This window comes from Typopeltis vanoorti, chromosome 14, assembly GCF_054136105.1.
Source record: "Typopeltis vanoorti isolate ZY-2024b chromosome 14, IOZ_Tvanoo_1.0, whole genome shotgun sequence".
NCBI classification, from domain to species: domain Eukaryota; kingdom Metazoa; phylum Arthropoda; class Arachnida; order Uropygi; family Thelyphonidae; genus Typopeltis; species Typopeltis vanoorti.
The window spans coordinates 35,780,001-36,203,444 of NC_143562.1; the positions used below are offsets into that span (position 1 = coordinate 35,780,001).

At 35.0% G+C, this 423,444-nt stretch overlaps 2 protein-coding genes across 5 annotated transcripts in view; one reads left to right on the forward strand and one right to left on the reverse strand.

The window, feature by feature from the left end:
- The window catches only part of LOC150099366 (uncharacterized), a 249,318-nt gene extending 138,795 nt beyond the window's left edge, over positions 1-110,523 (forward strand). Inside the window, exons 3-11 of the mRNA XM_090404327.1 lie at positions 49,698-49,801; positions 64,942-65,031; positions 73,522-73,657; positions 75,268-75,341; positions 87,023-87,210; positions 97,680-97,786; positions 106,412-106,553; positions 109,390-110,428; positions 110,518-110,523. Of these exons, the coding sequence (XP_090260453.1) occupies positions 49,698-49,801; positions 64,942-65,031; positions 73,522-73,657; positions 75,268-75,341; positions 87,023-87,210; positions 97,680-97,786; positions 106,412-106,553; positions 109,390-110,428; positions 110,518-110,523 (1,886 nt within the window). The remainder of the gene's footprint in view (positions 1-49,697; positions 49,802-64,941; positions 65,032-73,521; positions 73,658-75,267; positions 75,342-87,022; positions 87,211-97,679; positions 97,787-106,411; positions 106,554-109,389; positions 110,429-110,517) is intronic.
- Positions 110,524-175,247: 64,724 nt separating this feature from the next.
- On the reverse strand, positions 175,248-423,141 carry LOC150099367 (U3 small nucleolar RNA-associated protein 14 homolog A). 4 transcript variants are annotated; one of them, XM_090403927.1, is made up of 16 exons: positions 423,085-423,141; positions 418,605-418,678; positions 398,990-399,050; positions 369,394-369,458; positions 356,599-356,660; positions 328,432-328,577; positions 312,226-312,303; positions 311,935-312,009; positions 282,271-282,393; positions 278,663-278,757; positions 258,222-258,345; positions 242,932-243,009; positions 218,463-219,310; positions 206,785-206,904; positions 194,819-194,915; positions 175,248-175,538 (listed from the first exon to the last, which is right to left on the reverse strand). In XM_090403927.1, the coding sequence occupies exons 2-16, from the start codon at positions 418,631-418,633 to the stop codon at positions 175,302-175,304; spliced, it is 2,238 nt and encodes a 745-aa protein (XP_090260053.1). In that variant the 5' UTR covers positions 418,634-418,678; positions 423,085-423,141; the 3' UTR covers positions 175,248-175,301. The 4 variants fall into 4 exon arrangements, with proteins under 4 accessions (XP_090260053.1, XP_090260055.1, XP_090260052.1 ...); XM_090403929.1 differs by lacking the exon at positions 423,085-423,141 and adding an exon at positions 422,843-422,926; XM_090403926.1 differs by lacking the exon at positions 423,085-423,141 and adding an exon at positions 422,654-422,825.
- Between the last annotated feature and the right edge of the window lie 303 nt (positions 423,142-423,444).

Genomic DNA, 423,444 nt, shown 5'->3' on the forward strand with positions numbered 1-423,444 from the left:
TAGAATTTATAGACTGAACAAGCCAATAGAAGAATATTTTTATAGAACTCTATGCATTTTATTGCCAGTATATTGCCATATTAAGGAACGGAGAAACCGTTCCTTAATTCTGGACATGGGCGAAACGGCTTCTGGTTACTTTTCACTTGAAGTCGGGTTTCTAAGTTTGAAAAGTTTGGATACCACCGTTACAAGTCACCTGTGTTTATGGAACTAAAAAGAAAAGGTAAATGATTGTCTATAAATGAATATCAAAAAGGAAAGGACATAGCACACATCTTTTACTATACTGACTTAGACGCATCCTAACACTGCTATAGTCTATCTGGTAGATGAGAGAGAGAGTAAGAGACGGAAAGTCAGACAGAAGGAAATGCTAAACACCATGTGTGGACAAAAATGGGTGGTCTGTAAATTGTAGGCTTCCGTATTCCGTGGGTGGTTGAAAGGAAGGTTGGCCTCACAGCACTTTTTTTTTTTTTTTTTTGAGGTGGGGGGGGGGGTTATCTTTGTAGCCAGCGACTAAATTGGAGCTATCAGAAACAGGATCTAAATCGGGTCATGTGGGTCGGCTCTTTCGAGTGAATAAGAACCTGTTTGACTAAAGGGAAGGCGGGAAAGTTTAGTCACTTTCAACTCGTGGCTCGTGACAGCTCAACAATATTAAAGAAACAATTGCAGTCGTTACTCATCCTAGTAAATAATGAAAACAAAATAATATTTGTAAAAATACTGAACAGTTTGTATCGTACATAAGTCACACATAAATAATAAATAGCATTTTTTAAGTTAATTAGTAATTTTTCAAAATTTACTAGCTAATATCACGTACCAATTCTGTGTGTGTGTGTGTGTGTGTGTGTGTGTGTGTGTGTGTGTGTGTGTGTGTGTAAAAGCAACAATAAGATAAAGTCAAAATACCTTCTATTCAAAAACCCAAGGACGAAAAGTCAATTTATGTAAATGCATCAATGAATTCGAAACCTTAAATTTCAGAATATTTAAGCTTAATTCAAATAAATCGTTTAATAAATGCTATGAATTTCTACATTTTTCACTTTAAATTTTTAAGTGAATATCTTACTAGAGCAAAGTTTCCCAAACTTTTTTTTTCCGTGGCCAGGTTATTTTGATACTTCATCTTCGTGACCCACTAAAAATTTTATGGCCAATAGGTAAAATAAAACAGATTTGAATGTTCACAGAGTTTTCATTTATTATTATTATAATAAAGAAGCATTTACTCTCACAAAAATAAGAAGAAATTAAAGCTACTTTACCGCGAACAAAGAGACTGTGAAATGGCGACGCGGACGGAGCGCGTTTTTCGTCTCTATTAATTAAATTATTTATTCATTAGTCCCAATTAAACGCTATTTACTTGTATTTTAGAGTTTCGTGAAAAAAAAAAGAAAACTCAAAAACGAAACACCTAGGTTTTCGAGAGTTTTTTTAGGCGACCCGGCATTTAGCTTTCGTGACCCGGTGCCGTCGTGACCCACCATTTGGGAAACGCTGTACTAGAGTGTACATCTCATAATCAATAGTATTTGAATGAATATAACCAAATGCCTTTTTCACTCTTAATCAACTTGCATTTCCTTTAGAAAAAGAAAGCAAAAAATAAACCTTTTTACCATTACAAGATCTGTCAATTTATATCATGATAATGATAAATAGACAACATAATGTCTTATAATCTCCGACCATCAAAAATAATATCCAAAAATTTCTTGTAACAATTTTGTACCTCATCGAGCCATAAATTGCTATCATCAGAAAAGACACCTCAGCCAGTGATTGCATATTTTATTATTTTTCTTGCTCCGTTTCAGCCTTATTAATGAAAAATTAATGCGACTGAAAAATAGATCAGGTTGAAAATTGAGCATTATTTTAATCTTTTAATCTTTACAACCTCTTTCATTAACGGTAATGCTTGTATTTTGTTAGACACTGCGTATTAAAACTACGCGATATGAAGATAATATTCAGACTTCTCAAGAGTTTCATTTTCAATTTTCATTTCAGATGTAGACACATGTAAGTCTCGAAAACGACGTCTGGATTATTTTCTAGGATGGGGCAGTATATGGACATTAATTTTGGACAAAATTAATGTCCATATACTTATTTTTATTTTTTTAAAAATGAAGTGAATAGACTTTATTTTTTAAAAATAAAGTCTATTCACTAGAGCATTATCGTAATGCAATAACATATCATATGTATCTTCAGTTCGTTTTTTTTTTTCTCGTTTGCTATTTTTCTTTAAGAATGTCTGAAGTTGCAAAAGCAGCATACTCATACTGCTGATGTAGTATAGCCATAAATTAAATAAAGCAACGTTGTATTGCTACAGTCCTTAAAATGAATTAGCATTGTTGTTATGCTAGGAATTTCATTTTTCATAAGCACATGAAAATGCTAATTCAGCTATCATTTTTCATATAATCTTTTTCATTTTATCAGGTAGTTAACAAACATCATTTTTCATATACTATATCATATAACAAATGATAGTTTACTAGTGTAGGAGGATACATCTAGTCAGCAAGCAGTTAACAAACTATAATTTTTCATATGCTACAGCATATGAAACGTGGATTTTTCATCTTGCAATTAGGCAAACCGACTAGTAGAACATACGCAATTACACACAAATATATATATATTTAGGCATAATCCTAATACATAATCCTAATACATAATCCTAATACATAACTACATAATCGTAATATTATGGTTATAAAAGCCCAGGATACTTGGCCCGCTTCTGAGCTTAAATGTCTTGTAGGTACTATGGATTATTATTATTATTATACTGCCACTTTCACTCCGTTTCATGCGCAGAGGAGTTTCCTGAAAAGGATGAACTGTAAAGTGACTATTGAAACGGCAATTTAAACTGTACATGTAAAATACACAACGTGAAGTAACTATGAGGACAGTACTATATTTCAGAGAAGTATGACATAATGCATTGTAATGCTGAAAGAGACAATGTCTGTTTCGTAAAACTCTCAGAATTTAGTAATTGTTGTAGTATTAGTAGAGCTGCACATCCTTAGGGTATAGATTCGGATCCAGATCCGAATCTATACCCTAAAAAAGTAGCTCCAGACCATTACTACATTGCAGACTGCATCATTCCAACTTCCCAGTCGGGGTGCTACAATCAGACACAAGAGTTTCTCAGGTACTCGCCCATCCCTAGCCATCTAATTTGAATAAGATGCAATACAATTTGTCTCTCCACCGCTCTAAGCACCAATCACGCTGTTCTTTATATGGTTTGCACTGTTGGTTGATGTTTGACTTATGTATACATGTCATTCCTTAGAATGTGCAGCTCTTTACGTAGTGATCTGATATTCCCTTTCAGTCGTTTCCGACCGTAGGTGACTTTGCAGGCACCACAAAGTATTCCTGGTGATTTTTACATGGTAGTTCACCATTGCTTTCCCCAACCCCAATTTTATCCTGGCTCGGGACCGGCATATGGCAGGGACGTATTCATGACTGTAATCCATGTGTGTTCACGGGGCCGGTTTGCCTATTCTGGGGGACGAAAAACCCGAGTTTCCGGGTGGAAAATCCCCTACTTCCGTATGACACCAACTAACTCACCTTTTGTCGAAAGAGACCAGATCAAGGATCCTCACGCCACTGACGGGAATCGAACCCAGGTCTTTTCGACTAAAGGGCTTCGTCTATACTGACTGAGCTACGGAGGCTCTTTTACGTAGTGTCCCTCCTATTATTAACATAAATTCCTGAAGATCCTTTGAACCCCTGGCTGATCACTTCTACACTACCGACGTTTCCAGACAATTTTTCCAAACATCATTTGGTGTTAGCTTTCTGCCTCTTCTAGTGCGTTTCTCGGTTGAGATGGCATCCTCTCATTTCCATCGGTTGATACTGTTGCATGCATTAGATTTTGGGTTAATTCTTTAACCAATGTCACGAAAGGATGGCACACTTGTATGGTATCACATTAGTAGGAAGATCAATCCTACATATTAGTAGGAAGATCGATATTCGAGCTTTCTGGAATATCTTACTATATCTCTAAGAAATTGGAGCAGGATTTCTTTGAATCTTATCACGTCACCTGTAGTAACATTCAGTTCAAAGTAGAGAAGATATCATAGTAGTGAGTGTTTCAAGTGATCCAGAATTCTATTAATGGGCATTCTATTATTCTGAAAGTTACCAGTGTAGTAAGAAATGATCGATCCAAAAATAATCAAAGAGATAATGTCGGGTCAGTGCTGATGACAGTATTCATGCAGCTCTCAAGATATTTATTCTTCTCTCTCTCTCTCTCTTTCTCTGTCTAGAAAAAATGATAGAACTATTGAGTGAAATTTTAAAACTGTCTGATTAGGTTAGGAAAAGCATCAGTGTGCAGGATTTATAAACAAAGCTTACGTAAAGAAATCAATAAACGCTTCTGCCATTTGTATGTTAAGCCAATTTTTTAAACTTTGGTCTTTTCAACTGAATTCCTTACACATATTCCGTACAGTTCAATTTGTTGGACATTCAGTTATAAGGAATACATTTTTTAGCCTAACTAGAGAGACAGAAAAAAGGAGATAAATTTTTATTTCGAATGTGGTATGATTTATTCCTTGAATACTCACACCACTAGAATAATATCCAGAGGAACTGTTGAATCCCAATACTAAACGCGACAGTACACTGAGATAAAGGAAGAGTGGCAGTAAGAGATTATTCAATTTGACAATTTTCTAGTTGTTACATGTTCGAAGAATTACTGGCAAGGAAATGATCAACGGCATTCAGAGACTGCGCAGAATTCTATGACATTCTAGTGTATGTGTGTGTGTGTGTGTGTGTGTAATAGGCTATTTGAAGAAAATTACTGGTAAGAGCAATGATGAAAAGCCACTACCAGATAAGGGGTTGTGAAAGTTTACAAAGGAAACGTAAACTTTCTAAAGGAAGCCAGCTAGAGTAATACATATTAAAGTCACTAAAAGAATGACCTTGATCAAGGCTGTTCTTAACTATTCGGTTACCCGAGTGACTTTTTGGTTATTATTATTATTGTTATTGTTATTTAATTACATTTATTTATTTATTTATTTATGGATGAAAAGGTAGTAAGATTAAGGACCAAGCTCTCAACGTTTTCTGAAACTCAACGTGCCTCAATGTGTTTTTAAAGTATGCGATAACTTTCTTATAAAATTATCATATCATGTTAAGTTACACAATTTATATAAAATTAATTAATTTATATTATATAATTATATAATTTGGAGAGAGAAATAAAAGCATAACATTTGCTAACGTTTGTCGCTAGTTCAGAAGAACCATTAGCTGTCACACTTTCAGACATTAGCAAATATGATACATGGGTTCAAGGATGATTCAGAATACGAAACAGATGGCAGTTCCAATAGCATATTCTAACTCTGAATGACACAAATCTATTCTTAGTGTTTTATGAATCTTTGTTTGAATAATGTTAAAAAACGAATCTGTGTTAGTGAACTTGATGTTTTAAATAAAATGAGAGAGAGAGAGTAGAAAAAAGTGTTTAAATCCCAAGCTATAGAGTTTGCGGCTATTGTAAATCACTGATACTGGTGATTATGATGATGATGACAAGAAGCAAGATGTGATCCTCTATACGGAAGTGCTATCACAACTTCAACATTTTCCTTAGTGGCAAAGATTCGGATGTGAATGAGATCTATATGGCGAGAAACATTTATATGATCTTTTTCATGATCGTTTTTATATGATCGTTTGGTCTTTTTCTGCTGGAGAAGAACATATACAATCAACAGACACTAAATTGGACACTAAACTTGCGCTCGTCACTACAAATGACGTTGACATTTTAGTAAACTTGTCATTTGTAGTGGCGAGCGCAAGTTTTATGTGAATGAATGAGTAATAAACAACCTCTTCACATCTTGGGAAGCAAAGGCTCCCATATATTCGTATGATACTAAAATGACAGTACGAAAGTAAACATGTTTTTTTTTATGTATCACAAATGTTTACGACCAATTCTTTTGATTAATAAAACAGTATCACTAGTGCTCTGTATAGGACATAACGGTTAGAAAAGCAAATGTACCTTGCATAAAAAGCAGAGCCTTCTTTTTGTAGAATTTTTACTGAACATTTCACATGGCAACAGAGCAAATAAGGAGATTTAATTGCTTGTGTGACTCTGTAAATATATCGCAGAATGATCACATAAACCACAATAAAATCCATGCTACACTGGGACTTTAATCTATAGCCTGCTGGTTGTAAATACTATCCACTTTGTCAAGGCTTGCAAACTAACCTTATTTAATTATTGAATCGAGAACCTAAGTTTCAAGACATTTGTAAGTTTTACAATAACATACATTAAAAGTATATGTTATTGAATGAAGAACATCTATTAAACGACCCATGTTAACTACTTAAATATAGTGGAGAAGAACAAATTTCTGATTTTTTTAAAGCAAGACATAATGGTGGGGAAACACTGGACAATATAATTAAAACTAATGTGTTTTCAGCAAAAAAATGTTTTAGAATCACTGGTGTAAACTGAATCTGTATCATGAAGCCTCAACTCCTCTAGGAAAAGTTTAAATCAGATATCGAAAACTGGTTTCGAAGTTTAACGGAATATAAAAGCTCGCGGACAAAAATAAATAAATAAATATTATACTCGAATATAATATTGCACCTTCCGTTTATGTCTAATGTGCAAGTAATGCAGTACTTTCACTTCAGAGTCTTCACGAAAGGTTTTATAACTGTTATTGTTTACACAAAATCCACATTTATTAATTATTAAGATCGAATAACTTGACTCAAGTAGCAATCTCGCTTCTGATTTTGTAATTAAAATAAATCTGCCTGATACTTTCTCTTACGTAATAGTTTTTTAACATTCTTTTAAAAATAAATGCCACGTTTGAATATCCTGCGGACGTTTCTCTTATACTATCAGCTGGGGAAGCAATCGCCTCCATGTCAGTAGAGATGCACTTTAATAATCAACTTCACATCTACTTTCCCCACCACAAGTGAAAAAATACAGCTGCGCATTCTGACAAAATAATTTCGTTCACATCATTTTGATGCATATCTTTTTTATCTTCATTTAATTAATGCCAGCCTCATCATCCCACTTCCCCTCCCTCCTCTCTGCAGAGAAAGAGAGAAAGAGGTGCTGTTTCTTCATTATAGCCTTACTTCATAAAGCAGAAACAAAAAATGATTTCCTTCCACTTTTAAAAATAATGTCTGCATAAAAACTCCCTCTGGCATAATTAACTTCTATCTCTCGTAGTCTGGCTTTAGTTTTCCATGACTTTAATATTATCCAGGGAATACCCGTTTGATAAAATATGGATACGTCAAGAGTTCTAATATTTACCAAAGAGAACGCGGTATTAGAATGGAAAGCAATTTACCCCTTCTATAGAAAGTTCTCGAATGAATTTTATTTACAGCAAGTCATTCTAAACTAAAATTCCCTGTAGTCTTCATTAACTTTCGGCCGTCCGAGACACTTTATTACACATTAAACCTTCCGATTTGTTCTAGCTGAACAAGTTACAAAGTCATTATTTCTCTCAAGCCAGACATCAAACGCCGCAGATCGGATTGTTTTAAGAACTCCTATTTTTTATTCTTTCCATTAGTCCGCGTTCCGCCCGTAAGTGCAGGCGCCGCCGCTCCATTAAAACGGCTTCTGCATCTTCTTCTCCATCCCCCTTCCCCCAGTCCGCACAATTTAAACAGGAGCGTCCCATTTGGGACGTTTAATTATTTTTGCAGATGAAGCAAAATTGCCAGGCCCTCTTGGAAAATTCTGATCAAATCAAAAAGAAACATTAGGCGTTGCTGAAGCTAAGGAGGGTGTTTAAGGAGCTAAGTCGTCAGTGGAGCAAAAGTTAACAACTCACCGGTAAAATAGGAATAATAAGAAATCACATGAAACTACTACAAAGTTAAAGTCCTCAGTTCTTCGGATCCATTTGAAGTCATTAGAATCTCGAAATTCCACGAGCTAAATAGTTTTGCAACAGTGTACAGAAATAGCATTGCTTGTTCATTTTTTTAATTCAAAATTAAAAAAAAAAAATAGGAAAATTAAAGTGATTTCAATTTATGTGTTTAGCCATGAAGGTCTTCTTTTGTTTGTTGCAATTATTATGTTATATTAGGATATTATTATGTTAGAATTCACAATTCTAATCAGAGTTTATCTGGTGGCATTATCGGACTGTGCATAAAAAATTATAAGCATAAAACAGATTTTTTTCGTGATTAGAATTTTTAAATCAGTTCGTTTGAATGAGGAACTTAACACAGAAGTTTCGAATTACGGTGTATCTATAAAATATTAATTCAGTACATTCGACAAGGAACTGTTCATTGCAGTTTATAACTTTTTTTGTTTTACTGTTTTTAAGACTAGAATAATCGTCTGTTTTGGTGATCATGTTTTGTCCTCAAATATTTGGAGTAATTAATGCCATATTTTTAGAGAAAAGCCCACGCGCGCGCGCGCACGCACGCACGCACGCACACACCCTGCGCAACACGAAACAGATTCCTGTTTGAGACAACCGAGTGGTATTTGCATTCATGATTTTAAGTCATCTACGGTAAGGGAAACCGAAGATAACTGGCACAAGTTTTGATTTAAAAGATCTATTAATGATTATTTTTAATGAAAAACATACTTCTCAAGTTTAATGTGATATTGCGCGGGTAATAATGAAAAAATGATATACTTTGCATCAGATCTTTTCTTCAGACTTCACATACACTAACCAACTCCAATATTAATATGGTAATTTGCACATAGTGAAAAAGGAACATCAGAATTGAAATGTTATAATCTGTCCCTTTTCTTTCCTGTACATATGACGTTTTCTTATGTTTTTCAGTATTTCAGCAGAAAGTGGAGATGTTTTGAAGCTCTTTCATCTTTTGTAAAAGAAAATAAAGATAGGATAAAAAATAATCAGAAAGAAACACGTTTATATTCTAAACATCAAAAATGAAAAATAAACTAAAAAAATCCAAACGTATCACGACGACTAGTGTTCTTTCAAGGTTTGAGTTTGTCCTTAAATGTTACGGTCATTCATTTTGTAATCAAATCTCAAACAACATTAATTTCAAATTTCCAAAGTATGAAATTCATGCATATTCGTCTAAAATTCATGTATTGCGTAACGCCAAATACAACACTAAAGAATAGAGTTCATTTTAACAGAATGAAAAAGAAATTAAAATTGGCAGCAGCATGTTTTCCGGTAATAATATGAATAAGTACACATCAAAGTTATGAATTAATAACTTTATGACAAACGTACTTTGTTATGTTACACAGGAAAGGAAAAAATAGACAAGGCATACCATAGCAACAGGACATGTTTTGAACCATTGTACTGCCAGATTTTTTAAAAAAGAAAAGTGAGGGATTAAAAGATTCGATAAAGTTATACCATACAATCACGATCACATCATAAAGAGGAAGATTCCTGTTTCATGAAAAGCAGTGAACGAAGTTTTTCGCATATTGACTTTTCTGGACAAGGTAAAAAGTACTTCATAAAATATGTTAGGCAATTGATCAGATATCATGCAAGAAAGTCACTTGCGAACAGGCCATAGAAATTGGGTTTTGTGTCTGAACTAATAGAAAGTTTCACGAAGGACTTTTCAACATTTCATGCGTATTTACAGTTACATATGTAGAGTAGTAGGTTTATTCTGATTTACTGATAACACCAAATGTGCAGTTACGAAGCGTTCTAAAACGGAATGTATTTCCACATGTACTACTGGTAGCCTGATTATGATAATTTATGACAAATTTTCGATTTCATAAACCTGCTTTTCACATATATGTATAAATCTCTTCACAGGAGCATCGATGATCTCACATTTTGTAGTCATCTTTCGGGTATTTTCAAGAAAATATTTTTTTACAAAGATCATTTGTTTATCGGTATTAATTCGTTCAAATCAGCATTGATTCGCAGCTGATTATTTAGAAGAGGAAAAGCCCATTCCGTAAATAGAGCATAGAGCATACCCTTTACTGAATTCACATTTTATTTATGTATTGAGTTTTATTAACTTATTAAAACTCAAAATTTAAACGATATGACGCAAAGTTATTCATCATTTATAAAAGTATAGAAAGAGGAGAAAAAATGAGACTTCGTAGCGCAGTTGTGATGACCATAGACATTTGTAATTGGGTTCGAAAGATCTGAGTTCAAATCCCGTCTAGGATAAGAAGAATTTTTATAAGACTTTCAACCTGAGAGGATAAGCTAGTTGAGCCATATGAAAATAACTGGATTTTTCAACCAGCACAGCAGACAAATTGGCCAAAATACACCTACAAATGGTAGTCTCATAGCCTTAAGTTACTTCAGCAGTAATTCCAAGCACGCAACTAACAGTCTTTTCTCGAGTAACATTTGATTCAATGATCGTTTTATTGAACTTATTCATAAACTTTTGGCACAAGCTCTACTATGACATTATTATTATTATATGGTTCTTAAATGGCCATTAAGTGCACATAACCGTCTAAGGTATCCTTGGATTTCGTAACCATGATTCCAGGATAAGGTGGTTAGCCCTATGCCTATAAGTGTACTTTGTGTGTCAATTGCGTTTTCTCCTGACCGGTTGCTCTAAGATTCATTCATTCATTCATCTTCAAGGCCCACCTTTCCTAACTGGGTTGTGGGGGAAGCAGATGCAAAGGAGCTTCCAAGGGTCACGATCCTCTGCCACCAAACTCAGGTGTTCTGGTGGGACTCCCAAACGTGTCCACCGAGTACATCAATGTCAGACAACCTGAACCCACTACTTTGTCCAACAGTTTTCGAAATATACAGAAAATTGAGATTTTTAAACCCATTTTATAAGTTTATAAATATTTATAATCTTAAAAGTTCAAAAAAGACTGTTTTGTGTTGTGTGTTATGATAATACACCTCTGTGCTATATATTTTGGCAATCTTTCACTTATTTCTAATTGATAGATTAGAAAAGTAAAGTTTATCATAACAGGTCAATTATAAGCTGCCAGTTTTTGTTAGTGACAATCGTCGTAAATAATTTCTTATACCAATAGGTATACAATATCTATCGGATTTATAAACGTTATAGTTTACTCCAAAGATAAGTTTCTCTTCAGTCAATTTTTTGCATTACAAATCATTCATCTCGCTATTAATAAATGTTCAATTAAAATTAAGGAATGTGATATATAAATTAAGTTCTTTCCATTAATTGCAGACGTCAGCAAAATTTTCAATTAATGATTATTCCAATTTTAATTATTAAAATTTTACGGTGTGGGAGTTTCTAAGGTATAGAACTAGCCTCTTTGCAAATTATATCATATCATACCTATTTTCTCATGGGCCGGACTACTTTATTACCTTATTCGAGCTAATAATGCCAGCTTTAAATTTATTTCAGATGTTCTAATCACAATACAAATATTTCTGTTGTGAATCATAGGGAGATAGGGAGGATGAAAATAAATAGAACCAAACACAGACTTCTTCTTCACTTCCAAAATGGAATAAGAAAACAAAAAAGTTAAATATGTTTCACGAAGTTGGAATAACATCGATAATACATAAGTATGCTTCTCAGTTCGTCTTTCTTCTTTCAGAACAGTTTTCGATGATCCTTTTTCCATTTTATAAGATTCTTCATCGTTATCCGAAAATATCAGTTCATTAAGACTAACAAATTTATAAGATTCTTAATGATTTTTCAAATATAAATAAATTTTTATCTGCCGAAGTAGACCTGAATAATGTAAATCTGTCATTTACATTATTATGTAAATGACAGATATAAAAGTAAACATTCTACTTTTTAAGCCACTTTTGAACCCGCAACCAGTCTGGAGAGCGACGATGCTCTCCATTCGGCAAACGCACTTGTGTATATACTTCTGAGATAGAAAAATAATTCAGCCATTAGAACATTTCGGGAAGCATTTGAAAATGCATTATACTTACAGTTGAAACATTTTTTTCTTGAAACGATGTGAATATTATATTTCACATTATCTCCATAAAATTTGTGACAGCCCTCTTTTTTTTTGACTCCCACTGAAATATAGTTCAATTTTCTGCTGCCCCAATTTTCGCATATCGTGAGTTATAACGCATTCCAAAATTAAACCATTAACTGTATGTATTAAAAAATTACATTCTAAAACTGATTGTTCAGCAATACTAATTGCACTTCTGCACTCCGGTAGCGTTCGGTCTACTATATTTTCGAGCTTTTCTTCTAGTATTCTGCTTTGTAAAGAAAAACCAGTTTTTGATAACCTGTCTGTATTTGTTGTAGGAATTTAGTTGAAAAATTTATTTCCTTGTGCATCCTGGTTTTACCCCATAACTTCTAGCTCCCCGTCGTAGACACAACAATGAACATGTCTCTACATTCTGTAGCCAACAGACGTAATAACGTCAGAGAGTGGCATAAACAGTAACCCTCCTACTCCTCCTGTTCTGTTTTGTTTCCCAAGTACTGGTCATCTCACCGAACTATGGGTTCTGACAGGAGGCGGATCCTCAACTATTTTGATTATGGTCATTCTTCCTAGTTGACCACTTTGGGGGGCAAAGGTCGTACGATAGCTCGAATAGAAGACCTCCACTTTTCCTTCTACCTCTCGCCTTCCTTCCTTCCTTCCTATCTGAAAAATTTTCGTTAATCTTTATAAGCAATGTTTGTAATTTATGTTTATACGGATGTCTTCATTTTCTCTAACCAAGAGACAGTTGGATAGATAGAGAGATAAATAAAGAAATAAATAAAGAAAAAGAGTGAGAATAATATTCATTCCTACTACAATCGTAGAGGAATTATAATTTCCCAAGTTTGCATGTTCGTATTTTTTCGACAACGATGTCATTTTAAACGATTTCGACTAAAGTCTCAAAACAAAGGAATCATGATGGGGAAAAACCTTTTGCTTTCACTTAAAAATTTCATGCTCTTTTATATAAAATGAAAACCGCATTCGAGTTAATATTTGCCGTTCATACACAACGCTTACAGAGTTAGAAACAATTATCATATCGACAAAAGCAACATCTATTTCACATGCACTCACACATGTTTAAGGATAAGGAAATCTTACAACTGATTTCAGGAGATAAGACTTAAAAGAAACATCTTTAAAGAGTAGTATAATAAAACAGAAAGTCGGTATCTTACAACATATTCCCTTTCTCTTCCTTCCCAACATAGAATTGTTTATGGTAATTCCACACATGAGAGGCTATTAAATCTATACGCCATTGGTAATGCGGAGAGGAGAAAGAAGAAATTCGTTAAAGTTGTAAGTCACATGGAAACAAACAAAGAAACAAAAAAACTAATGGTGATTAACCCTCCCAAGTTTCGCATTCCATTTGGGATGATCAAGACCCGAGGAAATCGGGTTTCGAATTCCTCGTGGGAATTCGAAACCCGATAGAGTCAACATAGTTTTTTATTGTTTCTATATGGCTAATTCCGGCTTTAATGTGAATTCATATACAGAGATTTGAAAGTCACATTGGATTCTTTGAAAACCTCAGAGTGTATTCTATAGGAAACAGACAGAAAGAGAGGCTGAGGAGACTGCTCCAAAAGACAGAAGTAGAAGGAATAACAAGGAGGAAAAAACTTTGTTCTGTGACTTTAGAAATGAACTGCGAATTACTGTTCATTAGCTGCTGAGCGTGTTTTAAAGGATTTAGAAGAGAGTGGTAGCTTTGCCGTTGCACGCAAATTCTGCCGACTAGTGATCATGTAAATATTTGTGCAAAATGCAAGCAGAAGAAACTGAACTTCTATGTGAAAGAAAAATATTAGTGAACTGGTGAGAGACAAGCCATTGATAACTTAATTTGTCAAATATTTCTGAGGAAACAACTCTAAATGTAAGAATGGTATGCAATGTTTGCAGAGATTTTAGACTTGTACAATAAGTAGCTATTCAGAGGTAAAGTGACGCCAAGAGAGAAAGCGTAATTTATTAGATTCTGATGAGCGATGCTTGCAATATGTTTAAGAGCTATTTGAGGTTAGAATTATTCCAAAGAAGAGAAATATAATCAGAGATTTGAGTGTCAATAAAAAGAATGAGTTTTATTTTTTGCACGAAACGCAACGGGATTTATGTTTTACTAACACTGAAATTACCAAGATTATCCGAAACTCATTAAAGAATGGTTAGGAGATCCTCATTTAGGGTTGCTGAAATTGATATTAAAGAAATTAGTCAAAACACTAAGCTGACAGGCAGTATACAATGTTCAAACCAATTTTAAGTTATATATTTGAGAGTTGGGCTACAAATAAAATAATATCTAAACTATATGATAATTCGTCCAGTCTAACATACGGATTCAGACTGATATTTACAGCAAGGGTGGAGAATATAATTTCAGCGTTTGAAAGAAAAATCCTTAGAAAAATATATGGCCCAGCGAATGATAATAATGGTTTCTGAAGGATCAAATACAACCATGAGTTATGCCAACTTTATAAATACCCACAAAATTTATAATTAAGTTCAAAGAGTTGCAGTGGGCAGGACATGCTTTTCGTATGGAAAATGATAGTATTCTTAAGATGGCAATAAAATATAAAATTCTTGGTAAAAGACGGATAGATACCATTAGTCAAGTCAGCAACATCATATTACAATGTCCAAACTAGAGAAGTAAAATTTTGGACAGACAGCACTGAAGGCAACAAATCCAAGAAGCCGAAGCTTGAGTTGGACTGTGGAGCCATACGAAGAAGAAGACGTTACAAATAAAGTTGATTTAAAGATTAGAGACCACAGATATGAAACTTCCGTGAAATATTAGGAAGATTAACAGATGGCAGAATCATATTAAAAATGAAGATAGAAAAACATTTGACATTATTTGCATTCAGAAATGTGTGAATTGAGTTAATATAAAGTGGTGCGGTCACTTAGGATGGTAGGAATAGACTCAGAGTACAGCCGAGGTATAGACAGATTGATGTTAGTAATGACTTAAAAAAACGTATCTTTGTGAAGAGAATCTGGAGGACTTGAGGAGGTTTCCCTTTTTCCATATGTAATCTATTTTTCGATTGACTTTTCATAGTTGTTGTTTAAGAGTTGAAATTGAAAAGTAAGGAATACACAATAAGGAATTCTTTATTAAGGCACACAGATGAGACTTTCACTCAACTCCTCTGTAAATCAAAAGTCCAGTTTTCCCGACATTCCACTATGGAATATTTCCAGGAACAGCTGGAGAATAATGGCAGCAGAATTATTCGCTAAGTTAGCGGAAGGTCTCCCAAAAAGTTATTACTATTAAGTTCGGCCCACTTTATTACCTAACGGCCAGTATGTGGAAAAATCACTTCAAAGCTGTATCCTCGAAAAGAAAAAATGCTGAGTCTCTCCGTGACGTCTAACGTAGCTCTGAAAGCATCACTCAAATTGCATGATGGAAGAAATGGGGGAAAATATAAGCTCTGGAGTCCAAACATGTTTTTTTTTTTTTCGCCATTTCATGCTCCCAGTAAGCCAAGTGGTGGTGGTATCACATCGAGTTATGAAACTCATCTACTACCTAATGATGCCTAATACCACAGAGACTTGGTCTTTCCTCTGAGTATGCGGACGCTGTTCCTTATTCTCTGTTAATTCACTGCCAGATAATGTACAACAGTCTGACGATTTAACGAATGTTGGCTAGGAGAGGGTCCATCAACGTGAAGAGGATTTGATTGGTGGTGAGGGGTTAATGGAATCGAAGCAACTCATATATGTTTGTTAACTTCCAAAGTCCCTGATCACGTCGAAATTTAAGCTTCAAAGAGCAAACATTGTGGACACAGTTTCTAGTAGTCCTAGAAAATTTTAATTATGGAAGATATTTCCAGTAAAACGAGGTGTTAGTTCGTGTGATATTGAGATAAGTTTTTTTTTTACTTACTTTTAACAGAATATTTGGTTAATTTTTACCTCAGATAATTTCCATATTTGTTATTTACTATTTGGCCCTTTCTTCTAAAACAGCACAAAGCGATGTTGTCTGGCCTGTTAAAGTTACAAAGACATTCATAATGCATTCGTTTAGTAGGTTTGTAGCCTCTCTATTCACTATGAAACATGGAAACATTCAACTACATATATTACCTGCTTAGCATATGTTAAGATTTCACCAAATTATTAATAATCAATTTTTCCATATTGATTATTATTAATTTGGCAAAGTATTTCAATGTAGAACAATAACGGATCGTTACTTTTCCAATACCATATTATTTGTAAAGCTAACATTGCTTGAAAAAAAAAGAAATCTATATTCTCAAAATAGTTTTCTTATTGGAACATTTAATGGGTTAATTCTAGTCATAGTTAACAAAACCATAGCTGAGTGTCATGGTTGTTTACGATTTAAATTTAAGATGTGGCCTCAGTGAATCACATAACAATATATAAGAACGTAATTTTTTAAATCATTAAAAGTATTATCAAAACAGGTCTTAATTTCAGAAATAATTTCAATGCGGTTGTTTACTCTTGAAATGGAGATCTTTGCACTTCGTTGTGAAATACTCTTCATGTGTATATTAATGTTCTTAAGAAGGATACATGAGTATCCGTAGCTCAGTCAGTATAGACGAAGCCCTTTTGTCAGAAAGACCTGGGTTCGATTCCCGTCAGTGACGTCAGGAACCTTTAGTTGGTCTCTTTCGACTAAAGGTGAATTAGCCAGTCTCAACTGGGGTTTTTCGTCCCCCAGAACAGGCGAACCGGTCCCGTGAACACACATGGATTCCGATATGACAGCATAAAACATTTGGCAATACAGAATGGCCTAAGTTAGGCTCCCTGTTAATTTGTGCCACTACGTATTTACTTTACCAATTTTTGTCTTCATAAGTCAAAAAAAAAAAGCTTTCTTCTATGTAATGCTTATTCTCGTCAGTCAATCACTTAAAAACATTTCCGTGAACCTCAGTTACCACGTGAGTGTTCCGCCTAACAAAATGCTGGAACTGCACTGAAAACTCTGAATCGAGACCATCTCGTGCATAGTTATCTGAACGCATGCTCACGGAAAAAGGAAACGATCCAAACAGTTTAGAGTAGTGCATCTGAATAGGGCGGGCGTGACACTATTGTCTTGCTGTCACGCGAAGATTCAAAATGTCATTCATAACGGGGGGGGGTGTCATGGTGTACAGGTGACCAAATACAGAAGAGATCCGTATCCACCCTTTAATGATGTTCACCGATGAACTCGGCAGTGTCTGACCGTAGTGGTGATAGAATACGGAATACATCAAGGACACAACATGGTATTATTGTTGGAATGGGAAAGAGGATCCCTTTTAGGAATGAAAACTTTTTCAGAGGAGAAAAAATAATGACGTATGATGATGATGAACTAACATATAATTGAAACCAATATGTATAATTGATTTCTTAAACAAAACGGTACTTATTGGCTGCTGCAAGAGCCTTCATTGCTCAGCTGGGTATCGACGGTGCCCTTTGATTGGAAAGAACTGAGTTTTCGAATACTTTTTATTATGCGAAAACATTTATCATGGCATTTCACTTGAAGATGAGTTAGCAGATCTTATACAGAAGTAGAAGAGTTCCCTCCGGGAAACTTTTTTTTTTTTTCATCCCGCAAAACAGATAAACCAGACAGAAAAACGCATGCAATTAACAGAACATAATACACTGGCTTCACAGACTTGCTGCTTAGGCCATAACTCCACATAGTCAATAGCCAACTGCTGCATTCCTTCCGGGTTCAAACTAATGATAACGAATGATCTTAACTAACATACACTTAATACTTCTATGTATAACTGATTTTTTAAACAAAATTCTAGTAATTGCTGGCCTTCTTCTGGACAGTAGAAGAAAAATAAACATATGAATCATAAATAATATAAATCATAAACATATAAATAGTGGTTAAAGATTACTAAAATCTATCACCATCAACTCTTTCTTATGAAGCTTAATGAATTTGTATAACGCAACGGCGGGAAAGACCTTTGGCTACGGAATTTTCAGCGAGGACCACGTCGCTTATAAAAGTGATAATCAGGCATTCGATTTCTGTATTGTCTCAGCAGATCTTTTGTCCGCAGAGAAATTCGCTATACACAATTATTCGCTATAGTATTAAATATTCGAACTCATAATCAACTAATTAAAATTGAAGAAAAAAAAGAACATTCATGGTTTGTACTTACACAAAAAATATCTCAGTGAAATGTTGAAATGTATTAGATTAGCTTTGATTTAACCGTGTAGTTATCAATTTCATAGAGAAACCTCTAAAACTTGAGTTTTTTAATTTAAAAAAAAAAAGAAAAGAAATCATCGTCTTTGAGAGGATCGAACTCATCACACACACGATCTCTTTTGTGCTTGCCTGTTCGGGCAAGCACACAAGAGATCAACAATGTGCAGAAATTATTTGAAGCCATAGTTTACCAGAAATTTAGTGACGATCAGCAAAAACTATTACCCTAGTCATTTATTCATCGAGAGAAGCCAAATCTAATATATGTTCTGTTTTCATACTTCACATGAATCTTATAATAACAATAATTTCATCGCCAGATGTGAGACCACCACCACCACTCTGCTTATTGGGGATCTAAAAGATGCTTGAAAACGTCTCTGTTTGGTCTCTAGCGCAGAGGTTTTTTTTTTTTTTTTTTTTTTTTTGTCTACCATATGTTACGAATGTACAAATATTTATTGTTAAGCCTTGCTGTTACTTCATAGTTTGAAATCACCAAAACTATAAAGTAACAGCAATACCTGAACTTATATGCATATATAATATGGTATAAAAATCTATTTGCTTTTTTCCCCCACAGGATCGCATGAGAATAGTAATGAATTTTAAAAATAATAATAATAATACTTATTATTACGTGACACCTCCTAAGAATTCAAGGGCTCATTGTGGGAAGGCACTCTACTTCACTCTCCGCTACATCTAACCGTCTAACACATCTAATCAAAAACGAAATATGAAATCCACATAACCTTAAGATAAAAATTAAAACTAAAACAGAAGTAAATAAAGAATAAATGCAAGTGTTATATTTTGAAAATGTAGTGCCAGTTTATTTTAATTTATTGTTAATATGATTTTTAATATAAAATAAATAGGAGGCGAGGGGGGGTCTGGAAAGTTCTGATAAACACCTAGAACAAAAATTAATTAATTTTATATATCATTATATGACACCTCCAGGAAGTCCAAAGACTCATCGAGGAAGGGAATCTACTAGACATCTCTCCGTTTCCAACAACTACTTTCATCATCTACACCAACGCCATCTACCTCTGACCATCACCACTAGTATTTTCGCATACAATGACAAATATCCATGCCCACGGAGGGATTCGAACCGCAGCCTTCTGGCTGAAGAGTAGATACGCTAACCACTCGGCCAACCAGGCAGAGTGGTTACAAAAAAAAAAAAAAAAAAAAAAAAAAAAAAAAAAAAAAAATCGTTTACAACCTAAAATGAGGAGTTAATATCCTAGTTAGCATATGCATGGGCAGTGGACTTAAAAATAACTGTTTATGAAAACTAAGTGATGATAATTATCATTACAATTACAAGGCTTATCTTGTATGTATAGTTATATCTTGTATGTATAATTATAATTAATAAAACAAATGTATTATACATACAAGGTAACCCTAAGAGGAATCTGTCAAATTCTGGAGATCGATTCCTTAATTGATCGATTTTAAGTGAAAAAAAGTTTAATAATAACAGGGGTGTCTACTCAGTATGGAAAAATGGAAACTGTAAGGGAGGAGGGAATTTAGTAAATCATTTGTTAAACGTTTATTTTAGAATTAATATCACATTTAGGAACGAAAAATTGTCTACTATATAAAATGTTTGCTTTTATTTGGATACACATTTCAGTTAGTCGTAATAATGAATGAGTTGTGTTTGTCTGTCTTTCGATGGTGGGAATTACGACCGAAGCTACTAAGGCTACGAGGCCAGTGTATTGTATCCGTTAATACACTGGAAAGTTAGCCTATTTTGCGGAGTGAAAAATTCGAGTTTAAGGGAGGGAAACCGTATCAACCAGAGAGAGGTGTTGCTACCGACTGCACTAAGAAGTTATCGCACTCCAGATTCAGGAGTAATAACTGTAGATTTAATACACAGTTAATATCTACAATTAAATAATTAAATACAAAATAAAACAGACAGTTTATTTCTTTATTACTATGATCTTTTTGCTTGAGTTATTGTTACTATTTGTTTTTCGAAGTACATGTGATCGCCTGCTATTTCTAACCCAGACAGATATGTATTGGTTATCTGCAGACTGCTAGCTTGTCTTCTCCGGTTGATTTCTCTCGTGTTCCCTATAAATTTAATCAGTTGGCTTCTCACCATACCAGCTTTACTTATTCCATTATCTACTTCCACATTTAACATTCTATCTCCACTAAAAATAGGTATAAATAGAAAATATGATGTGTAACCTTTTTTTATAAGTTCAAATACGGAGAACATTAGACAGGGATGTAGCTCTCCAACTAACTCTATTCAATATATACTCGTATATAGATCAAAATATTAAAATACGGAAACCAACAATAAAACAAGATATCCGGTTAACTAGAACTGTATTGATAACAGTTCTAGTTCCGGTTAACCAGAACTAGAAATTAAAAAATTCACAAAAAAATAAAATAAAATAAAAATAAGGAAAATATCCTCTATTTTCCTTAATTTTTTGTTTTATTTTCATTTGCTGATTTAGAAAATGTACATCTAGAAAATATCTCTTCGTAAAAAACAAATTTAATTTTTTTCTCATCATTAGTTTCTTTTTAGTTTCATAATTTGGTTCATAGTAGTTTATTATAGTATTTTATGTGCAAACCGTAACAAAATTTTGGGTATGTCTACAAGTATGACCATTTAATCAAAATTGAAACTTGCAAATTTAAATATGGATCTCCGTGCATTTTGAAGAAAACAAATCCTGAATTTAGTTTTATTGGGATAGATGGATCTCAAGATTATATACTGCTCAAAACAATTAGAGGATATTTTGGTTTTCTTGTAAATTATAAAGTTATAAAAATAATTTACAACATTTGTTTTAAAATATTCTTAATATACAGCAGTGTAGAACAAGCGTACAAAATCGTGTTAAGACTTGTCGAAACGTGTTTTAGTCTTATTAGCATTGGGGGGGAGGATAAAAAGCGTGGCTGGTTGCGCTCACTTCCACAATGCATAATTATCACTTCAATTGTAAACTTGCGTCACCTACCACCAATTATTTTGTTAAAAATGGCAGAGTAACATGATATCTCGGAATCCATAGCTTGGAGAGCCATTGGTTGATTAGAAGCTGGACAAACGCAACAAGTTGTCGCTCAAGCGTGTCGTGTATCTCAAAGCGTAATTTCACGACATCGATTTCTGGAGACGAGAAATATTCGAAATCATCTTCATGCCATAGGTTTATATGCTCGAAGACCAATGGTTTGCATTCCACTTACTACGAAAAAGAGCCCGAAGTATTTGGGCACAGGAACACCGTAATTGGACAAATGAGGATTGGGCTCGTGTACTTTTCAGTGACGCCTCTAGGTTCAGTCTACAACCAGATAACCGACGTATCTTGATATGATATGAAAGTGGAATGAAACAAGAAATAATCCACAGTTTGTTCGTGAAAGACCCCAACATCAAGGTGGGAGTTTGATGGTATGGGCTGGAATAAGTATAGGTGGACATACTGATCTCTATTTTATCAGAAACGGCTCCTTAACAGCCCAAAGGTATCGCGATGAGATTTTGGAACCTATAGTTCGTCCATATGCTGCTGAAATTGGCCAAGAATTCATTTTTATGGATGACAATGCTCGTCCACGCCGTGCAAATTTGGTACAAGAAAATGGTTTAAGGAAGAAGGTATTGAACGAATGGACTGGTCTGCCTGTTCACTGGATTGTAATCCAATCGAACATGCATGGGATGCTTGAGATCGACTGGTGCCACCACGATCGCTTCAAGAGCTCGAAATTGCTCTCTCACAGAAGAGTGGTGCAATATCACACAAGACCTGTTTGATCATCTTATCCGGTCCATGCAATCAAAATGTACCGCTGTTTTGGCTGTTAATGGAGACCATACGCTCTATTAAAAATTTAATTTAATAATTAAAAATTCCTTTCAAAAAGCGTTTTTGGCTATTCTTATTAAAATTACTTCACGCTAAAATGTATAATTGTTAAATTTGTAATAAATATCGATTATTTAAACAATATCTCATCAATTACATCCTATCCATAACTAAGAAATGTTTATTCATGTATAAGGTACCCAATAGTTATAATTATTTGCAGAAATTTATAATTATCCGACAGAAACTAAAATATCCCCTAATTGTTTTGAGAAGTGCATTATAAGCCTATATTTGTCTTTTAATTAAAAAGCAATGCAGAATAACAGCTTTTCCTGACAGGTAACAGAATGAAAATATTCTCTGATTTCTTTCTTTCTTTCTTTTTTTTTTTTTTTTCATTTCCTGGATTTAGAAAGTGCACAGTCTACAAAAAGAAGATTTATTTGTAACTATCGCGGTGTTAAATATAGTGGTTGGCAATGAAGAAGACGGTTGACATAAAAGCAATGGGGAGAGGAGTTTGGGAGTGAGATCACATAAATGAATTCAGTTTATCTGCCATTAACACGACGGGACTGTCGATCGTCTCATGAATTAATCATTCACTCTATCCTTCAGAGGAGCTAAACTTGTTCGTCTCACGCAGATATGTACACGAGTGAAAATGAGACTCGAATGACCTCTGACACAAGGCTGTCTGACGGATGCATGATCAGATGACTCCGGTCATCACCTGCCAAACGTTAGTGCTATAGTATCTCAGATTAGCAAGATTGCGAAAGTGAGATCATGTGGATATCTGGAATGTGACAGCGACACGATCTTTTCCGGGTTAAAAAAAACAACCTGATATCTACAGCTGCCACTTTAATTTAACATGAGACTTCTTTTCCAATTTAGAGGCTGATTTCAAACTATCCATAGTTAATGTGTTAATTGTATAAAATCAAGAAGTCAGCATAATTCCTTCACCATTTCATCTCGAAACTCAACATTTAATTACACAGAAAATGGATGCAACTGTTCCTAGTGATATGTAAGAACATCAACTTGTTTTATTGCAATGTAAATATCGTTACTGAAAGGAACTCAAAATTGTTAGGATAGAAAAGTTTAAAAAATTACTTGGACTATTTTTCTTAATACCAATTTTCTTATCGTATCTTTACATATATCATAAGCTATCAAGAATTTTGAAAAACACACGACCCTCATTCTCATTATTGTAATTGTTAATCAGTAACACATTGATTTTCAAAAAAAAAAAAAAGAATTTGGAAAATATTTCATATATTATCATAAGCAGTATGCAATATGCATAGAATGCATAAATCAGATCATGTAGTTATCACACACACACACACACACACACACACACACACACACACACACACACACACACACACACACACACACACACACGGCTTCAGAAATAAGTGACTAGGCTACTCATACTTTTTCCTTTGGGTATGTTTCAAGAAGTGTGAGAAAGACTCACTCATGAATAACTTGAAGAGGAATTTACTATAAACATAGTAAAGTCCTCTCAAAAATTAAGGAAAAATAAGCAACTATCCTTCCAAGAGGGGTAGTTGCTTAGTAAACTATTCTGGACGGCGGTTCGTTCCTTCCAGAAGAGTTCCATTCTATATCATTTTATTAAAATCTGTAATCATAAAAATAACATACCATAATAATATACACTAACAAAATATTAGTCAATTTAATAATTCTTTCTCTCGTATATTTAGTTTACTAAAATTTATTGATATACCATTTAATTAGAAAAGTCACAATTTTGCACTGGTAATACTAATTCTGTATCTTCATTTTCTCCATGCAACAATCACGATAATTTCCTACTGTTCTTTCCACACGTGTATTAAACTCTACAGTTTGGGAGTTGTTATGGGAATAATAGGACAACGTTTATGGTTTTTAAAACGGTACAAATGAGGTTTGCGAAAGTCCTACGTGTGTCTCCCTTTTTTATTGAATATTAAAGAGGGGCTTAATGTAAATATTTAGTTTTCTTTCTTTATTTTACATTTATTTCCGTAATGAATTTGTACTTCATAAAATTTTACAGTACTTAAAAACATTTTAAAAATCTTTGAAATGCTAATCGGACAAGCGTTTGAAAAGAATGACTGATCCTTGCCATGTCCTACTTTTCAAGCAGTCTTGGATACTGTTAAACCAAAAGAGAAATGTGAAAAGAAGTCAAATCAAAAAAGATCAATTACTCTGTGTTAGATTAAATTTTAACGAAAATTTATAATTGCATTCAGGAATCGCTGTTTCTACCCCAATTGTCATATCTGCTATAGGTCATAAATGTTATTTATTGTGCATGCTCAAGAGAATGAGCAATGGCTTGCTGTCTGGCTGACGTAATGACCGACAGATGGGGGGATAATAGCGGCTGAATTATTGGTTCATATAAGTGATGGACGTCCGTTGTTTTCACTGACAGTATAATCAGTAGTACGAAGGATACGCGCTATTAAGACATCAGATGTCACACCCAGAGGGAACAGATAGTCGCTTTCCATCAGACATTTTCTGTTGCGTAGTATATTTACCCCGTTGTATGGCAGATGCTTCTTCCTTAAAGTGGCGCATTCTTGCTTTAGACGTGATGCTAAAAATACAGAAACAGCAAAAAAAAAAAAAAAAATTATATATATTTTTTCTCTCTTTTCTCCAAGATATTATGAACAAATGAAGCCATTATGTCTAGAAGTGCACTATGAATACGCACATATATCGCCAAAATAAGGTCTGAAATGAGAAAACAGTATCATATTATTACAGCGTGAGTGCTTGAAAAGGGTTGTACACCTAATTTTCTACACATGTTCCGTGCAGCCAATACAGACCCAAATTGATTTTATTGATATTCTATTTTCACTAATATTGCAGATGTTAAAGGCTTTGACACACGTATCCAGGTAGGTTAGTGGTAGATCCAGAGGAGGGAGATACTGGAAAAGCTATCCTACTCATTAAGAAAGTGAAAGAAAAAATTCTTTGAATTTTGTATTAAACAACAACAAAAAAAAGACTACTTATCGATAAACCTGTTGATTGCTTATTGATAACCTAAATTTATCTTGCAAGACTGAGAGAAGTAACTGAAAACAAAACCTAATACATATTTCACTTTCTTTCTGACATCAGAAACTAAGGTTAGAATTTATTACTGACTACTGAAAGAAGTAAAGAATTTATGATAATTATTGCTCATTTGTAAAATGATGTAAAAGACAGCGCCAGAATCAGGATCCACTGTAAGTATGTTGATGAAGGAAGCATAATTAACCGTACCCTACTAACTCTTTCCTGAGTCCATGGTGTCACTTTCCTGGCGATTCCTAAGTCGCTCTTACCTAGCTTACTGCCTACAGTCAGTTCTGATGAAGACTCATTAGAAAACCACGCCAATTTTATTGATCAAGTGATAGTACGCTCCATTGTCCTACAAACAGATTATGGGTTCATATCCCACTATAGACATAAATCAACCCAATGGATGCTTGTTAATGTGTTTAGAAGAGAAACGAATTTCATCGTCCAGTATGAAACCATCACAACCCTACTTATTAAATGTCTGAAATAGCTTGAAAAATTCCACGTTTGGTTTCTAGACCAGCATTTTCGGAATTATCTAACCTAGCATTTTAAGAATTATCTAATTCTACTCACAAAATGTTGCAAACCTATCAGGTTTGCAACATTTTGTGAGTAGAATTCACATTTAAAAAAAAAAAAATTAAATGTACCACGTGACACCTAGACGCAAGTGAACTTACTGAATTTACTTCATGTTGCCATAAAAAGAATAGTTACATCCATCTTAGTCGCAAAACAGACGACACGATTATATTATATAGCGAGACTAAACATCTGAAATAAACGCTGTCAGTGCAAAATTTAAGGATATTATTATAATACAGCTATATCGCCTGCTTCAGTTTAGGAGTACCCCTGTTTAAATGTCATTGGCTATTTACTCATGGGTTCTTAGGGCATTATGAGTGTAGATGTACTAAAAAGTATATGTAGCTTAAGGAATAGAAATTGCACATACCTTTTTCTGGGTGTTGTGGCTTTTCCTCTGTCTGCGATGTCGAGAACTGCAGAGTGTGTGTGTGTGGGGGGGGGTAGGCAGTATGGTAGAATAAGTTAGAAAAACCCGGTTTTTTTTTCGTAATATGTAGAAACATATACTTTTATATAGGGTGGGGAAAAAGTGAAAGGGTTAATTTTTTAAAATAGGGAGGGGGAAGGGGAAAGGGGAAGAGGAAATTCCCCTTCCCCCTCCCTATTTTAAAAAATTAACCCTTTCACTTTTTCCCCACCCTATAAAAAAGTATATGTTTCTACATATTACGAAAAAAAAACCCGGGTTTTTCTAACTTATTCTACCATACTGCCTACCCCCCCCCCCACACACACACTCTGCAGTTCTCGACATCGCAGACAGAGGAAAAGCCACAACACCCAGAAAAAGGTATGTGCAATTTCTATTCCTTAAGCTACATATACTTTTTAGTACATCTACACTCATAATGCCCTAAGAACCCATGAGTAAATAGCCAATGACATTTAAACAGGGGTACTCCTAAACTGAAGCAGGCGATATAGCTGTATTATAATAGTTTATAATGAGGAGTAACATGGGAGTTTTCCCAGAAATAATATACATATTTAAGGATATTATATTAATAAAACGAGGAGTCTTAAAAATAGAGGTATTTCTCAATCTTTATCCCTTCCTAAAACCCGGCTGCCAGTAAACTGCTGCTGCCTCCATATGTTATGGTGATCTCTTCTTTGCCTCTCCAAGGCGTATTCGCATGATTAGTAACCATATAGTCTAAATAACAGTCCCTTCTCTCCTAAGAACATTGAAAGTTGGTGAAAAGAGTAATTTTACTAAAATATTGAAAAGAAGTGTGTTTCGGAATTGGGAAAGCTTGTCCAGCATTTCTGTCGATAAGAGGAAACTCATCAAGGACTTGAAGGGCGCTCATTATTTCCTTAAATATGGCAGACTTGTTTTAGAAGTAATATTTAAAATTAATATAGCAAGAGAAAATATTTTCTAATCGATACTTTGGAGTTATTAACTTTTTAAACTTTGAAGGTGATAATATATTTGTCAAGAGGGACATCCTATACTGCTTTTTAAAAAAACTTGCTTCAGTCATGATTGGATGACTGTGTGAACAGCAGGATAAAGTGCTTTCTCGGGTAGTGAAATTATATGTTGTGGATAATTTTACTGTGATAAAAACAATGTGGATTTGGAAGAAGGAAAAAAAAAACGAATGGAAACTAGGTACTTTACTTATAAAGTATGGTGTTTAACATACTTATACCTATAATGAGTCTAATTATGACTTTTATAATTGTAATATGACAATTAAGTTTCCTTCTATGTGATCATGATAATATGTATGGTGTTTCATAAATACCTAATCGATTAAAAGTTCTCATATCTTTAATAATACTACTTTAGAAACACTAATAAATCAACCTCATACATCAGAGGTACGTGTAAAGCTTCCTAAACCAGCAATCCTCATTCCAGTCACAGAGACTGACTTAATCTGCGATTTAAGCAAAATGGCTAATCCTCAAGAAACGTGCAGTCCTCTCCCAGGTAGCTAGACCTTCCTTTGCTAGACTCCTTTATTGTTGTATCTATCAAAGAACATGCTTACATTCTATTACTATCAAAACACTGGATAAAATGAAAGAATGCCTTTGCGAGTGCATGTAGAGATGTTATTTGGATACATAGTTTCACTCATATATGAATCAAAAGTACATTAATCAAAATAACCAAATGTAGATTGAAAATTGATTACGAGGTTTTAAGGCAATACCTCGCAGTGTCACTACTTCCTTAAATATGATGTGATGCATGGAATAACTGTCGGCCTGTTAACCTAGTAGACAATGGGTCGGATTAGAATTCGAACTGTGAACATGGAAATCTACGAATACCATAAGAAGATGGTAGATGAATTTCATCGCCATTACGAGACCCTTCCAGCTTAATCGTTTAAAAGTGGCATGAAAAATCTCAAGAAAAAGGTTCATTCTAATAAAGAAATAAAGCAGAAACATCTAAAATTAGTAGACCTTAACTCCAAAATATGACGAAATCGGTAGTACAATCGATACCAATGCGTCCTCTTTAGTTGGAAAGACCTGAATATCATCTAAGACGAGAGGGATTTATAAAGGCTTTTCAAATGAAAGAGCATTAAATGATTTTGGAGGCAGGGGTCGCGTACCAGAAACTCGGATTTTTATTCTTTCCTTCCTAAGATAAACTAGTCAAAGAACGTACGCACTTACAGACTATTCTGATAAACTTTTTTAAAAAACATTATAAACATGATGGCATTTCATATAGAACTGATCATAGCCATTCCAATTACGTTAGGAACTACTTTGCTTAATGAAATCAGAGTGATTTAGTACAGTCACAGTCGAAGCACCTTCACTACATATGACCCTCTGTTGATTTAAATGTGCAAAATGCATTCTGGGCGTTATCTGCCCAAAGAAGTAATCATTGATATATTTATACTTCTATAAATATATATATATTTATAGAAGTATAAATATATATAACTTTATACTTTATAGATTTATATTATACTTCTATAACTATAAATATGAAAACTAATTGTAAATAAAAACTAATCGTACTACAAATGAAATTAATGCTTCTTATTAACTTCATTAAACCATTTTTAAAAATAACTAAAAACGCAATTATAATCAATGATTATTGACTTTAATAATAGCCCAACGTACTAAATTTGAGCGATGATTAAAAATTAAAAAAAAATATAAAAAAATAAATCTTTAGTTCGATGATCGATCTTCTTTGCTATCGTTTCAATGCGTTCTGCTCATCGCAACACTGTCTTGGTAAACCTATCCATTAAAAATCCATTTCTGAGGTCGAACAGTTTTAAGAAAAGCACTTCATGTTCCGTTGTTATAATAGCTTTTATTATATCATTTTCATCAAAAGACACTAAACATGTTTTAAAAAACAAGTGGCCTGAAGTAATTCAGTAACCTTAAAATGAATGAACTAATGCTACGATAATTCATTATTAAACGATCACACTTCCTCTAAATTAGTGTCTCCATACTCTGTTTGAAATTGTCTTATGATGTTAATGAAGGGAAATTATCCCATGAAGTTAATGGAGGGAAATTATCGTATGAGTTTAATTTTCTATTAAGTTAGGAATGGACTAACTTTACTTTACTAATTGCGATTGGCTTTGGCGGAGAAAACAGTGACCTCTAGGACAAATCAAAAACTTTGCTTTTGATTTGTCCTATGACACGAAGTAGTTTTTTATGATTTGTCCTATGACACGAAGTAGTTTTTTATGATTGGTTCTATGACAACTCATAAAGCACTTCATGTTCCGTTGTTATAATAGCTTTTATTATATCATTTTCATCAAAAGACACTAAACATGTTTTAAAAAACAAGTGGCCTGAAGTAATTCAGTAACCTTAAAATGAATGAACTAATGCTACGATAATTCATTATTAAACGATCACACTTCCTCTAAATCTTTAAATAATACTTAAACAAATTATCATTAATGAAAGGCAAACCTAATAATAAGCAAATAGCCAAAAATGAGAATAATTTCACCAAACCGGTATCGATGTACTTGAGGTTGTTATTAATGAGATAAAAATTAGCAGTAGAAAATAAGAACTCCTGTTGTTTAAAAATTAAATTTCTTTCCATAACAGTTTGAAAGTTACACTTTGGAAAGAATTACCCAAAGACAGCAGTAAAACTGGTTTTACCACATATGATAGACGAAGTACTGTAAATTGCTCTTCAAAGGTTATAGTTCACTCGACTCTCTTCCTCTATCTGTAACCAGATAGACTAGTGGACTCTCTTTATTACAACTTTTTTTTACGTAAAAGGGAAGGAGCGAGAAAGATAATATTACATCACTGTTATCAGTTACAATGCGATTAAATATTTTCTACTAGTCTATCTAAAGTGCACTGGCATGTTAAGGAGTTGATAATTTTTCTCTTTCTAAAATTCATGCAATGGCGCGAGTTCTATTGCAGCTAAAAAAAAAAAATATTTGTGCCGAGTCCACTAAATTCTCCGTCTGGAATCAAATGCAAGCTACGTACTAATCCAAAACGTATCCACATTGCATGCGAACTAGAAAGACAGGGACTATCTTTGCAGTATTTATATATTATCACTCTTAAAAACAAAACAAAACACAAAAATCTATTGAGCAATATACATTTTGGCTCGTGCACAAATTACGTAACGCTCTTGGATAGAGGAGCATGGTTTTGTAATCTATGGTCTGTTGTGGTTATGTGTAGATAACAGAAAAATGTTTCACTTTTGTTTTTACATTTTGCAATGCAAATATTTTTTACATTTCTTTTTTTTTTTCTACTACATTTCGTGAACACAGATCTGCATTGGAGATCTACCAATGGATCTTCGATTAGTTCATCGATTAGAGATTAAATTTACCACTACAATGATTACAGTTTAATGTATTGTAAATTTTTAAGCGTAAGTTTCCAGATGCACACACACACACACACACACACACACACACACACACACACACACACACACACACACACACACACACACACACACACACACACACACACACACACACACACACACACACACACACACACACACACACACACACACACACACACAGCACCAACCGCGCGAAAGATTAATACGTTAAGTACGAGTATATTGTGGTCTTAAAAATTAGAGGACTAAAAATTTTTTGAGAATTGAGAAACACAAATTGAGTTCGTCGATTTAATAGGTAAGATTAAGTCCGAGTTGTCCTTCACAGTATCTCTTATTACACCATGAAACACGACTCCAACCTACGATTTTTAGTAAATTAACCTTATTAGTCAGTGAATTTTGAAATAACGATTACTTATCCATGGAAGAAGTTACGTTGCGCTTAAGAATATTTAGTAAATAACTATTGGTTTAACTCATATAAAAAGCTTTTGGCCCTCGGCGTCTTTCAGAATACACCTTATAAAAACGCCTCGGTCTATGATCCTCAGCAAACTAACGCGACGTGAACTTTTTTTATTTAAAATTAATAAAAAAATAATATTTTTTAAATATTTTTATAACCTAACTCAATATAACCTACCGTCAACTATTAAGAAAATAATATGATATTTGTCACTGGCCATGAATTAAATGGCTATACATCACTACTTAGTTTATTGCCCCTACTTTTGAATCTATTTGTGGAAAACAGAGGTTTTAATATAATACATTAAAAATATTAAAATGCAATTTTTTTGTTGTCTTTCGCCGCATCCGAAAAATCTCCACCTTTCTCGCTTCTCCTAAGGATAAACTTCCACCTCTCAGTTATCCAGGCGTCTACTAGAGTCCTTGCTCTTGTGGGTTATCTTATTTTGGACAAACAGGAAGTTCTGCTTTTATTCTTCTAGAAGAACACAAGCCTTATATTAAATACTATGAACCTGAATAGTCTGGACTTGCAGAACATGCTATCGACAATAAACATAGAGTTTATTGGAATAAGACAAGAATCCTTCACAAGAGTCATTTCCTTATAGATATCTTTATAAAGAAAGTGGGAAACTTTATTTCATTATCCTAGTTTAAACGGATTCGATGATCTAAGTATCTAAGTGTATCCCCTTTGTGGGAGATTGGGAGATAGTTCTTTTTATATCTGGTAATATTTCCTAACTTTTTTTGTTTTTATATAAATATATATATATATATATGTATGTGTGTGTGTGTGTGTGTGTGTGTGTGTGTGTGTGTGTGCGTGCGTGCGTGTGTGTGTGTGTGAGAGAGAGAGCGAGAGAGAGAGAGCGAGAGAGCCTCCGTAGCTCAATCAGTATAGACGAAGCCCTTTCGTCCGAAAGACCTGGGTTCGATTTCCGTCAGTGACGTGAGGAACCTAACCTTTATCTGGTCTCTTTCGACTAAAGGTGAGTTAGCCGGTTTCATATGGAGGTAGGAGATTTTTCACCCGGGATCTCGGGTTTTTCGTCCCCAGAACAAGCAAATCTGCCCAGTGAACACACGCTTCTGCAGACATAGGACACCGCCAGGAATAAGGAGTAACCAACCTATTTCGTAGGATTTTGGTTTCGAATACCTACACGGTAAAATGTGTAAATCTACTCGTGAGCGTAAATTAGGATAGTATATATGTAAATACAGTAAATGCAGATTGTGCAAAGAGAAGGAAGAAACGGTGGACCATATTATAAGTGGGTGCAGCAAAATCGCACAAATTGAGTATCGTAAAAGGCACGATAACGTAGCTAAGGTAATTCACTGCCATAAAGTTGACCAAAAGTTGATTGAGAATGAAAAAGCTAAAATACCCTGGAAATTCAAAATCCAGAATGACAAAAGCTTGGAATATAATACACCAATAAAACAGTGGTTGAAAAGAGTAAAAAACAAGGGTGTTTAGTTTATCGAAATATCAATACCAGGAGATAGCCGAATTGACAAAAAAGAAACCGAAAAAATTACAAAGTATCGCGAGTTGCAAGTCGAAGTTGAATGAATTTGGCAAAACAAAACGAAAGTTGTTCCATAATAATAGGTGCTTTAGGAGTCATCCCCAAAACATTAAAAAAAATCTAGAAGCACTCGAGTTAGATGGATTCAAAACCGGGCAGTTGCAAAAGGCCACTTTGTTGGGCACATCATTCATATTCAGAAGGGATTTTCACAGATCAGAGGCCCTTGTATAGGGCTCGAATTGGTGGATTATAACCTTTTACTTAAGGCTGAGGAAGCAAATGAAGCTTGGATGAATATTATATATACGAGGAGGGGGGGTCTGAAACGTTCTCGGCCTAACAATGAAAACACGAATTTATAATTTAAAAATTATTTTTATTTTTTAACATAATCTCCCTTAAGACTAATACGTTTATTCCAGCTATGGTCCAGCGCCGTTATCTCTCCCTGTAGTGGTTCTCAGTAAGATCTCCAAAATACCCCTCTACAGCTGCAATGACCTCTTGATTCGAAGAAAAACGTTGACCAGAGAGGAAGAGTTTTAGTTTTGGGAAGAGCTAGAAGTCAGAGGGAACCAAATCTGGGCAACACGGTGGATATTCCGACAATTCATAGGGCAGATCATCTTAATTTTCCCATTGCCAAAACACCTTTATGGGCAGGTGCATTGTCCTGATGAAAGATGCTTTTTTTTCTTCCTCAAACCGGGTGTTTTCTCACGACTTTTTTCGTCTAGTCTGGTTAAAAGATCGGAATAATATTCCCCGGTTACTATTTTACCCTTTTCAAGATAATCACACAAACATGCCTTTAGCATCCCAAAACACCGATGCCATGACCTTTCCTGCTGATGAAACCGACTTTGTCTTCTTTGGCGCTGAACAACTGGCTTCTGTCCACTGTTTTGACTGCTGTTTGGATTCTGGTGTGTAATGGTGAATCCAAGTCTCATCCATAGTAATAAATCGATGCGAAAAATCAGTTTTATTCTTGTTAAAATTCTCTAAGCACTGTTCAGAGATTTTCATGCGAGTGCATTTTTGATCTGCTGTGAGCAAGCGCGGCGCCCATCTTGTGTAAAGCTTTTTCATTTGCAATTCTTCATGCAAAATAATCCTACACGTTCTTTTGAAATGCCAATTATGAGATTCAGCAATTTCACGCACTTTGACTTGCCGGTCATTCAATACTATATCGTGCCCTTGATCAATGATTTCTGGTGTTGTTACACTTTTTGGCGTCCTTCACGTGGACATCTTCAAGGCTGGTATGGCTACGTTTAAACTCGACAGCCCATTTCTTAATTATCGAAAACAAAGGAGAAAATTGCCCATAAACTTTTATGAACTTCGAATTTTGGCATTAAACCTTCTTTTACAAAAAAATTTATAACCTCACGATACTCAATTATATCCATTTCAAGGGATACAGACAACACGTTTGCTTCGGTTTGAGAATACATGAACTACTTGATAGAATGACTTGCAATTTCAATGGATACTTATGACAGATGTACCAACTTAAAAAAAAAATCTTGCCGATAGTGTTGCCATCTATAGTCGAGGCCGAGAACTTTTCAGACCACCCTCGTACATAAATACGTTACATACGAGGATGTGCTGAAAAGTTATAATAATAATCATCATGAAGGAATTGAGGTAGAACCATGTAACTTACACATTATTTTACATATTCCCCACGAAATGTTCATACACTTGGTACAATGCTGCTGCATCATTTGCAATCCTCTGACAAAAAAGTCTTTCCTTTGTTGCACAAACGAGCCCTCAGCTGCAGATATGATTTCATCTGTGGTAAATTTTGTTCCTTTCAAGTGTTTTTTAAATTTGAGAATAGGAAATAGTCTGTGGGGACAGGTCTAGCGAATGGGATGGGTGAGACAGACACTGAAAGCTTAATTTGTGTATTGACTGTCGGATTTCATAAGCAGTGTGAACAGCTTATGAAATCCAACATATTCCAAAAGACAATGGCAAGAACGGTCCCTGCTGACTTTTGGGTTCGGAACTTCTTTGGTCGTGGAGAACCTTTGTGTCTCCCCTCCACTGACTGTTCTTTGGTCTCTGGGCCATAGGGCTGAAGCCATGTCTCATCAACAGTCAAAATATGACCCAGAATCCCCTTGAGATGACAGCATACGTTTTCTCGTTTGGTCGGCATTCAAACATTTGAGGATCCACTTCTGCATGTCCAGATGTTGATGGGAAATGACCCTAACTCGTTCCCTGGATATCCCCAGAGTCGTTGCAATGTGTTTGGCTGGTATTCGCCTATCATCAAGGATCATGACACTGCATCGATATTTTCAGATGTGATTGCTGTAGAAGGTCTTCCTGACCTGGTGGCATATGTTGTCTCAGAATGGCCAGTTTTAAACTTTGTCACCCATGTGGAAACTATTAGATATGCTGGGACACAGTCCCCTAAAGTTTCACACAAAGTTTGGTGAATCTCAGTTGCGGACTTTTCTTGCAGCACGAAAAACAGGCCCGCACCTGTGTGTCTTAGAATTTCTTCAAAACCTCTGACAAATTATTACATTTTGATGAAACATGGGAGTTTAACTGGTTTTAAGATTTGTTCTTTCTTGTGGCTATATCAGTTGCTTAAATATCAATGTTTTTCTAGGTGTTTATCAGGTATATATAAGAGGTGGGACTTTTCAGTCCCCCCTTGTGTATATACATAAACAAAATAAATAAACGTGCGCGCACGTACGCACACAATAAAGTTAGGAAAATTAGCAGATTTAAAAAGTGCTATCTCTCATAAAGGAGATAGACGCAGACCATGGAATCTGTTTAAGTTAGGAAAATGAAATGAAGTTTCACACGTTTTTTTATAAAGACATGTTCTATGAGGAAACGATTTTTATGAAGGATTCTTGTCTTATTTCAATAAAGTGTTTGTTTATTGTCGATAGCGTGCTCTGCAAGTCCAGGCTGTTCAAGATGATGGTATTTAATATGACATGTGTTCTCCTAGACGAATAAAAGCAGATCTTCTGTTTTGTCCAAAATAAGATCACCCACAAGAGTAAGGAATCTGGTAGACGCCTGGATAACTGAGAGATGGAAGCTTATCCTTAGGAGAAGTGAGTAAGGTAGAGATTTTCGGATGCGGCGAAAGGCAACAAAAATATTCAGGGGTTTAATATATATATATATATAATATCTGTTGTTTAATTTCTGTTCTGTAATCGTCTACTGACGATACGTATGATACCTAGGCGAAACCTACAGTAATAAAGTTTTTTACGTGAATTTTTCTCCGTTTTTAAATTTTCTTTTGAACATTAAAAACATACAAACCAAATCAATAAAATAGACTCCAAGAAAGTGGTTTCTGAGTAAGCTGTATTGTTAACCTTAAGAGAAGCTTTGTGAACAGGTACGTCATAACTAGGGTTCTAGCTAAGAATTTCGAAGTTACTCCATGGATGTGGTACTTTGTAATTTCTACCATACAACACTAAGTTTTCTAAAATTGATAGAAGTTTATGTAAGTCAGGCTTATTCTGGCAGCAATGACCTTAGTTACCTCTATGTAATTCCAACCAATCCCAATTCCTCTACAAAGGATAAATCGGTTTGAGAATACATGAGTTAGGATTAATCACCTTGTCATTACCAAAATTACATTTATAAACATCAAGTTACCTTACCGTAATAAGTTACTAGGCTTAAAATATAAACGGCGATCGGAGATAGGAGATGGTGATGTAACTTAAAACTTTTACAATAACGATTTCAATCTCCAATCAAACATGCGAGCTGCATAACTTTTGATGTAAGCTGCTAAAATTCAGGGATTCTGTCAAGCATTGAGAGAGAGAGAGAGAGAGAGAGAGAGAGAAACACCAGGTAGAACAAAAGAATATTGAAAGCGTTGCGGTGAGATCCGTGACATTCCTAAAAAACAAAAGTCATGAAAACGCAATCATAAAATACTTTAGGCTCGTGATTTTTAAATAGCACAACATCTAGACACTCTTGGCCTGGAGAGGTGAACCAGTCTCTATCATAATACTCTTACTTTCTGAAACCTGGCTAGGAATGAATATTTTATCTGTAATCTTGGAACAGTCTTCAAATAGTATTACTGTGTTTGCTTAACTTAACTTATGCCAAAGGTTGAAATGAAGAAATCAATGAAGAAATATAATCGTTAGCATAATTCCGCGCCTCACACTTATGGAATTTAAATTTCGTTTATTTTTTAACTTTATGCTTTTATTCAAGTAAAATGAAAACCTTTATCCGAACTCAAGAGTTTGCAAAGTTTATGTGCCGCAGTTACATGCCTTATCTCAGCAGCATTTCCATTGCGCTTCTCATTCAGAAATATTTTCATTACTGGTGTCCCTTTCTTTTACTTAAATCATTTTTATAAATAATTATCGTCAATTATTTTATTTCTCTAAAATGCATGAATAAATTAGGTATGTCACGTTTTTCGAATAATATAAACCTGCAATAATAAACATATTTTTCATAAATATCAATTAATAAAATATTAAAATTATTTAACTTGTTTTAAAAGTATAACATTTTTCAAATAGTACTCCTTACTTAAAGTATCACATAGTTTTTGGTTTTATGTGCATAATTAGAATGGTAACTGTTAATCAGATTATGCTTAAAACAGCAAATACGGCACGACTATTTTATTATAATGTCCAAAACTTTTAATATTTTTAAATTACTTACAATTTGATGATGACATTGTTCTATTAAGAAAGTCTGCAAAAGAGCTTCAATAAATGATCAATGAAATCAATGCATAAAGTCAAAAGAAAGGATTAAATATAAACAAAGACAAAACAAAAACAATGCATGATAAATACATCGAAAAGCCAGTACAAATGGAACACCAGGAAATTGATGTAGTAAGTACAAAAGATCACAGAAGAGGGAGGTTTGCGAAGAAAAAATCATACATAGAATTCAACTTGATTGGGAAACATCGTGAAGCACTTAAAAGAAAAATTCCAATATGCCTTAAAAGAAAAAATATTCGGCAGTTGTATACTTCCGGTCATAACATATGGATGTGAAATGTGGAGTTTGACTAAAAGTTGACCAAGAAGTTGAGGGAATTATTACCCACGGGAAAATGGAAAGATCATTACTAGATATTACTGTTAGATAGAAAGCGTACTTGGGACAGAGCTCAGACTAGGGTTAGAGACATTATAACAGCCATTAAAAGATCCAAATGGCAATTGGCAGGTCATATTGCAAGAAGTTATACTCAAAAATGGACAAAGTTGATATCAGAATGGTATCCCAGAAATGGGAAAAGACCTACAGGAAGACCGAAGAGACGATGGGAGGATGAGATTAAAAAGATGGCTGGAGCTTAGTGGCGTAGAAAAGCTCAAGATAGAACTGAGTAGAGGACTTGGCGGTGGACAGAAAATGGCTGATGATGATATGAGTATAACTAGTTCAGCGTATAAAATTGATATTTGGAAGAATTTTTTGTATTAAACTGTTTCCAAAGCAGTACTTACACATGTTTATGAAACAAAATAACATATTAACATATTTATAAACATCATTAAATTAAAGTGCCTTAATTCACAATATTTGACACACACACACACACACACACACACACACACACACACACACACACACACACACACACACACACACACACACACACACACACACACACACACACACACACACAGTATTGGAATTAGGGTTTCCGATTCCTCTTTGTATACTTTCTGGAAATTTTAACTTTATTTGTTTATAATTTAAACACCATTCTTTCATTGTGCTGCTGCAAATTACCCAGATAGTGAGCTGAAAATTCTATACCTGAAGTTTTATTTAGATATTCGCACTACCAGGGAAGGCTGTCTCATAGTTTAGCAAATACTACAACAGAGATAAGATGTTTTTTATTTCTCAGTTTTCCTGTAACTGAGTTGCTTCCAAGAGAATGCAGCAATTAATTCTAGAATCATGAAAAGTCTATTACGTCAATTGTTACGGATTATTAGTATTCAAATCAATATTAATACCATAGCGGTCAGCTAAATTTTTATAACTATATTTCGTCAATATTATTATTTTTTATTCCAGCAGCATTTTGAGTATGAATGCCTTCGTACATGCGCTGGAGTGATTGTCTTTTTAGACATTTAATGTGACGAATTAACCCCTATCTTTGTCTGCCCTCCTCTCTCTCCAGACTAGATTTATTTATCTTATCGTTTATCAGTTTGGTGATCACTGCTCTTTTCTAACGACCGGAAATAGTATCTCCACGCGGAACGGCGTTTCCATTGTTTGCGCCATCCAAAAGTCCGCTACTAATTGGCATCTAGTGATCTAACCATATGTTCCTGGAGGCATTGCGGAGAACACTCTTTGCATCGCTGATTTCTGATATCAGTTTCCTGTGCGAGTTCTCGTTCCCCCTTTCACTCATGAGCAGGCATGATTTATTCATCGCTACTAATGGATTCCGTTTACGCTTCGACCTAGGCAGTTTAACAAATAGTTAGCCAGCTCTAATGCCCATCAGAACCTAGCAGACGACACCTTGTTACGGTCCACTAGACGGACACGTGGCTTACGGGCCTGGCCTCTCACATTTGCGACTTCTCTTTGCATCTATACCGGTTTATAGTAGATATGGCAGCTGTTTGTCACACACACACACACACACACACACACACACACACACACACACACACACACACACACACACACACACACACACACACACACACACACACACACACACACACACGGATTAAAATGATTCCTAAATTATTTCTTTATTTTAAGCGATAAGAAGACTAACTAGTCTTATATTTGCATTTCTTTATATATATCTTATATCCCCCCCCCCCTTTATTTCAGTTATTTGCATCATACTGTTTCCAAGAAACACTTTTATTAGTATATAATAAATGAAATAAAAATGTACATCAAATTAGCAGTGCATATATTCTTCGGACAGTCTATTCCCGATTTTCCAGGAGAAAAATAGTATATCTCCATAGTGCAGTTTGAAAAATAAAATAGTGCCAGATGCACCCACTAGTTGGTAAAGATATGGCGTCGATTTTTATCAATTAGTCTCACAAGGAAGGATTTTCTCCTCCAGTAAAATTGGTTTTAATTTTAGAAATAGGCAAACCATCTTTAATACATACAGTGTGCGTGCTATGCGTATGTGTGTATGAGCGCGCTCCTGCGCCATAAATGTCAAATAATATTAGAGAAGCATCAGTGAATTTCTGACAAAAGTAATACTTTTGTCAGAAAAGTGACCTGAGTTTTGGTGAACGATTATGTGTGATCTTGAGGGAATGCCACTTGGATTAAAGTAGAAGAGCTCAAGGGGATTACACGTCATTAACACCACATCCATGCACTACCATCAATCGGAAGAAAAACTCTCACCTCCGTATGACACCGACTAGCTGACGGATCAAAGTCAAACTCAGGTGTAAAATACCTAAAGGCAAACAGTATTATCAGTTACTTACTACTTAGTATATATACTGTATATGTAAGTAGTAAGAATAAGAAGTTCATATGACGTCACATATTTCATGTTAAGCGACAAATAAATTATTTTAGTTAGATAGTGATTTCAAATAATGCTTTAAAAATATGCTATTAGAAGTAAGGTTTACGATCGTACTTTTAAGTGGTGACTGAAAAATACAAGTATGAATTATACAAGTATGCGTGTTGTATTTTGCTAATATATTTGCATATGTTTTGCATTTAATTTACCTGTTTTGGTTATATCGTATGTAATTATTGAGGACTTGTATATTGAATGAACACGCAAGGAATATATACACATTATTATTTTTTCTGACTGCAAAGCAATTAGCAACACAATTCAGCAAGGCGCTTTAAACTAAGTGAAAATACACCATACTCACTGATTTTATCAAAAGTATCTCGGACCGGAAGCAAAAAAAAAAAAAAAAAACCAACCCACTACCTAACATTTGCAAGTTAATTCATATTCAACTAGTTCCCCTGGCACTAAGGTGTAGTAATGCCTCAGATAAGAGAGCCTGATTACGGGACAAATACAAATTATTAGTTGGAATATGATTTTTGATGTTAACTAAAACTAACAGTTAACTGATTATCCTGATAACAATGATGATGTTATTATTACAAAGAATGCTGAAAAGAAATATTTAAAGAAGCATCCTGGTCAAAATCAGGCATGGAAGAAGATGGAGAACATCATCACTGTAGAAAAAACTGATCTTTTTTTCTACAGTGATTTTCTACAGTTTTTTTTCGTTTTCTACTCACTTTTCGAAAACGGAAAACAGAGCAATCATAGTTTCTTATGATTTTCTTGTGGTAAAGGAAAGGGGGAAAAGCAAGTTCACCCTAATCCACTCGGAAACGGTGCTCGGAGAATAAAAATTCAAGTCAAGTTTAGTAGCGCTGACAGGCCTTGAGTGGATTAAATTAAGTAATCTGGCAATCGTGATCTGAACGTGAAACTTATTAAAATCATATCAGGTCTCAAATAACCTAAGTGACCTCAGAGCAGATGATGGAAACCACAATGAAACATAAAAAGCATGTTTTCCATTCACTTATTGGGAGAAATATTTACTTACTGCTATTACTTTAACTAGACAAAGCAGGATAAATTTACAAACATTCAACCAAGCACTTCACAAGTTAACAAATCACAGAAGAATCAAAGACAGAAACGACATTAAGCAGTGAATCAGATTGTAATCCCTTCGAAGGAACAGATTTCTCACCTACCTTGGAATGAAATTCTTTAAGCACTTTATCTTGTCTTGGATGTTAAGTGTTTACAGATGATTTCACGTTCTGTACAGAACACGAACAGCCATTGGAAAATTTATTACCATTGGAAATTTTTTAAAGTTCAAAAAGATATGCACATTTTAAAAGAAAAAATTTTTAATACAATGGTACTTCATCAAGATATAGAAGCAATTTATACAGCGGTTATGAAATAACACACACACATACATACACACACACACACACAGACAGAGAGAGAGAGAAAGAGAGAGAGAGAGAGAGAGAGAGAGAGAGAGAGAGAGAGAGGGAGGGAGAGAGAGAGGGAGAGGGAGAGAGAGAGAGAGAGAGAGAGAGAGAGAGAGAGAGAGAGAGAGAGAGAATATTGAATTAAAGAAAAAGTGATAACAGGTTTTATTTATAACAGCAATTTAAACAAAAGGATAAATAAATTATTTACTCTGCAGCACAGGATAGATATGTTATTCTGATTATTACAAGAATTCCTAATAAAGTCCAAAGACTCATCGCGTCATTCCACCAGTGCTTTAATTAATTCTATGATAGCAGTAAAAGCCTATACGAACACACTTTAAAATATTAGTTGCTATTAAGTTTCAAAACTAGTTTGAAGTGTATCTCCAGACCGTAAAAATCAACATATTTTAAATAGATACAAAACAATCAAAACAAAACAAACAATTAATTTTTAACCTAAAAAGATAAACACAAGAATAAAATGAACGGGATTTAACCATTTGAGACATGAGTTATGATGGTGCAAGCTAGCTAAAGAAAGCGACTAGCCGAGAAACGTCACTGCTTACGTTTAGGATCTATGCATAGTGGTGAGGCCAAGATTCAGTTTTAACAAATAAGTTTACTAAAATGTACCTAACTTCTTTATTTCTTTCGAAACTAGAAGTAGGAACAATAATTATAAGCAACTAAAATGTATACTAAACTGAACAAAACATTATCCTGGTATATGTTGTTTAAAAATATTGAATATATCACATATTGATCATAAAATACACCACACATTGCTTATCATGTATTTTATGCTCTACTTTAGATTTCTGGGAAAAAAGCATGGTATTAAAGAATCTTGATTAGAAATATTATGAAGTGTAAGCTCCGGTCATAAGTCATAACAATTAACGAGCATAAGCATAATAATTATATATAATTATGCTTTTTTGTAGAGAGTAATTGTTCCTGGATGACAACATAATTATAGAGTGATAGGAATGGTCAAATATCATGTACTTATAACCGCCATTTTGCATGCATTTATTTAAAGAAATCTTACATAAAATGTAATTATCGTCTCTTTATCGATATATAAAGAATGGCAAGGCCTTACCTATTATGAGTGGGGGCACGTTGAGTATACATATTATAAACGCTTTGTAAAAATGCTATGAAAAAATTATACAGAAATTTGAGTGTTTTGCAAAACATTTATTTATTTTCACGATCCTCAATATATATATATATATATATATATACCACTGGCCGATCTCGGCAACGATTACTGATGCCACTTTCTCTCCTTCAAAACTGCAGTCAACTCCCCCCCCCCCCCTCCTTAACACACGATAGACATTCAAACTCTTCCCATATTCGTTCTATAGTGTTTCTAAGTGGGATACGTCTAACTTTTGCACTCTTATTTCTTCAAGCATGCTTTACCACCCTCGCATATGTCATGAGTATTATTATAATAATTCACAACTGAGTACTTGTCAAAGAAGCAAATACCAGGTTGTTTTTGTTATGTGACTCCCACCCACAAAAGGTTTGCGTTAGACACTATATGGACCTAACATGATAATAATGCAAAGAGACCAACCAGGGAATCCTGTTGGCACTCACAGACTTCCGGTCGGAACGGAGTCCGAGTACAGTGATATGCAGGAGAAAGTCGAGGCCACGCATGAGCAGACCAGGTATGAGAGATATGCTCGTGAGTCTCTCATCGTCCTGCTTAGTAATTAATTTATTGAAATGGAATGAAATTAAATATATTAACATTTAACTTTAGTAAATTATCTAATATAAGTTGTACATTTCCTCGACAGCATAGCGGAAAGTTTTCCATCATTCCAACACCATTAACATTTACTTCTAGTGTTCATGTCAAAAATAAATTTGACAAGGCTGAGTTATCAAGAGCAGAGCTGGCATCTACAAACTCAGCCTTGTCAAATTTCCTTTTCCATGTTATGATCACTGTTCTCACTCTCCTGATCCAAACACCTGTTCTTAAGGAATAACTGAAATAATCCTTGCTGAAATAAGAACCTTAACACCTCCTCCACCACATACTCGCTCCATCACAAAACTGTTCAAGCTAAAAATTCGGCGTATCTGAAGTCATCAAAAATTCCACCATTGCACTTAGCTTATACGGATGGTAACATCTGAAAAAAATAAAACCAACAATTCGCTTTCGATTTTGAGGGGCAAATTAAGAAAAAATTTACTGCCTTCTCAAACAAAAGGTAGTAGAATTTCAAGGCTACTAGATACACTTCTAAACTTCCACCTACCTCACATTCAGATAGTACAATATTGCAATATTCTCCAAAGGCAAGGCTGAACTTTGGATTATTCTTCTCCCCCAACTCTTGAAGGGCAAGACAAATTATCTTCTACTAATATATCTTATGATCTTAACAACTTGGTATCCAAGCAATTGAGAATCCTCAGCAGCTTCGATACCAAAATGTATTTCGACCTAGATGGTATCCCTTTAATTGTGCTCAACATTTGTACTCCAGGATTAACACTTATCTTATATGGTCTGTAAAAACAGCCATGCTCCAGTAACCGACAAAATGGAAGCAAGCCTATATTCAGTCCATTACAAAATGGCGAGATAAAAGAAGTCAGACATCAGACAATTGTTCCATTGCAGTCACTTCAATCCCATTCGAAAAGAAAGATCATCAACAGCCAATTTATTCATTACCTGGAGGCGTAACAATTGGCAATCACCAACGTGGATTCTGCTATTACTGCAGAAAAGCAGATCTAGCCGACCTTACCCACCTTTGAACATAAACCATGGAAAAGTCGGAAAAAATACGTAGTTGTTCTTAACATTTCCAGATTGTTTGAATTTGATCGGTAAGACGTAGAGGCCTATTTATGGTTTGCCTTATTTTTTTATTTATTTTTTGTTTTAGGTTTACCCTAAGAGCATTGTCCATATCGACTGAGCTACGGGTGGGCATGAAAAAAAAAAAAAACCCTATGGACAGACAGTGGTCAGTAGCTAGATTCAATGTTCAAATCACGTCTAGAAAGCGAAGAACCTTTATATGGAGTTTTCAACTAAAAATGCATTATCTAGTCTCATGCGGAATGAAGAGTTTTTTTTTCTTCATCCTATAAAATAAAAAAGAAGAGGCAAAGAAGCCATCAATAGCACACGCAAATTATAGACCTAATGCAATGACCTCATGGGCTTGGTTGTTTCGGCCGGAGTTAGAAACAATCTGAATTCGTAAGACTGCTTTCGAATTCCTCATTTTTTAATCCCCCCCCCCCCCCAATTTACTTCCAACAAATATAGTTTCCTTAAGTTTGCCTTCTGAAATTTTTGGAAATACTGCAGTTACAGAAAAACGTAGTAGTTTGGTTACTGTCCAATGCTTTAATAAAGTGTTTTGATGAGATCTGTTATATTCAACGACGGTGACAGAAATATTTTCTGTCAAGATCAACAGAGAGAGGCTTAGGAAATATAGACACGTTAACACAAGAATATTTTAATATTTGCCAAATATTTCAGTCTGAAACTAACAGACTATCTTCAGTGGCTACACAGGAATCGTTTTTTAACAAGTTGGAATACCAACAATTGATCATTCAAAAGTAGAAAGAGCCGCGTGATGTTACATTGCTAAGCATTAAAGAGAGGAAAAAATTTCATCAGAGTGATGAGTACATTATATGTATTAATTCACAATTTAAATCTTAATTTAAAAATAACATTAGACTAATGTAGGAATTAAAAGTCTCAATTAAAAAAATTAATTAATGTTATCCTGATTAAACTTTTCCATATTTTTGATAAGAATGTACAGTCATTTCGATTCAAGTTAGGACGTTGAAGTAAGGCCTCAGCACTCTCTTTGAATAGGCGTTCGAATTTATAGCGACATCTGTGTAGAAGGCGAGTCTTGGACCAGAGGAAGTTGTGGTTTGTCTCTGTCCCGCGCTGATTTGTTGTGCTGAATGTATGATTGATGTTCTTGAATTCTTTTTTCTATAGAGCGTCCTGTTTGTCCAAAGTAGGACAGATTGCAGTTATAAGGAACTTGATACACACTAGGCAGAGACATAGTTGAGCGTTTATCTTTAGAAGAGGGGGAAATAGGCGGATATTTTGTTAATAGGTATATAAGTGCTATTAAATTATATTTCTTCAGAATTCTTGAATTTGGTTCTGAAATCCCGGAAATATATGGAATTGAAACTCGTCGTATTGACTCTTTGTTGTTCTGGATTGGATTGTAGGAATCGAACAGATGCTGTGTACTTTTTTTCGGAGAAGCCATTTAATTTCATGTGATGTTTGATAGTTGAAAGTGCTTTCTGTAATCAGGATAACACATTAATTATTATTTTTTAATTGAGACTTTTAATTCCTACATTAGTCTAATGTTATTTATAAATTAAGTTTGAAATTGTGAATTAATACATATAATGTATTCATCACTCTGATGAAATTTTTCCTCTCTTTAATGCTTAGCAATGTAACATCACGCGGCTCGTTCTACTTTTGAATGATTAATTGTCGGTATTCCACCTTGTTAAAAAACGGTTCCTATGTAGCCATTGAAGATAGTCTGTTAGTTTCAGACTGAAATATTAAAATATTCTTGTGTTAACGTGTCTATATTCCTAATTATAATGTCACAAGTGTCTTTCAAGAGTAAAAGAGAGAGGTTTGTTTCATATTCTATCTTGCTTCTAAAAACAGAAAGTTTTTTGTGACTCTCTGTGACTTTCGGATGGCAAATCATTGGCATCCGAAAGTCACAGACCGGCCTTTAACATAAATTGTTGAGTCACATTAACTTAGAGCAGTAATAAGGACTGCATCAATAATGAGAAACCCACTTTTTTTTTTATCTTGATCCCCTTTCATATCCAAAGTAATGAATGTATTAATCGAATCAAGCAAGTGACGTTGTGTCAGTTCACGCTTTTTTTATAACTTTTACAGTGATATAATAATAAATTAAAGATACAAGAAATTCAAATATGTCTAAATCCTTCTAAAAGCGCAAGTAAGAACTAAGAGTAATACTCGATATTCAAATATATTGAAACCACGCTCCATTAATTTCCAAATGGCTACATAACAAGAGAACCATCATGCGACAAGGATATCAAATTCTGTATTACTACTGACTAATTCATGGTGATGTCTTACAGAAACTTAGGAATATGTTTTAGGAAATTTAGAAAATAGAAAAATCTTAGGTGATTTTTCTTAAAAAAAATTTCAGTTTGGAGTTAGCAGCTCGAAATACATTTGGACATTACAGTAAATTATTGCAACAATTTTTAATTTGTTGACTAATATTATGTTATTATTAAAACAATATGCTTACTTTTTATATTATAAAACAAAGACATTAAAATATTTTATTATTCGCTAGGGGAAGATGTCTGCCTGCCTGCTATAAATCTCTTCAGATTTACGCAATTTATGAAAAAAACTATTTTCCATAAATTACATAACTATGTTAGAGAGACAAAAATTACTCTGAACTTTTTAAGAATAATTTTTGGTAAATATTTATCACATGTAACATTGTAATTTAAAATTTTTTATACTGATATTGAAGTACCAGTTCAACAATAACAGAAAATTTCACCAATAAAAACGTGATGTACTGTGTTCTAATAATCTTTTGCTTTTATATTATGTTAATTAGAATACTAATATACTGATATATTAGTAGAAGACAATATATTTTGTATATTAATTTAATTATTGATATTGATTTAATATATAATATATTAATATATTTTGTATGTAAATATATGTTTAATATGATAAATGTATTCATTAGGGTACGCATGAGTTTTTTGTATTTAAATGTCCTAATAAAACCTTACCGGTCATCGCATAAATTACAATATAAGAAACTGAAGGTTGGTGAAAACATAAACAATTTTACTGATTGTCACATACTCGAAGTAGTCGTTCATAAATTACAGTAAAGAAATACCTGCTGTGATTTCTATGTCTACATTATACACTGATGTCCAAAAGCTAAGGAAGAACTACTTTTACCAGATGGAAAAAATTTTATGACTACAGCCAAATATGAACATAAATTTATTCCCAGCATACTAATAAATTATATTACACAAATACATAAATTATATTACACAAAACAATACATTTTTGACAAAAATTACAAATTTCCTAAGGAAAATACTATGTGGAGAGACATTTCAGTATGGAATATATCCACCCCGAACTGCGATGCAACTTTCACATCGTACCATGCTTAGCACCAAGTGATTCAGGAGTTCTTGAGGCAAACTGGCCCACTCCTTCTACAGACCAAGGCCTTGTTTGTTTATTGGAGGATACTTTCGAGCAGCAATGCGCCTCCCTATTCCATCTCAAAGGTATTCTACGGGGTTCAGATCTGGGGAGAGAGCTGGCCACTTCATTCGATTCGATTAATATCCTCAGTCTACAGAAGTATCTCCACCACTCGTGTACGATGTGGTGTGGCATTGTCTTCCATAAAAATGCATTTTTCGCCTACAGCACCACGGAACAATTGGAACACGACTTTGAAGAGCTTCGTTGCAATGCCGTTCACCAGTTATACTTCCTTTTCCAGCTCGTGTAGCTCTATATGTCCATTAAGCACTCCCCACGCCACCGTCCCTCCCCATACCCCCAGCATAGTCCCTTTCACGAATATTCTCGCAATGGTAAGCAGTACCACTTTCACGCCAGATCAAGTGCCGTCTAGAATCGGAGGTAAGACTAAAAGAACTCTCATCTGTAAAGAGTACATTAACCTATTGGTGTTTTGTCCAAATTGTATGGATATACAACATCGCTAAAAACGTGCTCTAGGATAAGTTGTGAATAAAGGAACGCAGACCACAGGCCTTCGGGCGTATAGGCGTACTTGTCGAGATATACGCGTAAGTACCTGTGCTTGAATAGAGCCGACTTGCAAGCTAACCTGCCGTGGTGCGGCGATTACGTTTTGCTGTTATAACCAAAAATCTGTCTTCATGCTCCGTGGTAGAGCGAGGACGACTTCTTAGCAAACGTCTGGAACACATTCCATTGTTTGAAACGCTTCCCAGAGCCTGGATAGAACGCTATGTGAGATTCCAAACTCTCTGGCAATATCACTAATTCCGATGCCTTCTTCAAACTTTCCAATAATTCTTCTCCGCGTGAAATCATCTAGATGATGTCTTTGAGACATTATTTCAAAAAAGCTTCTTTCAAACATACATAATTCGCTTAGCGCAGTCAGGGATAAGTGTAAAATTTGTAATTTTACACTTACCCCTGATAGATAGTCTTATAAACAGCGAGTATAGTACAAAATAAACATTTTGAAAAGAAATTTTAGGGATCGTCTTATACGCCCAGTTGCCTTGTACCACGGAATATACGGTAATTAAAACTATTGATGTTAAAATACAAATACTGCCTTTTTCCTAAGTAGATTTATTTCTGAGAAATCCCTCACGTTTAATTTACGGTTCATACCACTCGATCTATTATCCAGTCCCCTTCTCTCCACAAAAATTATTTCTTTTCTCCAACTTGTTTGTTTAGCTGTTGTAATATATAAATTTTGAATCAGGAACTGTGGAATGATAAAATTAGAACTCTGATAAGAATACTATAAAATCATTTTTTAGATTAAAATGAGATAACTTTGTATGAAATTCAGGTTATAACTGATTTTTGTTGTTCTTACAGCTGCTCTAAGGAGGGAAAAAGATCACCAAGGTCAAGATCATAGCCATAAACCTCGTGATCTCTTGTATCCCGAGGTGCTGATGGAAGGTGATCTCATCCTACAGGTAATCTCGTGATGAATAACATTTCGTTCTAAATTTTCATTATGAATGTCAATTTTGTAGAAAAATAATACAAATTTATCTTCTCACCCGTATCTTCCTCTTATACTGTTAGGAGTTAAAAGTGAAAGAGGAAAAGATACTTTTGATCAAATAAAACAAAGCACTGGACTAAAAACATACTACGAAATAAAGAGGAAAGCGAACAGAAGAGAAGAATGGAAGGAAATGCTGCTGAGCTACCAGTCATAAGGCTGATGCAATAGAAGAAGTATAAATACTTAAACTGAAATATATATTGATCTTTAATTGACCATTGATTTATAAACATCAATGCCAACAAGTTTCGCCAACGGGACTGTTCGGCTTCTTCAGGGCTTATAACGGTAAGAGAAAACTCAAAGTGGCTAGTACAGAGAAAATGGAGTAACACTATCTTATAAATTAAACATTCAAACAGAACGCGTAACATTACACGCATGGAGCGTGTTGTGTTAGTCACTGTTGTGAGAGCACGCTCTGTAGTTTTGAGCGAAATTAAATTCTGGCAGACTGAGCAATCTTATTAAGGTTTTCCATATGTCAGCTATTATCATTCCCTGGTTTCTGTTAAGATTTTCTCCAGAACGGAGTACTACGGCTTCCTTGAAATTTGTAGAAATAAGATAAGGAAGATAGATAAGGCATGGAGCTGCTGTCCCAATCAATGGTATGGTTTGTAATGGAGAAATGATGGGCTAGACCCAAATTGTCTGTTCTGTTGTTATTAACATCTCCTATATGTTCTTTTTTTCGGATTTTGAGGCTTCTCGACGTCTGTCCTATATAGTTTAGACCACAAGCACATGAGGTGTTGTTCACTCCAGCGTGTTTGGAAAAAAGCATTAATGTATTTTGGCGATCTTAAAACGTGACGGACAGTTTTGACTAGTTTGAACGCAACTCTGATGTTGAAAGGCTTAAAACGTTTTGTGATCTTTTTCGACACTGTACCTGCATAAGGAATAACTATGGATGATCTGTATTGAGTGATAGTGGATTTGTTGTTGTTGTTGTGGGGAATTGCTATGAAGAATCCTGTTGATTAAATTCCTTGGATAGTCATTTTTTAATTAATGTCTCTGATATGAGTAAGTTCATTATAGAATTCTTTTTCTTCTGAGATGATGTTCGTGCCTCTATTTTTGAGCATATGTATTATGCTGAGCTTTTGGGAAATATGGTGAGTTGATTTGAAATGAAGGTAGCTCCAGTGTGTGTGTTGGTTTGGGGGAGACTGTTAGTTTGATATGTCCATCTGTCTGCTAGTTTCTTGATTAGGGTATCCAAAAATGGTAGTTGATTATCTTTTTCCAGTTCCAAAGTGAATTGTATTTTTTGATGGAAAGAATTAATTTTGGTTAAAAAGTCCAAAAGAGCTGTTTTTGTGTCCCTCCAAATTATAAAGACATCGTTCACATACCTCCACCACACTAAAGGCTTTGGGCCTAATTTTGAGAGGATGTCTGTTTCTAGCTTTTCCATGAACACATCTGTACAGGGCGGTGAAGGGAGACTGCCCATGGTTAAGCCATTTATTGCTCAAATGTCGTTTCATTCCATTTAAAATAGTTAGATTTAAGGCAATGACGAAAAAGATGAGCCGTATCTTCAGGGAAGAGATTGTATAGGATACTGATAACGTCTTCTACTGGGATGTTGGTAAATAAAGATACCACGTCCAAGCTAGCGAGAATTCCTGTCTTTAAGATCGAGATGTTTTTCAATTTTTCAATAAAGTGCTTTGAATTCTTAATGTAAGTGTCCGATTTTCTGATATGTCCTTTTAGGAAGCTGGAGAGGTGTTTGGACAATAAATATGTGGGAGCATTTCTTCCGTCAACGATCGGGCGTAGCGGAACTCCACTTTTGTGGACTTTCGGGGCGCCATACAATCGTGGCATCAATGGGTTAAGTGACTTCAGATTCCGTTGTAAGTCTGTGGACCAACTATTCATGTTCAGTAATAAGTTCTATGAGTGTAATGTTACGCATTCTGTTTTTAATTTATACGATAGTGATACTCCATTTTCTCTGTACTAACCACTTTGAATTTTCTCTTACCGTTATAAGCCCCGAAGAAGCCGAACAGTCCCGTTGGCGAAACCTGTTGGGATTAGATGTTTATGAATCAATGGTCAATCAAAGATCAATATATATTTCAGTTTAATTATATGTTTGAATGATCAAATATAATCTCAACAAGTATAAATACTGTGAGGAGTTAATTCCCATTCGCCTATTAGGTATTGAAGAATGTCTGATTTATTCCCTCCATAAAGATTCAATAAAATCTGGCAGGATCCAGGAAGTATTTGGAAACAAGATTTCATTCTCTAAAAATCACACATGATGGAACTACTCAGTTAAGGGGGAACCACGCCTTTGTAAACCCGTGAATGAGTATGAAAGAATGAGAACAAACGTTGCAACTTGTAACTGTAATAGTTCTCGTTCTTTAAGTTTTATCATGCTTCTCGAAAAGAATAAGTATATTCTCTTTCATGAATAAGCAATCCATCTAAGAAATATTATTCTATACTTATATTTTTCATTTATTTATTTTAAATTTAATTTAAGGTTATGTTCAATCGAATAGTAGAAGAACAAGCAAACCATAAAGTTTGGACATCGTATGATGAAAAATGAATGAAAGATGAAACAAAAAATAACAGCAACATATGAAAGGCTGTTATAGGCTCAATTCTGGTTACCGATAGAGAAAAAGGCCTTTTTTTGTCTCTCATCAAAACTTGGAATTTTAATACTGCAGTCCAGAAAACAGATCGTAGAACTCAAACTATTTCGGATTATGGTTAAGGAATATGAAATGGCAGCAATGCATAGTTTACTTCAGTATCCGAAGTCTAGGAATCATCAGTGGTTATGTTCAACTGCCGGCGATGTTAGGATAGTGGAAATGTTGAACCTGTAATAGTCTTTCTTACAGTCGAACTTTATGGAAACGTTACTAAAGTTACACTGACGCCTACTTAAATTGTATATAATGAAAACTGTTTAATCCTAAACCAATAATTTCAGAGTGGTTCTTATGGCAGTAATGCACTTGGCTGTTTCCTCTTAATAGATAACATGTATAAAGAAATTTTTTTAATTAGGAGTGCAGTCCTAGATTTCATAGTCTAAAATAATATTTTATTTTCAATATGGTTTATATTATGTTGGCAACAGTAAATAAACAAACAAACAAAACATTAAAATCATGTCAAGTGAAAGATAAAAGAGTGATCGAAAGGGTAAACTGTTTGTATTCAGTAAGATGTGTAGGACAAATAAGTAGTGCCATGCTGAACTGGAAGAACTGATAATTGCCTTATGTAGTATTAGAATTAATTCAACGCACCCGTCATCCGAATTATTATCACAACAGTAGTTCAATTGCGATTTTTCGGGACTCCCCGCAATAATATTTCAGTGGTACCTCTCGATAGCTTAAAAAACCCTAGAAATAACACAATTTTAGGACGTTTTAGTTTTTCCTAGATCTCATTAAGGCTGTTATCAGGACACACTGGGTTGCTGATCCTAGTCGCACTATCAGTTTTTTTTTTTAAACAAAGTTGATTTAAAAAAAAGCATCTATGAGTTTGTCCATCTCTAGATTCTTTCACCATATGATTTCGCACTCGTTTCATTTCAAACACGGCTAAGGACTGCTGAATAAGAATCTTTACAAAAATGTAAGTCTAATTTTCCGTTTTGGCACAAAATGGAGGTATGTGATTAAATAATTGCAAATTATAATGTCTGAATATTTCTGATGGGAGAGATCATTTCACATATGTAGTAGGCAAGATGAACGAGGACAAGTAGACACGAGAGAACACAAAAATAGCATAACTAACCTTTGCAGACGAATTATTAGCAATGGAGATGGTTTTTCTCTATATAGATTCCAATCGTCATTAATTCATATTGTGTAGGTTTTTCGACAAAATGCATGCTTGGTTCGGAGTGTGTGTGTGTGTGTGTGTGTGTGTGTGTGTGTGTGTGTGTGTGTGTGTGTGTGTGTGTGTGTGTGTGTGTGTGCTCGACACATTTCAGATGAATTTTATTGCGCCAGCTCGGTGTAAGATCACATTCTTTATTAAAAACTTGGAATGGTTTGAAAAAGCTCCATGTTTGGTCGTGGAGTGGTTCTTGGATTATCTATCCCTGTTACTAACCCATGGTACTAATGTGTAATATGTTTACTGCGTTTCAGGAGTTGAATTGCCACAAATAAATAAATAAAAACAATAAAATAAAATAAAATAAAAACTTGTAAAATAATATTATTTTGACGAAATATCAGTCCCACTTCCTCAAATTAGCGGCTTTATCGTTGAATTTTCTCTTCATTCGACGAAATACAAATGAATAATAGTTCTGACTTACACCTCTTTTTTTTTTTTTTTTCATGTTTGTCTTTATATTTCTCTGTTTTCCACCATAATGGTCTAACGGGATGATGCGTCTTTCGATATATACAATTTACCTTTCGTCAGATTTCTTTGGCCAAAGACAAGGGACTGAAAGGGTATAAACTGTTTGAATGTAATATTAATCACTTCGATGATGCTTGGTGGCATATTTTTCCTACATCCTAACCTAACTGAAGTTAGTTACACAAACATTGCAGTGAATACAACTGAGTCAATAAAATAAGTTGTTACCGTATATTACCTTGGCTTTTATAGATTTATAGATCTCGTTGTGTTTTGAATGCTCCTCGGTACTGTTGAAACTACAATCAGTATGTAGCATGGATCTGATTCTCCCTTAATCTTTTCCCAGTTGAGTGTCTTTAAACTCATTCACTTTCAACTCTAATAATGTAGTTAACTGTATTCTCCCCCCTCCCTCCATTCTCTCCCCCCTCCCTCCCTTCTCTCCCCCCTCCCTCCCTTCGTTACACACACAACCTACTGATGTAAAAAAAGAAAGGTGAAGGTCGTTGGTCGTCTTGGTTAAAAATTCTGAAGATTGTTCCTTGTCTTCTATCAGTTGCTAACGTGTTCTTCTTACGGTCTAAAGCAAACGGCAGTTTAGAACAACTTAAAGACCTGATTTACTGTCATCCTACACCACCCAATAATGAGACAAACATAACAGCACGTCCAGCAGCTTAAGTCTAAGTCCCTTCGGAGAATCTCTAATGAGTCTACCTTTGCTTTATTGACCGCAACTCGGCACACAGCGAAAGCTCTCAGAAGGAGAGATTAGCCAAGAAGTGCCGACTTTAACGACTCTCTCGTTATCAGCCATTAAAAGCTTCACTGGCTACTGCCGTATTAGGTTTGTGAAGGTTGCTGTGATGAGAATGTTGATGATATAGGTCTCGCCAGGTGACATGGAAATGCGCGCTTCAGGTAGACGGAAAACTAGAAGACGATGAACGGGACGGTAATAGTAAAGTCGATAGTCGTTGTACATAGGATGGGTTAAGGTGCTCGTGTAGCGAGGGTTTATTACCCCATATTTTTCACACAGATATGTGACTGTAATTACTTACCCAGTAAAAAAAAAAAAAAGGAGAAAAGAATAACTTCCAATCTTGGTTTCCTTCCGAAGATATCTTTCATGAGTTCCTCCCTTTTTCAAATTTTAAACCGAGATAGTTTGGTTGCATTCCTTTTCCTTGCGGGGTATATAAATTATACTTAGACTTTTTATCTTACAGGAATATGCGGTATATTTATCTCATATTTAGCTGTTTTTTTATTCATCCTGTATGAATAATTAATCATATTTTCTTTTTAATAATTAAATATAAGGCGGTACGAGCTGCATGCATATTCAACTGATTTAATGCATATGTTTAAAGAAAAAACAGCATTTATATGTTTTCATTATTCTAACAACTGTCTCTCTCAGGTATATTAAAAAAAAAACAAAAGACATAGAGTGAAACATAAAACATATATATATATATATATATATATTTATACACAGGGTCATTTCAACCACTTTCTCACCGGAGGAAGTGGTTGAAACCTTTTTTTCTTTTTTTTTTCTTCTATGGGCAGTTTTCTAGAGATTCTTTTTTATTCATCATTATTTTATTTTATTATTTTCATATAATAATCATATTATTTCAAATAAATTTTATTTGAAATAATATGAGGAATGGTGAGAATATGATCGTAAGAGCGACAATGTTATATAATTGTGCTAATGACGGGAATGGGCATTATCATGGAAATGATTACGAGGAAGGAATCCTCGTCCGGTTTGGACTTATCAATCGTGTGCAAAGATGTCTACATGTACAGGGTGTTCGGGATAAATTTGACATATTTATAATTAATTATATTTTTCCGTAAGTTACATGTATTAACACACACTTCTCTTCATTTAAAAGTTTTTACCCTTCTTCATTCATATACAAGATGTCAGAAAGGATGGATAGCTGGAACCCACCTGAATCATGGAAGAGAATAACTTGTATCATGATGATTCGTGCCCGCCATCAAAATAAGGATATTACGACTGCTGCCCAATGCTCCCTGAATACAGTAAAAACAATCAGGCATGAACTAGAGACTTGCAATGGTGACTACGAGGATGTAGCAAGAAGAAAGATCCCTAGCAGACGATCTGATTGCGTTCGTACAGCAGAATTCCTCGCAAATCTGCAGGAACAGGTGTTGAAGAACCCTGGCATTGGAATTCGGGCTTTGTTCGTGGAGTTGCTAACTGTAGTCAAGCCCTGGATAACAAGGGTAGCCAATGGTAGGCTGTATGTATGGCAGCAGGATTCGGCCCCTTGCCACACCTCTGGGAAAAGTCAAAAATGGTTGTCTGAAAATTTCTACGACTTCACCAGTCCAAATGTTTGGCCTCCAAACTCCCCAGACCTTAACCCCATGGATTATTTTGTATGGGGCGCAGTTGAAAAAGACACCAATCGCACTTCCAGTAATACAAAAGCCCAGTTAATGGATAAAATTAAAACAGTTTTTGCGGCCCTTCCCAGGGAGACTGTAGCATCAGCTTGTTCGAGGTTCCGAAGCAGAATTGAAGCTGTGATCGATGCTAATGGTGGTTATTTTGAGTAAATCTTGTTGATAGTATTGTAATTAACTCTGCCTATAATGTTTTTTTGTCAATTCATTAAATTTAATAGATACAAAGAAGATTTTCTTTTTCCTTACGAAACTGTCAAATTTATCCCGAACACCCTGTATAAGGCATTAGAGAAGAATAGAGAAATCCGATCTGAGAATATACTCAATTTTCAACTGAGACACAAAAGCCTGATCATGGTCTTTGCATTAATCTAAACAACACAATCAATCTTGTGATTTTCAATATTTGATATCCGGGGTTAACAGAATTTATGATACATATCTTCAAGTGAATATACAACACTTTCCGAGTATTGTTTTTTAGTTTCTCAGAATACTTTATTTGCTTCACAGGTAGCAACAAAAAGCTGTGTCGATTTGTGCCTGTTTGTTAATTGTGCCTTTCCTTAAAGCATAAGGCACATTTTGATGAAAATCAATCTTTACTGAAGTATAACTTTCCAACTTTGAAACAGATTGTAAAATTCTGCCTACCATTTTCCAAAGACTTAAGTTTTACTAACACTTCCATACCGTTTGCATTTACAGTATGGAAGTGTTGGTAAACTCATTAACCCATCAACTAACTAGTTGATGGGTTAATGAGTTTATATGTTTTCACAGGAATAGCCGATATTACTATCATTCTATTTTGCTGACCTTGTTGTTCTTGGTTACCGTTTATTTGTTCTACTACATATAACTGTAACAAGACTTTTAAGCTGATTAAATTAAACTAAAAAGAGGTGTTTCGCATTTCAAAAGTAAAGTTTTCAAGAAATGTGACACACACACACACACACACACACACACACACACACACACACACACACACACACACACACACACACACACACACACACACACACACACACACACACACACGCACGCACGCACGATTTATTTAAATAGACGTTTACACCGAAATTGCAGCGTAAAAAAATCTTTTCCATCTATCGGTATTGGACCAAAGATTGTTCAAAGAACCAAAATGAATGATCTGCAAAAAACCATGACTAATTACGAGGGTGGTCTGAAAAGTTCTCGGCCTAACAATGAAAAAGCGAATTTATAATTTCAAATTTATTTTTATTTTTTAGCATAATCTCCCTTAAAACTAATACATTTATTCCAGCGATGATCCAACGCCATTATCTCTCCCTGTAGTGGTTCTCAGTATGATCTGCAAAATACCCCTCTACAGCTGCAATCATCTTTCGATTTGAAGAAAAACGCTGACCAGCAAGGAAGAGTTTCAGTTTTGGGAGATAGAAGTCAGAGGGAGCGAAATCTGGGGAATAGGGTGGGGAATTACGGTAAAAATCTGGGGAATTAAGGTATCTGCACTATGTATTGTTTCAACAATTCATAGTGCAGATACCTTAATTTTACCATTGCCAAAACACCTTTGTGGGTAGGTGCATTGTCCTGATGAAAGACGATTTTTTTCTTCTGCAAACCGGGTCTTTTCTCACGATTGTTTTCGTCTAGTCTGGTTAAAAGATCGGAATACTATTCCCCGGCTATTGTTTTATCCTTTTCAAGATAATTAATAAACAAAATGCCTTTAGCATCCCAAAACACCGATGCCATGATCTTTCCTGCTGATGGAACCGACTCATTACCGATTCAGTAAAGATTGATTTTCTTTGGCGCTGAACAACCGGCTTCTATCCACTGTTTTGACTACTGTTTGGATTCTGGTGTGTAATGGTGAATCCAAGTCTCATCCATAGTAATAAATCGACGCACAAAATCAATTTTATTCTTGGTAAAACGCTCCAAGCACTGTTCAGAGATTTTCATGGAGTGCGTTTTTGATCTGCTGTGAACAAGCGCGGCACCCATCTTGCGCAAAGCTTTTTCATTTGCAATTCTTCATACAAAATATATCCTACACGTTCTTTTGAAATGCCTATTACGAGACTCAGCAATTTCATGCACTTTGACTTGCCGGTCATCCAATACCATATCGTGCACTTGATCAATGATTTCTGGTGTGTTACACTTTTTGGACGTCCTTCACGTGGAGCATCTTCAAGGCTGGTACGGCTACGTTTAAACTCGGCAGCCCATTTTTCGATTGTCTAAAACGAAGGAGAAGAGTGCCCATAAACTTTTATGAACTTCGAATGAATTTCTTTTGGCGTTAAACCTTCTTTTACAAAGAATTTTATAACCGCACGATAATCAATTTCATCCATTTCAAGGGATACAGACAACACTTTTGCTTCAGACAGTATAAAACAAACCACTTGATAGAATGACTTGCAATTTCACATGGATGCTTATGACAGATGTACAAACTTAAAAAAAAAATAGTGCCGATAGGGTTGTCATTTATGATCGAAGCCGAGAAGCTTTCAGACCACCCTGGTGAACATCGATTTTGGAAGTTCTTACAATTATTTAGATATAATACATTTATGTTGTTCAGAATAGAATTTTTGAGTGTCGATATTTTAATTATTTTCATGAAAATTATCTATAACAAATGTATGGTATTCAAAGAGAGAAATCGAATAGTAGCACTTCTGTAAAAGTTTCTAGAAGTATGTCAAAAGTTAGAGCGCATTTATGATTCATTAGACACATTCTCTTACGCATTCTCGACATATAATTTTGCTTTGAGTACCTCTGTCACTATAAATGGTGGAAGTGAAAGCCAAAATTGAAAGGATTCGCAACGTTCTACAGAAATCCTAAATACCTTTTTTTTTTAAAAAAAAAAAATTACATTCAGGAAGTGCAGAATTACGAGTGCGTTCGTAAGACTCATGTTAATACCAGTTCGAAACACTGCCAATAAAAATTATCCCATTGAAACCAAATTGAATGATACATACATCTTCTTTTATTCATCCAACACTTATATAGAAATAGTAGATATTAAAGATTAAACATTATTTCAAAGCCAAATTATTCTTCTTCTTTGGCTACTCCCATTTCTATATGGGATCGCTGTTTCTGATGCATCTTCTCCACTGGTGAAGAACTTCATCCATCACATTTTTCATTTCGCCTCATTACATGTCCATACCATCTTAATCGCGCTTCTTGTATTTTGTTTGTAATTGCAGTCACCTTTACAGTACCTCTGATGTGTTCATTCCTCATCTAATCTTTCCTGTTACTCCACACAGCCATCGAAGTATCCTTTTCTGTAGCAGTCATCTTGCTTTCATTGAACTTCTTCATAGCCAGTGTGTCCAATACATATAACACTGTAGGTCTCACTACCGTTCTGTATATTTTTCCTTTCAGTTTCACTGGAACGTTTCTATCAAACAAAATTCCTGACATTTCTTTCCAATTCTTTCATCCTGCCTGAATTTTGTTATTGACCTCCCTTTCCACTTCGCCTTTACTGTCCACTACTGAACCTAGACATTTGAATTTATCTACTTTCTTGATTACCTCTCAATTCAGCACTAAATCTTTCTACATCTACACCAGATATTCAATTTTCTTCTACTAACTCTCAGTCCTCTTTCTTCTAATACTCTGTTCCGTCTTATCATCTTTTGTTCCACTTCCTCTCCTGTTTCCGTGACATTATCGTTTGAACATAACATACTCCAAGGTGCTCTCTCTCTCTCTCTCTCTCTCTCTGACTTGCTCTGTCAAAGTATCTATCATTACATTAAAGTATATATGTAGAAAATCGAAAGTTTCAATATTTTGACCGGAGAGAGCTCAGGAGAATACAATCTTCGACATCGAAATTGCCTTAGCTTGCACTACTTAAAAGACACAAGTGCTACCCTGGTGATTATTAGGTTTCTCTCAATCTTAATTAGTTTCTCTCTACTATATAGTAGAGAGAAACTAATTAAGATTTAGACGCAAATTAGAGGGGTATAGAGTAGGCAAGGTAGTAAAAATCATGATCCGTAGAACAAATTACATACTCCAATTTTAATCCATACAAAATATATGGGAACACACAATCTTATCCAGATAACTATTTTATTAGACGTCATATTTTAAGAGATATAAGATCAACGAGTCAATAAAATTACAAAATTAAAACCAAAGATGCGAGAATATAAAGCTGCATTTAATCTAATTTCGAATATACAGTATCGGAAAAGTCAACATTTTTGGGTAAAGAAAGTAATTACTGTAGTACGTTAAAATAAAATCTAAATCAAATTAGAAAGCGAATCTGAATACACAGAAACATCAAGTTCGAAAAAAATTTAAAACCTTGATTAGGAGGAAAAGACAAAACCAATGCTACACTTTCAAGTGTGTTTGTCATCAGATAGTAATATGAGGAGCGAGTGATTCCACTAGCTAATGCTAGATATTATCTTACTACGGAGCTGTTACGTGCATTATTAGTATGAATATAATTATACCTCTTGAATTGTGTAATTCAAGAGGTATAATGCAATCTCTTGAATTGTGTAATTCAAGAGAATTACTTGTACAATGTACATTTTTTTTAAAAGTTCATCCCATCCACGAATGGTATTTTACATTATAAAAGCTCAGGTAATGTAGAAACCCTACCTCTACACCAAACGCGGAACACACACACACACACACACACACTATATATATAGACAATAGTTGTATATTGGGCATTTTATTCTATATCAAAGCTTCTGTACTAAAATCATCATTCCTTATTTTTCAGAAGAAGAATTTGCATGATTTTCTCTCACTCGTTTTCAAATTTCCGTTAATTTTAAACAAGCTAAACATCAGCGATCAAGCACGTGACACCAGGCGTGATGAAGGAAGATTCTGCAGGGAAGTCGCCAGGTTACCTTTTATTTCCCCGAAATCATCCGTGTTTCAGCAAAAACACCTAATTACTTTTGCATTTAAAAAGAATTATGAATAATTAATCACGGTATCTCAAATAAGACACACATCGAGTTAAAACACAGCCCCTAGCTCGTAAAGAGAGCAGTGATAGAGTTAATTTCCTTCACTCTATTTTGCATTAATTAGATATATATCACGCTCTCTAATTAAATACGTAATAGCTGGCAAAAGTTTTCGTGCATGAGTATGATAGTTTTATTAGAATCTTTACTTGCATGGTCATGATCTAAGTAAATTGATTGACTCAAATTGTCTTCCTAGAAGCGGTAAAATACACTTTTATAACAAAACTTGTTATCGTTTCTGAACTTGAAAGGAAGAAGAAAAAGTTCTTTAATAGCTAAATTAGAAAAATGCAGGTTTGGTAAACAAACAAAAATATTCAGTGTGGTGTATTTGATTAGAAAAGTGGATTTCATTACATTTTATGTGCTTTGTAATTCTCCCTTATGTGAGAACTCCGACGATTAAAAGTGAAACAATTTTTATGAAATTTCATGGAAACTCGAAGAAGATTCATATAGATTTCAAGTCTTCTAATCCTTATTTTTGGGAAAAAAACTTGAGTTTAAAATAAATATGCAATAGCAAATTTATTTTAAACAAATAAATTTGCTATTGCATAAGTATAAAGAGCTAATAAGCTTTAGGTCTAGCTACTCACTGATGAAGCCTCAAAAAAGGCTGAAACCGGTCTGGGTAGTGACCTCCCTCCATAATGTAATAACAGCATACATTTCCTAGGAAATGTGTTTTTACATTATGGAAAATACCTAAGAATTGCGATCTGAACTTGCCCCACCTTTGCAACGAGTTGCCCTGGTATTGTACTACGTACTAGGATCACTTGCATTGGCTAACGCTAGTGTCGCCGATACTTTATAGTTTACTATATTCGGCAAGAAACTCTCTGATTCCAATCTTTGAGTTTCTTATTCGGTTTTAAAACTATGTGGGATTTAATATCCCCTTAATTTAAGTAATTGCTATTGCATATTTCTCATTTATAATTTATATTTGAAAGTCTCTCAATGCATTTATGCGTCTTCAGTGGAGGTTAGAGAACCTCGTCGATGGATGAAATATATAGTATCGTGGTTAGGAAAACTTTGATTATTTAAGGAAATTTTATAGAATACTAATCTTAGGAAATTAAAATTATTTCTTGTATGTGGTTAAATTTTCACTAGATATCAATGTAATGATCAGGATTTTAAGTAGAACCTTACTCGTTTCGAGAAAGTAAGGGAATATCTGCAACTTGTTTGTTGAATCAATGCTATTCTAATTTTTTAAACGTACTGTCCTAATATTTCTAAATATTTCTATTCGTGTATTAATAACAACTGAAATTTTTAAGCATAAAACGAAAAAGAATTTAACTTGAATCAGAAGAGACATAATATGGATTAGTTGTTACTTCTAATTGAAATGATACTGGTAATTAAATCAATAAACAGTTTTTTTTTTAATATTTTAATAAATTAAATTGTTATTTGAAATAATTAAATTTAAGAAGAGGAAAGGAGAGGCAGTGAAAATTCAGCTCTAGGGTCAAATCTACAAGAAGCGCTTTGCGGAAAAGAAGGATGTTATCAGTCTATCAAAGGACTTTAGAATTATTTAAAATGCGTTTTAATGTTATTTAATACAAAAAAAAAGCTGTTGGTTCACATAATTATCAGAGTTGGTGGTATATGTATACTCACTGTATAATTTTATCTGCATTGATGTAAAAAAAAAAGTTTCTACTCCAGAGCTACCTTCCAAATCATACAAAATAAAATGCCAAACACCCACTTTATCTCATCTAAATTCTAAGATCAAAATGAAACTTCTCATGTACAGTGGGAATTCCTTCAAATTTCTTCTTCAAGCGAATATAACTAGTACGTTTCTTTCAATTTTAGGCTTTCCCGTTCCATCACCATTTCATTTAGAATATAAGCGTTTCTATTTCATTATCATACCACTTAATTTCCACAAATTTTGCATTCTTCGTTAGTAAAGAGCCTTCACATCTAGTGATAAATTCAGACTATATCACCGTTAGAGATAAACCAAGGAATCCGACAGATGTCCCCTTTCAACAGCTCTTTTTAATATTTATCTAAATGAAATAATAATAAAATTGAATACAAATTTCCAACAACGTATTAAACTTTCTCCTACTGTGAACTTTAACACTCTCCTTTTTTGCTGATGATCAAATAATAATTACAAATTCTGAATATAACTTGCAGAAAGATATTTTAAATTTAAATGAAATAGCCAAAGATTATGGAATGATAATATCGGCAGAAAAATCAAAAACGATGGCCTTTAAAGGACAAGATCCAGTAAGAATTAAAATACTAATAGATAGATTTTAGAACAGGTGAATTCATTTACCTACCTAGGATGTATGATTACATATGAAAATGAAAAAGATATAAACCTAAAAGCGAAATATTTAAAAATAACAGGTGTAATTAACTCTATGTTTAAACCTAACCTAGTTCTAAAACAAACCAGACTACAAGTATACAATACATTAGCCCTACCAGTATTAATGTATGGAAGAGAAATCTAGACAATAAAACAAAAAGACAAACAAAGATTAATAACAGCTGAAATGAAGTTTATTAGAAAAACTGCAAATTATACTATATTTAATCATAAAATAAATGAAGAAATTATGAAAGAATTAAACCAGGAATAAACATAAATGGATAGAACACGTTGAAAGAATGAAAACAGAAAGATTACCAAAACAAGCTTTAAATTACGAACCTTTAGGAAAAAGAAAACGAGGACGTTCTCTAAAGAGATTCAACAATGACTTCTAAGGCCAGAACAGACCACTCTAGGCTTAAATCCTTGAAAAGAATGAATATGATGATGATCACTGTTAGACTGTGGGTTTGAATATATTGTAAAACTTTTTAATCTGTTTTGACACCCACTCACGATATTAATATGCTATACGTTCCACCTTTTCGTAAATGGATTGCCATAAAAATCTCCAGAGTTGCTGCAGTTCAAACAAGATACTATTTTATAATATAATTAATATTATATGCTAAGGTTAATTCATTCTAAATTAAAATAAAATTAAAATAATATTTTTAAATAAGTTGACATTGTGTTACACTGGGGATTATGTCAAACTGATTTAATATCACTAACGCCAAAATATTTCAAATTTATTTGCAGGCTTTAAACGGGTTTCTTTTAATTCTTACTTGTGATGGGGAAGTTTTCTACACATCGCACACTGTCGAGACGTATCTTGGGTTTCATCAGGTGAGTAGAATGCAATAATGAATTTTGTAATTCATCGTAGATATATCAAATGAATGTAAAGTAAATAAAATTAAAAAATAGAATGATTTTTATATTAAATCAATTATTTAAATTAAAATGCTGTTGACGGTGATCATTTCAAAATGATGCACACCGTACTGCTGTTGTTAAGCCAAACATCTATTTAGCAAACGATATTTATAGATCCTCAATATAATTTCCATTCTGTCTTATCACTGCTACCCAACGTTGGGGTAAGTCTTATATTCCTATCAAGGAATTTTTTTTTTTGTTTATGTGTTTAATTAGTCTGATCATTTCAGCAGAAACCTTGTCAATGGTAGTGAACCGTTCTACAAGCAGCACTGGTCATCATAGCTTTTCGATATGATCAGATACTTTAAGTGAAACAAGTTTCATATTCGATCATGAATCAGATTCTTCCTCCATTTTGAAGTCTTATTTCGTGGAACAAGAATACCAGGAAAAGAAAACAAGCATACGAATGCTTTTACACAGAGACTAAGCGTACAACTGACGAGAAAATGGAAACCATTATATCATTCCACTAACGTAACAGTTTCCATGGTTTTGCGGTGTATAAAACTTTAAAATGACTCACGTATATCGAGCTTGACACCACGAAAAACAAATGTACTTGTCCATTCCCCCCCCCACACACACACCCATGTTTTAAATAATATGTCCCAGTAAGTCAACAGGAGTTCCACAAAGTGATTAGTGGTGCTGTGTTGTAGAACATTGCAGAAGTGTATCTTTGGAGAACATTTCCTTTATGTGAGAACCATTCCAAGAAGGAGAAGTTAATAAATAAAAATAATAGGCAGAATAATAAGTACAGCATTCATTTTTTTGGAAACTATAATTTTGTACATTAATTTTTGCTACTAGAATGGCCCTTTATATTAAGTATATACTTCTTTATTTTCTTAATTAAAAAAAAAGATTTTATTTTATGAAGTTTTATTTAGATAGTGATTTTTTATTAAATAAAAATATTCTCTTTTATCCAGTCTTCAGCGACTCGCCAGATGGCAAAATCTGCTCGCCATGGGTGGCGTATTTGTTTTACATGTAAAGTATATGAAAAATGAATTATAAAAAATAAACTTTCAAGTACAAATCGAATCAACTTATATTCAGAGAAATGGCAAATCTCCTTAGAAAATAAGAAGTTAACTGGGCATAAAAATCAATCATTTCCCCCTGTCTAGTTTTGCACAGTACGCTCCTACTGATATCCAGCAAGAACGAAATTATTGCATGTCTAATTTCAACATATTTCTCCCCCTTTGTGTCTCTACAAACGGTGAGATATGAAACAAAATTAAGGTGACTCGACACGTTTTTGTAAAGTTTCCAAATACTGAATTTAATAAAATTCGCCCAAAGTGCTCGTAAAAGCGCAGCCATTTTCAAAGCCTCCTAGAAATGAAATATTTACTCAAATGTGAAAACTTAGTAGGTTTCTCCATTGAACTATTACAGCTACTAGAGACGCATAAAAAATTAAGAAGTAGGATGAAAAGATCTTTCTAGTAACAGAATATGTCTTACTTTTTTACGAGGTAGCTTTTTGGATCAGACTATCTTTTGGAATGCATTACCTTGAAAAAAAAATCAGTCAACAACACTGCTTATATCATACAGATGGTGCTCTCAGCAAGGACGTAAACAGATGATTTGATGTTGTATTAGTCATGGTTCAGTCAGCCGCTTAACGGATTTCTTTCCCCCCCCCTCTCCTACAGTTCTGAAGACTGCCATATTTTCCTGTGTGACGACCTTTCCCAAACCCCCCTCCTGTCTCGGTGAGATACATCGGTGTGATCGGTGTGCCCCCGTCGTCCGCAGGGGCGGACAGAACGGTTGAAATGTATCGGAGTCGGGAAGCCATATCGGCACCTCTGGAGATGCCTGCTTGCGCGTGGCATCACCTGTCCGCCATCGGGGTTCCGGCCTTTTCTGCAGACCTTTTACAACTCTGTAAAAACTCATTTATTTATTCGTGACGTACCATATAATTATAGCAGTTCATGGGGATAGGCCGACACCGTGGATGTTGCCGTAATGAGACCTATCAATAATAGAACGCGCGCAGTGATCGTCCCTTAATGGAATTTGCTTACGAAATTTCACTTGAACTGGCGAAAGTAATTAAAAATTTCGGAGGTGAGCGGGAACTTTGTTGTTGACCTGGCAAATCAACTAAGGGCGATAACATTTCACCCCTCTACTATCGCTCTCCCTTCTGCCCTCTGCAACGCCATGATTCCAACTGGTGGCTAAACTGCGGTTATGGAGGCGGCTGGGACGAATCATGCGGTAAACGCACCTATTGATAACAGAAGATTGAATTTTTCGCAATATATTTCAAGAGATCCCATGCGAAGCATCATGTATTCAAATAAACGATAACAAAATGTGAAGAAAACAAACAAATCTTTATATTTTAATTCCAACATGTTGATACACTTCCAATAATTCAAACATGACAATCTAGCATTCGTAAGAATGCTATTTGCAGAAACAGCGAACTGCAGTTTGCTAATTAATAATAAATCATGATCAAAAGGAACTAAAATTTTTTGAAAACATTTTATTCACAAACGAATGGGATAAAAAAATGGATTCTGTTCGGGGGGGGGGGGGAAGGAAACAAAGAAAGAATTGAAGTCTACATCTAGTGAAGTAGACACATTTGCTATTTCAATTCTCACCTTGTTTCCTCTTTACAGTGGGAGGAGGAAACAAGGTAAGAATTGAAAGCCACAACCAGGTCATGCTTTATTTTTCTAAAAAAAACATCCATGTCTTATATAATTAACGATATCAAACCAGTTTCCAAACTTATCGTAACCTGTTGTCGGATGAAGTATCTCCATGCTGGTAAGAAGAATTAGCAATTTTTTTTTTTTTTTCATTTGTAAAGATGAAAATTGTGATAAAACCTGGGTGCGATGCAAAAACGAGTATCACTGCCTAAATCAGTCGCTGCCATGAGGCTATTAACATTTAAAATACACACACACACACACACACACACACACACACACACACACACACACACACACGCTCCTTATTAACGATAAAAGTTGAAGTTAACCCACTGCAATTTTCAATGAAAAATTGTTTGCAGAAGTGTTTCTTCTTATATGAATGGGTCAAAAAAAACAACAAAAAACCTTCGCTTCTGTTCGGGAAGAGGAAACAAGGTGAGAACTGAAGAACAATTTATTTAACAATTTATCAGAGTTTTTATGCATGTAACTTCATCAGATTGCCATCTACAAAACTATCACCAGATTTATATTTTAATTAAAACATTTACGAGTACAGTATATTGAATCTGAAGGCATATTATCCGGAACGTTTTAAAATTTAATTCCACAAGTTTAGTAGAGTTTAATTATTATACAGAAGCTATTTTCTAGTATTACAAATCGTGCAATATAATTGTAAATATCAAAGTATTTTCCAAAGAAAAGCAAACTTTTAAGAAAAAGTTGTGAAAAAAATCTGAACTTTTTATTGTATCTTTAGTATTCGTAACACATCAAAAATTAACAGCTTTCACTAATGATTTTAACTGCTCATTAACACCGTGTTTTGCTTCTTATCAAATATGGTGCTATGAAAAGACCTTTAATATCTTTAAGCATAATCTTCTTCTACGCGTTATTCCCGCTTCCTATGCAGGGTCCGCGTGTTACTTTTTAGATGCGACTTCTTGTTAGTACTACTCCCAACCGACCCGTCGCCTGGTCTGCCGCTGGGGAGGATATATTTTGACTGTAGAGGCGTATGTTCACGGGGCCGGTTTGCGGGATGAAAAACGCCAGATAAACTGGCGGAAAAAACCCTACTGACCGCGCCCAAGGCCGGCTAACTTGGCTATGTCTGAGGAAGATCCTCAAATTCCTCACGTCTACAACGGGAATCGAACCTGGGACACTCCTTCCCCAGGCACATGGTTGCGAAGCGCAAAAGCCACTAAGCTAACCGCGCGGGGTAATATCTTTAAGCATAATAATAATAATAATTCCGTCACTTTTTGTTCCATATAAATGTAAAATAAATTAACATGAATTAAATTTAAAATAAATTTAAATTTAAAAATTATTAGCAGGATAAAATCGTGTTAATAATCGGGTTCATCCATTTGCTACACAATCGCTTTATCGTGACAACAAATTGAACACATATCTACTTTTCTATTAAATGTTTTCAGTGCTGCTTTCACCAAAAAAAACATAAACAGCTCAAGAACAGGTTTAACAGTGGCCAGTCTTTGTTCAAGGAATCTGAACGCATCGCCAAGTTTCTGTGCGCATGTGATATATCTTTGACCATTTCGGAAGATCTAAAGCTGTTCATCAGAAGGAAATAAAATTCAAGTCAAGATGGTTTCCCGTTGCCTTCCTTGCCGTACTATATCCTATGACTACGACTGTAATATCCTGTGTGTGTTTAAGGGGCCATTTTGCCTGATTGCCCAAGGCATCTATGCCTAAGGTGGGAATCGAACCATAGCTTGTTACTTGGAAAGCGGAGGGGACAACCAAGTATATATATATATAGTACATATATATGTGTGTCATATATTTTCATTAATAATAATAATAATAATAATAATAATAATAATAATAATAATAATAATAATAATAAAGAATATGAGTAGCCAATGGTTGACAGTCCTTCGTCAGTTTTTTATTCTTCTAGAAGTTTATGGTATTTTGCTTTACAACTCAGAGATCACGAGACACGCCTTCAGCACGACAACGTGAAGATTCACGTAACCTAGGCCAGAAACGTGTTCAAATTTGTCCAAGACCGTTAATTAGCAAACTTCCCTATTATATTAACTATTTCTTTTTTCCTCCCATCCCTTTAACGGAATATTACCCGCATTTAATGGTCGAAAACAAAAGTTAACAAATGTTCTGATACTGGTGGTCGACAAACAGGAAAGTGACACAACAATAACAACAACAAAAAAAAAAAAAAAAAGAAAAAGAAAGAAAGAAAAGTTTGAAAACTGTTTACGGTATTCGAAACAGCAAAATTAAAATGATCAAATAAATATCAGATTTAGATATGCCTTTTGTCTTATAGTTCTGAGCATAGGCGAAACAAGTTTATATATATATATATATATATATATATATATATACGAGTTGCCTTGACTGGCACTACCATGAGTTTCCTTGGACTTGTACTACTTGCAGGCGCATACTTGACTTTCTTGTCTGTTTGCTTACGCTTACTTGGGAAATAGGATTAAAATCAAGTTTATATAAAATTACTTGAATAAAATTTCTTATATATATATATATATATAAGATATCTTATATATATATAAAATATATATATATATATATATATATATATATATATATATATAAGATATCTTATATATATATAAAATATATATATATATATATATATATATATATATATATATATAAGATATCTTATATATATATAAAATATATATATATATATATATATATATATTCAAGATACCAAGTAATTTTATATAAACTTGATTTTAATCCTATTTCCCAAGTAAGCAAACAGACAAGAAAGTCAAGTTTGCGCCTGCAAGTAGTACAAGTCCAAGGAAACTCATGGTAGTGCTAGTCAAGGCAACTCGTAGTAAAGGTGGATAAAGGTCTGATCACTTTTCTTAGTATTTTCCCCTTAATGTAAAGCACATCCCCTTGCGAAGATGTATGATGCTAAACATTAAAGGCAACTAATACAACATTAATGGTCAATGGGTAGTGACAATTGCCTTTAATGTTTAGCATCATACATCTCCGCAAGGGGATGTGCTTTAATTAAGGGGAAAATACTAAGAAACGTGATCAGATCTATATCCACCTTTATCACGAGTTGCCTTGACTGGCACTACCATGAGTTGCCTTGAACTTGCAGGAGCAAACTTGACTTTCTTGTCTGTTTGCTTACTTGGGAAATAGGATTAAAACCAAGTTTATATAAAATTACTTGGTATCTTGAAAACATAATGTACCCAAGTTAAAAAAAAAACTTTTTACGTGTAATTAACGAGGAGGTGTTCACAACCCTGCAGCAAAAAATGTATTGAACGAAATTCAACTGGTGTGAGTACTCTCCAGAAAATGGGGTTTGATTTACAAAAAAAAAAAAAAAAGTATAAAATTCTGCCACAGGGGACAATTGGTGCTAGAATCGCGTGATATTTGAATAATCTCACTGTTTCTACTGACAAGTTGGTGGATATAAGGATGATCGAAATGGATTCGCGTCATTCTGATAAGGTATGCTATGCTATGAAGTGCTATGGATCTCATCTTTATCGGAACGTGCGTTGATAGTCAAGCTTTACTATCAACAACGTGGTAACGCTAATACCTCGCTTCGAGAATACTGGCGTTTGAAAGGGTCCCATCCCATGAGAAAAGGTCCCATCACAATAATAAATCTTAGAAAAATGATTTTACGATTTGAAAATAACGGATCTTTAGCAGTGAGGCCGGGACGAGGACGCAAACGGATTATTCCTCAACAAGTTGATGAATTGCAACCGCCGTCGTGGAATACGGAATGAATAACGCACAACGATCCAGCAGTGCTCGGGAAATGTCAAGGCAACTGGACATGCCATACTTAACTGTGTAGAAAATCTTTCATCAAATGCTAATGTTATTCCCTTACAAGATCTACCATGCTCAAGCTTTGCTTCATGGTGATGTGGAAACCTGACTGCAGTTTGCCCTGACGTTCTTAGCTCGAATGAAAGTGGATGATGCATGACGGTGGAAGATCTTGAGGAGTGAGAAGGCATGGTTTTATCTAAACGGTAGTGTTAACTCACACTCACACATTGGGGCTGCGAATAACCCTCATGTGTTCCATCAGATCCTTTTACACTCACCGAAAGTCAGAGTGTGGTGCAGTTTCACTGAATGGTTTATTATTTTTCCGTACTTTTTCAAAGAGTTTCGCCAGACAGGACCGGTGACTTGTACCGTTTCTGCTCTTTAGGTATCGAGAGATGCTGCGCAACTTTGTTGTTCCACAACTACATCAGCAAAGATGCCTTGACTATACGTATGGACTGTTCAGCCAGGTCTTCTGCCTTTAATCTTATCGAACGCTGTTGTCCCTGATTTTTGCTTTCCTTCATTCATTTTTAACGTCACTGAAACGTTCTGATTGGAGTGTCTTTCCAGATCTGCCTGTTTGTTCTATGTAGTGTAGCTCACAATTGTAGTTGATCTTGTAGAACCTGGTTTTTTTAAGTCGTGAATGTGGAGGTTTAGGAGTTTTCAGGTGAATAAATATTTTGTAGATTTGATTAGAAGGCGTCCTTCAAGTTTTGTTGGCGAAGAAATCTTGCTATTTTATTTGCGATGGTAAAATCATATATAGTCTTTGTTTGTTCTTCTGATTGTTTGGAAACTGAAATGGAATTTTTTTGACTGATGTTCGGTTGTAGTCATTTTTTGGAAGGAATGAAATAAGATACTGTAGCTTTGTGTTTCTTCTATCTTTTTTGTGATGATTCTGTAAGTTCTATCGCTTAAGGAACGGATGATCCCTATTTTATGCGCTGGGCGGTGATGGGAAGTTGCGTGTAGGCAACGTCCTATATTACTTGAAATATAAACTCACGGTTTTCACTCTGCCCAGCGTATTCGGATAAAAAAGAGATCTTTTGGTTTTTTTATGTGTATACTAAGTTAGATTTCATTTCTAAATAGGTCTTTAAAACAGCAGAAAACAAGAATATGTATATAAATCCAATTGTTATTTTATTAGAAACATCCAATTAATATTACCATCACTTTCTCTAGCTTTCGTAATTATAATGTGAAGACTTCCATAATTATTATATTTAAGGCAAATAAGACATGGTTTTTTAAAAACGTAAACATGGAATTTGAAATAGCAAAAATTTGGTGTCAATGAGTCGATTGTTCAATGAGCAGTGAAAGAATGAAGTCAGCCGGTGCCACTTTTCAAATCTCGAAGATTAAGTAAAATTTTATGGTTATATCATTATTCTATATAAATTTAGAAAATGAGTTTTGTTTAAGGTATACAGGATAAAAACAGCAAACGGCGCAATGCCTACTACTCCTGCATTCATTTTTACCCAACTGCTTTTCTAAGTTGTGATAACTGTGTGACATGTAGTACCAGCAGATTGAACCTACTGCCTGCTCCAAAGGTTCTCAGTTTAGCAATTTCTTCTTGTTCTCCATGTGCATTAAGTGTGCACTGTCAACGGTATCCCCAGATCAGAAAATTCCTCACGTTGCTTAGGCAATTTCTTTGCAACCTAGTGATCGATTTGTGGCGAAACCAATACATCAAAGAGGCGTCATGTTCATTTGATGCATTTAATTATTTTATTTATGCATATTTATTTCTTTTGGAATTATTATTTATTATGTGATTTTTTTCCTGTATCTGTAGTCCGATATCTGCCATCAAAGTGTTTACGAATTAGTTCATTCGGAAGACAGAGAAGAGCTGCAACGCCATCTGATGTGGAATTCTCACCTTCCAGCCGACCGGAGCGGCCTCACTCTTCAAGAAGCGTTATTATCAGGTAAGAAACTTGAAGCAGTGAAATAGAAAAGCCATTAAAACACTTTATCTAAAGAAAAAGTAAATTTACTACTATCTCCTTCAATCCTCTCCGACCATACTAAACACACCGTATTCAAAGAGCTTCTTGAGCTTTAGTCTCAGCTAAAAAATGGATCAAAAGAACATTGAACAACATAACAGTAAAAAAAAGTGTTCTCAATAAAGGTTTCAAAACCACTATTCCACTATTCAAAGTCGCATGTTTATTTTTGAAATAACCCATATACCTGCTCCAACAGCATAAAAAGATTAACTATCAATTATGCACTAAATGTTAATACCCCACAATTATGTATTCTTACGACAGTAATCCTGTTACGTCACTGTCACCTATCTCTGGACAAATAAACAAATAATATTTAAAACCTTCAGAGAAATTTGACTAGTTGCTCGATATTTCTAAACATTTAATGGGATTTGTTATCAAATCAAATGCTCTGAAAGAATTTAGAAATATCATCAAATAACCTGTAACTATCTTGTTACGCTGGCTTGCGTTTGCAATGAGCACGAATATCACTCTAATTTTATATTTGTCTTGTCAATCATTAGATACTGCTCAGTACAAGCAAGAGCGTATGTATGTTGAGACATTACCGATTTATATGTGCAAGATACCTAAAATGTTTTTAGTGCTTTCAAGTACATATATATATATTATTCTTAAAAAGAGAAATAGTAACACATCAAAGTAACGATACATGCACTTGTAATGGAATTTTGCCTATTGAAATATTTTTACAAACCACGAGCCAGCATATTATGTCTGTGAATTTTATCCATTTAGCATGTTCTGAGAAAGAAAAAAAATTCGAAAGATAAAAACACTGCTGTATCAGTATACTGGCCAACTTGCTTCATGGTGCAAAGCTTTCAAATATTCCTCGTGCCTCAGAGGGTGTTCAGAACCAGGCTTTTTCAACCAAAAGAGAGACATTCCGTTTTTTTTAAATTTTTTTAAATTTTTTTTTACCGATTGCACTACGGAAGTTCTTTGGTGGATGATAGGGCTGTTTTAAAAACGGAATACAGGTGTGCAAATGTCTATTGTACTTGATGATGCTCAAGTATTTTTTTCTCTGTTGTGTTTTCGAGTTCGATAAGAATAAATAATATATCAGAAAAACGTGTATAGTCTGTAACGTTTACGCAGTACAGAAGTAATTCTTGTGATTTATGTGGGTTCTTCAAATTTCAGCAATTCTTTTTTTTCCAAAGAAGAATGAAGTATGATTCATCTAAACAAACATTCTCCTAATGATCAATTTGCATTAGTTCGTCTTTTGCAGTGCAACTTGCATAGTGGTTTGCAACTGTCATGAATCATTTTTTGCAAGGTATATCCCAAGAACTGGTGATCTTTACTCAACAACTGGTGTACGTTTTATAAAATTGCTCTTTTGTAGAATGTTAATTATCTAGTCAATTATGAATTTCAAAGAGTGTGTCCCTTTAATTTCATTTGAATCACATGACTATTTTTATTTTCATTAGAAACATCCACTTCCAAAACACTTATACTTCACATATAAATATAACATTACAATTTAATTTATTTGTCTTTAACAGAAAATTATCAGTTTCTAGAGAGGAACTTCACAGTCAGATTCCGGTGCCTTTTAGACAACACTTCTGGTTTTCTGGTAAGTAAAAATTAGTAAACTGTTTATTTTTTAGAAAGTATTATTTAGCAATTATCGTCTTAAAAGCACACAGTAGCTATTTTCAATAGAAAAAAAAAACATGAGCTGCAGTAACCATTCGTACAAATCAGAGAAGGGGAGAAGGAGAGAAATGTTTTCCAATATTGTTCTATCATATTCTTTAGTATTAAAGTAACATAATATTCTACTTTTTTTAAATTAAAAGGCATATATATATATATATATATATATATATATATATATCCAGGAAACTCGGGTTTCGTCCCTCAAAACAGACAAGCCGGCCAGTAGAACACATGCAATTTACAGACAAGAATACTTAGAGGCCTAGGGGATAACTGCCTTATTCTCGTATTACGGTTGGGGAGTCCAAAGCCATGAGTGCTAAGTGCCTGTTAAAAGCTACTGATTGATGGATATATATATATATATATCCATCAAACCTAATAATTAATTAGGCAATTATATATATATGCGAAAAATCCTTACAATGTTTCCTAGTATCCTAAAGAAATCGAACTCAGAGTTTTCTAACCGAAGGAAGAAACGGCAGTTCTTCACATTGTCTTTCGGGAGAAGCCTTTTGTTTTTCTTATTCCCCCTCCCCCTTTTTTTTTCTTCTTAAGAATGAATTACACATCAAAGACAAATTCAGACTTTGAGGTTTGGACCCTTCGCTGACACACATCTGTTGTTGAAATAGCCGGAATGATCACACAGACGTTTATGCTGCCCCAGATGAAAAACAGTACTCGAAGATAACAAGGAAATTTTGGAAAATTTGAATTTGTCTTTGATGTGTAATTCATCCTTAAGAAGGAAAAGGGGGGGGGGGGGAATAAGAAAAACAAAAGGCTTCTCCCGAAAGACAATATGAAGAACTGCGTTTTCTTCCTTCGGTTAGAAAAATCCGAGTTCGATTTCTTTCTAGGATACTAGGAAACATTGTAAGGATTTTTCGCATATATATATATAATTGCCTAATTAATTATTGATGGATATGTTAGCAGCACCATGTGATAACTGGTTCTCTTCTTGCTTGTCATCAAATATGAATTATTTATTCCTATCTCAGATATCATTCTTCTTTCAGATAAGAACTCTAATAAGTTTTACTGGATGAAATAAACCATTCTACAATCTGGAGAATGTTTTAGCAATATAACTGCTCTGCTCTCAGCAGTATATAATTAATTAGGCAATTAATTAAAATGTAGAGACGTTTGCTGTTTTTAATTAAGCATATTAATACCAAGAGAAAGTATGTTAATACCGAACATCATAAAGAATAAATTTAGTCATGAAGATGTGATAATCAACTTAATTAATCATGTGTATGTGTGTGGCATGTAGTTTATTATACATGAAGCCGCGTGTTTACATAGTGCAAGTTGCAAAATATGCAGTTATGAGTAGTTTATATCTTAACTGATTTTTCCAAGTCACTCAACGTATTCGGTAACAACCTTCTCAATACTCAATCGACAGTTCGAAATGATAAATATCACTTATGCTGCTCTCTCTCTGTTGGATGTCTGCTCAGGACATGGACTGGTTATTACTAACACCATGTTCCAACATAAAAATGTGCACAAATTCACATGGAGAGAAGAGGCAAGGAATAAGAAAAGTCTCATTGACTATGTTATTGTTGATAGTGATGTTTTCTCCCTGGTGCAGGACACCAGAGTGTACAGAGGATTTGAAATTGGAAGTGATCACTATTTAGTCTTGAGCAGGATAAAATTGAATTTCATATTGAAAAGAATAACATGTAAGAAAGTTTTAAAGCGAATAAAAGTTGAGCAGCTCTCAGATGTGAGCTATAGACTAAAATACACAAAGATTATTGACGAAAAAATGAAAGAGTTCGAGAACAGGAATCAAACCTTGGAGATTCAGTGGCAAACTCTGAAGAAAACATTGATTGATTCTGCCAGAGAGGCATGTGGTGAGGTTGTGTGCAAAGATAAAAAAATCAAAACTCCCTGGTGGACACAGGAAGTTAAAGAGGCAGTGAAGGAAAAGAAGAAAGCATATCAAAAGTTCCTGTCAAATAAGTCAGCTTGTGCTCTTACAGAATACAGAGACAAATGTAAGAAAGCTAAACAGTGTGTAAAACTAGCTAAACAAAAGTCATGGGAGGACTTTGGCAAGAATATAGAAAATAAATATCAAGAAGGTGGCAAAATATTCTGGAGGTTGTTGAAGAAGCTCAAGAATGGAGGAAAGAGTGCTATAAAAGGAATTAGAGATGATAAAGGTGACATGAAAACGGGAGAAAAAGATATCCTTGAAGTATGGAGTAATTACTTTGAAAAACTGCTAAATGAAACAAGCAGTGATTACAGCACAATGGTAAAAAACACTGACCAGGCATGTAGTCAGGAATACATATCCATACTTGAAGTAGAAAAAGCCATCAAAGGCTTGAAATGTGGAAAGGCAGCAGGAGTAGATGATATTCGACCAGAAATGCTGAAGTATGGTGGTATAAGAGTCTTACAGTGGCTGCACTGCATAGTTCAGAAAGCCTGGACGGAGGGACGAATTCCCGATGATTGGAGTAGAGCTCTCATAGTACCCATATATAAAAAGGGAAATAAAACTGCATGTGAGAATTTCAGAGGTATTTCCCTACTGAGTGTTCCTGGCAAGATCTATGCAAGTATACTTGAGAAACGGTTGAGAAGAATTGTGGAAGAAAAGCTTGGTGAAGAACAAGCTGGATTCAGGCCAAATAGAGGCTGTCAGGATCAGATCTTCACTTTACGACAAATAGTCGAGAAAGCATGGGAATATAACAAAGATCTGTATTTAAGTTTTGTCGATCTGGAAAAGGCATATGACAAGGTGCCAAGAGAGAAGCTATTCAATACGCTGCAGTTATATGGTGTAAATGGGGCATTATATCAAGCAATACTTAGTCTTTATTTGTGTTGTAAGTCAGCAGTTAGAATGAAGGAAGTACAGGAATTTGGTTTAATGTTAAATCTGGTGTGAGACAAGGATGTACATTATCCCCTCTGTTATTCATTATCTATATGAATCACATTATGAAGGAAAGTGGTATTAAACATGATATCAAAATTGGAGATGTTAATGTCAGCTCTTTGCTTTATGCGGATGATGTTATACTTCTAAATAAATCCGCTACAAGTCTGCAAAATTCTCTGACTAAATTGAATAGCTGTTGTAATAGATATGGTATGAAGGTCAGCCATAAAAAGACAAAGACAATGAAAATAAGCAGAATCATCGAAAATGTCAACTGTGTTGTGAATGGAGAACCTGTGGAACAAGTAAAACATTTCAGCTATTTAGGCACGATTTTTACTGAAGATGGTAAATTAAATATGGAAATAGACAACAGAATCAATAAAGCTGGTATGGTAGGAAGTCAACTGAATAAATTCATATGGAATAAGAGAGAAATTAGTCGGAACACTAAATTAGCTGTATACAAGACAGTGTTCAAACCAGTTTTAACTTATGGATCTGAGAGCTGGGTCAGAAGTAAAACACTTGACCAAAGACTAGAGACCACAGATATGAGAGTCCTGAGAAAGATTATAGGCGTGAACAGATGGCATCAATGGCAGTATCATATTAAAAATGAGGATATTAGGAAAGAACTTGACATTGTCAGCATTCAGGAATGCGTTAGCAGAGCTAATCTCAGGTTGTATGGTCACTTAAACAGAATGGGCGAAGAAAGATTAGCAAAACAAGTGTTCTCTGCCAGGTTGGCAGCAAAACGACCCAGAGGAAGACCAAGATATAGGTGGATTGATAAGGTACAAAGTGCTTTAGACGATAGAAATATAAGATCTGATAATGTTGGAGTGTTGACAAGTAACAGACTGATTTGGAGGAAAATTGTAGATAGGAAATTAATAGTGATGTAATTTTTTTCATGTAGTACTGTCATATCCTGTACACCCCTTGAGGGTACATGGCAGGAATTTGATGATGATGATGCTCTCTCTCTCTCTCTCTCTCTCTCTCTCTCACAGATTCGAATCGATGCGCAGTTGCGATCAAGTCACGACATTTATCCTTCGGTTGGAGCGACATGGGCTCGAGTCACACTTTTTAGAAGCTAATGTTAAGCTAATGTTATTTAAGGGACATAAAAGTCAAAAGTATTTCAAACTGCATGAATAACAAATAAATAGTGGCCACAGTTTTTTGCGAAAATGTAATTACTCCAACCAAAAAATCAAGACCAATCACAATGCGAATAAAGATGAAGATTGAATATTGAATGAAAAAGGAAAAAGAAAACTAAACAAAACTAAAATTAGAACCTTCAGAAAAAGATGTCGGGTTATTAGTATATCTTTATTCAAAATCAATTCTTTCGATTTTCCAAAAAAAAAAAAAAAAACAGACGGAGACACACGATACTATAAGCAGAATATACGAAACTTTCTTCATTTCTCTAAGGCTTCTATAGTTAGCTACATATCAAAATGATTTCTAGTATAAAGACAACGGATACCAATAGCCGTAAAAACTGATATATTATCTTAAAGGTTGACTAGTTTCGTATATCTTGTGATAAGCGTCTTCGGGAAAAATGCAAATATTTAAATAAGATATCAAAAAAAGGTGTTTATAACATCCTATTTATCAAAAAATCTGGTATGCTATGATACTTCAAAGATGTTGAAAAGAAAAGAAAAGAAAACACAAATCTGGTATAGTCTTCCATTCAATAAATGGAGAACATCAAGTCCTCTGGCAACGAACATAAATACCCCGTAAAGATTATAACAGTTTGGTTACGAAATTCAAGAAGCTCCGAAATGTTATGTAGTCCCACCAAACATAACAAAAACCAAGAAATTGGCTTATGTGAATTTCGGCTGCTATTTATCAAAAATCTCAGAACACGTATACCTTTTAGGCATAGCAATACATCAATGATTTTACCACGCACTTAACTATCGAACAATTAAATCTTGATTATTCCTTTATCACTGTCCTGTACGTTGTAAACGCTTCTTTATTACATACTGATTAATGTTTTGCATTTCTGGTGATGTAGTGTATCACAGGGTACACAGAACTGATCAAGTTTTAAGCTTATAAATCAGTTTTTCAATTACTAATCTCCACATGGCCTTGTTCGCGCGGTTAGCCTAGTGGCTATGCCTGGGGAAGGAGTGTCCTAAGTTCGATTCCCGTCTACGACGTGAGGAGCTTAAGGATCTTCCTCAGCCATAGCCAAGTTAGCCGGTCTTGGGCGTGGACAGCAGGGTTTTCCCCTGGTTTATCTGGGATTTTTTCATCCTGCAAGTAGGCAAACAGGCCCCGTGAACAGACAGGGATACAGTCAGGAATACTTAAGACAATCCCTTCAGTCATAGGTCTGAATTGTCAGCTATGCCGGTCCCGAGCCCAGATAAAAATAGGGGGGATTGAGGTGGTGCCACACCTCCCCGTAAAAGGGGCTCGTGGCCGTTGAATCACCATACGAAATGAATGAATGAACATGGCCTTTATACCGGAAATCATATATTCTCCTCATGTTGTAATTGTCACTGCTCTTCAAGATGACATCAAATCAACCCTAAATAGCAACGACAACTACAACATTCAAACTCCACGATATAATGACGCATACGTAACGGGTAACAATAACAGCAAAACTGTTATAAAAAGTAGTTATTTTGACTTTTGCTGTGAAAGATACATCATTTCATTGCATATGAAACCTACTGTCCACAGTTTATTTCAGGGACAAGGAACAAGAACAGAAGGCACGAAAAGAAAATCACCGAGTAAGAAATGAAGATCTGTAATTTTTACTAACCGCAATAAACAAGCAATAATAGATTCATTAAACTCAAACTGGAGTATTTGAATTTTTTGAAGTGAATTTCTTCTTCTTTCAGTGGTCTAAATTGCATTTTTTGTATGCCATTTATTTTTATTTTATTTATTGTACATAAATTTTTCAATGTGCTTAAATTATTTGCATTTATCCTGTATTAAAGAAGTGGTTATAGGCTCTCCCTTCCTAACTATACTTTTAATTTTTTGTATACTTGAATTAACTGTTTACTTTTAGAGTTAACTTATTTGAATATATAGAAATCTGCGAAAAAGTCATGTATGTAGCTAATGCACAAATGATTACAATCTAAAGTATGTAATCAGTGTTTCTATTTAGCGACTGCTTAGTAATAATTGGCAATAATTATCAATTAATTGTTATTTTGGAATATAATAGCTTCCTCGAACAAATAAAAATAGTTCCTGAACCTGAATCTTTTGAATTATTCACAAATTTAAATTTTTAGGTTACCGCCATGTATCTAAAATCAGAACGCGATAGATGAGACGAGAAGGCAACTTCTAAATTATGCTGATTTTCCTAAAGATCCGCTTTTACCTAGATATTTTGTTGCCTCAAACAATACGCACTCAGGTGTCAAAATTGTCTTCCTCCCATATACCCAAATTGAAAAAATAAGAGTAAAATAGAGATTAGTATACAAATATGATGCTTGGAATGAGAAGAGATGATAGTTAAAATAAAATAAAAACAATTAAATAGTCCCCTGATTGTTAAAACGAACCTACAGTGACACTCATTATTCCAGATATACTGAAGGACGAGGTTGTTATCTGAAGTGACGAGATGACAGAACTATATTGGTTGTGTAGTTCGTTTATCATCACCATGTAGTTTGTAACATCAGTTGAAGGGAAAGCACCGAAAAGAATGGACAAGATCAATTCTAATAATCATTCACAAAAAAGAATCAAAATGGAAAGCAAAAATTACAGAACAATTGATCTAACGAGTCATGTGGAAAAAGTACTCATGGTGATATTAACAGAAAGAATAAGGAAACTAATGGAAGAAAATGGGGTGCTTAAGGGTCAAAGCTGTATAACTGAGAGGAGACCTCCACATAGCCTTTAAAGGAATGCGGAGAACCGACCAGGGATTCTGACCTAATGTCCAATCCTCACCTTCTCGTGGTGCACCCTGTTGGGTATCTACTTTGATACTGAACGAACGAGGATGGGCTGACAATTTGGGATTTAGCCGACCAAATTGTATTCTTATTGGTTAAACCAAAATAAAAAATGATGGTACAACATGACAAAATTTCATTCCGGCTGGGGCGTCGCCCGGTTAAACAAGGCCCCCGTTGTTTTTGCCAGGGAACCAGGGCAAACAGCGAAAAGTCAGCTACTGGAACAAATCTGAAAACAAACCCCAACTCAACATCACCAGAGTGAAAGATTGGTACTATCAACGTAAGAAGCCTGAATGGCAAAGAAATGGAGCTAGCCGAGGAATTAGATAAGTACCAGATCGACATAATAGGGGTGACTGAAACAAAAAAGACCAAAACTGGTGAGATCTTTCTGAGCAATAAATACAAAATGATATATTCAGGCAATGACAATCAAGGAAAAGAAGGAGTATCCATAGTATTCAACACAAAATACGAGGCTAATCTTCTTGAATGGCAGTCAGTCTCAAGTAGAGTAATGTGGGCAAATATTAGAATGGGGAACTGGACAATGAGACTTATTTGTGCCTATGGTCCCACAGAAGGTTCTACTAAGGTAGAAGTGGAGGAATTTTTTGAGGCTTTAGAAAAAGCAACTGACACAATGAAAAAGGAAAAGTTGGTCCTTGTTGGGGATCTAAACAGCAGAGAAGGAAATGATTGCGAGACATACAAAAATATTTTGGGAAAATTTGGAGAAAAGAACAAAGCTAATAATAATGGCAAATATCTGTTGGATTTCTGCTCAGGACATGGAATGGTTATTACTAACACCATGTTCCAACATAAAAATGTGCACAAATTCACATGGAGAGAAGAGGCTAGGAATAAGAAAAGTCTCATTGACTATGTTATTGTCGATAGTGATGTCTTCTCCCTGGTGCAGGACACCAGAGTGTACAGAGGATTTGAAATTGGAAGTGATCACTATTTAGTCTTGAGCAGGATAAAATTGAATTTCATATTGAAAAGAATAACATGTAAGAAAGTTTTAAAGCGAATAAAAGTTGAGCAGCTCTCAGATGTGAACTGTAGACTAAAATACACAAAGATTATTGAAGAAAAAATGAAAGAGTTTGAGAACAGGAATCAAACCTTGGAGATTCAGTGGCAAACTCTGAAGAAAACATTGATTGATTCTGCTAGAGAGGCATGTGGTGAGGTTGTGTGCAAGGATAAAAAAATCAGAACTCCCTGGTGGACACAGGAAGTTAAAGAGGCAGTGAAGGAAAAGAAGAAAGCATATCAAAAGTTCCTGTCAAATAAGTCAGCTTTTACTCTTACAGAATACAGAGACAAATGTAAGAAAGCTAAACAGTGTGTAAAACTAGCTAAACAAAAGTCATGGGAGGACTTTGGCAAGAATATGGAAAATAAATATCAAGAAGGTGGCAAAATATTCTGGAGGTTGCTGAAGAAGCTTAGGAATGGAGGAAAGAGTGCTGTGAAAGGAGTTAGAGATGATAAAGGTGATATGAAAACAGGAGAAAAAGATATCCTTGAAGTATGGAGTAATTACTTTGAAAAACTGCTAAATGAAACAAGCAGTGATGACAGCACAGTGATAAAAAAAAACACTGACCAGGCATGCAGTCAGGAATACATATCCATACTTGAAGTAGAAAAAGCCATCAAAGGCTTGAAATGTGGAAAGGCAGCAGGAGTAGATGATATTCGACCAGAAATGCTGAAGTATGGTGGTATGAAAGTCTTACAGTGGCTGCACTGCATAGTTCAGAAAGCTTGGACAGAGGGACGAATTCCTGATGATTGGAGTAGAGCTCTCATAGTACCCATATATAAAAAGGGAAATAAAACTGAATGTGAGAATTACAGAGGTATTTCCCTACTGAGTGTTCCTGGCAAGATCTATGCCAGTATATTTGAGAAACGGTTGAGAAGAATTGTGGAAAAAAAGCTTGGTGAAGAACAAGCTGGATTCAGGCCAAATAGAGGCTGTCAGGATCAGATCTTCACTTGACGACAAATAGTCGAGAAAGCATGGGAATATAACAAAGATCTGTATTTAAGTTTTGTCGATTTGGAAAAGGCATATGACAAGGTGCCAAGAGAGAAGCTATTCAATATGCTGCAGTTATATGGTGTCAATGGGGCATTATATCAAGCAATACTTAGTCTTTATTTGAGTTGTAAGTCAGCAGTTAGAATTGAAGGAAGTACAGGAAGATGGTTTAATGTTAAATCTGGTGTGAGACAAGGATGTACATTATCTCCTCTGTTATTCATTATCTATATGGATCACATTATGAAGGAAAGTGGTATTAAACATGATATCAAAATTGGAGATGTTAATGTCAGCTCTTTGCTTTATGCGGATGATGTTATACTTCTAAATAAATCCGCTACAAGTCTGCAAGATTCTCTGACTAAATTGAATAGCTGTTGTAATAGATATGGTATGAAGGTCAGCAATAAAAATACAAAGACAATGAAAATAAGCAGAATCATCGAAAATGTCAACTGTGTTGTGAATGGAGAACCTGTGGAACAAGTAAAACATTTCAGCTACTTAGGCACAATTTTTACTGAAGATGGTAAATTAAATATAGAAATAGACAATAGAATCAGCAAAGCTGGTATGGTGGGAAGTCAATTGAATAAATTCATATGGAATAAGAGAGAAATTAGTCGGAACACTAAATTAGCTGTATACAAGACAGTGTTCAAACCAGTTTTAACTTATGGATCTGAGAGCTAGGTCAGAAGTAAAACACTTGACCAAAGACTAGAGACCGCAGAAATGAGAGTCCTGAAAAAGATTAGAGTCGTGAACAGATGGCATCAATGGCAATATCATATTAAAAATGAGGATATTAGGAAAGAACTTGACATTGTCAGCATCCAGGAATGCATTAGCAGAGCTAATCTCAGGTGGTATGGTCACTTAAATAGAATGGGAGAGGAAAGATTTGCAAAACAAGTGTTCTCTGCCAGGTTGGCAGGAAAACGACCCAGAGGAAGACCAAGATATAGGTGGATTGATACGGTACAAAGTGCCTTGGATGATAGAAATATAAGATCTGATAATGTTGGAGTCTTGACAAGTAACAGACTGATTTGGAGGAAAATTGTAGATAGGAAGTTAGTAATGATGTAATTTTTTCATGTAGTATTGTCTTATCCTGTACACCCCTTGAGGGTACATAGCAGGAATTTGATGATGATGATGATGATGATGGAAGAAAATCTAGATGTGTGCTTGCAAGATTCAGAAGAGACAGAGTGTGCACCAAACATCGATGTTAAGATTAACTGTGGAGAAAGTTCTATGTAAAAACGTAAATATTCATGCTTGCTTTGATCACTTTCAGAAACCATTCGAAAGCGCATATATCAAAAAGCATTCGAGTACACGGATGGTACTCGAATTTTACTGAGTATACCGATATATCTATTGCGGAATATCAACGACAATGCCATGGCCGCTGTGAGAAATTGTTGAAAAACAGGAAGATGGTTTCTGACAATGAGAGACACAAGACAAGGAAACCCAACATCTTTGAGCATCTTTACCATGCTTTTGGAAAGAACAATGCATGTTATAAATGAGAATTTATATTCTCATTTATAACATGTTTCATTCAAGGTACGAGAATCAATAATTTGAGATTTGCAGAAGACATAGTTATTATTGAAGTATATGAAGAAGAACTACACGGTACAGTGCTGAAGTTAAGTGAAGAAGGAAAGAGATATGGTTGATAATTAACCCTGAAAAAAAACTAAAATCATGATATTCTGAGAGAAGAGGATGAAGAAGCGAATAAAGTTAAATAAACATGAGATAGAAGAAGTTTGGAGCTTCGCATACTTAGGTAGAACGTGACTCAATTCAGCTGACTAAAATAGATGACAGATCTATAACAAAAGCAAAAGTCTATAACGCTATGGATAAGATAAGAACATCTATAGAAAGATGAAAAACGTAAAAAACGAAGAACTCTATAAAAAAGTAAATTGTAAAGATAATCTAATGGAAAATAAGTGGAAGTAAACAACCTTTTGAACATGTCTGCAGGACGGATGAGAACAGAAAAATTAAAACCTTATTGTTTGATAGAATAGAAGACATAAACAGATAATGTAAAGAGGTGGTGTAGAAGGAGAAACTGCATCAAACACCAACGAACAGGTTTAATGCTCTAACAGGTTGTTTGATAATGATGATGATGACGAACTACCGCAAGATAAACGCCTTGGATCAAAACTACTCAAATATTTACTGTTGAAATTCATTAAACATAACAGAACCTTTACTTACAGTTTATAATCAAAAATTATTTTTATGTGAATCGTGCCAATGAAAAGTTACAAAACTGTGTTTATTAATGCCTGTGTGGGCTAAGAGTTACATAATCGGAAAACCCTGCTCTAGAGATCAAACATAAAACATTTTCAAACTACTTCGTGCATCTAATAAACATGGTAGTGATCAAGGTAAGACTCAGTACGTCGAAATTTAACTAATACATTTGATGCAATACAATTATCTATATTAGTTGGCATCTATAATACTTAAATTTTTATTTCTGTGTTAAAGGAAAAGCAAGCAATAAATACTTGATTTTGCACTTATACTGAATTTTATATTCTTTTTAGAGGTTGGACATACGAGGAAGGATTAAAATTCTCCACGGTCAGAATCATAAGACAGAAGATCCCCCTTTAGCATTATTTGCTGTGTGTACTCCATTTGGCCCGCCGTCTCTACTCGAAATGCCCCAAAAAGATTCCATGTTTAAAAGTAAACACAAACTCGACCTCTCTCTAGTCTCAATGGATCAAAGGTAAATATAATAGGGTTGTATTTTTTTTATCTTATTTTGTTTTAACATGAATCAGAAAATAAAAGTTGTCCATGTAAACTCTTCCAATATGCGATACTGATAAAAAAAATCAATATTTTGCTAACTTTTAAGTAATAGTGATGATGACAATTCAAATGAAAGCATGGAAAAATTATTTGATTTCTGAAATTAAATTGAAGTTTTTGTCAATATTTTTATTTGACATATGCAGTATTATGAGAATTTCAGAATATGTATATAAATTTACAAATGAAATACTGTATACAAAATATACAAATGAAAAATGAATCATTAATATATTTTTATATATTTTTCGGGCAGGCAGAAACATTACATTGGCTATTACGGCATTTCAAACACGGACACCTTAACGACAGGAGAACAACGAAGTGTTATGCAATTTCTGTTAAAATGTCACACAAGTGACATTTATCAGCAGATTGTCCCTATACATGAAAAAAAAAAGCTGTCAAGCTGAACGATCAATTGATCAATTTAAAACAGGCTGATATTTAACAGCTTAGTTCAAATGAAGAGCTGTTCATTAAGTGATATTGATGAGATTTGAAATAGCAAAAGCTTTTTTTGGCATATTTTCTACTGCTGGAATCACCCACATTTGTCTTTGATACGATTCTGCTTCGTGACAACTTCCGATCATATACAGTCAGTCTGGCTCTAGACGTCAATCAGCGGAATCATCTAATTATAATTCGGATAGTTCCTTGTGACTTCTATTGAAAATTGCCCTAGTATCAACATTTCACAAGAAAGGGATGAAAAATCAATGGCATGATTATGATATGTTCATAACACACTGTATGTCAAATAAAAAAGGCAAGTGAAGATTTTTTGATTTAGCTTCATATCTCCACATGTCAGATAACAAAAATACAGCATGTGCATAAAATAAAGACTCCTACAATAACATTAACATTCCAGTCTACTACCAAAGAATGTTATAGAAATGGACTGAAAATTCCTAATTTATAATTTATTTCTGTTTAATCATATAGCATTTTAAATATTGAATTATTTCACAATTTCAGTTAATCAAAATTTACTGGCTTTTTTCATTCCGATTCAGAACCATTGTATGAAAGCACAAGTTTCGAGTTTCAACATAAACAGGTTTGTTCAGTAAAACAGGATGAGTTCTATCGAAACTTCTTACTGACCTGTCCAGATCGAAAGAAAAAAATTATCATTTGGTTGCACATAAACTTAATTAATGATAATGCAACGGAAATACTCCTACATGGTCTGCAAGGTTTGTCAATTTTTATCTTCTCTTGTAGGTTTTTCTATTTTTGGAAGAGAAACTCTACTGCTTTTGTATAAGACTGGCTAACTCACTTTCGAATGAAACCGCCTTCATAAATGTTCCTTGCTTCTTATACGGGATTCTAACTCAGGTATTTCCTCAGGTAAATAACAGTAGTTGGCGTCTCCTTTCAAAATCGTACATTTTAATTGGCATCTGTTTCACGCCATTCCATGCATGTTCAAATCATGCAGATCGGTAGGCTAGTGAAGTAGTCACTCCCATGTTCGTGGATCTCTCCTACATGATACAATCCTATAAGACATGAAGCGTTATCGAGATAACGTTTCCAAAATGAATAAATAGAATGGAGGGATGCACATGCTCTGATCATTCTTCATATAGGGGTGTCATAGTGATATGGTGCGGCTATATTGTCATGGTGACTAACGTGCTCTAGAAGGCATAGTTCATTTGCCTTCTAGAACATATTAGAAGCAAATGCACTACCTCTTGGAATGTTTCATCTTGTACACAGTTGGGCCACAGATACTGTTTTGCCCATATCTTGGTTCTTCCATCAGCGCAGTAGAACACGAATCTGCATTAATCGGACCTAGTGATCTTTTTTTCAAATATAATCTTCAAGTAATCATCCATGTTCCTTTGCCTGATGTAGACAGTTCTCATTTTTGTAATAACAGAAATGGTGCATGTGAAGATTATCTGGTGTACAACCCACATGAACAAGTGCGATATGCATAATACAACCTTATGAGCATTGTGACATGCCTGTTCCACTGTTCATTTTTTTTCACCTTCTTTTGGCGTCATAATCACGCGCTTCGCTAGCTGATTGACTGAGTTGTTGTCTATGAGCCCTTCTTAGTAAATCTGCGACACCGTTGTTCGTGGAAACCCATCACATTTTATAATATACTACTGTTCAGAACATATGCTGATGTTTGATTTTCTGTCGCCAGCTACAATCGTAACACAAATTCTGTGGCATCTACTTTTCCTAATTTGTACCTAATTTGCCCAACAGAAACTAAAATGTCAGCGTCTTTAAGCGCTGATCACTCCAATTTTCAAAATTACATTTTAATTCATCATTTGTACTAAATATAAAATCTCCCCCCCTTTTTTTTTTCGTTAAAAATCACTTCGTCGCATCAAATTCATTTGCTATCTCTATAGCTCTCATAATGTCCTCGACTGCACGGTTTCCATAAATTAAAGAACAAAGAGAAAATCGCAAGAACTTTGGAGAAAAAGAAAAAAAAACATATGAAAATGACTGTCTGGTTATCGTATACAAATGAAAGGCGCTGTCAGCGGTTATATGCAAATGAGAAATGCCATAAAATTCAGCATTCTGGAGGAATTTTCCGTTTTGTGTCTGAAGTGAAAACAAGACTGGCAGCAAAATTCTTGAATATGGTTGCAAGACAAGACATCATATAACCGATGAATTAATGTGTCGAGCCGTTCTAAGATTAAAGGCCGGCCAAAGTCAGGCGGAGGTAACCAGGTTGTTGCACATGAGTCGTTCTGTCGCTCACAGACTGTGGAATCAATTCCAAGTTACAAACAGCAACCCAGAGATGCAGTGAAGGAAGGACATGGACTTTACCAACACTGGGTGTCGGATATCTCCGATTATCTGCTCGCCAAAACAGAAGCGCTACCCCGAATCAGCTACAATCTGACCTCGCGTCGGCCATAGGAACATTGGCATCTACTTCCAGTGTGCACAGGATTCACGAAGGCCGTCTGTGTACTAGACGATCGGTAGTCTGCATGCCCCTATCCCCATACTATAGGAGAGAGAGAGAGAGAGAGAACGTTTGAAATTCTTGGATATGGCTGAAAGACATAATTTAACTGGTGAATTCATGTGGCGAGCAATCCTAAGACTAGAGGTCGGCCAAAGTCAGGCTGAGGTAGCCAGATGGTTACCTCCACGTCGACTGGCTCTAAGACCAATGCGAGTAGGTACTGTTTACAGACGAGCCTTGATTTGCTCTATAAAGAGATATCAGGCATGCTCTGATCTTGAGAGAACGGGGGGGGGAGCACGTTGACTCTAATATCAATGAAAGGGACAGCTAGTGGAGGTAGTGTAATGGTTTGGTGAGGCGGCTCGTTGGGTGGACGCAATGACTTTTATATGCTTCGCGGAGGAATGGTTATAGAGACGAGGTCTCGGATCCCTATGTTCGTCCGTATGAGGGGAACGATTGGGGAGGTGAGACATTTATCCTCCATAACGATAATACTCGTCCACATAGAGCGAAGCTCGTGGACCAATCTTTTCAAATAGAGACTCGTACGTATGGAGACTGGCTAGCCAGTTCCCCTTGACTTTAATCCTATTGATCATGTTTAGGATGCTCTAGGATGCTCAAGTCCCTCAGAAATAATGGTTGTTAGTACCAACCGAGCTCCTGGACACTAATATAAACAGTGTGAAACGCTATTATGAGGACTGTATTGTTGTGAGGGATGACCACATTACTTTTTGATGCACTTTGACAATCTCATTTTTACCTCTTGTGTTTTGACCACTGTCTTCCTGTACCCATTTGTTACTGAATTAAACTTTTTTTTACAAATTTTTGTGGGTGTTTTTTTCATGTCTCATATTATACTACTTTTCACCGAAATACATAAATATTTATCATATAGTTTTTGAGTTATCGTAATTTTTCTTTTGTTCCTTAATTTATAGAACCAGTGTATTCTGAACCTTTTGATTTTCCTTCTTTAAATGCTGATTTTCTCCATTCTGACTTTCCTAATAGCGAAATCATCTTCCTTAGAGATTTCAATGTTCACAACTCCAACTGGCTATTTGTTTTGCAGCCGCATAGATCAAGCAAGTAGAGATGCTGAGATATTTGATACTGCCAATGATCCTACACAAATGAATCACATTCTTACCAGAATATCGTAATGAAACTCCAAACACTCGAGATCTCTTCCTCACTAGTGACTCTTTCGTTAGTGAGGAATAAATCTAGAGGATTAGAGCATACACATCCGGAGATGTTTGTCTAATGAGTTCAGGTCACAATCAAGTGTTGATTTTTTTTCTTTGACGAAGCAATAATCACATAGCTACTTTCGTCATCCACGTGTTGTCTGACATTATAGGAATGCCAAGTGGAATGCTGAGATATAATACCTTCGAGACTACTTTACCTAATTTCTTTGATTGAATTATCGTTTCAAGTCTTATATCCAAGCTGAGCATATGCAAAACTGATTTTGAAAGGAGACTAAAAAGACTAGAAGCAGAACACTTGCATCGTGTTCAAATGGCAATCATACTTTCTGGTCTTTTGACTATTGGTGTCCAATTCTGCCTTTCACCTCGCCTGCGCTTGGATTTTTAATTGCAGGGTTACCTACAGAAAAGCCAATTTATTCCTACATTTTCTCTAATTCTTGCATGGACGAGCTTGATAAAAGTCATCTTATCCATTCCAAACACATAACATTCAATTACCCTTTGAGTTTTCGCCAGAAAGAGATCAACAGAATCTTTCCCAAACTGGATTATAAAAGTGTCGTTGGTGCAAATGCTCTGCAGGTTTGTGTTGATATTTCACTAGTATCTATCCAGAGGAACTCATTCCTAAGGCTGACATATCTCTGCGACCTGATTACCGTCATTTCCTCGTCAGCATATTCTAAAATAATGGAGAAACTATTAATACTCAATTCCTACGCTACCGCGAGGTTTTCAACTAATAAACGATTTGCAGTATGAATTCTTTCACTATGAATCAAGAGGAGATCTTATTGCTTATATTACTCCACCTTTGGATAAAAGCCATGGAAAAGTTTAGGGAATCTGAAGTGGTTACTTTTGATATCTGTAAAGCATATGATAGGATTTGGTACAAAAGCTTATTAAGTAAGCTCCCATCATACAGTCTGTCTTCTAAGTTTTGCAACTGAGTTGCTGTCTTGACGCACTTACAAATTATGTGTGATGGTGAATGATGATTATCCTCAAACTTGGCAAATGATGCTTGTATTTCACAGGGATCCATTCCCTCACATACTCTTAGTTCTATATAGTAATGACCTTCTCCAGTTGACCTCAAATCCATTACCGTATAACTTTTCCCCCAAAATTAAAGTTAAAAAAAAAATCGTGGTGCCAGATATATGCGAGGATTTTCGGAAACTAAAGTATTTCAGTAAAAAACTAAACTGACGTTTATAATTAAATCCTCAGCATTCATTATAATTTATAATTGCTCACGTTATTTATAAAATGAATTTATTTGAATTTTATTTATCAAAGTTATTTACGCGATCGGCCGTTCACCTTCATTACGCGATATATTTGAATCTTTAGCAATAATTACATTGCTTCTGTAATTAAATTAAAACACTTTCATTATTGCTTGTCCTTTTATCACTTCGGAATCATTTCTGTTTACGTCAATATCGCATATTAAACTCATTCACTGCAAACTCACGCCCCGCTGCTCGACTGCCATGTTTTACTGCAAAAGCAATAATTTTGAGTTTAAAACCAGCACTGTAAGTTGTACGTTTCTCCAGATTTCAAGCAAAAATTACAGTAATTTACAGAGAAGAAAGCGGAGCGCGAAACCGACAGCAATGGTAGGTCAGTAGAAATAGAGCAGCTGTGAAGACGTGCATATGATTAGTGCGGTATTAACAAAAGTTCGCGCGACTCAACGATAAAGGCAAGTCCACGATTGTTGAGTTGAAATGCTTTATTTATTTATTTATTCATATGGAATTTTCTTCCTTTTCTCCCCCCCCTCCCTATTGGGGCGAGTTGAGTCCCCTCATGGGGGTTAAGTATTTATGGTTGTAGATCCGTGTGTGTTCACGGAGCCGGTTTGTCTGCTTGCAGGATGAAAACCTCCAGATAAACTGGGGGGGGGGGAACCTGCTGTTCACGCCCAAGACCGGCTAACTCGGCTATGGCTGAGGAGGATCCTTAAGCTCTTCACGTCGGCGACGGGAATCGAACCCAGGACACTCCTTCCCCAGGCATGTGGTTGAGAAGCGCAAAGCCACGAGGCTAACCGCGCGGACAGTTGAAATGTTGATTCTCTTCAACCGAATTCCAACATATCTGAAACTGCCATAATAACATTCACTATCTATTTCTTAAAGTTTTAAACTTTTTTCGTGTGCGAGGTATACGCGAAACTTTTAAATTTCTTTTTTCGTAAAGTAAAATCAGGGGTCCGAGATACACGCGAGGGCGAGTTATATTCGAGTAAATATGGTACACAGTTTCATGTTATCAATGCTAGTAAAACTTAATCCTGTATTTCTCGCAAAGCCTCCAATTTTTTTTCGGTCTTACTTTTGACAATATCTTAGTCTCTAAGGAAGATGAAATTTCTCTTCATGGAATTACCTCAACCTTATATCTCTAAGTATACACATTTTACAAATATCGCCTCTTCAGCATACAAAAAAAAAAAAAATTAAGATTCGCCTTTTGCTCAATGCTTTGCTTTACTTCTGAACAATGACTAACTCTACAAAAAACCACATGTTCATCCACCTATTGATTATTCTTCTTATATTTGGGGTGGTTCCCCTAAGAGCTCTCTAAAATGCTTGAATCAGCATTCAGAATTGAAGCGGTATTCGTTCTTGCATTTAGTACCAATATTTTTATTGGCCCTGTTCATTAGAAATGGCATCAATAATTTCCCCGTTCTCTTATCAGTATGTCGAATCACGTGAAGCAGCTAATCAAAACCTCCTTCAGAGTTTAGCTCCATGTTCACTGAACAAATATTTCTTTCTCTTCAGTTATTCTTTTTACTGCTGCCTCTTATTCCTTTCCTGATGAATATAATCTACCGGCCTTCCAATCCAATGCAAATAAGTTTCCTCTTTCTTCTCACATTTCTGTTCATCCAGTGTACCAATATACTACAGGTTAAACAAACTCTCCTGCATCCGAGTACCATAGAATCGGTATCCGGAGAGTTCATCGAAAAGGCAATTCATCGAAAAGGCAATTCATCGAATGAACAATTCATCGAATGACAATTCGTCGCAAATGCAATTCATCGAAAAAACAGTTCACCGAAAATTTAAAATTTTCGAAAATATTATGAGAAAATTGATCCATTCAGAACAAAACCTGAACCTGAATAAGGAGATTACAATGCTACTTTCATAGGGAAAAATTATAGAACAATACGGTTCTTATAGTCTTTCTTGTCCGATAACTGTTTCATGTCTGTTCATGGGACTGATTTGCCTGTTTCCGGAAGAAAAGCCCAGCCGTATCTATATTATGCCTGCTAACTTGCCTTTAGTAGAACAGGACTGATAAAAATTATGCGTAAATGGGATCCAACTACCCAGGTCTTTCTAACTAAACGGCTTCGTTTTTACCAACTGAACTATGTGGGCTTCATTATTATTACTGTTGCTAATAGTAATATGTGACTTTAATACAGCAATTATTATGGGATGAATTTTACTCAGATTCGCTATGTGAAACTTTTACAAGAAAATGTCGAACCGTTCCAGTTTTCAGTTCAGCTATATTCGGGGAGACAAAGAAATAATGTGTCCAAACTATGTACTGAGTTACAAAAACTCTCTGACTTGGCAGAATTAGTATAAGTTGCAGTACAAGAAGCAGTCTGCATGATTAAGTTTTTTGTTCTAAATGGATTATTTTACCATAACATTATCGAAAATTTAAAATTTTCAGTGAATTGTTTTTCGATGAATTGCATTTTCGACGAATTGTCTTTCGATGAATTGCCTTTTCGATGAATTTTCCTGTAACCCATAAAATCATCACGGCTACTTATCATTCATTTGAAGAGAAGTAAATCCATCCAAGTTTCTTTCATAATTTCAGTCAAATAAGTTGCTGATCTTGATGCTCTCTCTCTCTCATCATCTTCACGATGTTTTTTGGAAATTTAGGTTCTTATATGTTAGTATAATTTTATATAGAATATAAAATTTGAATGCATTATCAAATCATCAATTCTTGTTTTACTTTCTTCTCTGTCTCTTCTTAGTGGGGCACAAAACGCAAATGATCAAATATTCAAATCCTAACGATTAATTCTAAATGTCAGGAGTCCAAATAAAGTCCCCCCCCGCTTTTTTTTTTTACCAATTTTTGAGTTGGTCGATTTACTCACTAAGTAGGGATTCCCTTTCAGAAATTCGAATTTTTTAATCTTTCCAAGCAGAACTGTGTACCATACTTTTATTACTCTAAAAATCACTGACGGAAATGAAAACTCAACTACCGCTATGATGAAGAAGGGGGCTGGATGCTAACCAATTTGGGAATGAAAAGGCATTACATCAAAATAAATAAAAAGAAACGAAACACAGAAATGAAAGTTATACACTATTGACCGGAGAACTTCCTATCAGTGATGTAAGTTTAGCAGACGATAAATGTAACATTAACTCAAATTTAGCAGAGTAGAAAAGCGGCGTAAACTCTACCAATGGCTACTAGGAGTGCAATTATTGCAATGTAATGATGTACTCAACCAGATAAAGTAATTTTGTGTCCTCGAATACCATACTACAAAATCTGTGAAGGAGATTGTGTTCTGAACAACGGTCGAATCAACTACGGCTATGAAACTAGCGTACTGTCTTGATTGCGTGTATTCTTGCATCTGGTTTGCTTGTCTTGTGGATTGAAAAATCCTACTATCACCACCACCATTATGAGATCAACTAACCTTCCGATGAAAAATATCCCTATAAAGATTCTTCGCATCCTAGACAGATTCGAATCGGATTTAGAACATTAAGTGCTACTTTGGGGATTTTGGTTTATTGTGATGATCCATCTTGCTGCAGGTGAAATCTGCAGCAAGATGAATCATCACAATAAACATTTAGACAAAAATTTAGACAGTTTTCTTGCTGATGATCCATCTTGCTGCAGGTGAAATGGATCATCAGCAAGAAAACTGTCTAAATTTTATGTTCAAAATCATTAATGTAGCGCACTTTGAACTGTACCAAAACGCTTTGACGTTCTCTGTCTAATGGCGTAAGTTTTGTAGGATGTTCAAAAGTCCTTGACGATTTCTATCTTTAATATAAAATAAAGAGTTACTCTAATAAATTTAGTTTAATCCTTTATCCAAGTGTAAGCAAACAAAGTTTGCGCACGAAGCATCTTCAGGATAAAAAACTTCCAAAGAGTTACCCTGCCCGGGAGAAAAACGTGACATGCAGGTATATACTGTAGATCCATCAAGTTTTGTCATATTCTTGCCGTGGCATACCAGCATGCTCCATCGATAATTGTATCGTCCCTAATAGCTTTTTTTCCTAGATCTTTTCAATATCAGTCACTTTTTCAGGGTATATATCCATCTTTTACATGCCCTCCCTCTCATTTACAAAAAGAAGTCCAGGAGAGAAGATGACAAACGCTTAGGGATCATTCTATTTGGGAATTCCGCATCAAAGTAGACTCTTCCATCAGTGTTGGAAGAGAACACCATTATGCTAGAATATAATCGTATTTTTGACATTGTCAGCTTACTGTAATTCAACCTTCTGAAAGCATATCCAGATACGTTTATCTGCTATTATTGGTTCAGTAAAGCAAAAGAAAAAAAATCCGATAATATGACTGAACAGTAAGCAACAAATTCACCTTGAGGCTATCCAGACACGTTCAATGACATGATGTAAATCTAGAAATTCCATTGCATTGATTCACTTTCGCTGATTTGTTTTTCTTTTTCCCAAACCTCAGAACCAGTCTCAAGGGTGCATTATCTTAGTATTAGAAAATAAACTAAATTTAATTTAGTATGAAGATACCAAAAATTATACACTTGGTTTAATCCAAGTGTAAACAAACAAAGTTCGCGCCTGAAGTATTTTCAGGACTGGGACAACTCGTATATAAGAAGCTAATGACTTCAAATCACTTGCCTTAGTAAATTTAATTCAGTATGTTTGCTGAGTTAATGAAAATACATAACAACTTCATTTCTTTCTTTCAAAAACCCTTGCCCCCCCCCCCTTTCTCTTTCAAATGGAAAACACTCTCATTATACCTCATGATCTTTTTGGAATAAATAAACTTGAAAGTTGAAAAAATATTCTTAAATGATATCCACAAATTTTCTCCGCTGTTTTTGCTCTTTAGGGGAAAGCAGCTACTTGGGTATTCTGATGGAGAACTCTCTGACAAGGGAGGATACGATCTAGTCCATTTCGATGATCTCGCCTATGTGGCCAGCGCTCACCAAGAACGTAAGTTTGATCGATTTCTATCATAAATATATATATATATATATTTATATATATATATATATATATATATATATATATACTGTATACAATAAAACCTATGAAAAAGACCGGCGGAAGTTGCTATTTTTAGGAAACTCCGCACGCTTAGTTTCATATACGGTCAATCTTCGGTAATTTGATTAACTGTGTAACATGATGGTCACCATTCTAACGCTTTAGGTTTCAACAGCTTTGGAATAAAAGCTTCTTGTAAATAACCAGTCAGTTCCGCAGTAATGCTAAAAGCAAACAAAGGACATTAAGAGCGATCATGCATTAAATTATCAGCATACTGACTGCATTAAACTAAGCTCTAATTATATAATGACAATAGGCATCTGAATTTTAAACAAAGAAGCTTAAATCGCTATGAAATCTAAGGTGGAACGGCCAGCAACCTTTGCTGATTTTCATTGATGATTATATTAGATAGATGATTTTGTGAGGCCTTTTGGTGTCAAAAAGTCGAACAGTAACTATAAGGAACTTGTGTTTCTAAAATGTTGATAGATTTATGGCCATTACGAGAATTTTGCAGTTCTTCTTTTGATTTATTCCAAATGCTTGAATTATCCCTTTCTTGACCACCATTTAGCTTATAGTTCCAAAGAGGGATGACTTGGTATTCGCTACATACACTATCTACCAATAATTGTCCGGACACCTCTGTTATTTGAAGTTATGGGATATTTCCGGTTTGTTAATGACAAAAACCGGTGTACAGATAGCAGGAAGCAGTATTTCATCGTAGTAGTTGAATACAGGTGGTATGGTAACACGACGTGAACTCGGTGCCTTCGAGATGGATGTCATCCTGGTGTGTCACATTGGTGGCATGTTCATACATGCCATTGCCGCTCAATTGGAGCATCCAAAATCACCTTTGGCGATGTGATCAACAAATGGAGATGTTCTGGCAGCAAACCTAGTGAGCAAAACACCCAGAGCGGCTGCCAAAAAATGACTGGCAGGGATAGGACGGTGCTAAAATGGGTGGAACGCAAAAATCGGCTACAATCGGCACGGACCATCCGTGATAAGTTCCAGAGCGTAGGAACACCATGGTGAGCACTAATAGTGTATGAAAAGAACTCTACTTACTGGGTTTCCACGGAAGGGCAGAAGAACGCAAGCCGAACATCACAACGAACAAGGCGGCTCGTCTGGCCTGATGCAAACTGGACAATTGACCAGTAGAAAACGGTACTCTGGAGCGATTAACCAAGGTTCACCTGTTTTCTGTCTGATGCAGGGTGTGGGTGTATAGACAGCCTAGTGAACGCTTGTAACCACAGTGTGTTGTATCCACAGTAAAGTTTGGTTGTGAAGGAGTAATGGTGTGGGATGCATTCAGCTGGTTCAGAGTGGGACCACTGGTCCTTATCCGTGGTTCCATGAAGGCAGCTCAGTACCTTGATATTCTGGATAATCAAGTGTTCTCTACACTGTGGAGTTTTTATAGAACGGACCCGTGTTACTATCAAGACGACAATGCTCCATGCCACAAAGCTGCAGCTGCTATGGAACTGTATGAAGATTTGGGTGTTAAAACTGTCCTCACCTGTGCAGAGTCCTGACCTGAAGCCCCACTGAACACTTGTGGGAATAAATGGAGCGGACTGAGGTAAAGAGCAGCACGTCCTCGATCTGTCGATGAACTCAGTGCTGCTTTGATGGAGGAATGAAGACAAATTCCACCTGATGTCTGCCGCACATTGGTGGAAAGCCTCCCTCACAGGGTGCAGGAGGTGATGGACATACAAAGCCAGAGATGGACATACCCGATATTATGGTTCGCCTGCTATTATCAATTGTAAATTGGGGATATCTACATGGGGCAATGTAGATAGTGTATATGGATCATGATATAATTAGAACACGGAGAAACAGAAATTATAATCAGAAAAAAGCAAAAATCAATTTAATATACGAGGCACAGTATGATCCCAAGTATGATCACTATGGATCATCGTGACAAAAGCAGTTCTGCAAGCTCACTTTCTAAACAAGACGTCGGGGTGTAGATTGAAGAACTTTGCGCTATTCCATTCACATCAGTGTCGCAACTAGGACAGGGGATTTGCCCTGCCTAGCAAAAATAAATTACGCAACAATTTATACAAACATAATAAAACTATGTTGTTCTTTTATGTATTAATGCTTATGAATGTACCATTTCTGTTCAAATGCTCTCTAAATACGAATTAAAGTACCTGAGAGTGAATTCTGCAACTGGAGAGGACTGGACTCATAATTAGTATTTTGATCATATCGCAAACATTTGGAGAATGCTCATGATTTGCATTTCTAGCAGGAATTGACATAATATGGTTTCTTAAACGTTGATTTACCGCTCCAAAACATTGCGAATGTGTCCGATGAGATTGAGAGAGAGAGCGAGAGAGAGAGAGCCTTGGACATACTAAGGCTGATTTTTCCATACTATTCTTCTGATATACACATAATCTCTTTGCAACGGTACTGGGCCTCAGAGTTTAATGTTTCATGACCTACAAATAATGAGTCTCAAGCCAAATCAAGAGAAAAAGACTCAGTGCATACCATCTACCTTCATCAAAGAAATGTGAACTTAATAATGCAGTCTTTCTTGAAATTTAAAATGCTATGTGATTATATGCCATAATCACTTAAATCGTTAGATAATTGTGGCACTGTGTAATAAAGAGTAATGAAGCAAATTGCTGTTATTCTTTGTTAGAGAGTAACAGAAGCACTTTTACTCTCTGATAGTGCTGCTGTTTTGACTCTGTATCATAACAGTCGTTTAACGAAGCTGCCAGAAAACAACCTGACTGTGGACAACTGAATGGCCACAATATCTATCATAGGAAGCATATTTCTGATAACTGTTTTTCACCAAATATCCACGTTCCCTCAACAGTCTCACGCGTGGCTTTTAAGGTGACTATGCGATTCTATTTCACAAAATCGACAACATTTTCTGAGTATCATTAAACAGTGTTCTACTTAGGATATGAATGCTTTATAACATTAGGCTTCTGCATAGTCATAATGGAATCCTATTCCAGTATGACTACACAGAAGACTTTATAATCGTATGGTGATCGCAAAACTCGATTTTTGTTTAACAAATTTAAATTAAATTAAATTACACTTTCATCTACCATTTCAAACTCACTTACAGAAGATCTCCTCAGCGTCTGTTAACTTATTAGTTCTAATAATTATTAAGCATTAATATTACTGGAAACTCGTGAGGGCACATATCGGGAATTTGATTATGATGATGAAGCATTGTCTCATGAGTTATTTGCAATAGTGGACATGCGACTCTTTGTCAAGATACTGACAACATTCTCTGATTATCATTAAACAGTGCTCTATTTTGGATATGAATGCTTCATAGCAGACTGCTAAGGCACATATAATGTGTATAACTAAACTACTTGTTTTGATCACTAAATGAAGTTTAGTGGTCAAAATAGAAAGTAATTACTAAATTCCATGCTATCGCAAGTTCGTATTTCATTATTAATTTGTGTCTTCCATCACTATGCAGTTTTTTACGGTTAATTCCTAAAGATTTGTCGGAAATGTCACGTATAAATTCTTTAAATATAAAAAAATCCCTAACAACTCTGGAAAACTGATATTGGCTCAAGTTATATAGTAGTAGTAGCTCACTATCCGTCATCGCAGAAATGAGCTTTGTTACAACAGACAGATGATTCTATTGAGACAAAGAAGGTACATAAAGGAAATTTATAAGAAAAGATTTCTTTTTGTGATTTTATTATTGAATGTGAACTATCAGAAAATAATATTACAGCCCCAGACCCAATAAGTGTACCGTAAATTTCAAGAATGGATAGCTTTTCTCTAGAAATCTTCTCAAAATCCTTTCTTGAAAAATTAAAGCATTTCAGTTAGAGTTGTATGGCTTTATCACACTATTTTTTTTTCACATTTCCTACTTATAAATAAAAATCAAGCAATATGATGTAATGCAACGTCAAAATGAAATTATAAGACAAACAAAACCGTACTTGCTATATACAGACTTTTTTAAAAAACAAATAATGCAAATCGTATCCATGAAAGTCCCGTAAACTTATAGTATATTAGTACTGCAAGTGGTTTAAGTGTCAGATAATCTGGAAACTTGCTTTAGAGACCAAACATGAAACATTTCAAGTAACTCAAATAAGCGCGATGTAATTCATCTCCTATCTAAAGACATTCATAAATATTCATGTCATATTAGGATTGGAACCAGCCCCGTTGGTTGAAAGCGACATGCTATTTGCAAATAAAGACGGAGCAAAACGTTATTATACACATTCACAGTCCAGGTCGTCATTTTTCCAAACGCTCTTAAGAAGAATTGGTAGTTTTAAAAGTCTCTATGAAAAAGATCTCGATAATTAAGTTTCTTTCCAAATTAGTACTAAAGAAACATTTTCAAACATTTTAAACTCATTTCTTTGTTTCACTCGTTTAATTCAAATTCAAATTCAAATTTAATTCAAACCCTAGGCCACCAAAAAAGGTTCAATCTAATAAGTGTTCTCCACTGCCAAGTTGTGTCAGCTGTAACAAGAAAAGCGGTAAAAAGAAAGCTATAGCAAAACCGCGCGCGCGCGCGCGTGTGTGTGTGACTTCGATCTGAATTTTAAGGGCGGTGGAAAACCGAATTCTATACGTTTTACTCGGTGATGGAATCAACTATAAATGTGTTTTCTTTTTTAATGATAATCGCACTGATGAAAGGTAGGAATGGAAACCTACAGCACACTGAACCTTGCTCTAGAAAAAACTAAACATGGCGTTTTTCAAGCCACACATCAGATCTTCAGTGAAATGAATGATGGATGTCTTACCCAATAAAAGTCATCCACTACTTAAAGTAGTTTTAAGGCTTACGTGTATAAGACATGAATTTTTATTAGCAGAAGAAGACACGAGTTTGATATTAAAAAAATAGCCTTTATTACTTTGATTATATTTCGCATAATTTTACCTAGTATTATCATCAGAACAGCGTCAACATAGACCAGTGGTTCTTGACCTTTTCTTGACTGGCGTCCCCTGCTCAATTTTACACTAGGTTAATGACCCAATAAGATAATTATAATATATTATTAGGACAAACCTAAATTACCATCAACGTATTTGAATTGATAGTTAAATAAAAATTAATGATTTTGATACAAATTAATTTTTACTCAAAAAAGCTGTAAACTTACTGTATTTAATTAGCCAATCATTAATGGCTACCCTGAGCCTGATGATCCTGATAATTTTTCAATATCATGTTCAATGTTCGACAAACGAAGTCTCAAGTTTCCTCTTTCACTTATTTGCAGTCTGTTTCGCTGCTTAGTTAATAATTGCAACATGACGCTGAATCCTTTCATACCCAAGTATGAAGAAGGAAAAGCAATGAGCAGTAATTTTATTTCTTCAGAAATTTTGTATCCTCAGAGTTGAGGATACTCGCATTGCATGTTTATCCAGAATCTTTCATATCCACACTGTTGAAATTGTAATTGAGCTTCAAAATCATTTTTTAAGTGAATAAATTCTTCACACAAATTTGGATGAACAGAAGTTGCATCAGAAAGAACTAGATTTATGACCCAATCTTGTATTTTAAGCTCATCAAAGTCTTTGAATCTGATCATCAAGTCTTCTTTCTGTGTCAGAAGATGGGAACAATAACAATTCAAATCTGTATATAATATTAAATCATCAGATATTATTTGTTGACTTAGGAATTGAAGAAAATCTCGTCTTGCAATGCTCGACAAGCAGAGCACTGCAACATGAATCTTATCAGATTCATGTTGTTTCCCAGCAATTTGATATTAACCTCATTTAATTTGGTGAAAATATCGGAAAGATATGCGATGTCAACCTTTTCCTTTTTTAGAACATTACACATGTTTACATCATGCGAATTAAAGAAATTCCAAAACAGTATCGCAGAGATAAGTAAAGCATCGCAGACAGTTTCCATTTTAGAACCATCAACTTCAGTATGAAGCAAAAGGCGCTCAAATTCTTCTTCATTTTCATGGCACAGTTCCCGAAAAATACGGGTATTCAATGACTGAGCTTTTATTTTATTCGCTGCTTTAGTAACATCATCCAAAGTCTTATGTAGTCTACCGCTAAGAGTTTTTGCAGCTAAGTACTTTCTATGAAGAATACAGTGAATTGTAAAGAATGCTTCTTTTAAATATGCTATAAATTCACGGTGACGACCAATCATAGCTGGTGCTCCATCAGTTGCACACGCAATAATGTTTGTGAGAGGAATGTTTTTAGCATTAAAAAAGTATTTAACGACCTTAAAAATTGTAGAACCTTTTATGCCAATTTTCAGTTGTTCAGCAAATAGAAACTTCAATAATTTCTTTATGAGTATTTATATTACGCACATAGGCCATTAACAAAGCGTCGATGTCACGTAAAGTTCTCTCATCGAGTTGCAAAGAAAATTCTATAGTTTTTAAATCATCGCAAAGTTTTTTTTTTTTTTTTTCAATGTCCTTTGCCATTTCGTCAATTCTTGTTGGTACTGAACTATTGCGGAGAGGAATTGACGACATCATATTACTTTACCTGGGCCAATAATCGTATCTAAAACTTCATTCATAGCCGGTAAGATGAGAGTTTTGCCAATAGTATATGGCTTTTCACATTTAGCAATTAATTTTGAAAGTTTGTAAGACATAACGAGTCTCTTCTCTTGTTGGTTATTTTATTTTGCAACCAACCCGTTAAGTCCGGGACGATTTTTAAATTCAGTCTTTAATTCGCGAAAGTACTCCACATCCTTTTTTCCTTTTTTTTTGGATGCTTTGTTCTTAAATGCTCAATCATTCTTGAAGGCTTTATTCGTTTGAGAAAGTTTTTTCACATATTAAGCACATTGGTAACTGATCATTATTTATAGACGAAATAACTCCATATTTTAAATATTCACTTGAATATTGACGACATTTTATTTTTTCACTCATTTTAATGGGCTACAATGCTACACAATATCAACGGAGTGCGCCGCACACGGGCTAGATGTAAACTGAAAACCAGGGTTGTCGGATAGGCGTTAGGAAATGTAACAGATAAAGCTTATAAAAGTAGTGGATTCTGCTAAAAATAGCTCAAATTAATTATTTTCAATGTAGAAAATTCAGACCAAAAAGTAGCCCAATTACTTAACTTTCAATGTAAAAATTATAAAAAAGTAAACAGCGAATAAATTTGAACAGTATTGCCAGACATACAATATAAATAGGGATGCTAGATTAAATACGGAATTTTTTGCTTTTATTATATAGTAGTATTATAACGCTTACCACCCCATCAGTGTTCACAGCTCCCCCCCCCCCCAGGTTAAGAACTACTGACAGAGACCAATAGAAACTGTTCGGAAGTAATGCAAAATTAATTCAGATCTTACCTCTTAAAACAATGAAATTAAATGCCGCATTTCTTATTAAACGTATGTCTTCTTAAAGTAACAAATCATTAACCCCTTAAAAACTTTCATAAACATCAATGTCACAATGACATTCGAACCCATAGCCTGCTAGCTATAAATTGGCGACTATCGAGGCCAGTACGAATACTAGTGAGTAATGATAAATTTTAGAAACAAAAATCACATCAAAAACATATGAAGACGTACAATATAGCGACAATTACATTGTTGTACAGTAACTGCAACCAATTCTGCATTGCTTCTTAACAGAGTTTTGAAACAAATTTTGCCTAGAAAACTGAAAATAAATGAATAAATAAAATAAACATCATCATCATGAAAATTAAAATTTTATATAACAAAATGGCACGTTGAAACACCAAGTTAAAAAAAAAACCTAAAAAAGTATTTATATGAATGTAGCAGCATTATCAGAAACAAATTGATAGTCGCACATTTGTGAGATATACTTCGCTGGTCTGTAATTATAGTCGAAGCAACTAAAATTTTAAGGCCACCCATGTTCTGTTAATTGAATTCGTTGTGCAGATGGTTTGCATTAAAAAAAGTACTGTCATTATATGTGTTAAGTCGTATAATTCAACAATCTGCGCACTTCTGAAATTGTCATAAACTCCAATATGATTTCATCAGCCCCTATTTAAGAAATTATCGCTAATAGCAAACTTAATGATCATCAGAGTTTGATTTGGCATGCTGTTTTTTTTTTTAATGGGATGAGTAGTTAAATTACTATCCTGAAACTCAAAGTGCATTATGATTTTATAGATACGTTTTACAAAGTAAAACATGAAACTTTCACCTAACTGTAATATTAAATAATATTAAATCCATTAAGTAACTGAATAGAGTCATAGGGATACATTAAATTATGGTTATTTTTCAGCGTATAGATAGAAATACATCCCAGGATATAAAATGATTTTTATTACAAAAGCCTACCCAGAATGTCTTAAAATTCAATCTAATTTACACTGCTTTGAGCCGTTTAAGTTGAAGAGCATGTTTAAGTGCATTAGAAATTATGAGTTATGAGTGAATATTGGTTTATTTTTAAACCTATATTTAAATCTAACAGCAATGTATTTCTATAGTTCTCAAGACAGGAGCATCAGGGTTAATAGCCTATCGTCTAGTAATGAAAGACAGCAAATGGCAGTGGCTTCAGACCAGTGCACGTCTAGTATATAAAAACAGTAAACCAGACTTCATCCTCTGTACTCACAGGCCTTTGATGTAAGTATCGTTGCCATATAATATGCTAGTTAAACGGAACATGTTAAGCAATATAAATTTAATATTACTTTTCATTTATTTCTCGACTACATGGTTACAAGTTTTGCTATGTACAATTATATACAAAATTTATTTTGTATATAATTTTTCCCTCAGCCTTATTAAATATTAAATATATTTAATAAGGTTTATTAAATATATAGATTTTTTTTATTTGGCCTTGAACCAATCATTTATTGGATTCCAGAAAGAATTAAATTGAAAATCATTGCTCTAATGTATTGTGTGATTTTTCCTTACCACTCAGTATAAACACAAAGGATGTAGCAGAGTATATAAAAGTCCATAAGACTCTATAAAAGTCTTGTTTTGTTCGAAAAAAAAAAATCAAAACCTGAAGTAATGAGGTTTACTTCAACACCCCCCCCCCAAAAAAAAAACATACAAAACACAGCCGAACTTCCTTAATTTCAACACAGAAGTAGCATTTAAAAGGTCAAGAAGTATTCCTCGTTATTGAATTTTTTTAACTCTCTGTAATTAAAAAAAAATGCTTTGTACAGGTATTTGGTTTCATCCATTTCGGTCATCTATACTTATTCAACTCTGAAAATATTAAAACGTTTTAATCAGTCTCACAACAATTTAAAATCCAAGGATATGCTGGTGCACATATATGCAATGCATGACAATTTACTAAACCAGTCTGAGTAAGCTCTTCTACTATTTTATTACAAACGTAAATTCCGTAATCCTTGCTTTCTTCCAATCAAACGAGTTTTAATATAGAAGTAATTTTGGTTTCTTTAGGATATTTCCGTAAATGAATTTAAACACAGAGATATATCTTTAATCATCCTTGAATCTTATTTTCATCAAACCTGCTTCGTTCTAAATTTATGGAATATTTCTATTATGACTAATAAAATACAATTAAAACAGGCAATTTATTACATAACATTGTTCGTGTTTTCAGTTATTACTGACATATTCTTCACAGTTATCTGTTTAAAAAGGAGCCTTCACTGTTTTCTATAAGTCAAACGAACCAAACCTAACCCAACGTGTTTTCTTTTGCGGGATTAATATTCACTAAAATGTACCACATATTTAAATATTTAGTAAATGCCGTAAAACAATGCGAATTCTAACTCATAATATCAGTTTCATAAAGTCAGTTTCAACAATGCCCTTTAGTTGAAAAGACCTGGGTTCTAATCCCGTCTAGAGCGGGAAGAACCTTTATCAGGGCTTTTCATCTGAAAGTGAGTGGATCCAAATATTTCTACATTTATTAATTTAAAATACAGAATACAAAATTATATACAAAATAAACTTTGTTTATTTTGTATATAATTTTTTCCTTTAGCCTTATTAAATATTTTAATAAGGCTTATTAAATATATAGATTTTTTTTTTATTTGGCCTTGAATCAATCATTTATTGATTCCAAAAAGAATTAAGTTGAAAAATATTGCTCTAATGTATTGTGTGATTTTTCCTTACCACTCAGTATAAACACAAAGGAGGTAGCAGAGTATATAAAAGTCTATAAGACTTTATAAAAGTCCTATATGAAATACCATGAACCTGAACAGTCCGGACTTGCTGAACATGTCGTCTCCACCAAGCATAGCGTTAATTGGAATAAGATTAGAATCCTTCGTAAAAGCTGATTTTTTATGTCATGTTTTTATAAAAAAAAAACTTATAAAACGTTGCTCCATTGTCCGAAATGATCCCATGATCTACGTTTATCTCCTTTATGGGAGATATCAATTTTCAATTTGCTAATATTTCCCAACTTTTAATTATGTATAATTGCATTTTTTGTTAGGAAAATATTGACCGTTTTTCGTTACCTTACATTAGCTACTAAGGTGATGCTTTTTAGATTTTTCTGTTATTGTTTAATTGCCGTTCCATTTTTGTAATGAAGATGCCTGTGAAATAGGAGAAAATTATAGAAATAAAGATCAAGATTTTCCACGTGAGGTTTCCGTTCTTGTATTTTATTCTTAGTATACCTAATCACTGTATTCCAATTCTGAAAAGAAAGTGGCAGCACGATTAGACAAGTGTTGCGTTGTGTCCAATAGCTTTGGCAACTGAAAGTACTGTATTGCGTTTGGACATGATGCAAATGTGCTGCTTTTGCCCGTTCAAAAATAAGTTGGGTTAATAATTTTGTTGATAATTTGCCTGCAACTAATTTTAATACTAATTCAGAAAGGATAATAATGTAAAAATAAAATTTGGTGACTAAATACACGAGGCTATTATAAAAGAACGGACAGGATATTTCTTTCTTACACCACTCATTCATATCAGCGGTCAAACTCCTACTACCCCCCCCCCCCCCCACACACACACACGACACCGGATTATCTCCGGACAGAACTGCATGTATACAGTAGACGTCTACCCGTGATGTAGCAGTAGTAATGAAGGAGAAAGAAAATGTAAATTGAACTCTGTGGTTGGTGATTATAAGAATTCCCAAAATGTTGTCAGGCTGATTATGATTTCTGCTCTCTAATATAAACATCACATTTACACAGATCAAGAAAGTTTCAGTTGGTCTAATCATATATAATGAATTAAACTGAGCAGTTTAACTAAGCGTACACGGTATGATAAATTTAACGAATACCAATCACGAGAAGGTAATATATTCCTCTCACGATAATAAAATGTATCTGTAATGTGGTAAGATAAAAAATAAAAATGAAGTGCAGTTCGTAAGGAAACATCGCTGAAGCACACCTTTTTTTCCCCTTTTATTACGTCAATTTCGATATTAATAACTCATAAATTTCTACTATTTTGACAATAGGGAAGAAGAAGGTCGTGATCTACTAGGAAAAAGAACGATGGACTTTAAAGTGACCTATCTAGATGGAGGACTCGGCGCTATGACTGACCGCAGTGGACTGCTAAGTGACAGTGATTTCGTTTTACGGTGCCAGCGGAACCGCCGCTACAAGTCACAGATTCGTGATCTTCTTTCTACCTGTCGAAAGCGAAAAATTCCCGGTGACCCCTACCTTGAAGAAGCCAACTATAATAATATGTATCCTTACACTACCGAAAATGTGAACGGCTTGACGACCTACGCCACGGCCGCGGCCATACCACAAAACCTATTTACAACAATTGACAATACTCGCTTCTTAGCTCCGGACAACTTTATACACTACCGTCACCTTGGGACTTACTATCCAGACTACACGCACCATCCCGCGGCTCAGTATGGTGGTAATGGATTTCTTGATATGACTTCAGCAGCAGCACGGACGTGTTTCCCAGCAGCATATCCAGACAGCAGTCAGCTAACCAAAGATGACAAACTATATCCCTGTCAGCTGGAAGCAGCCAAATTTAATGGAGATGCACCACGTTTGGTATCACAGGTTGGAATGGGAACAAAATCGTCTTGTTGTGAAGCTTACATGACTACAAGCGATCCCAGCGCCTCCTTAAGAGGCTGCCTGATGAGTGCCACTAGTGCCGGTATTCAGCCTCTACTGCCCTCCTTGGAACGAGATCCCAAACTTGGAGATCTTAGTTGCCACAATCTAAATTTCAGCCTACCAACAGTCGCGGGTACGGACTGCATTAATGTGATTAAGCCGAAAAGCACGTCTCATTTACGTGACTCTCCGCATTTATCCAAAGACTCCAAAGTCGATTTAATGTCAACACAGTCGTCCCTAGTGTCGGCATTCAGTAACGACACCCGACAAAGTGTGCTCATGTGGGGTAACTCCCTTCCTAGGCCTAGTAGTGGACAAATGACTATTTCTCATCCGCATTCCATATTTGATGGAAAACTGTCCAAATATAATCACTTTGACGGGATAACAAAAGACTTCGTTAGTAGTGTAACCTCAGCATGTAAATGGAGTGGGAATGCCACAACTCCCAAGTCTGCCTCACCCCATAACAGCACAAGCCCCGCTAGTGGTAAAGTTGCTCCCGCAGTCAGCTACAGTACCTCCACATATCATCCGGATCTGGGCCAAGAGGTAAGGTAAATTATCAGATGTTTTTTTTTTATATTTGTCTAAAAATTGCATGTATTTGGTGTCAGAAGTATACACAAAAAATAGTTGTAAACAGATATCAGATTAAAACATAAGAATTTGGAAGAATGTGATAATAAAAATTTTGAAAATCAAATCTTAAAAGTCGAAAACAAGTTTTAAACATTCTATCGGGCAACTTTGTTAATTCATTATTTGCCTTCATTTTGAGATTATCGACAGTCACTTCCTACAAAATCAGAAAGGAGTTAGAAAGTCATAAATTAAATGTGATCATAAAATGGCTTGCTAAATTGTTTTGAATCCACGAATATAATTTCAGATCAGAAAATTGTAAAAAATTAATAATAAACTGCAGTACTTTTTCAGAAACCATGCATTAAAGTTTGAAGGATGTGTTATAAATAAAAAGCAATGCGAAAATCATATGCGGAAACTAGTTATTTTTTGTTGTGCATATGAATTTTAGATCAGAGACAGTTTAGATTTATTCCGAACTCTTCTGGCGTGATATAATGTAATGTTATGTTATGTCAGAAGTATACATAAAAAATGGCGGTAAATCGATATTAGATTAAAACATAAGAATTTAGAAGAATGTCATTAATTTTTGTATGCGAGTAATGAAAAACTAACCTTCGAATAGACTACCAAACAATTCACACAACCCAAATCATCCATATATCAGAATATATCTTTGTAGCGTAGTAAATTAATATTATGTGTAACGGAAAAATTGTTAAATAAACATATTTCTAGAAGACTAAAAATGAGAACCAGAAAAAATTTCAATAAATGCGACAGCATATGTATAACGAAGATTATATTTGTCCCTATCACGTTTATTTTTATAAAGAAATGATTAAATTAATTTAAAAATACACTTAAAACAGTTATGAAAAAATCAGAAATCGAATTCTTAATCTAAATGTAAGTTACATTCTAGATCTCGAACACTACATGTTTAAGTCAATATATCTCTAGGCCACTTTTTCATTTCAAGAAACTACTGTAATCATATGAATACAACAGTCAAATCAACCAAACAATGTCAAACGAGGTCTTCCTCTCTACCACTCATTTTAACCGACACTACATTTCTACCACTTTAAAGGTTCGAAGTGTGTGCAGTTTCTATATGCAAACCTTCATTTGTCTTTCGCTTAGTTTGAAAAGGTATTTATTCTTTCGGATTCCAATACGTAAACATCCACTTGAAAAATTTTGATGTATTGATATATCGCACTTTCGATGAAGCAAAATGCTGCACCGATTGTATTATGTGATCCATGAAGTAAACCATAAAGAAAAGAATAGATTGGCAAAAGCTGGTAGCGGGGTAAAGCGAACATCGTGTAAATATCTATATTATACTGTATATCATTGTCATTGCACATTTTTATTTACTAAAGATACTGACTCTAAATGACGTACTGCTTCTTTTGTTAAATACAGTGTTTGACCACAGTGAAAAAAGACGGCTACGCTAATCACTTGAAACCAGGCCACCTTAGTTCTTTACTGTAAGTCCATGATGTTATCTCTTCTCTACGTTAAATCAGCCTTCAATCAAATTAAATCATTTGGATAAAGATTGGACAAATTTGGTATTGAGGAGAGGTCCTCTAGTAGGATGGAGGAGATTGAGACTTTTGTCTCGTCGATGGAGCGGCCTACGACAGGAGCACGCACACGGCCAAGGTGGCGATGAGCCTATAGCATAAGGCGAGCCGCCCAAGAGTGGTAGAGAGAGACGAAAGAACAATGAAATAAATAATATGATATATATATCCAGATGATTCCTTTTTATTGTAAAATTTCAAATCTGGTTTAAATTTTTAAAATCCAACAACGAATAATAAAAATATTAAAGAATACAATGTTTTAAGAAAATTTACAGCGTAGAGGATTTTTACTTTTAGATCTTTATTATATGAGAGTTGAGGGAAAAGTAATGGAAACCGTCATAAATCGCCAACCGCATTGTAAGACTGTGCATCACTCACAGTGCACAATGCCATTTGTGACAGTAATAGGTGCAGAGTTTATGTGACATTTACATATACAAGAATGGCTATTCAGTTATATAAATCTAGAAAATTGGTTATCGACGGAGTAGGAGATATACATAAGTATCTACGGAATGGGAGAATTGCAGTAATGAACGAAGTGGGGGTCGTGATCTACCTACTAGTGAGAAATGAAAAAGTGCAACTTCTTGCCTCCTTCTATGAAAGATTGTGGAAGAGTCATCCATTCTGTCTAGCGGTTGAAATAGATCATTTGAACCATTCAGAAATAATTCTCTTTCAGAGGATTTCGGTTACCTTGTGTGTGTGTGTGTGTGCGTGTGTGTGTGTGTGTGTGTGTGTGTGTGTGTGTGTGTGTGTGTGTGTGTGTGTGTGTGTGTGTGTGTGTGTGTGTGTGTGTGTGTGTGTGTGTGTGTGTGGTAAAAGGTTATCCAAATGTAATTCTTCCTTCTTATCTCCTATTAAGTATCTTGAAGAAAAAGAGGATGAAAATATTCGAAAACAAACACAAAAAATCTTGCTGCCACTACTTTTTCCTCAATCACCATAGAATAACATTTAATGATATTCTTTTTAAAAAAATATGTAGATACCTAGTGTATTTTCTAGTAAATTTGCTAATACTTTTTTTATCCAAATTATTTTTGATAGACTTACCAGAACTTTGGATATTGCTTCATTTGATTCTGAATTAATCATTTCCATAGTATTTTTTCTTTTACTAAAATTCAATTAAATCAGCCTTAAATTTAAAATATTTAAAATACGTCAAAGAGAGAGAGAGAGAGAGAGAGAGAGAGAGAGAGAAATATACCGTAGTTTATACTCTTGCTAGAGTATAAATTAGCAATCTAGATTTGCTAGAGTTGCCCACAGTTATCTTTAACTCTTCAGATTTGCTAAATGTGCAAAAATTAACCATTAATATCAGTACCCTCTGCTTATGTGATTAAAATATGTTAATTCTATACGTTAATTCTATAACAAATATCACTGGACGTGATAAGATTAGGAGGTGAGCAAATTTTGTGATTTTAGTGTTAATAAACTAATGGAATCCACAGGCAACTCCAGTCTAATAAGAAGAGTTCAAGTTCTGAAGACTATTTACTAGGAGCCAAAACATATTTTCTTTAATTTCTGCGATGCTTGTAAAATATAGCCTTCTTAAATATTATGTTGATTGAAGAAATCAACATCTATTCTGTTTATTGTGGATGGCTTCATTCTATCTGTACCTTCTCTCAGAAAAATACTAATCCGTAACACTTTTTTACTTACTGTGTTCAGTAAACAGTTAGCTGCTTCCTTCCACAGAACAAAAATAAATCTACAACATTATCTAATACATGCAGAACACGTATGTAGCGCAGTTGTGAGAACGATATGATAACCCTTCGGTTGGAAAGTGGGTTCGAATCCCGTTTAAACTAACCATTTTCAGGGATTCTCGAATGGAGGTCAGCTATCTGGTCTCATGGGGGATTTCCCCCATGCAGAGTAGACAAACTAGCCAGAAGAAGCGCAATTTATATATATAATACACTGACATCACGGACATAGCTGCTTCGGCCATAATGTTTTTTAGCACTCGTAATGGTACTCTTCCACAGAATAAAAACTAGTTATAAAGAATCTTCAGAGTTGAAATCCTTCGTCAAGTCTCGGATCTTTTGTCATCAGTAAATTGAACAGACATATAAATGGCGCAGCGGATCAAATTCTTAGCGTTTCAGTGTTTTTAAACTGCCCAGAAGGCGAGGCAGGGTGAGCTCTGAAACAATAATACATAGAAATCAGTAGCTGTAAATAGTTCTTGTGTCAACCAATCCAATTGAACGTTGTCATTTGTCATGAGTTGCTGCTATTTTCTCCGTTTCATCTGTTTTGTGTGCGTGAAGTGTGAATTGACATGGTAGGCAAGTTTTTAGATATAATACAGACAAGTTTTTAATATATAGAGTAATTTTCCCAAAATGTATAACTTTTTTTCCCATATTTACAATGGGAAACAATGTCGACGATCTAGTGAATGTCCCGTTATGTGCCAGAACTTTTGCGGATAGAGAAGGAGGTAAGCCTCGTCCTCCTCTTCCAAATTTACTGAGCAAGATGCAAAAACTGAGTACATGAGACACTTCCCTATTTCACAATACAATCCAGTAGAATGGTTAACTGCATGTGAAGTGCAGTCAAGACTTTTTTGTTGACCTTGTTCATATTCTCCAGAGAGAGAAAGGCGTTTGGAATAAGCATTCATCCATCAGTGAAACGCTGATAATCTTCCAAGTATCCTTGGACTTCCCAACCGCAATACCAGGATAAGGCGGTTACCCCCTATGCCTCTAAGTATTCTTGTCTGTAAATTGCGCGTGTTCTACTGTCCGGTTTGTCTTTCTTGAGGGACGAAAAACCCTAGTTTCCGGGAGGGAAAAAAAACCCTCTACATCCGTATGAGACTGTCTAATTCACCTTTAGTTGAAAGAGATCGAATAAAGGTTCCTCATGTTACTGACGGGAATTAAACCCAGGTCTTTCCGACCAAAGGGCTTCGTCTATACTGACTGAGCTACGGAGGCTCTTGGAATAAGCATGGCTACAATAAATGTGTTCTGTTTGCATGCATGAAGCACAGATTGCGGGAGCGGAGTGTTTTTTCCACTAAATGTGTCGTTCCAGTTACCTCTAATTATAATATAGTACACAGATGCTAAATGTCTGTTAACTATTTATTTAGTGATAAACAAAGCTACTTGTTTTTTCTTGCTTGTGCAGTACAGCATCTGTTAAGGCTGCAATGTTTTTTAACTGTATAGGGATATTTTTATTCTAGTTCGGAAACAACAGACAGTAAAAATTTATCTATCCCTGAATAAAAATGAATACTTCTCTGTATTATAAGAAGTTGTTGATTTACAGCAAAATACTAGCATATATGAAATATCTATTATTGATAAGACAAGAAGAGCCGCTGACACTAAAAATAAAAAAAAAAAATGAATGTAGGATTCCCGAAAGTGTGATAATTTCGATAATGATCAGCTATTATGTATCCTATTATTAAAGAAAAATTCTTAGAAATCAAAGCGAAATATACATAAACCAGAGAAATACACATATGCACAACAAATTTTACGAGATGATTTGCTGCTCCATCAATCCACATATATTCTTGCCACGCCTAAATGAATCACCTGATCAACATTACTAGTTCATTGGATTAGCCTCTCACTATAGCTTTTAACTGAACTACTAAATGTGTATAGTGGCTGTTTATTATTGGTTAGTTATTTATACTTTGCAAACAAATATTTTCCTCTCCTCGTAAGTTCTTTTTTTTTTTTTTTAATTATGCCATCATAAATTCACTTATTCATGTCTAGACTTTAGAGGATCACATACTATTCGCTCTACCCAGCAACTTATAGGACACATATATCACAAATGTTAATTATTAATAATTCATTTGCCATTAATGAAAGAATTTCTACTCATATTTATCCTTTCTTTACATTTCCCATTCTCGCATGGCTTATAAATGATGGTTCACATGTTTATATATGTGAGATATCTATTATTGATACAGAATGGTTATTTTGAGTAATTCAAATATATCAACCAAATATGTCATTCTACTTCATTCTTGTTTTCTAATATATCTTAAAACAAATACATTGCCCCCCCCCACTCTACGCAGATTTGGTTATGACAATTAATTGATAAATTAAAACATTCAACGTTATCCTAGAATTAATTGCATTGGACTGATTAAGATGGGCGCTGATGCGCTACGCATTCATAAAACTTTCATACATCAATAAAAATGCAATCATGCTGTTAAATTGACGTGAATTTTGTAGCTCGGGTTGCAAAGGCCACCCGACAGCACATCCAATCGAAATGGGCAAGCCACGCCACAGATGTATATACAAATATTATATACTATGAAACCTGAGACAGCAACGGTCGCCGAGTTAATTCTGTACCGACGAAAGAGATTATATGAAAATAGTCTTTGATATCTTTGAAATGTAAACGAAAACAGTAAGGTTTTTGTTGAATGATTTCTAATTCAATGATAATAACATCTAATTACTGTGCGTAGAAATTTTCCACTTTCAGCAGAAAATAAAAAGACGGTTTGCTGACAGTGGTACGTGGAGAACTCGAGAACTTTGAAAGACTGTCATATCAGGAACAAATTCATTCCTGGATCCAAAATCAACTGCAGAAATTATAACTGATGGAAATGTGCGGATGCCGAAAAAAAAAACTTTCCAAGTTGGAATTTTTTGCATTTTCGTTATTATGTACTTAGCATCTTCTGAAGCTTTTTCTTTTTCTTTATATAATACGAAATAGTCAGGCAAATATGGAAATTTTGCGAGAAGATAAACTTTTCGTTTACTTTTTAAGCCAGTCTGGTTGGGCGGGTTCGAATCCCACCAAGGGCATGGATGTTGATGAAGGTGGAAAATAAATTTCACCGGCCTGTTTGAGACTACTGCCCCGTTTTTGGGGACCTGAAGTGGCTTGAAAAATTTTATGTTGGTCTCTAGAACAGGGTTTCCGGATTACTGTATGTAAAATAAAAACATGAATAATAATAATCATTTAGCCTCTACGGTACCAATCCAAAGTACTATAAAACCTATCGTATAACCTTTCGCATACTGACGGGATTATCGCAAGATTTCATATTCATCTGCTGTCGTCCGGATGAAAGACAACACAATTTTAATGCAACAGAACTATTTACTGATATAATAAGAGATAAACTAATCATTGTTTTAAAGCTCTATAAAAATATAAAAAAATAAAATAAATATATGATAAAGGAGCGTGCAGTCTTCAGGTTAAGTGCAGTCTTCTTTAGGTTAAGCTGCCACTAAGAATGAACTGATTAGCTTTCTACACTGTAAACTGACAAGACATAAGGGAAGAAACACTCATATAGCTTGTATTAAGATGCTGATCATCCAGCACTTACGATGCCCACGTAAAATTTCAGCTTGCTCTCTACGGAGCTTCTATAACTCAGTTGGTAGAACTATGTCGTTTGGTTGAGTTCGAATCCCGTCTGGAATGTTAAGAACCTTTATAAGTTCCCTTCAACCCGTCAAGCAGGTAACAGACGTAATACCTAACCTCACTGCCATAGTTGCTTGGGCTGTAATTCAAAACGACCCAACCCAACTCGTCCCTACTTTTATTAGCAAACAAGCAAAAGTTACATCTCATTTATGGTCAGGAAATAAAATTGCCAGTATTTTTATTTGTATAAAAAACCTGCGTTTTCAAAGAACTTCTATTCAAAAGAAAAAAAAAAAAAACACATATTTGCAAAAAAAAAAAAAAAAAAGTAATCGCGGACAGTGTTGTTAAAAATAATATGGCAGGAATTACTGTAAATGTTGGACATGCAGGTGTACCCCAGTTGTATATGTTAGGTTCCGGATCTTCATATAGTGTATTACTAGCGGTTCCCCCACCTCTTGTAGATGCATGTGATGGCTTAATAACATTTTAAGCAGTAATATATATGCGCAACTGACGCAAATGAAGCATTTCTTTAATCAGTTACGTAAAATAAAAATTTCGTTTTTATTTTTAGCTTGCAGCCTAGCTCAATGTTCCATACACCATCGTTACTAAATTTAATAATTTTAATCTTAGCATCGAATCAAAGTAAGGGTGCAGTAGCACCCTTACTTCGATTTTTATCTGTCATTATTAACAACAATAAAATAATTTTTAAAAATAGTTTATAATTCACAACGAAACACCAGAACACAGAGAGATGTAGCGAACAACGACGTCGTAAATAAACAAAAGTCCACAAAAACTGCCAATAGGTTGATTCACAGCACCGTCATGTCGCGAAAACCATCGTATGAGAAAAATTCGGCATCGTACACATGGGTTGACCATAATTGGAAATCATCGTATGAGCTGATAGCCGTAAAGCCCAGGGTCACTTAAGCGTCAAGAAAGATAACTAGAATGAAACCTCCCCATAGTCTGTAAGGAATGTGGAGAAGCAACAGGAGCTTCTAACCCAATGCCCTCTCAAGGGACGGCTTCTTATAATGTGGCTCATTACTAGGTGTCCACTTGGATACTGAACAAATGAGAATGGACTGACAATGACTTGAGACATAGCCGATCAAATATTGTACAGGCATATCTCAGTCACACAACAAGTTTGGTTCCGGATCACTGCTCCCCCCCCCCCCCCCCCGCTGAAGATGCGTGATAGTTTAATAACATTTGTAAGCAGGCATGCACTAATGCAAACAAAGCATTTATTTACGTCAGTTACGCAAAAAGAAAAATCTAGGATTACTATTACGTGACACGTCCAAAGACTCATCGATGGAGGGCACCTACTCTACAACCCTCCGTCTCCACCATCTACCAATTACACATCTACATTACGCAATTACACATCTACTGCCCACCACCACTACTAGTATTTCCACAGCTAATCACAAACATCCATGCCCATGGCGGGATTCGAACCCGCAGCCTTTTGGCTGGAGTACAGATACGCTAACTACTGGGCCAACCAGGTAGAATAATTTTCGCAAATGTATTGAAGGAGGGGAAGACGCTGAGTAGTTTGCTCAACTGTTCCCACAATTAAGTCTTCCTATTCAAATCCAATTTAAATTGAGTTAGAAACACAGTTGGGTTCGAAATTAAAAAAAAAAAAAGCTCATTTAAGACAACAGAGCAGATGAGCAATTCTGAGAAAAATTGCGGGAATGAACAGATGGTATCAATAGCAGAATCATATTAAAAATGAAGATATCAGAAAGCAGTATGGCATTATTAGCAGTCAAGAATATGAGAGCAGAGCTAATGTAGGGACAGTATGATTTCAATTAAAGAGAATGAGAGGAAAGGTTTGGCAAAACAGTGTTTGATGCCAGTATAACAAGAAAAAGACCAAGATATAAGTAAAACGATACAGTTCGTAGTGTAGTAATTAATGGAAATATAATTGCGCAGAGATACACGTAGTGTTCTGTGAATTGCTTTTTAGAATAGTTATCAGGAAATGATGATGAAAATATATCTAAATGTAAATATATAAATGAAAATGGAAGTTCAGTGTTAGTGTTGTTGTACACATATCACGATGGAAAGACATATTAGGAGGTTAGGTTACAAATCTCTTTGGATACTCATAACAACAATAATAAGTACTTTTGGAGTCAGGCCCGACTCTAGGCTATGGCACAAGAGGAACCGGCCTAGGGGCGCAATGGCTTTGGGGTGCCAACATCGTAAAAAAAAAAAGTAATAGTATTAGTCGAAGTAATAAGGTACCTGAGGTAAATAAGGCCCAGGGTCTAATAAGGTCCATTTAAAAAAAATCATATTTACTGTAAGTTGCGCCGGTTTGGTTTCTTACACACACAGAGGACGCAATACCATGGCAAATCAGTGGCGGCATATTATCTAGCGACTGTATTGTGTCAGTTTGACCTAGACCTTTGTGGGAAGTGGTTGTGTCTTCCCGTTTAATAATATTACGCCGCAATAATTCATAAGTTTTAATTTAAAATATTGTTCTTCTTTTCGCATTGTTTTTATATTTAAATTGTTCTTTCAACATTCAGTTTTCTGATAAAAAATGTTTTAATTGATTTGAATTCATATTTTATGTGAAAATAGATGTTATCTAATCTAGTTCCCGGCGGTTAATAAGGCCAGTAAATTTGTTGTAATTTATGATTTATGCAATAATTTATGATTTTATTTTTTTGGTGATTGCTCATAATAGTTACTTATTTTATTGCTAAAGACCTCTGAAAATGTCAGAAGTTAAGAAGAAACGGGGTCTTTGGACTGATGAAAAACTAGAAGCAGCTATGAAAGCTGTGCAAAGAGGACAATTATCACAAAATGCTGCATCATAACGCTATGGATTACCTAGAAGAACACTGAGGAACCATTTAAAGACAGAGAAGATGACGAAAAGATTAGGAAGAAATACTGTGCTAACAAAAAAACAAGAGAACTCGGTAGAAAGAATAGTAAAGTTTGCTTCAATTGGCGTCCCTTTAACTCCAAAAGCTATACGCAGGCAAAGTTTTATATTTTGCGAACAAAATGAAATTAGGAATAACTTCAATAAAGAAAGCGGCCTCTCAGGAAAAGATTGGTCGAAGTTATTTTTAAAGAGAAACCCGACAATTTCTAAACGTAAAGCTCAATTTTTGAATCCTGCTTGAGCTGTAAGAACATCTTGTGATTCAGATAACTCCGAACGAGATTCCATTGACAAATCACAAAACAAAAAACTCTTTGAAGTCATCGTTTCAGGAGTTAATGCCAACGCCAAATTATGCAGTTGTAAAGGCAACACCACGAAGAAAAGCGTTAAATTATAAGGGCCAGAGAGTGACCAAATATCTTTTCAGAGAAAAGGATAGTAAGAGAAGGCTGCCACTAAAAAAACAGGAAGAACCAAAAATAAATAAATAAAGGAACGAAGAGTGTCAAAAGAGGGGAGGTATTGCCATGGATGCAGAGAAGAAAAGGTTGCTGATATGAGGCAATGCACAAGGTGTCTTAAATGGTACCATGAAGAGTGTGTTGGGCTCACCAAAGAAGAATGTGGCATATTTGTATGCCCTTATGACTGTTCTTAAGCTAATAATTATGATTAAAATTAATAATAATTAAAAATAATTGTTATATTCTTTTTTAAATATTTAATTTTGTTCAAGGGCTTTATTAAACTACTATGGTTTAATAAGGCCCACTCAAGGTGTTTTTTAAAGACTTGGTTAAAATATAAATTACTGCAAGAATTGTTCTTGTTTGTGTTTTTTTTAATTAGTGATAATACAAACTTTAATATGAACACTGTTGTTTCAATTAATCTAAACAATTGTCAAACTTATTCAAATTTTAAATAAGGTGGGCCTTATTTGCCTGAGGTACTATAGTAATAGTAACAGTCGAAACGTTGTTGGTACGAACAGTGCCCCCCAAAATGCTCTATACGCATTTCTTGAATAACTATAAACTGCTTTTAACAATAAATAATTTTATGATGCCTATCTTGTCTTACAATGCATTGATAAAACCGGCCTAGGATCGCCACATACCCTCGAGCCGGCACTGCTTGGAGTGCTTATTATTTTTATTATTGTTGTTGTTCATTGTAATTCGTCATCATTAAATATTCATTGTATAAATTCTTCGTTATATTCCAGATTCAAACCTTACTGGAATAATGAGGTTTAAAGTGACTTAAATGCATTCTTAAATACAAAAATAAAGTAAAATGTTCTGAAGGAATGTTAACAATAAATGAATTAACTAAAGTTTTTACGAATAATATTTAAATAATCAGGACAGTTCCCTCTTCCTCCCATTCTGAACATACATATTGTTCTCATGAAAAAAAAAAAAACTATCCTAAATGATTTTTTAATACTCCAGAACACATACTTGTTGTCACTTATAATCCAACCAACTGCAAATTCACTGCAGTTGGATGGCTTCAACTTAGAACTTTACTATTTGAATAATGAAATCTATACTGCTATTTAAAAATAATAAAAAGATAACTTTTGAATTTACATGATTTTCGAAAAATAACAAATTCGAGTCAGTTGGGTCTGTATATAAATGATCAGGAAAAAGTCTTAATTTACGATTACATTAAAAATTTGATCTTAAATTGAAAAGAAAGGCTTTTCAATTGAAGGTGAGTTAGTCGTTCTCTAAGATTTTTCATCCCGCAAAGCTGGCGAACATACACAAAATAATAACCACCTACGAAATTCAAAAAAAAAAAAAAAAGCCTGAAAAATCTCATCAAAGCAGCAAACAAGAAAGCGAAGCCAACAATGTAAATTCTCAATAACTACAATCCGCCATGTGTATAGCAGAGCACTGGATTTCATTATATATATACTGTATACAGTTCTCAAGTCACAAGGGGCACCACTCCAAAGTTGACATAACAAAAGTTAAATTTAATTATTAATTAATACTTAACACTTGCATTATAACAACAATAAAACACACTCTCACTTAATAAACTTACATTGTATTAAAATAAAATCTTCAGAAAGAAAACGAAACATTGCTAGAATTTAATGACGAAGTGCTGCCATCTAGGGAGCATTCATGATATTAATTCCAACATTGCTAAAAACTAAACTAAAAAAAAAAAAAACGTTTCTCAATTAAAAATAAATAACAACAAAAATTTTGTTTTTGGATAAAATTTTTGTTATGGAATTCTTATACTATTAAATATCACTATTATAGAATTTGCTATAATAGTGATATTTAAGATAACAGAAATAGACGAAATAAAGTCAGTGAAAAGTCATGTTATGGTTGGAGTGATGGTTTGGAACTGCAGCTAAAGCTATGAGGCAGTGTGTTATGTTTGTAAATTGTATTTGTTCTTCTTTCCGGTTTGTCAGTTTTACGAGATGAATGACGCTTGGAGTACAAAATGTAAACTTAAATTTAACGATATAAATTTAAGATTTACCAATGTAAGTTTAACAGTGAGTGTACAGGGGGTATCACAGAAATAATATTTCAGTAATTAACTCACATGGCCTGAACACGTTAATATTCAATAAAACAATAATAATAATAATAATAATAATAATAATAATAATAATAATAATAATAATAATGGCACTTCGTAGTTCGAGGGGAAAATAGCAGGCAACAAAGGAATCACATTTGTAAATGAAAGGAGAATTAAAAATGTGTCACAGCACGAATCCTATAAATACCTAGGAATTCTTGAGGCGGATGACATTTTGAATTCAGAATTCAGCAGTTCAGAAAGAAAAGTGTCAGAATATCTGAAAAGAGTTAGAAAACTTCTAAAGTCCAAACTGAACGGAGGCAAAACTGTAACAGCAATCAATGCATGGGCCATCTCTGTAATCATATACACAGCAGGGATAATTCACTGGACACAAGCGGATTTGGATGAACTGAATCGTAAAACACGCAAATTAATGACAATGAATTATGTCATGTCCCCATGCAGTGATGTGGATCGGTTATACGTACCCAGGAAAAGTGGAGGACGTGGTCTTTTACAAGACAAGCAAATAGTAGAAGAAGAAAAGTGAGCGTTGGATGATTACATGAAGGAAAGCACAGAAAATATGCTAATTGAAGCTCATAAAGAAAAAGTAGTAAATGTAATAGTTTCAAAAAAGCAGTACAAGGAGAAAGAAATGGCAAAAAGATCAGAAGGTTGGGAAAAAAACACTCTATGGACAACATTTGAAAGATATTGTGAAGGGAAGGTTGACAATTGTTTAACTTGACAATGGCTTCAGCAGAGCAACATTAAGAAAGAGACAGAAGGTCTGATGGTCTTGCTGCTCAAGAAGCACTACAAATGAATGCAATAAAGGCAAAGATTGAAGAGATCCGTAACGATATCAAATGTCTACTGTGTAGAGATAAAGAACAAACAGTGTACCATCTAATTAGTTCAAGCAGAAAGATTGCCCACACAGGCTATAAACAAAGGTATGGTTGGGTAGCAAAAGCTGTACATGGAGCTTGTGCAGGAAATATGGTTTCTCAACTTGCAAGATCCCTTGGGAACACACACACACAGTTGAAAAAGTTATTGAAAATGACAATGCGAAGATTTAAAATTCAGACAGATAGCCATCTCAAACATAATAAGCCAGACATCACTGCGGTCGAACAACAACAACGTGTAATTTAGTGATGTGGCAATGCCAGAGGATAGTAGACTAGATAAAAAATTCATGAAAAACTGACCAAGTATAGTTCTGGACACTGAAATTCAACAGCTTTGAAGCAAGAAAGCAACAGCCGTTCCAACTGTCATAAGAGCTCTACAAGAAATACCAAGAACATTTAAGAAACATGAAAAAGTTGAGCTCTAAGATGTAATGCCATCTCAACTGCAGAAAACGGCACTTTTAGGGACATCTCATATTTCAGAATGATATTTAGTCGATTCCTAGGCCTTTGGATATGATCCGAATTGAACTCATTTGCCAGTCAAAGAATTCATTATTCTGTTTCATGTTTCTTGTTAATCTTTGACTGCGAACTTTGTTAACTGAATATAATAATAATAATAATAAATTATTACCAACAATACAATTATGACAGCGTAGAAGTGTTTGGATTTGGAAGTAATGGAAGCGCAGCAAAACCTTAAGCTCGAGAATGAAGAAGTGTGACAGGAAGTAAACATTCTTAAGTCTCAAAATGGAACATGTACTGCAGAAAGAACGGAAAAACGACCTGCGAACTGACGACATACCTAAAGAAAAGAAGGAAGATTTAAATTTCGTAATACAATCGATTGATTTGCCATTAATCGAGAACCACAAAGATCCCAATGAAACAAATCGCATAACAGACAGGCTCGTACTAATAGGAGACATTAACAATAAACAACCTTGACTATAAACTCTTCAACAAGAGGAGAAACTTTTAGCGATTCACTAACACTGTCATGCATAGATTACATGAACATATAGCCTCCCATCAACAATACATATAATCGTACTCACTACCAAAATCGCAACTTCGTTTCCCAACATTACCTCTAACCCCCCTCCCCCCCCGACAAACGCACCGGCTGAAAATGTCCACCAAATACCACCTCTACTATCATATTAAAAAGCATAATTGATAACCTTATAATAACACAGATTAAAACAGACTACTTAAAATAATGATCCAACACCTATAAGAAAGCTTCAAATTCCAGTTTATTTACAGAAACATACAAAAAAAAAAAAAACGCCCAAGGAACAAGAGGAAAGCACTAAATAGCCCATGGATAAACGAGTAAATGAGGATATACTTAATATTTCGCTAAAAGACAATCTATGGAAGAGATTTAAAAAACAGAAAATCACACAACATTCACTTACAAAGATTATACAAAAACACAAGAAACCAACTAAATAAACAAATTCCGTGTGATGATACTGCGTTCCCCCTTTTTTCGGGAGTTCACGGTACCATCTAGTCCCCCCAAATTTTATCCGTGCTCCGGAACCGGCATAGACTGACAAATCAGACCTGTGGCTGGGTCAGTATTCCTGACTGTAATCCGTGTGTTCTCAGACCGGTTTGCCTGCTTGCGGGATGAAAAACACCAGATAAACTGGCGGAAAAAAAAACCCTGTTGTCCACGCCCAAGACCAGCTAACTTGGCTGTGGCAGATCCTTAAGCTCCTCACGTCGTTGACGGGAATGGAACCTAGGACACTCCTTCCCCAGGCATATGGTTGCGAAGCGCAAAGCCACTTGGCTAACAGCGCGGACGAAACCAACTAATAACCTGAATTGTACACCTAATGAACTCCTAAATCGAAAAAAGGAAACTCCCCATAAAATTTTTGGTCAAGAGATGGAGCAGAAAGAACTCGCATAATCATTCAACTATGTCTTCAAAAAACAACAATATACAAATAAAAAATTTTTAATTTTTATTAAAATTAAAATTTTGATAAATTTTTTTTTTTATTTCCAACGGAATGCAACCCCATATCAAACCAATGTCAACAACAAATAATGTATTTCCTCCTACCCGTATCCAATTGGAGATATTCTCTCACAACTAAAGATAAAGTCGGGCGAGGAACTGAGAAAATCAGAATCACACATTTTAAACTCAATCTTGTACTTTTGAAACTTGTGAACACGATATTCGACACTGTACTATTCCCAAACTACTAAAAACTGCAATAATTACACACATCTACAAACAAGAAAATATTTTGAATTACATTCAGAACTACAGACTTATAATTAAATTACCAGTCATATCTAAACTTCTTAAAAAAGTAATAGATTTTTTTTTTATGTTGAACCCATACACGAGAGGTGTTGATCAACCTGTAATACATTAGTACCGTTTGCATTTGATTTAAAAGCCTATATATTGTATTCCTTTGGAAACAGATCAAGGGGGGAAAAGTGTTCCACAATACGGCAGTAGCAGGATGAAGGAGGAGGAAAAGAAATTTGTTCTGTAGGTTTCAAGGTGTATTGTGAAGGGATGTTGAGCAGTAGCTGCACGTGTTCCAACGGACTTGGTGGCGTGTGGGGGAATTATTGATGCTATTTCAGATGAACATTTGCCATGGAAATATTTATGGAATACACAAATTGCAGAAACCAAACGTCTGTGCGAAAGTGGGAGGAGTGAGTTGGTAAGAGATGGGTCATTTATCAATCTAATTGCTCTTCTCCTCTGCATTGAGTCAAGCATTTTGAGGGAGTTCTTAGGGCCTCACCCCAAATGTGAGAGTAATATTCAATAGCTGGGCGGATTGTGATTTGTATAGGGTTGACAGTTGTTTAGAGGAAGTAATATCTTGAGTGAAAGAGAAATCCTAGTTTTTTTGAAGCTGACAATGCAATGGTGTGATGTGTTTATGTCAGGAGAGGCTTGATGTCAAGTTAATTCCAAGAAGAGAAATCTCATCTTGTCTGGAAATTTGAGTGTTATCAAAAATAATACTGAGGAGAATGGTTATTTTTTGTGAGAAATAAGACGGAACTGGGTTTTACTAGAATTGAAGTCGACGAGGTTATCGAGCACCATTGGAGGATGGCTTGGAGGTCAGAATTGAGGGCAGTGGTGGTTGATGTTCTGTAGGTTGAAGTGAGTTGTGTAGAGTAAGGTGTGTCAAATGAAAAAGAGGAGTGAAATGTGCTGTCATCTGCAAAATTGTGTATTGGGTCGGAGGTCAACTGAAGCAGGTCACTGATATATAGAAGGAAGAGGGTTGGTGAGAGGACAGAACCTTGTGGAACCTCAGAATTGAATGGTGAGAGGATGGGGAGCCATCCACTATCACACACAGTGTGCATCCAGACAGAAAGCTGGCAATTCAACTGAAGTGCTGAGACATCAAATGGTGGGAGCTTGCTTAGTAAGCCTTTGTGCCAGACTCAGTCAAAAGCTTTGGAGATATCAAGTGCAACTACTTGAGATTTTCCAAACTTCTCCATGGCATTTGTCCGGAGATGGGGTATGTGAGTAGATCTGCTGTTGATTTGATCAGCAGCGATGGAATCCATACTGGTGGTCGTTTATTAGGGTGCCTTCAAGGTAGTGTAGGAGTTGGGAATTGATGGTTTTCTCCATTATTCTAGATAGGACTGAGGTGAGTGAGGGCGTAGTTGGATGGCAGTGATGTGTCGCCCTTCTTGGGAATGGGTTGAATATACGCCAGTTTCCATGCTGTGGGACAGAACCAGTGGACTAAGAGTATATACAGGCGGCATAGGATAGGAGTCAGATCTGGTGCACAAACTTTTTGGACAATTGGAGGAATGCCATCAGAGCCAAAAGATCTCTTTCTGACAAAAAGGATATAGGGGTATTATATATATATATATATTGGGCAGCTGGAATGGTTGGGCGTCATTTACCATTGTCAGTTATGTGTGCATCGCATACAAAGTGTGAAAGGGATGGGAATAGTGCCATTAAGAAATGGCATGCAAAGAAGTTGCATATAACAGTATTTCATTAGTCTAGTTCATACAAGATACTCACCGAATTGTATGCCTCTTTCAAATACGCTTTCTACCTTCTACATAATTTTTAACCATTCTCTAGGTTCTGAACAGCATCTCCTCATCATTAAAAAATATAACTGTTCTTTTATATAATAGTATTAATGCAGCTTGAATAACAATTTTCTTATTTCTGTACTGTCCTCGTGACCGTCTAACTACAGTCTCCTATCAATCATTATACGTCGATTTTACTTTGTGTTTATGCCGAACTTATCTGATATATATATACACAAACAGCGACACATCTCCGCATACTTCCTATTGGTATTTTTGACTGTGTATGTGCTGTATTTTATAATAAGGTAATACAGCTTGAAAGTGCGGTTAATTCAAGGACCTTAAACGCGAGTGTTTCCTGTGCCTGTTGGTCTCCTGACTACTCTTAATATTGATCACGTGTTGATAAGTATTATTATTACATATGGGCATCTCCGTGGAGTAGATTCATCGTGGGAGGTCTAGTCCACCTTCCTCAAGGAATACGAATCATCCTTATGTTCTGTTCTACTATTTTTATCAGTGGTCTAGAGCAGCGTTTCTCAAAGTGTGGTATGGTCTACCGCCCAGTACATGTCCTCAGAAAAATATAAAAAAAATCAAATATGGCACATGAGTTGTTGAGAAAAATCAAGCTTATCAAGGATCCTCTGAGGTGAGTGACCAAGATGGTGGCAGGACTATGGAATGCTCCTTATGAGATCAGATTGAAGATTTATGGATTACAAAAATTGGTTGATAGGTGGAAAAGTAGGGATATAGTAGAGACACAAATGATTTAAAGGGATTTTTTATAGGAAAATTTCCAGTACTTGAATAGTGTGGTGAGATTTAGGAGTCATCTGTAAATTCAGTAAGCGCGTAGTTAGCAAGGACTTCCATTTCTTTCCAAGAAAGATCATCAATGCCTTTTCTCAGGGAGTGCCTTTATAATAATAATAATAATAATAATAATAATGAGAAGGATAGATATAATAAAAATATATTGATGGAAAGTTTCTTATTCACTAAATGTGGATAAGAAACTCCATCAAATGAAAATACGAAAAGTTGGCACTTTATTGCCGACTCTTCACATTTTCAGTTTCTTCAATTACTACGTCTCGTGATTTCGAAAGATACAAATATCGCAATTAAAATGTGCTATGTTCCAATTAATTAATTTTGTATTACCCACTGTCCACACATGCCACTAATGTGCTATTGATTCTTAAAAAACCTCTTCTGTGTCAAAGTATAATACCTAATAGTATACTCTGTTATAGTGTAATTTATTCAATAAAACATCCCAGAAGACATATGTCATATATTGCCATATCGTCTAAAAACCCCATATGCATTCAAAATAATTTAACTTACTATTGCTTGAAATAGAAGCAACCCAGTTATATTTCATCATGTGCTGCGATATATCATCAAATGTATGCATGCATGCAAATAATTTAACTTACTTGTTCCTGAGACAAACCAGATCAGCTGTGATCAATGGAAAATAAAGCACGTTTATCAACTAATTATAAAGTTATGAATATAAAAGGAGAAAATATTTTTGCTTTATATACGACTGAAGAATGTATAAAACAACTTCTTAAAATTAACTACAACTTAAAGGAACAATACTAAGAGACAAATTTAGCAGAAGACAGATTCACAACACTTTTGCTAACATTCGGTAATACAGCGCACTCTCAAGGTTGTAGAACTTACAGAAATAAATAAATAAATAAATATACATATATATTCACGTTTGCATAAAAAATATTGCTTTTAGTTAGATTCAAAATTTTTCTGAGAGCTTATATATATATTCACGTTTGTATAAAAAATATTGTTTTTAGTTAGATTCAAAATTTTTCTGAGAGCTTATAAGAATATATCCTTCGACATAGGGGATTGCCTTGGTTAGCACTACTTAAAAAAATAAACTCAGCCCACAGCACTATATATATTTGCTTTGCCTTTTATTAGTGCATGCACTGGCCTGACAGTTTGAACTGTTGGTTCGTATTAGAAAACCTAAGAGGGCAAAAACCTTCTTAAGGTATTCACTAATGAGCAATATAAATTTCTGACATAAGATGACTGCTATGTTTTTCTGAAGAAAAAAAAAAAAAAAAAACCCTTAAGACCATTGTTTCAGTCTGGCTAATTCATTTCAACTGGTAAATCCATTATAAAGATTTTTAACGTCACGATGAAAATGGAATCTAGGTTTTTCCACAAAGTGCACACGTTTTTGTTATTGGAAAATTATAAATCGTTTTCGGGGTATATAAAAAAATAACATGTTTCGTGTTACTTTTCTGCTGCAAAATGTTTTTTTTTTTTTTTTTTTTTTTTTTTTTGCATTTATAAACTTGACTATTTATAAACATCGATTTTGTAGCAGAAGTTGGAATCAGCGAGTAATAATTCAATAATTCTGCAAGCACTGCTTAACTTCATGGCCCTTTTCATGAAGTTAGAGATCAGCAGAATCAGTGGCGCATCTAGGGGGGCACAAGGGGATCTTCTCCCTCAAAAAAAGAAAAGAAAATAAAACACTAGAAAAATTTCCAAAAATCTTTTCCTAATTAAAATTCATTTTTTTATTTATGTTGTGTCGTGTCTTCTATTTCTATACTACTTATGAAGTAGCGGTCACATAAGGTGGGAATACCCTATAGCTCTCGGGAATCACGGCCACTGTGAACGCAAAGCGAACGAAGTAGTGTTTGAGCGGACCGAGCGCTACTCCGTTTACCGGAGACGGGGAAGAAATTTTTGTTTAAATGTAAAAATTATTTTTTTTTTTTTCGAAATGAAAAGAAAAATGAAAATATAAAAAATATGTATTTCGTGAAAGGCCATTTGGTCATAATTTTGAATTTTTATTTTAATATAAGCACAAATATAAAAATATAGTATTGAAGGATTTTTAAAAAAATGCTGTTTTTTGTATATTGCTAGAAGACTGCCCTTATAAATTATTATTCTTGATCTTCAAGACCCATCACAAGAAGGCCCATCTTAGACAACAAAAAGTACATCGTATTATTATTTAAACCTTTTCATTGCTGGTATACATTCATCAAATCTATCAAGCAATGCATTCCATGATTCAACCACCCTCCAAACGAAAAAAAAAAAAAATATTTGATAACAATTTGAATGTTTCAATCATGCCATCCCATCATCTTCTGTTTGCAAAATTCTGCAGTTTGCATGCCTCCAGTCTATCCTCAACCAACACAGTATAACCCTAATATTTTGTCATCATCGTTTTGTATACTTTTTTCAAGATTACTTCGTCTCCTCCAAATCCTGATGAGATTTGAGCACAACAATAGATGTGATGTAATCAGAGCTTTGTACAATGGAATTACAGAATCATTACTCTTTTATATCTTTGGTCAAAGTAGTGATGGTAACTTGGAGGATTGCTGCAATACTAAGGAGGAGGTTGCAGAAATCCTCCGAGTTGCCATCACCAGCTTTGCAATATGTCTCCTAAACTTTAAATTTCTATTGCCTACCACTCCAAGATTCCTTACATTCTCCACTTCCTCTAGCATAACTCCACCAATAGAGTATGCAAACTCCCATCAATGGATCCCAAATTTCAAGACCTTACATTAACTTGCATTAAACTGACATCCTATTCATTTGCCCATGTGTCCAGCTTACTGAAATCATCCTAAAGAGCCAACATTGGCACTATTATAATATTTTCTAGCTTCATATAGTCTGCAAACAGTTGATTATCTCCCTGCAATCCAGTGAATATCACTGACAAAAAAGATTAAATAGCAAAGGCCCCAGTACTGAGCTGTATGGGACCCCACTTGTGACCTTTCTTTTTCCTTTCTGACACAACTCTGATATCATCAGACAGCCAGTTTTCCAATTTTTCTAACTTGATATATGCTGTAATTTAAATATAGACTTATCATGTAGCACCTTGTGAAATGCATTTGCAAAGTACAAAAAATGGCCGTATATGCCTTTCCCCTCATCAACCACCCTCGTAATTTATTATAAAAGACAAGCAAATAACTGAAACAAGAGAGGCTCCTTAACGAATCCATGCTGGTCCTCATAGATATTATCTAACTTTACTGAACAGCCAGGTCAACAGGACTGTCAGTTCCTCAGCACATTCTCTTAAAACATGGCAAAACTCCATCTTGTACCACTGCATATTGACTTCTAGATTAAACTTTCGATCCTTCCATTATGAAACCTAATTTTACACAATGTACTCCAGTAAACTCATAAATAAACAGTTCCACTTATCTACACCAATCTCTCAAACCCTATTTCCAACTAACAGGTATAACTCATCTACAATTTCTCCTTCTACTGACCACATGATGAAAGTATTTCCAATGAATAAATCATTTTCCTTGGTTTGTTGTCTCTTCTTGTATTTCATTTTTGTCTTCCTTACTATACTAGTCATTACTTTCTTGGCTTGAGTCATATTCTTTGTGCAACTGCTCTCTATACTTTTTATCCTATAACCTTTTCATCTAAGTTCCTGTTTGATTTCATTAGTCAACTTCTTTATACCTGACTGAGTATTTTTTTTTTCAGTTGAAGAATGTAATTTGTCATTATTGACGATATTTCTTAAAGGGTTCCCATACATTGCTAATATCTCTTCCTTCCAATTCTTTCAGCCATAGAACTTCTCCAAGTTGATTTCTAAGCTTATTATTGTCACCCCCCCCACTTATAATTCCTTTCTCCTCGAAACTTCTGAATGTCTATTCAGCCTTCAAGTCAAAACTGCATGGTTCACTCTCACTGAATAGCAGTGACCATGCAGTCTTGATTTGACTTGAACCATACTAGGACTAAATTCAAAACTGATTCTCAAGTTTGGTATTTGTCAAGAATTCCATTCCTTTACTATTGTATGGTGCTTCCACTGTCCAATTTATATAGCTACATTTAAAATCTCCTATAATAATTATTTACTTTGTGACCAAATCTGCCTAAACAGTTCCTGTCCATCATCCTCTGTATTCCTTGGCCTATAGCAACATCCCACTAAATATCTTGTCCTGCCTACCTCCACCTTCAAAACTATTATTGTCATTTCCTTCTAAATTCTATACTCTGAGAAACACACACATTAGATATCATAAGTAACAATTCACCACCCCATTTATCCTTCCTATCCTGCTGAAATATGGTATACTTTTTATTCCTGTTAGACCATCACCTGTCAACCACATTTCACTGATTTCAATAATCTTTTCTTAGGTTGACATTTCAATGTCACTGATTCATCTATTTATTCCTGATACTCCTGGCTTTTGTGGAAAGAAACATTAGTGCATTATGAGTATTTCTATACCTATTATCATTCCCTCCAGTCTCTGTGGGAGAATGTATGGTATACATTTCCAGATGTCTACATCCTTTCATTCAAATACAGTCCATCTCTTTCATACAGCTCTTGTATCAAATGGACTACAAGCATCCACATATTCCAGACCTTTCCTATCAAAACATTCTTGCTATAATGTCATTTATTATTGTTGCTCTCTGATTCAATCCTGTCTTAAGTGGGAAATATGCTCACTATCATCCTTCTTGCATTTTTCTGTTGCACTAACACAAAACTCATATCTCTCACACTACCTGATTCAAGCTACCGCTCAGATCATTCATACCAACCATTACTATCATCTCATCCATTACTCATCTCACTTTATTGCTATAGTCACACTCTACTGTTCTTCCTGGCAAGCACTCCTCCACTTCTGTTCTGCAAACCATGAATCTCCATGTATCACTTCCATTCATACAGCCATTCATTCCTGGATCACCAAAATTCCTCACTCTCTCTCTCACTGTTCATTTTCATTTATTTGCCCTCCTCTAATCTCTGTATCCATTACTCCTCCAATATCTTGATTTTCTCTCATTCCTACTCTTGTCCATCTCATATCAGTTAGCCATTCAAGTTTCCTGGTCTCTTCCTTTATATGAATCAAATCAAGCACGTGTTTCCATTACTGACGTCTAGCATTGGCCCAGATAGGTTGAAACATCCTCTTACATATGGGATAATCGTTAAAACAGAACAAAATTGGTGTATAGAATATTTTGTTCTTAGACTGCACTAATTCATTTATTTGTTAATGACATTGAATATGGTTTGTAATGGGATATTCAGTTGTTTGAGGATGTAAAGTTGATAAAAGTTATAAAAAAGTGGTGCATATATCATGTCCCTTCAGGAATACTTACATATTTAAACAGACTAGCCAACTTTGACAATACGGATAAGCAGGATTAATGTTTAAATATCATTAAGTACAAAGAAGCTTTGTATTTTACAGTGCAGAAATTAAATGTACTGTATTTGTAGTAGTGTTTCAGTAGGTTGAGGGCTGGTCAAGCTTATTGGGCACAATCAGACCCCATGCTAAACAAAAAAAAGTAGAAAAAATTTGTTTATAATTAGTTTCTTTTTTTTTCTTTTGTAAAAGTATAATCAATAAATATTATTATTGATTATACTTGTTAATAGCATATATTCCTGAAACCTAATTATCTTAAAATTAGGATCCGCATCAAAATGATTTCAATTGTAATTGAGCTCTACATTTGCTATACCCAGTTGGGTATAGGAAATGTCTATGATTCTTAATGTCCTCTTCACAGAATCATATTACGAATCATAGGCAAGGAAGTTGTTGTTCCACAGTATAAGACTGTGCTAATATTATGGTACATAATTTTGGTCATCTGATTTAAATGAAGATGAGGAAATTCAAGAAGTCTGGAGATATGCAAGCCTAGTTGACGAAGTGGATATCAGTGAGCATAGGGTGCAAGGGAATGTCCTTAGGTGTAGTATGACGTTCACTACCTGGTATGGTGCCACCAACTTGCTTAATGGAAGCCTAAAGTGATATAGAAATGAAGATACAAAAAATAGTTTAACTATATTTTTAAAAAATAATTATTTTCAAAATATTATTAAAAAGCAATCAGCCTTTCTTAAAAGTTGCTTTGTCCGAAATATATCTTTCATACAAAGATAATTTAATTACCACTCACAGTTCAGTTACCTTCTCCAAGTTATGTGCATTAAACAACAATCAGCAATTGTGAAATGGTTTCCTAACATGCTCAAATGCAGATCTAAGACAAAAGCTAGTGCTTTTTTTCTTAATATCTAGTAATTTAAGCATAAAATAAAAATATTAAAGTGTTGAACAGTAATAAACTTATATAATACTTAATATCCATACATGTGCATAATAAATTTACAAATTTACTCCATCTCTCTTTCTCTCTCTCTCTTTTTTTTTCTAATGCCTGATACTTAGTTATTTGCGTTAGTTATAAAACAGTAATTATTTCCAAATTCAGAGATTTAAATATACTTATGTAATACTTAATATCCATGCATGTACATAAATAAATTTATGATTTTTTTTAGCGAGGATGTGTCAAAAGAGGGGTCTGGAATATGTGGATGCTAGGAGTGTATTTGAGGATAGAAGAGAGCTGTATGAAAGAGATGTGCTGCATTTGAACACTGAAGGGCTGAGGCATAGGTGGGAGATGAATTTCATTGCCTAATGTGAGGCTACTGTCCTGCTTATTAGAAGCCTGAAGTGGCTTGAAAAAGTTCCATGTTTGGTCACTGAACAATGTAAAAAAAATTAAAATTATATAAAATTAATAAAAACAGAAAACAAAAATTCTTAGCCCACCATGGTGCAAAATATACTATAAATTTGCAAATAACCTTACATGGGTGGGAGCAACATTAAAAAAAAAAAAAGAAAAGCATCTGAAAAGACGGTTGTCCTTGAGGAAAGTAAGAATGTTAGGGCTGGAGAACCAGAGTTGCCAGGGTGAATGGTAGTAGGTATGGCCTCTTGTGTGGATAGTCACTTTGGAGATGGGAGAATGCATTATCCAGAGACAAGTGGAGTCTAGAGGAAATAATAATAGGTACAGAGGTGACAATACACTGATGCTTCTTCATGCAAATGCCAGGAGTATCAGGAATGAATAAGTTGCATTAAAAGATTCAGCATGTCCTATGATTATTGGAATCAGTGAAAAATGGTTGAGTTGACTGAAGATGACGTCCTGACAGGAATAAAAGTAGAAGGGTACAGCATATTTTGATAGGATAAGAAGGGCAAATGAGGTGGTGAAGTGTTACTTTTGATAAGTTCTCTCAGAGTAAAGAATTTGGAAGGAAATTGCACTAATAGTTTTGAAAGTGTATAGTATGAGGTGGAGATGGACAATACAAGATAATTTAGTGGGATGTTGCTATAGATCAAGGAATATAGAGGGTGATGAGAGCAGGAAATGTTTAGGCAGATCAGTTTGGTGAGTGCAAAATGGATGATCATTATGGGATATTTTAGCTATAGCAGTATAAATTGAGCAGAGGAACCAACATAAAGTAGTAAGGGGAATGGAATTTCTAGAATTCTTGAAGGACAGATGTTTCAGGCAATATGTGGTAGAGGGAACATGAAGATCAAGAGTTTTAGATTTGGTCCTTGCATCGGAGTAGCTGATTGTAACTGAGATATCAGTCTTTCCCTATTGGTGAGCCTGATCATGTTCTTGATTTGGAGGCTGAATAAACATGCAGAAGTTTTGAGGAGAAAGGAATTTATGTGGAATTATAAGTCAGGCAACTATAACAGTTTTAAAAATTAGCTTACGGTGGTTTCATGGATGGAGAAATTGCAAGGGAGAGATGTTAACAGTGCATTTGGGCTAGTGAAGAAATATTTATCAACAGTAATGGCAAACAACATTGCTTAAGTGAAAAAGGTAAAATGATTTGGTATAAGGTGTATAATCAATGAAATCAAACAGGAAACTACAGATGAAAAAGAGGTTGTGGAAAAGTATAAAGAGAGAGGTGGAGAGCAGATGCATAAGGAATATGAGACTCAGACCAGGAGGGTGACTAGTATAGTAAGAAAGACAAACATGAAATTCAAGGAGAGATTAGCTCTACAGTCTAAGAAAAATTCCAAAAAATTCATTCATTATATGGCCAGTAAGAGAAATGATTGTAGACAAATGACTATTAAATGAAAAAGGAGGTAAAGTGACTAATGTTGATGATATAAAGCAGAACTGTTTAATGATCAGTTTATTGGAGCATTTCATCCTGAAAAGCAGGTTTTATTCCTGGAGAAATGGGCAGGATTGAAGACCCAGAAGTGCATGAGGAGAATGTTTTTCAAATACTCTGGAGACTAGGCAGTGGAACTGGATGGGATTTCACTGTATGCTTTGAGAACTGATACCTCCATTGATATGGCTGTTCAATGAAAGCCTAGCTGCTGGAGAGTGCCCAATGAGTGGAAGGAGGGTAAGATAGTACCACTGCAGACATTAGGAGTGCAAGCACTATCTTATAGAATGCAGGTGGGCAAATGAGGTTGATATTATCTTTGAAAGTCAGCATGTTAAAGGGCAGTCTTGCTTCAGTAATTTGCTTACCCTTTATAATAAAGTGATAAGAGCAACTGACAAAATTAAAAATGGCATATACTGTACTGCCATTTTTAATTTTGATGTATCATATAGCACCCTATCAAAGGCATTTGATAGAGTGCTACATAATAAGTTGATATTTAAGTTGCAATAGATGGGGTTAGATATTAGATTAGTGAAATGTATTGGAAATTAGCTGTCTGATAGATATGAGTTCAGCTTGATACAGCTCCCCCGTTTGAGAGATATCAGGAGAGCTGTATCAAGGAAGAGGAAGATCACAAGTGGGGTTCCACAGGGATCAGTACTGGGACCTTTGCTTTTTAACCTTTATGCCAATGATATTGTCACTGGGTTTCAGAGAAATATTCCATTATTTGCAGATGATGTGAAACTAGGAAGGATTATTAGTAATAGTGCTGATGTTTTCAACTGCTTTCAACCTTTATAGCTTATTCAATAATCTGGAAAGGTGGTCAAATGAATGTAGGATATCAGTTTAATACAGCTAAATGTTAGGTCTTGAAATTTGGGATCCACAGAAGGGAGGCTGTATACTCTATTGATGAATCTATGCTAGAGGAAGCAGGTGAGGTAAGGAATCATGGGGTGATTGTTGTTAAAAATTTGGAGTTTAGGGCTCATATTGCAAAGGTGGTGAAGGCAATCCAGAAGACTGTTGCAACACTAAGATGGACTTTGACCAGTAAGTATAAAAGTCGTGATGCCACTGTATAAAGTCCTGATCAGGCATCGTTTCGACTATTGTGCCTAGATTTGGTCATCAGAATTTGAAGAGGATAAATTAACCCTGGATAGGATATACAGGCATATAACTATAATGATATCAGTTTGGTGAATTTATCCAAAAGAAGGGATGACATGATTGAGACATTTGAACTATTTAGAGGTATTTACAGGATTGACACAGGAAGGATTTTTTTTATATAGCAGAACAAAGGAGAGGAACAAGGACAAGAGGCCATTCTTGGAAGTTGTGAAAGAAGGTGGTGAGGAGGAAGGAGGGTGAGAGGTGGCTTTTTTTGAGTGGAGGGTGGATGGACCATGGAATTCATTGCTGATACCACTCCTTAAACCTGAATGGGTTTAAGGAGTGGTATAATAAATTTTACATTGTTTAAGATGGACCTCCTGCAATAAATCTCATGACTCCACGGTGGTCTGGAATAATAATAATTATTATTACTACTACTACACAGGCAAATCCATGGAATCTGTAGACTCATCAGTAAAGGTGCTAAACATTTCATTAGCATTTGCACAATAGCTGTCATACTTTTGCTTTTAACTCATTTACTGACAAGGGATCCAGACTCTGGTTACCAAGTCCAACTCATTTACTGACAAGGGATCCAGACTCTGGTTACCAAGTCCATTCATTCATTACTCTTCGACCCAAAATACTAGTCTTCTCATCCTTGCTAACCATATTCTTGCTCAATTTCTAGAGATGAATCTGACGTTCTCTCCCCCACTAGCCCTGTACTAAAAAAAATTCCTGTGTATCAATTCTATAAACACCTTTAAGTAAATTGTATGTCTCCATCATAACTCTGCTTTTTTGCTTATTAACCATTTTCTATAACCCCACAAATCTTAACCTCATAAGGAATATTTCATAGACCTGCCAACATTTAGTCGATCACTTCTGGATCTCTCCACCATCACTCAAGAAACCTAGGTGATCAGATCTGTGCAGATGAGGCCTTATAAAAAAGGAATAATAATCTCCTTATCTCTGCTTGTAGTCTTCTTCAATAACCAGGTAATCCTGAGTGGCTGTTATAGCCACTTTTCCAATATATCCTCTGAAGCTGAACTCTGCATTGGCAAATCCCTGGCTACAATGATGGGGTAATATTCTATCAATGTGGTACACAGCTGGTAATCTTTTCATCCCAAAATGGATATGACCTTATGCTTTGTCCCAATAAATTGCAGCCTTTCTTCTCTACTCATACCACCAGTTTACTTAAATCTTCCTGAAAATTTCTACATAATCTTTTTTTTTTTAACTATTGCTCTACTCAAATTTGCATCATCAGTAAACAACTGAGCATTTCCCCTCAAATCATTTCCTATATCATTAATACACAAATTGAATAGAAGTAGCCCAAGTACAAACCCCTGGAAAACACTGCTGATCACATGCCTGAACTCTACTACTGAATAAATTATTGCCCAATATCTCTCCATCAGCCATCCACCTTCTTATCCACTTCAACTTCACATCTATCCCCCATTTTCTGCAATTTATGTAAAAGAATTCCATGTGGAATCCTCTCAAATATCTTTCCAAAGGCTATTAACTTTATACAACTCAGCTGTCACTGTATTATACAAAAAAGTAAGTACCGAGGTATGACCCTTCAACAAAACCATGCTGTTTCCCATATACTATCTATCTTCCTATCTTCCCTGGATTTTTTCCATTAATCAACTTCTCCAGTACTTACCAGTACTCCTGAAATGCTGATCAGTCAATAATTTGCTGTCTCAGTTGAAGCCTCCTTTATGCAATGGAGTTATTTTCCTCTACTTTCTACTCCCTTAGGACCCACTCAGAACTGAGTCTAAAATTTAATAATCTGGTTACAGCTACTGCTGCCCTAGCACATTCTCGTAATATGCAAGCTGATATACCATATAATTCAGCACCTGACATCAAGGTTTCTGTAATATTCAATGCACCTCCAGTCTCATCTACTCCAGTTTTCACACCAGTCCCTGCCATTCTTGTTCTGCAATATCTCTCCATCTGGATGGCAAAGTGATCACACAATAATTCAACTATTTTGTCTATTTCAGTTACCTCCCTACCATTGGAATTCATCAAAATTATTCTACCATAATCATTTTTCCTTTTACTTGCCATACCAAAAAGAAATTTCTGGGATTAACTTTGGCTGGCATAGAATTTCCTCTCGTACTCTCCTCCTCACCATAACAGCACCCTTCTGGCCTGTACTTTGCTTGCTGATCATCACCTTTCTCTTTAAATTCCCTCCACGTTTTTTTTTTTTGCAGCTCCTGCTTAATGATGCTACTCATCCATTTAATTCCTATTTGATTTATCCTCCTGATTCTAATTATTCACTGGGAATGATAAATGGGTGTTTGAAGGAGATAGCAGCAGGCTACTTTGTTCAAACATCCATTTATCATTCCCAGTGCCATATGAACATCTCCTTGCAGTTTCTTATGCCATGTCATTGCTCCAAGTAGTCTCCTGAGTTTGTCATAATTATCAGCTCTGTAATTCCATATATAACTGAAAATTCTTCAAGTTTTGCCACCTCCCAGGTTAAAACTACATGACCACTCTCACCAGTTGGTGGCAATGTAGTCATCTTGGTTATAGACAAATCCTCTGATGCAGTTACTAGATCTAGCATCATCAAATCCCCAGTCCCTTCCATCACATGCTGTCTAGGGTAACTATTCCTTAGAAAATGCGTAATTTCCATTTCGTTCTGTCCACATGTCCTTTCATCCTTCCAAACTATGTCTACAAGTTAAACCCATAATCATTACTCACTCTCCTCTCAATGAACTTATTTGTCAATACATATCATCTACACCACTCTATGTATCCCCCTGGCCTAGCAGAAACAAACTATATATTCTGCCCTGTTGATCTCCATCCTCCATCTCACACTGAACTGCCTCAAATGCACTACTTTTCACTGACCTCCTGCCAAATTCCTTCTTTTTTTTTGGCTGCAGTTCTTCAGCAATATCCCTTCCACCATCCTTTTCTCTATATCCTCCCTGATTCTACCTCACTATATCATATTGTCTTCTACTGCACTTCACATTCTACAGACTATATCATCTTCTGTCAGCTATGTCTCACTAATGCCAATAACTTTTGGCCAGGAAGAACTAAACAATTCCAAATACTTCTCCCTCTTGTCTCAAATTATTCTGGCATTAGCATACATAAAGTGGTAGGCATACTCACTCTCTCACTCATAGGTACCAAATTACCTTTATGCTTTTTATTAACTCTTCCATTCTTATTTGTTACCTGCATTGCTACCTTAAGCATTTTCTGTTCATTCTCGCACTCATCTCACTGGCACCTGTCTCAACTGCCCCTCCCCTTCCTCCAGGGCTCTAGTTTCCCTGATTTTTGTACCTTCAATCTCACTCAATTCAACAGCACTTTTTTTTTCTGACTTTGAACAGAAAATCCATTCAAGTCCTTTCAACCATCAAACTCACTTCACATATTCACAAACTCATCATCATGATCCTCCTCTTCTCAGACAGTGTGCTTTGCATTATGGGATACCAAGGAAACGGATGTGAAATCACTTGCTTTTTCTATATAAAAGTAGCCCAGTCATGAAGATGTTTCACATGCAAACTTTGTTTTCTTACTTGGATAAAGAGGTTAAACAAATCACTCTTGCTTTCAAACCAAGGATTCACTCACTCTTGGTAAAGAATGAATTTCACAGATGCTATACCACATGAAGTTGCTATCAAGTTGAACTCTTTGAACAAGGAGGTCATGAATGCCATTGTTCTAGTTCACATGCCACACTATGAAATGTACTGTACAGTAATTTGGATTGGGGATGCATTAAGTGGTTAACCTACCCACTCTCCAACCAACACATATCGGTTTCAAATCCCACTGTGGAAGTTTGAGATTGTCTTTAGGTGGGAGATGAATTTCATCACCTGTTGCAAAACCACCATTCTGCTTATTCACCTCAAGTAGCTTGAAAAAGTTCCATGTTTGGTCTCTAGAGTAGGATAACTAGACTATGTAAAATATAAATAAAAATACAAAAAAAAAAACAATAAATAGCAAAAATTATAAAAAGAATTCCTTAACCCGTCCACAGTATTGATGTATTATAGTTTACATCTTTTCATGGGTGGGAGAGGGATTTAAAAAAAAAAAAACCACAAGTAAACTACATCTAATACAATATTATAAGAAATATCACTTAAAAAACTTTTCCAGACCAGAGAGTCCAATCACAGGAGTTTCTACCAGGCACCCACCCATCAATCTACGAGTTATTTTCAGGATGAGGATGTTTGATGCAGCTAATTTTTAACAACAAATGATTGTAAAGGATAACTCTTCAATAACATAAGCCAGTTTGTACGATATTGGTTAATTCAACTTAAGTTGGAAAACTTGTGTCCTAGACATCAATTTTTCTTGTATTCTACAAAGGTATTCAAATTCATTTTTTTCTGAGGAAAGGCATATGCAATTCTCCTAAATGCAGTATCAAGGCACTGGTCTTGAATAATTCCAGAAGAAAACAAATCATATGGATCAGAGCTGGGCTAAGGTGACCAGACCAACTGCATCCTGCACTATGTGATGAAGCAGGAAGTTTAAATTTTTATAAAATTTTGGAATATTTTGATGAGCATAAAGCAAGAAAAATTTCTTTATAATTAATTTTGTTAGGGAAAAAAATCCACTGATGCCCCCCCCCCAAAGTAGGGAAAGGCTATTTAGCCTTAATCAACTTTGAGAACCAGAGTGCAACTAATTTTCACACTTAGCCAATCCTAGATAGTTAGTTCAAGCTAATCCATGTACTTAGCAGCTGGGAAAGAGTATGGTAGGCAAATGCCATCTCATGGTCCCTAACACCATATTTTGTGTGAAATAGTGCGAGTTTTAATGTTGATTTTCTTGAGTTGCAGGCTTAAAAACCTGAGTTTCTAGGAGGAAAATTGCACTTGTCTGTGTCAGAGATCAGCTCACTTGGGAATTTGGTTGAAGAAAGCTTAAAGAAAAGTTCCTCTAGCCAGTGTTAGAATCAAACTTAGAATGGTCTTCTTCAGGCAATGGATGCAAATGCCATTTACACTGGGCTACTACACAGGCATTAGTTTCTTTTCTTTTTTTTTTTTTTTTGTAAAAGTATAATCAATAAATATATAATTGAATTTTTAATATTGTTTAACAGCATATATATTCGTGATATGCAATTATCTTAAATTAGCAGTCCACCCCCACATCAAAATGATCCTTGGGCCATTTTGATGTGGGGGTGGACATTTGCTACAGTTGGAAATAACATAGATTTTATATTTGGTACCATCACATTGGAATAAGAACAAACTATTACTCTCTATATGCATATAAATTTTATAGAGCAGTGACCATATATTGTTCAAGAAACATTGAACCAAAATTAGTGACTTGCTGTGGAAAAGGCCATGGATTGTTCACAGTTTAGAATGTCATCATTAATTTGAAAATTAGCATCAGCAAACATTAGTTTTTTGTAGCAATTTTGATGTATAAAAAAAAACTTAGTCACAAACAGATTGCATGTAGCCTGCAGCTTAATATTTTTCTGATGCTAATTAAATATGGAGGATCACTAAACTAAGGTATGTTCGTTGTACATGATCTCATATGTTCATACCACCACTCAATTTATAACTTTATTTTGGTCTAAATCAGGGTACAGCATTGTTAAATCAGTGCATTACAATACCATCATTTTGGCATTCTGGAAAGTGAAATGACAAATTAAGAAAGAACAGCATATAAAATATTTTTCCCTGGAGAAAAAGTTATATCCTACAAGAAAGCTAATATTATCTTGATTTCTCCCACTTTGCCTCCCTCTCTCTCTCTCTTTCTCTTTTCCTCATATTTAAACAATGCATTTCCCTTTTCTTGCTGTCATATAGCATATATAAAAATTCTAGTAATACAAAATGTTTATGATTGAATAAATAGTGGAAAATATTGTGCAATGTTGTTCTATTTTTTTCAACGCAGATGCCATTATAGAACATTTAATAAGAGTAGAGTTTCACTAATGTTAGGAAGCCTGTATTAAGGAGTCAGACATGCTAAGGAGTGCTGACTTATTTCAGATTTGGCAGAATGACACCCTGGGAGCATGGAGAACCTATTTATGTAAGTCCTCCTCACTTGTACCTGGCTAGGGATAAGTGTGATTTCATCACTTTACTAAACAACTAACTTGTCGAAATCTGCTCCAACAAACATTCCAACTAAGTAACAGTTTTATTTACTAATGTTCTAAAACTGGTGGTAGTATGCATATACTGATTATTGGCAATGCATGAGACTAGACAGTTTAAAACTCAGCTCTAAAACATTGCCTGATTATAAGAATGCTGCTTTTTTAATATCTATTAATGATCAGTTTTTAATCATAAAAATACATTATAAATCATTTCTCATATAAACTAGGGTGATGATGCATATCATATTTTGCATGCAGAAATTTCAGATGTTACTGCAAGCATTCACATTAAATGCTTGTTTATATTCACAAAAGTTCTGTTTGATCCAACACAAAAACTGATAAAGTGAAGTAAAACAGACACAAACATGGTAATTGTGCAGAATGCCTGTGATAGATATGTAAAGCATAATCCCCTTTTATGACATTTCATTTTATACATCTAGAAGCAGCAATATAACTTAGCTGTAATCATTAAAGTAAAAGATAAAGATCTATCGTTGCTTTATGCCAAATAGGCAAAAATATTTATCTTGAAACTTTATTAAAAAAGTTTTGAAAGTGATTGATAACTTAAAAAAATACATAAACCTTCAGGATGGAGTCATCCTGGTAATCTATTAACCTCCCTACCAGCCAAGGTGGATGAAATAGTGAGACCAAATTGCACTTCTTATCCATTTTATTCAATAGGTGTTAGAGAATCGTATCCAGATTTAGCTGGACGTATATAGACGTCATGGCAGGTGGTGGTAGTAGTGGGGGGTAATTAGATGAATGAATTATGCCTAAAAGCCCATGTATTCACTTTTTTTTATTAGTACTTTTGATTAAGAGTTCACTAGTCTAACAAATGCTTCAAAATGTTTATTCTCTTGTGAAACCCAAAATTTATATATGCTTTTGGGCAGAAGTTGTTTTTTATGAAGTGGTATACTAAGCCAACTCATGCTTCAGGTTTGCATTTTCATAAGCTCTCAATTAGTTTTTTTGAAGCATTTTAAAATTTCAAGGAATTTTTTTATTTACTTAGTAAAAAAAATGATTGATATTTATTTTTCTTTCCTTTAATAAATTTCATTGCAAAGGTAAAGATTTTAGGCACTGCTCTTCATTAATAATTAATCACATTTTTTTTTATTGTTGTATACCGTGATCATTTCAAAATACTCCTACAAAGAAATTTAATATTCCTATTGGGTTACTGCATTTGAAAGCCTAAACAATGTGGTTTTGTAGAAAGTTTTTTAACTTGGGTATATTATGTATTCAAGATACCAAGTAATTTTATATAAACTTAGTTTTTAATCCTATTTCCCAAGTAAGCAAACAGACCAGTCAAGTTTGCGCTTGCACGTAGTGCAAGTCTGAGGCAACTCGTGGTAAAGGTGGGTTAAGCTCCGCAAGGGGATGTGCTTTACATTAAGGGAAAAATACAAAGGAAAGTGATCAGAGCTTAACCCACCTTTACCATGAGTTGCACTACCACAAGTTGCATCAGACTTGCACTACATGCAGGCGCAAACTTGACTTACTGGTCTATTTGCTTACTTGGGAAATAGGATTAAAAACCAAGTTTATATAAAATTACTTGGTATCTTGAATACATAATGTGGTTTTGATTTACCAACTAGTACATTACTGTCTTTGAATAACTTCAATCTTGCTAATACTTTTCACTTTCTGCACTAGTCACTATTTTCTACTGTTTTCTTTCTTTCTTTCTTATTTGTTTAGCTGGCTTGGTTGGCTGAGTGGTTAGGACACCCACTCTCCAATCAACAGACTGCAGGTTTGAATTCTGCCATAGGCATAAATGTTTGTTGTTGTCTTTAGGTGGGAGATGAATTTCATCATCCAGTGTGAGGTCACCTCCTCACTTATTGGAGGCCTAAAGGGGCTTGAAAAAGTTCCAGGTTTGGTCTCTAGAATAGGGTTTCCAGGCTATGTAAAAAAATAAATAAAAAATACAATATACATATATTGTATTTATGTATGATATATGTATGTATGTATATATATGTATGTATGTATGTATGATATATATATATATATATATATATATATATATATATATATAAAATGATAAAAATAGAAAAAAATTCTTAGCCCATCCACAGGAAAAAGTGTACTATAGGTTTGCAAATAACATTTTGTGATTAGGAGCAACATAAAAAAATAAAAGAAAACCCCTTCTGCATTATATTTGACCTGCAATTTGACTAATATGAAAACATCTTTCATGTTTCCAATGAATTCTGAAACTTCAATACCAATTTAACACTTATTTACATTTTTAAAAAGAATCTTTCTTTGTCTGTATACTGAAAAGACAATATTGTGACAGACCCAAGTGAAGTTCCATGACTGCTATTTACTATAAGTGGTCACGTTGTGAACTTTGAACTACTACAATTCCCAATACTGTGACTTTCCTTTTCTTTCTCCTGAGTGTCTGAAAGAGTGATACTATTTTTCTAAGATGCACTATTACAAGTTGAAGTTCAAATTATGTATCATCCAAATGCATATATAGTACAAAAACTGTATGAAACCTGTAATTCAATAATTTCTTTTTTCTAGATGTAAATATTCTATAATTATGAGAACAAAATTCATTATATAAATATTATGATTCACATGGGCTACTTTCATCTGTTACCATTTTTTGCAATTCATTTTTTTGCTTAAGACAAAAGTAACATTTAAATAACACTCACTCTGAATAAAAAAATCAAAAGGCCCAACATTTTTAAACAAATTCATTCCATTTTATGAGTATTCTGTATGATTCAGTGGTTAAGCATCTTAAAGAAATCTACTCTTATAAGTTTCCTTAATGCAACTGCTAAAATAGCTTAATTCAAAATACATTACTTGTCAGAAAAAACTGTGCAAAAATTCCCAGGTAGCATATTTGTGATATGAACTGGATTTGAATGCAAAAGAACATCTGAAACTGATGGTTATCCTGTTTCATCCTTGATGACATAACATTTCAACAACACAAGTAGATCCTGTTATGTCATGGTAACAGGTAACGTGGTAACAGGAATTTGACATTGCCATATTATATAGAGAAGAAACATTAATAATAAAAAAAAAACATTAATATATTTTTATATAACATGAATAAGAAAATAGTTTTCCAATCTTCCAATCGAATAATAATAAACATAATAAATACAAATTCAGGAAGTGAAGATTTGGAACCTGGGGTAACAGTTCGCAGTAGACTGAAGTTTAGAGGATACACTGCAAGCATTGCAATTCTCTACTTCTACGTAGGGATTGACAAGCATGTTGTTATGTGGAAACACTAGCAAGTGTCCAGAGATGACTGACTGACCAAACCAATATTAGGAGTCTGGAATGGTTATGGGGAAGAGGTTGAGAGACTGTAAATTGCAGAGTTTGGTGGATAAACAAAAAAGAAGTGATATGATTAGAGATAATTAAGTCAGTGGATGGATTTTGCTTGCTCACTCAATGAAGGTTGTCATAATAATGGTGGGTAGCTAGTCTCCATCCTTCACTGATAATGAACTCAAGCAATCAAAGAACCAAGGCTTTGAATGAAAAGGATAGTATGGCAGACAAATGCTGATATCTCATAGACCTGAAATTCATATTATTATCTGTAACAATGTGAGTTTTATAGCTGATTCCTATTATGTCATCAAGGATGGACCTAGCCATTGTAGCTCAGTGTCAAGACGCTGTTTCTAAATGTTCTATATTCAATTTCAATTCATATCACAAATATATACCTATAATTTCAACCTAACAGTGCATTATAAGAATGATAGGTGAAACAGAAACTGAATTATATATACTGTATATACCTACCTCATCATTTTAAAATAAGGTACATTATGCAAGTTTGCTTCTCAATACCTCTCTCATAAATTAAAGATGCCAAGAAATTATATTCTAGATTTCATCCTTTATCCAAGTGTAAGCAAAACAAAGTTTGCACATGAAGTCACTTAATGACTGGGCTACTTGTATATAGAGACTAATGACTTCACATCAGTTATGTTGGTATCCCATAATGCAATGCATATATTCTTATGGGCATGTATAATGCTATGCATTATGGAAAGGACTACTACCCAGACCAGTTTCAACCATTATTTAGCCATTGTTGGCTCTTCAGGAGGATATGAATAAGCTGGAAATGCGGGTATGTGAATGGGGATATCAGTTTAATCAGTGACAAATTTTAGTGTCTCAAAATAAAATGGCAAATTCATTTTTCAACATAGAGAGAATTTAATTCTATTATAATATGTGTGCTTGTAATGATAAAAAGTTATTTTTGACCAAAAGAACTATTGGAATTGGAGAGATTGACTTCAATTTGGGTTTATATAGGTCAAATTTATTTGAAACTAAGTAAGAAAATACCGACAAGTTTCGGCCACTTAGCTGTTTGGCTTTTTCAGGGTAAAAATAGATGTAAAAATTTAAACGCTAAAACTGTTTACTAAAACTATTAATGAAGGAAGAACCGAATACAATTGTATTTTTTACAAAAAACAGAAGAACGCGTACATCACACGCATGGAGCATGTATAATCTCACTTGTTATTATGTAGGAACATTCTGTAATTAGCAGCAAGATTTAATTCTGCCATGCTTAAAGATCTTATGAGGGTCTTCCAAATATCAGGCAGAATTAATCCTTGGTTTCTATTTAAGTTGTGTTTAGAACGGATCACAGTTATGGCTTCTTTTATGATTCGGGAGCAGAAATCCTCCTCTAAGTAGGGCATGGAGCTTTTGTCCCATTCTATGGTATGGTGTGTCCTGGAGAAATGAAATGTTAACCCCGAGTTGTCTTCTCTGTTATTGTTTACGTTAAAGAACTAGTAATTAGTTTCAAATAAATTTGACCTATATAAACCTAAATTGAAGTCAATCTCTCCAATAGTGCTTTTGGTCAAAAATAACTTTTTATCATTATGAATAGCCTCCATGGGGAAATAAAACACCAGGTATGTCGTTTTGAGCTACTTAAATGTAAAAAAGCCAAACTGTTAAATCACCTTACTTTTTTGAAAAGATGCAGGAACTACAATATCATTCCTAAGTTTCTTATTATGAAAGAACGGTTCCATTCACGAAGAGCTAAGCATATATATTTTAAAACATCCTTGGCACTTTTACGTGAGTGGATACAACATATTATATTTGAATTAAGCAAAGTAGATATGCAATGCTATCAGATTTACGAAAACATCTCCAACAATTTAGACCAAAACCTATGGTCACTTTTAGACAGGATGATAAATAATAGTTTTCACAAGGCCTTTTCAATCAGCAAACAAAGCCAAATTAAAAAAATTAACATTCTTTATGAATAAAGTCTTCAGTCAAAACCTAATCTGCTGGATAACACAGTAATCTTCAATTTCTCCGATCATGTTTTAACAAAACCAGAAGTTAGTATACTTAAGAAAGGGTTCAACTTTGCAATTACCCCTGACCAATTTCCTAAAGTTGACATCATATGCAACATAGAAAAGGCAGTTTCATCGTTACCGGAATCCATAGCTAATGATCTCAGACTAAAAAGCACTATCATTCGCTCTTCTTCAAGAGCTCCAAACAAAAATATCACTCCTCTAGAGAAAAGAGTTATGTTTAGGTTGAAGAAAAATAAAGAAATCATCATCTTAAAAGCTGATAAAGGGAACTCTACAGTAGTCTTAAACACCAGAGATTACAAAGAAAATATCACAGACTTACTCTCTGATACATCATTAGATTCAGACCCCACAATAAAGAATCACAATGATACTAACAACTTGTTATGTAATATGGACAGCTGGCCAACAGACTTAAAACGAAGATAAAAGTCAATGCATCCACTAATGCCGAGACGATATGGCTCTCCCAAAGTTCACAAAAATGGAATACCACTACGTCCTATAGTTGATGAAATTAATTCTCTAACTTATTTATTATCGAAACACCTCGCAGGTCTCCTTAAGGCACACATCTGTAATTTGGATACCTACATAAGAAATTCACAACATTTCGTTGAAAAATTAAGTAACATCTTGATCTCCAATACAGACCTTCTTGCAAGCCTGGATGTTACATCATTATTTATAAATATTCCAGTAGATGAAGTAATCAGCATTTTGAGAAACCTCTTCCCTCAAGACATTACTTCTCTTTTCCCATCATTGCTTAAAATCTAATTTCTTCGTATGGAATAAAACGATTTACCAACAATAAACAGGCCTTGCAATAGGCAGCCCTCTTTGTGGATCTCTTTATGGAGAAACTTGAAAGTGAAATTTTATCTCAACTAGACCGTAAACCCACAGTGTGGTGGAGATATGTGGATGACATTTTCATTGTATGGAAAACACAGAAAAGGATCTGTTTGATTTTCTTACCAAGATCAACTCGTTCCATCACAAAATTAAATTCACCTTAGAACTTGAGAAAGAAAAACAATTACCATTTCTGAACACTTTAATTAAGAAACAAATGGATGGACACATCAGCCTTACAGTCTATCGCAAACCAACCAACACAGGTCAATACTTGCACTTTACATCTTCACACCACATTTCTCAGAAACTAAGCATCGTACACAGGCTAAAAATAGAGCCTCTCTCATCACTACAGAAGATAAAGACCTCAAAGATGAACTATCCCTGATATCAAAAAACCTTATAAACAATGGTTACCCAAGAAAATTGATCAACAAGATACTTTTCTGTGACCCCCCAGCCATAACAGTGATCCGTTTTAAACACAACTTAAATAGAAATCAAGGATTAATTCTGCCTGATATTTGGAAGACCCTCATAAGATCTTTAAGCATGGCAGAATTAAATCTTGCTGCTAATTACAGAACATTCCTACATAACAACAAGTGAGATCATACATGCTCCATGCATGTGATGTACGCGTTCTTCTGTTTTTTTGTAAAAAATACAATTGTATTCGGTTCTTCCTTCATTAATAGTTTTAGTAAGCAGTTTTAGCGTTTAAGTTGTTTTACATCTATTTTTAATAGATGTAAAACAACTTAAACTGAAAAAGCCAAACAGCTAAGTGGCCGAACCTTGTCGGTATTTTCTTACTTAGTTTCAAATAAATTTAACCCATATAAACCCACATTGAAGTCAATCTCTCCAATATGTGTGCTTGCTTAAACATTCTAGAAAGAGATAAATTTTATTTTTATAACAAAAAATAAAAAAATGAGAAATTACATCTGATTAGTTTTAATAGGATTGGTATTGAATAATGTGTTCTATTATTTTGATTATTTCCAACTGAAAACATTTTTATTCTTCTTCTTCCTTTCCAGGTTTATAGGCCAAGTGGCCTGTTTCAGACTCAATTTCATCGTTTTAAGGGTCTTCCTCTGCCTTGGGTACCTTTTGGGTGGTAATTTAGAATTTGTTTAGGTATTCTGCTTCTATTCATTCTCAGTACGTGTTCTTTCCATTTTTCTCTATAGCAAATAACTATTTCATTTAGGGAATTTGTAATTCCAAGTTAATTTCTGATTTTGCTGCTTTTCATTGTATCCATTATTGTGACTCCTTCAGTTCTGCACAGAAATTTCATTTCAAATGATTCAATTCTTCTTTCATCTGCTTTTTTTTTTTTATTGTCCATATCTCACTGCTATAAAGTATGGTAGATTCTTATTCATGTGTGTTTTTGTACATAATTGGGTTTAAAATTTTTATTTTTATAATGCCTGTTACTTTTTAAAAGTTTGATAGCTTTGGTTCTATATCATATAGAATATATATATATATATTAAATGAATAAAATATTTACTTACAATATTAATGTTTGGTGTATCCAAGGACTCCACAACCAGATTATGCTGACAAAATTTCATGACACTATATTTTAAATTACATGACGAAAAGAGGTCATGGGAATGTAGGAGGCACTCTGTTATAGAATCGGGCAGCACTACCTATCATTTTATTAGTTCAATTAAATATTATTTGAAAGTAAATGGCAAGGGTGTGAGGAATATTCTCATGCAGCTGAGTAGACACAATGCTGGAGAGGATGGTATGTGTGTGTGTACATGCATGCATGCACACACACACGTGCACATGCTGACATTGGATGAACTGAAAGTGTAAGTGTAACAGGTCTCCATTATGAATCCTGGGACTTCACTGGGGTTCAATAACTATAGCAACTACTAATATTTTGTGGATCAAGCACATGTGAATATCTGTAGTTAATAATAATAAATTATGTATGTGTTTACAATATAAAATGCACAAAAAATGCATTTCCACCAATGGTTTTAATATAAGGAAATTATTCCACTTTACTATCATAGGATGTGCTAAATTTAAATCTTGTGCAAATTATACAGAGAATCAACAAAAAAAAAAAAAAAAAAAAAAAAAAAAAAGAGGGAGCTACTTGATTTCATAATTATGGAAAATAAGAATGTGCTACCAGGAGATGGTGGTTGAAACTTAAGGACTGAGTTCTCTTAGAGCATGGAAAACCTTGCAATGAGTCTTGTGAGATAATAATAAAAGCAGGGTTAAATAGATCTCTTACAATTAGACAACTTCAAAAAATTCATATGATAATTAGCCTACAAGACTCAAGCCTTTTTAAGCCTACAATTTCATAGTTTTCATTTAGAAAATTTCTTTAAGTAGAATTAATTTTTATGTGAACTGTTCAGAATCTTTCTGCCAGTATCCACAATAATAATCTTAGGGTTTTTTTTTTTTACAGTATAATATTTAAACAAATATCACTGAATGCATTTTTTTTTCTACATAAAACTAAAGTCCTTTTTTTGTTGTTTCTTTTTATAGCTGGACCCACTGGGCAGAACAGAGAATGGTCGGCCACCTTCTGTGAAACAAGAAGGAAACCCTTTACTTTCCATCTCAGAGGTGACCAACACTCTCCTGAATCATGATTAATTTTTATTTTCCTAATGTTTCACTTTTCTGGATCCATCCAAGCCATTATTGAAGGTTACACTTTGCTGTAAATGATAATATAGTAGCAGAGACAAGAAACTGACTACATAGTGTACGTGTGCATACTTGAAGATTTAGTCATATAAAAATGTAAACATGAATACAATAACTGAAATAGACATTGGCAGCTCTTACCAGATAAACTTTTACTGTGGACTATAGCAAAGCAATGAAATGAAAACAGCTTTCAGTTTTCTCAGGCAGAGAAAGAATCGAAGAATATCATGGAATAAGTGATCATCCATACTCCAGTGACAAATTTCAGTGTTTTTTTTATTCTTTTCTTTTTCTTCCCTCTATTTCTATTTCATAATGGTAAAATACAGGGTATTCAGACACAATATTCCCCAAAATATACAAGATCTTATTTACATATAAATTGATGCTACATACTGCTAGAGAAAGAACAAATTGACATGTAGCTGGAAAAACTACAATATGTGTATGTACAGTATATTAATGAGTGAGAAGATTAGTGATAAAAGTAAGTTTGTGATTTCATGAAAATCTGTAGCACTAAGTTAGATGCAACTTCACAAAATTTACATGAAAGATACCTTTCAAAGGACATAGTTTATTCAGAAAAACAAAGTTTTGAACGTTTTTATTGAAAAACACTCATTTCAAGTTTCATAGCTTTACCAACCACGCCAACTTAAATAATTCAAAGTTTAATTGAACAGTTTAATTCTCATTACTATAATATTTAGACAATCTATTATAGATTTACAATGTTAATGAAAGATAATTTACTTGCATAAGTTAAGATTAATAAATAAGGCAAAGCTCATATCACATATTATAATTATTCAGTATTATAGGGGAAAATTTTCAGACTAAATACAAATTTTATCATAATTCTGAAAAAAAAAAAAAAATTCAATTTTTGATCAATCAAAAATATAAACAAAGAATTAGTAACCAGATGTTTTAAGGGAACGTGTTTAGTACATTATCATGAATTAAATAAATGAAAAATATTATAGCATTTATTAACTCTTGTATATTTCTTTCTTGTTACAAGGATATCATCAGAGAGGGAAGAAAAGATCCACGAAAACATTTAAAACTGACATGAGTTTAAGTAGCATGTGTTTACTTACATGTGTCTTGGTCACAGCTCTGAATAAACAATAGAACATACTATTAGAGTTTATGGAAAACAATGATTATTATTTTGAAATTTAAAAACAAGGTTGCATAATTAAAAAAAAAGATGGTTTTAAATTGTGTATGCAGTGAGAGATTTGATTTTTTTTATGTATTTAGGTTTGAATTAATACTAATCATATTAAAAAAATAACTGTAAGCAGTGAACTTTTTTTTTTTAACGTTGCTCCTATATGTGAGAGGCTGAAGGCCATATAAGTGCATTAGTGTGGCGTATATGAGATGCAAGTGATGAAGTTTTTTTTTTTTAAAAAAAAAAAGTTGCAGGCTTTGGGAGTAATTCACTGGGAAGGCAGGTTGTATTAACAGATGCAACAGAATGACAGAGATCGAGGTGAATCTGTAAGAGTGGGATCATCTATGAGGAACAGATGATCAAATTTAAATCAATATGAGTGCAGAATCTTGGTTTGATTCTAAAGAACTCTAATCAGATTCCAGAAATTTGATGTAGTCCTGATGTTCTTGGATTCTAATCTCAGTAGAATGACCCATCTGTCTGATGGGTCATTCTGCTGAGGTGACAAGAACAAGGCACTTGATAAACACTAAACAAGGAGAGGTTAAAGATACAAAGAAATTATATACTTAGTTTTAATCCTTTCCCACAAAGGTAAAAAACTTTCTATAAGGCCAAAGGTTGTGATTTATCCTTGGAGAATGGCAGAAAAGGGGACAGTTTCCAAAATGGCAACTCTTTTACATCTGATTGAAGGATAATATTTATTAATATTTTTCTGGATAGTGGCTGCTGTTGGATTCACATTCTATAGTGAACTTAATATGGGAACACAAATGGAATTTATTTTCTCCAGAAATTGTAATAATTCCATCTCTGAGTGTGATCAAACTGTGAAGATATTGTTTGCAGAGTAAAGTCAGATATGAGGTGGACAAAAAATGGTACTAAAGAATTCACTTTTCAGATTCCATAAAACAGTCTCCAAAACTTGTGAAAGACAGACTATGACTGCTCCCACAATTTTCCTATATAATTTATTTTGTCACATGAAACAGCCTGCTTTTATAGTGAATTTAAATAAGTTAACAATATTTTCAAGGAAATCAGCCTGTGGAATTGAAGTTACTTGAAGTGATATTTTGGCAAATAGGGAAACTATATTAAAAAAGACATGACTATTTGATTGTCCAGAAAATATAAATATCTTTATCATTGAAGTTAATGCTATTTTTAATATAAGTAGTGTGGCCAGTATTTCAAAAGAGATTAGAAAGATACTTAACAAGACAGTACATGGGGAAGACTGTAGATAGGTGAAAAATGAGCATGTTGAATCTATAATTTATCAATAGTAGATGTATCCCCAGAATGCAACTCCCAACAATTTATTTAATTGACTTTGAGCTGCATCTCTGCTAATTATACTTATAGGCAGTTCCATCCCCAAATAAAATATGAGTTTATGATTATATTCCATGGTATTCATCAAGACAGTGGTATTACCTTTATCAGCTCTAGTGATGACACTATTATTGCTGCAGCACAAGGAATGAAGAGCTTATAGTTTTGAGAAGGGTATACTCAAAGCAAAACAAACAAATTAAGATTTGTTTGTTCATCTGTGCACAATTCTCAGATGTGTTTTTCTACGTCTACCATAATTTCAAAATAAAATATCTATTTATGGATTAAAATTGTTTTCATAAGATTTTCAATCTTGTGTAAATGGCTTGTTTGTTAAATTTATAATCCACTTGTTAAGAGCACAGGTGGGTAACAGTTTAATGGTGTTGTTACTTCTTAACTATAATAATTCAAACTTCTGAATAAATCTATGCTTGCATTAAGGTGAGCTCATCATGCTGAGGTCAATGATATTCTAGAGATTAAATCAAAATGATCTTAGCCAAGATTATTTTTGCAAGTGTTTTAGAGTTCTATAATTTGAGCATTATTTGTAAAGAACTGCTTCTTGATTTGATGGAACTAGTCTATTAAGAACTAGTCTATTAATAAATTCTGTGTACAGTGAGTGATATTAACAATTTATGTCACCTGTATTGAATTGCAAAATGCTAACATTTGTTTCCTTTGAAATATAATAGTGTTTACTGAGCTGCAACTAAAACACAAGGAAGTAAACACATTCTATGTGACTCATGTCAGTTTTGATGCTATCAACTGATCTTTACTTCTCTCCTTGTAATACAGGAGTTAATTTATTTTTTTTTTAACATGCACTAACTGTTATTTAATTCATAATAATATACAGATGATATTAAAAACTGAACAGTCACTTAGTCTGTTATTCTAGAGGTTATTTATGCAATGAATATTAACCCTGCAGAGGTCATGGTTGAAAAAAGTGCAGCAGAGGTCGCGTGTATCTGAGAGATACATTCATTACTAGTATGTGCTAAAATGCGATAAAACTTAAAAAAAACAAACAAAAAAAAAACACTGCAAATATAATACATAATGAATCTAGAAATTATTGAAACAAAGAAAAAAACAACAACTAAACCAGTGCTATACTGACATTGGAGTTCTCATCATCGGACTCGAGTAACATTTGCCGAATCTCTTCAACATCTGATGGATTACTAATTGATATATTTTTTCCAGCCATTTTCAACGGAAAATAAAAAAAATAACTAAACCAATACTATACTGACATCAGAGGTCGTGGTATCTCTCAGATACAATTTACTATGAAATATAGCATTGGTTCATTCAGCTACTCATGACCTCCAAGCTATACACTGAATATTTGTAAGAATATTTATATTAAACAATTTGTTTGTATCTGTCAGATCAGTCGCAACCTCTGCAGGGTTAATTATGAAATATATTTATGTTACGGAAATTTTTTTAAAAATAATCAGGACGAACAATATGTGAAAGACAGAATTTCTCCCCAAAAAATTTAATAATACTGAAACTGAATAATTTCATATTGAGAATTAAAATACAGCAAAATGTTTCATAAAAAATACAGTTTTTAACTTGGAAAAAAAAACCTGATTATGATAAAGATCAAATTTTATAAACTGTAAATTGGAAATCTTTACTTGGAGAATACCTGATGTATTTAATGGAATATAGCATTATCCATTTCTACCTAAGCGTCTCTAATTTATGAAGCAGAGGAAAATATCAGTCTAAGTAATAATCAGTTGTTCCACCAAAACAAAAACTCTTAAGTTGAAGTATTTACACATTGTTTGGAAAAATCAAATAACATGCCACTTTGTATTACTGTTGGCATATATTAGAAATTAAAATTGAATAAAAATCTTTTGTTACCATATTCTTTTTCTATTGTTGGTCACATGGGCAAGAAGCTGATATTTGAATTCATATAAACGTAAGTATTCCAAATTAGTTAGTGGTAGAGCAGGAAAAATGTAATTAGAAGTTGTTTTTTCTAAAAAAATTAGAATTACATGAGCATTAATATACTACATATATAAGATTATATTTACATGTGCATTCATAATGATTTACTGATAATAGCTAATAATGTTTCATTAAAGGAAGACCAGCACTGCATCTCACAATATTTAATATAAATTTCAATTTAGGATAAGATATAACAAGCTACAAGCTTTTGCAAAAAAAATACATTTACATTTTTTTTTTTTTACTTACAAATTTAATTAAAACAGTGCTGTTATTATAAAAGTCATATAGCTTGATTGTCAGAATTATTAACCATCGTGTTTATCCAATTCTTGCTACCTATCCTCATGGGTTGTATAGAATACTATGCATAATACATGATTAAGTTTTGCATTATTATCAGCTTTCTATCAACTTTTTTTGTACCTGAATTAATTTGTTATTTGCATCATTCTGCCTAAATCTTAATCATTCTCCAAGTCTTTTTCCTACCATCTTGGCATGAAATACTTGTTTTCCTAGACATTTCTTTGCCATTCTATTTTAAGTGACCATGCCACTTAGATTAGCATTGTTCCCAAATTCTTGAATGCTAACAATTATTAATATCTTCATGAAAAAATAATATTATATTATATTTAGACGTACTGGCCCTGACAGAAAACAAAATCATTCACGGAGGATGTCACATCTGAAGGAACAATTCTTCTATCATGTGTGAAGTGTTCCTTCAGATATAGAGATGTATGCATAATTCCTATGCATACTTTTATTGATACATTCTGACCTTTGTCCAGAACCAATGTTAGGGTATATGTTGTCCCTAGGCAAGCACTATTTTGGAGCCCTAAATTCAAGAAAATATGCTAAATTAAAGACAAAAAAAAAGAGATGTTTTTATGGTTGAGATGTAATTTTATTCCCCAGATATGCTGTGAACTCCTCTTTTATAATTGCTTTCATTGTTTGTATCACTTGCTTTTGAATGTTTTAATGCTTTCAATTTGGAGAAAAAGCCATTTAGAGTAATATATTTCATTTGCACTACAAAAACTGTCTCATGGTATGCTACCCAATTTTTAGATTTTTTTAAAGGTGGGTCTTCCTCCTCTAAATTTAATTTTCTGGCTCTTAAAGTTTTCGTTGACAGTCAAACTTGTTTTACTCATTATGTTACCTGATCTCATAGGATTATTTTAAAACTTGCAGATACACCAATTTCATTGAAAATTTGTTATATGTAATAAATAATGATCACTCATCTTTATGAATACCATCATCAGACAATGCACTGTCACCACAAATACTAACAACAGAGTCTCCACTTAATGTGCAACTATTTCTGGTATGTCAACATATTAGAACATGTTGCAGCATGCAAAATTCCTACTCGTCACAAATCAAACAATAAAATCAGTCTCATTATTTTGCACACACATTATAATTTATTACAAATGTAATTTCATAATACATAACATTTATAATACTGTAACTAAACTAATTATGACAGAAATCATTTGCTTCAAAATCAAAGCAAACATTCTACGAGTATGTGTGTATATCTCTAATTCTCTTTTATGCAATTAAAAATTGAGTACTCTATCAGATCTTTTTTTCTCACATTTTTTTATCCATTTTATGAGTAAACTTCATTTTTCCTCTTCCCTTTTATACTTCACAGTAAAAATAACCTCTCCCTTTCTCTGGGATCATCCTATTATGCCAAAACTTGACATGATTTAGTTATTTTCTCACTATCTGATTATTCTTCTTAGTTCAAAATAGTCCAATTAAAACTTAATAAATTTCATGTACAGCATTTTAGGTTTTTCTCATTTCAGGACTGCTTAAAACTCATTTAAGAGTTTTAAGCAGTCTGTCTTTTGAAATTAAAGAAATGGATAGTTCTCTTATTTCATTTGTTCAATATTATAATTATCTTCAGTTTAATTTAAGTTAAGGGATATTACATCCCATATTGTTTCTTAGCCAAATAAGAAACTCAAAGAGTTTCATGCTGAATATAGAAACTATATAAAGTTCTTCAGTTGAATGTTTTTCAAAACACTTCTAAATACCATTATCATAGTGTCATCGTTTAAAAGGAGGAAAACACACATCTAGAATAATAATATAATAGATGTTACATTATTAAGCCAATATTTTGCATTGGTCACCAAGGCATTTTCATGGGCATAAAGATATATATATATATATATTCTCTATTCATACACACAGGCACACCAATAGAAAAGCAAACAATATGTAAAAGGCAGGATCCTAAAGTCGAGCTGACACACTTGATTGTCTCACGGTGGAATGCTTGTTCTGCTGAAGATCTCAAAATGACTGTCTACCAGATTTTGGGTATGATGAGGCAGCATTTGTCTAAATTTGGAGAATTTTTGTAGTACTGCAGCAGATTTCAAGAACAGTCTTTCATATCTGTATTTGCTACTGTATAATAGGGTCCTAGAATCTGCTATAGCACTACAAAATTCTCCAAATTTAAACAAGTACAGCTGTCTTCCCTTGCTCAAAATCTGGGAGACGATCATTTTGAGACTCAGCAGAGCAAACAAGATCTCATCACCACACCCACAAGAGGCAACAGCTAGAATTTTAAGATTCCACCTTTTGCATTCAGTTTTTGTTCGCTTTCCTATTATATCTGCAAGCATGGGTAGAGTATCTATCTTTGTACACATGAAGATGCAATGGTGACCAAAGAGAAATACTAGCCTAATAATTTAATAGCAAAATAAATTTAGTTAGTTTATTATTATTTCTAGATGTGCATTGTTTCCTATAAACAATAACATGAATGATAATTATTATCTAAGTATCTATACTAGACCATTATATTAAAATTTATTTACCAATTTAATATTTTAACTTATTTAACAAAATAAGCAGCAGTTAATGACTGCTGCTTATTTTGTATAATTTAACATTTTTTATAGATCTGTATCTTTATCATGTTTCATTTGGTTAATATTTGTTCCTTCATCATCACACTTTTCTGTTGTTTCCATCACTATTTTACTTAGAGAAATGCTAAATAGGGATAGCAAGCAGGAATACCCTTGCATAATTTTCTTCTTTTTTATTCAAATTCTGTTTCCATACTGGTTTATTTATTTTATAGTTTGTTATACAGGGTATATAGTAAATTTATGTTATACTTCAAGATCTTATTCTTAATCCAGAAATGCCATAAGAACATGGATTTGATTATCAATGATTAAAGAGCACTGGTAACATAGCTTGAATAAGACATGATATAACCAAACTAGCACTAACTATGGCCAGCTTGAATATTTATTGAAATTAATTCTAGTTATCCCACTTGAAGAATTATTTATTCTACTATGAAAGATGTAACCTTATGTAGACGTGTGGAGTCAACACAACTTGAAGCATCAAAAATTCACTGAATTAGTTCATCTGTTATGGTTATCCTTTACTTCTACGCCACACTATTTATATAATTCCAGAAATAGAAATCTAGAGGATGGCATCATATTAGCAATGCATCTGTAATTATATTCATAGAGAAATATTCTCTCAGAGGAGGAAAGCAATTTATTTTTATTTTGAAAAAATCCACTATAAATGCATCAGTTAGAAGTTGTGAGAAGATGGTTTGCAACATAATTACAAAAAAGGGAGAGTAAAAATTACTTATAATGGTTTCAAGTTTATTTTATTTCAGAAAAATCTGTCAAGGTATATGGTTTAATTTGAAATTAAACACATGAAAGGTTTCTCAACCTCTGAAAGCCTTGCACAGCATTGGAAATGTGATTACATCATGTTCGTATGAATTATTATAAAAAAGGAAAGGGATTAAAAAATAATGGAAATAGTGTGGAGGAATTGAGAGAAGGGAGGAGAAGAGGTTGTTGGTTATAGATCACCTACTGATCTATAACCAACAACAATGCCATAGCGGGATGGGGATACATAGACTTAGAGATTTATATGCATACAAACTAACACTAAAACAGTACCTTGTTGGTGAACCAAATATAGTGATGCAAGTGATGGTATGATAGAAGAGGTTGGGTTGCATCAACCAACGGCCTGCATATGTCCAAAATGTAAAATTTGCTGGAAATACTGACACACAATCCTTTGTTCAGTAATGAAGGATTGTATCAGTCTTTCCCAGACTGTCATGCACAGAACACAAGGCAGGTAGAAATTCTTTAGCAGCAACATGTGAACTACACTGTGGCATTTGGATAATGTTCTCCTCCTTATTTGCCATGTTACTTGTTCAGCACTTGAATATACATTTGGAAATAAGTCACTTTCTCCTGTTTGCCAGTGAACATCACTGAACATAAATTGGTAGTGGATTTTCCAATATCCAAATCACTGTGGATATTACTCAGCAGTAGCGGTTGTGGTTGCCATTACAAAATTTTTAAGGATAATCACGTCTGCATATTCTTCATTGGAAAGTGTGAAGAGCACATTGCAGCTGAAGTATACTATTTGTTTGTCTAATTCTGCATCATACAAATCATTCTAGTGGTGTTATGACATTTATGAGTGTGGAATACACTCAGGAATAAAATCTTGAAGTAGTTACATAAAAATCACACGAATACAATTTTTAATATTTTTGTTATGCCTTTTATAACTCATAGAAATTTAATTATATTTCAATTTCTATCAGTTGAAATAAATGGAGATGTGTGTGGTCTATAAAATGATATAAAAATATGTTTTGATTTCCTTTTCCAAAGTCATTAATCTCTGCATTATAAAAACTGCTATTTTAGAGGAGAACTAGCCATCCTTCTTCCTCTTCTAAAATCTGTTTATTTTTCCATACTTTTCTCAAAGCTGCTGGTGGGGATAGGAGGAGCAAACATCAGTTTTGTCATTTCATAAAACCAGATCTACACAATATGAGTGCAAAAACAACACTGTGGAGAAGTAACAACTTGAAACCATAATAAAAATTATTTTCTTTAAGTAGTAATTCTCTTCAGAAAATGCCTTTCTCTTTGTTTAAATATATACATATCTATTATGACGATATACCTTTTCAAGCATGATCAGGCTAAAACTACATATGAGGGGGATTGGAAAGTTCTGATCAACACTTAGAACAAAAATGACATTAAAGCAACTGATATAACCACAAGAAAGAACATATCTTAAAACCCTTTAACCACAATGTTTCATGTGATATAAGCAACTAATATGACCATCCAACTGATGGTTATATCAGTTGCTTTAATATCATTTTTATTCTAGGTGTTTTATCAGAACTTTCCAGACCCCCCCCCCTCTCATATATCAGATTCACTTCTGTCTCTAAATATCCATAGTAAATTACATGCACATAAAGGAAATAGATTTATTCATTTCCTATTTCTGTATGTAAAATTTAAACGCAATGTGCAACTGCATTAAGATACTATATTGCAAATATTTATTTGCATGTTGTAATTCTCAATTTCATAGTTAATAAAGCTGAAAAGATCGGTAGTAATCATTCAATTTATTACAAGAAGCAAGTTCATTATTTAAAAGAACCACTGAAGAATTTTAAAACTATACCTTAATTTGAAAAATATCTCAAAATTTTATATATTTGTTGGATTACTGGTTTTTTTTTTTTTTTTTTTTTCAAAAGCTGCACAATACTGAATCTTTTTCGATTATGTGATTCATGTCATATCTGTTAAAAGCACACAATTATTTCATTCAAGTCCAGCCTTCTGAATACAAATATTTATATTTGAATAGTCAAATAGGACTTCCCAGCAAATTGTCAACTTTATGGTCTACTCTCCATCTTTAGGAACTAGACTGCCATTTTCTCTCAGGTCATTCACTGCATGTAATGGTGAAAAGTTTCCTCTCTTAAGATTTTCATATTAATGTAAGTGTTCTTCAGAGCTCTGCTATTTCATCCACACCCTTTCTTATATACATAAATGGCTTTCTCTCACTGGCCACAAACCCTATGCACAATTTGGCTGATGACAGCACCTCCACTCCTCCAATTCATATGACAAACCTTACAGTGCTCAAATATCTCAAGTTTCAAGATCACCTGCAATAAGTGTCCTAAACACTAATCTCTCTCTATATATATCCTTCAATGAGGTGATAGCCATCTAGTCACCTTCAATTCTGCCAAAACACAATTTTGTTTTTCTCACAAAAAAGTCATAGTTCTTCCTCTCTCTCTAACCTTGATAATGATCAGTTTAACAGTCAAGATCGGATCACACTTCTAAGACTGATTCTATTATTATTGTTATTATTTGACACCTCCAGGGAGTCCAAGACTCATCGAGGGAGGACACCCACTCTACAACTCTGTCTCTCTCTCCACCACTCAACTTCGTCCACCAACCGCATCATCTACACCATCTACTGTCCACCACCACTAGTATTTTCACAGACAATCACAAACATCCATGCCCACGGTGGGATTCGAACCCGCAGCCTTTTAACCACTAACCACTTGGCCAACTACGCCTAGCCTTTCCTGGCACAAACATATCAACTTCTATATATATATAAAACATGGCTTTCACTCAAGATGTTACTTTTCATATATGAAGAGAGTACAATTACTTTGTACAATTCACCCAACCTTGGAATATATCTTTCACATCTGGAATGGTTCACCTAAAACCTCTTTAAAAACTATTATGTCTAACTTTTTAAAACATCTTTAAAAAGTTAGACATAAGAGCCCTGCTGGTCTTTCTTTTAAGAAAATTATTGTGAATAAATGAATTGCATATTTTATGAAAACAAGTGCATTTGAAGTACCCTATTTTGTGTGTGTGTGGGGGGGGGGGGATAATATTCGAATAACATTACAAAGCTAAATGTTAATCATCATTAAGTATTAACTTAATGAAAAAAAAAACAGTAAAAACTTTTATCCCTACAGTTTGTTGTGCTTTTCGAAATTTATCTGTTCACATAAACAGCAAAAGAATCCAAGACTATTTATTGAAAGCAGACTAAAATATATATATCATACAACATTATATATAAAAAAGTTGCATCTACTTCATAAAAGTATGTTAAATTTGAAATATATTTGTGAAGAACAAGGAAAATTGACGCACAATGGTTTTTCCCATTTCACTCTGTCACCTATCAGTTGATATTAAACTAGTAAGATATTGTTTTGATGTCTATATGAAAAACGTTTTCTTCTGGGACCATATACTACCTACTTGTCACTGCTCTTGATAGCGCTTGATGTAAATATTAGGTTGGAATAGACATATTATAAAGTTTTCTCTCTTTCTCTTGTAAATAATCTATCAATTTTTGTGATAATACACTAGAAATCTTATATACAGGTTGCTGATTACAATGACTTGTATTACATGGTCAGAATGAATGTTTGTATGTATGTATGTGCGTGTGCATGTGAGTATATGTATGTATGTATGTATGTATGTATGTAATGGTTCATCCATGGTCTTTGGCCAACTAGTCAAAGCAATACTAGAAAAGAACTGGGCACTCTGTGGCCAAAATGTAAATGTTCAACTTCTGATAATCTCAAAGTTGAGTTTTAGAATGCCAGTGTTGTCAATGGTTTATTCCAGCAAATCCTTGTTTTTTAATACTTTCAAAAGATTATACAGAGACACCAAAAAGAATAGCAAAGCACCAATTAACATATATCAAAAATATAAAACATAATTATGAAATGGAAATTGTTAACTAACTGAAAAAACATGTTTCCCATTACTTTTAATTCTTTCAAGAGCAAAAATTTCTATTAGATAATTTTTGAATTAAGGATCTCTTTATATTAAATAACATGTTTTTTTTTAGTTGTTTATTTCAATACATATTCAAATAATTCAATCTTTGTTATATTACTCAGCCATAATTTACAAAAGAAAAAACATTAAAATACCACATAATAAGATTAGCAATAAAAATAAGCAAGTTGTAATGTGACTGTTTGCTTATGAAATGCAGTATACTGTACTGCATAACATAATGTACTGCCAGAAATTTTCAGTACAAAGAGAAACAGTTCTTAATAATTCAAGATCTGTCAAGAAAAAATTTGAATAATTAAGAATTCCAGACTTGTTGTGTAAATTATATATATCATTTATACATTTAAACATTTTTTCAATAATGTCTTTTATATTCAAATTATTCAACAAAAAATTTTATATTGAACTGTTTCTAATTTTAAAGGTGGTATCGTTTTTTTTTTTTTTTTTGCAAAAATATCTTATATCACAGATTTTATTCTATTTTCTTCATTTTCTGCCCTGTTAATTATGATCAGAGATGTAAAAATAAATTTACTCTATTGGAAAAGCAATATAACAATAATAATAATATCGTGAATAACTATTAGCAATAAAATTATTATTTTTTCTATGGTTTCTATGACTAAAGGAAGCACTGGCTTAACAGAGCAAAGAATTTGCATATACATGTACATCTTATATCAATTATATTCATTCAATAACAATAAGCATATTATCATCATTGATGATATACATATCAAATTAAGCAGCTAATTGCTTAGAATAATAAGGTCAACAGAATCTTTGATAACCCTTTTTTGTGCTTCCCAGCATTTAATTCCTTTACTCTACATAAATCCAGAAAAGTAAGCAACACTGGCCAGTGATAAAAATTGTACAGAAAGTTTGCAAGAATAAAAATATATAGTTCTTTCTGAATGAAATCTAAAAATATTCCAGTGTTTTAAGATACCTCTTCCACAAAACCTATGGTGTTATATAACTTTTGTATAGATTCTGATAATGTCACAAAATCTGTGTGAAATTCCATGTTATATGAATTGCAATAAATAAATGCTCACTTGCTAATTCTAAAAGTATGTTCATTCATTCAGATACCTTGTGAAAGTTACTGTCTTTTTAATGATACAGTTAATTTATACATCTGTGTCCGGTATTTTTTAAAAAAAAAGAAAAAAGGAAGATCTTTATAGACAAAAAATATTCTTGGTGATAGGTGGCACTGTATGTTGTTGGTGGATTATACTACACAAGGCTATGTGTAGTACAATCCACAATTCAATTCAAATCTTCCCTTCCTCAATGAGTCCTTGAACTTCTGAAGGTGTGATGGAATAGTAATATTCAATCTATTTGAATAGTTTCTTTTTAGTGATACAGTGCCACCTATCACTAAATCAATTTTATTTTTATGAAACTTTCATAGTTTCTACATTTGGCTTTGAAATAATGCTGATCTAATCTAATATCCACTTGATTTTTATAATTTTGCATAGCCGAAATGAAGCCTTTTGGCTCTTTATTTACGAAAAGCCTTGTATATTTTCTCATTTACCACACCTCTAACAATTGAATCTCCAATTGGAAATGAAATAAGTTTTTTTTTAAAAAATCATCCTTCATTTTGGAATAAATAAATAAAAAAAATGGAAGATCTGAGTATTTAAACAGATTAAATATAGAGATCTTCCATTTTTTTTATTTATTTATTCCAAAATGAAGGATGATTTTTTAAAAAAAAACTTATTTCATTTCCAATTGGAGATTCAATTGTTAGAGGTGTGGTAAATGAGAAAATATACAAGGCTTTTCGTAAATAAAGAGCCAAAAGGCTTCATTTTGGCTATGCAAAATTATAAAAATCAAGTGGATATTAGATTAGATCAGCATTATTTCAAAGCCGAATGTAGAAACTATGAAAGTTTCATAAAAATAAATGGACCAAAGTGCTTACGAGGATACACCCTAAGGCAACTCGTAAATGTTGGTGGGTGTATTCCTGTAAACTCTCTGGTCAATTTATTTTTATGACACTTTCATAGTATCTACATTCGGCTTTGAAATAATGCTGGATCTACACAAGGGAGGTAAAATGAATAGAGTGACTGAGGTGTTGGATATGGAGTAAGTGAGCAAAAGAGTTGGTAGTGGTGATAGGGACAAATAGCTTGACCGGGAACAAGGAAAAGATAAGATTGGATATCAGGAGGTTGTTGAGAAGGATAAAAGATAATAGTGTGACATGAAAGGTAGTCAGCGTGTTGCCCAGGCATGACAATGATTAGATGAGGCAGAGAGTAAAGCTTGTGATGTGTTATGTTATGTTAGCAGAAATCTGCGAGTATAAAAGAGTGCAGTTTGTTAATGTGTGGAATGAGTTTGAAGGATGAATTCAACTGTATAAGAGAGTGATGGACTGCATTTGAATGGTTTTGGTGTGAGTCATTTGGAGAGACTGCTGCTGGAAGAGAGAGTAATGAGTGCAGTGAATGAATCTGATCAAGTAAGAAGTGATGTGAAAGAGCAGGAGAATAAGGAAAGAGAGCGATTGAAGTGGTGCTTATGAATGAAGAAGTAGCATGAGTGTAGAGAACAAGTGTGCAAGATAAACAGGGAGACTCAGGATGGATGGATGGATGGATGGGGGGGGGGGGAGGAACACAGCGTGAGAAAGGCTGATGCTCCAAGAGGATGAATGCATGTGTAGACAAAAAAGGGAAGGGGGATGACTTGGGTTCTAGGGAAAACAGCTCGATTTCAAGAGGGGATTCTGGAATGAATAAGGAGAAAAAGAAATGGCTCGCAGAAAGTATGGAGAAGTCACATCTAATAAGTGGTAACAGTGAAACTTGTTATAGATCCAGAAATGAGCTGTTATGTTTGTATACAAATGCTAGAAGTATAAGAAACAATGCGAATGAAATTATTCCATTTGAATTTGTTCACCCAAAAATTGTTGGAATAAATGAGACATGGTTGGATGAGGATGACATCCTGACATGAATAGAGATGGAAGGATATGATGCATTTTGTGAAGATAGAAAGGGTAAAAAAAAAAGGAGGTGAAGTGCTATTGATATAGAAAAAGAGTTATGTCCATACAAGAATGATCATTATATGTACTTTTAATTATGGCAATATAGACAGGGATGATGAAATATTTTCAACTGGAAGTAAAGAAAATGAGTTTCTTGAATTTTTGAGTGACAACTACCTCAGGCAGTATGTAACAGAGGATACATGAGGGTTAAGGGTCTTGGATTTTTGATCATCTCATCAGAGGATGTTATTATAAATGAGGTATCAAATCACCTTCCACTTGATGAGAGTGACCATGAAGTGATTATCTATGGTTGTCAGCAGTATGAGGACTTCTGTGAGGAAAGAGTATATATGGAACTACAAGGCTGGTGATTATGAGAAGCTCAGGAGACTGCTTGCAGGTGTAGCATGGAATGAGCAGTTGGGTGGAAAGGAGATCAATGCTGCTTTGGATGCTATTCAAGAACTATCTAGTAGAAGCAATGTGTGAATGTATTCCAAGGGTCAGAAGGTTAGATAAGGTAGTTGTGAAATGAATGAACGAAGAGATTAAGCACGTGAAACATAGGAAAAAAGGCATTACAGAGGCAACATAAGATGAGTGGTAATAATCAATTCCATGAGGATTACAAAGAACAGGCAAAGAGGGTGACTTGGTTGGTAAGGGTAGCATAAGTGCAGTATGAATGTGAGCAGCAGTTAGCTAATGAAGCCAAAAAAATCCTAGGGAGTTCTTTTGATATATAGCAAAAAAAAGAGAAGATTATGGAAGGATGACACTGGAGAAAATGGTATAACAACAACTGCTGCAGAGGATATAGTTAATGAGCAGTTCATCAAGGTCTTTCATTCTTGTGAATGTGATCTCAGAGAGAGTAAGAGAGCAGTGGATGATGAGAAGAGACTGACTCTTAAGTGAGCAAGAGGTATATGGGGAATTGAGCAAACTTGACATTCATAAGGCTGTGGAACTTGATGATATATCACCACATAATATGAAGGAATGTGCCAGGCAGACGACATTTGCTTGACATGTTTAATATGAACAAAGGTTGAGAAGGTGCAATTTACAGAGTCTAGTGGATAAGAGCAAGAGGGTGATATGACAGAGACAAGTTGGTAAGGGGTTGCTATAAGATTAACATTAAATACCTACAGGAAGAACTGTTCTTCCTGTAGAATTGCTGTAGACGCCTGTAGAATTGCTGTAGACGCCTGTAGAATTGCTGCAGTCATCGCACAGCTAAAGGAGGTCCTACATCTTATTAAGGTGAGCACAAGGGCTGTTTGTTCCTCACACTATGGTCTCTGCTGACTTCTTTCCAAGCAATACACTAAACAGTTTGAAATCTCATGCAGCTGGAGAATGATATGGCTGCCGTATACTCTTCCAGGTTGTGCCTGGAGGAAGACTGTCAACTTTAAAGTCTGGGCACTCCTTAAGCCAAGTACCATTTGTACAAGTCCTTTATCCCTACTCTGGAAGTTTTCTACTATTACACTACAATGAGAGACAGCATAACAAATTATAATGATACTGCAGTTCAAAAAAAATCTCACACAAAAACCAACCAAATTTTTTTTTTAAAATTCCAAATCAACGACCAAAATACACACAAAAATCCAAACAATAAAAAAATTCCAAGTAAAAACACATACTTCCATGCTGATGTTGCCAACATGTAGGGTCTCACTAACATTAAAAATGTGCACCATCAACTACTACCACTACTATAGACATGAAATCCTGATCTGTTACTTCTCATAATCTCAAATAACATTTTCTATGATTGCAGCTCAACTTGACTTTCCAATTACATCATACATGATACCTTCCAAAAGAAGGGTGGAACATGTTCTTTTGTCAAGTCTGACATTCCATGCCAGAGATTACCAAACTTTATATCCTAAAAGAACTCCCTAAGCTAGATTTCCTTGAGTTTTTTTTTTTTTTTTTTTTTTAGGATTTCCTCACAAGAAAGTTTTCACATCATTTCCCCTGACTTTTGATAATACCCAGATTCTCTTATTGGTTTAACTACACCTCCTTTTCTGACACAAATGCATCTCAGCCATAGCTTCTGCAGTAGCCAAAAATTCTGTATGCTTTTCTGCTCAAGGCACTATCTGTGTGCTGAGGCTTAAGTGCTGTGAAGAATTCAGAAGAGTCCTCCTCTCTCAGTGCTGGGGTATTCAGAGTACCTTGTTCTAGTAAACTGGCTTACTTCAAACAGACAGGCAGATCAGCAACCATCTGATTAGAAGAATACAAGTCATACATCTGAAATCATGATTATGGTCAATCTGGCCTTGCAGACCATGTTTTGGATACAACCCACAGAATCTCCTGATAAAAAAAACACCATGCTCCACCATAGTAAATTCAAAAAAGAAAGCCTGTTCTTTGAATCTGCATCTGCACTCAGGAATCAATATATTTTAAACAAATACTGTTGCATGAATGAAACTTCCTAAAATTTGGGAAACATTAATTACACAGTCCAACACAATTTTTGCTGACTTTTATATGAGACTTGTTTTTTACTAATTTGGGTGCGCTGATTTCAAATATCAAACTCATTTTTCTCTATCACGTCAGGTTTTTCCTCTATGGCATTTTCTTTTTGCTAATTTGTAAGTTTTTGATAGTTTTAAGGAGGCAGTACTATTTAGAGGATCAAAAAAAATCGATTTTTTAATATTATTTTCTGAAAGAATGTGCTTTTAAAAATCTGTTCCTAACTTTTTATCAAGAAATTCGAAAAATTCCCGAAGATATAGCCTATTATTCAAAGCGGTGCGTAGATCAGAATCGGAGCGCCCACCGCTCTTGCTTGTTAGAAAAACGAATAAATGCTTAAGAACCTGCAACGGCACGTACTGGCACTTTGAATGCGAGAGAGACTGATAATTAGATACATAACTACTTAACAATATTCATTAAAAATTACAAGAATATTTATAAAAAAATAACAATTTTACTTACATGAGTTTCAGGGAATAAATTTTTGTTTGTAGCAATTTCTGCTGTGTGTTCTGTTTTGGCAATCCCTTTGAATACTTCAACAGTAGTCGACCATCATGTGAGAATCCCATCTTCCTTGGTACCGATCTTCCATAGTTTTTAAGTCTTGATGAAATCTTTCGCCTTGTTCATCGCTTACAGTACCTAAATTCTCGGGAAATCTATCAAGATGACTGTATAGGAAATGAAGCTTTATGCTCATGCTGCAACCTAGGCGCTGGAAATTTTCAAGCAGTTTCCACTAGATCTTTGTAATTGCATGCTTTTTTGTTTCCAAGAAAATTATTCGCAACCATCGTAAATGAAGTCCAGGCTTCTTTCTCAATTTCGTTCATAGAGTTGATGAAATTTGGGTCTCTCATTAAAGTTCTAATTTGTGGTCCATCAAATACACCAGCTTTGATTTTTTCATAACTAAGTCTTGGAAATTTTTCACATATGTACTGGAAACAGTCACCTTGTAAATCTAAAGCTTTAACATACTGCTTCATAAGACCTAGTTTGATGTGTAGAGGTGGAAAAATGATTTTTTCTCTGTCGATTAAAGGTTGATTTATAACATTCTGTTCTCCAACATTTAAGGATATTCTAAGAGGCCAATGTTTCTGACTCCAGTGTTGGTTTCTAGCTCGACTATCCCAGAAGCATAGAAAACATGGAAACTTTGTATATCCTCTTTGAAAGCCAAGTAAAAAGTTCACCATTTTAAGATCCACACAGATGATCCAGTTATGGTCTGTATATTTTAATAACTTCAGAATCTTTTTAATGTCCTCATATGTTTCCTTTAAGTGGATTGAATAGCCAATAGGAATTGAGCCATATACATTCCCATTGTGTAGTAAGACACACTTGAGACTTCTGCTTGAACTGTCAATAAATAAACGGCACTCATTTGGATGATATTGTACAACACTCATTTCAGTTAGTAAACCTGACACATTGTTACAGTAAACAACCCCACACTCATGTTTAAAATATTGTACAAGATTACTTTCCCTGCTACGATAAAAAGTTATCTTCGTATCTTGCTCCAGTAAGTTTTTTTCATTTAATCTTGAAGCTAACAATTCCGATGATTCCTCTGATAGGCCCAAATCTCTTACTAAGTCATTCAATTCCACTTGAGTAAAACGTTGCAGTCCAGAACTAGAAATTAAATTTTCATTGTCTAAATCAATATCCGAGTCTTGCTCCTCGAGAACATCTGGCATATCCCGATCATGCTCATTCTCAAGTAAAGGAAGTCCTTTATAAATTGGCATGGCTATTTCATTGGAATGAGCAACTGGCTGAATTGCTGAGTCGAGATTTGGATACACAATTTTTTTCTTATTCTTCTTATTATAACCAGAAGTCTGAACTAAACAAAAATAGCAATCATCTATGTGATTTTTCGGTTCATGCCAAATCATTGGAATGCCAAAAGCTAATTTTTGGTGTTTTCCCTTGCTCCACTGTCATAAATTTTCTACACGACTTACACACTTTATTTGGAGCCCATGACTTGTCCTGATCTGCAATTTTTACGTCAAAATATGCAAAGTACACTTTCTTAATGAAATCAATGATATTTGTCCTTTGACTGGGAACAGTAAAGCTGCCACAAATGTAGCAGAAGGAATTTACACTATTGACACAATTTTGAATAGTAGACATGATGTATTTTCTTCACTGCCGACTAACATGCAATTAACAAGACAAAAAAAACCAGACTTATTGAAACGTTTATAAGCGCTCACCATACTTTCACGATCAATTAACGACTGACAGAGTTCAATCGTTCTTTGTCCGCTATGACGCATATAGCATTCATTTGTTTTAGGCAGTTGTTATCGCCTACTTTTCATCACCTAAATATATTAGGTCGGTTATCGGCCTCTCTTGCATTCAAAGCGCCAGTACGTGCCGTTGCAGGTTCTTACGCATTTATTCATTTACTAACAAGCGAGAGCGGTGAGCGCTCCGATTCTGATCTGTGCACCGCTTTGAATAATAGGCTATATCTTTGGGAATTTTTCGAATTTCTTGATAAAAAGTTAGGAACAGATTTTTAAAAGCACATACTTTCAGAAAATAATATTAAAAAATCGATTTTTTTGATCCTCTAAATAGTACTGCCTCCTTAAAACTATCAAAAACTTACAAATTAGCAAAAAGAAAATGCCATAGAGGAAAAACCTGACGTGATAGAGAAAAATGAGTTTGATATTTGAAATCAGCGCACCCAAATTAGTAAAAAACAAGTGTCAGATCATAATCAGGAGAAAAAAAATTTTTTTTTGTTGGCCAGTGTTATCAGAGATCCCTCTTTACATCCTAGGCCACCTGCACCCATAGAGGGCGCACCACCTAGATAGGACTTTAGTTTCCCTCATTGTTATATGGTATTTGTGTGTGTTGTTACAAAAAGTTTTTTGTAATCTCTGAAGATGTCTCTGTGACTGAGATGAAATATTGTAAGCATTCAAATTAATTTTAATCCTTTCTCAGTGCTGATAATATTCCATTAAACCTCCAAAATGAGCTCAAGGTGCTACTCTTCACCTGTATAACTCCTAATGCTCTATAAATCACAATACCTTTCTAAGATTGATGCTATCCAAAAGTGCTCTGTGAACATGCATGGAGAATACGTCCCAGCCATATGCCGGTCCCAAGCCCGGATAAAATTGGGGGAGGGGGGAGGGAAGCAATGCTGAATTACCCTGGAGAAAATATCATCAGGAACACTTTGTGGGAAATGTCTACAAAGTCACCTAGGGTCGGAAACGACTGAAGGGAAAAGCCACCACCATGTCATCAAACATAGTGCTGCTAATTTTGTTTGTGCTGAAGTTTTAACTTGGCACTATAATATGTTACATGACCAGAAGTTTTAACTTATCAATGAAAATTATGAAAAAGAAAGAATAATAAACTTTAAAATTTCAAGAGCAACTAATTTTTGCTTACAGATAGAAGATGTGAGATTGCAATTATTAAAAAGGAAAGGAGGTTAACTGGTGAAATGAGACATAACTGCCTAGCTTTTTCAGTAGCTTAAGTGCTTGGCAATTCATGAACTATATTAAAAAAAAAACATAACCAATTTCATTTAAATCTGGATAGATTTTATTTATATAGATACATGTATATATATATATATACACACACACATATACATTATGTTTTTTGAATGTTCTGTTTTAGTTTTTTCTTTTTTTTGAAAGATCTTTTAGATTCTTCACCAGAAACTAAATCAGGATCCATTGGTTCTATGATTTTCCCAAGTTTTGTTAGAATTTCAGGGGCAGTGAGTTTCTGAAAGGCAGTCTCTGACGTCCAGGTAAAACCAGCTGGTTGCCTGATACTACTTTCAAATTGCTGAACACTGTTGAATGGATATGGCAGGTCACTTACCTAGAAAATAATGTTCCATGAGTTATTACTTCATCAGCAATCATAAATAAGTAAATTATGTGATAATAATTTCAAAAAAATTTTTTTTGAACATTCACTGCAGTAAAAACGGAGAATAGAGAAATAATGCATAGGGAGATATATGAGCAAAATATACTAACATACATAAATCAATGTTTACACCAGTCATAGATGTTTTAGGATAACACAATGTTCCCCTCTAAGTTGCATGAGTATGTGTGCATGCAGTGACTGAGTTGCTCTTGCACACATTGAATCGCCGCTGTGCAGGTTCAAAATTATTATTTGCACAGTTGTTTTGGTTTTCCTTTCCTGATGCTCTATGTATTCTAATTAATGTTTATCAACAGCCATTGGATTAGTCCAGTTAGGTCATGTAATTTGGTTTGCCAGCAAGCATCGCTAGGAATAAAATAGGTGGCCTTCCTATTTTCAAACAGATGGAAAAGTGATAATTGGCTGGAGCAATTACTTTACTAGAGTCATCTAGCTGCAGCAGCAAAAACCTGAAGTTATGTGAGATAGATTCAAAGCCCATACGAAGGTGACAGGGTTTTGCATGTATATTACTAAAAAAACTTTTCGTGTCGTGCAGCTGTCAGGTTGTATAAAAATTTTTGCTCAGAGCAGTAGCAGGTCTGTGCAGCTGTTAAAAAAAAAAAATTAAATTAAATTAAATAAAAAAAATTAGAGGGAACATTAATTAACTAATATTTTCTTGCTTAGATTAATCTTTCTTTGTAATTAATGATTCCTTTTCACACAGCTAAAAACCTTGCAAGAGTTCCACTTGCCATGGAGAATTCTTCTACATTTTTTTTTTTTTTTTTACAAATTTTTCAGTTATATGATATATTTCTCAAGTTTTTGAACATGGGGAAAAAATATCATTTCCTGATACTATAAACAGAATAACATGATGCAATTTAGAATTACTGTATAAATGAAATAAACCGAGGTTACAGCGAAAAGAACTTATATACTTTGCAATACGAGTTGTCAAAAAAAGGTGCACCTATAAATTACTTAAATATAAATATAAAGAGCCAATAGGCTTCACTTTGGCAATGTAACATTATTTAAATTAAGGGGATATTAAATCCCACATTATTTCAAAGCCGAATAAGAAACTCAAACATCGGAATCAAAGAGTTTCATGCCAAATATAGTAAACTATAAGAGTTTCGGCAGATTGTAGCATAAGCTAAAGCACATAGTTCAACACTAGGGCAACTCTATAATGATGACCTTCCACTATAATGATGTTATACATTATAGTGGAAGGTCACTACCCAGACTGGTTTCGACCTTTATTGAGGTCTCATCAGTGAATAGGTAGACCTAGATAATACTGAGGTTATAGGGGAAAGAATTTACATACTTATATATGCTACAATCCGCCAAAACTTTTATAGTTTACTATATTCGGCATGAAATTCTTTGATTCCAATCTCCGAGTTTCTTATTCGACTTTGAGATAATGTGGGATTTAAATATCCCCTTAATTTAAATAATGTTACATCACCGAAGTGAAGACTATTGGCTCTTTATATTTATATTTAAGTAATTTATGGGTGCACCTTTTTGACAACTCATATAGCAACGTATATAAGTTCTTTTCGCTATAACCTCAGTATTATCTAGGTCTACCTACTCACTGATGAGACCCCAATAAAGGTCGAAACCGGTCTGGATAGTGACCTTCCACCATAATGTATAACATCATACATCCATCTCCTAGAAGATGTGTTTTACATTATGGGAAATGCTGAGAATAATGATCAGAACTTCACCCACCTTTGCTACGAGTTGCCTTAGCTTAAGCTACAATCTGCCGAAACTTTTATAGTTTACAATATTCGGCATGAAACTCTTTGATTCCGATCTTTAAGTTTCTTATTTGGCTTTAAAATAATGTGGGATTTAATATCCCCTTAATTTAAATAATGTTACATAGCCGAAGTTAAGCCTATTGACTCTTTATATTTATATTGAAATAAACTGTATAAACACTGTAGAAAACTGTATAAATGAAACTGAAAATGGATTGGCATGATTATAAACTAGGAACCATACTGAGAAGAGAGAGACAGTTTCCTTTAAACTCATGGCTGCAGGTCAAAAGAGGGGAAAAAAATTGTATTGGATCAAAAATATGGTATTGCTGATTCAAATGATAAAAGAAAAAAAAAAAAAATACGAATGAAAACTGTAGGCATGAGCTGCACATTATGCAGAACACAAATAAGAACAAAGCTTAAAAAAATTATTTATGAACATTGAATTAATCCAGCAATAAAAAAAAAAAAAAAAAAATTCAAAACTATGAAAACAGGAAGAAACAGCATAGAAAACTTCAGCTGCAATTTGAATGGAGATTGTATAGAACAAGAAAATATTTCAGCTATTTAGGCACAGTTTTTAGTCGAGATGGCAGATTAAATGTGGAAATAGACAACAGAATAACACCTGAATAAAATTATATGGAATAAGAGAGAAATTAGCCAAAACATCAAACTAGCAGTATACAAAACAGTGTTCAAACTAGTTTTCAGTTAATGATCTGAGAGTTGGGTTAGAAATAAAGCACTGTATCAAAGACTTGAGACCATATATAATGAGAACTCTGAGAAAAATTAGGAGTGAATAGGTGGTATCATTGGCAGAATAATATTAAAAATTAAGATAATAGAAATGAATTTGACATTATTAGCATTCAAGAATGTGTCAGCAGAGCTAATCTAAGGCGGTATGGTTATTTAAATAGAATGGGTGATGAAAGGCTAGCAAAACAGATGTTTGGTGCTACAATGGCAGGAAGAGACCCAGAAGGAGACCAAGATCTAGGTAGACTGATTCAGACCAAAGTGCCTTAGAAGCACATAATGCTAGATATTGCTATATTGGAGGGCTCACAAGTAATAGACTGGTTTGGAAGTTAACTGTTGATAGGAGATTAATAATAATGTAAATTTAATCATGTAGTGCTGTCATAGTAGCCTGAACACCCCTTGAGAGTACATATCAGGAAATCGATAATGACGAATTAATATAACAGAATCGGCCAGCCTGGTTGGCTAAGTAGATAGCGCATCTGCTCTCCAACGTGTGGCAGTTTCGAATCCCATGGTGGCATGGCTGCTGTGAAAGGCATGCTAGACAATTTTGTCACTCCATGATAACAACGTTCAACAATGAAAGAACATCAAGGCATTGCATGCTTCGATTAGAAAAGAACTGCGTTCAATTCCCATTGTGATAAGAATAATCTTTATATGGGCTTCTTCAATTGAAAGTGAGTTAGTCAATCTCATATGGAGGTAGTAGGATTTTTCTTCCTAGAAACTAGAGTTTTTCATCCCACATCTCATGACAAATTGGCCATGAGAATACACACAATTTACAGACAAGTACAGTTGGTGGTGGTAGTAGTAGGCAGTAGATGGCATTGTTTGTTGATGGTATTAGTAGTTGAAGGATTAAACAAGTGGGATGATGAGTTGGGTATAGCAGAGTAAAGTGATCTCCCACAATAAGTCCTTGGAGGTCATCATCACCCTGACATGTACCTTCAAAGGGCGTACAGGAATTGATAGTACTACATGAAAAAGTTACATCATTACTAACTTCATGTCAACAATTTTCCTCCAAATTAATCTGTTACCTACCAAGACTCCAATATTATTGGATCTTATATTTCTGCCTTATAAGGCACTTCTAACTGTATCAATCTACCAAAAACATTGGTCTTCCTGAGGGTTTTTTTTTTTTTTTTTTTTTTTTTTTTGCACTATCCTGGAAAAATATTTGTTTGCTAACCTTTCCTCTCCCATTCTGTTTAAATGACCATACTACCTGATAGCTCTGCAACACATTCTGGAATGCTAACAATGTCTAGTTATTTCCTAATATCCTCATTTTTAATATGATACTATCATTGATGCCATCTGTTTACTGTAATAATTTTCCCCAGAATTCTCATATTCTTGTCAAAAGGCATTGATCAAGAGATTAATTTCTAACCCAGTTTGAGAAATGAGTTAGAAATAAAACTATAATTTTCATAAGTTAAAATTGGTTTGAATGCTGTATTGTATACAGTTAGTTTAGTGCTTTGACTAATTTCTCTATTATTCCATATAAATTTATTCCGATGACTTTCTACCATGCAGGTTTTGCTCTGTTGTCTATTTTCATATTTAATTTGCCATCTTAATTAAAAATTGTGCCTAAATAGCTGAAATATTTTAATTCTTCTACATCCTCCATTCAGGATAAAGTTGATGTTTTCAATGTTTTTGCCTATTTTCACTACCTTTTTTAATACTGATTTTCATATCAAATTTATTACAATAAATATTCAGTTTAGTCAAAGAATCTGCAGACTTGTACTGGATTCATTTAGAAGTACACCACCATCTGCATAAAGTAAAGAGCAGATATTAACATTTCCAATTCTGATATCAGGTTCAATACCACTTTCCTTAATAATGTGATCCATATAGATGAATAAGAGTGGAACAAAATATGCACCACAATGAATTATCATCAAATCATTTTTCTCTATTTCCTTCACCTAATTACTTACAACTCAAATATATGCAATGCACTGCTCAATATAATGTCCCATTTACATCATTTAACTGTAGCATTTTGAACAGCTTTTCTTTTGGCACCTTGTTATATGCCTTTTACACATCTATAAACTTAAATGGGGTCCTTAAGGGTCAAAACTGTATAACTGAGAGGAGACCTCCACATAACCTTTAAAGGAATGCGGAGAACCGAAAAGGGCCTATGACCTAATGTCCAATCCTCACCTTCTCGTGGTGCACCCTGTGGGTATCTACTTTGATACTGAACGAACGAGGATGGGCTGGCAATTTGGGATTTAACCGACCAAATTGTATTCTTATTGGCTTGAAACAATATACAAAATGATGGTACAATATGACAAAATTTCATACCAGCTGGGGTGTCACCCGGTTAAACATGACCCCCATTGTTTTCGCCAGGGAACCAGGGCAAACAGCGAAAAGTCAGCTACTGGAACAAATCTGAAAAAACACCCCAACTCAACATCACCAGAGTTAAAAATCGGTACTATCAACATAAGAAGCCTGAACGGCAAAGAAATGGAGCTAGCTGAGAAATTAGATAAATACCAGATCGACATAATAGGGGTGATTGAAACAAAAAAGACAAAAACTGGTGAGATCTTTCTGAACAATAAATACAAAATATTATATTAACGAAATGACAATCAAGGAAAAGAAGGAGTAGACACAGTATTCAACACAAAATACGAGTAATATTCTTATATGGCAGGCAGTCTCAAATAGAGTGATGTGGGCTAATATCAGAATGGGGGAATTGGACAATGAGACTTACTTGTGCCTATGGTCCAACAGAAGATTCAACTAAGGTAGAAGTGGAGGAATTTTTTGAGGCTTTAGAAAAAGCAACTGACACAATGAAAAAGGAAAAGTTGGTCCTTGTTGGGGATCTAAATAGCAGAGTAGTAAATGATTGTCAGACATACAAAAATATTTTGGGAAAATTTGGAGAAAAGAGCAAAGCTAATAATAATGGCAAATATCTGTTGGATTTCTGCTCAAGACATGGACTGGTTATTGCTAACACCATGTTCCAACATAAAAATGTGCACAAATTCACATGGAGAGAAGAGGCAAGGAATAAGAAAAGTCTCATTGACTATGTTATTGTTGATAGTGATGTTTTCTCCCTGGTGCAGGACACCAGAGTGTATAGAGGATTTGAAATTGGAAGTGATCACTATTTAGTCTTGAGCAGGATGAAATTGAATTTCGTATTGAAACGAATAACATGTAAGAAAGTTTTAAAGCGAATAAAAGTTGAGCAGCTCTCAGATGGGAACTGTAGACTAAAATACACAAAGATTATTGAAGAAAAAATGAAAGACTTTGAAAACAGGAACCAAACCTTGGAGATTCAGTGGCAAGCGCTAAAGAAAACTTTGATTGATTTAGCCAGAGAGGCATGTGGTGAGGTTGTCTGCAAGGATAGAAAAACCAGAACTCCATGTGGACACAGGAAGTTAAAGAGGCAGTGAAGGAAAAGAAGAAAGCATATCAAACATTGCTGGCAAATAAGTCAGCTTGTGCTCTTAGAGAATACAGAGACAAATGTAAGAAAGCTAAACACTGTATAAAACTAGCTAAACAAAAGTCATGGGAACACTTTGGCAAGAATATATAGAAAATAAATATCAAGAAGGTGGTAAGATATTCTGGAGGTTGTTGAAGAAGCTTAGAAATGGAGAAAAGAATACTGTAAAAGGAGTTAGAGATGATAAAGGTTACATGAAAATAGGAGAAAAAGATATCCTTGAAGTATGGAGAAATTACTTTGAAAAATTGCTAAATGAAACAAGCAGTGATAAAAAACACACAACAGGCATAGAGTCAGGAATATATATATGTACTTGAAGTAGAAAAAGCCATCAAAGGCTTGAAATGTGGAAAGGCAGCAGGAGTAGATGATATTCGACCAGAAATGCTGAAGTATGGTGGTATAAAAGTCTTACAGTGGCTGCACTGCATAGTTCAGTGCCTGGACAGAGTTACAAATTCCTGATGATTGGAGTAGAGCTCTCATAGTACCCATATATAAAAAGGGAAATAAAACTGAATGTGAGAATTACAGAGGTATATCCCTACTGAGTGTTCCTGGTAAGATATATGCAAGAATGCCTGAGAAACGGTTGAGAAGAATTGTGGAAAAAAAGCTTGGTGAAGAACAAGCTGGATTCATGTCAAATAGAGGCCGTCAGGACCAGAACTTCACTTTACGACAAATAGTGGAGAAATCATGGGAATATAACAAAGATCTCTATTTAAGTTTTGTCAATTTGGAAAAGGCATATGACAAGGTGCCAAGAGAGAAGCTATTCAATACGCTACAGTTATATGGTGTCAATGGGGCTTTATATCAAGCAATACTTAATCTGTATTTGAGTTGTAAGTCAGCAGTTAGAATTGAAGGAAGTACAGGAAGATGGTTTAATGTTAAATCTGGCGTGAGACAAGGATGTGCATTATCCTCTCTGTTATTCATTATCTATATGGATCACATTATGAAGGAAAGTGGTATTAAACATGATATCAGAATTGGAGATTTTAATGTCAGCTCTTTGCTTCATATAGACGATGATATACTTCTAAATAAATCCGCTACAACTTTGCAAGAGCCCCTGACTAAATTGAATAACTGTTGTAATAGATATGGTATGAAGGTGAGCATTAAAAAGACAAAGACAATGAAAATAGGTTGAGAATGAGAATTGTTGAAAATGTCACCTGTGTTGTGAACGGGGAACCTGTGGAACAAGTAAAACATTTCAGCTAGGCATGATTTTTAGTGAAGATAGTAAATTAAATATGGAAATAGACAACAGAATCAACAAAGCTGGTATGGTAGGATGTCAACTGAATAAATTCATATGGAATAAGAGAGAAATTAGTCGGAACACTAAATTAACTGTATACAAGACAGTGTTCAAACCACTTTTAACTTATGGATCTGAGAGCTGGGTCAGAAGTAAAGCAATTGACCTAAGACTAGAGACCGCAGATATCAGAGTCTTGAGAAAGATTAGAGGCGTGAACAGACGGTATCAATGGCAATATCATATTAAAAATGAGGATATTAGGAAAGAACTTGACATTGTTGGCATCCAGGAATGCATTAACAGAGCTAATCTGAGGTGGTATGGTCACTTAAACAGAATGGGTGAGGAAAGATTAGCAAAAGAAGTGTTCTCTGCCAGGTTGGCAGGAAAACGACCCAGAGGAAGACCAATTTATAGGTGGACTGATATGGTACAAAGTGCCTTAGATGACAGAAACATAAAATCTGATAATGTTGGAGTCTTGACAAGTAACAGACTGATTTGGAGGAAAATTATAGATAGGAAGTTAGTAATGATGTAAATTTTCCATATAGTACTATCATATCCTGTACATCCCTTGAGGGTACTTGCAAGAATTTGATGATGATGATGAAAAACTTAAATACAGATTCCTGTTGCATTCCCATGATTTCTCAACTATTTTTCAAGTTTATTTGGCCTGAACCAACTTGTTCATCTCCATGCTTCCTTTCCAAAATTTTTTTTTAGTCTTTTCTCAAGTATACTTGCATAAATCTTAGCAGAAACACTCAGTAAATTCATCTGTAATTATCACATTGTTTTATTTCCCTTTTTATACATTGTACTATATGACAGTTCTACTCCAATCATAATTCGACCGTGTGACACAGGGCTTCTGAATTATGCACTGCAGCCACCAAAACTTTTATACCTCCATATTTCCTCTAGGAGATAGATGAAATTTCTTCCAGGAAATAGATGAAGCTGGAATTTAGAGAAAGTGGTAGACAGATAGTTGCAGTTTAGAGGGCATTAAAGATACCAAGCAATTTTACAAACTAATCCTTTTTCCCAAGTAAGTAAACAAACAGGTAAGTCAAGTTTGCGTCTGCAGCATTTTCAGGTCTGAGGCAACTCGCAGTAAAGGTGGAGTAAGCTCTGAACACTTTCCTTAGTATCTCCAATAATGCAAAGCACTCTCCTTGTGGATGTATGATGCTATGCATTAAGGGAAGGGCTACTACCAGACCGGTTTCGACCTTTATTGAGGTCTTGTCAGTGGGAGCCAGACCCTGAGATGCCAAGGTTGAAGTAATGCAGAACTTATAAATTTTATCTATACGAGTTACCACAAGGTGCTTTGACCTTATTGAATAAAAATCTCAGGATGAGAGAAAGATGTAGGAAGTTTTTTACCTTGGGTATACTATACGTTAAAGATACCAAGCAATTTTATAAACTTGGTTTTAATCCTTTTTTCCAAGTAAGCAAACAAACAGGTAAGTCAAGTTTGCGCCTGAAGTATTTTCAGGTCTGAGACAATTTGTGGTAAAGGTGGAGTAAGCGCTGATCACTTTCCTTAGTATCTCCCATAATGCAAAGCACATCTCCTTGCAGATATGTATGATACTATGCATTAAGGGAAGGGCCACTACCTAAATCGGTTTCGACCTTTATCCAAGGTAAAAAAACTTCCTACATTTAAAGGGCATATTGTTAAAGTTGCTAAGGTAGCTCATAAGATTACTTAGATATTGAAGAATATGCTAATACGAGGGTGGTCTGAAAAGTTCTCAGCCTCAACAATAGATGGTAACAAGATTTTTTTTTTCTAAGTTGGTACATCTGTCATAAGCATCCATGTGAAATTGCAAGTCATTCTATCAAGTAGTTTGTTTTATAAAGCTGTCTGAAGCAAAAGTGTTGTCTGTATCCCTTGAAATGGAAAAAATTGGGTATCGTGCGGTTATAAAATTCTTTGCAAATGAAGGTTTAATGCCGATAGAAATTCATTCAAAGTTCATAAAAGTGAATGGGCACACTTCTCCCTTCATTTTTGAATTAAAAAATGGGCTGCCGAGTTTAAACATGGCCGTACCAGCCTTGAAGATGATCCATGTGAAGGACATCCAAAAAGTGTAACAAGACTATTTTTGATTCATTGATCAAGGGCATGATATGATATCGGATGACTGGCAAGTCAAAGTGCATGAAATTGCTGAGACTATAGGCATTTCAAAAGAACATATAGCATATATTTTGCATGAAGAATTGCAAATGAAAAAGCTTTGCGCAAGATGGGCGCCAAGCTTGTTCACAGCAGATCAAAAACACACTTGCATGGAAATCTCTGAACAGTGCTTGGAGCATTTTAACAAGAATAAAACTGATTTTGTGCATCGATTTATTACTGTGGATGAGACTTGGATTCACCATTACACACCAGAATCCAAACAGCAGGAAAGCTGTTTGGATTCTGTCATGGCATTGGTGTTTTGGGATGCTAAAGGCATTTTCTTGGAGGAGACCATACTCCTACCAGGTGTGTCCCTTGGGTGGCAGATGAGGGAAGCCCCAACGAGTTGCTCCGAATAAAGAATAAGGAGCCGTGGACCAAAGGGTGTGGCAGAGGAAAGGCAAGCTGGCCTCACTAAAATGCCAAAAACTTATATGGATTACACGATTACTGGGAATACATCTCGCACTACCGCATACGAGGTAGCCGACGTGCCAACACGAGCCTCAAATAGTGTTGGTGAGAAATCTTCTGTGGCCAGCAAAATGTGATAAGTATATAGCTACTGTAAATATCACATCTCTATACAAAGCAGGAAAACTCCTAATTCTACAAGAGAATCTGAAAAGGATAAAGTGGGATATCATAGGAATCTCAGAAACTCACTGGACAGGAGAAGGATGCTTAAACATACCAGAGGGCAAATTATTCTATTCAGGAAGAAGCGACATTGTATATAGAGAAGGAGTTACAATCCTAATAAAACAAAATCTTATTGCAAGTGTAACAGTGATTAAGCCTATCTCATCCAGAATAACAGGAATTAGACTAAAAGCCAAGAAAAACAACTACACATAAAGGTTATCCAGATTTACGCACCGATCACAAGTCACAATGAAGAAGACATCGAACTATTCTACAATGATCTCCAAAAAGAAATAGACAATAGAAACTCCAGAGACATCCTACTCATAATCAGAGATTTCAACGCTAAGATTGGAACATTCAGAGAAGAGTTAAAAGATGTAATGGGGAAATTTGGAATTGGAACCGAAAATGAACCGGGAGAAACTATGCTCAATTTTTGCAAAGAAAACAACCTTGTCATCTCAAACACAATGTTTTACCATAGACCTAATTTTAAATACAGCTGGACCTCACCAGATAGAGAAATACAAAATTGTATAGATTAATTAGAAGTAAATGGAAAATCTTAATCAAAAACGTAAGAATGCTCAAAAGCCTAGATCTGGACAAAGACCACGAACTCCACTCTGCAACAATGTGGATAAAATTCAAAGCAGACTATAAAAGAAACAGAATTGATAAAATTCCACATGGAAGTTAGAAAATAACAAAATAAGATTAGACTACATTAGGAAAATTGAAGGACTCAAACAGATGAAACCGAAAACCTTTGGAAAATAGGAAAAGAAATATTAATTAACTGGGCAATGGAAACTTTAGGAATTTATAAGAGACCCAATAATAAATGAATAACATCTGAAATATTAGAAAAATGTGAAGAAAAAAGAAAACTAAAAATAAAAATAAACAGACATACCTCAGAAGAAATAAAAACAACTCAAAAATGAAATTGATAAACTCTACAGACAGGCTAAAGAAAACTGGCTAAACAAAAAAGCAGAAAAATGCAATGAGGCATATAAACACCATAACTCAAAAACATTACATAACACAATTAAAGAAATTACAAAAAACTTTTCACCACTAACAATGATCAACCATCAGGGCGAGGAAACGGGAAATCCAAATGCAATAAAAAGGCAATATGGATGGAACACTACCAAGAAACCTTTAAGAATGAAAGCAATAACTACCTAATAACAAAGCCCCACGCTAACTCAAGACATGACACCTTAATGATCCTTCCATTGGAAGTGGAGAATGCTCTAATGCAAATGAAATCTGACAAAGCACCAGGGATAAACCAAATCCCATCAGAACTCTGGAAAGAAGGAAAGCAAACAACTTTAAAATTCCTGACCACACTTTTCAACAAAATCACTAAAACAGGAGAAATACCAGAAGATTGGAGAACAGGAATTATCATACCAATTTACAAAAAAGGTGATAAGAAAAATTGTAAAAATTACAGACCAATCACATTACTCAGCCATGCTTACAAAATATTTACAAGAATCTTGCAGAACAGAATAAAGAGCACATATGAGATCATTCTTAGTGAAGAACAGGCAGGCTTCAGAAAGAATCGCTCCACACTGGATCAGATCTTCATAATACAAAGACGCAAAATTATACTGGGAACATAACAAAAATATCTCTTACTGTTTTATAGATTTTAAACAGGCATTCGACTCAATAAACAGAGTAACCTTATTAAGAATATTAAAACAGAAAGAAATCGATGAAGATACCCTAAACTTCTTAGAAAAATATTATAGTCTCAGAAAGCAATAATTAAATTCAATAGTATAACAACAGATAAAATAAATGTCATTAAAGGAGTAGCCCAAAGATGTCCCATCTCCCCATAACTTTTTTAACATATACCTAGAGAATATGGTTAACCAATCTAAATGGTTATAACCTTAATAACATAAAATACGCAGGATGACATTGTAATAATAGCAGACACAAAAGAAAAAATGGTGAACCTAATAACCAAACTAAACAATAGGCTAAAGAATACAGCATGACCATAAATACAGACAAAACAAAAATCTTGATAATTGGAAAAAACTAAGAAAAACTAAACTTCTCCTTGAATGGATCAACAATTGAACAGATAAAACAATTCAGCTATTTAGGAACAGTAATAACAGAACACTTAGATACCATGACCACTATTAAACATAGAATATCGACTGCATGGTCATCATTTAATAAGCTAGGTAAAATCTGGAAACATAATAAAATCTCCAAACCTCTAAAAATTAAACTATATAATGCAATTATAATACCCACTGTGCTATATGCTTCAGAAACTTGGACATTCAAGAAGATATAGATACGAAAACTGGAGGCTCTTGAGATGAAATGTCTCAGAAAAATAAATAAAACAAATGAAACTGTAAGACAAGACCTAAAATATACACTCTTTAATTGAAAAGATCAAAAGAAGACAACTTCAGTGGTACGGACATGTCGAGAGAATGCCATCAAAAAAAGACTACCCAATCTTGCTCTGCATGCAAGAATAAAATAAAAAAGAAAAAAGGAAGACCAAGAACTAAATGGATAACAACAACAATAAAGGTCAACTCTGGATTACAAACATATAGACAGCTCACCAGCCACGCAAGAAACCGAAACTCCTGGAGGGTGTTGGAAACATGGAAGACTCAACCCATCCCTGATGGAAGAGGACAGTAAGTAAGTAAAGGCATTTTGTTTATTAATCATCTTGAAAATGGTAAAACAATAACCAGGGAATATTATTCTGATCTTTTAACCAGACTAGATGAAAAAATTTGTGAGAAAAGACCCGGTTTGCAGAAGAAAAAAAAATTCCCCAGATTTGGCTCCCTCTGACTTCTATCTCTTCCCAAAACTAAAACTCTTCCTTGCTGGTCAGCGTTTTTCTTCGAATCAAGAGGTGATTGCAGATCTTACTGAGAATCACTATAGGGATGGGATAATGGCACTGGAGCATCACTGGAATAAATGTATTAGTCTTAAAGGAGATTATGTTGAAAAATAAAAATAATTTTGAAATTATAAATTCGTTTTTTCATTGTTAGGCCAAGAACTTTTCAGACCACCCTTGTAAGTAGAGATAATGAAGTTGTTATTCATCTCTATAAGGTCTTGATACATCCACATCTGAATTACTGTGCTCAGGTCAGGTCTCCTGGGTTTCTTGAGGATGAGGAAGTAATGGAGAGGATTCAGAGATGGGTGACCAAGATGATGAGTGGCCTGTGGAATGTTCCCTAAGAGGATAGATTAATGGAGTGTGGATTGCAGATGTTGGTTGAAAGGAGAAAAAGAAGGGATATGATAGAAACATTTAAGGTACTTCAAAGATTTTATAGGATTGATGCAGGGTAAATGTTCCAGAACTTGGCTAGAGGATGCAGAAGAGGTCATTCCTGGAAGTTGAATCAAGGCCTGATTAGTAGGGGATGTGAGGACTAGATTTTTTGCTTGGAGTGTGGTGAATGAATGGAATGGGTTGCCAGTGTCAGTTATGATGAACATACTTGTTAATGTGTTCAAGGAGAGGTATGATAGATTGTGCGGATATTTGGGTCTCCCACAACGATTCTTTCATCCCCATACAATAATAATAACAACAACAATAACATTTGAGCATTTCAGGTTGAATATCATTTATTACAGCTGGCTTTCCAAATTTCATGTTTTTGAGAGCTTTTTTCTACTTCAAGTCTTGATATATATTTCTGTTAAGTGTTTTCAAACATGCTGTCACTGCTATTTCACTTAACAGTCTTTCAAACTAATTATTTCCGATATGTATTCATGACCTCCGACTCCTTTCAGCGCATTCTTTTCCCCTATTTCTAAGCTTTTCCACTAGCATCAAAAATATTTTGCCACCTTCCTGAGATTTATTTTCTATTTTTTTATCAACACCTTCCCATAACTTTTGTTTAGCTAGTTCTACACAGTGTTTTGCTTTCTTATATTTTTCTCTGTATTCTCTAAGAGCACAAGCTGACTTATTTGCAGGGAACTTTCAGAATGCTTTCTTCTTTTCCTTGATTGCCTCTAACTTTCTGAGTCCACCATGGAGTTTTGATTGTTCTATCATTGCAGGTAACCTCACCACATGTCTCTCTGGCTGAATCAAATTATTTCTTCAGCATTTGCCACCGAGACTCCAAGGTTTGGTTATTGTTTTCACTCATTTTTTTTTCTTGAATAATGCTTGTATATTTGAGTCTGAAGTTCATCTCTAAAAGCTGCTCAACTTTGATTTATATTAAAACTTTCTTATACACTCTTCTTTTCAATAAGAAATTCAATTTTATTTTGTTCACAACTAAATGATCACTTTCAATTTCAAATTCTTTGTATCTTGTGTCCTGAACCAATGGGAAAACATCACTATTTTCAACAATAACATAGCCAATGAGAATTATTTCTTGCTTCTCTCCATATGAATTTATGCACATTTTTATGTTGGAACACAGTGTTAATAATAACTAGTGCATGTCCTGAACTGCAACTCAGCAGGTACTTGCCATTATTATTAGCTCTGCAATTTTCTCCAAATTTTCCCAAAACATTTCTGTACTCTCCTGCTATTCAGATCTCCAAACAAGCACCAACTCTTCCTTTTTCCTTGTGTCAACTGCCATTTCTAGTGTCTCAAAAAATTCCTCCACTTCTTCCTTAGTAAAACCTTCTGTGGGAATATAGGCACAAATAAGTCTCATTGTCCAGTTCTCCATTCTGATATTTGCACATATTACTCTACTTGTTATTGCATACCATTCAAGAAGACTATTCATCATTTTGTATTTAGTGTTCAATACAATAAATAATTCTTTTTCTCTTATTGTTATTGCCTAAATATAACATCTTATTTAGAAATATCTAACCCAAGTTTTTGCCTTCCTCGTTTCAGTAACACTTATTATGTCGATCAAGTACTTATCCAATTCTTCTGCTATTTCCATTTCTTTTTCGTTGAGGCTTACAATGATGGTGCCAATCTTGAACTCTGCTTATACTGAATTGGGAGGTTGTAGCTGACATTTCGCTGTTCAGTTTGGTTCTCTGACGAAAACAATGGGGAGCCTTGTTTAATAGTGAGGTGCCCCAGCTGGCATGAAATTCTGTTATGTTGTACCATCATTTTGCATTATGGTTGAAGCCGATCAGAACATAAGTAGGTCTGCTAAAGCCCAAATTTCCAGCCCATCCTTGTTTTTGTTATCTAGACAGATACCTAACAGAGTATCTGTCTAGACAGCAAGGTGAGGTATCTACCTAGATACTTCACCTTTTTATGAGGACTTCCCCATGAAAAGGTGAGGAGTAGACATTGTATGGATGAGAAAAGAATTTCTCCTCGATGTCCAAGTTAAAAGTTGGCAAGAGCAGGAAAGACGGTAGATTCCATATAGCAGTCTGTTCAAGTTGTCTGTGAATTCTGTTCTGATAAATAAAATAACCACAGTGGATGACAAAGTCGGATAATTTGGCTATATATGGTAGAAAGACTTGTGAGAGCATATGAAGGCAATCTTCCAGGGACATGTTAGTAAATAGGAATTCATTATTGAATTCCTATTCCTGTTATTAAATTCAATAATGAATCAGATCATTAAGTCAGTAGGTTTAAAGAATGGATTTCTAACTTTATCCAGGAAATTGGAAAAAATTTTTATGAAAGAAATTTAGTTACCAATTTGACTTGAATAACAGAGCTACAAACTTAGTTATGTGATATGTAAGAGAATCTATACAATCCACAATTGGACAAGAAGGAATGCCTTCCTTGTGGATCTCAGGACTATAGAAACATGGGGATTCCAGCAAAATAAATTTTAAGTTTGTCTACAGTACCTCCATCTAGTAGTAAATTTAGTTTTCTTAGTACACTGTTGGTGAGACTGTGGTCAAGTTCCTGGTAAATAGATGTCATATAGCAAGAGATATTTTCCCTTTTTATTCTTTGAGGTCTGTAGGTTTCCCCTTCGTTTCCCTTTCAGTAGTATAAAGGAGACTTCTAGATGAAGTTTGCCGGCATCCTCACTTTATAACATTATTTATCCATAACATATTCAATGTTATGGAGGAAAGCTAAGTAAGGTATTTTCATTCATAACTATAGCAAATTCATGTCCTTTTGACAGAACAAGAATTTCCTTTTCAGTTAAAGAGCATCCCGAGATGTTTACTATCCAATTATCTGATACAGCAGGAGGAGGACTTTGCTTAGTAACAAGAACTGAATTTGTGATCTAAACATTGCTTGTGTTTGTGAAATGATGAGAGGAGAGGGTGCTTGGTAACAGTTAAAACTATATGTGATAGCAGAGAAAATTCAATTAAGGTAATATTATTTTGAAGATCAGCAGTGCAACAAATTGCAAGATCATGCTTTGCAACTCAAAGCTGATTATGGACATGTGACAGACTGACATTCATGTATGTATGAATGTCAGGAGATCTGATGGTTTCCTTAAATTTTGCCAAGTTCAGAACAATCTTGAGATCATGGCATTTTTGAGAAAAATAGGAGAATCTTATTCCAATCAAATATTAATATATTTTTTTTTAAATAATACTTTTCATCTGTTATTCATTTTTGCTGTTCTATGTATAACAACACGCAACTCTTACCATTTTAAATAATTCATTTGTTTGCATTCTATTTTGTATTCAAATTGCCTGATGTCATAGATGATGACGTGTAATTTTTGGGTTGACATATTTCACTATTAAAATTTATTATTCACTCTTTTCCATGTGTTAATTTGTTAAACCTTATGCCAGAGGTATTGCTGAAACATGCAGGTATGACTGCAAATACAAAAGAGAATACAACTGCTAGAATACAAGACTTGGAGAATAAGATGATTAAGATAAGGCATATGAAAATGAGATTAGATGTTTGGTAGATATGAACCAAAGGGTGCAAAAGAACAAAATGAAAGATAGTATACGGTGATTCCATTATCAAATGTGTGGTGGATGAGATGAGATAAAAAAAATGTTAATATTTGATTTGAATAAGATTCTCCTATTTTTCTCAAAAAATGGCATGACCTTAAGACTCTTCTGAACTTGGCAAAATTTATACAGCAGTCAATTTTCCAAAAGGGAAGGGAGTAATAAACAAAGTGATTCATGCTTTGGATATGATTGTAGACATGCAAGGGAGTTAGTGGTGGTTGTGGGAATATTTGGTTAGGCACAGGAAGAATGCGAGGATGAATATCATAAGATTAAAGAGAGTGAAAGATAATGGTATGTATAGTACAATGAAGAGTTGAGATTTTGAACAAAAATTATGAATGGCATTCTAACACAGCTGTGTGAGGATAAAGAGATGCAGATTGATGTATGGAACATGTTCAAGAGATGAGTGGAATTGCATAAAAACGATGGATTGCATTTAAATGGATCTAGTATGAATCAAGTGGAGAGACTGTTACTAAAAAAAGAGTGCAATTAATGATGTCAATAAGGGGTAAGAGGAAATCATACAAGGGTGTGCTGAAAAGTTATGATAATCCCCATGAAGGAATTGAGGTAGAACCATGCAACTTACTTCTACGTATTCCCCACAAAGTGTGATACACTTGTTACAATGCTGCATCCTTTGCAATTCTCTGAGAAAAAAGTCTTTCCCTTGTTGCACAAACCAGTCCTCACCTTTCAGTGTCTCTGCCTTACCCACCTTATTCTGGTGAAAAGGGTGGGTGAGGCAGAGACACTGAAAGCCCAAGTTGTGTATTGTCTGTTGGGTTTCATGAGCAATGTAAGCAGGTGCATTGTTCTGCAAAAGCAACATGCCTCAGCTCAGTTTCCTGCAGTGTTTTTTCCTTCAGTACTTTCTTCAATTCCTTCAGAGCTGTTGAATAAACTGCTGCTGTAACAGCTTCACCTTCTTTGAGGTACTGTGTAAGGAATTACACCATCCATATCCCAAAAGACAATGGCAAGAATATTTCCTGCTGACTTTGGTTTGGAACTTCTTTGGCTGTGAAGAACCTTTGTGTTTCCACTCCATTGACTGTTGTTTGGTCACTGGATCATAGTGATGAAGCCATGTTTTATCAACAGTCACAATATGAGCCAAAAAATTTGCACCCGATTTCTCAAAATGACCCAAAATCCCTTGAGATGACAGCACACATTCTTCCTTTTGGTTGGAATTCAAACATTTGGAGACCGACTTCGCTGAGAGCTTCTGCATGTCCAGATGTTGGTGGATAATGATCTCAACTCGTTCCCCAGAGTCTTTGCAATTTTTTTGGCTGGTATTGTCTACCATGAAGGATCATGGCATGCACTGCATTTCCTGCATGTTTTCAGGTGTGATCGCTGTGAAGGACTTCCTGACATGGGGACACCTGTTGTCTCAGGATGCCCAGTTTTAAACTTGGCCACCCATCTGACAACTGTTGAATGTGCTGGAGCACAATCCTCTAAAGTCTCACACAAAGTTTGGTGAGTCTCAGTTGTGGACTTTTCTTGAGGCACGAAAAACTTAATAATGACCTCCACATCTGTGTCTTCAAATTTCATCGAAACCTCTGGCATGTCATCTTATATATCCTAAAAGAAAAAGAACAAATTATTACATTTTGATGAAAAATGGTGGTTAAAAGGTTTAAGATATGTTCTTTCTTGAGATTTTATCAGTTGCTTTAATATCATTTTTGTTCTAGGAGCTCCCCCTCCTCATAGATACATTATTTACTTGTTTAATAAAAATTGTAAAGAGGAACAACAGATAAATATTTTTCCTGTTATTCTTTCAACTATAAGTATGTTTTAAAATAAGAAAGAACATTATCAACTGACAGAAAATAAAGAGGAATCAAATAAATAGAAAATCATAAACATAGAATTAAACCCATACACAAAAATGAATAATATATACAACCAAAAATAACAATCTAAATAAAATAAGATCCTCACTTGAAGAGATGCTAAAGGGTTATTCTTCTCGTTTATTATTACATGACCCATTGTACGATCTCTGCGTGGTGGTGCAGGTGGAGCTTTTATTAAAAATCTACAAAAAAGAAATTCAGAAACCTCTTCATTTAAAAATTCTAATGGATTACTTTTATGAGCATTTGCTGACATTTTCTAAACTACTACAAACTTTCTTGAATAATTTAGATGAAATAGTTCATCAAATATTATGAACATTTTCATAAAAAATAATTAATAATAATTTAATAAGAATAATTATGATTTTATGCTATACAAATTCAATATCTTCTTAAATGTAGTAAGTCAATTAAAAATCTTAAAATAGTGAAAAAAACCTCATTTTTTTTGAACAATGCTTAACAATTTATATGCATTCCTTAAAAGAATGCTTCTACAATTTTAAACTGCTTTTATTGACTCATTTTGTTTACACACAAATCTTTGATGTTTTGCTGATCAGGTTGGTCTCACTACCATCCTTAAAAATAGAGGTACAGCACATTATAGAAAGAATATGACAAAATTTCATGCTGGCTGGGGCGTCGCCCGGTTAAACAAGGTCCTGTTATTTTTGCCAGGGAACCAGGGCGAACAGCGAAAAGTCAGCTACTGGAACAAATCTGAAAACACACCACAACTCAACATAACCAGAGTTAAAGACCAGTACTAACAACATAAGAAGCCTCAATGGCAAAGAAATGGAGCTAGCAGAGTAATTAGATAAGTACCAGATCGAAATAATAGGGGTGACTGAAACAAAAAAGACAAAAACTGGTGAGATCTTTCTGAGCAATAAATTCAAAACGTTATAATCAGGCAATGACAATCAAGGAAAAGAAGGAGTAGCCATAGAATTCAACACTAAATACGAGGCTAATCTTCTTGAATGGCAAGCAGTCTCAAGTAGAGTGATGTGGGCAAATATCAGAATGGGGAACTGGACAATGAGACTTATTTGTGCCTATGGTCCCACAGAAGGTTCTACTAAGGTAGAAGTGGAGGAATTTTTTGATGCTTTAGAAAAAGCAACTGACACAATGAAAAAGGAAAAGTTGGTCCTTGTTGGGAATCTAAATAGCAGAGTAGGAAATGATTGTCAGACATACAAAAATGTTTTGGGAAAATTTGGAGAAAAGAGCAAAGCTAATAATAATCGCAAATACCTGTTGGATTTCTGCTCAGGACATGGACTGGTTATTAATAACACCATCTCCAAACATAAAAATGTGCACAAATTCACATGGAGAGAAGAGGCAAGGAATAAGAAAAGTCTCATTGACTATGTTATTGTTGATAGTGATATTTTCTCCCTGGTGCAGGACACCAGAGTGTACAGAGGATTTGAAATTGGAAGTGATCACTATTTAGTCCTGAACAGGATAAAACTGAATTTCATATTGAAAAGAATGACATGTAAGAAAGTTTTAAAGCGAATAAAAGTTGAGCAGCTCTCAGATGTGAACTGTAGACTAAAATACACAAAGATTATTGAAGGAAAAATGAAAGAGTTTGAGAACAGGAACCAAACCTTGCAGATTCAGTGGCAAGCCTTGAAGAAAACCCTGATTGATTCAGTTAGAGAGGCATGTGTTGAAGTTGTCTGCAAGGATAGAAAAATTAGAACTCCATGGTGGACACAGGAAGTTAAAGAGGCAGTGAAGGAAAAGAAGAAAGCATATCAAACGTTCCTGGCAAATAAGTCAGCTTTTACTCTTACAGAATACAGAGACAAATGTAAGAAAGCGAAACAGTGTGTAAAATTAGCTAAACAAAAGTCATGGAAGGACTTTGGCAAGAACATAGAAAATAAATATCAAGAAGGTGGTAAGATATTCTGGAGGTTGTTGAAGAAGCTTAGGAATGGAGGAAAGAGTACTGTAAAATGAGTTAGAGATGATAAAGGCGACACGAAAACAGGAGAAAAAGATATCCTTGAAGTATGGAGAAATTACTTTGAAAAATTGCTAAATGAAACAAGCAGTGATAAAAAACACACAACAGGCATAGAGTCAGGAATACATATCCATACTTGAAGTAGAAAAAGCCATCAAAGGCTTGAAATGTGGAAAGGCAGCAGAAGTAGATGATATTCGGCCAGAAATGCTGAAGTATGGTGGTATAAAAGTCTTACAGTGGTGCACTGCATAGTTCCTAATGCCAGGACAGAGGGACGAATTCCCAATGACTGGAGTAGAGTCTCGTAATATTTCCCTATATATAAAAAGGGAAATAAAACTGAATGTGAGAATTACAGGGGTATATCCCTATTGAGTGTTCTTGGTAAGATATATGCAAGTATACTTGAGAAATGGTTGAGAAGAATTGTGGAAGAAAAGCTTGGTGAAGAACAAGCTGGATTCAGGTCAAATAGAGGCTGTCAGGATCAGATCTTCACTTTATGACAAATAGTGGAGAAATCATGGGAATATAACAAAGATCTGTATTTAAGTTTTGTCAATTTGGAAATGGCATATGACAAGGTGCCAAGAGAGAAGCTATTCAATATGCTACAGTTATATGGTGTCAATGGGCATTATATCAAGCAATACTTAGTCTTTATTTGAGTTGTAAATCAGCAGTTAGAATTGAAGGAAGTACAGGAAGATGGTTTAATGTTAAATCTGTTGTGAGACAAGATTGTACATTATTCCCTCTGTTATTCATTATCTATATGGATCACATTATGAAAGAAAGTGGTATTAAACATGATATCAAAATTGGAGATGTTAATGTCAGCTCTTTGCTTTATGTGGACGATGTTATACTTCTAAATAAATCTGCTACAAGTCTGTAAGATTCTCTGACTAAATTGAATAACTGTCGTAATAGATATGGTATGAAGGTTAGCAATAAAAAGACAAAGACAATGAAAATAGGAAGAATCATTGAAAATGTCAACTGTGTTGTGAATGGAGAACCTGTGGAACAAGTAAAACATTTCAGCTACTTTTCAGGCACAATTTTTAGTGAAGATGGTAAATTAAATATGGAAATAGACAACAGAATCAACAAAGCTGATATGGTAGGAAGTCAATTGAATAAGAGAGAAATTAGTCGGAACACTAAATTAGCTGTATACAAGACAGTGTTCAAACCAATTTTAACTTATGGATCTGAGAGCTGGGTCAGAAGTAAAACACTTGACCAAAGACTAGAGACCACAGATATGAGAGTCCTGAGAAAGATTAGCGGCGTGAACAGATGGCATCAATGGCAATATCATATTAAAAATGAGGATATTAGGAAAGAACTTGACATTGTCAACATCCAGGAATGCGTTAGCAGAGCTAATCTCAGGTGGTATGGTCACTTAAACAGAATGGACGAGGAAAGATTAGCAAAACAAGTGTTCTCTGCCAAGTTGGCAGGAAAATGACCCAGAGGAAGACCAAGATATAGGTGGATTGATACGGTACAAAGTGCCTTAGACGACAGAAATATAAGATCTGGTAATGTTGGAGTCTTGACAAGTAACAGACTGATTTGGAGGAAAATTGTGTATAGGAAGTTAGTAATGATGTAAGTTTTTCATGTAGTACTATCATATCCTGTACACCCCTTGAAGGTACATGGCAGGAATTTGATGATGAAAAAAAAATTCTAGTGCAATTTCTGATATAATGAATAGCTCTATTTATACTAGCCAATAAAAATTCTACTACAAAATCTTCACAAATGATTAAAAGGTAATTTTATGCACCAGTTATGCAATGCATTTATTATTTTGTGATCACTTCTACATTTGGAACACAGCACTTGGATTTTTTTTTTTTTAATATGTGTAATGGTGCAACTTATATTTATAAAATACTCAGACTAAATGCACATGCAGAAGTTGCCGGAAACACATACTATTTGCTGGCCAACTCATTCAAGAGGCTGTGGGTTTGCATACAACTATGTCATTTTGCAAGTAATTTGAAAGGAGACAATTTCTATTGCAAGTAAGAGATCACCTGGCCTGAAAAAGTATGTTTATATAGCAGAAATGCCAGACTATTAACCGTCAACAGATCAACAGTTACCCAAAGCACAATAGGTTAATTATTGCCTTTTGTAGGGCAAACATTAAAAAAAATAAAAAAAATAAAAAAATATGCAGCCTCTATCATAATAACACACATAAATACTATGAATATATTAAATAATGAGGATCCTAAAACCAAACTTAGATACTTGACTCCCATTCCCTTGACTTATAGTAATGGAAATTATGTGATTTATTTCGATTTTAGACTTTGCTAAAATTTAAATAAATCCACTTCCCTTACTAGCTCATCATAAAAATTTAACAAGTCTATCAAAACTGACTGGCCTTTTAACAAAACAATGTTCTGCTCAGTTGAATATGTGATCCCTATTAATATGTTCTGGATACACATCCTAATTAACTTCTCCATTACTATATTAGCCTATGATTTTCCTTTTGAATGATGAAGAACTGTGTAGCTCAGCAGAAGTGGTATTTGCACTTCTCAGAACAAGGCTGCCCAAAAGAATGACATAGGTTTGATCCTAGTCAACAACTAGAGGAACTTTTTCTAATCCTTGCTATAAGCAGTTTCTGAGCTAGTCAATTTCTGGCATGGGCAAACGGGTTTTTACCCTCAGAAACTCAGGTTTGTCATCCTATAAACTCAAGAAAATCGATGGTAGAACTCACACTATTTCAGACATCATAAATATTGTCTTAGACACCACAAGATGGTGGCACTTGTTAGCCATCTCTTCACTAGATACCACTTAAAATTAGTGATAGTCCTTGGACCAGCTATCTCTGATTGGCTAACAGTGGAGATTTGATCTGCCCACTCAATCTCCAAAAGTTAGATAGGGCTAAAATGCTCTCATCTACCTCCCTATAAGGAATAAAAGGCATTACATGTTTTTTTTTTTTTTTTTAAATGATGAAGAACCCTTATGAACTGGTATAATAATTGCAATAACTGCAAGGCTGGAAATTTGTAAGGAGCTTAGTGACTTATTAAAAATAAACTTAGCAGTTTAATTAACCTTGACATACATTTATGCAGCATTAGTGAGTTCAATATGTAGTAGTGGCAGAGACAACATACCATTGGTTTTTATCATTTAATTACAATGGTCTTAAAACATCAGCAGGTGCCTCCTTCTCCTGTGCTGTAATGAAGGAATTTAATAATTACTTTGTCCATGTAAGCAATGGCAAAGTAATTATTAAATTTCTTCATTACCACATCAAAGACTTTTACATAGGAAGTGCAGGTAATGCAGACGTCTCTAAATTAATTTTGTGGTTATTTGACCCAACAGAAATAATGTAAGGACATTATTTCTGTTGTCAGTAGCAATTTAAATTGTTTTCCTAATTATACAGTTTAGTGCTATGTGCCAATCACAGTTATAATTGTGTGCTCTGGAAACTAGTGATTTAATAATGCCAGATTTCTGAGATGGATGATGAGCAGAAGAATTATGAATGTAGCGACCTGAGAATGTAGGCTTGCGAAAGACGGAAGTGGCGATGGAACCGTCTTCTTTTCTTTTGATGTGTAAATCCAAAAAAGAGATACCCTGTGGAGACTTTTTCTGCTCATCATCCATCTCAGAAATCTGGCATTATTAAATCACTAGTTTCCAGGGCACACAAATTCTGCTCCTCTGAAGAATCTTTAAACCAGGAATTAGAAGTTATCAAAAATACAGCCATCCTAAATGGATATAATCCCAAAACAACTCAAAAAATCATCAGTCACTTCTGCATACATCAAACCAGACATGAAGAAGTGCATAGGATTCCCATACCTTACGTTAAAGGCATCTCAGAACGTCTTTCTAAAATTATGAAGAAATACAATTTTGCCACTACTTACAAACCTATCAACCAAATTTACAACTTGTTACCTTCTCCTAAGGACAAACTCTCACCCTTGATGTTACCTGGTGTTTATGAGATTCCATGCTCATGCAAATTATCTTACTTTGGACAGACAGGTAGGTCTGTTCAGAAACGCATCTCGGAACATCAAGACCACATTCGTCTTCTTAAACCGCAGAAATCTGGCCTCTCTCAACACGGAATTGAAAATCCAAACCATAGGATCCATTGGGAAAAGGCTAAACTTTTATATAATCTTTATTTAAACATGAACGTTTATACAAAGAAAGTTCTGAAGCCCTACTACACAGACCAAACCTAAACCGCAATGACGTTCTTACTATTCCTAAAGTATGGGAAATTATCATACAAAACTGTGTTAAATAATTAACGTTTTTTTTTTTTTTGTTGTACTACTTTAGCACGTTATATGCACGTTTTCATGAGATTCTATTGTAATCATGCGCCCTAACTGTATGTTATTCCTAATTTTTGTTTAAATACTGTACTGATGATGTCCTAAGATACTTAGGATGAAATATTTACAATTAAATAATTTTCACTGTGGTTTATACGTGTGTTTCTTTTAATGATGCTATAGTTTTGTTGTATGTATATATGTATTTGTTAACTTCAATATAATCTCCATTGTACCCTATCTATGCTGCTGAAGCTTGGGTAGGTATTGTATTTCGGTCAACAAACCAGTTTTGTCGATAATTACTTTGCCTACATAAACAATGGCAAAGTCAAATCCCTTCATTACTGCATCAAGGGCTTTTAAATTTACATAAGCAATGCAGGTTATGCAGACTTTGCTAAATTAATTTTGTAGTTATCTGACTCACAGACTGCATTTGATAAGTTGAGTCACTTCATTAGTAACCTCATTAATGACAGCAAAGCATTTTCCATGAATTGCTGCTTTCAACTTTGACGTCTGCATTACCTGCACTTCTATGTAAAAGTCTTTGATCAAAGTCTGGATGATACTCACGTCAAGACTGTAGGAGTTGAGGAAGCACTTGCCACCTGTACTTTTCCATAAAGCATCACATACTTCACATAAAACATTGTCCTTGGATTGTGATGCAAAATGAGGTTGCAGTCACAAACATGTCAGGTCTTGCAGTGAATTTTCAGGCACAAACTGTCTTGCAGAAAATTCCTGTAGTATGGTATGCTGCTGTTACAGTCAACATTGCAGGTACTCTATTACTTTATTCAGTCATTATCATAATTAGCTTCAATTGCTGATGTTGTTTTTTTTGGGATGAGGAGAGGTTGCATGTTTCTGCTCTGAGGATTGATTTTTCAGTTTCTGGTTGAAAATCTCATATCCAAGTTTCACAATGATGCAGCAGTTCTTCTGCATCATTGTGAAATCTGCATCACAGTTCATCTTGTAAGCGGATGGCTGATCTTCTGTCAGCTGGCATGGGATCCACTTGGCAGAAACTTTTTACTTCTTCAAAATTTCAATCAGTATTTAAAAAAAAAAATAGATGCATTGAAAATGTTTGCTTCATTTGCAAATTTGGCCCATTTTGTGCATGATGAAAAAGCATATTCCACCAGAATGTTGACAATAACCACTAATGTGTCATGTAGCTCCATGGACTGCCACTTCTTAAACACTGCATGATATATGTCTGCATCCATGGTATAATCTCTAAATAATTACAATGTCAGTCAATAGTCTGAGACAAAGAATGTGCAAAAATGTTGCAAGAGAGTTGCATACAGCTTTTTTCTAAAAAAAAAATTCTGGTCTTTTCCATCATTTTGCCTGGGAAACTTTGTAGAGAAATTCCTCTACAGTTCTCACATTCACTCTAATTTATTGTTTTTTTTCTGAGTGATGCAATGAAAAGTATCTCGCTCATCTAGATTTGACCTTCAAAGTTCTGAATTATATAGTATTCATTTTAGAAATTATGGACTTTACGACCGTGTTATAAATAACTATATTTTAATTTCCCGACTTTTCAACCTTCATATTAAGGTCATCATCTAGAGTATATACAAGGACAAGCTGAGTTATTACATTTCACACAGTAAGCTAAAGAAACAATGATTTGATCACTGGTTATTCTATTAGCATGACCACTAGTGAAAAAAAAAAAAAATATATATATATATATATATATACACACACACATATAAAATTAAAAATTAATTATTTAGAAACCACATCAAAACTAAATTCTATTTAAGATAACATGAGAGAAATATTCTTTCAGAAACATATAGTTTTCTTACAGTAACAATGATGTCCTATTTTTAACGACAGTTGTTATATTAGATTTAGGATTCAGGGTTATCTACAGTCCTGTTTATAGTTAACTCTTAGGGAGAAAGGTTCTCTGGGTAGAATATGTGCCTTCCATATGCTTGGGATTTTTAGATCATCATTATTGTTCAGATTGGGGTGGTTGATAAGAATCTCACAGGCTTCCTTAAATTTGTGTTCATACCATGTTTTGGTGTTATGTAAACAACTGGTGCTTTTTCGGTCAATTCTATGTAAAGTGTTCAGGGCATGATCAGAAAGGCCAGCTTCACCATAGTTATTATATTTAATGCGTCGTTTATGTTCCTTTTGTCTGATAGGAATTGTGCATCCTGTTTCCCCTATAGTTGGTAGATTACAGGTGCAATAAATACAGTATACTCCAGGGTGGGCCAGCAGAGGGAGTGGGTGTTTGGATGAGTTGAGTAAGCTTTTTAATATTGCAGGAGGTTTAAAAGGTGGCTTTGAGGTTGTATTTCTATAGTATTCTGTTTATTTTATCTGATGTCCCTTTAATGTAAGGAATGGCTATAGTTTTATTGTTGTCTGGTTTATCTTTTTTTTTGTTGTTGTCTTGTAGAAAATTTTGTTAACAGTGTTTTGGCTGTAATCATTTTTTAGAAAAGTACTGCTGATAACTTTAAATTCGTCTTTCAGTGCATGTTCATTGGAGCAGATCTTCAAAGCCCTGTTTTTTTAGAGTATTAATGACACCTAGTTTTTGTGTTGGGTGTTGGTAGGAGTTTATGTGTATATATTGGCCAGTATGTGTCGGTTTCCGGTAAACAGTGAAGGAAAGACTGTCAGAAGGAAGACATGTGGCAAGTGTATTTGAGAGTTCATCTTTGTTTAAGGCATGATTGGATAGGTTAACTACATTACTGTTACCTGCACCCAATTGGTGGTTCGTGTTGTTTCTTACTTCTGGTTGTTTGTTAACATTCAAGTAACTTATTCGAATTTCTCCACAGTGAACATTAACAAACAACCAGAAGCAAGAAACAACAAGAGCCACCAATCGCCTGCAGGTAACAGTAACTTAGTCAACCTATCCAACCACGTCTTAAACAAAGATGAACTCTCGCTACTCAGCAAAGGTCTAAATTTTGCCATAGCACCCAGTTCAATGAACAAACCGGATTTTATTTGTAATACTGAAAGAGGCTTAAGATTCATCCCAAATGCCATAGCAGATAAAATTTGTTTAGAAACCACAAACATTTTAAATATAAATTACAAGAAAACAATAACAAGCAACTTAATGAAACATGAATTAACAGCGGTGAAATCATTAAAATCAAATCCGAACATTGTAATAACTAGAGCTGATACCACCGTTATTCTAAACCGAACCACATATTTAGAAAAAATGAATCTACTTGTCTCGGACAATAGTACATACCAACTTGTTAACTATGACCCAACCAATAGAATAAAAAAGAAAACAGAGAAACTACTTAAATCAATTACTACATGGCCCGAAGATAGTCAAAAAATTTACTTCCACACTTCACTCGTTCCCCGAGAATTTATGGTCTACCAAAGATACACAAACAAAACACACCACTCTGGCCAATAGTCGAAGGTATAGACAGCCCAAATTGTCACCTAGCCAAGAAATTAGAGGCAACACTCAAGGAGCTGGTAGTCATCCCCCCCCCCCCCCCTCCTAGATCAGAAACACACAACACTCATAAACATAATCAAAGACATTACATTAGAAAAAGATGATTTATTAGTCAGTTTTGACGTCTCTGCCCTCTTTACGAATGTCCTAATCAATGACACAATCCTTCTTTTACAGAACAAATTCCCTCCAGATATCAAGCACTCTTTGTGCATGTATTATGTTCTGGTTATTTTGTATGGCAAAACACTTCCTACCTACAAAAAGAAGGCACAGCCATGGGCTCGCCATTATCCCCCCCCCCCCCATAACCACTATTGCTAACTTTTATATGGAACATTTTGAGCAAAATGCTGTAGATTCCTCTCCTTTAAACCCAAAGTCTGGCTTAGATATGTTGACACTAGACACTTTCCTTAGCCACCTTAACAAACAACACAAACAGTTGACAATTCAGATTGAAAAAAAAAAAAAAAACAGAACACACCTCTGTTTCTAGATACAGTTGTCAAACATCTTCCTTCTGGCAGTCTTTCCTACACTGCTTACTGGAAACCGACACATACTGGCCAATATATACACAAACTTCTAACACCACCCAACACAAAAACTAGGTGTCATTAATACTCTAAAAAACAGGGCTGTGAAGATCTGCTCCAATGAACAAGCGCTGAAAGATGAATTTAAAGTTATCAGCAGTACTTTTCTAAAAAATGGTTACAGCCAAAACACTGTTAACAAAATTCTCTACAAGACAACAACAACAAAAAAAGATTAACCAGACTACATTAAAACTTTAACCATTCCTTACATTAAAAAGACATCAGATAAAATAAACAGAATACTACTACAGAAATACAACCTCAAAGCCACCTTTAAACTTCCTGTAAAATTAAAAAGCTTACTCAACTCATCCAAACACCCACTTCTTCTGCTGGCCCACCCTGGAGTATACAGTATTTATTGCACCTGTAATCTACCAACTATAGGGGAAACAGGATGCACATTTCCTATCAGACAAAAGGAACATAAACGACACATTAAATATAATAACTATGGTGAAGCTGGCCTTTCTGATCATGCCCTGAACACTTTACATAGAATTGACCAAAAAAGCACCAGTTGTTTACATCACACCAAAACATGGTATGAACACAAATTTAAGGAAGCCTGTGAGATTCTTATCAACCACCCCAATCTGAACAATAATGATGATCTAAAAATCCCAAGCATATGGAAGGCACATATTCTACCCAGAGAACCTTTCTCCCTAAGAGTTAACTATAAACAGGACTGTAGATAACCCTGAATCCTAAATCTAATATGACAACTGTCATGTTAAAAATAGGACATCATTGTTACTGTAAGAAAACTATCTATATGTTTCTGAAAGAATGTTTCTCTCATGTTATCTTAAATAGAATTTAGCTTTGATGTAGTTTCTAAATAATTAATTTTAAATTTTACCTGTATTTTTTTTCCTCACTAGAGGTCATGCCAGTAGAAAGTAGAATAACCAGCGATCAAATCATTGTTTCTTTAGCTTACTGTGTGAAACGTAACTCAGCTTGTCCTTGTATATACTCCAGATGATGAGCTTAATATGAAGGTTGAAATGTTGGGAAATTAAAATAGTTATTTATAACATGGTTGTAAAGTCCATAATTTCTAAAATGAATTCTGATCACCGTGCAACATTAAAAGAAAGAATTATGTAGTATAGCTACTACCAAACGTTTATTTAAACATTTCAGGTTTCTAATGATCCCCCACATTTTTTTTTTTTTTTTTAAATCTCAAGTACTAAAAGAAATTCAGGATAGCATTCTTCCTGGATAATTACTATAATTTTATTGCTAGTAACCTTATATAATAAGGTTTCAAAGTAATCTTAATGTGAGTTATTATATCATCACCTTCAATTTTAACATTACTTCAGTCAACTTTGATTTTATTTGTGGTGCCTTTTTACTCCATTTCTAACTTTTTTCCCTCTAGAATGTTTTTCCACTGCTTTCTTATCATAAAATTGCTATACATATTAGGCTTGTACTGATTATCAATTTAAAAGTTTTTTTAGTACTAATTACTTTCTATAGCTAAAACACACAGCAGCATATATCAAGTTCACCACACTATAATTAAATGATTCTGAAATATAATGGTACCTCTTTCTTTTTCGCTTGCTGTATGCACTAATTCCTTCTCCTGCCCAGTGTCCCCAGCCTGGAAGATATAGGTCAATGTCTTGTGGTTTACTTTTATTAATGGCAGCTTTCTTTTCATCTCTGAAAGGAAATGAAAATTTATTCACTTAATTATTTCATTATTTACTTAATCATATATTTATTTATTTGTGTGTTGTGTGTGTGTGTCAGTAGCAAGCTATAATGCTGTATTACTAATGCTCAAAAATAATTTTTTATTTCTTCTTGTTAAATGTGCAGGTTAACAGTAAGAAATAAAATGAATTTTAAAAATATCAGTTTTTATTTCATAATAAATTTAGTTTAATCCTTTATCCAAATGTAAGCAAACAAAGTTTGCGCCTGAACTATCTTCAGGACTGAGGCAACTCGTGGTATAGGTAGACCAAGCTCTCATCACTCCTTGTCTTAGTATCTCCCACAATGCAAAGCACATCTCCTTGCAGACATGTATAATACTATGCATTAAGGGAAGGGCCACTACCCAGAGGTACTGATACCAAGGTGGAAGCAATGGAGAAGTCATATTTACCTATACGAGTTTCCAAAAAGTGTCTCACCTTATTATTAAATTACTCTGATTTAGAGAAAGATGTTGGAAGTTTTTTCCCACTTGGTTAGACTATAATAAATTTAGTTTAATCCTTCATCCAAGTGTAAGCAAACAAAGTTTGCACCAGGACTGAGGCAACTCGTGGTAAAGGTAGACTAAGCTCTCATCACTCCTTGTCTTAGTATCTCCCACAATGCAAAGCACATCTCCTTGCAGACATGTATAATGCTATGTTTTAAGGGAAGGGCCACTACTCAGACCGGTTTCGACCTTTATTGAGGTCTCGTCAGTGGGAGCCAGAAGAGGTGAGACACCTTTTGGCAACTCGTATAGGTAAATATGACTACTCTATTGCTTCCACCTTGGTATCACCACCTCTGGCTCCCACTGATGAGACCTCAATAAAGGTTGAAACCGGTCTGGGTAGTGGCCCCTCCCTTAATGCATAGCATTATACATGTCTGCAAGGAGATGTGCTTTGCATTATGGGAGATACCAAGACAAGGAGTGATGAGAGCTTGGACCACACCACCTTTACCACGAGTTGCCTCAGTCCCGAAGATACTTTAGGCGCAAACTTTGTTTGCTTAACATTTGGATAAAGGATTAAACTAAATTTATTATAGTCTAACCAAGTGGAAAAAACTTCCAACAGTTTTTATTTCACATGTTTAAGATGTTAATCATTTGTTTTATAAGCTTACTTTCAGATATTATACAGCTATTAGAATTATGCAGTTATGCACATTAGAATTATGAATTATAAATGAAAAACAGGTTTTAATGCCATCTCTCAAGTCTACAACTATACAGCAAGAAAAATCAAATGGCTTCAAGAGTGCCTTTTTAGTGAAGTTTCCCATGCTTTCTTTAAATAATGGCTGGGCCAAAGCATATTTATATTAAAATATTTTAACTCTCAATAAGAAAGCAAAAAGTTTTATATGAAACACAGCTTTTAAATTCTTATAAACAATGTTAGAACAGTATTTCTAGCAAACCATTATTAGTCTATTAGAATATTAATTACTTCATATTCTCAAAAACTGTAATTACAATGGGAAATCCTAATTTCATTTACTATCCCCAGCATGGCCTATTTCAAAATACACTCAAAACAAAAGGGTTATAGAATATAATATGTGACAGCTGCTCTGAACAGCCAATTCTGATTCATGAAAAATGTGAAGATTCCAAGAAATACCATATGCCTATATGTTAAAAGGTTCCATTTAGTTTGCTGTAACAATGCAAATTATTTGTAAACTTAACTAGCAATTGAAAGAGTAAGACAGTAAAAATACAGTCATGATATATGCAAAAAATGTTGGCACCAAATAGTAACTATAGGCTAGCAACTAGTGAAAATCAGGGTTTAGCAAATAAAAAAGTAAGATGATAAAAACATAGTCACTGATATCTGCAACAAAATGTTTGTGCCAAAAACTGACTATAGGCTAGCAACTAATTAAAATCAGCATCTACTTCAAGGCATGTGAAGCTATTTAGGAGTGATAGTGTCATTTTGGTAAATTCTCATTTCTTTTATAATCTAATACAAATGAATATCCTGTAAACACACCATCTCTTCACTTAAGTTGTATTTTGTATTTTATTATTACTTTATTTATCAGTGAATTATTACATTACAGCACATTCTTTATACAGTCAAAATTTGCACATTGAACAAGCAGATTAAAGCCATGAAGTTCCATTTCAATGGTGGACTAAATTAAATTCTTATTAATATGCTGATGAGTCTAACCTTTTCTTTTAAGAAATCAATGAAATTTTATTAATTAAGCATAATGCTCAGTAGCCTTTCAAAGCAGAAATATTAAAACAAAATAAGAATAAATGCAAGGTGAATAGAATCATTTTCATGATTTTGACAGATGTGCAATCTGAGAACTTTTTTAAATAAACATCACTCACCAGACTTTGTCAGTGTGAAGATCAGATGAGTTGTACTAACTTGATTTGGTCACACCACTAATATTTAAACTGGTAATTACTTATCATATATATGTACTAAAATTTAAAACCCCTAATCTAATACTCTCATAATAGTCAGGAATTTTTTTTTTATTTTGCTATTCATAAATGTATCCCTCTATAAATAATAAAAACATTTTCATTTTTTAAGAACCTTAATGCAAACACTGCAATGGGATTAGATGGTATATCAAACTGTATGTTATGAGAATGTGCAAGGGAATTAGCACCTCTGACCAAGATGTTTCATTTAAGCCTTAGTTCTTCTGAGAAGTTGCTGACAGAGTGAAAAGGCAAAATAGTTCCTGCTGAATAATGGAGGTGCAAGATAGAAGTAGCAAATTATAAGCCAATCAGTATTCCAGGTGTGGTGGTCAAGGTATTGGAGAAGTAGATAAAAGACAGAATTCAAGACTGAGTGAACAGGAATAAGACACTTTATAGAAGATAACATGGTTTTTTGAAGGGTAGATTCTTCCTTAGTAAATTGCTTACTTTTTAATCCATTACCTTTATCCAACTCAGATGGATAAATGTAATGGCTACTTAAGTGATACTGCTGGACATTTAAAAGACATATGACAGGATTCCATTAGGTACACTGTTGCATAAAATGGAGCAAATAGGAATGGATATGAAGCTGGGTATTTGGATTATGGGGATGATAGATATCAAAGAGTGATTTATGGAGGAGGTGAATCCAGGAGTGGACAGATGACTAGTGGTGTACTGCAGAGTTCAGTACTTGGTCCTCTGCTATTTAATTTGGGCATCAATAATAGAGGAAATCATTTGAGGGAAAGTGTTCAGCTGTTTGCTTGCTTGCTAATGATACAAAGCTGGGAAGAGCTAAAGTTAATGAAGATAATGTAGAGATTTTGCAGGATGACTTAAATAGACTGGCAGTATGGGCAAAGGTAAATGGCTGCTTGTTTAATGTGGCCAAGTGTTCACAACCAGTGTACTATATTGATGAAACTGCAGGAAATTGATCAGGCCAGGGATATGGGGATAACCGTGGTAGTTGAAGTTTAGAGGTCATATTGCAAAGGTTGCCAAAACTGAAATCAGATAATGTGGTTATTGAAGAACATACTGACAAGCAGGGATAGGAAGATTATTATTCCCCATTATAAAGCATTAATAAGGCTTCATCAGGGCTACTGAGTAGCCCTGATGAAGATTCCAAAGAAATGATGAAGTGGTGGAGAGGATCCAAAGGCGAGTGACAAAGATTGTGGCAGGTGTATGGAATGTTCCCTATGAGAACTAAATGTCTGTGGGTTTCAAAAGCTAGTTGAGGACATGATAGAAGCACATAAATTATTAAAAGAGTTTTATAGGATTGATGCTGAAGATTTTTTCAGTACAAGGCAGGAAGAGAAAGAACAAAGAGTCACCCCTGGAAATAGTAAGGATGTTAGGACTAGATTTTTTGCTTGGAGGGTTGTGAATGGATAGAATGCATGGCAGGTATTGTGTGAATAATGAGTCTCCCATTATAAATCGTCTGACTCTGTGAAGATACCTGTATAATAATAATAAATCAGCTAATGTCTTTTATTCCCATATAGGGAGGAGGCGAGGCCATTTTAGCCTTATCTACTAACTTTTGGAGACTTGGGGGGGAGTTCAATCTCCAATGGTAGCCAATCAGAGATAGCTAGCCCAAGACTATCACTAATTATACATGGTGTCAGTGAAGAGAGGCAACCGACAAGTTCCGCTATCTCATGGTCCCTAATCCTAACACTATGTTTACTGTCTGAAAATAGTGTGGGTTCTATGGCTGATTTTCTTGAGTTTACAGGACAAAATAAAAACCGCTTGCCCATGCCAAAGATCGACTAACTGATGAACCAGTCAAAAAAGAGGCTTAGTAAAAGTTCCTCTAGTTGCAGACTAAAATCGAACCTACGACATTCTCTTCGGGTGATTTAGCGCTGTGGAATACAAATGCCATCTCTACTGAGCTATACAATATTAATAATAATTATTATTATAATTTAAGCCTCAATTCTGGAAATGTACTTGGGCAGTGCAAAATAGTTCCAATTGCATAAAGGGACTCCAAGAAAAAGAGAGAGGTAGCAAATTACAAGTCAATCAGTACCTAATGAGCAGTTTAAGGTACTAGAGAAGTTGGTAAAAGAATTCAGGACTGAGTAGACAGGAATATGGCTACTTTAGCATGACTTTGTGAAGGATAGATCTTGCTTTAGTAATTTGCTTACTTTTTATAATAAAGGAACAACTAAGTTGTATAAAAGAAATGGTTATAGTGATACTACTTGACTTTGTGAGGGGAAATTTGTACACTGATGTACAAATTAAACAGCAAAAGACCACGTACTGAGTGCTGCAATACACCTCTAGTCACCCACATACTCCTGGATTCAATTCTCCCATATATACTACTCTTTGAAGAGTGTCACTGTCATGCTTATCCAAATCACCACATGAAACTCTATTGTACAAATTGAAGAAACTAGGGAGGAATATGAATATGCTAATTTGGATAAGAGGATCAACTGACAGACAGATATCAAAGAGTAGTATATGGGGGAATTGAATCCAGGAGAAGGTGGGTGACTAGTGGTGTAGTGCAGCACTTAGTACATGGTGTGTTGCTATTTAATTTGTGCATCAGTGTTACAGGAAATGATTTAAGGGAAAATATTCAGCTGTTTGTTGATGATTATTTATTTATTTATGCTTATGGCTACATGAAACTGGTAAGTGAAGAGTACAATCACAATTTCCAGCAACAAATGATGAAAATCTTAACATATAAGAGTTCATTACATAAAAGGCACAACTAGCTTTCTAAGTCTTTCCTTTTTTTGAAAATAAAGCAAAAGTAACTTGTCATAATCAAGCCAGGGGAAATTATCGTCCTACTGTAACAAGTATGACAAGGCTGCATGTTCTCACAACACTTCACAACATAAATGTAGCTGTATCCTAGGTTTAATTAGAGAGCAGTTGTGTCTTGTGAGAGAAAACTTGATCCATTAGAGGGGGGGGGGTCCCACTTCACATTACATCATCATCTTCTAACATGAGGAGTTCTGCTAATACCACGATGAGGACTATGAGAGTGACTACGAGAATAACGTCTTCGTGGTGAGATGGGACCGTGATCTTCTGTTTCCTCCATAACCACTGCCACACCAACTACAGGTCAAGGTCCAGGCTGGAAAGCCAATTCAAGACCTCATCAGTCACTTTGTAGATGTCCTGTAGGTCACCACCGTGAAATTGGCGCCTTGAGCAGTCATACACAATATGAGTAATCGCCTGAGCCACGGGAGAACAATCACAATAAGGGTGATCTGACAGCCCCCATTTATGTAGAAGGTAGCCACATCTGCCCTGACTAGTTCTGATCCTGTTTATTGATGACCAAATCTTCCTAGGAAGATCAAAATCAGGCTGCGGAGAACAGGAATCTTCTACCAGGAAGCCATTTGTTGGTAGATTGTTGAACCAGTGTTCTCTCCATATGTCAGATATTGATGGCAGCGGAGCTGAAGAGAGTTCGTCCATGGACCAGAGAGGCGTAGACTAGATGGGTTTATGAGAGTCTGATGTAGGGGCAAGAGTGGGCTGCTCACTGCTTTATTAAATTCCTTAATCGAGGCTTGTCTTCTCCGTATGTGTGGTGGAGCAATGTTAGATAGAACAGGCAGCCAGGGGAGAGAGATGGGGGGGGGGTGCTTCTCACTGTCCCACTAATTGTGTGCATGGTAGAGTTTAGCTGGGTGTCTATAATGTTAGTGTATGTACTTCTTTCCCAGACATGGGCACAATATTCTGCTGCAGAGAATGCGAGGGCTAGTGCAGATGACCTTAGGACTTCTGCACCACAACCCCAGGTTGTTCCAGCAAGCCTTGAAATGATATTATTTCTTGTTTTAATTTTATTGGAGAGGTTGATGATGTGCCTTTTATAGGTTAGGCTTCTGTCCAGGCTCACCCCAAGGTATTTTTGGTGAGGCTCGTGTTCTACCATTTTTCCACAGAAAGAAAGGTTGAGTTGTCGATTCGCCTCTGCATTGTACAGGTGGAATACTGAGGACACTGTTTACGTTGGATTTGGCTTCAAGTACCACTGCTTAAAGTACTCTTCCAGGGTGTTCATATCTGTATTCAAGGTTGATTCTAGGTTGGTAAAGGAGGTGGATTGATGTAAGATCGCTAGGTCATCAGCATACATATACTTGCTTGATCTGGTATGAGGTAGATCATGCATGTAGATGTTAAAAAGTATAGGGGATAACACAGAGCCCTGAGGAAGACCGTTGTGAAGGACTAGTGGGTGACTTGTAGTGTAGTGTAGCACTTCGTACATGGTCTGTTGCTATTTAATTTGTGCATCAGTGTTAGAGGAAATGATTTAAGGGGAAATATTCAGCTGTTTGTTGATGATGATGCAAAGCTAGGACAAGAGAGAGAGAGAGAGTCAATGAAAATGATGTAGAGATCCTGCAAGATGACTTAAACAGATGCAGCATAGAGAGAAGGATAATACTGCCTAATGTGGCCGAGTGTAAGATCACACTTTGGGATGAGATTACAAGCTGTGTGATGGAAATGAACTGAAGGAAAATGATGAAGCTAGGGATCTGGGAGTGCTAATGGATAGAGAGTTGAAGTTTAGAGGACACATTGCAAAGGCGGCCAAAACAACATTTTGTGGTTGTTGACAAACACACTGACAAGGAGGGATAAGCCTGTTCTTATTCTTCTTTATAAGGCTTTAATAAGGTCACAGACTAGTGCATACAGATCTGATCACCTAGATTCTATGAAAATGAGGCAGTGGTGGAGAGGATTAAAAGGCATGTGACCAACACTGTTTCAGGTCTATGGAATGCTCCCTATGAGGAAAGGAGACATGTCGAAATATATGGCTTATTAAAGGGGTTTTTATAGGATTGACACCAAAGACTTTTTTTCCATACACTACAGGAGGGAAGAGAACAAGAGATCACCCTGGAAATTGTATATGAGTGTAGTAAGCAAGGGCATTAGGAATAGATTTTTTATTTGGAGGGTGGCGAATGAGCTGCTATAGGTGGTTGTGAGTGCTTCATCAGTAATGAGTTCAAGAAGAAGTATGATAAGGTGTGAACAATGATTAGAGTGAGCCTCCAACTCCATGGGAGGTTTACTCTAACAATAATAGAGAGAGAGAGCGATCCTAAATATAAATTTCATTAAATTCTATCAGAAACTGTAGTATTATTAACTGCCAGTTTGAAATGTTTTGCCATACAATGTTATATTGACATCAAAATATAATTCTGGCACATTTGGTCCCTTGTTAACTCTACAAATGGTCTGATTTAAAAAACACTGAGAATTTGAAATACCAAATTTCAATAAAATCCATCAGCCAGACAACATGCACCTAAAAATTAACACAAGGCATTCTAACAGTTTTATTGTTAGAATTTTATATGAAACATTTTTATTGTAGGCCAGATGCATCAGTAAAGGGAAAATTCAACTGAACTTCCAACTTCTGAAGGACAGAAGTTTTCAAGTAATAGCTCTTTATATTAAGTTTGTATTGCAGTAAAGTCATTTCAAAGAAAAGCATGAAGCATCATCATTTTTTTTTCAATTCAATATATGGTCAGTAATTATTCCACAAATACCCAATCCTGACATTTCATGTTTTCAGAAGATATAATCCATAAATTCTTCACTCCTTGCCTTGCAAATTAACAAGACTGAAAACCCGCATGGGCATGGAATTCTGTATATACTAGAAAAAGACAAGGAATGTACTCTATCTTTAGTGGAAGGAAAGAAAGAAGCTAGTTTCTCAACAGGAGAGAAGGAAGTGGTAAAGTTCAATTTTCTTAGGATATGAACAAGTTTTTCAGAACACTTTTTACATTGGAATGGTTATCTGATTTCAATGAATAACTATTCCACATATTTTGATATGTGAATAGTGAATAGGTTGTAAAGATTTAAAAAAAAGTTTGCATGGGATTACACAAATGAGATTTATATATGAGCAAAGAACACGAGTGTCAATGGCCATGAGTTTAATGAAGTCACCTTTCTGACAGGTGAATGATGAGAGTCCATATGGATGTATTTTCAGCAAAAGTTGGCTAATTAGTGTTATAGAAAAAAAGAAGACAAAAGCAAGTGAGATTCTTCTAAATAAGAACTAAAAGATGTTATATTCAGATAATAATGATCAGGGAAAGGTAAGCGTAGTATTCAACACTAAACACAAGGAGAATCTTCTTGGATGGCAGGCAGTTTCAAGTAGTGTGTCACGGGCAAACAAAATAGGAAATTGGAAAATGAAATTTCTTTATTCCAATGGACCCATAAAAGGTTCTACTAAGGAAGAAGTGAAGAAATTTTTGAGCCATTAGAAAAAAGAGATAAACAAATAAAAACAAAAAGTTGAAAATATCAGTGGCAGAGTGGTAAATCAATACAAGGCACAGAAATATGGAAAAATTTGGTGAAAAGATCAAAGCAAATAATAATGGTAACTGCCTGCTGGATTTCTGTTCACTTCATGGAGTAATTATTACTCTGAATATAAAAAAAAAAAAAAAATGGGCACAAATTCACATGGAGAGAAGATATAAGAAAAGTATTACTGATTATGTTATTGTCAATAGTGATATCTTCACAATGGTTCAGGATATAAGAATATACAGGTGACAGATTTGAAATTTCTATTTTAAATAGACAATGATCACTTAGTTTTCAGCAGGATAAAAATGAATTTCATATTGAAAAAGAAATCTATGCAAAAAAAAATTAAAGAAACAAAGTGTAGTGGTGAGCTGTAGACACAAATATACAGATGTTATTCAAGAAAAAAATGAGAAACAAGAATCAAACCTTGAACACTAACTGGCAGACTTTGAAGAAAACATTGATTCATTTAGCAAGGGAGCCATGTAGTAAAGCTGCAGGGAAGGATAGAAAAATCAGAACTTCAATGTAGAGTTGGGAAATTAAAGATGCTGTAAATCAAAGTAAAGATGCAGCAAGTAGATCGGCATGTGCTGTGAGAAAATACAGAGCAAAATGCAAGAGAGTAAAGCCATGTGCAAAAGTAGCTAAACAAAAGTCATGGAAAGACAAATATCAAGTAAGTGGCAAAAATCTTCTGAAGACTATTGAAAAAGGTTAGAAATGGTGAAAAGAGTTGTAAAATTAGGTGACATGAAAACTGAAGATAAATATTATAGATGTCTGGAGTAAGTATTATGAAATACTAAATGAATCAAGAAGCAAAAGAACAGTGAATGAAAATATCCAAGATGAATTCATATAGCTGGCTGTACAGCATAATTATTCAGATAGCCTATTCACATTCCAGAACATAGGAGCTCTCATAATATCTATCTATAAAAAAAGGAAAATAAAACTGAATGTGAGAATTACAGAGGGATTTCCCTACTAAGAGCATAGGTAAGATTTATGTAACGTACTTGAGAAGAAGCTAAGAAAAATTGTAGAAAAGAAACTTGGAAAAGAACAAGCTAGGTTCAAGGATAATGTTTTCAGTGATCAGGATCAGATTTTTACTTTAAGACAGATAACTGAGGAATCATGAGAATATGACAAAGTGCCAAGAGAAAAGATGTTCAAAACACTAGTTATATGGTCTAACATCATACTGAGCAATACACAGTTTGTATCTGAATTGTAATCATCTATATGGATCACATTATAGAAGAAAGTGGCATTAAACCTGATATCAAAATTGCAGTTGTTAATCTCAGCATTTTACGCAGATGATTACTGGATTTCTTTCAAAGTCATACTCCAAAAGAAATCCAGTACAAATATGCAGGATTCCTTAACTAACCTGAATAACTTGTAACAAACTAGGCATAAAATCAGCATTAAAAAGACAGATTTTAAAAATTGATAGAACCACTGAAAACATCAATTGCATCTTGAATGGAGAACTATGGAACGAGCAAAATGTTCAGCTATTTAGGCACAATTTTTAGTGAAGATGGCAAAATAAATATGGAAATAGACAACAGAATGAAAAAAGCTGGTATAATAGGGAGGCAACTAAATCAATTTATGGAATAAAAGAGAAATTAATCAAACACTAGGCCAGCTGTATACAAGATACTATGCAAACTAATTTTAGCTTATTGATCTGAAAGCTGTGTTAGAAGCAAAAGTTGATAAAAAATAGAGACCATAGATACGAGAGTTCTGAGAAAGATTAGGGGAGTTAACAGATGGCATCGACAGCAGTATCATATTAAAACAAGGATATTAAGAAAGAACTTGAAATTGTTATCATTCAGGAATATGTGAGCAAATCTTCAGGTGGGATGGTCACAAACAAAATGGGAGAGGAAAGGTTTTCAAAATAGTTTTTTTTTTTTTTTTTTAATAACCAGAATTGCAGAAAAAAGACTCAAAGGAAGACAAGACCTAGATGGAGTGATACAGTAAGAAGTGCCTTAGAAGAGAAAAATATCTTCTTCCCTTCAGGACTAAAGATAGCTCCGTAACAGGCCACTAGGCCTGTTACGGAGCTATCTTTAGTCCTAAACCATACCCGTCCTGAGGATAAGGTGGCTAGCCCTATGCCTCCCAGTGTGTCCTATGTCTTTAGCTGCTTGTGTTCACAGGGCTGGTGTGCCTGCTTGTGGGACGAAAAACCCTGCAGTCCATGCCCAAGACCAGCTAACTCGGCTATGTCTGAGAAAGATCCTTAAGCTCCTCACGTCAACGACAGGAATCGAACCCAGGACACTCCTTTCCCAGGCATACGGTTGCAAAGTGCATAGTCACTCAGCTAACTGCGCGGACAAGAGAGAAATATAAGTTCTGATAATACTGGCATCTTGGCAAAGAACAGATACATTTGGAAGAAAACTGTTGATAGAAAGTTAGCAATGCAACATATTCATGCCACACTATCAATTTAATATCCTGTACATCCCTTGAGCAGGAATTCGATGATGATGCCAAAAAAAATTGTATATTTATGAAAAATAAAATTAGTAAACGTATTTATATTAACCATATTACAGATAACTAATTATACAACAATGTCAAGAATTACCTGAATTCATTCAGAATATCATCATCTGCAAATGCTTCTGCAATTGTCATTGCATGATTATCATGTTCTCCTTCACTTTCAGTATCATCAATACCATCATGACCTTTTGATACAATATCTGGTATTTGAGATTTCAACTTTCTAGATTGCACAGAAAGAAATTTTTGTGGATTTATCTCTACTTTTGAAGAAATTGTTTTTTTCCCACTATGATTTGGAGTAGTTATCTTTGCATTAAGTAAATCACAACACTTTTTAGAATGTAAAATATCATCATCATCATCTATACTTTCCATGTCCTCAAAAGTTTTCTTACGTGATAATGTTTCTGTTATTTGTGATTCTTCCATCTCTGGGTCTTCATCCTGAGCTGTTTTAGTATCATTTTCGAAGCGAACTCTTTTGTCATCTTTACTTTTAAGTACTTTTACAACCTTTTTTTTGGAACAGCCACTATCAGAGCTAATATCTGCACTGGAAATTTTATTATCTTTGTTACCGATCTCAGATATTGTTTTCTTAATATTTTTCATAGAATTAATGTCGTCATTTCTTTCATGCTCTATAATTTCATTCTTCTTAAAAGCAGGTAAATGTATGCCAATATTTTTCTTGTCTAATTTTTCTTGTAATGGATGTTCAGTTTTTCTAACATTAGGATGTATCCAAGGATTAAAAGTATTTAAATATGTATTAACTTGACTTTCTGAAATTTCTTTTATATCAGCCATTGTCCGCCCTTCTACAGATAAGGGTTCATCCTCTTCTTCCACACCATTTTGTTCAGTAGGTACTTTTTCTGTAAGTTGGCGATGGAGATTTAGCTGTTCTTTTAATGAATCCCTAGCCTAGAGGCAAAAAAATTATTAAGCATTGTTTCACATTTATAAACATATAATCTATTTATGATATAATAAAATGTTATACATAAGACAAAAGTTATATCAATCTTTTTCCCCCCATACATGTTTAACATCATGGTTACTCACACAGTAGAGTCATATCAACCATAATAAGAATTTAATCATTTTCTTTAATTTTTATTTAAAAAAAGTCAGTGTGATTTTAATAAGGAAAATGCCTTGGAGTTGACTATATATGAGAGAGTAGATGAATACTAACTAATATGCAGAAAATAGCCAGACTGACAGAAGGAAATCTGAGGACTGTACCATGATTTTTTTCACTGGAAATTTTTCTGAAAATGGCAAACGAAGCAAATAAAATTAAAAGGATGGTTAAGCAAACAACGACTTCTGACATTCATACCATTCTTAAATGGTAATACTATTTGCCACTACAACATTTGAGCCCAACTCAAAAACTCCAACTCAGCACCTAGAAGAAGAAGAAGAACAAACACCAACATCAGAAGAACTGAAGATAGCAACCATCAATATAATGATACTAATGGAAAGGAAATTGAGCTTGCAGAAGAATTGGAAAAATGTGGACATAATAGGCATCACTGAAACAAGAAGACAAAAACAAGTGAGATCTTACTAAATAATAAGTATAGAATGTTATATTCAAGTAATAATGATCAAGGAATGGAAGAAGTAGAGATAGCATTCAACACCAAACACAGAGATAAACTTTGATTGGACGGCAGTTTCAATCTAGTAGAGTGATGTGAGCACAGTTCAAAATGGTGAAATGAACAATAAAACTTATTTGTGCCAACAGTCCCACAGAAGGTTCTTCCAAGGAAGAAGTGGACGAATTTTCTGAGTTACTAGAGCAGGCAGTTGACAAAGAAAATGTAAAAAGTGGTACTTGTTGGAGATCCAAACAGCAGAGTAAGAAATGAGTCCTACCATATAGAAATGTTTTGGGAAAATTTGGAGCAAAGGGCAAGGTTAATAATAATGGTAAGTGTCTGTTGGATTTCTGCTCAACATATGGACTAGTAATTACTAACACCATGTTCCAACATAAAGATGTGCACAAGTTCACATGAACAGAAGACACAAGAAATAAGAAAATCCTTATTAACTATGTTATTGTTGATAGTGATATCTTCATGCTGGTTCAGGATATAAGAGTGTACAGAGGATATGAAATTGGAAGTGACCATTGCATAGATTTAAGTGGAATAGCAACTGAATAGCACATTGAAAAGAACAGTATATAAATTTTTTTTAAAAAAGAATTAAAGTTGAGCAGCTTTTATAGGTAAACTGTAGACTCAGCTATATAAACATTGACAAAAGAATGAAACAAATTTAAAACAAGAACCAAACCTTGGAGTCTCAGTGACAAACTCTAAAGAAAACATTGATCAATTCAGGTAGAGAGGCATGTGGTGAAGTTGTCTGCAAGGATGGAAAAATAAGAACACCATGGTGGACACAAGAAGTTAAAGAAGCAGTTCTGGAGAAGAAGAAAGCATACTGAAAGTTTTTAGGAAATAAGTTGGTAGACGTGCTAAAAGAATACAGAGAAAAATTTAAGAGAGCTAAACTATGTATGAAAGAACACAAACAAGTCATGGGAATACTTTGGTAAGGATATAGGAAATAAATATCAGGAAGGCAGGAAAATGTTCTGAAGGTTACTGAAAAAAAAGCTTAGAAATGAAGGAAAGAGTACTAAAAGGAATAAAAGATGATAAAGGAAGATTACTACAAACATCTATGATATCCTAGATGCTTGGAGTAATTACTTTGAAAGACTGTCAAACGAAACAAGCAGTGACAGAACTATACTAGAACATTTTCAAGAGAAGTGCATATCAATACTTGAGGTAGAAAAAGCTGTCAAAAACTTGAAATGTGGAAAGGCAGCCGGAGTCAATAATGTTCGATCAGAAATGCTCAAATATGCAGGTATAAAAGTTTTGCAGAGGCTACACTACATAATTCAGAGGGCCTGGTCAGAAGGTCAAATTCCCAATGATTGGAGTAAAGCTTTCATAGTACCCATATATAAAAAAGGAAATAAAGTTGAATGTGAGAATTACAGAGCAATTTCTCTACTAAGGCTTTCAGGCAAGATTTATGCAATCATATTTGAAAACAGGCTTAGAAAAATTGTGAAAGAGAAACTTAATTTAAAATCAACAAAACTTAAATACAAATCCTTGTTATATTCCCAGTATTTCTCAACTATTTATCTTAAAGTGAAAATCTAATCCTGACAACCTCTATTTGGTCTGAATCCAGCTTGTTATTCATCAAGCCTACCATCCTCAAGTGTTCTTAACTGTTTCCCAAGTATACTTGCATAAATCTTACCATGAACACTCAGTAGGGAAATACCTCTGTAACTGTCACATTCAGTTTCATTTCCCCTTTCATAGATGGGTGATATGAGAGCTCTGTTCCAATCATCTGGAATTACACCCGCTGAACAGGTCTTCTGAATTATGCAATGCAGCCACCATAAAATTTTTATACCTCCATATTTAAGCATCTCTGGCTGAATTTCATCTACTCCAGCTGCAATTCCACATTTCAGGTTATTGATGACTTTTTTCCTACTTCAAGTATGGATATGGATACCTGACTGCATTCCTGTTGGGAGTTTTCTACTATCATACTGACAGTGATTGTTTCATTTAGCAGTCTTTCGAAGTCACTCCAGACATTTAGAATATCATTATTTTCAGTTTTCATTTCACCTTAATCATTATGATTCCTTTTACAATACTCTTTCCTCCATTTCTAAGCTTTTCCAATAGCCTCCAGAATACTTCAGTGCTTCACTTTCTTACATTTTTCTCTGTATTCTCTAAAAGCACAAGCTAACTTACTTGCCTCTCTGGCTGAATTAGGCAATGTTTTCTTTAGGATTTTGTCATTGAATCTACAAGGTTTGGTTCTGTTTTCAAACTCTTTTATTTTTTCTTCAATGATGTTTGTGTATTTGAGTCTGCAGTTCATCTCCGAAAGCTGCTCAATCTTCATTAATTTTAAAACTTTCTTATACACTCTTCTTTTCAATATGAAATTCACTTTTATCCTCTCAAAACTAAGTAGTGATCACTTCCTATTTCAAATTCTCTATATACTCTTGTGTTCTGAATGGGAAAATATCACTATCAACTATAACATAGTCAATGAGTTTTTACTTATTTCTTGCATCTTCTCTCCATGTGAAGTTATGCACATTTTTATGTTGGAACATGGTGTTAGAAATAACTAATCCACGTCCTGAACAGAAATCCACCATGCATTTACCATTATTATTAGCTTTGCACTTTTCTCCAAATTTTCCCAGAACATTTCTACATGTCTGGTAATCATTTCCTACTCTGTTGTTTAACTCTCCAACAAGGAACATCATCATCATCAAATTCCTGCCATGTACCCCCAAGGGGTGTACAGGATATGATAGTACTACATGAAAAAAATTACATCATTACTAACTTCCTATCTACAATTTTCCTCCAAATCAGTCTGTTACTTGTCAAGACTCCAACATTATCACATCTTATATTTCTATCGTCTAAGGCACTTTGTACCGTATCAATCCACCTATATCTTGGTCTTCCTCTGGGTCGTTTTGCTGCCAACCTGGCAGAGAACACTTGTTTTGCTAATCTTTCTTTGCCCGTTCTATTTAAGTGACCATACCACCTGAGATTAGCTCTGCTAATGCATTCCTGGATGTTGACAATGTCAAGTTCTTTCCTAATATCCTCATTTTTAATATGATATTGCCATTGATGCCATCTGTTCATGCCTATAATCTTTCTCAGGACTCTCATATCTGCGGTCTCTAGTCTTTGGTCAAGTGTTTTACTTCTGACCCAGCTCTCAGATTCATAAGTTAAAACTGGTTTGAACACTGTCTTTTATACAGCTAATTTAGTGTTCTGACTAATTTCTCTCTTATTCCATATGAATTTATTCAATTGACTTCCTACCATACCAGCTTTGCTGATTCCGTTGTCTATTTCGATATTTAATTTACCATCTTCAGTAAAAATCGTGCCTAAGTAGCTGAAATGTTTCACTTGTTCCACAGGTTCTCCATTCACAACACAGTTGACATTTTCAATGATTCTGCCTATTTTCATTGTCTTTGTCTTTTTATTGCTGACCTTCATACCATATCTATTACAACAGCTATTCAATTTAGTCAGAGAATCTTGCAGACTTGTAGCGGATTTATTTAGAAGTATAACATCATCCACATAAAGCAAAGAGCTGACATTAACATCTCCAATTTTGATATCATGTTTAATACCACTTTCGTTCATAATGTGATCCATATAGATAATGAACAACAGAGGGGATAATGTACATCCTTGTCTCACACCAGATTTAACATTAAACCATCTTCCTGTACTTCCTTCAATTCTAACTGCCGACTTACAACTCAAATAAAGACAAAGTATTGCTTGATATAATGCCCCATTGACACCATATAACTGTAGCGTATTTAACAGTTTCTCTCTTGGCAACTTGTCATATGCCTTTTCCAATTCGACAAAACTTAAATAGAGATCTCTGTTATATTCCAATGCTTTCTCGACTATTTGTCGTAAAGTGAAGATCTGATCCTGACAGCCTCTATTTGGCCTGAATCCAGCTTGTTCTTCACCAAGCTTTTCTTCCACAATTCTTCTCAACCATTTCTCAAGTATACTTGCATAGATCTTGCCAGGAACACTCAGTAGGGAAATATCTCTGTAACAAGGAACAACTTTTCCTTTTTCAGTGAGCCTGCTGCCTTCTCTAATGCCTCAAAATATTCCTCTATGTCTTCCTTTGCAGAACCTTCTGTACAAATAAGCACAAATAAATCTCATTGTCCAGTTTCCCATTCCAATATTTGCCCACATCACTCTACTTGATATTGCCTGCCAATCAAGAAGATCATCCTCATATTTAGTGATTAATACTCCCTCTTTTCCCTGATTGTTATTTCCTGAACATTTGTATTTGTTGCTAAGAAAGATCTCAACTGTTTTTCTCTTCTTTGTTTCAGTCATGCCTATTATGTCAAACTGGTATTTATCCAATTCTTATGCTAGTTCCATTTCTTTTCCTTTGATGTTGAGTTCGGATGTGTTCTGGGATTTGTTTTGAAGGAATATTCAAAATGTATATTAAATAGGAGCACAATTGATGTTCATTGTTAATATCCATTTCATAATTGTAGTCTTAATAATTAAACTACAGACTTGGCTAATGAGTTCGAAACTAAGGGATGCTTCTACACAGAATAAGATTGCTATTATATTATATTGATTATTAACATTGTTTTATCAAATTTTGTCAAAAAAAAAATTATCTGAATGAAACCAAAACTAAACCACTTAGACATCATCTTGTGTACACCCTCAAATCCCAAATTTTATTCAATTCCAACCAGATCAAAGTCACTGAAATACATAATCTTAATATATTTTGTCCCCATAACTGGCCTATTTAAAACTAAAACTGGGATTGCTCAACAAATTTTTGCAAGTACTATATCAAACTTAAATAAAATCTCTGGATCGCAGTTTTGAAAAGGCTTGAACATAGATGGATAGATAGATAAAAGTAGTAGATGCTTGCACGTTTTGCAAAATGCAACTAGAAACTTGGGCTCTATGAGTGTGAGACCTCTGCTAGCAGTTATAGCAATTTTTAGGCAAATCTCAATCCTATAATTTTGAAAAATATAGGTAATAAACTTTGGGAATAGGTTGCTAAAATTTAATAACAATGGACCAAAATTTTTTTTTATTTTTTTCTCTTCAATGACAATGAAAAACTAATTTTTCTTAAGTAATTCAAATTTAAAAATAAGCCAGGAAAAAGTGCACTATCTGTATGTTTTGAAGGAAATTTTAACCAAGTTTTTGTTATATGGTAGATTTTTTATTAAACCTTTTGAACAAAAATGTGTCAATATTTGTTAGATGATTGATTTTGTTCAAATCAATCAATCAATGTGTGTGTGTGTGTGTGTGTGTGTGTGTGTGATGGTTGCATTTTTATTGAGGTTGTCATTTAAAGGTGGCATCTAAATATCCATAATTAGAATGCAGCAGTAATATGATGTGATCTATGCAAACTCAACCTTTAGATCACTATAGTCCCACCAGCAAGAACACGTTGTGATTGTAACATTGCAATTTCTGATCAGCTAAACGCATCTATTTTGAGAGAAGTTTTAACCAAATTTTGTTAATGCTAGATTTTTATTAAACCTTTTGAACATAAGTATGTGTTCAAAAGCATATATTAATATATAATTAATATGTTAATATGACAATGAAAATGATTTCATTTTCATTGATGCTGTTTTCCATTTAAAGGTGGCATCTCTATCCATGATTATAATCCAACAGTAATCTAGATAATAGCATGGTCAGATTCCATTTTTCCTAGTACTAGTTTTACATAGAGGGAGTTTAAAGTACCTCAATTCAGAGCAATCTGCAGAGAGAGAACCAATAGATCCCAACCAGATGCAAGAGATTCTGAAGTCAAAAATCAGAGTTCAAAAAATGACCAATAGGGGAAATATGGTGCTGTGGGTGAGAAAAGACAGTGAATTTTATTTTACATACCACGAGTCATAAGGTAGTATTAAATGAAGGAGCAAGACTGACTCTACACTCATTTGACTTGCATAATGGGTCTCACTTTTCCCGAATGTGCCTGGCTTATGAAGTGTTTCTATAGGAATGGACCAAATGTTGTAGCAGCACTTCATGAGTACTGATGCCTAAAGGCCCAAAAACACCAAATGCAGTGAGACACATGGTTCACCAATTTGAAAAGACAGGCAATAGGTTCGATGAGTTTGCAGTATTGTACTGTAAAGGGATGTTGGATAACAACTTTTCTTGTTTTAACAGGCCTAACAGCAATTGGAGGAATGATGTTTGGAGATTCACTAGAGCAAGGACTGTGGAAATAACTGCGATAGAAGTTGAAGTGAGCCGGTGAGGGAAGGGTCATCTATGAGCCAAATTGCTCTCATCTGCTCAGAATTTTTAAAGAGGTTTTTGGGTGCACCACCCCAAATGTGTGTCTACAGTATTCTATGAGCAGATTTGGGATTTATATAGAGTTAGTAGCTGAGTGAGTGTAAAAATAGCTTCTTGAGCATAAAAGATTACCTATTTTCTTAAAAGCTGACGAAGCAATTGATGTGATGTGTTTGTGCCAAGAGAGGTTGGAGGTAAATGTCAGTCCAAGAAAAGAGAGAAAGAGAGAGAGTTCATCCTATCTGGTGATGTGTGTATTACCGAGAATAAGGGAAGGTCAGCTGAGATTCCTTTTGCAAGAGAAAAGGCAGGACTGCTTTTGAAGGTGGCAATGAAGGTGACTAGGTTATCCTTACCCCACTGGAAAATGGTATGGAGATCAGTATTTAAGGCACTGGTTGCAAATGATCTTGATGTAAGTGATGTCTGGGAACTACGTGGCTTGTCAAAGGAGTAGAATGAGTGGAGTGTGCTATAATTTGCAAATCTGTGGATAAGATCTGTATTGATTGAGAGTAGATCATTTATGTATAAGAGAATGAGGATAGGATAGGAGAGAGAGAAAATAGCCCTGAGTACTTCTGCATTGGTGGCAAAGAGAGGGTACCATCTACCATGACACACAGTGAATGACCAGAGAGAAGGCTGCCTATCCAGTTAGAGCATGGCAGGCAGACCAAAATAAGGAAGTTTGCAAAGCAGGTATTGATGCTAAACATGACTGAAAGCCTTGGAAATGTCAAGGACAACAGCATGTTTCTCTTGCTGTTGCCCTTGACACAGCAAACAAACCTTTCCATGGCACATGTTCAGTGGCGAGTGATGTAGACTAAGATATTAGCTGTGGATCTGGATTGGTGGAATCCATATGAGTAATTGCTGATTAACTGGTGAGAACTTCTGGGTAGTGAAAGAGTTGACCAATGATAACTTTCTCCATTATTTTGGAGAGGATTGAGGTGATGGAAATTGCTCGGTAGTTGGACAGTAGGCTTTTGTCTCCCTTTTTTGGAATGGGTTGGATATATGTTAGGTTTCACGAGATGGAATAGGTGCTAGCTCTGGTGCACAACTGAGTGCAATAGGAGAGATGTTATTGGGATCAGATGACTTTGTAGTGGTCAGGTTGTTTATTATTCTTCTTATGTCTTTCTGCTGAAAGGCCACAGGAGGCATGTAGTGCTTAGTTGCTGGTATGGAAAGAGGTGATTTGCTTTCATCATCTATGCAGGAGTTAGAGGAAAAGAGTGATGCTAGGAGGCTAGCTTTTTCTTTGGGTGTTGTAACAGGAGTATCATCTGGATGGGGGAGAGGTGAGCAGAAGTTGCATACAATGGCTTTTGCGAGGGACCAAAAGGCACGGCTACCATTTGGACAAGAAACAAGTTTTCTGCTAGTGGCTTTTATGAAGTTGGATTTGGATTTGCTGATAGCTGATTTACATTTATTGCATGCTTCTGCATAGGCTGAGTTCTTGGGTTCTCGATGCAAGCCACCTGAGTTTTTTTCTTCGGCTGCTTTCATACATCTTCTGTTGAACCAGGACTTGGAAAGTAGATGGGAATTTTGGATGGAATGGAGGATGAATGCCTTCATGCCACTCAGAACGATTTCTGTAACTCACTCAGTGCAGGTGTCTGTGTCAGAAGAGTGGAAGCAATAGTCATGCCATGGAAAAGAACAGTGGTTCTGTAGATCACCCCAGTTTGTACTTTTGTAGTGTCAGAGAACATGAGGTTTGGTGTGATCAGAGAAGGGGCATTCTGTGAGACTGGAAACTTGTACTAGATTATGGCCTGAGTTGCTGAGAGGAGAGGTAACTTCTACAGTGTCTGGAACTGCACAATTTGCATTAGATTGCTGCTTATAGCAAAAACTTCTACATCACATCTGACTCGACATCACCTAGGACAATGATTTCGCTGTTTGGGTAGCTGGATTGTAGTTGGCCAAGTTTCATGGAGAGGAAGGTGAAGAAGGCTTTGTAATTTTCAGAGTTTGGACACCAGTAAATGCATCAGATGAATGTTACTGGGGGGGGGAGAACCTTCAGCCAGAGCGGATCAAGAGCAGGGATTCTAAATTTTGCATCTGCTAGCAGGCAATGTTAGAATGTACAAAGACACAAGTGCCACATTTGTGGCAAAATGATTCATGAAGAGTATAATTTGGGCAGTGAAAGTGAACTGTGGTTGCATGTAGATGTAATTTGGATTTCTGTTAAGAGGAGATCTAGTATGGATGTCTGTAAGTGGTGATGAATATCATTTACGTTGGAATGGAATTTATGCCATGGATGTTTGTGAAGTGGATATGGAAATGTTTTTTTTTGTTAGGGAACCTGGTAAGTTTGGAATATTGCGTTAGGTTTGAATTGTTTGGGTGAACATGACTCCCATACAGAGAGTGACCAATCTCTTTGCCGTTCCATGGCCTCGACAGTGCCTCCTATATACCACTACTTGGACTTTCTCACCAGACACAACTACAACCTGGCAGAGTATGTGGCAGCAGGATTATGCACCAATTGAATGGGAAGCCTCTTGACTTGTTACTGACTGGTTCGGATCCCTTATGCTATCTGGTAGCTGGCCTGCATTACCACCATTTTAACTGCTGTACCCTCGAAATGGCAGAGGATCTGAGTCTCTAAGTTAGTCATGTCTTTGAAGGATATAACTCACACTGCATGAAGAAGAGAGGTGGAGATGGAGGCCAAACATAGTATTTTCCCAGGGTAGTAATGGTGTTTCACTGGGAAATGAAGGTCATCTACTGCCTAGTGGTCTAGTTGGCATTTCTTCCAAATAGGAAGATATCCTTTTGCAGTGAGAATGCTCACTCCAAATGACAGAGCCCCTTCTGTGGAAACAGGCCACACCATGGGAAGGCAGGGTTGACTCGAAAGGGAGAAGCTGTATATTGTGCATCCCTGCCCATTGGTGGCCCATGATTGGCCTTGGAACATCTTATGAGGTGTTGAAGTGCATGCTTGTGGAATGACAGACAATTAAAACTTCAGCACCTGGTCTTCAGAGAATCCTCATGTATTTCAACAAGTTCCCTTACAAAAGGTCCCAGTGATGGATAAGAGTTACAATCAAGTTCATCATCAGGCCGAGTTTCTTTGAAGAAATCCATTGAACTGGACCTGTAACTTGCACGGGCACAGCTACTCATTATCAGTTTTGTCATCCTGCAACTGCAGCAAAGAGGGTGCCTGAACACAACAGTGTTGATGCAAGATGGAGCACATCCCCATACAAGATGTGAAGTTCATCAATTACTATATCAACATTTCATAGGGTAATCAGTTGCTCATTTGCTATGAAATGACTACCACTATGTTCACCAGATCTTGACCCCTGAGACTTTTGGCTTTGGGGGTTATCTTAAAAGCATGGTGTATCAAGACAAAGTTCTTCACCTAGCAGATCTGAAAGACAAAACTGCAGATCATGTGAAACTTTTCGACAAATCAGTTTCATTCTGCTGCAGTGAATGCTGTATCAGCTATTGGTCCTGCACAAAGACCAACACACTGAACATCACCTCCATTGATCATCTTGATAGCTCCTTGCAGCATGTCAGCTCTATGTGATATCATTTTTGTATCACATTATTTATGAAATGAACAAAATAAACATCATTGAATAATTTCATTAGTCACTGACTCTGAATCATTTCACAATCGCACACCACCTGGTTAACATTAATGTAATTTTCTCCACACACAGCACCATATTTATTTTTGATCTGATCTGATTAGAGATTTCCAAATATCATGCACTATAACTTCCCCACACACAGGATTCACACATCCAGGCTTCCATGAAGCATAAAAGCTGATGACCAGTTCAATTTATTATGTAATTATTTGGGAAAATTTGTGCAATGAGTCTTAACTCTTACAGATTAGAAGCTACACTGTGGTGGGTTTGCCATCTTGATTTTTGAAACTTCTTCCACTCTCACTATGTAGCCTTGGATAGCAGTAAATTCACTGGATTGTTTGCCCACAGTAGGATTTCAAGGCTTTGAAGTTTTCGTACCAGTATATATAATAGAACAAAAACTTCATTACTATATCAGGTCTTATAAGAGAATGATGTAGTACAGAAGCAAAGTTGAGGTCAGAACTAAGTATGGAAAAAGAAAATCCTTGTATCATTTTCTATGATGGTTTATGTCAGTTTTCCCTTATATAAGAGTTTTTAATTTTTTTTTGGATAGACCTTAAGCATGAACCTGGAATAAAAGGAGGACAAGTTCTTTCTCTTTTTATCTTCATCATCTTCTATATTACAAAGTCCTTGGTTTTTAAGAGTGGCTATAATGAATAACACTCCTTGAACCCATTAACAGACAAAGCACTTACAACTCACTCTGGCAGCCCATTCCACCCATTCACCACTCTCCAAGCAAAAAATCTAGTCCTCACGCCTTTATTCAACTTCTGGGATGATCTCTTGTTCTGGTCCCTCAAGCCAAGTGCTTAAACATTTCCCCTGCATCTATCCTATAAAACCTTTTAAGCAATTTAAATGTTTCTATCATATCCCCTCTTTTTCTCCTATCAACCACCTCCTGCAATCCATACAGCTTCAATCTATCCTCATAGACAACATTCCATGGGCCACTTACCTCTGAATCTCTCCACTGCTTCCTCATCCCCAAGAAACCTATCTGAGAAGGGATTAGACTTTCTTTTTGCTTCAGTGATAACATTCATCTGTTCTAGATGGTAGATGACTTTTAGCATGCAGTGAAATACCATGCACTGCTTGTTGGAGGCATGAAGTGGCCATTGCGATGTTTCACTTTGTCTTTGGTTTCTGCCCACTCCTTCACATATACGCTAGGGGAGGGGATGATCTTTCTGTGCACACTCTCCAAACCATAATTAACTAACTTAGAGTGTCAGCACTTCCTCCATTTGAGAGTACAAGTAAAATCGTTTTATGCAGGCTAACCACCAGATACTACACAGAACCTCTACAAATAATCCTCTACTTACTCTACCAGATTATGCCTGAACAAAGTTGAATTATAAAAGCTTAAAGGGTGACACTGCTGAGACCAGTCAAAAAGGGAACATAAATGCCTATAATTTCACACACAAAATTTTTTTCTTTCAGAATTTCTAATTTACATTCAATAATTTTTGACTTTACTATAAAAATGAATTATCACTTTTCATTTAGTAATTTCTCCAATGTCTCCACTCCAATATTACTCTAACCCATTCCAACTTAATAACACTGTTTAGTGTGGTAGGGGTGCTTAAGGGTCAAAGCTGTATAACTGAGAGGACACCTCCACATAGCCTTTAAAGGAATGCGGAGAACCGATCAGGGCTTCTGACCTAATGTCCAATCCTCACCTTCTCGTGGTGCACCCTGTTGGGTTGGGTATCTACTTGGATACTGAACGAACGAGGATGAGCTGGCAATCTGGGATTTAGCCGACCAAACTGTACGCTTATTGGTTAAACCAAAATAAAAAATGATGGTACGACATGACTAAATTTCATGCCGGCTGGGGTGTCGCCCGGTTAAACAAGGCCCCTGTTGTTTTCGCCAGGGAACCAGGGTGAACAGCGAAAAGTCAGCTACTGGAACAAATCTGAAAACAAACCCCAACTCAACATCACCAGAGTTAAAGATCAGTACTATCAACATAAGAAGCCTGAACGGCAAAGAAATGGAGCTAGCTGAGGAATTAGATCACTACCAGATTGACATAATAGGGGTGACTGAAACAAAAAAGACAAAAACTGGTGAGATCTTTCTGAGCAATAAATACAAAATGTTATATTCAGACAATGACAATCAAGGAAAAGAAGGAGTAGCCATAGTATTCAACACAAAATACGAGGCTAATCTTCTTGAATGGCAGGCAGTCTCAAGTAGAGTAATGCGGGCAAATATAAGAATGGGAAACTGGACAATGAGACTTATTTGTGCCTATGGTACCACAGAAGGTTCTCATAAGGTAGAAGTGGAGGAATTTTTTGAGGCTTTAGAAAAAGCAATTGACAAATGAAAAAGGAAAAATTGGTCATTGTTGGGGATCTAAATAGCAGAGTAGGAAATGATTGTGAGACATATAAAAATATTTTGGGAAAATTTGGAGAAAAGAGCAAAGCTAATAATAATGGCAAATATCTGTTGGATTTCTGCTCAGGACATGGACTGGTTATTACTAACACCATGTTCCAACATAAAAATATGCACAAATTCACATGGAGAGAAGAGGCAAGGAATAAGAAAAGTCTCATTGACTATGTTATTGTTGATAGTGATGTTTTCTCCCTGGTGCAGGACAACAGAGTGTACAGGGGATTTGAAATTGGAAGTGATCACTATTTAGTCTTGAGCAGAATAAAATTGAATTTCATATTGAAAAGAAAAACATGTAAGAAAGTTTTAAAGCGAATAAAAGTCGAGCAGCTCTCATATGTGAATTGTAGACTAAAATACACAAAGATTATTGAAGAAAAAATGAAAGAGTTTGAGAACAGGAATGAAACCTTAGAGATTCAGTGGCAAACTCTGAAGAAAACATTGATTGATTCTGCCAGAGAGGCATGTGGTGGGGTTGTCGGTAAGGATAAAAAAATCAGAACTCCCTGGTGGACACAGGAAGTTAAAGAGGCAGTGAAGGAAAAGAAGAAAGCATATCAAAAGTTCCTGGCAAATAAGTGAGCTTTTACTCTTACAGAATACAGAGGCAAATGCAAGAATGCTAAACACTGTGTAAAACTAGCTAAACAAAAGTCATGGGAACACTTTGGCAAGAATATATAGAAAATAAATATCAAGAAGGTGGCAAAATATTCTGGAGGTTGTTGAAGAAGCTTAGGAATGGAGGAAAGAGTGCTGTAAAAGGAGTTAGAGATGATAAAGGTGATATGAAAACGGGAGAAAAAGATATCCTTGACGTATGGAATAATTACTTTGAAAAACTGCTAAATGAAACAAGCAGTGATGACAGCACAGTGATAAAAAAAAACACTGACCAGGCATGCAGTCAGGAATACATATCCATACTTGAAGTAGAAAAAGCCATCAAAGGCTTGAAATGTGGAAAGGCAGCAGGAGTAGATGATATTCGACCAGAAATGCTGAAGTATGGTGGTATAAGAATCTTACAGTGGCTGCACTGCATAGTTCAGAAAGCTTGGACAGAGGGACGAATTCCTGATGATTGGAGTAGAGCTCTCATTGTACCCATATATAAAAAGGGAAATAAAAATGAATGTGAGAATTATAGAGATATTTCCCTACTGAGTGTTCCTGGCAAGATCTATGCAAGTATACTTGAGAAACGGTTGAGAAGAATTGTGGAAGAAAAGCTTGGTGAAGAACAAGCGGGATTCAGGCCAAATAGAGGCTGTCTTCACTTTACGACAAATAGTCGAGAAAGCATGGGAATATAACAAAGATCAATATTTAAGTTTTGTCGATTTGGAAAAGGCATATAACAAGGTACCGAGAGAGAGAGAGAGAGAGAGAGAGAGAAGCTATTCAATATGCTACAGTTATATGGTATCAATGGGGCATTATATCAAGCAATACTTAGTCTTTATTTGAGTTGTAAGTCAGCAGTTAGAATTGAAGGAAGTACAGGAAGATGGTTTAATGTTATTTCTGGTGTGAGGCAAGGATGTATATTATCCTCTCTGTTATTCATTATCTATATGGATCACATTATGAAGGAAAGTGGTATTAAACATGATATCAAAATTGGAGATGTTAATGTCAGCTCCTTGCTTTATGTGGATGATGTTATACTTCTAAACAAATCCGCTACAAGTCTGCAAGATGTTCCGACTAAATTGAATAGCTGTTGTAATAGATATGGTATGAAGGTCAGCAATAAAAAGACAAAAACGATGAAAATAGGAAGATTCATTGAAAATGTCAACTGTGTTGTGAATGGAGAACCTGTGGAACAAGTGAAACATTTCAACTACTTAGGTACGATTTTTACCGAAGATGGTAAATTAAATATAGAAATAGACAACAGAATCAGCAAAGCTGGTATGGTAGGAAGTCGAATGAATAAATTCATATGGAATAAGAGAGAAATTAGTCGGAACACTAAATTAGCTGTATACAAGACAGTGTTCAAACTTATGGATCTGAGAGCTCGGTCAGAATTAAAACACATGACCAAAGACTAGAGACAGATATGAGAGTCCTGAGAAAGATTATAGGCATGAACAGATGGCATCAATGGGAATATCATATTAAAAATGAGGATATTAGGAAAGAACTCGACATTGTCAACATACAGGAATGCGTTAGCAGAGCTAATCTCAGGTGGTATGGTCACTTAAACAGAATGGGTGAAAAAAGATTAGCAAAACAAGTGTTCTCTGCCAGGTTGGCAGCAAAACGACCTAGAGGAAGACCAAGATATAGGTGGATTGATACGGTACAAAGTGCCTTAGACGATAGAAATATAAGATCTGATAAGGTTGCAGTCTTGACAAGTAACAGACTGATTTGAAGGAAAATTGTAGATATGAAGATAGTAATGATGTAATTTTTTTCATGTAGTGCTATCATATCCTGTACAACCCCTTGAGGGTACATGGGCAGAAATTGATGATGACGATGGTATGTGCGCAAACTGATGCTGACATCAGCAATTTATTCAGTTCACTTCCTACCATATCAGCTTTGCTGTTTCTGTTGTTTATTTACATATTTAATTTCATGTCTTCACTAAAAATTAATCTAAATAGGTGAAATATTTGACTTGTTGAATAGGTTTTCCATTCCTGATGCAACTGATGTTCTCAATGATCGATATCTATTTTTTTTTAAATTTCTCTTTTTTAGTGCTGAATTTTATAACAAATATATTACAGCTTATTTTATCACAAGTAAAACAGGTGAGATCTTTCTAAGTAACAAATACAAAATGTTATATTCTGGCAATAACAATCAAGAGAAAAGAGGGAGTAGCCATAGTATTCAATGCTAAATATCAGAATAATTTTTCATAGCAGGCAATATCAACTAGAGTGATGTGGGCAAATATCAGAATGGGAAACTGGACAATGAGAATTATTTGTGCTTATGGTCCCATAGAAGGTTCTATGAACGAAAATATGAAATTTTTTGAGGCAGGCATTAGCGAAGGCAGCAGGCTCAATGAAAAAGGAAAAGTTGTTCTTTGTTACATATCTAAACAGCAGAGTAGGAAATGATTACCAAACATATAGAAGTGTTCTGGGAAAATTTGGAGAAAAGTGCAAAGCTAATAATAATGGTAAATGCATGCTGGATTTCTTATCAGGACATCATCATCAAATTCCTGACATGTACCCTCAAGGGGGTGTACAGGCTACGATAGTACTACATGAAAAATTTACATCATTACTAACTTCCTATCTACAATTTTCCTCCAAATCAATCTGTTCACTATCAAGACTCGAACATTATTAGATTTTATATTTCTATCTTCTAAGGCATTTTTTATCGTATCAATCCACCTATATCTTGGTCTTCCTCTGGGTCTTTATCCTGCCAACCTGACAGAGAACACTTGTTTTGCCAATCTTTCCTCTCCCATTCTGTTTAAGTGACCATACCACCTAAGCTTACTCTGCTAACACTTTCCTGGAAGCTGACAATGTCAAGTTCCTTCCTAATATCCTCGTTTTTAATATGATATTGTCATTGATGCCATCTGTTCATGCCTCTAATCTTTCTCAGGCCTCTCATATCTGAGTTTTCTGGTCTTTGGTCAAGTGTTTTACTTCTAACCCAGCTCTGAAATCCATAAGTTAAAATGGTTTGAACACTGTCTTGTATATAGCTAATTTGGGGTTTGGTCTAATTTCTCTCATATTCCATATAAATTTATTCAGTTGACTTCCTACCATACCAGCTTTGTTGATTCTGTTGTCTATTTCCATATTTAATTTACCATCTTCACTAAAAATCATTCCTAAGGAACTGAAATGTTTTACTTGTTCTATAGGTTCTCCATTCACAATGCAGTTGATATTTTCAATGCTTCTGCTTATTTTCATTGTCTTTGTCATGTTACTGCTGACATTCATACCATATCTATTACAACAGTTATTCAATTTAGTCAGGGAATCTTGCCAACTTGTAGTGGATTTATTTACAAGTATAACATCATCTGCATAAAGCAAAGAGCTGACATTAACATCTGCAATTCTGATATCAGGTTTAATACCACTTTCCTTTATAATGTGATCCATATAGATAAATGAATAACAGAAAGTATAATGTACATCCTTCTCTGACACCAGATTTAACATTAAGCCATCTTCCTGAACTTCCTTCAATTCTAACTGCTGACTTACAACTCAAATAAACACTAAGTATTGCTTCTTGTGCTTCTTCTATAATTCTCCACTGACACCATATAACTGTAGAATTCTGAATAGCTTCTCTCTTGGCACATTTCATATGCCTTTTCAGATCTACAAAGCCTCTGTCCAGGCCTTCTGAACTATGCAGTGCAGCCACTGTAAGATGATATTTCTGGTTGAATATCATCTACTCCAGTGCTGCCTTTCCACATTTCAGGCTTTTGATAGCTTTTTCTACTTCAAGTGTGGATATGTATTCCTGATTATATGCCTGGTCAGTGTTTTTTACCACTGTGCTGTCATGATTGTTTCTGTTGAAGACATGGATCAATTATTACTAACACCATGTTCTAACATAAAAATGTTCATAAATTCACATGGAGAAAAGATGCAAGAAATAAGTAAAGTCTCGCTGACTATGTTGTAGTTAATAACAATGTTTTTCCACTGGTTCAAAACACAAAAGTATACATAGGATTTGAAATAGGAAGTGATCACTACTTAGTTTTGAACAGGATAAAATTGAATTTCATATTGAAAAGAAGAGTGTGTAAGAAAGTTTAAAAAAATTAATTTGTTTAAAATTGTTTAAAATTTGTTTAGATGAACTGCAGACTCAAATACACAAACATCATTGAAGAAAAAAAAGAAAGAGTTTGAAAACAAGAACCAAACCTTGTAGATTCGATGACAAATCCTGAAGAAAACATTGATTCAGCCAGAGAGGCAAGTGGTGAGGGGTGTCTCCTACAGTATAGAAAAATGATGGACTCGAGAAGTTAAAGAGCCAATGAAGGAAAAGGAGAAACCATATCGAAAGCTCCTGGCAAGTAAGTTAGCTTGGGCTCTTAGAGAATACAGAGAAAAATGTAAGAAAGCAAAGCATTTTGTAAAACTAGTTAAACCAAAGTCCTGAATGGAAAGATTTTGTTAAGCACATAGAAAACTGAGTGTTCCTGGTAAGATTTATGTAAGCATATTTGAGAAAAAGCTAACAAAAATTATGGAAGATAAGAGTGGAAAAGAGCAAGTTGGGTTCAGGTCAAATAGAGGTTATCAGAATAAGATTTTTAGTTTAACACAAATAGTTGAGAAATTATGGGAATATAACAAGGATCTGTTTTGTAGATGTGGAAAAGGCATACAAAAAGGTGCCAAGAGAAATGCTGTTCAAAATGCTACAGTTATATGGTGTAAATGGATAATTACATTGAGCAATCGATATTTTCAATTATATTTTAGTTTTGATATTTTAGTTGCAATTCAGCAGTTAAAAAGTATAGGAAGATGATCTGATGTTAAATCAGATTCAAGACAATGGCGTACATCATCTCCTCTATTATTCATCATCTACATGGATCACATTATGAAGGATAATGGCATTACACCTGATATTAAAAATTGGAGGTGTTAATCTCAACTCTTGACTTTATGCAGATGATGTTATACTCCTAAATAAATATAATATGATATAAGTGTGCAGGACTCTCTGACTAAACTGAATAACTGCTATGATAAATTTGACATGAAAATCAGCAATAAAAAGATAAAGAATAATAAAAATAGGCAGAACATTAAAAACACCAACTGAATTTGAATTTTGAAAACTCACAGAACAAGTACATGAGAATTGTTTATTATGCTGCTTTCACCCATGAAAGGTTATTTGCAACCTATAGTACATTTTGCATCATGGATAGACTAAGAATTTTTGTTTCTATTTTTATGAATTTTATATTTATTTTTTGTATTTATTTTTACATAGTCCAGAAATCCTGCTATAGAGACCAAACGTAACTTTTCAAGCCACTTTGGGCTTGAAAAGTTACTTGCAATAAGTGGGGAGTGGTCTCACACTGGGTGAAGAGATTCATCTCCCACCTAAATATAATCACAAAACTTCCATGCCAGATTTATCAGAGCTGATATGGCAGGAAGTCAACTGAATAAATTTATATGGAATAAGAGAGAATTGTTGAAAACACTGAACCAGCTGTATACAGGACAGAGTTTAAATTAATTTTAACTTATGGATCTGAGAGCTCTGAGAAAGATATGGAAAGTGAACAGAGGGTATCAGTGGCAGTATAATATTAAAAACGAGGATATTGGGAAAGAAGTTGAAACTGTTAGTAGAGCTAATCTCAGGTGGTATGGTTACTTCAACGAGTGGGAGAGGAGAGGTTAGCAAAACAAGTATTTTTTTGCCAGACTAGAAGAAAACAGACCCAGAAGAAGATCAAAATCTAGGCACACTGATATAGTAAGAAGTGCCTTAGAAGACAAAACATAAGATCTGATAATATTGGAGTCTTGAAAGATAACAGATTAATGTGGAGAATGACTGTTCATAGGAGTTAACAATGATGTAACCTTTTCATGTAGTACTATTACAATATTCTGTACATCCACTGTACAGAAGTTATTGAGTTATTCAGAAGCATGAGTAAGTTGTAACATATAATATACTGGCATTATTAAATAATAACTATGAGTTATTATTAGCTATTAAAGAAATGCACACAATGCATATTTCTATCTTATAAATTATATGAATAACAAAAAAAAATTATGGATTTATATATCACTATGGAAAATGCACACGCAACAAGCATAACAGCACACATACTGGTTTACTTATTAAGCACTCAATCAACATACATGCCATGTCCAGAGAAATCATGTGATCATACTTTATAATTCGATGGAGTTGCCTGTCCTTGTAGCTGTTACTGAGCTAATCATATACATACATATATATAATGAAATGAAATTAATATTATATAATTTATACACACAAAACTATTTTAAAGAAAGACTCCCTCTTTTTTTTTAAACGGAAGTCCTTCATAAATTCATACTTCACAACCAGAGTTGTGCAAGTCAGAATTTATGAAGTTTGAATTTCTGAATTTGCTCCCTACTATATTTATTGCGCTACTCAGAATACCATAACTGTGTTAGATATTTATTTATGGTGGTTTATGGTTATTTTATACTTATTTCTTGATTTTGATCCTTTCTTATTTTAACCTTACTCAATTTTAGTCCTACCAGTTGCTCTATTGTTATGTCGCTGTTTCCTCTATATTATATCTGATCCTCTATATTATATCTACCTCTAAATAGCCCTTCTTCTAAGCTATTGTCATGCCCTTAAAATATTAATTTAGATTTATCTTCTCTTCGGATGTTGGCAAAATTTATATTATGCTGCGCCAGCCAACATCCTATAACAGAGGATACTCTTGTTCAGGGAAATAATTCTAAATTCAAAAGGGATACACACAATAATTAATCTCATGCTAGCACTGTGCAGATTCAGTTAGCAGTCGTGACTCAAATCTCACTTAAGCAATTATATTTAAATTCCTTCCCGCCAAAAGGTTCTATTTCATAAGTGGTGGTTTGAATTCGTAATCAGGCATAAACTCAGGTATAAGGTACAAAACATGTTTATTGGAAAACATAAAACATTTACAGTTAAGAAAATTCAAATACTCAATGGATCAAAATTCACTCTAAGTTAAGGTTCATACTAAATCACAATGAATCTGAATATGCTAAATCCTTCAATTAAAAAAGGATAAGATTAAGTGTAAGCATAATACTACTAGGATATAATTCCTTTCACAAGTCATTCACAGAACACGCATTGAACATGTTCATTAATACTCTATCAATAACTATCTTAATTCTAAATTTCATTAAGCAAGCCTAGCCATTCTCAATCAAAATACTACCTCTCAACAATTCTTGTTTGTTGCACAGGGTCTTAATTAATTCAATCAATTTCTCACTTAAAAGTTCCCTACTAGTGTCCTTTAGTTTACAGTATACACAAATTTCTTATTCTTCTAAGCGATTTTTAACATAGAATGAAAATGTTTACATTACCAGATCCTTTCAGATTTCATGCCGCCATCTCATGTAGATCTGGATTACGCTACTGTATATTCTTCGGCTGTCTTTTTGCCTGGTGATGCACTACGCTTTTCTTTTTATCGTTTCCGACTGTGGCGTGCTGTCTATCGCTCTGCAGGAAACTTTCTCCAATGGGACATTCTGCTAAGGCTCGATTCCGCATAGGTCGTCATATCGCGATCAGATCTGCTTGGAAATCTTCAAGCATTCTCAAGAAAAGAACCCGCCATCCGTCATCACCATAGTCGATCCACTGCTCTCTCACGACTCCCCCGACAAAACCTCCTAAAACTCGAATCCAGGAACCCAAGAAAAAGCATTGTAAAATGGCGCGCTTCGTCTTTTATTCATCCTTTTCGGGCGCCCTCTATTCGATGTGGTTTTCACCCACGAACCCCATCATTCATGTCCCTTGGATGATCCTACACTCGCCCTAATCTGTTAGGTTACATTATTCCAGGTAGCCGTTCTGACGTCATTTTCCGAGTAGGTACAGCCTCCATCGCCACGCTCAACTCGTACAGATTATACGCGATTATTCCGGATTATTACTCATAAATTTTCTCAGAATTTCGTAATGTACTAGACAGCGTAATGGAAATCACAAATAACTTAACAATTCCCTTACACAATTCTTACTATTTTGATAGAAAATTCTCTCGTAGACAGGCTTATATGTTGGTTATGCATTATTAAAACACTTAAGGAATAGAACAACGTAGTTAAGAATATAAATTAAATTAAACTTTAATAAATATTTTCCGACATTTCGGCAACGTCACATTGCCATTTTCTAAAGGAACTTACAAAAAAGTTACGTGCACGTAGGCACTACAACACAGAAACTGGGAATGAAGAGATGAAGCTATTGTTCTCCTAACAGTCCTGATGGTGCCCCCTAGCGGGCTAAGTAGGTGTTCTTGGCCGTTAGGCTCAAGGTCTGCAGATGTAGGCCTCCCAAATTTGGGGCAGTCGCATACACCCAAATTTGTTGAAGTTTGGAGAATTTCTTAGGGCTGAGGCTGATTCCATAAAGAGTCTTTCAAATTTGTATTTGCTACGGTGTATCACTGTAGCTTTCTTCCACCGTATTCTGTGGCGTGTATCCAGAGCATGGTCCGCAAGCCCAGAATGACTGTATTTGTGAAAACGGATGTAGTCCTTGTGTTCCGAAATTCTGATATTCGTTGTCCTGCTTGTTTGGCCAAAGTAAGACAGTTTATTCTCTAAGACAGAAGTTTATTCTCTAAGTAAGACAGAAAATTCTCTGCTTCTCATTTCAGTTATGCAGGAATAACTCTCACTATATGGCACACATGGACTACACATTATTACATAACATAAAATAATACTTCATACTCATTAGCTGATGTGCAGATATCTCCTTAATTAGTAGTATTTATCATGTTAAATCCCGAATAAAGAATTTACTTGTAAAGCTCTCCATTCAGGATCTAACAACTGTTAATTATTACATATTTGACTATAAAAACCTGTTTAAATTCATGCCTATTCTTTCCCTGAGATGTACCAGTCACATGCAAATTGTACAATATCTGATTAATGCAGAATGAAATATAATTACCTGCATATTTATCAATTTAAAAATACAACACAGAATTTCTCTCAATTATTGGTTGTTTATATAACCTGAAAACTTTTCCTTTCTACACAGCTTTGGTTTCTCTGGAAAGAACATGCAATGATTGCATACGTTAACACATTTACACCTGGTACTGGTCAAACTATATAATTGAGTACTTACGCGTGGAGTGGGACATGAAACATCATTTTGCATACCTGCCATATGCACAAACTGGAAGCATGGAATGATTTGTCATGCCCACACCATGGGCAAGTACACAATGACACAATTGATGTAGTGCCTGGTATGAATGTGTAAAGTTATGTAACTGGAACAAAGTTGAAACAATGAAGGTCAAATAGTTAAATGCTGCTACAAAAATGAAAACACGTAGGAAAATTGTGAGAAAAACAAAATTTGATAAGAACAGAAATGAAAATATATACAAAACATGTTAACAGAATGCAAAAAGAATAATTATAAAAATACAAACTAAGCATTACAAGATCAGTTGGAAGACCAACAAATGTTGAAAAGGTGGATTATCATTGATTTTTGACTTGTTGTAATAATGCTAAGACAGAGAGAAGAAGAAAGAAGCAGAATTTCAGCCAAAAAAAAAAAAAAAAAAACAAAACTAGCAGTTCAATTTTCAACCACTTACCTCCTGATTGTACTTAGATCTTATCATCTGCTGCTTTGACCATTTACCGGTATTTTTATGTTTCAATGTCATTCTTTCCTGAAATAAAAAAAAAAAAAAATTATACTGAAATTAAGTATCCTTACAATTTTTTTTAAAAAAAATTATCTTCTTTCACTATATATAGTTGATCCTTGAACAATGCGGAGGGGGTGGGTTAGGGGTGCTAACTTCCCACATTGTTCAAAAACCGACATATAACTTTCGACACTGCAAAAACTTAATAGTCCACTGTTGACCAGAAGCCCTACCAATAACAAACAGTTGATTAACACATATTTTGTATGTTATATCTATTATATACTGGATTCTTGCAATAAAGTAAGCTAGATAAAATAAAATGTTATTAAGAAAATCCTAAGGAAGAGAAAATACATTTACATTACTGCAATGTATTTATCGATACCATAAGTTTACATTATATATTTACAAGATGAATTGTATGTCTGTCAGTATCTACATCAATATTACCTTATATGATACTAAACACTGTAGATGGTATACATCACTAACACTAGACATGAACATGAAAAATGAAAAGATAATGTGAAAAAGAAATTCTTATTTATTTACAAGCATAACAATTCATGCATTGATAATGAAGCAGCAGCAATATGATTGTTTTATGATAGCCTAGTGTAACCAATAAGATTACTTCATGGTAGCCTAGCTCATACACTAATGAATGAATTGTTATAAATTTTTTATAGCATACAATATTACAGTCATATTCAAATACAGGATTGGAAACATTGTTGCATTTAAAAAAAAAAAAACACTTACCTGTGATAACAGGCTGATATGCAGTTTCTCCAATTATGAGAAAGAGAGACAGAGGCATACTGTACAGTAATGTACTCTTAGACAGCAAAGTTATAAAACAGTATGAAAACTAACAAATTATTAATTTTATATTAAATATCACTCACCTTATGCCTATGTAAGGATAGGCTATCCACTTCCATATAGATGGATTGCACACAATGTTTTACATGAGGAATACTTAGGCAATGTTGATGATGATGACACAAAAACGTGAAGACAACACGTTTGCTGTTTCAGCGGTGGTGGAGGCAGGCACACTTGGTGTAACTTTACAAAAATACATCGTAATTTCTGTCTGACTTTTTTCTTTTTCATTTCTCTTAAAATGTTTCTATACAGTACTAATCCATCCTTCTTCCACCATTTACTTTAGTTTACATGGACCCTTCTATGATGGTATCATAGAAGGGTCCATGTCGTAAAAGAAGTCAAAAGCAGTCTTGAATAATTGGAACCCTTCTACCAGATTGCCTAATGTCAATTTGTTTTCTGGTACTAGTTTGGAATCACTCATCTTCAAGTCATCTTCTGTTAATTCCTCTGGTGTAGTGTCTATTATTATTATTTGAGATCTATTAGCTCTTGAATTTCTCTAAGATCCATATCTTGAAACCCTTCACCCCCAGACCTTTTTTTTCCATATCCACAATCTCTTTCATGATTTCCTTGATTAGCTCTGTTGTAAATGCTGTAAAGTCATGCGCAACATCTGGACACAGTTTTCTCCAGCAGGAATTTATTGTTTCAGGCTTGATGGCTTTCATGACGTTTTCTATAACAATGATGGCACTTATGACCCCCTGGGCTATATGGGGTTCTGAGAGGTCAGAAACATTATCCAATATCAAAAGAAATTTAAAATACAGTCTCTTACTGGCAAGGTACTTACTGATTTCAGAGACAAAGCATGGAACCAATCAAGAAAAAGGGTCTTGTTATCCAGGCCTTCTTGTTGTACAACCAAAAGACTGGCAGCTGGTGTTTATCTTTTTCCTTCAAGGCCCAGGGGGTTAGCAGCTTTATAGATAAGGGCAGGCCTGATCACAAACCTGACTGCATTTGCACAGTAGGGTTAGCCAATCCCTTCCTGCCTTAAATCCTGGTGCTCGCTTCTCTTCCTTACTAATAAATGTCCTTTTCGGCATTTTTTTGAAGAATAGGGCACTTTCGTCTGCATTAAAAATCTGATCAGGCAGAAATCCTTTCTCCTCAATGATTTTCTTAATGGTGTCAGGGAACTTGTCTGCTGCCACTTGGTTGCCAGAAGCTGCTTCTCCTGTTATCTTGACATTCATTAAGTCAAACCTCTTTCTAAAATTATCAGACCATCCTCTGCTGGCATTAAATTCTCCAGCTTTAGATCCTTCACCTTCCTTTTAAGTTGTCACGTAATGACTTCGCTTTTTCTCGAATGACATTAGAGTCTATAGGTATGCTTTTCTTATAGCAATCCTGCACCCACATGAAAGCTGCAATTTCAATATGAGATAAAAAGGTATTTTGCAAAAAGCAAGGATTTTGCACCTGCTGGCATAACTGCAGTGACAGCTTTACGAATTGCCTTTTCTATTTTTACAATGGTCCTTATGCTGGATTCATTTATCTTCAAATGATGGGCAACTGCAGCTGCAGACGATATCATATCAAGCAATTCAACTTTTTCTTGTAATGTCATGACTTTTCTCTGCTTCTTGGGAGCATTTCCAGCATCACTAGTGGTACTTCGTATGGGTCCCATGGTGTTATTCAAGGTTTATGGTATTGCAATAAACGCAATGAAAACCACGAGGGATCGCTTTTTATTACTGGAGAGATGAACTGCTCATGTTGAGATGATTAACATCACACGCAGTTTTTAGCAGATACAACACTTTAAGCTTTGCAATAGCAAAAGGAAGTGGCTAGTGGCTACACAATTATTACAGTATGTACTACAATTAATTTTATGCAGTTACTTTATGTTTGTTTACATTTCTCTCAGCTGAATGGTGCCATTATAGTCTGTGAGTGTGTGTGTGTGTGTGTGTGTGTGTGTGTAATTTTTGATAAATATTAACTTTTTATAATAGATTTGCATACACTTTATGGTAATAAATGATAAAAGAGACTAGTATCTACCTATATTTTATGCATTTATGACATATCTAAATTTTTCTTAATTTTTTCAATATTTCTAGGCTATGCGGTTTGTCTGCAAGTTATTTCAAATTGTCGCAAATCTCCAAAAAATTTTCCAATATATTTATTCAAAAAAGTCCACATATAAGTGGACCCGTGCAGTTCAAACTCACATTCTTCAAGGCTCAACTGTACAAGTTTTCTTACAATATTTAAATTTTTTCAGAAATTGAAATATCAAAATAACTGATAATGTTTATAAACAAAAATGAAGAAACTAAACTTATAAAAATAGAGTTCACAACAGTCATATAATAAAATTTAATGTTAGTATACTGCTGCTTTATTTGTTGACTCTTATATTAAGACTGAAAGCTCAAGTTTTGGGAAATCACTACCTACACTTAGCTAAGATAATATGACCTCTCGGCAGTTTGAGTAATGAAACTTAGCAGTGAAACACTGATCATGAACTGACTAACCATACTCAGCTACAATGATCTGATCCTTTCAAGCAATACACTGTTTGGCCTTCATTCTGTTTATGCTTCATTTTTAAGTATGTAGAACTGAATAGACACAAATGTATGTGTTTACTACTGTATTCAGTTTCCATTTTTCAAGCATTGGATGCCTTGGCAACAGAATCCTATAGCAGATTCATATACAATGAATATTATTTCCCTGTTGACCTGGTAGTATGATTCATGCCTTTCAAAATACTCAACTAATAATCAAGATTGGGCCTGACTGCCGAGTGGATAGGTCACAGGTTAGATTTCCAATGCAGGCATGGATGTATGTAAACATTTCTAGTTGGAAAATGAATTTTATTGCCTAGTGTCAGAGTACTATCCTATTTATTTGAGATCTGATGAATGATGTTTTGGAATTATGGACAAAGTGTCTCAGGCTATGAGGCCAATGCATTATGTCAGTAAAGTGTGCACTGTTCTGTCCAATTTGCCTATTTTGTGGGATGAAATATTCAAGTTTCCAGGAGGCAAACCCTGCCATCTCACCTTTAGTTTAAAGCCATTATAAAGGTTCTTTGCATCCCAGACAGGGATTCAAATCCAGGTCTTTGAAAGGGAGACCTGAAATCATTTCAAAATGCTCTATGTTAAGTGATCAGGGTTTCTGGATTATCCACCCCTTTAGCCCACCCATAGTATTAATGTGTAATAGGTTTACTATCTTTCATGGGTGGGATTCACTTAAAAAATACCAGCTTTCACTACTTCTTTAGCAGAAATATGTATCAGTGAAAATTATCAAGGAGAAACTAAGATAGTCCATAGCTTTCAAACTATAGCTAGTGAATGTACAGGCAACACAAACAAATGGTACAACAGCTGCCTGATAAGTCCTTACATTTGTTCAAGAATCAGTTTCATGATTGAGAAAGTAATTAATGTTTTCCTGTATTTTCATAAATTTGGTCTTTTGATACTTGAAGATGCAGCAGATTTGTTTAAGATGATGAGATCATATTATGCAGCAAAGAATTCAGTTTAATATCCCTCATTTTGACCAGATCCTTTTTTTTTTTAAATAATACAGTCATGCAGATTATAAACAACAGTGGAAATCGGGTACAATGCTGTTGGAAGATTAATGCAAACATCAAACTTCGCATTCGAAACCTAAATTCGAATGGACGATTTGAATATAAATCACTATATATAGTAATCTAACTATTTTCCAGTCACACTGTTTAAATTGATTCAATATTAGATCTGGAATCACAACTGATATGCTAACCCAATTCAAGAACTTGCAAATTAAATATATGCTATAAATCAACAAATATAAGTGATCTCTCAATTATCCAGTTTTTCAATTTCTTAATTGTACTACATGTCACACAAGGAATGACTAAAGTTTATAAATAAGCACAAGAATATATTGTTTAATAATAACCATCTTAAAATATAAAATGCTTTGGTATGAAAATAAGACCATTCTGAGTGAAATGAGGCAAATTCAAAAGACAGAAATATATAACAATCTCACGTTCACCTCATTAGTAGATTATCTACCTATCAGAGTACTGAACGAAAAAGGATGGGCTGATAATTTGAGGTTTAGCCAACAAGATTGTAATTTGTATTGGCTTAAACTCAAAGACAATTATGATACAACAAGATATATCATCCCCCCTTAAACAGCAAAAAAGTTATACCTAGAACAAAATCAAACTCAGCAGTAGCAGAATTTAAGACAAGTACCATAAATATTATTATTAAGACAGACCTCCAGGGAGTCAGAGACTCATTGAGGGAGGCCAAATACTACACACACCAGCTATCATACTTATTTTTGAATTCATTCCCACTGCTTGCACTCACAACATCCAATGGCAATGCATTCCAATCATGCACCACCCTCTAAGAGAAAAATCTAACCCTCACCCCCTTCTCAGCAGCCTTTATTTTCAGCTTCCAAGGATGCACTCTTGTTCTTTCCCCACCCTTCATAAATTGAAAAATTCCATCAATTGAAATCCTGTATGACCCCCTTTCAGAAGTTTGTAAGTCTCAATCATATCACCCCTTTTTCCTCTTGTTTGCTAGTGTCTGCAGTCTACAAATTCTCAATCTGTCTTCATAATCAGTATTCCACAATCCTGTATCATTTTTAAAGAATCACAATGGAGACTAGACCAGACCAGACCAGACCTGCGCACAATAGTCCAAGTGAAGTCTTATCAAGGCCCTGCAAAGAGGCAAAATGACATCCTTATCTTCATATGAACGTTCATTTCAGCATTGCTATTATCTTTTCAGTTGTATTTGCAATATTTGCCACATGGCCCCTGAACTTCAACTTCCTATCTACTAACACTCCAAGATTCCTAGCCTCATCAGTTTCTTCTAGCATAATTCCAGCAATATAATACAACATTGGAGAGTCACCGAAGTGAATGACTTTACATTTACTGACACCCATTTTCCTATGCCCATACTTCCAGCCTATTCAAATCATTCTGCAAGTACTGCATATCAGCAGCATTCCTGATCACCCTACCTATCTTTGCATCATCAACAAACAGATGAATGTCACTTGTCAAATCCTTCTTAATATCATTAATGTACAGATTGAATAACAGTGGACCAAGCACTGATATTCTTGTGGTACTCTGCTGGTTACCTTAAATCTTGCAGACTCACATCCCCCATATACCACCTTTTGAAATCTGTCAATTAGCCATCCTCTTATCCATGCTAATATTCTATAACCCAAACCAATTTTCTTCTTTTTTTGCAAGATTCTATCATGCTGTATTCTGTCAAAAGCCTTAGCAAAATTCCAAAGAATCATGGTGTGTCCACTTCCCTTGTCAAGTTCAATGGTAACATTGCTACAGAATCTTCAACACCACTGGTGATGAGATACTAATTGGTCAATAGTTGGATACATCGGTCTTTGCACCACCCTTGTGCAATGGAATTACTATACATTCCTTCCATTCCTGCAGACTCATATGTTCTGAGACTCATATTAAACAGCCTGGTCAAAGGAATAGCCAGTTCAGCTGAACACTCTTTTAGCACACGTGCTGATATCCCATCAGTCCATATTGCTGAATTCTTATTCAGTTTGTGCAACAGCTCTAATACCTCATCCTCATATACCTGTGTTTCTTCATCCAGTGAAGAGGTAGCAGTCAGCTCAATGTTGTGTATACCAGGTTGATAGCTTTTAACAAAATGGGCACTCATTAGCTGAACAACCTCTTCAACATCTGTATCCCTCACGATAACTCTTCTGCATCTCAAGAGTTATCATTTCATATTCATTCTTTCTTTTACTTGCAGCATATTGATAGAATTCTTGTGGGTTGTCTTTAGCACGCAGAGCCAGTTTCTTTTCATACTCGACTTTTCTTTCCATACAACACTTGTGACTATTCTAGTCTGCTGCTTATAATGTTCGTAACTGATGTCATTCTTATTTTCATACGATTCTCTTGTTTAATAAGATTACACATCCATCTGACTCCTACCCTATTTATTCTTCAAATTCTTGGGACACATTCTGATATCGCATCATTTAAGTATTGTTTAAATGCTTCCCATGCACTGTCGATATTCTTTCCACTGAGCTCGATATACTCCTCAGTTGGTCATAATTTCCTGCTTTGTAGTTCGGCATGTAACCTTTTCTGAATGGAACGTTCATTGAATGGAACAGTCACTTCCCAAGTGAGTACAGCATGATCACTGTCATCAAACTGGAGGCAGAATAGTTAATGTCTTTAACTGAAACACCTTCTAACACTATAATTAAATCTAACACTGATAACTAAATACTTAAGGAATTGACAGCATACACTAGAAATATAAATTAAATCAACTTTAATATATACTTTCCAATATTTCGGCAACGTCACGTGCCATCTTCATTGGAACTTAAGATAAAGACATGTGCACGCAAGTACTACATAACAGCAAATGAGAAACGAAGCTTGGAAGCTACCATTTTCCTAAAGTCCTGATGGTGCCCCCTGGCGGGCTATATTAGGTGTTTTTGGCCTTTGGGCTGAAGTTCTTCTGATATATGTTTCCCAAATTTGGGGCAGTCTCATGCATCCAAATTTGTTGAGGTTTGGCATGTTCCTAAGGGCTGAGGCTGATTCCATGAATAGTTTTTCATATTTGAACTTGCTGCAGTGTATTACTGTGGCTTTCTTCCACCTTATTCTGTGGTGAGTATCCAGAGCATGGTCTGCAAGCCCAGAGTGGCTGTACTGGTGAAATCGGATGTAGTCCTTGTGTTCTGAGATTCTAATATTTGCTGTCCTGCCTGTTTGGCCAAAGTAGGAGAATTTACAGCTGCAAGGGACCTGGTATACAACAGGTAGGTCTAGGGAAGTGGTTGGTCTTTAGTGGAGCAGATAAAGGATGCCAAGTTTCTATATGGTCTGTAACAAGAGGTCGTCATTTTTTTTAGGATTTTGTTGTTTTTTTTCTGAGATGCCTCGATGTAGGGAATGGTGATGGATTTAGAGTATTCTTTTTTGTGAAAGGGGAGGTGGGTTGTGGATAACTGGTTTTAGTATTTTTTGATTTTTTGGGGGGGGGGGTAGCCATTGGCTGAAAAAGTGTTAAGGATGTGATTTAGTTCAGTAGTTAGGGCTTGGTCACTTGAACAGATTAGTTTTAGCCCTGTTGAATAGTGTCTTAATAACTCCATATTGTTGTGAGGTGGGGGGAGGAGATTGTTGGTGAATGTATCTGCCTGTATGGGTGGATTTTCTATAAACTGAGAAAACCAAGGTTCCATCAGGTTGGCAGGTGACTAGTGTGTCTGGGAAGGGTAGACTATTGTTTTTCTCTTTTTCAAGGGTGAACTTGATTCTAGGGGTGTTGGTTGTTTAAGTGTGTTAAGAAGGAGAGGAGTGTATCTGGGTCATGTGGCCAAATAGCGAACACATCATCAACGTAGCGAAGCCATATAGTAGGTTTTTGTGGGGCAGAGTTTAAGGCTTTCTAACGTCTCCATAAAGAAGTTGGCCAAGGGTGGGGAAAGAATTTTTCCTGACAAACGAAATAGCCTAAGTTCGTTGTGAACTGAAATAGGGCTGAGATATCGGGAGGAAATTTAGCTTGGATTAGCTCTAAGGTTTCTTTGAGAGGGACATTTGTGAATAAAGAGGAGACGTCAAACTGACCATTATGTTGGAGTGTAAGGTTTTCTATACTGGCTTTGAAGTGGGCTGAGTTTTTTTGTGTGTGATGGTGTGTTGCCAGTATAGTGTGAGAGCGCTTTGGCTAAATATTTAGCTGGTTTGTAAGTAGAAGAATCAATGCATCCACTATGGGATGTAATGGCACATTTTCTTTATATATTTTTGGGAGCCCATATATATACGGGGGGGGGGCTAGAGTTACATGGTTTTAGTCTGTTAGTAATCTCCACAGGCCAAGAAGTGACCTTCTTAAGGAGCTTATGGAGTTTTCTAATTTGTGAGTTGGGGGGGGGGGGGGTTATATTCAATGGGGAGGTAAGTAGCTCAATCTAATAGCCTTAAGCTTGCCTGTGTAATCATTATTATGGAGTACCACGGTGGCGTTCCCCTTATCCCCCATCAGGACTTTAGGAAAATGGTAACTTCCTCGCTTCGTTTCTCATTTGCTGTTATGTAGTACTCGCATGCATGTGTCTTTATCTTAAGTTCCCATGAAGATGGGAACTTAAGATAAAGACATGCTTTCCGATGAAAGATATATACTTTCTGATATTTAATATATACTTTCTGATAATATCGGAAAGTATATATTAAAGTTGATTTAATTTATATTTCTAGTGTACGCTATCAATTCCTGAAGTATTTAGTTATCATGTTTAAGCCTTTCTACAAGAATTAAATCTAACACTCTTTGACCTCGAGTTTGTTGGATCCTACCTCTTCTTAATCTGTACTTTGGATCCGACATGTTAGTCACTATGATGTTCTTAAACAAAATAATAAGTTGCTAGTTGGTTTCTAATTCAAATATAGAGAAAATTTATATTTAAAGACTGCGCCACTCTATATCTGAATCAGTTCAATAATTGAAGAAAAATCAACTTTCAACCATTTCTCCTTAAAATATATACTGGCCGAGTATATTTGACTTACTTAATTTACCTGCTTTGGTTCGAATATTTTATGAATGGTGCAGTAAAAGAGATTCAGGCAAAATACAACTTTTGATTAACAAAAACAAACATTTAATTTTAAAATCACAAATTTTACACTTAAGATCAAATCACTAATTAAGATATTATAAACACTTCAGCCTTTCTGATAATATGTCATACAAACTCAGACAATGGTAAATTTGTTATCTCTAATACAGTCATCTCACAGTTCCTTAAGTTCCAAATACAATAAAATCACAGTAACACCTCCTTACAAGCAAACATTTTTAAATTTACACTTCAGTTAATCTTCACAATAGTTACTGTTAACATAAGGAAATTCTAGGATGAAACACACTCACATCTCAGCATAGGAATTAATGGTTGGAATGTTCTTACCGATAATCTTTTTCCTTCATCAACTTATACATTTACACTTTTTACAACTGTAAGCACTTTAAACAGTAAACGGCACTCATTAAATAAATTCTTCTAAGCAATAACTGAATTAATCATCCATCACAATACACATAAACAAACGTTGTTGCATAAAGTACTACTGATCACTTATGAAATAAGGCAATACACAATAATTCCTTAACTTTAGGTTTTATATGCACAGTTGTTCATTCCTCCGGCATTCGATTAATTCTTTAGGCACTATAATTCTAAGCACAGCTAACGGTAAACTTCAATTTTTACAGCCTCTTCTATTCTAGTAACTCCATGCTTTATTTCAAGATTCTGTGTGTCCTTGACAGGTTAGCCCTGAAATTAAATCTCAACTCAAATATCGCTAGTCTATTTAGTAGTCACTCAGCTGTCTTCCGTAGCTATAATTGTTATTCTACAACTTATTAGCTAACTGCCTCTTGACTAGTAGACCTTATTTAGCTGCTTGAGTGACTTGCCGACTCACTATTAACATACTGTGATTTCCGAATGCCCCGATTCCAACCTAATGCCACTCTCTCTTATCAATCTCTAATGCTCCTAATTAATTAATAATTCCAGTGTTCGTCGCTTATATATCTGTTTTTCCCGCCTAAATTGTTCTCGTGATCTAAAACTCTTTTCAATAAACTTTCTCCTCACGTTGTGTTCCAATTCTCGCGCTCGCTTACTTACATACGTTTCCATGACAACCAAACAAAATATAATAAAATTGATGGTATTGCATAACGCTAAACTTTCACAAACAGGAACAAATAAAGAATATTTATATTTCAATTAATGCGCAGTTAAAATATCAAATACAAGTTCTTATATTAATATAGCAATAAATAAAATAAACTTAATAATATATAAATACAGTCTTTTCATTATTAATACATATATCTTTGATTAAATAATTAGATATTAGACAAAATTAAAGTAGTTATATGAATATTCAATTGTAAAATAAGTTGTTTACATTAAATAATATTTACACAAGTCTTGCTTGGTATATGGTATATTATGTTAAATGTGAATGAAAAAAAAAAACAAAAATATACAAAACAATTTCATTCACAGTTTAACAAGTTCCTTCTGTCACATGCTGCTTGAGGAAGTTGTCCTGCAACAGCTCAATACATGTATTTTCATTCTTCTCATGAGATCCTACTGCTACCCAATCAATATTTGGATAATTAAAGTCTCCCATTATGATTACTTTTTTTGTGCTGATCTTTTCTATTTGGTGATGTATTTCTTCATCACTAGCAACTGATCCACCAGGTCTGTAACAATACTCCACTACGTAATTGATCTTGTTAGATTCCACCTCATACCAGAGGGCTTCAAACTCACTGCCATGTGAAATATTGTTAGTAGTACTACAATCATATGTTTCAAATCTAACTGGATTCAAGTCATCTAATATCATTAGCACCACACCTCCTCTCTATCCTTTCTAAAAATATTGTATCCTTGACACTCGATACCAGTTAGTATTCTGATTCTGATAGCTAGGTCTCTCACTAATACCTACAATCTGAGGTCGCAACATATTGATTAAGGCAACAACTCTACCCCTTGGTTTCTGATACTCCTAGCATTCATGTACAGACATAATAATCTACCTGTTTATTCTTTTGTATAGTCTTGTCTGCAGTCTGCCCAACACAAATGGACAACTTGCAGATCTCTATTCTTCTCTAATACCTTATACATGTAAACATCTTTGCACACGTTTGATGAGTCCGAACTGGATGAACACAAAGCCAAAATCGTTCTCTCCTCATCAATATTTCCATCATTAACACAGTTATATAACACTGTTGCTCTTACACTCACATTCTCACCATTGCTCCCTTTATAATTTAGTTTCTCTGACTCTGTGTTAGATCTAATACCAGTTATTAGTTTTTCTAGACTCCTGATACCAAATTTATGATATATGTGATATATCACATATATCACACTCAAACTATAATATATATAATAATGTACACTTTTCAAGTATACTATCATAGTATCCTTAATGCCATTCAAAGGGTATATTATCAGGAATTTGATGACGACGACGATGACAATGAATATATTAACAAATGGATTTGACCTTCATGGCATGACTAAAATTGAGATATCATCTGAAATATTGAGACATAATCAGGTCATAATGAGACATAATGAGGCACTAAGGCCTCAGAACTGTTCTTGAATAAATATTCATATTTAAATGACTTCTAAGTCAGGCATATCTTTGACCAAAGGATACTATGATCAGTATTGATTCGGTCACAGTAAAGGTCCCTCTCCTCTACTTTGGAACTATTATACAGAACATTTAGAAAACTATCTGTTCTCTTCTTTCTACCCTCAACATCATTTTGGGTGTGTTATGTTGAAGTACTATATAGCCATATTCAGAAAATGGTTCGATTGATTTCCTCCATTAATTAGTCTACAATGCTATATGAAATTTACAAAAAAGGGAAAATTAGACTTTCTAGATAATATTATGCTCTCCCATTCTTCTTCAAGCACTCTATTCAGTTTGGCATATTGTAACTCAACGTTCATTGGTAAATATGTCCAATATAATTCTGCACATTATCCAATGCAAAATACAGGCATCATCATCAAAACTCTAAGAAACGAAAGCTCACTTCATCTGTTCTTGCTCCCTTTAGCCTGCATCAAGAATTGGATACCATTAAAACCACCACACAATTAAATGGATTCAACTTCCAAGAAGATCAATGCATCACAGAATTGAACAATCTAATTTTTATAATTCCAATGTTGAATGTGGAATTCCATCTCCAAACAAATCTCAAGAATCCTGAATAAATATCACTTTATTCCCAAATTCTTTACATTTAACAAACTGTTTATCTTCTTATCATTGATCAAAGATAAACTTTTACTGTAATAAACTTGCCAAGAAATTATCCTTTATCCAAATATAATGTTTATACAGGGTGGCCATAAATTAACTTTCCCTCTTTGGAGATATCTGTAGCTTATTTTTCACGGTATTAACAACACCACAAACACTTTTATCAACAAAGATGTTTTATTAACGCTAATATTTCGCTGATTTTCAAATCATCATCATCAGAGCACAACACACATGTAAACGCGACAGTGAGTGAGTGAAACAATATAATTGCAAAAGACAAAAGATCTAAAGTCCTATTTTTGCCGCCCTCTAACGGGAAAAAAAAAAAAAAAAGCAGTTATCCAGGAGTTTTTCTTAGGATAACCGTCTCCCAAATTTTTGGCAAATTAATGCAACCATATTTGTTAAGGTTGGGAGAATTCTTCAAAGCCATTGCTGACTCAAAAAATAATCTTTCAGATCTATAACGACTCCTAAATAGCACATTTGTTTTCCTCCATCTAATCCTGTGTGAAGGAGTGTCCAAAGCGTGGTCTGCCAGTCCCGACTTGCCATAGTAATAGTAGCGAATGTATCTTTCATGTTCTTCCAGGCGGATGTTCACTGATCTTCCTGTTTGCTCATGATAGGCCAAGTCACAGTCACATGGAACTTCATACACTCCTGGGTGTGCTAAAGGGTGAAGTTTATCCTTTGGCGAGCAGATCAGAGTTGCCAGCTTGACATGAGGTTTGAAGGTGGTGCAAAGGCCATGTTTCAACAATACTTTGGCTATCTTTTCCGATGTACCTCTGATATAGGGAATAGAAATGGTCACGTTGTATTCTTGTGTATTAGGGGAGGGCAGAGTAATGGGCCTATGTAGTATTTTATCTATTTTGAAGGATTGTAGCTGTTGGCTAAGAACGTATGACGCAGGTACTGGAGTTCAGTGGTCAGAGCTGTATCGTTAGAACAAATGGCTCTGGCTCTGTGTGTAAGTGTTTTTAAAATGCCGTACTGTTGGATTGGATGATGATGTGATTGTTTATGTAGGTATCTTCCTGTATGTGTAGGCTTTCTGTAAATAGAAAAAGATAGTGATCCATCTGAAAGGCGGGTGACTAATATGTCAAGAAATGGTAAACAGTTATTTGATTCTTTTTCTACTGTGAAGTGAATTTTGGGGTGTTGGCTGTTTAGGTAGGTGACAAATACATCATCTACATAGCGCAACCACACTTGTGGCTTGTATGTAGCTGTGGTAAGTACTTTGTTTTCAAAGTGTTCCATGTAAAAATTTGCTAACGGGGGAGAGAGGGGGAACCCATAGCAGTACCATTAATCTGTTTGTAGAATTTCCCCTCCCATGTAAAGTAACCTGCATTCATGGTAAATTGAAATAATTCAAAAATATCTGGGGGAAATTTAGACTTGATTAAATCAAGAGTGTCTATAAGTGGTACATTGGTAAATAGGGAGGTGAAATCGAAACTAACCATTATGTCTGAATTTTTTAGGATTAGATTTTTAACCAATGTTTTGAAATGGATTGAATTTTTTACAAAAGTAGAGGAGTTGCCAGTAAGAGGGGCAAGCGACTTAGCTAAATGCCGGGGCCAGTTTATATGTGGGACTATCTATGCTATCCACTATGGGGCATAGGGGAATATTAGTTTTGTGGATTTGTAATCCATAAATACGGGGTGTTTTAACATGAATTGGTTTTATTTTCCTGATGATTTCTTTGGGCCATGATGTCACTTTTTTCAGTAATTTTCGGACTGCGACATCGTAGGGTCTCGATGTATAATTTGATATGTGGAACTGTCACATATGAGATCTTGCATTTTTCTGTTATACTCTTCTTTATTCATGATAACTGTTGCATTTCCTTTATCGGCTTTTGTAATAATAATATTTTTATTATTATATAACTTTTTTAGGGCAGTTATTTGCTTACGTGGCATATTGCCTTTTGGACGCTTAGCCTCATTTATAATACTTGCTATGTCTAGTCGCACGTTATTGGCCATTGCTGGCGGAAGATCGTGGATACCCCGTTCTACTTTCATCATAATTTCGAGTTTGGGAATTTGTTTGGGCGCGACGGCAAAGTTATGTCCTAAACTGAGAGCGTTCTTGGCTTCTTCAGTGAGTATTTCCGACGATAGGTTTACGACCACGTGGTCTCGGCGAAGTTGCGGTCGGGACTTCGTATGTTGGCGCTTTGAAGAAATTTGAACTACTACAACAGCGCCAACATACGAAGTCCCGACCGCAACTTCGACGAGACCTTGTCTTATATATTTGTCTTATATCTCATTTCGATATAAGACAAAATGTTATTAATTTGACATGTAAAACTTACCAAGATTCTTTGTTTATCTAATTCTTTCAATTTTTCTTGAGCCAATTCGGGATTCGTTTTTTGTAATTCTTCAAACTCTTTCATCTGTTTCTTCAGCCTTTCTCTCTTCAGAATGCGATGATATCTAAAATTAGTCCATAATTTTAGATTTAAAAAAAAAAAGAAAAGTCTAGAATTGTATCTGATGAAGCATATGCTTAAAAAAAAAAAAAAAGCTTGGCTAAGTGAATAAATATCGGCTTAGTTGGCCAAGTAGTTAGCATAACAGCTCCAACCAATAGGATGAAGGTTTGAATCCCACTGTGGGTGTGGATGTTTGTTGTAACTGTCTTCAGGTGAGATATGAATTTCATTATTGAGTATGAGACCAATGCCCCACTTACTGGAGGCCTGAAGTGGCTTGATAAAGTTTCCTGCTTAGTTTCTAGAGCAGAGTTTACAGATTAATTAAAAATAAAAATACAGAAAAGAAGAATATAAAAATAATTTTAAAAAAAATCCTTAGCCTTCCATCAGTACTAATGTTTTTCATTAGGTGGAAATCATAGAAAAATTATGATCAGAGACCAGCAGGTAAATTTTTAACATCACATTTGAAGTTTTATAAAGTCAACTCTCACTGTATGCAAACACAACTATAACAATCTTACTATAACAAACTACTGAAAAAGTCTACTAAATAACAAACTACCTGACCAAAGCTCCATTGGTGAAATACTAGGTCAAAGAAATTCACTACAGCAAACTATCCACTATGATATTCCTGTGGTTCTTAAAAGTTTGCTATAGTGTCAGTCAAATATCATTTTTTGTGAAATACACATCATGTTGAAAAAATTATGTATATTCCTCAGTGTTTCAAAACTCGACACACACTGTTACTCTTTATTCTACACTGTTATTACAGGTGCCACCCACCTGAATACTTTTCACTAAATGTTGATAAATGAAGATTTAGTGTTTTGCCCCATACCCAATCATTCCCACATATAAAATTTCATTAAAAAGATCATTAACATATAGGGATTAGGGTTAAACAATCCAGAAACCAAACCTGCTCTAGAGATACCTCAGGCTTACTATAAGCAGGGTGATAGTCTCGCACTAGCCTGCAATTTTTTAAGGGAAATAGAGATGCTATCTACTTGGGCAACAAAGTCTGCTAAACAATTCACTATATATTATACTTGATATTTTTGTGCTCAAATCTGTTTGTATAAATATTTAATTCTCTTCCAAAAGAAACATCCATTTGATTATTATACCTGAAAATGAATATATATATATATACGAGGGTGGTCTGAAAAGTTCTTGGCCTCGACCATAGATGGCAACACTGTCGGCATCTTTTTTTTTTTTCTTCCCCTAAGTTAGTACATCTGTCATAAGCATCCACATGAAATTGCAAGTCATTCTATTAAGTAGTTTGTTTTATACAGCTGTCTGAAGCAAAAGTGTTGTCTGTATCCCTTGAAATGGATAAAATTGAGTATAGTGTGGTTATAAAATTCTTTGTAAAAGAAGGTTTAACGTCAAAAGAAATTTATTCGAAGTTCATAAACGTTTATGGATATTCTTCTCCTTCGTTTTTGACAATTAAGAAATGGACTGCTGAGTTTAAACATGGCCATACCAGCCTTGAAGATGATTCACGTGAAGGACATCCAAAAAGTGTAACAACACCAGAAATCATTGATCAAGTGCACGATATGGTATTGGATGACCGGGGAGTCAAAGCGCGTGAAATTGCTGAGACTATAGGCATTTCAAAAGAACGTGTAGGATATATTTTGCATGAAGAATTGCAAATGAAAAAGCTTTGCACAAGATGGGTACCTCGTTTGCTCACAACAGATCAAAAATGCACTTGCATGAAAATCTCTGAACAGTGCTTGGAGCGTTTCAACAAGAATAAAACTGATTTTGTGCATCAATTTATTACTATGGATGAGACTTGGATTCACCATTACACACCAGAATCTAAACAGCAGTCAAAACAGTGGAACAGAAGCTGGTAGTTCAGAGCCAAAGAAGATAAAGTCGGTTCCATCAGTAGGAAAGGTCGTGGCATCGGTGTATTTTGTTAATAAATAAAAGCATTTTGTTTATTAATTATCTTGAAAAGGTAAAACAATAACCGGGGAATATTATTCCAATCTTTTAACCAGACTAGGTGAAAAAAAAATCATGAGAAAAGACCCAGTTTGCAGAAGAAAAAAAAATCATCTTTCATCAGGACAATGCACCTGTTCACAAAGGTGTTTTGGCAATGGGAAAATTAAGGGATCTGCACTATGAATTGGGAACATCCACCATAATCTCCAGGATTTGGCTTCCTCTGACTTCTATCTCTTCCCCAAAACTAAAAATCTCCCTCGCTGGTCAGCATGTTTCTTCGAATCAAGAGGTGATTGCAGCCGTAGAGGGGTATTTTGCAGATCTGACTGAGAATTACTACAGGGATGGGATAATGGCACTGGAGCATTGCTGGAATAAATGTAGTAGTCTTAAGGGAGATTATGTTGAAAAATAAAAATAATTTTGAAATTATAAATTCGTTTTTTCATTGTTAGGCTGAGAACTTTTCAGACCACCCTCGTATTTCCTGATAGCATTTGCTGGCAGTCAGTTCATGTGGTGAAGTAGAATATGATAGTCTCACCACTCTCAAAGTGATGAGACTATCATATTCTACTTCAGACCATTGCTGATCATCCTAACAGAACTCCACAGCACACCATTAGTTACCTTTCTTTTCTGCCCCTCTCCCCCATACACAACTTGGGACAACTGATGTGAACTGTGTTTTGCACATGAAACCTCTCTTGAAATCATCCATACCATTTTTAAATTCAAACTACACACAAAAAAAAACTGAAACACACACAAAAACACAACTGCACCTGCACATTTTTGAAGATGCTTTAGGCTATTTGTGTTTATCCTTTATGTAATGGAATGAGAGTGCATAGTGATAAGTTATGAATCTGTTTCCATGGAATTATTAGCAGGGCCAATCCCATCTAACCCATCAAACCTAACATCGAACAAATCTAACCCATCCCATCAAACCCATCTAAGTAATCTATTATTTCCCACTTTCCCTGACTGATATACCAACTTGTCATTAAACAGTCCAAATTCTTTTCCAAGTTTAAGAATATCACTGTCCATGAGTCTATCCAACACATATTTATCACTTTATCATAAAAGGCAAGCAGACTGCTAATGCAAAGACTTATCCTACATAAATCGATACTGACCATCCTAGAATTCTATGTCCATCAATCCAATCCTGTATTCTACTCCTAAACAAGCTATTTAGGAATAGAATACAAGACTATAATTACAATTGTATATACAGCTTGGTCTATAATTGGAAATGCCTATCCTGGAATTGTGCAGTGACACATTAAACAACCAAGTCAAAGGACACAGCTAACTCTTTTGCATTCCCCCAAAATATGTCATCCAATCCCCAGCTAAGGCTGTGGTGTACCGAACCAACACCTCTTGATACATCTTTATCATCTGCTTCTCTTCTAGATTACGTAGCATTATTTGTACCAGTATGATATGCAATGATAAAGTGTCCATTACATAATATCTTTGGTATGATACCTTGTACATACTGCTGGAGAAGTGACAGCTTGCTAGAACTGTTAACTCAAAGACCGAGAGAGAGAGCATGATGGTCAGAAAATGCCCTCCCTTTCATATGATCAGGTAATTGCATATTTGTGACAGTATGTTATACTGCTAATTAAATAATATCCAGTTTCCTCTTTTAGAAAGCAGTAGGAATGTTAAAAAAAAAAATTATGAACATGTTGAGATATATAATTTCACTGATCTTTTTTTTCAAGGAAAAAAGAGATTTGCATGTGAAGCCATAGTGCAAACAAGTTCATCTAAGTCGCTTCTAATATAATCTGGCATACTGTAGATTATGCCTATTCACCATCCAGCTGAGATGAAATCTGCCTAATCACTGAAACAAATGTTTCATTTATAATGTGATGATCCATAACAGCAATTTATCATTTAGCATCAAGTTTTGTGGCTTATGTTTATAGGTAAAATGTTTTCTCAGAATATTTATATTACTGAATAATGTAAATGTAATTCATGGCTAGTATGAAGTGTCGATTCCTCAAGAAAGAAAAGAATGATGAGCACAGAATTTCGGCACTGCTATCTGGCTGATGTGAATCCTGTTTTGCAAATGAAGCCTCTCTTGAAATCATTCATGCTATTTTTAAATTGAAACTACATACAGAACAAAACTCACACACACACACACACACACACACACACACACACACACACACACACACACACAATTGCATATCTGCATTTTTGATGATGCTTTAGGGCATTTGTGCTTATCCTTTGGGTAATGGAATGAGAGTGCATAGTGATGTCACGTGTCTGTTTGTTAAGGAGATAAGTTATTTATTTAATATTCAGGGTTCTTATTTAGTCAAGAGTATTAATTCAGTATATAAGTGTTTAATTAGCAAGGGTAACTGTGTATTTTTAACACATATTTTTGTATTAAAGTGTTTAATTAGTTAGCATGTGTAGTGACATAAGGATGGTTGGATAGTGCTTTGTTTAATTTTGATATGGACAGTTTTGTGAAATGCGGCATATGAAATACATTTGGTGGCAGACGTTAGTTTACGAGGAGAGGAAGGATAGTAAGAGAATCTTTCTCTCCCCCTAAACAAGAAATAAAAGAACTTATAACCCGTAGTACTATCATATCCTGTACACCCCTTGAGGGTACATGGCAGGAATTTGATGATGATGATGATAACACATCAGTACTGTGTATTAGGGGGGGGGGGGGCAGGTAAGGACTGAGAAAGAAGAAATCAATTGCTATTTTTCTTGAAGAGCTGGAGGTTGTAGTTGTTAGGAAACACATGAGGAAGGCTGTGCCAAAGGACAGATGGTTGGAATAAATGAATAAGAGAGAAGCAGGTTCAATGTGTCTGAAGCTGTATGGAAAAGGGATGCTAGACAGCATTGCTCCTGTTTTAATAGCCCAACAGAAAGTGGAGCAATGATGTTTGCAAGTTTATTGGAGCAGTGACCATAGATGTACCTATAGCAGAGACAGCTAAAACAGTACATCTCTGAGATAGAAGATGAAGGGTTATCTATGAACCAAATTCTGTTCTTTCAGACAGCATCAAGAATTGATGCTGTCTGAAGGAGCATAATTTTTTTAGAAAGATTTTAGGTGCACCATCCTAATGTGTGAAAGTATTCTAAATTTGGAATTTGTATAGGATTAGTAACTAGGAAGGTTCAAAATAGAATCTTGAGCAGAAAAGAATGAATGCCTAGTCTTTTAGGGTGTAAGGAAACCATTGATAGGATGTATTTATTCTAGGAGAAGCTGGAGGTAAATGTCAATCCAAGAAGAGAGATCTGATTCTGCCTGGTGATTTATGTATTATTGAGGGTAGGAAAGGGTGAAATTCCTTTTGTGAGAAAAAAAGCAGGACAGAGTTTTATGACCATTTGATGCTTGTCCCACTGAGGGATAGTCTGGAAATCAGTCTTTTAATGCACTGGTTGCAAATGATTTTAGAAAGCTAACTTGTTCACACCATGGCCACAATCACTTATCCCCTCTAGGTAAACAAATTATCAGGCTGACTGTTTGACACTTGTGTTCCCTCCCTGTTTGTAACCTGGATTAGTGCTGATGGATACAGCGAGTCAGCCATTTTATTGTAGTGCGTAGTTTCTGACTTTTGTGAAGTGCGCATGCTCCCGGAGAGAACTTGATGTGTGATTGACAGCTGACAAGGAAAGCGTTGCGTATCCAAGTTACAGTTGTAAACAAGAGAGCGTTCGGAAAGTTTTTAGAACACTGGCCGAGATATATTCAAGTTGGGAGGAACTTGATTTTTTTGTGCGGCAGTCAGAAGGAAATTTCATAATGTATTCCGAAAAGGGAATAGTGAAAATAATAGGTTTCAAGCAGGAATAAGTAAAGAATAAAAAGGAAATCTTGAAACTGTAAGTTTTTATAAATTGGCCGGTAAATATTCAAGTTAGAAGGAACTTGATATTTTTTTGTGTGTGGCAGTCGGAAGATATTTTATAGTGTATTCCGAAAAGGGAATAGTGGAAATATTAGGTTTCAAGGAGAAATAAGTAATGAATAAAAGGAAATCTTGAAACTAAGTTTTTATGGTGAAATAAGTGAAGTTAAGACTGTCAATTTAGTATTGTGAATGAAAGGAGAATTTGTTGCTTACATTCTAAAGTGAATGTTTTTCTTAGAGAAAATATTGATAAGGAAGTTTTATAAGTATTAAGAATGCCTGAAAGTGAAAGTTTAGAAAATATATGAATTAAGAAGATTTTTAGGTATTAAAGGTGCCTGATCTGATGATGAGTATTACTACTAAAAGGAAAACAGGATATAGTCAAGAAGACTTTATGTGTGTTATATTGATTGATGAAAAGGATCCTGAAAATGAAGTACAGAACCTTGTAACTTCTGGAAAAGAGCCTTAACAGAAAGAGAAAAAGACCATGAACATTTTTTTTTGTGCTTGTGAAAGAAAAAGTGTTTAGTCTTAAGAGTAAGTTTATATTTTTAAATAAGGCCTTGGATCCATATAATCTGTAGTTATAGTTATGTATTATTACTAGAAGTGTATATATATATTGTTTTAGTTTTATTAAATGTGTTTATTTTGTACTTGGTATTGAGTCAATGATTAGTTGGATTCTGAAAGAGTGAGTTAAAGTCATTGCACCAATTGGAGTGAACTCTTTGTGCAAATATAATAACATATAGGGACACTCGGAGTCAAAAATAAAAATAATTGTTAGTAAAAGAAATTTATATAATATTTCATCTCATAAGTATATAGAGAGAATAATAATATACATAAAGAGGGAAATATATATAAAATACACATTATAAATAACACTATCATCAACATGATTTCCTGCCATTGCCTCTATTCTAATCCCCACTATTTCCTTTGTTTCATGGGAATGGAGCATGGGAGAAATCAACCCCCCCCCCCAAAAAAAAAGCCACCAAAGTGAACCTTGGGGATTCACTATAGTGAGCATCTACTGTACCAAGATCTCCATTCCAGATCAAATTTCTCTGCATGAAATGACGTACATCTCTAGCCTCTCCTTGAATAAACACACCATTAGATGTATGCCCTTGGCATGCAAACTTTACTAATCAGAGTTCTTATTTATGAACAGAACAGATCCTCTAGATTATCCAAAATAAGATGGCTGGTGTCACTAGTATGAAGACATGAAATTTGGTTGATGGGAGCTGTTAAAAGAAAAGATACATGTTAGTAGCAAGGAAGGATTTTATTGTCTTTATTTCTTTACCAATACTGTTTTTTTTTTTTTTTTTTTTTTTGTGTGTATGATTGGTGTGGTCTTTTGTTAGGATATTATTGTCTCTGATCTGTATCCAACTGTATTCAATATGGCAGCCACCAGTTCTAATAGGTTGGCACCCAGCCTATTCATAGCACAGTTGATGATTTCATAGTTTGACATGCATGTGACATGTACACATCCCACAGTTAAAAATATAACAGGTAAGGAATGGGAATGTGTATGTGTACATGAAATGCAGGCAGTGGGAAGCAATAGGAGATGTAAGTATTTCAATCTCAGGATTTGGCAACAGTAGAGAGTGCTTCGGAAATAGGGATTGCTAATTTGTGAATACCAGTAATGTGTGGGAAGGTGAAGAGAAAGATGTACATATGAATTTGATCTTGGGCAGTGTGATAGGAGGAAGATGATTTGTCTGATGGCTATGACTGTGTGTGTATGAATGCCAACTGAAAACAAGATGTGTGGAGAGAAAAATAAAACTACTGAGAAAGGAGATGGAAGGAATGAAGACTGAGTTGAGGAGGGTGAATGAAGAGATTAGGAAGCTGGAGAGGTTGGCTAGTGAGAGTAGATGTGAGAGATGGACACGAAAGAGCAAGGGAGGAGAAAGCCAAAAGAATAAAGAGACAGGAGGAAAGAGAGCAAACTGGAGAAAGTCAAAAGAGTGTGGAAGTAAGGGATAGAGATGAGAGGAAGGAGGGAAGTGGAAGGGGAGAGAGAAAGAGAGAAAATATTCAGGAAATAATGATCATTCATTATTTCCTGACCAAACATGAAGATAAACTTCTTGACTGGAAGGCAGTTTAAAGCAGAGTGATGTGGCCACACTTCGAAATGGGGAAATGAACAACGAAAGTTATTTGCATCTATGGTGACACAGAAGGTTCTTCTAAGAACGAGATGGAAGAATTTTTGAGTCATTAGAACACGCAGTTAACAAAAAAAAAAAAAAAAAAAAAGAAGTCATCCTTGTTGGATATTTAAATAGCAGAGTAAGAAATGAATCCCACCAGGCATATAGGAACATTTTGGGAAAATTTAAAGTAAACATTGAAGCTACTAAGTAAGTATTTGCTGCATTATTGCTCAGGGCACAGACTAATCATTACTAACCTTATTCCAACATTAAGATAGGCATAACACGTAGAGATAAGATACAGGAAAGAAAAGCCTCAATGACTACATTATTGTTGATCATGATATCTTCATACTGGTTCAAGATAAGAGTGTACACAAGATTTGATATTGAAAGTGACCATTATTAGTACTAAGCAGAATAAAAATAGATATTATGCTGAAAACAATAATATATAATAACCAAACCTTGGAGGGTCAGTGGCAAACTTTGAAGAAGACACTGATTGATTTAGCTAGGGAGGTATGTAGTGAAGCTGTCTGCAAGGATGGAAAAATAAGAACGCAAAGCTGGACACAAGAAGTTAAAGAAGCAGTTGTAGAAAAGAAGAAAGCAGGCTGAAAGTTATTTGCATTGCGTCCTTATTTTTTGGAGATGCCCTAAAAGAATATAGAGGAAAAATGTAAGAGCTAAGATATGTATGAAAGTAGCTAAACAAAAGTCATGATAATACTTTGGTAAAAATATAGAAAATAAATAGCAGGAAAATGTTCTGGCAGTTACTGAAAAAGTGTAAAAGTGATAAAGATGACACAAAAACTGAAGATAAGGATATCTTAGATGTTAGAAGTAATTATTTTAAAGGACTGTAAAATGAAACAAGCAGTGAGAAAACATACCAGAACATTTTCAAGAGGAATGCAAAGAGGAATACATATTAATACTTGAGGCAGAAAAAGCCATCAAAAGTTGAAATGCGGAAAGGCAGCTGCTGCAGATGATATTCAGAAATGCTAAAGTATGGAGGTATAAAAGTTTTGCAATGGCTACAATGCCTAATTCAGAGGACTGGTCAGAAGGTTGAACTCCAAGTGATTGCAAAGAACGCTAATAGTTCCCATCTATTAAAAAAGAGAATAAAGCTGAATGTGAAAATTACAGAGAAATAATACCTGGAACACATTACTAAGTGTTCCAGGTAAGACTTATGCAAGCATACTTGAAAAGAGGTTGAGAAAGATTGTGGAAGAGAAACTTGGAAAAGAACAATTTTCTTTTGATAGCAAATAGTTGAGAAATCATAGCAGTATGACAGAGATCTGCCTAAGTTTTGTAGATCTGGAAAAGGCATATGACAAGGTGCCCAGGGATATAAATGCTATTCAAAACACTACAATTATATGAAATAAATGTAACATTATGCAAAGCAGTACATACTCTATATTCAAGTAAGTCAGCAGTTAGAACTGAAGGAAATATAGAAAGATGGTTTAATGTAAAATCAGGGATTAGACAAGGATGCATATTATGTCCACTCCTCTTCATCATCTATATCAGTGCTTCTCAAACTTATGGATGCCAAGGCCCCCTTTGAAAAAATTAAAATATTTCATGGCCCTCGCCAAAAAAAATTGTAATACAGACATATATTATTATAATATTTATTGTATTTATATTCAAGATTTTGGTTTGTAATCTTTTTTGTGTTTCATATCAATATCTTTGAAACAAACCTTATATGAATAAGCATATATTTACTAATATTCATTAATTGCCGAAATACGCAAGAAGTAAAATTTGTTAACCAACACCAATGTGTGATTTTTTCCATTAAAATATAAAAAAGAAATAATAAAAATTAAATATGTTTCTTTGAAGATTAAAAAAAAACCTATTGTGTCTTAAAACATCTCAAATTTGTTTTCATTATTTCACAGCCCCGAAGGGGGCCGCGGCCCACAGTTTGGGAAGTGCTGAACTATATGGATCACATTATAAAAGAAAGTGGCACTAAACCTGTTATTAAAATTGGATATACCAAAGTAGCTCTTTGGGCAGATAGATGATGTACTTCTAAACACATCCAGTGCAAGTCTCCAGGATTCTATAATTAAACCGAATAACAGCTGCTGTAACAAATTTCGCATGAAAATCAGCAATAAAAAGACTAAAACAATGAAAAAAAAAGGCAGAAACAAAGAAAACTTCACCTGCATTCTGAATGGAGATCCTATAGATAAAATAAAATATTTCAGCTATTTTAGCACAGTTTTTAGTGAAGATGGCAAGTTAAACATGGAAATAAACAACAGGATAAGCAAAGCTGATATGGTAAGTAGCCAGTTGAATAAATTTATATGGAATAAGAGAGAAATTAGCCAAAACACCAAACTAGCAGTATATAAGACAGTGTTCAAACTAGTTATGAGTTTAAGTTATGGATTTGAGAGTTGAGTTAAAATTAAAGCACTTGATCAAAGACTAGAGACCACAGATATGAGGATCCTGAGAAAAATTAGTGAGAGTGAACCAACTGCATCAGTGGCAGAATCATTTAAAAAATGAAGATATTAGAAAGGAATTTGAAATCATTAGCATTCAAGAATGTGTCAGTAGAGCTAATCTAGGGTGGCATGATATGATCACTTAAACAGAAAGAATGAGGAAAGGTTAGCAAGACAGACCAGAGACCCAGTGGAAGAACAAGGTTTAGATGGACCGATTCAGTCAGAAGTACTTTAGAAGCACAAAATGTGTGAATGTGTGTAGAAAATGTAGGGAGAATGAGGAATTGAAGTGTATTTCGGATCGTGAGTGTGCTATTTTTGTCAAACTTCAGAATGAAGAAAATAAGGATATGACAAGAAACGGCGAGGTTGTACCAGAGAATTGTGAGAGTGTGAATGTAGAAAGTGTAAATGATAGTATTAACGGTTTTACAGAGAATATGAGACAGATGCAATGAGTGAGATCGCGTTGTTGAATGGTGTGATACAAAGGGCAAAACAGCAGCTAGAGCGTATGAGCAAAAGTCGACTGAATGAACCAACCAATAATAAAAAGTATGACAGGAAAAATAGGCGTATGAGTGTGAACATGAACAAAATGAAGGATAGAGTGCTGTATGGAGACCTGTTAGTACTCGTTAGTGAGGTGTGTTAGCAGAGTATTTGACAAAATCGTACCAACCTGGTGCGACCATAAAGGATGTAACTGAGTCTATTAGAGAGCAAAAGGAAAGGGTGAAAGAAATGATTGTTGTGGCAGGTACGAATGACTTGAAAGGAGATAAAATGGAAATGATAGAAGACCTGAATGAATTAAGTTAAGGGGATAAAAATCCCTTATTGTTTTTCAGCCAGTAAGCGAAACTAAGATCGAACACTACGATCTGTAACGTTTCATGCCGACGAACTGTCAGCGTATCCAAGCGTAAGTGACCACTTGGTAGTGCCACACCACGGCAACTCGTTGCAAAGGTGAAGCAAGCTTCCTCGCTGTTCTTGATATTTTCTCATAATGTAAAACGCAGCTCTTAAGAGATTCTGAGATTCATTTGCCATCTACATCTATATAAGATGGATGGCTTGCATTTGAATGGTTACGGTGTAAGGAGACTTGAGAAAGTGTTGCTGAATGAAATGGATGTGCAAATTCAGGGAAACTAGATCTAGTTGTGTTTTACATTATGAGAAAATATCAAGAACAGTGAGGAAGCTTGCTTCACCTTTGCAACGAGTTGCCGTGGTGTGGCACTACCAAGTGGTCACTTACGCTTGGATACGCTGACAGTTCGTCGGCATGAAACGTTACAGATCGTAGTGTTCGATCTTAGTTTCGCTTACTGGCTGAAAAACAATAAGGGATTTTTATCCCCTTAACTTATATCAACCTCGCCAGAAAAAAATAGCCTTTTGGCTTTTCACCTGAATGAATTGTTTGAGGTAGCAAAAGAAAAGAGTGAGAGAGTTAGAATGATTAGTCTTTTGCCACAGTATGACAGTGAAATGTTTAAAAGGAGGGCCATAATTGCGAATGACTTTATGTGTGGGTTATGTATGACGAGTGGTGTGGAATTTGTGGATGTGTGGAGTGAGTTCGATGGGCGAAAGGATCTATATAAGATGGATGGCATGCATTTGAATGGTTACGGTGTAAGGAGACTTGAGAAAGTGTTGCTGAATGAAATGGATGTGCAAATTCAGGGAAACTAGATTTATTAAGGGGGGGGGGGTAGATATACAGTCCTTAGGGAGGCAGTTGAATGTATGAATGAATATAATATGCCCGAGCGAATAAGGGCAACAAATCAGAGTGGGATAGTTAATATAAGGCATCAAGGTAGGGTTATGGCTAATGGGGGTCTTAAATTCATGTACACTAATACTAGGAGTATTAGGAACAAGAAGGAAGAGTTTTTGGCCATGGTTGGCACTTCCAGACCACAGGTTATTGGTATTAGTGAATCATGGCTGACTGTAGATGATATAGCTAGTGGGATTGAATGTGATGGGTATAGTGTGTTCAGGAATGACAGAGAGAATAAAATGGGGGGGAAGGAGTATTGTTGATGATAGCTGATGAGCTACAGCCAAGGAGAATAGAAGTTGAATTGCAGGATAGAGAAAAGAGCACATTTGAGGCCATTTGGTGTGAGATTGTGGCTAGCAGAATTAAATATACAATTGGGTGCTGCTATAGACCAGGTGATGGAAAAGATGGTGGTGACAGTATGCACAAGCAAATAGAAGAAATGAGTAGAAGGAGGATAATTATTATGGGAGATTTCAACTATGGTCACATTGATTGGAGTGAGGAGAGGACACACGGGAGGAAGGAATTGGATTTTATGCATTTATTAAGGGATAACTATCTGCGACAGCATGTAATGGAAAATACTAGGGGTCAGAGAGTGCTCGACCTAGTAATTACAACTGAGGATTTGGCTGTAACAAATATGATCACATTGCCACCAATTGGTGAGAGTGATCATAGGGTCTTGACTTGGGAGGTGGCTAAAGGTGTGGAATTATCGGGCTGGAAAGTATGACAAGCTTAGGAGTTTGATTGGTTCAGTGCCATGGCATGTACAACTGCAAGGACTAGAAGTTGATAGTGCATGGGAGGCAGTTAAGAAGTGTTTGCATGAAGCAATGGCTGACTGTAAACCAAGAGTCCGAATAATAAATCAAGTAGGGGTTAAATGGATGAATAACACCATTAAGCTTGAGCTGCAAAAAAAGAAACAACTATGGAGGGGATTTAAGGAGAAAGGTGACTGGCAGGCACATGAACAGTATAAAGCGCAGGCCAGAAGGGTAACGAGTGTGGTAAGAAAAGCAAAAAAGGATTACGAAAGATCGTTGGCCATGCAGGCTAAAGAGAATCCTAAACAGTTTTTTAGATATGTAGCAAGTAAAAGGAAAAATGTACATGGCAGAATGATTTTAAAGAATGCCAATGGTAGGGAGGTAACTGAATCAGTTGATATAGTTGAGTTACTGAGTGAGCACTTTGCAAGTATATATCATCCAGGTGGTTACATTGCAGAAATGAATAAACCAGTAGATTATACGGGAATTGTGGTGAATGAAGTGGAGGCGAGTAGTCTATTGCATAACCTCAATGTCAATACATCCGTGGGATTGGATGGTATACCAGCTCGTGTCGTACGAGAAGCAGCTAAAGGATTGTCAGTACCCTTGACCATTTTGTTTAATTTGAGTCTTGGGTCTGGGTTAGTCCCGAGGGGGTGGAAAGAGGGGGAAAATAGTTCCGCTGCATAAAGGTGGTTCCAAGACTGCTGTTGTAAATTACCGACCGATTAGCATATCAGGAATCATTGTCAAGGTCTTAGAGAAATTAGTCAAGAAAAGAATACAGGATTGGATAGATGAAAATGGGATATTGTATGGGGAACAACATGGTTTTGTGAAGGGTAGATCATGCCTCAGTAACTTGCTCACGTTTTATAACACAGTGACGGCTGAACTGGATAGGGGTAATGGGTTCACAGTGATACTACTGGACCTTGCCAAGGCCTTTGACAGGATACTACATGGAACCCTAATCAGTAAACTGGAGCAGATGGGGATAGATATAGGGTTGGTGAGATGAATAGGAGGGTGGTTGAAGGAGAGATACCAGAGAGTGGTTTATGCAGGAGTGGAGTATAAAAGACGGCTTGTGACTAGTGGTGTGCCGCAGGGCTCTGTTCTTGGACCACTGCTTTTCAATTTGTTCATCAATGATATAGGAAAGGATTTGAGAGGAAGTGTTCACTTGTTTGCTGATGATGCAAAGCTGGGTAGAGCAATTGTGAGTGCACAGGATGTCAAAATTTTACAGGATGATTTGGATAGTTTAGAGGACTGGGCTAGGAAAAATGGATGTCAATTTAATGTGGCAAAGTGTAAGGTTATGCACTTTGGGGTGAAAAGAACAGCAGCAGTATATCGCATTGGTGGAGCTGTACTCCAGGAGATTGATGAAGCCAGGGATTTGGGAGTGTTGGTGAATAGGGAATTGAAGTTTAGGGGGCACATTGCAAAAGTGACTAAATCAGCTCATCAAATCACTTGGCTTCTGAAAAATACTTTAACATGCAGAGACAAACAAGTTGTTGTTCCTCTGTATTGAGCCTTGATAAGACCCCATCTGGACTACTGTGCCCAGTTATGGGCACCAGGGTTTCTTCGTGATGGGGAGGAAGTGGAGAGGATCCAGACACGAGTGACCAAGATGATAGAAGGTCTGTGGAATGAACCTTATGAGAATAGGTTGAAAATTTGTGGGTTGCAGAGATTGGACGATAGGCGAAGGAGGGGTGATATGATTGAGACATTCAAATTACTGAAGGGTTTCTATAAGATCGATCCAGAAGATATTTTTGAAAATATGACTGGTGGTGGGAGGACTAGGGGCCATGCATGGAAGCTGGGCAAGAGCGTGGTTGACAAGGGAGTTAGAGCTAGGTTTTTTACTTGGAGAGTGGTGAATGAGTGGAATAAGCTTCCAGAGTCCGTTGTGGGTGCTACGACCGTGAATGAGTTCAAGGCAAGGTATGATAGATACTGTGTCAATGTAGAATAGTTGTTCTCGACATGATGTTAGGGACTCCCTCGATGAGTCTGTCGACTTCTTGGAGTTGCCTGGAACAATAATAATAATTATTATTTCTGGTGGTCTTACACCTTGTCTACAGCCCTTGGATGTATCGGTCAACAAACCATTCAAGGACTATGTATGAAAATTCTACATGGAGTAGATGGCAACTGGTGGCAACACCCTGACTCCAGCAGGAAAAATTAAGAGCTCATTAGAACTGTTGTGCAACCGGATTTTGAGAGCTTGAGACATGATTTTGCAAGAAATAATTGCCAAGTTTTTTAAAATCCAACATCTCTAATGCCCTGGATAGGAGCAAAGATGATGCTATTTGGTTAGATGACCTTGACAATGCACACAAGGAAACTGCTCTCGAGACCAGAAATAGCAATAACAAATAGATTCCTGGTAAGTCATACCTATTTTCAGTTTTTTTTAAATCAAGGTGATCTTATGATTCTGAAATGATAAAAGGACATGCAATAATGAAACTGTTTTTTTTAATTTAATTACAGAAACATTGTCGCTAAAGATTCAAATGTATCATGTGATATATTTGAATCTTTAGATTGCATAAATAACATTGATAATTAAAATTTAAATGCATTCATTTCATAAATAATGTGATTAATTACAAATTATAATGAACACTCATCATCATCATCAAATTCCTGCCATGTACCCTCAAGGGGTGTACAGGATATGACAGTACTACATGAAAATATTACATCATTACTAACTTCCTATCTACAATTTTCCTCCAAATCAGTCTGTTACTTGTCAAGACTCCAACATTATCAGATCTTATATTTCTATCGTCTAAGGCACTTTGTGCCGTATCAATCCACCTATATCTTGGTCTTCCTCTGGGTCGTTTTCCTGCCAACCTGACAGAGAACACTTGTTTTGCTAATCATTCCTCTCCCATTCTATTTAAGTGACCATGCCACCTGACATTATCTCTGCTAACGCATTCCTGGATGCTGACAATGTCAAGTTCTTTCCTAATATCCTCATTTTTAATATGATATTGCCATTGATGCCATCTGTTCACGCCTCTAATCTTTCTCAGGACTCTCATATCTGCGGTCTCTAGTCTTTGGTCAAGTGTTTTACTTCTGACCCAGCTCTCACATCCATAAGTTAAAACTGATTTGAACACTGTCTTGTATACAGCTAATTTAGTGCTCCGACTAATTTCTTTCTTATTCCATATGAATTTATTCAACTGACTTCCCACCATACCAGTTTTGCTAATTATGTTGTCTATTTCTATATTTAATTTACCATCTTCATTAAAAATCGTGCCTAAGTAACTGAAATGTTTTACTTGTTCCACAGGTTCTCCATTCACAACACAGTTGACATTTTCAATGATTCTGCCTATTTTCATTGTCTTTGTCTTTTTATTGCTGACCTTCATACCATATCTATTACAACAGCTATTCAATTTTGTCAGAGAACCCTTGCAGACTTGTAGCGGATTTATTTAGAAGTATAACATCATCCGCATAAAGCAAAGAGCTGACATTAACATCTCCAATTTTGATATCAGGTTTAATACCACATTCCTTCATAATGTGATCCATATAGATAATGAATAACAGAGGGGAAAATGTACATCCTTGTCTCACACCAGATTTAACATTAAACCATCTTCCTGTACTTCCTTCAATTCTAACTGCTGACTTACAACTCAAATAAAGACTAAGTATTGTTTGATATAATGCCCCATTGACACCATATAACTGCAGCGTATTGAATAGCTTCTCTCTTGGCACCTTGTCATATGCCTTTTCCAAATCGACAAAACTTAAATAGATGTTTGTTATATTCCCATGCTTTCTCGACTATTTGTCGTAAAGTGAAGATCTGATCCCGACAGCCTCTATTTGGCCTGAATCCAGCTTGTTCTTCACCAAGCTTTTATTCCACAATTCTTCTCAACCGTTTCTCAAGTATACTTGCATAGATCTTGCCAGGAACACTCAGTAGGGAAATACCTCTGTAATTCTCACATGCAGTTTTATTTCCCTTTTTATATATGGGTACTATGAGAGCTCTACTCCAATCATCGGGAATTCGTCCCTCTGTCCTGGCTTTCAGAACTATGCAGTGCAGCCACTGTAAGACTCTTATACCACCATACTTCAGCATTTCTGGTCGAATATCATCTACTCCTGCTGCCTTTCCACATTTCAAGCCTTTGATGGCTTTTTCTACTTCAAGTATGGATATGTATTCCTGACTACATGCCTGGTCAGTGTTTTTTATCACTGTGCTGTCATCACTGCTTGTTTCATTTAGCAGTTTTTCAAAGTAATTACTCCATACTTCAAGGATATCTTTTTCTTCTGTTTTCATGTCACCTTTATCATCTCTAATTCCTTTTACAGCACTCTTTCCTCCATTCTTAAGCTTCTTCAACAACCTCCAGAATATTTTGCCACCTTCTTGATATTTATTTTCTATATTCTTGCCAAAGCCCTCCCATGACTTTTGTTTAGCTAGTTTTACACACTGTTTAGCTTTCTTACATTTGTCTCTGTATTCTGTAAGAGTAAAAGCTGACTTATTTGCCAGAAACTTTTGATATGCGTTCTTCTTTTCCTTCACTACCTCTTTAACTTCCTGTGTCCACCAGGGAGTTTTGATTTTTTTATCCTTGCACACAACCTCACCACATGCCTCTCTCGCAGAATCAATCAATGTTTTCTTCAGAGTTTGCCACTGAATCTCCAAGGTTTGATTCCTGTTCTCAAACTCTTTCATTTTCTTTCCAATAATCTTTGTGTATTTTAGTCTACAGTTCACATCTGAGAGCTGCTCAACTTTTATTCGCTTTAAAACTTTCTTACATGTTATTCTTTTCAATATGAAATTCAATTTTATCCTGCTCAAGACTAAATAGTGATCACTTCCAATTTCAAATCCTCTGTACACTCTGGTGTCCTGCACCAGGGAGAAAACATCACTATCAACAATAACATAGTCAATGAGACTTTTCTTATTCCTAGCCTCTTCTCTCCATGTGAATTTGTGCACATTTTTATGTTGGAACATGGTGTTAGTAATAACCAGTCCATGTCCTGAGCAGAAATCCAACAGATATTTGCCATTATTATTAGCTTTGCTCTTTTCTCCAAATTTTCCCAAATTATTTTTGTATGTCTCACAATCATTTCCTACTCTGCTATTTAGATCCCCAACAAGGACCAACTTTTCCTTTTTCATTGTGTCAGTTGCTTTTTCTAAAGCCTCAAAAAATTCCTCCACTTCTACCTTAGTAGAGCCTTCTGTGGGACCATAGGCACAAATAAGTCTCATTGTCCAGTTCCCCATTCTCATATTTGCCCACATTACTCTACTTGAGACTGACTGCCATTCAAGAAGATTAGCCTCGTATTTTGTGTTGAATACTATCACTACCCCTTCTTTTTCTTGATTGTCATTGTCTGAATATAACATTTTGTATTTATTGCTCAGAAAGATCTCACCAGTTTTTGTCTTTTTTATTTCAGTCACTCCTGTTATGTCGATCTGGTACTTATCTAATTCCTCAGCTAGCTCCATTTCTTTGCCATTCAGGCTTCTTACGTTGATAGTATCGATCTTTAACTCTGGTGATGTTGAGTTGGGGTTTGTTTTCAGATTTGTTATAATGAATACTGAGGATTTAAATTCATCCCGCAAGCAGGCAAACCGGCCCCGTGAACATACGCCTCTACAGTCAAAAAAATATATATATTCCACCCCAGCGGCAGACCAGGTGACGGGTCGGTTGGGAGTAGTACTAACAAGAAGTCGCATCTAAAGTGACACGCGGACCCTGCATAGGATATGGGAATAACGCGTAGAAGAAGAAGAAGACTGAGGATTTAAATTATAAACATCAATTTTTTCCTGAAAAACTTTAGTTTCTGAAAATCCCCACATTTATCTCGCAATTTTTTAACTTTAATATTTGGGAAAAAGGTGAGTTATATTGGAGTAAATACAGTAATTCAAGAAGCCTCACAGGATCAAATTCCAGGTAACTGGCAATAGAACTCTCATAATATCCATCTATATAAAGAAATAAAACTGAATGTGAGAATTATAAACAAATTTCCCTACTAAGCATTCCTGATAAGATGTATGCAAGTATGCTTGAGAAGGGATAAGAATAATTGAAGAGAAACTTAGAGAAGAACAAGTTGGGCTCAGGTCAATCAGGGAATGTCAAGATCAGATTTCCATTTTAAGACAAATAGTTGAGAAATTATTGGAATATTAACAGGGATCTGTATCTAAGTTTTGCATATCTGGAAAAGGCATTTTACAAGAGAAAGTTGTTCAAAATGTTCTAATTATATGATGTAAATGCAGCATTATACCAGTCAATCAATCAATCAACAACCTGAGTTGTAAGTCAATAGTTAGAATTGAAGAAGGTACAGGGAGATAGTTTGATGTTAAATCAGAATTGGGCCAAGGGGTGCACACCATCTCTACTGTTATTCTTCATCTATATGAATCAACATTATAAAAGAAAATGCCATTAAACCTAATATTAGAATTGGAGATAAAAAAGATTATTTTCTAAAGTAAAACATCTTTTTTTTTTATCCTGCTGAAAAGAAAAGGAATGACAATCATTCTCACTTTCTTTCATGAATTGGCTGAAAGCTATATAAAAATTGCAAGTTCACATACCTGATCTATTCTTTAAAGGTACCTGTGGCATGACTATAAACAATACATTGCACGATAACCACAATAATTAACTTTAATGAAACGTAAGTACTGAGCAAGCAAATCAAAGAAACAGGAATATTTCTTGCAGTCGGTGGCTTACTAATGAAAAGCTGTTGCCGTGTGCTAGAAATTAATATTAACTCCCCAACCAGCCATGATGTCTACAGACATCAAGCTAAATCTGGATACTATTCTGTAACACCATTGAATAACATGGATAAGAAGTGCAATTTGGTCTCGCTATTTTATTCACCTTGTCAGTAGGGAGGTTAATAAATAATATCATTAAAAACTATTTTTTATGCAATTATATCAACAAATAGCTCACTTTTTGCTTTTTATTTTATTTTGTCGCCGGGCTTTAGATTCCTCGTAGGACAACAAGGCTCTCAGTTTTTGCAATTCTTTGTGTCTTGCTCTAGCCTAAAAAAGGAAAATTTGTTAAACTTGTATAAATAAGTAAAAATTAAAACTAGTAAAATCTAAAAGTGCAAGTAAAATTAGTTAAGTAAAATCAAAGTTCTTATATTTGTTTTTGATATCTCAAAATAAATTCTGCAAAATTTTCTAATTCCTCCACTTTTATATACAATTTACAACATTGAAGCAACATGTGAGCTTAGAAAGTTTTCTGGCAATATAGTAATCCATCATTTATGTGGCTGCTCTGGAGAAACTGATTTTTGTCTGTGAATTTGAAGGATCAAAAACTCAATGGAATATTGTGTGTGTGTGTGGTGTAACAAAGCACCACTTGTGGGACAAATAATGCATTAATGTTATTGTCAAATAATATAATACCAAACAATATAATACTGTCTTATCACTAAAAAATTAATTTTTTATTACAAGTCACCACTAGGGTCATTTAGAATTGGATCCACTGATAAAAACTGTCCAGGAGTATTTATAACTGAACATGGATTGTTACAGTAAATGTGCAATTAAGTTTTTTATTGTGACATGATGAAGGCGTTACAACACTGGATTGGGAATAAAAATTATACTAAATTTTAAATTTTGCTTCAAAATTTCATATTTTGATGTGACTCATGAAATGAGTCACATTCGACACATTCAGAGATCTACATAGCACTTGCATCTAGAAAACACATCACAAAATCTACCTGATTGCCCACATCATATAACATTTAGCTGTATAGTCCTTAGACACTCTTTGGGCACACTTATTTTACTGGAGTGTAAGATCTATCATTCAAAAATTTTTATTAAAGTTTCCCTTTCAGGTTGGGAAGTTCTTCCAGTAAATATATCATCATCATCAAATTCCTGCCATATACCCTCAAGGGGTGTACACGATATGATAGTACTACATGAAAAATTTACTTCATTACTAACTTACTATCTACAATTTTCCTCCAAATCAGTCTGTTACTTGTCAAGACTCCAACATTACCAGATCTTATATTTCTATCATCTAAGGCACTTTGTACCGTATCAATTTACCTATATTTTGGTCTTCTTATCTAATACAACAGTTATTCAATTTAGTCAGAGAATCTTGCAGACTTGCAGCGGATTTATTTAGAAGTATAACATCATCCGCATAAAGCAAAGAGCTGACATTAACATCTCCAATTTTGATATCATGTTTAATACCACTTTCCTTCATAATGTGATCCATATAGATAATGAATAACAGAGGGGATAATGTTCATCCTTGCCTCACACCAGATTTAACATTAAACCATTTTCCTGTACTTCCTTCAATTCTAACTGCCGACTTACAACTCAAATACAGACTAAGTATTGCTTGATATAATGCCCCATTGACACCATATAACTGTAGCGTATTGAATAGCTTCTCTCTTGGCACCTGCCAAGTCATATTGCAAGAAATGGCATATGACACTCTCTTGTCATATGCCATTTCCAAATCGACAAAACTTAAATACAGATCTTTTTATATTCCCATGATTTCTCCACTAACTATTTGTCATAAAGTGAAGATCTGGTCCTGACAGCCTCTATTTGACCTGAACTCAGCTTGTTCTTCACCAAGCTTTTTTTCCACAATTCTTCTCAACCGTTTCTCAAGTATACTTGCATATATCTTACCAGGAAAACACAATACGGATATACCTCTGTAATTCTCATATTCACTTTTATTTCCCTTTTTATATATGGGTACTATGAGAGCTCTACTCCAATCGTCTAGAATTCGTCCCTCTGTCCAGGCATTCTGAACTATGCAGTGCAGCCATTGTAAGACTTTTATACCGCCATACTTCAGCATTTCTGGTCGAATATCATCTACTCCTGCTGACTTTCCACATTTCAAGCCTTTGATGGCTTTTTCTACTTCAAGTATGGATATGTATTCCTGACTGCACCTTCTGCACCATTGCCACCTTCTTGATATTTATTTTCTATGTTCTTGCCAAAGTCCTCCCATGACTTTTGTTTAGCTAGTTTCACACAGTGTTTAGCTTTCTTACATTTGTCTCTGTATTCTCTAAGAGCACAAGCTGACTTTTATTTGCCAGGAACTTTTGATATGCTTTCTTCTTTTCCTTCACTGCCTCTTTAACTTCCTGTTTACACCATGGAGTTCTAATTTTTCTATCCTTGCAGACAACTTCACCACATGCCTCTCTACCTGAATCAATCAAGGTTTTCTTCGAGGCTTGCCACTGAATCTCCAAGGTTTGGTTCCTGTTCTCAAACTCTTTCATTTTTCCTTCAATAATCTTTGTGTATTTTAGTCTACAGTTCACATCTGAGAGCTGCTCAACTTTTATTCGCTTTAAAACTTTCTTACATGTCATTCTTTTAAATATGAAATTCAATTTTATCCTGCTCAACACTAAATAGTGATCACTTCCAATTTCAAATCCTCTGTACACTCTGGTGTCCTGCACCAGGAAGAAAACATCACTATCAACAATAGCATAGTCAATGGGACTTTTCTTGTTCTTTGCCTCTTCTCTCCATGTGAATTTGTGCACATTTTTATGTTGGAACATGGTGTTAGTAATAACCAGTCCATGTCCTGAGCAGAAATCCAACAGGTATTTGCCATTATTATTAGCTTTGCTCTTTTTCTCCAAATTTTCTCAAAACATTTTTGTATGTCTGACAATCACTTCCTACTCTGCTATTTAGGTCCCCAACAAGGACCAACTTTTCCTTTTTCATTGTGTCACTAGCTTTCTCTAGAGCCTCAAAAAATTCCTCCACTTGTACTTTAGTAGAACCTTCTGTGGGACCATAGGCACAAAAAGTCTCATTGTCCAGTTCCCCATTCTGATATTTGCCCACATCACTCTACTTGAGACTGCCTGCCATTCAAGAAGATTAGTCTTGTATTTTGTGTTGAATACTATGGCTACTCCTTCTTTTCCTTGATTGTCATTGCCTGAATATAACATTTTGAATTTATTGCTCAGAAAGATCTCGTCAGTTTTTGTCTTTTTTGTTCCAGTCACCCCTATTATGTCGATCTGGTACTTATCTAATTCCTCTGCTAGCTCCATATCTTTGCCATTCAGACATCTTATGTTGATAGTACCAAACTTTAACTCTGGTGATGTTGTGTTTTCAGATTTGTTCCACTAGCTGACTTTTCGCTGTTCGCCCTGGTTCCCTGGCAAAAACAATGGGGGGGGCCTTGTTTAATCGGGCGATACCCCCAGCCGGCATGAAATTTTGTCATGTTGTACCATCATTTTGTATTTTGGTTTAACCAACAGGAATACAATTAGGTCAGCTAAATCTCAAATTGCCAGCCCATCCTCATTCATTCAGTATCCAGGTAGATACCAAACAGGGTGCACCACGAGAAGGTGAGGATTGGACATTAGGTCAGAAGCCCTGGTCGGTTCTCCACATTCCTTTAAAGGCTATGTGGAGGTCTCCTCTCAGTTTTACAGCTTTGACCCTTAAATATATGACTCAAAAAAAAACAGCACATACCTCTTCTAAGCTCATGGCTTTTAAAGCAATTTCATCTCCAATAACAGTCTCACTAGTTTTATCTGGTATATGATCAGCTTGAGCTAACAGTGTTGCAACTTCAATTTCCAGAGGCGTCACTGGCTGTTAGTTAAAATATAAAAGAAAAAAATCAGTGTATCATTAATAATAAATTTTAATAATTAAAATAGTAAGCAACATGAATAATATGTTTATTTTTTTTTTTAAAATAAGGTCAAAATAAATAAAGGATCATGTGATCACTTATCTAAAAGTTTGAGAATTTTTTTTAGCCAGTTAATGGCGTTTAACACTTGTTTATATGCGATAGTATCTTCGTGAAGTTACTGTTTTGTCAGTGCAACCAGATATATTTATGTTTAAGTTTTCACATCTAATATCATTTCTGTCAAAAATATAAACATAAACTTGCAATAACAGAAGCGTAAATTAAATCTAGTTGTACCAAGAGAACTAAAAATATCTCAACATGTTCCACATAAAAGAATAACAAAACCTTTAAAAAAATTTGACTTACAAAAAAAAAAAAAAAAAAAAAAAAGTCATCTGCCATCAAAGTAAATGATGAATCAAACGTCAGTGTAAAATCCTATCAGTTTAATAATTAGTCACCATTATCTTTAAAAAGAACTACAGTGGCAAACGTTCCAGAGTTCAAACGCTTGAGAATGCAAGAAATCTGATTCACAGTTCAAATGGCGTTTCTAAGTTCGAACTATAGTCCAGGAACTCAGAGTCATATAGTATTAGACAGTTTTGGCACGTCACTGGGCATGCTTCTCCCCCCCCCCCCCCCACTAATTTCCCTCACTCACCTCCACGTGCCTGCACAGTGTGTGTGTGTGTGTCTGTCTCAGTCAGCTGTGTGTTGTCCCTTACTTTACACAGCTTAGTCATTGCGCGATACATTCATTTGTGTAGAGAATTTTTAACTGTTTTTGGCATTTTTTTTATTGCCATGATATGTACATAAGTCACATGTTATTGAAGAGATGGAAAAACTCCTTTTAGTGTGGATAAACGAGAAGCGATTACGTGGTGACGTTATTACTGAGAGAATTATTTGTGAGAAAGCCAAACATCTGCATAGTGAACTTAAGAAACGTAGTGAAAATGGGAGTTTAAAGGGAGTAGAGGCTGGTTCGATAAATTCAAAAAACAAACTGGGATCCATAGTGTTGTCATGCATGGAGAGGTTGTGGGTGCTGTGGGTGCAGAAGAAGCGGCCAAATTTGTAAACACCTTTAAGGAGTATGGATAGTGAAGGATTTGTATCCCAACAGGTTTTTAATTGTGATGAAATGGGTCTATTTTGGAATAAAATGCCCAAAAGGACCTATATCACAAAAGAAGAAAAGACGGCACAGGGATATAAACCTCTGGAATATAGAATTACTTTGCTGCTTTGTGGTAATGCTAGTGGAGACTGTAAGATAAACCCTTTGCTCGTTTACCATTCTGAAAATCCACGTGTTTTTAAAAAGAACAATGTCATAAAGAGCAAATTTGGTGTTATGTGGAGGGCCAACACGAAAGCATGGGTTAAAAGAGTTTTTCACCGAGTGGATTTATCAAGAATTTGCTCCCACTGTAAAAGCTCATCTTACTGAAAAAAATCTACCATTAAAAGCTCTTCTAGCGATGGACAATGCTCCTGCTCATCCCCCAAATTTAAAGGAGGATTTAGTTGGTGAATTCAGTTTCATCAAGATAAAGTTTTTGCTGCCCAATACCACTTCTATCATACAACCCATGGACCAGCAAGTGATTTCAAACTTCAAAAACTGTATATTAAGGCTATGTTTCAAAAGTGCTGTGAAATAACCAATGCCACAGAACTGACTCTTAAAGAATTTTTTTGGAAAGAGCATTACAACATTCTTCATTGCTTAAGGATCGTCAATAAGGCATGGAAAGAAGTTTCTATTAAAACAATGATTTCTGCTTGGATAAAAACTCTGGCCAGATTTTATTTCAGTCAATGAAGTAGTAAGCTGTGAAGAAGAGTCTGTTGTAAATGAAACTGTCTTTGGGTAAAGCTATGGGATTAGAGATGAGTGATGAGGATGTAGAGGAGCTAATAGATGATCATAAAACCGAACTCAGCACAGAAGAACTTCAATGTCTTCACGATCGACAACAAAAAGAAGTGGAAAAAAAAATTTTTATGGAAGAGAAGGATGCCAAAGGATGCATTTCCAATGCAGACCTTCAAGAATTATTCTCTGTTTGGGTTAGAACACAAGCTATTGTGGAAAAATGGCACCCTAATAAGACAGTAGTGACCAGGAATATCAACTTTTTCGAGCTAAGAAGCAGAAAGAAGATGCTTAACAAGTAGCATATTTTCGTCTTTGTGATTTTTATATTATTAAAAAAAATATTCTTCACTGTTATTTTTATGTTGTAATAATTAAAATTAATAAAATAAATATAAGATTATTTTGTTTAATTTTTTCTAAGTTATTAACATTAAAAAACCTAAAATAGATAAAATTAAAAAAAAAAAAATTATTGAAATTTTTTGGATATGGAAATGGATTATTTCACTTTCCGTTATTTCTTATGTAAAATATTGATTCGGACTTCAAACGATTCATAGTTTGAACAGGTTTCTGGAACGAATTAAATACGAACTACGAGGCGCCACTGTATAGGGAAAGGGGAAAAAAAAAAAAAAAGAATTTTTCAATATTTTCTGCTGCCAAGGAAACCTAGAATAAATATAGCTACAGCTGTAATTTAACCATGAGACTTTAAATGACTAATTATTGCTTATTAATGTAATGCCCAATTGCCCAGTGATTTTTTCAAAGTAAAATATGTAATTATCAGGACAGACCTTAAAGGATCATATGCAAGAGTTGCTATAATGTCAAAGTTAGCAGTAAGAATATTTTCCATATTCACATGCAGAGTGATTTATGTAAGGATATATATATATATATATATTAATAAATTTATAGCATAAAGAAACTTTTCACTAACACCATGTTCCAACATAAAGATGTGCACAAATTCACACAAACAGAAGACACAAAGAATAAAAAAAAGTCTTGATGATTGTGGACAGTGATATCTTCAATACTGGTTTAAGACAACAGAGTGTGTATATATATATAGGAGAATTGAAATAGGAAGTGATCACCATTAGTTTTGAGCAAAATAAAATTGAGTACAGTATTAAAAAGAATCAGAGCTGAGCAGCTTTCAGATATGAACCATAGGACTTAGGTATACAAATATTATTTGGAAGAAAAAGAATTGGAAAACAATAATCAAATTCTGGATACTTAAATGCAGATTCTGAAGAAAAAATTGATTGATTCAGCCCAGCCAAAGCAAACATATCATGAAGTTGTCTACAAGGATGGAAAATTCAGAACAACTTCATTGTGGATGCAACAAGTCAAAGAAGTATTCCTGGAAAACAAGAAAGCATACTAAAAGTTTACAGGCAGATACGGTAAGAGGATACATTTTTCTCTGTATCCTCCTACCGTATCTGCCTGTAAACTTTGTGTGTAAAAGCAGCTAAACAAAAGTCTTTGGGAAAACTTTGGTAAGAATATAGAAGAAAATATCAGGAAAGTGACAAAATGTTCTAGAGAATATTGAAAAAAAAATAGAAATAGTGGAAAGAGTGCTGCAAAAGGAATATGAGATGATAAATATATTATCAACAAAAAGATAAAGATATCCTAGACTTCAGAGTAATTATTTTGAAAGACTGTTAAATGAAACAAGAAATGGCAGAACAGTGATAGAAAATTTTATTTATCAATGAAACCTGTGGAGAATTCATGACTAAACAAACACACGTAATAACCACAGTAATAAGTTTTAATTAGTAAATATTTCATCCTAAGTACCATCGGTAGTCCTAAGATACTTAGGATGAAATATTTACTTATTAAAACTTATTACTGTGGTTATTACGTGTGTTTGTTTAGTGATAGAAAATATTGAAGATGAATGCTATCAGTCGGAAAAAAAAAAAAACATCAATGAACCACTGAATCTCCAGGTCTTAGATATTCAGTGATAGAACCAGAAGAAAACATTAATTGATTCAGCAAGAATAGAAAATTCAGAGCCTCATGGAAGACTCAGGAAATTAAAGAGGGATTCAAGGAAACAAAGAAAGCATATTGAAAGCTCTTGGCAAGTAAGTCAGCATGTGCTCTGAGAGAATATACACAAAAAAATGCACATAAGTGATGTAATGAGTAAAACTAGCTAAACAAAAATCATGGGAATATATAGATAAGAACATAGAAAATATCATGATCAAATTCCTGCCATGTACCCTCAAGGGGTATACAGGATATGATAGTACTACATGAAAAATTTACATCATTACTAACTTCCTATCTACAATTTTCCTCCAAATCGGTCTGTTACTTGTCAAGACTCCAACATTATCACATCTTATATTTCTGTCGTCTAAGGCAGCGCTTCCCAAACTGTGGGCCGCGGCCCCCTTGGGGGCCTTTAGTTGAGGGGGCCGTGAAACAATGAAAACAAATTTAAAATGTTTTAAGACTAAGTAGATTTTTTTTATTTTAAAAGAAACGTATTTAACTTTTATTATTTATTTCTTTTTTGTTATTTTTTTATATTTTAATGGAAAAATTCATTGGTGTTGGTTCACAAACTTTGCTTCCTGCGTATTTTGGCGCTTAATGAATATTAGTAAATATTGCTTATTCATATGTTCCATTTCAAAGCAGTGGTTAATTGTATTTACTTCGAATGCTCTCAAGGGAAGCTCCAAATCTTCCTGTCCCTTTCATCACGCGTTCGTAATCAGGGACTGTTGATATTGACTTTATATACATATCAAAACTCGTTTTATATTATCACTGTCATCCGAGCTAGTTTTCTGTTACCAATAAAAGTTTCGCATATACTTCACACATGAAAAAAAGCTTAAACAAGTTCATGTGGGGAGATAGTAACTCACTTGCAGTGGTAAACAACATGCCCTCCCTAACAACCACTATATTGCAGAGGCAATAAAGACAAGTACTTTTATTATGCCAGTGAATAAGGTATGAGGAGTCTGTGTAATATATTTCTCAACAAATAGTGCAATTAGAGACAACTGGGATAAAAACACACTAATTAATGAATCACATGTATAGACTGAAACAGAACCATATGTTGCATGGGCAAACACAGTATCTAACTAAAAAGTATTGACTATTGTTATTAATTAGATGTGTGTGAGTTCGATTTCCCAAGGCAGCAATAAAATTCAACCGAACCTGTTAAAATTCGTAAAAGTGTTAAAACTAAGTAATATATATATAATGAATGTTATGGCAGTTTCACATATGGAATTCAGTTGAAGAGAGTTAGCATTTCAACTCAATTGTCAGCTATGCTTTTATCTTTCGGGTTGCACGGTCTTTTGTTAAGACCGCACCAATCATATGCACGTTTTAATAACCTGTCTTTGCTGTCTGTTTCGCATTAGGCTTAATTACCGTAAAGGGAGAAAAGTCACAAAAGAGAAAAATGTTCCTGGTCCAGGGATTCCCTTATTCAGGTAATATTCATTAATTTCATATTATCAGTCTGTGGTGTGCAAGTATCGGTAAGTGGTGATATTAATTGATCTATTCTACATTAAAAAATTTAACCCTGAGATGGATAAGTGGCTGATAAAAAATACAAAAAATCCTGCAAACAATCAGAAGAAGCAGAAACAGACTCAAAAAAAAAGGACAGTATTTCATATTTTACCAGAACAGCCCGCATCGTCTTCAGAACCAAACGGTAAGAGGCAAAAAATGTAATACATGCATTTGATTTTTGCAATATTCGCTGTGTATGTTTTGTATTGAATATAAATACAATAAATATTATAATAATATATCTCTCTATTACGATTTTTTTCGGGGGGGGCCGTGAAATATTTTAATTTTTGCAAAGGGGCCCTGACACCCAGAAGTTTGGGAAGCACTGGTCTAAGGCACTTTGTATTGTATCAATCCACCTATATCTTGGTCTTCCTCTGGGTTGTTTTCCTGACAACCTGGCAGAGAACACTTGTTTTGCTAATCTTTCCTCTCCCATTCTGTTTAAGTGACCATACCACCTGAGATTAGCTCTGCTAACGCATTCCTGGATGCTGACAATGTCAAGTTTTTCCTAATATCCTCATTTTTAATATGATATTGCCATTGATGCCGTCTGTTCACACCTATAATCTTCCTCAGGACTGTCATATCTGCGGTCTCTAGTCTTTGGTCAAGTGTTTTACTTCTGACCCAGCTCTCAGATCCATAAGTTAAAACTAGTTTGAACACTGTCTTGTATACAGCTAATTTAATGTTTTGACTAATTTCTCTCTTTTCCATATGAATTTATTCAACTGACTTCCTACCATACCAGATTTGTTGATTCTGTTGTCTATTTCCATATTTAATTTACCATCTTCACTAAAAATCATGCCTAAGTAGCTGAAATGTTTTGTTTTTCAACTACTTAGTCCTTAGCCCCTATTAGTCCATTAAATAGAGAGGTTTACTGTATAAGTAAGGTAGCAAAATATTGATATTTAGATATGATGAAAAGAGTACTGAAAAAAGGAATCAGAGATGATAAAGGTGATATAAATTTGAAGATAAAGATATTACAGACATCAAGAGTAATTACTTTGAATGATTGTTAAATGAAATAGTGGTAGCATTGTGGTAATAAACATTCAAGAGAGATGCGATCAGGAGTAGATATCAATGCCTGAGGTAGTAAAAGCAGCTGGATTAGATGATGATTAAACCAAAAATGCTCAAATATGGAGGTATAAAAGTTTTACAGTGCTGCACTGTATAATGCAGAAGGCATGGTCAGAAAGTAGAATTCCAAATGATTGGAGAAGAGCAATCATAGTGACAATTACAAAGGAATTTATAGGTATCAAGGTTAATATTCTGGTTTAAGCTCATAATTAAGTTTAATGGAATGAATATAGTACAGATGTTAATTAAATAAACCCCCTAAAAGTCTTCAGAATTCCTTAACTAATTAAATAATGAGACTGATTGCAAAAATGTGGTTTATTATTACAAGTGTACAACTTAATTGTTATCCCCTTTAACATACTCCCCTCCTCTATCTACACACCGTTGCATATGCATTTTCAATTGTTGGAAGCAGTGCTACAAGTCATCAGGTGTTATCTGCTTCAGTAGTGCTGCCGTTTTCTCCTTTACCTCATCCACTGACTGAAAATTTGGAAGAAGGTAAAAGTTGCATGGAGCTAAGTCTGGCAAGTAAGGTGGATGGTCCAACACTGAGATCTTATCAGCCAGATACTGCTTTACAGACAGTGCACTGTCTGTAATTGAAATAGGAAGTGATCACCATTAGTTTTGAGCAGAATAAAATTGAGTACAGTATTAAAAAGAAAAATATATAAAGAAGTTTTAAAAAGAATCAGAGCTGAGCAGCTTTCAGATATGAACCATAGGACTTAGGTATACAAATATTATTTGGAAGAAAAAGAATTTTCTTCCAAATAATATTTGTATACCTGTGGTGGGCTGAAGCATTGTCCTGATGGAGAATCAAGTGTTGTTCTTCCACATATTGCATCTCTTCTGCCTCACTCGTTCTCTCAGCTTGGCCAGACCCTCAAGGTAATAATGCTGGTTAACTGTCTGACCTCCTGATACCCATTCAATCATTACCATGCCATTGATAAAAAAAAACAAAAAAAATAGCATGCTTTCAGTTTTGACTTACTCGTTCTTGCTTTTTTCATTCTCGGTGAAGTGGGAGTTTTCCAGCGTATCGATTGTCTCTTTGTTTCTGGATCGTACTGGAAAATCCACATCTCATCACATGTGATGATCTTCTCCTGCAAATCTGGCTCCACTGTCAGCTGGATGAGGTAAAGGAGAAAACAGCAGCACTACTGATGCAGATAACACCTGATGACCAGCAGCACTGCTTCCAACACTGGAAAATTTGTATGCAACAGTGTATAGATAGAGGATGGGGAGCATGTTAAAGGGAATAACAATTAACTTGTACGATTGCAATAATAAACCACATTTTTGCAACCAGTCTCGTTATTTAATAGCCACATCTCATATGATGTAACAAATATGGCATAAAAATCCACAATATAAAACCATGAAAATAAGCAAGAACATAAAAAACTTTATCTCCATTCTAAATGAAGAACCTATAGAAATGTAAAACATCTTGAGTACAATTTTTGTGAAGATAGTAAAGTAAAAATGGAAATAATAATAGAATTGACAAAGCTAGTATGGTAAAAAGTTACTGAATAAACTGATATGGAATAAGAGAGAAATACGTCAGAACAATTAACTAGTAGTATGCAAAACAGTCCAAGCCAGTTTGAACTTGTGGATCTGAGAAGTAGGTTAGAAGCAAAACAGCAGGTATGACAGTTTTGAGAAAAAGCAGAAGTGAACAGACAGCATCAATACCAGATTCACATTAAAAAGGAAAATATTAGGGAAAGAAAGGTGACATTATTAGCATTCAAGAATGTGTGAGGAGAGCTAATCTGAGGTGGTATGGTCATTTAAAAAGAATGGTAGAAGAGAAGAAAAATTAATAAAACAGGTATTTGATGCTAAGGTGGCAGAACAAAAGACAGAGGAAGACCAAGGTGTAGGTAGACAGACTAATTAAAAAGTGTCTTAGATGACTGGGATTGTAACTACAAATACTTTTTCTTTTTTTCATTGTAATTACAAATACTGCAAAGTCTGTTATCGGGAGTTCATCCAGATAACAGACTATTTGGAGAAAAAAATTGGTGATAAGAAGTTAGTAATAATATAAACTTTTCATGTAGTACCATAATAGTAGCCTGAACAACCCCTTCAGATACATATCAAAAATTTTGATTATGACAAATTATGAGATTTTCATATACGAGAGTGGTTTGAAAAGTTCTAGGCCTAACAATGAAAACAATGAATTTATAATTTCAAAATTATTTTTATTTTTCAACATAATCTCCATTAAGACTAATACATTTATTCCAGCAATGCGCCATTGCCATTATCCCATCCCTGTAGTGGTTCTCAGTTCAGACCTGCAAAATACTTCTCTACAACTGCAATCACCTCTTGATTCGAAGAAAAACGTTGACCAGTGAGGAAAAGTTTTAGTTCTGGGAAGAGAGAGAAGTCAGACGGAGCCAAATCTAGGGAATAGGGTGGATGATCCAACAATTCATAGTGCAGATTCCTTAATTTCCCCATTGCCAAAACACCTTTGCGGGCAGGTGCATTGTCCTGATGAAAGATGATTTTTTTTATTCTGCAAACCAAGTCTTTTCTAATGAATTTTTTCATCTAGTCTGGTAAAAAGATCAGAATAATATTCCCCGATTATTATTTTACCCTTTTCAAGATAATAAATAAAATGCTTTTAGCATCACAAAACACCAACGCCATGACCTTTCCTGCTGATAGAACCGAACTTGTCTTCTTTGGCACTGAACAACCAGTTTCTGTCCACTGTTTTCACTGCTGTTAGGATTCTGATGTTTAATGGTGAATCCAAGTCTCATCCATAGTAATGAATCGACACACAAAACTAGTTTTATTCTTGTTAAAACTCCAAGCACTGTTCAGAGATTTTCATGCAAGTGCGTTTTTAATCTGCTGTGAGTAAGCATGACACCCATCTTGCGCAAAGCTTTTTCGTTTACAATTCTTCGTGCAAAATATATCCTACACATTCTTTTGAAATACCTATAGTCTCAGCACTTTGATTTGCCAGTGGGGTGCTTAAGGGTCAAAGCTGTATAACTGACAGGAGATTTCCACATAGCCTTTAAAGGATTGCAGAGAACCGACCAGGGCTTCTGTCCAATCCTCACCTTCTCATTGTTCACCCTGTTGGGTATCTACCTGGATACTGAACGAATGAGGATGGGCTGGTAATTTGGAATTTAGCCGACCAAATTGTATTCTTATTGGCTTAAACCAATATACAAAATGATAGTACAACATGACAAAATTTCATGCCGGCTGGGGGCATCGCCCGGTTAAACAAGCCCCCCTTTGTTTTCACCAGGGAACCAGGGTGAACAGTGAAAAGTCAGCTACTGTGGAACAAATCTGAAAACACACCCCAACTCAACATCACCAGAGTTAAAGATCGGTACTATCAACATAAGAAGCCTAAATGGCAAACAAATGGAGCCAGCTGAGGAATAAGATAAGTACCAGATCGACATAACAGCGTTGACTGAAGCAAAAAAGACAAAAACTGGTGAGATCTTTCTGAGCAATAAATACAAAATGTTACATTCAGACAATAACAATCAAGGAAAAGAAGGAGTAGCCATAGTATTCAACATTCAACTAAATATGAAGCTAATCTTCTTGAATGGCAGGCAGTCTCAAATAGAGTGATATGGGCAAATATCAGAATGGGAAACTGGACAATGAGACTTATTTGTGCCTATGGTTCCACAGAAGGCTCTACTAAGATAGAAGTGGAGGAATTTTTTGAGGCTCTAGAGAAAGCTGCTGACACAATGAAAAAGGAAAAGTTGGTCCTTGTTGGGGATCTAAATAGCAGAGTAGAAAGTGATTGTCAGACATAAAAAAATATTTTGGGAAAATTTGGAGAAAAGAGCAAAGCTAATAATGATGTTAAATACTGTTCGATTTCTGCTCAGGACATGAACTGGTTATTACTAACACCATGTTCCAACATAAAAATGTGTAAAAATTCACATGGAAAGAAGAATATAGGAATAAGAAAAATCTCATTGCCGATGTTATTGTTGATAGTGATGTTTTCTTCCTGGTGCAGGACACCAGAGTGTACAGAGGATTTGAAATTGAAAGTGATCACTATTTAGTCTTGAGCAGAATAAAATTGAATTCCATATTGAAAAGAATAACGTTTGAGAAAGTTTTAAAGCGAATAAAAGTTGAGCAGCTCAAAGATGTGAACTGTAGACTAAAATACACAAAGATTATTGAAGAAAAAATGAAAGAGTTTGAGAACAGGAACCAAACCTTGGAGATTCAGTGGCAAGCCTAAGAAAACTCTGATTGATTCAGCCAGAGAGGCATGTGGTGAGGTTGTCTGCAAGGATAGAAAAATCAGAACTCCATGGTGGACACAGGAAGTTAAAGAGGCAGTGAAGGAAAAGAAGAAAGCATATCAAAAGTTCCTGGCAAATAACTCAGCTTGTGTTTTTAGAGAATACAGAGACAAATGTAAGAAAGCTAAACACTGTGTAAAACTAGCTAAACAAACGTCATGGGAATACTTTGGCAAGAACATAGAAAATAAATATCAAGAAGGTGGCAAAAAATATTTTGGAGGTTGTTGACGAAGCTAAGAAATGGAGGAGGGAGTACTGTAAAAGGAGTTAGAGATGATAAAGGTGACATGAAAATGGGAGAAAAAGATATCCTTGAAGTATGGAGGAATTACTTCGAGAAATTGCTAAATGAAACAAGCAGTAATAGCACAGCAGTAAAAAAACACTCAACAGGCATATAGTCAGGAATACATATAGAAGTAGAAAAAGCCATCAAAGACTTAAAATGTGGAAAGGCAGCAGGAGTAGATGATATTCGACCAGAAATGCTGAAGTATGGTGGTATAAAAGTCTTACAGTAGCTGCACTGCATAGTTCAGAAGGCCTGGACAGAGAGACGAATTCCCGATGATTGGAGTAGAGCTCTCATAGTACCCATATATAAAAAGGGAAACAAAACAATGTGAGAATTACAGAGAAATTCTCACAGGTATTTCTCTACTGAGTGTTCCTGGTAAGATATATGCAAGTATACTTGAGAAATGGTTGAGAAGAATTGTAGAAAAGCTTGGTGAAAAAACAGCTGGATTCCGGCCAAATAGAGGCTGTCAGATTCAGATCTTCAATTTACGACAAATAGTCGAGAAATCATGGGAATATAACAAAGATCTCTATTTGAGTTTTGTAGATTTGGAAAAGGCATGATAAGGTGCCAAGAGAGAAGTAATTCAATACTCTACAGTTATATGGTGTCAATGGGGCATTATATTAAGCAATACTTAGTCTTTATTTGAGTTGTAAGTCAGCAGTTAGAATTGAAGGAAGTACAGGAAGATGGTTTAATGTTAAATCTGGTGTGAGACAAGGATGCACACTATCCCCACTGTTATTTATTATCTATATGGATCACATTATGAAGGAAAGTGGTATTAAACATGATATCAAAATTGGAGATATTAATGTCAGCTCTTTGCTTTATGCAGACGATGTTATACTTATCAATAAATCCGCTACAAGTCTGCAAGATTCTCTGACTAAATTGAATAGCTGTTGTAATAGTTATGGTATGAAGGTCAGCAATAAAAAGACAAAGACAATGAAAATAGGTAGAATGTTGAAAATGTTAACTACATTGTGAACGGAGAACCTGTGGAACAAGTAAAACATTTCACCTACTTAGGCACGATTTTTAGTGAAGATGGTAAATTAAATATGGAAATAGACAACAGAATCAATAAAGCTGGTATGGTAGGAAGTCAACTGAATAAATTCATATGGAATAAGAGAGAAATTAGTCGGAACACTAAATTAGCTGTATACAAGACAGTGTTCAAACCAATTTTTTTAAATTATGGATCTGAGAGCTGGGTCAGAAGTAAAACACTTGACCAAAGACTAGAGACCACAGATATGAGAATCCTGAGAAAGATTAGAGGTGTGAACAGATGGCATCAATGGCAATATCGTAATAAAAACGAGGATATTACGAAAGAACTTGACATTGTCAGCATCCAGGAATGCATTAGCACAGCTAATCTCAGGTGGTATGGTTGGGCGAGGAAAGATTAGCAAAACAAGTGTTCTCTGCCAGGTTGGCAGCAAACGACCCAGAAGAAGACCAAGATATAGGCGGATTGATACAGTACAAAGTGCCTTAGACGATAGAAATATAAGATCTGATAATAGTGGAGTCTTGACAAGTAACAGACTGATTTGGAGGAAAATTGTAGATAGTAAGTTAGTAATGATGTAAATTTTTCATGTAGTACTATCATATCCTGTACACCTCTTGAGAGTACATGTCAGGAATTTGATGATGATGATGATGATGAAATCAACTGCCCAAAATTAATATTTGCGTATAATTAATAGGCACTGAGATACTGCAATACTGATTAACCTTTTTCACTCTTGTATATGCTAGTGTGATGTCAATTTTCACAACTCAAAACATAACCATCAGAATTTTACTAAAACAATGTGAAACACTTGAAAGTTATAAGCAATATAGTTTTAGTTATTATAAATTATCTCCTGATTTATTATAAAGATTCCATGCTCTGCCATTTATGTTAATTCAGTTAATAACAATATGGACAATATCATTACTGAAGCAGGCATGGACAATTTTTTTTTTTTTGTAAAAAAATTCTAAATTAATTCAGCAACGAAATTATTCAATTTTCTCAAGGCACCACTATATTATTATTATCATTTATTCTTATTATCAGCTGTCCACCAGGAGCAATAAGTCCATCTGGGAGTGGCAACAGTATTTGATGAATTCCATGAATTACCCAAATTCAATATTTCTACTTGGACAGCACAATGTAGATATTGCCAGATGTGTTTGAGGAAAAAACTGGAGCACTCAAAGCAAAACCAACAGCATGAGACCAACTAACTGAATGCTGGAAAGTAAGGGGAAAGAAATAAGCATCAGATGAACTATATACTGACTAATCATCACTGTGACTAAACCAATATGCATTTAATGAAATTCACCACCCATGTATAAGTTGGCTTCGGTATATTCACCCAGCTTATTTTCTACTTCATTTATTTTTTCTCATCTTTTTTTATTTATATTATTTATTTTTTTTAATTTTTTTTTCTATACATATTTATACATACACACAGATAAAAACACTGAGATGTTCAAGAATGCTAAATTTCATAATCATTATGCATATCATAATTAATCTATCCTCCAGCCATAACTTTTGCCTTAATCTTTCCCTCTTTTATCTTTACGGTGTTAAGGGTTTCTATTCCTTATAATCGCAACCATTATACACGGATAAGGTGGTTGACCCTATGCTTCCCGGTGTATCCTATGTCTGTAGAGGTGTTGAGTTCTCAAGGCCGGTTCGCCTACTTGTGGGATGAAAAACTACAGATAAACTGGGGAGAAAAACCTTGCAGTCCACACCCAAGACCGGCTAACTTGCCTATGTCTGAGAAAGATCCCAAGCTCCTCACGTCAGCAATGGGAATTGAACCCAGGACACTCCTTTCCCAGGCATATGGTTGCGAAGCGCATAGCCACTCGGCTAACTGCATGGACCTCCAGCCATAACAACTATCTAATTTTTAAAGTTGCAATAAGAATCACCATGTCTATAATCTGTTTGATGAAAGCCATTCCATATATGTTCAACCTCAACAGTAAATAAACTGAATGCTATATATTTGTTTTCTCACTCTTTTCTCTTTTCATTCAGCTCTCTAGCAGGGCGTGCTTCAGCAAATAATGTCTTATATATGTCCTGAACCAATTAAAAAACTTCAATTTAATCTCCTCTCTATCTAGTGTCAGATGAAGTCACCAGATTATAATCCCTCTACACTTAAAATCAATCAACTTTAAATACCTCCAGTTTTCTTGACATTCATTAGAAATCTTAGCGAGTAAAGCTATGAGCCATTAAAAGTTTCTTTGAATTATGCCCGCAGCATTCTAAACTTACCTATTACAAACTTTTAATTAACAATTACATAAATGCTGGTTGTTCCTTATATTTATCATACTTTTTAACTCATTTATCATATTGATATTTTATCCATAATTTTTTTTTACAGCATGTTTCTTCATGTGATTATTCATCTTGTGGACCCAGGATTACAACATTTACTCCTAAAGATGAACATTTTGCATTAGTGTCTCTTCCAATAAATAATGTCTCCTACTTAATTCTCCGGTCTGGTCTCTCTTACTTAGTTCTCTTTTCTTTGAATACCCTCAAAGTTTACCTGCTTTGAAATTACACTCCCAATGGTTCCTAATTATTATTTCTTTAACTTCAATCTTGCGTTAGTAAGAATGGGTGTCCTATAACCCCAAAGATTTTAAATTGACTAATTTTTTAACAACGCGTGGCAGCGAGTCATGCTTCAGTATAGCTTCCCCTCCCATAATCCACTACTCGATGTCATACATGACAGGCTGTTGCACACAAGCAAGTTTAGTGTGCAGAGGTGTAAAGTGTGCTGGGGTCCAGCAGACCCCACCTTACCAAAAGTGTGACTATATTTACTTCCAAGACGTAAGTTGTTTTCAAGTATATTCTACTAAAATATTATTGTTACTGCTGTGTCTTCTATATTTTTACATACCAACTATAAGAAAATATAATCATCATCAAATTCCTGATATATACCCTCTAGGGGTATTCACCTATATCTTGGTCTTTCTCTGGGTCTTTTCCTGCTTGGCAGAGAACACCATCATCATCAAATTCCTGCCATGTACCCACAAGGGGTATAGAGGATATGATAGTACTACATGAAAAATTTACATCATTACTAACTTCCTATCTACAATTATCTTCCAAATCAATCTGTTACTTGTCAAGACTCCAACATCATCAAATCTTATATTTCTATCATCTAAGGCACTTTGTACCGTATCAATCCACCTATATTTTGGTCTTCAACTGGGTCATTTTCCTTCCAATCTGGCAGAGAACACGTTTTGCTAATCTTTCCTCCTCCATTCTGTTTAAGTGACCATACCACCTGAGATTAGCTCTGCTAACATTCCTGGATGCTGACGTCAAGTTCTTTCCTAATATCCTTTTTTAACATGATATTGCCATTGATTACATCTGTATACACACCTCTAATCTTTCTTCTCAGGATTTTCATATCTGCGGTCTCTAGTCTTTGTTCAAGTGTTTTACTTCTGACCCAGCTCTCAGATCCATAAGTTAAAACTGGTTTGAACACTGTCTTGTATACAGCTAATTTAGTGTTCCGACTAATTTCTCTCTTATTCCAGATGAATTTATTCAATCGACTTCATACCATACTAGCTTTGTTGATTCTGTTGTCTATTTCCATATTTAATTTACCATCTTCACTAAACATCGTGCCTAAGTAGCTGAAATGTTTTACTTGTTCCACAGGTTCTCCGTTCACAATGCAGTTCACATTTTACGATTCAGCCTATTTTCATTGTCTTTGTCTTTTTATTGCTGACCTTCATACCATATCTATTACAACAGTTATTAAATTTAGTCAGGGAATCTTGCAGAGTTGTAGCAGATTTATTTAGAAGTATAACATTGTCTGCATAAAGCAAAGTGCTGACATTAACATCTCCAATTTTGATATCAGGTTTAATACCACTTTCCTTCATAATATGATCCATATAGATAATGAATAACCGAAGGGATAATGTACATTTAACATTAAACCATCTTTCTGTACCTCCTTCAATCTTAACTGCTGATTTACAACTCAAACTTATATCAAGCTGATTATTGCTTGATATAGTTCACCCACCGTTTGTAGATCTCTCCTTGGCGTTTTGCCAAGAATAGTCGATTCATGCTGAAGGATGTACGAATTGGTCGCCAACATGCAAAATCACGTGCTTTCTTGTCTGTCACTGTACTAGATTGATTTTTGTTGTCGTTTTTTTGCATTATTTTTTTCTTATTAATTTGTATGATGGATTCAGTACAGTCAACAAGTTCTGTTGTTAAACGTTTCAGTAGCTCTTGCAAAAGAATATTGAATAATGTGCTGACATTCTGCAATAAAGAATCGTCTCCTTGTTCCCCTTCCTCAAGTCATAAAACGTGCAATTGCGGACGTATCGGGGTCAACTGTTAAAAGAATTCGTATGGAATCAAAAGGTCAAGGGAAGCCAAAATTTAAATCCCCTAAAGAAAACCATCGAAAACGTAGCTTTGAATGATTTTGATGTAGACGTTATAAGAACTATTCACAAATTTTAGTTGGTCGAGAAAAGAGTGCCAACTGTTCTGAAATTGATTCCTGTGCTTAAAGAAAAAATTAATTTTCCTTGGAAAAGAGAAACTTTAAGGAAAATACTTCATGAAATCAGATTTTGTTTTAAAAAGTCCCGGAATAAAAGGAAACTTATCATGTAGCGAAGTGACATTGTTTTATCTAGAACGCAGTATTTGAGAGCAATAAGACGTTTCAGGGAGGAAAAAAAAACGATTGTGTAATCTAGATGAAATTTGGATTGATAGTAATTTTAATTATATGGAAAATGTTGGCAGTCTAAAGAAGAATGTGGAGTGCTACAAACCGGAAATGCCTCGCGGCGCATAATAACTTTGTGTGCGGGTGGAGAAATAGGTTTTTTACCGAATTCAAACTTATTATACAAAGCTAATTACCATAGGCAAATGAATTCTACCATCTTTGAAAAGTGGACAGAAGAAAAACTGATTCCAATCCTTCCTAAAAATGCTGTTGTTATTATTGATAACGCTTCATATCACTCTATTCGATCAAACAAAGTTCCAAATTGGTCTAATAAGAAGCAAGTTCTTATGGATTGGCTCTCTGCAAATAACATTTCTCATTCCCCAGATATGTGAAAAATTGAATTGCTTAATTTGGTCAAAAGAAACTCGCCCACAACTAAACTATTTAAATTCGACACGATGCTCAAAGAGCATGGATTTCTAGCTTTGAGGCTACCACCATATCATTGCGATATTAATACTATTGAGTATGTTTGGGCAGATCTTTTGACATGTCGAAACTTTTTAAGCTTTCAGAACAGGCGAATGAAAGTATTACAGTTCAAAACTGGGGAAAATATTGCTTTCATGTCACCTCATAGGAAAATATTGGGACAGAGACGGAATTATCGAAGAATTATGCGAATCTTTGGTGATCAGTTTAAGCGAAAGTGATGGCGATTCGGACACCGATTCAGATGACTATGAAGATTAAAAGGATTTGATAATGGTATTTTTTTCCAACCTTTTTTTGCATGGGTTTGTTAAAAGGAGTCGCAACAAGTCATAAATAATTAATCGGTTCAGGACATTAAAGTGTCTCAGTTCTCTCAACTGTAAGTTTAGAATATCTAAGTTCATTTGAAAAAATTTGTTTTTCTGTATAATTATTTTTATTTTATAGATAACTTTCTTAAAAATAAACTTAGTTAAATTTTTGTTTTATGCTATACCTTTTTTAATTTTGTTAATACGTACATTTTTCCAACTGTTATACAAGCAAAATAGTTACACTTTAAAAACTACAATGTTCGTAAAAGAAAAGCTAAATTTTCCAACTTGTAATAAACAAACACATCCCAGAAGACAGATTGATTACCCTATTATCGGAATGGATTCTCCTTTATCTGACATGCGCAGAAGTGTCAAGGAACCTCTAATCAGTGGGCGAACTATATAACATTACATTGACACCATATAACTGTAGCATATTGAATAGCTTCTCTCTCTTGGCACCTTGTCGTATGCCTTTTCCAGATCGACAAAACTTAAATACAGATGTTTGTTATATTCCCATGATTTCTCGACTATTTGTCATAAAGTGAAGATCTGATCCTGACAGCCTCTATTTAAGCTGAATCCCGCTTGTTCTTCACCAAGCTTTTCTTCCACAATTCTTCTCAACCGTTTCTCAAGTATACTTGCATAAATCTTATTAGAAACACTCAGTAGGGAAATACCTCTGTAATTCTCACACTCCGTTTTATTACCCTTTTTATATATGGGTACTATGAGAGCTCTACTCAAATCATCGGGAATTCGTCCCTCTGTCCACGTCTACTGAACTATGCAGCCACCGTAAGACTTTTATACCACCATACTTAAGCATTTCTGGTCGAATATCATCTACTCCTGCTGCTTTTCCACATTTCAAGCCTTTGATGGCTTTTCCTACTTCAAATATGGATATGTATTCCTGAATGTATGCCTGCTGAGTGTTTTTTTTTATCACTGTGCTGTCATCACTGCTTGTTTCATTTGGCAAATTTTCAAAGTAATTACTCCATACTTCAAGGATATCTTTTTCTCCTGTTTTCATGTCACCTTTATCATCTCTAACTCCTTTTACAGCACTCTTCCCTCTATTCCTAAGCTTCTTCAACAACCTCCAGAATATTTTGCTACCTTCTTGATATTTATTTTCTATGTTCTTGCCAAAGTCCTCCAATGAGTTTTGTTTAGCTAGTTTTATACAGTATTTAACTTTCTTACATTTGTCTCTGTATTCTCTAAGAGCACAAGCTGACTTATTTGCCATGAACTTTTGATATGCTTTCTTTTTTTCCTTCACTGCCCCTTTAACTTTCCACCATGGAGTTCTGATTTTTCTATCCTTGCAGACAACCTCACCACATGCCTCTCTGGCTGAATCAATCAGGGTTTTCTTAGGCTTGCCACTGAATCTCCAAGGTTTGGTTCCTGTTCTCAAACTCTTTCATTTTCTTTCCAATAATCTTTGTGTATTTTAGTCTACAGTTCACATCTTTGAGCTGCTCAACTTTTATTCACTTTAAAACTTTCTCACAGATTATTCTTTTCAATATGGAATTCAATTTTATCCTGCTCAAGACTAAATAGTGATCACTTTCAATTTCAAATCCTCTGTACACTCTCGTGTCCTGCCCCAGGGAGAAAACATCACTATCCACAATAACATAGTCAATGAGACTTTTCTTATTCCTTTATTCTTCTTTCCATGTGAATTTGTACACATTTTTATGTTGGAACATGGTGTTAGTAATAACCAGTTCATGTCCTGAGCAGAAATCGAACAGTATTTAACATCATTATTAGCTTTGCTCTTTTCTCCAAATTTTCCTAAAATTTTTTTTTATGTCTGACAATCACTTCCTACTCTGCTATTTAGATCCCACAACAAGGACCAACTTTTCCTTTTTCATTGTGTCAGTAGCTTTCTGTGGCACCATAGGCACAAATAAGTCTCATTGTTCAGTTTCCCATTCTGATATTTGCCCATATCACTCTACTTGAGACTGCCTGCCATTCAAGAAGATTAGCTTCATATTTAGTGTTGAATACTATGGCTACTCCTTCTTTTCCTTGATTGTCATTGTCTGAATATAACATTTTGTATTTATTGCTCAAAAAGATCTCGCCAGTTTTTGTCTTTTTTGCTTCAGTCACCCCTATTATGTCGATCTGGTACTTATCTAATTCCTCAGCTAGCTCCATGTGTTTGCCATTCAGGCTTCTTATGTTGATAGTATCTTCAACTCTGGTGATATTGAGTTGGGGCGTGTTTTAGGGTTTGAGAACACTTGTTTTGCTAATCTTTCCTCTCCCATTCTGTTTAAGTGACCATACCACCTGAGATTAGCTCTGCTGATGCATTCCTGGATGCTGACAATATCTTCATGTTTAATATGATTTTGCCATTGATGCCATCTGTTCACACTCCTAATCTTTCTCACAACTCTCGTATCTACAGTCTCTAGTCTGTGGTCAAATGTTTTACTTCTGACTCAGCTTTCAGATCCATAAGTTGAAATTGGCTTGAATACTGTCTTGTGTACAGCTAATTTAGTGTTTTGGCTAATTTCTCTCTTATTCCATATAAATTTATTCAGTTGACTCCCTACCATACCAGCTTTGTTGATTCTCTTGTCTATTTCCATATTTATTACTATCTTCACTAAAAAGCATGCCTAAGTAGCTGAAATGTTTTACTTGTTCTATAGGTTCTCTATTTGCAATATCTATTTGATATTTTCAATGTTTCTGCCTATTTTCATTGTCTTTGTCTTTTTGTTTTCATAAATATTTAGAGGGTATTTTGAGAATAATATCTTTTTTTTACCAGACGAGTTACGAGCAGGAAGAACAGAGGTTATGTCAACTTACAGATGACGCTTTGACAGATCAGGAGCCATTTAGCAGAGATGATGATAGTGAAATCGATTTAGAATTAGTCAGTAACCATGAGTCTGATAGAGAACAAGACTGTGAGGAAGAATCTTAAACAATACGTAATCTGATACTGATTAAAAAGATATGGATTTCTATAATACACTACATTATTTGGGTCGGTCTGTGGGATCCCACCTTACCACTTTTGTTACATTTTCTCACCTCTTCAGTGCTGGGTTAATAATCCTTCCCAAGTCAAATCATCATTATGACAGAGGGGGTCTGAAATAATTAGCAGTCTATCACTAATTCCTGATATTATAATTTCTATTGAGAATGAATACCTATATACAGGACCAGCGCCTAGTATTTTTCTTGTGTGTGCAATTAATGTTCAGCGTCTTTCCAAAAAAGTTTTTTTTGAATAAAGTGTGAAGAAAACAAACAGGAAATGAAAAACAAATGAAAACTGCTTTACAGGTATAATGTTACCTAAGGATTAGTGCCACTTATACAAATCATAAGTTCATTTATGATACATCAAAAAAATAAAGAACTATTTTAAGTATATGTTCGTAAATTTTAATAAAAAATTACAATGATATAATTGAGTCCACGATACAATTCCAGAATTTATTTGTTCATTTCTGGGAAGATCTGAAGGGGCTCGAAAGGAAGACGATGTACATTCATAATTATATGTACCATTCTGTACCATTCGTGTTCATTTAAATTCTTATCTCATATTTTTTGACATCATTTAGGCACCTTTTCTTCTGCATGCCTGTGTATATTGCACACTCCGCACACACCACCAGCCAAGCCTGCCTATATACAAAACCTATAAACATGTTTTTATTACATTTACCAGACTCCTCTAGAAATTATTCACTTTAACCAGTTAAAGTGATTAATTCTAATTATTCACTTTAACTGGTTATTATTAATAATAACCGGTAATTATTAATAATAACCGGATATATCACTTTAACCATAACATATATAAATCAAACACCTGTTTTGCTAACCTTTCCTCACCCATTCTGTTTAGGTGACCATATCACCTTAAATTAGCCCTGCTCACCCATTCTTAAATGCAAAATATGTGAAGTTTCTTAATATCTTCATTTTTAATGATTCTCCCACTGATGCCATCTGTTCAGAGAACTCTCGTTTATGTCTCATATCTTTGACGTTTATTTCTAACCAAACTCTCACATCCATAACTTAAAACTAGTTTGAGCACTGTCTTAAATACTGTCGTATGTATTAGTGTTTTAGCTAATTTCTCTTATTCCATATAAATTTATTCAGCTGGCTCTGCACCATACCAACTTTGCTTACTCTATTGTCTATTTTAGATTTAACTTGCTCTATAAAATCTCTCTACAGATTTTACTTTTTCTATAGGCTCTCCATTGAGAATGCAGCTGAAGTTCTCTATGTTCCTGCAAATTTTCATAGTTTTGGTCTTTGAATTGCTGATTTTCATACCAAATTTGTTACAACTGTCATTCAATTTAGTTAGAGATTCCTGGAGACTTTCACTGGATGTGTTTAGGAGTATATCATCTACGTAAAGCAAAAAGCTAAGTTTGATATCTGCAATTATATCATAAGGTCTAATGGCACTTTCCTTTGTAGTTAAAGTTTAAAGCTAAGTTTGATATTTGCAATTATATCATAAGGTCTAATGGCACTTTCCTTCAGAATGTGATCCATATAGACTATTTGTCATAAGAAAGTGAAAAATTTGATTCTGACAACCTCTATTTGGCCTGAATCCAGCTTGTTCTTCTCCCAGTTTCTCAGTCATTTTTCATGTATGCTTGCATAAATATTATCTGGAACACTTAGTAGAGAAATTCCTCTGTAATTCCCACATTCAGCTTTATTCTTTTTTTTTTATAGATGGTGGAACTATGAAAGCTCTAACCAGGCCTTTTGAATTAAGCAGTGTAGCAACTGCAAAACTTTTGTACCCTACATATTTGAGCATTTCTGGTCGAATATAATTTTCTACCTGAAGTATTGATATGTATTCTTGTTTGCACTTCTCTTGAAAATTTTCTACTACGATTCTGTTACCGTTTGTTTCATTTAAGTCCTTCAAAATAATTGCTCCAGACATCTAACATATCCTTATCTTCAGTTTTCATGTCACCTTTATCATCTTTGATTCTTTTACAATTAAGTAACTTTCATTTTAAGTATGGGGAATGAGGAACTGGACAATGAGACTTATGGTCCCACAAAAGGTAGAAGTGGAGGAATTTTTTGAGGCTTTAGAGAAAGCAACTGACACAATGAAAAAGAGAAAAGTTAGTCCTTGTTGGGGATCTAAATAGAAGAGTAGGAAATGATTGTCAGACATACAAAAATATTTTGGGAAAATCTGGAGAAAAGAGCAAAGCTAATAATAATTGCAAATACCTGTTGGATTTCTGCTCAGGACATGGACTGGTTATTACTAACACCATGTTCCAACATAAAAATGTGCACAAATTCACATGGAGAGAAGAGGCAAGGAATAAGAAAAGTCTTAGTGACTATGTTATTGTTGATAGTGATGTTTTCTCCCTGGTGCAGGACACCAGAGTGTACAGAGGATTTGAAATTGGAAGTGATCGCTATTTAGTCTTGAGCAGGATAAAATTGAATTCCATATTGAAAAGAATGACGTGTAAGAAAGTTTTAAAGCGAATAAAAGTTGAGCAGCTCTCAGATGCGAACTGTAGACTAAAATACTCAAAGATTATTGAAGAAAACATGAAAGAATTTGAGAACAGGAATTAAACCTTGGAGATTCAGTGGCAAGCCTAAGAAAACCCAGATTGATATAGCCAGAGAGGCATTGTCTGAAAGGATAGAAAAATCAGAACTCCATGGTGGACACAGGAAGTTAAAGAGGCAGTGAAGGAAAAGAAGAAAGCATATCAAATGTTCCTGGCAAATAAATCAGCTTGTGCTCTTAGAGAATACAGAGACAAATGTAACACTGCATAAAACTAGCTAAACAAAAGTCATGGGAAGACTTTCGAAGAACATAGAAAATAAATATCAAGAAGGTGGCAAGATATTCTAGAGGTTGTTGAAGAAGCTCAGAAAGGGAGGAAAGAGTGTTGTAAAAGGAATTAGAGATGATAAAGGTGACATGAAAACTGGAGAAAAAGATATCCTTGAGGTATGGAGTTATTACTTTGAAAAATTGCTAAATGAAACAAGCAGTGATAGCAAAATGATAAAAAAACACTCAGCACGCATACATTCAGGAATACATATCTCAAATATACAGACTACTTATAATGCTTCATAATTTATCATACTGCTGTCTCAAAGGAATTCAATGTATTATCAATCTGTTAATCTCCTTGATAAGCCTCTGAGAACATTATAATTACCATTATGTATTTGAATTTCTTAAAGTTTATCATTAAGTCAAGACTCATATTGCCACAATATGAGGCTTAATTTCTCCAATTATAATCTAAACTAAATCAGTGTATTCTTTAAGCGTTTCTTATTCTTACGTGAAACCTCCAGGAAGTCCAAAGACTTATTGAGGGAGGGCACCTACTCTATAGCTCTCTATAACTCCACAACTCAATCCACTAACCACAATAAACCACAACTACACCAATGCCATCTACCCCCCCCCACCACCACCACTAGCATTTTGACAGACAATCACAAACATCCATGCCAATGGCAGGATTTGAACCTGCAGTCTTTTGGCTGGAGAGCGGATATGCTAACCACTCAGCCAACCAAGTGGGCATATGAACACAATACCATTTCAAAGCAGAATTTAGTGTTCATTAATATACAGAAATCTTAAAAACAGATTCAAAACAAAATCCAACAATCTTGCAGAAGCTACTGTTTGGCCTTCCTAACAAACTTATTCTTATATTAAAAAGGCCATAGGATTTTTATTGAAAAAACTTAAAAACTGAGCGACCAAGCGCAGAGGACGCCTGCGTCCTCTGCGCTTGGTCGCTCGAAGTCCAACTTAAGTTGAAGTCTAGTCACCGACTGGAGGAACTTTTTCTAAGCCTTTCTTCGACCGATTCCCAAGTTAGTCGATCTCTGGCATGGGCAAGCGGGTTTTTCCTTCTGGAAACTCTGATTTTTTATCCCGTAAATTCAAGAAAATCGACCGTAGTATCCACATTATTTCAGATAGTAACATATCTTGTTAGGGTTAGGTACCAAGAGATGGCAGCACTTGTTTGCCAGCCTCTTCAACGGTGGCTGCCTATAATTAGTGATAGACATGGGCCAGCTATCTCTGATTGGCTACTGATGGAGATTGAACTGCCCACTCAGCCTCAAAAAGCTAGATAGGGTATGAAGGCCTCGCCTACTTCCTATAAGGGAATAAAAGGCGTTAGCTGATTTTTAAAAAAAAATTTTTTTTTGAATTATTTAATTAAGTACATATAAATTTATACAAGGGCTTTTCGATAAGTCAGTGCAAAGTCTGAGAAGTAGCACCACCAGTATGTATTGAGGTTATTTTTAGTTGCTGGGAACTGTTGGAGGATCACACACTAAGTTTCAGTCAGATAGATCTATTGTAAAATAAGTTTTGATTAAAGAATTTTCGCTAATTATTTTACAATTAAATTGTCTAGAATAATAAAATATAAGAATGTACTAAGTAGTTGCAATAATAAAAGAATTGTAAAGCTGTATATGCTGTTAAAAGTGCACCTGCACTACATATTACTAAGAACTTAAAAAGACATGAGTCGGATTAGCTCCGAGCGCCACAAAGATCGTAAGGTCAAACGGCCTGCAATGATGTAGGTTCATTCATTGCTCGTGGCTAATCCTGGAATGTTCCAAATTGAGAACAAAGAACTGTGATTTGAATAAAAGGGCAATACAGCATGTGGTTCGAGGCTTTTTTCGACCTATGGCTGACCTTTCCTGCAGCACCTATGAGGGCTCCTTCCAGAGTAGAAGGATGGTTGTTTTTCCCGCTGCCTGATGTAATTTTGCCGCCCGCTCACTCTAGGCTGCGGATAGCCATGGCAGAACTTCAGTGCATAATTCGAAGGAAGACTATTGAGGAATTGACCTGATAGATGTGTCCATGTGTATCATTAAGGAATCGAACTTTCCTCTCAGGAAATTGGTAACAGTTAAGCGCTCGTTTTGTTTTGCAGTATGTGATACGATTGTGTCTAGAAATTGTAAATAGAAAGAAAGAGACTAATTGTTAACTGGCAGCTATATGTGAACTGAATGTCTTGTTTTTTTGAAGAACTTGTTTTGTTAATGTTATCTGATTCTCAGGATGCTTGATACAATATCTGAATTAGCCTTAATTAAGAAGTAAATGTAATGGAAGAGAATTAACTGTGTTAACATTCTTATAACAATTGTGTATGAGCTATATTTGTCCCATAGAGGATATTCTGTGATAAGTAAGATTGAGAAATTTTGCTAGTAAAAGTGTTATAATCTATGATGTTCAGATAGTGAGTTAATGTGTGATATATGGTGCATTTTGTTTAAGTTAGTATTTAATCATTCTTTCTATGCTTTGTATCATGTCTTTGAAGTCAAAATAAATATGTTTTGTTTTTACAATTGCCTGATTCTAATTCCTAAGCCAATGCACTATCCGAAAATAATTAACGAACCTGCAGGAGTAAGTTATAACAGCGAACCACGACTTGCAATTTTGGATATTTGTGTAGAAGTGTAAGGTTACATTTTGTCTTCTTCCTGCCCTGACTGTTAACATAAATTAGATCAATTAAGTGGTCAGAAAATTAAATAAATTTCTTAATTGATTTGTGTATGATTGCTCAGGGATTTCCACACCAGATAGATCTTAAAAACGAGGTCTATCTAGCAGCAGAAGGGGGGGGGGGGGGGCAAGAAGTAATACTAAGTAAGGAAGTAAAATAGATAGAATAATAGAATACACGGAATATACTGCACTATCACTCTGTGTTTGGCGTTCATTTGAATCGAACAAGTACCGTGATTCGTGAAAAATGGATGAAAAAGAATTTCGTGTTGTGAATTAAACATTACTTTTGGAAAGGCAAAACGGCTCAGGAAACCAAAGCTAAGCTTGATAAACATTATGGTGAGTCTGCACCTTTGATTAGAACGGTTTATAACTTTTGAAGTGACCATATGAGCACAAGTGACGCTGAATGTTTTGGATGCCCTGTTGAGGTCACTACTCCAGAAATTATTGAAAAAATTCATATGGTGATGGATGATAGAAGAGTGAAGGTGCGTGAAATTGCTAAGGCTGTGGGCATCTCAAATGACCATGTACATAATATTTTACATGAACACTTACATATGAGAAAACTATCTGCAAGGTGGGTGCCGCATTTCCTCACACTGGATCAAATGCATCAACATGTGAACTGTTGCAAGGAGAGCTTGAAGCTGTTTCAACAGAATCCAGCGGATTTTTGTGTCGTTTCGTAACAGTAGACGAAACATGGATTCATCACTACCAGCCTAAGACCAAGGAACAGTCAAAACAATGGGTTGCAAGTGGGGAATCTGCACCAAAGAAAGCGAAAACCGTTTCTTCAGCAGGAAAGGTTATGGCCACCGTCTTCTGGGATGCTCATGGCATAATCTTCATAGACTTCTTGGAAAAGGGCAAAACAATTACCAAAGTGTATTATGCGTCTTTGCTGGATCGTTTAAATAATGAAATAAAGGAAAAACGACCATACTTGGCAAAAAAGAAGATTCTTTTATACAGTGACAATGCACCTGCTCACTCTTCTGCAATTGTGACCGCAAAATTGTTCGATTTACACTACGAAGTCCTTTTGCATCCCCTCCTCCCACACACACTCTCCAGATTTGGCTCCCTCAGACTACTATCTGTTTCCAAACATGAAAAAATAGTTGGCAGGAAAGAGATTTTCATCAAACAATGAGGTGATTGCCGAAACAACTGCCTACTTTGAAGAGTTGGACAAATCATACTATATGGACGGGATCAAAAAACTCTAGCATCGTTGGACTAAGTGTATAAGACCTCAAAGAAGACTATGTTGAAAAATAAAAAATGTTTGTCCCAAAAAAATTATGTGTACTTAATTTTTGGACGGACTTATCGAACAACTCTCATATGCACTTAATGACATATATTTGAATCATAAGAATAAGATGACATTACTCATCATCAAATTCTTATATCTACTGAAGGTATTAAATTCATTAACACCAAACCTGATTTTAAAGATAAGGCAATCAGTTTTATGTCTATATCTGCTTTGTCTGTCAAATATGTTCACAGAGAAGTGTATCTGATTTGAAAAATGGAGTCTGTGATAGTGAAAGTCAACTGTATTTGCCATACATTGCTCAAGAATGATACCGAGTTGGAAAACTCGGTATCATTCTTGAATTTCACTATCACAAACTCCCAGGACCATAGTAATAGTTTGTTCTAGTGAATAGTTTGCAATACCGAATTTCTTTTAGCATGGCACTGTATGTATAGGTCTTTGGTCAGAACTTTTCAGTAGTGTTTCATATGGAGTGAGTTTGTTGTAGTGGTGTTTGCTATAGCAAGAGCCATATCTGATCTGAAACTGATCCTATCATTTATCTGTATTAAGGTAAGTACAGTGAAAAATATAACTACTGGTCTGATTAGGCAAGTGAACTACATCTGTGCTTTCCAACCTCTAGGCTTAAGAATTGAATCCCTCATGGACACAGATGTTTGTAAATCTTTAGGTGGTAGATGAACTTCATCACTAATTGTGCAACTACCATTCTTTTTAGTGAAGAGATATGGAAGAAAATGTTTCGCATTTGGCCCTTTAGAGAAATGTTTTGATCTCCTGCCAACATATTGTACTAATGGTTTACAACAACCTTTTGTGGGTGGGAATGTTGAATATTTTCATACCATCTTTGAGCAAATACACCAGTATACAAAATATCAAATGTATTAATATAACTTTATAAAAAAAGCATTCACAAAACTGGAATTTTTACAAATTTAAATTTCCTGTTTTAATCAAATGCAGTGCAGTATAGTAAAAACTATGACTATAGTGTTTATATGTATGTGTAATAAAAGGAAATAACCAAAATGAACTTTTGAAGTGTATATATAATATATATATTAAAAGGCCGGCCTGGTTGGTCGAGTGGTTGGCGTATCCATTCTCCAGCCAAGAGGCTGCAGGTTCGAATCACATGTAGGCATGGATGTCTGTGATTGTCTTCCACCTTCATTCACCCAAATATAGATACACTCTCCCAATATGGACTGGGTCACCATGGGAGTAGTAGACCCAAACCTCCCTCAATGAGAGAGGCCTTCATCCTGCAGCAGGTAGAAAAATAGGCTGTTCATCATCATATATTAAAAGAGTGTCAGAAAAAAAAAGTTAGTTTTTAATGGAAAACATTTTTGACAAATTTCTATCATAAATTCAAGTCAAGGTATGTATAATTTGTGTCATCACTGTTATGTCGTGAAACAACAAAATGGTATAGGATATCTATATGTTAATATAGACACCGTCTTTATTATCATTTTTTTCCTTACAAATAATTCTATCCTGAGACAAAACATCTGAGATGTCTGAAATTATTATATTCAAAATTCATTTCAAATTCATATTTTAAAGCAACTTTTTATATGTCAAGATTAAATACTTTCAAAAAAGAATTCTTATATATGATATTTACCTTAAAATTCCTAATCACTGAGTTTCTTTCAGAATTAAAACTTGTTGGCTTTGGAGGAAACAAAAGTTGGTCTGCCTAAATAAAATATCACAATATTATACACTTTAATTAAGAAATATTTAATTCTATTTAAATCATATTTCTTTATGTAAATATAGTACTCTGTATTTATCAAACTTACATGCCTGTTCTTGATTATTTTGCCCCATATTATATATACACTTTAATTAAATATTTAATTCTATTTAAATCATTTCATTATGCAAATATAGTACTCTGTATCAAACTTACATGTCTGTTCTTCTGGATTATTTTGCCCCATTTTCCTACTTCGGTTGACACCTTGGAAAAAATCATGCTTCTTTTTACCTGCAATAGAATAAAATAAAATATTACTGAAGACTTTTTTCTTATGGCATTTAAACGTATGTTATTATGAGAATCATAAATATCTGTCCATTTCTACTTTTTTATAACACCTTTTAATTAGTCATCTTTGAATGGAGTCTTTACCAGTGTAATTTATGATGACAAGTTTTGTATTACATGTACTGATAAATCCCAAACATGTTCTTTAGAACATGTTTGGGATTTACCACAAGTAAATTATTTTGCTGTATTATCATATACAAAAATGAAGAATCAATTATTAATGTTTCGTATTATTCTTTAGATAGTGCAATGTCCTTCAAAAGGTTTCAACAGGCAAAGCAATGATGTCAAACCAGACAATGAAAGTCTTCTGCCACTATTTTTTTGGACAATCCTAATACATTTCCAATGTTACCAGCTTATCTGGAAGAATTTTACAAGTGCTTAATCCATGGCCTGTTAGAAGCAAAGTGAAGGTGTTATTTACTCAGTCACCAGAGCTGAAAGCTTTGCAAACCACAAAACAGACATCACGTATGTAATTATTTCTTGCAAAGTTTTCAGCTTGGTATCAAGGTCATCATTAGTACAATGTTAGTTGAAAGTTTTTTTACCTTGGTTCTATTATACGTTAAAGATACCTAGTTTTATATACAGTGGAACCTCGGTTGTCGAATGGCTCTGTTCCCCAACATATTTTCCGAACAAAAAACCCCCAGTTTCTGAACAAGCAAACAGCAACCACATGCTCCGTGTGCTGAGCTGTAAGGTGAGAAAGTGTCAGTTACGCAGCAGCCTTCGTTCAGTGCAGACACCTCCTCGAATTTACAGTGAGTTTTCTTGATTTTCTTTGTGTTTTGTTGTCTTTTTTTTCATAAATTATTATTAATTAAGTCACCATGGGGCCGCAGAAGAATAGTGATAGTAGCAAAGCGAAAAGAAAAGTTGTTAGAACCATGATAGAGATGAAAAAAGAAATCATATCCAAACATGAAAATGGCGTTCGTGCCTCGAATCTTGCACTTTGGTATGGCGAAATCAATGATATGTACAATACTCAAAAATAAAGAGGCGATCAAGAGAGCTGATGTTACAAGAGGAGTGAAAGTTCTTACTAAACAAAGATCGCAGACAATTAAAGAAGTGGAAAAATTGTTGCTGATTTAGATAAACTAGAAACAGTCAGCTGGTGATAGTGTTTCTGAGGCTATAATTTGTGAAAAAGCAAGGCGATTACATGACGACCTGTTAAAGAAAAACCCTGGTATGAGTGCTGATACTGATGTGTTCAAAGCTAGTAGAGGGTGGTTCGAGAAATTTAAGAGGAGAAGCGGCATACATGATGCGGTTAGGCATGGGGAGGCTGTGAGTTCGAACCGAGAAGCTGCTGAGAAGTATGTGCAAGAATTTAGTGACTATGTAAAGGCTGAGGGTTTTCTTACCCAACAAGTGTTCAACTGTGATGAAACCAGCCTATTTTGGAAAAAATTGCCAAAAAGGACCTACATCACTCAGGGGGGAAAAGCATTGCCAAGACACAAGCCAATGAAGGACAGGCTGACTCTTTTGCTATGTGGAAACGCAAGTGGGGACTTCAAGGTCACGCCATTGCTTGTGTACCACTCTGAGAATCCGAGGGTATTTAAGAAAAATAATGTGATGAAAAGTAAATTGCCTGTTATGTGGAGGGCTACCCAAGAGTACCTGGTTACCCAAGTAGGGCTTGGTTAACCAGGCAATTGTTTACTGAGTGGATCCATGAAGTCTTTGCCCCAAGTGTGAGAAAATACCTTCAAGAAAAAAAAAATTGCCAATTAGATGCCTTCTTGTGATGGGTAATGCTCCTGCTCACCCTCCAGGATTGGAGGACGAGTTAGTGGAGGAGTCTGATTTTATCACAGTGAAGTTCCTGCCCCCTAACACAACTTCTCTAATTCAGCACATGGACCAGCAGGTCATTTCGAACTTTAAGAAACTCTACACCAAAGCACTGTTTCAAAGGTGTTTTGAAGTGACCTCTGACACAGAATTAACACTCAGAGAATTCTGGAAAAATCACTTCAACATCCTCCATTGCTTAAGTATCCTTGACAAAACCTGGGCACAAGTGACTTACAGGACAATGAACTCGGCCTGGAGGAAATTGTGGCCAGACTGTGTAGCAGACAGAAACATTGAGGCTGAGCATGTTGCTCTTGTCAATGATATTGTGTCTCTGGGCAAAAGCATGGGCTTGGAAGTTGACAATGCTGATGTGGAGAAGTTAGTGAAGGATCACAGGAATGAGCTCACCACGGAAGAACTGGAACACCTTCAGAAGGAGCAGCAAAAGATGGAGGTGGAGGAAATGTCTTTAGACACAGAGGAAGGCATTGAGGATGTTCCTAGTTCTTTGATCAAAGAAATGTGTGCGAAATGGGGTGAGGTGCAAAGTTTTGTGGCACGATATCACCCTCACAAAGCTGTAGCAAACCGTATCATAAACCATTTCAATGACAGTGCCATGTCTCACTTCAGAAACATTTTAAAACGCAGGCAAAAACAAATGTCATTGGACAGGTTTTAGTGAGACAGAGGCCCAGTGTGTCTCAAGCAGAGTCGAGTGGTGCAAAGAGACAGAAAAGAGGAAAAAACCCAGAAGGACAGTAACCTGATGTTTTTATGGAAGGGGAATCCCCTTACTCACCTCCTTCCACTTAATGCCATCAACTCTCCTCTGTATGTATAGTTAAAGTGAAGTTAAATTTTTGTTTTTATTTTATCTATTTATTGTGTTTACTCTTTTTATGTAAGATTTTATGCATTTTCATTATGTTTGTATACAATCTTATGCATGAAGTACTGTTGTAAAGGTTTAAATAAACAATCATCTGGGGTTCGAGAATGGATTAATCCATTTTACATTAATTTTTATGGGAGAATGGATTAATCCATTTTACATTAATTCTTATGGGAGAATAGATTAATCCATTTTACATTAATTCTTATAGGAAAATGGTTTCAGTTTTCGAACAATTCAGTTTCCGAAAAGCTTTGGGAACAAATTAAATTTGGCAACCGAGGTTCCACTATACTACTTGGTTTTAATCTTTTACCCAAGGAAGCAAAACAATGTTTTGCACGTTAAATATATTCACCGTGCATTTTTGACACACACACACACACACACCCCTTTTGTAAAATGCTATGCATAATGAGAAGGGACACTACCCAGACCAGTTTCAATGTTTATTGAGGTCTCATTAGTGGGAGATAGATCCGGTGGAGATACCAAAGTTGAAGTAATGCAGAAGTCATATACAAGTAGCCAAAAGGTGCTAGACCATATTAATAAAAATCTCTGGATAAGAGAAAGATGTCGAAAGTTTTTTACCTTGGTTCTCATCTTCTTTTACCCTCTTTTACCTTGTAGTGTCAAGGGTTTATTAATCAAATCTAATAATCAATGGTAAAAATTACAATTCGTCCATGATCGATTACTGTATTAATAATTCGTTTTATATGGTACTCTTTTAGGAAAGATAAAAAATGAATGCAAGTAAATGTTTAATAAATGCTTGTACCTACATTATTTACTGTAATTTTTTTTATTAAAAGAAGTTATCAAGAGTCGTTTGAGCAGTTTTAGTTTTTTTCTTATTGGCATAAATTCTACAATAACAAGCAAAATGACTCTCCAGACCTCAGCAAACAAGCAATAAAACATAAAGAAAAAACACTCTAAATATAATACATGATGTTACAAATTAAGTTAATGTTGAATCCAACATTATGTCATAACTGAATATAGAAACTACAAGAATTTTGTGCCGAATATATAGAAACTAAAAGTTTCGGCGGATGCAAGCATAAGCAACCTTATGGGCAACTCGTAGTAAAGGTGGAGTAAGCTCCAGATCACTTTCCTTATTATTTTCCATAATGTAAAGCACATCTCCTAGAGGACATGTATGATAAATAAGCCTTTGGCTCTCTATTTCAGTAATACATGATGGTTTATTTATTTTCAGTTACAATCTAGAAATTATTGAACAAAGAATAAAAAAAAACAACAACTAAACCATGCTATACTGACATCGGAGGTCGCGGTATCTCTCAGATACAATTTACTGTCAAACATCACAAATCTTAACATAACATGTGTTAAACTAAACTGAAGCAAAAAACAGTGCAGAATATCATTCGTAACATATGAATGCACAGCTATGCATGACCTTCAAGCTATACATTGAATTGTGTAAGAATATTTATATTAAACATTTTGCATGTATCTGTCAGATCAGCTGCGAGCTCTGCAGGGTTAAAAGTGCGTTAAACAAAACTTTTGCCACGTATATCAAGCGATTGCCGCAATTGATTTCGCTGCGTTAATCAAATTCCACGTTAAGCAAGGGATACCTGTACTTGGTTTTAATCCTTTACCCAAGGAAGCAAAACAATGTTTTGCGAGTGAAATATATTGATGTCTGAGATGTGTTTGGCATTTATGGGATACATACTAAGGCAAGTGATGTGAAGTCATTAGCTTCTATATACAAGTAGCTCAGACGTGAATATATTTCACATGTAAAACACTATACAATTATATAATTTCTTGGTATCTTTAACATAGTGCAATGTCAGGTTACAAAAAAATAAAAGACAGGAATAGAATATTTCAATTTAAGTATAATAATAAAATATATGACAAGTCTGAAGTGCGATCCAATTTCAACAGGTATAAACAGATGATTAAACAGAATTCTAAATTTTAAAATAAACAAGTACTTTTTAGGTATTTAGAAAAATAACCTTCCAAAAATGGTCAAGTTTTAGGCAATCAACACTATTTAAATTTGTTTTTTGGAAGATTTTTGTTCAAACAAACTCTGTGAATGTCCACACTGCATGTTGGGCAAGACCCAACTAGAAGCAGTGGTATCTGATATAATCTTAGAAATCAATTAAATGAGCAAATAGCAGCCTTCCTATTTGAATAAAGAGAGGCTGCTAGTAAACCTGAGCACAGGGAATATAAGAAGATGCCCTGTAAACAGGGCAAAAGAAGATTTATAAGCTTCCTGGGTACAGAAATAAAGGATAAGCATTCTATGAACTTCTCTTTCTTTATTTCTGTATCTTTATTTATTTTTTACATAATGCTGAAACCCTGCTCTAGAAACCAAATATGGAACTTTTTTTCAAGCCATTTTAGGCTTCCAAAAAAGTGGAGCAGTGGTCTCATATGCTGGGTGATGAAATTCACCTCCCACCTAAAGACAATCACAAACATCCATGCCAAAAACGCTTCATAAAGACTGATAACCAGTACATAAATGTTAGAAAAGATACTTACTTCTCAGAAAAGCAGGCTTAAAATATTTTATCACTAAAGCGCAAAAAGAAATAATACATAAACGTTATATCTATTTAGCTCCAAAAATTTTCAAAGGCTTACCACTCTTAATACGAAAGGAAAACAACATGAACACATAGAGAAATCTGATTAGACAGTACCTAAATTTTTATAATAATATTGAAAACTTATTCAGAATAATTATATAAAAAGTAATTAAACAATTTATACCAAGAGAAATTAACTGATGCAAAATATTCAAGTAATTACTGAACTGAACTGCATTATTCTTATTCCACATGTATATATGTGTAATATAAATATATATATTATTTTCTGTATCTATTGTCAATATCTTAGTGCGCTATTATAATTTTTTTGAATTACTAAACTCCATTGTTCTTATTCCACTTGTACATATGAGTAGTATATATATATATACACACTCTGGGGGCTCCCCCCCCCCCACCAAGTTCCGGACTGGTAGGCCAGTTCTCCTTGAATTCTGATGACTCGAAGCCCCCCCCCCGTCGTAACGATGAAGGCTGCAGCTTACAGGGAAGACTGATCTAAGCGCCTTTCCTCGAAAACAACACCAAGGAGGGAAAGCAAGGGATCAACCTAAGGGTGATGTAAGTTATGGATCGTGCGAAAAAAAAACAATATGGAAAAAGAGGACGCTGAGAAAGAATATTTAAGGCAATACGCGCCAAGCTCTGGGATTTTTTTTTTGGTTTTCTTCCGCGATTTTGGAGATAGAGGACTCTCGACGAGTGATCGGAGATAGGACAAGCCGAGGGTGCTATGTCGACAGACAGCCAGCCAAGCGAGCAGAGAAGGCTCGTAGTTCCAGCCATTTCTGATTTGTGTCCGGTAGCAGAGAACGGAACAAATCAGTCACGAGACCTGACCCAGAACCAGCCAAGACGAAGGATGATCCAAGCAACACGTGGCAGCTAATAGACCTTTGGAGGGACTTGGTAAAGTAAAGATCCTTTTGTTTTTTCTAAAAATTCAAATTCTACCTTCAAACAATCTCAAGATTGTTTGAAGGTAGAATTTGTGTCTTGATAAAGCAAGACTGAGGACATTTTAGAGAACTTTGACAGGATAGAGTAATTAATATAGCCAATTCTATTAGACAAAGAATTGTATAGGATAAACCTCTAACTTGTATATGATTGAAGTAGTGAAAACCCTTTGTTAATTAAGTAAATTTAACTAAGAGAAAAATGAGTTGTGAAATATCTATTTAAAGTAAATGTGAATGAAGGAACTCGACTTGAGTGTTGACATTGTTTAATTATCCATTTGTATTACATGATTTTGTATGTCAGTTTATGTAAGAAGGTTAGGTTAGTATTGAACAGTTTGTATAGCTTAGCATAAGACATTCACTTAGCTAGCAACAGAAGTTTTGATAACTTAATACAAGATTTAATGTACCTGTCTTTTAGCATTAATAAACATGTTTGTTACTTGAACCTGAGTCTTGCCTGAATTCGAGGTGTCAAACTACCACTTGTGAAATAGAACCAAATAGCAGGAAGGAGTTTAGATAATTATATAATTGAGATTAGATCTTAGGTCACGACTGCAAGGTACTCAGATCTACATACTCGTGTGTGAATTCTAGATTAACGTATATGCCTAAAACCTAGGAATATTTCCCTGAGCTTGAATTAAATTCTTGTTATAGGAAACTGGCTGGCGCAGTTAAAATATAAATTTGCTAGTTTCTGAAGAGGAAATATCCCTGGGAGCCAAACCAGGTTATATATTAAGGAGAAAGATATAAAATTAAGATACAAGGATATAGAGAAGACTGGATTGTGAAATAGAACCAAATAGCAGGAAGGAGTTTAGATAATTATATAATTGAGATTAGATCTTAGGTCACGACTGCAAGGTACTCAGATCTACATATTTGGATCATACTTAAATACGTACTCTAATAAGGAAACAAAAATAAAGACTACCATAACAAGAGGAAGTGTGTGTGTGTGTGTGTGCGCACATCCATGTTCATAGAAACTGCATCAACCATGTTTTTTTTTGGTAAATAAATTTGAATGCCTATTTGAAAAGGGATAATAACACAATAACTGTCACAAACAATGAAGGTAATATAACATTTTTATTTTTGATTAATCTTTGGCTCTTTTTAGTACAAGATGTGATATAATTAGGAAATGACAATAAACTTGATAAACTTTGCAAATATTTCAAAATGGAGTGGACAGTGATATTTTCAGTGGAAAAACTAATAACGGTATCAAAATTTAGTTCAACTATACAGTTTTACTAACATTAAGCTAAAAATTTACTTTTTGCTGTTTAGTATTTCGGGGTCCTCCTCTTGCCTTTATTAGAGCTTCACATCAGTGGGGCATTAATGAAATCAATTTCAAATACAAAGACTAGTGATGAGAGCATAGTCCACCTTTACCATGAGTTGCCTCAGTCCTGAAGATACTTCAGGCGCAAACTTCGTTTGCTTACACTTGGATAAAGGATTAAACTAAATTTATTAAAATCAATTTCCCTGATGGATGCAACTATCAATTCATGGTTCTACACCTTATAATAGCTTCTTGGAGCTCCCGAAGTGTTTTTGGCCTCCGTCTTGTGTATTTCAGTCTCCATTTGGTACCACAAATTCTCAACTGGATTGAGATCTGGGCTGTTTCCTGGCCATGGTATCCACTAAATTGAGTGTTCATTGAGCCACTTATTAAGAGGGATAATAACCTCCCTAATCTTTATTTGTCAATGTATTCTTCAACATCCAAGTAATTCTGAGCTATTTTGCCAACTCTTGCAATATGTCCTCTGAATTTCAATCTCTATCCACCACCATCCCCTGATCCCTAGCCTCATCAGTTTCCTGAAAACTAATATACCATCAATGTAATATGAAGCAAGTAATCTTTTCATCCTGAAATGCATTACCTTACATTTTACAACATTAACAAAAACTAAAGATTTTAAGTACTACACTCAATTTGTATGGTACATTTTAGGGATATAATTGCATTACTTAAATTTTTGCCCTATGACAAGGGGCAGAGTCATCCTGAAAGATGCAGTTTGCCATGATGATAAAAAGTGTTCTCTAATAGTAGGTGGCAATTCTAAAATTTTCTAGGTACATTTGTGCATTCACTGAATCTTTTGTGAAATGCAAGCAACCAACACCATGATATGACATGCAGCCCCAGATCATCTGACTGGCTGAGAATTTGACTGTTGAATTTTTCCTCTAATCGTCTTCGAACTTATCAGTGGAAAAAGAGTAATTTTTTCTTGTCAGAAAGAATTACTCTTTTCCACTGGTAAGGGGTCCATTTGGCATGCTCTTTGCACCAATTTAACCAAGCTAATCTCATTTTTTTGGTTAACAAAATCTTCTTTTTAGGGTGCCTGGCTATCAGTCTGTTGAATGAGTCTTCTCCAGACGGTTACGGATCTAGCCACAACTCCTGTTTGTTCTTCCCAGTCCCATTTCAGTTCTCCGAATAACACATGGCGATTTTTGAGGCAGAGCTGCTTTTTTAGAACTCATTTTGGCATGGTGTAGACAGTGGCTTCCTTCCTGTCCCCTTTTTCATTTCAGCAACCAGTTTCCCTCACTTTCGACAGCAGCCGTACCACAGTAGAATGACTACAGGACACCCTTTTAGCTATTTCACAAGAGGATTAGACTTCTCTATTCAAAGCTTGAATAGAGAAGTCTAATCCTCTTGTGAAATAGCTAAAAGGTGTTAGCTGCATGTAACTAGCCATAGCGATCTCAGCATGAAAATGCAAAAACTAGCTCTTGCTGTCTATCATTCCCATGGGAATGATATATGATGCAGTACAATGAAATATCTATTGATAAATCAATGAAAATGACTATTTTATTACTAAAAAAAACATATTTATGTAAGGTGATGAGGTTTCTATGAACATGAGTTTTTACACACACATACACTATTTCTGGTATGAAGTGATTTACCTTTGTCTACACAGGAGTTGTTAGAAAATGATGCCACAAAATCAACTTTAGTTTATCTTTAAATGTTATGGTAGTGTCAACTAGAAGAGAGATAGAATATTGTTCTGTGCTGCTTCCACCTAAGTTGCAGTTGTGCCTGCTGACCTTAGTAAGGAACCAGAAGATATGACTACCAATTGTGCATAAAGTGATTTTTTTTTGCAATAGGCCCTTTTGAAGTCATATTTGAATTCGTTGATGGATGATTTGCATTTGCTGTGGGTTTTGGTACAGGCTAAAAATTAAGCTACAGTTCTTATTTCAAGCTATTTATCATAATCATCATCATCAAATTCCTGCCATGTAACCTCAAGGGGTGTACAGGATATGACAGTACTACATGAAAAAATTACATCATTACTAACTTCCTATCTACAATTTTCCTCCAAATCAGTCTGTTACTTGTCAAGACTCTAACATTATCAGATCTTATATTTCTATCGTCTAAGGCACTTTGTACCGTATCAATCCACCTATATCTTGGTCTTCCTCTGGGTCGCTTTCCTGCCAACCTGGCAGAGAACACTTGTTTTGCTAATCTTTCCTCTCCCATTCTATTTAAGTGACCATACCATCTGAGATTAGCTCTGCTAATGCATTCCTGGATGCTGACAATGTCAAGTTCTTTCCTAATATCTTCATTTTTAATATGATATTGCCATTGATGCCATCTGTTCACGCCTCTAATCTTTCTCAGGACTCTCATATCTGCGGTCTCTAGTCTTCGGTCAAGTGTTTTACTTCTGACCCAGCTCTCAGATCCATAAGTTAAAATTGGTTTGAACACAGTCTTGTATACAGCTAATTTAATGTTCCGACTAATTTCTTTCTTATTCCATATGAATTTATTCAATTGACTTCCCACGATACCAGCTTTGCTGATTCTGTTGTCTATTTCTATATTTAGTTTACCATCTTCAGTAAAAATTGTGCCTAAGTAGCTGAAATGTTTTACTTGTTCCACAGGTTCTCCATTCACAACACAGTTGACATTTTCAATGATTCTGCCTATTTTCATTGTCTTTGTCTTTTTATTGCTGACCTTCATACCATATCTATTACAACAGCTATTCAATTTAGTCAGAGAATCTTGTAGACTTGTAGCGGATTTATTTAGAAGTATAACATCATCCGCATAAAGCAAAGAGCTGACATTAACATCTCCAATTTTGATATCAGGTTTAATACCACATTCCTTCATAATGTGATCCATATAGATAATGAATAACAGAGGGGATAATGTACATCCTTGTCTCACACCAGATTTAACATTAAACCATCTTCCTGTACTTCCTTCAATTCTAACTGCTGACTCACAACTCAAATAAAGATTAAGTATTGCTTGATATAATGCCCCATTGACACCATATAACTGCAGCGTATTGAATAGCTTCTCTCTTGGCACCTTGTCATATGCCTTTTCCAAATCTACAAAACTTAAATACAGATCTTTGTTATATTCCCATGCTTTCTCGACTATTTGTCGTAAAGTGAAGATCTGATCCTGACAGCCTCTATTTGGCCTGAATCCAGCTTGTTCTTCACCAAGCTTTTCTTCCACAATTCTTCTCAACCGTTTCTCAAGTATACTTGCATAGATCTTGCCAGGAACACTCAGTAGGGAAATACCTCTGTAATTCTCACATTCAGTTTTATTTCCCTTTTTATATATGGGTACTATGAGAGAGCTCTACTCCAATCATCGGGAATTCGTCCCTCTGTCCAGGCTTTCTGAACTATGCAGTGCAGCCACTGTAAGACTCTTATACCACCATACTTCAGCATTTCTGGTCGAATATCATCTACTCCTGCTGCCTTTCCACATTTCAAGCCTTTGATGGCTTTTTCTACTTCAAGTATGGATATGTATTCCTGACTGCATGCCTGGTCAGTGTTTTTTTATCACTGTGCTGTCATCACTGCTTGTTTCATTTAGCAGTTTTTCAAAGTAATTACTCCATACTTCAAGGATATCTTTTTCTCCTGTTTTCATTTCACCTTTATCATCTCTAATTCCTTTTACAGCACTCTTTCCTCCATTCCTAAGCTTCTTCAACAACCTCCAGAATATTTTGCCACCTTCTTGATATTTATTTTCTATATTCTTGCCAAAGTCCTCCCATGACTTTTGTTTAGCTAGTTTTACACACTGTTTAGCTTTCTTACATTTGTCTCTGTATTCTGTAAGAGTAAAAGCTGACTTATTTGCCAGGAACTTTTGATATGCTTTCTTCTTTTCCTTCACTGCCTCTTTAACTTCCTGTGTCCACCAGGGAGTTCTGATTTTTTTATCTTTGCACACAACCTCACCACATGCCTCTCTGGCAGAATCAATCAATGTTTCCTTCAGAGTTTGCCACTGAATCTCCAAGGTTTGATTCCTGTTCTCAAACTCTTTCATTTTCTTTTCAATAATATTTCTGTATTTTAGTCTACAGTTCACATCTGAGAGCTGCTCAACTTTTATTCGCTTTAAAACTTTCTTACATGTTATTCTTTTCAATATGAAATTCAATTTTATCCTGCTCAAGACTAAATAGTGATCACTTCCAATTTCAAATCCTCTGTACACTCTGGTGTCCTGCACCAGGGAGAAAACATCACTATCAACAATAACATAGTCAATGAGACTTTTCTTATTCCTAGCCTCTTCTCTCCATGTGAATTTGTGCACATTTTTATGTTGGAACATGGTGTTAGTAATAACCAGTCCATGTCCTGAGCAGAAATCCAACAGATATTTGCCATTATTATTAGCTTTGCTCTTTTCTCCAAATTTTCCCAAAATATTTTTGTATGTCTCACAATCATTTCCTACTCTACTATTTAGATCCCCAACTAGGACCAACTTTTCCTTTTTCATTGTGTCAGTTGCTTTTTCTAAAGCCTCAAAAAATTCCTCCGCTTCTACCTTAGTAGAACCTTCTGTGGGACCATAGGCACAAATAAGTCTCATTGTCCAGTTCCCCATTCTCATATTTGCCCACATTACTCTACTTGAGACTGACTGCCATTCAAGAAGATTAGCCTCGTATTTTGTGTTGAATACTATGGCTACTCCTTCTTTTCCTTGATTGTTATTGCCTGAATATAACATTTTGTATTTATTGCTCAGAAAGATCTCACTAGTTTTGGTCTTTTTTGTTTCAGTCACCCCTATTATGTCGATCTGGTACTTATCAAATTCCTCAGCTAGCTCCATTTCTTTGCCATTCAGGCTTCTTACGTTGATAGTACCGATCTTTAACTCTGGTGATGTTGAGTTGGGGTTTGTTTTCAGATTTGTTCCAGTAGCTGACTTTTCGCTGTTCGCCCTGGTTCCCTGGCGAAAACAACGGGGGCCTTGTTTAACCGGGCGACGCCCCAGCCGGCATGAAATTTTGTCATGTTGTACCATCATTTTTTATTTTGGTTTAACCAATAAGAATACAATTTGGTCGGCTAAATCCCAAATTGCCAGCCCATCCTCGTTCGTTCAGTATCAAAGTAGATACCCAACAGGGTGCACCACGAGAAGGTGAGGATTGGACATTAGGTCAGAAGCCCTGGTCGGTTCTCCGCATTCCTTTAAAGGCTATGTGGAGGTCTCCTCTCAGTTATACAGCTTTGACCCTTAAGCACCCCTCAAGCTATTTATAATATGCTAAAGGTGTTTTTTTTTTCTTTTTTTTCTTTTTCTTGGACTGTGTCAGCACATGTTGTTAAACTATAATAGCTCAGATGGTTAAAATATTTAATTTGAGCAGAAAATGAAATCTTCATTTCAGTGTGAACAATTTCTGTAACTTGCTCAGATCAACTGGTTGGACTGGGAGAAGAGACAGAATAGTCTGATTGTGGAAAGAGAAAAGCCCCAAAGGTCATTCCACTTGGCATTATTGGGGATTAATGGACAAGAGGTCACGAGTGGCTGAGGATAATCTGTAGGAGAAGAAACAGAAGTTTGTGCTCTGAGTTACCAAGAAGAGAAGTGATCTCTGCAGTATATTTGGAAGGAGAACTGGTTAAAAATATATCAATGGTGTTTGGAAAATGGAGGTTATATATATTCAGTTAGTAGATAGAAATTTGCATTAGATTAGATCACTTCCTGCAGCAAATACTTTTTTCATTCTAGCTTGGTCAATAAACTGGAAATGGGAAACAAACTAGAATTATTGAAATGTGTCAGAAACCTAACTTAAAAAAGGTCAGAACAGAAAATTCTAGATTTGGCATTCTTTTGCATGAAATATCAGATTGTACGTGGTAGAAGGTGTAGCATAGTATAGGATACAAAGTGTAGCATAAGCAGTCAAGACGTAGTTTTTAAAGTTGATGTTTGAGTTTCATTGAAAAACAGGTCCTTTATGTCTATGTTCATGCCATAAATGTTGGAATGGATATAGAAATGGAAATAGAAATATCTTTTATTAGGATTGTTTGTATTTGTAATAATAGAGTTTTTTTTTTTTTTAGGAAGGTCTTTAATTGTGGGGACACTAGAAGCATTTTTCTTCATGGATGATTTTGATTAATAGGATCTTCTAGAATCTCCTCCAGGCATAGTCCAGAAGCATTATGCATCAGATGATGAGGAAGCATCTTGATGAATTACTATCAATTTGATACCATGTTCATCCATACTAGAATGACTAGTGGAATGGCAGGGGGCCACTGTCAAAAACACATACAGAATAAAAACTGGGTTTGAATTATGTAAAGAATGTAAATAGCAATAAACAAGTTTGAGAATGCATAAGTAATTCCATAACTTATCATGTTCAGTTTTACAATGATTTTAATTCAGGAAATGTACAAAAAAAAAAAAAGAAAAAAGAAAAAAAAAAGTGAAATGTTCAGTGAAATATTATTCCTTGTAAGTTATTGTGTAAAAAAAAAAAAAAAACATTATATTAAAAAGGAATTTCCTTTTTAATATGATGTGGCACATGAGTCAGCAAATTTACGGTAAGATTAGTAAAGAACAAAGAGGATTATCACTAGAGAAAAGTTACAGAGACTTGCAAAGAATGACATCATCACATCAAATGGTCAGTAAGTGCCAAGAACAAAGAATTCAAAAAAGCACACGAAGATGACATTAACATGCCCAGAGGTAAGCATGTGACAAGTTTGAAAAGCATGCGAATATGAAGATAAAAGAAACCTAGGCCTATATAAGTGGCCTAGTCAGCAAGCAAAATTATCTACAGGATTCTTAATATGCTTACTCTTGCCTGTGATCGGCGCCATCCTTGGTCGGGAAAAGAAAGAGAAGCTTCATTGGTCCATCTTCAGAGTTCTCAAGGCATTCTCTTATCTGGAGATCTCTGTTCATGGTAGGAAAAGGAAAAAGAGGCTTCGCTATCGGCTACGGGATCACCAATACGAGGGAGACATTATGTCAATACATTAGGAAAGAAAAGAGCAACACGAGTGAGAAAGAAAAGATAGGAAGATTCCTGGGGAACATTTGATTAATGTGATGGATTGTTTGTGAGAAGGAAACTTGTAAATAATTGTGTGTAACATGCCAATGAGACATTGTATAAGTAATAGTAATTTAAGCTTGACCGGTGTGCGTGTGTGTATCTCACGACCGCATAATGTTAAGTTCAAGTCCTATGATAACTCAGAACTAAGGTTTAGAAGAATAAGGAATTTGTATCTATTTAATGTGTATATTGTAAATATTCTTTGGGTTTTAATAAATGGTTTGTAAACAACATACTGAACTGTGAAGTGTCAATGTACTGTCTCCAAAAAATTCGAACCTGTGCAAGTAATATGTATGATTTTTATTTAATTGCCACAAATGACTAAAGGAAAAATTAAGTTAAAGTGGGGAATGCAAATACAATTTCATATACCTGTATTGTCTTTGAATAATGTCTTGTCTATACATTATATACAATATACAGTCTAGCTGGTGCAGTCAAAAAACAAAGACTATAGACTTTGCTAGGCTATAGGGCATGAGAGATAAGACATAGCATAAACAAATACATGACAGCAGTCAGAAGTTAGGAAGATTCCTAACTTCTGACTGCTGAAGACAGCCAATCATAATAATGAAAGACAAGTAAAGTAAAGGCAAAGCAGGATAGTGAAATATAGATATAGATAAATTTTACAAATGCCACAGTCAACATAATTGACGTGCAATAATTTTTATACATTCAACTGGCAGACTATGCAAATCGAATTAATGGATTAATCATCTGATTACAGCATTAATTAGGTTTCTATGAAGCAGATACTTGAATGTGTCAGTGAAGGTGCAATTAGTCAGAAGACGACATTGTAAACTAATGTTTCTTATATGCACACACGGAACGATCACCAAGAATGCAGAGGCACCAAAAAGTATAATGAGACAGAATTTAAAAACAAGGGTATCTAATAAAAATTACTCCAGCCAAGGACACTAGAGAAGCACAGAAGTGTGATTAGAAATTTACCATCCCAAACGAGACAACTCTTAAGTTTTTCCCCAGCCTTTTTTTTTTTTTTTTAATTTTTATTACTTTTTTACATAGACATTATTTGTGAGCTTTATTTTATTTTATTTATTTATTTATTTTTTTGTTACAACTGGTGTTTGCTATAGAGCTAATTGCATTTCTATTTAATACAGGTACAGATGCATAAACTATCAAAAATTTACAATGAATGACACCTGACAGATTATTTTGGAACTTGTGTGCTCCCAACTATTCTAAATATTTTATAGTAATTATTATAGAAAAACAAAATTTCAAATTCATACCCTGTCAGCTTGAGGTTTTGATAATGGTACAGGAAGGACTTTATTTCTTCTTGCTGCAGATCTGAAGTGTTTTTGCAAATTTTCATAAGATGCATTATGCTTCATACTCTTAAGCAACTCACGTAATTTAACTTTTTCCTTATTCACTATGTGAGAAGAAAACATATGATTTCTTAAACAACAACCTAATTGCTGTAATATATATTTTTGCATTATTCTTTCAAAATATATTTACAACTGCAGCCATACTTTTAATTTTTTCTATTTCATTTAGAATTTTCTATTGAAAAAAACTTTTCTGAATCTCTCTCTCTCTCTCTCTCACACACACACACACACACACACACACACACACACACACACACACACACACACACACACACACACACACACACACACACAAACTTAGGGTCAAAGCCAGATAACTGGGAGACTTCCACATGGTCTTTAAGAAATACAGAAAATCAATTGTGACTTCTGGCCTGATGTTTAATCATCACTCTCATGTAATGTGCCCAGGTAACCACTAGCGCTGAACAAATGAGGATGGGCTGGCAATTTGGGGCTTAGCCAACTGAACTGTATTGGCTTAAACCAGAAACAAACATGATAGTACAAAATTATTAAACTTTATGCAAGCGCAAGCTGGGGACATAGCCCACTTAAACAAGGCTGTATTGTTTACATCAAGAAACAAGGGTGAACAGTGAAAAGCTACTAGAACAAACATAACATCAGAAGAACTGATAAACATCACCAACATAAGGAGTATCAATGAAAAGGAAATCAAACTAAAGAAGTACCATGCAAACATAATTAATGTTACTGAGACAAAGACAAATTGGTGAGATCTTACTAAATGATAAATATAGGATGTTATATTCAGGAAATAGTCATCATAAAAAGGAAAGAATAGTGACAGCATTCAACACCAAACATGAATATAAACTTCTTGGTTGGCAGGCAATTTCAAATATAGTTATGTGGGCAAATTTCAAAATAGGTAATTAGACAATAAAACTTATTTGTACCAGCAGTCCTATAAAAAGTTCTACTAAGAAGTGGAGGAATTTTTTGAATCATTAGAAAAGGCAGCTGACAAAGAAAATCATATCTAGAAAATGAAATATACAAATTAAGACTCAGTGCATAAAAAATAGTAAAACGCATGAATGGAGATATAAAAGAAACTGCAAATATAAATTGCAAAATAGATTTAAAAGAATTCTTGGATTAATTTACAGATCTTTGGATGACAGATAACAATAACATAAAAAAAAAAAAAATTGCACCAAAAACTTACAAAATGCTTTAAATGATATAATAACAATAAAAGAATTAAAGGACAACCTAAGTAAAATTTAAAATGATAAATCAGGAGATGGAATAAACTCCAAACTGAATAAATTTGCTTGAAAAAAATTTCATCAGAGATTAAAATTTTTAAATAAAAGATTGTTATTTTTATTAAGAGAGACCTCGGAGTTCGAGACTCATCGAGGGAGGCCACATACTACACACACCAGCTATCATACTTATTCTTGAATTCATTCACACTGCTTGCACTCACAACATCCAATGGCAATCCATTCCAATCATGCACACCCTATGAGAGAAAATTCTAGTCCTTACCCCCTTTCTTAGCAGCATTCATTCTCAGCTTCCAAGAATGCCCTCTCATCCTTTCCCCACCCTCCATAAATTGAAAAATTTCATCAACTGAAATCCTGTATGACTCCTTCAGAAGTTTGTAAGTCTCAATCATATCTCTCCTTTTTCTCCTGTCTGCAGTCTACAAATTCTCAATCTGCCTCCATAATCAGTATTCCACAATCATGATATCATTTTTAACACTCTCCTTTGTACTCTCTCCAATATATTTGAATCAATATATATACAAATGGACAAATACCAGTAAAATGGAACACACATATAGTAATACCTATAGCCAATTGGAAAGAGAAGGCAGGGTAGACCTCAAAAAAGGATATTGGATGGATAATGAGACAGGAATAGACCAATATGGTCTATACAATTAGTGCTATGATGATGATACAGTAATACCAATATTCAAAAATAGGGATAAAACAAAACTTGATAATTACAGAGGTATTAATTCAGTGAATACATGAATATATATATACCAGAATACTTAATGAAAAATTGAATATATAATGTTTGATATATTACAAAGAATAAATATATCTAATATTTTACTATATGCAATATTGAATATATACAAAGATAATGAAATAGAAATAAAAATAAACTAAAAAATGCTTGAAAAACAATCTATAATTATATATAAGAAAAGAGGATTACTAGATCCAGCATTATTTCAAAGCCAAATACATTCGGCTTTTCAAATAATGCTGGATCTAATATCCACTTTACTTATATAATTCTGCATCGCCAAACTGAAGCTTTTTTGCTCTTTATTTTAGTAAATACTTTTACACACTGACTGAGAAATAAAATACACCTCTCCAACATTTCAAGTTCCTTCCTTTGTACTAAATGAGAGTTTTCGTTCTCTTAAGGTTTCTTCCGGATCTAGCTCCTGCTAAAGGGGGTTGAAGATTTCTTGCCTTGAGAGAGAGCAATTTGAGTCTCTAGTCTCTAATTTGTGTCTTCTGGAGTGGCCCATGTGGGGCTTTGTTGGTAGATACTTTTCCCCTGGAATATGTTCTGCTCAGTGGTAGGGTGAGCCTGTAACTGAGTGGAACCAACGCTGAGTTAGATGATCCTTTAGTCACTCACAGGGAGTGGTCTGGGGGATCGCCCAATTTTTAGAGAGGACCTTTACTTAAACAGGCTCTCACTGAGGGGAGTGAGATTTTGGAGGAGTTTTGCTTTGAGAAAGCAATCTGAGTCTCTGGGGATTGGCGTTTTCCAGCAGGGCCTCTATCGGGGCTGTGTCGGTGGGTGCTTTCGCCCTGGAATATGAGCAGTTCTGCTCAGTGGTAGCCACTGAGTGGAACCAATACTAAGTTGGACGAGCTTTTGGTCACTCATAGGGAGTGGTCTGTGTATTATCAAATTTTTAGAGAGGGCTTTACTTAAATAACTCTGAGAAGAACCAACCAGTTCAAAACAGCTGTCATGCCAGTGAAACCTTATCAAAATGGACTAACAGAAAGCGAATACATAGACATTTGGGCGCCGTTTATATTATCTATGTAGTCGGCACTAAGGCAACTCATGAATGCCGGTGAGTGTATTCCAGTAAGCTCTGGTCAACTTATTTTTACAAAACTTTCATAGTTTTTACATTCAGCTATAAAATAATGCTGGATCTAACATCCACTTTACTTATATAATTTTGCATCACTGACCTGAAGCCTTTTGGCTCTATTTTAGTAAAGTCCTGGTTGGCCGAGTGGTTAGTGTATCTGCTCTCCAGACAAAAGGCTGCAGGTTCGAATCCTGCCGTGGGCATGGATGTTTGTGATTATCTTTGAAAATACTAGTGGTGATGATGGTGGTCGGCGGTAGATGGCATTGGTATAGATGATGAAGGTAGTTGTGGTTGATGGATTGGCAGAGACGGAGAGTTGTAGAGTAGGTGCCCTCCCTCGAGTCTTTGGACTCCCTGCAGGTGTTACATAATAATAATAACATATAATTATATAGATCTATAAATGAAGGAGTAAGATAGGGATGCCCTATCTCCAACACTTTTCAATATTTCTTGAATCTGAGTCTGGGTCTTCCTACTGAGGACCCAGACTCAGATTCAAGAACTACTACCCTTTGGCCTGTAGTTCAAGAGTTTCTTTGGAATTCTGTTAATATTCATTCTTTGCACGTGATTCTTCCAGTTTTCCATTGTTTGATGTGTTTGATTATTGGTTTTGCAATATTTCTTTCAGAATGTCACTATTTCTTTTATGGTTGAAACGAGTATATACCCTGATGTTCTTCTCATAAAATGCATCTCCACTGCTGTTATCCTCTGCTCATTTTTCTTCTTTAAAGTCCAGGCTTCACTTCCATAGCATAATACTGATCTTGCCAAGGTTCTATAGGCTCTGATTCTGGTGTGCTTTTGAACAATTGAAGGTCTGAAAACCTGATTTATAATGCCTAGCGCTCTGTTGAAATTTATTATTTCATGATCAATATCTTTCTCTTTGTTGTAAATAAAAATGGTATTTAGAAGTATTTACTTGTTCCAGTATTTAATTTTCAATGCAAATTTTACTTCTCGTGAGGATGTTACCTGCAAAGGCCATGACTTCAGTTTTATTAATAGATATTTTCATATCAAAGCAACTATATTTACATGATGTATAAAATACTGAAGTTCATTTTCTGATAAAGCTATAAGCATCTGGTCGTCTGCATATAGTAGTGTATCTAAAATTGATTTTGGTTATTTTCTCTGTATTTTTTGTCTCCAACTTTTTATTAGAGCATTTATATATATATATTGAACAGAAGTGGGGAGAGGCTACAGCCTTGTCTGACTCCTCTATTTATTGGTTTCCAATCTGAAGATTGTTTACTTGTTTGAACAGAAATCATGTTGATTGCTTTTATCAGTTGTTTTGGAACTCTGCCATTTTCTAAAATATTCTGAAGTCTTGTACGATTCATTGTAGTCAATAAAAGCCAGATGAGTCTCAATGTTATATTCCTTATGTTTCTCAATGAGAAGTTTTAACGAAAAGTAACCATCAGCACGTGTGTCCACATCCAAAGCCATTTTCTTCTTTGCCCAGTCTTTCTTCATAAAATTCCCAGAGTTTATTTTTTTATAAGTTTGCTGTATATTTTATAACCTGCACTTAGAAGACTGATTCCTCTATAATTATTGCAATCATTTATATTTCCCTTTTTGTGAATGGGTAAGTGGTAAGGAATGATGATAGTTGCTTTAAGCCAGCTATCAGGGGGGGGGGGGGTTCTACTATTAACAATTTATTTAGTAATTTAAGGGATCATATTTTGAATGATTCACTGGCATATTTAAAGAGTTCCAAGTTGATGCCATCCTCTCCTGGTGCCTTGCTATTCTTGAATGAATTTAAAGCTTCTTCCAGGTGTTTAAGATCTAGTTCTATATTATCATCATTAAAAATGGTATATATGGGTTGGTAATCAACTTGTTTTTCTGTCCATGACTCTTGGAAATATGTTGTTCAAGTATCTGTATCAATAGTAGTAATGCATACTTTGTCTTTTATATCTCTGTTTAAGTGATTTAATATTTTATATGTTTTAGGCCATAGTCTAGTTATATCTCTTTCTAATGTGGGGTGTGTTTGATGGCAGAAAATATTTGTATAAGAATGATGGCTTGCACTTGAATTCATTTGGCAACAGCAACCTGTGGAAATTACTTCTTGTTATGAGACCCAATGCAGAGTATGGGAAACTAGATCATCAAGGGAGGAATAGGAAAAATGTGTGTGAAAGTTCAGCTATGGTATACAAACGTGATAAAGATATGAATGCCTTTGAACATGGTTATGTATGTGGCGAAGGAATGGAAAAATATGCTTTGGGTTCGGACCTTTTAAGTATGTCTGGGGAAGGAAAGTAGAAAATTCTAGAACAAGATCAAATAGATTGCATATCTAATTATAAGAATAGGCTAGGTCATAATTTATTATGTCTATACACAAATGCCAGGAGCATTAGATTGTTGGCATTAGTGAAACCTGACTATCAGAATCAGATATGGTAAGTGGGATCGAGTGTAACGGATATACTATTTTTAGGAATAACAGAAGAGATAGGAGAGGAAGAGGAGTGCTATTAATGATATCAGATGACTTAAGTCCAGTTAGGGTAGAAATACAAGAAAACAATGATGGTAACAATGTCCCATGTAGCGATGAGTTTGAGTATATCTGGTGTGAAGTGGAGGTTAACAATGAAATATATGGTGGGGTGTTGCTACAGACCTGGCGGCTCAGTTGTAGGGGATGAAGAAATGCATCACCAATTTAGCCTTATGGTGCCAAGCGAATGATTATTATGGGTGCCGTTAATTTTCCAAACACTGATTGGGTAGAAGAGAAATTTCATGATAAAAAAGAACAGGAATTTATTGAATTGTTGTGAGACAACTTTCTCAAGCAGCATATGAAAGAAGGAACTCAAGGTCAAAGCATGTTGGATTTGCTCATAGCATCAGAAGGGATCTCTGTCAAGAATATGGCTATTTTTACCACCAATTGGCGACAGCGATCATGCTGTTCGTTCTTGGGAAGTATCTACCTATATTGAAGCTCCGATTAAAACAGGCTACATGCTGAACTACAAAGCTGGAAATTATAATCAACTTAGAAGAATACTATCTTTGGTCCCATGGTATCAGTTACTGAATAGAAAAAATGTCAGCAATGCATGGGAATCTTTGAAAAAGTGCTTGAATGAGGCAGTATCTCGATGTATCTAGTGTAAGAAGAATAAATAGGTTGGGAGTGAAATGGATGGGCAGCCTTATTAAGCAAGAGATTCACAAGAAGATGTGAAAATAATATCATGAGAATAAGAGTGAGGGGAGTTATGAAATATATAAAGCTCAGGCCAGAAAAGTAAGCAGCATTATGAGAAAAGCTAAAATGGAGTATGAAAAGAAATTGGCCATGCAAGTTAAAGACAATCCAAAGAATTTTATGGTTATGCTGCAAGCAAAAGAAAGAATAAATGTGGAAGAATAACTTTATTGAATGCAGATGATACATGAGTGTCGGAAGCTAAGGAGATTGTTCAGCTAATGAGTGCTCACTTTGCTAAGATATATCAACCAGGTGTATGTACATGGTGTACAGTGCTACTACTACATTGGATGAAGAGTTAGAGGTTCATGAAAATGAGGTTGATGAGTTCTTGCATAACCTGGATAAGAATTTGTCAATAGGGACAGATGGAATATCAGCCTGTTTGCTAAAGGAATGTTCAGCTGAATTGGCTAGGCCTTTCGCACATTTGTATAACTTGATTCTCGGCTCAGGAATGATACCACAGGAATAGAAGGAATGCATGATAGTTCCATTGCACAAGGGTGGTGCAAAAACTGATGTGTCTAACTACCGACCCATTAGTATTCTGGTGTGGTAGTGAAGATTTTAGAGAAGTTGGTAAGAACTCGTATACAGAAATGGGCAGACAAGCATTCTATACTCTGCAGGGAACAGCATGGTTTACTAAAGGAAGATCATGTTTTAGAAATTTGCTTATATTTTATAACAATGTTATGGCCGAGTTGGATAAAGGGAATGGATACTCTATGATAATGTTGGATTTTTCTAAGGCATTTGATAGGATACCACACGATAATCTGTTGCCTAAACTGGAGAACAAGGGATTGGAATATAATCTATTGACTTGGATCAGGGGATGGTTGACAGACAGATATCAAAAAGTGGTATACAGTGGGTGTGAATCTGCCAGATTTAAGGTAACCAGTAGTGTACCTCAGGGTTCAGTCCTTGGGCCATTATTGTTCAATCTATACATTAATGACATCAAGCAGGGTCTATCATCAGATTTGCAATTGTTTGCTGATGATGTGAAGATAGGCAGGGCAATCAGGGATGCTACTGATATTCGGCAATTACAAAATGATTTGAATAGACTGGAAATCTGGGTAAATGAAAATGGCTATCAGTTTAATGTATATCTTTCCCATGATTTAATGTCTCTAAGTGTCGCTGAAAAAATTCAATTGGCTTATTTTTCACATCACAATGTTTAGTTTCTAAATGTCAGAGTTTCGCAGGTTTCATGCACTCATTCGACAACACTCCATAACACAAAACACATTGAGGTTTCTGTTCACTTTCATCGCCACACCAAGTAAACCCGAAATCCAAATATGAACTGTTATATTTCCTACTGTATATTTTGTTTGAACTGAGTGTCTCTTCTACTTTAATAGTATCAGCTTTACTCGCCGTTATGACAGGTGTATCACAATTAGGGTTAGCATCACCTGTTTCATTTGCTTTTCTTTTCAAAGCCCTACTTCTAAGCCACTTTATCATTATTAAAAAAAATGTTTTCTGAAAAATATATAAATACTGGGGTTACCTCACGATACCCTTTGTCCAATTATCACTTAGCACTTCTAAATATATACTGAGCCTTGGTCAAAGGAGGAAAATCTTCAATAATAAAAAATAAATAAACAACAAGCAATTGGTTGAAATGTAGATATTTACTTCAAATCTGACAAAACAGCAAGGGAAGGCGGAAGTAATAAAACCATACTGTTGTTCACTTCACCCCTCTTTTATTACTCATTTTATTTCAATAATTTTTACTAATTCAATTTTAATTTGTTTTGTGTGGATAATTAAAAAAAATATATATTTATTTAATTTAAGTCTGCCTACAGACCACCTGTCCCATCGTTGCGGACCACAGGTTGAGAAACACTGCCCTAGGCCATGCAGTTGTGATCCAAATTCATTGACATAGAACTGTTAAAATTTTAACTTCCTCTTCTCCTAGGGGTTTGAGCAGTTCAATAGGTATTCCATCCCCTCCTGGTGCTTTCTTACTGGATAGCTGTTGCAGATATTTATAATCCTACTCTTCAAATTTTTCAGTAATTTTGGAGTCCTTTCTGTAAAGGGCTTCTGTATATTCTTTCCATCTTTCTTTGATGCTTGTCACTTCTGTAAGATATCCTCTGTGATTACTTTTCAATACTGTCACCTTGGCGCTGAACTTCCCTGATCTTTTTGGAAAGATCTCTTGTTTTTCCTTTCTTATTTTGGTCTTCTATTTGTTGGAATATTCCTGGTTAAAGTATTTTTCCTTGTCTCTTCTGGCTTGTCATTGAAACTCTGCATTCAAATGCCGTACTTCCTGCAAATTTCCTGTGGCCTTCATTTTTCTCCTTTCCTGAGCAGTTTTGATGGCATCTTCTGACAGCCATTTGGATTTCTTCTTCTTCTTACAAATTGTTGGAATATTCTTCTTTGCTTCTGTTTTAATTATATCTTTAATTTCTTCCCATAGTTCATCTGGTTCTCTTTCACACAAATTGAGCACGCTGAATCTGTTCTGAACACTAATATTATATTTGGCCAGCATGTTTCCAAGATCATACTGATTGACATTTGTGTTGTTTTCAATTTCCGTAATTTTACATGTATCGTAGCCACTAATAATTCATGGTTTGTTCCACAGTCTGCACCTGGAAAAGTCTTGGAAACTTGAAAACATTTGGACAGTATGTTTCCCAGATCATATCTGATTGACATTTGTGTTGTTTTCAATTTCCGTAATTTTACATGTATCGCAGCCACTAATAATTCATGTTCTGTTCCATAGTCTGCACCTGGAAAAGTCTTGACAGACTGAATTTGCACTTCTCCATCTTCTTTGTCCAAGTATATATAGTCGATTTGATTTCTGTATTGTCCATCAGGTGATACCCATGTGTACAATCTCTGTTTGTGTTGTTTAAAGAAGTTAGCAACAAACAAAGAATTCTCTGCACAAAACCGAACTAGTCTCTTCCCTGTAGTATTACGAATACCTAAACCAAAACGACCTGTTATTCCTTGTTCCTCAGTTTCTCTCACTCTTGCATTCCAATCTCCAATAAGTAGCATAAATCTCACCTTGGTGTTACATCTATTACTTGTAACTTGCCATAAAATTCTTGTATGATTTCTTCTGGTGCCTCTGTTGTGGGTGCATAAATCTGTATGATGGTCATATTCATTGGATGTCCACTGACTGAGAGAAATGATTCTGTCACTCACTGGATTATAGCCTAATATATATCTGGTAATCTTTTTCCTGAGTAAGAAACATACTCCATTTTTCGACTCATCTCATGTCCTGTGTAATAAACCGTATAGCTCCATGATTAAAAATGGCCCATTCCTGTCCATCTAAGTTCACTTATTCCCAATATATCCAGCTTCTTGTTGCTCCATTTCCATCTTTATATAATACAATAGTGAACTCATATATAATGAGTTCACTATTGTGAGATATGGATGAACAGTTTCTTCCACCATTTCAATTGACGGCGATGGAAGGAGTAACATGACAACAACTGATCGCTACAATCCACTGCAACTTTGAATTTATTGTAGTCAGCAACAGCAGCTGGTTTTGTGTTCTCGTGTTGACCTCTCACATCAGTCTTCACCATCTCATCATATGTTTGGGGGACAGAATGTAGCATCTCAAACATCCCCATTTCACTGCTAGCAGGTGTTCTCGTCATCTTGATATTCACTCTCCTTCCTTCAGTTTTTGTTGGAAAGCCTGTTTTGGTGTCTATCTGGCATAACTGTCCCAACAGCTTTGGTACCATCCATTTTACCATAAATGATCAAAGAGTTTTGCACTTAAAAACAATCTATCCATGTAGATAGCTCTGTAGATTGTAGATTGCGAGTCTGTCCACAACATTGAAAGCAGAATTGAAATCTTCCTTATCAGTACTCTTTGTATAGACTTCAGCCATACACATATAGCCAGATTTCGCCTCACACAGCTCAAAACGTTTCATGCCATATTTCTCAAGTTTTCCTTTTATGAATACCCTGAAATATACTCTACCTCTGAAGCCACAAATCCCTTCATCAACTGTCAGTTCTTTATCTGGAGTGCAGAAAGTTTGGAAATCATTGAGAAGTTTATTGAGCACTGAATGAAGTTTGTACAGAGGGTCATGTCCAGAATTTCCCCTAGGAATGTATGTCTCATTGTTATTGAGATGAAGGAAGGTCAGAATAGAAAAGAAGCGATCACAGGATATCTGGAGGGAAGAGGCAAATTTGGAATCATAAACAGGTTTGGTAGACCAGTAATCCCTAATTCTGGGTTTCCTAACAAGGCCCATGTGTAAAATAATTGTCAGAAAACACTTTATTTCGGATATGGTGACAGGTTTCCATCTTGAGAAGACTGAATGTTTAGGTAATAGCCCTTTCCTTTTTTCTACTGCAAGTAGTTGTGCAGCATATCTGTTGGTTTCAATTTTCATATCAGATATAATATTGTTATTTACAAATATTTCAAAAACTTGAAAAGGGGATAAATTTTCATTGATGTTGGATGAACAAGATACACTAGATACTGATGAAAAAGGTATGTCTAGCATAGTACCCTCATTTTTTCCAGTTCAACTGTACGTCATTTGGTTGCCAACTGCCACTTCTCCCTGATACTCGTACACCACGACCTTGTGTGCGATCGTGAGCATAACTCGCTGGATGGCCTCGAATTTGGTCACCCCTCGTTCAAAGTTCTGAGTCACTGTTGCTTGACTAGGAGCTCACACTTGTGGGGAGATCTGTTTCCTCTTGTTCTGGATCACTGTCTGTCCAATCATCTAATTCATATCCTTCATTATCGAGTATTTCCTGGAGCATTTGTTCTAATCCGTGTTCACTCAAGAACCATTTAACATCCCTGCTTTGGACATCAGTGGGTCCTGGTCTGTCTATGGTGACAGAGAAATTCAAACTGATCTCTCAGGTCACAAGAAGAGAGTCATGAATCCCTTATATTGTTTAGATTGGAGCAGCCAGAGTGATGACGGCACAATGTAATATAAACATGAACCTGTGCGATCGTACTTGACGCAGCCGATAGGTGGGCGTTACGATATACTAATATACATTCCTTTTTTATTGATAAAAGTCAACCATCCTCATGGATAATGAAGCTGCAGATTCAAATTTAACTACAGTACAGTCTGATAATGAATTTCAAGCATATATAATGATTTTCGGAATTTTTAATTTAGCGATGTAGATATACATTGATGGGATTCTGGTTCACGCGCGATTGATGTATATTTACATCGATAGGACTCAAAGTGTTAAGCAGGATAAAAAGAAAAATATATAAGAAAGCTTTAAAAAAAGAATTAAAGTCGAGCAGCTTTTAGAGGAACTGTACGAATATTATTCAAGAAAAAATGAGTTTGAAAACAAGAACCAAATCTGGAGTCTCAGTGGCAAACTCTGAAATTGTTTACAAACACAAAAAAGAAATCAGGACTCCAAGGCAGACACAAGAAGTTAAAGAAGCAGTTATGGAAAATAAGAAAGCATATCAAAAGTAAGTCAACAAAATGCCCTGAGAGAGATCATAGAGAAAGATGTAAGCTGTGTGTAAAAGTAGCTAAACAAAATCAAGGGAAGAATGGTAAGAATATAGAAGTCAAACATCATAAAGATGGCAAAATATTCTGAAGGCTATGGAAGGAGTTTCAAAATGAAGGAAAGAATAGTGTAAAAATAATAAGTTTAGTTTAATCCTTTATCCAAGTGTGAGCAAACAAAGTTTGGCCTGAAAGTATCTTCAGGACTGGGGTAAGGTAGTGCAACACTAGGCAACTCATTGCAAAGGTGGAGAAAGCTCTCATCAATCCTATATCAGTATCTCCCATAATGCAAAGCACATCTCCTTGTGGATATGTGTTATGCTATGCATTAAGGCAAGGGCCACTACCCATACTGGTTTCGACCTTTATTGAGGTCTCGTCAGTGGGAGCCATGCCCAGTAGTGGAGATACAAAGGCTACCTTACCCCAGTCCTGAAGATACTTTCAGTCGCAAACTTTGTTTGCTCACACTTGGATAAAGGATTAAACTAAACTTATTACAGTCTAACCAAGTGAAAAATAAACTCTCAACATCTTTCTCTGAATCCAGAGTAATTTAATAATAAGGTTGCACAACCTTTGGCAATTCCTATAGGTTAGGATGACCTCTCATTGCTTCTGCCTTTGTATCTCCACTACTAGGCCTGTCTCCCACTGACGAGACCTCAATAAGGGTCGAAACCGGTATGGGTAGTGTCCCGTGCCTTAATGCACCTCTCATTGCTTCTGCCTTTGTATCTCCACTACTGGGCCTGTCTCCCACTGACGAGACTTCAATAAAGGTCGAAACCGGTATGGGTAGTGGCCCTTGCCTTAATGCATAGCATTACACATATCCACAAGGAGATGTGCTTTGCATTATGGGAGATACTGAGATAGGATTGATGCGAGCTTTCTCCACCTTTGCAACAAGTTGCCTGGTGTTGCACTACCTTACCCCAGTCCTGAAGATACTTTCAGGCGCAAACTTTGTTTGCTCACACTTGGATAAAGGATTAAACTAAACTTATTATAGTCTAACCAAGTGAAAAATAAACTCTCAATAGTGTAAAAAAATTAAATATAATAAAGGTGATATTTAAAATCAAAGATAAAGATATTCTAAAGGATGAGAGTAATTACTTTGAAAGACTGCTAAATGAAACAAGAAGTGACAGAGCAGTGGTGGGAAATATTCAAGCGGAATGCAATCAGTACATATCAATGCCCGATGTAGAAAAGGCCATCAGAAACCTGAAATGTGGAAAAGCAGCTACAGCAGATGATATTCAACTGGAAATGATCAAATATAGAGGTATAAAAGTTTTACAATGGCTATGCTGCATAATGCTAGGGATCCCAGATACATTGGAAAAAAATATGGGACACTTATGACTGAGGATGAGTTTAGGTATGCGCAACCATCACATATGCCAATCTTACAAATTTGGAAGCACCATGGTTTGAAGCGTCAATCAGGATACATATAAAATTTGCGTTCTCCATTTCCAATTTGAATTGCTTGCTTGCAAATGGAGCAGAAAAATATTTACAATTAACGCTTGTGTTTTTGTTTGTCCACACGTAGATTTTCTATCATATAACTTATGTATTATTTTAGATGTACAATCCATTGATCAAAAACTCTGGTTGTGAAAACACATGTGATACGAAAGTTGCTTCTTCTGCAGCAAGATTCCTTCCCACTTCCCCCATCTGTTTCTTGGTAAAGAAATCACCGACTTTTGCTTGTACTAGCTCGAGATGCAGATTTATGTCTTTTTATAGCAAAGAGCTGGGTAATGTCAGACTCTCCACCACGTTCAATGCTAAACAAGCCACTACAAACTGTACACTCCACTTTATCTGTCTCGCCCAATTTAGTAGATTTTTTTTAAAAACGGAAATTGAGTTTTTAAAGTGTCTGTATAATCACACTTCCTTTTCGGCATTTTCAACGTTCAACAGAGCCACAGGAGAATTGAAAAACCATATTTTAACAGCAGCCGTACAGTAATTAATACTCTGCAAGCACCAACCTGTTTCTCTCGGAGCAAGCTTCTAAAATGGCGTGGACAAAGCGGACCGTTCCGTGCTTTTAAAGCTGAGCCAATATCACGGCACATGCCAAAATGTCAATGCACATGCGCACTGTTCCAATGAACTTATCGTTGTTGCAGTGTTGCCATCACTCGCCTTGAGAAAATAACAACAGAGAGCAATGTTTGTAATAGAATAGAAATTGTAACTCATCGATTTTGTTATTCAGTCTTGAACTCTAAAACATGGGACAAAAAGCTGTCCCAAAGAGTTTTCTTGGGAAAACGGGACGCATTAGCCAAAAACGGGATGATCCTGTATTTTACAGGACATCTGGGAACCCTACATAATACAGAAGGCTAGGTCAGAAGGTCAAATTCAGGATGATTGAAGTCTCATAGTTCCCATCTACAAAAAGGGAAATGGGGTGAGAAGGGATGGTAAAGAGCAATATATGGCCTCATCCACTCAAATGCCTCACGTTCTTCTGGTCAACCCTGTTTTAAAGTACAAACGAGACATTGGTGACTGAGTACGAGCAGTATAACCCAAATACTCATGAAAGAGAAAACGTTATAAGAAATGTTTGTCCAGAAGTGACAGGCAGCAACTCTGCCATTGGACTTATCCAGAAACAGGCTAGTAAGCTGTCCTGGGGAAATTTTATATACTTTCAAGTCTAAGCCAAAGTATCTCACACAAAGAAGAAAAGAAGTTTCCTAAACCAAGTCAATATAAAAATTGTGTGTATTAGAAACAAAGCAAAAAGGCACTAAGGAAACAAATCTATAACAGAGTAAAAAATGAGGAAAGGGCAAATGCAGGTATTATGATTTATGATATATAAAACTGTGTATAACTACTGGAATGAAAGATTAATAGAGATCATACTCAAAATATTAAGAAGTCACATAACAATAATCAGTGCTTATGAACCAGAAGAAGTATATCTCAAAAATGATATTTATCATTTTTGAGATATACATCATGTTACTAAAAAAATTAACACCTTTTAAAAGAATTACAGAATACCATAAATAAAACAATTAAAATAGATTATTTATTACTAGCAGGAAATTTAAATACCAGAATAGGAAACAGAAAATTCAAAACAAACATAAGTAGATTTGTTGAAAATATCTGTATTCATAATGGATGCAAGCTACGAGATTTTGTTGTTTATAATAATATGAAAATAATGAACTCCTAGAGTGGCTGCACTGCATAGTTCAGAAAACCTGGACAGAGGGATGAATTCCCAATTAGTGGAGTAGAGCTCTAATAGTACCCATATATAAAAAGGGAAATAAAACTGAACATGAGAATTACAGAGGTATTTCCCTACTGAGTGTTCCTGGCAGGATCTATGCAAGTATACTTGAGAAACGGTTGAGAAGAATTGTGGAAGAAAGCTTGGTGAAGAACAAGCTGGATTCAGGCCAAATAGAGGCTGTCAGGATCAGATCTTCACTTTACAACAAATAGTTGAGAAAGCATGGGAATATAACAAATATCTGTATTTAAGTTTTGTCGATCTGGAAAAGGCATATGACAAGGTGCCAAGAGAGAAGCTATTCAGTACGCTACAGTTATATGGTGTCAATGGGGCATTATATCAAGCAATACTTAGTCTGTATTTGAGTTGTAAGTCGGCAGTTAGAATTGAAGGAAGTACAGGAAGATGGTTTAATGTTAAATCTGGTGTGAGACAAGGATGTAAATAATCCCCTCTGTTATTCATTATCAATATGGATCACATTATGAAGGAAATTGGTATTAAACATGATATCAGAATTGGAGATGTTAATGTCAGCTCTTTGCTTTATGCGGACGATGTTATACTTCTAAATAAATCCGCTACAAGTTTGCAAGATTCCCTGACTAAATTGAATAACTGTTGTAATAGATATGGTATGAAAGTCAGCATTAAAAAGACAAAGACAATGAAAATAGGTAGAATTCTTGGAAATGTTAACTGTGTTGTGAACGGGGAACCTGTGGAACAAATAAAACATTTCAGCTACTTAGGCACGATTTTTAGTGAAGACAGTAAATTTAATATGGAAATAGACAACAGAATCAACAAAGCTGGTATGGTAGGAAGTCAACTGAATAAATTCATATGAAATAAGAGAGAAATTAGTCAGAACACTCAATTAGCTATATACAAGACAGTGTTCAAACCAGTTTTAACTTATGGTTCTGAGAGCTGGGTCAGAAGTAAAACACTTGACCAAAGACTAGAGACTGCAGATATGACAGTCCTGAGGAAGATTAGAGGCATGAACAGATGGCATCAATGGCAATATCATATTAAAAATGAAGATATTAGGAAAGAACTTGACATTGTCGGCATCCAGGAATGCGTTAGCAGAGCTAATCTCAGGTGGTATGGTCATTTAAACAGAATGGGCGAAGAAAGATTAGCAAAACAAGTGTTCACTGCCAGGTTGGCAGCAAAACGACCCAGAGGAAGACCAAGATATAGGTGGATTGATAAGGTACAATGTGCCTTAGACGATAGAAATATAAGATCTGATAATGATAATATTGGAGTCTTGACAAGTAACAGACTGATTTGGAGGAAAATTGTAGATAAGAAGATAGTAATGATGTAAATTTTTCATATAGTACTATCATATCCTGTACACCCCATGAGGGTACATGTCAGGAATTTGATGATGATAATGAACTTCTTGGAAGTGTTACATAATAATATTTGAAGATAAAGAAATACACAAAAATAAATGGTCAGACAGAGGATATAAATCAGTTATTGATTACTTTATCATACATTCAGTCACCTGAATTAATCCCAGATGTAAGAGCATATCGAGATTTTGAATTAAATTCTGATTATTATAAGGTAATGGCAATAATCTGATTTAAACCAAAATGGCTAAAAATAACAAATAAACTGAAAAAGGCCTAACAAAAAAGTTAACAAAATTTCTTCATTAAAACATTCATTGAACTCAGTAGCAATATCAAAAATGCACTGATGCAAAATGAATAAACAGAAATCCCACAAGAATCAAATGACACCGAGGAAGATTGGAAAAAATTTGAAATGAATCCTGCCAACAGAAAGTGTAAAAATAAAGAGTAAACAGAATAGAAAAAGAGGTCTGCTTAACTGGAATAAAGAAACAGAAAATAATAATAATAAAAAAAAAAAGACCAGAAATGGCTAAATTTCAAAATGATAGAAGCAGAAATAGAGTACAGAAACAATGAGACTTAGAAAAATTGTAATCAATTTTCAAAATCTCTGGATTGATGATAATAAAGAAGTAAAATTTTATAAGAACAAGAATGATATAACAGAAAATATTATAATATCAGAACTAAAAAATACAACGAATAAAATTAAAAATAGGAAAACAAAATAAATATACAACTGTCCAAAAAATGCAGGTGAAAAATTTAATGAAACACTTTTGAAATTCTTTAATAAGGTTTGGATGTCTGGAAAAACTCTTAACTCTGAAAAATAAAGCACTGGTGATTCCAATTTATAAAATAGAAAATAAAGATAATATTATCTTCACTTAATTATTCAGTAACTCACTGACTGCCTCATATCTAATCCTTTATCAGTTGGTCATATTTCACTGCCAGAGGTGAGCCTTCTTATGTCACCATCTAAGACCAAATTTGTGAAGTAGTTGTCATAACATATGCAAATCTTAATATATTTTAAGTGAAAATTAGGATAGAATTTCTTGGAATTTCTCAATGTACCATGACGACATACAGTAGCTGAATTTATGTACTACTACTCACTCTCTCTCTCTCTCTCTCTCACTCACACTCACACACACATTGAGATATACATAATGTGGTAAAACAGTATGCATATTATTATATTGAAATTAAATGAATTAAAAGTCTCACTGACTATATTATATATGATAGCAATGTTTTCCCACTGGTTCAGAACACAAGAGTATATAAAGAGGATTTGAAACAGTTGAAACAGAAAGCGATCACAATTTAGTTTTGAGATAGATAAAATTCAATTTCATATGGAAAATAAGAGCATTTAAGAAAGTTTTAAAATGAACCATTTGAAAATGAACCTTTGAGCCTGTGTAGCTCAGTGGATGTGGCGTTTGCATACCACGGCACTTGGCTGCACGAAGGAAGACTTGGTTTTGAGTCTAGTCGGCGACTAGAGGAAAATTTTCTAAGCCTTTTTTCGACCGGTTCCTGAGTTAGTCGATCTCTGGCATGGGCAAGCAGGTTTTTCCTCCCGGAAACTCTGGTTTTTCGTCCCGTAAACTCAAGAATATCGACCATAGAACCCACATTATTTCAGACATTAAAAAATACAAGTGTTAGGGTTAGAGACCACGAGATGGTGGCACCTATAGAGCCGTCTCTCTTCACTACATGCTGCTTAATTAGTGATAGCCTTGGGCCAGCTATCTCTGATTGGGTACCAGTGGAGATTGAACTGCCCACTCAGTCTCCAAAAGTTAGATAGGGCTTAAAACGGCCTCGCCTACTCCCTAAATATACGGGAATAAAAAGGCGTTACCTGATTTTTTTTTTTTTTTTGATAAAATGAACCAAAGTTGCACAGCTTTTAAAAATGAAATGCAAACTCAAATATACAAACATCATTGAATTAAAAAATAAAGAGTTTAAAAACAAGAAACAAACCTTGGAGATTCAATGCCAAATCCTTAAGAAAACACTGATTGATTCAGCCAGTGAGGAATGCAGTGAGGTTGTCTGTAAAGATAGAAAATCAGAACTCCATGGTGGACTCAGGAAGTTAAAGAGGCAGTCAAGGAAAAGAAGAAAGCATATTGAAAGTTCCTGGCAAGTAAGTCAGCTTGTGCTCTTAGAAAATACAGAGAAAAATATAAAAAAGCAAAACACTGTGTAAAACTAGCTAAACAAAAGTCATGGGAAGACTTTGGTAAGAACTTAGAAATAAATATCAAGAAGGTGGCAAAATATTCTAGAGGCTATTGAAAAGGCTTAGAAATGGAGGAAACACTACATTAAAAGGAATCCAAGATGATAAAAGTGACATGAAAAGTGAAGATAAACAAATCCACAGCAAGACCAAGATATACACGGACTAATACAGTAAGAAGTGCCTTAAAAGACAGAAATATAAAGTTATAATGGTGTAACTTTTTCATGTAGTTATTAACATGTACACTCCCCCCTGAGGATACATATCAGGAATTTGATGATGAATTATGTAAAAAAAAATGTTTGTAATTAATATTTTAAACTATAGCTGAAAATTTACAAGCTAAGATTAAAAAAATATGTAGTCATATCCCGACTTACGCGAATCCGGAGTTACGCAGTTTCTTATATGTACGTATTCCCATCCCACTTCACGCCTCACCACTAGTCGTATCTTTCAGGCGCAGTCACATTCGCCAGTGTCGCACATGCTGTGAACAAGCACTGACGTGCTTCGCGCGGTCTCCATTCATACACAATTTTTATAGTCTACAAACCTGCGATTGTTTAATGTTATGTTCTTGATAAAAATTTTATCACATAAAAAATAATAATGTCATCCAAAAGAAGCAAATTCAATTCTTCTACTGCTAGCAAGAAAAGAAAAACATTGACTTTGGAAACAAAACTCGACATTATCAAAGATTTTGAAGGCAGAATGAAAATTTGTGAGCTAGCAATGAAGTTCCAGGCAATGACAATCAAGGAAAAGAAGGAGTAGCCATAGTATTCAACACGAGGCTAATCTTCTGTAATGGCAGTCAGTCTCAAGTAGAGTCATGTGGGCAAATATCAGAATGTGGAATTGCACAATGAGACTTATTTGTGCCTATGGTCCCACAGAAGGTTCTACTAAGGTAGAAGTGGAGGAATTTTTTGAGGCTTTAGAAAAAGCAACTGACACAATGAAAAAGGAAAAGTTGGTCCTTGTTGGGGATCTAAATAGCAGAGTAGGAAATAATTGTGAGACATACAAAAATATTTTGCGAAAATTTGGAGAAAAGAGCAAAGCTAATAATAATGTCAAATACCTGTTGGATTTCTGCACAGGACATGAACTGGTTATTACTAACACCATGTTCCAACATAAAAATGTGTACAAATTCACATGAAAAGAAGAATCAAGGAATAAGAAAAGTCTCATTGACTATGTTATTGTTGATAGTGATGTTTTCTCCCTGGTGCAGGACACCAGAGTGTATAGAGGATTTGAAATTGAATTCCATATTGAAAAGAATAACGTGTGCGAAAGTTTTAAAGCGAATAAAAGTTGAGCAGCTCTCAGATGTGAACTGTAGACCAAAATACACAAAGATTATTGAAGAAGACATGAAAGAGTTTGAGAACAGGAGCCAAAACTTGGAGATTCAGTGGCAAGCCTCGAAGAAAACCCTGATTGATTCAGGTAGAGGCTTGTGGTGAAGGTGTCTGCAAGGATAGAAAAATTAGAACTCCATAGTGGACACAGGAAGTTAAAGAGACAGAGAAAGAAAAGAAGAAAGCATATCAAAAGTTCCTGTCAAATAAGTCAGCTTGTGCTCTTAGAGAATACAGAGACAAATGCAAGAATGCTAAACACTCTGTAAAACTAGCCTAAACAAAAGTCATGGGAGGACTTTGGCAAGAATATAGAAAATAAATATCAAGAAGGTGGCAAAATATTCTGGAGGTTGTTGAAGAAGCATAGGAATGGAGGAAAGAGTGCTGTAAAAGGAGTTAGAAATGATAAAGGTGACATGAAAACTGGAGAAAAAGATATCCTTGAAGAATGGAGTAATTACTTTGAAAAACTGCTAAATGAAACAAGCAGTGATGACAGCACAGTGATAAAAAAAAACACTGACCAGGCATGCAGTCAGGAATACATATCCATACTTGAAGTAGAAAAAGTCATCAAAGGCTTGAAATGTGGAAAGGCAGCAGGAGTAGATGATATTCGACCAGAAATGCTGAAGTATGGTGGTATGAAAGTCTTACAGTGGTTGCACTGCATAGTTCAGAAAGCCTGGACAGAGGGACGAATTCCCGATGATTGGAGTAGAGCTCTCATAGTACCCATATATAAAAAGGAAAATAAAACTGAATGTGAGAATTACAGAGGTATTTCCCTACTGAGTGTTCCTGGCAAGATCTATGCAAGTATACTTGAGAAACGGTTGAGAAGAATTGTGGAAGAAAAGCTTGGTGAAGAACAAGCTGGATTCAAGCCAAATAGAGCCTGTCAAGATCAGATCTTCACTTTACGACAAATAGTCGAGAAAGCATGGGAATATAATAAAGATCTGCATTTGAGTTTTGTCGATCTGGAAAAGGTATATGCCAAGGTGCCAAGAGAGAAGCTATTCAATACGCTGCAGTTATATGGTGTCAATGGGGCATTATATCAAGCAATACTTAGTCTTTATTTCAGTTGTAAGTCAGCAGTTGGCTGTTGTAATAGATATGGTATGAAGGTCAGCAATAAAAAGACAAAGACAATGAAAATAGGCAGAATCATTGAAAATGTCAACTGTGTTGTGAATGGAGAACCTGTGGAACAAGTGAAACATTTCAGCTGCTTGGGCACGATTTTTACTGAAGATGGTAAATTAAATATAGAAATAGACAACAGAATCAGCAAAGCTGGTATGGTGGGAAGTCAATTGAATAAATTCATATGGAATAAGAGAGAAATTAGTAGGAACACTAAATTAGCTGTATACAAGACAGTGTTCAAACCAGTTTTAACTTATAGATCTGAGAGCTGAGTCAGAAGTAAAACACTTGACCAAAGACTAGAAACCGCAGATATGAGAGTCCTGAGAAAGATTTTAGATGTGAATAGATGGCATCAATGGCAGTATCATATTAAAAACGAGGATATTAGAAAAGAACTTGACATTGTCAAGTTCTTTTCTAATATCCTTTCTAACATCCAGGAATGCATTAGCAGAGCTAATCTCAGGTGGTATGGTCACTTAAACAGAATGGGTGAGGAAAGATTAGCAAAACAAGTGTTCTCTGCCAGGTTGGCAGCAAAACGACCCAGAGGAAAACCAAGATATAGGTGGATTGATACTGTACAAAGTGCCTTAGACGATAGAAATATAAGATCTAATAATGTTGGAGTGTTGACAAGTAACAGACTGATTTGGAGGAAAATTGTAGATAGGAAGTTAGTAATGATGTAATTTTTTTCATGTAGTACTATGATATCCTGTACACCCCTTGAGGGTACATGGCAGGAATTTGATGATGATGATGCAATGAAGTTCGATCTACAGGAATCCAGAGTAAGAACAATCATAAAAGAAAGGTTTACAGATTTTGGACGACATAGATTCTAACGAGGAACGAATTGTAGCCACAAGGCAAGAAATAAAAAAATCATTAGCTTGCTATGAAGAAATTTTGTGTGACAAGAAAAAGATATTATGCCGTCAGACGAATCTATTAGATTTTATGAAGCCATCGACATCGAAATAACTTTCTTTTTTTTATGTACAAAAAACTACAATTATGATTATATTTCTTAAAAAATATAGGTAAATGTTTTTGTAAATCTTTGGTCCCAATTGTATGTTTGTATATATTAATTACATGCAAAATTATACCCCGAGTTACGCAAATTCGACTTATACGCTTTTTGTTGGTCCCACCTACCGCATAACTTCGGGGTTTTACTGTATTTATTTACTAATAAATTTCTCTCACTGCCCATGGGAGAACCACATGGTCCACTAGTGAACCACAGACCACATTTTGAAAAATGCTGTTGTAGAGAACGAACTATTAAAAGAAAGAATTGGATTCCAAAAAGGCTGACCTTGCACAGACTCAATTTTTACTTTAAAATAAATAAATGAAAAGAGAAGAAAATTTCAAAAAGAATCATATGACCTTTATGGATTATAGGAAACCATTGATAGAATTAAAACAATATCAAGAGTCAAAAAAAAATCAGCTAACGCCATTTTATTCCCGTATACGGGAGTAGGCGAGGCCATTTAGCCCTATCTAACTTTTGGAGACTGAGTGGGCAGTTCAATCTCCACTGGTACCCAATCAGAGACAGATGGCCCAAGGCTATCACTAATTAAGCGGTACGCAGTGAAGAGAGACGGCTCAAATGTGCCGCCATCTCGTGGTTCCTAACCCTAACACAATATATTTAATGTCTGAAATAATGTGGGTTCTACGGTCGATTTTCTTGAGTTTACAGGACGAAAAACCCGAGTTTCCGGGAGGAAAAACCTGCTAGCCCGTGCCAGAGATCGACTAACTCGGGAACCAGTCGAAAAAAGGCTTAGAAAAATTTCCTCTAGTCGCCGACTAGACTCGAAACCAAGACTTCCTTCGTGCGGCCAAGCGCGGCGGTGTGCAAACGCCACATCCGCTGAGCTACACAGGCTCTTTATCAAGAGAAGTATGAGAAATAGGAAATCACCCTATCACCTCTACTTTTTTAATGTATATATAAATAAAATTATAACAATCTGAAATAATCCACTTGGTATACAAATACATCTGCAAACAAAGATAAACAACTTATTATTTGCAGATGATAAAATTGTATTAGTTACATCAGAAGATGATGCACAAAAAATCAGTGAAATTATTAAATGAAATCTCAGAACAATATAATATGAAAATATCTAAAGTAAAAACAAAAATAATGGCTTTCAAAGGAAAAACCCCAGTAAGAAGTAAAATAGTGATAGATAAAATAAATGCTTTCAGATACCTAAAATGTGAATTATTATATGAAGATGAAAAAGATATAGACATTGAAATATGTCTATATCTTGTTACAGTAAATGGAAAAATAAATAATATATTTAAGCCATCCCTACGAGAATGAGACTATATAATGTCCTATCTAAACCAACTATATTATATATAAGCAAAACAGACTATAAAAAAGAAAGATGAAAAGCAAATTCAAACAATAGAAATGAAATTTCTCAGAAAACTGCTGGATATACCATGTGGGACCAAAAAACAAATGGAGAAATTTTACCACCTCTGAATATAAAACCAATAAATTATTACATAAGTAAATATAATAAAAATGGACAATGAATCTAAATGAAACAGATAATAGCACACGATAAAGTTTACTTTAGATAGTTTTTTACCTTGGGTAAAAAACTATCTAAAGTAATTTAAGAAATTTAAGAAAAGTAATAAAAGATACCAAGCAATTTTATATTAAACTTGGTTTTAGTCCTTTTTCCCAAGTAAGCAAACAGACAAGTAAGTCAAGTTTGCGCCTGCACATAGTGCAAGTCAGGGTGACTTGCACTATGTGCAGGCGCACGTAGTGCAAGTCCAAGGCAACTCGTGGTAAAGGTGGAATAAGCTTAGATCACTATCCTTAGTATTTATCCTTAATGCAAAGCACATCTCCTTTTGCTTACTTGGGAAAAAGGATTAAAACCAAGTTTAATATAAAATTGCTTGGTATCTTTAAAGTTTACTTTATCGTATGATGATAAAATATAATTTACACAATAAGATATAAAATATTTTTTAAAATAGAAAAAAGATGAATTGGAACAGTAAGAATGCAATGGCATGAAACCTTAACATGCCACTTTGTCTAAAATCCATAATAGCAAGTAGATAAACAATGGAAATATAACTGAACATGGGCATTGATGATGAAAGTTTATTTTTCACTTGGTCAGACTAATAAATTTAGTTTAATCATTTATCCAAGTGTGTGCAAACAAAGTTTGCGCCTGAAAGTATCTTCAGGACTGGGGTAAAGTGGTACAACACCGGGCGACTCCTTGCAAAGGTGGAGCAAGCTACCAACACTCCTATCTCAGTATCTCCAATAATGCAAAACAGACATTATACATCTCCTTGCAGATATGTATAATGTTATGCATTAAGGGAAGGGCCACTACCCAGACTAGTTTCAACCTTTATTGAGGTCTCTTCAGTGGGAGCCAGGCCCAAGTGGAGATACCAAGGCAGAAGCATTAGCAAGGTCATCTCCCCCCATAGGAGTTGCCAAACGGTGTACCACCTTTTTATTAAATTACTCTGGATTTGGAGAAAGATGTTGATTTTTCACTTGGTCAGACTAAAATAAATTTAGTTTAATCCTTTATCCAAGTGTGTGCAAACAAAGTTTGCGCCTGAAAGTATCTTCAGGACTGGGGTAAAGTGGTACAACACCGGGCATACAACACCACTTGGGCCTGGCTCCCACTGAAGAGACCTCAATAAAGGTCGAAACTAGTCTGGGTAGTGGCCCTTCCCTTAACGCATAACATTATACATATCCGCAAGGAGATGTGTTTTGCATTATTGGAGATACCGAGATAGGAGTGTTGGTAGCTTGCTCCACCTTTGCAAGGAGTCGCCCGGTGTTGTACCACTTTACCCCAGTCCTGAAGATACTTTCAGGCATAAACTTTGTTTGCACACACTTGGATAAAGGATTAAACTAAATTTATTATAGTCCGACCAAGTAAAAAATAAACTTTCAACATCTTTCTCTAAATCCAGAGTAATTTAATAAAAAGGTGGCACACCGTTTGTCAACTCCTATGGGGGAGAGTTGACCTTGCTAATGCTTCTGCCTTGGTATCTCCACTTGCGTCTGGCTCCTACTGAAGAGACCTCTATAAAGGTCGAAACTAGTCTCGGTAGTGGCCCTTCCCTTAATGCATAACATTAAACATATCTGCAAGGAGATGTGTTTTGCATTATTGGAGTTTTTGGTAGCTTGCTCCACCTTTGCAAGGAGTCGCCCAGTGTTGTACCACTTTACCCCAGTCCTGAAGATACTTTCAGGTGCAAACTTTGTTTGCACACACTTGGATAAAGGATTAAACTAAATTTAATATGAACATGGGCATTACACAGGAATTTCTACACTAAGTATTCTGGATAAAATTTATACAAGCATATTTGAGTAAAGGCTAAAAAAAATTGTGGAAGATAAATCTGGAGAAGAACAAACTGGGTTCAAACCAAATAGGAGTTGTTCATATCAGATTTTCACTTTATGACAAATAATTGAGAAAATGTGGGAATATAACAATTATCTATACTTTAGTTTTGCAGATCTAGAAAAGCTGTTCAGAACACTATATAAAGTAAATGGAACATTATAAAGGGTAACACACAGTCTGTATTTAAACTGTAAGTCAACAGTTAGAACTGAAGGTAGTATAAGAAGACTTGATGTGCAATCAAGAGTAAGACAAGGGGAGGCACACTATCTTGTTCATCACCTATATGGATCAAGTTATGAATAAAAATGGCATTAAACCTGAGGTCAAAACTGGAGATATTAAACTCAGCTCTCTGCTTTATGCAGATGACACTGTACTTGTAAACAAATTCAGTGCAAGTCTCCAGGATTCTTTAATTAAATCAAGTCACAGCTGTAACTAATTGGAACCAGCAGTACAAAGAGTAAATCTATGAAAACTGGTAGGGACACAGAAAACTTCATCTATATTCTGAATGAAGAATCTATAGGGACAAATAAAATATTTCAGCTATTTAAGCACAATTTTTAGTGAAGATGGCAAATTAAGCAACAGAGTAAGCAAAGCTGGTATATAGTGGAAACTCTGTTGAACAAATTTATATAGAATAAGTGAGAAATTAGCCAAAACACTAAACCAGCAATATATAAGACAATGTTCAATCAATTTTAACTTATGAATCTGAGAATTGGGTGAGAAATAAAGCAGTTGATCAAAGACTAGAGACTAAGATATGAATTCTGAGAAAAATTAGGGGAGCAAACAGTGCAGTGCAGAATCATATTAAAGATCAAGACATTAGGAAAGAACTTGCCCATTGTTAGCATTCAAGAATGTGTGAGCAGAGCTAATCTCAGGTAATATGGTCACTGAAACAGAATGAGAAAGGAGAGATTAGTAAAACTTTTTTTCAAGGAAAAAACTCAGAGGAAGGCCAAAATCTAGGGGACTGATGCGGTCAGAAGTGCTCTAGAAGGCAAAAATATAAGACCTGACATGTAACAGGCTAATCTGGAGGAAAACTGTTCATTAGTAATAATCTATACTTAATCATGTAGTACTGTCACAGTGTCCTGTTACATCTTTGAGAGTATACTGTATATCAGGAGATTGATCATGATGATGTTATATACACAGTATCCTAAAAAAATTATAATCAAAAACGTTCTACTTTGTACTGGAAAACTTTCTACTTATCTCTAGTAGAAAGTTTTCCAGTTCTCTTAGTCACTTGGCAGTACTGTGCCACATTCCTCCTTTAAAGAATTATCAAGTCCCACTAAAGAAGAAGGCCATCTTGGCCATGGCCTAATTCTGTGTTCTAAATCATTTCATAGATACTGTTTCAGATTCAGTTGAGGGCTTTATACTGGTCACTGCAATGTTTCAGTGTTATTCTCATCAAATCATATGTTTATAATAATTGCAATGCTGGACATTATTACCATAAAACTGATCAGGTAGGACATAAACAACTGCATAAGATTTTGTGCACCAAGACCAGTGGGTCTGGTCTTGGTGCACAAAATCTTGTGTGTCCTGATTGAGTCCTGATTCAGTAATCTACTGCATTCATAGCTCTGGAAATGTGTTGACTTACTCAAGTAACAGAAGTGCATTGTTTAAGATAATACCCTCAATGCTCATAATCCCTCTCATAAGGATGCAATTACATTGTTACACTGACACAAACCCAAACACATTCATCAGACTGGAAGAGCACATAGTGTGACTAACTGATGTATACTTGCTGTTATTATAAAGGCTTGTGAACTGCAAGACTTTCAGAAAAATTCATGGAATGCAGCCATCTATGCCATCTAGGCTGTGGCTGCTAACATGTTGCTAGCTAGAACTTTCATGTAATCATTTGTAATACATGAAACTGAAATAATCTCTGAATGAACTGCTCATCTTTATAGGACACAAAACTTGCACTGTGCAGAGCTGCATCCATTTACCTACCATCAAATGGGTGTCCATAATACATTCTTCATCGTGTGTATAACTAAATAATATACAATTTCTATAAAAGAAACTAAATAAATTTAGGATAAAACTTACCATGGCTCAATGAAAATTCTGATATATTGGCACTTGGCTCTGTTCTTTCTTTAGCCTTACTCCTATAAGAAAGTCACTTTATTCATAGATAATCAAACAGTTATATGAAATTCTTGCTATTAATGTTTATAAATGTTTACATCACAGAAGGGCCACTCTTAAGATATACAATACAAGTGTCACACCTTACCTTAAACACAATCAAGTCCTCAATTTTACAATATATTAAAATTTTAAAATTCATTACACTCCCCATCAAAATCTATTTAAAGGAATATCTCTTGTTCCCCAACCTCTGGATGCCTATAAAAATCCCTGCCTATCTTTTTTAATTATGATAAAATTTTTTGAATATGACAGTAGTTTGCCTCTTTTAATAGCTTTCGTTTTTATTTTTTTTTGTAAATGCAATTTCAACTCATTTATATTTTTAGCTTTAACATTTAGATAGCCATTGTAAAATTTTTTCTAGTACCATCTATATGTGAAAACAAATCACTTTCTACTATACTTCCTCTGATCTATCTTTCACCAAAAGGCAGCAAAATAATCCATAACTGCTTGGATACCAATAAGTTTCCTGTTCTAGGTGGTCTCCTTTCCTCAACTGTGCTCAAAACTTAATTAATATGCATAAGGGAGGCAAATATTAGATGAATCAGAGGTGAAAAAAATCAGATATGTATCAAGTGTTGCTTGGGTTAGATATTAATAAGGTTGTGGAAATGGATGACATATCACTATGCACATGACATGGTTATTTAATAAAAGTCTTGCAGTGGGTAAGGTTCCTAAAGAGTGATAAGAAAACAAAATAGTACCACTCCACAAGCATGGTAGGACAGAAGTTTTCAATTCTAGATTGATCTGTATATCTGCAATTACAGTCAATGTATTGGAAAAACTGGTTAGGAATAGAATACAGGATGGGTTAATGAACATGGGATTCTCTAGGATGGTCAGCATGGGTTTGTGAAGGTCTTGTTTTAGCAATTGTTTACATTTTATGATAAGGTAACAAATGTGTTGGATAAGAAAGAGTCATAATACAGAGTGATATTCTTGGATTCTGCAGTGGTATCTTGGGTCCCTGCTGTTTACCTTATTAGTTAATAATATTTCATGTGGATTCATGTGGACTGACTCAGGATCAAATGTTTGCTGATGATGCAGTCAGGTAGAATTATCAGGAGTATTGCTTGCTGATGTCAATTCTCTACAAGAAGATTTAAATAGATTTTCAGCTTGGACAGATGACTGAGATTGTAGTTTTAATATCAATAAATGCAAAATAAGGCCTGTGTAGCTCAGTGGAAATGGTGCTTGCATCCTCTGCGCTAGTCTGCCCAAAGATAGACTTATGTTCAAGTCTAGTTGCTGACTGGAGGAACTTTTTCTAAGCCTTTCTTTGACTGGATCCTAAGCTGGTTGATCTCTGTCACAGGTAAGTGGGATTTTTCTTCTGGAAACTCTGGTTTTTCATCCAGAAACTCAAGAAAATTGAATGTAGAACCCACATTATATTTCAGACAGTAACATATCCTGTTAGGGTGAGGTATCAAGAGATGGCAGCACTTGTTTATGTGTCTCTTCATCAGTTGCCACTTATAATTAGTGATAGTCATGGGCCAGCTATCTCTGACTGGCTACCAGTGGAAGATGAACTGCCCACTGGGTTTCCAAAATCTAGATAGGGTTAAAAGGACTCGCCTACTGCCTATAAGGGAATAAAAAGCATTATCTGATTTTCATAAATGCAATGAGTTACATTTTGGGGTGTAGAGATGTAAGGCTGGTGGAGCTGTGCTCCACCAATACAGTAAGAAAGTGGATGACATATTCAGAATCTTGGAGTGGTGATAGACAGTTGATTCAGAAAGTGGATGATATACTCAGAATCTTGGAGTGGTGGTAGACAGTTGATTCAGAAAGTGGATGATATACTCAGAATCTTGGAGTGGTGGTAGACAGTTGATAAAGTTCCAAGGATACATTGCAAGTGGTGCAAAGAGCACGCACATCATATTGCTGCTATGATAAGAGGTACATTGACATGTAGGGATAAGGAGGTGGTGGTGCCTCTGATTAAGGCATTGGTCAGACCACACATGGACTACTGTGCTGAAATTAGGCTGCCTAGTTTTCATTGTGATGTGGAAACACTGGAGAGAATCAAGACCCAAATGACCAAAGTAGTATCAGGACTCTGGAGCATTGGTTATGCAGAGTGGTTGAAGGAGTGTCTATTACAGAGTTTGGTTGATAGGAGGAAAAAAGGTGATGTTATAGAACCCTTCAAGTTAGTTTACAGATTTTACCAGATTAATACAGAAGGAATTATAAAGAGTGGAGCGTAAGATCAGAAATAGTCATCAGCCATCTAAAACTATCATCCCACTGCCCTTACCTCAATTCTCTTGAAAACAATGCCAGTCATTAGCAGCCTAAGTCTAGTCTACCAATTAATTAGTGATCACCTTTCACACTCTCATTCTGTAGGCGGTCTGATAGCCAACTTTATACATAGTTCAACACAGCCAATAAAAGCTTGGAGAACATTGTGTGGTTGTAATGACATTTACAGAACACTTGATCAAGGTCTGGAATACAAATCTACCAAACTACCATGTTACGGGAGTTTACCCTTTATCGCCAGTTTCTCTATAGTCATTTACTGGATGGCATTCTATCTAGAAATATTACTGCCAATGCTGGCATATCCCAATGATCTGCATCTGTCCATATTCTTCCTCTTATATTTAATGAACTTCTCTCAACAACTTAAAATCCTATCCATGGTTTTGCTGATAACATACACTTCATTTCTCTTCTTTATCAGACAAGCCTTTTTATGCTCAAATAATTAATCCAAACTTCAAGATCTGCTATAACTAACATCATAAACAGAGAGATCTCTTTGCCATTCATCAATGGTGCAGTGAAAACAAACTAGTGAATTTCAATGCTCAAAGTCCTGTCTTATTGCTTATTAGAAAAATCTAGAAAAATTCCATCACTTCTCCACTACCCCTAATAATGCTCAGATCTATAGTCAAGATCAGATCCTTCTTCAGTTGACTTGAAAGACTACTGAAAATATTACCTTTTTACCTCTGCAAATGCCAAACCTATATAAATTCCTAACTTCCTAAAAATGCTTGGTGCTATCCAGAAGAAGACAAGCTGCTGATATAAAAATAAATAAGTAAATAAAATAATAATCATAATAATAATAATACACTGCTTAGAAAGAAGTCAACAGACGCCATAGTATGAGGAACAAATAGCCATGCTAACCACCTTAATAAGATGTAGGTCCTCCTTTCGCTATGATGACTGCAGCAATTCTAGAGGGTATACTTTCCACAAGGGTATGATAGCAATCAATGGGAATTTTGGACCATTCCTGTAGGCATGTAAAGAGGTCCTGGACTATTGTGGGGCAGATGTCCCTTAACCTCACTCAACACACCAGTTCAATAGGGTTCAGATCAGGGCTCTGTGGAGGCCAGTCAAGTGTGGCAACATTCATATCCACAAACCATGCAGTTACAGCAGCAGCCTTATGACAGGGTACATTGTCTTGCAAAGAGACAATGATTAGTTCAGTAGAAATGCCACAAAGTAAGAAGCATTGCATTGTCTAGAATGTTCACATACCTCTCAGAGTTCCGTGTTCATGGTACCACAGACAGAGGTCCGAGGTTAAACTAGGAAAAACAAAACCATACCATCACACCACCACCAATCATAGTTGGGGTTATGCATTCTGGTAAGAGACACTCACTAGGCACCTGCCATACCCACACCTGTCCATCTGCTCATTAGAGTATGTAGTGTGATTCGTCATTCCATAACACAAACTTTTCAAGCTTCCATGTCCCATTGTACATGCTCTTTGCACCACTAAAGACAATGCTGCTTGTTGGTCCAGAATGTGGGTAATGTGGGGCTTGCATATTGTGGTCCTACCATGGAAACCCCATGTTGTGAGCTTTGGTTCTGAATGTGTTTGTGCAGATTCATGTTCCAGTCGATGCCTGGAACTCTGCATTCAACACATTAGATGACGAATGGCATTTTTTTACATATAATCCTTTCTAGCACCATACAATATCATATCATAACTAATATCATGTTCAGTGAGTGTGGTGGGTCATCCACTGTGGGTAGCACTTGCAGTTGACCTGGGATGGCTCAATTGTCAAACAGATAGGCCTGCAATATGGCATCGTATTACAATGCTTCTTTCGAACTGTCAGTTCCCTTCTTGCAGCCATTTCACCAGAACTCAGTTGTACTTAAAAAAGTACCACCTCTACAAAGCTTTTAAGCCCCAGAAACTTGCTACCCTTATCCGTTCTACCAAAGACCGCACCCACCCACCCTCTCTATCTCAGTTCTTAGAGTATATCAAGTACCCTGTTCCTGCAAGTTGGCTTACTTCGGACAGACTAGTAGATCAGCAACTATCCATTTAGATGAACACAAATTGCATATCTGCGATCAGGACTATGGTCAATCCAGCCATGCAGACCATGTATTGGATACAACTCACAGGATTTCTGGAAGAAAACCACGATGCTCCAACATAGTAAATTTAAAAAGGAAAGACTGTTTTTTGAATCTGCAGAGGCACTCAGAAATCAACCTAATTTAAACAAATATGGTTGCATAAAACTTTTCCCAAAATTTGGGAAGCAATAATCATCACAGGTCCCAGGTTACATCCTAGGCCACCTACAAATGTCCATAGAGTGCATACCACCTAAATAGGACTCGAGAGTCACCATGTGTTTCATTAAACATTGTGTGTGTGTGTGTGTGTGTGTGTGTGTGTGTGTGTGTGTGTGTGTGTGTGTGTGTGTGTTACAAGTGTTAATTGTACATTCATACAATTAAGAATGAATGTGATTATTCTAATTAATTTTTAAATAAAAATTTATTTTCAAAATCTTTTTAGGCTTTTCATAAAGTACAGTACGATGTACATATTATTACCAGATCTATTCATTCTCATTTCTTTTAATCTTTTTTCAAGTATTCAAAAGAATGAACGTTTTAGTAATAAACTTGAACAAAAATCTTGATTTTTGATTCAATAATAATTACATTTCTGCCAAATAAAATCTACATATATTTTCTTGTGAATTTTCTATAAGTACAATTAAATCTAAATACCCTTTTGTACAGGCATCAAGATAAAATAAATAAAAATCACTAAAGAAAAATATATTAACCAAGTATTAAATATCAGGTGATTAACAGCTTCTGTTACTATAACAGTTTAACTGCATTTTAATATATCTCTTGGTATTTTGAATTCTATACCTAACATAAAACTCAATATTTTCACATTCCTTTGCGTGAATTTAATATATAATATTCATGTCTTGGTAATCAAAATATGCAAAATGCTACATTCACAACGGCAAACTCAAATATATTAAAATACACATTTGGTAAAATAATTTTCTTTTTGTATTTTATAAAGTAGTCATGAGGAGCCTGTGTAGCTCAGTGGATGTGGCATTTGCACACCACGGTGCTTGACTGCACGAAGGAAGACTTGCTTTCAAATCTAGTTGGCAACTAGAGGAAATTTTTCTAAGCCTTTTTTTCGACTGGTTTCCAAGTTAGTCCCCAAGTTAGTTCCCAAGCGGGTTTTTTCTCCCGGAAACTCAAGAAAATCGACCTTAGAACCCACACTATTTCAGACATTAAAAATATTGTGTTAGAGACCACGAGATGGCGGCACTTATTAAGCCACCTCTTCACTGTATGCCGATTAATTAGTGATAGCCTTGGAACAGCTATCTGATTGGCTACCAGTGGAGATTAAACTACCCACTCAGTCTCCAAAAGTTAGATAGAGCTAAAATGGCCTCGCCTACTCCCTATATGGGAACAAAAAGGTGTTAGCTGATTTTTTTTTTAGAGCAGTCATAAATGAAAGTTTCAGCAATTATATTTCATACAAGTGTATGAAATATAATGAAATATAACAATAAATGAAATAAATGAATTTATTATTAATTAGACTATGAATACTACTTTTAATAAGCAGAGAATAGGTACATGTTACTATATCTCAAGAGTAACTATTAACCAAATGGTTCAATCATTTCACTTACTAGAAGAAAATGCAGCTTAAGGATCAAAGTTAGATCCTTTCCTTAAGCTGCTCTTTGTGGAGATCTCCTGGAGAGGGAATCTCCACAAAGACTTTAAAAGGCATGCAGAGAACCAACTGGGACGTCTGAAACTTAAATTCATTCAACATCAGCAGCAAAATTCAAAATAGGCACTATCAACATAAAAAGTATTAATGGAAAATAAGTGACAGTAGAATTAGAAAAATACCATGTTGGCCTTACCGAAATGAAAGCATAGATTTTAAAAAAAAAAAAAAAAAAAAAGTAAAGCAAAGCTAATAATAATGATATCTGCTGGATTTCTTTCTATTCAGAAAGAAATGACTAAATAAAAACACATAAAAAATAAGAAAAGTCTCATCAACAATATTATTATTCATATGATATTTTCATTCTGGTTCATGACATGAGTATATATACACAGAATTTGAAATAGGAAATAATCATCATTTAGTTCTAAGATAAAAATGAATTTTATATTGGGAAAAAAAAAAAAAAACGCTACAAAACTTTTTCAAACGAATCAAAGTCAGGTGGCTTTTAGAGGTAAACCATAGACTAAAATATATAAATATTATTCAAGAAAAAATAAAAATGAAAACAAATCAAACTTTAGAGACTCAGTGGCAGGCTTGGAAGAAACACTGATTCAGCTAGAGAGACATGGTGAAGTTGTGTGCAAGAATAGAAAAATCAAAACTGTGTGGTGGACTGAAGAAATTAAAGAGAGAGTCATGGAAAAGAAGAAAGAATATTCACAAGTTTAATTTATGGTTCTAAGAGCCGGGTTAGGAATGAATGAATTGACTTAGAGACCACAGATATGAGAATTCTAAGAAAAATTAGGGGAGTGAACAGATGGCCTCAATAGCTGAGTCATATTAAAAAAGCAGATATTAGGAAGGAACTTGACATTGTAAGCATTCAGGAATGAGTAAGCAGTTTATCCAAGGTGACATAGCAACTTAAAAAGCATGAGAGAGGAAAGTTTAGCAAAACAGGTGTTTGATGCCACGACGGCTGGAAAAACATGCACAGGAAAATCAAAATCTAAGTGGAATGATGTAGTTAGAAGTGCTTTAGAAGACCAAAATATAAGATATGACAATATGAGAATCCTGAAAAATAAGACTAATTTGGAGGAAAATTGTCAATAGGTAATAATAATGAAAACTTTCATGCTGCACTATTATAGTATGTATATGTATCCTCCCCTTAAATGTCCACATCAGTAATTCAATAATAATCTTATATTGTAAGCATTCAGGAATATCAAATATCTAAAGGCTTAGGTGTTGTTGGTTATTCATAATAGTGCTTCACAGTATAAATACCACTAGCAAAGGAAAAATTAAATTCATTTATTGAACTTATTAATAATTCATTGGTTTGTTACCCAGCATCTTCAGAGCACAAATTATAACTGTGACAAGCACACCGACACTAAATTAAGCCATAGAAATAATTCAAACTGTAATTGAAACAATATCCTAACATGCTGTCCTCTACAGGTTGGATAACCATAAAGTTAACTTGGAGAAGTCAGGCTATCTGGTCTCAGAATGGCTGTCTCCCAGATCTTTGGGAGACAACACTTGTTGAGGTTGCTATAGGTCTGAAAGAACTATAGCAACCTCTGTTTAATACTAATGTCTTTCTCCACTTAATCCTATATGAATAAGTATTCAGAGCACGGTTTCTCAAACTTTTTCTACTGGAATACTTCACAAATCCTGAATGTTCATGGAACACCTTGGTTATTTTGTAATGTATTAATTAATAATTAATTGATAATTTAGCTTATTTTATTGTTAATTAATAATTGATAATTATTATTTATAATCAATTGTTAATTAATTATTATTTATAATCAATTGTTAATTAATAATTAATTAAACAACAATTAAACCATCATTAAATTAATTTGTGCTGATTTTCATTGACATATCCCATTCTGATCACCAAAAATTTATAATATTATTATAAGTACTTACGAGTGAATGCACACTTTTTCTCCTGTGTGCTGGTTTTGTAGGGTAGGTAAATATAAATAAAATAAATGAGTAAATCTAAGTGTTAAGAAAAAACAAATTATTTATTGTCAAATGTTAATTAGTAAAACATGTATATTGCAAATTAAGTTCTTAATGACTCCGATGTTTTTTGGGTCTTTGAATTAAATTCTTTTGATATCAGGCACAATATTAGAAAGTTGAATTCTCATATTTGGTGTAGCGTCGAGTTTGTTCCTGGACTTTGATTTGGTTGCAGCATAATATGAAAATCCTTCCTTGCATAAATATGTCGTTGTAAAAAGAAGTAAAACAAGAATAGCCAGTTTTGACACCTGGGGTACTCTTCTGTTAAATTTGTCTAGAAATCATTTATTGGCAGTTTCTTGTATTTTTGTTTTAAATCAGTCACTAATTAAGTCAATTAGATTTTCATAGTCACTTGCTCTAAAGCCATTTATTTATTTATTGAACTTATTAATAATTCAATAAATAAATAATTGTCCTTTGGAAAATATTGCAAAAGGGTTGATTGCAAGTCATGCAAGTGTTCTAAAATTACGTTAGTTACTTCTTCATTTACTTTAGAATTTATTTCAGTTAAAAATTCATGCAAGGTGGGAAAAAAATCAAAATTATTCAGTACAACTGTAGAAATCCAGAATTGCAACTTCATATCAAAAGATGAAATTTTATCTCTTGTATTAAAAACTAATATTCTTTCCTTGTAATGATAAGTTAATTTCATTGCACTTTGTAAAAATACCTGCCAGATATGCAAGACCCATCAACCATGAAGAATTTCTTAATAATTCAATAAAATTGTCCTAAATTATGTGAATCAAGAAGACCATTAACTCACTACGAAGTTCAAAAAGCCTCAATAATGCTTTTCTTCTGGATAGCCATCTCACTTCAGTATGTAATAAAATTGCATTATGTGCACTACCCATTTCATCACACAAAATTTTAAATAATCTGGATTGAAGTGGTCGAGATTTTACATAACTGATCATTTTTACGGCTTCGTCCAAAATAGTTTTTAAATATTTAGGAATTCTTTTTGTTACTAGTGCTTGTCTATGCAAAACACAATGACTTTTGGTGGCTCTTGTAGCTACTTGCAGGATACGTGTTACAACTCCCTTCATCTTTCCTACCATTGCTTGAGCACCATCTGTACAAATATCAATACACTTCTCCCAACCGATTTCCTGTTGTGTAATATAATTATTAATACAGTTGAATATATCTTCTCTGGTAGTTTTTTCTTGTAGATATTCACACATGAGTAAATCTTCTTCAATACTTTTATCAAATATGTAACGAACAAACACTAGTAATATAGTGAGTCCTGCGACATCTGTAGATTCATCCATTTGCAATGAATATTCACTGCAAAGTCTAAGTCGATGAATTAGCTCTTTTTCTATGTCAGCAGAAAGATCTTTGATGCGGTGTGAAACAGTATCATTTGATAATTGTACTGCATCTATTTTTTTAGCAACCTGCTCGTTTAACATGCATGATACAATGTCTTTCACACAAGGCTTAATGAGCGTCTCACCAACTGTATGAGCTTCACCATGAAGTGCAATGCTGTAACTCATGCGAAAAGACGCCTCTGTTGCATTTTCAGTTGTAGCAATTGTAGCCATTTGAAAGTCACATCGTCTCTTAAAAAAATTTATATCTTTTCCTTTGTAATCAGTGTATTTCGTTTCGAAGTGCCTACGAAGTTTAGCTGGAGCCAAAGAACTGTTTACTAGTATTTTATTACATAAAACACAGATTGCATCAGGAGCATGTGTATTGCCAATACACGTAAATCCATAATTTAAATAACTTTCATGGTACTTCCGTTTTGGTCTGTTCTTAGATGACTCTTGTTCTTTAATATTAGCTTTTGAAGAAACCACAGTTTGCAATTCCATATCTTCTCCAATCATACGAGTAGATGTGTCAGCAGAAGTACTTGCTCCTCCTTATGTTAAAGTTCCTGTTTTTAAACAAGAATCCATGGGTATTTTTTCAATAATATTCAAATTCCAATATTTGTCAGAGCTATAATAAAAACAAATAGAATTGTGTTGTAAAGGTAACTTTAGTATGAAAAACAATAAGATTATAAATAAGAAATGTCGAATAATATAAAAGTAAATGAATAATGCAAAATAGTAAAAAAAGACTGCAACACACAAAAGTAAATATGAATTGTAACAATACTTGTAAGAAAAGTACTAAACTGTATCAAATAATGTAAAAGCAATTGTAATAAGAATGATTTAATAAAATGTTCAGTAACAAAAATTAAACAGTTCGAAATAAATCACTCTGTATTCCTATCACTTTTAAAAAAATCACAGCACTCCAGTTTCAGAACAAGCACTTACACACTGCAATACGAACTTGTGAAGAAAGTATTCAGTAGTAATAGATTTGAGAATACAGACAACCTTGATCTTCAATTTCAGTGGAAAAATTTTCTTTATACTTCCCTGCTGATTGGTCACTGACATTTGCAACGCAGATGTTATTTCGTGGCAATTTTTATGATCGGTCATAAACAGTGGTATTCCCTTTCCCGATTATTGAAAATTTTCAATGTGTGAAAATTAATGATAATTCATGAATATTTCCATGTTTAAAAGTATACTGCTTGGTCACTGACATTTGCTACACAGATGTCATTTCCTTCAGTTTTGAGAACAGAGGATATGACACCAATTGTTGTAATGGGCTTGCAGGCAAATTTTATAACCCGTCATAAACAGTGGCATTCCCTTTTCCAAACGTTGAAAGGTTTCTATGTGTGAAAATTAACGATACACAGATGTTATTAGGTGTTATATTCACAAATATTATTCTTCTCAGAATATTTTTACTATAAAATATTTATTCATAAAAAATGCTTAGATAACTAAAATGACAAATTCCAGAACTTCTTGCGGAACACCTATTCACCTTCCGCAGAACACAGTTTGAGAAACCCTGATCTAGAGGAAGGTCTGCTAGTTCTGACTTGCCATAAAGATGATCGATCACAGATGTAATATATGTTCTTCAGGATGGATTTTAACTGATCTACTAGTCTGTCCAAAATAGGTTATAACTTATATTCTAGGATGTGCAAGAGGATGAAGGAAGCTAGCTGCATGAGGGGTTTAAAAGTAGCATAGAGATCTTCAGAGAACTCAGCTATCTTTTCTGATGTGCCTTTAATATATGGGATGGGAATTCGTACTGAATGTAATATTGATAATTCTTGTGTGTGAAACTTATTTCCTGTTCCATTTTAAATAGTTAACTCTATTCAATATTTTCCAAGCAACATATATAATTTTTTAAAATGGATTTTATCATTTCTTCTCTTTTTGTTAGAAAAGAAAACATATGTAGTTTGCATCTCATTATGCATAACTTTGATTCATCAGCAAAAAAACTAATTTTAACAAGCTACATTTATTTTCCTTTGGTAAATGGAATGAGATGAATACTTTTGAAACTCATTTCTATCACTCTGCATCCATTCAGAAACCAAGTTTTCTTCAGAAACATTAAAAAAAACGTATATGGTTTAGCAGTTTCTCCACAATTGAAAGTCAGGTTCACGCGCGCGCGCGCACACATCATTATCCTCATCAAATACTTCAGTCCAATGTAACAAACTGGTAATTCTAAGTTCCAATTATCAGTTATCAACAATGATTCTGACTGATTTTTCTAATTCTTTATTAAGACTATTCAATCTTTTCAAAAATAATCAGAAATGGCCAGTGAATGAGTCATCTACAGATTCATCGAAATAATGAAAATCTATACTACTTCCCTTTCAAATGTTATGCTTTGACAATTACTTCTTAACATAAGAAATTTTATTATTTTGAATTTACATGTATAGAAAGGAGCCTGTGTAGCTCAGTGGATGTGGCGTTTGCCAACCACCGCGCTTGGCCGCACGAAGGAAGACTTGGTTTCGAGTCTAGTCGGCGACTAGAGGAAATTTTTCTAAGCCTTTTTTCGACCGGTTCCCGAGTTAGTCGATCTCTGGCACGGGCAAGCAGGTTTTTCCTCCCGGAAACTCGGGTTTTTCGTCCTGTAAACTCAAGAAAATCGACCGTAGAACCCACATTATTTCAGACATTAAATATATTGTGTTAGGGTTAGGGACCACGAGATGGCGGCACATTTGAGCCGTCTCTCTTCACTGAGTACCGCTTAATTAGTGATAGCCTTGGGCCATCTATCTCTGATTGGTACCAGTGGAGATTGAACTGCCCACTCAGTCTCCAAAAGTTAAATAGGGCTAAATGGCCTCGCCTACTCCCCGTATACGGGGAATAAAAAGGCGTTAGCTGATTTTTTTTTTTTTTTTTATATATATAGAAAGGCTGAAGTGTTGACTATTCTTTATGTTAAACCTTCTATGGTATTGATTGAAAACAACACATAACATATATGATAATTTATTATGTTGCTGCTAATTTGCTGGATTTCAACTGGCATCCACAGAATGCAAAACCATTGTAACATAAGAAGCACAATCTAATAAATATTACTTTGAATTTATAAGATGATGGCTCATATACTAACATAGAAACCAATCTTAAGATTTTTCGTTAATTTACCTCTTTCCTTGTAGACCTCTAATTGTTTCCAGCATATTTTTATGTCTAGCATCATCATCACTTCCCTGTAAGTCCAAACAAAAATTTATAATACATATAAAGAAACATATATAAAACATATTGATAAGCATATCTGATCATTTTGTCATCATTCATTGCTATCTACAGTTGACTCACTATAACAAAATTGTAAGGACCACAAAAATGGTTTAATATAGCAGATAGTCTGCTGTAATGAATTTCCATTAGAATGACATTGTGCCGATGGAACTTTGATCAGAACTTGCTAAAAGCTTGTTATAATGGTATTGGCTACAGGGAGTTTCAACTGCACTTTCATTCTTTGAAATAACGTTGCAACATCAATCTCTTGAAAATTACAACCGATAGAAATTTAAATCCAATGTTAATAAATATCTGATATCTTCTTAAGAGTCAAATCCTTTCAGGATCAAGCAACTTTTGTTGATATTTGAAAATATTATAATAATACTACTTGAGTGGAAAGAGTTCAAGTTGGATGACGCTGACAAATTACAAAAGTTATTTGTGTCTAGTAATATGATGAAGATACCAGTAATGATTTAATAGATTTTTTTTCGTATTATAAATGGCAATTATTATAAAAAAGAGAAAACTGATCTTTGTTAGGACTCAACAGAGGCAAAAATTAAACCAAGACTAATAATAGGTAAGCCTTTGTATAATTCAGTTGGAAACACTTGGGTTTGAATCCTGTCCAGGATGCAAAGAAATTTATCAAAACTTTTCTACCAAAGATAAGTAAGTCAGTCTCACATGGAGTGACAGGGTTTTTCATCCCACAAAACAGGCAAGTTGGCCAGAAGAATACAAGCAATTTACAGACACATCACACAATGCAGATAGCATTACCTGCCCTATCATAAGCAGTGTCATAAAGGGGAGATGAGATTAATAATGGTAAACACCAGATAGATTTCTAGTCCAGACAAGGAATAGTTAGTATACTAATTGCATAAGGAGGGAACAAGCAGCAAGAAAGAAATATTTTACTGATTCACGGGTGCAGAGAAAATGTGAAACAGCAAATGAGCAACACTGAACAGGATAAAAATGAACATCATACTAAGAAGAAATGTATGTAAGCAGATTTTGAAAAATAATAAAAGTTAAATCTCAGATAAATATTACTGAAGTAAAAAAGTAAAAAGTTTGAAAATTAAAAAATTTCAGATTGTCTAAATTTAAATTAAAACAGAAACAAAGCTAGGATTACTTGATAAAATCCCATAAAACTGAATTGCAATTTGGTGACACTAAACAAAACATTTCTAATATTTATTCCAAATATAAACTATTCCAAATAGTTTATATTTGGAATCATATAAACCATACTCCCTCTCTCTCTCTCTCACACACACACACACACTGGCAAAAATGTTAAAAACATCTACATAATCAATGGAATTCACTAGTAAAATTCAACATAAACACATTAGGCAACAGATGCATGCATGCAGTAGTTACCTCTGGGAGAAAGAATGTGTTTAAGTGAGTATGATACTGGACAAAGGATAGGGAGAGCTGGATGATTATAGAGGCAGATGAAAGACTGCCAGAACAGTAAAATCCAGTGGATGTCCTACTAGCAAAAAGGTCTGTGCCATATAACCAGGGTACACAAAGCAGTTTTTTTTAACATTCTATTTAATAGGTACCATCTTGAATGGAGTATAATATAGACAGGTGATACCATTAGTAGTAACTGAACAGATGATTACTGAGAGCACCACATTCAATATAAACAAGCAGCATCAGCTAAGGAGTCCAATCCTCTGGGTCAGATCTTTCTGTAGTCCTCTGGAGCCAATGCTGAAACCATCAGTAGTGGACTTGAAAAACTAAAGAAAGGTTTTATGGAATGATAAATCTTGGTTCCTGTTATTTCATACAGACGACACAAAGGCATGGCAATAACAGGAAGCCCTCGATTCATGATGCTGGATCTCAACAATACAAAGAAGTGGAGTGATGAGGCATATTTTTCTGGCACTTTCTAGAACCAGAAAAGCAAAGTACTGGAAGTAAGCTCAACAATGATATTCAGCCTACCCTGAACATCATTGCCAACTAGAAACACAATTTACATTCTTCATTTACACCATATTTGATGGATATCCAACAGGATAATATACTGCCACATTATTCTGTTTCTGATATGTGACATCATCATCATCAAATTACTGACATGTACCCTCAAGGGGTGTAGAGGATATGATAGTACTACATGAAGGATTTACATCATTACTAACTTCCTATCTGCAATTTTCCTCCAAATCAGTCTGTTACTTGTCAAGACTCAAACATTATCAGATCTTATATTTCTATCATCTAAGGCACTTTGTACTATATCAATCCACCTATATCTTGGTCTTCCTCTTGGTCGTCTTCCTGCCAACCTGACAGAGAACACTTGTTTTGCTAATCTTTCCTCGCCCATTCTGTTTAAGTGGCCATACCACCTGAGATTAGCTCTGCTAATGCATTCCTGGATGCTGACAATGTCAAGTTTTTCCTAATATCCTCGTTTTCAATATGATATTGCCATTGATGCCATCTGTTCACGACTCTGTATGGATATTCACTGTATGGATATGTGTTTCTGACTGAATGCCCCCGGGGTGCTTAAGGGTCAAAGCTGTATAACTGAGAGGAGACCTCCACATAGCCTTTAAAGGAAGGCGGAGAACCGACCAGGGCTTCTGACCTAATGTCCAATCCTCACCTTCTCGTGGTGCACCCTGTTGGGTATCTACTTTGATAATGAACGAACGAGGATGGGCTAGCAATTCGGGATTTAGATGACCAAATTGTATTCTTATTGGTTAAACCAAAATAAAAAATGATGGTACAACATGACAAAATTTCATGCCGGCTGGGGCGTCGCCCGGTTAAACAAGGCCCCCGTTGTTTTCGCCAGGGAACCAGGGCGAACAGCGAAAAGTCAGCTACTGGAACAAATCTGAAAACAAACCCCAACTCAACATCACCAGAGTTAAAGATCGGTACTATCAACGTAAGAAGCCTGAATGGCAAAGAAATGGAGCTAGCTGAGGAATTAGATAAGTACCAGATCGACATAATAGGGGTGACTGAAACAAAAAAGACCAAAACTGGTGAGATCTTTCTGAGCAATAAATACAAAATGTTATATTCAGGCAATAACAATCAAGGAAAAGAAGGAGTAGCCATAGTATTCAACACAAAATACGAGGATAATCTTCTTGAATGGCAGTCAGTCTCAAGTAGAGTAATGTGGGCAAATATGAGAATGGGGAACTGGACAATGAGACTTATTTGTGCCTATGGTCCCACAGAAGGTTCTACTAAGGTAGAAGTGGAGGAATTTTTTGAGGCTTTAGAAAAAGCAACTGACACAATGAAAAAGGAAAAGTTGGTCCTTGTTGGGGATCTAAATAGTAGAGTAGGAAATGATTGTGAGACATACAAAAATATTTTGGGAAAATTTGGAGAAAAGAGCAAAGCTAATAATAATGGCAAATATCTGTTGGATTTCTGCTCAGGACATGGACTGGTTATTACTAACACCATTTTCCAACATAAAAATGTGCACAAATTCACATGGAGAGAAGAGGCTAGGAATAAGAAAAGTCTCATTGACTATGTTATTGTTGATAGTGATGTTTTCTCCCTGGTGCAGGACACCAGAGTGTACAGAGGATTTGAAATTGGAAGTGATCACTATTTAGTCTTGAGCAGGATAAAATTGAATTTCATATTGAAAAGAATAACATGTAAGAAAGTTTTAAAGCGAATAAAAGTTGAGCAGCTCTCAGATGTGAACTGTAGACTAAAATACAGAAATATTATTGAAAAGAAAATGAAAGAGTTTGAGAACAGGAATCAAACCTTGGAGATTCAGTGGCAAACACTGAAGGAAACATTGATTGATTCTGCCAGAGAGGCATCTGGTGAGGTTGTGTGCAAAGATAAAAAAATCAGAACTCCCTGGTGGACACAGGAAGTTAAAGAGGCAGTGAAGGAAAAGAAGAAAGCATATCAAAAGTTCCTGGCAAATAAGTCAGCTTTTACTCTTACAGAATACAGAGACAAATGTAAGAAAGCTAAACAGTGTGTAAAACTAGCTAAACAAAAGTCATGGGAGGACTTTGGCAAGAATATAGAAAATAAATATCAAGAAGGTGGCAAAATATTCTGGAGGTTGTTGAAGAAGCTTAGGAATGGAGGAAAGAGTGCTGTAAAAGGAATTAGAGATGATAAAGGTGAAATGAAAACAGGAGAAAAAGATATCCTTGAAGTATGGAGTAATTACTTTGAAAAACTGCTAAATGAAACAAGCAGTGATGACAACACAGTGATAAAAAACACTGACCAGGCATGCAGTCAGGAATACATATCCATACTTGAAGTAGAAAAAGCCATCAAAGGCTTGAAATGTGGAAAGGCAGCAGGAGTAGATGATATTCGACCAGAAATGCTGAGGTATGGTGGTATAAGAGTCTTACAGTGGCTGCACTGCATAGTTCAGAAAGCCTGGACAGAGGGACGAATTCCCGATGATTGGAGTAGAGCTCTCATAGTACCCATATATAAAAAGGGAAATAAAACTGAATGTGAGAATTACAGAGGTATTTCCCTACTGAGTGTTCCTGGCAAGATCTATGCAAGTATACTTGAGAAATGGTTGAGAAGAATTGTGGAAGAAAAGCTTGGTGAAGAACAAGCTGGATTCAGGCCAAATAGAGGCTGTCAGGATCAGATCTTCACTTTACGACAAATAGTCGAGAAAGCATGGGAATATAACAAAGATCTGTATCTAAGTTTTGTCGATTTGGAAAAGGCATATGACAAGGTGCCAAGAGAGAAGCTATTCAATACGCTGCAGTTATATGGTGTCAATGGGGCATTACATCAAGCAATACTTAGTCTTTATTTGAGTTGTGAGTCAGCAGTTAGAATTGAAGGAAGTACAGGAAGATGGTTTAATGTTAAATCTGGTGTGAGACAAGGATGTACATTATCCCCTCTGTTATTCATTATCTATATGGATCACATTATGAAGGAATGTGGTATTAAACCTGATATCAAAATTGGAGATGTTAATGTCAGCTCTTTGCTTTATGCGGATGATGTTATGCTTCTAAATAAATCCGCTACAAGTCTGCAAGATTCTCTGACTAAATTGAACAGCTGTTGTAATAGATATGGTATGAAGGTCAGCAATAAAAAGACAAAGACAATGAAAATAGGCAGAATCATTGAAAATGTCAACTGTGTTGTGAATGGAGAACCTGTGGAACAAGTAAAACATTTCAGCTACTTAGGCACAATTTTTACTGAAGATGGTAAACTAAATATAGAAATAGACAACAGAATCAGCAAAGCTGGTATCGTGGGAAGTCAATTGAATAAATTCATATGGAATAAGAAAGAAATTAGTCGGAACACTAAATTAGCTGTATACAAGACTGTGTTCAAACCAATTTTAACTTATGGATCTGAGATCTGGGTCAGAAGTAAAACACTTGACCAAAGACTAGAGACCGCAGATATGAGAGTCCTGAGAAAGATTAGAGGCGTGAACAGATGGCATCAATGGCAATATCATATTAAAAATGAGGATATTAGGAAAGAACTTGACATTGTCAGCATCCAGGAATGCGTTAGCAGAGCTAATCTCAGATGGTATGGTCACTTAAATAGAATGGGAGAGGAAAGATTAGCAAAACAAGTGTTCTCTGCCAGGTTGGCAGGAAAACGACCCAGAGGAAGACCAAGATATAGGTGGATTGATACGGTACAAAGTGCCTTAGACGATAGAAATATAAGATCTGATAATGTTGGAGTCTTGACAAGTAACAGACTGATTTGGAGGAAAATTTTAGATAGGAAGTTAGTAATGATGTAATTTTTTCATGTAGTACTGTCATATCCTGTACACCCTTTGAGGCTACATGGCAGGAATTTGATGATGATGATGATGATGACTGAATGCCCGTAGAATTTAGCTTTTTTTTTATTTTCTATGTTCTTGCCAAAAATATCCCATGACTTTTGTTTACCTAGTTTTACACAGTGTTTCGCTTTCTTACATTTGTCTCTGTATTCTCTAAGAGCAAAAGCTGACTTATTTGCCAGGAACTTTTGATATGATTTCTTCTTTTCCTTCACTGCCTCTTTAACTTTCTGTTTCCACGATGGAGTTCTGATTTTTCTTTCCTTGCAGACAACCTCACCACATGCCTCTCTGGCTGAATCAATCAGGGTTTTCTTCAAGGCTTGCCACTGAATCTCCAAGGTTTGATTCCTGTTCTCAAACCTTTTCATTTTTTCTTCAATAATCTTTATGTATTTTAGTCTACAGTTCACATCTGAGAGCTGCTCAACTTTTATTCGCTTTAAAACTTTCTTACATGTTATTCTTTTCAATATGAAATTCAATTTTATCCTGCTCAAGACCAAATAGTAATCACTTCCAATTTTAACTCCTCTGTACACTCTGGTGTCCTGCACCAAGGAGAAAACATCACTATCAACAATAACATAGTCAATGAGACTTTTCTTATTCCTTGCCTCTTCTCTCCATGTGAATTTGTGCACATTTTTATGTTGGAACAAAATGTTAGTAATAACCAGTCCATGTTCTGAGCAGAAATGCAACAAGTATTTGCCATTATTATTAGCTTTGCTCTTTTCTCCAAATTTTCCCAAAATATTTTTGTATGTCTGACAATCATTTCTTACTCTGCTATTTAGATCCCAAACAAGGACCAACTTTTCCTTTTTCATTGTGTCAGTTGCTTTCTCTAAAGCATCAAAAAATTCCTCCACTTCTATCTTAGTAGAACCTTCTGTGGGACCATAGGCACAAATAAGTCTCATTGTCCAATTCCACATTCTGAAATTTGCCCACATCACTCTACTTGAGACTGCCTGCTATTCAAGAAGATTGGTCTTGTATTTTGTGTTGAATACTATTGGCTACTCCTTCTTTTCCTTGATTGTCATTGCCTGAATATAACATTTTTTATTTATTGCTCAGAAAGATCTCACCAGTTTTTGTCTTTTCTGTTTCAGTCACCCCTATTATGTCGATCTGGTACTTATCAAATTCCTCAGCTAGCTCCATTTCTTTGCCATTCAGGCATCTTATGTTGATAGTACCGATCTTTAACTCTGGTGATGTTGAGTTGCGGTGTTTTTTCAGATTTGTTCCAGTAGCTGACTTTTCGCTGTTCACCCTGGTTCCCTGGTGAAAACAACGGGGGCCTTGTTTAACCGGGCGATGCCCCAGCCGACATGAAATTTTGTCATGTTGTACCATCATTTTGTATGTTGGTTTAAGCCAATAAGAATACAATTTGGTCGGCTAAATCCCAAATTTTCAGCCCATCCTCGTTCGTTCAGTATCCAGGTAGATTACCCAACAGGGTGCACCACGAGAAGGTGAGTATTGGACATTAGGTCGGAAGCCCTGGTCGGTTCCCTGCATTCCTTTAAAGGCTATGTGGAGGTCTCCTCTCAGTTATACAGCTTTGACCCTTAAGCACTCCGTGACATTATCAATGAATCTTAATTTCATTGAGCATCTTTGGTATTTAGTGAAATGAGCATTTGTGACAGGGAACCACTGTCACAAAATTCTGAAGTGTTTACAGAATCTCATATTCCTAAGCACAGTGAGTCCTGAATAACAGATTCACTTAACTCAGTGACTCAAATTATCAAATCCTTGGAGGGATTAGTGGCTTAGTGACACAATTAAACAGTTTTGTTTTAATATCTGGGAAAGCAAAGGGTGGGGGGGGTGCTTTAGGAGTCTTTAAATTAAAGCCATTTATAGTTTACCATTTTGAAACCTGAGAACTCTCAGGGAAGTTGACAAGGCAACACTGCCATTTACTTGGAGCATTCTGTAAATTACTTTTGTTACTGCTGAAAAATATTGCAAGTAGCATAATTTTGCATTTAAAGTTTTACTGATAACAGATAGTGCACTACACCAGGTGGTTATCTTACATTAAATGACTTAAATCCAAATGCAAAAATGGTATTCCTGCCTTCCAGTACCATCAGCTTACTGCAACCTATAAACCATATGATAACTGCAACCTCCAAATGCTTCTAATTACACCATACAATTAACCAAGCTGTGGCAGCATCTAGTGCAGATGAAACTGCCCTGAAGGACTTCTAGACAGGACACAAGATGTTAGTCAAAAACAATGACCATCGTTGGAAATGAAGTCACCAACAACAAACCACTGTTGGAGAAAACTGTGCACAGAGCTCTTTTTCTCATTCACAGAATTCAGAAGAAACGAAAGACAAAATCACCCAGAAGTTATAGAAATGAGAATGAAGCTGGACTTCAAAGTGGATGTTTTATATGTGGAAGAGTTGTGATTCACATTCAGATGAATTGACAAAGATGAACTAATGGAAGTGCAAAAATAGTATGAACCCTCCTGCAAAGGTGATGACGAATGTTTTGAAGATTCTTTAAATCAAACTGAGGCTTTAAAGACATGGAGGATAAATACCCAAATGTTCAGAGAAGTTTACACCCTGCAAAGGCATTAATAGAGTCAACACACTACGAGGGGGGGGGGGGGTCTGGAAAGTTCTGATAAACACCTAGAACAAAAATTATATTAAAGAAACTGATAAAACCACAAGAATATATCTTATATATATATAAGATATATATAAGAAGAGAAAATTAATTTTTATTCTAGGTGTTTATCAGAACTTTCCAGACTCTCCCCCTCGTACAAAGTAGTGCATGAAGAAATTTAAAAAAAAAAAAGTGTTTGATGCAACTCTCTCTCTGTCTTGAGACTTCCTCAAGAGAATGAAGAACCCTACTCTTAATCTTAATGGATCTGATAATATGAGGCCAATTCTGAAAAGTAGTACCTCATATATTTATGAATTAAAAAAATAATGTAATCATTTTAGAATAAATTTAATGAAATTATGTATTTTTACAATACTTTTTTTAGAATAAATTATTTTAAAATAAAATAAAGATAAAATTAAAAAGGATTAAACCAAATATATAATTTAAAAATAAATTCAGTTCTGGAAAGTTTTTTCTTTTCTTGCTTTGTTAGAAAGTATATTATACTTGACAAGAAATTACAATCATATTTTAATCCATTATCCAAGCATAAGCAAATAAAATTTGCATCTGAAGTATTCTTCACAACCCATCCACTTCTATATAGAGGCTACTGACTTCACATGAATTGCTTCCATATCCCATAATGAAAAGCTCTTAATTTTGCACATGTATATATGCTATGCATTAAGGGAAGAATCACTAATGAGATTCTTCCCTTAATGCATAAATCTCCCACTGATGAGACCTCAATAAAGGTTGAAATGGATCCAGGAAGATATTAAGGTTAAATAGTTATATATTTTCCACAGACAAGTAATAAAATGGTATATCACTAAATTATTAAAATACTCTAGACCAGATAGAGTTTGGTTTGGTTACAAAGTATATTATACATGACAAGAAATTGCATTCTTGTTTTCATCCATTACCAAAGCATAAGTCAAACAAAGGTTGCATGTAAAAAAAAAATTACAAAAAATATATAAAATTGATAAACAGAAAAAAAAATCCTCAACCCAACCAATTGTGCAAATGTACTATAGGTTTAGTAATAATTTTCATGGATGGTAACCACATTAAAAAAATTATATCTTTATGACTTGTCTATTTGTATATAGAGGCTGTTGACTCTATATGGATTGCATCAGTATCCCATAATGCAAAACAAACAAAACAAACTTCCTTTCAGATGTGTATTGCTATGCATTATGGGGAGAGTCACCATCCAGATCAGTTTTGACCTTTATCTGGTCTAGCTCCCATATATGAGACCTCAATAAAAGTAAAAGGCTCCTAAACTACTTTTGGAATTTTCACAGACAAGGGATAAATATCTCCTATTTCTGTCCACAGGTCAGGGAAGTTTTGCCTTGTCAATTTAGAAGGTTAAATATCTAGTCAATACTCTGCAAGTTATCTGCCAAACATTAGCATGCATACATCTTTAGTATTAATCAGATACTTCCTAGGGGTCTTTCCCTCTACCTATGTTTGGATGCACCTATCACAGACATTCCAATAGCAAAAGTCATATCAGCTCAAAACAACATACTGTGTTCTACCATCAGCAACTGCACAGTATCCAGAGCACAAATCTATAAACCATAGATTTACTGGTGTTTGTTCAACCCCTTTCATTGAGATTTTCTGAACATAGGAACAAACAGAGGCTGTCTTCAAGAATCTCAGCAACAGATACCCAATGTATCACGGTTTGGAATGGAAGGCCATGCATGGTTCCCTCACAGGGTTAGTCTAAATTACAACTTTGACAATCCATTCTGCAGTAAATACAACTGTATTCAAACAACTGAATACCTCCTTTATGCCTGTCCAGCAGCCTACCAAATATCATTAAAAGTGAAAAATAAGCTACCAATTCCAGTTTTTATGCTGAATGTAGTCGGATATCTCCAATTTCATCTGGACTAAGCAAAACACAGGATCTATATTTTCTTAATCAACAAAATCAAATTCCATCTTTGGAAAGTGCAAAAGAAGGAAAAAGTAACCAACACAAACAATGTCTATAGAAGCATAGTAAAGCACATGAACTCAGCAAATTACAAAAACCACAAAAATAGTATGAAGCCTCCTACAAAAGGTTATGACAAATGACATGCAGATTCTTTAAATCAAACTGACTGCTTTGGTTATCAGGTTTTTATATCTGGAAAGAAGACTCTTGGGAAATAATAATTTTCAGCAACTCTGATGCTGACCTCTTATCCTCTATACCATACATAACAGAAACTCATAAGAAACTGCAGTTCTTTCTCTAGTTTTGTATATGCTATCTTTTGTATGTGTGTAACTTGTGTAAATTGTATATCGAGCAATGCATAGTCTATGTTTGAGAGTTGTAAGCAGTTAGAATTGAAGGAGGTACAGGAAGATACTTTGATGTTAAATCAGGTGTGAGACAAAGGTGTACATTATATAAACTGTTATTCATCATCTATATGGATCACATTATGAAGGAAAATGGTATTACTGATATCAAAATTAGAGATGTTAATCTCTGCTCTTTATGCAGATGATGCTATACTTGCAAATAAATCCAGTGCAAGTCTTCAGGATTCCCTGACTAAATTGAATAACTGCTATAATAAATTTGATATGAAAATCAGTAATAAGAAGACAAAGACCAAGAAAATAGGTAGAAAGATTGAAAATATCAACTGTGTCTTGAATGGATGACCTAAAGAACAAGTAAAACATTTCAACTATTTATTCACAACTTTTAGTGAAAATGGTAAATTCAATATGGAAACAGATAGGAAATTAGCAAAAGTGTTATGGTAGAAAGTCAAGTGAACAAATTTATTTATATGGAATAACTATTGAGTACCACGCATGCGACAGTAAATAAGTTTTGTAATATGTAAATATTTTGCCTTATGTATCATAAGACATCAGTATAACTAACGATCAACAACAGGAACTGAATTCAAAAAAACAGTAGTGCGCATTCTTAAATTGGAATCCCTTTATGTATAGAGAGTCAAGTGTTCATGGATGAAAAACTACTGGGCTCAAATTAAAATTACTTTAATTAAAATATAGCAGAATACAAATGAATACAATTGAGGATAACAATTTCCCAAACTTTTGGAATAGTGAGAGAGTCATTTCGATTAAGATTAGGTCTACGAAGTAAGGCTTCAGCACTTTCTTTATATAACCTTTCATGTCTATATGTGGATCTATGTAATAATTTACTGTTTTTGCCACTGGATCCTGTAGTTAGCATTTTCGATTCCATTCATAGTGAAGAATTTATGGAGACACAACACATATGTTAGAATAATTACTTTAATTAACATTAGGAAAGTAACATTAGATGTTTAGACCTCTGTACTGAGGTCATTATCAGGAAAATACATATGTATAAGATACAAGTTACATGGCACTGCACTATACAAAGGTAAGATGAATCAAAATGCTTGTTAATCATTTACTCTAGCCTGACCTCTGGTGGGGAAAAAAATAATAAAAATAACTTAATTAAAAAAAATAAAAAATAAATAAAATAAAATAATTAAAAATAAAAATAAAATAAAATAAGAACAGAAATGCATTAAACAATTTCTAAAGTCCTCTCGTATTGAGACTTTGTTCTGTATGGGATTGTTCTGGTTGCTATACAGGTTGAAGATAGGTCCTCCACATTCTCATCATCATCAAATTCCTGATATGTACCCTCAAGGGGTGTACAGGATATGAGATTAGTGCTACATGAAAAATTTACATCATTATTAACTTCCTATCTACAATTTTCCTTCAAATCAGTCTGTCACTTGTCAAGACTCCAATATTATCATTATCAGATCTTATATTTCTATCATCTAAGGCATATTGTACCGTATCAATCCACCTATATCTTGGTCTTCCTCTGGGTCGTTTTCCGGCCAACCTGGCAGAGAACACTTGTTTTGCTAATCTTTCCTCGCCCATTCTGTTTAACTGACCATATCACCTGAGATTAGCTCTGCTAACACATTCCTGGATGCTGACAATGTCAAGTTCTTTCCTAATATCCTAGTTTTTAATATGATATTGCCATTGATGCCATCTGTTCACGCCTCTAATCTTTCTCAGGACTCTCATATCTGCGGTCTCTAGTCTTTGGTCAAGCGTTTTACTTCATTCCCAGCTCTCAGATCCATAAGTTAAAACTGGTTTGAACACTGTCTTGTATACAGCTAATTTAGAGTTCTGACTAATTTCTCTCTTATTATGAATTTATTCAATTGACTTTCTATCATACCTGCTTTGTTGATTCTATTGTCTATTTCCATATTTAATTTACCATCTTCACTAAAAATCGTTACAAATTAGCTGAAATGTTTTACTTGTTCCACAGGTTCCCCAATCACAACACAGTTGACATTTTCAACAATTCTACCTATTTTCATTGTCTTTGTAATGCTCACCTTCATACCATATCTATTACAACAATTATTCAATTTAGTCAGAATACGTGTGTAGAGGCTTAAGTGCTGTGAGGACATCATGTTGGAGGCTTAATGGATTTTTTACAACACTCAAAAAGAATTAAAATAGAATTTAATACTTCCTATATTTCGTCCTCATAAGCCCACCGCAAACTGGCTACCCTTATCCGTTCTACGAAAGATCAGCTCCCTCCTCTCTCTCTGCCTGGAGTTTACAAAGTACCCTGTTCCTGTAAGCTGGCGTACTTTGGACAGACAGGCAGATCAGCATCCATCCGTCTAGAGGAACACAAGTCTTACATCTTCAAACACAACTATGGCCATTCAGGCTTGGCTGACCATGTTTTGGACACCACCCACAGGGTATCATGGAAGAAAACCACCATGCTCCACCACAGCAAATTCAAGAAAGAGAGACTTTTCTTAGAAGCAGCAGCAGCTCTCAAAAACCAACCAAATCTCAATAAATATGGTAGCATTAAGCTTCCGAAGATTTGGGAAACACTCATCATCAGAGTTCCCACCTTACATTCCAGGCCACCTACTACTGCCCTTAGAGAGTGCTCTACCTAGATAGGACTTTAGTGTCACCCACATGGTTGGGTTTAGTATTGTTTGTTATTTGTGTATATGTTACATTAATTGTTTTTGTAATCCCCATAGATGTCCTAGTGACTAGGACGAAATATAGGAAGTATTAAATTCTATTTTAATTCTTTTTGAGTGTTGTAAAAAATACATTAAGCCTCCAACATGATGACAATTTAGTCAGAGAATCTTGCAGACTTGTAGCAGATTTATTTAGAAGTATAACATTCGCTGCATAAAGCAAAGAGCTGACATTAACATCTCCAGTTTTGGTATCATGTTTAATGCCACTATCCTTCATAATGTGATCCATATAGATAATGAATAACAGGGGGAATAATGTACATCCTTGTCTCACACCAGATTTAACATTAAACCATCTTCCTGTACTTCCTTCAATTCTAACTGCTGACTTACAACTCAAATAAAGACTAAGTATTGCTTGATATAATGCCCCATTGACACCATATAACTGTAGTGTATTGAATAGCTTCTCTCTTGGTACCTTGTCATATGCCTTTTCCAGATCGACAAAACTTAAATACAGATCTATGTCATATTCCCATGCTTTCTCAACTATTTGTTGTAAAGTGAAGATCTGATCCTGACAGCCACTATTTGGCCTGAATCCAGCTTGTTCTTCAACAAGCTTTTCTTCCACACTTCTTCTCAACCATTTCTCAAATATACTTGCATAGATCTTGCCAGGAACACTCAGTAGGGAAATACCTCTGTAATTCTCACATTGTTTTATTTCCCTTTTTATATATGGGTACTATTAGAGCTCTACTCCAATCATCAGGAATTCGTCCCTCTGTCCAGGCTTTCTGAACTATGCAGTGCAGCCACTGTAAGACTTTTATACAACCATACTTCAGCATTTCTGGTCGAATATCATCTACTCCTGCTGCCTTTCGGCATTTCAAGCCTTTGATGGCTTTTTCTACTTCAAGTATGGTTATGTATTCCTGACTGTATGCCTGGTCAGTGTTTTTTACCACTGTGCTATCACTGCTTGTTTCATTTAGCAATTTTTCGAAGTATTACTCCATACTTCAAGGATATCTTTTTCTCCCGTTTTCATGTCACTTTTATCATCTCTAACTGCTTTTATAGCACTCTTTCCTCCATTTCTAAGCTTCTTCAACAATCTCCAGAATATCTTACCACCTTCTTGATATTTATTTTCTATGTTCTTGCCAAAGGCCTCCCATGACTTTTGTTTAGCTAGTTTTACACAGTGTTTCGCTTTCTTACATTTGTCTCTGTATTCACTAAGAGGAAAAGGGGACTTATTTGCCAGGAAGTTTTGATGTGCTTTCTTCTTTACCTTCACTGCCTCTTTAACTTCCTGTGTCCACCATGGAGTTCTGATTTTTCTATCCTAATTAAAAATAAAAATAAAATTAAATAAAAACAGAAATACATTAAACAATTTCTAAAGTCCTCTCGTATTGAGACTTTCTTCTGTATAGGATTGTACTGGTTGAAGATAGGTCCTCCACATTCTTGGAATAATTAATTCATCATTTTTGTTCAGATATGGGTGATGTCTAAGCATTTCACAAGCTTCTTTAAATTTTCTTTCAAACCAGGTTTTGGCGTGCTGTAGGGACTTAGTGACTTTCCAGTCAATTTGGCGACATGTTTATCATAGTGGAGGTATTTAATGTGGCATTTGTGTCATCTTTTCTGATTTAGATGTCGCATCCTGTTTCCCCATTGTAAGGTAGGTTACAGGTACACTGAATTTTGTAAACTACTAGGTGGGTCAGGTAAGGAAGAGGAACTTTGGAAGAGCTAAGTAAATTTCTTAATTTTGTCAGGAGTTTGAAGGTTATCTTAATGTTGTATTTAAGTAGCGTTCTATCTGAAATGCCCCTAATGTACGGTATGTTTATGGCATTCTTGTAATCTTTTTTGCTTTTTGTGGCATTTTTATGGAGGATCTTGTGAACTTTTTTTTTTTTTTTCTCTATTGTAGCCATTTTTTTTTTTACAAATGTTTGGTTAATAATTTCAAATTCTTGGTTCAGAGCTTGCTCATGGGAGCAAATTGTTAGGGCTCTATGTTTGAGGGTGCTAATGACTCCTAGTTTTTGTGTTGGATGGTGATATGAATTTTTATGTATGCATTGGCCTGTGTGTGCAGGTTTGTGGTAGACTGTGAAGGAAACAGCCTGAGGGAAGATGTGTGATGAGTGTGTCTAGAAAAGGAAGAGAGTCGTTGTTTTCGATAGTGAATTGGATACGTTTGTGATGTTTGTTCAGGCGGCTTAGGAATGCATTTAATGTCTTGCAGCCATGGGGCTAAATGGAAAAATATCATCTACATATCTGAGCCCAGACTTTGGGCTTTAGGCTGGCCAAATCTAAAAACAAAGAAGGTCGTGATGTCAGATGGAAATATGTTCTGTAAGAGAATAGTATCATTGTTGGGATGTTAGTGGAAAGGACAGTTATGGCAAAACTGACTAATAAATCTTCGGCGTTGAGTGTGATGTTTCTAATTTTGTTTATGAAGTGTTGTGTATTTTCTGTGTAGGATGGGGAATGACCTACCAACTCCTTGAGTGTGGCTGCTAATTTTGGCTAAGTGATAATTAGGACTGTTGATTCCTTCAACTAACAGTTGTAGTGGTGTGTTTGTTTTGTGTATTTTTGGCAGGCCATAAATTCTGGGAACGTGAGCATAATGCGGTATTAGTTTCTTGGTTGTTTCCTCTGGCAACATGATCACTGATTTGATTAATTCTGTTGTTTTCTTTTTGATGCAGTTTGTAGGGTTGTAGTTCATAATTTGGTATGTGTTGTGGCCGGATACCAAATGGTTCCGTTCCAGGTATGCTGTCCGATCGAGGACAGCATACTTGGTTGCAATTTAGTTGTTTATTAGAGTTTAATATGTACAAAATTTCCATTCATATTTTGTCTGCTAAATTGGAGGAGAGAGATTTTAGACCTCTTTCAATGTGATAAATGAAATCTAATTTGTTAACTGACCTTGGTGCCATGGTGTAGTTCAGGCCTTTTTTCATAGGCAATTTTTTATAGTGCAATGTCATGTAACTTGAATCTTATACATATGTATTTTTCCTGATGATGACCTCAGTACAGAGGTCAAAAAGTCGAATGTTACTTTCCTAATGTTAAGTAATTATTCTAAAATGAGTATTGTGTCACCATAGATTCTTCACTATGAATGCTGACCACCATATAACCTTAAAAGAAAAAATTTACAATTCCGTGTTGTGCAAGGCCAGATTTGCGAGGTTTGATAAGGCAGATGTGGTCTTGATGTTCAGAGATATGTTTATTTATAGATCTTCCTGTTTGTCCATAGTAAGACAGGTTACATGAACATGGTACTTGATATATGCCAGGTAGCATCAATGGTGAGAGTTTGTCTTCTGGAGAAGGTAGCAAGCTGTGAATTTGGTTGATGGGATTGCAGGTAGTAATGAGTTGATTTTTCTCATAATTTTTGCCACACATTCAGAGATGCCTTTAATATATGGAATAGGAGTCCCATGGGCTTCTTGTCTGGATTGATTTGTAGGAGAGTGGTTAATTATTTTTTGGGTTATTATTGGATTATATCCATTTAGTAAGGATGTTTCTTTGATAATTTTCAATTCTTGTTTTAGGGATTATTCAGAAGAACAGAGCTTGATGTGTATTCTGATACTAAAGATTTTATGATGCCATATTTTTGAGATGAATGGTGAGCTGATGTATTATGGATATAACAACCTGAAAAAGTTGGTTTTCAGTAGACGGAAGTGGAAATGGAACCATCTTGTTTGCACTAGATGTGTACATCAAGAAAAGAGATACCTGTTGATGATTACTTTTCTAGTGTGAGCATCCATGTATCAAGTTCACACTAGAAAATGCTAACCACAGGATCCAATAGCAAAATGCCAGGTTACTACATAGATCCACATATAAACAAGAACAGTTATATAAAGAAAGTGCTGAAACCTTACTTCATAGACCTAATCTTAATCAAAATGACTGTCTCACTATTCCAAAAGTTTTGGAAATTGTTATCTTCAATTGTATTCAATAATTTATCTGCTATATTTTAATTTAAGTAATTTTAATTTGAGCACAGTACTTTTTAATCCATGAACATAATATGACTGTATACATAGAGGGATTCCAATTTAAGCATACACATACTACTGTTTTTTGAATTCAATTCCTATTGTTGTGCATTAGTTGTACTGATGATGTCTTATGACATCATCATCATCAAATTCCTGCCATGTACCCTCAAGGGGTGTACAGGATATGATAGTACTACATGAAAAATTTACATCATTACCAACTTCCTATCTACAATTTTCCTACAAATCAGTCTGTTACTTGTCAAGACTCCAAATTATCAGATCTTATATTTCTATCATCTAAGGCACTTTGTACCATATCAATCCACCTATATCTTGGTCTTCCTCTGGGTCGTTTTCCTGCCAACCTGGCAGAGAACACTTGTTTTGCTAATCTTTCCTCATCCATTCTGTTTAAGAGACCATACCACCTGACTACCGCATTCTTGGATGCTGACAACGTCAAGTTCTTTCCTAATATCCTTGTTTTTAATATGATATTGCCATTGATGCATCTGTTCACGCCTCTAATCTTTCTCAGGACTCTCATATCTGTGGTCTCTAGTCTTTGGTCAAGTGTTTTACTTCTGACCCAGCTCTCAGATCCATAAGTTAAAACTGGTTTGAACACTGTCTTGTATACAGCTAATTTCGTGTTCCGACAAATTTCTCTCTTATTCCATATGAATTTATTCAATTGACTTCCTACCATACCAGCTTTGTTGATTCTGTTGTCTATTTCCATATTTCATTTACCATCTTCAGTAAAAATCGTGGCTAAGTACGTTCCACAGGTTCAACAATTCTACCTATTTTCATTGTCTTTGTCTTTTTAATGCTCACCTATATACCATATCTATTACAACAGTTATTCAATTTAGTCAGGGAATCTTGCAGACTTGTAGCAGATTTATTTAGAAGTATAACATTGTCTGCATAAAGCAAAGAGCTGACATTAAGAGTACTAAAGGTACTAAAAAAGCAGATATGATAGAACCGAAGTAGAAAATATTCAAGAGGAACGTAATTGGGCATACATATGAATATTTGATATAGAATGCAATCAGAAACCTGAAATGTTGAAAGGTAGCAGGAGTAGATATCTGACAGAACATTCAAACATGGAGGAGGTATAAAAGTTTTACAGTGGCTACATGGCATTAATATATAAAGCCTTGTCAGAAGGCTGAATTCTGAATGACTGTAGTCAAGCTCTCACAGTACTCATTTATGAAAAGGATTCATTTATGAATCCTTTTCATAAATCCTTTTCATAAACACAGTATTCATTTATGAAAAGGATTCATTGGAATCCCTCTATTAATTATAGAGGATTCCAATGAATGTTCCAGATAAAATTTACATAAGTACACTTCAGAAGAAGTTAAGAAAAATAGCAGCTAAACTTGAGGAACTACAAGCTGAGTTCAAGTCAAATAGGAGTAGCTAGCAACAGATTTTTATTTTATGACATAAAGTAACCGTAAGAATATAACATGGATCTGTAATTAAATGTTGTAGATCTGGAAAAGACTATACATAAGGTACTAAGAGAAAAGCTATTCAAAACACAATTATATGGCATAAACAGAACATGCTACAGAGAGAGAGAGAGATAGAGAGAGAGAGAGATAGAGAGAGAGAGAGAGAGAGAGAGCAGTATGTTGCTTATTGCTGATTGCTCATAAGTTCTAAATCAGCAGTTAGAAAAGAAGAAAATAAGACACTATCTCCATTATTACTCATCTACAATGGTTTCCATAAATTAAGGAACAAAGAGAAAATCACAATAACTCAAAAACTGTGTGATGAACTTTTATGCGATTTGGTGAAAAGCACATGATATGAGATGTGAAAGAAACACCAACAAAATTTATAAATAGTTTGAGTAACAAATGGATACATGAAGACAATGGTCAAAAACAAGAGTTCAAAATGAGATTGTCAAAGAGACTCATTAAGGAATGTGGTTGTACTCACAGCAATAGTGCTCATAATGTTTCATACTGTTTATAATGGTGTCCAGGAGCTCAGGTGGTAATAATAACCATTGTTTCTGCAATGTTCTCATAATTCCCTCAAGGTTTTGGGGAGGCGAGTTGAGAGCAGTAACATGCCTACCTAGAGCATCACAGGCATGCTCAAAAGGATTAGTCAGGAGATATGGCTGGCCAATCCATACATACCATAGTCTCTTCTTGAAAAGACTATTGTATGTATTTGTATGTATAGTCTCTTCAAGAAAAGACTATCGTATGTATGGATTAGTCTCTTCTTGAAGATCTCATAAGTTTTGCTCAATGAGGACAAACATTATCATTTTGCAAGATAAATGTCTCCCCTATTGCACCTGCATATGGACCAACATGGGGGGTCCAGGACTCCATCTCTATAAGTGACAGCATTCATGGTTCTGCTAGGTAGCACATACAGGTTGGTACAGTTCCACTAGGAAGCACATACAGGTCAATGTGGCCACCCCATGAAAAGTCTCCCTAAACCATCACATTACCTCTACCATAAGTATCTCTTTCATGAATATTCAAGAGATGATAATGTGTTCCTGGTTCTCTCAAGATCATGGCACATCTCGTATCACTTTTAGAGCAAATCAGGAGACTTGCCTGTAAACAATATCAACCTCCCATTGGTCTTGGATCCAGTTGACATAGAGCCTGGTCCATTCCATATGTTCCTCTTGTGGTGTTGGGGATAGAGGTATGCAGACTATTGGTCATCTAGCATGCAAACTACCTTCGTGAAGCCTTCTGCACCGAGTGGAAGCAGTTACCAATGTTCCTGTAGCCAATGTGAGATCAGATCACAGCTGATTAGAGGTAGCACTCCTCTTTTGCTGAGCATATAATTGGAGATATCAGTCGCCCACTGCAGTTGTAACCTGTAAACTTCTTTCACTGCATCTCTAGGATGTTGTTTTGGAGACAGTAAAACTAATTCCAACACAGCCTATTGGAATTGATTTCAGAATCTGAACAAACTTGCGCATAATCTCTGCCTGACTTCAACTAGCCTCACAATCTGAATTCATCTGTTAAACGATGCCTTGCAACCATATCTAAGAAATTTGCAATCATGAAATATCTTGTTCTCACTCCAGACACAAAATGGAAAACTATTCCAAAATGCCAGCTTTTATGCAATGGCTAATTTGCATATACTACTGACAGCACCACTCATTTGTATACGATAACCAGACTATGTCACTTATATAATAATTTATTTGACTTTCATGTTTTTTCCCTTTATGCTTCAAGTTACTGTGATTTTTCTCTTTGTTCTTTAATTTCTGGAAACTAGTGTATATAGATCACATGAAGGAAAGTGGGATTAATAATATCAAAATCATGAATATTAAACACTGGTTCTCACTTTATGCTGCTGTTGATGGTGATGATGTTAATATCTGATATTAAATGACACATTTTTACTTTATGCTGATGTTAAAGTAGAATATTATAATACATTAAATAACTGCTATAACAAATTTGGTATGAAAATCAGCAATAAAATGCAAAAATTATGAAAACAAACAACAGCATATTGAGGTTACACTGCTCTTTTTTTTCTTTTCTTTTTTTTTAAGTGAATAATGTTTTCTGGCCATTGCCTAACAAAGACAATGACAGCAAACTTCCTATAAAAAAAAAATAAAATAAAATCAACAAAAAAAAAAACCATTCAACTATCCATGGTGGCTGAAATACATCAACTTTCTAATGCTTGGCATATCCATGGTATTTCAATGGCATGCTTCACACTTATGTTATGGCTGACATCAAACTAAATCATGGCTGGCAGGGCGGTATGGATAACTAACAGTTATGGCTCACAAGTTGATTTTTTCTTTCAGTTAAATGCCGAGGACAAACTATTTGAAATAAAACTGTGCTCAGTGAACTTAATGAGGTTAAATAGATCCAGTCAGGTGAAAAAAACTGGCATTTTGTTTGAGGTCATCTCATAAGCAAACAGGTGTCTTATCAAATATGGTCTTGTAGCTAATGCAGCTAAAATGCAAACAGTTCTAGGTATATCCGAAAATAATGCCTTCACAAAGTTATTTTTCATTAGATTCAAACAACTGGCCTTTATGTTATTTTATGTTATCTAAAATGAATAAACCCTAAAACACACCCCAACTCAATATCACCAGAGTTGAAGATCAGTACTATCAACATAAGAAGCCTGAATGGCAAAGAAATGGAGCTAGCTCAGGAATTAGATAAGTACAAGATCGACATAATAGGGTGATTGAAACAAAAAAGACAAAAACTGGTGAGATCTTTCTGAGCAATAAATACAAAATGTTATATTCAGGCGATGACAATCAAGAAAAAGAAGGAGTAGCCATAGTATTCAACACTAAATAAGAGGCTATTCTTTTTGAATGGCAGGCAGTCTCAAGTAGAGTGATGCGGACAAATATCAGAACCAGACAATGAGACTTATTTGTGCCTATGGTACCACAGAAGGCTCTACTAAGGTAGAAGTGGAAGAATTATTTGAGGGTCTAGAGAAAAATACTGTCAGCTCTTTGCTTTATGCGGATGATGTTATACTTCTAAATAAATCCGTTACCAGTCTGCAAGATTCTCTGACTAAATTGAATAGCTGTTGTAATAGATATGGTATGAAGGTCAGCAATAAAAAGACAAAGACAATGAAAATAGGCAGAATCATTGAAAATGTCAACTGTGTTGTGAATGGAGAACCTGTGGAACAAGTAAAACATTTCAGTTACTTAGGCACGATTTTTACTGAAGATGGTAAATTAAATATAGAAATAGACAACAGATTCAGCAAAGCTGGTATGGTGGGAAGTCAATTGAATAAATTCATATGGAATAAGAGAGAAATTAGTCAGAACACTAAATTAGCTGTATACAAGACAGTGTTCAAACCAGTTTTAACTTATGGATCTGAGAGCTGGGTCAGAAGTAAAACACTTGACCAAAGACTAGAGACCGCAGATATGAGAGTCCTGAGAAAGATTAGAGGCGTGAACAGATGGCATCAACGGCAATATCATATTAAAAATGAGGATATTAGGAAAGAACTTGACATTGTCAGTATCCAAGAATGCGTTAGCACAGCTAATCTCAGGTGGTATGGTCACTTAAATAGAATGGGAGAGGAAAGATTAGCAAAACAACTGTTCTCTGCCAGGTTGGCAGGAAAACGACCCAGAGGAAGACCAAGATATAGGTGGATTGATACGGTACACAGTGCCTTAGATGATAGAAATATAAGATCTGATAATGTTGGAGTCTTGACAAGTAACAGACTGATTTGGAGGAAAATTGTAGATAGGAAGTTAGTAATGATGTAAATTTTTCATGTAGTACTGTCATATCCTGTACACCCCTTGAGGGTACATGGCAGGAATTTGATGATGTTGATGAGAAAAATACTGACACAATGAAAAAGGAAAAGTTGGTCCTTGTTGGGGATCTCAATAGCAGAGTAGGAAATAATTGTCGGAAATACAAAACTATTTTGGGAAAATTTGGAGAAAAGAGCAAAATTAATAATAATGGCAATTACCTGTTGGATTTCTGCTCATGACATGGACTGGTTATTACTAACACCATGTTCCAACATAAAAGTGTGCACAAATTCACATGGAGAGAAGAAGCAAGAAATAAGAAAAATGTCATTGACCATATTTTTGTTGATAGTGATGTTTTCTCCCTGGTGCAGGACACCAGAGTGTACAGAGGATTTGAAATTGGAAGTGATCACTATTTAGTCTTGAGCAGGATAAAATTGAATTTCATATTGAAAAGAAAAACATGTAAGAAAGTTTTAAAGAGAATAAAAGTTGAGCAGCTCTCAGATGTGAAATGTAGACTAAAATACACAAAGATAATTGAAGATAAAATGAAAGGGTTTGAGAACAGGAACCAAACCTCAGAGATTCAGGGCAAAACTTGAAGAAAACTCTGATGGATTCAGCTAAAGAGGCATGTGGTGAAGATGTCTGCAAGGATAGAAAAATCAGAACTCCATGGTGAACACAAGAATTAAAAGAGGTGGTGAAGAAAAAGAAAAAAAGCATATCAAAAATTCCTGGCAAATATATCAGCTTGAGCTCTTAGAGAATACAGAGACAAATGTAAGAAAGCTAAACACTGTGTAAAACTAGCTAAACAAAAGTCATGGGAGGACTTTGGCAAGAATATAGAAAATAAATATCAAGAAGGTGGCAAAATATTCTGGAGGGTTGTTGAAGAAGCTAAGAAATGGAGGAAAGAGTGCCGTAAAAGGAATTAGAGATAATAAAGGTGACATGAAAACTGGAGAAAAAGATATCCTTGAGGTATGGAGTTATTACTTTGAAAAATTGCTAAATGAAACAAGCAGTGATAGCAAAAAAAACACTCAGCAGGCATACATTCAGGAATACATATGCACATTTGAAGAAGAAAAAGCAATCAAAGGCTTGAAATGTGAAAAGGCAGCAGGAGTAGATGATATTCGACCACAAATGCTGAAGTATGGTGGCACAAAAGTCTTACAGTGGCTGCACTGCATATTTCAGAATGCCTGGACAGAGGGACGAATTCCCGATGATTGGAGTAGAGCTCTCATAGTACCCATATATAAAAAGGGAAATAAAACTGAATGTGAGAATTATAGAAATACCTCTATAAATCTCACATTCAGTTTTATTTCCCTATTGAGTGTTCCTGGTAAGATTTATGCAAATATACTTGAGAAACGGTTGAGAAGAACAGGCTGGATTCAGGCCAAATAGAGGCTGTCAGGATCAGATCTTCACTTTACGACAAATAGTGGAGAAATCATGGGAATATAACAAAGATCTGTATTTCAGTTTTGTCAATCTGGAAAAGGCATAAGACAAGGTGCCAAGAGAGAAGCTATTCAATATGCTACAGTTATATGGTGTCAATGGGGGCATTATATCAAGCAATACTTAGTCTTTATTTGAGTTGTAAGTCAGCAGTTAGAATTGAAGGAAGTACAGGAAGATGGTTTAATGTTAAATCTGGTGTGAGACAAGGATGTACATTATCCCCTCCGTTATTCATTATCTATATGGATCACATAGATAATGAGTGAGTGAGATCGCGTTGTTGAATAGTGCGATAGAAAGAGCAAAACAGCAGCTAGAGTGCATGAACAAAAGTAGACTGAATGAACCAACCAATAATAAAAGGTATGACAAGAAAAATAGACGTATGAATGTGAACATGAACAAAATGAAGGATAGAGTGCTGTATGGAGACTCGTTAGTACGAGGTGTTTAGTAGAGGATTTGGCAAAATCGTACCAACCTGGTGCGACCATAAAGGACGTAACTGCGTCTATTAGAGAGCAAAAGGAAAGAGTGAAAGAAATGATTGTTGTGGCAGGTACGAATGATTTGAAAGGAGATAAAATGGAAATGATAGAAGACCTGAATGAATTGTTTGAGGTAGCAAAAGAAAAGAGTGAGAGAGTTAGAATGATTAGTCTTTTGCCACGGTATGACAGTGAAATGTTTAAAAGGAGGGCTATAATTGCGAATGACTTTATGCGTGGGTTATGTATGACGAGTGGTGTGGAATTTGTGGATGTGTGGAGTGAGTTTGATGGGCAAAAAGATCTATATAAGATGGATGGCTTGCATTTGAATGGTTACAGTGTAAGAAGACTTGAGAAAGTGTTGCTGAATGTAGTGGATGTGCAAATTCAGGGAAACTAGATTTGTTAGGGGGGGGGGGAATAGAGATACAGTCCTTATGGAGGCAGTTGAATGTAAGAATGAATATAATATGCCAGAGCAAATAAGGACAACAAATCTGAGTGGGATAGTTAATATAAGGCATCAAGGTAGGGTTGGGGCTAATGGGGGTCTTAAATTCATGTACACTAATACTAGGAGTATTAGGAACAAGAAGGAAGAGTTTTTGGCCATGGTTGGCACTTCCAGACCACAGGTTATAGGTATTAGTGAAACATGGCTGACTGTAGATGATATAACTAGTGGGATTGAATGTGATGGGTATAGTATGTTCAGGAATGACAGAGAGAATAAAACGGGGGGGAGGAATATTGTTGATGATAGCTGATGAGTTCCAGCCAAGGAGAATAGAAGTTGAATTGCAGGATAGAGAAAAGAGCACATTTGAGGCCATTTGGTGTGAGATTGTGGCTAGCAGAACTAAATATACAATTGGGTGCTGCTATAGACCAGGTGATGGAAAAGATGGTGGTGACAGTATGCACAAGCAAATAGAAGAAATGGGTGGAAGGAGGGTGATTATTATGGGAAATTTCAACTATGGTCGCACTGATTGGAGTGAGGAGAGGACACAAGGGAGGAAGGAACTGGATTTTATGCGGTTATTAAGGGATAACTATCTGCGACAGCATGTAATGGAAAATACTAGGGGTCAGAGAGTGCTTGACCTGGTAATTACATCTGAGGATTTGGCTGTAACAAATATGACCACATTGCCACCAATCGGTGAGAGTGATCATAGGGTCTTAACTTGGGAGGTGGCTAAAGGTGTAGAATTTTCAATTAAGACAGGGTACATGTGGAATTATCGGGCTGGAAAGTATGACAGGCTTAGGAGTTTGATTGGTTCAGTGCCATGGCATGTACAACTGCAAGGACTAGAAGTTGATACTGCATGGGAGGTAGTTAAGAAGTGCTTGCATGAAGCAATGACTGACTGTATACCTAGAGTCCGAATAATAAATCAAGTAGGGGTTAAATGGATGAATAACACCATTAAGCTTGAGTTGCAAAAAAAGAAACAACTATGGAGGGAATTTAAGGAGAAGGGTGACCGGCAGGCACATGACGGTATAAAGCGCAGGCCAGAAGGGTGACGAGTGTGGTAAGAAAAGCAAAAAAGGATTGCGAAAGAACATTGGCCATGCAGGCTAAAGAGAATCCTAAACAGTTTTTTAGATATGTAGCAAGTAAAAGGAAAAATGTACATGGCAGATTGATTTTAAAGAATGCCGATGGTAGGGAGGTAACTGAATCAGTTGAGATAGTTGAGTTACTGAGTGAGCACTTTGCAAACGTATATCATCCAGGTGGTGATATTGCAGAAACGAATAAACCAGTAGATTATACGGGAATTGTGGTTAATGAAGTGGAGGTGAGTAGTCTATTGCATAACCTCAATGTCAATACATCTGTGGGATTGGATGGTATACCAGCTCGTGTCGTACGAGAAGCAGCTAAAGAATTGTCAGTACCCTTGACCATTTTGTTTAATTTGAGTCTCGGGTCTGGGTTAGTCCCGAGCGGGTGGAAAAAGGGGAAAATAGTTCCACTGCATAAAGGTGGTTTCAAGACTGCTGTTGTAAATTACCGACCGATTAGCATATCAGGAATCATTGTCAAGGTCTTAGAGAAATTAGTCAAGAAAAGAATACAGGATTGGATAGATGAAAATGGGATATTGTATGGGGGACAACATGGTTTTGTGAAGGGTAGATCATGCCTCAGTAACTTGCTCACGTTTTATAACACAGTGACGGCTGAACTGGATAGGGGTAATGGGTTTACAGTGATACTACTGGACCTTGCCAAGGCCTTTGATAGGATACCACATGGAACCCTAATCAGTAAACTGGAGCAGATGGGTATAGATATAGTGTTGGTGAGATGGATAAGAGGGTGGTTGAAGGAGAGATATCAACGAGTGGTTTATTCAGGAGTGGAGTCTAAAAGACGTCTTGTGACTAGTGGAGTGCCACAGGGCTCTGTTCTTGGACCACTGCTTTTCAATTTGTTCATCAATGATATTGGAAAGGATCTGAGAGGAAGTGTTCACTTGTTTGCTGATGATGCAAAGTTGGGTAGAGCAATTGTGAGTGCACAAGATGTCAAAATTTTACAGGATGATTTGGATAGTTTGGAGGACTGGGCTAGGAAAAATGGATGTCAATTTAATGTGGCAAAGTGTAAGGTTATGCACTTTGGGGTGAAAAGAATAGCAGCAGTATATCGCATTGGTGGAATCATACTTCAGGAGATTGATGAGGCCAGGGATTTGGGAGTGTTGGTGGATAGGGAGCTGAAGTTTAGGGGGCACATTGCAAAAGTAACTAAAACAGCTCACCAAATCACTTGGCTTCTGAAAAATACTTTAACATGCAGAGACGAACAAGTTGTTGTTCCTCTGTATCGCGCCTTGATAAGACCCCATCTGGACTTCTGTGCCCAGCTATGGGCACCAGGGTTTCTTCGTGATGGGGAGGAAGTGGAGAGGGTCCAGAGACGAGTGACCAAGATGATAGCAGGTCTGTGGAATGAACCTTATGAAAATAGGTTGAAGATTTGTGGGTTGCAGAAATTGGATGATAGGCGAAGGACGGGTGATATGATTGAGACATTCAAATTACTGAAAGTTTTTATAAGATTGATCCAGAAGATATTTTTGAAAATATGACTGGTGGTGGGAGGACTAGGGGTCATGCATGGAAGCTGGGCAAGAGCGTGGTGGACAAGGGTGTTAGAGCTAGGTTCTTTACTTGGAGAGTGGTAAATGAGCGGAATAAGCTTCCAGAGTCTGTTGTGGGTGCTACGACCGTGAATGAGTTCAAGGCAAGGTATGATAGATACTGTGTGAATGTTGATTAGTTGTTCTTGACATGATGTTAGGGCCTCCCTCGATGAGTCTGTCGACTCCTTGGAGTTTCCCGGAACAATAATAATAATAATATTATGAAGGAAAGTGGTATTAAACCTGATATCAATATTGGAGATGTTAATGTCAAGCTCTTTGCTTTATTAGACGATGTTATACTTCTAAATAAATCTGCTACAAGTCTGCAAGATTCCCTGACTAAATTGAATAACTGTTGTAATAGATATGGTATGAAGGTGAGCATTAAAAAGACAAAGACAATGAAAATAGGTAGAATTATTGAAAATGTCAACTGTGTTGTGAATGAGGAACCTGTGGAACAAGTAAAACATTTCAGCTACTTAGACACGATTTTTACTGAAGATGGTAAATTAAATATGGAAATAGACAATAGAATCAACAAAGCTGATATGGTAGAAAGTCAATTGAATAAATTCATATGGAATAAGAAAGAAATTAGTCGGAACACTAAATTAGCTGTATACAAGACAGTGTTCAAACCAGTTTTAACTTATGGATCTGAGAGCTGGGTCAGAAGTAAAACACTTGACCAAAGACTGGAGACTGCAGTCTGAGAAAGATTAGAGGCGTTAACAGATGACATCAATGGCAATATCATATTAAAAACGAGGATATTAGGAAAGAACTTGACATTGTCAACATCCAGGAATGCGTTAGCAGAGCTAATCTCAGGTGGTATGGTCACTTAAACAAAATGGGCGAGGAAAGATTAGCAAAATAAGTGTTCTCTGCCAGGTTGGCAGGAAAATGACCCAGAGAAAGACCAAGATACAGGTGGATTGATACGGTACAATGTGCCTTAGACGATAGAAATATAAGATCTGAGAATGATAATATTGGAGTCTTGACAAGTAACAAACTGATTTGGAGGAAAATTATAAATAGAAAGTTAGTAATGATGTAAATTTATCATGTAGTACTATCATATCCTGTACACCCCTTGAGGGTACATGGCAGGAATTTGATGATGATGATGAAAATGAATGAGTTGATTTTTTTTTTAACAAACTCATATATTTTTTATAACTTTCTAAATATGGTTATTGGACAATTTGCAGCTCAGTGTTATGTTATCTAGTTAAGGATTTAATACCAATACTTAATTATCATTTAAATATCTACCCATACCTCCACTTCCTCTTCACCAATCTTGTGTTCTGACTTATCATCTTTATCATCTGCTAATAATCTAAAAATAAAAGTATGCTGGATTAAATTCGTATTTGCATGAAAACATCTTCAACACATAATAGGCCCAAAGAATTCACTAACCAAATTTTGTAAAATAAGATACATAAATCTTTTCTTATTCTCTACTCTGTCTGTGAACTGTACATTCATGGAACAGTTTTCCTGTTTTTGTTGGAAAAAAAGAATGAGTTTCTAAGAGAGAAATACTGCTATCTCCTGCTAATGATAAGCAAGTTAACTTAGTCCTAGCAGACATAAAGACTAACAAAAGTTATCCCAAGAAAATAACAACCTGGGTTATTTTCCAAGGCACAGGTTACACATAAAAAAAAAAACCACTCCGTTGTGATATGTCATTCATATGAAAGCAAAGAGTACTATAAAGACAAACTGTTTTGATATATCCAGTTCATGAACAATAAATTCCTGCAAAATATGATCTGTGTATATTATCACTTATTATCAATGACATACTAGAGCTACAGTTCGACAGACTGAAATCAAGTAAGCCCCCTCTCTGTGAAGCTAAACACCTGAGAACGACCAACTACAACACCAAGGAACAATGGAAGCGAACGTGGAGCATAAATACCAATGCTCAACTCCAAACTTGGTTTGATAGGCATCGTCTCAACATCCCGGGTATGGAACTGAGCCGAAAGACTTGGATAACGCTGAACAGGATTTGCACCGGACATGGAAGATGTGCAAGCTCTCTCTACAAGTGGGGAAAAATTCCCTCGCCGGAATGTGACTGCAGGCACCTGAATCAATCAATCCACCACATCTCTACTGAGTGCAGTCTTCGTGCCTCTTTATGCCAAAGAAACGACTTCCTGGAGGTGACATCACCTGTTATAGACTGGATCAGACAACTTGATATTAACCTATAAGTGTTTTGTTTGTTTGTTTTATTCTAATTGTTTGTCACTTACTTTCTATATATTTATTTTGAATTATGTACCTTTATAACTGCATGTAGATTGCCATATGCTAAATAAATAATAAATTACTTATTATGAACACACATATCATTTACAATGAGCAGACAGTTTAAGAATGAAATATAGAATTATTAATAGCGTTGACAAATTGAAACAAAAATAAATAATTAAAACCAAATTAAAACTATTTTTCCATAAAATGTTTGACAAGTTTTTCTTACGTTAACTGCATATCACTCTCATTTTAATATTTCCCCTACACTTATTAAATATCTTCCATGATACTGACAAAATGTTAATGAAAAGAACCATTTTTTTTTTATCCATTTATGTTTGATCTATATCATTTTATATACCTGCAAAAGATATTTGGTAAAACTACTATTATGCAGGTCTGGTCTCCATCATGATGTTGATACAGTGGGGGGGAGCAAAGACAAGCATTAAAGATAATAGGAATTGTGGAATACATATTATGAAGAGAACCTGAGAATTTATGGACTGCAGACACTAGCAAATAGAAGAAAGATGGGTGATATTATTGAGACTCACAATAAAAACTTCTGAAAGGGTCATTTAAGATACCAGTACATGGAATTTTTCATTATATGGAGAGTGGAAGAGAGGATGGGAGGCCATTCATGGAAGACAACAATGAATGCTGTTGTCGTGACGTTCTATTTTCATGTTATGTTCTAAATCCGCCATCTTGGTTCAAGTCACTCTTATCAATATAACAACTAATTGCAAATTGATCACGGATCCAAAAGTAGGGAAATTTATAATTATACTGTGCCACCCTATTTTTAGATTAGTCTATATAAAATAGTAGGATCAATTCTTAATTAAGTTAGCAGTCTCCTCATTTATTTAGGCCGAATTATTTACTATTCCACTTGGGGTTCCTGCAAGATTCGAATATTTATGAACGGTGCAATAAAAAGGAATTCAGGCAAACACAATATTTAGATTAACAAAATAAAACATTTAATATATGATATATATAACAAATACAAGAGTTCTGCTTTAAAATGAAACAATACAATTAACTTAATACATCTTGCTAAGTCACTCATGCCAATTCAATGTTCTAAATTTTCACATACAATTCACAGCTACAAAATCACAAGCTTTCTTAACTCAAGTTAATAAAACGAAACTTCTTATTTAATCAGTCTCCACATATCCATCAGCTGTACTTAATGTTTAAATTTACAGGAAGCACTAATCAAGGTAGACAATATTCCAAGCAATCTTATTTCGGACTTTGAACTTCGAAGATATGTTAATGTTAGAATAAACAAACAAGTATGACTACTCTTACCAGATAAAATCTTCAATACATCAATTAATTGTGAGCACACTTATGAATTAACTTATTTATGTTAGCGGAGCACATTAATAAAAATTCTCCAACGATTTAACTGAACTATTGTTAATTGCGCTTCACTACTCAAAAAAAAAAAATACATCAATAAGGCATTGATAATTCTCCTTGTTTACTTTTCTCAAACTAGTTAATTTCAATATAATTCTTCTCAGGGCAACATAGAATTAAGACGTAATCCTAGACTAACTGGAACTAATCAGAATTTTTCATTGAATGTCCAGTTCTTTATTTATCCGGTTACGGCATTAATTTTCCTTTACAACACAGCTGACTTCACTTGCGACTAAGTATATGGTTCACTATGTTTTGGCTCACTTCTAAACACTATTCTCATGAATTTCTGCCCTAGAGAACTTATAATTTTCTTCCACTTCCTTTGCTTGTATCCTACCTTCCTTTCCGCTCCGCAAAAACTTCCTCCCTTCTCTCTAATTAAAAATCTTCTATTATTTTTCTTCTCCTTTCAGTCCGAAGGTCACGCTCTCTTCGACTCGTGCTTGTTTATTTCATGCGTCTCCATGACAACAAATGAACGCAAACATTTCGCTAATGTAATACAATGCTCTACTACTACATGAGTGATTACATAACGTTAAATTTTCACAAATAAGAATAAACAGAATATTTGAGCTACTTAATCAGCTTTTTCATTACGTATAAAATTAATTATAATAATACTTTTCGTTACATCTTATATATTTTAGTTATTATAAATTCTGCACATATTATTGCTTAATAAATTAATAGTAGGTTAAGTTTAGAATAAATATTTAAATAGTAATCCTAAATTAAGGAATAATAAATAATTTTTATACAAATCATGATTAAGACATAATAAGCAACATTAAATGTGAATGAAAAAAAAATAAATTACACAACGTAGTTTCATTCACAATTTAACACTGTCAATAAGGAGGTGAGAGCTATATTTTTCTCTTGGAATGGATTGCCTTTGAAGGCAGTAAGTGCAAATAGTGTGAATGAATTCAAGAATAGGCATGACAGTTGGTGTGATTAAACATGGAAGTCAAGAACTCATCAATTAGCAGATGAGTTCTTGACTTCCTGGAGGGAGACCCTTAATAATAATAATTCAAAGAGCACGGTCAGAAGGTCAAATTCCAGCTGTCATTCCCATGTATAAAAAGGGAAATAAAACTGAATGTGAGAATTACAGAGAAATTTTTCTAAGAAGTTCAGATAAGATTTATGCAAACATATTTGAGAAAAGGGTAAGAAATATTGTCAAAGAGTAACTTGAAGATCAAGATGGGTTCAGGCCAAACAGATTGTTGGTATCAGATTTTCACTTCAGGACAAATAGTTGAGAAACTGTGAAAACAAGGATCTACATTTAAATTTTGTAGATCTAACAAAAACATATGACAAGGTGCTAAGAAAAGAGTTGTTCAGAACACTACAATTATATGGGATAAAAGGAACATAATACAGAGCAATACATAGTCTATATTTATGATGAATAAGCAAGAAGTACTGGTATTAGTGGGGAGCCAGCTTAATAATTTTTATGGAATAAGAGAGAAATCAACAAAAACACTAACCTGGCAGTGTACAAAATAGTGTTCAAACTTTTATTCAAGACTGGAATAACCACACATATATGAAAGTTCTGAGAAGAATTACTGAACAGATGGCATTAATGGATTTGGAAAAACAGCATCTTACAAAACTAGTTGGCTCCTTGTTTTTGCACCATAAGGCTGTAGAATGAGTGTTTTTTTGTTGTTGTTGTATTATGTGGTCAATTAGCAAGTTAAAAAGGTGTAAAACTGAAGGGGAGTTGGATGTTTTACCCCTTCTTCAATATCGAGATTTACATGCTTACAATGGATGGACTAGAAGATGTGTAGAAGAACTGGTTCTTCAGAAAAGAGAAGGTAACTGGTGGAACTTGCTATAAGTAACATACACAGGATCAATATTTCACAGTGATGCCAAACTGTAAATTCTATTATTCGGTATGGCACAAAACAAACAAACTGAATTTTGACACCCATTACTCCATAACATATATCGTTGCAGTCATTCAGTACTGTTTTATTTTTGTGCCATACTGTAAAACACTACTTAAAGAATGCGGAAAAGTCCTTATAAACAGGTCAAACCTTAATGACTATATCCCAACTTTGGGAAACTTTTCTGTAATTAAGCAAATTAATTAATGAGTATATTCTCACGTTATGGTTTAATGATTCCAATATTTTGTCTGTCACAGAGACACTACTGAGAATACAATTCAAGAACTGTAAAATGCACACAAGTCAAACAGAGAATAACTAGAAAAAAATCTGACTGAAAGCTTCAAGTCCTAAGAAGGGGGATGTCCTCTGTGGGTGCTGGTAGACAGCCTTGGCTGTTGGGTGGGGGATCTAAGAATTACTGTTTCTAATATAATGACTATAGTTGCACACAACCTGTTGAGGTTCGATTAGTTTTTTTAGATATACTGCTGATTCCAAAAAAAAAAAAAGTCTTTCATGCTTATATTTATGCAAGAATGCATAGTTTTCCCCCCATTTGATCCTGTGTAAAGTGTCCAAGGCATGGTCTACTAGACCTCACTGAACCATATTTCTTATGTTCTTCCAGACAGATGTCAACACATTCTCCAACTTGTCTATAATATAACAAGATGCAAGAACAAGGAACTTTATATACACCTGGAAGTGAGAAGAGAGGAGTTGATCTTTAGGAGAGTAGATAAGTATAAGCAGCTTCATATGAGATTTGAGAGCAATGCACAAATTGTTCCTCTTTAAAGTTTCAGCTGTTTTTTCTGATGTGTCCTGGATACAGAGAAGAATAATAACATCACTATAATTTACGTTATATTGAGGAAGGAACAAGTACTTTGTTAATTTTGTTGGCACTGTAGACAATAAAAAGTTGAACTGTGAGGGATGCCTGGTTTAAACTGAGGTTGATGGCTCTGTTAACAAGAGTTCCCAGGAATATGCCTGTCACCTGTATATGAGACCACCTAATTCAGATGAGCCTTGATAAAGGTTCTTTGCAACCTAGACAAGATTCAAACCCAGATCTTTCTAACCAAAGTGAACTATCAAAACTAACTCACTATTGAGGCTCTTGATAAGTTTCATAATATCACACTGCTGGAAGCGGGGAGGATGGGAAATTTTGTAAATGTATTGACCTCTGTGGGTAGGTTTTCTGTAAACTGCAAAAGAAAGTATACTATTAGGAAGATGTGTAATTAAGGTGTCTATAAAAGATACTATTATTTTCATTTTCTGAAGTGAACTAGATTCTGAGGTACTAACTACTGAGATGAAGGAGGAATGAGTAATGTGTCTGAGCCATGTAGCCAAATGAAGAACACATCAAAGATTAGAACAGCAGTATCAAGATCATATTTTTCAAAATGTTCCATATAAAAATTGGCTAGCGAGGAAAGAGAGAGGAGAGCCCATAGCTGTACCCTCTGTTTTGTATATGATGTCTCTTCAAGTGAAATAACCAGTATGAATACCAAAATTGAAAAATGAGTAATATCAAGGAAAAAAAAACATTTATAAAATAATGTTAAGGTCAGATACTGGTAAATCAAGAAGTGATGCCAAAGCTAATCATGATACCAGTACTGCTTCTTGTAGATAAGCTTATACGGTGGCAACACATGACTATTAAATTATTTCAGGAAATTGCAACATATACTAAATATTAATTAAAAGAAAACTTTAATCAATACTTCCTATATTTTGGCAATGTTCCATTGCCATCTTCGTGGGAACATAAAACTATGATATGTGCATGCAGGCACTAATAACAACAAGCAAATGAGACCGAAGAGAGTAACTAACAATGTTCCTAGCATGTCCTAAAGGTGTCCCCTAGTGGGCTAAATTGGGTTGTCTTGGCTGCTGGGTTGATGTTCTCATAATGCAAGCTTCCCAAATTTGGGGTAGTCTCATGCACCCAAATTTTTGTTGAAGTTCGGGAAGTTTTTTTAGAGCTGAGACTGATTCCATGAACAATCTTTCGCATTTATATTTGCTGTGGTGTAGTAAAGTAGCTTTCTTCCAGTGTATTCTGTGGCATATCCATAGCATGGTCCACAAACCCAGAATGGCTGTATTGGTGAAACTGGATACAGTTTCACCAATACAGCCATTCTGGGTTGTACTGGTGAAACTGGATGTAGTCTTTGTGTTCGGATATCCTGATATTAGCTGTCCTGCCTGTTTGGCTATAGTAGGACAGTTTACAGATGCAAGGGACCTGGTATATTCCAGGTAGGTCTAGGGGAAGTGGCTGGGCTTTTGTGGAGCTGATAAGGGATGCCAATTTCTTATACGATTTGTAACAGGTCGTCAAATCATATTTTTTTAGGATTTTGGTTAACTTTTCAGAGGTGCCCCAGATGTAAGAAATGGTGATAGATTTAGTGTAATGTTATGGGGGAGGGTTGTGGTTAACTGGTTTTAATATTTTCTGGATTTTTTGGGGATTGTAGCCATTGGCTAAGAAAGTGTTAAGGATGTGGTTCAGTTCAGTAGTCAGGGCATTGCCATCTGAACAGATTAATTTTGTCCTGTTATATAGGGTTTTTATAATCCCATATTGTTGTGAGGGGGGGGGAGGAAGATTGCTGGTGAATGTATCTGCCTGTATGGGTTTTCTGTAAATAGAGAAAGCAAGGATCCATCAGGCTGGCATGTGATCAGTGTCTAGAAAAGGAAACACTCTGATCACACACCAGCCTGATGGATCCTTGGCTTTCTCTGTAAACTGTCCTACTGTGGTCAAACAGGCAGGACAGCTTATATCAGGATATCCAAACATAAAGACTACGTCCAGTTTCACAAATATAGCCATTCTGGGCTTGCAGACCATGCTCTGGATACCCGCCATAGAATACGCTAGAAGAAAGCCACTATACTACACTGCAGCAAATATAAATACGAAAGATTGATGGAATTCATGGAATCAGCCTCAGCTCTAAAAAACTTCCCAAACCTCAACAAATTTGGGTGCATGAGACTGTGCCAAATTTAGGAAGCTTGCATCATGAGAACATCAGCCCAACAGCCAAGACAACCTAATTTAGCCCACTGGGGGACCTTTAGGACTCTAGGAACAACGTTAATTACACTCTTCACCCTCATTTGCTCGTTGTTAGTGCCTGCATGCACATATCATAGTTTTATGTTCCCATGAAGACGGCAATGGAACATTGCTGAAATATAGGAAGCATTGATTAAAGTTTTCTTTTAATTAATATTTAGTATACGTTGTAATTTCCTGATTTCCTGAAATAATTTAATAGTCACCAGTACTGCTTAAAACTGCATTTTGGATTAAAGAGTTGCATTTTTTTTTTTTTATACAATATGAAGTATAGCCAGTAAAAGTAGGGGAAGGGTTAAAACTTTAGCTAACTGCTTGGATAATTCAAAAAGGAGAGATTCGATAGCATCTACTATGGGGGGTTGGAGAGGTTAGGTTTATTAATTTTGGGTAATCTGCATATCTGGGAAAGTGGAGTAAAAGGCATGAGTTTTTTTTATTTATTTTAGTTATTTTTTTTTTTACAGTTAATGGATCAATGTAAAGGATTCTGAGCTCTCCACCACCATGCCATTTTGTCATTTATGCTGATTACTTTGCTTGGAAGAGCATCACATACAAACAAGGCACAATCATGAGCTCCCTCCTCTCTCTCCACCTGTAGTCCATTTTTACAAGAGACCTTTTGAAAAACATGCTTTTGATACAACCATTCTTAAATCATCACTGGATCTTAGCCAAATAGATGGTTTAAGAATGGCAATATCAAGAGCATGTTTTCCACCACTGATAATGTGTTCTCCATTAGCCATGACGACTCAGGCACAGACATTCCTCCTCCAGCTCAACAGGCAGCACCCAAAGGAACTAGTTCACTAAAGAAAAAAAAAATAACCATATTTCTAGACACTTTTATCATACATCTTCCTTATACTTTCTCAGTTTACAAAAAAACTATCCATAGAGGAAGATACATTACCAAACTTTCAGACCATTCCCCTCAAACAAAAAGAATCTTTTGATAAAAAAGTTATCAATCTCTGTTATAACTATACTCTCCTAACAGCTGAACTTATCTTTTTATTTGTCATATCATCTTATAGCATAGAGATATTACCATTCATTATATTCAGAGCACATCATTATATATGATGTGCTCTGATGTGATATATAACGATTACATCATTATATATCAAGGCACATCAGAAAAAACAACCTCTTTACCATTTTCAAACCACATGTTGTGAAACTGGCTGTACTTATCCACTCTCATAAAGCCCTCTCACTTCCAGATATCTACAAAGTTCCCTATTCTTGGAGTTCCAGTTTGTCCACAATATATGTTGCATTATGGACAAACTGAAAGATCTGCCAATATCTATCTCGAACCTACGAAATATATCTGTTGTAACAATTATGGTCAGTCAGTCAAGTCTATCAAATCAGCAGCAGATCTAAAAACTGACCCCAAACATATATGGTTGTATGAAACTTCCAGAATATCGAAACACACTAATTCTTAGCCCTATAACCCAAAAGTCAAGGTTGCCTACAAGCATTACTTAGGACTTGAGGTTTTCAGTCAAATTTCTTCCACTTATTATGTGTGTGTTACAATTCTTATATTGTATTCATGATAGTGTCTCAGGAGAGAGATGAAATACGGAAATTATTAAACCTCTGTATAATTAATCCTGGTGCTATTGTCATTCCATTAAACTATAATGGCAGATAGAAGAAGGAGAGGTGATATGGTTGAGACTTTTAAACTGTTGAGAGGCAGTTACAGAGTAGACATTGGGGAGTTCTTTCGCTTGGTGGAACCGCGGGAGGGGCGATGACATGGGGCCATCCCTGGAAGTTACGAAAGGAAGCTGTGAGCAACAGGGTGAGGAGTGGTTTCTTTGCATGGAAGGTGGTTGAATCATGGAATGCATTGCCTGAGAGAGTGGTAAGAGCAAGAATGGTCAATGAGTTCAAGGAGTGGTATGATAGACTTTGTGTTTCCTAAGAAGGACCTCCCACAATGAGTATTGACTCCATGGAGGCCTGAATAATAAAAAGAATAATAATAATGAGGGGTGCTTAAGGATCAAAGCTAAACTGAGAGGAGACCTCCACATAGCCTTCAAAGGAATGAGAAGAACCAACCAGGGCTTCTGACCTAATGTCCAATCCTCACCTTCTCGTAATGCACCCTGTTAGGTATCTACCTGGATACTGAACAGACGAGGATGGGCTAGCAATTTGAGATTTAGCCGACCAAATTGTATTCTTGCTGGCTTAAATCAAAATTTCAAATGATGGTACAACATGACAGAATTTCATGCCGCCTGGAGCGTCACCCGGTTAAACAGCAAAAAGTCAGCTACTGGAACAAATTCTAAAACTTACTCCAACTCAACATCACCAGAGTTCAAGTTCGGTACTATCAACATAAGAAGCCTGAATGGCAAAGAAATGGAGGTAGCTCAGGAATTAGATAAGTACCAGATCGACATAATAGGGGTGACTGAAACAGAAAAGACAAACTGGTGAGATCTTTCTGAGCAATAAATAAAAAATGTTATATTCAGGCAATGACAATCAAGGAAAAGAAGGAGTAGCCATAGTATTCAACACAAAATACAAGACTAATCTTCTTGAATGGCAGGCAGTCTCAAGTAGAGTAATGTGGGCAAATTTCAGAATGTGGAATTGGACAATGAGACTTATTTGTGCCTATGGTCTCACAGAAGGTTCTACTAAGGTAGAAGTGGAGGAATTTTTTGATGCTTTACAGAAAGCAACTGACACAATGAAAAAGGAAAAGTTGGTCCTTGTTTGGGATCTAAATAGCAGAGTAGGAAATGATTGTAAGACATACAAAAATATTTTCGGAAAATTTGGAGAAAAGAGCAAAGCTAATAATAATTGCAAATATCTGTTGGATTTCTGCTCAGGACATGGACTGGTTATTACTAAAACCATGTTCCAACATAAAAATGTGCACAAATTCACATGGAGAGAAGAGGCAAGGAATAAGAAAAGTCTCATTGACTATGTTATTGTTGATAGTGATGTTTTCTCCTTGGTGCAGGACACCAGAGTGTACAGAGGATTTGAAATTGGAAGTGATTACTATTTGGTCTTGAGCAGGATAAAATTGAATTTCATATTGAAAAGAATAACATGTAAGAAAGTTTTAAAGCGAATAAAAGTTGAGCAGCTCTCAGATGTGAACTGTAGACTAAAATACACAAAGATTATTGAAGAAAAAATGAAAGAGTTTGAGAAGAACAGGAATGAAACCTTAGAGATTCAGTGGCAAACTCTGAAGAAAACATTGATTGATTCAGGTAGAGAGGCATGTGGTGAGGTTGTCTGCAAGGATAAAAAAAATCAGAACTCCCTGGTGGACACAGGAAGTTAAAGAGGCAGCGAAGGAAAAGAAGAAATTATATCAAAATTTCCTGTCAAATAAGTCAGCTTGTGCTCTTAGAGAATACAGAGGCAAATGCAAGAATGCTAAACACTGTGTAAAAGTACCTAAACAAAAGTCATGGGAGGACTTTGGCAAGAATATAGAAACTAAATATCAAGAAGGTGGCAAAATAATCTGGAGGTTGTTGAAGAAGCTTAGGAATGGAGGAAAGAGTGCTGTAAAAGGAGTTAGAGATGATAAAGGTGACATGAAAACGGGAGAAAAAGATATCCTTAAAGTATGGAGTAATTACTTTGAAAATCTGCTAAATGAAACAAGCAGTGATGACAGCACAGTGGTAAAAAACACTGACCAGGCATGCAGTCAGGAATACATATCCATACTTGAAGTAGAAAAAGCCATCAAAGGCTTGAAATGTTGAAAGGCAGCAGGAGTAGATGATATTCGACCAGAAATGCTGAAGTATGGTAGTATAAGAGTCTTACAGTGGCTGCACTGCATAGTTCAGAAAGCCTGGACAGAGGGACGAATTCCCGATGATTGGAGTAGAGCTCTAATAGTACCCATATATAAAAAGGGAAATAAAACTGAATGTAAGAATTACAGAGGTATTTTCCTACTGAGTGTTCCTGGCAAGATCTATGCAATTATACTTGAGAAACGGTTGAGAAGAATTGTGGAAGAACAAGCAGGATTCAGGCCAAATAGAGGCTGTCAGGATCAGATCTTCACTTTATTTTATTTAATACGACAAATAGTCGAGAAAGCATGGGAATATAACAAAGATCTGTATTTAAGTTTTGTCGATTTGGAAAAGGCATATGACATGGTGCCAAGAGAGAAGCTATTCAATATGCTACAGTTATATGGTGTCAATGGGAATTATATCAAGCAATATTTAGTCTTTATTTGAGTTGTAAGTCAGCAGTTAGAATTGAAAGAAGTACAGGAGGATGGTTTAATGTTAAATCTGGTGTGAGACAAGGATGTACATTATCCCCTCTGTTATTCATTATCTTTATGGATCACATTATGAAGGAAAGTGGTATTAAACATGATATCAAAATTGGAGATGTTAATGTCAGCTCTTTGCTTTATGCAGATGATGTTATACTTCTAAATAAATCCGTTACAAGTCTGCAAGATTCTCTGACTAAATTGAATAGCTGTTGTAATAGATATGGTATGAAGGTCAGCAATTAAAAGACAAAGACAATGAAAATAGGCAGAATCATTGAAAATGTCAAATGTGTTGTGAATGGAGAACCTGTGGAACAAGTGAAACATTTCAGCTACTTAGGCATGCTTTTTACTGAAGATGGTAAATTAAATATAGAAATAGACAACAGATTCAGCAAAGATGGTATGGTACAATGTCAACTGAATAAATTCATATGGAATAAGAGAGAAATTAGTCGGAACACTAAATTAGCCGTATACAGGAGTGTTCAAACCAGTTTTAACTTATGGATCTGAAAGCTGGGTTAGAAGTAAAACACTTGACCAAAGACTAGAGACCGCAGATATGAGAGTCCTGAGAAAGATTATAGATGTGAACAGATGGCATCAATGGCAATATCATATTAAAAACGAGGGTATTAGGAAAGAACTTAACATTGTCAACATCCAGGAACGCGTTAGCAGAGCTAGTCTTAGGTGGTATGGTCACTTAAACAGAATGGACGAAGAAAGATTAGCAAAACAAGTGTTCTCTGCCAGGTTGGCAGCAAAACCACCCAGAGGAAGACCAATATATAGGTGGATTGATACGGTACAAAGTGCCTTAGACCAGCGCTTCCCAAACTGTGGGCCGCGGCCCCTTTGGGGGCCGTAGGTTTTGTTGAGGGGGACCGTGAAATAATGAAAACAAATTTAAAATGTTTGAAGACTAAGTAGATTTTTTTTTATTTTAAAAGAAACGTATTTAACTTTTATTATTTATTATTATTATTTTTATTTTTTATATTTTAATGGAAAAATTCACACATTGGTGTTGGTTCACAAACTTTGCTTCCTGCGTATTTCAGCGCTTAATGAATATTAGTAAATATTGCTTATTCATATGTTTCATTTCAAAGCAGTGGTTAATTGTATTTAGTTCGAATGCTCTCCAGGGAAGCTCCAAATCTTCCTGTCCCTTTCATCACGCGTTCGTGTTCGTAATCAGGGACTGTTGATATTGACTTTATATACATATCAAAACTCGTTTTATATTATCACTGTCATCCGAGCTAGTTTTCTGTTACCAATAAAAGTTTCGCATATACTTCACACATGAAAAAAAGCTTAAACAAGTTCATGTGGGGAGATAGTAACTCGCTTGCAGTGGTAAACAACACCTCTCCCTAACAGCCACTATACTGAAGAGGCAATAAAAACAAGTACTTTTACTATGCCAGTGAATAACTTATGAGGAGTCTGTGTAATATATTTCTCAACAAATAGTGCCATTAGAGACAACTGGGATAAAAACACACTAATTAATGAATCACATGTCCCCTCATACAGAAACTATGCTGTAAAGACTGAAACAAAACCATATGTTGCATGGACAAACACAGTATCTAACTAAAAACTATTGCTATTAATTAGATGTGTGTGAGTTCGATTTCCCAAGGCAGCAATAAAATTCTACCGAACGTGTTAAAATTCGTAAAAGTGTTAAAACTAAGTAATGTATATATATATATAATGAATGTTATGGCAGTTTCACATATGGAATTCGGTTGAAGAGAGTTAGCATTTCAACTCAATTGTCAGTTATCTTTCGGTTGCGCGATCTTTTGTTAATACTGCACCAATCATATGCACGTTTTAATAACCTGCCTTTGCTGTCTGTTTCGCTTTAGGCTTAATTACCATAAAGGGAGAAAAGTCACAAAAGAGAAAAATGTTCCTGGTCCGGGGATTTCCTTATTCAGGTAATATTCACTAATTTCATGTTATCAGTCTGTGGTGTGCCAGTATCAGTAAGTGAAATGATATTATTTGATCTATTCTATGTTAAAGCATTTAACCATGAGATGGATAAGTGGCTGATAAAAAATACAAAAAAAATTCCCGCGAACAATCAGAAGAAGCAGAAACAGACTCAAAAAAAAAAAAAAAAGGACAGCATTTCATATTTTACCAGAACAGCCCGCATTGTCTTCAGAATCAAACGGTAAGAGGCAAAAAATGTAATATATGCATTTGATTTTTGCAATATTCACTGTGTATGTTTTGTATTGAATATAAATACAATAAATATTATAATAATATATCTCTCTATTACGATTTTTTTTTCGAGGGGGGCCGTGAAATATTTTAATTTTTGCTAAGGGGGCCCTGACATCCAGAAGTTTGGGAAGCACTGCCTTAGACAATAGAAATATAAGATCTGATAGGGTTGGAGTCTTGACAAGTAACAGACTGATTTGGAGGAAAATTGTAGATAGGAAGTTAGTAATGATGTAATTTTTTTCATGTAGTACTATCATATCCTGTACACCCCTTGAGGGTATATGGCAGGAATTTGATGATGAACTTACCATCTTCACTAAAAACCCCACCAAAGTAGCTGAAATGGTTTACTTGTTCTATATGTTCTCCATTCACAATGCAGTTGATATTTTCAATCTTTCTGCCTATTTTCATTGTCATTGTCTTTTTAATGCTGACCTTCATACCATAATCTATTACAATATTTATTCAATTTAGTCAGGAAATCTTGCAGACTTGTAGAAGATTTCTTTAGAAGTATAACATCATCCGCATAAAGCAAAGAGATGAGATTAAAACCTCCAATTCTGAAATCAGGTTTAATACCACTTTCCTTCAAATTGTGATCCATATAGATAATGTACATCCTTGTGTGACACCACATTTAACATTAAACCACCTTCCTGTACTTTTGACTTACAACTCAAATAAGGACTAAGTATTGCTTGATATAATGCCCCATTAACATCATATAACTGTAGCATTTTGAATAGCTTCTCTCTTGGCACCTTGTCATATGCCTTTTCCAAATCGAAAAAACTTAAATTCAGATCATTGTTATATTCCCATGATTTCTCAACTATCTGTCATAAAGTGAAAATCTGATCCCGACAGACTCTATTTGGCCTGAATACAGCCTGTTCTTCGCCAAGCTTTTCTTCCACAATCCTTCTCAACCGTTTCTCAAGTATACTTGCATATATCTTACCAGGAACACTCAATAGTGAAATGCCTCTGTAATCACATTCAGTTTTATTTCTCTTTTTATATATGGGTACTATGAGAGCTCTACTCCAATCATCTGGAATTCGTCCCTCTGTCCAGGCTTTCTGAACTATGCAGTGCAGTCACTGTAAGACTTTTATACCTCCATACTTAGCATTTCTGGTCGAATAACATCTACTACTGATGTCTTTCCACATTTCAGGCTTTTAATGGTTTTTTCTACTTCAGGAATGGATATGTATTCCTGACTGCATGCCTGGTCAGTGTTTTTTACCACTGTGCTGTCATCACTGCTTGTTTCATTTAGCAGTTTTTCAAAGTAATTACTCCATACTTCAGGGATATCTTTTTCTCCTGTTTTCATGTCACCTTTATCATCTCTAATTCCTTTTACAGCACTCTTTCCTCCATTTCTAAGCTTCTTCAACAACTTTCAGAATATCTTACCACCTTCTTGATATTTATTTTCTATGTTCTTTCCAAAGTCCTCTCATGACTTTTGTTTAGCCAGTTTTACACAGTGTTTAGATTTATTACATTGGTCTCTATATTCTCTTTCCAGTAACTTTTGATATGCTTTCTTCTATTCCTTCACTGCCTCTTTAGCTTTCTGTGTCCATCATGGAGTTCTGATTTTTCTATCCTTGCAGACATCACCACTACGTGCCTCTCTGGCCGAGTCAATATTTTCTTCAGGGCTTGCCATTGAATTTCCAAGGTTTGGTTCCTGTTCTCAAAATCTTTCATTTTTTTCTTGAATAATATTTGTTCTGATCAATAGTAAATGAATTATATTTAAATTTTACAAATTAACCCTCACAAAATGGATAAATGGTTAAAAAAATTTTCTCCAAAGAAACTGCGAATTGAAGATAATTATGATAGTACTTCTATATCAGACGAAGAACAAGAAAAGATAGGATTGATTCTTCTCTTCAAACAAGTTCGTTATCAGTCAAATTAAGTGATAAAAACATTAATCTGAAACTTAACAAAACCTTTCCCAAGAGAGTTCGAAATTATCAAGAAGACTACTTGAAATGGTGATTTACATCAACGATAGTCAACAATGAACCTCTTCCTACATGTGTATTGTGTCATGAGACGCTATGTAATGGAAGTATGAAACCATCATTATTAGTAAGACCCTTAAAAACTAAACATCCTGAACATGAACACAAATCTTTACAATTCTTTGAACGATGTTTGAAGATGTAATTCTCAATCCAACAACTTAAAAAAATTCACTAAATTAACAATAAATATTTGGAGGCATCTCTTGAGGTTGCATTCTTAATTGCAAAAGACCAAAAGCCACACACCATTGGGGAAACACTTGTACTCCCAACTGCCATAAAAATGGTAGAAATAATCCATCGAAAGAATATACAGATAAACTAAAATGTATTCCCTTATCAGCAAATACTATTGGTACACATATAGAAGTCATTGCAGATAATCTAAAGAGGCAACGTATCGCAGTATCAGAAGCCATCAAACCAGAATTTCAAGAAATTATGAAAGAAATGCAAGGCCATTGTTCACATTAAATATTGTAATAAAGTGTATAAGCTGTTAATAATAAAAATAATGTGTAAAAATATCTAGCGTTTTTAATTATTATATGATGATACAAGCCTCTTTATAATACTTATTACAATAGATTTTTGCTCAATCAATTGGGGGGTACGCGTTATTTATTTCTTCTGTCTTGGGGTACGCGATAAAAAAAGTTTGGATACCACTGTCTTAAGTACTTTTACTGTATCAATCCACCTATATCTTGGTCTTCCTCTGGGTCTTTTTTTCTGCCAACCTGGCAGAGAACACTTGTTTTGCTAATCTTTCCTTTTCCATTCTGCTTAAGTGATCATATCACCTGAGATTAGCTCTGCTAATGCATTCCTTGATGCTGACAATATCAAGTTCTTGCCTAATATCCTCATTTTTAATATGATATTGCCATTGATGCCATCTATTCATGCCTTTAATCTTTCTCAGAACTGTTATATATGCAGTCTCTAGTCTTTTGTCAAGTGTTTTATTTCTAACCCAGCTCTCAGATCCATAAGTTAAAATTGGTTTGAACACTGTCTTGTTTACAGTTAATTTCTCTCATATTCCATATAAATTTATTCAGTTGACTTCCCACCATACCAACTTTGTTGATTATGTTGTCTATTTCCATATTTAACTTACCATCAAGGGGTGCTTAAGGGTCAAAGCTGTATAACTGAGAGGAGACCTCCACATAGCCTTTAAAGGAATGCGGAGAACTGACCAGGGCTTCTGACCTAATGTCCAATCCTCACCTTCTCGTGGTGCACCCTGTTGGGTATCTACTTGGATACCGAACGAACGAGGATGGGCTGGCAATTTGGGATTTAGGCCAACCAAATTGTATGCTTATTGGTTAAACCAAAATAAAAAATGATGGTACGACATGACAAAATTTCATGCCAGCTGGGACGTCGCCGAGTTAAACAAGCCCCCCCCCCCCCCGTTGTTTTCGCCAGGTAACCAGGGCGAACAGTGAAAAGTCAACTACTGGAACAAATCTGAAAACAAAAAACCCCAACTCAACATCACCAGAGTTAACGATTGGTACTATCAACATAAGTTACTGCATGTTTATGATTTGTCATTCCATTTTTGGTTTACATAATAATTATTCTTCAGAACCTCCAAGGAATCACATGACTCATCATGGGAGACCCATTTGTACCTTAGACATAATACCATTCCTTTAAACCTGTTCACCATCTGCACTTTCACACCACCATATAAGAGATTTACTCCCTAGTTTTAAAAAACATGACAGCTTTGCCACGGACGATTGTGTGTGCAAAGTCGCCCAATGTGGCAAATTTAAGTTTACAGGATCTTTATAATGTTTTTGTCTATATTAGATATATCTTTAATTGATGAAAGATAGTAATAATCTTTATCTTTAATTAATTACTTAATTTTTTTCCTATTAATATAAAACTTTTTTGACGTACCCCCCACGTATCGACTCGCGTACCCCATGGGGTACGCGTACCACACTTTGGAGACAGAAATATAAAACCTGATGATATTGGAGTCTTGACAGGTAACAGAATGATTTGGAGGAAAATTGTAGATAGGAAGTTAGTAATGATGTAAATTTTTCATGTAATACTATCATATCCTGTACACCCCTTGATGGTATATATATATATATCAGGAATTTGATGATGATGATAATATGACCTTGAACCAGCACTTAAGCCTAAATACATGTTAATGAATATATTGATCGCTAATGTGAGGCTTCTAATAGCCACATTTCATCATCACTGCTGCCATAATAATCTAACATCGGCCAGAGCTGTCAGATCTGCTTTGTACAGGATGGTGTTTTCGTAATGGTGAAACATCAAAAAAAAAAAAAAAACATTAAATAGGAGTTTTTAAAAAATGTTTTTAAAAACTTCTTAGTTTTAATATGAAACAAATCATTACAGATTACATCATGGTAATGATTTCAATTAGTAATGAAAAATTAACATTTAGGTTGGAGATAGTTATGAATTTCATCATCCAGTGTAAGATTACTTCCACCTTGCTCAGTGACAGTCAAATAGCTTGAAATGCTTAGTCATTAATCATTAGGTCAACAATCTTTCAAGAGGTGTCAGGGAGCCATTAAAAACATAATATAACAGGGCTTTTCTAAAACTTTTGATTCACAATGTTATGATATTAAAAATTAAAATTGTACTGTCCTATACTAGAAGTGAAACAAAAAAAAGAAACATTTTTTAAAACATATTTAGATAATGCATTCATTTTTTAATATAAGTACTAACTCTAGCAGCATATGAAAGAAAAATTAATTCTTGTAGAAAGGCTTAGACGTTGGTTAAACATGCTTATTAAATAACTTAAAGAATTTACAATGTACAAAGGATATAAATTAAATTAAACTATAATCTATATTTCCAATATTTCGGCAACGTCACGTTGCCATCTTCACAGGAACTTAAAATAAAGACACATGCACTACACACAGTAAATGAGGACGAAGCAGGAAGCTATTGTTTCTCCTAAAAGTCCTGATGGTGCCCCCAAGCGGGCTATGTAGGTATTCTTGGCTGTTGGGATGAAGGTCTTCTGATGCAAGTCTCCCAAATTTGGGGCAGTCTCATGCAACCGAATTTGTTGAGGTTTGGCACGTTTCTTAGGGCTGAGGCTGATTCCAATAGCCTTTCAAACTTGAATTTACTACGGTGTATTACTGTGACTTTCTTCCACCGTATTCTGTGGCATGTATCCAGAGCATGGTCTGCAAGACCAGAGTGGCTGTACTGGTGTACCTGCTTCGTCCTCATTTACTGTGTGTAGTGCCTGATGCACGTGTCTTTATTTTAAATTCCTGTGAAGATGGCAACGTGACGTTGCCGAAATATTGGAAATATAGATTAGAGTTTAATTTAATTTATATCCTTTGTACGTTGTAAATTCCTTAAGTTATTTAATAAGAAAGAAAAATTAAGACTTAAATTAATCACTTACATGTCTGCAAACAAATGATCACTAGCCATCTTTATCTTTAATATACTATCTCTCTCTCTATGAAGGTGCAATACCTAAATTACAAGATATCATTAATGGAAATTATTAACAAGTAAGGCAATTACTGCAGACAATCAAAAAAAGGTACATTCAACAGCATTCCTGTATAATGATACCATTCGTGTTCATGACAACTGAACAGAGACATTTTTTGATATATATATATAAATACTGCAGACTAAATTGCATGATCAAATTAATAGAAAAGCTTAGATGTTGGTTATTCATAATAGCACTTCACAGTATAAACAACACCAAGAGATGAAAAAATATAATTAATTTAATGAACTTACAGGTACCCCACTGTTGGTTCCAGAGCCTTGCCAGATTAACATTTTGCTCTTAGCAACAAAGGTCATGTAATAATAATTCATCAGTACACTCTTATCTACTAATTATGCCTCTCCCTACCACCATGGAGTATTAGAAACTTACAATATTGAATGTAAATTAAATGATACAGTGCAAGTGGATATGGACTTATGCTTGACACCACCACCACTACGAATTAGCTCTTGCTTAAAAAACCTAGCTACAGTTAAATATATGAAAAATAAGCTATGAATCACCCAATATCAAAAGATCGCCATCACATGCAGATGAAAGAAAAATTAAGACATAAATAAATAGATGGTGATTCAGCTAGCACCATCTGTGGCAGGCAGTCACTGGAATTTTTAAGTGAGCTTTCATAATCTTTTCCAGACTAAAGGAGGTGCCAGACTATACATTGCCAGAAAATCTATGGTGTATATGTACTAATATTTTGTTGGTTTTCTACTCAGCATCATTTAGTTTGTTTTCCATTACAACTGAATTGTTTCTACAATGAATTAGTTGAGCTATGTGCTTTTCACAATTGTAATTTGTGCTCTGAAGATGCTGGGTAAAAAAATTAGCAAAACATTAGTAAGTTCAATAAGTTAATTATATATTTTACATCTCTTGGTGTTGTTTATACTGTAAAGTGGTATTATGAATTTGTTTTGCCTAATTTGGCCATAACAATAAGCAAACTTAAATTATAAATTTTAATAGCACTCCTAAATGACAAATTTCATTAAATTCCAAGAAAGAAATTATTAACATCGTTATGAATCATTTTGACAAAAAAAAAAAAAAAAAAAAAAAAAAAAAAAATGCAAATTATATGCTGTCTTGAAACCTTGGCATAGTTTAATGCTGAAAATCACTGCCTCATATATACATTCAACTTAACAATCTCTTATGACTTTATATAATTATAATTTGAAATTGTATTATATCAGACATAAATTTCCAATTGTGGATAATTCTGTTATTTTTGAAGAATGTTGTGGTGTGTGACAAGTTTGCTATTCAAAGAATTCTACTGAGTAATAGTAATTATGCCAAAAGTTACTGCATGTTTATGATTTGTCATCCCATTTTTGGTTTACATAATAATTATTCTTCAGAACCTCCAAGGAATCACATGACTCATCATCAGAGACCCATTTGTACCTTAGACATAATACCATTCCTTTAAACCTGTTCACCATCTGCACTTTCACACTACCATATAAGACAAGAGACATTCCATGGTCCAACCACCTTCAATGAAACCACTTCTCACCACTTACTTCCTTTCACAACTTCTCTGCAGTGTCAATTCTGTATATAACTCTTAACAGTTTAAATGCCTCAATCACATCACCCCTTTATCTTCTACTCACCAAACTTTGCAGTTTTCATGCCTTCAGTCTATACTCATAACCAACTGTGTACAGCCCTGATATTATTTTTGTCATCCATCCCCTAAAATTGAAATTTCTATTCACCATCACCCCCAAGATCCCTTGCTACCACCTCAACTTCCCCCAGTATAGTTTCATCAATGGAGTATGCACCCACCCACTAATGGATCCCAAATTTCAAGACCACACAGTGTAGTTTCATTAAGCTGATATCCCCCATTCATCTGCCTACCTATTTTTTTTTATATATTTTATATATTTTTTAATATATTTTATTTATTTATTTTATTTTTATTTTTTGAGTGGCAAATAAGGTTTTGAATAATTTGTCAAGTCTGGAATATTATTATTATATGGGTATCCCCATGGAGTCCAAAGCCCCATCATGGACGACCCAATCTATCTTACCTCTTGAACCCATTAACAGACAAAGCACTCACTCTGGCAACCCATTCCACTCATTCACAACTTTCCAAGCAAAAAATCTAGTCCTCACACCTCTACTAACCACACCTTTATTCAACTTCTGGGATGATTCCTTGTTCTGGTTCCTCAAGCCAAGTGCTTAAACATTTTCCCTGCATCTATCCTATAAAACCTTTTAAGCAAATTAAGTGTTTTCATCATATCCTCTCTTTTTCTCCTATCAACCAACTTCTGCAATCCATACACCTCAATCTATCCTCATAGGGAACATTCCACAGGCCACTTACCTCTGAATCCTCTCCACTGCTTCCTCGTCCCGAAGAAACCTATCTGAGAAGTGATTACTTTCTTTTTGCTTCAATGATAACATTCATCTGTTCTAGATGGTAGATGACTTTTAGCATGCAGTGAAACACCATGCACTGCTTGTTGGAGGCATGAAGTGGCCATTGCGATGTTTCACTTTGTCTTTGGTTTCTGTCCACTCCTTCACATATACGCTGGGGGGGGGGGGGGGGGAATGGCCTTTCTGTGCTCTCATCCCCAAGAAAACCAGGGGACCAGACTTGAGAACAGTAGTCCAGATGTAGATGTATCAAGGCTGAAGAATAACTTGTATTATCTCTACTTGTTAATGTCTTGTTCAATAGCCAAGTAATCTTATGGACTACCTTAGCAATATATCCTCTAAACTTTAACTCTGACTACCACCACCTCTAATTCTCTAGCTTCATCTATTTCCTGGGGTACAGTGCCATCAATGTGATACACAACTTGTAATCTATTTATCCCAAAATGCATTTCTCTTAACTTTATATTTCTCCACATTAAACTGACACCAATAATCTTTTGTCCATAGTGACAGCCTATTTAAATCATTCAACAAGCTCTCCACATCACTCTAATTCACTATTACCCGACCTAATTTTGCATCAGAAAACACTGAATATCATTTATGTACAAATTAAACGGCAATGGTCCAAGCTCTGAACCTTGTGGCCCACTACTAGTCACTTGTTTTTGCCTTGATTCTGTCTCTCCATATACCACTTTTTGATATCTGTCCAGCAGCCACCCTCTTATCCACATAACCAGTGTTATATAAATCCCCATTTGTTCTAATTTGCATAACACAGTTCCATGTGGTATTCTGTCAAATACCTTTGCAAAAATCAGCAGAATCATCACATAGCCATTTCTTTTATCCAACTCAAATGTTATTCTATTATAAAAAGCTAGTAAATTCAAAAGTTATGATCGACACTTCACAAAAGAGGTCCCTTATGCAGTATCATAATCTTTCTGACCAATTTTTCCAGTGTTTTTCCCTGAGATACTTGATTATTCTATAATTTGCTACTGCAGTCTTAGAACATCTCTTATGTAAGGGTATAATTCTGCACTCTTTCCATTCTCTTGGAACTCTACCAGAGCTGACTTAAATTAAATAGTTTGGTCAGAGGCATTGCCAGGTCCCTTGTACATTCCTGCAAAAGATACCAAAGGTTATAATCTCATAAGCTTCTGGTAAATTTTTAAACTTTTTAGTTTCAGTTCTCTCTGGCTGTTAACAATCATTGATTGGAATGTTCGTATTAACAGTTTACATTGTAATTTCCCAGATACCACAGCAACGCGAAACCCAAGAAACATAGACTTCTCAACGCGTGTACCTGTTGAAAATACACAGTGCAGACCACGTGCACCACAATGCGGATGCCAATATTAATTTGACATCCACATTGCGATATAACCTAGGACGGATAAGTTTTTTGAAAAACTTAACCGCGTGAGCCATTATATATATATATATATATAAAAAACAATAATAAGCTTCTTCTTACTTACAACAGTATTAAAACAATAACACCGGAATTTGTGAAACTAACAAACTGTCGCGCCACTGTACAAGATTCAGTCCAATATTTACATTTTTATCAAAGAAAAATTATCGAATTTAGTCCCCAAAGGGAAAAGTACTATGACTATTCACAACTACAAAACTTAATACTAAAATGGAAAAAAGTCATCAGATACTTGAAATGAAGAAAGGCAGTAGATGATATCCAATAAGAAATGATGAAATGTGAAAATTTAAAAAATAATAATAATTCCCAGCGGATATATGCAGAATTCTTGCCAAATTCTATATGATAGCAAAAGAAAGCCATTAAAAAAAAAATTTAAAAATAAATAAATAATAATAAATAAATAAATAATCGGCTACCCATTTTATAAAACGGTAAATAAAACTAATGTGACAATTAGAGAGGAATCACCCTTATGAGATTTAATGTGCTTGAAGAAAAAAAAAATGCTAAGAAAAACTGTGGGAGAGAAACTTGCAAACCAGGCCAACTTTATGGTCGTACCAAATAATGCTTGTCAGAATCACATTTTTACTATAAGACAAATACCAGAGAAATCATGAGACTATAACAAGGATTTATACTTAAGTGGTAAAAGGAATATCAATAGAAAAGATGTTTAAGACACTACAAGTATAACACATTGTGCAGAGCAATACATATATTATTATTATTATTATTATTATTATTATTATTATTATTATTATTATTATTATTATTATTATTATTATTATTATTATTATTATTATTATTTTAACGGTGTCTCCATGG

Bases quoted from the DNA above. Each gene is read 5' to 3' on its own strand.
- LOC150099367 (XM_090403927.1), bottom strand. From the start codon at position 418,633: ATGGCTAGTGATCATTTGTTTGCAGACAT. The intron at 258,346-278,662 runs GTGAGCTATTTG...GACTAATTTTAG, and splicing joins AATAAAATAAAAAGCAAAAA to ATATCATCGCATTCTGAAGA. The intron at 175,539-194,818 runs GTGAGGATCTTA...ATTATTTTCTAG, and splicing joins ACCCTTTAGCATCTCTTCAA to GTAAGTGACCTGCCATATCC.